At 39.3% G+C, this 534827-nt stretch overlaps 3 protein-coding genes, 1 long non-coding RNA gene, 2 other non-coding genes and 1 pseudogene across 7 annotated transcripts in view; 4 read left to right on the forward strand and 3 right to left on the reverse strand.

Moving 5' to 3' along the window:
* LOC129149806 (uncharacterized) overlaps nt 1-3541 on the forward strand; it is a 24408-nt gene extending 20867 nt beyond the window's left edge. For both annotated transcript variants that reach the window (XR_008556624.1, XR_008556623.1), the window contains one exon: nt 3336-3541. This is a non-coding gene — a long non-coding RNA (uncharacterized LOC129149806). The remainder of the gene's footprint in view (nt 1-3335) is intronic.
* A 9134-nt stretch (nt 3542-12675) lies between these two features.
* Nucleotides 12676-12788, reverse strand: LOC114231311 (small nucleolar RNA SNORA5; annotated as a pseudogene).
* Nucleotides 12789-21416: 8628 nt separating this feature from the next.
* LOC114231317 (small nucleolar RNA SNORA30/SNORA37 family) lies at nt 21417-21545 on the forward strand. Its single transcript, XR_003617270.2, has one exon. It is a non-coding gene; the product is annotated as a small nucleolar RNA SNORA30/SNORA37 family (small nucleolar RNA).
* A 14305-nt stretch (nt 21546-35850) lies between these two features.
* Nucleotides 35851-324162, forward strand: SLC2A13 (solute carrier family 2 member 13). Its single transcript, XM_008140555.3, has 10 exons — nt 35851-36678; nt 88455-88614; nt 107358-107566; nt 173002-173110; nt 232621-232784; nt 239066-239186; nt 263796-263921; nt 311146-311267; nt 311394-311546; nt 321529-324162. The coding sequence occupies exons 1-10, from the start codon at nt 36126-36128 to the stop codon at nt 321753-321755; spliced, it is 1944 nt and encodes a 647-aa protein (XP_008138777.2). The 5' UTR covers nt 35851-36125; the 3' UTR covers nt 321756-324162.
* Nucleotides 324163-340169: 16007 nt separating this feature from the next.
* C7H12orf40 (chromosome 7 C12orf40 homolog) lies at nt 340170-400511 on the reverse strand. The gene is made up of 14 exons (XM_054718611.1): nt 400369-400511; nt 396653-397420; nt 380178-380217; nt 374715-374853; nt 371072-371204; nt 370640-370688; nt 369532-369720; nt 367900-368015; nt 358936-359444; nt 358611-358680; nt 357551-357608; nt 349727-349796; nt 342392-342474; nt 340170-340637 (listed from the first exon to the last, which is right to left on the reverse strand). Exons 1-14 carry the CDS (start codon nt 400509-400511, stop codon nt 340170-340172), a joined length of 2835 nt encoding a protein of 944 aa, XP_054574586.1.
* A 3277-nt stretch (nt 400512-403788) lies between these two features.
* On the forward strand, nt 403789-454079 carry ABCD2 (ATP binding cassette subfamily D member 2). The gene is made up of 10 exons (XM_008140554.2): nt 403789-404886; nt 406452-406632; nt 413649-413764; nt 417031-417199; nt 418110-418204; nt 423134-423279; nt 436867-437012; nt 442422-442506; nt 447889-448014; nt 453672-454079. Exons 1-10 carry the CDS (start codon nt 403951-403953, stop codon nt 453889-453891), a joined length of 2220 nt encoding a protein of 739 aa, XP_008138776.2. The 5' UTR covers nt 403789-403950; the 3' UTR covers nt 453892-454079.
* Nucleotides 454080-468418: 14339 nt separating this feature from the next.
* On the reverse strand, nt 468419-468501 carry MIR9198C (microRNA mir-9198c). Its single transcript, NR_128910.2, is given in 1 exon segment — nt 468419-468501. It is a non-coding gene; the product is annotated as a microRNA mir-9198c (primary transcript).
* Between the last annotated feature and the right edge of the window lie 66326 nt (nt 468502-534827).

Here is a 534827-nt window from a genome sequence, read left to right on the forward strand (position 1 = left end):
TTGTAGGGGCCCATCAGGAGAGCGCATTGCATTCAGTCACCCGTCTCCTTAGCTGTCTCTGTCTATGACGTTTCTCACACCTTCTCTGTCTCTGACTTGGACAATTGTGAGGGAGATGTATTTTATCTGGTGTTTTTTCTCATGATTAGCCTGGAGTTATGGGCTTTCGTGTAGAATATTTAAAAGGTGGCCATGCTCTTCTCATCCCATCCTATCAGATGGCATGACATGAACATGACTTATCACTGCTAAGATAACCTTGGTCACTAGGGTAAGACGGTGCTTGCCAAGTTTTTCCCCTGTTTCACATAAATTACCTGGGAGAGAAATATGTGCAGCCTTACCACATTGCTCATCATTCATTTTTATTTTTTTTAAAATATATTTGTATTGATTTCAGAGAGGAAGGGAGAGGGAGAGAGAGATAGAAATATCAATGATGAGAATCATTGATCAGCTACCTCCTGCACTCCCCCTTCTGGGGATCGAGCCCACAACCCAGGCATGTGCCCTTGACCAGAATCGAACCCGGGGGCATTCAGTCTCAGGCTAACTTTCTATCCACTCAGCCAAACTGCTAGGGTGCTCATAATTCATTTTTAATGTAATATTTGAATCATGCCAGAAATGACAGACAGCTTTAACTTTCAGTTTGGTTTAGGAAATGCCAGGTATCTGTGAACTTAATTGACATGTATTACGTGTGACTTATGAAAGGTATTAGAGGGATTTGTGTCATTTTTCTCTATATGATAAATCTATGAGTGTATATGATGGTATTCTTGACAATGATTCCTTGTTTCACAAATTGGGAAGTAGAAATTTCTACCAGAACAAGAAGAAATCATTTTCCCAACTTTTTAAATATGGGTTGTTGTTTTTTAGTAGACATAATGCTTATTTCCCACCCTACTTAAAAATAGTCACAGTAGCTGCAATAGATCAGCATGGACAGCACCAACTACTGCCTTGTGAAAATAAACATTTTTGTGAAGAGCTCATAGCATGCCAATTACTAGTACAACTATGCACAGAACGGAGGAAAGGGTCTCAAATAGCAATTCCCAGGCATTGACAGTCAGAGCAGCCAAACCTCATATCTGGAAATGGCATCCATAAGAACTCAATTCAAATATCAATATGCAGTTGCATAAGTCTTTATTGATTGAATTAAAGAAAGAAATGCACCTTTTATTGAACGAGGCCTTCAATAAAAGGAGAGAGCTGCAAGTCCATGTAATTGAAGCGGTAGCCTCTGAGGAGGATACTGCTTGATGAGGTATATGTTTCGAATATAGCCTGGACACCATGTAGAATCTCCAGGCTTCCTCGTGTCTGAATATAGTGTCCTCCATCACCCATTTCATGCCTATGTCAGTATAAAAATATCTCAAATTTTATGAAAATACTTTTCAAATCGTCCTTGTTGTTGTTCTGGCTTCTAGCTTTTTGCCCTTTGAATTAGTTGACCTCAGAGATTTTCAATCCCTGTGCTGCAAGAACTTTTAAAACATGCAATACCTGACTTAATTTAGTCAAGGGCACTCACCTCTTTTCCCTTAGATTTTCAAGTAAATGAAAAATGACAACAGCCAACACAATAGCCGTCTGGTGTGAATGAATCAAAATTGTACCTATTTGTTTTCAGACCGGCAAAAAAAAATATTTTGAAAGTCTTTACATAGATAATCCATCAAATTCCTATCACCCAATGTTGAAATCTAACTGCATCTCTTTTTTCAACAACAGGGCCTGCAGAAGTGTAGTAATTAGTTTATGCGTACCATGAGGTGAAAAAGGTTGAAAATCGCTGGGTTAGCGGATGGAACTACCTTTCTTTTTAAAAAAATATATTTTATTGATTTTTTACAGAGAGGAAGGGAGAGGGATAGAGAGTTAGAAACATTGATGAGAGAGAAACATCGATCAGCTGCCTCCTGCACACTTCCTACTGGGGATGTGCCCTCAACCAAGGTGTGCGGAGCTGACAAGGCCATGGCATACTCAGCCCTAGGGCGCCTTATATGCCACGCCAGCACGGCCAAGGGTGAACCCGAGTGGGGCGATGAAGGATTAGAAAAGACAGACAAGAGAAGGAAAGCTGCCCTGATGGGGACCCAGCAGCACCATGGACTACAAGCCGTGCCTTTATTTTATAGCCGATGCCACGAGGCAAAGTAAGGGCGTGGTCAAGATGTTTACAGCATTCTCACGTGTTCAGACCATAGGTTCAAGCTCACAACTACAGCTGTTGGCTATAATTGTGCTGGGAGGGCTCTGCCCTCCAGGCTGGGACTTGCATGTGGCCACGAGAGGACTGTGCCCTCTCATCGGTCCAAGGCTTGAACCTGTCCAAACACTGTAGCCGTGCCCCACACCAAGGTACATGCCCTTGACCAGAATCGAACCTGGGACCCCTCAGTCCACAGGCTGATGCTCTATCCACTGAGCCAAACCGGTCAGGGCAGAACTAACCTTTCTATTCCACGCCATGTTATCCCAGATAGGAAACCCAGTCATTCATTGTAGTCCCACATCATACAAAATAGACCATAATTTACTAAGTTTGGGGAGAGGAAAGGGATAGAAAAGACTTTACAATGAGGCAACATGATCATCTTAAATTAAATCACAGACATCCTCATTATAAGAAGTCCTCAGCTCCCCCATCCAGTCGGGGATTCTCACTGCCGCCTCATGCAGGTAAACCTTTGGCTCCTCATTCATCTTCCCCCGTCACTCTCACCTCTTCCCTGCCCTCTCCTTACTAAACGGCCACCCAGAACTCCAAATTCAGCATAGAAATTCATCTTGTCTCCAAGTGCCCCCCAAAAAAACAAAAACAAAAAGACAGTCTGAATAAAGCTTCCTTGCTGCTCTTTGAGCAGGAAGTGATATTCAAGAGAAGCAAGAATGAGGTTAAGAGGAAAGTGAAGCAGAGAGGAAGCAAAGAACATAGGAGGGTGCATTCCTGGCCTGCAGTTGTGCCACAAGAAAACGGAACAGTGAGGCGGGGCGTGTGGAACTTTTTGCTTCTCCAAAGAGCAGGTGGGAGGGAACAAAATATATCTGCGGGACCCTTTCCACCTTCCGTCTTTCACTGGCCAGGTTCCTTCCAATGTGGCACTCACTTCCCTGCCCTTGTGGTTTTAAACTCCCCGTTCTCATCAGAGACACATGTAACAACATTACTTGATTCCTGGAGATGCTTACATTATAAGCCTAGGCTACCCAAGTTTCATAAGCAAACTAACTGGCATCGATCATCTGCCATTTCAATGACCTCTTACCAGTGTCCTCAATTCTTGTACCCTGCTCTTCCTTTATCACAACAGGCTGGGGAGAGGGGGATCCTAGAACAATATACCCACATTGAGCATTGCTAGAGAAAATTGTACAACTGAGAATTCTGGCTTAAATTCGCCGTTAACCGGACTGTCGACACGGCCTGACCTTATGCTTTGTTTCCTGTTCTTCACACAATTGGAAATCTTCCTGAAACTTCAAGTCCCAAGCTTTCCCCTTATTCTCCGGAGATAACTTCACCCCCTACTTCAGGAAGAAAATGACAATCCATCAAATGCCTATCACCCAGTTTTGAAATCTACCTGTATCTCTTGTTTCAACAACAGGGCCTGGCATCATGTCGTAAATATTTACACAATAAATATTTATTGAATAAATACGCACAGAGTCTTACCTCCTCCCTCATGTATTAAAAAAAATGCCCCTTCCACTTGTCTCATATTCTTTCTTATTTTGCCTTTCAGAAACCTCATACATTTCATGTTTTTACCCTCTCTCCTATAGTTTCAACCTCCCCCTCCTTACTGACTACTTCTCATAGACATTGAAACATGCTATAGTATCTCTACATTAAAAAGAAAAACTCCCTTCAGCCTTATATCCACCCTCACACAGCTGTATAGTATTTCAATGTATAAATATCCTACAACTTATTTGTCCATTCTGTTGTTAATTCTTGAGATGTTTCCAGTTTTTTGCTATTGCAGTGATTCTAAAAGATACCTGAGAATATTTCCTGGTGAAGAATTGCTGAGTCATTGTATATGCACATCTTCAACATAATGCCAAATCATGATCCAAAATAGTTGGTCCGTTCAAATTTCCACCAGCCATGTGTCAGGGTTTTCATAGCCCCACATCATCATAAGTTGATGGTCTCAGGCTTCTTAGTTTTTGCAGATCAAATGGGTATCACACTTTGGTTGTGATTTATACTTTCCTGATTACTAATAAAGACGGCCATCTTGTAATGTTTATAGGCCATTCTTCTTGCTTCTGTAAGCTTTTTCAAATCTTTTGCCCACTTTTCCTTTGGGTTGTTCATCTTTCTAGTGATGTTTTCAGCTCTTTCTATATTCTAGATCCTAAGACTTTTCAATTAAATTTTTTCACAAATGTCTTTCACATCCCCTTTTCTGTCTTTTGATAAATAGAGGTCTTATTTTTAATGTAGTTGAATTTACCAATCTTTTTCTTGATGATTTGGGTATTTGGTTTTCTGTGTGAGAAATCTTTGCTCTGAAATCATACAGATATTCTCTTAGATTGTCTTATAAAATATTATACATTTCCCTAATCAAACCTATAATTCATTATTGTGTATGTGGTACCAGGCTTCCATGTTAGCCCCATATATCCCTGTCTCCCTTGTTCACACTGCTGTGTGTTATCCTCCCACATCAAATAAGGCTTACCTTGTGTAATAAATAGCATATGCGGAAAGTATGGCTTTTGACCTCTGAGCCGTAATAAAAGACCCTACAGTTTCACTTTGCTCTGTATCCCTAGCTGCAGGAGAAGCCAGCTGCCATGTTGTGAGGACACTCAAGAAGCCCTGTGGAGAGTCCAAGTGGAGCTGACCCCCGCAGCCAAAACTCAGTGAGGAACTGGTTACCACCAGCCACATGGATGAGCTGTCTTAGACATGGGTCCGCCCATCTCAGTCATGCAGTTAGACAAGTACCTGGCTAACATTTGACTGCAAACTCCTGAGGCTCTGAGACAGAACCACCAGATAAGCGGTTCCTGAATGTCTGACCTGCAGAAACTGTGTGAAATAAATATTTATATTTGTTTGTAACCCTAAATTGGGGGGCAATTTGTTGAACAGCAACAGATAATTAATACAACTGAGAATTCTGGCATGTAAGGCAGCATTTTGATTTCAATAGTTTTCACTTGCATAATCAGTCATTTCAGCATCATTTATTTTTAAAGTCCCTTTTTATCTAATTTTAGACTCTTTCAGCATCATTTATTTTTAAAGTCCTTTTTCATCTAATTTTAGACTCCTTATTTTATTTCATTGGTCAATTTGTTTATCCTTGAGTTAATTTTTTATTAATTACTTTAGCTTTATAATTTTTTATATTTGGAAGCCAGCTATGTTCACCACTATAACACCAATGCATACTATTTTTCATATTTAATAAGGAATACTTCAAGATTTCAATATTCTGGAAGAAAGTCTTATCTATTTTTTAACCCTTTGGTCATATACATACATATATTTAATTTCAGAATTATCTTATTTTCTACAAGAAAGCCTGTTGGGGTTTTTTTGTGGGTTTTTTTGTTTGTTTTTTAGTATTTTAACATAATGCATATTGCAATCCATGTGTTTCCATGGTGAATTGCTGCATTTATTTGGAGTTGTCTTTCAACAAGCTTTATAATTTTCTTTGCAAAAAATTATATGCACTTTCTATTAGCTTTATTCCTAGGTATTTCATTTTTATACACCAGCATGGAGTATTATAAAATGGAACTTTAAAAAAAATAACATTTAAAATAGGATAATATATAACAAAGTGTTAAAGCCAGAAACTTGCACATAGTAAACACTCAAATAAATATCTTAAAGAAGATTTATGAAGGAATAAATAAATTGATGAATGGGTACATAAATAAATGGACAAACATCTGCCATGAGTTTTTGAAGTGACCAGTATGCCTATCTATAAATTACCTATTTCAGATACCATTTTACTTAGGTACTCAATATTTTCAAATGGATTTTCCCCACAATAAGCCATGATGCTTCCAGATCTCACCTTAGTATGCCACTGATCTCTATAATAAAAGCCTAAGCGACTGTTAGGGTGGAACGACCAGAACGACTGGTTGCTATGATTAGCCGCTCAGCCAGAAGCCAGGCTCATGGCTGGGGAGTGCAGTGGTGGTGGCAGGAGCCTCTCCTGCCTCCTCAGCAGCACTAAGGAGCAGCAAGCCAAGTGGTAAAGAGCCAACAGACGGGCAGTAAGGAGTGAGGGGTCCTGGACTGTGAGAGGTATGTCCGACTGCCGAGTTAGGCCCGATCCCCCCAGGGGGGGGGGATCAGGCGTACGCTGGTAGGCGGACATCCCCCGAGAGGCCCAGATTGCGAGAGGGTGCAGGCCGAGCTGAGGGACACCCCCCTACCCCACATGAATTTCGTGCATCGGGCCTTTAATAGAGAAATAAAGAATCTAAAGGAATAGCTTCCAAGGGGTACAAGACAGCGTTTTATACCAATGTCTCTTCTGTTCCAGGACTTCCTTTTCTTCTTTATAACTTTGGGTGTGTGTAACTGAACACTCCTGCTAAGTATATTCAATTCAACTTACTGTCTTTCATTGGGGACTTCACAAATCTTTTCACGTGTAAGATCAATGCAGAGTTAAACTCTTCCTATAGTTTATTTTATCATTTTTTTCTGTTTGTTATAAAGATTAGCCTCTTATTTATTTATTTATGTATTTATTTATTTATGTATTTTTTAAATATATTTTTATTGATTTCAGAGAGGAAGAGAGAGGGAGAGATAGAAACATCAATGGTGAGAGAGAATCATTGATCAGCTGCCTCCTGCACCCCCCCACCCCCGCTAACTACTGGGGATCGAGCCACAACCAGACATGTGCCCTTGACTGGAATCAAACCCAGGACCCTTCAGTCTGCAGGCCAACACTCTATCCACTGAGCCAAACCAGCTAGGGCTTATTTAATGGAAAATATGACCCCCACAAAAGTTCCGAGAATTATATTAGGATCCCATCATCACTATTATTATCGGTAGTCCCACTGTGTATAGAATTTCTAAGTAGTATTTCCAAATGCTTAACTCTAGACATATCCTTTCCTTGAAAAATTCTCCTAAGTCCCTTAGCAATTTAATACCGTCTGTTCTTTTTTCAAAATCTTAGGAAGAAACTGCAAGTTGGAATTGAACCAACAATATGTGTTCCTCTCCGTGGATAAGCAAAATTTCCTAAGAACTAAGATGATTCAAACAGATGTTTATCATGTAACTGCCAGAAAAGGCACTGGGAATCACAAAGGGAAGTTCAGATCTACTGCTTGGAAACTTCACCACCATAGCCAAGCATCTCTTTAAATAGGCATTCAATTGTTTTGAAGTACTTTTAAAACCTTCCTAAATTTTATCTAAAAAGACAGTTTTGAAATCTGTAGGACAATTCATGGATCTGTGTCCTAGATGGACTTGGACATGTATGAGGGAGTATGGACTCATTGAATTCATCTTGAAGAAATGAATGGATGGATGGATAGACAGATAGATAGATAGATAGATGAATGAACAAATAAAGATGTGGGTCTTTATTTTGTCTTTTGGTGGCTCCTTTATGTATAAAATTACAAGGCTCTCCATGACCTAGCCCCAGCTGATTTCTTGCCGCTTCCTATCCTACAAATCTCTTGCAACCAAACAGAACTTATAGCATCTCCCAAAGCATGGCATGCTATTTCAGACCTTTGTGACTTTGCTTTTTCCCTAGAATGCTCTGCCCCAACCCCCGCTGCCATTACCCACCAGGCAAATACATACTGTGTTTTCAGAGTTAGCCCAGCATCACCTATTCTAGGAAACCTCTTCTGCCTGCCATTCATCTCCCACAGGCCTCTTTGGTACTCCCTCTCTCCACTCTCGATCTTTCTGTGGTATCTATAACACTGCATTGGCTTATTTGCACTTGTGGTTCTCACTGAGGAACTATAAATTATTTATAGGGTAGAATGGTATTGCCCATTTTTGGATTAGTAGAACTTAGTAGTGTCTGACTTAGGGTATGGACTCATTGAATTCATCTTGAAGAAATGAATGGATGGATGGATAGATAGATAGATAGATAGATAGATGAATGAACAAATGAATACCTATATCTCTATCAATAATTTAATACTTACTTGTAAAATTTTAAATTTTTCTCTCACATATTTTGAGATTTAGACATGTGTTAAATGAAATCAGTTGTACACATTAGACATTACTTTGCCTTTTCCTTTATTCCCCAGCTCATACAGAATGAATAATCCTACAAAGGTTAAGTAAACATACTGTGATATTTCATAACATAGAAAAGGCATATCTAAAACATCACAGTGCAAACACTTTGTTTCCCATGTTTGAGATACTGCTGGTGTAAAACTAAAAATCTGGAAAAGAAAGAATACTTAAAAATGACACCATTACAATATGCCATTTATATGCATGAAATTATAGTGTTCTTTAACCTTTTGCACTCGGATGTCGAGTATGACTCGACATGGTTAGCATCGGTAGCAGCTCGAGAAAAAAGCAAGCAAGTGCAAAGGGTTAAATGTTACCTCTTTAATTTATATGCATAATCAGCCTATAATATTTGTTGGTATTTTCCTCATGTGCAGGTAAGGAAACAGAGTCTCAGAAACATCCTAATATATAAAAACCCAGGGTCCGTAACATCCAAACAGAACAAAGGCTCCACCAACTGGAAGGCAGTGCTGGGTTTCTGTGGCAACCCAACACTGACTGCCACCACTTTAGTCGCTCCTACCCAGAACTGACTGCTGAGGGGGCTGCGGATCAGGCCCGAAGAGAGGCCTGGACAGAGAAGCAGGGTCTGATCCATAGCCTCTGAGGCAGCTGTTGATCACCACTTGCCTCTCTCTTTCACTCTGGGTCTGGCCAGCAGCCGCATCTCTCTCTCTCTCTCTCTCTCTCTCTCTCTCTCTCTCTCTCTCTCTCTCTGGGCCTCCGCTGGGGCTGCTAATCAGCCCCGCCTCTCTGATCAGGCCCATGGATAGGCCCAGAGACACTGACTGGCATAGAAACCGACCAATCAGAACAAAATCTGGGTGAAGTGCGAGGAGCCAATGGCTGCCTAGGAGGCAGAGCTTTTGAAACTGACTGGCATAGAAACTGACCAATCAGAACCTAATCTGGGTGAACTGCAAAGGCAGAACCTAAGGTGGGGGCTGAGGAGGGGTTTTAAGGGCAACAGCTATTTGGTTTAAGGTATAAGAAAATGGTTCAATTTTTTAATGACCAGTTTGGCAGTATAGTGCATGTGGCTGGCTATCAGTCCAGATGTATTTTTGTCTGCCAAGAGCATCTCCTCCTGATGAAAAAGGCTTTTCCTCCCATTTAAGCAATCCTATCCTATATAATCTATCTATACTAATAAAAGGGTAATATGCTAATTAGACAGGGTCAACAGGCCATATTCTGGATTTCTGACTTCCTTCCAGACAAAGCCATAGTGGTGGGGGCCAAGGCAGAGGCCATTAGGGGCAATTAGGCCAGCAGGGGAGGGCAGTTTGGGGCAAGATCAGGCCAGCAGGGGAGGGCAGTTGGGGGTGAAATCAGGCCGGCAGGGGAGGGCAGTTGGGGGAGAGATCAGGCTGGCAGGAGAGGGCCATTGGGGGCGAGATAAGGCCGGCAGGGGAGAGCAGTTGGAGGCAACCAGGCTGACAGGGGAGGGCAGTTGGGGGCAAGATCAGGCCGGCAAGGGAGAGCAATTAGGGGCAATCAGGCAGGCAGGCAGAGGGGTTAGGGGCAATCAGGCAGACAGGCAGGTGAGCAGTTAAGAGCCAGAGGTCCCAGATTGTGAGAGGAATGTCCAACCGCCAGTTTAGGCCCGATCCCTGTGGGAATGAGCCTAAACCTAGGCAGGTGGTTGGACATCCCCCAAGGGGTCCCCAATTGGAGAGGGTGCAGGTTGGGCTAAGGGAAACCCCCCTGCCACCACCACCCCTCCCCCGTGCACGAATAATAGAGAAATATGCAAATTATCCATTACAGTGTCACATTACGACCAGATCAGCAGGCTGTGTCCCCACCCTCTTCTCAGGCAGTTGCAAGGCCCCGGGTAGGACAGGATATGATAGGAGAGGATAAGAAAGGAAAGGGAGAGGAAGGCAGGCCTGCATGCAGACAGGCCAAGAGGAGAAACAGAAATACAGAAAGGGAACAGGAAAAAGATGCAGGAATGGAAAAGGGAAGGAAACCCGGGGCTGCATGCGGGAAGGACTGGCAACCATAGGGGTGGGGAGAGCAGGTGCTCCCGGCAAGAGATGCAGGAGGAGGGCGGTGGCCCCCGGCGTGGCAGTTGGCAGGGAGGCGCCCACGGGTCTGGGACCGAGTGGTGGATGGTCTGAGGCCTTCTGGGCAGCAGCAGCGCCCGGGCCGCACAGGCCTGGGCCACCCTCGCTGGGCTGGATGTCCAGGGCAGGGAATGGGAGCAGGACAGCAGTGGGGAGGCCAGGAAAGGGGGGGCAGTGAACGCCTCGCCTGGGCTGTGCCCTAGGCAGGGGGTTAACGCCTCCCCCCAACCCCCCGAATGGAAGCTTTAAGAAGGGAGGGAGGGAAGAACTTTATAAAGGAGTCAGTAGAGAGCAGAGTTAAAGAAGGAAAGAGGATGTATGAGTGAACTGTAGGAGCTATAATGAAAATCAAGTATACTTGTGTACTGGGGACAGATTTTAACCCTTTGCACTCGCTTGCTTTTTTCTCGATTCCTTTATTCTAATGCTAACCATGTCAAGTCACACTCGACATCCGAGTGCAAAAGGTTAAAAGTAGGAGTCAGAAAAGAAAAAAGATAAATGATAGTGAATAATTAGGCAGATAGATAGATATTAAAACAGTGGAAGTAAGTAGAGAAGAATGTATGGGAAAAGTAGGATGAGAGAGAAAGAGGGAGGGAAGAAAAGTTTTAAAGGGGAGCTGGTAGAGCTTAAAAGGAGAATGGGAAGAAGGAAGAAATGGGGGAGGGAGCAAAGCAGGTCTGAGGGAGGAAGTGAAGAAATAAATTAAGGTGGGAAGGAAGGAAAAGGGGAGGGAGGGCAGGGGTAAAGATAAAGAAAAGAAGGAATGTGTGGAGGGAGGGAGGGAGGGAGGAGAAAGATGGAAAGAAGGATGATGAAACAGAAGTAGGAAATGAGGAGGAAAGAAAAGTTTATAAGTGATGAGTCAGTAGAAAAAAGTGTTACGGAAAGGAGAGAGAAAAATTGTGTGAGAGGGAGAAGCCAATAAGGAAGTCAAGTACAATTATGTGTAAAGGGGATAAGATTTAAAAAAAAAAAGTTAATAGGGGTGTCCAGGCCGGCTGGAGAGGGCAGTTAGGGGTGACCAGGCCAGCAGGGGAGGGCAATAAGGGGCATCAGGCAGGCAGGCAGAGTGGTGAGGGCAGGCAGGCAGGTGAGCAGTGAGGAGCCAGAGGTCCTGGATTGTAAAAGGGATGTCCAACTGCCAGATGGACATCCCCTGAGGGCTCCCGGATTGGAGAAGGTGCAGGTTGGGCTGAGAGACCCCCCCCCCCCCCCCCATGCATAAATTTCATGCACCAAGCCTCTAGTTTAGTATATTTCCCCAGGTCACACAAAGTGATGTCAATACTGGTCTTTCTAACATGAAAACCCATGGTTTTTGTTGTTTTCCTTTTTTTCTCTTCTTTTTCTTTTTTCTATTGTGCAAAGAACTTAACAGGATGTCTACCCTCTTTAAAGTGTTTAAGCCTGGCTGGTGTGGCTTAGTGGTTGAGTGTTGACCTGTGAACCAGGAGGTCAAGGTTCAATTCCTGATCGGAGCACTTGCCCGGGTTGTGGGCTCAGTCCTCAGTGTGGAGTGTGCAGAAGGCAGCCAATCAATGATTCCCTCTCACCATTAATGTTTCTCTCTCTCTCTCTCTCCCTTCCTCTTTGAAATCAATAATATATATATATATATATATATATATATATATATATATATATATATATGTTTAATTGTACAATACAGTATTATTAACTATAGGCACAATGTTGTGCAGCAAATCTCTAGAGCTTAATGATCTCATATAAGTGAAACTTTGTACCAGTTGAATTGCAACTCCCCATTTCCCCCTCCTCCCAGCCCCTGGCAGAACCATTTTCCCTTCTATTTCTACGTGTTTGACAATTTCAGATACCTCGTATACCTGGTAAGTGGACTCATGCAGTATTTATCCTTCTGAAAGCCTATATTTTAATTTATTAACTCTTTGAAAAGTAACACTAATAAACCATAGCATGTTAACATAACGTATTTGTGAACAATAACTGTTTTTTTAAAAAAAAAAGTTAAAAGAGTGGCATAGCTTTACATATCATTACCAATTTCATGAAAATGTTTGAACTATTGGGAAGCATCAAGTTTGTGCTGGCCAACCCACTTTTTCCAAAATGTAATCTTCTGTCAAAACTCGCTGGCAACAAATACTGTGAGCTCTTTTCCTTCAAGTAGCAAACTCACTTGATTCATTTTTGAGAAAATATTTGCCAAACATTCAAGTCTGAATAGGTAACTTGTCAGTATTTTTTCCTTTTTCTCCTTGTTCTTTTTTCTCTCTTCCTTTTTTTTTTCCTTCTTGGTGTCTGTAACCGCTGTATCCCTAAGGCCCATGAGGCACGGTGTTTCTATGGCAGCTTTCTGGCCAGAGCCGGCCATGGGTGGGGCAGGCACTGAATTTGACACGGCTGCAGGTCAGTGTTATTTTAAATATGCTCTTTTCAGTGGAAAGAAGTGGCCACTTCTACGTGCAACTCACTTGCACAAATGCTTTTTTTTTTTTTCAAGACAACCACGATAATTTTGTAAATAGCAGAAGAGTTCTAGGTGTATTTCCCATTTCATCACAAGACGTGTTCTTAAGAGTTGAGAGTTAATAACATTACTAATTGCTACTACTTCATCAAGGATATAGGTAAGTGAAGCAGGCTGATGGCAAATACAATGATTACTTGTATAGTTTGGTGCCACTCTGTGGATTTGTGCTAACGTGCCAGCGGTGGTACTCATTATTGCTTTAGCACCATCAGTGCATATGTCAATACTGTCAAAAGGAAAATAACCTCTTTCTTACTTATTGTTAAAAAGATTTTGACTCATGGAGCCCTGAAAGGTTACTGGGGTCTCCTGGGGTTCCTTAGACTACACATTGAGAACTATACAAAGCTATTGCCACAGCCTCTCCCTGCTCTTCTCCAATCTGAACTCCCTGTAACACTCTAAATCAGATGACGTTACCCTTCTGCACAAAACTGTCTGGACTTCGCATCGCATGCAGAGCCCTGTTGTGGGATGCCCTGATCCTTCTGATCTCAGCTCCTGCCACTTTCTCAACTGCCCATCTTCCTCAAATCCGATGCCACCTCATTGTTCTGGAACACTCTGAGCAAGCTTCTCTCTATTCTTTCTGTGCAGGGCATTTTTTTTCCCCCTCACAGATTTTCCATGGTTCATTTTCTCTCTCCTTTTAGAGTTCTGTTTAAATATCACTTCATGGAAAGTCCTCCCCTGACCACAAGCTACAGCTGCATCTCCATCATCCTATAAACCCTTAGACTGCTGTCCTTTCCTTTTTGCCACTTGTTTGTTTGTTGTCTCAGTCCCCACACTAGAACCTCAGCTCCATGATTGGGAAGCCCTCTCCCAAATCAACACCCTGCTTTCCAGTGTAAGGCATCATTAGGTGCAGGATTTGTATGAAAGGCAGCTAGGCAGTCTGGTAAGTCATTATGCAGACCTCACGAATGTCTAATGATCATGATTATGAGGATGGCCATAAAAACATGTAACTTTATGAAAATCCACATAAAATGGAATCAACTAATTTTTACACTTACTTAACTACAACGTCAATACACAAAAGTCAATTAACTTTTATATGCTAGTGATGATCAATCTGAACATGAAATTAAAGCAATTCCATTTATAATAGCATCAAACATAATAAAATGCTTAGGAATAAATTTAATTTTAAAAATGAGACTTGTGTGTAATGAAAACTACAAAGCATAAGCAAGTGGAGGGACATCCCATATTCATAGTTAAGAATATTTAATATTGTTAAGACAGCTGTACTGATCTACAGGTTTAATCCAATTCCTCTCAAAACCCCATTTGGCTTTATTTGCAGAAATTGGCAACATGATCCTAAAATTCATATAAAAATTTGAGGGATTCAGAAGAGCCAAAATAATCTTGAAAAAGAAGAGCTATGTTTTAGAAGAATAGTCCTTTCAACAGAGGATACCAGGACAGCTGTATATCCACATACAAAAGAGTGAAATCAGATGCCATCCCCCAACATACACAAAAAATAATACAAAATGGACCATAAGCTTACATTTATGAGATAACACTATAAAAATCTTAGAAGAAAAAATCAGAGTAAATCTTTGCAACATTTGGTTGGGCAAAGTCTCCTTAGATTTGACACCACAAGCACAAATGACTAAAGGAAAAACTGACAAACTGGACTTTATTAAAATTAAATGTTTTGTGCTTCTCAAGATACCATCAAGAAAGTGAAAAAACGAGCCATAGTTGGGGGGAAATATTTGCAAATCATATATCTGATAAGGAACTTGTATCTACACATAAACAAGTATTATAACTCAATATAAGATAAATAACAAAATTAAAAATTAACAAAGGATACAAAAACATTTCTCTAAGGGAAATAAGCAAATTTCCAGTGAACACATTAAAAGATGTTCAAAATCATTAGCCATCAATGGTAAATAAATCAAAATAACAAACAAAATAAATAACAAACTAAAGACCCCAGTGCACAAAATCTGTGCACTGGTAGGGTCCCTAGTGGCTGGTGGCAGCTGGCTGGGTACTCCCTCCCTTCCCCTGGCTGCCTACCACTGCCAGGGCCTCCCTCCCTTCTCCCAGTCAGTCCTGCCCCCTGGTCGAACTCCTGGAAGAACTCCCGGTCAAGGGGCCAATTTGCAAACTACGCTTTTATTATATAGGATGTCAGCAAGAATGTAGAGGAACTGGAATCCTCACACATTGCTGGTAGTAATGTAAAGTGGTACAGTTACTTTGGAAAACATTCTGACAATTCCTCAGACAGTTAAACATAGAGTTACCAGCAATTTCACTCCTAAAATGAAAACCCCTAAAATGAAAATATATATCCATGCAAAAACTTATTAATATTCACAGCAACATTGTTCATAACAGCCAGAGTAAAAAAAAAAAACTCAAATGTCCATCAACAAATTAATGGATAAATAAAATATGACATATCCATAAATGGAATATATTTGGCAATAAAAAGGGATGAAGTACCAATACATACTACAACATGGTCAAACATAAAAGTATTTGCTAAATGAAATAAGCCAGTCTGACCACATATTATATGATCTCATTTGTGTGAAATCTTCAGAATCCATAAATATAAAAGCCCAGTGACCAAATGGCGCAACACCAGAATGACCAGTCAACCAGTCACTATGATGCACACTGACCTCCAGGGGGCAGACGCTCAACGCAGGAGCTACCCCTGGTCATCAGTGTGCTCCCACAGTGTGAGCACCGCTCGGCTGACTGGAATGAGCAGCGCTCCCACAGTGGGCCGATCCCTGCAGGCCACACCCCCAACAGTGCACGAATCCATGCATCGAGCCTCTAGTACAGTGATGGCGAACCTATGACACGCGTGTCAGCACTGACACGCGTAGCCATTTCTGATGACACGCGGCCGCATGCCGAGGATGAACCATTTGCTGCTCCTGAGGATGAAACATTTGCGACTAGAGTCTTGGAGTTAGTTTTTTCCTCAAAGTGACACACTACCCGAGTTATGCTCAGTTTTTTGGCGAAGTTTGACACACCAAGTTCAAAAGGTTGCCCGTCACTGCTCTAGTAGGTCTATAACGACTACAGATCTGTAGTTTTTATGGCATAGCAGTGGTTACCTATGGCAAGAGGTGGGGGCTCGGGAGAAATGGAAAGGGACAGCTAATGGGTCTGCAGTTAACACAGTTTCTTTTGCGGTTTTACAGATGCCCACATGGACTGACAATTCTGTATCTCAAATATCTGGTTGTCAAACTCTGAGTGTGTCCAATGTGTATTCTTACCAACCATGTTACTTTCCAAGGTAAAAAGGAGAGAAATTTTTCAAGGAGAGGAATCAAGGAAGCCCCTTGGTAAACTCTTGAGCTTCCTTTCATATTTTCCCTGATTAACTTATGAAAAAATTGCATTGTTTTAAAGTTGTATTCCTCACTAGCTACGAGACTTTTTTGGCATAATTTTAAAAAGTATATTCTCTTAAAGTCCACTAACAGAAGGTAATAGAGATGTAATAAATGGGTAGGAACATGTATTCTTTTCTGACCTTTCTCTAAATACTATTTAACACTCAAATATCCTTTTATTGAAACATCAAAGTATTTAATTCACTATATTTTATTTTCACAATAAAGAAATTGTTCAGCCCAAAGAGTATTGAATTATAGAGCAAATATTTTTTTATTGTAGCAAAATATGCATAACATAAATTTACCGTTTTAACCATTTTTAAGTGTACAATTCAGTGGCATTAAGTATGCTCACATCATTGTGCAACCATCGCAACAAATGACTTTTATATAAATAATTTAATAGAAAATTCAAGTATATAATTAAATCTACAATGTACCCTCAATTATTAGACTAAAACCATAGTTCTAATACAGAACATTATCACAAGACTTCAGATAAACTAGTAATCCTATCGATAAATTCATCTTTTATGAAACTGTATTTAAGATTTATTTACACTTGTAATTTTCTTTAACAATCCAAAGATTTTCATCCAGATTTCATATTGAAAATAACTTCATTGATGCATCATGAGATAGATTGCATATTAAGTATATTAAATGTCAGGCTTATTATTATATTTTTATTTGAAAATCATAAGGCATGGACAGATGTTTATAAGACAAGAGCAGCTGTGGCAGAGAATACATTTTCATTATGGAAAAATGAAAGTTTTTTTTAATTGGTAGATTATTAATAATTCTTTGGAATTAATAGACAAAGTTGTTACAGGATATTTTAAACAAAAACATCTATAATTAATAACCCTTCAATTGTGTTTCTTATTGTAGTACCAACTACTACTACTGTTTTCTTCCCTCTTGACAAAACATGAGGCTTCTAGACTATGCTTACTTGACCATATCAAACAGGTCAAAATATTAGCCACCCACTTGTCTAAGAGAATTATCCAATTAAGTCAGAATTTCCTGTTTTTCCTCTCCTTTCGTGTGCTTCTTTCTTTACCCATGGCCTTTTGGTCCTTAGGAACTTGCTATCAGTCACTTTTTCCCGTACCTTTACCTTCCAATTTTATAGGTTCTTTCCACTTAGCATGTTCATACTTTGAAAAGAAAAAATAGAAATCCCTTATCTTCCCTATCATATTCCCACCTAGAAAGTGTTTAAGATCTCCACTTCACTTCATAGCCAAACTCCTTTAAAGAGAACTTGACATCCCATGTTTACTTTCTCACCACAATTCACTCCTTGATTTACTGGAATGTTTCTCCTGAAACTGCCCATGCTGTGATGACTCAGGCCAATGGATATATTTTTGTTTCCTTACATGACTTTTCTCTGCCTTTGGTGGGCTTATGGATCCTTACTCTTGAAACTCTACTGCTTTGGCCCATGTAACACTACTCTCAGTTCTCCAAGTTTCTCATTCCTCATACATTATTTAAAAATTCTTGATTTGTACCCACAATTGTATGACACTTTGAATTATTATGGAACGAGGTACAATAGAAATAACTAAATACCACTCTAAGTAGAAGTACATTTTCAGCATAAATATAATAAAGAAGTCCCTCTTTCCTCCAGGTGAACAGGAAATGAGTTTGCCTTTGCCTCAGCACATTAGAGAATGTAAAGTACTCAAGTCAGTAATCAGAAAGTCAGCACCAAGGAAGCTGAGATAGAAATCATTCCCGGAGTAATCAGCAACACATATTTTGCAAAGCAAATGTTTTAGGGGGAAAAAATATGTTTTTAAGGTTGACATTTAAAGTGAACCTTGAGGAAACAATCAGCCAAACTCAGGATTGTGGAAAATTCTACAGGACAAATGATCCAACTTCTTCAATAAATAAATGGATGGAAGGAAGGGAGGAAGGAAGGAAGGGAGAGAGGAGAGGAAGAGAGAGAGTGAAAAAAAAAGAAAAAGAGAGAGAACTGCTACAGATTAAAGAGTTGTAAAACACATATAGCCCAGATACAATATATGACCTTGTTACAATCCTGACTCTAATAAACTAACTATAAAAAGACATTTATGAGCCGAAACTGGTTTGGCTCAGTGGATACAGCGTCGGCCTGCGGACTGAAAGGTCCCAGGTTCGATTCCGGTCAAGGGCATGTACCTTGGTTGCGGGCACATCCCCGGTGGGGGGTGTGCCAGAGGCAGCTGGTCGATGTTTCTCTCTCATCGATGTTTCTAGCTCTCTATCCCTCTCCCTTCCTCTCTGTAAAAAATCAATAAAATATATTTTAAAAATAAAATAAAAAAATAAAAATACATTTATGAGACAATTAGAAAAACTAAAATGTTATTAGGCATTAAATAACTTTAAGAACATATTGTTAATTTGGGGTATATGATCATGAGATTGTAGTTATATTTTAAGGCCTTATTTATTAGAGTTACATATTAATATATTTATAGATGAAATGATATATCAGCTATTTGCTTTAAAATATTCTAGATGTACACATTTAATTTGTGTATACATAAGCTTATCAGTTTAAAAGTAAGTAAAAAAAAATAAAACAACACTTGAATCACGGTAAGTTTCTAATAGGTTTTAAATGAATATAAATTATATTCTTGTCTCAATCTAGATTCTTTAAAAGTAGCAGGGGGGGAAGCATATTTGACAGAAATTTATTTGAGAATGCTATCCCTGTTATGACAGCCTTGAGGAGAAGAGAAAAAAATATATAGAAATGCATATTGAGTTGGCTACCCCTTTTGGATGTCAGGGAGCTCAGTCATGCATGGACATCCGAAAGCCTCATGAAATTCATGCCAGAATCATTATCAATCATCTCCCTTCTCCACTGGTCAAGGGCTAAGCCACAAGGCATTAACACCTCTGAAATTTATGCTTATTTCCCAAGCATGAATTCTGAGAGTCCTGGGATATCTAATGACTAAGCATAACAGAAGCCCTCCAGCAGGAAAATAAATGTACCCAGCCCTGGCCCCAGGCAATATCTTGTCAGGTTGCACCTGCATGACTCTGATTAAAGTCTTCATGGGAACTAGTCTCCACAGCTAAGATCAGAATAGGAGAATTAGAAGAAGCACGGGAGTTGTTCTGATCAAGTCCATTCTCTGTGCTGACCACTCATATCTCCCTTTTCCTCCCATGAAGTCCAGTCAGTTACAGACTCTCCTTCAATGTGGTGGCCAGCTGGAATCTGGGCGGAGAGTGAATGTAAGGAAGTCAGTAAAACAAGGTGCACTGCCTAGTGCTACACCTGGTTCCAAGACCATAACAGGTGTTATTTATCCTCTACTATCAATTTAGAATTCTCTCACCCTGGGCCTGGACCTTCGCTGGTCTATTTGGCTCCTGGAGTGACCCACACCTTCATCCCCAAGGTGTCTGTGTCCTTGATTTTCTTGTACTTGTCATTCTATGGTTGCTGCAATTTTCTATCCACAATTTTCGCTGGTCACGGTAGTACCAAGAGACACCCAGGGAGCATCCTCTAGGCACCCTGTAGGTCCCAGATATACATCTCCCTGCCTTCATTTTGTACCAGGCACTCTAGCTCCTTGGGGTAAAAATCAATAATAATTACTACTACCACTACGAAAGTGCTTTTCTTGCCTATCGTTAGATTTCAGGACTACCAGTGTTCAAACATAACAATAGACAAGGTTATCACCAATAAGGTATTTAGAATGTGGCATTTAATGTGTAACAGAACAGTGATGAAGGTCAAAAACAGTCTAATTAGAATAACATGCAACTGCAGATGTCATGTTACACTTTTGTAAACTTGACCTCAAACCATCAATCACCTTCAAATGCAAAAAGACAAAACCAAACAGAAGCAGGTGAACGTGTCTCCAAAAAAACAAGGCTACACTAAATTAGATTTTGTTCCCATAATTTGTTTTTTTAAACTAATTCCTATTATTTTTGTTCTTTCTATTTAAATAATTTATAGTTTTTCTCATTCAATAAGGATTTAAAGGATTAATAATTGTTAGCAAGTGTGGACAGACACCTAAGAAAGCTTATTTAACAAAAGAATGGAATCTTATCTACTTCACTTGTTATGTCTTTTTTTAGATGGATTTACTCAAAATGCCTCCACTTATTTTGGGCATCTACAGTGACAGACTCTTATATGAATTGGCCTTAGTCCCCTCAATAATCCTGCAGGGTGGGAAACTAAGGGGGAATAGGAAATAATTTATCCAAAGTCCAACAGTTACTTTTCCAATCCACACCTGTTGTCTTAAAACCATCATCGGGAGTAGCAAACTAAATCATTCAATTTAATGTTGTAAATATTGTGGGAAATCTGTACAGATTTGGATTCTTTGAATTGTCATTTTGTGATTCCAAATTAAGAACAGAGGTATAATGAAGAACAGAGGGGTAATTTACCAACTGTTGCTTTCAAACCACTGGTTTTTATATCATTGCATCATTGCCTATTGCATCATAGCCAAATGCAGAGTTTATATGTAGTTTTTGTGAGCTGTAAATCAAGGTGCCCCAGTCATAGCCAAAGAGTTGTCATTGGACTTCAGTTCGAACAGTCGTTTTCTCTCCTGAGATTCTGACCTGTGAGTGAAGGGACACAACCTGGGAAAACAGATGGAGTGTACTTATTCCCGGGGCTGCATTCTTACAACACCAACAAGCAGTTCAGGCAACTCCGCCTTTGAAATCTGTTATTTTTGTGGGCAGCTCTTTAGTCTCTCTATAGATTTTGTAAGGATATCATGCTCTCCGTCCAATAAACTTTCTTTTTCTTACATTAAGCAGAGTCAGCTCCTGCTGCTAGCAAAGAACCCTAAATTATGCATAATTTAACCGAGAGTGATCTTTTCTTTCTGTAAATACCTTTTGCATTGAGAGTCCACACCACACAATTTAGCATCAATGTCCTCTAATTCCACTAGGAATATGTTGCTCCCTCATTTGAATGTAAACTACTCAGACATTCCTATTATTATTCTTTGGAGTTTCCTCATATGACCTAGCACAGGGCTATGTACTACATTGATGGACAGACTTAAAAAACACACTAACCAGCACTTTCACAGGTCCTCCCCGAGGCAGTGGGGCCGGGATTTGGTAGCTGGTGCTGAAAGAAAACCCTTGATTGCATCCTTGCCCTGGGATTGTGCCAGTGGCAGCTGTCACTCAATGGCACAGAGAAAAAAATAAAAAATAAAAAAAATAAAAAATAAAAATAAAAAACACACTAAGATGAATATGATGGTGAGGGGTGGGCTTCCGGGAAAACCAAGGGTAAAAAATAAAGATCAGGGAATGCCAAAGCAGAAGTCCAAAGTCTTCTCCTTGTATCCTGCTTTAACCCACTCATGACTATTGTAAAAACATAGTTTTCCACTGGACAGCTATTCAGACAAACAATAAGTACATGAAAACAATCATACTGGTCATGTCGGTTTGTGTTTATACAAACCTACTCTCTCCTCCATGGGGAAAGGAGCTAGGGACCATTGAATTCCCACAGAATAATGAATGAGTCATGAACACATTATTTTTGCACAAATATGTAAAAAAAATTACTAATGTGGTATTGTCTTCTTTCATCAGCATTAATGATTATTTAAAATCTGAAGGCAATTGGCAAGAAGAATATAAAACTCTCATTAGATGCTATAAATGTATTACAGTAGTCTCTCCCCTCCATTATTCTTGTTTTTGCTTTCCACGGTTTCAGTCATCCATAGTCAATCACAGTCTGAAAATATTAAATTGACAATTCCATAAATAAATAATGCTTACGTTTTAAATTATGTGTCCCTCTGAGTAGCACAATGAAATATTTCAATGTCCTTTTGGTATATGAGATGATGCACCAACTAAGCCACCCGGCCTGGGCTGTATTTTGAAGATTTTTTTTTTAATTGTAGTAGAATGATTTATTCTCCTCAGCTTGTAGAGTATAAACATTTTATTTCACAAAAATCTCAATAGGAAAGAATGATTTTTCATACTGAATTAATGAAATGCTTATTCTACTGGTGAAGACATTCTGAGACATGAATATAGAGCTTTGGCTTGTTCACAGGCATGGCTGTTCTTACCTGAAAATTGAGAAAATAAAAAGAAAGCAAAACCCTTTGGAAAAAATATCTAGATTTTTAGAACATAGTAACTCTTCTGGTTGAATAGTATAATATCTAAAGCAAAGTTTCCTCTTTGCTTTTATCCATACACTAGTAAATGCATGTCTTTTAGCAATTACAAAAGGTGACTGTACCTCAGAATGGTCTCATTCACCTTGATATGAATTAAACATTCCTCATCATTCCTACCTACCATGCTTTCCTTCACTCCTACAATTTTCTTTGAAACTTTTCTTAAAGACATGTTATTATGGTAAAGTATATAAGGGATAACTAAATTAAACATGTCTTTGAAATTTGTGCATGAAGAACATTTTATGAAACTAGCAATTGCCCATGAAGTCATTTGATTTTTTAAGGATATCATGAACTCTACAAATCTACATAAAAATTATTTGAGGACTCAATTTAGGAAGTTTTTTGGTAAAGAAATACCAAAAAATAAAACAAGGATATAAGAAACAGGAACAGCTAAGCCTTATCCAGAAGAAGTTAAAAAAAAATCTAGTGCAAAATCAAGAATATTGTAAATCCATAATGATTGGAAAATTCCCCTTAGAGTAGAAAAATTAAATGATGCAAAATTGCACTTCTTTATGCATCTAACCACATTACTTGATTCACAGAAAATATCATTTACATAGCAATATAAAAACTAGAAGATAGACGAAGAAGAGAAATTGGTAGGAAAGGTAGGTACACTAAACATCTCATGTTTCTGAGTTGTCAATCAACAGATGATGTCTAATGTGGTTGGTAAACCTAAACATGGCAACCAGGGGCAGGCTGACCCTGAAATAATAAAGTTTAACTTTCTGGAATCTTCACTGGTAAGGGGCTCCTGAAAGGCACTGTGAAGAGCCCTAGCAATTTTATATTTGTAATTTTGCATTCTTTTTCTTAAAAATTTTCCCCTCAAATGTATAAATTTTAGGCCTCATATAACCTGGATCCATTCCTGGGCCACTCCCAGGGCCTTGGGAGGGACCTATGTACCTGGAGGACACTGAAGCTAAAGTTTCTTTAGCTTCAAGGTAAATCCAACTTTGATGGTAACAAGCAAAATAACTAAAAGAAGAAATGATTGACACTCTGGTTAACACTCTACTTCCTGGTAGTACTGGGAGGGTTGGGGGAGAAAGGAAGAGGGACTTTTGTCTTTTCATTTCATAGTCACTGGTGCCATTTTATGTATTAACCTATAGAACTATTTATGTATTAACCTATAGAACTATTTTTAAAAAATCAACAATTAATTTACAATTTATTAGTCAATATGTCAATGTCAATGTCATATAAATTTACAATTATGTAAATTAGAAATTATGTAAATTAGTCAATATGTAAATTAGTCAATATGTCAACTAATTTACAATTAGTCAATATGTCAATAAAACTGTATATTGAAGGCAAAGAGCTAGGACTACAATGTATATAATGTATATTTTATACATTTTTTCCAGATGGGTGACAACCTTTATTTTCTCCTCACACACACATATTTATTCTGGATTGGGTGATACCTTTCAACTTAATAGAAATGTCACCTCTGAAAGCAGCAGTGGGTAAGATAAAAGAAAATAGAAACATCTGGTATTATATTCCTATCCTTAGGAAGAAAGACTGCAGAAAGCATCACTGATGGTCTTTTCCTATCAAATGCATAGTGTTATTCACAGAACTCTTAAAAATATAGGAGTATTTTCTTCTTATAAAGAGTTTTGTCATGAATGAAATCTTATTCTTTCCCAAACGACTTTAAAAAATAAATTCATGATTTTCATCATAGAATCTCTGGAGCATCATAACAACATGATTTTGCTCTTGTAAATAGCTAGTAATATTGTTTGGGGCAGTTCTATTTAGAGCTTGCAATAGAGTAAGAAAAAATTGGTTTATGGAGCCGTTTCAAAGTCTCATGTATTACCTTGCTAAAACGAAGTGTTGCTTTTTTCGGCTAACTACACCATTCGCTACCTGCCCTGACGGAGCTAACTCCATGGTAACATTCAGATCAGCATGAACGTCCTTTCTCTGAACTTCTGCTCAGGCATTTATTCTCAGTAACAGGTTAGACAACTAGTGGCAAAGGAAATGTTTAAACATGTTTAAACTAGAAAACATGATTGGGTCATTCAACTACGCAAACAAGGAAGGACAGCCTTAGCAAATGAAGGGGAAAGGTGGAGGAAGGCTATATTATTTCCTCCAGTCTTCAGTTGAGAGCAGATTGACTGGGGGATCCCAGAGGGCAACTGGGGAAGCATACCTGCTTTCCTTTTGCTTATCTCCTGGACAGCTTTGCAAAGAAAGGCAGAGGAACTAATTATTTTTAAAAAAATGTAAATACCTGGTTTTAAAATTACTTTTTGGAGTTAGGGATGATTAATCCTCATGTATGTGCGTGTGTGTTTTAAATAATTTATTTGCAAGTTTTTCTAAGAAAGCCTACATGGACATTTATAATACCAAATGGACTCTGTAAAGTATTGTGAAAGGTTAGGACATTTTAAATTTAAAAAATATTTTTAAATGGAAGCATTACATTGTTAAACATGACACAGTGAATGATAAATTAAAAAGAACTTCTTGGTAAAATGAAGGTGGGAGACTAAAGAATCGCCAAGGTCCATTAAATTTTATGTTTCTTTGAATAACAAGAAAAGAATATATGTGGGAATTCAGGCAAAATGCAACACTGGATTTTTTAAAATTCCAAGCTACTCTTGAAAAATGCTTACCTATAATGGCATGGTAGGTTACAGCTGGCATAAGAGGTTATTGGTGAAAACAATGGTTTGCAAGAATAAGCAAAAAATATATGCCTCCGGGAAGTAATGGAGCAGGAGAAAAGGTAAGAATAAACAGGCAAAAATACCTATGGGTGCAAAATTCATTAGAGGAATTATTTTAAAAGCAGACATTAAAAAGCCCCAGAGACATTGATAATAACAGAATAAACAGTGAAAAAATGAATTATTTAGAACTAGATAAAAATGAATACTTATAATTACTATATAATAACAAAGTGCTAGCAAGAGCAGAATGCCATGCAAGGATATTAAAGACTACATAAATAGACATCAGATTCTAGAATTCAAAAGATCAAGGGAAGGGAGAAAAACACCAAGAAGGATCAGCCAACAATATATTACAAGTTTATCAGTGGAAGAACACTCCTTCTACACGACTCTGTGGATCTCATCGCTGCTATTTCTTCAAAATCACCTCATTTGCTCTCACCTTCCCTGAGCCACACCTTGTGTTCTGGTCACGTGATCTTCTTTTACTTATTTGAACATGACAAACTGCCCAGCTTAAGGTCCTCTGATGATGCCCTTTCCTCTGCTAACAACTGCCTTCTACTCTGCTAGACTAACTCTTCTTCATCTTTTACTCTTAGCTTAAAATATTATTTTGGCCCTTTATAATTCCTATTTTAAAAAGCCCTAAGCAACCCAAAGCTGCCCAATGGCTACTGGCTACCATTATTTTGTATCTCAGCTATCTTTATCTTTGTTTTCTATAGAAACATATCAAAACTTGCAATTTTATTTTTAAGACTAGAAATTAATTTCACAATTAGAAATTAAGCTCAATGAGGGAAGGGACTATGTCCATCCTTTTCACTGCTGGGAGCCCAAGTATGGTAGTAGGCACAAAATAAAGAATGGTTAGCCCTGACTGGTTTGGCTCAGTGGATAGAGCGTTGGCCTGTGGACTGAAGGGTCCCAGGTTTGATTCCGGTCAAGGGCATGTACCTTGGTTGCGGGCACATCCCCAGTAGGGAGTGTGCAGGAGGCAGCTGATGGATGTTTCTCTCTCATCTATGTTTCTAACTCTCTATCCCTTTCCCTTCCTCTCTGTAAAGAATCAATAATATATAGATATAGATATAGATATAGATATAGATATAGATTTTTTTAAAAAGAATGGTTAAATCAATGAGTTCATTGATAAATGAGTTAATAAACAAAAATGTAAATAGTATGCTATAAAATATAATGTATGAGGTAAACAAACATCTATTTGAAGGTTGTCTTTTGCAAACTTAGTATGTTTTCCCAATCTTCTTGTGAAATTCTGCCTTAGTTCAGACCATAAGCCCACAGTGTAGCTGCCAGTGGTCATGGAGAACAATAATCTGAACTGTTTGGTTACTGTAGGTAGAGGCCCCTAACAAATCTGAGCCAGGTAGAGGATTTTCCAAACATCAGAGCAGGAGTCAGATATGAACTAAGCAGCCTAAAATCTCCTAAGAAATGTTCCTAATAGCCAAGGGTCCTCATACTGGGATTAATTGTGTATAAGGGCTGGAAAGAGCTCTACTTAAGAAAAACAAGTGAGCTCATTGTACAGCTATTACCAAGATCCTGTTGAGTACCTATTGAAAAAGTGTTTTGTGCCAAGCTCACTACCAAATCCGTAGAAGACAAAGAAGAATAAGAAGAAATTTCTGCTTTCCTGAAACTCAAAATCTAATAAACACACACACACACACACACGCACGCACGTATACATATACAGTTTTCTGCAATTTTGAGAAATATATTCTTAAAAATGTGACAGGATAATTTGTAAGCTAAAAATGTGAGAATTTGAGAGACAATTGGAATGTGGGACAAAGTTCAGAATGAATACAGGAAGGTCTTACTAAATGTGACATCTTTATACTCTTGAGAACAGATTTTCAGTGCAAAAGATGTCATCCAATGATTTCTTTTGATATTAAAATTTGAAATTCAATTTATTAAGATTCTTCTTTAAAGTTTTAAGTTGAACATACAAACTTATTCTACCTTAAAGTCTAGCAAATTTTAGCGGTTTCTGAATAATGTTTGATAAGGCCCATTTAATATTTTTAATGATAATTATACATATAAAATATTCAAATTCATTCTTATGTCATTTGATTGTATGACTTAAATAAAATCTCCTCAGGTATAAAATTTGTTTTTTATAAACATATTAAACTTCTAAATAATTTGATTCTTAAGTTCTTGTAAATGTTTCAATATAGACATTTAATAAGGGCTTACTTTAAAATCAGAAGTCTGTATTAATCACTAAGCTAATTTTAAATTAGAATTAATGCTTTACATATGTTCCTATAAAAGGCCATTTTTTTTCATTACAAGGATATTCTAAATATGTTCAAATTTCATAACATTGAAATGTTAGTTTAGTGATTCTGATTTTCTTTAACATTTCTGTACTTTAACCTAAATCTTCTAATAGTTGAGAGATTGTTATTTTATAAGAAAATAATTACTATCCCAATCAAATTTCAGCATAATTTCTTATTGGTTGGTTTCACAACCAGAGCTTTGGGCCCTGATGCTGACTGGATTCTTAGCAACTGATAGGACAGATTTAGCATTACAGTCACGCACCACTTACTGGACTGGGATACATTCTGAGAAATGCATCCTTAGGCAATTTCGTCATTGTGAGAACTTCACAGAGGACTTATACAAACCTAGTGGTCTAGCCTTCTGCACTCCTAGGCTTTATGGTATAGACCAGTGGTCGGCAAGCTCATTAGTCAACAGAGCCAAATATCAACAGTACAATGATTGAAATTTCTTTTGAGAGCCAAATTTTTTAAACTTAAACTATATAGGTAGGTACATTGTTATTAACTTAATTAGGGTACTCCTAAGCTGGCCTTTGCTAAAAACTCAAGGGGCCAAAGAGCCGTATGTGGCTCACGAGCCGAGCCGCAGTTTGCCAACCACTAGTATAGACTATTGCTCCTAGGCTACAAGTATGTACAGCATGTTACTGTACAAACAAGAGATTAAATCAAGCACAAGAGAAAATGATGTAATTAAGAGAACCAACATTTAAATGTAAATATGAGATGTATGAGGCTGCTATGGGCATAACACGGGCATACTGTTTTACAGCAAACTCTTTTTATCTAAATGTAGAAAGAGTGCTTTCTAAAATAATGGTAAAGTGGGAAGAAATCAACCAAAGAACTTGTATGCATATATGCATAACCCCTGGACACAGACAACAGGGTGGTGGAGGCCTAGGTGGGGAGTGGGGAGGGCTATAAGGAGTCAATGGGAGAAAAAAGGGAACATATGTAATACTGTAACAATAAAGATTAAAGTAAGTCAAATAAATAAAATGATGATTAAAAGTATAGTATAGTAAATATACAAACCAGTAATATTGTTGTTTATTATCATTATCAAGTATTATGTACTGCACATAATTGGATATGCTGTACTTTAAGTAGGTTTGTTTACATCAGCATCCCCACAAACACTCACAAAATGAGTTGCCCTATGGTGTTGCAATGGTTGCAATGTCACGAGGTGATAGGAACTTTTCAGCTCCATATAATCTTATGGGGCCACCATCCTATATGCAGTTTGTCATTGACCCAATAGTCTTTATGCAGTGAATGATTGACTACTTGTACTCCTATAGCAATGCAATTTACAGCTCATGTAAATCACATCATTGGGGTCAACTTACAGGTATCTGAATCTTCTGCTTACTCATAGAAATCTTATATCCTGGTTGCTTATATCACATGATTAGGTTTCATAGTTTGTGAGCATTTAGGACATACACATTATTTTCTGTACCTCTGATCTAGAAGGAATCCTGCTTATAAAGTATATATTTCCTATTTCTTAGGACACGCAACTCTTATGAATATAATAATAATAAACTATTCAATTTTTAATTTTTAATGGCTTAGTGCCGTGGTCGGCAAGCTGCGGCTCGAGAGCCACGTGCAGCTCTTTGGCCCCTTGAGTGTAGCTCTTCCACAAAATACCATGGCCTGGGCGAGTCTATTTTGAAGAAGTGGTGTTAGAAGAAGTTTAAGTTTAAAAAAATGTGGCTCTCAAAAGAAATTTTAATTGTTGTACTGTTGATATTTGGCTCTGTTGACTAATGAGTTGGCCAACCACTGGTTAGTGTGACTATTCAGGTCCAACTTCTGAATCAGTCAGGATCTGAGTTAAACTGGTTGTGGGGAAAAAAAAAATCCAAAAAATCCAAAGATCTGTTTTCAAAAGTTGATGTTTTAAATTTTCTCATATATAAAGAATACATTTTTTTCATGTGGATAAATAAATGTTCCAATATCACTTATTGAAAAGACTATCCTTTCTCTACTTAGTTGCCTATTACTGTGCATATATATGTGGATCTTTTCTGAACTCTATGCTATTAGACTGTTCTATTGTCAGTCTCTACACCATTGTCATATCTCTTGATTACCATCCTATATAATAAAAGGGTAATATGGAAATTGACCCTAACGGCAGAACAACCAGAACGACTGCTGGACCAGTCACTATGAGGCACAACGACCACCTCTTGGTCCCTTTCCCTGGCCAGCAGGCTCCGATTGCCTGATGGCCACCCGCTGCGGGGGCGGGGCCAGCAAGTGGACAGGAACAGCTGACCTCTCAGTCCCTTCCCCCAGCCATCAGACACCGGTCACCCGAATGGCTAACAGGAACCAGGGATGGGTGGTGGCAGGGGGCAGGGCCAGCTGCAGACAGCTGGGGAAGATGGCCCTGATCGAAGGCCAGGCCTAGGGACTGTACCCACGCATGAATTTCATGCACTGGGCCTCTGGTAAGTTTATAATAAGACTTGAAATCACGTAGTCCTTGATTTTAACTGGCCAAATAAAGCATGTTTATTAGTCTTAAAATATTCTTTTTTCATTTTCAAAGTTGTTTCAGATATTCCATCTCCTTTGCATTTCCATATAAACTTAAAAATCAGTTTTCCAGTATCTTTACAAAAAGCCTACCACATTTTTTAATTGGATTGTATTTTATCTATGGGTCAACTTGGGGAGAATTAACATCTTAATGATATTAAATTGTCAAAGCCATGCAAATAGTATATATTCCATTTGTTTATCTTTAATTTTCCTGAGCAATTACAGGGTTGTTGTTTTTTTACATCTTTTGTAAGATTCATCCTGAGGTAGTTAAAGTCTTTATGCAACTGTTAATTGTAAAATTATTTGGTGATTGTTCATAGTATATAAAAATATAGAAGCATGGAAAAGACTGACATGAATCTCAGGGAAGGCGGGATTGGGTGGGGTAGGTGGGAACAGATTAACCAGGGAATTTATACGTATCAGTATACTAGAGGCCCAGTGCACAGATTCGTGCACCGGTGGGGTCCCTTGTCCTGTCCTGTGGGAATTGGGCTGAAACCGGCTTTCTGACATTCCCAGAGGGGTCCCGGATTGTGAGAGGGCACAGGCCAGGCTGAGGGACCCCACTGGTGCACGATCAGGGGGCTGGGGAGGGACCATGGGAGGGCTCCAAGGTGTATCCGGCCCATCTCGCCCAGTCCCCATTGGCTGGACCCAGCAGCAAGCTAACCTACTGGTCAGAGCATCTGCTCCCTGGTAGTTAGTGCATGTCATAGCGACGGGTCGAACAGTTGAACGGTTGGACACTTAGCATATTAGGCTTTTATTATATAGGATATGCATAGCCCAGGGACAGAGATAATAGTGTGGTGAAGGCTTGGGGAGGGGGTGGGAGGGGAGTAGAGGGGGTCAATGGATGGAATAAAAGGGGACATTTCTAATACTTTTAACAATGAAGATAAATTAATATATATATATATATACATATATATATACACACATATATATATGTATATATATATATATATATACACACACACATACATAATTGATTTTTGTAAATGATAATATACTTATAACCTTGCTAAATTCATTAATTAGTTCTAGTAACTATTTTGTAGAGTACATTGAATATTTTTTGGAGACTAATGTCATCTGTGAAGAAAGATAGTATCCAATCTAGATTAATTTTGTTTTATTATTATTTTATTTCTTACTGCACTCATGAAGACACACTTTGTAAAAATCACAGGAAGGAAGTAGTGAACGCTCCTACCTCCACCATGAAGATTCTATGTCCCCCACTTACTGTTAATCATGAAAGTCAGATATGAAAGCACGTTCAACATCACTCAAGTGTTATTTAGTGTATTTGAAATATATGAAAGTATTCCATGATATACATTGTAAAAATTATGATAGAGAATCTGGAAGGAAATTACAATGTGTTCTTTTGGAAACAATGAGGTTGGCCACTCTTGCTAAAATATTTTTTTTGCATTAAGTTAGTTTAAATGATCTTATTTTTCATTGCAAGTACTACTGGCTGTTTGTTAATGGCATTAACTTACATGGACAATGAGTTATACAATTGGTATTATCAAATTAAAAGATTTGGTTCTTCTGAGTCAAGAGGATAGTATATGGAGACACAAATTTATTAATTTATCTAAATAACTTCATTAGCCAACTATAAAGTATAAGTAAATTGTTTCAGCTGGGTATTTTGCTTAGTTTTAACATGATATATTCACTCAATTTTAAAAAGCAGAGTCATAATATTACCGTGCTTACAACTTCAGACAGAGTCACATAATTGAGTTTACAATTTGGATCCAAAATGTAAAATAAAGCCTACTGGATTGTTGTTAATCCTCACTCGAGGATATGTTTCCATTGATTTTTAGAGAAAGTGGAAGGGCGGGGTGGGGAGGGAAAGAGACAGAAACATCGATGTGAGAAAGACACATTGGTTGCCTCCTGCAAGCACTCAGACCTGGGCGAGGATTGACCCTGCCCTTGACCAAAATTGAACCTGAGATGCTTCAGTCCACTGAGCCAAACCAGTTAGGACTGATGCCGTTTTTCAAAGACCAAGCATGCCATTCCTGATGACCACCCCTGAACATTCAGGTTTACTCAGTAATACATTTCTGTAGTATATAAGAGGGTTTTGAGTGTGGGGTTTCTGTTACTCAGAATTGAAACCATTAAATACTGATACAGTATTATTAACCTTCTTTTACAGAAGAGAGAATTGATGCTTAGAGAAAATAAGGAAGTTGTTCAGGGTCCCATGGTCAAGTAAGGAGTAGAGTAAAGATATGAACTCAGGTCTTTCTGCCTTCAATGTCTAGGCTCCCTCCCTACCCCTCCAACTATTTATCTGTTTAGCAGAACTCTTTCCCCATTCTTGTTATTAACACCATGTTCTTCATTCCTGCTACTCCTTTTTGCTTGCCTTTTTCTCAGAGGAAGATGTGTTCCTCTGCCTATTGTTGGCTAGGTTAGCCTCTCCCCTAATGATCTTGCTCTTTATCCTCCCTGCCCTCTTTGGGACTTAGCTCTATCAATCATCCAGGCTCTTGAATGATCAATGTCTTCTTTTCCCTTCAGCATATACATAAATTCAAGTCATACCTGACACCTGAAATAACCTTCATTCTTTGTCTTTTTCTTAGAGAGAGGAAGGGAGAGAAGCATTGATGTGAAAGAGAAACATCGATTAATTGCCTCCTAACCGGGAATCAAACCTGCCACCTTTTCGTGTACGGGACAAAGCTCCAACCAACTGAGTCACAACAGCCAGGGCCATCCTTTCTCTTGATTTGACAACATAATCAACAGGTCCAATTAGATATAATAAAAAGTTTGCTAGGACTGCAAAGAAGCTTGTTATCTGCCCCTCAGACATGAGTGGAATGGGATATAGAGAATGGAGCTTACTGTGGCCATTTGGCCACCACATGGAATTTGAGAATGGAGCCTAAGCAGCATGAAGCAGAGTGGAGAGATGGAGCAAAGTCTTCTCTTGAGGACATGCTGGTGTTTGAGTCCTATATCCAGCTGTGCTTGAAACCAGTGTACTATAAACTTTTCAGAGACAAGAACCAATAAACCCTCCTTTTCTGCTATGATTTTTTATTTTGGTTTCACCAGTTTAATTTGGGTGTTCTTTCTTTTGCAATTGAAACAATACAAACCCCCCCCACAACATCTGCATTTTACAGTGTACATATAAATGCATACATATGCATGCATAGAGAAAGTTCTGGAACCATTCATTTCAAAGTAGTAGGCGGGTTCATTTCTAGGGAAATGGGACTGTTATGGTGGAAGAGATAATTAGGAAGGCATTTTTGTGTTATCATTATTGTTAGACTGCTTTACAACAAGAATACATGTCTTGTGAAATTAAAAATAAACACCCAACAAACATAAAGACAACACTCTGCCTCCAACTCCACCATCCCCTCTCAACAACTGCCACAACAACTTTTATTGGACTAATGATGAATGTCCTTGCTTGATATTCAGGATCTGTAACAGTGTAGCTAAAACGCTTCTCTCTCTTCTTTCCCTTTTCTACAATGGGCCATTCGTCTTCCCGGAGGCTGTAAAGCAAATGTACTTAAAACTGGGGCTTTTGACCTCACCTTGCAAATCAATAACGATGTTTATAATTATTATTTACTGGCAATAGCAATTAATATTTCAAAATACTTTTTCATGCTTACTCTAGTTAATGAGGAGTTGCTGACTCTAGTTAATGAGGAGTTGCTGAACCAATATGTCCTTTGAAAATAAGAAAACAAGGCAAAAACTAATTGAGTGGTTTGTCAAAAGTGGTGGAGAGATAGTGATGGGACTCATGTCTTTTGATTCTCAGCTGATGGGGTTTTCCGTGATCTGCTGTTGGGGGCAGGCTTTGGAAACTCCATTTTGGACTCACGATGTGGTGCTAAATTGAATTTGGCTACCTCCAGGGGCTGAGAAGAACTCTGTTTAACTCCCGATGCCTTTTTTCTCTGTCATATTAGTTTTCAGATGTAACCTGATTGTAAGTATTTAAATGCCCGGATGATATGGAACAGAACCGGTTAAGTAGTTTAGTGTTCTGTTACACAGAGGTGGATTTCCAACAAGGGATGCTCCGGAGGCAAGGTGTTCACTACACGTTCTAGGAATAAAAGGCAGGTTGTTTCATCTCCACAAGAGAAGAACTGTCAACACTACCAGCTGATCTGATCTGGGGAGCCTTTCTCATCAGAAACCGTGAACAGGCTCATCACCAGGTGGCGCAGTTTTACCATGTAGGCGTGGAAAGCTGTGCTCTCACCTGAATCTTTTCAGACTGTCTATATTAAGGCGCGATCACTGCCTCAGAGCTAAAAGCTCTCTCGGTTGCACTGATTCTAGAGAATGAGGATTCAGCCTTGCTTTGAAGCCACACAGTAAGCTGAAAAAGTTAAATCCTCTGAACTCATTAATTTATTTTTTTCTTGTTGCTGGAAAGGAAAGTGCTATAATGTGGGCTATAATCATGACCGATAATCCAAATACTAAAAGCAATTTTAACAAATGCTAATACAACTTTATTAAAACAGGAGCGACAAAAGCATTTTAAGAGAAAAACGTTTTGGACTACATGAAAATAGGCCTCAGGCTAAGAAATCTTTTGCTCAAATAAGGGAAATAAAAGCATTGACATTAGGAATACAATCATATAATGCTTTACCTTCTGCCCTCAGCCTGAAGAATGAAAGGAAAACAGAGACAAAAATCATGTTTCTCTTCTGAAGAACGATTTAAGTCACAGGGAGAGAAAACAGACAAACATAAACGAATGGGCAACCAACAGTTTAAAAAACTGGTCCCCAAAATGAAGTAATTCAAAATGCCCTGCAAATGGAGAGCCACAGTGGGGATTCCTCAGGGGAGAAGACAGCCTTCCCTTCCGTGAGCGTGTTGAGGGGGTCTGCAGGGGGGTGAAGATTGCTTATTAAATCACAAATCAGGTTCTTGGGTTTACTTTCTACCACTGGGAACTACCTGGTTATACCAGAGTGAAAGGTGAATTTTCTTTGACACATCAGAGAGCCACAGAAGGAGTTGTGGGATTCACCTGGGGAGATAGAGGATCTCTGTCCTCATAAAGAATCAAGATGTACCATGTGTTTAAAATAAGCACCAATTGAGGAGGGACTGGCGATGAGAGCAAACAGATCATACAAATGGAAGAACACAGCCCTGAGCTGCTCCACCACAAACTCATTTATGTCACAATATTATAAAGTGAAGGGTACCTGCTAGGTGCCACACCAAGATGTGTGTGTTTTGTTTTCTGGGCCCTTTCCAGTCCAGGCCATCCCCAGGCTGGCAGAGGGAGGTGAAGGATGTGGTAAGGGGCTCTCTCCCTGGCCTCCCAACCCGAGCAGTCAGTGTAGCCAGTCCCTCAGGTGTGGGACCCTATTGCCCGGCATTCCCACGTTGGCCTGACTCCCAGCTGCAGCCCCCAGACCAGGGTTAATTCCTTAGAGACCCCACAGCCCCTAAAGGAAGGAGCCTGGATGCGAGGTTCTCCTGGACCGGGGGGCGGGGTCCGGAGCTGGGGGGGAGCCTGGCCCCGCCCAGGGAGGGGGCGGAGCCTCTCCCGGGCTTTGCCCCGCTGGTCCCGGGGCTGCACGTGACCCGCGGCCCCGCCTCCCGCCCGCTCCGCAACGCCAGCTCGGCAGGCGCGGGGCGTGAGTCTCGAGTGAGACCCGCCAGCCTCCAACTCCGCAGCGCCCGAGCGCGGCGGGCAGCAACTTTCTCCCCGGGGCGGCCGCGGCGGCGGCTGCTGCCGTGGCATCCGGAGCGGGAACCGGCCAGGAGGAAGGCGGCGGCGGGCGCTGCTCCCCGCTCAGGCTGTCTAGCCCTCCGAGACCGCCGGCCCGCGGAGCCTCGACTCCCCACCCCCCCGGGCAGCCCCGGGCTCCTGCCGCCCTATGTCCCGCAAGGCGAGCGAGAATGTGGAGTACACGCTGCGGAGCCTGAGCAGCCTCAAGGGCGAGCGGCGCAGGAAGCAGCCGGAGCCGGACGCCGCGAGCGCGGCCGGGGAGCGCAGCCTCCTGGCGGCCGCCGAGTCGAGCAGCAGCCTGCAGAGCGCGGGCGCGGGCGGCGGCGTCGGGGACCTGGAGCGCGCGGCGCGGCAGCAGTTCCAGCAGGACGAGACCCCCGCCTTCGTGTACGTGGTGGCGGTCTTCTCCGCGCTGGGCGGCTTCCTGTTCGGCTATGACACCGGCGTGGTGTCCGGGGCCATGCTGCTGCTCAAGCGGCAGCTCAGCCTGGACGCGCTGTGGCAGGAGCTGCTGGTGTCCAGCACGGTGGGGGCGGCCGCCGTCTCGGCGCTGGCCGGCGGGGCCCTGAACGGCGTCTTCGGCCGCCGCGCCTCCATCCTGCTGGCCAGTGCCCTCTTCACCGCCGGCTCCGCGGTGCTGGCCGCGGCCAACAACAAGGAGACCTTGCTCGCCGGCCGCCTGGTCGTGGGGCTCGGCATCGGTGAGTTGGGGATCTGGGGAGGCCCCTGGAGCAGCCCCTGGCGTCACCGCGCTCGACCCTGGGCGCTGCGTTCTTTCTGGGGGTCTCCGTCGGGTCTTGCCAGGTCGGAGAGGATTCCCTCCCCTTCTCTTGCCCCAAGAAAGCCCGTCTGTTAGTTCTGCCTCAAAGGCTCCCTGGGGAGGTGGGAGGTGGGTGGTGGGTGGTGGGTGGGTTGATGCAGCTACTCCCCCCCCCCCCCCCCAGCCCACGTAGAATCTCGGCTCTTCAACGAAAAAGTGAATCCGCGTGACTGTTGCCTCTCTGAGCACTTACAGGACCCCGCTCATCACCAGCTTTTTCCTTGATCCAGCCCAACCTGATGCTGCTCCACAGCTTAGGAGCGAGGGTCTCTCTGCTCTCCTGCCTTGTCTCGCTTTGCTTCTCCGCTGCTAGCTTCTTTCCTTTTCTAGGATTCCAGACTCCGAACCCAGGCAGTCTTAAAGTCACAGCAAGTTAATTTTAAAGTTAAGTAATTCTGGACTCAAAAACTGTTCTTTGCTACCCCCTTCTCTTTCCTTCTCTAGTCATTTATCTTTAGGTGGGGTATAATTTTTCTCTTCTTGCTTTTATTTTTTTGTATAGCCTTTTGCTTTTCATCTTTTCCCCAAATGAATTCTTTGCGCCTCTATTTTTCTGACTTTTCCTTTAAATTCATATTCGCCCATTCCCTTTTGTTTTGCCTCTCCTGCCTTCCTGTTGGGAACCAAAATGATCTATTAAAGGTCATGTTCACTTCCTACATTTATTTAAGGAGCTACTCCCTCTGTAGATAAATGCCCAGCAAGAAATTTGCAGTGTACTTCAAAAGTAAGGGATTAAGGTTCCCCTGGCATTGATTTTTTTCACCCTGGTTGCTGAGCAGGGGGAAGTACAATCGTTGAGTTCTTGGCAGACAAGCTATTTGGAATGTGGTCAGTATTATTAGAAAGCACTTTTGAGGGAAAGTGGGGGGTTGAGACTTCAGTCTCACTGGTAGTGTTTCTAAGACACACCGCTGATGCTTTTCAGTTGTTGCATTTCGTAATTCAGTTTTTGTTTCCTTTGGGGTGCGTTTGATGTATTTCTTCCCCGTGGCTGGGCTTGATGAAAGCCCTTTCAACCTGGGGCTCCTGATGATCTGCCCATTCACTGCTTGTTTGACGTTTATGCTTTTCATCCCTTCTCTGTAGGCTCTGAGGGGAAGCGAGCCCCATTTAGACAACTCCGCATGAACTGTGAGCCTGAACCCCGGTTCCCTGCACTTTATGTCCCAAAGCTGTCATTACTGACCCCCCTTTAGTTTGTTTCTTGTACTGTTAATTAGTGAAGCAAGGCAAGGCTCTCAGTAAAAGGTTAAGTTGGCACATTGAAGCCCAATATGACCAAGTGAAACTTCTTTTATAGGAACCACCTGTGCCTTCAGCAGATAACCTGGCATTAAAGTCAAATGATCAGGATTCTTTTTGTCAGCATTCTCTGCTTGGGACACCCAGATCATCCGTTTTTTTGTTTCTTCTGGCATAGAAATAACAGTTTTAGGTAGCAAGATTTCTCCAGTGAGACTGACTCTTATTTGTGATTTTGAGACTGAATAATGTTTTGCAGAGATCTCTAAATGAAGCTTCCTAGTGCTTAGCTATGGCAAGTACTGGGTATTTGGATATTATGTTGACGCTTGTATCTGAGCCGAGGTAGATCATTGGAAGGACATAAGAAGAGCAGATGCCCAGCCAGCAGGGCTCAGTGGTTGAGCATGGACCTATGAATCAGGAGGTCACGGTTCCATTCCTGGTCAGGGCATATGCCCGGGTTGCGGCTTGATCCCTAGTGTGGGGCGTGCAGGAGGCAGCAATCAGTGATTCTCTCTCATCATTGATGTTTCTGTCTCTTCCTCTCTGAAATCAATAAAAGTATATTAAAAAGAAGATCAGATAATTCAGTCATTAGATGTTTGCCAGGCCCTTTGGATAGGCCATAAAAAGTTATCTCTGGCAATACCTCTTACTATGGGCATGGACCCCAGTTTAAAGTCTTTAAGGGAGAGGTCAATTTTCTCTTGAGCCCTTGGGATCGCAATTGCCTTCAGCGCAAAATAATCGTGTGCCAAAGCGGTTCATCTTGGGGAGGCTGTTCTGAACCCCTTCAACACAATTTGCTCCCCCCCAAAAAAATATTTAAAAATTTGTATATTACAGGGTAATCTTATTGTTTATGTCCTTTACAATGACATATTGTTTAAGAATTTTGTACTTGTAATCAAAGTTTTTAGGTGTGGTTGGGTACACCAGGATCGAAGGGATTTGAGTGCAGTTTTGCTTTATTTGATTGTTATCTGGGATCTCGTATCTCTGATGCATAACACACACAATAAGTTGTCAAGAAAGGGCAAATTACAAGAAATTAGTCCTGTTATCGCATAACCCCAAAAGCAAGCAGTTTAATTTAGCCTTTTCTCCATGGTGTTGGCATTTACTTTATTGCTCCTTTTAAACATGATAGAACGTCAGGAAGTCCCTAAATGTATATATTCACCAACATTCAAAACCTTTACTGAGAATTGACGTATTTCTATATACAGCACTGGGTTTGTTGAATTAATTTTAGATTTTCATCAGTTTCTTCTGTCAGTCTCTGTTCCAGGGCTCCCTCTACTGGAACACATTTTGTAGCTGCATAGTGCATCTTGTAATTAGTATGGTATGGCCTGTTGAGTAGTTCTTTTAGATATTTCACATTTTCTTCCCCAAATGGCACTTTAATTCTTATTCTTTAATGCAAAGCAAATGTAAACTCTTGTTTTATCAAAAACATCATGCAATTATGCATTAATGTAAAGAAAAGAGATTCGTTTAAGATAAGCATAGTTAGCCAGAATCAGCGAGATTTTTAAATAATCAACTAGTGCTTTCTTTTTGCAATCAAGTTTTTTTTTGGTGTTTTTTTTTTTTTAATCCTCCTTCCCTCAGTTTCGTCCATTTTCAACTTCCTTTAAAGCAGGATTTCTGTATTGGATTTATGGTGGTATGAAACTGACGTGTAAAGTAAAACTTCGCTTGATTTCCTTTATTTTCTTGTTTCATCCACATTAACAGTTTCCATGCACCACCCTCCCTCCTTTTATTTCTGGTGGCTTGACATTGCAGAATCATAATGACGATTATGACCTACTTGTGTTTGTCTAGTAGTATTGCAACACCCTCCTCGAGTGAGCTGTCAGTGAAATGACGGAAGTCTGTTCACGTGAATTCTATGAAGTTATTCCTGTGACTTCTGTATAAAACACTTCTTTTTCATCCACTCACCTTTCCCTCTTCTGTATTTTAAGCCCTAAGTAAGAATACAGTCTAAGTTGAATGATTTCACACTGATGTCCTTGGCTTTAACACCTCTAATGATGTAGAACCTGCTGGTAGACTTCAAATAGCAAGCAGTCTTGCTATTTTACAAAAAAAGCACATGAGATATTTTCCTTTTTTTTCTCATCCAACTTGGATTGCTTTATACATCTGTCCTATCTACAACTCTTCATTCCTTTTCATTTATTTATTATTTTTCGTTGTTGACCGTGTTACAGATGTTCCCCATTTCCCCCCTTTTTGCCCCCCTTCACCCAAGCCTTGCCTCATCCAAGGCCTTCCCCACACTCTTGTGTCCATGGGTTATGTATATATGCATATATGTTCTTTGGCTAATCTCTTCCTGTCCCCTCCATCCCACTGAGATCTGTTATTATGCTCCACATACCTATGCCTCTGGACCTATTTTGTTTGTCAGTTTATTTTGTTCACTAGATTCCAAATATAAGTGAGATCATGTGATATTTGTCTTTCTCTAACTGGCTTTTTTTGCTTAACATAATAGCCTCCAGGTCCATCCATGCTGTTGCAAAGGGTAAGAAATACCTTTTTACAGCCGCATAGTATTCCACTGTGTAAAAGTACCACAGCTTTTTAATCCACTCATCTACTGATGGGCACTTGGTCTATTTCCAGATCTTAGCTATTGTAAATAATGCTGCTATGAACATAGAGGTGCATATATTCTTTCTGATGGGTGTTTCTGGATTCTTAGGATATAGTCCCAGAAGTGGGATTCTTTTCATTTCTTTACCTCCTCCCCCTCCCCCCATTTTGTTTTTTTCTTGGACCTTCAGAGTCAATAGTAGCAACATTTCTAAAAAGAAAACTTCCATTGTGATGAGGAGAACCTGTACTCACCAGAAAACCTCAAAAACCCCTTTTCCACATTTAAAATGTAATTTCCTTGAATGTAGAGAGAAGAAAATAGCCAACTTTTGTAGATATTCTAAACTGGGAGTACTGCATGCTTTATACTTGGCATTTTATTAAATACTAGAGGCCTGATGCACGAAATTTGTGCAAGGGGCTCAGCCCTCGCAGCAGCCCTGGGTCCTGAGTGCGGAAGGTCATTCGGCTGTCCGGTCTAATTAGCATATTACACTTTTATTATTATAGATTAGCACCACTGTTTGGGATGGTGTGGTCTGGAATACGTGTCAAAGCCACATGACAGGAGCCTCACTTCACAGCCAGGCTGAGCAGGGTCAGGGGATCACCAGTGCCACCAGGGTGGAGGCATTGGCTTTCTTCTTTATCTGACTTCATCATCTCCTGTGTTGCCTAGGGTGAAATCTCAGCAGTCACTCTGGAGGAAGAATGTGAATTGACAATGGAATTAGCTGCCTATGCCCTGGAAATGATAATGTCTAACATTTGCTTGTTACTACTCTGTGTCAGGCACTCTTCTAAACATTTTGCCTCTATTTACATAATCTTCATAATAAACAATCCAGTGACATAATACTGTTCTTTTTGAGATGAAGATATTTAGCAGAAAGATGAAGTCACTTTCTCTTGGTCACAAAGCATCTGGTGGAGCCAGATTTGCCAGGAGAGGTCTGGCTTCATAATCAGCCCATGCTCCTCTGCACAGTGACTCTGACCCTGGTCCCTGAAGCTACCAGAATCTGTGATGTGGACATGAATTTTAAAATAATAGACTTTGAAAAGTAGCCGTGGCATACCATGGAGTGACAGTGAGGAAAGCAGAGCTGATTAGAACATTTCTTTGCTCAGAGCTTGTGAATAGGGATGCTCATACTTAAGGCAGCTGTGTGTGTGTGTGTGTGGCGGTGGGGGGGGGGGGGGGCGTTCCATTCACGCTGCATTTACCCTGGAGGGGGTGGATTCCCATGGAATACAGTGGGGCCTCCTGGAATTAGACAACACAGATACTGTCCATGATGTAGCAACTAAACTAAAAAAAAAAAAAAAAAAAAAAAAGCTATTTCTGCTTTTCCTTTCTGTCATGATGTTCTGTCTGCTTGGAATGTGCTTTTCCGTAACATTCTCTCTACCCATCCCTCAGTCATTTACTGAGTGATGACTTTGTTGGGCGCTGGAGAGACAAGGATAAAAATAGTCCCTGGTCTTAAAAGACCTAAGTCTGCTGGGGAAAGACAAACATGAGGTTGTTAATCCTACCATAGAATCATCAGAGGATGTTTACTCATCCTTCTAGGCCTTGCTTTATCAGGAAAGCTTTCTCAATGGGCCGCTGCTGGATGTTGGCCCTTTCTCTGAACCACACACTCAGGACATTTAACTGCATTATGTGTTGCAGTGCATCTCTTTGGCCATGACTCATCTCCCTGGTAGACCAGGAGTTTACAGGGTTACCTAATTTGGTAGTACAGTTAAGCCTTGTTTGTTGAATGTCTCCCATCTAGAACAGTTCTACCAAGTTGTTCACAGAAAAAATGTCTGTTGTGGAGCCACACTTTGGTGTTGACAACCCTTTCAAGCTGATACCTCAATATGGCAAAAAGGGTCTCTCAGGCAACAAAGGAGAGAATGCTTTTGTTGCTGGCAAAAGAAAGCACAATTTTAAAACATAAGGAGGCCATCAAGAGTGCTCATGTTCTAAGGGTGTGAAAGAAACTGATCACAATTGAAGAAGTAGAAAAACTGTTGTTGATTTGGATAAAAGCAGTTAGCCAGTGTCAGCCATTTTGGAGGCATTGTTATATGAACAAGCAAAGAATGCTGCATGCTGACCTGAAAGACACCCTGGACCAAATGCTAAAAATGACTAATTTAAGGCTAATAGGGGGGTGGTTCGAAAAATTTAAGAAGTGTTTATACATTAAACAGTATATTAGACGTGCTGTACATATGAAAGGTTAACCTTTTGCACTCGGATGTTGAGTGTGACTCGACACGGTTAGCATCGGTAGCAGCTCGTATGTCGAATTGTATTGAATGTATCAATAATTTGAAATATAAAAAAATCCAAATAAATAAGTTTGTATGAAAAGAAACTCCAGTTTTTTATTCTACTGCTGCGCTTTGTAAAATCTGGGGTATTTAAAAAATTAAATCCCGAGTAGAATAAAGGAATCGAGAAAAAAGCAAGTGAGTGCAAAGGGTTAAAGCAGGAATCATTTGAAGGTCTGGAACAGATTAATTCAATTTACATTATTTATAATGGGGAAAAATGATTCGGTTTTTGGACAAATTGATTTTCAAACAGCCTTCTGGAATGAATTAAGTTTGAGAACCGAGGTTCCACTGTAATAGTATTAATGTCCTCTCACTGTATTTCCTACCATACACTAATAAAAGAGAAACATGAAAATCGACCATCCCTCTGCTACGCCCACCAGCCAATCAGGAGTGAGTATGCAAATTAACCCAATAAAGATGGCGGCTGCCATGGAACTGGAGCAAGCAGGAGGCTTGGGTTGCCCCCGGTGATGGAGAAAGCCAAGCTTCCTGCCCGCCCTGGCCTCCACTCAAGGAGGGGCTGGGGGCCTGGGTCACTGGGGGGTGTGGCCAGCCTGAAAACAGCCCTCAGCCCCTCACCCAGGCTGGCCAGGCACCCCAGCAGGGACTCCCACCCTGAAGGGGGTGTGGCCAGCCTGAAAACAGCCCTCAGCCCCTCACCCAGGCTGGCCAGGCACCCCAGCAGGGACTCCCACCCTGAAGGGGGTGTGGCCAGCCTGAAAACAGCCCTCAGCCCCTCACCCAGGCTGGCCAGGCACCCCAGCGGGACCCCTCACCCTGAAGGGGGTGTGGCCGGCCTGCAAACCACCACAGGCCCCTAGCCCAGGCCTCCCCACACCCCAAGGGAACCCCCACCCTGATCTGGCACACCCTTCAGGGCAAACCAGCTGGCCCCCACCCGTGCACCAGGCCTCTATCTATACTAATAAAAGGGCAATATGCTAATTAGACTGGGAGACCTTCCAGGAGGCCTTCCGGACATTCTTCTGGACAAAGCCATGGTGGCGGGGCTGAGGTAGAGCCAGTTAGAGGCCAAGAGGGGAGGGCAGTTGTGGGTGATCAGGCTGGGATGGGATGGCAGTTGTGGGTGATCAGGCTGGGATGGGATGGCAGTTGTGGGTGATCAGGCTGGTGGGGCGGGGGCTATTGGAGGTGATCAGGCTGGCGAGGGGGTGACAGTTGGGGGTGAGCAGACCAGCAGGGGGGCAGTTGGGGCGAGCAGGCCAGTGGGGAAGGCAGGTGGGGGCAAGCAGGCCAGCAGGGGAGGGCAGTTGGGGGTGAGCAGGCTGGCAGGGGGGGCAGTTGGGGACAAGCACGCTGGCACGGGGGGCAGTTGGGGGCGAGCAGGCCAGCGGTGGGGGCCATTTAGGGGCTAGCAGGTCGGCAGGCAGAGTGGTTAGGGGCAATCAGGCAGGCAGGCAGGTGAGCGGTTAGGAGCCAGCAGTCCCAGATTGCGAGAGGGATGTCCGACTGCCGGTTTAGGCCCGATCCCTGTAAACCGGCAGTAGGACATCCTTCAAGCGATCCCAGGTTGGAGAGGGTGCAGGCCGGGCTGAGGGACACCCCTCCCCCCAGGTGCACGAATTTCATGCACCGGAAGACTAGTTTATATATAAGCTCTTAAATATGTAGCAAGCTAAAGAATGCATAAAAGTAATACTCAAGAAACCATTGCTATAGTTGAACACACAAAACCTCAGATACAGTTAATTTGGAAAGTGGAATGCTTGGTGGTGATGCTTGAGGCCTCTGGATCTGGGCTGCCTGGGCTCCCACCCTGGCTGGCCACTTCTACCCGGGTGACTGCGTCAAGTCTCATACTTCAGTTTCCTCATCTGTGGAATAGAGATAATACCCGCCTCATAGGGTAGTCATGAGGATTAAATAAGTTAAAACATTGGTAAAGTGCTTTTACAATGCCTTCACAGGTAAGCTGTGTAACCTTCGGCAAATTACCATTGTATGCCTCAGTCTCTACGACTCTAGAATGAGTGTTATGATAGCACTTAGAAAATAAGGCTGTTGTAGAAATTAAATGAGCTGATGCATGTAAACATGCCTGGCTAGCAATAAATGGTAGCTCTTGGTATCAGGTGCAGCTGTCTCAGTCACGCCCTAACACCTTTTAACAATCATGGTAAAACTATTATGAGAGTTTAATGCTTATAACTAGTAACAGGTGAGTAAAAACTCCACCTATAAATTGAACAAACTTGAAAGACAGAATGAGTAATTTAAAAGCATGGCAGTACTCTGTCTTTCAAGTGTTCAGTTTCTATTATGGAAAATTATCTTCCAGCCAGACAGGTAGAGTTTTGAGCCCAGTCTTGAAGGAAGTTATAAACATAGGTTGTCTGAGAGAAGGGTACTTTTCTAGTGAGGCAAGAGGAGGGAGATAAATGCAGAGCACTGAGGAGAACAAGCAGTTTTTCTGGGCCGTGTGGAGGGGTTGAAGAAAGGGGTAAAAATGTGAATCTCTTTGTTCGAGTATAATCGCTGCTGGTAGTAAGGGACCGGTTGGACCTGTGTTATTAGGTCTGCTTTGTAATATTTTACATGCCTATTTATAGACAAAAGAGTCAGTTCCCTTTGTAAAAGATATATCTGCCTCTTAAGAGGCAAAGAATGAATAATGTTCATAAAAGCTTGAAAGTAATAGCTTTGGGATAAAAAGAACATTAATAATGGAAGCTTTCATGTAAAACTCCATTATCATATTTTTGGATTTAGTTATGACTCCCATGTCAGGAACTCATTCCATACAACAGAGAGAGGACATTGGAAACTAAAATTGTGTGCCTGGTATTCAAGGACTAAACATTACTATTTAATATTTGGTTAGCAAGTGCTTATAGTTTTGAAAGAAAATTATATAGTGACTCAAGCACATGTAACGATGGATTTCAAAGATTCTTGAAATGTAGGCATTATAAGTTAATAGCAGGGTAAAATTTGAAGCAGTTATTGCGATGTCTAACTAATTCCAACATTTGCTCTACATTCACAAGGAAATAGGTTTCCAGAGCTCTATTTTTGGGTGGACAGGCAGTATCAGGGTAATGCAGCCATCTGGTTTTGTAGGTGAGACAGCATGTGTCTCAGGACTATCTCAGAGGTCACGCAGGGCCCACAGGCCGCCTGCCCACCTGGCAGTGAAGTTACTGAAATGAAAACATGCAGAAGACACACAAAAAACTGATGAAGTCCTTTGTCATGTGTCTTGAAAGCAAGCTTGTTGGGAATTCTTATAAAATCTTTTCGTTATATTCACTAATATCCTGTATTGGGGAAATACTTAGAATTTTTTCGGCATTTACAGTTTCTCCTTCTATTTGTTAGTCTTTTAAAAATGATTTCTGATGTTAAAATTCATCCAGTATGTTTTAATCAGTACCACAAATCTAGAGTTGTAACAGTCATTTTTCATTGAATACTTTCTTTTTTTACACTCACTTTTTTAGAGACAAGACAGAGAGAGAAACATCAATTAGTTGTTCCACTTACACATTTATTGGTTGCTTCTTGTATGTGCCCTGCCACAAGCTCTAACTCGAAACCTTGGCGTATCAGGACGATTCTCTAACCAACTGAGATACCTGGCCAGGGCCTCCTTAAATACTTTTCTTTATCCTGTGAATCTGGTCTCTAAATATATCTGGAATCTAGTTCTCATCACTTCCACTTCTGTCACCCAGATCCAAAATACCATCTCTCACTTGGAGCACTGCAAGTGTCCTAGCTGTTCACTCTGCCTTTTTCTTTTCTTTCTTTAAAAAAAAAAAAAATTTAAATTTATTTCAGAGAGGAAGGGGGAGAGAGAGAGAAACATCAGTGATGAGAGAGAATCATTGATCAGCTGCCTCCTGCACGTCCCCCCCCCGTCTCTCCCCCCCTCCCCCCCCGCACTGGGGATTGAGCCCGCAACCTGGGCATGTGCCCTGACCGGGAATTGAACCATCTGGTTCATAGGTCAATGCTCAACCACTGAGCCACACCGGTCCAGCCACTCTGCCTTTTTCTCGACGCCTCTGCTGTCGTTTCTCCACATGACAGCTGGAATGATTGTTGTAAAATACGGAGCAGATCCTGCCACTTGAGTGCTCCTCCAAGTGCTGCCCTCGGTAGCTCCCATCTCGCTCAGAGTAACAGCCAGGGGCCTGCAGGGCTGCCGTGTTCCTGTCCATCCTCCTCCTTCCACATTGCTTCCTACTACTTCACTCCTGCTCCAGCCGCCCTGGTCTCTAAGAACACACAGTGCATCCTGCCAGGCCTTTCGGTCGGATTCCTCTGCTGGAAAGCACTCCTCGGCCATCCACATCATTCCTTCATCTTTGTGTTTCATAAATGTCTCCCCTTAATGAGTTCTTCCTCGATCATTCTGACATTGCAGCCCCCACCATGGGTACGCCTACTCTTTATTTTTATTTATTTATTTTTTTTATCTCCCTGCTTTATTGTTCTCTCTGGCACTTTTCACTAATTGATATCTATGTTACTTACTGTTTCCCTTCACTAGAACATAATCTCTATGAAGACAGGTTTTTATTTTTCTGTTTTTGCATAGCCCTCTTCACCAGTGTGTAGTCTGGTGCCTGGCACACAGCAGTTATTCGATAAGTATGTAATGAATAGATAAAAACTAAAACTATATAACCCTGGTGAGTAATTTTTTGAGCTGAGATTGGGTTATCTATGCATTGGGGATGTCATAGGAAAATGTCATAGGAAAATGGCTGTGGATAATTAAATATCTCTTGGGTTGCTTCTGACTCAAGTCTGTCATTTCAAAGGGTTTAAAGTAATTGGGAAAAATAGATATTTTTAAGTTTAAGACATTTAAGTCTAATGTTTATAAATACCTGGGACAAAAGCAGATCTCTTCATCAGTCTTACAGATCTAAAAAATGGAATTTGATTCATGCGTGAAAGATGACTAGACTCTCAAGATGAACTTAGAGTAACTACAGTTGACCTTTGAATAATATGGGTTTGAACTGCGTTTATACGTGGATTTATTTCAATGAATGTACAGTCATCTCTCTGTATCTATGGATCAAAAACAATAGTTTTGATCCCTGGTTAGGAATCTGCAGAGGCAGAGGACCAACTGTATACACTGTTCTACATTATTTTGTATCAGGGACTTGAGCATCCAAAGATTTTGATATTCGTGGGGGTCCTGGAACCAGTCCTCTGCAGATACTTACAAGTTTTGGGGACTCAAAAGTTAATATGGGTGGGAGAAACCAAGATGGTGGCAAAGGTAAACAACTAAACTGCCGCCTCGCACAACAATTTCAAAACTACAACTAAAAGACAAAACGTCTATCACCCAGAACCACGGGAAAGCTGGCTGAGTGGAAGTTTTACAACTAGAAGGAAAAAGAGCACAAGCGCTGAGAAGCTGAGGTACAGAGGCATGCGAATTGGGCTGGTGGCGGGTGACTGGGCACACGGCTTTTTTTCAACCCTAAGGGAGACAAGCTCCCGACCACTCTGAAATCCAGTTTCTGGGGACACACGGGGGACCCAGACGCCTACGGGGAGAAGCTGGACTGTCGGCCATTGGGTCGGAAAGTGAGGGTGACTTTTTTTGCAGAGGTGCGCCCAGCAATCAGTGTTTACTGTGCTGGAGCGCGGGACGTGGGCACTTGGAAATGCGGAAAGGCAGAGAAGGCTGGCTGGCAGCCATCACTGTTTGCCATGCCCTAGCCTAGTGATGCCCTGAGACCCCGCCCCGCCCTGAGACCCCGCCCCGCACAATCTACAAACCCGCCCAGGCTCCACACAGCGGCTTTTGCATATAAATGGCCTGCCCTGTGGCAGCTTAACCAAATAAACTGCAGCTCCAGTCAGACTGCTCCAAAACTGCCAAATCCCAAGCAAAGAGGAGAAAACTGTAGTTCTCGCTGTAGCTCCTGTTGGGTGGCTTCAGACAGTAGCTGACCTGTACCCCATTGGAGATCCAGAAACTAGTGTATCTGGTGATCTGTGTGAGACGACACCAGATTTCAACTACTCTCATAAGGGACACATTCAAGAGGCAGACTCAGTGAGCACCAAAGCCTTACTGGAACAAGTCCTGCCCCATAAACGTGTCTCCAGCACAGCAATTCTTCCTTTACAGACACAGCGGGTCCTCACAGCCAATTGGCCTGGAGGTCAATTCCTCCCAGTGACACCAACAACAATCAAGATTTAACTACAACAAGGCTGTACACACAGTCCACAAAGGGGTGCACCAAGAGTGTCCACCTCAGGTAACTGGGAGGCTGACCCATTGAACCACATAAGATACCTAGCACACAAAGCTACCCTACCAACTCAGGGAAGCAGCGAAAATGAGGAGACAAGGAAACAGATCACAAACGAAAGAAATGGAGGAGAACAAAGGACTGGACATAGAGTTCAAAACCACGGTTATCAGATTTTTCAAGAATTTCCTAGAAAAGGCTGATAAATTTAACGAGACCCTCGAGGATATGAGCGAGACCCTCGAGGATATGAAAAAGGACCAAGTAGAAATTAAACATACAATGTCTGAAATAAAAAAAAATATTATACAGAGACCCAACAGCAGACTAGAGGAACACAAGAATCAAGTCAAAGATTTGGAATACAAAGAGGCAAAGGACACTCATCTGGAGAAGCAAGAAGAGAAGATAATCCAGAAAGTTGAAGATAGTGTAAGAAGCCTCTGGGACAACTTCAAGCATACCAACATCAGAATTATGGGGGTGCCAGAAGAAGAGAGAGAGCAAGACACTGAAAACCTATTTGAAGAAATAATGACTGAACACTTCCCCCACCTGGTGAAAGAAATAGACTTACAAATCCAGGAAGCGCACAGAACCCCAAACAAAAGGAATCCAAAGAGGACCATACCAAGACACATCATAATTAAAATGCCAAGGGCAAAAGACAAAGAGAATCTTACAAGAAGCAAGAGAAAAACAGTTACCTACAAGGGAGCACCCATACTACTGTCAGCTGATTTCTCAACAGAAACTATGCAGGCCAGATGGGAGTGGCAAGAAATATTCAAAGTGATGAATAACAAGAACCTACAACCAAGATTACCCAGCAAAGTTATTCAGAATTGAAGGGCAAATAAAGAGCTTCAAAGATAAGAAAAAGCTAAAGGAGTTCACACCACCAAACCAGTATTATATGAAATGCTGAAAGGTATTCTCTAAAAAGAGGAAAAAGAAGAAAAAAGTAAAGATAAAAATTATGAACAACAAATACATATCTATCAACAAGTGAATCTAAAACTCAAGGGAATTAAAAATCTGAGGAACAGAATAAACTGGTGAATATAATAGAATCGGGGCATAGAATGGGAGTGGACAGACTATAAAGAGGCCTGATCAGTTTTCCCTGACCTTCACATTGTCTCTCTCTGATGTTTCCAAAATTCAGTGAATCTTTCTGGAGAATGCTAGGTATGGAATTTGAAATTATTTCTTCTTCCTCCTTCCTCCTTCCTCCTCCCTCCTCCCTCCTCCCTCCTCCCTCCTCTTCTTCCTCCTCCTCCTTCCTCTTCCTCTTCTTCCTCTTCCTCCTCCTCCTCCTCCTCTTCTTCCTCCTTTTCCTCCTTCCTCCTCTCCCTCTTCCTCCTCCTCCTCCTCCTCCTCCTCCTCACTTGATATTTTTCCATTGATTTTTAGGGAGAGTGGAAGAGAGAGGGAAAGACAGAGAGAAACATCGATGTGAGAGAAACACATTGATTGGTTGCCTCCTGCATGAGCCCCGACCAGGGCCTGGGCCGGGAGAAGTCTGCAACAGAGGTACGTGCCCTTAACCAGAATCAAATTCAGATCCCTTGGTCCGCAGGCCTACGCTCTAGCCATTGACCCACACTGGCTAGGACTCTTGTTTTCTTCTTGGTGCTCAATCCGTATTTCAGATTCTGTAATAGACTTTATTAAGTAGGTACTAAGCATTGGTCCAGGCACAAAATATTTTGGGATTAAAAAATAAATAGAAGACATACTTTATTTTCCATATGGACCTGGTTATAAATATAGGGGACAAAACATGGGTAAATGTGTTATGATGTGACAAATGTTAAGAGATGATATTAAATGTAAGGAATTTAAAAAATAAGTATCATGATCTTGAGGTTGCTCTGATCTTTAAATGACCTATATTTTAATTCTGGATGTGGAAAATGGGGCCAGGCTTCAAGTGAGGCCAGTCTGTAACTTCATAGCAACGAAGTGGCATCACTATTCCAAATTGTGATAATTAAAATAGTAGTCTTATATTACATTTTAAACTAATTGGAATATGGGTGCTTCCGATAACTACGGAAACTTAAATTGTTAAACAGAATAATCAAATTATCCTATGAAGACCTGGCTTAAGCCAATTTCCAGTTTACCATTTTAGTTTTTAATCTTGTGAACTCCTTAAACTCTTAATACCTTGCCATCCCAGACACGTTTTATTATGCCTTTCTCCACACCACTTCTATGACTGCCCGAGTGTGATACTCATATCTTTGATGTAGACAGTAATAAAAAAATATCTAAGGCACAGTAATACAGATAGTGTCTACCTGGAGCTAGCAGGTCAGGCTTTAGGAAGAATTTACTTCATAGAGTTCTCTTTTTTAAAATATATTTTATTTATTTCAGAGAGGAAGGGAAAGGGAAAGATAGAAACTTAAATGATGAGAGAGAATCATCAATCAGCTGCTTACTGCACACTGGGGATCCAGCCTGAGACCCAGCATGTGCCCTGACTGGAAATGGAACCGTGACCTCCTCGTTCATAGGTCAACGCTCAACCACTGGGCCACGCTGGCCGGGCTTCATAGAGTTCTTGTGTGTGTCAACTGATAAAGTAGTTTCTATTGAAAGCTTAGCATAGTTCCTTGTCCTCAGTAAATGCTTAATAAATAGTAGCTATTTGTATTGTTGTTGTAATCTAATTTTACATAGCTGTACTCTCTACCATATTATAAGTTTTAAAAGTTCAAAGGCAACGGCTTTTGCCCATCTCGTGCCCTTTTTTAATCCTTGTGACATTGCCCAGTGCCTGATAGGTGGCTGGCACCTGCATTTGATTAATCTGAATTTTCCCTCTCATTTTATCTCTGTTGTAGACAGTAACATATATTGAATTAGCGAACAGAAGTAAACTGCGGAATAAGTTTCCTTGGCATGTTAGTAATGAAAAGCCTCTGTAGAGCTATAAGTTGCATATTAGTATGAGTACAATGGGCAAGTTACCTAGTTTCACAGCCATAATTCCTGCATAAATAGGAAAATTTGCAATTTTCATCATGTGATTTGAACCTTGAAATATAGGAGTGGACAGAAAGAAATGGAATTTACTACAAGTATATATATGGCATGCTTTTATTCTTTGTTGTCAGTAGTTGGTCAATTTTAAGTTTAAATGAAGTTCAGGGAATAAAAACATAACAAAAGATTCTAACAATATGTTTTTATTTGTAGGTCATATTTCTTCCTTAACCTGTGAAATAGGAAGAAATAAATGACACTTTAATAATAGTGTCAACATGAGTAAATTTTAAAGAATATAATAATATTCAGATGAATTAAGTATTTATTGTGAATGAACAGATGTTGAGACTGAAGAAGTAAGAACTCATTTTTTCTTTTAAGAAGTCAGTTTTTTAAAACAAGTTAATCCCCTGATTAAGAAAAACATGAATGTTGGAGAAGAAACACATAATTTTGTGATATTCATTTGGTAATTACATAATTCTATCTAATAAAAGAGTAATATGCAAATTGACCATACCTCTGCTACACCCACAAGCCACACCCACCATCCAATCAGGAGTGAGTATGCAAATTAACCCAACCAAGATGGCTACGGCCACGGAGCAAGCAGGAGGCTTGGGTTTCCCCACCAATGGAGGAAGCCAAGCTCCCACAGCCCTGGCCTCTGCTGAAGGCGACAAAGTTTCAGTTATAGAAGATAAATCCCAACAAAAATGGCAGCAGCCACAGAGCTGGAGAGAGCAAGAGGCTTGAGTTGCCCCCTGCGATGGAGGAAGCCAAGCTCCCGCAACCCTGGCCTTCGCTGAAGGCTACAAAGTTTCAATTATAGAAGATAAATCCCAGATACCAGGGCCTCCGCTTGGGTTGCCAGGGGGGCATGGTCGGCCTGCAAACCACCACAGGCCCCTCGCCCAGGCGGCCCCATGCTCCAAGGGAACCCCCACCCTGATCTGGGACACCTTTCAGGGCAAAACAGCTGGCCCCCACCCATGCACCAGGCCTCTATCCTATCTAATGAAAGAGTAATATGCAAATTGACCATCACTCCAACACACAAGATGGCTGCCCCCATGTGGACACAAGACAGCCACCACAAGATGGCCAGCAGGGGAGGGCAGTTGGGAGGGACCAGGTCTGCAAGGGAGGGCAGTTGTGGGTGATCAGGCCAGCAGGGGAGGGCAGTTGGGAGGGACCAGGCCTGCAAGGGAGGGCAGTTGGGGGCGATCAAATCTGCAGGGGAGGGCAGTTAGGGGTGACCAAGGCCGGCAGAGGAGGGAAGTTGGGGGCGACCGGGCCTGCAGGGAAGGGCAGTTGTGGGGGACCCAGGCCTGCAGGGGAGAGCAGTTCGGGGGACCAGGTCTGCAGGGGAGGGCAGTTAGGGGTGACCAGGCCTGCAGAGGGAGGGCAGTTAGGGGCAAACAGGCTGGCATGGGAGCAGTTAGGCATCAATCAGGCTGGCAGGGGAGTGGTTAGGGGGTGATCAGGCTGGCAGGCAGAAGTGGTTAGGGGCAATCAGAAAGGCAGGCAGGTGAGCAGTTGGGAGCCAGAAGTCCTGGATTGTGAGAGGGATGTCTGACTGCCTGTTTAGGCCAGATCCTACGAGTAGGATCCTACCAGTAGGATTGGGCCTAAACGATAGTCGAACATCCCTCGAGGGGTTCCAGATTGGAGAGGGTGCAAGCTGGGCTGAGGGACACACTCCCCCCCCCCCCTGTGCACGAATTTCCTGCACTGGGCCTCTAGTTATTTAATATTTGTGCAAGAGATCATTATGTTCTAGAGCATTTTCAGAATTGTGTTTTTCTAAAAATGATACTCATTTTCAAATATAAATTTATATGTACTTATAAACATTAAGAATTATAGTTATCCTACATAATAAAAGCCTAATATGCAAATTGTCCCCTCGACCGGGAGTTCGACTGGGAGTTCAACCAGGGGGCGAGGCCAGCCGGCCAACCACCCACAGCTGCTCCCCACGGCCAGCCCCATCCCTGGTTGCCCTTCCCCATCCTGATTTGGGGCAGGGCTGGCCGGCCAACCTCCCGCTTCTCCCTCCGGCCGGCCCAGCCCAATCAGCCCCAATCGGGCCAGACCAGCTGGATCTCACCATGCATGAATTCATGCACTGAGCCTCTAGTTTATTAATAAGTATTTATGCTTTGCATATAAATAGTTACTGCTCTGGTTAACAGTTAACTTCTATTTGCTTTCAGTGAAAAAACTAGATGACTTAATTCGATTTGGATTAGAAGGATTTATAGATGTGAATTTAATGCCACTGTCAGTAAATTTTTATTATTTCTAAGTGGTCATGAAGATGAGGTATCCAGAGATAAGTCATTTAGATAAACATTGCCTTAATTATTCAAAAGAAAATGAATTCTAGGAATTATAGATCAACAGACTGGTTAATTTCTAGCAAAATTATAAACTATCATTAAGGTGAAGATTTGGAGGCATTTGGAAAAGGGTGTGATGATTAATAGAAGCTTTTCTGGGTTCCCTAGGAACATGTCTTATAAAACATCATTTTTTCTTTCTTTGAAAGCATGGCTGGGTTTGTAGATTAGGGAAATTCTGCAGATAAAGAATTTGACATATTCCCTTTCTTTCATTGAACGTATTTATAAAACATTTACTTTTTTCTAGGTGGTGAACAAAATATACTTTATTAATCCCATGAGGGATAATGATAAATAATCTCTGACATTTGGCAGATAAAATGATGTGACTTAGTTGGATGCTCTGTCAGGGTTGAAGAGGGCTGTCTCCAGTGGAGTCTTAACACCGAGCTCAGTCCTTCATGCTCCATGCTCATCCAGTCTGGGGGAGCCTAGAGCAAACCAGTGGCGGTTATGCTGGATAACAGAGTTAATATTAAAAATACTTTCAAGATACGAGAATGCTCTAAAAATCAAGAAAAATTAAAAGTATTAGGATATATGTTTATAATATGTTCGTATGTATCTTTTACATTTCAAATATTTTTTATTTCATTTTTTTCAAATATTTTGTATTTCTTTTTAAAAAAAATATATTTCTTTATTGATTTCAGAGAGGAAGGGAGAAGGATAGATAGAAACATCAGTGATGAGAGAGAATCATTGAATGGCTGCCTCTTGCACACCCCCCACTGGGGATTGAGCCCACAACCCAGGCATGTGCCCTTGGCCGGAATCGAAGCTGGGACCCTTCAGTCCGCAGGCTGACGCTCTATCCACTGAGCCAAGCTGACTAGGGCTGTATTATTTCTTTTGGTGTGCACTTGGACCTGGCCAACAATGAGACAGATACTTTCAGTGAGTGCAGCAAGGAGTCTATAAGAGTCTGTACAAGTAGGCAGTCTGCACACTGTGCAGAGGCCTGTCCAGAAGTCTGCATTGTATTCATAGCCTGACTGGAGGGCCTCTGTAGTCCCATCTGATTCCAGATTTCTAAGGGCGGCTTCAGTGGTGACAGTGGAGAAATGGTTTCATCCAATCTGTAAGGGAACCTGTCCTCTGAAATGGAATGAATGAGCTAAGATACTCAGATTGCAAACTATGTAAGAGGAGGGCAGTGTCACCTTTTGGTAACTTCTACTTGTGTTTGGTAAATATTGGTTGACTTGCTGGAAACACTGGAATCATTTTATTCCTTTTGGCTCCTGCCTTTTAAATTCTCAAATTAGCTTTATTTTACTTAAATATAGTTTGAATCCATTTTTTGTGTGAAATCAAGAACATTATTTTATGTTGTTCATTTTATTAAGAGAATTTGTAAAATAGGAAGATGGCAACTTTGAAAGCCATATGTCTCTGGCACCCTCCGTGGAGTGCCACAATCCTCTCTTGACTCTTTAAATGATTAATGCTGCTACTTTCATGATTCTTCTCAAGAAAACCAATTATTTCATGTTCTTGAGCTGATTGATTTGCAAATAAGGTTGTGCTCTAAGGATTTTTTTTTTTTTTTTTTGGTAAATTTACCAATTTCTGCAAATTGGAAATTACTTCCACACTTACTCTAGTTGTAATTGAGTTATTTAGATAAAATATTTAGAGATTAATAGCTGGTAGGTGCAGACTCCTACTATACATTTTATGATGTTAGGATAAACACTCATCTTCATTCTTTGTTGTTAAAAATATTTCACCAAAGAAATTACCTTGTAAAAACAAAGGCAACCATTTGGAGCTTAGTTTCCCACCACTCGCCATCCCCTCATCTTCATCTTCCCTCCCCCACTCTCACCATCCTTTGATGTTTTTATTCTTTGCTAAAATGCTTGGTGTTTCTCAATCTTCAGTGTGAACAAGAGCATTTTTAGAGTGCTTTGCTATGTTTATTGGTCTATAACATACAATATAGGTAGTATGCTAACTATGTCAATATAGCTTTAAGACAAGTCCCCTAGCTCTTCTCCGACCAGATTAACACCCCGCCATATAGGGCTCCTGGAGCCGTGTTAGTTGTTTAGATAATATTTACCTTTCTTTTAAGAGGCAGCCATGCTTGACTATTGATTTTAAAAAGTATTTTGAAGAAGTGATTATTCTTCCCTTCGAATACTAGAATGTCTGGCTAGCTAGTCAGGTGCAATTTCTTCCAACTTGTAATTCCTTCTAAAGTGTGATGTCGAGGTCATTCAGAAAGATAGCAATTTTAAAATAAAGTGGTGTAATAAAATCAGTTTAAGTGTCATCTTTTTCAATTTAGATATTGATGAAATATTCAAGTCCTACCAAGCAATTTGCTTTTTAAGTAAGACCTGCCTATACTTCTATACTTTGGTACTTAGGTTTAACTGTTGTGCTAAAAAAAAAAAAAATTCTATTGATTTCAGAGAGGAAGGGAGAGGAGGAGGAGGAGGAGAGAAACACATCGATGTGAAGATGTGAGAAAGAAATGTGGATCCACTGACTCCTGCACGCCCCCTACCAGAGATTGAGTGGCAAACCCAGCATGTGCATGGGACAGCACTCAGCTAACTGAGCTACACGGAATAGGGCAACTGTTCCGCTTTTGAGCTTCATGTTCTAAAATAAATATTATACCACTGATTTTTCTTCATCGATTAAACATATTTTTAGGCCATTAAAAAAAGAGAGGGGCTCTCTCTTCTCTGCCTCCCTCCCTCCCTCCGTTCATATCTTTAGACCTGTTTCACTCCGCAACTCTAGTTACACTATTGAGTAATCCTTTCTGAATGAAACTGCAGCAAAGATGGTAACGAGGGGCCTGGAGTGTTGAGTGTGTGTGTGTGTGGTTGCGGCACCAGTAACCAGAGAAGACACTTGGTATCCGGTGAGGTCAATCTGAGGTCGGATCTGTATTCTTCATCACCGCTGTCAGAGCTCAGGCAGCAGTTGGGAGGGAAGATGCCGCATTTCTAGACTTGGTTGTGATATCCTGCTCAAGGCCTAATTGTCTCTTTTGGGGTGAGTCAGTGAAACTTTCTGAGACTGGCCTTTGGTAACTGCATGAGAGGACCAGCTTAACAGGTCATGTGCTCAATTTGTAGATTTCCCCAGCACATACAGTAGTATTCGGTTAAGGGAAACAGATCTGTCCTTGGATTTTGAGGCACACCGATTCACTGCCCACCAACTAGGTCCTGGCACTTAAGAATGCCCTGTTCTGGTTACAGGTCTTTCTGCTTGTGGACATGGCACAACACTGTTCCTTTGTTTCTTCCTCTTAGTTTCTGTTGAGCTTTTAACTGAATTGTCTGGAATATCTTCTGCTGTTGATGTAATAAGGAAGAGCAGGTGGTGTTTTACATTAATGGGAAAAAATGAAATATTTCTTTCTCATAGGGATGAAACATGAGAATAGACATGTCACTTTGTAACTTCCTGTTTGAGGACCTGTCTTTTTTTTTTTTTTTCTCTCACTTCTGGCTTAATTATGCCATGTTATTGGTGACCTTTCACTTTTTACTTAAATACTAGAGGCTTGGTGCACGAAATTCATGCACTTCAGTGGGGGGTGTCCCTCAGCCTGGCCTGTGCCTTCTCGCAGTGCAGGAGCCCTCGGGGGATGTCCGACTGCCTGTTTAGGCCTGCTCCCTGCTGGAGACAAGTCACTTACCTTCACTTAGCTTGTTTTCTGTAAAGTAAGAGAATTTTATTAGATTCTGGGTATAGTTTCTTCTAACCCTGGAGCTTTCTTAACCAGCTGAGAGGGAAAGGAAAAGGAATGTTGAGATTATCTGCTACCTGCTCAGGTCCCTTTCTCACTGTGAGGTGGACAGAAAAACAGCGTGTGTCAAGCTTTCACAGGAGAGAGAGCTCAAGCCTAGTCTCATCAAAGTCTAAGCTGTTAAATAAATAACCCAAGTGCATTATGAAAACTAGGCTTTTAAGTCCAACACTGTCCTAGAACGAACTTTTTTGTATTCACTCTAAAACATTTTCTCACAGGCGGGAGTTTCCCTCCGCTGAGAATTGGCGCTCAGTTCTAGGCAGCTCTTCAATTGAATGACCTGAATTAGGTTGAATGTTGTTATTTGAGCCAGCTCTGTGAGCAAGTCTGCCTTGCTGGCTATTTTTGTGTTTGTTATTTAAGGCACCTTGTTGAAGCTGAGGAGTACACTCTTTGAAAGAATGTTTTTTAATGGAAAACTGGCTTTGAAAAGTGGCTTTGTGTTTTCATAGACCACACAATTCTAAGCCAACTGACAGGGTTTCCAAGTAGTAAATGGTGGGCAGAGCACACAGGTGAGTACTTGAGAGCCTGGGGCTAGTATTTTGAGGTATTCATATGTATTGAAGATTGATAAGGAAGTAGAAACTGAAGTTTTCTGTGTGATTATTTTTACAACATCTTAAATGGATATTTTACCCTGCCAAATGTGCACTTGATCTTTAATTGGATACAATTAAATATGTCAGTTAAAGAGTGTTTGGTCCAATTTCCAGGGTTCTGAGCACTTAATTCTGATGTTTTTGGAATGTCTTTTTCTGCCTCCCCAATTCATAGTTGTATCTGTCCTGTATGCTGTAAGGAAAACAATTGCGTTTTAAAATGTGAGGAGTGATATCTGGTGCTAGTCAAATGGTGTGCATCCTGTCTCTCCACTAATTACAGCTGAAAGCTCTAGAAATCATGCAAAATGCAGCTGAGGACCCTGGAAAGTAAGTGATAGCAGGGGAGGGAAGTTAAAATTTGAAGATTAACTGATGTGGCAGAGAATTTACAGTTTGTGATTTTTCTCTTCAACCTCCTGGGTTTAACCTGTGGGTGGGCTGAGTCATAGGACTAAGAAACGTTGAATTTCAAGCAGTCTCAATTCAAAGAAAGACAGGTTCAGATGCATTATAATCAAAAACTGTTTAAAGCAAAGATAAAAAGTACACTTGAAAGCAACGAGGAAAGAAAGCCCGACAGTATGTACACAGGAGACCAGTGAGTCAAATGAGTGTGGATTTCTCATCAGGAATCATGGGGGCCAGAAGACAGGGGAAGTAAACCTGGAAATGCTAAAAGAGAAAAGCTGTTGACCAAGAACTTGATATCGCGTGAACATATCGTTTTCAGAAGTGAAGGCAAAAGGAAGGCATTCTCGGTGAAGGAACACAGAGGATTCATTGCCAGCAGCTCTGCTCTAAAATCCTGCAGGAACTTCTGCAGACTGAAGGGGAATGGCATCAGAAGGAAACTGAGAATATCAGTTATGAAGGAAGATCCACAGAAATCCTACCTAATAAAACAGTAATATGCAAATTGACCGCACCTCTGCTATGCCCAAGCCACGCCCACCGGCCAAAGCCACGCCCACCAGCCAATCAGGGCGAGTATGCAAATTACCCAACAAAGATGGCGGTTAATTTGCATACGCTGAGGGAGGGAGGATTGAAGACTGAAGACAACTTAGAAGGAAGAGGGAGGAAAAGCAGTAAGCAAGGTGGCTGCCAGAGAGAAAGCCCGGGGGGGGGGGGGTGGAGCGGGGTGGAGCGGGGCAGAGCGGGGCAGGTGGCAACGGTGCACAGGTGCAGGTGCGGCTGCAACGGTGGCGGCGGCGGCGGCGGCAGCACACGCGGCTGCAGCGGCCGCTTGCAGGATTCTTCCTGCAAATGGGCTACTAGTAGTAAGTAACGGAGTAAACATACTCTATTTTTCTCATCATAAGTTCTTTAAAATATATATGATGTTGAAAGCCAAAATTCATACCATTGTCTGATTTTTCAGTGTATGTAGTTGTAATATACTATATATGACTCCTATACTAATGGGAGAGATAAAGGGCTCTCTACTGTTGTAAGCTTTTTTCTTTCCTTTTTTTTTTTTTTTTTTTACTGGAAATGGTAAAATATTAATTCTGAGTAGATTGAAAAGTTAGGAATGTATCTTGTAATCCCTAGAGCTAGCTCTAAAAATGTGAATACAAAGTGATACTGCCAGGTGACCCAATAGATAAGTTAAAATGGAGTATTAGAAAATATTTTAACAATGCAAAATAAGGCAGTAAAGAGGATCAAAAGAACATTAAGCAGAGTGTACAAACAGAAAACAAAATAATTGTATTAAATATATATGGTCTAAATACAACAATTAAAAGACATAGATTGTCAGATTGAGTAAAAAAAAATACCTATGTATTCTCAACAAGAAAGTGACTTTAAATATAATGATGAAGATAGATTAAATGCTAAAAGGATGGAAAAAGATATATTATGCTAACATTAAGTAAAAGAAAATTGAATATCTCTTAGCACATTGCGGACCAGTAGTTTTATTGCTAGCTTTGCCCAGTGGCCAGATAAGTTTCCATTGAACGAGTACAAAAAATGTTTTACATAAATGTTAAAGGCATGCTTTAAAATTAAATACCCATTGCATTTTGAAGTTATTTACTACATGTTCTTACAAGCTAATACCTTTTTAAAGTATGATACTTTGTAAAACACTGTGTAATATATAGTGAGAATTCTCGTGATCCATCCGCAATTTAATGTAAGATGAAATAGCTTCAAATGAGAAATTTCCAGGGATGTCCTTCAATAAATGAATGAATAAGTAAACTGATAAATCTATACAATTCATACATATTACTCAGTGCTGAAAAGAAATGAGTATAAGTCACGAAAAGACATTGAGGAAACTTACATGCATGTTACTAAGGGAAAGAAGCCAGCATGAAAAGGCTGCATACTTTATGATTCCAACTATATGACATTTTGGGAAAGGCAAAACTATGGAGACAGTAGAGAGATCAGTGGTTTCTAGGAGTTTGGGGAGAGAGGAATGAATAGATGGGGCATGAGATTTTGGGAGCAGTGAAATTGCTATGGATGATACTATAATGGTGGATACATATCATTACACATTTGTCGAAACTCAGATCACATAACACAAAAACTGAACTCTGTGGGCTTCAGTCAATATTAATATAGGCTCATCAATTATAACACATGTACCACACTAAGTTAAGATGTTAAAAATAGGTGATGCTGATGTGGGGAGGAGAGGGAGTTGGAGATGAAAGAGGGAACTCAGTATTTTCTGCCCAATTTTTTAGTAAACCTAAAACTGCTCTAAAACAGGTATTAATTTTTATAAAGGTGCTCAGTATAATTTAGTATTAGAGATATGCAAATTAAAACGACACTGATACCGTGATACACCTATTAAAATGGCTACAATCAGAAATCTGGTAATACCAAGTTCAAGTGAGTATGGGGTGCAGCTGGGATGTTCATACATCACTCTTGTGATTCCAGCATGATGTAGCCACGTTGGAAAGCAACTTGGCTGTTTGTGTTACTGGTAATTTAAACATACACTCACTATACAAGGCATTAGTTCCACTAATAGATATTTATACAAGGGAAATGAAAACTTATGTTCACACAAAAATCTATGTGCAGATTTTTATAGCAGCTTTATTCACAATCACCAAAAACTGGTAACATCTGAAATGCCTTCAGATGGCGAATGGATAAACCAGCTGTGCTATATCCATACAATGGAATACTGCCCTGCAATAAAGAGGAATGAAGTACTGATACATCACACACCAGCATATATGAGTCTCAAATGCATGAATGAGTACACCAGACTTAAAGACTGCATATTGTATGATTGCATTTATATGACATTAAAGAGAAGGTGAAACTAGAGGGAGGTGAACACTCAGTCACTAGCTGTGGGGCTGCAGTTTGACTACAAATGGACAGCATGAGGGAAGGTTTCACGGTGATGGAGGTGTTCTGCATCTTTATTGTGGTCGTGGTTACATGACTCTGTATTTGTCAAAATTCATAGAACTAGGCACTGAAAGCAAATTTTACGGTATAAAAATTAAATTAAGTTTATTGCCTTGTATACAAATGAGGGAACTCGGGAGGTTAAATAGGTTTTCGAAGCTAATAAGTGGTAGAGACAGGATTCATTTCACTCCTCCTAACTCAGGCTTTCTCAGTCTCAGCACTATTGACACACTAAGCTGGATAATTTGTTGTAGGGAGCTGTCTTGTGCTTGTAGGATATTTAGCAGCATCCTTGGCCTGGACCCACTTGACGCCCCCAGCTGTGACAAAATTTCTCTAGATGTTGACAGAAGCCTCTCCCCCCCCCCCCCCCCCCCCCCGGAGGGTGTGAGGGTGTGAGGGTGTGAGGAATTGTCCCTAGGTGATAACCACTGCTGTAACCTATACATTGAATTTCTGCATATAACCTACTGGGTCATTAGGTTTTATAATGAGTCATTAGGTCATTGGGTCATATAAAAATGGGCTGATAATGGATCCTGCATTTTTCAGAAGATAGTCCGAAGTATAAGATGAGCTGGTAATGTGTGGAAGTCCTTTGTCAAATATAAAACTCCAAATAGATTTTATTATTTTAGGCTTTTGCAAATAAGAAATGAAAATTGCAGGGGGCGGGGGAGGATGCACAGAGGTGAAGAAGTACCTACTATGATCACATCTAAGAAGGAATATTTTAAATAGAGGTTGAGATTTAAGGGAAGATGCAGAATGACTGTTCAAACAGGACCTCTCGGGATGGTATCACTTTAGTGGGGTCCCTAATGTCTACATTCTGGCCCTCAATTCTTTAAGTCTGTGAAGTTGGTCCCCCCCCATGCCCTCCCCCCCCCCCGCAGTTCTTACTGAGTTGATTAGATTTAAGGGTGCTAATTGCACTAAGCCAACCCAGAACAGATAGAGGAAGAAACATGTTTTTTTGTGAAGTAGCAAAAAGAGTAAGGGCCAAGTGAATTGTGCTCAGTTTAGCTGGTCAGTGTTTGGGAGGTGTTTTTTGTTTTTTTGTTCTGCCTCTCCTCCAACCCACTCATCCTTTTGGAAAGTTGCTTGGTGAATCAGCAGTGCATGCAAAGGGAGTTGGTAGCATACCTGGAATGGAGTTGGTGATATTTAAACATTCATTTTCCTTCTGTTTATTTCCCTTTACAAAGAGAATCTAACAAATCAAGTAGTCACTGGTTTGTCAGGGAATTCTTTATTCTTCCATTGCCAGACACACATTGAACGCCTTTGACTTTGACTTTTGTTCACTTTAGATTTTATATAGACCAGTTATCCTTCTGTTAACATACTCTTTCAGACTGCTAATAATACGACTGATTAGTTTACATCATTCCGTTCATGCCTTCCTGAGGGCATGTTCTTATTACCTTGATTTATAATAACATTGGTGTTTGGAAACCTTTAATCAAGAATTTGTTTATAAACCACCTCTGAGGGAACAGAGCCACAGCAATAGTATAGCTCTCATAATGATTACAAATAGCGCTCTTAAACTGATTACCCATAAATAATGAGCATACTAGTATGAAATTAGGAATGCACCATAATGATTTAATGTGAAACCTAATGGTGTAATCCAAAATTTAAAAGTCATGACAAGTAAATAAGACGTGACTTACCCTTTTTTTGAAAAAAGTTTAAGTGGCAAATGATCAAGAGATTTAAAAACATGGGGTGTTTGCTAAATGGATAAGAAACTATATACTGTATGATTATATTTATGACATTATACTATAGAAACCACTTCCTGTAGGAGGTAGGCACCATTCTCTCCTCTTTTCACCATAGTCCTAATTAACTCATGTATTCTGCATTTCCATGGAAACAAGATAATATCTCTAGATGCATGTAATTTAGTAGATGCTAATGGGTTAAAATAAAATATACTATTCCAAAATGTCAGCTATTATATTACACACTATAATCCAGGAGTTTTTTTTGTTCATATTGCTTGAGACATGAAAAATTCACAATATTTTTTACACATGTAATATCTTATTGAATGGGTACAAAAGGAAATTAACTTTTTTACTGAATACCATCAAAAGGATTGTTTAGAAACATTAAATGAATATGCATAATATGCGATTTCTTTCTTTAAGCTATGCATAATTTTTAAATATATTTCTGCTTGTGGGTTCCATAAATGCTTTGAGATCTTAGGTAAATTCTATTTTTTCTCCATTCTTCCTCTTCAACAGATATTAAAGGTTCTCCTTATACTTTGTTTTTTATGACTGTTATATATTTATGAAGTATATAATTACCTCACATATTAAGCATACATCAGAACCATAAATGTGTAAAAAGATTGTCTTTCTCTGCCCATTTTATGTCTAGACAGCCCTAAACTTGGCTGGTCATGAGTCATTTGTTCACCAGGTCTCAGTTCCTTGTAGGTGAGCACTGTGGTCAACTATTGATTATGCAGGCACTTCTCTGCCCCTTTTTTACCACGTTCATCCTCATCCTGTCTTTGGGCCATTGTCAAGAAAAAACAAAAATTACTCTGATATTTATTTATTATAGCTGTTTTTACATTTTGTGGACTACTTCCATAATTGTCTTTAAATTTATGAAAGATATCTAAAATTCAGAAGGTTAAACTTTCTGTGAAGCAAAATACTTGTTCATCATGCTAAGAACAGACAGTTTTCACTCGAAGCAACCTGTGTATGAGGCTAACTTGTCAAGAAGGTGAAAGAAGAGAGAAAGCCAGTGGAAAAATAGGTATTTCTGACAAATATTCTTTGAGTAATAGAAAGGTTCGGGAGAGAAAAGAAACACATGGACTTTAATATTTCTAGTTTCTTCAGTCCTACATTATCTCCAAAAATCTGTTGGTGACCTAAATGGACATGTAATAAATTAATAATACTAATTGATATTAGAATAAGGAAGAAAAAGTAATAGAAAGTTATGTTTAGAGAAATGGTAGTATGATATTAAAAATTTCCAGATTCTGTAGAATTAGTACTTGTCTGTAAATTAAAAAGCTGGTTAAAATAGGATTTTGAAAATAATATTAACCATATTTACTGTATTTAAATAACAGACCCAGTTTATTATTGACGATTAAAGTTCCTTCAACAAAACCATTTTTAGATACAAAAAGCAGAAAAGCTTGTTTAAGAATTTGATTTTAAAGAATTTAGATAATAAAATTAACACACTTTCCCCAGTACATTATCCAACTGAATCCTAAAGCCTCTTGAGTTAATATTACCACTCACATTTTATAGATGGGTAAACCAGATAGGTTAAATAGTTTGACATGGTTACATTCTAAGTATAAGTTGGCAGAGCTACAAGGTGCATATTGTCTATTTCTGAAATCCAAATTCTTGGTTCTCCACATAACACATGTGATTTGGTTTAGTAGTTTAAATTAATTTTCTTAGGAGTATTAAAATTAAATCTTCAGAATTTTAAAATCTTCTGCTTCTAGAAAAAAGAAGCCTCTCCCAACTTTGGCATTTAGTTTATGACCGTTATGTTATGTGGCTGTGTTAACTATTCATTAAGATGTAATAACTTTTCTTTCATTAACTTACTTCCTTTTTACTTGCAAGTCTGGCTGTTCCATGAAACTGCCTGACAAACCTAGTGATTTTCCCCTCCTACAACTTCAGGAGCACTTACCATTAGTGTTTATTTCACACTTACTTGTTATGCATTATTACTAAGTGACTAAAGGCCTGATGCACGAAATTCATGCAAGAGTAGGCCTTCCTTCTCCCGGCTGCGGGCACCAGCTTCCCTCTGGTACCCGGGACCCGGGCTTCCCTCGCAGCCCCCACTTCGTCTGGAAGGTCGTCTGGAAGGATGTCTGGTCTAATTAGCATATTATGCTTTTATTATTATAGATTGTATGTTTTGTGTCTCCAACTTTGTTCCAGGTTCCTTGTATTTTGTGTATCTTTATGTGTAGGCACAGCATCTTATGGTACTAGAGGCCCGATGCACAAAATTTGTGCATGGGGAGAGGGGGTCCCTCAGCCTGGCCTGCGCCCTCTCACAATCCGGGACCCCTCCCTCCTAGCCGCCACCTGCTCACTCCTAACCGCCCACCTGCTTGCTCTTTACCACTTGGCGTGCCGCTCATTAGCACTGCCGTAGAGGTGGGAGAGGCTCCTGCCACTGCTGCTGTGCTCTCCAGCGGTGAGCCCGGCTTCTGGCTGAGCGGTGCTCCCCCTGTGGGAGTGCACTGACCACTAGGGGGCAGCTCCTGCGCTGAGTGTCTGTCCCTTGGCGGTCAGTGCGCGTCATAGCGACAGGTCGTTCTGGTCATTCAGGTCGTTCCACCTTAACGGTCACTGGGCTTTTATATATATAGATGTGTTAGATGTTTTCTGAATGAATGAGGGATTGCTATTGCTAATTTTTACCTTAGTTCTACCTCCAGACCACGATGGGGTATTTCTCTTACTGAATGTTCATTAGGTGAAGTTTGAAGGAGCCGAAAGCCTTTGCTACTCTGTCACTTTCTAAAAAAGTGTATGTTATTTCTTTGACCAGAGGCTCATGTAATACTCAGTTTTCCTTTAGAGTAGTTGTATTTTAGGTAAATACGATTGGAAGAAATGTTATGGGTTTGTTTTATGGCTGGCTTTGGAGCCATTATACTCAGTGCAGCTTGTCTTGCAGCTCACTGCTTTATATATCTTGAAATGCAGGCCTAACATTTTCTGGCCAGATCTCTTAACTGGAGACTGGTTGTAGGGATGCAAAGTTACTTTAATAAATATTTAATCTCAAATGTCTATGTTTAGTTACATCCATTAGACAGCTCCATTTAATTTTGTGTGTGTGCCCGTGCATTCTTAATTTATTTTTAATGTGTACGCTTCCAAAAACCCTTTTGAAGAGTGGGCCATGTACAAATACTTTTACAGAGATATTTTGGCTACATAAGCATGAATACTCGGATCAGACAGGCTTGCCACTTACCAGCTGTGTGACCTTAGGTGTTTTGTTCAGCTCATTCAAGCTTCTGAGTCTTGAGCCAGTTGTAAAATGGGGCTAACCATGCTTACTTCGAAGTGCAGTTGTGAGAATTAAAAAGGAAGCATGCATGTAAAATCTGGCCGATGGTAGGTGTTCAAGAAATTATTATTGTTCTTTTAATTCCTTTTGTCTCCATTGTGGTTAAATTTTGTAATATAGCATCACAATGAACACATTGCGGACCAGTAGTTTTATTGCTAGCTTTATCCAGTGGCCAGATAAGTTTCTATTGAATGAGTACAAAAAAAGTTTTACATAAATGTTAAAGGCATGCTTTAAAATTAAATACCCATTGCATTTTGAAGTTGTTTATTACATGTTCTTACAAGCTAATATCTTTTTAAAGTATGATACTTTGTAAAACACTGTGTAATATGAAGCAAGAATTCTCGTGATCCGTCCTCACTATTCCTCTTAAAATAATTTGGCTCTTTGTGTTACTTCAGGTTGAGAAGTTATAAAGTGTCTGCCATGTAGAATTTTTATAGAATCCTAGTAGACACCGAACAGTAGTTTTAAATGGCAGTTTTTAAGGGGTAGCAGAGAAATATGAATACACGCAGTCGGGTTACGTCGGAGATCCGTTCCTACAGCACGACGTAACTCGATTTTCTCCGTAAGTCGGACCCCACCTACATAAGTACCTATGTCACTCACATGGAGCACACACAGCAGTAATGAAGTGAAACAGTAAAAAAGATTTTAAAGAAATATAACAATTCCTGACCTTTACTTGTGGTAAATGAATGATAAAAAACATAAAGCACATATGTACATACGTCGAAATGACGGAACTTTTTTTTTTATATAAATACTGTAAATGGGAGATGGTGACGTAACCATGAAATGATGTAAGTCAAGTCCTACATAAACCCGAGGACTGCCTGTATGTTAATAAAATACCAGAATGCCTTGTCTACAGGTGATATATTCCAAGACCTCCAGTGGATGCCTGAAACTGGATAGTATTGAACTCTACATATAGTTTTTTCTATACATACATACCTTATTTATAAATTAGGCACAGTAAGAGGTTAACGGCAATAACTAATAATAAAATAGAATAATTATAACAGTTGTTATAATTGTAACAATTATTTCAGCAATACTGTAATAAAAGTATGAATGTAGCATTATTAAGTAAAATAAGGGTAATTTGAACACAAGGGAGGTGATACTGTGACATTCTGTTTGATAGCTGAGATGGCTACTAAGTGGCTAATGGGCAGGGAGGGTACAGTGTGGAGACACTGGGCAAAAGGCTTGATTCGGGTTCCAGGTGAGATGGAGTGGGATGGCCCGAGACTTCATCACGTTACTCAGAATGGCACTCAATTTAAAACTTACTGTTTTTTTAATCTTTTATTTATTTTTTCTTTATTGATTAAGGTATTACATATGTGTCCTTATCCCCCATTATTCCCCTCCTCCCCCCGCTTGTGCCCTTACCCCCCTAGTGTTTGTGTCCATTGGTTATGCTTATATGCATGCATACAAGTCCTTGGTTGATCCCTTCCCCCTACCCTCCCTTGCCTTCCCTCTGAGCTTTGACAGTCTGATCGATGCTTCTCTGTCTCTGGATCTGTTTTTGTTCATCAGTTTATGTTGTTCATTGTAATCCACAAATGAGTGAGATCATGTGATATTTATCTTTCTCTGACTGACATATTTCGCTTAGTATAATGCTCTCCAGGTCCATCCATGCTATTGCAAATGGTAGGAGTTCCTTTTTACAGCAGCCTAGTATTCCATTGTGTAGATGTACCACAGTTTTCTAATCCACTCATCTGCTGATGGGCACTTAGGCTGTTTCCAAATCTTAGCTACTGTAAATTGTGCTGATATGAACATAGGGATACATATATTCTTTCTGATTGGTGTTTGTTGTTTATTTCTGGAATTTTCCATTTAATATATTTTGACTGCAGTTGACCACAGGTAACTGAAACCATGGAAAGCAAACTCCAGGTGAAGTGGGACTCCTGTATAACCCTATGTAATAAAAGCGTAGTATGCAAATTATCCCCTCAACCAGGAGGGAGTTCCTCTGGAGTTCAACCAGGGGGCGGGGCCGGCCGGGGGAAGGGAGGGAGGGGGGGAGGAGGGGAGTACCTGGCAGGCAGCTGCTAGGGACCCTACCAGTTCGGGAATGTATAATTGTATAATCTCAGTGATTTATCCTCACATTGCCTGTTTATGAAACCCACCTTGGACTAGAGTTTCCTTCATTTTTCTTTATCTCACTTAAGTATTAGTGATCCACTTGTTTATTTTTTTCGTAGCTAGATTTTAAGCTTTTCAAGGTTGAGTATTATAACTTCCTGGTATCAGCTGTACAGACCATATACAATATTTGCTGAATGAATTATTTTATAAATAAAAAATAGGGGATTGTTTTGTTTTGTCATTTAATTATAGTGATATTAATGTTTAGTTTTTAAAGTGTTTAATACATAGTATTCGATTTTAAGAAAAAAGTTACTTTTCCTTTGAAATAGTTTTATATTGAAGTTTGTTTTGATTTAATTAATCATCAGAGTTCAATTTTGGAAGGATTTCTAGTAATATGACTAATGATTCACCATTATTCCTCCTGTTGCTTTTCACCACTAACACTTCAGTATTTTATTAACAGCCTCAAATAGCATCCTTGATGGAATGTTAGTAGTCTAGATTAAATATTTTGCCATATTTGTTATGATGGAAACTTAATATACTAAGATATTATTATGAGACATAACTGGCTTCTAATGGATTGTTGTTTTGGTAATTTTAATAAGCAGAAAGCTGTGGGCTACTTACTTGGACTGACATTCTCTTGATCATGAAAAAAAAAATTCCTTGCACTGTGGGAGTCCATTAGATTTTTTAAAAATTGTCATTTTTATTCTTTCCTTCTTCCTCTCATCAATAAATAATTACTCCATGCTAGGTATTTTTATTTAGGTTAAAAAATATATCTAAATCACATTTATTATTTATTTTTGAAACTTACATGTTAAAAATTTAAGATCTTCCTGTTGTGAAAGTGCACTGACTGATCCTTAAAGTATATTTATAATTGATATGACGTGTGTTTTTTCATACAGAGTCCACTGGAGAAAAATCGCCTAATATTTGGTATGTTGTCTAAGCACTGATATTTTAGTTTTAACAAAAGGGAAACTAACAGTTCATGAAAACATTGTTTTCCTGAGGTAAGCTGAGTAAAGCAAAGTGACATCTTCAGCGTTCTTGGAGTTGCACATCTTAATTAGTCTGTCCTCTATGACTCTCTTGCTGGAGTCGTCTTCCCCCTTGTAAATAGCCCGGGCTTGGGAGTCCAAATGAACGTGTGTGGCTATTGTCACTTCATTGCCATGGCAATGGTACAATTAGGGTGAAGTTGCTGGCAAGCGCCCGGGTGAGAGGGTTTTGAGGGAGTGACTTGGAAGTGAAAGAATAAAACCCGTTTCACAGCTGCTGTGTGTTCTGAATAGACACAGCGGCTGCTTTTTTTCAGTTTTATACTAATTTAGATGTAGACATTATGCCTCAAGGGGTTGTTGGCAGGAATACCTCCTTGTTCTCCTGTCTATCAAAGGGAAAACAAATTGAGGTTTCAAGTAAATATTGGGGCAAGTAGTTTGTGGAAGTTCCGGAAAGTAGTCCTTGAGCTGAGCTCTCTGTCTTTTGGCTTTAGAATTGAAATGTCACAAATAGTAGAACAATCAATCTGTAAGACTTCACTAGGAGATTTTTTTTAGTTACTGACATGGACTTAGCCTATTTCTTGGGATAAAATTAAAAGTTGTTCAGAGGAATGAATGAAGAAATGCCTCTATAAAAGAACTTGTAAGATAGATACTGGAAAACTGGTAGTTACATATCATGTTATTAGCTATTAACTTTTTTAGTAAATGTCATTTAAAAAATGAGATATAATGATATCTTCCTATTACATTACCAAGTTCTCATACAGGTAAATAAAGCAGGACAAATAATTTAAACTTTCAAATGGTAGAATTTTTCTAATGGCAGTGTTACTCTCAAAAATTTTAGGAAAATTTTTCCCTATTCAAGATTAATTTGAAAGTTCATAGAAATCTCTTTAAGTTTTTTTTTTTAATCTAACAAATGAGTATTTAAAAAAATTTTTTTGTAATCTTCACCTGAGGATATTTTTTCCATTGCTTTTATAGAGAGAGCGGAAGAGAGGGAGGGAAGGAGAGATGGACAGACAGACACATCGATGTGAGAGACGTGCATTGATTGGTCGCCTCCCACATGTGCCCCTACCAGGGGTGGGGATTGAACCTGCAACCCAGGTTCATGCCCTTGAACAGGAATCAAACCTGTGATCCTTCGGTGAGCAGGCTGGCACACTGACCACTGAGAAACCAGCCATGCAGTACTTTTTCTTTTTCTTTTTTTTAAATATATAATTGATTTTTACAGAGAGGAAGGGAGAGGGATAGAGAGTTAGAAACATCGATGAAAGAGAAACATCGATCAGCTGCCTCCTGCATACCCCCCACTGGGGATGTGCCCGCAACCAAGGTACATTCCCTTGATCGAAATCGAACCTGGGACCCTTCAGTCTGTAGGCCGACGCTCCATCCACTGAGCCAAACCGGTTAGGGCCCATGCGGTACTTTTTAAAAAATTGTTGACAATATTACAGATGTCTCCACATCTCCTCCTTATCCCCCTTTATCAAATTAATGTAGTCCCAATTTGTTTTTAGTTTGCTCTTGTTTTTAATCATGAATGCATGTTGAATTTTATCTAGCAGATTTTCTATATCTGTTGTTAAAACCATATGATATTTTAAAAAATTTAATAAAGTAACTACATTAAATAATATTGTATTGGTATGCTAATCTTGAGTTTTTGGATTATCATGATGAATTTTTATACGGTGGTGGATTGCTATATTTGTTTGTTTTTAGGATTGTCTTTTCATCTGCTCATTTATGGTATGGGACTTACACTGGCCTTTTTAGGTTTGAGTATGTCAAGAACTGTGAAGGTTGTGAAGTTATATCCTGCTTATAAGCTGAGATGAACCTGCCATAGTTTTATGGATTCTGGTAGAAGACATGAGCTCCCTGGTTTACAGCAATGCCCAGAGAATCAGCCTTTTTGCACTGATTTCCTGAGCCCCAGTTCTTACATGGCTGAGTTAAGAGAATCAGCACACAGTGGGTTATGTTGTAGGAGAGAATCACTGTGCCTAAGGAAATCAAGTTTGTCATGGACAGTGAGCATGCCTACCTTTTGCACTGGAGGGGATAGTATTTCTATCGTTAAGGCTACATTCAAAAGTATCCTTTGCTTTGAAAGGAGATGCTATATCTGTCTTACTAGACTGTCTGTTATAGTAAACATCCAAGAAAAAGTTTGAAAAGGTTCTGTGAAACAAAAGAGCAGTCCATGCATACTTGTAAGATATGCAAAAAGGCAAGCAGTTCATGGAGAATTGTACCCCAACACAGTAAAAAATGGTTATTCTAGTCCACGAAATTAGTTGGTGAATACTGCCTTTCTCCCCAAATATTTTAGAATAGTTGTGTAAGAATGGAGTTGCTTCTTACAAGCTTGTGGGGACTTAAGTAAATAAAGCCTTCAAGACTTGAAGTTTTCCTCATGGGATTTTTTATTTTTATTTTTGGCCATTGATCCAGTTTTCTTGATGGACTGTTTAGGTTTTATAATTCTTTCTGAATAAAGTATTTTTTCTATGAACGTGTCCATTTTATAGAAATGAGGCTGTTCATTGTGGCCCCCTTTTTTATGTTTCTAATTTTTTGTAATCATTTTTACTTGCAGTCTTCACTTTTTAAAAATAATTTATTCAGGTACCATTGGTTAACAAAAGTATTTAGGTTTCAAGTGGACAATTCTGTGATACATCATCTGCATGTTGCGTTGTGTGCTACAACCCAAAGTCAAATCTCCTTCTGTCATCATAACCTTGACCCTCTAGCCTTCACTACCCGCCCATCCCACTTTCCTTCGGGCAACCATCATACTGTTTGTTGTCGGTGCCTGTTTTTGTTTGTTTTTCTTGTTTGTTCATTTGTCGCTTTCAGTTTTATATCTCATATGAGTGAAATCTGTAGTCTTGACTTTTTCTGATGTATTTTTCTTAGCATAATCTCAAGATGCATCCATGTTGTCCCAAATGACAGTATTTAATCTTTTATTAAGGCTAATATTTCCATTATATGTGTACATACATACATATATGTGTGTGTGTGTGTGTGTGTGTGTATAGATATATATGTGTGTGTGTGTGTTTTTGTGTGTGTGTGTGTGTGTATATATATATATATATATATATATATATATATATATATATATATATATATATATATATATATACCACAGCCACTATGGAAAACTGTATGGAAGTTCCTCAAAAAATTAAGAATAGAATTACCATATGAGTAAGCAACCCTCTTCTGGATATCTAACCAAAAAAAAATTATTTTGAAAACATTTATTTGCAAAGACATATGCATCCCTATGTTCATTGCAGCATTATTCACTGTGGCCAAGACATTGGAAGCACCAGAAATGTCCCTCAGTAGATGATTGTATAGTTTTTTTAGTTTTGATATTGGTTATTTAGGCTTTCTTTTTCTTGACCAGTCTTTTCAGTATTTGTGAACTTTAATAATTGTGAAAGAACCACCTTTTGTTTTTTAAATATTCATGTTTTTTCCTATTTCATTAAACATTTTTATTTTTAGTATTTATTTCCTTCTGCTTTTTAAAGTTAATTTTCTTCCTTTTCCTTCAGATTCTTTGGATAAATATAAATTATCTCTTTAGTGCCTGTTATCATTTAAACTTTTTTTTGGGGGGGTGAATCACAAAATTATTAATATGTAGTTTTTATTTTTTATTCATTTCCAAAAAAATTAAATTCTCAATATGATTTCTTCTTTGACCAAGAAATTGAAATTGAATTTCTCCTTTTTTTAATCCTCACTTGAGGATTTTTTTCCATTGATTTTTACAGAGAGTGGAAGGAAGAGAGGAGGGGAGGGGAGAGAGAGAGAGAGACAGAGAGAGAGAGAAGCGTTGATGTGAGAGAGACACATCGATTGGTTGCCCTTTGCACGCACCCCGACTGGGGGCCAGAGATCGAACCTGCAAACAAGGTATGTACCCTTGACCGGGAAGCGAACCTGAGACCCTTTGGTTCGGATCAATGCTTAACCAATTGAGCAAACCAGCCAGGACTGAAATTGTATTTCTTAATCTCAAACATATATGGTTGATATGTTTTGGTTATCTTAAAAAAAAAAATCAGTTTTCTGTGTAATTGATTTGAGGTTGGAAATCATGATCCATATCATATTGGCCCTTTGATATATGATGAGGACTGTTCTTTATACCAGTAAATAGTTTTAATAACTGATTCTTCTGTGCTTGTACCAATAATGTGTAATTTTTACTTGTTGAATGTAGAGTTCATAAAGTGGATGCAGGTCCAATTTAATTGTGTCGTTCAAATCATCTGCATGTTTTATTGAACTTTTCTTTCCTAGATCTGTCAATTACTGATTCTGATGTGTTACTATCATCTACTGTGGTTTGGATTTGTCTACTAAAGTAATTATCAAATTACCCTGTTGGTCTTTAGCAATAATTTTTGCATTAAAGTTTATTTTGTCTGGATAAATATTGCTACCTCAGCTTCTATTTAGACTTTTTCTCATTTTTCTGTTCCTTTTTTTTTCAATCTTGTTTCTATCCTTTTAACTTGTGTTTGTTGCTGTTATTATTTGTACAAAAATAAAGTACAAATTTCAAATTCAGACTGACTGCTTTAAATCTAGGCTAATTGCTCTTCTTTTCTACTTGGTACATTTGATCCTTTTGGGCATATCATGATGACTATTATAATTGAATTTTATCTGCCTTTTTTAATTGGCCTGTATACATATTTTTTCTTATGCAACTTTCAACTAGTTTGGAAGTTACATTTTGTTTATATATATTTTTTCAGAAGCTTCCATTGAGATTTTATTTGTCCATATTTAACATAACAAAGTTGAAGTTATACAATGTATTTATCCTCCATCCCAATAGTATAATCAACTTAAAGCACATTAACTCCTTTTACCCTCCTCCCAACTTTAATTCTCTTGTTGTCATGTATTTTGATTTTCCTGTGCCACAAGACATTGCTACTAGGTTTTCATAGTTTTGTTTTCCATTTTCCTACATATTTACCACTTTCTCTGGTGTGCATTCCTTCTTGTATTTTTATTCTCCTTATGTCAAACATTTGGGTTCACTTTCTATCTGAAATACACTTTTAGAATGTCTGTATTTAGGAATTTTGCCCCTTTTCTTGAGAGATTTTTTTGCTGTTGGACCAAAAACCTATTGATACTTAATTTTCTTTCGGCCCAATGAAAATACCATTTTACTGTCTTCTGTGTTCCATGTGGCTGATGAGGAGTCAGCTGTCATTTAACAGAAAAATTCTAACAGCAGTTAGAAGATGGTCACGATATTGTGGATGTTTCTTGCTTCCTACTTTTTTATTTTCAGAAAAACTAGATATATATGGGAATTTCACTTTCTTTTGTCATATCTGATCACCTCTCATAAATAAGAAGATAAACATAATATTAAACTTGGAACATATGCAAAGAAAGGAACTTCAGGATTTGGGGGATTCTTTTTAAATTGTCAAGACAAATGTAACAAAAGGAATTTTTAAATTTTTTGCATTTAAAGCTACCCATTTAGGAGTTTTCTTTAGATTGAAATTAGACCTTTGAAAACAAAGAATATAAATAATCTTTAGTTATATACCTGTTACCTATCATTTTTCTGTCATTTATTTATTTTTAGATGAATCACTCTACCTCATCATTTATCAAGTAGTTGGAAATCACTACTTCTATTCTGGCTCTGTCAGTGTCTCAAAGCTGCTGGAACAGAGTAAGATAATGCCAGCATTAATGCCAGCTAATTTGTGCCAGAGCCGTTCTGTTGATTGAGTCAGAGCTGCCACTAGATCTACAATTAGAGTGAAAGGATGTTTATAAGCCTTGGGGTTATAAATGGAGGTTCATTTTAAATCACCTCTTCTAAAAGCCAGCTTAAGAGAGATGATACTGCCCTTTTCCCAGGCTTGTTCATTATTTGTCACATCATTTGGAGTCTATTTCTAAGAGTGTTAGTGAACCATATTTATCAGCATCTTGCTCATCACCATTCATAAATGTTAAGGATCCCTATGTCTTTTTAAACCTTAGAAGAAGAAACAGTGTTGTAAAATGTTGGTAAATGTTTCAGCATGAATGATGTCTGCCATTTCAAAGAATCAACTAAACAACCTTTGAATTATGTATACATTCCTGGGGTACTGAAGAACCAAATGTGAAATTTGCTTTGATTATTAAAATGATTTCGATGGGATACTAAAGAGAACCTAAAGATTTTCCCCTCTTTTCATTCACCCCATCCATTCCCTTTATCATTGGAGAGAACTAGCTCTTTTAAAAAAAAAAATTGATTTCAGAGAAAGGAAAGGAGGGGGAGAGAGAGATAGAAACATCAATGATGAGAGAGAATCATTGCTCAGTTGCCCCCACACACCCCAAACTGAGGATACAGCCTGCAACCGGGCATGTGCCCTGACCAGGAATTGAACCTTGACCTTCTGGTTCATAGATCGATGCTCAACCACTGAGCCATGCCGGCTGGGCAAGAGACCTAGCTTTCTTACAGCCTGATGATACCACACTAGGGCTCCTAAAAGCAGACTGTTTCATTTTAGTGTGGCTCTTAATCATTCTCACCATAGCTCTTAAACGTTTTCATTTTCTATCTTGGAAAATAAGTGCAAACAGTATACATGTAGAAAATAATTCCATACTTTATGGTAATAAAATAAAAGGAAATGAAAGTTAACTTGGCTGTGTTCCTCATCAAACATTTAAAATTTTATTATAGAGTCCCATGGTTACCATGTATTATTAGAGAACACTGTGGGAAAGGATGTTGTGTATCATTGCAGATCTTAAAAAGAAAAAAAAAAGTGCCTTTTTTCCCCTTCATTTTTACTTGTTAGTGATTTTAATACTTATATGGATTTTTAAATGTAGGCAGCATAGGGATATTCATATGCTGAAGATGGAAAGATAATATTAGAAAAGGTCAGTAAAGATAATATCTGTTGGTAGGTGGCTTATGATTCTCACCACTTTAAAAAACTCAGGATCATTTTGTCTACTTTTTAGAGACACAGGAAATCATTAATAGAGATATCTGATTATCAGGATGGACATTGTGTTGCTCTGTGATTCTATGCCTCTTTGAACATTAAAAAAAATAAGTGGAAAACTTTAAAAAAAATTATTCAAGCATAACGTTCTAACCAAGTAAAATATGTAGCCATTGTTACCAAATGCTGGAAAAGAAAATGACCAGTTCATGCTTTGAAGTGGTTATCAGACAAACCAAGAGATTCTGTGTAGCTCCTGAAGTGTGTTACTTAGAAACGGGAAAAGAGAGGAGCCGTGGGGAGAATGGTTTTGAGAACACTCAGTGGCTCTCTTATTCCGCTAGGTTTCTGTAGTCTGCACTAAGTGAGGGGAAGATTCTCTGAGTGGTTTATATGGAAACTTCCCTGTCCTTAAAGTTTTTGTTGTTGTTAATCTTGGGATTGGTTTAGAGGTTATTTTAAAAACTAGAGGCCCTGGTGCATGAAATTCATGCACTGGTAGGTTCCCTAGGCCTGGCTGGCAATCAGGGCCAATTAGGGCCTTCCTCTCCCTGACTGCTGGCTGCCATTTGAGGCTTCCCTTTGTTCCATGCCGCCCCCTGGTGGTCAGCACACGTCATAGCGAGTGGTTGAACTCCTGAGGGGACAATTTGCATATTAGCCTTTTATTATATAGGATAGTAAATGAGTCATTTATTTTCTGATACATACCCATGGCAACAGGATTTTCTAATGCTGTTTGATTATGAAGTTGTATAGCTTGGCAGGATATAAAATACTTGGATCATATTTTCCCCTTAATTGTCCGCAGTTGTTGCTCTATAGCATTTCATATTGCCTGGTTATTTTTACGTTACAAATAAGCTGGGTTTTTCTTTATGCCCTATTCATAAAAAATCACACACAAAAAACATCATTTTTGTTAACTTTTGCAAATCAGAAAAATTCCCAGCATATGTCTAGCTGTTACTACCTATTCCTTGAGCCCATTTATTTCTTTTGGCATGGTTTCTTTTCCAACAGTATGTTTTATCATTTTAATTTTTTTTGCTTCTGAAATAGATGTTCCACACTTTCTCAAACTTTATCCAGCTTTTTGTTGTTGTTGTTGTTATTTATGCTTCCAATATGGTATTTCTGTAATTACTTACATATTCTGCTATTAAGTTTTTAGTGTTCTTGCAATCCTTCCTTACCCTACCCATTTCCCAGTTCAGTTTCATTCTGTTGTCTTTTTATTTAAGCCAATTCCCTCCTTGTGGCTCTCTGTTCCTGCTTTTTATGCAGGACTAGAACTTATATTGAGCAGCTTAAATTTTGTGTGTGTGTGTGTGTGTATGTGTGTGTGTGTGTCTGTGCATTCATATATTATTTTGCTATGTTAATATTTCCTTTAATACTTTCTTCTATTTTTACTTCTCAACCCCTTATATGTATTGCATGAAAATTCCTACAACCAAATTTTAGCCCTGGGCTTATTTTATTATAAAATGTACACATGTCTTGTATATTTTATCTATACCTGTTCAATTATAATCTGTATTCAGGTGATTCACAGCCTTTTAGCTCCTATTTAGGTCCACGTTGTTTGTTGTCCTTAAACTTTTACCTCCAGATTAGATGTCACATAGAGCTAAATATGACAGAGTACCCTTCTGTGCCTGTTTGCTAAATTCACTGCCTTGAGGAAAATGCATTGATTTCTTATTATACGTTCTGCATTCCATTTGTCAGGTTTAAAAACATACTGCTTCTACTATTGTGGCATTTCATACAGCTATTTTTCCTGTATTACCTCTAAATGCTGTTTAAAGAGCTCTCTTACATATTTGTTAATATCTTCACTTGCTATCTCTCCCCATCAAGAAAGTCTTTCCTTCTCTGTCCTTTTCCTGCCCTCTTCATCTCAATGTTCTAGGACCACTTCTCTTCATTTGAATACTGGAATATTATACTGCTACTTAAAACGATCTTGTATTACAAGGGTGCCAGACCTACAAGTGTGCACATTGTTTTACATGGCTACGTAGGGATATGTCTAGTTTGGCCACTTTCCTTGGTCTGCAGAGCATGTTGTACCTTAATTGTTGTGTAATCAACTTAGTACCGTGTATCTTACACTCGCTGGGCATCCGTATTTATGGTACCTGCCTAGTTTATGGAGAAGTTTGAGACCCCTTTTTGGAAAAAAATATTTAGAGAGAAGGTAAATATTCACAATATAGTAAGTTAAAGTTACAGGCTTATGGAACAACTGCTGCAAGTTATAACCAAATTTTAATAGTGGTTGTCTGTGGGTAGTGTGATTTTTATTTACCGTATTTTCCGGCGTATAAGACGACTGGGCGTATAAGACGACCCCCAACTTTTCCAGTTAAAATATAGAGTTTGGGATATACCGACCCTATAAGATGACACCCGGCGTATAAGATGACCCCCAGCTTTTGAGAAGATTTCCCTGGGTTAAAAAGTCGTCTTATACACCGGAAAATACGGTACCTTATTTCTTATCTGTAGTTTCCAAAGTTTCCTTAATGAGTAATGGTTTTAGTATAAAAACCAATCAACTAACTAATTTAAAAGGGTACGGTTTTGTGTATGTATCCCATTGTTCTTCTATTCAACAAGATCTGTGCTTGACACTTAGGGAAGTTGTATTTCAGAAGATGTGAGCGATATGATCAAGAATGAGCTTGTGGTCATGCTAGGAGAAACAATGAGATACAGTCTCGACTGAGAAGTTATTAGGAACAAAGGACATGAGCTGCCCTGAATTGAAGTGCTAATGATGTGTTCATAATGCTCTGTTAAGAGGTTCTAAACACCATAGAAGGTTACCTCTGCTAGTTATTCCCATAGGTATACCCTTTTTCTTCTGTTGTGGGCATTTTGTGTTGTATATATTTTCATCACTTTGGGGCTTATTGCTCTTTGAAGCTGCTCAGCAGTATTTAATAAGTATCTTAGACCTTGCTGTTAGAAAAAAAACAGAACTGAATTTTAGTGTTAACAACCTGGTAACTGTAGGTACTTGACTTTAGAAGAATGCAGACATCCCATCCTGGGCCGGACAGCCAAACCAAAACAAACGCAAGGAAGGGATACTGTTTGTTTAGGCAGATTCTCTCTTTATTATAACCTTTCTTTAGAGATCATAGATTAGTAATTTACAAAATGGATTAGGACATCATAATCCTTCTTGTTCAAGCAGCATTATTATAAAAAGGTAGCTTCATGTGCTTCTGAGAAGCTAATTAGTTGCTGTCTGGCTTATCACGCTGAGAGGCTGCGGTGATTCATGGGTCTTTACCCTTCACAACAGGATTTTCTAGTGCTGTTTGGTTATGAAATTATTTATATTTGTGACTCAGGGCTTTAAAAGGGCTTCCAGCAGTGTTTGTAAGCCAACTTCTGCACTCAGAAGTGTTTTGTGCTGTTTATGGTGAATCAGCTTGGCATATGAAAGTGCGTGAATCCAGTTTCACTGCGTTGTCTGAGGTGCAATTTTCTGGTAAAACTCCTTGCCAAGCATGATAATGAGTTTTCCTTGATGTAGACCTTTTGATTCTATAAGAAACAAACTTTTCTTATATACAATTTTTAAACAGTATTCAGAAACATTACCAACACAGTGTTTTTTTGTGGTTCTGTTTGTTCTAATATGCCTTTAACAGGAACTTGGACCACTACTTTTCTTATGTTAATTTTAATTATTTTTTGCATTTTTTTATATTTAAAAATTTATCTTGATTGTTGCAAGTTATATAATACATTTTTTTTAAATGGAAAGAAAAAAAAACACAAAAAACATTGACCCCTTCTAGCCTACCCGCTCCCCTCACCACAGGCCTTCACCACACTATTCATGAGTTTTGTACAGATGATTGCCCAGCCAGTATGTCTCAGTGGTTGAGCACAGACCCATGAACCAGGAGGTCACAGTTCGATTCCCGGTCAGGTCAGGGCACATGCCCAGGTTGTGGACTCGACCCCCAGTGTGGGCCATGCAGGAGGCAGCCGATCAGTGATTCTCTCTTATCATTGATGTCTCTCTCTCTCTCCCTCTCCCTTCTTCTCTGAAATCAATAAAAAATACTTTTAAAAAAAGAATTTATTCTTTATCAGACATTTATTTTATTTGATTAGTGATTTTTGGGGGGGAGGGAGTTTCTACCCTTCTAGGTTCTTTTACCTAGAAGGTAATTCATCATAAGACAATTAACAAGAGGAAATAACCAAATTTAATTACATATGTATGGGAACCCCACATACATGAGAGAGACTAACACCACACATACAAGAGAGGTTCAGATACAGAAAGTTAAAATGAGGTATATATGACATTCTGAGCTAAGGATGAGGTAAAATGCCTTGGGGCGTCCGAGGGGAGGAAGGTCATTCATTCATTCCAAGGATGATAAGAGCAGATGTTCAGTACCATGCCCTGTGAAGTCATAGAAAGTTGTTTCTGGTTATATCTCATTATGTTTAAAGCTCCTAATTTAAATTCTTTAAAGGGAGAAAGTGATGAAAGTTTCTCTTGAGCCCTCAGGGTCTCGGTTGGCTCCAGCTCAAAATAATTCACTTGCCAAAGTGCTCATCTTGGGGAGGCAGTTCTGAACCCCTTCAGTGGAATAGGGAAGAAAACAATCTCTTCATAGACTCCGCTAAACTTTAAATATTACCAATTACATCCATTTATGAAGCACATAATTCTTAATTTTGTGGAATCTCATACTACTATTAACTGTTCTTCATTAGAACTGCATTTTGTCTGAGGAGAGAATTCCATGTGTTTCTCTAAAATAGATTTTTGGGGGTGATATAGACTTAATGTCCAAGGTTTTTTTTTTATGACTGGTCATGTTTGGAAATCCATAAATTGTGGTTTGCATGGTTTGTTTTATTGATAGCAAGGCAGGTTAACAGGGCCTGTGAAATGTGTATATTGAATGGATATGAGCCCAGTGAACATGAGTCTACTGCTCCTCCTGATCACCAGCATTCGCTTATAGTTCTCCATTTTCATAAAGCAGTTTTATAGGTTCAAACTTGTCTGGCTCGAAATTATACAACTTATCACATTTAGTTCCCGGTTTTCTGAGTAATTCATCTGAGCTCTTTAGCATGATACCTGGTGGCAGTAAGTCACATTGCAGGCAGTAGGAGCAGAGAAGAGTTTAGACCTTCCTGCTCCTGGAAGTTCTTGTGCACTAGCTAAAGAAATAGGGCCCAAAATATAAAGTTCCTGAGAACTTTACAAAGGGTCACATTCTGAATAGAGGCATGACACTCAGTCCTGGAGTGGCACATTGCAAAGATTAGGGAGCTTAGATCTGAGACCCACTTTGACATTAATTTGCTATGATGTGACTTTCTGAAAATCTCTTCTTGTCTGCCTCTAAGGCTGCGTTTCTGTACTTTACTAGGGGGGGATGATGAATATCTGTCCCGCCTACCTATTGATAGGATGACCTTATATAATAATGCAAAATGGTATCATAAAAAAACTTGAGGAATAACATAGTATTCAAGGGTATGGTTGATGCTTGCTGGTTGTTCCTGCTCAGTTTCTTTTTCCAGCAGTTCCTTAAATTGTGCTATTTTTCTGGACTCAGTTCTAGGCATTCTTCTCATGTGTCTTTTTGGGAGCTCTCCTCCATTCCCATGGTTTCCGTTATGTGCACCAGCCACCCGGAACCACCTTCTGAACTCCAGATATCTGTATAATTCCCAAACCCTGCCTAGCCCAGTTTCAGTATGGAGTTGCATTTAAAAAAGTATAGTCCAACAAGTCAAAGCAGTTGAAAAATAATACTACTCTTGTGTCTTGAAGATTATAACAGCATGTAGAGTACACCTCAGCAATATTTCTTAAAATCTGTTCTCTCTCACATCCCCCAGTCAAGCCTCAGTCAATCCCTTTGTAATATGCTCCCAGTTTTCCCCATACTGACCCTGAGCCTCACGCTTACAATTCTCTCCAGTCTTTTTTTCAATTGACCTTCTTCCCACAACCAAGATCTTTGACCCATGTTTCCTTCATGTTTCTTTTTTTTTTTTTTTCTCTCTCGTCTAGCATGAAAACAGCTCAAGAACTAGGCTGGCAAAGACCAAATTTTTCCTAAGGATGAATGAGAGGTTGCTTATTTTGGCAAAGACCCTTATTGGGTAGGAGAAGAGAGGGAGGCTGGGAGCATTCACATGTGAGTAATCTATATTCCCAGCACACTTACAGAGTGGTCTGCTTGCTGTCTGTATACTTCACGAAGCACCTCTTTCCCAACCTAAAACTTGACCTTATTATGGTCCACCCACACTTGCTTCTCCAGTATCCCTTATCTTTATGAAAAGCACCCATCAAACTAGTGACTTACTTTGGACATCTGAACATCATCCTTGAATTCTTTCTGTCCTCATCCTTCACATTTCATCCAAATTATCTTTAGCCTAAGTACAAAATACATACTTCTAGGATCTCTCCTCTTTACTCCATTTCTAGTGCTGTCATTACTCATTGCTCCCCTGCAATCAGTTTTCCCTACTCCAGTAGTTGGCAAACTCATTAGTCAACAGAGCCAAATATCAACAGTACAACGATTGAAATTTCTTTTGAGAGCCAAATGTTTTAAACTTAAACTATATAGGTAGGTACATTGTTATTAACTTAATTAGGGTACTCCTAAGCTGGCCTTTGCTAAAAACTCAAGGGACCAAAGAGCCGCAAGTAGCTCGCGAGCCGCAGTTTGCTGACCACTGTCCTTCTCCAACCAAAGTGATGCTTTAACCCATGAATCTGATTGTGACTTTTCCTCCTTTACATTACTCAAAGTCTTCTTAGTACCAAACCCTTAATATTAGTATAGCTTCTGCAATTCTGAATTGTCTGGTTGGTCTCTGCCCACGTCTCCAGAAGTCGTCTCCCTCCACAGGATGCATTTCTTCCTGCCTGAAGGCTTTTGTCTAAGCTGGTCTGATTGTCTAATATATCTCACCTTCCACGCTCCCACCTAGTCTAGCTTCCTCATTCTCCTGATCTTGCTTTAAATATAGCCTCATCCAAGGCTTTTCTCATTTCCTCCTCCTGTCCCTTTGTCATTCATGTCCCCCACACTTCCCCTTGGGTATGACCCATCACACTCTAAATGTAATTACTTGTTCAAACACATTTTTCTCAGCAAATCCTCAGGACAGAGGGCATGTCCTCCTCCTGTTAGAGCACTCTGTCCCCAGCTCAGGTCAGGAATTCAATGGATGCTCACTGCTAAATGGATGCTACTTCTATGATCTGTGCCCTGTATGCCTCTCCCAATTCATTTCTACACATATTTTGCTTCACACTTTCTGTGCAGCCTTTGAGAAACCCCGTGTCATTTCATATTTTTGTAAGCTCATGCTCTTTTCTGCAGAGTTGTCTGCCCAGCCTTTCCTCCCTATCACCTAATCGTTGTCAGCATGCAGCAATGTCAGCACCGAAAGGTAGGATGCAGTGTGTAGCTGTGCTGTGACCCTTCCCATGTTACTTTGAAATTTTTTATTTGGCCGCATGTTTTTTGAGTGGGCTTTGTGTGTTTCTTCCTTTAGGGAAGGGACCTCATTTTATTTATGCATTATTTTGATAATCCCAGCACTTAACACAGGTCAAACTGAAATGCTACTGATATTATTAACTACTTTCTGAATGCTGGGCACATTTCATGTGCTTTATTCTATTAACTCATTGAATTTTCCCAACTTCCATGGAAGAGTTACTTTTATTCTTTCTATTATATAGATGAGGAACTGGAGACCCAGAAAGGTTAAGTTGTCCAGACTTAACTGCTGGTATAGGGCAACGCTGGAATGTAAACCCACTGGTTGCAGGGCCTGCCCTGAGCTGTGGTGGTCAGTCAGTGGAGTCTAGTGCTTTCAAAAGCGGGTTCTGGAATCTCACTGTCTGTTGCGAATTCTAGTTCTTCCACTTAACCTACTCAGTTGTGAGATTTGAGGTAAAGTCCCTCTCTGCAAAGTGGGCATAAATATATGTCCTTTAAAGGGATGATCTGAGGATTAGATAAAATAATCAGTTTATGTAAAGTATCTAGTGGAATGTAAGTAGTTGTAACAGTCAATGTGAGCACTCATTAGACAGATCTTGTAGGGTTCTTTCCAACTCTCAATCCAGCGAGTCTGTCTTTTTATAGTTCTTCAGTCTTTTCCCTCTATCATTATCTGTTACTTTTTAATGTTGTAGAGTTCACTTATTGTATTTTTTGTTGTTGTTAATCTCCACCGAAGGATATTTTTCCATTGATTTTTAGAGAGAGTGGAAGGGAGGGACTGGAACAGAGAGAGAGAGAGAGAGAGAGAGAGAGAGAGAGAGAGAGAGAGAGAGAGAGAGAGAAGCATTGATGTGAGGGAAATAAATCGATTGGTTGCCTCCTGCACCCACCCCGACCAGCACCAGGGATCTAGCCTGCAACCAGAATTGAACCTGTGACCCTTCACTCCGAGGCCCGACACTCTATCCACTGAGCCAAACCGGCTAGGGTGTGGTGTTTATTTTTAATAATCAACCTTTATAAGGATCTGGGGACATCTCTGAAGTTCCTATTGAGTAAAATCTATGAGCTTCATAACAAACATGTGCTGCCTAAAGCCACGGACCAGATTTCCACACTCCCATCTGCAGACTAGATGGCTGAGTAAATATCTCTGGCTAAAGACAACAACTGGATTCCTGTTTACAGCCAGACCAAAGCAGAAAAAGAAATCCAAACCATCAATGACTGTTGTCTGATTTTTAAAAAGTTTAATCATAAAAGAACTAACATTTGCTGCAGATGTTTCCTCTTTCCAAGTTAGATGAAAGCCATTTTAGGGTGGTCTGTGCTATTAAATTGAGTAGCTGTCAGGTGGAAATTTTTAGCTGTTTAGGTGCTGATTTAATTGTACAGACTACAGTACTTTGTCTACTAACTCATGTTTATTATTTCATGAAACTCATACAGTCATAAGAAACTTTTCATCATTGCCATGTATTGACAGGGACTAATAACATTGGTGGAAACTACAGAGTGTACAATTTACTGGTCTGAGTTTTGTGCGAGCCTAGTAACTACTTACTAGCAGTTATGCAATAATAATACAGTGAATGTTCCAGAAGCAAGTATACTAGTATATTACTTAAGGAAATTTTCTCTCTCTGTCCATTTACTCACTTTGCTCAAAGATAGAACAAAGTAAATAAATGTATTTAAAATAGGTGAAATTGGAGACAGTTGTCGCATCAGGAGGGAGTTTAATCCACGGAATACATACCAGGAAGTCTAAAACACTCGATAGAGGTGGGCCTCTCTGACTGCCTACATAGAGCGGGACATAAGGGAACGATCTGATTTATAGTGCCAATAAACAGACACAAATCAGTTACTGAGAAGCACAACTATTGCAGTTCCAGAGACAAGAGAGAAGTGTCTCTCGTCCAGAATGTGGGAAATGGTACCTTTAACAGCCCCTGTCGAGAAAACACATCCACAGATTTCTTAATGCAGCCAGCTTCACTACAAGCTACTTTTGGGCATCATGCAAACCAGTTCATTAAAAATCATCCTAGATGTGTCTGTTATGCAACCCATTGATGTTCTGGTTTAATCTAGGGATCGGTTTATAGTATCTACAGATACTTTTTCTTAGTTAATCCTGATTTTTTTTTCTGAATTACTGGTGAGTATTGATTAGCTATTAGTTTGAGGTTAAAAATGGTAAGTGCCACTGGGAAGTGAGGTAGATAATGACCAGCAAGGCCAAGATTTTCTTTAAGAAATGATTTTGGATTGGCTCAAAATTGTGGCCTATAGAACTGTAGTTTTATAAATACATGGTGAACATCAGGATCACCTGGAGGATTTTGAAAAGACTGGCTCATCTCCCAACTCTGTAGTTGTCGGGTGGGTGAGGTGAGGAAATCTTTCAAACAAAACAAACAAAACAAAACAAACAAAAATGCCACATAAATGATTCTAGTGATCAATGAAGTTGGAGAACTACTACCATAGATTATGCTGCATTGATTTTAGCTAGAAGAAATTTTAAAGCTGGTATAAACAAATACATCTAAACCATAAAAACTGTCTATTTTATGGTTAAAGGTCATCTGTTTTTTAAAACTGCAAATTCCCGAAGTACTGTTCATTGTAAACTATTTCTGAAATGTACACCTAGACAATCGAATAAGGTGACTTAATGTATGGATTTCTTATTAGTAAATCAATGAAGAGTTTTGGTGTATCTGCTGGAAATGATGACTTTGAATAGTTACCATGTATTCGTTAATAATTTTTTATTCTCAGCATTGTCTGATTACATTCCCATGTAAGACTAAAAATATTTCAATAATTAGATTCAGTCCAGAGAGCATTTTCCCATTTTTAGACCTTAAATAATTATAAAGCATACTTTGATGCATTCTAAAGTTATCTGAGATCTCTAGAGGCACTTCAGATAATATGAAAAATGATACTCGGATTGGTATCTCACATCTTTATTTATCTGCAGTAGTCACCAGTTACAAAGAGAATCTTTAAATATGTGGTGGACCTTTGTTTAAAGTAGAGCACCACGCTTGATGTGTCTTAACCTAGCATTAATATTTATAACAACAGACGAAATCTTGAGAAAGTGTCTTATGCTTACTTTTCATTGTTCCTTACAGGCATTGCTTCTATGACAGTGCCAGTGTACATTGCTGAGGTCTCACCACCCAACTTAAGAGGTCGATTAGTCACCATTAATACCCTCTTCATCACAGGAGGCCAGTTCTTTGCAAGTGTTGTTGATGGAGCCTTCAGTTATCTCCAGAAGGATGGATGGAGGTCTGTAAACAATTTTTACAGTTAATTTTCAAATAAATCATGATATTAGGGGATGGGAGGACATTGAGAAATGAGAGGAAAAATATAACGGAGTATTTTGAATCATTATAGCGAATTTCTAAGTGGGTGGCATTCAGCAAAATTGAAAGTGGACAAGAAGTTGATATTTATTTTAATGACAAACAAGGAACCTACCATTGAGAATTGATATTTACAGAGTTTTTTAGCATTTAGGTGACATTTCTCACACTGTGTGTAAACTTTTGCAATATTGGTTTAAAAATGAGTGCAGCAATAAGTATGCATGGGGTTCTTGAATGGTATCAGTGATTAACAAGCTGTTTATAAACTGAAGATAAAGCTAACATCCTTTGGATTTAGGAGGCTATAAATTCTGATCTGAATGAAAGAAAACCCAGTCTTTAAAGCTATAGATTTAGCTATACTATATAAAAGATGTTGATATATATACATTTAAAAGACACAAGTTATTTTTTTTATCACTATTTGGTTGATTTTGAATCAGAAGAGATTAGAAAAATGTTTTTAAAATTGCTTTAAAATATATTCAAATTGAATATTGTAAAAACAAACTAATTTTAAGCTTAAAGATAGTATAGGCTCTAAATTTTGATCCCATAGTATTCAAAACAACAAATTCATGTAAGTGTTCCAGGGAGATTTTATTAAAAGGCATAATGGGCTGCACAAAATTATGTAGTTATTGAGCATCTAATCAGTATAGGTGCAGGGAATAAAATATTGAACAGGTCATACTCTAGTACTTATTTTCATGGTGATTACAATATTGAAGTTAATTCTTTTTTAGAAAATATTTATGTATTGATTTTAGAGAGAAAGAGAAAGGCCGAGGGGAGAGAGAGAGAGAGAGAGAGAGAGAGAGAGAGAGAGAGAGACATCAGTTTGTTATTCCACTTATTTATGCATTCATTGGTTGCTTCTTGTATATGCCCTGACCTGGGATGGAACCTGCAACCTTTTATTGGGACGACACTCTCACCAACTGAGCTACCCAGCCAGGGCTTAAAGTTAATTCTTAACAGCTTAAGAAAAATAATTAAATTCATTGTGGATGTAGGGAATTAAACTTGTATGTAAGCAGCACAATAAATCATATGGCTTAGGATGAGCCATTAAACACTTAGACTGAAATTTTGTTAAAAGTCACCTGAGAAAACTCAAGCCAATTAGGGCCTACATTTGTCAGGACCATTAAAGAGAAGACACAGTTCTTAAGGAGCATTAGCTCTGCCTGCCTCTGTTGCTCAACCGCTTTCTACCTTTCTCTGCCAAAGTGAGAAATTACTGGGAAAATTAAGAAGCAGGAAATTTCATCCTCCCCCCCCCCCCCCCCACTCTATAGATGAACAGGAAGAGGGAGATGATAACTTAGAGCATAACCTGATATTTTGAGGTTTTCTTGGAAGCTCAGTGGAAGTCATTTAGTCTTTCAACCCCTCATGTCTTTAAGATCTAAACCATCTATTTATATTTGGTTTAAAATTTATTAATGTGATTAATATAGAGATACATATATACTATTACGAAAAATCTATTTTTAAATGCAAATCCAAAGAGTATAGCCTATGTTTTTGAGTTAAGTATAGCAATTTAGATATTTGTTTCCGCAGTACTGGCTAGGAAAGAAAAGATTTTACAGTAGTGAAGCTAACCTATGGATGTGGTGTGTGTGTATGGAAGTGGAGGTCTTGGGACAGGCATCATTAGTTAGAACACTATTCAGGGGCAGAGTGACATGGTTATAGCCAGACCGGGATCCCTATCTGTTTTCTTCCACTCATTGCCTACGAACCTTAGACAAAGCACTTAGCTCCCCTGATCTTCACGTTATCAGTGTAAAAAATGGGACCAAAAATACTGGTCTTGTAAGATTGTCCTGGGATCTAAATTAATTATCATACACTAGAGGCCCGGTGCACGATATTCGTGCACGGGAGTGGAGAGGCTGTCCCTCAGCCCAGCTTGCACCCTCTCCAATCTGGGACCCCTCGAGTGATGTCCGACTGCCTGTTTAGGCCCGATCCCACTGGACATCCCTCTGACAATCCAGGACTGCTGGCTCCCAACTGCTCGCCTGCCTGCCTTCCTGATTGCCCCTAACTGCCTCTGCCTGCCAGCCTTATCACCCCCTAACCACTCCCATGCCAGCCTGATTGATGTCTAATTGCTCCCCTGCCAGCCTGTTTGCCCCCAACTTCCCTCCTCTGCTGGCCTGGTCACCCCTAACTGCCCTCCTCTGCAGGGTTAATCGCCTCCAACTGCCCTCCCTTGCAGGCCTGGTCCCTCCCAACTGCCCTCCCCTGCTGGCCATCTTGTGGTGGCCATCTTGTGTCCACATAGGGGCAGGATCTTTGACCACATAGGGGCAGCTATCTTGATCTTGTGTGTTGGAGTGATGGTCAATCTGCATATTACTCTTTTATTAGATAGGATAGAGGCCTGGTGCATGGGTGGGGACCAGCTGGTTTGACCTGAAGGGTGTCTTGGATCAGGGTGGGGTTCCCTTGGGGCGTGGAGAGGCCTGGGCGAGGTGCCTGTGGTGGTTTGCAGGCCAGCCACACCCCTGGCGACCCAAGCAGAGGCCCTGGTATCTGGAATTTATTTACCTTCTGCAATTGAAACTTTGTAGCCTGGAGCAGAGCCAAGCCTCCTGCTAGATCCGTGGCTGCCGCCATTTCTGTTTGGATTTGTTTACCTCCTATAATTGAAACTTTGTATCCTTGAGTGTAGGCCTGGGCCTGCCAGAGTGTGTGGAAAGCTTGGCTTCCTCTGTTGCTGGGGAAACCCAAGCCTCCCTTCTGGTAGCCATCTTGGTTGGGGTTAATTTGCATACTCACCCTGATTGGCTGGTGGGCGTGACTTGGCTAGTGGGTGTGTTTTATCTAGCAGAGTGATGGTTAATTTGCATATTACTCTTTTATTAGAGAAGATAATAAAAGCCTAATATGCGAAGTGTCTGACCATTTATTCAACTGTTCAGCCAGTCACTATGATGCGAACTGACCAACAGGGGGTAGACGCTCTGACTGGTAAGTTAGCTTGCTGCTGGAGTCTGGCATATCAGGACTGGGCGAGATGGGCCAGACATGCCTTGGAGCCCTCCCGTGGTCCCTCCACGGTCCCTCCCTGGCCGGCTGGCCGTGATTGGGACTGGGCAAGACGGGCTGGACATGCTCTGGAACCCTCCTGTGGTCCCTCCCCAGCCCCTATCGTGCACCAGTGGGGTCCCTCTGCCTGGTCTGTGGGGATCAGGCTGAAACTGGCTCTCTGACATCCCCTGAGGCATCCTGGATTGCGAGAGGGCACAGGCCAGGCCGAGGGAGCCCACCGGTGCACAAATCCATGCACTGGGCCTCTAGTTATATATAAAGTACTCAGCCCAGTGCTTAGCACATGGCAAATACTCAATAAATAATGAATCACATTATTATTTACTATTCTAAAGAGTGAATAAAGGGTGAGTGCTACTATAGGTAAGTTGTAAGGGAGGTTGAAGGAAAAGTCATACTATGGCCTATGTGTTTGTTTGTTTTTTATCGGTAAAGATGGATCTTGGAGTTGATAGGTGTATAGCTCTAGAGAAAAAAACGTTACTGCTTATAGCTACTGTAGAAAGTATAAGAAGGAAGAGCCTAGAGACAGAAACGATTTTTTCAAATGACCGTGGGATCCCAGCTGAAATTGGAGCAATATTGTTTGTAGTAAAGCCAAATAGTATACCTGTGTGAATTTTTTCCATAATACTGGAGACCCAGGGGTGAAACAATAAAATGAGGATGGGACACCTAACTTCAGCTTGTATTCAGACTAATGCAATAACCCACCAGGTCACTTGTACCCACTTAATTGCACAAATACACATTAATTTACGCATACATGCAAACATGTTTCCTTATTATACAGGTGAATTTTTTGTGTTATTCTCTTTTGCTATTTAGCATCCTTAGCAGTATGTTCACCTTATTTGACTCCTGGGCTAATAGGAGTGTGGTTACAAGCAAATAAAGATTGAAGTAGTACCTTAGTATCAACTTGAGAATTTTCAGCAATTATATCTAAAAATAATTATTGATAATTTTTACAGTAGCGATCAGATTAAGACATACAGAAGATCAAACTGATTAATCAGCTTCTTATACTTTGATGTTGTTGAAAGACTAACTCACCTTTTGTGCTAGATGGGTCAAAGCTTCTATTTTCTTATTGTTTGGATGTCATAAAAATAAATTGTTTTTTGCCGAACTGGAAGATTAGTTTTCTCAGAAAAAAAATGAATTGCCTGTAGACGATTAAAAAAGTTGGTTTTAGCACTCCAGTTTTATAATGCATTATATGCTGGGAAGGATGTCATCTGGTTTCATGAGGAAAGGGGGATACATTTTTTGAAGATATCATTAAAGATTAGATTTTTAAAAATAATTTTATTGAGATATAAATCAGATACCATTCAATTCACCCATTTAAAGTATACAATTCAATGCCAATACAATTCTCAGAGCTGCGTTAGCCATCACCATTTTCAAATTTAGAGCATTTTCATTACCCCAAAAAGATAGTTTGCTTCCTTTGGTTGTCTCCCAGCTCTTCTCAGCTCTGGGCAACCATTAATCTACTTTTTGTCTCCATAGATTTGCTTATTCTGAATATTTCATCTATCAATATATGTGGTCCTTTGTGACTGTCTTATTTCACTTAGCGTTTTTTCAAGGTTCATCTGGGTTGTAGCATGTGTGGGTATTTCATTTCTTTTTATTGACAAATAATGCAGATATGCCACATTTTGTTTATTCTTTCATCAGTTGATAGACATTTGAGTTGTTTCCACTTTTTGACCATTATAGATATTTATCCTGTGAATATTTCTGTTCAACTTACATGGTAGACCTTTGTTTTCAGTACTTTTGGCTATAATCTAGGAGTGGAATTGCTAGGTCATATGGTAAGTAAGCTTAGCCTTTTGAGGAAATGCCAGACTCTCCTAGAAGGGGTTACTTATTTCCACTTAGCAGTGTATGAAAATTCCAGTTTTTCCATATCCTACTAAATACTAGATATGATAGTGCTTATAAAGATGTCAGAGGTTATGTGGTAGATAATAATCCTATATAATAAATAGGTAATATGCAAATTGACCCTCACACCATTGCACAATATGGCCATCCCCATGTGGTCAAAGATTGCTGCTACAAGATAGCCAGCAGGGGAGGGCAGTTGGGGGTGACCAGGTCTGCAGGGGAGGGCAGTTGGGGGCGATCGGGCCGGCAGGGGAGGGCAGTTGGGGGCAATCGGGCCGGCATGGGAGCAGTTAGGCATCGATCAGGCTGGCAGGGGAATGGTTAGGGGGTGATCAGGCTGGCAGGCAGGCGAGCGGTTGGGAGCCGGCAGTCCTGGATTGTGAGAGGGATGTCTGACTGCCAGCTTAGGCCCAATCCCACAGATCGGGCCTAAACCGGCAGTCAGACATTCCCCGAGGGTTCCCAGATTGGAGAGGGTGCAGGCTGGGCTGAGAGATACCCCCCCCCCCCCCAGTGCACAAGTTTCATGCACCGGGACTCTAGTAATGATATAAAGTTTTATCACTGGTTGCCTTTTTTTGTGCATATATATACATGTGTGTGTGTGTGTGTGTGTGTGTGTGTGTGTGTGTGTGTGTATCCTATCTAATAAAAGAGTAATATGCAGATTGACCATCACTCCAACGCACAAGATGGCTGACCCCATGTGGTCAAAGATCCTGCCCCCATGTGGAAACAAGATGACCAGCAGGGGAGGGCATTTGGGAGGGACCAGGCCTGCAAGGGAGGGCAGTTGGGGGCAACCGGGCCTGCAGGGGAGGGCAGTTAGGGGCAAACAGGCTGGCAGGGGAGCAGTTAGGCATCAATCAGGCTGGCAGGGGAGTGGTTAGGGGTGATCAGGCTGGCAGGCAGAAGCGGTTAGGGGCAATCAGGAAGGCAGGCAGGCGAGCAGTTGGGAGCCAGCAGTCCTGGATTGTGAGAGGGATATCCGACTGCCCATTTAGGCCCGATCCCGGGGCAGTTGGACATCCCTGGAGGGGTCCCATATTGGAGAGGGTGCAGGCTGGGCTGAGGAACAACTCCCCCGTGCACAAATTTCATGCATTGGGCCTCTAGTGTATGTGTGTGTGTGTGTGTGTGTGTGTGTGTGTATATATATATATATATATGGGAGACAGAGGAAGAGAAGAGAAGAGAGAGAGAGAGAAAAATTGATGAGAAACATGGATAGGCTGCCTCCCTCAAGCCTACAACTGGGGATTGAGCCTGGGAATCGAACTGGTGACCTTCTGGTTCATGAGTTAATGCTCAACCACTGAGCCACACCAGCCTAGCTCTGTGCTAATATTTTTTAATCTTGCTTATTGAACATAGTGAAAAGTATTCACTATACCTCAGGCAAGCAAAAGTTTTATTTTACTTTTTTAATTATATTTTATTGATTTTTTACAGAGAGGAAGGGAAAGGGATAGAGTGTTAGAAACATCAATCAGCTGCCTCCTGCACACTCCCCTACTGGGGATGTGCCCGCAACCAAGATACATGCCCTTGACCGGAATTGAACCTGGGGCCCCCAGTCCGCAGGCCAGCACTCCATCCACTGAGCCAAACTGGTCAGGGTGGGTTTTCCTTTTTAATTTCTGAGGTAAAACCTTGCATGTAACAGCCCCTCAATAAATACATGTAAAAGTGAATTTAACAGCCACCACAGTAGTCTAAAACCCTTATCTGGGCTTGCCACTGCTAAATGCTTCACATCCCCCAATTTCCTACAGGAAAAAAACAAACAATTAAGCTCTTTATCATGGCTTGTAGTGTAATCCATTATCCAATGCATACCTGCTTTTCTAGATTTTTGTAACTCATCATTGCCTCCCTCCCTTCTTTATATGACAACCATGCCTATATACTCTGTACTAGTATACCAATCACACCATGCTTTCTCGTGTTTCTGCGTGTTTGTTTGTTTTTTCTTCTATTCACTTTACCTATAAGGTCTTCCTACCTCTCCTGGTTTACTGGTCCAACTTCTTTTCCTTCTTTAAATCTCTGCTTATATGTCATGCGAAGCTGTCTTTGTCCTTTGTTCTTTCATAAGACTTTGTATATAGCTTTGATTTTATATTTACTGTTTTATTTTGAACTAGTTATTGTCTATCTCCTCTAATTTGCTTTGGAGCTCCTGAATGTCGTTGACCGTGTACTCATTTTTAAATTTAGGAAAGGATCTGGAACATAGCAAATATTCAGTAAATGTTTATGGAACTGAGCTGAATTGATTGGGCTCTGGGGAAGGGACTCTTAACCAAAGTAAAAAGACATTAATTATAAACCAAAATGCCAATTCACTAATTTATGCTGCGGAATACGTACACTTCATAGATAGCTAAAAAACTAAATTATTAATCATAAGTGTTTCTGACTGAGCATAAAAATAAGAGAAAGAAAATTAGTTTCTGAGTCCAGGAACATTTCTGTTTTTCAAAATAATATACTGTTCTGGGCCCCAGAAGACTTTTTGTCCTCTCTTGCACAGAGCTGGTTTTCAAATAAATATTCCTATATTTATAATTACATAAACCATAATGTGGTTTATATGAATAAGAATGGTATATCTATAGAGGGGCTAATTTCTTTCCTTTCGTATTAATTTTTTACTTTTTTTTTCCTTATTTAAGTTTTTAAAAACTAGAGTTCTCTTATTCTACCTCACTAGCCTATGTATAACCATTTGTTAAGTGTCTGAATGTGCTAGATATTGTCATCATTTATGTGATACTTTTTTATTTTTGCTAATGAAGTAAAATTTGAGATGAGTGTTGAATGAGAAGCACAAAGTATTAGTGTTAGCAACATTTTTATGACAGATTTTTGAGAGTATCTTCCAGCTAATCCATGGACAATATGAGACTCGTGCTGAGCTTAGAAGAATTCGTGGGATTCGTGTAGACAGAAGTAAAAATGGGGGCAGAGTGTAGGCTAAGTGAGAGCAGGCAAAGGAGACCTGAAAGTGAGGTGGTTATGTACATGATACATTGGAGCCAGATTCTAGAGGTTGTGAATTTGACGTAAGGGCAAAGAGAAGCTATTATTATTTTCTTAACGTGCAGGGCATGCCGTAATATGAGCCAAAGATTAATATGACAGTGATGCTCAGAATTTATTGGAACTCTTGACTCTTAGATGGATTCAAGGAACTTATTTATGAGGCTGCTACCAGAATATAGGTGTGACATAGTGGTGGTACTATTGGAAATAGGTGTTAGTATGAAAGTCATTCAGTCATTCAAAAATTTTTTTTCAGGCATCTACTGTATACTACTGTTGTGCTTGGCACTAGAGATGAAAGATCAATAAGAAATGTCGCTGTCCTCATGCACCTCACAGTCTGAAGGAGAGACTTTTCATCAGCTTGTTAATTAAACAATCCATAGTGTTAAATGTTGTGAGCTCCCCATGGAGTGGATAACTTAGCTTTACAATGCAAAGATATTTGAGCTGAGTCTTTGATGAATAAAAGAGTTTCAGGCACAGAGAGGAACATTCTAGGTGTAATATCATTTTCAAAAGCCCTGTAGTGTGAAGAGCCAGTCATGTTTGGGCAATAGAGAGAAGTTTGGAGCAGCTAGAGAGAGGCGGGGTGATGTTGGAGGGTGATGTGGGAAAGACTAGTGAACTAGTGTTCAAATCCATTGTACTCTCTTTAACAATACATTGAGTTTGAGTTTGTATATGGAAAGTGTCAGAAAATAACTTTTAAAATAACCAATATTACTTTGGGATGAAAAAAATGTAATGAGCTGTCCTCCCCGAGAATATTACACAATTTAAAAAATCTTGAAAATAAGATGCTTTTTAGAATGATGTTTAAAAGAGGGTGATATTTCTAAACAAATTTATGCTGCAGAAAGTGTTCTTATAATTTAGTGCTAATAGATTAGTGGTGTTGGACTCTGTACAAAATATGGAATATGAGGCAGTCTTTGTCTTAAAAATCTATGCTGTGGCTGTTTTAAGAAAGATAGATTGGATTTACAGCCCGATTACAAGTAAATACCTTCATTCCGAACATATGTATAATTTTATTATTAACAGAATTAAAACGTACAACTGTTTATTATAAAGGTATCATAGTGTTGTGGGAGAAATAGGTTTAAGACTTGCTTTCATAGCACATTAATTAATTTAAGCTCTAATATCCTCATGTAGCTAATGCTTCAGCAATTGTACAGTGTTATTGTTAGGATCAAATGAGTTAATGGCTTTGAACATACTGTATATACAAACTCTTAAATGCTGCTAGGTGTTGTTTGCTGTTATCTCCAGAGAGCCTTAGGTTGACTCTCTATATCTTGCATCTAAATCTGGCAATGAGAATTACTCTCACATTCAGTTATCTGGATTTTCCAGGTAAAAAGTACATATGGTTTACCGATAAGAGTGGTTTGTCATAAGAGTACCCTACCTTGAAGATAAGCGTTATAAACCATGGACAGAATATAAGACTATAAGACACTGGTTAAGACACTGGAGAAGCCCAGCTCCAAGGATAGACAGAACTGACAGGGATTTGATCCTTGAAATGAATGGTTCCTGGTGAGATCTACATTTATGTCTTTATCCCTGAGGGCAGCCCTCAACCCAATAAACTACAGTTTTATTGATTTGTGGTGTCAGTGGCTAGAGTTTGTGGTGCCCAGAGCAGCTGGAATTTGAGGGGCGGGGGAAGGAATCCAGGAAAAGAATGATCCACAGAGAAGAAAGCCTCCAAATCTGAATATTAATTCACCACAAATGTTTTTCTGATTCCTGAACTGTGAACATAAGAGAGATTCCATGATGCCTGCAGAAAGTAACAGAAGATGGTAAAAGCTGAGAGATGTTATATCCTGCCCATAGGAAGAGTGACATTTTTGGACTTTGAAACCAGGTTAGAGGTGCCAGCAGCTTGAGCTTTCCAGTCAGACCCCAGAAGGACCATGCCTGAGGAGTAGACTTCGTTGCATGACTAAGGATTTTTCCTACAGTCAAAACTGAGAGTCACACTAACCAAGTCTACAACCAAACCTTTACAAATTTAAGGTGACAGATAGGACAGTGTCAACATTCTTCAGAAAAAGAGAAGACAAGCTAGAATCTACATTTTATCATTCTCAATACACAGAACACACACACACACACAGGCAATGTGAATACACAGAAAATGTGACCCATAAGTAAAATAAAAATTGTCAATATAGACAGACCTTAAGGGGATACAGATGTTGGAATTATAAAAAGACTTGAAAACACCCCCTTTAAATGTGTTTAGGACTTAAGTTAAATGGTAGTCACATAAAGTAATCAGATAGGGAATCTCAGAGAAATGCAAATAATATATAGATATATATATAAAGAACCAAATGAAAATTCTCAACTGAAAGTATAACATTTGGAATTAGAATTTAAAATTTAAAAAATTCACTGGATGGGTTTATCAGCAAATTAAAGATGACAGAAAACAAGATCTGGAAACTTGAAGACAGACCTATATACATCACATAATCTGAAAGAGAAAATAATAAGGTGGGGAAGAAATAGAGGCTCAGTGGCCTACAGTATAACATTGAGTCATCTCATATATATATATATAATTAATACCAAGTTGTCTAATATGCCTGTAACTAGAAAAATTAGTAAAATTGATAAACTGGTTATGAATGATTAAATTGATCAAGAAAAATGATAAAGTGTAAATGATAAAGTGTTTTAGGAGTAAAACAGAGTACATCATTTCTATGGACTTATAAGGATAGTGAGGAAACACTTTGAACAACGTTGTGCCCATAAATTCAACAACTTGGAATGGGCATATTGGGGTGAAAATCAGAACTTATCAAAAAATGACAAAACACAAAATTGAATATTTGTATGTCCCTGTATTTATTAAACAAATTAAATATTATTAGTAGTCACCTACCTGCAAAACAAACTTCAGGCAGAGATACTTTTGTTAGTGAATTCTGTAAGACATTTATGGAAGAAATAACTCGAAGTTTAAACAAAAGCTTTAAGAAAATGGAGGTGGAAGGAATATTTCCCAACTCATTTGGTGAGGTCAATATCACTGTAATATTATGACCTAAGTTCTTACAAGAAAAGAAAATTCTAGGCAGTGTCTAAAAGTATCCTTAACAAAATATCGGTAAAATTGATCCCAGCAAGATAAAAGGATAATAAATCATAACCAGGCCAGTTTCTTTTTTGAAAGGTTGGTTTAGCATAAGAAATTAATTCATGCAAGTCACCATGTTGAAATTATTCAAAGGAGGTAAACTGATATAATCATCCGACTGTATGCAGAGAAAACATTTCACAGACTAATACTGATTTATGGTAAAACCTTCCAACAAAGTAGGAGAGCACTTTCTTAATTCAACAAGGACATGTACAAAAAACAACAACAACCCTGCAGCCAACTCTATACTCAGTGTGAAAGCCTGCGTGCTTTCCTTTATGACCAGTTGTAAGGCGGAGATGTCCACTGTCACCACTTATATTCATCCAGAGGGACAAGTTGATTTCTAAAATTTTTATGCAAAAGCAAAAGACCTAGAATTGCCTAAATCATCTTGAAGACCAAAGATGAAGGACTCAAGTGTCCGATTACAAGACTTACTGTAAAGCTAGCATAATTTAGACAGTCTGGTCAGATAGAGAAAATAAATCAGTGAAATAGAAGGAACAACAACATGGACAAAATCTTAAAAGTATTATGATTGAAAGAATGTAGAAACAAAAGAGTAGAACGTCCACGGTTCCATATGAAGTTCATCCACATGCAAAAGGAGCTGTGTGGGCAGAAATTTGGTCATTGCTTGTCCATGGCAACGAGGATTGACTGGAGAGCAGGATTTGAGGGAGCTCTCTCTGACATCATGGAAATGTTCTCTTTCATGATTGGGATGGTAGTTACAAGGGTGTATTTGTTTCTCAACTCATAGAATTGGAACCTTGGTTCTCTTCATTTCATTGTATGCAAATTTTACCTAAAAAAAGTTAATTTTATATTGGCTCCTTCCATTATATCCCTTTTCTGCCTTGCAATGAATGATTTATATAATGTTTCTACCATGATATTTTTTCTAATAGCCTCTGTTAAAATGACTTCTCCCCTTATTCCTACACTTGTGCCTACACCTCAGTCACAACAATTAAACAATTCTGTTTTGTTTGATAATTACTGGAGTATAGGCTCTTTGATGCAAGGGATACGGCTAATCATTACTATATCTCCATAATCCCTAGCCCAGAGCTTTGCACACGGAGGATTCTTGAAGTTTAAAAAAAGAGGATACATGTGTTGGTATGATTGAGCACTATTTTCACCACTAGTATTGTGAATTTTGTTCAGGTCAAATGCATTTTGTCATGTTATTTAAAATATCTGCCTAATATCTGTGTAAAATGCATTCAGTTTGTTTCAGTAGTATCACCTCTTATTCTGTCAAAGCAACTATACCTGTTATTTCTACTATAATCACAAAACTCTAAGTAACCTTGGCCATACCATCTACTTTATATATTGATATCACATTACTTAAGGTTTTTTTTTCCCCCCTAGCTACTTAGATCGTTACTATTTTTTTATATTTACATATTTGGTGATGAATGCTTTTACAGTTTACACAGAAATATTCACTGGGTAACACAAAAACTGCTCATTTGCTGATCATATATCACCTGCTTACTTGAAGATTTCAACTGTGACATATTGATTTTTTTTTTCTTACGAATCTCCAGCTGTGATCTCATGTTTACTCTCTGGCTGCTATCAGATTATCAAGTGTATCAGTCCTCAGCGTTGATGTTCTACATGGGCCTTCATGGCAGAGAAAATTAACTTGCAGCTGGGGGCCTCAATTTGGCAGTGTTTTCCTATTTTAATTTCTTAACCTGTTAAAATGGAGTTGTGAATCATGAACTGAAATTGAAAAATACGTTATCAAATGAATTGTAACTATAGCAGGGGGCTAAATTCAGTGGTCTCTTTTTGCATCTAAAGCTTTTGCATTAAGTAGAAACATAGTACATAAATCATAATTTACGTTTGGGGCCCATCATGTAGATATCTTGTCATTGATGTATAATGATAACCATATCTTTTCAAAATCCAAGAATAGATATCTTTTAGTAAACTCATCACTCATGTGATTATTTCTTAAGAAGCATATGAAGAAAACTCAAAATCCATAGGAACTTTGAACAACGAAGTCAGGTAGCTCTAGATATAGGGCCAGTGTTCTTGAATGTGTTTTGATGAAGCGGTTGGATTATGCCTTTTTAAGGGGAAAATGTTTCACTGTCCTGAATAGGATATAATGATAAATATCATTGGAGAGTTCCAGCTTGGGGGATGTTTCTTGGATTGACACAGCATGACGCTATCTTTGATTACGTTTATTCATGATGCTCAATGATTAGCTTGGAGTTTGGCACTTAATATACATTCAGAAATTGTTAGCTGGGTCTACAGCTCAGAAAGAACACAGAACATTTAGCTTTAGCTTTCCAAGCAAGCAAAGTGTATATTTGTTAGGTAACTGATTCTAATTGCAGACCTTTTTATTTTCAGTGAACTGTTTCTGTGAAAAAAAAAAAAAAAAAGGTTTAGAGTTTATTTATTTTATAGTTAACAAGTGAGGGGATGCCAGTTTGAAACTGTAGAGTTTTAAAGAGTAAAGCATAGCATCTTAATATTTGTACTCTTCTTCTAATTTATTTGAGCTATTCAGGATGCACAAGCATGGACATGATTTATAAATCAATAACAGATATAAACAGGTGTTAGCTAGAAGACAGAGGGTGGGAATAAAGCTATTGGAAGTACAGATACAGGTTTGCAATTTGATTTTGTTTTCAGTTTATTATGACCCTATTGGGTGTTAGAGAAGATTGCTAAATACCCTCATTGTACTCAGAACAAAGTTTCAGTTTCATTGCTAGTCTCAGTGGTATTTTTGCTAGAGCCAACCTGCTTTCCCTTCTTGTCGGCTTGGAGTGCTCTTTCGCCTCCAGGAGGCAAATGGCTTTTGCCTAAGGCAGTGGTCAACAAACCGTGGCTCGAGAGCTACATGCGGCTCTTTGGCCCCTTGAGTGTGGCTCTTCCACAAAATACCACGTGCGGGTGCGCACTTACAGTGCGATTGAAACTTCGTGGCCCATGCGCAGAAGTCGGTTTTCGGCCTGGGCGAGTCTATTTTGAAGAAGTGGCAGTAGAACACTCAAGGGGCCAAAGAGCCGCATGTGGCTCGCGAGCCGCGGTTTGCCGACCACTGGCCTAAGGTGTGGACCTTGGGTGCTTATTGGTCACTTTCATCCCATGGGTGTTCTAATCACTCAGGTCTCAGCCCTGAGTGCGTATTAGCACCGTCCCGCCCGGAGAGCTTTGAGTAAAATAGAGGACTGTGGGACTGGAGCTCAGGCCAATTAATCAGAATTCCTCTTTGGGTGGAGCCTGGATATTACTGTGTTTTAAAAGGCCCCTGGGTGATTGTAATGTGAAGCCAGGGTTTAGAGCCATTGATTTTAATAATAATGAGATTCCCCCATATCAGTAGGGGACTACTTGTTTGTTTGGGGAGTGACTGCCCTGGTTTATCAGTATACTCTTTGTCATGTCAGTATACACACTGTCATTCATCTGGTCCTGATTTCCTTGGATTTAGGGGACTGATGGTGAGTCCCTAATACTGCCTTATCTAAGTCTATAGAGTTCCTGCTCTTTTAGTTGCATGATAAAATTCTCATCAGTGCTACAGCAAAGCAAACTCTTATTTATCTGCAATCTGCACATCATCAGAGGAATGTTTTTTCCTCAAGAAAGAGATTGGTTAGTTCTACCTACCGAAAGTTTGAGTGGATGGTAGAGGCAAGATAGACAAGTTGCATTGAATTGAGTCAGGGAGGTGAAAACATTTTTTGCTGAGCATCTGCTCCATTTTAGGTACCAACTGAGTGATTTCACCTAATTACCCAGATGTCCTATGAAATAGACACTATCACCTGTTCATTGAAATGTTAAATAACTTGAGCAGCGTTTGTGGTTAGAATGCCCAAAGCTAAAGTGGGACCCACGTGTGTTCTCTGCTCTCTCATACCACAGCCACCTCCTTTCCCCCACCCATCCTATTTGGTCTTTACAAAGCAATGGAAATTTTTTCCTATCAAAATATCTTTAGGAGCATGTTTATTGTGTTTGAGATGATATATCAGGTGCCCTATCAAAAATATCTTTACCATGAAAGGTAATCAAAATATATAAAAATAAGTTTCTTTAGACAAATTAGAATGTAAATGCATAAAACATGTTTTATATTGAGTAGTCTCTGGAATCAGGCCTTAAAATTCTTAAAGATTGGCAGCAAAGTGCAAGTTCCTTTTCCCCATTCTAGCATTAGTGAATTGAATTGTAAATTTCAAACCTAGACTCTTGACACTTAACAGATTTCAAATGCAGGAGAGTTAAACTATTCTGTCTTCTGTAGCTTGCTTAAGAAACGTAAATTATGCATATATGCATAGTCCATGGACATACACAGTAAGTAATGTGTAGGAGGGGCAGGGGCAGGGGCCGAGACAGGTTGAAGGTAGGCAAAGGAGGGTGGGGAGATGGAAGACATCTGTAATACTGTCTACAATTAAAAAAAAACACACACAAAAAAAACAAAACACAGGCTAGCCCTGGCTGGGTGGATGAATGTCGTCCTATACATTGAAATATTTTGGTCAGGGCACACACCTACTTTGCAGGTTCAATTCCTGGAGGTGACTGATTGATATTTTTCTCTCTCTTTCCCTCCCTCTCTAAAAAGCAATAGAAACATATCCTAGGGTGAGGATTGAAAACAAAACAAAACTTAGGCTAGCTAATATGTATGTTTGCATTTCTCTTCTTTTTGTCTTTTCCCTTTGTTTTTTCTTTTAGGTTTTAAAAATAGGTTTAAATAGTGAGTAGTAAAAGTGCTATGTGAGCATCTTTGGGCCTGAAAATGATTCAATTTCTATATTCATTTAAAGTGCTCCTTTGATCTTAATTTACCACTGATGGGAGTTTGGGGAATAGAAGAAAAGATGATAAAAGGGGCAGAGAAACAAAGCATACAGGCTTTCATTTTTAGGACCTTTAAAATTTCATAATCCAGTATATTTGGTGTTTACCTTTTTATTGCTTTTCTTTTAAATAATTGGCAGTGCAATTTTGTATAACCTTTTCTTTAAGGGATTCCAACCAAATAGAAATTGCATGCCTTTCCAGCAGTGATTTTCAACCTTTTTCATCTCATGGCACACATAAACTAATTACTACACTTATGCAGCACACCAAAAAGTATACATTTTGCTGATCTGAAAAAAAAAAAGTATAATTTGATTTATTCACACAGGATGGCTGTTGTTGTGTTGGCTGTTGTCATTTTTTTTTCAATTTGTCAGTATTAGGGAAGAGAAGTCAGTGCCCCTGACTAAATAGTCAGGTAATTGCATGTTTTAAAAATTCTGGAGGCACACCTTTTGAAAATCGCTGACTTACAGCAATAAAAGCTATGTTTAGGTGGCAGATTTGGTATTACAAGTTAACATTTTAAGGGGAAGAGGCCATAAATAAGCATTTGTTGGAGCTGATCTCTCTTGCTCTGGTCTGAAGATGCTTAGGAAGCCTTCTTTAGATGAGTCATCTTCGGAAGGGAAGGTCTCACTGTCTCTAGCATAACAAGTGGTGTCCTGGGAAGGGATTACTGTGCAAGTAAGTTTGCAGAGCTACGTGGTCCAGAAGAGGCTGCTATGTGCATGTGAAGCACAGTTATTTTCTGTTTAGTTAATACAGGAAGTTGAGATATATAAACTATATAAAATGAGTTACAGACTGCTTTTGTATCATTTCGTAAAACATTCACTAAGTTTTTACTGTGTTCAAGATACTTTATTAGGTGCCGTGCTGAATACAAAGTAAAATATGCAATCAGGTGGGACAGGTAAATAATTTATTACAATACAAGGCACAGGGACATAAATTGAGGTTAAGACACTGTTCATGGGTGGGCAGAGGAAGGAGGAGTGATTCAGTATTATCACAGCCCATGCCTTAAAATATAAAACACTGTTAATAAGATTTCTTTTCATACTGGAGGCCAAGTGATTCATTTATCAGTCACTCATAAATGCTTTGTTTACTTTCCAAATCTTGTTAAAAATTAAATCCAAGTTAATTTTGCCGTTTCCGTATGTAGTTTTAGCTACTGTTTGGAGTAGGAGTTGTTCCTAACATAATGTGACAATTGTACTTTTTCTGTGCTGTGTATGAATTAAAATGAAATTGCTTAAAAAGTAATGGACTTTTCCACAAGATATATACCTGGAGCCTCCAAGGTTGCCGTGCTTTGGGCTTAACATAGCTTAAAAGCCAGATTGGCTTTGAAAAGGGTATTGAGTCAGGTGATACCCTGTGAACATGATTGTTATGTAATTGGAGTTGGTCTTCTGAACTCTACCATCATGAATCTGCCAGGGAACCTACCCAGGGAATTTGGATTAACAGAGTACAGCTAGGTGTCCTAGATTCATAGACATTTTCATTTGAGAGAGACCTTGAAATTGACCTAACCTAACCCCTCAGATCAAAAAGCTCGAGTCCTAGAGATGTCAGGAGATCAGTCTGATGGTCAGAATAATTTGGAGGGATCTTTATTATCTATGGACTCATGTTCTTATTTTTGTTATTTTTCTGATGGATCTAAAATGGCATTTTATTTCCTACGTAGAATTTTGTCAGCCATTAAGAACAGACATTTAAAAAAGATGACATGTAACTTAAAACAACATGAGCAGGATTTTTTGGTTTTGTTTTGGTTTAGTTTTTTTTTTTGCATTTCTATCATTTTAATACTGATTATTGGCCTCCAACCATCTTTTTTTCCTATGGGCTTCTACTCCTTAGTTATTGAGGGTCAACATGATGCTTGATGACAAAATGAAATCATAACTAATCATTCACAGAGCAGAAATAACTAAAGAAATCGATTTGGGCCGAAACCGGTTTGGCTCAGTGGATAGAGCCTCGGCCTGCGGACTGAAAGGTACCAGGTTCGATTCCGGTCAAGGGCATGTACCTTGGTTGCAGGGCACATCCCCAGTAGGGAGTGTGCAGGAGGCAACTGATCAGTGTCTCTCTCTCATTGATGTTTCTGACTCTCTATCCCTCTCCCTTCCTCTCTGTAAAAATCAATAAAATTAAAAAAATTAAAAAAAAGAAGAAATCGATTTGGGCATTTTATTGAAAAGTATATCTTTTAAACAGATTAGAGAGTTTTGTCTTAATCCCATTTTATATTGTAGAATACAGATCTCTATATATTAGTATTGGCTAAAAAGGGTGAATGTGGTGTTTTGCATGATGTGTTGGGGTCAGAATGCATATACATAATCTTTGTGACTTTTGCCCATTCTTTTTCACTGTAATTTGTGTGAGAGAAGAACCAGACTTTTCTCATTTTTCAGTTTCTCACTATAGCATAAAAATATTATTTTTTCTGGTGTTGCATAGACATGATAAAAAAAAATAATTCTCACTATTTTCACATTATATAGTATTCCCAATGTGGTGCTAATAAGACCCAAGTTTTACAATACTATATGGGTTTTTTATTGCAGGTACATGTTGGGACTTGCAGCAATTCCAGCAGTCATACAGTTTTTTGGCTTCCTCTTTTTACCTGAAAGCCCACGATGGCTTATTCAGAAAGGACAGACTCAGAAGGCCCGTAGAATTTTGTCTCAAATGCGAGGCAATCAGACCATTGATGAAGAATATGATAGCATCAAAAACAACATTGAAGAAGAGGAAAAAGAGGTTGGTTCAGGTATGTGGATTTTGTACTTAACAGGAATTTTAAAACTACACAGTGGTTTTATTTTGAAATTATATTTTAGAATTATTTAATATCTTTAAATTATGTAGTAGTTTTATGTGTATAACAAAAAAATACACTTTATTTTTTGAAAGCAATATAATCTATAATAATAAAAGGGTAATATGCTAATTGGACCAGACATCATTCCAGACGTCCTTCCGGGATGAAGCCGGGGCCAGAGGGAAGCCCAGGTCCCAGGTGCCTGCGGGCAGCAGGAGGGAAGCCAGCCTGGGTCCCAGGTGCCTGCTGGCAGCCAGAGGGAAGCCCCACCCACCACAATTCACCCAGTCTGTTGCAGCCATAGCGGCTTGCCTCGGCCCTCATGGCCCCAGCTTCATCTGGAAGGTCATCTGGAAGGATGTCCGGTCTAATTAGCGTATTACGCTTTTATTATTATAGATTAGATTCCACATATTAGTACCACTGCTTTTTATCCACTCATCTGCTGATGGGCACTTGGGTTGTTTCCATATCTTGGCTATTGTAAATAATGCTGCTATGAACATAGGGGTACATATATTCCCTCTGATTGGTATTTTGGTATTCTTAGGATGTATTCCCAGAAGTGGAATCACTGGGTCAAAAGCAGTTCCATTTTTAATTTTTTGAGGAAACTCCATACTCTTTTCCACAGTGGCTGCACCAGTCTGCATTCCTACCAGCAGTGCACTAGTGTTCCTTTTCTCCACATCCTTTCCAGCACTTGTTTGTTGATTTATTGATAATAGCCATCCTGACAGGTATGACGTGCTATCTCGTTGTAGTTTTCGTTTGCATCTCTTGGATGATTAGTGACCATTAGCAATTTTTCATCTCTCTGTTGGCCATCTGTATGCCCTCTTTGGAGAGCTGTCTATTCAGATCCATTGCCCATTTTTTATTGGATTGTTTGTCTTCCTGGTGTTGAGTTGTATAAGTTCTTTATATATTTTTGACATTAACCCCTTATCAGATGTACATTGGTGCATATGTTCTCCTATACAGTGGGTTCTCTTTTCATTTTTTTTTATGATTTCTTTTGCTGTGAAGAAGCTTTTATCTTGATGTAGTCTCATTTGTTTATCTTTTCCCAAGTTTCCCTTACCCTCGGAGACTTATCGGCAAAAATATCACTGCAAGGGACATCTGAGATTTTAGTACCTATGTTTTCTTTTTATGGTTTTGTGACTTACATTTAAGTCTTTTATGCATTTTTAGTTTATTTTTGTGTATGGTGTAAGATGATGGTGTAGTTTCATTTTTTTGCATGTAGCTGTCCATTTTTCCCAACACCATTTATTGAAGAGACTATCTTTACTTCATTGTATGCTCTTGCCTCCTTTGTCAAGTATTAATTGAGTGTAGTGGCTTGGGTCAATTTCTGGGCTCTCAGTTTTGTTCCATTAGTCTATATGCCTGTTCTTATGCCAGTACCAGACCGTTTTGAATACAGTGGCCTTGTAGTATAGTTTGATATCTGTTATTGTGATCCCTCTTACTTTGTTCTTCTTTCTTAAGATTGTTGTGTCTATTTTGGGTTGTTTTGTTTCCATATACATTTTTGGAATATTTTCTTCTAGATCTGTGAAATATGCTCTTGCTATTTTAATGCGAGTTACATTGAATCTATAGATTGCTTTTGGTAGCATGAACATTGTAATGATGTTAATTCTTACAATCCATCCATGAACATGGTATATGCTTCTACGTATTTTTATCTTCCTTAATTTATTTCTTCAGTGTCCAATAGTTTTCAAAGTACAGGTCTTTTACCACCTTGGTTATAAGTTTATTCCTAGGTACCTTATTTTTTTGTTGTTGCAGGAGTAAATGGGGTTGTTTTCTTAGTTTCTCTTTCTGATAGTTCATTATTGGTGTATAAAAATTCCATTGATTCTGGGTATTGATTTTGTATTCTGCAACTTTGCTGAATTCATTTATTAGATCTAGTAGTTTTTGGTGGAGTCTTTAGGGTTTTCTATATACAATATCATGTCATGTTCAAATAATGACAGTTTTACTTCCTCCTTTCTAATTTGGATGCCTTTTATTTCTTCTTCTTGTCTTACCACTGTGGCTAGAACTTCCAGTACTATCTATAATAATAAAAGTGTAATATGCTAATTAGACCTGACTTCCTTCCAGACAACCTTCTGGATGAAGCCGGGGCTGCTAGGGAAGCCTGAGGCCTGGGTGCCAGAGGGAAGCTGGTGCTGGCAGCCGGGGGAAAGAAGGCCTACTCTTGCATGAATTTCATGCATCGGGCCTCTAGTGTTGAATAAATGTGGTAAAAGCAGACATCCCTCTCTTGCTCCAGATTTTAAGGAAAATGCTTTTAGCTTTTGCCCATTGAGCACGTTTATTTTATATATAAATTTTTCATATATAAAGGCATATATACATTATTGACTCCATGTTAACTAAAAAATTATGTGAACTGTCCAAATAAATCCTTTAAGTAAAATTAAATATTTGTGTATATGTCATATTAATTTCCATGCTAATTTTATGAGAATAAGAATAGATTCATGTACTAGTTTGGGAATCATTTTGTGTTTTCCTTAATATGTTTAGTTAACCATCTAATTTAATTATGCCATGACAGAAAAGTAAGAAGGAGGAAGTTGCTAGTTAATGTATGCTGATGAGAGAAGTCATGCAGGGATTTACAGAATTCTCAGGCAGGATCCATAATCCTGACAAGCCGCTTACAGGCTACAAATGGTGGGAAAAGGTAGGTATGTTAAAGTACATATTTTCAAAACCAGCTTGCCGGATTCACATTTCCCAAAAGTGTTTCCTTTTCCCCTTTGCCTTTACATTAATTGGTAGCTTAAATGAAGATGCTGACCTATATTACTATATTATTTTTTATACCTGAAAAAAATGCCACACACACACACACCTCTGCTGATATATGTTTGCTCACTCAACTTTTTCTGTGATTTTTGATGGAGCTGGAGGTTGTGCTTTCTTGAAATAATAGAACGAACACTGCTGCGTTAGCCACACATGGCTTGACTTAACTTTATGTATATAAAGTATAATAGTGTGATGTGATTACTTTTTTGCTCAGACAAAGCCCCAAGTAATTGTGAGCCCATTCTAGGTGAAGCTTATTTTTAACTGTTCAGACCATATAATACATGCCTGGCATCCTCAGCCTTTTTGGATAGCACATTAGTGCAACTATGTTTTTAAAATATATTTTTATTGATTTCAGAGTGGAGGGGAGAGGGAGAGAGATAGAAATAGCAATAGCAATGATGAGAGAAAATCATTGATTGACTGCTGGGATCGAGCCTACAACCTGGGCAGGTGCCCTTGACTGGAATCGAACCTGCCACTCTTCAGTCTCCAGGCTGATGCTCTGTCCACTGAGCCAAACCGGTTAGGGCTAGTGCAACTATTAAAGGGAATTTTGCTTTAACAAAGTAATATACTTTTGCAGAATGCAACATTGTTTTAACTTTTAAGGGATGATTTTAAGTGTCTATTTAAATTACAAATTACTCCTTTTATGCTCCTGTCTACGTTCCTCTCAGCAGTAGCTTGAATGAAATATGAGGTTGTTTTCATAGTAATCAGTGTATTTGAAACCCAATGGGCTGATAATGTGGGAATTAAAAACTTTTCAGTGTTAGGTAATTAAATACTACTTAGAACAAAAGTTTTTATTAATTTATGTAAAGGATAAGGAAAAAGTCTAATAAAAAAAAGCCTTCTTGTTTAACAGGGGGAGTACCATTGATTTTATTGCAAAGCACTGAGCCTGTGCCTTCATTTTTGACTACTTAAACATTGGTCTGACTGTCTAGCTATGCACTGTTGACGACACACACTGTGTGCGTTCCATGACTATTTGGAATGTATCACCAAATGGATTTTCTTAGAAACTTCAGTTACATAGGATTGCAGTTACCTGCATCTGCTTTAGTTTTTTTATGAGAAGTCTTTGAGAACTAAATAGGGTACTGTTTCTTGGGTGTAGATAAAATATTTAGCTGTTTATCTATTTCCTGGGATTCTTTTATATACATATTTGGCACAGGTTTTTAAAAATTGTATTATCCATTGAATCCTGATAATTGTCTCATGCGTGGGTAAGTGTTTTAAAGTTTGTAACTAATGGGATTAATAATTTATCCATTTGTGGATTTGTATCAGAGTTCTATCATCTTGCTTCATTTAAAAACCAATCTCATATTCTTTTTAAAAAGTACCAAATTAATAGCGTAGTGGCACGAATGCAGACAGACAGAAATGCAGTGTTACTTGCCACCAGTGACTGGGGTGCCTTGTTCCTGTGATTGGTAAGTCTGGCCACAGAGAACCATGCTCTGCACAAGTATGCATTTTCTTTCAGCATTGTCATGCCCGGGAGCAAGGCTATGTCAGGTTTGTTGGAAAATAGAGACTACTGTGGTTTGTGTTAAACTGGCAGGGTCCTGGCCTTTGGTCATTTACATTTGAAAATGGTAAGCTAGATGGACTAACACACACGAAGAAACAGCTGTCTTCGAAATAATAAAAATGCCCTGGCCCAGGAGGACAAGTCAGCTCTTGTGTTGGAGGGTTAGACAGTGACCTAGGTTATTTGGTCCATGGATCCTGTGGGGTGATTCTGAGCCACGGCACCAAGCCTGGGAACGATGGGCAGTGAAGGCGGCTGCCCAGGGGAGAACCTTGACCTGGCCGCCACAAAATACTCAGATATTCCAGGAGTTTAGAGAGAAGTCGATGAATGAGACCCCTGTGTCTTTTAAGGAGAAATGTGTTCTTGTGAGACATGATGGCTTTCTTACCTGCTACCTGTGAGCTTCCAAATAGGTCTGATTCCCGATCAGTAAATCAGGTCCTTCTCTGGAAGTTTCCAGGGGATTTGAGGCATGTGACTGTTATGATGCTTGCTGATGTGACCCTGCTCTTTGTGTAGGGTTTTTTTTTTTTTCTTTGTTACTTGAGTTTAAATTTGATCTCTTTGAGAAAAATAGGCATAGCTATTCAAGTATGCGTTTGTTAAACTAATTGTTTGGATGTGTGAGATGTCAGTGTATATGGCATTTACTTACTTCTCCTAGTTTCCAGTCACACTGTGACTTTCTCAGTGAGGATGGTGGCTGCTCTGGCCACGTCAGTAGCAGAGGTGAGGCTCACAGGCCACGCTGTGGAAGGAGACTGGATTGGGATTCCCTCTCTTCTGCAGGTGGTATAGAGGTCAACCTGTTTAGCATGTGATTTCTCCACTGTCGTTGGCCGGGCGGGGGAGGCGGAAAGGCAGTTAATGGGCAAAGAAGCGAGCAGTCGGTTTTCACATGTGTTTAACACTGTTTATACATCCTGTAGGACTAATAAAGTGAAACTAGGAGAAACAACAGCTTGGTTTGCAAAGCCCCCTGGAGTGAGAGACAGAGAAATGGAGACAGTGATGGCTCCTCCCCAAACTGGTCATCCTAAAAGGATTTGCTGGGCTTCCGTTTCTTTTTAGGTTTGTAAGAAAAGAGAGCCAGATTATAGCAGTTTCACAGTCTGATTTTTTTTAGAGTTTTAAAAGTCTCTGAGAAATGCCTGTTTGTTTGTTTTTAAATTTATAAATACCATGTTGCAGACTTCATTCACACATATTTATTGAGTGAAAATAGAGATGGGGATGTGGCAATAAAGACAGACAAGGTTCTGGCCCATTCTGTTAGAAAGAGGCAAACAAATGATATGAAAGAGGAAGTAATTATCAGTAACTCAAATTGTGGTGATGTCTTTGCAGGAAACAGACAGGATAGTCACATTTATAGCAGGACTGAGGACGGGCTGCTCTCTGTGGGATGGTTAGCCAAGGCTTCTCTGAGGAGGTGAATCTGGTGGGTGAGAAAGAGTCAACAATGCAGAGAACTGAAGGGAAGAGTGAGCCAGGCAGAGGGAACAGCAGGTGCACAATTCTATGGACCACTGACCTTTTGCACTCGGATGTTGAGTGTGACTCGACACAGTTAGCATCGGTAGCAGCTCGAGAAAAAAGCAAGCGAGTGCAAAGGGTTAAGTGAACTAAATTTATTTTCTCGGAAATGTTGATACTAGTTATAAAGTGTACATGTACCAGATTTTTAAGACCTAGTTAGAAGTCTATTTATTTTTTATTAATCCCAGGTTGTCAAGACTAAGCTTTGAATTCGTAGGGACATGATTACTACTTTCAGAATCAAAAGCAAATTTGAGTACACAATATAGTCTTTCCATCATTTTGTTGCTAATCTCTTATGGTGTGTCCTTCTAGTTTATTTCATGTTGCCTAGATGACGAATAGCGTCATGATTTGTATGTACAACAGAAGAAGAAACCTGAGAGAGATCTAGGTTTTACTTTAGGCAATAATGTGCAAACATTTCCACTTAGCTTCAGAGGTGCGTGGAGAGAGTCTTTTGGGGCCCTGGGTACCACGGCCAAAGGCAGCTGCAGTAAGTTCGGCATTTATGTGAATTTTTATGCTTTCTCCTAGAAATGAACACAGGTTTGTATTGTGTTCTGCAACTGTTTTCTTGACTCTAAAAATGTTTTTTCCTGAATATCTTCAGTGTTTATTCATTGTTTTTATGTGTTCCATCATGCTGTTATGTACATGCCCTGAGATACGCATCCCTCATTTTGATAGACATTAAGTTACAGTGTGTGGAGTTTCTGTCCTGGGCTAATTCTTTAGGCAAGGTATTAAAAGTTGGATCTGCCTATTTTACTAAAGAGAGATGATCATCTTGTAATTTACTGGGCATGTAGGGCAGGGAGTCTTTGTCAGCAGCTTTAGTTCAAAACAGTTAGGAATTTTCTCCCACAACAAGGAAAGTAAAATCAATTAACCAAAGAGATAGGCTTCTTCCCAGGACAATCTTGGGGAAGAATCTATAAATAAGTTGTGTATTCATATGCTTTATAGCACCTGGTTTGCTAGCACTCTCTAATTGACTTCTTCAGTTTCCTTTTTTTTTAAAAAAAAAATTGAGATATAATTGACACATAACATTATATTAGGTTTGGGTGTACAACATAATTTTATATATGTATTATGCTGTGAAATGATCACCACAGTACGTGTCGTTAACATCCATCACCAAAAATCGTTACACTTCGTTTTTTTCTTGGCCTCAGTTTCTTATCCTGGGCTGAGGTGAGAGGAAAGCAAAGGTTCTGCCTTAGCAGAAGCAACGCCTAGGGCAGGGCTTAGGGAACCGCTTACAGAGTCACCCTCTCGACCACGCTTTCCCTGCTCTGCAGTGGGTATTACAGCGGGGTCACCAGAGGGAAAAAGTCAACAAGGTAAGCTTCCTCTCCCTAGAGAAATATCCAGAGTTGATGTTCGAGCCAGAGCACCAAAGCAGGGAAAGGAGAAGCAGTGTTTGGGGAGAAGGTGGTTGCCAGGGCAGCTTCAGTGCCGCAAGAAACTGGGTAAAGGGAACAAGCAAGGGACAGCTGACGCAGACTGCCGGGCAGGGGGCGCAGCCTCCCCCAGCCTGTTGTCTCTAGCACAGGGTCAATCCAGGCATCTTAAAAATGTACATGAGCCTTTTTTTTTTTTAAAGGAAAATAGTTTTTTTGAGTGTCCCATCTTTAAAAAAGTATACACACAAACATACACACACACACACACGCACGCACGCACGCATGCACGCACATGCACACATAGAGTGTATATACAGGGGTGGGCAAAAGTTAGGCTTATAGTTATTTGTATGGGAAATAATACAATAATTAATAGCTAATACAAGACTGAACTCTTTCTTGTTCACAACTGCAAACCTACTTTTGCCTACCCGTATATATATTTTAAAAATAATATTTTTTAAATTGATTTCAGAAAGGAAGGGAGAGGGAAAGATAGAAATATCAATGGTGAGAGAATCATTGATTGGCTGCATCCTGCACGCCCCCTACTGGGGATTGAACCCACAACCTGGGCTTTGTGCCCTGACTGGGAATCGAACCGTGGCCTCCTGGTTCATAGGTCGATGCTCAACCACAGAGCCATGCAGGCTGGGCTTTTTTATTTTTTTTTTAACAGTTAATATTACTTAGATCACAGTTACTTCTAAAAAGATTTATTGAACTTGAGAATATCAGGAAGAAAATTGGCCCTGCCCTGTGGTCACTAAAATCTTAATATTTAGGCATCTGTGAGAAGTAACAACTCAGAGGTACGACCTAATATTTCAGACTGAAATTCCCTCGAGGCCCACTGGCTATTCTGACTGTTACAGAGCATTCAGGAAAGCTATGCAGTATAAAAACACTCATCTATGAAACAATGTTCAAGCCAACAAGATTTGTGTTGTTTAATTTCATCAACTAATCAGCTCAGAATCTGGGTGAATGTGGCTCTGTGTTTCCCTTGGTCGGTAGTTCAGTCTGCAGATTGGAAAGGAAGAACATTGTGGGGAGGAGCATTTATTCAAGACCCTCCTGTGAGTTCAGTTACAGTTTGATGTGATTTACCTCCAGCTCTTTGGGGTCATGTCTGTTGTGTACAGCAAGGCACAGCTGCATCTTTCTTTTCTCCTACCTTAATTTTGCAATTATGTCATCAAGTCTTGTCTTCTCATAAGTCATTTTCTTTTTCTGTGACCAGATATTGCCTGTGGCCATTTCAACAAATCATATTCTGCAGAGAGGTCGAAGAGGGCAGATATTTATCATATGTTGATAGAAATCCTTCCAAAAGTTTCCTTAGCAATTTAATTCCAGCATAATGGCATTGCAGTAGGGCGCTCATTGCAGTTGACATCTGCACTTAGATGAAAAGGAGTCATTTTTTTCCCCAGTATTTATGGTAGTTTTGCTTGTATTTTCTTCATGTGGTGGCACAGTGTTGTCTGACCCAAAGTATTGCATGTAATTTACTGGGTAAACTTGAAATAAATAGCGACAGATTGTTTCTCAGTGAGATGATCCCAATATTATGAATATAGGCAGAGAAAGTATTTCTGTATCTAATATTCTTGAGGTTGTTGCAAAATTGCAAAAATTGTCAAAATGTGAGGCTGTTATACATTGCCATGGTAATCTGTAGGGTAAAACAAAAGGTCAAGTAAAAAGCTGCTTTAATTTTCTGTTCCTGAATCAACAAGCCCTAAGCCAAACGGATCTATGTATATAAAAGCCTAAGCAACTATCCGACCATTCAACCGTTCTACTGGTAGCAGTGATGCGCACTGACCACCAGGGGGCAGACACTCAATGCACAGACATGGAAACATGAAAGAGACTGATGAATCTCAGAGGGAAGGGGAGAGGGGGCAGGGTGGGAAGAGAATAACCAAAGATCTTATAAGCGTACTAGAGTATTCGTGCACCGGTGGGGTCCCTTGGCCTGGCCTGGGGGGATCGGGCCGAATCCGTCATCGGGCCTCCAACATCCCCCGAGGGGTCCTGGATAGTGAGAGGGCATAGGCCAGGCTGAGGGACCCCCACTGGTGTATGAATCCATGCACCAGGTCTCTAGTATTAAAATAATATGTAACTCTATTCAGTTTTTGGTAAAATTGATTTTCTTAAGTGTGAGAACTTATTTAAAAGAAACTTTATTTAACCCAACATGGATTTAAATAAAGGTTGCCTTCTATTTTCTAAATCTCAGAGGACTTTAAAAATCTTAAACAGAATTGGAATAGTCCTTGGATTTTACTTTAAAATGTCATTGATTCCTCTCCTACATGGGGATAAAGAACAGCACAGAGGAGACTTCACTTAGCATGCTCCTGGAGGAAGGAAATGTTTTCAGCTCACCTGAAGGCTTTCAAGCCATTTTCCTTGATTTATATTTAAAGTCCAAATTGTCCAAGTAAGCTGATAGGTAATACTTGGAAGTTTATATTTCAGCTCTCTTGCCAAGATGCACTTAAATCCATATCTCATAAAAAGAAATCCAGGCTGGGGGCATCTTGACTGTGTCAACGTTTTCTCTCCCCCCAATACATTGTGAAGTTCATGCTGTTTGGCAGTGCTCTGTACTTAATGCAAGCAAATTTGTTCGGAGGGGTGGGGACCCAACAAAGTAGACATTTCCAAAAAGAATATGGTTCTTAAATTGCTGCTTCAGGGTAGTTTATTTCCAGCTGAACACTAAATCCATCATTCAGCACAGGTGATAGTCTGCATTGTCAATAAAGCCATTGTCTGGAGATTTTATTTTCCTCCAGAAAAGACAAATTGCTGTGCCCTTTAAAGGTCTTTGGAGAAGGTTAGGGAAGATCCTGAAGAAAACCCAGTTTTCTTCGTGCCAGAGTGTGGACACGTGCGCCACTCTGGTGTAGAGACATTTTAGTGGTAACGGGCCCATTCCATCAATGAGCTGTAGAATCATAATATACTAGTAATAGCCATTTCATGTGCCCTGGGAAGAAACTTGTCTGTGTACAAATATCAGAATAAATCTTCCTGAATCAAAAATCAAAGGAATCACTCTTTCCCCCCCCCCCCCAATGTTTTACATTCACTTTGTAGTTAAGAGATAGAGTGGTCAAATACCATTAATTTTCGTTTTCCTTGACCACTCTACCTCAGGCTCTCTAAATCCTTTGGTCTAACCACTAAGCAGTATTTAATCAGTATCTTACTGAACACTTACCAAAGATGTACATTGAAGTTAACTACCCAGAATCTATAGTGCTTGAAGGGTAGAAGCCTTCAATAAGGAGATGTGTAGGAGAAAATTGCTAGGTTGATGAAGGTACAGCAGTAAATTGGTGTCTAGGCATCTCTCTGAGATATTGAGGGTTCAGTTCCAGAGCACTGCAGTAAAACAGGCGTGGCGGTAAAATGAGTCTTAATCTTTTGGTTGGTGAAGGGCCTAGTCTTCAATGTGTAAATAACATCTATAAAGTACGATAAAACGATGTGTGCCTGTGTGAGTGCCTCACATTTTTAATATAGTTTTTCCGCCCTGATATTTCCTTGAAAACGACTCCCACTGCACAAGTCTCAGCATAAAATAAACCGGCAAAATTATTTTTTTAGAGAACTGAACCCAATAATGGTGCTTTTCTAAGGCAGGGAAGGCAGAGACTTTCAAAACCAACTTTGTATAAAAAGCAGAGATCTTCTGTAATTTTATCTTAACATTCATTATTTATATTTGAATAAATACTACTGTGAAACTACTGTTAGTGATTAATATTTACTGAATGCTTACTTTTGTAAATGTGTGCACACATATACATGCACACACACATATTCTCTTTCTCTGATTATTAAAACAACCCTAAAAATGAGACATTATGATTCATACTGTATTAGTGTTACCCTAAGGACCCACCTCACCCAGCCTGCTGCCCCGGCTGGCACCCAACCAGAGCAGCCCCAGCTCTGCCACACCTGGCAGAGGGTCTTGGCTGTCACCAGTGCCCCTCCAAAGTGGCTGTTGCTCTAAGGGACCAGCCCCTGCACACGAGTGTGGATTAACTACTTACAAAGCCAGTATGAAAGCTAAACAAAAGTAGTAAAAACAACTGTAACTACAGTAATTAGTTTAGGGATGCACAAAATGAAAACATGTAAACTGTGAAATAAAAAACACAAAACATGGGGGTGGGGTGAGTAAAAATGTAGTTTTATAACACACTCAAACTTAAAATAGACTGTTTTATATGTATGTATGTGTGCAGAGAGAAAGAGAGAGAGAGAGAGAGAGAGAGAGAGAGAGAGAGAAGCTGTTATGTGTGTGAGCCTCATGGTAACCACAAAATAAAAACCTATAGTAGATACACAAAACACAAGGACAAAAGAACCTGAGCATAACACTATAGGAACTCATCTACCATAAAGAAAGAAAGCAAGAGAAGAAAAAAGGAACATAAAGGAACTACAAATCTGTCAGAAAACAATGAACAAAATGGCAGTAAGTACATATCTATCAGTTATAGCTTTAAATGTACTAGTAAATGAATTAAATTCTTTAATCAAAGGCATAGAGTCTTTGGATGGATTCAAACACACACACACACACACACACACACACACACACACACACACACACAAGACCCATGTATATGATGCCTACAGGAGACTCATTTCACATAACCACAGACTGAAAGTGTAATTATAGAAAAAGATATTTCATGAAAACAGAAACCAAAAGAAAGTTAGGGTATCTATACAGTTGACCATGAACAGCACAGGGAATAGGGGCACTGACTGGTCACACAATCAAAAACGCAACTATAACTTAGTCCTCTTCAAAGGCGGATTTCCAACTGCATATAAGAAATACAGTTGACCCTTGAAAAACACGGTTTGAACTGTGTGGGACCACTTATACATGTCAGCTCTACTTATATCAGACAAAGTATACTCGAAGGCAAAGGATGTATTAAGAGACAAAGGTCATTATGTAATGGCAAAGGGGTCAATTTAAAAAAGACCATATAATACTTATAAACATGTATGTACATAACATTAGGAGCACCTATGTTCTTAAAGCAAATATTAATAGGCACAAAGGAAGAAATTGACAGGAATACAGTAATGAGGGGTTTTAACATTGACATACCAATGGATACATCATCCAGATAGAAAGTCAACATGGAAACATTGGCTTTGGCAACACATTAAGACAGATGGGCCTAATAGATATATATGGAACATTCCATCCCAAAACAGCCAAATACACATTCTTTTCAAGTGCACATGAAACATTCTCTAAGATAGATCATGTTAGGCCACAAAACAAGTCTCAGTAAATTGAAGAAGAGTGAAACCATATCAAGCATCTTTACTGATAACAACAATATGAAAAAAGAAATCATATACAAGAATAAAACCAGAAAAACACAAATAAATAGAGGCTAAACAACATGCTTTGTTTTTTTGATTAAGGTATTACATATGTGTCCTTATCCCCCCATTGCCCCATCCAACCCCCCTGCTCATACCCTCACCCCCCTGGTGTCTGTGTCCATTAGTTATGCTTATATGCATGCATACAAGTCCTTTGGTTGATCTCTCCCCCTTACCCCCACACTCCCCTATCTCCCCTCTGAAGTTTGACGGTCTGATCGATGCTTTTCTGTCTCTGGATCTGTTTTTATAAGACAGATAAACAACATGCTATTAAACAATCATTGGGTCAACGAAGAAATAAAAAAAAATACCTTTAGACAAATGAAAATGGGAACACAGTGTTCCAAAATCTGAGACTCAGCAAAAGCGCCTAAGGGAACTATAAAAAGAAGAACAAACAAAAGCCCAAAGTTGGTAAAAGGAAGGATATAATAAAGATCAGAGCAGAAATAAATGAGATGACAACTATTATCTTTACTCAGATTCATCAAGAAAAAAACAGAGAGGGCCCAAATAAATAAACTCTGAAATGAAGGAAGTACAACTGACAACACAAATGCAAGGGATAATAAGCGAATACTATAAAGTATTATATGCCAACAAATTGGACAACCTGGAAGAAATGGATAAATTCCTCAAAACATACAACCTTCCAAGACTGAACCGGGAAGAAACAGAAAATGTGAACGGATTGATTGGTAGTATCAAAATTGACTCTATAATCAAAACCTCCCAACAAACCAAAGTCCAGGACCAGACAGCTTCATAGGTTAACTCGACTAAACATTTAAAGAAGAATTAATACTTATTCTTCTCAAAATATTCCAAAAATTGAAGAGGAACAAATGCTTCCAGACTCATTCCACAAGGCCAGCAGTACCCTCATTTTAAAATTAGACGAGAGAGAGAGAGAGAGGAGAGAGGAGAGAGAAAAGAAGGAAACTACAGGGCAATATCCCTGGAGAGAGAGAGAAGAGAGGAGAGAGAGAAGGAGAGAGAGAAGAGAGGAGAGAGAAAAGAAGGAAACTACAGGGCAATATCCCTGATGAACAGAGATGCAAAAATTCTCAACAAAATATTAAAACCAATTTAACAATACATTAAAAAAAAAAAGAAAAAAGGATCCTATACCATCAGGAAGTAGAATTTATTCCAGGGATGCAAGGATGGTTTAATATCTGCCAGTCAACAGAATATACAGATTAATAAAACCAAGGGTAAACATATGATCATCTCAGTAGATGTAAAATAAAGCATTTGAAAAAATCCAACATCCATTTATGATAAAAACTCTCAACAAAATATGTATAGAGCCCTGGTCGGCAAACTGCGGTTTGCAAGCCACATGCGGCTCTTTGGCCCCTTGAGTGTGGCTCTTCCACAAAATACCACGTGCGGGCGCGCATGTACAGTGCGATTAAAACTTCACGGCCCATGCGCAGAAGTCGGTTTTCAGCTCTCAAAAGAAATTTCAGTCGTTGTACTGTTGATATTTGGCTCTGTTGACTAATGAGTTTGCCGACCACTGGTATAGAGGCAACATACTTCAACCTAATAAAGGCAATGTGTGATATACCCACAGTTTACTATCGTCAATGGTGAAAAATGGAAAGTTTTTTCTCTAAGATCAGGAGCAAGACAAGGATACCCACTCTCGCTGATTTTATTCAACATAGTATTAGAAGTCTTAACCATAACAACCAGACATTAAAAATAAATAAAGTCATCCAAATTGGAAAGGAAGAAGGAAAACTCACTACTTGCAAATGATGACATGATACTGTATATAGAACACCTTAAGAAACACACAACAAAAAACTATTACTAATGTTGCAGGATACAAAATTAATATACAGAAATATGTTGGGTTCCTACACACTAATAATGAACTATCTAACCAAGGATATGAAAGAGCTGTACTCTGAAAATTATAAGATGTTGATGAAAGCAATTGATGACACAAATAAATGGAAGGATATATTGTGCTCAAGGATTGGAAGAATTAAAATCGTTTTAATGTCTATACTACCTAAAGCAGTCCACAGATTCAGTGCAATTCCTATCAAAATGCCAGTGGCATTTTTCATAGTACTAGAACAATCCCAAAATTTAAATGGAACTGCAGAAGACCCTTAACAGCTACCAAATGTTTAAAAAGAACAGGTTGGAAGTATCACACACTCTGAATTCAAAATGAATGTCTATAGCAATAAAACAATATGGAACTTGCATAAAAGCACACACATAGATCCATGAAACAGAATAGAGAGCCCAGAAATAAATCCATGCCTGTATGGTCAATTAATCTATGACAAAGGAGGCAAGAATACACAATGGGGAAAAGACAGTCGCTTCAATAAACAGTGTTGAGTAAACTGGACTAATATATGCAAAATTATGAAAATGGACCACTTTCAGCATACACAAAAATTAAAAAGATTAAGGACTTAAGTGGAAGACCTTAAACCATAAAATTCTTAGAGGAAACACTGGTAGTAACTAAACTCTTAGCAATATATATACTGTATATTTTTGGCTATGTCTCCTCAGGCATAGACAAGAAAAACAAAAACAAATGGGATTACATCAAACTAAAAGCTTTTTTTACACAGAAAAGTAAATCACCAAGACAAAAAAGGCAACTTAATACATAGGAGAATATATTTGCAAATGGTATATGAGATAAAGTATTAATATCCAAAATATACTGTATAAAGAACTCATACATTGCAACATCAACATAACCCAAACAATCTGATTAAAAAATGGACAGGGCACCTGAATAGAATAATGAATCGTAATGTAAATATCTGTGTTTTCCGATGGTCTTAGGCTCTATAGCAGTGGTTCTCAACCTGTGGGTCGCAACCCACAGGTTGAGAACCGCTAGCAGGGTCACCTAAGACCATCAGAAAACACAGATATTTACATTACGATTCATAACAGTAGCAAAATTACATTTATGAAGTAGCAACGAAAAATAATTTTATGGTTGGGGGTCACCACAATATGAGGAATTGTATTATAGGGTCACGGCATTAGAAAGGTTGAGAACCACTGACCCAGAGGGTACTATGCTAAGTGAAATAAGGTAAAGAAAGACAAATGCCATTTTATTTCACTCATGTGGAATCTAAAAACCAAAATAAATGAACAAACAAAACAAATGATTCATTGACACAGAAAATAGACTAATGGTTGCCAGAGGGGTGGGTGGGGCGGGGGGTATGGGCAGAAAGGTGAAGAGCATTAAGAGGTGCAAACTTTCAGTCGTAAAATAAGTCATGGGGATACATTGTATAGCGTAGGGACTATAGTCAATATCATAATTTTGTGGGGCGAGTTACTAGACGTGTCGAGGTGATCACTTTGTAAGGTACATAAACGTTGAATCACGATGTTGAATCACATTATGTATCACATGCTATTTTTGTACCATCACTCTCTTCTTCCTCTCCCGTCCTCCCTACGTTCACTTACTACCTGCTTTTCCTTCACCTAGGCCCAGCTCTGAAAGAATCAGGGCCCCTCTAGCCTAATCTTACCCCAGACACGGACCTTCCTTTGGGGCACAGGGGCAGGGCCACTTTTTGAAATTATTCATTGTTAAATTAGCAGGTTTCTCTATTACAACCTCCTGGTCAGTCTCTAAGACTAATACTTTGCAGTGGTTTCTACAGGTTTTCTGACGTAGTAGGTGTTACCTACAAATTCAGTGTTTTGTGTATAGAGAGCTGTCTGCTTTAATATCTGTGGGGATTGATGGTGGCTATAAGTACTTAGGTAGCCCTTATTAAGCGATAAATATTTGTGCTTGGCTGGTGTGGCTCAGTGGTTGATCGTTGACCTATGAACTAAGAGATCACTGTTTGATTCCACATGCCTGGGTTTCAGGCTGGATCCCCAGTCAGGGGTGTGTGTGGGGCAAACAATAGATGATTCTCTCTCATCATTGATGTTCCCTTCCTCTCTGAAATCAATAAAAAAAGTATATTTTTTTAAAAAAGAGATAAATATTTGGAAGACACAGCTACCATAGTGACCCACACTGCTTTTCTTAATTCTGTAAGGATTAAGCATAAAAAATGAAGACATTTCCTTTAAACATCATATTACCATATAATATTCTCTTTTGTTAAGCATCCTGAGCGTACAGTTTAAGCAATCCCCTGAGACTAGAGGTCTGAGAGGAGCGGAGACCACTGAGGAGGCCCTGCTGAAGTCCTGAGATGGCTCTTGGAAAGTACCAGAGGGTCTGGCGTTGACTCAGTATTTGTTTACAATGGTCCCTTTCAGAGAATAAGCTGCAACGAAAAATCGTTTCTGGAAGGAGCTGAGGTTAAAATGCACAAATTCTTGCTACAATTCATTTTGGGAGAGTTTAGGAAAGGCTGTTTAAAGGTATGTTAAAAGAAGCAAAGGAAGTCATAGACCATAATAAAAAACAAACCAAAGGTTCTTCAGCTTCTCCCCTCTCTTGAAAAACAAACCATTAATCTTGTTTTGCTATAAAACTTAGCCAAGGCTAACCTTAGTTTTTATTGGCCACATAAAGAAGAGTTTAGTCTTTTCCGAGATGTGTGAAATTGTGACTTCCTTATTCTGAGTAAAATAGGAGAGCAGTGCTTCCGGGATCCGGTTTGTTCATTCCTGTAGTTTTCTTTATACGTGTGGCGTCTAAAGAGGCACGGACTCTGCAAACAGACTGTCTGGATTGTAATCGCAGCCGCACAACTTCAGGTGATTTAGTCGACCCCTTTGTGCTTCAGTTTCCACTTCTGTAGCATGGAGGTTATTGTAATATCTGTCTCAAAAATTACTCCGAAGATTGAATGATTTCATGGTAAAGCTGTGAGAACAGTGCCTGGCACATTACAAACTGTTATTACTGAGGTTTAGCTTACCCACAAGTTAACCAAGGGTGTGCTAAAAGTAACTGACTTGTGCACCTTTTGCGTTTTTATTTATTTATTTTTATTTTACTTTTAAAATCTATTTTTATTGATTTCAGTGAGGAGAGGGAGAGAGAGAAACATCAATGATGAGAGAGAATCGTCGATTGGCTGCCTTCTGCACGCCCCACACTGGGGAGGGAGCCCACAACCCAGGCATATGCCCTGAGTGGGAATCAAACCATGACCTCCGGGTAATAGGTCAATGCTGAACCATTGAGCCACACGGGCTGGGCACCTTTTGCATTTTTTAAAGTAGGTTTCATATAAGTAATGAGAAGCCAGATTCTATTCCACTGGGTGCCAGTGTATTCTATATTTCGTGAAAAACACCTGTTAGTTTTTTTTTTTCCCTCTCCTTACTTGATGCGATACCCTATTTCATTCACTCAGTAAATATTTCTCCGTTGCCTACAGCATTCTGGGCATGAGGAAGAGGGTAATAAACAAGATCCTCTGCACTTAAAGAGCACTAATCCATCCCTTTTCACTCTCCTGTGAATTGTAGACCTCATTCAGCCTGTGCAGAAAAACAGTTCCTTTTACTCCTTTTCTTCCCTATTGTGTAGTAAAACCACTTGATGATTTGGGCTTCACACTTTGCACATAGTTTCTTAGAAGTTATCCGTTGGGTGTGTGTATATATACACAATTGATATACAATTTTTATAAACATTTTTATTGTAACTGTCACTGCATTTTTCTTAGCTTTTCCTTATGTCTGAAGGATCTTACAAGTCTCTTTAGAGGGGATTTTTCTAACCAACACCCTTGAACTTAGAAACTGGAGAACAGAGAGTTAGAAGTGGCACCTTCTGTCACGGTTCTCTAGCGAGTGCTTCTCACAGCACTGTCACTCGGTCCCAGTTTCCAGGGAGCACTGCCTGCCTGCTGAAGTGTGACTACGGCACTTCCTATTCTGAGAGGAACGCTGGACTCCAAGCACTTGCTGGGAAGCCTGTGCTGGTTGTTTTGAACATTACTGAGCCAAAGGACTAACCAACTACTGACGTGTGGAAGCAGCCTTATCTGTGGCATAGCTAGCATTGCCTGCTTGTTTACCTGGGGAGGAATGTGAAAAAAGACAAAGGAAAAGAAAGGAAAGGCGGTTGAGTGTGTCCTAATGATCTTTAGCAGATAAGACCAAACTGATGATATTCAGTCTAGATTTTTGGATTCTTTGTGGTCATACACATGCAATAGACATAAACCTCGTGTCTTTAAGTGACACACATTCTGACATTTTATAGTAAACTAGAGGCCCGATGCACGAAATACATGCAAGGGGCTTGGCCCTCGCAGTCCTGGCTTCATCTGGAAGGTCATCTGGACAGTCGTTCTGCTGTTTGGTCTAATTAGCATATTAGCTCTTTATTATATAGGATGGTCATGAATTAATTCATTGCCACAGATAATTTTTGAGGAGAGAGTAGCTGTTCCCAAATGGTAAAAGAGCATCATTGATATTTTCTCCAGCAAAGACAGGAGACAGATGCTGCTAATAAAGCATAATAAAGTATAACAAACTCTTCATGGTTTTCTTTTCAATAAAACACAAGTGATTTCATGGTCCTATCATTTGAAATGTCAATCTAATTTAGTAGGTTTGTGTTGAAAACTCTGTGTTTTTTTTAAAAAATGAGGTGAAAAGTTAATTCACCACTATGTCCAACATGTTTGCTTAATGTAGGGAACGCTTGTGAAAAAGTGTGGCAAAGCCCTAGCTGGTTTGGCTTAGTGAATAGAGCGTCAGCCTGCAGACTGAAGGGTCCTGGGTTCGATTCCGGTCAAGGGCATGTACTACCTTGATTGCAACCTCGATCCCTGGTCCTGATTGATTGGGGTGCGTGTGGGAGGCATCCGGTTGATGTGTCTCTCTCACATTGATGTTTCTCTCTCTCTGTCCCCCTCCCTTCCACTCTCTCTCAAAAAATAAATGGAAAAATTTCCTTGGGTGAGGATTAACAACAACAAAAAAAAGTGTGGTAAAGACAGAGTAGAAACCTGTAAAATAAAAAGGCAAATTAAAGGCCTGGAATATTCAAACCTCTTGACTCAGTGAGATGTCATAGTTATTAATGTGACTCCGAGTTTAGTGGAAGGAGCCCCAGGAATCCCAGGCTGTAACTCCTGCCCTGCCCTTGGCTAGGTGCCCTTGGCAGGGCTGGCTTCATGGATGGGCACCTTCTGCAGTTACTCAGGGGCCCTGTGCTGGGTTTGATGCTCTGTGGTTGCTTCATGGTGTTTGAATGAGGGGCCCACATTTTCCTTTTGCCCTCTGCCCTATGAATTATGTAGCTAGTTCTGGCCGTTAACAGGTTACTTCTCTGAATTTCACACAAGGCAACAAAGATCTTGGATCTCAAGATCTGAAATTCTATGATTCCCAACAACGTTTTCTAGACACCCACAGTTCCTGATCCACCCTCTTAGTGGGTCTCAACCAGGAGCAAGTTTGCCCCCTAGTGGACATTGGGCAGTGTCAGGGGACAGTTTTAGCTGTCCCAGCTCAAGGGAAGGTGCAGCTGGCATTTAGTGGGTAGGAGGAAGTTTAATCCTACAAAGGCTCAGGACAGCCTTCACTCTTTTAGCCTCAAATTCAACACTGCCAAGGTTGAGAAACACCACGTAGCTCATTATTTGTCTCCAACGCCTGTTTCTGGCCCAGCGAAATTATTCAGTGTTCATAGAACCAGTGGGTGCAACCTGGATCTTAGGGGGCTGCATTCCTTACTGTATTCAGGTTGCTACATGTAACCTAACATTTGCATGAGGTACAGTACAGAGATGCTGTCCTGGGGCACTTCCTCTTCTCACATTTATCCAGTTAACTGCTGGGCACCCCACCCTCTTAAAACCTTCACTAAAACTCATGGTGGCTTACAGCTTGGTGGGCGGCTTTCCAAGAGGACCTTGTACTGCTCTCACCTGTTGGGCTGCTGGCTTACCAAGTTTTGTTTTTTTTTGTTTTTTTTCCTTCTTCCTGTTTTTATTTACCAAGTTCTTTAGGTATGTCCCCAAATCTGTTTATGGCATTGCACTGGTTGTTGTAATGTAATGCAATGTAATCAACTATTATAGGAATTTAGGGAAAGAAAAGTTCTTAAAAGTGAAGAGATTCCATGAAAACCCAAGTAGAGTGCTTTGGAGAGATCAGTAAAGGTGTCACTAAAGAAAATTGCGCTCGAATTAAATGTAGGCAAGATATCGCTAAAAGATTTTGGAGAGAATCATTAAAATTAGATCCTGTGTTGAATTTGCATAACGGTTTAAAGTTTTCACTGTTCTTTATGCAGATTACAGACAATTACATCTGTGGTTTTTGAAAGAAAAAGAATAGCCTGCTGATTCATGCTCAGAGAAAAGGCCTTGTCCTACATCACAAGATTGCAGAGTGAATGGCATTTATATATTTTAGGATAAAATGCATTATTTGATTTAGGAAGGTAACTTTAGATGACTTACTAACACATCAGACAGCAGGGCTTCTATTATATTTTCTGGTGAAAAACAAAGAAAAGGAATATAATTAGATATTTTTCTTTTGTCACTTCTAGAGCCAAACAGCTCTCAGTTCTGTGAATAATTTTTCTGACTTAACACCAACTTTAATCTTAAGAAGATACTTCTTTCATTTTTTTATTCCATAAACATCAACCTAAGGTCTGCCTCTTGCCGGATGCAGTACTGAAGTGTTCAGGGGCTGTTTGCTTCCGTTTCAGTTCATATCTTTTCTTCCTTGAATTTTCCAGGTGCCTATATAGATTAGAGGTAAAGTGTCATATTCCTTTAAAATTGAACAGGTATAAATAATATGATCAGAAGTGCAATCAAATCACTTCATTTCAAAATACTGTTGGAAGTGAGGTAAGAGATGTTTGTCAGCAATTTCATGCTGGTTTTTACCTTGTTATTCTCTCGTTAGGACTCATGTTCCTGAATTAGATTTGAGAGCAGAGTTCTGAGTCTCTCAATACTGAACTTGTTAAGAGAAAAAAAAAAAGAAAAAAGATTGATTCCTCTTTAATATAAATCAACCATTGGTACTTCTTGTTAACATTTTAAAGTAGCGTTTTATTTTCCATCAGTTGTCATTATTTTGCAAATGTCATGGAACAATTTATAGGCGTAAGCATCTTATCTCTACATCTCTCTCTATATAAAAGCCTAAGTGACCGACAACTGGTCGACCGGTCACTATGAAGTGCACTGACCACCAGGGAGCAGACGCTCAACTCAGGAGCTACCCCCTGGTGGTCAGTGCGCTCCCACAGCGGGAGTGCCACTCAGCCAGAAGCCGGGCTCACGGCTGGCGAGCGCTGCTGTGGCGGCGCAAGCTTCTCCCGCCTCCGCGGCAGTGCTACCAAGCGGCAGTGGCAGGTGCAGTGGGCCAGGATGAGCTGGAGCAGCGCCTGGCCCCGGGTCGGGCTCATCCCAGGCCGCCTGCTGCTTTGGGCCGAAACCGGCAGTCCAACATCCTCTGAGGGGTCCCAGATTGCAAGAGGGTGCAGGCCAGGCTGAGGGACACCACCAGTGCACGAATCCATGCACTGGATTCATAAAAGTTTGGTCATGAAATAAAAGAAAGGATTTAACATTTATGATCAAAGACATCAGGCTCTTTTTTAAAAAGTAGTTTAACAAGTAATAAATAAATACAGCCTCCCTTTAAAAAGTTAGAACAGTATAGAGAAAGCTAAATTTCTCTTTGCCTATCTGATATGGACTTGGAGTCCACAACCATACAGATTTCTTATAGGTGTGGTATCATAGTGCATTGATGGTTTAGCTAATTTATTCAGTTCAGTTGTGTCCATTTGAACCAGCTCTTCTGTAAATCTAGCTCATTCCTTTTAGCTGTTCACTGGTGTTTCAGGTATGAATACACATTTTATCAGATTGTTCTTCTGTTAATGGACATTAAGTTGTTTTGTATCGACAGTAATGAAACATGTTTTGTTGAGCACTTGTACATGTTTTCCTCTGTAAAAATTGGTAGAGAAGCTAAGTAACTTTCGAAAAGTTCACCCTGTTAGAAGTAGTGGAGCTGAAAATTCAAAACAAAGCTGATCTTATTAGAGCCATAGGCATTCATCAATGTGCTTGCTATATAAGGCTATCCTTTTTACAATCTAAAATTCATGTGAGTCTTGTCCTGGCCAGTGTGTGTGGCTCAGTTGATGGGACTTCATTGGGTTGATATGAGAATTAAATTAAGGTATCTAAAAGGCTTGCAACAGTGCTAGGCACACAACAACTACATAAGAATGTCTATTATAATAATTATTTTTTGCATAAGTACTGCAGCAGAATAAGACAGTAGATTAGGATATTACTTTGGAATTAGGCTGTCTGGGCTTTAATCTCACCTCTACCAATTATTATCTTTGTGTCTTTGGATAACATAAACTTTCTGTATCTCAGTTTCCTTATCTATAAAAGGGTAAAAATTATTTTCTTTTTGTTGTTGTTGTGTTTTAGTTGTGTGGTATTACATGAGATACTGAAAAATATTTCTTTGTGAATTCTCAGTAAATTCTAGGTTCAATGTATTTCTTTAAAAAAAAAAACACACGATACTCCTTGAGAGTTCTTGTCTTTGGAGAGGACTTACTTTTTTATATCAGGAGTTAAAGCATATTAGGGATTTAGAATGTTGTTAGACCCTTCAATAATCCCACTTAGTAGGCATCTCAGAATTAGCTACCCCACTGTGCAGCATGCCCAAGACATCATGCCAATGCTAGACTTAAGGATTCAAGAACCATTATAGGTGTTTTCCTCTAGGATAGTTCTGACTTTGAAATTTGGTTCTTGCTGTCACCCCCATTCATTATGTGGTTAATTGTTTGTTCTTGTCTTTCCTTTTACTTGATACTTAGAGATACCCATTATTTTATTAGGAAGCTAGCACTGCATTAAAAATTATGCATTCAAATTTATCAAAGATTTGAGTTAAGTAGAGTAATCCATACATTATTCTGTTTGAAGCAGAAGTTAAGGCTAGCATAATTTATAAGCTTCTCTTCAATAGATACTGCTTTTTTAAAAAATCAATTTTTTTTCTTGATTATATAACTTTTAATTCACAATTTTTGGGGGTATGTGAACTGTATATAAGTTTTGACTTCTGGATCAGTGGTCTTCAGACATTCTCTCTGTCACGTCCCCATTATGATTCTCATTCTTCACCAGGGGAGAGGAGGAAGGTGGAGCACGGAGCGGGGCAGTGAGCCTGTGGCTGATATGCCCATTAAGTGGGCATCCCTCTCTCTCACCTACAAATCGCAGATCTAAATTATTGATCCTTAGTTTGTGTTACGAGTAATCATACTTTACCCTGCAGATTGGAATCTCATGTAGTACATTTTTTGCTTTACTGAATTCCAGTATAGAGGAATTATTTTTTCCCTTCTGTTAAGTCATTGTGTAGGTTTATAAATGTTCTTAGTCTATCACCACAGTTCTAGTTGATTCAGGTTATATAAAGGCATCCGTTTTTTTTTTTGTTGTTTTTTTTTTAAACAGTCATTGTTTTCAAGGTACTTTACATTTTATCCTTGGTGACTGTAGCCTTTGGAGAGCAGGGATTAAACAAATACTGACACAGAGGTTGCAGAATGAATTAATTAATTCTGACTTGTAATAAGTCAGGTGGCCATCCTTGAAGAACAATTTCAGAATCATTATAATACAAGCCATACTAGACAGAAATCTAATCCCAATATCCCCCTTACAGAAAGTCTTTGCATCTGATCGAGTAGTGGTGATTTGTAGCTATAACCTGAAATTGTTCATTGTAAAGTGCAGTCTTCTGAGGTGATTTTTAGGTATAGTTAATTTCGTTTTTATTACTACAAGAGTCTAAAACAGTGTCCTGCGAATTGTAATTTATTAGTAATGCCTTGTTGTATGCTGCTATGGGTTACTATTGGTAAATAATTAGATAGCATTTTAATAGAATCTTAGAATTACCTGTCAGACTGATATTAAATGGTATTAATAGCTGTCAGAATTTAGAGGTTTTTTTTTAAATTGTATCAGAGATTCACTAATTTAAAAAGAAGTAGACTTACTTTTTAAAAAAATGTAATGTCCCATCTATCCAATTTCCAAATAAATATTACCGCCATATATAAAGTGGTAGAACAAGGAAATATTTAATTTAAAAGTCACAAATATGCGAACAAAATTTTGCCTTGCATTATTGCTTGTGGAAATTTCTTATTTTGAACTTTTATTATGTTTACCCAGTTATTTGGCCTCATGAAATAAATTTCTGAACAAAATTTTGCTTCTAAAGTTTAAGATGATTGATAGCTTAAATAAGTTATATTTGTTGTAGAAGAAGTGGTCAGGATTCTATTTCAGATTAAGTTCATTTTGTGATTATGTGGATAATTTCAGCAAATTTAATTTTATTTATAGACGTTTACATCCCAGTGGTGCTAAATAAAGTGAACTTGGCGAGATTGTAGTTTCAGTGCCCTGAGCGTCATTAAGCCCCAGAATGCAGAGTGCTGACTGAGAAGTCGGGAGACCTGCATTCTCCTTCCGACTCCCTTGGTAATTAGCTTGTGACCTTGGGGATAGCACTTAACTCCGCTCCATGTCATTTTCCTCATCTTTTTTCTGCCTCTTTTCCTCACAGAGTCATTATGAAGGAGAAATGAGAAAAATTGGGGGATGGTAAAAAAATTTAGAAACCTAAGACACTACTTTTTGTGTAAGGCAGTGTTCTGTGGTGTTATTTTTAAAGATGAGATTACAGCACAGGCTAGGAGTGGAAATGTGGTCTACTCACCTGCCTCTTTATTCCAAATCAATTTTTAAAATATTCAGGAACTATAAAAATAGTGATTTTTTTTTAAGTCCCTCTGAAAGACGATTTGGAAAGTCATCACATAATAGCTTGTTATTTGTTTCCTCTCCTCAGTATTTATTTGCAGCCAGTTTGGATGTTAGCAATACACTTTAAAAAAAGAAGAATTGTTTATTAATTTTTATAGAGAGAGGAAGGGAGAAGAGAGAAACATCATTGTGAGAGCATAACATCTATCGGCTGCCTCCTGCACACCCCCTACATGGGAGCCAGCCTGCAACCCAGGCATGTGCCTTGACCAGGAATTGAACCAGCAACCTTTTGGTGCACAGGACGACTCCCAACCAATGGAGCCACACAGGCCCAGCAATGCACTCTTTTTAGTTGAAGACCCAACTTGAGTATATGCCAAAGTTAGTAAGGTTGAGGAAACTCACCATACAAACAGCGGAACATACCAGTGTTTATCCTTTTATTTTGTGCTTCCAAAGACTTCTATTTCCTCAGCCTTGCTGATGTTTATGTATGTTAATGTAATTTCTCCTGAATGTCCCTGACCTCCCTAACTGTTTTCTCTCTTGGTAAGAACCTGGAGCTTTCTGGATTTGGGGAATGTCTTGCAGCTTGTGCGTGGAGCTAGTCGCTTGTTCAGCATTTCTTAGAACTTAGTGATCCACTGAGATCAAGTAGAAATGGATTGCGATGGACTAAATTGTGTTCCTCCAAGATTCATGTTCAGATTCTAACCCCTAGTACATTAGAGTGAGACCTTATTTGGAGAAAGGGCCTTTACAGAGGTAATTAAGATTGAATTAGATCATATGGATGGAGCCACTATGACTGGTGTCCTAATAAGAGGAAGAGACAGCAGGGATGTGCACGCACTGAGAAAGACCATGTGAGGACACAGCGAGAAGATGGCCATCTGCAAGCCAAGGAGAGAGGCCTCTAGAGAAGCCAGACCTTCTGACACCTTGGACTTCTGTCCTCCAAAACTGAGAGAAAATAAATTTCTGTTGTGTAGGCCCCCCAGTCTGGGATTTTTGTTGTGGCAGCCATGGCAAACTAATACATGGAGTTTCTCAGATCCCTGGTCCTTGGCAATCCCAGTGTATGTGTCAGCCACCAGGGTGTAAGAAATACCCCCAAAGACCACATAATCTACATGTATATTCAGCTTCAATTGAATTTATAGTGGTTCACAGATTTTACAGTTTGGAAGTTTATATTTTTGAAGGTAGACGTGATGTCAAAGCTACTTCTAGCATGGAAAAGACAAAGAGGACAGATAGTATTTGCAATAGTCCATTTAAAAAGCTGACTCTTACATCTTTTCTAGTTTTATATGTTTTTTTACTTTAAAGTTCTGGAGGATTTAATGCAAGGCTTCAAATATGTTTAAGAGACACACACAATGTAAATTCTTGTGGTTGTTTTTGTTTTACTCGTTGCTTATCCATATTAATGATTCACACCAAGTTACTTACTGTTTTGATGTTAATATTAATGAAACAATTTATGAAGATTTTTAAAACTATTTATATTTATTTTTTTTTTGAGAGGGAGGGAGGAAGAGGGATATGTAGGGAGAAAGAGGAGAGAGATGTGAGAGTAAAACATTGAACTGCTGCCTCTTGCACGCCCCTTACAGGGGATTGATCCCCCAACCTGGGCATGTGCCCTGACTAGGAATCAAGCTGGCAACCTTTTGGTGTGTAGGCCAGGGCTATGTATGAAGCTTTTTGGAAAAAAAAAATTAATGATTTTTAGTTGACTTAATTTTGATTTTCAAATATTGAGTCCTGTTCAGATGCCTATTTACTGGAATCAACTTTACATTTTTCTATGTATAGTGCTATATACAAAATGCTTATACAAGCATCATCTCATCCCATCCTCGCCCAAATCTGTTGAGATTAGCACTACTCTCTTAATTTGCTAAGAAAGATTCCAGGAAAGTTAGGATACTTTTTTTAGAGTCACACAGTGACTTCATGGATTCTACATTTTTGAAGTCCCCATCCAGAGTTCTTTTTCTGTTTCTTGGGCCCAGGTAGACTAAGCCCTAAGGAATGAGAAATATATTTGATGTGTGTGTGAGAGAGTGTTGATGTGTGTGTGTGTGTGTGTGAGTGTGTGCGTGTGTGCCCTTAAGTTGTTTCTAGTCCCTCCCTTTGCTCTTCTGATAATATTGTGGAGTGGTGATATGTTTGGGTTTTTCCCTTTCCTTTTGTGTGTGCGTATGTGTGTGTGTGTGTGTATGTGTATACACACACACACACACACATACATACATACATACAGTATGTGCAGTGATATCCAAATACAGCTTGAAGCAGTGAAAAGATTAGTTCTCATCATCTGTAAGTCTGGATAGCAGGATGTGTGCAACTTCCTGCTTTAAAAAAAGATTTTAAGGTGTCTATAGCTGTTGCTTCTTATTTCAGTGAATACCAGAATCTGTTTATAGTAGTTAAAGGGTAAGACCCAAAATCTGTATCTCTTAAAAAACATCCCCTGTAATCTTCAGCTTCCTAAGGTAGACAGCAGTTCATGAAGATGATGTGTTAGTATTCAGCTAACTATTAAGCTAGCTCACTGTTCCTCAGACTTCATACTGAATCCCTGTCTTCACGTTTCCTAGCAACTGACTCACATGTGGAGGATGCAGAGGGAAAGCCACCAGGGACCTGATCTGCATTTCTCAAACAGCATCTGAGAAATGGTACCCAGACTACATTGTTTTTCTTCACAGTTTCTACTGAAAGCTTGCCTTTCATGTGTATTGGCTTCTAAAGAGAATACCCATTGAAGATGAGCATGAAAAATTGGTGATGATAAAACATCAAAGCCAAATTATTGGAAATTTTCTTCAGTAGTAATATTTTTTTAATAGGCCTTGCTATTACATCTTGAAATAGTGGTTACTGGGATAAGAAGATGAAATCTTGTTTTATATTTGAGAATTAAGATCTTTATTATTTTAAGGTCATTTCTCATAGATGCCTAAATACTTGTTCATAATTATAAAATAAGATGCATTTTCAGTTTTTTCCTTAAAGGAAAGGAGGGCAATGTACCATAAATATATTACACATAAATGTATGTTGTATGTAACTTTGTACACACATGCATGAATTTTAAGCCTTTAGATTGGTGAATTGAAAAAATGCTTTGTGAGCTAAATAAATGATAAATGTTATTACATTTAAGCAAAGAAAAATAACAACATGGTCCCAATTGATAGAAACTATTATTTTATATTTTTATTAATTTAATCATATCACTTGATTTTGGTGGTCTAGAATGTAAAATACAATGACCTTTAGCTGTTAATAATTCTAAGACATATCTATTAGAAAATACTGGCTTTTTGATGACAAGAATCTGAAGTGATACCGCTTTCTTTCTTAACTGTCACTCTACCATTTGCTGTAGTTGGCCCTAGGAAAGGGGATGGAAAGGAAATCACGGAGTGATGGGGCAAGTGGCAAAGGAGAGTACAAGGAAAACATAAGGAAAGATGAAATGTAAGTTAAAAAAAATGGCTATGACCAGTGAAAGGTGGAGTGGTGGAAATTAGCAAAGCTGTTACTTCTTTCTCCCTACCACCTCTATGAAAGTATTAATCTGTTTATTCTCTTGTCCAGTATTGGGTTTGCTAATGAGGCTAGTACCTATCAGGAGAAACTGGTGTCATTCATGGGGAAACTGGTGTCTTTCATGGAATATCCAGATTGAAAAAAAGGGTGAGCAACAGAAGGTGCGGTGCAGGGAAGGAAGGATGTTGCAGTGCTGAAAAAAATAGAGAAGATGTGGGCCTTGATTCCTAGGTTTGTAAATGTAATAAAATTGAGACTAATTTGAATGCTTGTGCATGTATGCACATGTACATGTGCGTGACAGAGAGGGGGGGGGGGAGAGAGAGATTGAGATTGGAAATTTGAGAAGCATTAATACTTTGGCTTTTACTAAAACTTTTAGAGACATTTCACAGTGCCTAAATTTTCTAAACTATGATCATATAATGAGTAAATTAAGTGTGGATGGTATTACATGTACGTTTCCCAAGCATCACCACTATTAGTCACTTCTGTGAACTGTGAAGCAGGGCCACCTGGTGATAGACCTAGAACCAGGGTTGGAGGAATCTCTCTGCTTTCTATGCTTTGTTTTTCTTACACTGTATCAGTAGAGCAACTACTTCCAGACTTTGTGCCTCTCTGGGATATGCTGAGATACCATTCCCAGAATATGGTAAAGTCAGAAACGCAAGTGGGCCAATTCCACTTGTGCTTTTGATGTTGTTTAGGAGAAGAATTCTTAGGGGAAAGTGTATTCTTTAAAAAAAATTTTTTTTCTTGATTTCAGAGAGGAAGGGAGAGGAAGAGAGATATAGAAATATCAATTATGAGAATCATTGATCGGCTGCCTCCTACACTCCCCTACTGGCAATCAATCCTGCAACCTGGGTATATGCCCTGATTGGGAATCCAACCGTGACCTCCTGGTTCATAGGTTGATACTCAACCACTGAGCCGTGCTGGCTGGGCAGAAAATGTATTCTTAAAGCAGGTGCTGGAAGTTAAAGTCTTAACTCCCTATGTAAAATATTTATTTATTACTTGAATTTTATTCATTCATTAAGCATTTATTGGGTACTCTGTGTGCTTGGCATTTATCAGACCCCAGGGATATGATGGGAAAGTTTGATAAGTACCTGCTCAGTTTGAAGGAATTCACTTCCTTAGGGAAAGAAGACAGGAAGTGAGCAAAAAAATAAATATGTGTAAGACAATTTCAGATAGTAAAAAGAGGTTATATTTTGGAAATATGATTCAAGAATGCATGACCCATACGTGTCAGCAGAATAGATGTATCTCAGTAGAATTCTGAAGTCCTGGATATGGAATACTATGTTCCTCTCCTTGCTTTCCTTTTAAGAATCAGAGCTATAGTCCCACCATGTAGGAAAAACTGTAAGAGAATTAAATTTAAATCTTGCAGCAGAAAAAAAAGTTGAAGCAACAATAAAACAGATTACTGGGAGTATGTTTACATTACTGGGGAGCTTAATGTATTTTACAGTAACTTCTCATCTGTAAAATTTCCTGAGAACTGTGGTAGTTTCCTGATTGTTAATTCATACCCTGATCCTTTTCTGGATGATGGGAATTAACTTCTTCCCTGGAGATTCTCTAGGCTAGAAAGCTTATAGTCTTCCTTAAATGTATTCTTATCTTCAAGATTTTGTGGAAAATGTGTGCATATGGCAATTATATTTTTAGCCCTTTCCACATCAGACAAGCTTGAGTCTTTTTTCAAGACCTAATTTTATTGTCATCTGTTTTGTATAAATCCATCCCTGACACTCCCCATAACCAGCCAGAGGAAGTCATCCATCTTTGATTATTCATTCATTCAGAAAATATTTTTGAATGGCTGTTGCAGACCAGGCACCGTTCTGGGCACTGAAGATTTAGCAGTGAACAAAAGGAAGCCTTCACAGAGTTTTCTTTCCTCTGTGGAGAGGTGACCAAACGTGAATGACAAGTGGTGATAAAAGTTAATGAGCAGATAAAGAATGGTAGAAGATGGGGGCAAAGAGGTTGCACTTTTTATACGTTGGTCCAGGAAAGTCAGAATGATGGCATGTGTTCAAAAGGCCAAAGTAAGTGAGATGAGTGAGCCATGCAGATTTCTGTTCCCATATAGCCAAACAGAACAACCTGGAGTTTAGGAGGTAAGGTCGGAAGAGGAGATTATATAGTGACTGTGACTTCACTGGTGTGTCATTAGGGCTATCTCAAGGGGAAACACTGGAAAGTGCTATATTAAGACAACTTGTCCTTTAAGACCAAGGTCCATAAATTTAGTACCTTTGTTTTTATGTAGTTTCTTGTTTCAGGTCTTAATGTTTAGGTCTTTGATCTATTTTTAATTAATTTTTGTACATGTGGACAAATTGTAATCCAGTTTCATTCTTTTGCATGTGGCTTTCCAATTTTCTCAGCACAATTTATTGAAGAGACTTTCTTTTCTCCATTGTGTGTTTTTGGCTCCTTTGTCAAAAATTATTTGCCCCTCTACATGTGGTTTTAATTCTGGGCTCTCAGTTCTGTTTCAGTGGTCTCTGTGCCTGTTTTTCTGCCAATACCATGCTATTTTGATTATCATAGCTCTGTAGTATAATTTGAAGTCATTGTGATACCTCCAACTTCGTTCTTTATTTTTCTCAGGATTGCTTTGGCTATTTGGGGTTTTTTTGTGGTTCCATACAAATCTGATGAGTTTTTGTTCTATTTCTTTAAAAAATGACATTGGGATTTTGATGGTGATTGCATTAAATCTGTATATTGCTTTGGGTAATATGGCCATTTTACTTATGTTGAGTCTTCCAATCCATGAACACGGGATATTTTTTTCCATTTTGTTGTCTTTTTCAATCTGTTCATAATGCTTTGTAATTTCAGTGTATAAGTCCTTCACATCCTTTGTTAATTTTTTTCCTAGATATTTCATCCTTTTGGGTTGCAATTACAAAAGGAATTTTTTTAATTTCTATTTCTGAGGTTTCATTGTTAGTATATAGGAAAGCAGTGGATTTTTGTATCCTTCAAGTTTACTGTATTTATTTATTGTTTCTAATAGTATTTTTGTTGGAGTCTTTAGGGTTTCCTGTGTACAGAATCATGTCATCTGCAAAAGTGACATTTTTAACTTCTTCCTCCCCAATGTAGATACTTTTTATTTCTTTCTCTTGCCTGATTGCTCTGTCTAGGACTTCCAGAGCTATGTTGAATTAGAGTGGTGAGAGAGGGCATTTTGGTCTTATTCCTGATTTTAGAGGAAAAGCTTTCAGTTTTTCACCATTGAGTATGATATTGAGATTTACATCCCAGACCAATATACATCCTCTCCAGTGCACATGGAACATTTTCAAGGATAGATGTTGGGTCAAAAACCAGCCTCAACAAATTCAAGAAGATTGAAATTATACCAAGCATATTCTCTGACTGCAATTCTTTGAAATTAGAAATCAACTTCAAAAAGTAAAGAAACCCAAAAATATGTGGAGATTAAACAACATACTACTGAAAAATGACGGAGTCAAAGAAGAAATAAAAGGTGAGGTCAAAAGATATATAGAAACAAATGAAAATCATAATACGACACATCCAAACTTCTGGGATGCAGCAAAAACAGTAATAGGAGGGAAGTTTATATCATTATAGGCCTATCTCAAGAAATAAGAAAAATCCCAAATAAACAACCTAACATTGTATCTTGAAGAACTAGTAAGAGTAAAAGCAACTCCAAGTCAGCAGAAGGAAGGAAATAATAAAAATTAGAGCAGAATTGAATGAAATAGGGAACAAAAAGACTGTACAAAAAATCAGTACAACAAAGAGCTGGTTCTTTGAAAAGATCAATAAAATTGACAAACCAGTGACTAGACTCACTAAGGAAAAAAGAGAAAAGACTCATAAACAAAATCTGAAATGAAAGAGAAGTTACCACAGATATCACAGATATACAAAGGGTCATACTAGAATACTATGAAAGACTATATGCCACCAAATTCAGTAACCTAGAATAAATAGCCAAGTTCCTAGTAATACATAACCTTCCCAGACTGAATCATGAAGAACTGAAAAATCTAAGAAATTGAAACAACCATACAAAACCTTCCAAAAAATGCAAGTCCAGGACCAGATAGTTTCACTAGTGAATTCTACCAAACATTTAAAGAAGATGCGCTGCCCACCCTCAAACTCTGCCAGAAAAATGGAAGAAGAGGCAATACCTCCTAACACGTTTTAGGAAGCAAACATGATCATCTGGAAAACAAAACCTGGCAAGGAAAACACAGAAAAAAGAAACCTGCAGACCAATATCTCTGATTAATACAGATGCAGATATCCTAAACAAAATACTTAGCAAATTGAACACAACAACACATTAAAAAAAAAAAAATACATCACGATCCAGTGGGGCTCATTCCAGGGACACAGAGGTGGTTCAACTTATGCACCACATTAACAAAAGAAAGGATAGAAGCCATATGATCTTATCAATAGATGCAGAAAAAAACATTTGATAAGATACAACATTCATTTATGATTAAAACACTCAAATAGGTATGGAAGGAGAGTACCTCAACATAATAAAGGCCATACATGACAAACCCTCAGCCAATATCACACGCATGATATCCTTTGGACATCCAAGTGCAGAAACGGAGCAGACAGTTGGATAAGCAAATTTTTGGTTCAGGAGTTATGAATTTGGTGTCTAGATTGTATTTGAGACCACGGTGTCTCAATCATAGCATTTATATAATTATTTTGTCATTCCTATACCTGTCTTTCTATTTTTTAAAAAATATATTTTATTGATTTTTTACAGAGAGGAAGGGAGAGGGATAGAGAGTTAGAAATATCGATGAGAGAGAAACATCGATCAGCTGCCTCTTGCACACCCACTACTGGGGATGTGCCCGCAACCAAGGTACATGCCCTTGACCGGAATCGAACCTGGGACCCTTGAGTCCGCAGGCTGACGTTCTATCCATTGAGCCTAACCGGTTAGGGCCCTATACCTGTCTTTCTAGATTAGGATCCCTGAGGCACAGACTGCATCTTATTTGATATTTTAATATTTCCTCATGTCAGCTGGGCCGTGGTGTGAAGCTGTAGGTTTCTGCTGTCTTTGTGGGTGTGAGCAGCTGGGTTCTACGTAGTGCTTTATAGGGAAGGCCATTTTTCTTAAAACAAAATGGTTATAGTTTAAAAGCAGGTGAAGGAGGAAATCAGGTGGTTAAATTTACAGTTTACTGGTCAAAGCTTAATATTTTATCCTCTCTAGGTATTTCAATCTTGCTCTCAATTACAGCTACCTTTTTGTTCTAAGAACTACATGTCTTTGGGTAGCCCCACTCAGCATAATCCAGGCGTAGTGGCAGCTTTAACCAAGATAAATGCACTGGAGGAAATAAACCTTACTTATGCAAACTCAGATCTATAGCCTATTGGCAAGCACCATGGATACCCCTGAGACTGGCGCTCTTTGAAATTAATTGGTTGGCTTGATCAGTATCCCCCAATGTGTGTCCCACAGACTGCCTGTTTGTAAATGCCCCTCCCCCTTTTGATCTGCGTGCTAAATACAGAAATCGAGAATAAACATTTAGACACTTTTATAGCAATGGTCAGAGTAATTTCATTTGCCTCTGCTTGTATTTATATGTCTCTTTTTAATTTTTTTTTTTTTAGTAATTAATGTATTGTACTTAACAAAATATGAGCCTGCAAAAATGGAAATTGAAAACAATTGGTTCATTACAAATAGTTCGATAAGCTGTGTAGTGGTTCATTATATTAGAACATACTTCATTAATTGGGTATCAGCTGAATCAGTAATTCTCACTGGAGGTGGGGTGGATGGAAATTTAGCTAACAGGGATGATCAGAATCAACAGAAAAAAAAATGTGTGTATTTTGAAAAAGATTTACTGTCTTTTTCACATCATGACTTATTGGTAGGGCTATGATATGGCGGCATGAAAAGAGGTAAAGAACCGTTACCTATTACAAGGAACATGAAAGATTTAGGGATTTGTTTATTTTTTTGTTGGTCAGGTTGCCTATAATGTCAAGCCTGACATTTTGGTTGATAGATTTATTTATAAGGCAAGTGGCCACTGTTGGATTTTATAAATATTTCCTTTTAGGGTCCAAACTTTAGTTGTGTCTTTAAATGTCAGTATATTGTTTTATGGTTTCCTAAAAGCAATCTCTGGGCTACAACCCATCTATGCACCAAATATTAACTTTATTTCTTAGCTACTGTACATTTCTACACCTTTCATTTATCTTTTGGACACTTCAAAAGGAAGTTACCAAGAGACCCACTGATTTTATAATCCCTTTGGTCAGTTCTTGAATACTTTTCTTAACTGTTACTACCTCTTATGTATAATTTTATTTCATTTTTATTAACTAAGCAACTGTAAATATGCCTCACAGAATACAAGTAATGGCTAACCTGGTAATTTTAGAGAAAGGAAATGAGCAGATGTGAGGAGCAGGCGTACAGGGAAATTCCGGGAATTCTGTCAAACCATCTGACACCAAGAAACAAACAGCAGGATGAGCAATATGCACAATGCCACACTTGGAAGAGAAATGAGACCATGATAGCTGTGGTTTCCTCTAGACTGGTTTTTGAAATTGTTTCCCTGTTTTTATTTGTTAGAACTTCATAGATTATCAATATTAACCATATATTATTACTATAAATATTGTTTACATATAGCCCTCCTTCAAACATGTAAGTGACCTAACTGTAGGACACAGAAGCATGTTGGTGGATTTGGTATTCTAGTTTTGATGTTCTCGCTTTTTGAGGAGCTGAAAAATTGTCGGACTCTTCCTTTTTTGTGATTTCCCCAGTGACCTCCTATAATTTGCTTCTTCCATCTTTTGTAAAGCTATATGACAGCAAGTCTCTGGCAGTTAGTGAGCATGTGAAAAGATTTTTATCTAAGGGCTGTTTACCTTGCTACTTACAAAGCCATAAAGATGTTGACAAGCATCTCTCATTACCAATTTTTAGTCATCAAAGATATTAGCCACTTAAAAAATAACTATAAGAAACTATTACTGCCCTAGTTGGTTTGGCTCAATGGATAGAGTGTCAGTGAGGACTGAGTTTGATTCCAGTCAAGGGCACATGCCTGGGTTGCTGGCTCAATCCCCAGTAGGGGGCATGTAGGAAGCAGCCAATCAATGATTCTCATCATTGATGTTTCTATCTCTCCTCTCCCTCTCCCTCTCTGAAATCAATAAAAACATATTTTTTAAAAAAACTATTGACTATCTTTTACAAAACATTATTAAAGAAATAGTTTTGATTAAATAATCACTTTAAAAATAATGGGATGTTAACTGGATGTTAATAATACAGAATTTCTGCATTGAACCTTCATAATCAGTGGTAATTACCTTCTATAATTTACTTCCTCTATGTATATTGCATAGTATGTTGAATCCTAGTTTCAGTACCAAAAGTTTACATTTAAATTAGGTAGAAACAAAAGTTAAATAAAAAATTTATTTCAATATTTTTCCCTTTCTTCAACCCCTTCCTTATAAAAGATTACATTTATTTTTGCTCTGTTATCCTACGTTGTAAAAAGTTTATTAAAGAGGGACTGTGCTCTGAAAGTTTCTTAACAAGCCAAAAGAATGTATCTATTCTCTCATTGGGGGGGTATGGACTATATTTTAGTGGTACTGCCATTTGTTGCTCAGTAAAGTTCTAGTAGAATTGTCTTGAGAGTCAGTTCTTGAATCAGAAAACACTGTGTTTCATTCACTCAGTCAACAATAACTTACTGCATTCTTACTTGTATCAGTTCTCTCTAGAAGCCAGATAGACTGGGGTGACAAAACCCCATGCTTACTGAGCTCATAGAGCTTACAGGGTAGTAGGGGAGACAACTAATAATAATTAGTTGACAGTTAATAACAGTTAATAAAAAACACACCTTAAATACTCAGTAGTAATAGTAATAAGACCTCTGAAGAAAAGAACATGTGTTTATGAAAAATAATAATTTACATAGGAATTGGGTGGGCATTTAAGGAAGGCAAAGGATGAGCAATAACTTGGCATAGCTCATTAATTTATAGGTATCTCTTCTTTTTATCTCAAATTCCTTTTTACTCAACTAAATAAGCCATCTTCTCAATAAGTCTGCCTCTCAATGCCTTCACTCAAAACCAAATTCTTTTGCAAAGGATGAAGATGTGTGACCACTGAGGATATTCAAAGTATGCCACTAGTTCTGAACATGGTTCTACAAGATTTTTAGAAATACTTGAGCTGTAACATTATCACCAAAGTAATTTTATAGTCTTTCCCAAGGTGACTGTGAAGGAAACATGTTTACACGTTTTGATGTGTTTGTTTCTTCAAAAATCAGCCACATGACTTCATATCCATTTTTTAATGTAGTAAGAATAGAAAAAGCGATACTTCTTTGTAGAGAGGCTTAGCCCACTCCTTTTTCTTCTAAAGAAAGTGAAGACTGACAGAGTATAATCTCTGCAGTTGTGAATGCAGTTCTCTTTGGCTCAGTGCTTGTTCAAGGTCTATCAGAAATAAAACAGTTTGATATGTGGAAAGATTAAGGACTTTTTTTTGGACTTTGAAGCGAGCAAAGCATTGACCTTAGCACTCACTAGCCCTTTGATCTTTGGAAAGTTACTCAGCCTCTCAAAGCCTTTGTTTTCTAATCTGCCAAATGGGATTAATGCTATGAATCTCTTAGATAGCAGTACAGGTTAATTCAGAGAGCTTGAATCTAGTAGCTGTCAAATAGTAGCTCATGCCAACCTTCCTCTCTCTAATGCTTTCAACCCCCACTTTTACTACAATTGTCAGAATGAATGAAATCCCATCATTAACTTAAATATATGTTGTTTTCATGTTTTCCCTTTCTGATTAAAAAATTTGTTTTGGGGAATCATGTTAATGTATTATAGGAGATGGCAATGGTAAGGGGTAAGGGTAGATAAAGACAACATGAGTTTTTCTAGAAGTAGGTTTCATTCTCCATCCAACAATAAGGCCAGCAAGCTTTAAGAGAGGTGTGTAGGAAGGTGGGAGTTTTGACTTCGGTAAGTGGAAAGTATACAATGAAAAGGTATTTGAAACGTAAGTTAATTTGGTCCTCTACACTCAAATGATATATTTCTCATTAAAGGTTAAAGCATTGTTATAAGTGGGAAACACCAGAAATAACATTTATGAAAATTAATCATTGTACCCTGAAATGAATCATGGAGCTAATGTATTCATAGACAGTCTACTTCAGCTAGAATCTCTCTCTCCTGTTTTTAACTATTAGCTCATTAATTCATGCTTTATGGCTCTTAAGATTGTCTGCTATGCCATTTACAGTGTAAGTTTCTTGAGGGCAAGGACCTTGTCTAATTTATCTTTGAGCCTCCCAGTTGGTACAGAAATTGCATTTGATGGTAACCAGAAAGAACATGCATTAGTACTGTCATAATAGATACCCAAAATGATTGTTCAAAGGAGCAGCTATTTTAAGGTCTGTTTTCAGCCTTATTAGAGTGAACTCCTGAGCAAGGTTCACGTTTATGAAGGGTGTTGTCATTGTTTTTATGTACGAGTTGTTATATTTTGGACACTTAGCTGAGAAGGTAGTGCTCCTAGACTGCTGTTAGTACACACAATTACTTAGAGTGTTCAAATGTAAGAATATGGTTTGTTGTTTATTTATGACTCAAGATTTATAAGGAAACATGCATTATTGAACATTTATATACTTTGACTCTTGAGAGTTGCTCTATCCATTTGTGATGCATGTTAATAGAAAGTGAAATAACAGTTGCATTTATTAAAGAGCTACATCTGTTCTGCGCATGGATTATTTGAATTTTGGAAAGCTATTCTGGTCAAATAAATCTTCAGCCAGGTGGCTTACTTACTTGAATACTTATAACTTATTTTCATATTCCCCCCTGGGAAATGTTACATTTGGCTGAAATCTCTAAACTGTTTTTTATTAGCCAAGGATAAACTGGGAAGGGAAAGCTTCAATTAAAATTAATGGGACTTGTCATGTGGAAATTTAGAAAATTTCCACTACCTTTTAGTGGCACAAATATAGTAAAAATGGAGGGTTTGTCCACATAAAGTGCATTACATGGACATATTTTTAAATTTTTTAAATATATATTTTTATTGATTTGAGAAAGCAAGGGAGAGGAAGAGATAGAAACATCAATGATGAGAGAGAATCATTGATTGACTGCCTCCTGCACGCCCCCTACTGGAGATTGAGCCCGCAACCTGGGCATGTGCCCTTGACTAAAAACGAACCCAGGATCCTTCAGTCTCAGACGCTCTATCCACTGAGCCAAACGGGCTAGGGCATGGACTTATTTTAATATGGGAATTCAAAATGCAAATAGATTGTTTTTAAAAGGATTGCTGTATTGGGCTCTAGCCATTTTTGCTCAGTGGATAAAGCATCGGGCCAGAGACTGAAGGATCCTGGGCTCAATTCCAGTCAAGGGCACATACCTCAGTTGGATCCCAGGCCCTGGTTGGGGTGTGTGCGGGAGGCAGCCAGTCAATGTGTCTCTCTCTCACATTGATGTTTCTTTCTCTCTGTCTCCCCCATCCCTTTCACTCTCTCTAAAAATCAATGGAAAAAATATCCTTGGGTGAGGAGTAGCCAAAGAAATTTGCCATTTTGTGAGTACAAAATTTTCCTTTCCTTGGGCATTATTTTCTTCCTATTCCATAGCAATAAACAAAATTAAGTGTAAACTGCTTAGAGGGGGTGATTTTTTTCTCTCCCTCAATTTCTAGAATTACTATTTAAGAGAAAGTATACTGTTTGTCTCCATGAAATTTACTCTAAAAATCTGTTAAATGTCAGTCAATCTAATCTGGAGGCATTTGCAAAAATTGCCAGTGTGAGTAGCAGTTCAGTCTTTTCCAGGCATGCAAAAGTATTTGGTCATGTGACATAAAAGAAAAATCCATAGAAAGAATACTAGTATCTTGTTGATAATAGTATGAATTTTGAGATTTCTGAATGGTAAAGTAAAATTGATCTATAATTCAGTTGTGACACATAAAAGTTCCTAAACACACACACAAATTGATTAATTCAACATTTAGGAAATGTTGACAACAGAAATTTATCTACATTGTCTGTGAAAAATTATGTAAGTTAACAAAGAAAATTTATAATGTAAACACAGAAAGGAATTATTTATCAAGATTTATACTGTAAGACTTCTCAGAAAGTTTATAGGTAATGATAGGCAGTGATAGTCGCATTGTTCCATGGCATTTTCCTAAAATTTTACCAATTGCTATATATATGATATAATACTTCAGTAAGATTAAACATCCTATCTAATAATAGACAAATATGCAAATTGACCATACCTCCAACATGCCCACAAGCCACGCCCACCATCCAATCAGAGAGAGTATGCAAATTAACCCAAACCAAGATGGCTACAGCCATAGAGAGCAAGGTTTCCTAGGTAACAGAGGAAGCCAAGCTTTCTGCCAGCCATTGCAGGCCTAAGCCTCCACTCAAACTACAAAGTTTCAATTATAGAAGGTAAACAAATTCAAACAAATGGCGGCAGAATGGAGCTTGAGAGAGCAGGCCAGGGTTGCCGCCGGCAACAGGTGAAGCAAAGCTTTCCGCACACCCTGGCCTGGCCGGGCTCACCCGCTTAAGGCTACAAAGTTTCAATTGTAACCCCAACACAAATGGCTGCCGGCCTCGGAGGGAGCCCCAGGCTTGGCTCTGCTCCAGGCTACAAAGTTTCAATTGTAGAAGGAAAATAAATTCCAGATACCAGGGCCTCCGCTTGCGTTGCCAGAGGGCGTGGCCCGCCTGCAAACCACCACAGGCCCCTCGCTCAGGCCGCCCCACACCCCAAGGGAACCCCACTCTGATCAGGGACACCCTTCAGGGCAAACCAGCTGGCCCCCACCCCTGTACCAGGCCTCTATCCTATCTAATAAAAGAGTAATATACAGATTGATCATCACTGCAACACACAATATAGCTGTCCCCATGTGGACACAGGATGGCCACCACAAGATGGCCAGCAGGAGAGGGCAGTTGGGAGGCATCCGGCCTGCAAGGGAGGGCAGTTGAGAAGGACCAGGCCTGCAAGGGAGGGCAGTTGGAGGCGATCAACCCTGCAGGAGAGGGCAGTTAGGGGTGACCAGGCTGGCAGAGGAGGGAAGTTGGGGGCAAACGGGCTGGCAGCAGAGTGGTTAGTGGGTGATCAGGCTGTCAGGCAGAAGCAGTTAGGGGCAATCAGGAAGGCAGGCAGGCAAGCAGTTGGGAGCCAGCAGTCCTGGATTGTGAGAGGGATGTCTGACTGCCCGTTTAGGCCCGATCCCTCGGATCGGGCCTAAACGGGCAGTCAGACATCCCTTGAGGGGTCTCAGATTGGAGAGGGTACAGGCTGGGCTGAGGGACAACCCCCCTCCGTGCACGAATTTCGTGCACCGGGCCTTTAGTATGTTATAAAGTAATTTTGAAGTACTTACATTTATATTCTTCAAGTGCTTCAAAAATACTGAAAGACTCGCCCTGGCTGGGTTCTCAATTGGAGCATTGTCCCAATACACCAAGGTTGTGGGTTCGATCCCTGATCAGGGCACATATAAGAATCAACCGATGATTGCATAAATAAGTGGAATAACAAATCGATGTTTCTCTCCTTCTCTGTCTCTCTCCTCTCCCCCCATTCCTCTCTATCTCTAAAATCAATTAATAAAAAAAATTTTTTTAATACTGGAAGAAAATACAGGGACTAAAGAAAAATTTTGGAAACAATATGAAGCTTTTAAAAATGTAGCCAAGTGCTAGGTGTCAGAAGCTAGGACACGGAGCTAGCAGCTGTTGAGTGCATGCCTTGTCTAGGCAGTGTGCACACATCATTGGTTTGTTTCACCATCACTCTGCTTATAGATGACCACACTGGTTATGTCAGTGTAGTTAGTAAGAACATGAATAGAGGTCAGGTATGGCCTAGAGTCCTCTCTGTGGCATTCATAATAACGTGGAGGACCTCAGACACATTGTATAACTAGGGCTGCAGGAGAAGGGGCTTTAGCATTATACCCTCAACTAAGTCCCAGCTTTTTCCTGTGGGCAGTTCTGTGATTTTTACAACAGGAAGGCTAAAACTCACTTCATATATTTGTTGTTAGAATTTAAATGATGTATATAAAGAAGGTTTAACATAATTTGTGGGTTTGAAGGTTAAAAAATAACAAAAATTCAACCAGTGATTTACCCAAGTAGTAATTAGTAAAAGTTTATTGTGCGCACACCAAAAAGAGTGTTTCTGAACCAGGAGCACTTGAACCAAACATGGACTGAGTCTCGGGGATATTGTCATAAAGCAGTTTATATGGTGGGAAGGTGGTGACTTTATTCTTCACAGTGATTGGTTATAATATTAGAGTTTACTTAAATGATAGGGAATTGGACAGTGATTGCCTTATATCAACCTTGGGAAACAGTCTGAGTTCTGCTTATGATTTTCAGAGGCGTAAGCCAGAAATGATCCAGATCAAGTTCATCTTAGAAAATAAGCAAAATTAAGCTTTGTTTGTATGACTAAACTGATTGTGTCTGCTTGGGGAATTTTCAAGGCTGGTCTCTGCTTGTTTTTATTTTAGCAGTGGACTGTAGTAAGTGCCTAATAAACAGTGTTGATAGTGAGGATAGAGCTGGGTGGGGGTGAGGGTGGTGTGATAGGGCAGAGCTCATATAGAAACCCAGGCATATCTAGTTTTACATCACTTCCTTTTTTTTCCTACTGACTGATTCTGGGAGAGATCAGACAGAATGGTATGAAAATGTGCCTTGAATCAAAATCAGTTGTAGTTTCTGAAGCAGAATAATTCTTTTAACAAATATGCAAGGCACAGACAGTTCTGGGGATAGGACTTAAGAGTCGAGGAGCCCAGCCATATGGAAACCAGTCCAGTGAGAGGGATAAACAGTGAACAAGGAAACAAATACATAACCGACTTCTGACTATTATAAGTGCTGTGAAGTAAAAACAGCCTAAGTGGATACATTTAACTGACAGGTGTGAGGCAAAGATGACTGTAGCTTAAGCAGCTGGGTGAATGGAGATTTTATTTTGTGAAGCAGGAAATGCTTGAAGAGAAGTGAATTGGTCTGGAATCAGGTGTAGTGTTTTGCCTCGTACAATTTGAGATGCGGATTACAGAGGACTACATATTCAAATGTAGGTGCAGATGAAGAAGTTGGGCGTGTGAGTCTGGAGCTCAAAGGTGAGGTTAGCATGGTATGTTAATTTAGGAGACATGAGATTGAAGGAGATCCATGGGGAATAATACATCTCGGAGAGAGAAGAAGGGACTTGGGCCCTGTTCTGAGAGCTGGATCCGGTCAAGGAGACTGAGGAGAGGCATCCAGTGGTGCAGGAGTAAAACCAGGAGAAAGTGATTTCTGGAAGCTGATGATGGAAGTGTTTCAGGAAAGAAGAAAAGAGCAACTGTTTTCCTGAGTTGCTGTTAGTTGAAATTCGATCGTTGGATTCGCAAAATGAAGGTAGTTGGAGACCTTCACAAGAATGTTTTCAGTGGCTTGTCCGGGATGAAAGCCTGCTTACAACAGGGTTGAGGAGATAACAGTAGCTAAAAGATATAGATGACTCTTAAGGGGATTTTCTGTAAACTAAGACAGAAAAATTAGATATGAACTGGAGGGTCATTTGTATTATTTACAAGTTGATTTTTCAGTTTTATTTTATTATGGGTGATGCTATATGATACATCAAGATTATAGGCTGATGGGAAGAATTCAATAGGTGGGTGAACTGACATTGGGACACAGGCATGGATAATTATTACAGAGAAGTATTTCCCAAAGATTTAAGGGAGTAGGATTCTGAAGAAAAGTCTTGTACGGGGGGATGGCAGAGTATATGAGTCCAGATACAGGAAGATTGCCATTGTGGTGGTGAGAAGAAGAATTGGTTTTCTACTAATAGCTTCTGCTTAGTGCAGAAGCTCTTGGGAGATGTTTCCCAACAGAAGGCTTTGTGGGCTGTGTTCCCTGCTCTACTTCAGCCAGAGATGCTATTCCATGTTTCTACCATGTGAATCTTGTAGATTTCATTTGAGCAGTAATATTTGAATAAAAGGCCCCCAATGAAGAACCTACTTTGTACCTTTAGTTTTTCACCATTTTATCAGATGATTTCCAGGAAGTAGGGCATCACAGTCCGTTTTTATGCATAGACAATATTTTCATTTTTTATTATAGGCATGTATACTGTTCCAACCTCCTAATGTAAATTATAATGTTTTATAAATATATAAAGTGAGTCAGAAGGCCTGAGAGGAGCCACCTGTTGATTTGCTCACTGCTATGAAGAAACTATAGCAGAGGGATTTTCATCCACCAAGAGATGCTGATATGACCCAAGCCAATGCTGAAATGATGGAAATATTTCATTGTTATTGAACTTCTTGCACCTTTTAATGATGGTGGTAACTTTTCAAATTATTGGTTAATATTATACTTTAAACGAAATAAATATGTGATGAAAATAATTTAAAGGAAATAATTATATAGTCAAATTATCTATTAATTCAATTTAATATTCAGTGAGCACCGAGGAAACAAACATATGCACACACGGACACAGGGTCTCCGCTGTTAAGGGGTTTAACAACCTAGTGGTACATGAAGAAATATATAAAAACAGTCATTGTACAAAGTCAAAATATAAGTGATATCAGAGGAGTGTGAAAAATAGGAATAAGCAAATTATTCTGATGTTTGAGTCAGAGAAGGGAAGACGCTATGGATGAGATATTATTTCAACTGGACCTCAAGGGATGGATAGGATTTGGGAGGAGGAGTTTAGGGACTAGTTTAAGCATTCCGTGAACATAAAGAACTTGAAATAAGGCATAGAAGTATGACAGTATATTTGTTTACTGAGTGGTGACAAGTTCAGTGCTGCTGTATTAATGGGAGTTGGATTTGAAACCAGATATCAGATTATTTTGAACACCATAACAAAGAGCCTGTAAATATTGGGGAAACACTGACATTGTGTCTTGAAGAAGGGAGTGAAATGATTATGGCTGCTTTTTTAGTTTGATGATTAGTCATAAAGGATGGACTGAAGTGGGGGGTTTATTTGTGCACATTTGACAAGCACATTTGTTGATCAACCCAAAGCATATATAATGAGCAAAGAGAAACCAAAACTGAGTTGATATTTTTGGAAGTATTTTTAATACCTTTTATTGAGAGAGAGAGAGAGAGAGAGAGAGAGAGAGAGAGAGAGAGAGAGAGAGAGAAGAGAAAGAAAGAGAGAGAAAGAGAGAGAGAGAGAGAATGCGAATGCAGGGATTTTTTTGTGTGTGTGGACTGTGGAGTATTCAATGAATTTGATTTTGAATTTGTTGAATGCCCAGAGTTGTTCTACATTATTTATTTGCTTATTTGTTTGGTTATGTCTTGACTTATTGCCTAAATTATTTGGGAAAGTTTAGAGTAAATACTTTCAATAAAGTGGAACTAAAATAAAAATTGATGCTGATTATGGAAATTAAAAGTTGAGAAAGTCAGAATGGGGAAAACAAACATGTAGACATATTTATATTATTGACCATAAAACATAAACACTTATTAATGATTGGTTGCATATTTGATTCTGAGTCTTCTGTGAGTCATAACAGGAAGAATAGTGCAATCATTATGTGATTCCCACTATCCAGAATGAAGAAAATGAAGTAATACTTTCACTGGCATTTATATGCTTTTTTCCTTTTTATTGAATTTATTGGAGTGACATTGGTTAATAAAGTTATGTACGTTTCAGTTGTACAATTCTATAATACATCATCTGTATATTGTGTTCACCAACCCAAGTCAAATCTTCCATCACCTCCTTTACCCTCTTTGAACTCCCCCCATTAGACTTATTAGGCGATATAGTTAATAAAAAATGTCTTCCACAATAGCAAGTGCAGTAACTCCATATATAAAGTTAGTTCTTGCAGCATCAGGACACATACAGTATATTACTTTAGCGACCATAGAGAAGGACAGGATTATAGGTAAAAATTGTATGTACATGTGCATGTTTTTTGTTGCATTTTTAAAAATTAAAAGATTGAATTTTGGAAGTAGTAGACTGGCTGCAATAGAATTTAAAGAACATAGGTGGGATAAAACCTTGGAGAATGCCTTCATAAAGATAAAAGAGGGCCTCGTTGGCATGGCCCAGTAGTTGAGAGTCAACTTATGAACCAGGAGCTCACAGTTCCATTCCAGATCCAGGCACATGTCTGGGTTGCAGGCTCAGTCCCCAGTAGGGGACAAGCAGGAGGCAGCTGATCAGTGGTTCTCTCTCATCATTGATGTTCCTAGCTCTCTCCCTTCCTCTCTGAAATCAATAAAATATATATTTTTAAAAAAGGATAAAAGAAAAGGACCCAGTGAAGGTCATGGAAATGGAACAAAGACATGTTAGAGGAGAAACAAAAATCTCTAGCATCTGAAAAGGCAAGGGATATGAGAATTTTACAAAAGAATCAGACATAACATGAAATGTAAGGAGATAAAAGAGAATGAGTACTTCATTATTGGTATTAGCAATTAGACTTTTGTGAATGGCCTTTTGAGAGAGTAGTTGCAATAAAAGGGTGGAGAATGGGGGTGGGTAACTTAAAAATGAAGTGGAAGAAATTGAGGAAGTACTTGTATGTATAGACCCTTCAGGTAATGATATTGAGCAACTTTGTGTTGAAAAGTAAATTATGGGAATTTACATCAGAGGGCTTCTGAAATAGTTTAAGATTTGAGGGACTTCGCAAAGTGAGCTGGAAAAGTATGTGTGGATAGAGAATCTATTTTGATTATGACTCTTTAGATCAGAATACCATTTCAGAAAAGACATTTTTGAGGTTATAAAAATGCCATTTTCTGGTTTTAAATATGTCAGTCTTGTTTTATTAGAAATGATTTAGCTTGCTTTACCCTTTTATAATTATTCACCTGCCACACAGATCTATTTTGCTTTTTGTTAAAAGACCAAATGGATATCTAACAATGAAGTGAAAAAGCTTCATATCAATAGGCTAAATAGAATATTTATGAACAGCACTTTTTAGAAAAGTGCTGGAAAACAGCTTTTTCTTATTTTTCTGAAACATTTATAGTAACTGGATGAATAATGAATGGGTATAATTTATAATAGCTACATACCTCACTCAGAACATTCATTTATACTCCTCCATACCTACAATATGGCCCAGTAGTTACATCATAGTATATTTCTCATAAAGAACCATATATTTTAAATAAGTGTTGATAAAATAGTTTTTTTTCCAACAGAGTCATAGAATCTTGTTGTTTTAAGGCACCTCAGAGGAGAAGATGTTCTAGAATATCCCTGGGAATATGTGCTAGAATATCACTGGGAAGCATTCAGCTACGCATTGCTTTACTTCTGTTTAATTGTGCATTCAACCCAACTGGTGTGGCTCAGTGGTTGAGTGTCGACCTATGAACCAGGAGGTCATGGTTTGATTGCTGGTCAGGACACATGCCAAGGTTGCAGGCTCGATCCCCAGTAGGGGGCATGCAGGAGGCAGCTGATCAATGATTCTCTCTCATCATTGATGTTTCTATCTCTCCCTCTACCTTCCTCTCTGAAATCAATACAAATATTGATTTTTTTAAAAAGATGAATTGTGCATTCAGATGATCACGAGCCATACTAGAATACAGTCTAAATAAGCCATGAACAAGTTGAATGGTGGGATTAAGATCATTTCCACATCTCTGACAATGAATATATGTGCTTTTTATATAGGCACAATTGAAAATATATAGAAATAAGTTTTATTTTGTAATTAAATTTTGCAGTAAATAGATTGCATTTTTAAAAGACTAAGCTTCAGTGGTCAGAAAAAGTATCTAGATCAAGCATTTCTAAGTAGAAACTCAAATTTCAGTGAGTATTTTAAATAGACACATCCTGACTCCCTTCACAGATTGCTCTTGACCATATGGTATCTGCAGACATGCCTCAAAATAACACAGCCATATGTAGCCTTTCAAATACTGACCTCATCCCTAGAGAGCCATCTTTATCTAGAAGAGCATCTCAAACCATATCAAGTAAAATTACGGTTTATGACATGGGAGATGATGAGCAGAATCTGCTTAATGAAAAACAATCACACATTAAAAATAAAAACGCCAAGGAAATAAGGTTAGATACCCACAGACGTTGAACAGCAAGGGCGTCTGGAGAAAGGTGTTTAGAATTCTCTTTGCCTAGTCATTATACACTGCAGGATAACACATAAAAGCAGCTTAAAATCCCCTTCTGTGCTGTGGTCATCAGAATGGATTTAGTGAAAATGCTAAGGCATGATCAATAGCAGCGCCGGGCATGGATATCTGTTCTTGGCTAGCAGGCACTGAATGCAAATATTTTCTGTCTGCTGGATATGCTCGGTGAATACCAATATATTTTTTGTCTGTTTCCCACCATACAATTTCTAGAGTAGGACATGTGGAACTCACTCTCCCTTTCCCTGCTGCCGATTATTCTCTGTTGAAATTCTGGCACAGTTTTTCAGAACTTTTAGACTTGTTGCCATGTGCCTATGAATTAAACAAACACATGGAAGAAGGAACAGAATTGCGGTAGCAGTTAGGAAAAATGTGTTTATATCTTTAGTGATACCTCATTTTTCTCATCTAAGTAGGAGTGGAGAAGAGCTAAGGGAAATCAGGAAGTGAAGTCTGTAATAGGAGATTCTGTAAAGGTAATCAAACTTCAAAAACAGTTCTCTCTCTCTTTATATATATATGTGTGTATGTATATGTATGTGTGTTATACACGTGACATATTTATATCACATACACATACATTTTTATACATACATACATACATCTCTGTGTGTATTTATGTATGAAAGGAAGATTTTACCACTCTTTTTTTTAATATATTTTACTGATTTCTTACAGAGATGAAGGGAGAGGGATAGAGAGCCAGAAACATCGATGAGAGAGAAACATCGACCAGCTGCCTCCTGCACACCCCCTACCAGGGATGTGCCCGCAACCAATGTACATGCCCCCGACCGGAATTGAACCTGGGACCTTTCAGTCTGCAGGCCAACGCTCTATCCACTGAGCCAAACAGGTTTCGGCAGATTTTACCACTCTTGTGGTGTCTCGACAAGCTCTCTTTCCCAAAGGTGTTGTGTTATGCTGGCAGATCTCTCGTATCCACGTTTTGTTTAAATCTGGGTACTCAGGGATATGTTATGTGCCCAAAGTTAATGAAATAACATTAATCACTCCTTAATGCTATTGGAGACCTTTAGTTTTCTTTTCTTTTGATGTAATAATATTTTATTGGATTTTGTTCAGAATGAGTTGTGTTTCAAGTATTTATATATATAAAAGGCTAACATGCTAAGTATCCCTCCGCCCGTCGGACCAGTCGTATGATGCACACTGACCACCAGGGGGCAGATGCTCAATGCAGAAGCTGCTGAGCTGCAGTGACTTGGCAGCGGTGGTTCTTGGGTGACGCACCCCAAAACCAGAGAGGAAGGAGCCTGATTCCTCACGGGGCCCCGCGATTCCACCTTCGGCTGTGGGTTATGTTGTTGCTGGGGCACTGTCGGCCCCAATCTGGTTTACTGCAGACTTGCATTTGCATTCCACACCCTGTACAACAGCAACGTTGCAGAGTGCCCTCTCGTACTCCAGGATCCCTTGGGGATGTCAGAGAGCCAGTTTCGGCCCGATCACTGCAGGCCAGGCCGAGGGACCCCACCTGCCGGAGGGACCCCACTCACTCCGCAGACGCTGGGAAGGGACTGTGGGGGGTTGGCTCCAGTGCGTGTCCGGCCTGTCTTGCCCAGTCCCACCCCGCCAGCCACTTTCTAATTAATTTCCTTTCAATGTGCACGAATCCACACTGGGTCACTAGTAAGTGATATATCAACGGTTGGTCTTAAAATAAAATCGTGATCCCGAAGGAAATCACCATCATAGATCAAGACCTCTGAAAAGTGTGCTCTGTCATAAGAGGTTACTGAATTTCTGAACTGATCTTCATAATATATGAATAAACCCACACCATATCCTTGACAAAGCTGAGCTCTTCACTTATATATCACAGACATATAAGTAGAAATTTTGAAAACTTATTTTTGAAATCATATTTCTGGTGTTTTTTTGGCAAGTTTAGATTACTTCATTCTAAGCCAAATTTATAAGTAGTTTTTAAAATAATTTAAATTTACTCAGATGTATTAATCTCACTCCTACCTTTTCTAGTTATCTCATTTTGTTCTTTTCATTTTTTTGCTGGAAGTAACAAGATGTCTTTAACAGAAAAGCTTAAAAATGTATCTCCAATAAAAGTGATCAATTCCTTTGGAAATCTAATAGCTTTTAAAATTAAAACTAATGGGCCACCTTGTTAATGTACAGTGTTGAAAAGTTCTTTTCCAATATTGATTTATTTTAGGTATTGATCTCATAACGAGAGGGTGTTTATGTTTAGTTAACCGCTTTCAGCCATAAAATGTTTTAAGGAAAATGAAATTAGAGGGTTGTTGTAGTAGTATGTTGCTCTTAGTGCATCCTTCCAGAATAAGTGATGCTATGTTTGTGCCAGTTAACTGGTCTTCTAGTTATTTACTGGTAAGTTGTATTTGATTTGTGAAATAAAATGATTATATTTTGTCATTTGTGTCAAACAGTTTATTAGTGAGTGTTTTCTTCTGAAAATTTGTAAACCAAGACAAGAAGACTAAGTGGCTTTTCTAATCAAGTTATTTTCTGTATAAACCAAGCTTTGATTTATGCTTGCTCTGCATATCAATTTTTCTTCTAAGGTCTGCAGAACTTACTAACCCAAAGCAAGCTCAGCAGCCACTCAGAACTTTGATAGAAAGACCTTAATTGTGAAGACAGCCAGTGTATAAGTAGCCCTAAGAAGAGAGCTTTCTTTTATTATACATGCTATAACATAGGGTAATTTTTAAAATTTATTTTTATTGATTTCAGAGAGGAAGGGAGAGGAAGAGAGAGAGATAGAAACATCAATGATGAGAGAGAATCATTGATCGGCTGCCTCCTGCACATCCCCTACAGGGGATTGAGCCTGCAACCTGGGCATGTGCCCTTGACTGGAATTGAACCTGGGACCCTTCAGTCCGCAGGCCGACACTCTATCCACTGAGCCAAACCACCTAGGGCAATATAGGCCTTTTTCTGTGTGTGTGTGTGTTTGTTTTTAATCTTTATTGTTGAAAATATTACATATGTTCCCCCTTTCACCCCATTGACCTCTTCTAGCCCACCCCTGCCCCTGCCCCTGCCCCAGGCCTTCACCACCCTTTGTCTATGTCCATGGTAGAGGGTGTTTTTGGATTGCCACTGTGAACAAAATTGATTCTAGAACTCATTATCCACCTGGTGGTCTCCAAGAGTCTGTGCACCAACCCACCTGTATTTAGCGACCACACTCGTGTATGCAGTTTCCTTGTAGGCTCTGTTGTGTTCATGGCATGATGAAGGATGAAGACAGTTTTAAACCTCACTTGTTCTAGCACATGTGAGCAAATGGAGGTTTGGTTATTGCCCTGTTTATTTTCAACAGCATTTACATAAGCGTTAATTATTTGATGAGTTGAACCTTCGTAAGTGAAAGATGAGAGTACTGGAAAATCCGTATTTTGAATGAACACTTCTCTTCTTTGAACCCAATGCTCTAATGCCTACTCCATTTTTGAGAACTCAGTACTAAGTTCTTTTTATAGAAAATTTTATTTCTTACTCTATATTTAATATCTGACACTGACATTATTTAACCTGTAGGAGACCATGGTTTTTTTATCTTTTGTTTTATTTATTCATTTTTTGATGGAGGTAATTAAAGATTGAGAGAAGTGAATAGGGGCAAGATAACTACTTTGGGATTAGACAGTATATTTTATAGCCTCATATATTTGGCTCATTTTTATATTTAGTTCTTTGGTATTTGAGGGATAATTGAGATTTTTCTGAGAGTCATGCTGACAGAAAACACAGTCTCTTTGCTTTAAGGTGTATGTTTCAAGGTACTGTATATGTTTGCGGCAGTCATGCTCCTGGAAGCTGGCAGAAATGTCGTGATTTTGGATATTGTGCCCCAACTGAAGATCATGAGCCATTGCATTTGGCCTGATTTTATCTTTTTGGTATCTTTATTCATGGTTAACTATCACATGTGAAGCCAAATATAGCAAGAAGGAACAGTAGAAAATACACAAATCATGGTTAGATTTTCATCTTTATTCTCAATGGTGCTTATTTGTTGAATACCCAAATCTGAAAAAGGAACATGCTAAGAGAATATTATTCAAATATTTATATAAAATTCAAATATGTATATAAATACATGTGTTTTTAACCAAGCAAATGATTACTTTTTAGAAGCATAGTTCATATATCTTAAAATGTTCCAATCTGATTGATTAATAAAATGAATACTTAATTTCTAGGGAGTCTGTACATGATCTAAAATGAAGTCAGGTGAATGAGATAATTCTAATTTACCTGTGATTGTATGAATAGTTGAGCAGCATATATCATTGAATTTGATAGAACTTAGTACTAAGTGCCATTTACTATAGGAGCCTGTGGTATAGATCATACTGATTTACCACTTAGTGGTTGATAAGTAATCTGTGTAGGTGTGTTCTGTTAATTATAAAAGAAGTAGAAATTATAAGTATAGCATCCATTTATAATTTATGTTAATGAAGCTCTTTGAATTATTTTGTCAAATCTTAAAAATGAAGACTGATTGTTTACAAGAAGGAGAACTTGTAATTTATTGGCGATTTTCAATTTAAAAATTTCAAATTATATTTAGCTATGGAGAAATTCTACTTGAGAGCTGATAGATGATAATGTAGCATCATTATTTGAGTTTTGGTGCTATACACTTCATATGCATTACCTCTTTCTATCAAAACACACCTATGAAGTAGATGTTACCACATATGGAGGCCTGTAAGTCTCAGAGAAGGTAAGGAACCTGCCCAAGGTCAGACAGCTTCTACATTGCTGAGCTGGATTCAAACCTGGGTTTCCCTGATTTTGGAGACTCTTGCTGTTTGCACTGTTCACCATTGCTTATGGTTATGTAGCAGATGCAAGTCATAGATAGTCTTATATCTCAGTGTGTAATATCTATTGAAGAAATTGGTGAGAAGTTTTTTAGATCACTAAGAATGACAACTTGTTATGAAAATGCTGTCAGAATACCATCAGGTTAAGAGTATGTTTTCTTTTATTAAAAAATTACTTTATTCAAGGACAATCTAAATGTTAAGAATATGGTTGTTTAAGAACATTTACTCATTTACTTTTAGAAAGGGATGTCTCCCCTTCCTCAAGAAAGGTTTTTTGAAGTAGTAATTCTTAATTTCTCACCCTCAGCAATACACTGCCACAGCGGCTGACAAGTTCAGAGATCTCCTGCCTAGAGCAGTGGTCGGCAAACTGTGGCTCGCAAGCCACATGCGGCTCTTTGGCCCCTTGAGTTTTTAGCAAAGGCCAGCTTAGGAGTACCCTAATTAAGTTAATAATAATGTACCTACCTATATAGTTTAAGTTTAAAAAATTTGGCTCTCAAAAGAAATTTCAGTCGTTGTACTGTTGATATTTGGCTCTGTTGACTAGTGAGTTTGCCGACCACTGGCCTAGAGGACACATTTTAGGATTGCCTTTGCTTATGAAGATACCTTTGATAAAGGAAGTATTTTAGAATTTAGAAATAATTCTTAATAGTGACAAAACAAGGTTATTGAAAACAGCATTTTAGGAGCATTAAGCCCTATTCTTATCTCTCCTTAGAAGCAACAAAAAGTCTTTCCTTAGCAACCTGGAATAATAATGACTAGATTAACTCAGCCATTGCCCACAGGCCTTAATGTAGCATGATGGGCTCACAAGCACGCATCTGTAGACAGCCAGCCCAACGCAACATCTCGGCAAATTGATCGCCTGAGAGGAATTTCAGAATGTATTGGCATAAATGCCAGACTGAAGGAATGATTGAACCACATGGGGCTGAATTTATCGATAGCAGCAGTCCATTCTTTCAAACAGCACATGTGCCAAGCACCAGTTCGCAATCACAAACACCATCTGCTGCAGATTGAAGAGGAAGACAGCATGGGTGTGCTCAGGATCTTAGTGTAGTTTATAATTAATCACAACCGTGTTTAACAACTTGCACTGTGTTCAGACTGCTTCAATCTTGAGTTCTCAATCACCATTATCTGTTCTGGTGTTTCTTTCTGGCTCCTTCCTTCCCTCTTCCTCATAGTCATTAAACAAATATTTATTAAATTTCTTCTATTTGCATGACCCTAGGCTAAGTACAGTGGCAAGCAAAATGATAAAACTTGAGCCATTTAGCGCACAAGTTCAGTATGGAGGTCAAATCCAGTGCAGAAGAGACATCAGCCACATAAACCTGCAAAACCAATTAGCCAGCAGTGAGAGCAGGAGAGAGGTATAAAGGTGACACTGTGATTCAGTTGACAGAGTAACTTCTTTGGAGAGCAGGGGTGACCTCATAGAACAGGAACATTATCAGAGACAGAGATGTGAAAATATGAGGCTTATTTTTATAAAACAGGCTAACCAAAGATTGTTGTAGCATTGCCTGTTAGCGGAGAAGTAGCATGAGTTAAATCTTGAAAGGTAGTCTGGGGCAGGAGTGCGCCCCTGTTGAAATAGGTGCTGATGGATCTATTATCAAAGGATTTGAGCAGGTGAGTGAAGTAAGTGATCAATGGTATGCTTTAGCATCTAGGTTGGCAGCAATGTGGAGTGGCTGGATTGATCTGATAGAGATTGGAGATGTGGAGACCATATACAATGCTTTGTTATTGAATATGCCATGAATTATTATTAGTCAGGATTCTCAAAACAAACAAACAAACAAACAAAAAAACAACAACAGCCAATGGGAAAGAGGGAGGAAGGGAGGTGGGAGGGAGGGCGGGAGAGAGATATTGCGATTTATTCACCATGAGAAATGGTTTTGCACAACACAATTATGGAGGCTGAGAAGATGGTATAATCTTGCCCTGTGCTAGCTAGAGACCTAGGTGAGCTGACAGTGTAAGTCTGGGCAGGAGAAGACCAACGTCCCCGTTGAAGCAGGCAGGCTGTGAGAGCAAACTGCCCCTTCCTACTCTTTCTGTTCTGTTTGACCCTCAGTGGATTGGATAATGCCCACCTGCATTGGGGGGGGGGGGGGGTGGGGGAAGGAGGGCATCTGCTTTACTCAGTCTGCAGATTCAAATGTTAATCTTTTCCAGAAACACCCTCACAGGCACACTCAGAGGTCATGTTTAACCAGGTATTGGGTACCCTGGGACCCAGTCGGGTTGGCACACAAAATTAACAATCACACATAGTGTATGCAAGGAAGTTTATCATCTCAAACCCTCATAATGTCAAGTACTACTACTACATCCACAGAACTGAAGAGGAGATAGAGGTTTAGAAAGGCTGAACATGCATAAAACCTCACAGCAGCTGTGCAGTGGAGCTGGAGATTCAACATTGGTCTGCGTAAGTGCTGTTTGCTGCCGTGCACTGGCCCACCCACGAGATGGGTGAGACCAGCCTGGGCACTAGTGAGCTGGGGAGCAGAGGACTTTTCGTGACATTTTTATTAGAATTTTGCAACTTACTGGATATGGAAAGTAGGAAGAGGGAATGAAGAGCAAAGTGCCACCTTCTTTGATCTTGACCTAATATGAAATTAGGTAACAGGGTAAAGAGCAAGTTAGGGAGAAAGCATGGCTTCCGTCTTATAGGTACACCTTTTCTGGATCCTTTCCTATCCCTCAATCCCATAATATGTTGCATGTACCTCTGTGTGAGCACATAAGCTGTGGAGTAGCTTGCTTTATTTCTGTGTGATTCCCTTCCCACCCTTCACTATGAGCTCCTCCAGGGCCGGGCCTCATCATGTTTCTGTACCTAATGGAAGAGCGGGCGCCCTTGGTCAGAGAGGCTGGAGAGAACACTGGAAGGCCAAGGAGAAGCAAGGTTTGAAATGGATGTTGTGAGAATATATTTGGGAGACAACTGGCGGCGAATGGAGGCTCCTCCTGCAGCATAGAGGGTCTGACTCTCAGACACTGTATTTCTCCTGAACCAGGGTGGCCTGTTTTCCTAAGTATTTGCAAACAGTGCTCAACATCCTAGATATGGGAAGGGAGGAAGGAGGAAGATGAAGTGCACGTTTTGAAATAGATAACTTTGGAACTGAGGCTGGGAATAATGGCAGATGAGGCCATGAAAAAGAGAAAAGGAAGTTGAGAAATTAAAGCCAGCGTGAATAGAGTATGTTTGTTCCTGGAGCTGGAAAGTGCTTCAGTGTTGTGGTTTGTTACTCACACTGAGTAACAAACATTGTTCCTTTAAGCTTAGAAAAATCAGCTCATTTCAGTGTATATGTGAAATTTCTTGACGTCCATGGCATGACCAAGACGTTAGCTCAGGCCCTAGCTCTGCACGTTTATTAGTTTGTGATTTGGGCAAGTGTCTAATCCCTCTGTGCTTCCTTTCCTCATTAACACCACCTGCGCCGCCTACTTTGTTTGACTCTTGTGACGATGAAAAATGGATCATGAGGCATGAAGAGCTGTTGAAATATTAGAAAATCTACTGAGATTTCAGCAGACGCCTCATACTCTTGGTGTTATGGACTGAATGTTTGTGTCTCCCCCAAATTGTTACATTGAAGCTCTAATCCCCAGTGTAACCGTGTTTGGAGGTGGGGCCTTTGGGAGGTAATTAGTTTAGATGAGGCCATCAATGTGGAACTCTCATGATGGGATTAGTGCCCTTAAAGGGAAAAAACAGATCTGCATACCTCTCTCTCTCTCTCTCTCCCCCTCCCTCCCTCCCTCCCTCCCTCCCTCCCTCCCTCCCTCCCTCCCTTTCTCTCCCTCTCCTGCATCCTCCCACTCTCTCCCTCTTCCTGTCCCCATGTGAGCGCACAGTGAGAGGATGGCCATCTACAAGCCAGGAAAGAGCTCTGACCAGGAACCAAATCTGCCAGCACCTTGATTATGGACTTCCCAGCCTCCAGAGCTATTACACATAAATAAATATCTCCTGTTTAAGCCAACCAGTTTATGGTATTTTTTAAATTTCTTTATTGATTAAGGTGTCACATATTTGTCCTCATCCCCCCATTCCCATCCCACACCCTTCCCCACGCATGCCCCCACCCCTCTGTTGACCTTAACCACTGGTTAGACTCATATGCGTGCACACAAGTCCTTTGGTTGATCTCTCCCTTTTACCCCCACCTTCCCCTACCCTCCCTCTGAGGCCCGACAGTCTGATCCATGCCTCTTTGCTTCTGGGTCTGTTCTTGTTCATCAGTCTATGTTGTTCATTATTTCCCCTAGATGAGTGAGATCATGTTGTATCAGAAATACACTTATAAGAACCGAAAATGAGAAAAGCAATAATGGTTATGCTGACAGGCAAATGAATCAGTCTGTAGTGAGTTTCTTTCTGGGCCAACAGTTCTTTTGAGACCCAATTTCAGTGTCAAACAGTTCCTTATGTGTACATGTCAGCAATGACATTTCAGTTCTGGATGGTGGACAAATGGTGGTAATGCAGGTCCAACTCTCTCTGGTTTGGTCCTGGGCAACCTGCAGTGATGCATAGCTGCTAACTGCTAGTATGGCAAGGATACGTCGGCGTCTTCCATCTCTGGACTGCTTCTCTTCTGTCTTCATGGCTGGAGTAGTCCTGTCGATTCCTCTCTGTTGCTGGAATCCACGTGGTCTCAGAGTTGTTTTCTGAAAATATACAATCATATTCTCGACCAAAAGTTAATAAAGGAATATTTTCTATAAATTTGACTTGGGATCCTATTTCATTTTTGCCCAAATGATTTTCCTCTGGCTTGTTTTTATGGTATTTTCTATAGTTGCCCAACCAAGCTGACTGAGATATTCAGTGATTAATACAATAATTAAAATTAAATGACTGTGCAAAACATGTGCTCGGTAGTGCTAGATGTCAGGATGTCAAGTTTTCTTGGCAGTGGGAGGGGGTGGGGCGGGAGACAGCCTTCAAATCCTCATTGATCTTTTGCACACCCGTCTCCCTGAAGGCCTGCAGAGCATGAGAATGGCCTGTGCTGGCTGCCTTCCGGAGAGGCCCAGGGTGTTGGATCCTTGCTGTGCTTGATTATAGCCCAGTCTTAGGGCCTCAAATTGGGTGCCAGGAGAGTCGTATGTGAAGCTGAGCAGTGGTTATCTTGCGCTCAGGAAGGGCACTGCTTTCTCCACAGAGGCACCTTTACTTGTAACGGAGAATAAGACTGTCAGTGGGGAGACTGTCAGCAGTGGGGAAGCTGCCTATAGTTTGAATTTATTTCATTAGTCGTAATGTGTTCTCCTTTTCCTTCCTTAGGTTTTCTTTAGTAGATGGTAAAGCATATAAATAAATAAAACAAAAAGAAAGAGAAAAATAGGAGCAGTGAAAACCTTGAATTCTAAGGGTCCTACATCCCGGCAGTTCCCTGTTAGTAAACTGGCAGCCTACCTCATTGGTTCAGTTTAATCAAATAGTGTTGCTTCTAATTAGTAACCCCTTTGTGTCCTTACTTAAGTGAAGGTCATGGTCTGCGAATGTCTGAATTTTCTTATCATCATCCATTTCACCATTTCAGCTCTCTTGACATCTAGTTTCTTGTGAATTTTTTTTTTTTTAAAGCACCTCTATTGAGGTATAATTTATACACAATAAAAGGCACATACAGGATGGAGCAAAAGTAGGTTTGCCGTTTTGAGTTTATTTTTCTATTATTTATTAATTCTTGTATTATTTTCCATACAAGCAACTGTAAACCTGCTTTTGGCCCACCCTGTATTTAAAGTTTATAATTTGGTAAGTTTTTTCAGTATCTACCTAATAAAAGAGTAACATGCGTTGACCATACCTTTGTGACACCCACCAGCCAATCATGAGTGAGTATGCAAATTAACCCAACAAAGATAGTGGGTTAATTTGCATACACAGGCCCCGAGAGGCTGGGGACGGGGCGGGACACTTGCATAGATGACGTAGGCGTTCCGCACCACCCCAGCCGCTCCTCTGGGCATGGGAAGGCAGAAAGGCGGCTACGGGCCTGAGCGGAAAGGCTGCTCCGGTCAGAGTGAAGGTGGTACCGGCAGCCAGGGGAAGGAAGGCCCATTCTTGCATGAATCTTCATTTGTGCATCAGGCCCCTAATATACTATGAAACTGCTACCACAGTCAACATTGGGAGCCTTTCCATGCCCCTCAAAAACTTTCCTTTGTACCCCTTTCTTCCACAGGCAACCACTGATCTGCTTTCTGTCCAGCCATTTTGACTTGGGAGAGAGTTTTACCGACAAATTCAATATTTGTAATAGCTTATAGGGCTGTGTTTTTAGTCTATTTTTTGAGTTAGCTTTGGAAGATCCTGTTTTTTAGGGAATTTGCCTATTACCTCTAAGATGTTGAATTTAATGACAGAGTTGTTAATACACTTTTTTAAAAATTATTTTTTAAATATCTGTAGAACAATCTATAATGATCTTACTTCCCTTACTCATGATATTGGTAATTTGTGTCTTCTCTCTCTCTCTCTCTCTCTCTCTCTCTCTCTCTCTCTCTCTCTCTCTTTTTTTTTTTTTTCCTGATCATTCTGGGTATTAGTTTCCTATGGCTGCTGTAACAAATAATCACAAACTTGGTAGCTTAAAACAAGAGAAATTTATTCTCACAGTCTGGTGGCCACAAGTTCAGAATTAGTTCACTGGGTTGAAATGAAGATGCCTGAAAGGCTGTGCTCCGTCCAGTGGCTCTAGGGACAACCTATTCCTTGCTTTCTCCAGCTTCTGGTGGTAGCCATCATTCTTGGCTTATTGCTGCATCAGTCCAGTCTCTGCATTCATGGTCACATTGATTTCTCCTATTCTGTCCTGAGTCTCCCTTTGGTTCCATCCTGTAGGTACCCCTTTATACATACTATCCTGCTTAGAGCCAATTAGAATAACCCAGGGTAAGCAAAATCCTTAACTTAATCACATCTGCAAAGTTCTTTTTGCCATCTAAGGTAACATTAACAAGTTCCAGGGATTAAGTTGTGCTGGTATTCAACCTTCCACAGTCTGGCTCAAAGTTTACCCATTTTATCGATGTCGTCAAAGAACCAGCTTTTGGTGTCATTGCTGTTTTCTCCGTTGTCTTATTATCTGTTTCAATGATTTCCACTCTGATCTTTATTATTCTTTTTATCTGATCCTTATTTTTTGTTTCATCTGTCCCTCTTTTTCTGGTTTTGTAAGGTGGGAACCAAAGACATTGCTATTAAATTTCCTCTGTTCTACTTTAGCTTCATTTTGCAAATTTTCATATGCATCATTTTCATATTCTTTCAGTTCAGAATACTTTCTGATTTTCCATTATTTTATTGATCCATGGAAAGGTATTATTTATTTTCAAATTTGGGGAGAATATTTCAGTTGTCTTTCAGTTATTGATTTCTATATTAATTTTAGTATAGTCAGAGAACATTCCTTTGTATGACTTGAATCCTTTTTTTAAAATATATTTTTATTTATTTCAGAGAGGAAGGAAGAGGAGAGAGAGGTAGAAACATTAATGATGAGAGAGAATCATTGATTGGTTGCCCCTTGCACGCCCCCTACTTGGGATTGAGCCCACAAGCCAGGCATGTGCCCTGGACCTGAATCGAACCTGGGACCCTTCAGTCTGCAGGCTGATGCTTTATTCACTGAGCCAAACCGGTTAGGGTGACTTGAATCCTTTTAAATTAATTGAGACTGGTTTTAGACCTCAAAATATAATCTGTCTTGGTAAATGTTTCAAGACATTTACCATGCATTTACTCTTGGAAAGAATGTGTATTCTGTTCTTCGTCAGTAGAATGTTGTTTAAATATCAGTTAGGTCAAGTTTGTTGAGAGTGCTGTTGAGGTCTTCTGTATCTTTGCTAATTTTCAGCCTACTTTTTCCATCAGTTATTGAGAAAGGGATGATGGAATGAATATCTGAGTATAATTGTGGGCTTTTATATTTCCCCTTGCAGTTGTGTCATACATTTTGTTTCATACATTTTGAAACTCTGATTAGGTGCATAGACACTTAGGGTTGTTATGTCCTCTTGATGAATTAATCCCCTTATTGTTACAGATTGTACTTCTCTGTCTTTTGGGATGCCTGGTGATTTTTTATTATATTCCAGATACTGTAAATTTTTATCTTACTGCTGAATTTTGTTCTGGGACGCTATTCTCTGTTACTTGAAAGCAGTTGCTTTTAAGCTGTTTTAGATGGTATCCACACAGTGTTTAAGACTAAATTTATAGTATTACTGAGGTAAAACCCTCTTGAATACTCTTTCTTATAGTCTAGGTTGGAAGGAACAGGTCTTGTTCCCAGACCTGTGAGAATTCCTGAGACTGATTTCTTTAATCCTTTTCTTTGGCTCTTCCCCTGCCTTGGTAGTTTCCTCACATATATCCACTCCTCAGTACTCAACTGAATACTTGGGGGGCTGTAGATCGCCAAGGTCCTCTCCTATGAATCTTTCTCTTTGGCACTCTGCCCTGTGAACTGGAGCCACTGGCATTCCTGGATTCTGAGCTGCATTTTTCAGCGCATGGAAACAACCAAGATCTGCCTGATTCCCCTCCCTCTGCTGCAGCCTGGACATTAAGCTGGGATGGTTGTAGGTTTCATCTCATATGTTTCCTGAATCTTAGGAGTCACTATCCTTTGTTCCTTTATCATGAGAACTACTGTTTCATTCATTTCTTGCATGGTGTTTTAGTTGTTTCATGTTGGAGGTAACTGGTGACTATTACTCATTTTGACTGGAAGTGGAAATCAAAAGCTAGGATCATATACAAAATATGTTCTGGTGCATTTTTAATCATACCTGGAGAGGCTTCTGTAGGCTCAGTCCTTCAGAGACACCTGTCCCCAGGAACAGCTGCACTTGTGGGACTGTCCTTGACATCTATGCCACCAGAGCCCCTGCCACAGCTGGACAACCATTGTGAAAGTTACTTAGTGAGAGGTGTTCAGAATGAAGAAACAGACGGACCCATTTTGGGTTCTCACATCTGTTGTTTTATTATGTTACTAGGGGCCCAGTGCATGAATTCGTGCACCTTGAAAAGTAACTGTGGGCCTCGAGGCTGCGGTGGGCACAGGGGTGGGTCTCGGCCCACCCTCCCGTAGCAGCCCCCAGCCCCCTGTCTGCCAGCAGCCCCTCTGCCACCGCCACTGCTCCCACGTGCTAACGGCCCCGGCCCCACACCTGCTGACGGCAGGGAGCGATTTGGTCCAGTGCCAGCAGTGGGTGCAAGCAGGTCCAGCGCTGTCAGCAGGTGTGAGCAGCGGCTGCCAGCCTTGATCGCCCCCTCAGTAGCAGGGGGAGGTGGAGAAGCCCTGAGGGGTGATTGGGACTGGCAGCCGCCGCTTGCACCCACTGATGGCTCCAAGACCATGGCGCATGGGAGCAAAGAATTTTCAGTAACCACCAGAGGCTCACCCCGCTGACAGCAACCGGTGCCCCACCTTGGTCTGGCGCCCCCGCTTACCTGCTCTCCCATCCTGCCACGGCCAACGCCCGCCATATTCCACGCTCTGTCACCTGCTGCCAATGCCTGCACGCGCCCCCGGGTGGTCAGCGCACGTCATAGCAACTGGTTGTTTGGTTGTTCCACCATTTGGTCTATTTGCATATTAGCCTTTTATTATGTAGGATATTCTGAGTCTTGCATTTCCAATCTACTTTGGTTATTGAGAGGTTTTAGTTTTTATTGTGTGGGAATTTCTGTGTTTCAGAGACACAAAATTTTTAAAATTAAGTATGAAGTATTTGTGTACACAAAGTGTTTTTAATTTAAAAAATTAAAAAAAGGTAGTAAGTAGAGTGTGACATTTTAAATGTTCACTTATGAACATTGGACCAATTAATGCATTTGATTTTTTTTTTCTGCCTCATAGCTTCTGTGATATAAAGGTTAATGATAGTTTGCATTTGTTAAGTTTTATTGTCTAATAAAGCTAGGTTTATGATTTAATGAAAGGAAATTTTTAAATTTTATATATAATCAGATGTGGAGCTGCTATGACCAAATTCATCCTTTAAAAAAAACATCTAATAAAGAACTACCATTGTTTATTTCAACAAGAAATTCAAAGCAAGATAAAGTTCAAAGCCAGATTATCAAAAACTAGAAAATAAATGTGACGTTTATGCAATAGTTTATCTCTTGATATTTTGGCAAGTCATATTTTAAGCCTAATTTGCCATAATTTCATCATAATATTTTTCCCTCCAAAATCAGTATTACCTAGTCTGTCCATCAAATCATGGAACAGTTTAATAGTAAAAGCAGATGCAGCTATCCAAAGATTGTATTCTGTTGAAGAAAGCCAGTTTCTCATATGTGGAAGCCTCTAAAACCTGAAAAGGGGTTTTGCTTGCCTTTGTTCTATTGTCAATTGCTGCTGTTTTATAAGTTTTCCATGGTACAAGTGAATGGTAATCTTTCTTATTTGAAGTTTTTTGTTTATGGATATTGGAGGATATTTATGATACTATGTTCGGTTTTTTTATTCTGTGGCTTCTTTACAGATATCTAAATTTGCAGACAGGCCCGCTCATCAACTGATCCAGATAATAGTTTAATATGGTTACAGTAAAGCTCCCTAAATCTACCTATTTCACACAACATTTCTAGGTTTTAACACTGCCTCACTTGACTCTAAGGCAGTTTGACATTTAGAATTCCCTCAGCCTGCTTTCTAAATGGGTTGTCACCACAGTGAGCTTTGAGTGAATATCAGTGCTTCTCTATCAGCGTCCTGTCTTACCACTTAGCCACACAATCATTTGCAGGAAATAAGGTTTTCATGTAATTAGTAACACACCTATGTAGAGATGAATATTCTCACTCCTATAATACTCAGTTCTAATTAATACCCTGGCTTGACATCCCACAATAACTGTTATTGCTAAGACATCAGCATGTTCTGTTCCATTTCTGTGAATTGGAATATGAGATTTCCAAAAGAATCCTGAAATGGTAAGACTTCCTTGGATTTTAATTTACTTGTCTTGGTTTAGAGTTCATTAATGAAACTGGCCTCCAGGGGGGGAAAAAAAGCCTCTAATTAAGCAATTAACATCCCAATGATTTCAGGCCATGTCCTCTAACAGCAGGAATACCGTAGAACGTAGATCCTTAGGGTCCATGCTGGCCTCATGAGGACAGTATATAGAATACCTCTTGAAGGTGTAATTGAAGCACTTACGTGAATAGAAGGGGCACTTTTAGTAATTACGCCCAAATGGTGTACATCAATTAGGTTAGTCACCTTATTAAGGCCTCAGTGGTTCATATCTACAGCTTTCCAGAATTGATCCAGAGTTCCGATAGAGAGGCCAAATCATCTGCACCCTATTGAAAATGTGTGTGTGTGTGTGTGTATGTGTGTGTATATATAAACACACACACCCCTATATAAAATAGACATTAATTTTCTTTTATTATTTTTGGTAACTTTTATTAATAATATCCATTGTTATCCATGATAACAAAGTCTGATATCATGCCCAAATTTCTTGACTTGAGTAGATTAGAAAGAATTTTGTTACTTTAGTCAAATGAATTCTGTTCCTTGTTTAATTGTTTTTAATGGTGCCTTTTTTTTTTTTTTTTTGGTGATTAAAGCAATTTGTCAATGACTTTGTAAGTAATTCATCATTGAGTGGATTTTAAGTAAGAATTAATTGCCAAGGAAGTGGAAGAACAAAGAATAGTTAATACAGCTTGTAGAGATTTAAGGAAGACTAATTTCTGACACTTAGAGTTATGTAGGTCTTTCTTGTATTCACATAGATATATGTTTGTTTGAAAAGTACATTGTGCCCAGATTTCTGCAAAAGTCTATATGTTCTATTTTGAAATTCCAAGACATGTTGATTTCATAGAAATTTGGGGAAATGTATCCTAATGGGGTAAATTACTATGGCAACTGAAAATAATAGATTTGTCTTTCTTTTTCTTTTTTAAAAAGCTGGACCCGTGATCTGCAGAATGCTGAGTTACCCCCCCACTCGCCGCGCTTTGATTGTGGGTTGTGGCCTACAGATGTTCCAACAGCTCTCAGGCATTAACACCGTCATGTATGTATTTCTTTCTGGATTTTCACTGAAAATACTATGAAGGTATTATTTTATATGGAAAAAAAAGAATAGGACTTTTGGTGATTTGTTATTAAATGGATAGGATTTTCCTTTGGAAGATACTTAACTTTGTACTTTTTTAATCCTATTCATTTGTAACTAGAAGGAGGTGGTTTATTTTGTTGTGATTATTGGCTTTATTTGATTTCATACAATTTCTCTTTTATGCCATCCAGTTCTTCCTTACTAAATTCCCTGATATAAAAGTGTCAATATTATTACACTGTATCTCACAGACCAATAAAATATTTTCACATAAAAGGAGAGAGGAGTGATAGATAAAAGTGATGATCATTAATTTGAAGAAAACTTTCTTAAGAAATTATTTTCTTGTGATCTATTACAATGTTAATTATTTTCTATTTTATATCTACACATTTTTATATAAATATATTTTTTATTGATTTCCGAGAGGAAGGCAGAGAGAGAGAGAAACATCAATGATGAGAGAGATAATCATTGATTGACTGCCTCTTGCACGCCCCCTAGTGGGGATTGAGCCCGAAACCCCGAGCATGTGCCCTTGACCGGAATTGAACCCAGGACCCATCAGTCCACAGGCTGACACTATCCACTGAACCAAACCAGCTAGGACAAGTATAAAATTTTTATCTGATGACTACTAATAAATGGAGTCTTCCCACAATATTACCTTAACAAAAATGTGTGAGAGATTATGTAGGAAGGTAGAGAGAGAAAGAAAAAAATCTGGTTCTGTCTGGGTTTGTTAGCATTTTTCTTCTTTTGAGGAAACTTACAATAAGCTATATTTTGATATATTCTGATAAACACATAATCAATGCATCTTGGGAGGTGGAAGGTATCCTGAGAAAGACCAAGTGGTTAAATGACTCATTTTAAGGTTACACAGAAAATCAGCAGTAAACAGGAGAAGGAGTAAAAAGGGTTGTGGGGGAATAGACACTTTTGGATACTCTATACCTGTCCTCTACTTTTAATCTACTCTTCTTTGATTCATGTGTCCAAGTTCATCTCTGCTTACTCTTCCCTTTCCCACTTACTTAAGGTAGGGGTGAGAAATGAGCAATTGTATCGATTGGGCAGATCATTCTTACTGCCATAACTGCTTTACCTTAATTCTCAGGAGATCGCTTCTTCTGTTGTATTTACAAGAGATAAATAAAGACCTTTGAAAAACATGCCCTTGTATTAATAATAATATCAATAGCTATAATTTATTGATCATTCAATACCAGGTACTGCAGTAGCATGTATTAACTCAATAAATATTGACAGAAAAGGGAAAATAGGATAAAAAATGTTAGCTCCTCTAATGGTGTAATTATTAATTATTGTCATGCTAAACATTTTTACTCATTTACATATATAAGACCATAAAATAATTTCATAGACACAGTCTCTCTTGATCTTCATAAATATCTTGTCACGTAGACAGAGCAGTTTTTCTCCTTATTCTCTAGGTTAGGAAGCTGAGACTTAAAGAGTGAGGTGACTTGTTCACTGTTACACAATTAAGTGTCAGAGCTGAGGGTGGAGCTCTGGTTTTCTGACTCTAGATCACATGGGCTGCCGTTTAGCTGTCGAACCCCTGAAATGCTTAGAGCTGACTGTTTAAAGCTTGTTTGGGGGTGATGTCAGGTAAGAAATCAGTTAGTGGGATTCAGTACTATCCAAGGATAAAAATCTAAAATGACTGTTTGTGTGCTAATAAAATTGCATCCATCTCAGGAATCAAATTCTTTCATCTGCTGGCACCCAGGGAAGGCTTGTGCCTTATACCCTGACCTAGAGTTCCTAGGCAAGCCAGCCTGGTGGTTGGATGAGTCATTTATGTTTGTTAATCATATTTAATTAACTTAATTTCATAAGTGCAGTATTTTTTAATCTGTTCCATTTTTGTGGAGAGCTCTTCCAACAAGTTCTCCTCGTATAAGAAATTACCATGCAATTAGGAAACATGGCACAACAAGCGGGTATGCTCAGTGGTGGTAAATGTAGAGAAAAATAAAGGTGACAGGACAGGAAATTAGAAGAAAAGAATAGGGATTTATGCACTCTCATGTCGTAAATCTGAGCCAGAGGTGAGGTTTTTCTCTGCCAGAGATCCACGGCAGGCAGGATAAGTGGGCCAAAGCACCAGCTCACTAATGTGAGCTTTCTCCCTCTCTGCCTCCTCAGTATGACTCTGAACATAATCCAAAAAGCTATTGAGAGATAATATGCTTATCTCATTGGAATGTTTCAAGATGAGTATATTTGTAGTCATTTGTATGCATTGAATGAACATCACCGGATAGAGGAGAAAATGGTAAGGTTCATGGTTCACTCTTTTGAAAGATGGGTTTAATGTGCTGGGAAGAATATTGACCCAGGAATCCAGAGAATTAGTTCCAATGTCTGTCTCCACTGTGGGATTTTAGGCATGTCAGTTAATTGCCTTCATTAACTCTAAAGTGGAGTAGATGGACTTTAATGTACATTTGAATGAGAGAAAATGGAGTTTTCAAGTAGAAGTAGAAGTTAAAACATTTGAAATATTTTAAAACTTTTCATCTTCTTGCATGAAAAGTTAGACTGTAAGAGATCAATTTTAGTTCTAAGAGAGAAAAGTGTATTTTGTTCATATAATTTTTGGAAGATTTATTAAATGCTTAGCACATTCTTATGATTGTCCTAGATGTTAACTTTTTATATGGTAAGACCACATTTTTATTTCCCTTTTGCTGACTCTTGCAGTTTAGAAATTCCAGGGCATTTGTGGAACACAAGGACATTCCACAGTTAACCCATCCTCTTTGTCTCACACCCTTCAATCCAGGATTTGTGGCATCCTCTGTAGACACAAAATTATTATACCTCTCTTTCATGCATGTCTCTATTTTCAAGCTATAGAAAGGAATCATAAGAGTGGTTTTCTTCTAACTTATTGATGTGAAAGGAGAGTTGTCTACTTCAGTATTAGACATGTTCTTTTTTTTTTAATATGTATTTATTGATTTCAGAGAGGAAGAGAGAGGGAGAGAGAGATAGAAACATCAATGATGAGAGAGAATCATTGATCGGCTGCCTCCTGTACGCCCCACATTGGGGATCAAGCCTGCAACCCGGGCATGTGCTCTGACCAGGAATTGTACCGTGATCTCCTGGTTCATAGGTCAATGCTCAAACACTGAGCCACGCCGGCTGGGCTAGACGTGTTCTTTTTATGTAAAGTTTAAGTCAGGGAGAAAAGACCTCCATGACCTTTGAATGATAAAAGCTAATGATGCCTTCTTAGGAGGTGAGGAAACTGTAGCTAAGTATACCCATGTGGCGTGACTAGTGTTTTATATCAAAAGGTTGTCAGATCCTTTTGGCTTGCTTTCTGAGTTAGATGTGATTTTCAGGTTCTGTGGTAATTTTTGGAGACTTACCTCCATGGTTTGTACAGTGTCAGCAACAATGATTTTGGGTTCCTCAGAGTACTTTTGGTAATTTGAAAAGATTATTTCCTTGCCTGCCCTCCTCTGACTCATATGTCTTTCTGAATGATAAGTAAAAGAAATGGAGACGTTGTTAATGAGTTGAACTAGCAGCAAGAAATCCACGGATGTGCCTCAGGAAATAGGCTAGTTGTACCAGTAAAGCAGAACCCTGCCCCCCAAATCATATGTGCGGTTGAGGGTAACCAGTCCAGTTAATTCCAGGTGTAGACTATTGCAAAAGTATAGAAATGTTTACTTTTTAAGTTCATTTTTAAACAAATTTTAAATCATTTTTAAACAAACAGGTGGCAGTTGCTCTACAAAGACTAGAAATACACACGACGCGGCCCATCCCCAGAGAGCTTTTGGGTTTTTTGCCTTATCTTTAAAAGGATACACTGTCACCTACCTTGAAAGGTTGTTTTGAAGATGAAATGAGACAACAAAATGCCTGCCAGACAAGAGGTACTTAGAGGAGGTTGGGGAGTTCGGTTTTCCTCTTCCACATTCACTTCTGTTGTCCTCTCAATACGTCCGCTAGCTGAGCTCTCCTCACTGGGCGTGGTTCTTTTAAAACATGTTTGTCTTACTGACACATCGCAGCATTTCATGTGGAGTCTCCTTCATGGCTTTTCCTACTCAATTTGCACCTGAACATTGGTGCTCCCCAGGCTTTGGCTCACAGCTCTACTGAGAGATTTTGTCCACTCCCATGGTTCTGATGGCCATCCACATGTTAGAGGTGATTAGTCTACATTTCCAGATCAGAACTCATCTGAGATGCACAACCATATCCAACTGCTGGACACTTTTATACGTGGATACTCTCACAAGTCTCTACATGCGTAAGACTGAATCCCTGTCACTTCCCACCAACTATGCCCCTCTTCCTCTCATCCCCAGGTCAGGGCCGGGGGTGACCAGTGGTGCCTAAGACTGTGGCTGGGGAGCCAGCCCATCTAAATTCAAACAGCTGCAATTTCCTTCAATTGGTTATTCATAAGGTCACATATCTTTGCTATGCTCTTTATTTTCATTATCTGTTCAAGCTTAGGCCCTGCTTAAAAAGTCAGGGCTTATTGTATTTGGAAGTAAAGGCATCCCACTCAAATCAAGCTTAAGAAAAATAAGGGTATTTACATTGAGGGCATAGGGACCGAAGGCAGGAAATACCACTGGACCTGGCAAGGGGCTGGAGACAGAAATCGGAGACACTTGTTCAGCCTCTGTGTCCACATGGTATTTTGTCCTTCTCTGTGGCTGTATGCATCCTCTTTCCTTCTCTCTCCTTTGAGATCTCCCTTTGGTCTTGCTCATATGTGGTTATACTGATACTATAACTACAATAGATTATGGAATTTTCCCAAATCCTAAGAACAAAAAATCAAAGTAGACTAACCTTAGCCCACACAGGTAAAGCCAGGAGGTAGGGTAACACTGTAGGAGACTTTTCTGCCTTAAATCATACCTCCCTTCGTTTATCCTTCTTATCTCTCCCAGTGAACTTGTTTGAAACAAAATGAAATCCTATTCCATCTTTACTTAAAATCATTTAATGATCCCCACAGCTTTAGCAGAGCTCAAAGTCTAGAGCCCTTCATGGCCTGACTTTTGTTCATCTCTGCCCTACCTTGTGTTCAACCACTTCCCACATGTGCTGCCTCCTGCTATCCAAAACGTCCTATCCTCTGGCGATGATGAAAACTAATCCAGGCTTCAGTGCCTTCATATGTACCATTGTCCCAGCCGGAAATATCCAGCTTACCCTAAGAGACCTCCAAACTCAGGTCACATGTCATCTCCCTACACCCAGGGGCTAGTTTGGTGACCTTCCTTTGGCCTCTTATAGCACTCTGGTGGATATCTGTCATAACAATTATTATTCTTTATTATAACTGCAGATTTATGTATCTATTTTCCCCCAAAGACCACACAGACAATAACATTGCCCTCTTTAAAGTCCTCTCCCAGGAGAGCCAGCTAGATTTTAGCTACTTCTGACTATTTAGTTTTGGTTTTGTTCTATGCATAGCCGGGACCATAGCATGGTGTTATTGGATCTGTCTCAGTCTGACTGTATGAGTGTGTTCCTTAACTGATTTGCAGGTATGACTTAGGAAAACAAAAGCCACAGCATTCAAGATTTGAGAATAGAATCTTTCAAAACCACTGCCCAAAGAGTCCCGATCTTTAGAATTAGTGACAAGCTACAAAGACATCCTATCTAATAATAGACAAATATGTAAATTGACCATACCTCTGACACACCCACAAGCCACGCCCACAAGCCACGCCCACCATCCAATCAGAGTGAGTATGCAATACAAACCAAGATGGCTACAGCCACAGAGAGCAAGGTTTCCTAGGTAACAGAGGAAGCCAAGCTTTCTGCCAGCCGTTGCAGGCCTAAGCCTCCACTCAAGCTACAAAGTTTCAATTATAGAAGGTAAACAAATTCAAACAAATGGCGGCAGAATGGAGCTTGAGAGAGCAGGCCAGGGTTGCCGCCAGCAACAGGGAAAGCAAAGCTTTCCGCACACCCTGGCCGGGCCCACCCGCTTAAGGCAACAAAGTTTCAATTATAGTCCAAACACAAATGGCTGCGGGCCTCGGAGGGAGCCCAGGCTTGGCTCCGCTCCAGGCTACAAAGTTTCAATTGTAGAAGGAAAATAAATTCCAGATACCAGGGCCTCCACTTGCATTGCCAGTGGATGTGGCCCACCTGCAAACCACCACAGGCCCCTCACTCAGGCCTCCCCACACCCCAAGAGAACCCCCACCTGATCTGGGACACCCTTCAGGGCAAACCAGCTGGCCCCCACCCCTGCACCAGGCCTCTATCCAATCTAATAAAAGAGTACTATGCAGATTGACCATCACTCCAATACACAATATGGCTGCCCCCATGTGGTCAAAGATCCTGCCCCCATGTGGACACAAGATGGCCACCACAAGATGGTGGGGAGGGCAGGGGAGGGCAGTTGGGAGGCACCCGGCCTGCAAGGGAGGGCAGTTGAGAAGGACCAAGCCTTCAAGGGAGGGCAGTTGGAGGTGATCAACCCTGCAGGAGAGGGCAGTTAGGGGTAACCAGGCCGGCAGAGGAGGGAAGTTGGGGGCAAACAGGCTGGCAGCATAGTGGTTAGGGGGTGATCAGGCTGGCAGGCAGAAGCGGTTAGGGGCAACCAGGAAGGCAGGCAGGCAAGCAGTTGGGAGCCAGCAGTCCTGGATTGTGAGAGGGATGTCCGACTGCCCATTTAGGCCCGATCCCAGCCTAAACGGGCAGTCGGACATCCCTCGAGGGGTCCCAGATTGGAGAGGGTACAGGCTGGGCTGAGGGACAACCCCCCCTCCATGCACGAATTTCGTGCACCAGTCCTCTAGTTTCTAATGATTTACAGTGTTGGATTAGATACGCTGAAGATTCCATGACAGAATTCTGCAAGTCACATCTCTTGGTTCCTTCTTTGTCAGGGCAACTGAAGAGCTAAAGTTAGTGACTCCAAGTCTGTGATTATGCTTCCTGTGGCTGTTGAATCACAGGATTTCAAATGCCATTAAGCTGCTTGATGCAGAGACAAGCAGTCTGATGACAGTCATTCATGGCAGGGAGAAAAAGGAGCAGTGTCTCTTGCTTTAATGTCTTCATTTATTTTGATAAGATTATTTTTTGCTGGGCCGGTTAAAATATGCAGAACTAAATATAAGGTGCTCTATTTCCATTTCTGTGAAAACACACAGTACTAGAAAATGTATAGAGTAGATTTAGCTATGCAGTTTTAACTTCGGTTTCCTGCATAGAAGACCACTTGTATAATGATCCTCTTCAGCTTCCTTAGTGCTTTTCCCCTCAGCCTCTTATCATACGTATATTTGAAAAAATGCAATCATGCATCTAAGATTGTTTGCAAGACTAAATTTATCCCGTAGGCATGTTGTCTTTATAAGGTGCAGGATTTTTGCACTTGTTAAATTTCACAATAAAGTCTAGATTTCAAGGGACCGCTTTGCCTCTTGTACTGTGTCTTCTCTCCCTTTCCCCACATTCCCTGCTCCTCTCCATGGCCAGGCCCCATCAAGGTCATTGATGTTATGCCACCTGCCCTAAGGAGTCGACATTCAATTACTATTCCACTTAGAACTTTTCCCTGTATACGTTCTGTTTTGATCTGGATCAAGGTGAGGGCAGGCAATTAGATTGCTCCGATTTTAGGAATAGAAATATAGTATAGTCGTTACAACAACTGCTGCGTACATTTGCAAAATGTTCAGTTTTATTTTTCACCCCTAAGACCTTCATTTCATTTAAAAAAAAAATAATTTGCAGCTAAGTGAATGCGACTGTCATTTGCCAACACCTTACTGTCACTTTTATCAGCTAAGAGGGCTAAGGGGAATATGGTGTAGGTGTCTTTGGAAATAGATGTACTAATAATGTTGTTAGAATTAAATGAGATATTGTATTTAATATACTCTGATGTGGCTAACTCATAGCAGCTTATTATTTATTATATTATTTTTTTATTTGGTATCAGACCTGTAGTCAAATTTTACCATGTTTCTGACCAATTGTGTTACCTTGGTGGTGGTTTTCCTTCTTTCTTACTTATCTCAGAGAGTTGCAAACCACCTATCTACTTGCTCAGGCCTAAAACCCAGGAATCACCTTGGATTTGCTCTTCTTCTTACTCCCCACATCCACTTCTTCAGTAATTCTTAGCTCCAAAACCCTAGTTCCCAAACTGTGCAGAGGCACGGGACACTCCTCACTCCCTCACGTGGGATACTTTAAGTTTGTGAGGGAACATTGACATGCTCAGACTCCTTCTGTTAAGTAGTTTGCACCTTAATACACAGAACCATTAGGTATTTCGTTTGGCTTAGGGATGCCATGAAAACAATTACTGAGGCAGTCAAGTCCCATGGAGCAAGAAAGTTTGGGAGGCTCAGCTGTATCATAGAGCACATATCCCTCCTCTGTCTTCATCTTCATGACCATCAGCCATCACAGCCATTATTGCCTTTTGCTGGTTTATTGCAATAGCCAGTTCCCCAACTGGTCTTCTTATTTCCATGTTTACCCTCCATTTTCCACAGAGCAACCAGATTGGCCTTTGAAAAATAGAAATAAGATCTTAACTCTTTATTACTCAAGACTTCTGGTAGCTTTCCTTCTCATTTAAAGTCAACCTAGCTCTTCACCGTGATCCACAGACTGTCCCCATCTGGTCCCCATGTGGTCCACCCCTCTCATCTCCTTCCCTCACCCCACCATTTACTAGGTTTCAGCCACATTGTCTTTTCCCAAACTCTAAGTTTGTTCCCACCTTAGAGACTTTTCAGTTGCTTTTCCTTCTGCTTGTCTCTAAATATAAATGTCACCACCTCAGATAGTCCTTGACCCGATTTGAAATAGCCACCTTCTCCCATCAATATCACATCAGTTCATTATTATTAAGCTCATGAGAGAAGAGCCCTCATCTGTCTTGTTCACCTTTAAAGAGTGTCCAGCACACAGTAGACTCTCAGGAAGTATTGGTTGCATTGGAAATGCAGACAATTACATGGTTGTATTTCCCTTTGGCAGACAATGTCATTGATGATCATGCATCCATTGCTGCTTTTTCTATCATAAACACTTGCTGAAGTTTTGAGAGATGGGAAGCTAAGTATTCTGGAGGTCATTTGAAACATTGGATTACTTACTCATCGTGCTTCAGTAGTCAAGAAAAGAAATGTAGTCATATTGTACTCTGCCTTTATTTGAAGTGGGGACTTTTCCAAATCCGGAGTAAATTGATTAAAGAACTGAGAAAAACATTTTTTTTTTTTCTATTTCTCTCTTTACCTGAATCTCTCTTGGTTGGCAAGCCTCACAGTGGGAGAAGTACTAGAATAATATACGGTAAAATCAAAATCACCCTTGCACACCACTCATTCCATTAAAACACAGGACTGAAGCCAGCATGGGAGAAAGGTGTTGATACAACTTCTGAGTTATTCTTTCACCTTTCCTAGGAGGGGAATGAACTAGATTGTGCAGGGTCTGTTGGCAGCTTAGTAAGAGGAAACATCAAATCAGCTAAGGAAAGGAAAATTTAACTACATAAGTAATAAAATGAAGACTCCATGAATTACCCTCAATAAAACTATGATTTTATAATAATATAATATTATATACAGTAAATTAAAACTATAATAATATTTTGGTAATTAGGACAAAATGCAAACAAATACATTTGAGTGTTTATTCTTTTAGGTGTTTGTATTCTGGCTATTTGTTTTGTGGGACAGTATTTTTCTCTTTCATTTATCTTTACAGAGTCCACTTCCAAATTGCTAATGGTCTATTTTCTAAGGACTTAAAATTTAATTGGAAGTACAGAAGAATGATTTCCCAATAGAAACTCTTTGGCTATGTTAAGCTGGTACACAAAATCCCTCCTGCCTTACCGTATCTGCAATATTGAAACAATCATATCATTGCTGTCATAGGAAAACTCCCAAGTTACAAATCAAGATTCTAAGTATATTTTCCTCAGCCCCAGCATTCCCATAGCACTGGCTTTAGATGCTCAGAAGGCCCAGGTTCTCAAGGCTCAGATCAGGTAGGGTTATAGGTAGGTGCCAGACCCTGATGGCAGGTGAAATGGCATACAAAAGAGGGGGCATAAACAGCAAAGGTGTCAGCAAGGGCAGCGAGTTATAGTATTGAGAATGAGAACTCTACTTTGGTCATAGTAGGGGGTTCATTTTGTGTCTGGTAGGGGAGAGAGGAAGTAGATGATGCTTATAGTGATTCTGATAGCAATGGTTAGAGATGAAGGGCACTCAAGATCTCTCTTGTGTATCAATTCTTAGTAAATTGTATGTTTGTACATAAATGCTATGGATATATTAGTTTATGAATTAAACTAGAAGCCCGTTGCATGAAGTTTCGTGCAATAGACTTTTCCTTCACCTGGCTGCCGGCACCAGTTTTCCGCCAGCAGCAGCTTTCCTCTGGCCACCCGCCAATTGGAGCGCCTCCAGCCAGCAGGATCGGCCACCCCGAGAGGAACTCCAATCGGGAGGCGCTCCGATTGGTGGATGGCCAGAGGAAAACTGCTGCTGGCGGAAAACTGGTGCCGGCAGCCACGCAATCGGCCACCCCTAGTTCCGCCACCAGTGTCTTCCGCAGGCCCCATGGGTCCTTCCGCAGCGCTGGCCGTTTAGGCTGGTGGTAGGAGCGGGGGTCGGGGACTCACGAGTCCCCGCCCCCCTCCCCTGCTCCTACCGCCAGCCAATCGGCCACCCTGAGTCCGGCCCCCCGCACCTCCAGCTGGCCCAATCATGGGCGTAGCGGAGTGATGCAATTTGCATATTACCTTTTTATTATGTAGGATGGTTTAGAAACTCAGGAAAACTGAAATGACTAGGAGTTTTCAGCATAATCATATAATAATACAGTATTTCTCTCCAGGAGTTCATTAGAAAGACAATTTGTGAATTAATAGGGTTATTAAAATCATTGCTAATTTAGGTTGCATGCATATCAAGTTTCAACAACCAGATGAAAAATGTTGGTTAGCTGGTTATTTCGGTGGTAGAATATGAATCAAGTGGCTTGACTGGTTTGATTTGATCTATTAAAGAACAGTAAAACAGTTTTTCTGTTTTACTGATTTTTAACTCTTTTTTCAGTAAACAATAGACTATATCTTTGAAGTGGAGTTATGTATGCTGCGGGTTAAAAAAAAGTCACAGACTTGGTCTAAGGTGATTCATGTTTTTTATTTTGAGTTTAATTTTTACCCCAGTATTAACATACAAGAGTCGAGGTTCTATAAAGTTTGTCATGAAAAGCTGTTGTCCCAATTCCTCCCTCTCTCTGCCTCAAGTTCTGCTCTCCAGAGGTGATTGCTGTCACTTCTAGATATTTCTTTCCATATTAATATCTGTATTCTTGAATGAGTGATATTTACCTAATTTTTATGAATTTCGGTTTTTGAAATTCTGTATTGACTTCCCACAATGGAAGAGGAAATACCTCCAACGGCTGCCCCCAGCCATTCACATTCACACATCTCCCCACCCATGAATTAAATGGTTTAAAAATAGTTATATCTCAGGTTTTTGGATTAACTAATTAATATTCACTGTTTTCATTGTCAGGACTATGGAAGCGTTGTTTTTACCTGAGCACCTGAGTGTGCTGTGCTTACCTGTACTTCGCTGTTGTACTGCGTATCTTCTGTTTGCTACTCCGGCCATGCTCCCCAGCCTTCTCCACCGTATTCTCTTCCCGGAGCCTGACCTGATACATATGTACCATCCTTTCTTTCTCCCCTATAGTTAACCATGGCCTCCTTCTTTAATTTGCTCAGTGCTCAGTGTACCCCTCACTAACATTTCCCCATACACTCTTCAATGGAACTGTAAACCCTCTCTGTATGGTTTAACCTAATGAGAAACCTCAGGACATCCACCTTCCATCTGTTGTATCGTAAAACAATGAGCGAGATACAAGACGCCTTAATGACCCAATTAATTAGGAGTCGGTTTATTGTGCGAGGCCCAGAGGGAGGTGTCTCTTCCAAATCTCTGAGCAACACATACAGGAAGTTTCCCGTATTTATACTTTTCGAGCCTCTTTATTTGCAGATATTACAAAGAGCTCTGTGTGAGTTATTGTTACAGTCAGTTGTAACCTTGAATACATAATGAGTTAGTACTTGGCATAAGAATATGAGAATTATTATCACTATTAGTCTGTATTAGTCTGTTACATTGGATGGCTAGCTTGCAAGATCAGACAGTTAAGTTTATCTTTTTCTATTATTTGAACTAAAAACAAAGTCATTTTATGGAATAAGAGACTGTCCTAAAGTGACAGAGTTTACAATGACAGAGTTTACAGGACTAGGGACTATCTAACAATAGCAGAGAATTCAAACAGCAGTTTTATACAAGAGGGAGGTTACTATGCTTCACATCCTGCTTCCCACCCCTTGCCTTTCTCGCAGACCTTCCTCCTGGAGCCTCCATTATCCCGCTCCCTCTGGTCTGGATGCTCTCTGGGCACTTTTTGTTTTTATGTCTTTTTGTGGGGTTTTTTTGTTTTGTTTTTTGGTGGCTCTGTATTTTGCAGTACTTGCCTGTGAAATGCTCAATGGGAAGAAAAAAAAAAATTAGGCCATAAGAAACTTTATTCTGTGCCCAGACTTGATTGTTGTTCTCCCTCAAATTGTTTAGGTCGTGGAGTTTCATTTTCAGACCATGCCTTGCAGCTGACCTTAATTGTGCCCACCATCCTTAAGTCTGAAAGCTTGGTTATTCGCTATCTCTAGGCAATAAAGCTGTTTCCTGGTGTGAGTAGGGTAAGGGATCTATCTGGGAGGGAGATTGGGATGAGGAGGGCCGGCTCTAACTGATTCCTATATAAAGATTTTCAATCAGTACTCTTGTTTTTAGCCACTGTCTAAAATACCTGGTGCCTCCAATTCATAGACCTTTTTAGAGTTCTGTATTGTAAATCACCTTGCTTCTCTCAAGTTCCTTCCTGTATAATCTGTTGTTTTAAGCAAGTTGACACTTGTCTATTCTCTACCTATTGTCCAAAACACCCATTCTTGTGTTGTTTATTCTTGCCTATTTTAAAAACCATTACTTATTTTGTAGTCATTTTAGTGGAGAGGGTGAGAAAACAAAGCTGAGTTTAAATGAATGTCTTTCCTAAGTTATTTAAACATATTAATAAAATGCTCATAATAAAGTACTCTCTGAAATAAAAAAAATTATTTTTAAAAATTAGTTCTACACTTAATATCTTTAAAATGTTTTAATATTTTGATTTTTAAACTGTATCTGTATAGTAGAAAATCTAGCATTTTGACTCTATGTTATTTATTCCTCATTTATTAACATAAACACTCTTGTTCCCACCTCCCACACAGAAAGTGCAATCAGAGCCTAAATGGAGGATGGACAGGCTCTGAAGTTCAGTTAGTAACTTTACATATTAGAAGTAGCATGGGTTTACTTCATAGACTCCTCTAATCTGAGTAAGAGTGAAATTTTTCACCCAACCAGTAAGCAAAAGTTGAGACAAAGCATACCAAGTATTAGTGCTCTGAAATTAAATTTATTTCTGATGTATGAAATGTCTAGCATTTTATAATATTTTGAAATAGAAGATGTTATTGGGCAAAACATATTTTACCTTTTAGAGGCAAGGCTGCTATAGGAAAAGAATTATGTAACATAAGTAACAAACTCTTAAACACACACCAGGCTCTTATTACTGGAAATTGAATTCATTTTCAACTACATATGCATTTTATACTAAGCTTACAATTACCATATTATTTAATTTATAGTTTTATTTAATGTGTGTGTGCCCAATTTACTTGAAGTTAATTCATTTAATTATGTATGTACTATTTATCTTTTTATTTCACACTTTATAGGAGCTGAATAAATGATGAAATAATTACATTTTGTATATCTAGGATAGTGCTTTGCACATAGAAAGGTTAATAAGCTTGTCAAATTAATCAAAACATATCCTTTAGTTTCTCTGAATATCACTTAAAATAAAAATCTCTGAATATGAAATAAACCAGACTAGGCATGTTACTATATAGCATTGCATAAACATGTCTGGTTTTGAAAAGCAGCTCTGAGGGTAACAGTAGCAAATGAAATATTCTTTTCCTGTTGGATATTTTATTGTTTAAAAAAAAACATAAATTCTAAATAAATGTAGACCACATATAATGAATATCCTATTTGAAGTATTAAACATTTTGTTAACTTTACTAATAGAGCATGAAATCCTGAACTAACGTGTATTATTTAGGGTTTTATGTTTTAAATGACCCAGGTGATGGGGGTGTGGTGGAACGGGGACATGGACATTCTTTGATTAATACTTTTAAACTCTTTCCAGACAACATTTTAATTCATATAGCTCACCAATTTTCAATCACTTTTTATATTTTCCTTAGCCTATACCTAGAAAAAAGTTAAGCTCCACAAGTATTTTGGTGTCAGGGATCAAAGGTAGCATTAAACTTGCAAAGATTAATGTTTTAAAAATTCTGTAAAATGCACAGAATGTATTGGAGCATTTGATAAAGAGAATGGGAAAGAAACATTATTACTGGACTCACCAGGCCATTTGATTATGACACATGAACTATAGACTTGTGGCTGACAAGAATTTTATCTGTTTAAAATGCTTAGTGCAAAGTCTATTACTGTTCCATTCATATGTGAACAAACTAAATGCTTTGGTTCTGAAGGTACTATTAATTATAACGACACCTTGATGGATTGCTGTATCAACTGAGCAGCTTTTCTCAATCTGATAGCATCAGGAAAAGATTTTTCTCTATAAATGAAACCTCTAAAAAAAATCTTTATCTTTAAAGTAAGAAGTATATTCAATTTATAAAACTGTAAAGATCATTTTATTATCTATTGAAATAATGACCTGGCTGTTAAAATGCCAGTGAGTGATAAGCTAAAATACTTAAAGAACAGTTAACAAAACAATGCTACATGTCTCATTTGTTCATTATAGGATGCCGACCACACAATTTATATTTCTGCTCTGATTGTTATGAATGTCAGAATCATATAAATCTGTTTGAATTTTTAAAATTTCTCATGATAAAAGTTTCTGTAATGTTTCCTGATTGCACTTGTTATACCTTTGAATCTTTCCAAGCCTCTAAACCTGAGATTTACATGTAGGATGTTCTTAAAACGGACTAAAGGGATAATAATCTTCTCATAGGGTAGTTATAACACTTTGAAAAAATATTTCCTGTCTTTGAGAGAAAAGCATTATTTAAACACAAAGGATTACTATCACTCACATTTTAATAACAATTTAATAATAATCAATATGTTAATAAACAGTGAGTGCTGGAAGGGTTTAAATGTGGTGGCGGGGAGCATCTTAGACTCTAAGAAGGTGGGTTTCCCTAGGTGAGCACTGGCCAGATGGGACTTTCTGCCTGGGATTAGTTTGCTAATATTTCCCAGCTGTTCTCCTAAGTAACAAAGGGGCTAATTAAAACATTGTTCAGAGATAATAAGCTTATCAAGATGCCAAGTTCCTTTAGCAAAGATCATTTAAAATTTAGCATACCAAACACCTTTAGGGACAGAAAGGATGCTGAGGTAGGCCCTGTAGAACTTTTCACATTTAATCATTATCACAAAATCTTTATACATGTATGAAGAATTCTCTTTAAATAAGTGAAATCTAATTAAAACAATGATGACTTTAACTTAAGACTTTCAGGAAAGGTAAAAATTTCTGGTTTTAATGAATTTTATAAAATATTTGGTTTGTGTAGATTCTCTCTGTTATATATTTGAGTGTGTGTCCTCTTAAACATTATTTATATTAATTATACGGTTATCTCAAAACATGTTAGAATAACCATAATTCGAAACATAAGGGTTGACAGATTTTTAAAAATTACTGTGTTAATTATCTGTTGGAAAAATTTTAGACAAATGAGTACATGAAACATTCCTGGAAAATGGAAAAGGGAATAAAATATCAGCAAATTTTGATTTTTTTTTTTTCATTTTACAAAACTCCATGATGTTTCTTAGCATAAAACAGATATAAGACTTCAACATTATTTTGCTATCTGTAATGTAATTATCCATAATCACAGGGTTGCCTTTTTTTAATGTGGAAATATTAAGGTTTTCTTTACACTAGTGGTGTTTTTCTTAAACCAAGAAGAATATTTACAACATATACAGTTTATATTTTTTTCATATTAAAATATTCATAGTCCAAACATCTAGAAACTTCAGATCTGGTTATACTTAACAAGTTTTTCTTTAACTCTTTCTAATACTCTGTGCATATGTGTACTCAGCATCCATCCCCTTTCATAGATACATATGAAGTATGGTAAAAATTAATTGAATATTCCTTTCTGATGAATGATGATTTACTGCATGGAGTCAGCTCTCTGATATTTGCAACCTCATTGCTCAGCATGGAGAAGGTGTCGGGTTGAATGACATCTTCCCTGACCTTCTTTAGGACTAACTGTTGAATTTACAGGGATGCAGGATTAATGTCTGATACAAAATTACTTTATTTGAATTAAATTCTTTGTTTTAGAGGTTAAGATGTGAAAAAAAAATCTTGTAAATCAGGAAAGGGTTCTGATTAGTCAAATAACATATATGGGAAAAACAGTGGTAGCTATATAAAATGATATATATGTTAGTTAGCTTGATTGGGGTGATTATTTCACAATGTATATGTATTTTAAAACAACAAGTTGTATATCTTAAATACATATAAATATAATTAGTGCACATAGCATATATAGTACCATAGCGATACAGTAGAATGTAATAGATATGATCCAGAAAATATCCTACCTAATAAAGAGGGAATATGCTAATTGACCGTCATACCCTCACAAATATGGCAACACCCATAGCCAATAAGGAGGGAATATGCTAATTGACTGTCACACCCTCAAAGATGGTAGTGCCCACAGCCACAAGATGGCGGCACCAAGTCCCCTCAGCCCCACCCCCAGGCAGGTCCAGCCGCTCCAAGAGCCTGCCTCTGGAGTCCCCCAGTCCCCTCTGCCCCCCAGCCACCCAGGGTCAGCCCAAGGTGCAGGAAAGCCTCGGATGTCGGCTGCCCAGCTGCCTAGGGCCGCCCGAGGCTCAGGTAACCAGGGCCGGCTGAGGCTTGTGCTGCCGGCAGTGGCAGCAGCAGAGGTGCGATGGGGCCATTGTCTTCGCCAGGTTGCCTCCCACCCCTGAGGGCTCCCGGACTATGAGAGGGGGCAGGCTGAGCTGAGGGACCCCCCCCTCCAGTGCATGAATTTTCATGCACCGGGCCTCTAGCAGTACATAAGACTGGTTAAGAGCACAACATCTTTTTGAGCACCTGCTATATGTCAGGTAGTGTTCTAGCACTGGGGATCACTTGGGAACAAAACAGGCAACTGACCTATATGGATTTTAAATTCCGGTGGAAGATAGATAATAAGCAACATAAAAAAAGGATATAATATTTTAGCCCTAGCCAGTTTGGCTCAGTGGATAGAGTGTCGGCTTGCAGACTGAAGGGTCCCACGTTCGCTTCCGGTCAAGGGCTCAATCCCCGTTGGGAAGCATGCAGGAGGCAGCTGGTTGATGATTCTGTCTCATCATTGATGTTTCTCTCTCTCCCTCTCCCGTCTTCTCTAAAATCAATACAAATCTATTTAAAAAAGAAAGTATATAATATTTTAGAAGGCAATAAATGGAAAATGGAAAGGATTATAGAAGGGCTGGGATAGGGAGGAGGTAAAATTTTACTAGCAAAGTGTTCAGGGGAGCCCTCACTGTGAAGTGACACTTTAAGATCAGTGCTGAAAGAACTGAGGAAATAGTGCATGAGTATGTCTGGAGGAAGAGCATAGAGGAGAGAGCACATGCCAGAACTCTAAGAAGTGCCTGGTGTGTTAGAAGAACACCGAAGAGTTGGTTTGGGGGGAGGATGAGGAATTCACTTTGCACACATTAACTTTGAGTAGTCTGTGTACTAATGTTTATGTGGGGAGAGGAGTTGGGAGAAGCTGTCAAGTCTGGGATATGAATGTGGGAGACAACAATGGGTAAATGGTATTTAAAGCCATGAAACTGCGTGGAATCTGCAAGGAAGCTAAAAGAAATGAGATCCAAGGATGTCCCTGGAGCATAGGCATGAGATGGAGCCAGCCAAGGAAAAGGAGCAGCCTACAAAATGCTGTGTCTTGCAAGCCAAGTGGAGGTGGGAGAGGGAGGGAGTGATCAGCTGTGCCAGATGTTGTTGATAAGCCAAGCAACGGAAGGGCTAAGAACTGGCTATTGCATATAGCAATGTGGATAACACGGGTGACCTTGAGATACAGTGGTGCAATCAAAAACCTAATTACAAGAGTAAGAGGAGAAAAGTAACAGTGAATACAACCAAGTCTTTTCAGCTGCGTTTTTTGTTTTTTTTGTGTGTGTTTTTTTTAGCATAAGTGGGGTCAAGAAAGGTGTGTGTGTGTGTGTGTGTGTGTGTGTGTGTGTGTGTGTGTGTGTGTTTTAAATGTTTGTCTGTTGATGGGACTGTTTCAGTAGAGAGGAAACAAATGATGCAGGAGAAAGAAGAGAGGTTGCTGGAGTGGTGCCCTTGAGCAGGCAAAGTGTTTTCATATGAGCAGAAGAGCATGAGTTGAGCTTCAGCTCTAAGCACATCTTGTTCAAGAGAGTGAAGGACACCGAGTTCGTGTGAGAATCTGGTGACACAGATAGGAATAGGAGACAGAAGAGGACTGAACTTTATTTTGTAGGTGGTGGGGTGCTATAAAGGGTTCTGAAGAAGAGACTGACAAAGTACGCACTTGAGACAATTGGTCTGGCACAGTACACAGATAAATATGGAGTGCAGAGGCTGTATATAAGGAAACAGTAGAAGGACCTTGCAAGTGTAAGTCTGAACAAAGAGAAAATGGTGAAGGCCTTAAGCAGCTTAAGTAAAGACTATATCAAAAATAAAAAAGGAATATCTGGAAATACAAGGACAACTTGGTCAGAATGAACCTGAGGTACCTGAAGTTTTCCATCCTGATAATTGATAAATGACAAATTAGTCATAAGTAAATAATGTTAATGTTTACAATAAGAATAACAATTCTTTCCTAATGGGTTTTTTGTTTGTATTTTAGTTATCAAGGCTACTTAATTAAAAATATAAAATATGAATTATCCATTGTGTCAGTAAACACTTAAGGCACAGTTACAGTTACTAAGGTCTGTCCCAGCCACCTCTGATACCTCTTGATCATCATTGTACATCATCATTCTGTAACTGTAATTTGGCTATGGTCTTAGGCTACAGGGTATCCTATCTCTCTCACTCTTATAACTAAGAGTAGTGTTGGCTTCTTATTCATCTTTATATATGAACAAAGTAGACAATAGATATTGAAAATTTAAAATCTTTTTTTAAGGCTTCTTTAATCAATTAACCTTGAGACAATTGAAGATATTTGAGTACGGGCAGTTACTAGATTATATTATGGAATTATTATTTTGTGTGTGTGATAAAGGTGTGTGTGTGTGTGTGTGTGTGTGTGTGTGTGTGTGTGTGTATGTTATGGATTGAATTGTGCCCCTCCCCAAAATGTTGAAGTCTTAACCCTCAATGTGACCATATTTGGAGATAGAGCCTTTAAGGAGGTAATTAAGGTTGTAGATGTAGGACTCTATTGTGATAGCATTGAATGCCTATAAGAAAAGGAAGAGAGACCAGAGAGTATGTTGTCTTTCTGCACTTGCGCAGAGAAAAGGTGATGTGTGGATACAATGAGAAGGTGGCCATCTGCAAACCAGGAAGAGAGATCTCACCAGACACCATCTCTGATAGCACCTTAGCTAGGGATTTCCAGCCTCCAAAACTGAGAAAATAAATGTCTGTTTCAGGCTTGATCTCCAGTAGGGAGTGCGCAGGAGGCAGCCTTTCAATGTTTCTCTCTCATCAATGTTTCTATCTCTCTCCCTCTTCCTTCCTCTCTCTCTAAAAATCAGTAAAAACATAATTTTTAAAAATTATACTCTTTGCTCAGGACCATTGGGAGGAGAAAAGCACCAAGTTCATTAAGCACTTAAACACATGAACTTAAAATTTTTGTAGAGGTCAAGTTATTGCTGTGTTCATGATAGATGTTTTTAATATATCATGATGGTGGGAGCCAAGGCTGACTGGCCGCCTGGTAGTATAGTAGTCTGTGTTCCAAGGGGACATTTATGGAAAACATGATTAATTGTGTTTTTCTCCTCACATTTTAGAATGCCAGTGTGTGTACTGTTGGGATACATGTAGTATATATCATTAGGTTAGTGGCAAAGGTTTCCATTTTCAGAATTAAGATTTTTAGCAATAGTAGAAAGAAATTAGTTTTGCCTCTCACTTTCACTTTGCTTAGCAGTGAAAGGTCTTAATTTCTTTTTTTTTTAATTCTTTTTTTTCTATTTTTTTTTTAATTGTCTAAAGTTTTATATATGTCTCCTTTCTCCCCAATGGACCCCCCACACACACCCAGCCATTCCCACCCCGGGCAAGCCCCCACTGCCCCAGTGTCTGTGTCCATTGGTTATGCTAATATGCATGCATATAAGTCATTTGGTTGCTCTCTAATCCCTCCACCCCCATTTGTCTCTGGATCTATTCTTGTTCATCAAATCATGTTGATCATTATATCCCACATATGAGTGATATTTATCTTTCTCTGACTGGCTTATTTCGCTTAGCATAATGCTCTCGAGTTCCATCCATGCTGTTGCAAATGGTAAAAGTTCCTTCTTTTTTATAGTGGCATAGCATTCCATTGTGTAGATGCACTACAGTTTTTTAATCCACTCATCTGCTGATGGGCACTTAGGCTGTTTCCAAATCTTGGCTATGGTGAATTGTGCTGCTGTGAACATAGGGGTGCATATATCCTTTCTGATTGGTATTTCTGGTTTCTTGGGCTATAGTCCTAGAAGTGGGATTATGGGGTCAAATGGGAGTTCCATTTTTAACTTTTTGAGGAAACTCCATACTGTTCTCCACAGTGGCTGCACCAGTCTGCATTCCCACCAGCAGTGCACAAGGGTTCCTTTTTCTCCACATCCTCGCCAACACTTGTCATTTGTTGATTTGTTGATGATAGACATTCTGACAGGTGTGAGATGGTATCTCATTGTTGTTTTGATTTTCATCTCTCGGATGATTAGTGACTTTGAGCATGTTTTCATATGTCTCTGGGCATTCTGTATGTCCTCTTTTGAAAAGTGTCTATTTAGATCCTTTGCCCATTTTTTTATTGGATTGTTTATCTTCCTTTTGTTAAGTTGTATGAGTTCTCTTTAAATTTTGGAGATTAAACCCTTAATCTGAAATATCATTGCCAAATATGTTCTCCCATGTAGTGGGCTTTCTTGTTGTTTTGTTGATGGATTCTTTTGCTGTGCAGAAGCTTTTTATTTTGATGTAGTCCCGTTTGTTTATTTTCTCCTTAGTCTCTATTGCCCCAAGAGCTGTGTCTATAAAGATATTGCTACGACATATGTCTGCAATTTTGCTGTCTATGGAGTCTTGTAGGATTTTTATGGTTTCCCTTCTTACATTTAGCCATTTTGAGTTTGTTTTTGTGTATGGTGTAAGTTGGTGATCTAGTTTCATTTTTTTGCATGTATCTGACAAAATTTCCCAGCACCATTTATTGAACAGACTGTCTTGACTCCATTGTATGCTCTTGCCTCTTTGTCAAGTATTAATTGAGCATAATGGCTTGGGTCGATTTCTGGGTTCTCTGTTCTGTTCCATTGGTCTATATGTCTGTTCTTGTGCCAGTACCAGGCAGTTTTGAGAGCCATGGCTTGGTAATATAGCTTGATATCTGGTAATGTGATTCCTTCAATTTTGTTCTTCTTACTCAGGATTGCTGTGGCTATTTGGGGTCTTTTTTTATTCCAGATGAATTTTTGCAGAGTTTGTTCTAGTTCATTGAAATATGTTGTTGGTATTTTAATGGGGATTGCATTGAATTTGTAGATTGCTTTGGGTAGTATGGACATTTTAATGATGTTGCTTCTACCAATCCATGAACATGGTATGTTCTTCCATATGTTTATGTCTTCCTCTATCTCTTTTTTCAATGTCCTGTAGTTTTCCGAGTACAAGTCTTTTACATCCTTAGTTAGTTTATTCCTAGCTATCTTAATTTTTTTGGTGCCATGGTAAATGGGATTGTTTTTTTCGTTTCACTTTCTCTGTCAGTTCATTATTGGTGTATAAAAAGGCCTTCAAATAAGGACAGTTTTACTTCTTCTTTTCTAATTTGGATGCCTTTTATTTCTTCTTCTTGTCTGATCACTATGACTAGCACTTCCAGTACTATATTGAACAGGAGTGGTGAAAGTGGGCATCTCTATCTTGTTCCTGTTCTTAGGGGAAATGAGTTTAATTTTTGCCCATTGAGTATGATGTTGGCTGTGGGTTTGTCATATAAGGCTTTTATTATGTTGAGGATGATCCCTCTATTCCCACTTTGCTGAGAGTTTTTATCAAGAAAGGGTGTTGGATTTTGTCAAATGATTTTTCTGCATCAAGTGATATGATTATGTGATTTTTGTCTGTCAATTTGTCTTTGTGATGTATCACATTTATTGATTTGCAGATATTGCACCATCCTTTCATCCCCGGAATAAATCCCACTTGGTCATGGTATATGATCTTTCTAATGTAATGCTGAATATGATTTTCTAGAATTTTGTTGAGGATTTTAGCATCTATGTTCATCAAGGATATTGGCCTGTAGTACTCTTTTTTGGGGGTTTCTTTATCTGGTTTTGGGGTTAGTGCAGTGATGGCGAACCTATGACATGTGTGTCAGCACTGACACGCGTAGCCATTTCTGATGACACACGGCCACTGAGGCGACCGCATGCCGAGGATGAAACATTTGCTGCTCCTGAAGTTGAAACATTTGCAAAATAATGTTTTTTTACTCAAAGTGACACACTACCCAAGTTATGCTCAGTTTTTTGGCGAAGTTTGACACACCAAGCTCAAAAGGTTGCCCATCACTGGGTTAGGGTAATGCTGGCTGCATAGAAAGAGCTTGGAAGGGTGCCTTCCTCTTGAATATTTTGGAATAGTCTGAAGAGGATAGGTTTTAGTTCTTCTTTGAGTGCTTGATAGAACTGCCCTGTAAAGCTGTCCAGACCAAGGCTTTTGTTTGCTGGAAGATTTTTTATCACTGCTTCAATTTCTTTGGTAGTTCTCAGCCTATTCAGGTTTTTTTATTCTTCCTTATTGAGTTTTGGGAGCTTGTATTTTTTTAAGAATATGTCCATTTGGTCTGGGTTGTCCATTTTGTTGGAATGGAGTTGTTCATAGTCGTTTGTATTTCTGTGGGATTGGTTGTTACTTTACCTCTTTCATTTCTGATTTTGTTTATTTGGGTCCTCGCCCTTTGCTTCTTGGTGAGCCTGGCTAGGGGTTCATCAATCTTGTTCATCCTTTCAAAGAACCAGCTCTTGGTTTTGTTGATCTTTTTTTTGTTTTTGTTTTGGTCTCTATGTCATTTATTTCTGCTCTTATCTTTATTATTTACTTCCTTCAGCTTACACTGGGCTTTTCTTGTTGCTCACTTTCTAACTCTTTGAGTTGTAGGGTTCGATAATTTAGTACCATTTTTTCTCATTTTTTTGAGATAGGCCTGTAGAGCTATGAACTTCCCTCTCAAGACTGCTTTCACTGTGTCCCATAGATTTTGGATTGTTGTGTTTTCGTTATCATTTGTTGCCATGATGTTTTTTATTTCTTCTTTGATCTCTTAGGTAACCCAGTCATTGTTTAATAGCATGCTATTTAGCCTCCAGGTGTTTGATTTTTTTATTGTTTTTATTGTAGTTGATTTCTAATTTTATGCCATTGTAATCTAAGCAGATGCTTGATATGATTTCCATCTTCCGTAATTTGAATAGACTGCCTGTGTCCCAATATGTGGTCTATCTTTGAAAAAGACTCATATGCACTTGAGAAGAATGTATATTCTGTGGCTTTGGGGTGAAATGTTTTGAAGATATCAGTTAATTCCTTCTGATCTAGTGAGTCATTTAAGATTGCTGTTTCTTTGCTGATTTTTTATTTAGAGGCTTTGTCCAGTGTTATTAGTGGGGTATTAAAGTCCCCTACTATGATTGTATTGCTGTCAATCTCTCCCTTGATATCCTCTAGAAGTTATTTTATGTATTGGGTGCATATATGTTTACCAGAGTTATATCTTCTTGTTGAATTGCTCCCTTTAGTACCGTATTATGAAGTGGCTTTCCTTATCTCTTGTTATGGCCTTCACTTTGAGGTCTAATTTGTCAGATAGAAGTATTGCTACCCCAGCTTTTTTTTCATTTCCATTCGCCTGAAAAACATTTTTCCATCCCTTCACCATAAGTCTGTGTGAGTCCTTTGTTCTGAGGTGGGTCTCCTATAGACAGCAGATAGATGGGTCATGTTTTCTAATCCACTGAGCTACCCTATGTCTTTTGATTGGGGCATTTAATCCATTTACATTTAAAGTTATTATTGATAGGTACTTGTTTGTCTCCATTTTTATTCTTTATGCCGGTGTTCCTTCTTCTCTTCCTATTTCTTCTTTTTACAGCAGACCCTTTAGCATTTCTTGCATTGCTGGTTTGGTGGTGATAAACTCCTTTTGTCCTTTTTTGTCTGTGAAGCTCCTGATTTCACCCTCAACTTTGATGGATAGTCTTGCTGGGTATAGTATTCTTTGATTAAGATCCTTGCTTTGCATGACTTTGTATATTTCATTCCATTCCCTTCTAACCTGATGTGTTTCTGTTGAGAAATCAGTCGGTAGTCTGATGGGAGATCCCTTGTAGGTAGCGTTCTGTCTCTCTCTGGCAGCTTTTAAGATTCTTACTTTGTCATTGGTGTTTGCCAGTTTAATTATAATGTTGTCTTGGTGTCAATCTTTTGAGGTTCATCTTGTTTGGGACTCTGTGATCTTCTTGGATATGTGTGAGTTTTTTCTTCCTGATATCAGGGAAGTTTTCTGTCATTATTTCTTCAAACAGGTTTTCTATTCCTTGCTCAGTTTCCTCTCCTTCTGGCACCCTTATTATGCAGATGTTGTTTCGTTTTGTGTTGTCCCAAAGTTCCCTTAGGCTCTCCTCTTGTTTTTTAAGGTTTTTTTATTTTCTAGATGCTGCTCTGCTTGGGTATTTTTTCCTACCTTGTCTTCTAGCTCACTGATGTGGTCCTCCACTTATTCTAGTCTACCGTTGATGCTTTCTCTTAAGTTCTTTATTGCAGCGATGTCATTTTTCATTTCTTCTTGGTTCTTCTTCATTTCCTCTTGGTTCTTATACATATTTTTTAATTTGTCTTCCATCCTTTTCAGTGTTCTTATGACCATTGCTCTGAATTCTTTCTCTCACATATTGCTTGCCTCCATTTTGTTTACTTCCTTTTCTGGTGATTCCTCCTTTTCTTTCATATGTGGGCTGTTTCTTTGCCTCCCCATGACCGCTCCTCTCAGGGTGTCTAGTTATGCAGCTCTCTCTCTCCTGTGATGACTTTCTCTAAGCAATATCTGACCTTTCCCTCTACAGATTGTCTCACCAGCTGGGTTTAATTTGCCAATTCCGGTGGGTTTTGTTTGATTCAGCTGTTCCTTCTATCTGCTCTGTGAGAAGGCTCAGGACTCATCTGTACAGACTTTGTCTCCCCCTGGACAGACTTTTTAGGCACCCGCAGTCAGGGAGGCTGGAGTCTCGGTGTTCGTGGGTTTGCAGCAGAGGCAGCTGGTCCCTGGGCATTGTGGTTGTAGAGTCCCGGGAGGTATCTGAGGTCTCCCTGGTTGAAGGTAAGGCTGGGCTTCCAATCATAGCCAGTCTCCTCTTCAAGATGTTGCAGTCTCTGCGGCAGAGCCGGCCTCTCTGGGAGAGATGTCAGCAGCAGTAGAGGCTGCCTGGCCAGGGGAGCCTTGTCCGCCAGTCCCCAACAGTCCTGTGGAATATAGCCATCCCTCACTCACAAATACAGACACTCCCTGCACATCCACGCACTTTTCTTTCTTTCTCTCACTCACACACTATCTTGCAGCCTGCTGTCCCATCGGCAGCAATCTTGGATCCCCGAAAGGTCTCAATTTCTTAAGCAATTTCTTCCCAAATTAATTCATTTTGGCATCTGATAGGTTCCACTATATTCTTGATTTGTACTGCCTGCCCTATTTGAGGTATCTGCCACAATGGAACTGAAAAATCGTAATTTACATTTCTAAAATTAACATTGCCCCTTCATAGTAGTCACTGTAGAAATCTATGAATATTCTGAAGATGCTGGTTTTAAATATTTCCCTTTTAATTTGCTTTTCAAGTTCTTTTGAACATGCTCAGTGGTAGGAGGTCTTTGTCCTTTAAGGATGATTCGATCTTTGGAAATAGGCCGAATAAAAGGCATTTAGAGGTATTCTGTCTTTGAATTAAGGTACATGATCCAGCTTTCTTGGTTTCTTTCTTTCGTTCGTTCATTCGTTCGTTCTTTCATTCATTCTTTCTTTCTTTTTTTTTAGAAAATGTGCTGTGAATCAGGTTTGTCATGATGGAGTCAGTCATTTAGCTCTGTATGTCACATATACTCTTAAATTTCAAGTTTCTTATGGTTACTGTGATTAATGTTTGGACTTGTGAGATTTGGCATTGTGATTATTTTTAAGTCAGCAGTGTCCTCGGTTGTCACAGATGAACCAGCTTGGTCTTGGTATTTTTAACTCTAGAATTATTTTTGGCTTTATTTCTGTGTAATAATCAAAAGTTCTGTTTCATCACTGGCTATTTTTAAATTCCCTATGAATGATGACAATAAATGTCATGTCTTTTACTCACTGAAAGTTGATAAGCTAATTATTTCAAAATTTTCTCTGTTTGTTTCCTTTCAGAAGGAAACTTTTTACTCCTCATCCATGATTTGTTTTCTGTGACTGAATCAGCTATCTGACCCTGACCTATGAGTATTTTACTTCCTCAGAGGCTGTTTGCCTGACTATCTTCTGCATCATTATTATTGCTTGTCCAATTAAAACCTTGCTCTTGACTTTGCTCAGTCCTTCTTTTCTTGTCAGTTAATTTATTTGTCAATATGAATAACTTTACTGAAAAATTTATATGATCTCATACTCATTTTTATGAAACACTACGGCCCTGTCCTACTTTTTGTACATTATCATTGCTATTCTATACATGACCTTTCTTTTCTTAATACATTTCCTCCCAATTTTTCCTTTCCAGTAGAAATTCAGTGTACTTATGAATTTAATACTCAATGTATTTAACATACATTCTTTCAATCTAATAAGTGCTTATTTTGACTAAATTTGTTTTGTGCTGTTGTCCTAGAAATCTTGTTCTCTAACATTTCCCATTCATATTAGGTTGTTATATGGAATTTTAAAATTTTTGACTGATCTATTTTATTCTAACATATTTATATAACACATTTAATATATCCATATTCTTACTGGTGGAGAATCTAGGTGTCTCCTACTCTTAGCTTTTATAGACAGTCATGTAATGAATATTATCTTACATATCTCCACATAAACCTCTACGAGAACATTTCTGAGATATATTCTCAGGAATTGGGAGTCTGGATTCTAGGATATTATTCTTAATTTGACCGAGTCTTTTTAGAATACTCTCAGCAGTGGCTTTTTCCATTTTCATTCTAAGAATTTATGTGTAGGGGTTTCCATTCTCAACTCCTGCCTTCCTCAACACTTTATATTTTACAACTTCATAAATATTGGCAATCTAGCAGGTGTGTATTGTAATCTAGTATTTTAGATTTGCATTACTCTGATTGTTAGACTTATTAGTTATTGATAATTCCTTTTCCAGGCATGACTATCCATATGTTTTACCCATTTCTCTAGTGGTTTTTCTGGCTGATTTGAAGGTGTATCTTATGTACTACATATATCAATCTCTTGTGATCTTTTTGCTCGTGAAAATATCTAATCCACTTGTTAGCTCTGTCGTCTACTTACTAACTCTGAATTGCCTTTGTTGTATTCTCAACAGTTTTTCCCTTCATAATTTGTGTATTTTAATTATGGTCTGGACTCTTGGACTTTCTTGCCCTAGAGTGTTAGTTCTGCCATCCATAAATCTTTTTTAGATGAAATATTTGTTGTATTGTACATCTTGTTGTAATTGGGTTTTAAGAGTTTTTTTGTATATTTTTACCAGCTAAAGGGTCATTTCTCAGGGTGGTGTTTGCAGTGAACAGCCTTGAGAAATAGGTCGCATCTTCACACCCCCCAAACAAACAACAAGCTTGTCCTACCTGCTGCGAAAATGCTACATTCCCCCGAGTTCAGTGTTCATCTCCTATAGTGTAACCCTCTGTGTGTGCAGGCATCCATATAGGCCCTCTTGTGTTTGCCAGCAAGGACTTAGGGGTCAAGGGAGAACCATTGCCAGTTGATGCGATGTTCATGCTGCTTGCTCTCCCTTGAATAACTGATGGGGGGTGCTGGTGGTGGTGGTGGTGGTGGTATGTGTGGTGTGTGTGTGTGTGTGTGTGTGTGTGTGTGTGTGTGTGTGTGTGGTCTCTGACCCAGATGTCTGTGTTTTCTGCCAGCACATGTGAAAAAATAATAAGCTAACTTCTACCTTACAAATAAGTAAAAATCTTAAACCCTTCACCGATCCTGACAGGACATGCCTCGGTCACTTGGAAATAGTGTGGTCCTTTCATGTCTTGCTTTTAAGCTTTATTAAGCAGTTCCAGAACTAGTTACAATGTAGTGCAACTCCTGAAGCCGTACCCTGCTGAGGATGGTACTCAGTGTCCTGGGTGTCCACTCTGGCTGGTGTCCACAAACTTCTTGTCACGCATGAGCTCCAGGGGATGCTTTTCCACCTGCTCTTTTGGTGGTTCTTTCCTGGCCCCAGTAGTTTCTTCACACACGCACCCATGCATGCACGCTCACGCACTGAGCGTTACTCCCAGAGGCTCCAGGAGAACCAGTGCAGTCCCTTGGAATACTCTGTGCCTCTGTGCATCTGTCCTCTCCACTGCTAAGTCCTCTCTCCCTGTGCGACAGTCTGGAAACCGGCTGTGCCACGTGTACGGCACACCTCGTTTTTTCTCCATTCTCTCAGTGTTCTCTGTCCTGTGCTGCCTGTTGTCCAAAGTCTGAAAACACGTTTCTTTCTATTTCACCTGGTTTTCTGATTGTTTACGGTAGTAGGTGAATTTGGTTCCTGTCTTTCGTCCATTGTTGTTATAATCAGATACTCCGTTTCTTCATTTCTCATGTAAGATGCTGAGCTTGCTTGCTTTAATCTTTCATTTGATGTGGAAAATCTATTTAAATCTCTGCACTTCACTCTACTGCTTTAGATTCATCTCACACAGCCTTTGACATGTGGGACTTTCACTGTCATTCAGCTCTTAAGTGTTTTATAATTTGTCTTGGTACTTTTACTTCATTTAACCATGATTTCATTTAACTATTTAGTTTCCTGACCATTTTTTTAAGTTTCCTTTTTGTTATTGATTTAAAGCTTTATTGAATTTAATGGAGAGATAATGATGCATAGATTGATTTTTTAAAAAATTTGTTGAGATGTCCATTGTGGTCTCATACATAAAGCATTTATATATTCTTGAAGAGAATGAGCATTTCGTGTTTGTTGGGTAAAGTTTTATTACTACATTTTTTAAAAATCAAACTTTATGTGACTCACATTTCCTATGTATATGCTTATTTTTTTCTACTTGATCTATCCATTTTCAGGAGAGTTGAATTAAAATTTCTAATGAAGCTCTGTCTGGGTGGCTTAGCTGGTTGGAGAGTTGCCCTGTGCACCAGGAGGTTGCAGGTTCGATTCCCAGTCAGATCACATAACCCAAGTTGTGGGTTTGATCCCTGTTTGGGGCACATATGGGGGGAGAGTTAACCAATAGATGTTTCTCACATCAATGGCTCTCTCTTCCTCCTCCTTCCTCTCTCTCTAAAATCAATAAAAATATATCTTCAGTGAGGATAAAAAAATTTCCAGTGAAAAATTGTACCTGTTTCTATCAGTTAGTGGTTATATATTAGATGGATATATATTTGTGAGTATTATGTCTTACTAGGGGCCCAGTGTGTGAAATCACGCGAGACCCAGACCCGGCGCATCACAGGACCCAGCGTCAAGTCCCCACCCATCCGCATGCGCGCCTCGCTGTGCATGCAGCCTCCTGGTGACCAGTCTTTGGTCGTTATGGCGTGACGGTGTCACAACCAAGGGGTTTTTATAATAGAGATTAATATAATGTTATTTTATGAGCAAATTATCTATGTTTTCTCCTGAAATTATTTGCTCACAATTTAAATTGTTATTTAATCTTTCATTTGGTTAAGATTTTCCACCTGCTGTTTTGGTGGTTCTTTTCTGGCCTTATGTATTTTTTCCATCTCCTCCATCAACCTTTCTTTGTGACAATTTAATGATAGATTTTTTAAAATCTGATATGAGTCAGTCTTTTGATTACAGTCTTTTAATGTATTTTTATTGTACTCGTTATTGTATGAAAACTTTATTTCTGCCATCTTATTTCATGTTTTTATTCATCATGTTTTTTTTCTCTCTCTTTTCTTACCTTTATTATATTGATAACTTGGGCTTTATTCTTTTTATTTAAAAGTTATGCATACTATTTTTCTTCTCTTATCTCTAATTTATTAAGATTCATTATATTTGTTTTTCCATTCTAGTGTATAAAACCTAATATCTCTGTCATCTCCCCTCAATAACAATCTTAGCAGTCTCTCAACTTCTCTACTGTAACCTCCCTTTCTTTCATAATGGCATCATCTGAAGTTTTTGTTCTATTTTTTTTTAATGTTTATTCAGGCAACTGATTTTACTAAGTTATTGTTCACCATTGATTTACTACCCTCTTTGTTTTGCCTGGAATTTAGAACAAATCTTGCCGATACTTTATAGAGATCTGTCATTGTGTGATACACTTCGAGACTAGTCTATTCTTCCTAGTTGTGCATCTGTGGTCACATCCAAAACCACTCTCTTTTCTTTACTCATTCGTTCAGCAGCTATTCAGGGGTTACCTGTTGTGTACCAGGTATTGGCCTGGGTCTGCAGAAGGAAACAGAACCAACAAAAATCTCTGTCTGGAGTCTACACAGGTGCAGAAGAAAGGGTTAGACAATGCCTGGAGCCTCCTCGGTGGTCCTTGGGAAAGGCTCCTCACTCCAGCAGAGCTCCAGAGCTGCCACGAAGTCACCTGTAGTTTCTGGGTGTGCTGAGCAGGAGCTGCTCTCTTACCATATCATGGTGACTGGGCAAGTGATATTTTAACCAGGGAACTCTGGGAGAGAAAAGGGCCAAGTAGAGTCTGTGGCTGTTGACTCTGACTTTTTAGACAGTAACTTTCCCATCCATATTAGAACAACTTCTTCCTGCTCCCCCAGGGGATCTTGTTGTTTCTGTTGCTATAGCTGTTATTTTACTTGCTAAGTAAGGTTCTGAAAACTACCAAGACACAGTATCATCTGTAACAGCTCTGGGATGTATCTACAAAAGAAATCCAGCAGCCATGGCATTCTCCATCTTGTCCAGAATTGGTAGTCCTGGTAGGGTTTAGTAATAATAATACTTTATTATGATTTACTATGATCATGGGGCGTAGATGCCAATGGAAATCAATGCCGAGAGAGTTTTCACAAATGATTATCAAACACGTCCTTAACTTAAAAGAGAAAACTATGAAACTTAATTGCATATCCTATCTAATAAAAGAGTAATATGCAAATTGACTGTCATTCCAACACACAAGATGGCTGCCCACATGTGGTCAAAGATGGCTGCCCCCATGTGGACACAGATGGCCACCACAAGATGGCCGGCAGGGGAGGGCAGTTGTGGGGGACCAGGCCTGCAGGGGAGGGCAGTTAGGGGTGACTGGGCCAGCAGAGGAGGGCAGTTGGGGGCGACCAGGCCTGCAGGGGAGGCAGTTAGGGGTGACCAGGCCTGCAGGGGAGGGCAGTTGGGGCAACCAGGCCAGAGGGGAGGCAGTTAGGGGTGACCAGGCCTGCAGGGGAGGGCAGTTGGGGGGGACCAAGCCTGCAGGGGAGGACATTTAGGAGTGACCAGGCTGACAGGGGAGGGCAGTTAGGGGCAATCAGGCTGGCAGGGGAACAGTTAGGCGTCAATCAGACTGGCAGGGGAGTGGTTAGGGGGTGATCAGGCTGGCAGGCAGAAGCAGTTAGGGGCAATCAGGCAGGCAGGCAGGCCTGCAGTTGTGAGTCAGCAGTTCTGGATTGTGAGAGGAATGTCCCAGATTGGAGAGGATGCAGGCTGGGATGAGGGACACCCCCCCTGTCCCCCCATGCACGAATTTCATGCACTGGGCCTCTAGTATGATATATATTTATCTGCTGAGCTAGGAGAATTGACCATGTGGGAGAAAAGGGCTGCAGGGTGAGGCTGAGAGCCCTCCTCTCCCTGAGTTACCTTTTTTTACCTGGTTCCTGGAGGCTGGACCAGCTCTTACTTCCCGCTCATCATAGGAGGCAGGAGTGAGTGTCCTCTGGTCAGAGTCAGAAGCAGCCCTGAGTTTCTGAAAAAGCAGGGACAGGAAGCTCTTGTAAAGAGTGGCTACCTCTGACTAAGCCATGCTGTCCATCTGATAGCATCCTAGCAACGTGCCTGCACACCTCTGATTCTAAGCCATTTCTTCCTCTTGTCTGTGCAGTCCTAATTTTAGTCCCTCCCCCCCCATTCTTGAGTCTTTATAAATTTCCAGTTAAAGGACTTTAATATTGGATTACAGCATAGTGTGCTGCTCAGTAATTTCCTTGATACTCACAATCTTCTCAGAGCCTGTTTCAGGGAAGGGCGCCAACACTGCAGAAGGCAACGGAAACAGGCCCTTGTCTAGGAGTAATAAAAAAAAAATAAAACTATATGTGATCTTGAGGTATTGCTCTTACATTGAAAAATAATATATGTCAAGAAAGGTTAAAGGCTGGATAAATACCCTTTTTTGTAAGTCCTCTTGTGCTTTTTTCTTTTGTTCTCTAACTTGTATTAAATCTATTTATCACAAAGGTAGAGCACAGGATGAGGTAACAGTATCTTAAAACAGCCACAAAACAGGTTATATGCCTAATGCACTGCATATTTAGTGACCAAACAGCAAAACATTGACCTAAAAATAGTGTCAGTCATTGAAACCATCTAGACATGGGAAATATTGTAAAGACAGCTCAGTAAATAAAAATCTATGTTAATTTAAAATATATATTATTATTATAAGCTGCATTTAGCTGTGTTCTTGCCAGGGCCAAAATTTGAACATAGCCCCTGTGTGCTCTGAGTGTCTAGCAGAAATACCTAACAGAATGTAATGTTACCTTAAGCTCATGAAAGATCCCTGAGATCCCAGTTCTGATTAAAATAAAAAAGGTTGGCCTGTTCTTCCTTTAGCCAAACTAATTAAATAACACACACACACACACACACACACACACACACACACACACACCCTACCCACCCACCCACCAAGTTTTGTAGCGGTGAATGTTTTTCCTGTCAGAGTCTTGTGAGTCACCGTTTGTTGAACTGAGAATCTGAGTTCTGCAGCTGTCAGACTGTTCTGTGGGTTCCCAAGGTTGTTGATTTCCTCTGCTAAAACAGATGGGGTGCAGGAGAACAGAAGAGAAATCCATCTAGCAGAAAGGAGGCAGGCATATCAGTATTCCCAGCGTGCTCATGTAGTAAAGCCAGGCAGTGGTTATGTCTGAAAACAATTAGACTTATGAAAATATCCCCTACAGCACGTTGGTGACTTGACAATGGTTATTCCTTTCAAAGAAATTACTTGAGGTTTATCCAAGTTTTAACTCTACCACATAGGTTGTTAGAACGTAAATGCATAGTTTCTTTTCCATAAGAATAGACTAAAAGACCATTTGCATCAAAGAAATGGTTAAATAATAAAAATTCAGATATATTTATTAAAATATGGCAACAATTTAAAACTGACCTATTTGTATAATAATAAATATCACTTTCTAGGATTATTAGTGTGTTGGTAGTTTATTCAAGAAGGAGCTATATTTGCACGTGGCAAGTAGATAGTGCTGCCCAGGGAGGCAGGGCACGAGGTTCTAGTCCTTCCTCTTTCAAGGGCTTTTGAGAAAGCCACGTAACTAGTGGATTTTTTTTAAGGGTCCTTTATAAAAAGGGGGTAATTGTTGTGCCTTAACTGTCCCCCAATAAAATAGTAAACCAGAGCTCCCTCTACCCCATGTTGCTTTTTATTGTAGTAAAATAACAGAGCTTCTTTGAACTTGCCTTTCATTTCAGACATCTATGGTTTATTCCTTATAGTAACCTGGGGACAATGGAAAGGGAAGGAGGAGAGAGCTAGACATTTATGGATTCCCTATGTATCTAGGCAGACATTCTCTATATTATTTAACCTCATAAAAAATTAAAGAAGAGAACTGATATTCTTTGAATACCCACACTGTGCAAATTATATTTTCTCAATTAACTTCCAGTGAAATTTCATAAGTATGTTTCATTAGCACCATTTGAACAACTTAGACCCAGAAAGATTACATAACGTGTCCAACACAACACAGTTAGAGATGTGGCTGAATCTAAAACCAGGTCCCTTGACTACCTTGACTTCATAGCAGAAGCCAGTTCAGTTCACCTTCTAATACACTGTGCATATTTAGTGACCAAACAGCAAAACAGTTGACCTAAAAATAGTGTCAATAAGTGAAAGTATCTGGACAAAGGTGAGGTTCTAAAGTCAGCTCAGTAAATAAAAATAGACATTAATTTTTAAAAAATATTGTTACTTTAAGCTATATTTAGCTGTGTTCTTGCCAAGGCCAAAATTTGAACATATTCACTGTGCCCTGTGTTCTGAATGTCTCACAGGAACACCTAACAGAGTATAATGTTATCTTAAGCTTATGAAATAACCATGAGATCTTTGTTTCTGTATCTTCAGATCTTCTTTTCTGCACGAAGATTGGCATTTATTTATATAAGCAAGATTGTGTTTTGATTTTTTTATAATTTTGGACCTGTTCAAATTTCTTACATTTAAGAAATTTGAATAGGTATGAAATGAGTATTCAGCAATATTATAGCAATAAGTTGAAGATGAACCCATTCGTCTGCAATATTAATAGTAGGCAAAACAAAGAGCTCTAGATCCAAAAAAATTCAATGGCGATTTTTAATTTTGAGCCACTTTATTGACAGATACAAGCTGTTCACGTACTGTTATTGGGTAAATTTGTCAGTTCTCTTGTAAATGTCATCCTTCTTGCCCTGTAAAACTAATTGGAAGAAAAGCATATTAAAATAGAATTTAGAAATAAAAAATGACTTATAAAGGAATGGCATGATTGGGAAATAATTATTTAGACCTCACAGCAGTGTCTGATTTAAAGATTTTAATATAATTCTTTTATCTTTATTTGAAGAGCACAACATATTAATATTTTTCTTCCATTATCAATCTTCATCCTAGAGATTTCCAAACATGGAAAATATATGTTCACTAAATGTCTATTGAGCACTACTTGTTTCTATCCCCCATGAACTTGTCCCTATTTTAATATAATCGATTTTTAAGCAAAACCTTTCTTTGTGCTTAATTTTCAAATCTTGATACACAGCTCATTTCAGTTTTATCTGTATCAATCAATTATAAGTAACAGTTCAGGCCATATTACCAACTACACACCTGTCCTGAATTGCCCCCTGGAATGTCCTTCCATCTTCCTCAGACATATGGTCTGTTTTACTGGCCCTCCCAAATAACTAACACTTTTTGCTTTTTGCCTCACCCCTGCGACGAAGGCTTCATTGTGGTTATGGTCGAGGAAGTATCAATCTGGATATTAGGGTGAGGGTAAAGTCAGGTAAACACCTGCCTTGCTCCCAGGAACTCATCCTGGACACCACTGTCCCAATCTCTTTGCATCCCAGCTTTCTCCCCTTGAGCTGCATCTCGTTCTCCTCAGCCACACCCTGTTTTCTGTTCCCTTCCTTCCCAACTTCCCCCTTCCTCCTCTTCTCTCTTCTTCATTAACACAATCTGTTGCTTCAGCTTCAGGTTTCTCTTCCTTGGTTTTGATGAACAAAATGTAGCCATGTAGAGTATTCTTTTTACCTATAATCCCAAAGCAAGCACAGAACTTGGTGGTTGTCTGAAGGGTTTTGCTATTAGAAACATTAGGGTGTCCAACAATGGGGAGACACAATTAACAAGAAGAAAACATTCACATTTCAAGGTATTTTTGCCCTTCTCACAATTCAAGTTGTTACCTGAGATGTTTCTTTTGGAATCTATATCACCTTCATGTAACTTTTTTCTCACTATTGCTGGAATGAATTAAGAAAGGAAGAGAAATTTAAGAAGAAAGTGGCCCCTCAATCTCCAACCCTACAATAGTTGGTCTTGATTATTTTTATGATTTGTAAATTTTGCAGCCACCCTCACCCGCCCCCACACCTCCCTTGCTGGTTCCCATGTGGCCTACCACCAGGGCTCCGATATACTGAAACTTTTGAGGGTGTGATTGTAAAAGTTGGATGGCCACTGGAAGAGAATGGGTGGGTCGGGAATGTAGACTCTAGGCTCAGTTCTCTTTCCAGTACCCAGGAGAGCACGTGGGCTGAATAGCTAGAGAAAGAATCAGGTAGGCTTCTTTTAATGGCATATAAATTACTGCCAGGACAAGTATCCAGTCCACATACTTTCTGGACCTTTAGAGCTTTCTGTTCCACAATCCAAAGAGTTTTCTGTAGAAGGGTGATTAGTGAGATGCATCTGATTCTCTTTCTAAGATAATGTGTACAGGATAGGTAATCTTAGCACTCAAAAAGGGATCATTTAACACCTTTCCCCAGTCATTAACATATCCCTCTACATTACGGACAGGTTCTATATTCTATTAGTAGTATACATCAGGTACATAGGGTTTTGTGAGAACTCTGGATCTCTAACTTTCACTTTTTTATGGTAAAAATTCATCCTGAGTGCCATATAGATTTTTGGAATCTTGTAAACTAGGGACCAGTTTGTAAACTCAGTGAACAAATATTTTCTGTTTCTCAATTGAGACAATTAAATTAGGAAATCAACATAAACAATTTAAATTTGCTCAACTGTGTCTATAGATAATACATATGTTCTCTTTCATCATTTTATATCCTGATTTTCATGAATATGTAAATATTTCAAAAACTAAATACATACTCCTACTTGTAAGAGCCAGTAAAATAGAATAGTTTTCCTACTTAGAAGGTTTGTATATTATTTAAATTACCAAGAAAAATTGTAAAGGATTACTGAAATGCAATAACAACTAATTAAGCATTAATATGATAGCATGTAAATGTAATATAACTTTTATTCATTTACCTTGATTTATATGTTTATTTGCTTAGTTTCTTTTTTAAATAGCTCACTATATACAATGGAAGAAATCTGAGGGACAAAAATTAAAGCAAATAACTTTCCTATTTATAAAAAGAATGAAGTAAATATACCTTGGACTTCCTGATGGACATTGCAAAGCAAATTTTTTCTGACCTCCTCTGTCTTCCCTCATAATGGTTTTGCCTACTTTCACACTTCAAGTAAAGTGGGGGAAAAACATTACTGCAATCATCTCTACTTTATCAACCTTTGATTTGAAATAATCACAAAAGACATCTGAACCCCTTACATTTACATAGTTCTGACTTTAATAAGAATTTTAGTAATTATTTTATATTTGCTTGGCCTCAACAATGCAACTGAAATTCTCTGCCACCACCCCATCCTCATCCTCTTGGTTGCCTAGCAACATAGAGCAGAGCAGAGATCCAGCAGAACAACAACCAAAAAAACACACAACAACCACCACCAGGTTTAACTATCAGGGGAACTGATTAAATGAAGCTTTTTCTTTCAGATTAGATGAAACACTGGGAAGAATTATTAGTGATTTATATATCTACTATGTGTGAGTATGCACATATGTACATATACATTTAATCCTCATAGAGTATAGGAATAGTGACAGTTACCTCTGATGAAATTTAGTTAACAAGCTTGCTTAGAGAGTGAGTCAGTTTGCCCATAGCTTCCATTTCTTTCCTTAAGATAGGAACTGGAGTTACTCAGGGGTTGAGGACTAAGGGTATAAAAGACAGTAGAAAACTGTGCCATATAAAATGGTCTCTGTTGAAAACAAACAGCATACAAGAATTAGACCTTATCTAACATAGGTGAATTTTATCACAAGCACATTTGTAGTGAGAAAGTTGAAGTATATTTAGAATGTAGGATGTTTCTCAGATAAAAATCATTTTAATCAGCTCTTTGACTTCACTTGAGAAGTAAATTATAAGTATACTGTTTAAGCCAGATATCATTTAACTTAACAGATTAGTATTATTCAGCACAGCACAAGGTATTTTGATTAAAAATTTCCTAGAATACATCTAGGATTTTGTAGATGTGCATAAAAGTGCCCAATATATTGCATTTATCTGTATTTAGCTCACATATGCATTATGTATTTTGTGCTTTATTAAAATATTCAGTAAAAGAAATTCTAGAATAATATAACAAATGTAAATAATGATGTAAGTCAGGGGTCCTCAAACTTTTTAAACAGGGGGCCAGTTCACTGTCCCTCAGACCGTTGGAGGGCCGGACTATAGTTTAAAACAAAAAACTATGAACAAATTCCTACGCACACTGCACATATCTTATTTTGCAGTAAAAAAACAAAACGGCCAAAACACCCGCACGTGGCCCACGGGCCGTAGTTTGAGGACGCCTGATATAAGTGAAGGAGGATAAAGTGATTTTTAAAAAATATGTTTTATATTCTAATTTTTTGAGTTGAAGATACTACTTTATTTGAGCTATTAGTTACATATTCGCTAACTCTACGCTGTAAGTAGAGTAGCTCCTGGCCACATGTGACTCTTTTAATGAAAATTATTTGAAATAAAATAAGAAATTCACATCCTCAGTAGCACTAACCACACTTCTGTGTGCTCAAGAGCCACATGTGGCTGGTGGTTCCCATGTTGGACAGAGCCGATATAAAATATTTCCACTGTCACACAGAGTTCTGTTGGCCCACACTGCCTACCTGTCTCCTGAATTCAAGGTTGTAGTCCAGCAACAATTCCCTGTGGAAACCCTAAAACACCTTTATCCTACTGGGTAGAGCAGTGGAACTGCGACATCGCCTCCTATATACTTGTGGTAGACAGTTGGGAATTGTGGTGACAGCTGTCTGCTAAGCAGGGGCGGTGAGATTCTGAAACTGGGAGCTCCGTTTAGGTTTATTTTCCCGACAGGCTGGGGCGGCTGGCAACAGCGTAACTAGGTTCTTTCCATTGCTTGATCTGCTCTCCCTGTTGTAATTATGCTTGTTATATAGATATCCGCTGTCACCATCTTTTTTTAATGGATGAAAAGATTGAGTTTCACAAACTTTGACCTAATGGCATAGTATATCTCTTACTCAAGGGGTCTCTTAATTCATGGGAGAAGTCATAGAGAAATAACTATCAATTGTTATTAATTGCTTGCTGTCAGAAAAAAACAACAACAACACGTTGAACTAAGGGTTAGAACTTGTCTCTTCTTCGGTGTTTTCTTTTACTACACCCCCATCTTTGTGATTAAAATTAGAAAGGTGAAAACATATCATTCAATTTTTACTCCACCATCCAGCAAGTTGAAATTCCAGTAAATGAGAAGAGGACATGTTTTTCCCATGCTTGTAACTTGATTATAACAATTACAAAAATAGTAAATGATCTTGACAAAATAATATCCTATCTAATAAAGAGGGAATATGCAAATTGATGTCACACCGTATCAAAGATGACTGCACCCACAGCAGAGGTGGGGATCCCGTAACACAAGATGGTTGTGCCCACAGGGGAGGCCAAGTTCCTGTAACGAGCCTTAACGAGCAATCAGCAGGGATCTGAGGCTGCGTGCGATGGGCTGGGGCAGGGGACCTGAGGCTGCACCCCACTGCTGGTAGGGCTTGACAAGGGACCTAAGGCTGTGTCCCCCATCCCAGTGCTGGGCTGGGGGACCTCAGGCCACGTCCCGCCCGGCAGAGCTTGATAGAGGACCTCAGGCTGCGCCCCCCACCTGGCAGGGCTTGACGAGGGACCTCAGGCTGCACCCCCCACCTGGCGGGGCTTGACAGGGACTTCAAGGTGTGTCCCCTGCCCCGGCCAGGCCGGGGGACCTCAGGCCACGCCCCCGGCCCAGTGCTGGGCTAGGTGACCTGAGGCTGTGTCCCCGCACCCAGTGGGGCTTGACGGGGGTGGGGCTGGCCAGGTCTAGATCTAGCCCAATGGGGGTGGGGCCGGCCAGGTCTGGGTCTCGTGCGATTTCGAGGTGGATGGGCGGGGACTTGACTCTGGTTCCCATGGTGTGCCCAGACTCTGATAGGAGGAAGATTTTCATATACATTTTTACTAATTTTCTTTCATCTCTAACACTTCTATTACCGAGAAAGGGCAAATAACAATATTAAAATATTTCCTCTAATTAATCCCCTTTTAATGTGTATGAATTTCGTGCACCGGGTCACTAGTATTTCTCAATAACAGTTTATATAACTGTATAAACTTTTGATTATGTGAAAACTGCAGTACATAATGAAGTGCAAGATATTTTACTTGGATATACTGTAAAATACATGCAGCCTTCAATTCTTTTTTTCTTTTTAATGTTTTCATTGATTTCAGAGGGAAGAAGGGAGGAGGAGAAAGGGATAGAAATATCAATGATGAGAGGGAATCATTGATCGGCTGCTTCCCATACACCCCCTAGTGGGATATCAAGCCCACATCTTGGGCATGTGCCCTGACCGGGAATTGAACCATGACTTCTTGGTTCAGAGGTTGAAGCCTTTAATTTCTAAGAAAACTTGGGGGGTGGGATATTTTATCCCCACTGAGCATTGTTATTTTCTTCTAGAAATTATATTTTTCTTTGAAAAACAGCATCGGCAGTTTGGTCACATCCTCAGTTACATTAAGAGTAGCAGCCCCACTTCCTGTTGCTTAGCTGGTTGTGCTTCCTTCTCTTTCTCTCAGGATTTAGGTCATGGTCCTTGAGCCTCCTTAAGTGCAGGCTTGCTAGGGGCTGCACAACAGCTCTGCTTGTAGCAGTGGTTGGGACAGTTCTTGTTAGTCCTCTCTGGTTTCATCTCCATTTCCGTGTCTTCTTTTTCTTCCCTTTTCCTTCTTCTTCTTTTTTTTTTTTTGCTTCTTTTTCTCTCTTTATTTTTGTTGCATTTCCTTGCTTTACTCCCTAACCTTTACATCTGTTTTACTCTTACTTTTTAAATAAGTAAAATACACCCAACACTAGTCTTTTCCCATTAGCCTAGCCAACTCTTTGCATTGATCTTGAACTTAATGATTGTTACTATCAGCTTTAGTTGTTTGCACTGATTTTAAAAGATATACATTTAAAGTAGCCAGAAAAGATGAGTTCAATTTTATTTCCCCCTTTACTCATTTCAGTGTTAGAATTTGTAATCTGTGTCAAACATAGTCTGATTTTAACCATTCCATAGCTAAGCTAAATCAATTCAGCAGCACAATTTATTTTTGTAGACTTGAAGGCTAGTTTTATCTTTCCTTGACATGTTCTTATATCAAGCAAACCTTTTTTTGTAAAGGTTTTTAGTAGCTTGCATGTTTGAATGTTTATTATGGGTCAGAGAAAAAATTCTTGTTGTAATCTACTTTTATTCATCATGTTCATGAATGTTAATCAGATTCAACATGTGGATCACAGCATTCAATGAATTAGAATTAAGCAAAGTAAAGCAAAATAAAAATTTAGTTCAAAAGATATGATGGTCATATTTTTTACTGATAAAAGTGAAAGACACTTCAAGGCTTTGAGTCCTTCATTTTCAGTTTAGTTAGTAGAGCTACTACTGTTTCTCTGCCTCATGATAAACTGATTAGCCACCTTAACTCCATCTGCAACCTTAATATTCCTTTGCCACATAAAGCATCGTATTCACAGATTCTGGGGATTAGGATATGGATATTCTTGGGAGGCCATCCCTCTGCCAGCCACAATGTGGCTAGTTTTTCAGTGTTATATATAATGCTGTAAAATGATGATGCTCTAATTAACCTCCTTCTATAGGAATCTTTAGGTACATCTTTTAAGGGAAATGGATGGCCAACTTTTTCCTATAAGTTAAATAATATTCTACTTATTTCTTCATTAAATATAACCCCAGATTTTCTATATATCTAATAATTGCCTGATTTAGAACTAAAGGTGATATCCTATCTAATAAAAGGATAATATGCAAATTAACTGTCACTCCATCATAAAGATGGAAATGCCCATAGCCACAAAATGGTGGTGCCCAGTCCTCTCAGCCCCGCCAGAGTCCCCCAGTCCAGGGGGTGGGGGAGCGGGGAGGGCGGCCACTGAGTGCAGGCAGCATGGTGGAATGCTTGCTTCATCACCATGGCAATGAGGCAAGCGTTCCGTGCCCAGCCACAGATGGGCCTCTGGGCCATGGAGAGCCTCTGGGCAGCGGGCGCAGAGCAGCCAGGCCTGGCAGAGAGTTACTGGTGCATGGATTCATGCACAGGGCTACTGGTAGACATATATTACTTAATATTGGTGACTGGCATTTTTTTTAGGTAGTAGATTTTCTACTCACACGTCACAATTTTCTTGCTACTTCTGCAAAGTGGAGACTTAGGGTTACTATGAAGAAATATAAAAATTGTTGACCAGATACAAGTTATAAGAAGATCTGGTAAAGATATAAAGAATTATATTTATTATTATGTTGAAATTATTGTATGGGATTTTTGTAAAATATTAATAAGAACAACAAGTGAGGTTTTAGACTTTAAGGTAACATGTTATTCACCACTAAAGCATAAACTCTGCTTGTACTCCAAGTGTATGATGGAGTGTGAGTACCCTGCATACATTCACACTCTAATAATTATAACATACTAATAGCCCTGCACACGAATCCGTGCGTAAGTAGCTTGCTGCCGCTTGCCTCAGCTGGCCACCTGCCCACCCCTGCTGGTAGCTCTCCGCTGCTCATAGCTTGCTGCCCCGCCCTCCTGGAGCTCCCCCCACCCTCCTCTCCTATTCCCCCCCTCATAGCTTGCTGCCCTGCCCCCTCCTGTAGCTTTTTGCCACGCTCCTGCAGATCTGTGATCTGGTTGTTATGTGGTTGGTCATTACGCCTCAAGGCATAATGGATAATTAGCATATTTCTCTCTTATTATATAGGATAGGGAACTTGTTAGAGTATAAAACTGTAATTGTATTAATGTATCTTAAAATTTATCATTTAATGTAAAAAAAATCTACTTCAAATGTTGAGATAAATATATAATATCCTGAGAGAATAAAGTAATAATTTAAATGCATAAGGAAAAATTTAGCAACGAATATGAGGTTGATAACAAATGTGGGGATTTATAATATATAAATGAAAAAGAAATAAGTAGTCAGATAGATATAATCTGTAGAAAGATAGAATAGGCCCAATAAACTTTAAAATGTGCTGGTCTCTTACTTAGCAAAAATAAGAGCAGTGCCTAGTTTATATTTGTAAATATTTCTCAGATCACAGTATCACAGCTAACATTTAACTTCTACTGTTCAGTGTGGGAGAGTTTTCATTTTAATTGTTGAATTTCCCTTGTGTTTTTGAAAAGTAAACACTTTGAACTATTCTGAAGAAAAATGGCTGAGTATTTGTGGTTATTTGAAATCCTGGAATATTTTAGTTGTTTTCATTCAAATACAGGCAAATCATAACTGTGTGAGTCAGATCATAGCTGCATGAGTCAGGATAAAGTTAAGGCCCATAAATTGTTAGCATTATATTACAAAATTTTGATTACTTTATAAGAATTCCAAATAGAGGGAAATACTATTATTAAAAAGACCTACATGTAGACTGATTTCTTCCCTTGTTATGCTATTGCAAACATCATTAAATATGGGCAAAGAATGATCATGAAAATTAAGTTCAGTGCCCTCTTGAAATTCTGTTCTGTCTGCCAAAGGGTGATTATTTAAAGTCAGGGTAAGTTTTGCATGCTGTTACAATTGCACTAATTGTAAGTACCTTACCAAGTTGTATATTTTAAATAAGAATCGAGATTAAATACCTAAGCATTTCCTCCCATGATGGAGACAAGCAACAGAACTTGGGCATTGGAGGGAGCCTGCCTAGATGGCACAGCTACTTCTCTGGAAGGGCATCCATCCTCCAGGGGGTTTTGCCAAGTCTACCCAATCAGCTCATCATTTGGTATCTTCCAGATCAGGCTAATCGAGTTTCTGAGATTTCTGTCGCAGGCTGAGAGTGGGGTGAGGATGTGGGGTACAAACCAGGACCAAACTAATTTTTGGAGATTCCTGAGATTAGTAGGAATAGGGTTCATCACTGGTCTGTTCACACCACTCTCCTCTGGCTTCTGCCCTATTTGATCAGTAAGGGCAAGAGGAAACCAGGGGTCTCAAATGGTGACAAGAAAAATCATACATTTCTTAGCTCCAGGTCATGCTCTTTCCTCTCTGTGTCAGTGATACTGCCAGGCCTTAGCTGTGGTGATTAGAATAGAAACAGCTGGAAGGAGAAGGAAGTCTCCCCTCTGGTGCTTTAAAAAAATATATCTTTTTTGTTCAGTATCTAATAATCCCTTGCCCTGTCAACACCATGATAGACCGAGGGAGTGAGAAACTCCACTTCCCCTTTTTTTCATACATTTGTAAAGGTGCCCTTTTCATGTATTCCCCTTTAAGTCAGCTCTTTAAGTTTATTTTAATTGAATCTAGAACTCTTAGTAGAGAGGAACGTAATTGGCTTTGAGCCTCTGGGACATGCTGGTGCGCTAAATCCCCCTTAAGGGGCAGCGTGCATCTCTCTTGGAACAGGCTGGATGCCCATTCATCTGCCCCTCTCTGCAGGTCTCTAAATGCTTTTATGATTTTTACTAGAGGCCCGGTGCACGAAATTTGTGCACAGAGGGGGGTTGTCCCTCAGCCCAGCCTGTACCCTCTCCAATCTGGGACCCCTCAAGGGATGTCCGACTGCCCGTTTAGGCCTGATCCCAGTGGGCAGTTGGACATCCCTCTCACAATCCAGGACTGCTGGCTCCCAACTGCTTGCCTGCCTGCCTTCCTGATTGCCCCTAACCGCTTCTGCCTGCCAGCCTGATCACCCGCTAACCACTCCACCGCCAGCCTGTTTGCCCCCAATTTCCCTCCTCTGTCAGCCTGGTCACTCCTAACTGCCCTCTCCTGCAGGCCTGGTCCCTCTCAACTGCCCTCCCTTGCAGGCCTGGTCCTTCTCAACTGCCCTCCCTTGCAGGTCTGGTGCCTCCCAACTGTCCTCTACTGCTAGCCATCTGTGGTGGCCATCTTGTGTCCACATGGGGGCAGGATCTTTGACCACATGGGGGCAGCTATATTGTGTGTTGCAGTGATGATCAATCTGCATAGTACTCTTTTATTAGATAGGATAGAGGCCTGGTACAGGGGTGGGGGCCAACTGGTTTGCCCTGAAGGGCGTCCCGGATCAGGTGGGGGTTCCCTTGGGGTGTAGGGCAGCCTGAGCGAGGGGCCTGTGGTAGTTTGCAGGCCGGCCACGCTCCCTGGCAACCCCAGCGGAGGCCCTGGTATCTGGAATTTATTTTCCTTCTATAATTGAAACTTTGTAGCCTGGAGCGGAGCCAAGCCTGGGGCTCCCTCCGAGGCCGGCAGTAATTTGTGTTGGGGTTATAATTGAAACTTTGTTGCCTTAAGCGGGTGGGCCCGGCCAGGGTGTGCAGAAAGCTTTGCTTCCCCTGTTGCCTGCGGCAACCCTGGCCTGCTCTCTCAAGCTCCATCGTGCCGCCATTTGTTTGAATTTGTTTACCTTCTATAATTGAAACTTTGTAGCTTGAGTGGAGGCTTAGGCCTGGCAAGGGCAGACGGAAAGCTTGGCTTTCTCTGTTACCTAGGAAACCTTGCTCTCTTGTGGCTGTAGCCATCTTGGTTTGGGTTAATTTGCATACTCGCTCTGATTGGATGGTGGGTGTGGCTTGTGGGTGTGTCGGAGGTATGGTCAATTTGCATATTTGTCTATTATTAGATAGGATATTTTATAAATTTCACTAGTAATGACAACTTACTTAGCAGCAAAAGTGCTAAATGAGACAAAAGACTTATGTGTAGAAAATGAAAATACGTTTTATGCAGAAAAAAGTGTAAAGCAGTAAATGTGCATAAGGATTTATGTTTTGCCCTGTTTGTAGGGTGACTAAGCTGAGTAAGAATTTCCATAACAGCCTCTTTGGGACCCTGAGTGTGTATGTGAATGGAATGTAAAACTTTATGTTGAGTTAATTACACTCTACAAAGGCTTAGCATGACTCTTACCAAGTTTGCTTTTTCATGGGGTGTTTGTGATGATTGACATAACACAAGTAAAGCACATCTAGACACTGGCATGTAGTAAGTGATCATTCGTTGTTACTTCTCTTTTTCCTCTTTTATCAGGACATGAGTTCTGCCATCAGTTCCAACTCTAAAATTGAATTTCTTGGATTCCAAAAGTGCTCAGTAAATGTTAGCCATTATTCTTTTTGTTTTCTTCTTCTGTATTTTCTTATGAAGCAGTTTTAGGTTTTCATTGTAAGGAACAGAAATTCTATATGCATAAAGGAAAGTAGAGAATTAAGACAGTACCATCAGTTCAAACACACAGAAATATTTAACTCTCAAAAGAATTTTCCTACCCTAGCCAATTTGGCTCAGTGGATAGAACATCGGCCTGCGGATTGAAGGGTCCTGAGTTCCATTCTGGTAAAGGGCACATACCTAGGTTGCAGGCTCCATCCCCAGCCCAGTCAGGGCACATGCAGGAGGCAACCAATCAATGTGTCTCTCTCACATTGATGTTTTTTTTTCTCTCTCTCTGTGTCTACCTTTCCCTTCCAGTCTCTCTTAAGAATCAACGGGGAAAATATTCTTGGGTGAGAATTAACAGAAAAAGTGGATTTCCCTAATTTTTCAGGATTAGCTAGATGATTTCAGTGCTTCTCTATAGTATTTGAGAATTAAAATTTTTCCATGAAGTATTCCCTCAATAAATGTATAGCGACTCATTGATAATTGCTTTTTCTTCAGGTCACGCTTCAGGTGTACATATACAGGCAGGATTTTTTCTGTCATTTGTGAAAAGTCCTGCAGTTCTGCCAATAATTGAACAAGCATGTCCTGGTGCCCCACGCACGCATTTGAAATGAGCCAGGTGCCATCTTAGGGCTTTCCATTTGAACATCAAAGGGCCCGGTGCTGTCAGCATGCCCACGTCAAGTGAGCAGCCTGTTTACTACTGAATAATGCATTGGCTTGTCTGACTTTTTGCCCAGGGCTGTTACAGCTCAACTAGTTCCTCCGCTGTTAAAAAATTGATCGGCTTTCTTTCCTTGATATTTGCAAAAGGAACAATAGGATTCGCTCATATTAATTCAAAAGTTTTTATTCACTTCATTCCTTCCATACTCCAGAATAAGTTTGAGGGCTTAATTAGAGAGCAAATAAGGTACAATAAAATTTAAAATTCGTGGTTTAGGTAATAGGACAAAGTAGGAAAAGATGAGATGATTTATACACCAGAAACCGGCTGTGATGAACTAGGTCACAAAGCCTGCCTTTTTCAAAGTGGCTTGGAACCCCTATGTTAGACTCTCTAATCAGAGTAGGGTGCATAGGGGTGAGCAAGAAGGATGGACAGGTGCGAACCTTGTGTTTTTTGCAATCCCCAGATGATTCTTATTCACACTAACGTTTCAGAATCATGTTGCTCTAGATCAGTGGTCTCCAACCAGTGGTCTGTGGACCACTGGTGGTCCATGAGGTCTGAAAGGTTGACGACCGCTGCTCTAGATGGTTTAGCAGCCAGTACAGAAAGGGAGAGATGTTTTGTACATGATTCACAGACTCCCTGAGATAGAAACCAATCAGTTGCCCCAGGGAAGCATGAGAATTCCTCCTTTCTGAGACCAGAGTGAACTTCTCTTTGGGTGCTTTGGTGATAGTATAATATCCATGAATAATAATCTTTCTTTTCATGGAGAATTTATTGTAATAATCTAAACTCACAGGTATTGGTTTTGATATCTATAACTGCTGAGGTGTTTCTCAGCATCTAGAAGGGTTCAGGAATCTGGAGAAGGGCTGTGAGTAAATTAATAAAGAGTCTAGACATGAAATATAAATTTGGAAGGCATTTTGGGGAGCCAGAGGAGACCTAGCTTCAGTAACCAAGTTCCCTGAGTCTCTGAACCCCTAGCTTTTTATTAACACAAATTGCCCCAAAGCAAAGCAGATATACATATCAAAGGTAAGGTTTGGTATACAATAGGCATTGTCAGGTTGGAGAAACTGCCTTGGCTGTTCCAATAGCAGGCAATAATATATGCAGATTTTCGGGTTTGGGGAAATGCTTTCAGCTATTCCAGCCGGCAATAATATGTATCTTCAGCCCTGCTGAAGCCTCAAGGCCCACTAACCTTGTGATGAACTTCTTACATTTATGACCTGTTGGAATTAGCCCCCAGCATATAACAGGTAAGTTATGCCATATAATCCCTTCATCCACAATATAGCAGGAAGAAGGGCAGGGAAGGGGGGCAGAATTATTTCTGTACCTACATGTTAGATGATGAAATAAATTTCATCGATGCCTTGTTCACAGTATTATATTCTACTTCCCCCACTTGCTCTTGTCCTGAAAGTGCACACTTTTCATTGAGAGATGAATTCATCACTTGGAGAGTTGAAGAGTGAGCATATTAGGGAATCCTAAGTGTGGTCAGCCTGTGTGTTGTTGTCAGTCTGGGAACTGAGCAGCCCTGTTGACCTTTGTACCATCCTGTCTCTCCAGTGTGCCCGCTTCCCCATCAATTCTTTGGCCTCATGAGCACCAGTGCATGGGGCTCCCTTTCCACTGATCATGGGTATAGTCACATTCAGATCATTGCCATCTCCTATTAAACCAACATCAATAATTTCCTCCCTGGCTATACCATCCGTCTCTGACACTACAGTTTTTTTAGTCGGTGAACCAAATAGGTATTCATCATCCTGAATATGACTAATAGTCTCTCAAGTTCTTTTCAGTTCTCTCTATGTATCCTCGAGCTTGTTTTAAATGCTCTCCCAGACTAAATTGTATTTTTGCAATCCCAGAATATGGGAAGCAGTAATACAGCTCATTGGAATCACTAATTAAGTATTTGAACTGTGGATTAATCTCTGCCTTTGTGTTCCAATAGCATATTATTCTTACTGCTCTCATTGAACGTGCCCATTGAAGTGTAGTATTTAAGTGTGTGACAATCTCCCTCCGTGGAATGTGGGTCTTTGCCCTCCCGAACAGCCCCAGCTATGACTTGTCTTTTTACCTCCCACTGTTTATGGCACATTGTAAGCCCTGAAAAAGTGAATGTAATTGCATGTCATTCTCACGTTCAGCCATTACAGACTTATTTTCCATTAGAAGGTCTACTACTATAATCATGTCTAAATATTTGTTGAATAGACAAGCTGGGAATGTATTTCATTCACTGTCTTATTTGTAGTGTTTTGGCCACCAAGAGGTAAATGACATGTATTATTTCATTTAAGAAAATACTGAGTTTGGCAAAGAAAAAAATAAGTTAAAAGTGTCTTTCTCTGAAGACAAACATATTCCTTATTGTCTTATTTATTTTACTTAAAATAATATTGGATTTAGTTCACAGAGCGGAGGCTTATGGTGCCTAAATACAATGTCTGATAAGTTCTAATCTGCAAAATTTAATACTTTAAATAACACCTTTAGATAACATAAGCTTATTATAGAAAATTGGCAACATATAAAAAAGAAAAGGCACCTAAATTCCACAACCTAGGCAGAGTGTATCTTAATATATTGGTGTATTTTTATTGTTGTTATCTTAATATTTTGTTATCTTAACATTTTGGTGTATTTTTCTGTGGTTAATTTTAATACTTGAGGTTCTACTCTCTACATCATTTTGCCTTTTTCACTTTATTCTTTATTCTGCATGCACTTGATCTATTTTTTCCAGTCTGTGATTCCACAGAGACTCAGAGTTGTAAATAATGTGCATAAAACTACATACCTTTGCATAATCACGGTTTTGTGTGACCATGCTCCAAAATGTCACTTTTATAAAGAATGAAAGTTCTTGCAAACTTTTGCTTACAAACAAACCTTTGAGTCCATTGCAACTTAAAATAAAGGACTGTATTCCCTTTGGATAGTGCCGAGAGCAGTGTTTTTCATAAAGTAAATGCCATGACCTGCCCTTTTTTCTCGCTCAGGTTCTTAAACCTCCTGAGAAGAATTTTAAATAGACTGGCACTTTTTTCCCTCTTGTTTGCTTTAATGAGGCATTAGATGGCACAACTTAGAGCTAGAGGGACAGGAAATGATGGAAACAAAGACTAGTTTGTATCATTGTTTGAATAAAAAAGCTCACAAGTCATTTTTAATGCTCTCTTCACCGAGGGAACCTGGGAAGTCAAGGCTGGTCACGGGGTAGAAAGGCGTGTGGCTGAATCAGGAAAGCGTGGTGGTGAGGAATGTGGAAACTAAGCCATTCAAAACACAGCCCTCGCCCCTTCCCTCCTACCCTACTCCAGGGCCTTTTTGTTTCTTTAAACACGAATTATTTGAATGCTTTTTAAATATTAACTATTATAATTATTTAAGAGGTTAAGTTTAGTCATGGATGTACTAAAAATTATTGAATTCTCCCATTTAAAAGATAAGTTTTATGGTATCTGGACTATATCTTAAAGGCAAAAAAGAGATGAAAGTTCCATCCATTCATTCATTTAAATAAGCATTCACTAAGTGTCTAAAAATATAGGCAGAAGCCTGCTTTGGCAGTTGCAAAGGTGAATCACACATTGCTTGGGGGAATTTATAGTCTAGAGGAATACAATGTGTATTAAAGTATGTCTAATATTAGAGGGGAAAGTGATGCATCTTGTAAGAAAGGCACAGATAAAATGCTGAGGAAAAGCAGAAGGAGAGAGTAATAAATTCCAGAAGCAAACATTGAAGAGGACTTAAGAAGGAAAATATTTGAGTGCTGACCAATTTTCCATGAATTGATGCAGAGATGATCAGGTAGATTGGTAGATTTGGTGCTGGTGAGATGAGGGAGTACCCCGCTGATGGCTCACACTTTCTCAGTGAATGTTAGACAGAATTTCCCCTGAGGCTGGATAGATGGGGACAGTGGAAAGGAGAGGCTATGAAATTATCCTTTGTGTAGAGTGTGCATCTTAGAGAATTTGAAGTGAGGTCAATTTGTGTGTTTTTGCCCAGAGCCTTTTCAGCTGCTAGCTGTACATGCACAGTGGGAGAATCCCTGGGTATAAATGAGCAGGGTTGGCATTTATGGCATGAATATAGCAAAAGGGGAAGAGGCCCAGGTATTTGAGAATGGTGAAAGAAAGTAATTGTCATGGTGTGGAGAAGAGTTGTCAGCATCACCTGGAATCTTGTTGGAAATGCAAATTCTTGGTCCTAGAATCAGAGACTCAGGGTTCAGCTCAGCAATCTGTGTTTTAGCAGGCCTTCCAGGTGATTCTGTAATAAACCACTACCTAAGAAGCCCTGGTTTGGGATGTCTAAACTACCTAAGTTACGGGAAAGGGGAAGACATAGGTGATGATGGGAAACTAAAAAGAAGTAGAGTGTATGTGTGGCTTAATGTCTCCATGAGAGTGAAGAATTGTGTGAGTGGAGGAACTCAAGTGAGTCGTGAGGGTAGGTAGTGCCGGTCAGAGACTGGGAAACTTGAAGGATTTTGGAGGTAGAGCTGTTAAGAGGTTCATGTGTTGTCTGGATGGACTACATTGATGCAACTCTCACCAAGAATCATGATACAGGGCTAGGAGTGGAGAAGAAAATTATGAAGGACTGAAATCGCCACTGAATGAGGAGTAACCAGAAAGTAGGCCAAGAGCTCAAGAAGGAGGGTTCGAGGATGGTCTGGTGCAGCTCATTTCCTTCCTTTCCTAAGGTATATAGGACATGAGAGAAAAACAGCCTGGACTCCACGTCTGAGCTGTGAGAAGGTGGTGCCCTCATGTGCGGACTTGGTGCACGGGGCGCACCGTGAGAGTGTGGGAGGGGTGGGTGAGGCGAGAGGAAGATGGAGTCAAATTAGACTCTGCAAGTTCGTGTGGAAATAAATGACCTGAGTCCTGGACTCCTGCTTGTCACGGCGATAAGCAGCATGTGAGACATGACGAAGCCTGGTGAAAGCCCTCTTAGCTGACACGATTAGGATTGGCACTTTAGTTAACTCAAAAAGACAGTTATGAGGAAATATTGCATTATATACTTTCAACATTTTAATTTCAGTTGTATTTGAATTCATCATATCCACTACTTGAACTTACAGAATTTTTTTTTACATAAACCTCCTTCAATATTGTCATCTATGAATTCCAGGTTTAGTTTCTTTCAAATAGATCAAGAACTGAAAGATACTTGAGAAGAAACCCAAGGGCAGAATCTTCAGACTTTTTCATTTTATCCCCATTTGTATTATGTTACTCACATACTTTTTAAAAACAATTTACTTTTATTTATTATTTTCAAAGCATGCACTTTTAATTTTAATACAACTGTCTTTTTAGCATCTTACGTTTTATTGATCTATGTATTATCTGATTAAATTACATAATTACAATGATAGGCATAAGCAGGTTTGGCAACAAATACACCTGATTTAATATGCATGCAATTCAGCAAATGAGAAATGTGAGCCTGCATTAAGTCTCAAATGTCCAATATCCTGTGGGGGTATATTTTATAGAAAAAAATTAGTAAGTGAACCTGGCAACTGGAGAGCTTCTGTCATTGTTCTTGGGGATGCATACTGGCAGGGTAAGCTGTGTGAGGCATGATTTCTCCTGAGTTTTCCAGAGGTGTGAAGCCAGAATGAGAGGACTGGTCTCTGAGATGGAAGAAGATCACATTGGAACACTTAGGAAAATTATGTTATATATTAAATGTGATCAATAATGAACTCTCTGAGGATTACTATGATTTTTGGATCACTACTTGATATAAGAATGGTATGGTACAGTTGGCTGGTATGTTAGCTCAAAATACGTATGATATACATGAAATCCTAATTTCTGCTTTGTAATTTTTATTTTTGGCTTACGACTTACATCTAATACACAGAGGTTTTCTCAATGTACAAAATCCTATCTAATAATAGACAAATATGCAAATTGACCATACCCCCGACACACCCACAAGCCACGCCCACTACCCAATCAGAGCGGGTATGCAAATTAACCCAAACCAAGATGGCTACAGCCACAGAGAGCAAGGTTTCCTAGGTAACAGAGGAAGCCAAGCTTTCCACCTGCCCTTGCCAGGCCTAAGCCTCCACTCAAGCTACAAAGTTTCAATTATAGAAGGTAAACAAATTCAAACAAATGGTAGCAGAATGGAGCTTGAGAGAGCAGGCCAGGGTTGCCGCCGGCAACAGAGGAAGCAAAGCTTTCTGCACACCCTGGCCTGACCGGGCTCACCCTCTTAAGGCAACAAAGTTTCAATTATAACCCCAACACAAATGGCTGCCGGCTTGGCTCCACTCCAGGCTACAAAGTTTCAATTGTAGAAGGAAAATAAATTCCAGATACCAGGGCCTCTGCTTGGGTTGCCAGGGGACGTGGCCGGCCTGCAAACCACCACAGGCCCCTTGCTCAGGCCACCCCACACCCCAAGGGAACCCCGACCTGATCCGGGACACCCTTCAGGGCAAACCAGCTGGCCCCCACCCCGTACCAGGCCTCTATCCTATCTAATAAAAGAGTAATATACAGATTGATCATCACTGCAACACACAATATAGCTGCCCCCATGTGGTCAAAGATCCTGCCCCCATGGTGACACAAGATGGCCACCCCAGATGGCCAGCAGGAGAGGGCAGTTGGGAGGCACCCGGCCTACAAGGGAGGCAGTTGAGAAGGACCAGGCCTGCAAGGGAGGGCAGTTGAGAGGGACCAGGGCTGCAAGGGAGGGCAGTTGAGAGGTGATCAACCCTGAAGGAGAGGCAGTTAGGAGTGACCATGCCGGCAGAGGAGGGAAGTTGGGGGCAAACAGGCTGGCAGCGGAATGGTTAGGGCGTGATCAGGCTGGCAGGCAGAAGCGGTTAGGGGCAATCAGGAAGGCAGGCAGGCAAGCAGTTGGGAGCCAGCAGTCCTGGATTGTGAGAGGGATGTCCGACTGCCCGTTTAGGCCCGATCCCACAGTCGGACATCCCTCGAGGGGTCCCAGATTGGAGAGGGTACAGGCTGGGCTGAGTGACAACCCCCCTCCGTGCACGAATTTCGTGCACCGGGCCTCTAGTGCATAAAATAGATATGAAAATTTTAATCATTTTAAAACTATTTTTAAGACATTTGTATTTGTGTGAAATATTTTTCTCTTAAAATTGTTGATGTAATTTCCATAGTTTTCTATGTTGTTGACTGTATAAACACCATCCCAATAGGAAAATCTAACTTTTTGAGTTAAAAGAACATCTTTTATTAGAATGACTTTTTAAATCTGTAGTCAGTGTACATTGGCGTATGGCACAAATAATGTATTTATAAATTAGAAGCTAAAAGAGCTGAACAACATAACTTAGAAAATGGGAATCTTTCAGGGCTTATAATAAGCTAAGCCCTGGAACTTCCAGTCTTCTCATTTGATTTGGTCTTTATCCCAAGTATGGACATGACCCAAAAGATAATCAATGCAAGATTCATAGAGGAGTTTCTATTTGGAAGCTATCTGCAACACTGCTAGAACATATCACTTTTGTGCCCCATGAATTAAAATAATGATGACAAAATTTCAGTTGTTAATTCGTCTTAGAGTGGCTGTTGGTGTCAGGACAAGTATATTACATATCTCTTTCATTCATGAAATTAAAGTCTTCATACTTTCATGTCAGAAAAAGTTTGTCTTTTTCATGAACTGATAAGTTTTGTTTTGTCAGACAGATAAAATGATCATTTACTATTTTGCCTTGGCTGCCAGCAATTTCAGAGCTAGCTTGTAGTGCTTATGCAGCTAAAGTTTTCATATAATTATTGTCATGTAAATACTCTCTTTCTCATATCATTGTTTAATTTTTGTTTTATTGCTTCTATAATGTGTTTTTTTTATTATAAATATCCTTAATTCCTTTTTGAAAGTTGGTGATAGATAAATTCAATTAATTCAATAAACAATTATTGAGTACCTGATTCTTGCTGTTAAACTCTGTTACACTGGCAATAGTGAAAAAGGCAGGCTGTAGCTTCAGGAAGATGTGGGGGGAAAACCTGTTTTCAGAAATTCATAGGAAATGCATTGGATCGTAAAATGTGTATTTTGCCAGGCATTTAAAATGCCCATGTGTATTCTCTTATTGCTAGTTAAAAGTCACCATTAGGATAGATTGCCATTACTAATGCCTCTATGTTTTCTAGAGCCATTTTGTTCTACTCAGATTTAAAATTCAGGACTGGAAGCTGGGTCTCACATAATCTCTGAGAGCAATGCACATCAAGCCCGGCCTTTTCTGTTCTTAGACGTCTACAGAGACAAATGAAGCCGGCCTTTATGGGCGCACACTGCCCTAGCTAGGCCTTTCAACTGCACTCTGGGAAAGAGATGGCGTGTGTGAGATGACCAAAGGTTGTCCAGGGAAATCTTTGAAGATGATAGTTTTGTCTGATGGGTATTATAAAATGATGTTAAAAAGAGAAGGCATCCCTACTTGGAGTCTGGAAAGGAAAGAAAGCCTTTTTCTGTTGTTCACATTGACCTTTATGAAGACGATTCTCTTTTGCTTTGTGCAACTTTTGAATGTGTACCCATTCCTTTGAAAATACAAACAACTACATAAAGGCGTAGAAGGTTATAAATATGGTGGTAGCCGATTTCATAAATGGTTGTCCCATAGCATCATTTACGAAAACATGGGGATTCATACTTTTTGAATATGTATCTTTTCACTAATCCATCACCTAACTTTTAAAAACTAGATTCGTCAATTATTCTGACCTAGATATCTCATTCCCTGTCCATATGAAAGAGAATATAAGTACTGCCTGAATTTTTCTGGAACTGATTATCCTTTAAGTCCGGGGTGGGGAACGCCTGGCCCAGGGGCCGTACAAGGCCCGCAAAATCATTTGGTCTGGCCCTGCCAAGGCATTAGGGGTGAGTTAATAAAATGTTTGATCAAATATAGCAGGCTAATTTTTAAGTTGATAATTTTGTATGGCTTGTAAATGATGTTATAAATATCCAAATGGCCCATGCCTGCTTTAAGTGAATGTCCTTGCCTTCGTTCCTCACCTTCTCATTCTGGCTATTGGCCTTTTGTTTATTAGAACCTTTACGTGACAGGCAGAATAGGTCTCCCACCCCAGAATGTACACATGGGAATCTCCACAGCCTGTGAGTATGTTACATTACATGGCAAAAGGAAATGAAGGCTGCGGATTGCGTTAAATCTGCTAATCAGTTTACCTTGAAATAAGGAGATCCTACTGGTAATCTGGGTTAGCCCAATGTGATCTTCAAGTGCAGAGGAGAACAGCAGGGTGAAGTGACATGAGGGGAACTTGACCTACCTTTGCTAGCTTTGAAGATTGAGGAAGGGTCCTCTCAAGCCAGGCTATGCAGGAGACTTCCAAAACCCGGAAAAGGCAAGGAAACCTGTATCCCGGAGTCTCCAGAAAGGAAGACTCTGCTGACACCTTTGATGTCACTTTTGACAAAAAAAAAAAAAAAAGTATCAGATTTCTAACCTATAGAACTGTTAGATAATAAATTTGTGTTGATTTAAGGCTTAAATTTTAAGCCACTAAACTTGTGGTAATTTGTTATGGCTGAAATAAAAAACTAACACATTTACTGATGTTAAAGAGAAAAAGATGAAGATGAATCTCAAGGCACTCCATCTAGGAAAAGATTTAGTGTGGGTGGACGTTGCAATTCTTGCTGTCTGGGAGATAGAAGGCCATTGCATTTCCCATTAATCTATAGGTGCCTGCTGCCAGTGTACTGAACTGAAATAAAATGCTTCAAAACAGGTATCTTTGTTTCATTCTGCTTCCAGTCAGCCTGTGTGGCTATCATTAGAGTGATCTTTTGATAGAACAGATTTAATTGCGTTCTCTTTAAAGTCCATTTTATGATTTCCAGGGACTATAGATAAAAGCCCAAACATGTAGCATGGCAGTCAAGGCCTCCAAAACAGGAGCTCCTGCTACTGCCCCATGTCACACTCCTCCCTTTTCTTTGCACCTATGTTCAGCCAAGGTAGCGTTCTCACCTTCTGTGATCCTTGCATATAGCATTTTGCAGTTTTTTCCTTTGTACAAGTCATTTCCTTCATCACCAGTGAGTGTCCTGCCAGATCATCATACCTGCAGCAAAGCCCTGTGAATTCTTCCAAAACTCAACTCAAGCATTACTTCTCTGGAAAATATCAAATAAAATAGTTTGCTCTGTCCTTTATCCCATATTGTGAGTTTAATACCTTGTGATAGTAAATTTATTTCCATTTCATTTCCTTATACCAAATTGCAAACTTCTTGAGGGCAATAACAGGTCTCATAACATCTCTGTGGGATTTAATATCTCACACAACTTAAACAGCGGGTACTCAATAAATAAATATAAAAATGAGTGGATGATTAGGTCACCTAACCTATCATCTAGGAAAAGTGGATGATTAGGTCACCTAACCTATCACCTAAGCTATCTAGGAAACGTTTTACATTTTAAATAAAATTCTGACACTCGCCAACTTACTTTGCTTGATACTACTCCTCTTTCTATCCCTTAATTTAACACTTGCATATTTGTGATTTTATTGTAGAAAATGAAAACATTGAAATCTGTTTTGTGTATGGCTCTATTTGGAAAAATCATTATGTGTAGTGTATTTGTTTTTATCCTTAACACATTGTGAATACTCTGTAATTTAATGGAATAGGATGGCAAAAAACAAATTTTTATATGCAGCGAGTCTCTATTCTTTTAAGTACATAATTGCTCAGTTTTGATGACTCCTCGTTCATTCAGTGGACTTGGAGCTTATTCATGAGAGTTTCAGTGAAACTACCAGCTGCCCCTGTCCCTCATTGTGGGTTAAAGTAGCTCAGTTGGTAGAGCATGGGACTCTTAATCCCAGGGTCGTGGGTTTGAGCCCCACATTGGGCACCATTAATGTTGGTGCTGCAAGGGTTCAGGAAGCCCCAGTTCGGGATGCCATTAATGCTGGGGTTCTTGTTCCAGCATTAAGAAGGGTTCAGCAATCTGGAGAAAGGCTGCGTGTAACTGAAGTAAGAATCCAGAGACGAAAGATAATTTTGAAGGGCTTTGGGGGTCAGAGGAGCCTGGCTGAAGAAATCAGGTTCTCCTTGTCTCAGGACCCCTTGCTTTTTATTAACACATATTGTCCTAAGGCAGTGGTCGGCAAACTGCGGCTGGTGAGATTTTCAAGGATAGGCCATTCAAATGCAGAAGCCGCCACAGGCAGCTTAAGTGGGGTTGTAAATTGGATGAGGGGAACTTGACCTACCTTTGAGTTTGTGGACTACTGACCTAGACTCTCGATTCCAATAATTACAGGCTGTTGTTGTTCCTTGTGATTAAGCCCCTATCCCAGTGGTCGGCAAACTCATTAGTCAACAAACCGAGGTTTGCCGACCACTGTCCTAAGGCAAGGTGGAGATACACACTTCAAAGGTTAGGTTTCATACAGAAGCATTGTCAGATTGGGGAATAGCCTACGGCTGTTGAGGTGTTTGGCCAATAGGACGCAATAACATGTAGATTAAGATGCCCTGAGCTGTCTGGCAGCAAACAATCATCCTTTTCAGGTTTGGGGAAATGCCTTTAGCCATTCCAACAGGCGATAACATATGTGACTCAGCCCTTGTTGAGTCCCCAAGTTCCGTCAACCTTTTCATGAAATTTCCAATTATGACATGCTGGAACTTGCTTCCGGCATAAAGTCCACTTTGGAAGCCTTCAGCCCTCTATCTCTTGCTTGAGTGTTATTATGCATAGGTCAAAGTAAATTTATCTGAACACAGTCTATCATAGTCCTCTACACAGTTTGCATGTTAACTTCATGCTATTACCGTAGCTAGTCAGGGTTTGTTTGAGGTCAGTTGAGTATTTTTCTATATGAATAACTCTGTTTCCCTGAATAACCATCAGCAACAACTGTTTTGTTCTTGCCTTACAGGTACTACAGTGCAACCATCCTGCAGATGTCTGGCGTTGAAGATGACAGACTCGCAATATGGCTGGCTTCCGTTACAGCCTTCACAAATTTCATTTTCACACTCGTGGGAGTCTGGCTTGTTGAGAAAGTGGGTCGCAGAAAGCTTACCTTTGGAAGTTTAGCAGGTGGGTGCCTGGATGAGGATTCAGTTATTACATTTCCTCTAATGACAACAACTTAACCTTCCAAAGTACAATACCAGTAGCGTTTTAGATACTGTTTCTAGCCAAACAGTAGAGCTCTTCTAGACAAAAAGTTTTTGTGGTTTTTTTTTAAAGAGAACTTAGAGAATATGTTGATATGTAAGTAGAAACTAGAATGTGTAATAACCAGAACTGTAAAAACAATTTAAATCTACTGAGGGGACCATTTTGCTGTTACTTTGAGTTCTGCTCAAAGGTACAAAAGTGACAAAAATAATCGCTTTTTGTTCTTCCTTGGTTGAAAAACTTGGTATTCATGAACTCACTTTTTAACAAAGGATTTTTCTTTCTAAATTTTGGAATAATATGAAAGTACATTTGGAGCATGTCACTTCCAAGCTCTTTCAACAGTAAATTCTGGTTCGTTAAGTTTGTTTTCGGTGACAGCTAAGTAGAACAAAGCCTTTCTCACTTTCAAGTATCCTCTGTCTTTAAATTCTGCCCATTTCATTTATTATTTCTCTGTCAAGCTGGCAGATGGGACCCATCTTTGCCATGGTCTTCACATGGTTGCATATATAATCTCTTCCATGTATACAGGTATATTCCTACTTGTCTATTAGCTATCATCAACTGGTTCCTTTATACATTTACCTAGAGTAAGAATACATTTTCTCATTCAAATGTAAAGTTTCCGGGCCAGCATTAATTAAATTTTGTTGTAACCAAATACGTATACCTCAAGCATTAATCTAATGGAACTGCTTCAGGCCTTGTTCCAGATTTGATGAGAAAATACATTCCTAGTTTCGCACTCAGAACACATACTCAACCCAGAAAGAGGCATGGAGTGCATCCACCCTCTGTGCTTGTTTACTAGTAAGAGTCCAATAATGTAGGTTGAACTGTAGTATCAACTGGGGAGAAGGAGTGGGAAACACTGATTGAGAGACAAAGGAATCACAACAGCCACGGTACACAGGGAACGGAGGGGAAGTGAGGAAAGGTGAGGGACAAGTGAAGGTTTAAAAAACCATCTATCTATACAAAAGCCTAAGTGACCGTTAGACTGAACAATTGTAACAACCAGTCGACCAGTCACTATGATGCACACTGACCACCAGGGGGCAGACACTCAACACAGGAGCTTCCCCCTGGTGGTCAGTGCACTGCCACAGCCTACCTCCTGCGGCCCCTCCCCCCAGCTGGCTGGCCAACCACCTGGGGTCCCTCCCTCTGACTGGCCAGCCCCCAGATAAGCCTTGATATCGCCAGCCAGGCCGAGGATCCCCACCCATACATGAATTTGTGCACCGGGCCTCTAGTACATTTATAAACCTGTTGAAGAAGCCAGAAGTGTTTGCCTAGAAAAAAGGTCTAAAGGGAGAGCTAATAGATAATCTTATTCTAGCAGATGGTCTAGGGCAGTGGTCGGCAAACAGAGCCAAATATCAACAGTACAACGATTGAAATTTCTTTTGAGAGCCAAATTTTTTAAACTTAAACTTCTTCTAACGCCACTTCTTCAAAATAGACTCACCCAGGCCATGGTATTTTGTGGAAGAGCCACACTCAAGGGGCCAAAGAGCCGCATGTGGCTCGCAAGCCACAGTTTGCAGACCACGGGTCTAGGGGACATAGATTTGTACTTAATATAAGAAAAATATTTCTAATATTCAGAGCTATCCAACAATGTATTTGGCTGCTTCCTTAGGATGGTAAACATAAAAAAAAGAGAGAGAGAAAAAGAAAAGAAAGAAAAGAAAAAGAAAAAAAGGATAGTACCATCAGGTAGTGATGTGCTAAAAATACATTTCTACGGTTGGTTGGAAATTGGATTTGCTAACCCCTGAGGCTCAGGTCAACTCTAAGAAGAAATAACAACCACTTTAAAAGTTTTAAAATAGATATCCTTCCTTTTTGACTGGGTCTCCATATATTGCTCCCTTAAGAGGTCTGTTTTTTTAAAATAGAATTTCCGGTTTTCTTCAACTTAGGAATTGGCTTTTGATATCTGAGAAAACTGCTGATTTCAAGATCCATAGAAAACACTCTTTTGTAGCAGCCCCTGTTTCTTCACTGGTATTCCAGTGAGACACTTTCTCCTCAGTTCTGCAGGGTGTTGAGGTGCTGTGGAGCCAGACTGTTTTGGTTTGAATGAGGTGACTTTGAGCAAGTTTCCATCTCCTCATTTGTAAACAGGGATTAACCGTAGTCCCTGCTTCCCAGGATTGTAATGAGGATTGAACACACCTGTACATGCACAGCATGTAAAGCACTGCCTGACAGAGAGGAAAGTGCCCAGAGCAGTGTGGCTATCACAGCATTGATTACTGCCCACCAGTGAGTCTTCATTGTTTTAACTGTAATGGGATGTCAGTTGGCAACATCAAAATGCAGGGGCTTTCCTGACCTCTTCCAGCTGGTGTCACGTTTCACCACTCAGTGTAGGTCCTCTGCCCCAAGGAAGTTCACACTGTCCAGAGGAAGCATTAAGACAGTTATTTGCCGGTAGCCTGTTTGGCTCAGTGGATATAGAGCATCGGCCCACGAACTGAAGGGTCCCAGGTTCAATTCCTGTCAAGGGCACGTACCTCGGTGGCAGGCTGGACAGGGTGCCTGCAGGAAGCAACCAATTGATGTCTCTCTCTCTCTCTCTCTCTCTCTCTCTCTCTCTCTCTCTCATCCTTGTTTCTTTTTGTCTCTCCCCCGCCCTTCCACTCTCTCTAAAAATCAATGGGAAAATATCCTCAGGCGAGGATTAACTCCCCTCCCCCCAAAAGACAGTTATTTGGTGGGGAGACCAAGAAATTTCTCATGAACAACCTGTAAGCACCTTTCTTTCCTGCCATGTTCTCTTTTTAACCAACACCACCAATATCCCAGCTCCATCCGTGACCAAGCCAAACAGTGATGCCTCCTGCTTGAGACAGCTCTTCCATGATGTGGGCACCTGATTTCCTTGTGATGTGGCCAGTTAAAGTGATGATATAGCCGAGGAGAGGTCAATGGGGGGGGGGGGGAGGAGACATTGTAATACTTTAAACAAAAAGAACTTAAATTAAAAAATTTAAAAATAAAATAATGATGTAGAAATTGCAGTGGTTTAGGAGGAGAGGGCCTGGGTTTTTGTCACAGGTCTCCTCTTTACCTGCACATATAGATGAAATAGTGCTGTTTTTGCAGTTCTAGTTTTTAACTGTAATTAAATAGGCCCCACTAGAACATAATGACCAATGGAAGTTTACACTCTTCAGAAGAAAAGTCACTGCTAAAAAGCTGCTAGTGTATAATCGTCTCGGTGTCTGCCAGGGATTGGTCCAGGACCCCTTCAGATGCTGAAATCCGTAGATGCTAAGTCCTTATGTGAAATGGTGTAGTATTTGGGTCTGACCTACGTACATCCTGCCGTATACTTTAAATCATCTCTTTGTTATTTATAATACCTGATACAGTGTAAACACTACACAAGCAGTTGTTATACCGTATTGTTTAGGGAATAATGACAAGAAAGTCTGTACACATGTTCAGTTGTGCCTAACACATGTATCTTTATTACTTCAAATATTTTCAATCCTTGTTTGGTTGAATCCATGGATTTAGAATGCATGGATAGAAAGGGTCGACTGTGTTAGTATTACTCCACTGAGACCCACAAAATAGATGTTTATTTCACTTTCTGATGGCAGTTCATTCTGGATTTGTCATTTTTATTTCAATGCATTTGTTTTATTCATTTGTCTGTAGGTATATTTTTTTATATTGTAACTAGAGGCCTGGTGCACGAAATTCATGCATGGGGGTGGGTAGTGGGTCCCTCAGCCCGACCTGTACCCTCTCCAATCTGGGAGCCCTCAGGGGAGCCCTCTCCAATCCAGGAGCCGTGATGGCTTAGGCCCACTCCCCATGGTTCTCTGCTCTCTGCGGGGCCTGGCCGCTCCATGCTCGCTGCCCAGAGGCTCTCCGTGGCCCAGAGGCCCTCCGCAGCCGCGGCAGGACACTTGCCTTGTTGCCGCGGTGACGAAGCAAGCGTCTGACCCCGGCCACTCTGTGACCGCTTCCCAGAAGCCCTCCACGGCCAGGGCAGAATGCTTGCCTCGTTGCCACAGCAACGAGGCAAGCATTCCGCCAAGCCACTCAAGCTGCCTGCTCTCAGCAGCCACCCCCCCATATCATAACTTGCTGTGCAATGCTGTGCTTGCAGGACTGGGGGACTCTGGCGCGGCTGAGGGGACTGGGCACCGCCATCTTGTGGCTATGGGCGCCACCATCTTTGTGATGGAGTGATGGTTAATTTGCATATTACCCTTTTATTCGATAGGATAGAGCTAAGTACTAGAACACTGTTCTATTTTAAATTTCTTAAATTAGCTTAGAATTTTTAAACCCTTGATTCACTTTTGCTCCTTCTTTTGTGTTTTTATTATAACTTTTTATTATATTGGGTTAAAAATAGTAGGACAGCTTGTATCAAAATAATTTTCGAATAGGTATTCACTCTGTAAAAATAACTGCAAATAAACTATTTAGCAAAGAAACTGTTTATGCGAAGAAATATAAAACATACAGTCCAAGTCCATGAATAATTTTAAATGTAGGACATTCTGTGGTGTTCTGACTTTCAGTATTTTCAGGCTTGCGCAGAGAACTGGTCTTTCTTGTAAATATTACAAACTTAATGACAACCTCTTGATTCTTTTAATAGAAGGTTTATATCTATGTAACTTGATTGCTTATAAATAGGAAAGCTAGAAGCACTGTGCTATTTCCCCCCAGATATTTTGGTAGTGGAATATTTCTGAAAGTATCACTCACAGGCGGTCTCCACCAGAATTATCGCTGGTACTGCTTTTGAAAGGGGAGTTCTTGTGCCCTAGCCCAGATCTACAAAATTAGAATCTCTGAAGGTGGGTCTGGAGCATGTGCACTTGAACAGGCTCGCCAGGTGATACTTATGCACACAGAGTGTGCTGTATCAGAGTGGTGGGAAGGGACATAATTTTTTAAGTGTTACTAATCTAAGCCCTGTACCAGGTAGTTACTGTTACTTGTTATCTCAGGTATTTTTGAAAATGCTCTTTATCCAACACACTTCACTTCCTGTGGGAGCATGGTTAGGTAGATAATAATAACTTAGAGGGATCAGGAGGGTTAATAGATTTGATCATAACTTACTGTGCAATGAGCTATACTATGACAATAAGCATTCTTCCTTAAACCTTAATAGTTGATATCAGGAAACCTATTTCATTACATAGATCACTGAAAGCCTGGTCATTCCTTTCCTGTATCAGAAGGTCATAAAACTTTTTTTTTTTTATACTCCCTGGCTGACTTTCTGCCCTTAGGTGACCTGACAGTTTGATCAGTCTTATTCTGAATCTAATTCGCTACATCTAAGTCAATCATCATACCTAGAGAGTATTTATTTTTCAATCAGCAATTTTTGTTAATAATTTGTTTGAGGTAACTGTGTTAAAAAAACATCTAATAGTTATCAAGAAAAATGAAGCTAGAGCATGGCCCTTTTTGTTTATTCTCATCAAGGTTGGAACAGTGGACAGACATTGGAAAACTTTCTTATTTACCATCAGAAGTCTCTCAAAAATGAGCCTTTTAAGTGATATACATAATCACCATTCCCAGACCTTAAAATAAAAAACAAATATTCCACTTCCAATTATCAGTAGCAAAGAGAAATGAATACATGTGTTATAATATAATTTCTGGCATCTTAAAGTCTTCAAAGAATGCTACTTTTCTTTAATAAGAAATGCTATTTCAAGTGCTCTTAAAATATTCAGTTAATTACTTTTTAGCCTACTGATTTGGGTCTTATGATCAAATGCCATTAGAACAATTTTCTCCGCAATGCAAGAAACACTGTGAAAATCTTTTACCTTTCATAGTTCCTGACATGTGAGGCACTCAATAATGTTGGTTACACTAATGGATTTTGAGACTCTCAGCAATGAAAGCTGTGGGGTGTTTTGGTTTTTTGTTTTGTTTTGTTTTGTTTTGGTTTTTGTTGTTTTGTGTGGGTTTTTTTTTAAATCATTACCAATCTACTCCTTAACTACATGTCTCACAATGGATGTGCTAATGAGTTTTTTTGATAATTTGTTCTTAGGACAAATTTTTTTAATACAATGAAGAGAGATCAAGATATTTTTCAGAGATATGTCTTGTCAAACTCAGTCTGCTTTGGAAGAATATTGTCAGCTATTCTCTAATGCAAAACTTTTTTTTTTTTTTTTTTTTAGGTACCACCGTAGCACTCATTATTCTTGCTTTGGGATTTCTGCTGTCGGCCCAGGTTTCCCCACGCATCACTTTTAAACCAATAGCTCCGTCAGGTCAGAATGCTACTTGCACAAGATACAGGTGAGACTGTGATGATTGCCTTTCCCAAGCTAACTCTGAAAACTTGTTTGTTTGCTTTTGCTTTTCTAAAATTTGAGGGATGAGTAGAAACATGCTTATGGGGAAGGTGGAAAGTGGAAAAGTTGGTAGCAAGGGACCACCAGGAAAAGGGACAGTAGAGTACATGTAAAGATCTGAAGGTGAAAGTGTTTAAGGAAAAGTGAGTTGTTAGACACAATTTTGGTGATTTTTTTGGGGGGAGAAGTAAAAGTAGGGATTGATACAGAATCTAAGCAGGAATACTGGGAAACTATTTTGGGTCATATGTGACTCAGTGACATCTACATTTTAATCAGTAATGAAACTTTGCCATGATGTACATGTCTGTTAAAGTTGATTACCATCTGGATATTCTAACAGTCTTCACTGAGTTCCACAGGCACCCCCTCATTCATTTAAGCAGAAAAGAAAGTTCTCTCTCACTACTGGGGTTCTTCCTGAGGATTAGAAGGTGAAAAGAGAATGGTAGAAGAGAGTGAAATGTGTACTAGTGGCCAGCTACAGGTTTAAGAGCTCATTAAGTCTATTGGTGTACACACTATGTGATAAATGGATGTAGCAATGGATCAATGGTCAGATAGACTGAAGAATGCAAAAATGAAAGAATTAAAGATGAATGATTGAACAGGTCAGTTAATATATTTGGTAGCAGAGTTTCAAAGTTCTTTTTACCTCATTTTAGTGGTTGAAAAGGCTAGCAACCCCTTTGGAACAAATGGCTAGAACAAGGAAGGACCAGCTTGAAAAAACATTTCACCCTGGTCGGGTAGCCTGGTTGGTTGGAGCATTGTCCCATATACCAAAAGCTTGCAGCTTTGAATCCGTTCAGGGCACATAGCTAGGTTGTGGGTTCAATCCCAGGTTGGGGCACATGCGGGAGGCAACTGATAGATGTTTCTCTCTCACATGAATGGTTCTCTCTCTCTCTCTCTCTCTCTCTCTCTCTCTCTCCTTCTCTTCCTCTCTCCCTCTCCCCTTCTCTCTCTCTGTCTCTCTCTCCCTCTCCCTCCTTTCCCTCTTTCTCTTCCTCTTTCTCTAAAATCAATAAAAAATCCTTCAGATGAGGAATACATATATATATATATATTTATATATATATATATATATACACATACATATATATATATACACATACATACATACATACATTTCTTCAGCCTCAACTAGATGGACATAAGTCTCAAATCAATGGGTAAATTATTGTATTAATAAATTTATTAATAATGAGTAAATGGTCTATTAATTTTTAGTCAGCCAGAGAGTATTTAAAAAAGTTTTAAGAATTTCTGATACAGGAAAGAAACAACTATGTTTTTAATGATTTATAAAGTTTAAATAAAAATATGTATTTTCAAAGGATAGCTCATTGCACAGCAATTTATGATTATCAATCTATTAACCCTCCTGATCCCTCTAAGTTATTATCACCTACCAATATGTCAGTGTACAACTGGAATGAAGTGAGAAATGTTCTAGTCTTATTTTATCCTGATAAAAAAAGTGAGAAGCTATTTTTTAAAACAGGACCAATTTTTAGATGTCCTTTAGAAGTCAGCAAGTATAAAAAAACAATGATTTCTGGTGTGCCTTTTTTCAGAGTAACATACTAGTCTTTGTGGGAATTTGACAGTATGTATTTGCAGTCTGAGTGACTTTATAAAATATGTCTGCAGTCTCTGGACTGATTGTATTGTTAAATCATGTTGAGACATGTTTGTGGGACCGTAAAATGAGAAATAGTTATGCTATAAATGTAGGTGGTATGCTTTCCCCGGGAATGATCCATATATGAAAATTGAGCAAATAAAACATTTAAAAGGGAGAGTGCGCTTAATATCTATCTTAAGAACAGTTTTTCTCTGTTTTGGAAGGTAATATAGTTCTGCCTAATAAAAGTGAAATCCCTGTGCTCGTTGACTCAGCACTTCACGGGTGAAAATCTATAGACTGTAGTGATGAGTTGTGTAATTCATTCTGTCTAGATTAGACTTTAGAAGCTTGAATGCTTCAGAAACATTGGTTCTTCTTTGTTTTAATTCAATTAATACACATGGTGTAGCAGGCACTGTTGTAATTTATGGCCAAAAGTTTTGTAGGTTGGGACTCACTCAAGTCTTTGAACCCAAGAGATTGACTATCCTAAATAATTTCCATTGAGAATTTCCCCTTTTTAGAATGTTTTAGTTTTCTAATTGATGATATTTTGTTCCAAGGCCTGGTTAGATTTTTGTGAACTGAACTATTCAAGAATATCATTCAGATCTGCTTTTTAGCGGATGAAACTGCACAGAGATGAACATGGATGCAAGTTGCTATAGAATAGAAACTGTGCAGCCACCTGAATCAAAGTTGTCACCGGGTACCAACTGTGACTAGGAGAAATAACTCCAGTACATAGAGGAGTATATGGGTGAATAAGAATACACACATATGCTCCTGATATGGCTTTCAGCTCCACGTTCTCAAATTGCTGTTGTACTCTCCCTTCTTTATTCAGTTAAACATATTTTCTAATGAGAGGATTCAAACCTTTCATAACACTTCCCTCAAATTTTTTTACATTTTTACAAGTGCGATCTCAGTATATGCAAATCACTACCACAGAACTCTTCAAAGTAGACACACGTTTCCTAAAGAATACAATTATAGAATTTCAATGTACCCTTGCCCTAGGGTTTTCATCGCATCTTCTTCATTCATTGATTCAAGTGCAGATGGGTGCAATTAAAATAATTTACCGAGCACCTACTCATAGGGTTAAAATAAGGATACATTATTATATCAAAAGCACCTAAAACAGTGTGTGGGTATATAATAAGCACTCAATAAATATTATAGTCATTGCTGTTTTTAACAAAGACTATAATAGGAGATGAGATTGGGATGATGGGTAATCTTTCAGAGAAATTATCCTAAGGATGGGATGTTTGAAATGAACTCTGAAACAGGGAGAGGAACATGCCAGACAGAAGAAAAATCAGGTGCAAAGACAGTAGGAACTTGCCAAGAGCAGGGAACTGGAAGGAAGCTAATATGGTTTGAAAAGAATAAGAGAAGGCTGGTAAAATAGGCCGGTGCCAGGTTCTGTAGAAGCTCAGAGATCATCTCAGAGATTCTGATATTCAGTCTAGGAACATGATCCCCTTAAGGGGTTTTAAGCAGGGGATTGACATGATCAGAGGTCGATTTCAAACTTTTTCTCTGACCCTGGGTTGGGGTGCACAGAAGTCACAGGTTGATGGAGGGAGGGTGATGTGCAGAAACCCTATTAGCCCCTATTTTAGTTCCAGTATTTGGCATGCTGGTGATAACGTATTTGTTTCCAGTAATTCTTCCCAACTTGACCATGAGAGTCAATGTCTTAGATATTCCATGACTATAGTATTATATATGAATTGAGACGTTCTGTTTTTCAAATTTTGTTTTCTGCTTAGGGATTTCATTTAAAATTTACCTATTTTAATTTATTTTTGACCTGATGGTACAGGCTAATATGCCTTGAGGTTAATATTAATAAATATCTGTTGAATAATTCCCACAGAACTATTACAGATGAAGAGAAATATACATAAATTGGTTGAAAGGGAAAATTAGTTGAAACAAAAGCCCACATAACTTTATCATGTACCCTTATCTCCAAATAATTGTATATGTCTTTTGCTGGCACTTAAACAGCCAGAGCTGAATTTGACACCTGGATAGAAGGATGGTGGGAGATTCTTGCAGGAAGTTGGCCACTTATGTTATGGGGCCAATTCATTGAGTTCTTCATGACCTTTTTATCTCGATGGCTAGACTTCTGGCCAAGGACCTGCAAAGCCTCCTCAATGACAGCATCCCATATTCAGATCTTGTGTTTTCTACCCAGGCTATCGCAGCTGAATAAACAATTCCCCGACTTCCAGGGGAATCGTTTATAGAAAGAGCGGTGCCTCACTCGGAAGTGTAAGTACTGGGTCGTTAACTCCTGCCTTGGGAGCTTGTCGTGATTAGAGAGGACTCTCTTCACCCTTCTAAGCTTACCTTTCATTCTTTCAAGGAAGAAGTTACAAGTTTTGGGACACGGACCAAGAAACTAGTCATGGAGATAGTATACTGCAACCGTTGTTCTCTTTAGGTGTCACTCACACTGGTTCTGCCTTCCACTGACGAGGAGAGATTTCTTATTTTCCAAAAAGTGTGTCTATCTGGACCCCCACAGAGGGAGCTGAGTAGACACAGAGCAGTTGCCTATAACTCAGTGTGTTTCTTTGTGCGCAAACGAGGCAACTGCTTCCAATGGGGAAGATAGTCTGACCCTTTTATTAACCCCATGAGAAAATGATTGGCAGTGTGGTAGTCAGACGTGGGTTTATCATCTTCCTTGAGGCACATTCAGTGAGCAAGTTTCTTTTTTCTCAAAAGCAGCGATAAAAAAGACAATAATTTCTTGACACAGATTTTTCACAGGAAATGTATAGCATCTTCTATTTATTGTTCTGTGGAAAGTACATGTGAATTTTCGTCTTCTTTGGGAGCCATTGATTCTAGTCATAGTTTGTGTCATGATGCGAACAGGGCTTGAGGGAAATATGATCAGAATATCTCAGAACCATTCCAGAGACTGATTCATGTTTATTTCTCCCCCATGGAATAAGTTATTTCTCATAGAAACACTAACCCATGTGATTGAATGATCAAAAACACTGTTATGTAGCCCTGGCCGGTGTGGCGCAGTTGGTTGAGTCCTCCCATGCACTGAAAGTTGCCGGTTCGATTCCAGGTCAGGGCACATTCCTAGGCTGCGGGTTGGATCCCTGGTGCATTCGGGAGGCAACAACCGATTGATATTTCTCTCTCATCTCTCTCTCTCTCTCTCTCTCTCTCTCTCTCTCTCTCTCTCTCTCTCTCTCTCTCTCCCCCCTCTCTCTCTCTCTCTCTCCCTCTCTCCCTCTCTCTTTCCCTCTCCCTCTCCTTCCCCCTCTTCCTCTCCCTCTCCCCTCTGCCCCCCTTTCTCCCTTTCTCCCTTCTTTTTCTTTCCCTTCCTCTCTCTCTAAAATCAATTAAAAACAAGCACTGTTATTTAGCCCTGACCAGCATCGATGTTTCTTTCTCCCTCTGTCTAAGCCTATCCTCAGGTGAAGACTTAGAATACATATATATTGGATATCCCTAATAAAAGTCCTTTTCAATAAAAATTTTCAAAAAGAAAAAAAAAAGCACTATTATTTACCGAGCTACTTATTTTATACAAACTTTGTGTTTTAATAACCATCTTATGCATCTTATCCTAGCCAAAGCCACACACCCATGTTGTAGTGCTTTCTAAATCATGCCCCCCTTGTAATTGAAAACAGATTCTATAACATCTTCCCCATATTCTATTGTTCAGAGATAAAAGATATATAAGCCATTGTTCCCATCCTCAGGGAAATTTCAGTTTGTGGAAGAGAAAGATGTTTTACACAATTGCCTATAATCTGTATTTTAACCCAAGGGTAAAGAATACTATTCTTTTTTTTTTTCTTTTTTTTAATTCTTGACAGTAAAATAGATGACTCTATCATTTCTGGAAGGTAAACTTTGAAAATTTATTTTAAACTGTGGAAGGACATAATGTGTAGTGGTGATAATGTCTCAAAGCTTAGCATGTCTTAGATATTCCATATTATTAGGGAGCTGATGTCACAAATGTGTTCTTTATTCCCCTGCTTTTCAGTTGATACATGTAGTGTAACTGGCTTTTTCTCCATGTACTTTTTATTTTTTTAACTGGGGAAAAGGTAATGCTTTTTTTTAAAAAAAAGATCTTTATTGTTGAGAGTTTTACAGATGTTCCCCCTTGCCCCCCACCACCCGGTTCCTGCCCCACCCCAGGCCTTTACCACCCTGTCTGTGTCCATAGGTAATGAATATATGCATATAAGTTCTTTGGTAAATCTCTTCCTGTTCCCCCTCCTCCCGTCCCTCTGAGATTCATCAGTCTGTTCCATGTTTCCATGCCTCTGATTCTATTTTATTCATCAGTTTATTTTGTTCATTAGATTTCTTGTTCATTTATTTTGATTTTTAGATTCAATTGTTGGTATGTATTTATTGCCATTTTATTGTTCATATTTTTATCTTTTTTTCTTCTTCTTCTTCCTCATCTTAAAGAATATCCTAGTTTGGTGATGATGAACTCCTTTAGTTTTTCTTGTCTGTAAAACTCTTTGTCTGACCTTCAACTCTCAATGATAGCTTTGCTGGGTAGCATAATCTTGGTTGTAGGGCCTTGCTATTCATCACTTTGAATATTTCTTACCACTCCCTTCTGGCCTGCATAGTTTCTGTTGGGAAATCAGCTGATAGTTGACAAGGTACTCCCTTGTAAGTAACTTACTGCTTTTCTCTTGACCCTTTTAAGGTAATCTCTTTGTCTTTACCCTTTAACATTTTAATTATGATCTGTCTTGGTGTGGGCCTCTTTGGGTTCCCCTTGATTGGGACTCTCTGCACTTCCTGGACTTGTAAGTCTGTTTCTTTCACCAGGTAGGGGAAGTTTTTCTGTCATTATTTCTTCAAATAGGTTTTCAATGTCTTGCTCTCTCTCTTCTTCTGGCACCCCCATAATGTGAATGTTGGTATGCTTGAGATTGTCCCAGAGGCTCTTTACACTATTTTCATATTTTTGGATTCTTTTTGCTCTTCTGATTGGGTGTTTTTTGCTTCCTCATATTTCAATTAGTTGATTTGATTATCAAAATCCTTTACCCTACTGTTGAATCCCTGTAAATTATTCTTTATTTCAGTTAGTGTATACTTAATTTCTTACTGGTCCTTTTTCATGTCCCTTGAAGCTCTCAAGATTCTTGAGCAACCTTTTAACCATTATTTTGAACTCTGTATCCAGTAGTTTGCTTGCTTCCATTTCTTTTATTTGTGGCATGTTTATTTGTCTCCGTAATTTGGCTGCTTCCCTGGTTTATTTCTATGTGTTAGGTAGAGCTGCTGTGTCTCCTGGAATTGGTAGAGTGCCCTTGTGTAATAAGTGTCCTATAGGGCCCAGTTGCTCAGCCTTCCCAGTCACCTGAGTTAGGCACCCAAAGTATGCCCCTTATGGGCTGTGTGTACAGGCTTGTTGTAGTTGAGCCTTGATTGCTATCGGTGCCACTGAGAGGAATTGACCTGTAGGCCAATTGGCTGTGAGGACCAGCTGTGACTAAAGTAGAAGAGCTGCTGTTCAGGAGACACCTCTATGGAACAGGACTTGTTTCAGTAGGACATTGGGGCTCACTGAGTCTGCCTCTTGAGTGTGTCACTTGTAATGTGTAGAGTTATAACCTGGTATGGTCTGAAGCTATCCACGGGATGCTCTGGTTTTGGGGCCACTCAGCAGGAGCTACAGAGGGATATGCAGATGGCTGCTATTTGCTACAGGTATTGGGCTTGGAAATACCAAGCTATGAAGCAAGACAGGCTGGTGCTAGTGTTGAGTCTTGAGCATCTTATTGATAGGTTTGGGGTACACTGAATACCAGTTGCAGCTTTTTTGAGAGATTTTAGGAAAGTCTGAAGCCTGAGCCAGGACAGGCCATTCATATGTAAAAGCCGCTATAAACAGCTTGGGTGGGGCTGCAAATTGGATGAGGCAGGGTCTCAGGGAATCACCAGGGTGGAGAACAGTGTGGGCCACACTGATGGAAACTCAGATATGGCTGCCAGTGAGCTCTGCAATGGGGGAGGTCCCAGCATAGGAACAATGACCCCTGCAAGCACCCTTGTCTGGAAGAAAGCTGCCCCCAAGTTCTTGCTCCAATGCCAGACAATCCAATTCCACCCCATATGTCCCATTCCCCAAAGCTGTCATCTGGTGCTAAAGCTCAGAGGTAGTGGAACTGTGTCAGTTTGTGTGCTGGTCCTTTAAGAAGGATTGCCTGGTTCTCCAGCAGCCTCTGTGTCGTTCAGCCAAAATCCATGCTGGTTTTTACAGCCCAAAGTTATGGGGACGTCTCTTCCCAGCTCTGGAACCCTGGGCAGGGCTCTGGTGTGGGGCTTGGACCTTTTGCTTCTCACGGGAGGCCTTTGCAGCAGAAATAACCCTCCCAATTCAAAGAAAGCCACACATGGGCATCAGACCAGCCCATTTCTTGCCTACACCCCTCCTATCAGTCTTGATGCACTTTCTTTACTTCTCTAGTTGTAGGACTTCCATTAAGCCCAATTTCAGGTGGTTCTGAATGATGGTTATTTTGTATTTTAGTTGTAATTTTGATGTGATTATGGGAGGCAGCCAGAATTGGCATTTACCTATGCAGCCATCTTGGTTCTCCTCTCCATGCACTTTTATATTGGGTACTTACCGGTTTTTGTGGAAACTTTTTACTCCTTGGGAATTAACATTGATGGCTATGTCAGTTCTATGGTAATTTCATCCTAGAACATATTTTTTAATGATATAATTATCAACATCATAAAGTCATTGCCAGTAGCCCAGTTGAGAGTTAATTTCTGAAAGCTCCTTCTAATCCTTCCTTTTCTTTGATTTTGACTTTTATATTACAAATGCATACTGATTAGTCTTATCAACTCAAGAATAAAAATTGTTTCATAGGAAGAACTTATTAACATTTTCTAATTCATCCATTTTGAAATCAAAGGACATCTTTTTTTATTTAATTGGTTAGTATTTAACTTTGTGTGGCCTGATTTCTTCATTTTTATCATTTTATGATTGGTATGTGACTATGTCAAATATCTTCACAAAAGTTCAGTGTAAAATAATAAACATTTGAAATTTAAGAAAGTAATTCACCCCAAAACAACAAATGTAGGCCTATGTAATCAAATTTGGCAAGGATATGTATCATCCTAATTCATATATGCTATACAATTATGTACAGTCCTGTGGATAAACAAAGACAAATGAATCTATAAATTCTTGGCCATTAGCATCTACTAACATTGACACAGATACAAATTCTTTGTTAAATTTGTTTTCATGTGTGTGTGTGTGTATGTGTGTGTGTGTGTGTGTGTGTTGGCTTGCCATATGTGATCAGAATAAACTTCAGAACTCTCAACATGCTAAATTAATATCCCTTCTCTTCGTATTTGGGATTCCAACATGTGTGCCAAAGTGGTCTTCCACTCTTATGTCTCTTATGTGAATTGACTGGTCAGTGCAGCTGCAGAATTACAAGAGGAGTTAGACCACTGTACTTTATATATATTTATATATATTTATTATATATATATATTATATATATGTATTCTGTTTATTTTTTACTTAATACCTAGATTGTTGACAAGTATATCAGTGCAATAGAGGAACCCAGTATTTTAAAGAGCCATTCATCTAATTATGTTTTAAAGTAATAACTTCTTTTTAGCTCCTGTAACTACCCATTGCCAAATCCATTGACTCCTGGGATGTTATGGAAGGTTTCCCAAAGCTGGGCAGCGAGGAGCTGGTTGGAGTTAGACCAGAACAGGGGATGACAGTATTCCAGACAGATAGGGTAGCATGTGTACAGAAACAAGACGAACTAAATATTTCCTAGACACTGCAGATATATGATATTCTCTGGTTTCAGATACTCAGCTTCACAGAATCCATATTTTCTTACATTAAACTGTGTGCCTTCTATGCCTAATTTTTTTTTGCAGATGGCCTGAGGAGCGGTCATTTCTAACTGTCATGAAGGCACAGGCAGTAAGAGAGAAGGCCATGGAGGCGGAGGGTTCTCACACATGTGTGTGATGGGTCTCTAGCTCTGAGGTCTGAAAATGCCCCCTTCTCTTTCTCCCTTTTCCGGGCAGAGGGGGCTTGCTTACCTTCCCAGTGGTCATCCATTCCCAGGGCCTGACCTCCACTAGACAGGCGGACGTGTGGCCAGCCTCACCAGGAGTCACCTGAGTGTGTGGAGAGAGGCCACGGCCCTGTCCCGGTGGTGGCCTGTGCTGTGGTGGCTGGGAGGACAGAGGCTCTCATCTCCCAGCTCACACCCCCCACCCCCTTGTCCTAACATAGCTCTGCTCCAGGCGTCTGTCCCGGGCTGGTTCACAAGTTGAGAGAGCAGGGCTTTCCTGCCACCTTCCTTCCCTGTGGCAGAGGGGCAGATGCTCCGGAAAGAAGACCCCGGATCGATGCCCGTGGCCCCCCGGGGCGGCTCCTATGGCAGCTCCTCTGTGGGCAGATGTCTCTCGCACTCCCACACGTTGAATGTGGGGCAAATTTTGAGAAAACAGATACTGCCTACAATTCCATTAAAAAAACATGGGATGAGCTCTGTATAGAGGTAGGAGATGGCGAGAAATAAACCTAAGGAGCATGTGGGGTGTTTAAATGATAAGAAGTCATGTGTACCAGTAATAAGGATTTTGAACTCCCTCATTTAAAAACTCAGGTGAAGCTGTTAAGAAGACTGTCATCATCAGATTTGTACGTTACAAAAATGACCGTGGGCGCAGAGTGGAGAGAGTAGAAGAGCAAACCTTTAAGAGTCTAAATTGAGCCCTAAGGTGGGGGGATGGGACACGTCAGGTCTTGGTGACTAGAATGACTTATAACTGCCCAGGTTTTATGGCTTGTCTTTCCAAACAGAAATTTGTATCTGAAAGCAGGCATTATGTTTCCTCTCTTTCTTTCCTCATTTCCTCTCTGCTTACCTAGCAACTAACATCATGTCTTATGTAAGGTTTCCTAATTTAACCATGTACTGAGGCCTGATGTGTGTGTGACTGTATGTTTTCCTCTGTACCTGCAATGATTATATAAACTCATTTGGAAATCCGGTAAGAGAGTTTTCTGTCAATCTTAGGCCTGCCTCAGCTAATGGAAGGTTCTCATACAAGTCCCTTGAGGTACCCTGTAAACCACTCTCAGGCCTGCTGATAATAATCCATTTCCATCTGATGAAATCCTTTTAGCACATGTCTATTTAGTTCTGATAAAACTCCATTTGAATGAAATTATCAAGGAAGATATGGAAAGACACAAGAATCTAGAGATCTTAACTAAACTGCAGAACTAAAGTAAAATTATGCATACTATAACAAAAACAGAAGGAAAATGCCCCTGTGAGAAAATATTTCTTTAAAAAATCATCAGAACCTCAAAGTCCAACCAGGAGAAAATAAAAAGGAGGGCAATGGCCATACAATTCTGAAAGTAATTGAGGATCTGCAAGATCTTCGAAGCTTAAAGTATTAAAAGAGAAAAGCAACAAATTGAACATATTATCAGAAAAGGCTAAGGAATTTACAGATAAATGAAACTCAAATAAGCATGAATCTGTGAGACTTCAAGAAAGACAAACTTAGTAATTATCCTGTCAGAGAGAAATTGGAGCAACAGAAATTGTAACACTGGAGAAAGACGTTTCACTGCTCAGTTACCCAATAAGGAAGAGACACAAAGGAACAGTTTACCTCCTCACTCAGAGATGTACTGAGGTCAGTTAGATACAGGCATGAACACGTCAGAAAACAATTGCAAAACAAAATAACCTGGGCGAGCTGGAGCACTCGCCATCATTGTCGTTACTGAGCTCAAGTCTCACAAATGAGAGGCGGTGCCCAGCCACAGAGACGCAGCCACCCGTAGGTGGATGGCATTAGTGGACTGAGGCATTAACTCGGAGACTTTTCAGGTCGCCTTTCATGGTGTCCAAGTAACTTGAAGGAACCAGTGTGTTTGCTAAATGCCCCCTTCACCACATTGACCGAGGTGCTGGGGAAAATCAGCGTTACCAACATGCAACCATATGTACACGGACACACTGTTAGGAACTCTGTCCCACTTTCCAAATCATTCATTGGACCTACATTACTGAATACTAACCATTTACCAGGTCTTGTGCCAGCTGTTAAGGAAACAAAGCACAAGAAATAGCCCCTTGTCAGAAGTTGGCAATATCTGAGGATGGCTTGTATTTACATCTTGAACTCACACTCAAGTCTCATATCTTTAGAGAGATAATGGGACTTGAGTAGAAGCTGACATTTCCGGTGTAGTTACAAATGAGCAAAAATATTTTTTAAGCATTTGAGAAAAATATTCTTGTATCAGGAATTGGTTTTGGCATATACAGCAGACGAACCCAGAATAACTGACTTGTCTACGGCCATACCACCCTGAACGCGCCCAATCTCGTCAGAATAACTGACTTACACAAGAAAGAAGTTTCATTCTCTCTCATCTACACTAATAAAAGAGAAATATGCAAATTGACTATACCTCCGTGGCACTAGCCAATCAGGAGTGAGTATGCAAATTAACCAAACAAAGATGGCAGGTTAATTTGCATATGCAGGCACTGAGCAGCCAGGCGGGGCAGGACACCTGCTATGAGTAGGAGGGTGGGAGGTGGAGGGAGCTACAGGAGCAGCGCTCTGGCCAGAGCGAAGGCAGAAGGCGGCGGCTGGAGCGAAGGCCTGGGTCCTGGAGCCGGAGGAAAACCAGTGCCGGCAGCCAGGGGAAGGAAGGTCTATTCTTGCACGAATCTTCATGCAATGGGCCTCTAGTGTAAAATAAATTCAAAGGTAGGAACTTTGGAGCAGATGGGCTAGATTTAGTATCATCATGGATCCGGATTCCTGTCTTTCTGCTGTATCTATACTGCATCTATATTACTCTTCACAAGTTCACGAGGATGGCTGCAGGAGTCCACAATCATGTCTGCATCCGGCCAGAAGGAGATAATGTAGGAGCATTGCTTCCCAGCTGAATCAGCTCCCTGGGGGTCTTCCTGAAATCCCACACAGTACTTCCCATCATAGCCCCATGGCCATATCTAGCTGTAATGGAGACTGGGGAATATATTCTTTTATTCAGTGATTGAGAGAGGAATGGGAGACCACAGTGTTCCCAGTTAAAGGTTAGAATTCTCTTAACAAAGGAAGAAGCAAAGAATGGATATAGAGACAGACTACTAGCTGGGTTTGACCCAACAGTAGAGATAGGCAATCTGTTAGGTTGATGGAACGTGTGTGAGTGGTTCTGCTTGACAGCAGAAAGGAGGAGCTAGTTGATCAAATAGAGCCCTACCTCCTTTCATGGTTCAGTTCTTAGTGATGAGAAGTCTAAGGTGAACTTTGCAGGTGTCAAGGAATATGGCCTTCTTAAATAATTTACCTCCAGCTTTGAAAAGGAGAATCTTTAAAATCTTTTGTCCTATTTCTTTGGCCTTGTAAACCAGTTAAATAGCTGCCCTTAGTCATGTTTGTTCAATATGAGTGTGATTTGACTAAATGAGTGATTTGTTCATCTGTTCAAATGGAGTACTAGTTATGGCAGCCACCATTTATTGCATAGTCAACATTGTGCCAACCACTGTACTAAGAGCTTTATATGGATTCTCTCTTTTATCCCTCAGCACAACTGTGGTAGGTGCTGTTATTCCCCCCATTTTACCAATTGCATTGAGGCTTAAAGGAGGTTAAGTCAATTTTAGAGAATGATGTGGCTTAGCAGGCAGTAGAACTGAGCTTTACTTAAGAGCCCAGCTCTTGACCACTCTTCATTCTGAAATTTACCAATCAAGCTGTGGACACTCGTGCTGCCCAGAGCGGGTGCACTACCCTTTGGGAAGTAGGCAATAATTACTTACAATGAAAGGTGGTGGGTCTGAAAATACCTATGTTGCTGTGTTTTCAGTTATTCAGAGAAATTGAGATTGTTTTTCTAAGGAATCTTTTTTGTGAGTTGAAGTTTATTTGGGACTTGAAGAAGACTTTTTTTTTTTTTTTTTTGGCTTGTTCACTTTTATTTACCTATATTTACTCAGCTCAGAAAATTTTTTCTGTCATTTTAAGGATCATCGTAGAGCAACTTTGCTATAAAAGCACGTGTTTAACATACTGTAAAATCATTCGGAAATATTTAAAACAATTCACCACCTTGGGTTTTCTTAGAGCCGAATACTCTTAACCACATAACTTTGAAAAAATGCGTATCTGATCCAAGTTAAATTGTGGTTTTTATTTTGCTTTGTTCACTTTGGTGTTGTTTTTAAGGCCTTTGTTACACAGGTTGATGAATGTGGGAAAAGTAATATAAGACAAGAAGCAAATATAGATGAGATGCACTTACAAAGAAATACCCTTTACGCAAATTAGACTATAACCATACACTCAGAGGCGGAAATGAACACCATGAAAGCTGTTCTCTTCTTTGCCTCCTCCTCTAGTTGTGGAGATGAGTTATATATGTGGACCTGACTATTCTCCTTAAAGAGAAAAATCTATGCGCTGATACTAGTATTTTGACACCATCCCACCCAGGTATCACTTTACTGATTCCTGTTGGTTTCATCCTCCTTGAATTCTTTTGAGTGCCGTGAAATCCTGTCAGTGGGGTAGGTTCTAGTTGTCAGAGCACATTACTACATCACATAGAGGCACAGGCATCAAAGGACAGGATGCTGTCCAGGGAGATGACCTCCACGCTATCTCGCTTCATCTTTATCACACAGCACAGCTTCCAAATCAAGCATCCTTCTGTGGCTCCGGGGCTGATTGTTTCTCTCACTCTCCAAGCAAAACTACTTTGTCCTTCACATTCAAACATTTCGTTTCCTATGGAAATGGAAAAGCCCTCCAAGTAGCCGAGGAAGAACTGATAAGCAAAGCTGTGTACACCAAGATGGATTTTTTCTTTTGATTTTGTTCTCTCTGTGGGAAGCACTTTCACTCTGATAAGCACAGTGCTGGGGGTTAGAGGGTTTGATGAAAAGTATAACACAGACTTGGTCACCAAATTCCTTTCTTTGTGCTTAAGGAGATACTTGGTACCACTTAAAAATAGAACAGTCAGTTATCAAAGCAAACGAACAAAAACAGGTCCCCAAAGAGGCAATTTTAAGAAGTATTTACATAGATAGGTTAAAAAAAAAACCAACAACTATGAAGTTCTCACTTTAAAGCAACCTATTTTTTGTGTTGACATAAAGTATATTTTAAAGTCAGTGTGACTGCATTCACCAAGAACGCAGGTACTCTGTGTACATTCATATTTGAATTTGTGATTCTCCAAAGGGAAAAGTTTAATGAATTCAGAATAAAAATTGATTCCCATTCCCAAATTTATAAACTAGAAATCATTTGTAAATACTTACCAGGTGGGTTGCTTTAATATTTCTTTTTGGCCTTAAAAGTCATGGATTTCAGTGAGTGCATATTAAAAGCCAGCACAGTCTTTTCATTCAGTTGTATTTTTTAAAGCATATTTTGGTGGAGGCAGAATCCCCATAATTTTTCAAGGAAAAATTAACTACTTAAGAAAATAAGTATAATTTTCTTTCCTGGCATTTATTTTATCCTGTCAAATGACGAATGAATTTAATTTTCAAAGTCCATGAAAGACTCAGACCCAGAGTTGCATTCATACCTCACTTGCCTCTCTTCGTCCACTTGAAGGAACAATGAAATCCAAGTGCATGAAGGAACATTGAAATCCAAATGCATGACTTAGGATACAGATGTGTTTACCAGAGTTTGGTCTTTGTGGATACTGAAAACAAATGGCTTCAGTGACAGATACCTTGCTTTCTTGATGGTGCGTTTATATTTTGTATGTTAAACATAAAGGCTATCTCTTCTGAAATGGATACCCTGAATTGCTTTTAAACTTTTATTTTCTAACTAGGGGCCTGGTGCACATAATTCGTGCACTGGGGAGGGGTCCCTCAGCCCAGCCTGCCCCCTGTCACATACTGGGAGCCCTCAGGGGATGTCATACTGATGGCTTAGGCCCGCTCCCCATTGGGAGCGTACCTAAGCCGCAGTCTGGCCTCCCTTTGCGGGAGACGACCGGGCTGATCAGGGGAAGGCGCCAGCCCCATCACCCTGGTGCTGCAGCCGCCAAGGTATTTTCATCAACACGGAGTCCAGTCCCTTCACCCTGAAAAAATGACAACTTTCTTTAAGCATTTTCAAGATGTGTCTTTCATAGGATATGACATTTCTTTCTTTCTTTTTCTTTTTATCCTCACCTGAGAATATGTTTCCATTGATTTTTTCCCCTTCCCTCCGATCCCAGGCTCGGCCCCTTCCCAAGCCTAAAGCCTCTGCCCCAGGTTAGGCTTGGGAAGTGGTTTCCCCCCAGCACCTCCAATCGTAGGCTCGGCCCCTTCCGAAGCCTAAAGCCTCCGTCCCTTAGTGCAGTGCTCAATTTAAACTTTGTTGTTACTGTGATCCAAACTGTCTACCTACCCTGTGTCTTGGCATATCAGAAAGTTCTCACTATGTAGAAGTTAGTGTTAGGAGCACTATACAGAAATCGGCAACTCATGTCAGGTAATGTGATTAGCCAAATGCATATTGCAGGAGTGTGTGTTCTACAGCTTTTTTAGGGACACATCGGTGTTTATACTAGTACAGGCACAGAGACATAAAATAAGGCTTATATAAAAGAGTTTTCTGATGGTGATGATGAGCCCCAAACAAAACTATGTCCATGCATTATTTTTATTTATTATTATTTTTGGTAAAGCTCTGTGACTTACATATAAATTGTTGTCCAGTTGGTGTGGCTGAGTGGTTGACCTATGAACCAGGAAGTCACAGTTCGATTTCTGGTCAGGGAACTTGCCCGGGTTGCGGCCTCGATCCCCAGTAGGGGATGTGCAGGAGGCAGCCCATCAATGATTCTCTCTCATCATTGATATTTCTATCTCTCTCCCCTCTCTCTTCCTCTCTGAAATCAATAAAAATATATTTTTTAAAAATTATGTCAACAGTGAGGCTTGTGGTAAAACTCACCCTCCAAAATCCTCTTCATGTCTACAACTACTAATGGATTTGGTCTATTGGTAAAACTAAAAATTCCAGTTCTAATATTTATTTCCTGTCTCTTCATCAATGAATAATATATACTACACCAAAGAAGATCAATTACTGTTGTTCTTCTTAGAAGGTGGTATGTTGCATACTAATTGTTTTGTATTTGGGTGCCTATGTTTTGATTTTAAAATTGTATTATAAATCTGATTTTAATCTCAATTATTTGACTGAAAAGATTGTATATAAATGCGTGTATATCTATAATATACATTTACTTGCCTAAATACACGTCTACATATATCAACATATGCATGAACATATCATCCTGTATTTGCAAAGTTGGAATTGAGGTTTTGTTTTTAACAATGTTGATCAAAGGTCCATGTGGTATAATATGAAAACACTTAGCCTTGTTGATGGTGACAGGCTTGGCAGAGAGAGCTCTATTCTCCCTCCCCTTTAGAGAAACAAACTAAGAATTTATTTAAAAAGGATTAGACAATGCGTTACTAGAAATTAGAGCCTAAAATACCAGTAAATGTTAAAAAAATAGAAACCTATTCTGACAAATAGGCTAAATTTGCCCTATGTAATAGGGCCAAAGAGCAAAAGCCTATGATTGCTTTTAGTGTGCATGCCTCGCTGCCATGAATTATTTTTTGCCTCTAACTCAGGAATCCATTATATTTTTAGCCTCAGTTTCTAAGGGGAAGAGATGAGAAATATGACTATGTTCCAGATGGCTTCAGACAGTTGTGTATGGGTTTGATCGGAAAGCCATGAATTCTATGGAACAATTCACAGTTTAATTCAAGCCTTAATTCTTTGATCTCATTGGACCAAAATGTGGGGAACATTAGTGGAACAATAGAAAGAACTACCAAACCTGCTGTCTATATAACTGATGTTCATCTCTTTTTTTATTCAGCAGGTATATATTGAACACGTATCTATCAGGCAACATGGAAATCACTGGGAATAAAAGATGTACTAGTGATGCATCTAATTGTGCTGGGGTCAGGAAGTTTCACGGAGGAGCTGATGTCATATATGAGTCTTGAAGCAAATGGGTAGGGAAACAACGGTGGGAAGTAATAATCCAGAGTAAACAATAGGAGGGGAAACATCAAAGCTGGTCATATGCTGAATCCTGTAGTTTGTATGGCCTGGCTGGAGCCCAGGCACCTGGGAAGAAATGGCAAGAAATGATGGACAAGATGAAAGGGGGCGAGATTGTGTCTTAATAAGGGGCCGGATCTTCACCCTGCAGGCCATGGAACACTATTGCAGGATTTAAATGGGAGAGAGGTCTGATCAAGTTTAGCTTTAAGGAAATATAGAGGATGGAGGGGAGGGAGTCTAGAAGCAGGAGGACTCATCAGAAGACTGTTGGGAGAGTTCAGGTGAGAGATGGCAAGTTCAAGTCAGAGTTCAGGTGAAAAAACGGATAAGAATAGTGAGTAGAGGAGCTACCCATACTTTGAGATAGACTTGCTGCTGTTGTGCTATTTAAACATGAGTGATCTCACATGCACAGGTCTTCAAATTGTGAGACACAAAAGAACAGCAGGTTTGACAGGAAAGCCAAAGATTGAGCTTTAGCTGTGTTGAGTGTGAGGTGCTGGTGAAACATCCAGAAAATGGGGCCGCTGGAAATACGGGTCTGGCCCTTATGGAAGAGAAACAAACTGGAGAAACGGGTCACGCAGTCTCAGTGTATGGATGATAGTGAGGGTCACGTGAGGTCAGTGTTTGCCATAAAAGTGTACAGAGTAATGAAAGGTTTCCCAGAACAGAACCAAAGGAGAAAGAACCAAGTGGAGAAAGAAAACCATAAGATGCGGCCAGTGGAGAGAGCATAGAGGAAGTAGTGTCAAGGGGTGAGAAACTTTCAGCAGAGAGGAAAACATTTTAGGGAATTTCATCACAGAACGATAAACTAAGATTCGGAAAGAAGAGTGCCCAGAGTTAACAAGGAGAAGATCCCGACGGTCTCTTGTGAGAGCAGCTTCAGGGGAGTGGTGAGGCATGACTTGCTTCATGAAATCAGAGCCAATAGATCCCCTGCTTTAAAAAATACATACATATATATATATATATATATATATATATATATATATATTATATATATTATTGATTTCAGAAAAGAAGGGAGAGATATAAACATCAGTGATGAGAATCATTGATAGGCTACCTCCTGCACTCCCCACACTGGGGATTGAGCCCGCAACCCAGGCATGTGCCCTGACTGGTCATCAAACTGGGACCTCCTGGTTCATAGGTTGATGCTCAACCACTGAGCCATGCCAGTAGGTGATCCTCTACTTTTTAATTTCCAACCACTTCAGTTCTCCAGAATTTTTGTTTGTTTTTAATTATCACGAGTTCTCTATTTACACAGTCCAGATGGGGAGAGGGAGTCACCTGCCGTCTACACTCTGGCTGAGAGAGAGGGCAGGTGTCCTGGTGTTCTGTGCAGTGCTCGTGTAGAGATAGGGTCCATAGACAGCAACAAGCAAGGCCGGCGGTCCCCCAGGAAGGGCGTCCTCTGGTGAACTGGATTCCAAGTCACCTGCTGCAAGCAGCAGGGACAGTCAGGAGTGAGGAGGGGGCAGTAAAGAGGAGGGGAGTTTGGAAGAGCCGTCACAGGAAACAGTGGCATCATTGATGCAGAAGGAATGTGTGAGTGAACACAGGTACCCACAGAGAATGGACGTGAACCTGTGGCCACGTTCTATAAAGCGGAGGCTCTATTGGCTCTGATTTCCTAAGGCCAGTCATGCCTCACCACTCCAGTGCACGGATCATCCTGACCTGCGCTGGCCACCACCGATTTTCTGAAATTCAGGCCATAGCAGAGACAGGCACTTTAAAGGCCACACACTGTTCATGATGCTCCATGTCATTAGATTTAATGAGACACACTTAAAAACAAGTGGACCGCTTTCTAGAGAGCCGAGTTCATACTCGACTTCACAGAGTAGAGATTAAAAAGGTTCTGAATTAACCCAAATCAATGCTTAAAGGATTTTCTCAGGAGAAAGAAGAAGGCACATTCGGTTGAGGTCCTGGGTGCCACGTGAAACATGTAAACGATCGATTAAAGGAAAACAGGCCCTCCTTCCTCGGCCTTAGGCACTAAGCTGCCTTTTGTTCTCTCCTTTTTTACTTTAATTGGAAGCATTTTAAAGTTCTTGAACCAGTTCTTTTTCTTAATATGGAAATACTTATTTTTCTCTCTTTTTAAAAAGAAAAGACGGAGATTGAAAAGTTAAATCTTCCCTCCCTTCAGCCAGCAAGTTGGCTTAGTTCTGATTGTAGTTACGGGTCTGGATGAGGTATTTTCACGTCCCCTGTTAGGGTTTCTAGATGCTGTGCATTCAGTTCCCCCAGCAGTTTCACCCCATAGAAGAGCAGCAGCGTTGGCTGTATAATCTCCCCCAGGGAAGTATCCACATCGGAGAACAGTATTGTAGATCCTGGGCACAGTTACGTACCACAGATTCTCTCCACATATTGTAATGTCCTTGTACTGAGATTCTGCAGGATGTGATTTAAGAGAGGGCCCTCTCCTTCTGGTTGGGCTTTAAGGAAATTGTCCCGTGCAGCTGGCGTTTCTGAAAATGAATTATCAAAATCACTGAGCAGTTCCATTTGGGTTGTGGATGGAATGTTTACAAATGGAAGCTTTAGCCTCTAGCAATTTAAAACTCTAGCTCAATCTCAAGGACCCTTGACACTGAGTTTTACCTTCTTCTTATTTCATCCTAAAAATGACTCAGCTATTCACCCCACCAACTCCCTTTCTTTAAAAGGGCAAAACAAAACAGGCTAATGAACCTATAGTAATGCCTTGATTATAGGGCTGATGTACTTCTGTGATAAACTTGTCCTGGGGAATCTAGCCTACCATGGGTGCTGCAGAGAGGGAGCTGGTACGTGTGCCTTTTCTCTTGGGTCCTCGTAGTCTGTTTTGCTAGCCAGTCAGTAAAGAACACTGTAACCTTTGCAATAGAGCTGTGCACAGAGCAAGGAGGAGGGCATCTCATCCCTGTTCTACATATTGATTCGTTTGAAATGTAAAATAGTTTGTATTAATAGGGTAGAATCCCCATTTTATGTAATTCTTTCAGCAATTCCTTTTATAAAGCCTAGTGCCTTTGTAAATACCTTCTTAATTTCTGTTGTAAATTTCTAGTTTCTTAAAATAGGGCACACCAATCGTTTCTGCCCTTGAAGTAAGAGTAATATTTGTAAGATGTTACAACGTTATAATATGCTTTACAGTTAGTGTTTGTGGGAATTTAGAGTTAGAGTGCATACATTTCTGTCATTCCCTTCATGCAGCTTCTGGCAACCAGTGGGTTCCCCGGGATCATGGGTGGAAAACTTGAAGTCCAGAAACTGGGACTCACCCCAAATCCTGCTGTGGAAGGAGAATAAAAGGAGATAAATAACACTAGTCTGCTTTTCTCAAAAAAAGGTTTTAATCTGTGCCTTAAACATTCTTAGGAACATTGATTTGGCACCAATATATTTAAATTCTCAGCTTTATATTTAGCCAACCTTACATAAATTCATTAGGTCATGTTCAAGAAAGCCTTAAAGAGCAAATCATGAATTAAAAATAGCCACTTCTAGAAGTTTTCCTTCCTTTAATGTCATTTGTTAAAGCCACAGTTATGATAGGTGCTCTCTGTAAAAGGTCAATTAGCAGATTACTCAGGATAGTTAAAGTTTTGCGTTAACCTTCTAAATGTCAAGTCGAAGTTAGAAATGTTGCTACATTTGGGAAAATTTTGCCATAAAAATCCTCTATATGATGAAAAAAACAATTCTAGGTCACAGATAAGAGTTGGCACACCACTTCCCAAACAGTGGTCCACTCCCTGGGTTGGCATGGATTTGAACACGTTTTAATATTTGACCTCTTCAGTGAGTGACCCCTATGAACCAGTACGGAGGGGTAGTGTGGAATAGTAGGAAGGACAGCTTTGCACACTTTTTTAATATGGGAAAGGCTTGAGCCTGCACATGAGCTCCGGGTAAGTCCTGGGAGAGGTTTTAGAATAGAAAGAGAAGGAAATAGCCAATGGGACGAGGCATTGGTCCTGGTGAGGCCCAGAGGGACTGAGATGAAAAGCTGTGGCAGAGGGATGGTCCTTGAATACCCTTCTCAGAGCCTGGAGGAAAAGAGGTGAGTGTAAACCACCTTTGTTCATGTCTGAGCTGAAAGTGGGGAAAATTCAGTCCCTTCAGTTTTCACTGTGAAGTAAGACAAGGAACTACTAATCTCACCTGCCTGTGGTGAGATTCCTCCAGGTGCATGTGGGGGTGTGGGTGAAGGCACTGCCAGGCGGCTGTTGGCATTCATACATGGCTGGGCTTTGGGCTAGGGAGGTGTGATGGAAAGGTAAATGGTCAGAGAAAGTCAGCAGGCTGAAATGATGGGCCGTGGTCACCGAGCTCGATGAGGACGGAACTAAAGAAGGGAACAAGCTAGTGAGTGAACAGGAGCAAGTAGAGGGACCGATTAACTGGAGGTCACCGGGAGGTCACCGGGAGGGCTAATACAAATGGCTCCGCCAGCGCAGGGGTCTGCTCTGTTCACAGATGTGTCCCAGCCCCTGGAACCTGCCCAGCCCCTAGCGAGTATAAAATACTTGTATTTGTTGAGTGAATGATGGCGACATAGCAGGGATTATTTACGAGACAGGCTGGGAAAGGGAGGTGTGGTCAGGGTTGGATGCTTGAATGAGTGATGAAGGAGGCAAAGCATGATGGATAACACCCCATCTGTCTGACATGTATATGTAGTAGGTTCTGGGTTAACTATCCATAGTAGGTTCTGGGTTAACTATCCGCTTTTATCATTAAGTTTTTTGGCCTTTTATAGGAATCACTGATTTTTAAAGAAATAAAGTAGAGTCATTTCTCTACACATGTTTGAGTTGATCTTTCTCCAATAGTGCCTTTAAAGCCATTGGAAGAATCAGGGTTGTTAGAGTCCGCTTCATGTGGGCCGAATAAACAAACAACTCGCTCGTAAGAATTATTTATCTCCCTTCCAGATGAGCCCAGTGTACTTCTCAAAGACAGAAGCCCAGCCGGGAATGCCTTCTATGGCTTTGCTGCTTTTGCTCATCACAGAGGTGGACTGTCTCGCGTTTACAGTGCTGTGTCGCCTCTCTAACCTCTCCGAAGGGAGGCTTTTAAAGGCCTCCTTTCTGCTTTTAGAACGGGGCTGAAGTCGCATATAAATGTAGGGATGGCTGTTTGCAGAGGAGAAGTTCACAGAAAGAGGCCGAAATGATGATCCTCTCATTTTAAAACAATGCCAGGATTTCCCCATGGAGCGAAATGAGTCAAAGCAGTATTTTAATTTTGAGCCAAGATTCACATCTTTTCCGGACAACTTAAGAGTAGTTCTTAACCCTGTTTCTCCCCCATACTCCTGTATGATTACTTGTCCACAGTAGATATTTAAAAGTCTGTACTGACTGATCTTTAGTTGTAAAATAAGCAGGTCTCTGAAGTGCCCTTCCCTTTACCTGATACATTTTCCTTATGATCCAATTGAAACATCACCTCTGAAGTTGCCCCCAGGTCTCCCAGGTGAATGAGCATGCCGCTGTCCTTGGAGTCACATAACTGTCTGCTCGCACTGCCATTCTTTACTTGTATGCTGTTTCTCATCCTCTCCTTTCATCCACCCACAAGCAAGGACCTTGTCTATTTCGTATCTCCAGTGCCTTGCGTGTGCCTGCCATGTCCGAGGTGCCAGAGTTTTCTGACAGATGAGTGCGACAGCAAGAAAACTCGTTCTCCAAGCACACCGTGTGTAGGCTTAGGCTGGAACACCCTGCCCTCTCGAGGATTTCCCCTGGTTAGAATTTTCATGCGGTTAGGGTACTGCTGTTAGGTGAGCAATGATTAATTGATTATGGCTCTGTGATCCAAACAATAGATGTGATTAACCTAGGGAAAAGTTAACCTTTTTTTCTACACTAACTTCTTGTTTAAAATACATATTTTATTGATTTCAGAGAGGAAGGGAGAGGGAGAGAGAGAGAGAAACATCAGTGATGAGAATCATTGATTAGCTGCCTCCTGCATGCCCCCTACTAGGGATCGAGCCCACAACCTGGGCATGTGCCCTGACCAGGAATTGAACTGTCACCTCCTGGTTCATAGGTCAGTGCTCAACCACAGAGCCACACTGGCCAGGCTACACTAACTTCTTTTAAATTAATTATAATCCATAACTGACACTGAATCTATATTTGTTAAAAGTACAGGTGTCCACCAAGATGATAACAATGATTATTATTTGAATGGCAGTATTTTTTTATCTTAATTTTTTTCTTTAGTTATAATTTATTTTATTCTTTGACTTTTTCTACTTCGGAATATATATTGGAAAAACATATTTTCAATTTTAAAAAGATGTGTTACATGATGGAAACAGGAGAAATAAATGCTTTAGAATAATTTGGAACCAGTTGGCCTGGATCAAGATGGGCCAGTCCATACTTTGGTAACAAATCTCAGTGGCTTAGAAAAGCATAGTTTATTTGCTGCAGGGTTACAGGTTCTTCTACAACCAGTGTCTCAGACCCAAGCCTCTTCCATCTCAAAGTAGGTTCCGAAGGTGCTGCGGGAGGTGGGGGAGAGATGGGAGAGGCCTTCCAGCTCTCACCGGCCTCATCACGTGTCACTTCACCAAACCAGTCTGATGGACCCACGCTTACAGCAGAGGAGAGTGGAAAATGCGGGGGAGCACCAGTTGTCTCTGCTAACACGAGTGTAACTCTTTTCATCTTACAGTTACTGTAATGAGTGTATGTTGGACCCAGATTGCGGATTCTGCTACATGATGAACAAATCCACCATCATGGACTCCTCCTGTGTTCCAGTTAATAAAGCATCTACAAGTGAGGCAGCCTGGGGCAGGTATGTCACTCACTACATACTGTGAGAATACACAGTAAAATTTCACAAGGAGGCCTGTTGTTAAGCTTAAAGAGTGACTACACTTACCTTCGAGAACTGCATTTCTTTTAAGCTGGTCTTTTTCCTAAACGGTCTTTAAAACTGATCTTTATAACTACAGAGTGTCCCCCAAAAATGTATACACACTGTAAATGATAAAGTCAGTGTTTATTAACATACAGTTCATTTTCAAAATTTAAAAGAATTTACAGAAATCAGTACTCTTTTTGTCAATGCCCGTTTTCAAACTGATGACTGTTCTGGTCCAGGCACTGCTGATAACACGAAGCAATGGAATGGCAAACATCAAGAATCATTTCATTTGGTATTTGTGTGCCCTCAGTTCGCCAACTGTTGTGGTTTTGCACTGTAAACTTTACCTTTTATGTGTCCCCGTACAAAAAATAAAGCTTAGTGGCACTTGAGGATAAATTTACTGTGTTCAAAGCTTAGTCTGGCTCCATCCATTATTTCAAATCAGTTAAACCTGAAAAGGAGCGAAAATTAAGTGAGTTGGCTGCTAAAGGATGTGTACATTTTTGGGGACACCCTATACATTACTTTGCAGCAGATACTCATGAGCGTGGGTGTAAAACACTGCAGCAGTGTGTTTCACAGACTTAGAGTAGAAAGCACTCCCACCTGGCCGTCAGGAACCCAGATCCCAGACCCACCTCTGCCGTGCGAGAGCAGAGTTTGGACCGTGAGGCAGGGATCCTGTATATTGTCAAGGCAGTTTTTCCCATTGCATATTTTTTAACTGCACCAATCATTTTCAGACTCCTAAACTTAAGTGAAAGACAGAAGATTGTCAAGTCAAAATGAATTAATGTCACTTTAAATTCTTTCATGGAACTCTTATTATCTTAGAGTACTTTCCTGAAAGTACTTAATGAAATTTAGAAAAATTAGGATAAAAGTTGGTGGTCACTGGCATGTAACCAGTCTGGGAAGCTATCAATCTTTTTCTTTCTTTCTTAAAAAAATATGTTTTTATTGATTTCAGAGAGAGGAAGATAGAGGGAGAGAGAGATAGAAACATCAATGATGAGAGAATCGTGGATCGGCTGTCTCCTGTATGTCCCTTACTGGGGATCGAGCCCGCAACCCAGGCAAGAGCCTTGACCAGGAATGGAACTGTGACCTCCCGGTTCTTGGGTCAATGCTCAACCACTGAGCCACACAGGCGGGGCTAAATATTTCTCTTCTTGACAGATCACATTGGTTTGTAGTAGGCAAATAAATGAAATATTTGCATACAACAAATAATCCCCACATTAATGAACTATTCACATCCATGGTCATAGAAAGCATATAAATATTCTTCGACATGGCTTTAACCTCTTTTGCGTTTTAAATTGCAGTAAAGAGAATAATATGTTCTTATCCTATCTGCCTCATAGTACTGATGGCGGTAATGAAATCTGTAATGAAGTACTTGTGTCTCCTAGAAGCTATAAAGTACAATGTATCATTATTAATCATTACACTATTACCATTAATCATTTTATAAGAGAATTACTCCAAGAAGTAGAAGTGAATTATATGGCAGTGAATGAAAATCCAGGCCAAATTTTAAATACACTAATTACAAAGAAATATATTTAAAAAATTCAATTATTACTTAAAATCAAAGCTTTAAAAGAGCTCCTTTTAGAAACACTCAGTGTATAATTTGCATCAGCTAAGCTTCATTAGGGAGTTAATTGAGTGAATATTTCTGGATGTAATAGTTTATAATTTTAACCTTATGATTCTTTTTCAGTAAAAAAACCCTGAAAGTTACTAGTCTAGAATTATGACCATATTATGAAATCTGTGCATGTAGTTTCTGTATTTCATAGAATTCACTTCTAAACTTAGAGATATGTTGACTAATGGAAAGCGAACACTAAAATTAGACATTTCTCTTACTCCCAGAAGGTCTAGCGGTCAGAGGCTTTAAAATAGAGGTTTTGTTGTTACTTTTTGCAAATAACAAAGTATATAACGCTTTAGTAGAAACACATATTTTTGTTTCAATGTCTCCTTAACATTTTGTTTCTATTTTGAACTATTATTCCTTGAGTGCACACACTAGTGAAAAGTGAGGCACAGATAATACCTAAGAAGGAAAAATACAAAGAACTAAATGCAATATATAAAGAACTTATATGTTTATAGAATTGTCTTAGAAAAATCTCAAATTCTTTACTACAAAAAAAAAATAGGTTGTCTGTGCTAGAAAGAACGTAAAAAGGCAGGATATGTTTACAATGAAAAAGTTTTAAAATAGAATATCCATTTGTAGTTAAATAGTGTTTCCTATATTTTTGTTTATTAGTTGGTTGATGGGTTTTATGCAAGTACCTAGAACGGAATTCTCAGGGAAAAATCTACCATTACCTTGGATTTACATCTGAAATATGCGATTTATAGATATTTCAGGGTCAAGTATTAAGGCAGTTCATAGTCATATAACTGTAGCTGTTTCCTGGAAAGACACCAGGTGGAATTGTAATACCATTCATTCATGTTGGAAATGGTATGATGATTTTTCTAAACCCTGAATTGTTTTAACATAATGAAAACCATTTGCCTGTGTAATCAATTATATCTATGTTGTTGCATTTCAGTAAATTTTTAAAAAATCATTTAACTCTCCAAAGAAGATATACAAATGGTCAACAAGCACATGCAAAACTGCTTAACACTGCCAATCATTAGGGAAATGCAAATTAAAACTGCAATGAGATAACATCTCATACCCAGTAGGATGGCTGCTGTCACAAAAAAATAAAATGAAATGAAAACTGTGGAGGATGTAGACAGATTAGAAAGTCTGTATACTGTTGATGGGATTATAAAATGGTACAGCCACTACAGTAAACAGGATGGCAGTTTCATAAAATTTTACAATTGAATTACATATCACCCAACAATTCCATTCTGGGTGAATATCCACAAGAATGAAAAACAAGGTTTTAAAGAGACATTTCAATACCCATGTTCACCGCAACACTATTGACAATAGCCGAAAGATAGAAGCAACCCTAGTGTAACTCAGTTGGTGAATGGATAAACAAAACGTGGTTTTACATATAATGACACATTCAGACTTAAAGGAAATAAATTCTGGCACATACTACATCATGGGGGAACCTTGAAGATTAAGTGATAAGTAAAATAAGCCAGTTACAAAATGACAAATACCCTAAGACTCCACTAACATGAGGTGCCTAGAGTAGTCAAATTTACAGAGACGGAAAGAAGGGTGCCGGGCGTAAGGGACAGTCGGGAGTTTTTGTTTAATGGGTATGGAGTTTGTTTTGCAAAATGAAATTAGTTTTAGAGATTACTTGCTCTCCGTTGTGAATATACTTAACACTATTGAACTGTACAATTAAAAATTTTAAATGGTTAGTGAGGATGGTAAATTTTGTGTTCTATGTATTTCACCACAATTAAAAATAAAAAGAGAAGCCCATTTAAAAATAATCTGGCATGCTTCTAGAAGATACAACACCGTGAGCTGATGGAAAATCTGCTCCTGCCCGTCACCCCTATACGTTCTGAATGCATCCCATGCAAATACAGGTTTAGTTGGGAAATTAGAAAGAAATTTTAATGAGTTAAGAAATCATAATAGAAAATAGAACATTAAAATCAATAACTGAAAAGAATCACACAAAGTTAGAACTAGAGCTGAGTTGGCCTATAGAGTAAGCAGAGAATGGAAATTAAAATGAGAAAAAATAATGCAAACCAAAGAAATACTAGAGAGAATCAAGAAAATTAAAGTTGTTTCCTGGAGGAGATCGCTATAATGGAGAAACCTCTGATGGTACTCTTTCAAGAAGAGAGAGAAGGCACAGATAAATAGTATTTAGAATAGAAGAAAAGCATGTGGGGTCAGATAGTAAAGATATTAAAAATAATAGGAGAATACTATTAATAATGTTGTGATGTATTTGAAAACAGATAAAATGGACCATTTTCTAGAAAAAAAATTAACTTTCTAAAACCTATTCAGCACCTCTGTGAAGTATGATTTTCATCCCCATTATACAGATGAGGACAGTGATGCATAGAGGATCCAAATGACTTTCTCAAAGTCAAAAAGCCAGTAAGTCCACCAGTTTTAGGGGAACATCAGTTGGGTAACAGAAAGGTACATGTTTTAGAATCAGGTCATTTCAAATTTGAACTTTCATTTGTCTTGTGGCGCTGGGACAAGAGCCTCTCTGAGCCCCATTCCTCATCTGTAAAATGGCAATGATATTATTGGTGTATTGAACAGTCTTTTTTATGAAGATTAAACAAGAATGTATCTTAAGACTCTTGTAAAAATGTAATGCCCTGGGCAAATGGGCGCACAACATATCCTGTAGGAATTTCTGTTTTTCTTAGATTTGTCAACAACACATTTCCTAGATTAGAGTAAGCACTTCCTGCCAGACAAGTGCATTAGAATACGTTCTCCTTATCTGTGTCTTTTCACCCACCTCCACATCGCCCGTATGGCTCTCTAGACATACAGACTCACAAATAATCTATTCTGGAACTTCAAACATCCTGACTCTTTAAAAGTATTGCTAATGAGGGCTACTTTCTTAATGTGCTGATTCAGTATTTGTTTCCCATAACGCAACATTTCTGCTCTGTAATTAGACTCACTAAAATAGCTAGATAGACTCCCTACTTGGCAGCTCATTGTTCTGACTCGCACTGAAAGCCTGGTTTATTGTGTTCATTCAGCAGCGGTATTTTTCTCAAAGCTGCACTCTCAGACAACACCAGCCTGTTTTCCCAGCATCGCACCCCTCTCCATTCTAGTCATCAACCCCTTGTGACCACCCCATAATACAACTTCCCACCGCTGTGCCTTCCTCGTGCTTTGCTTCTACCTAGAATTCACCCTCCTTCTCCCCTCTTCGTCTCTGCCTGACTTCTTTTTTTTTTTTTTTTTTTTTTTTTGGTGCAGTTCAGCTGTCACTTTTCCTTTGTTGTCTCTCTGATTGACCCCAAAAAAGAATGCTTATTAACATCCTGCTGTCCTCTAGCACTCCCCTGTACAACTTACATGATAATTATACTGTCTTATATGATAGCGGTTTGGGTTTGGATGTATCTTCTCTTCTAAACGATAAGTCCCAGCGTCTGTACGCTGCACTATTCTTAATTCCTTGGTGCCTTGTACATATCAGGCATTCAGTCAGTAATTGTTAAATGTCAAGGTGGAAAAGGCTGCCAACACTGGAAAATATGTACAGGTTTGAACGTACCACAGTTTTAAATGAGAAGATACGGTGTTTTTCCCAACATTTCATTTTAGCTGTATCTTCCACGTTCATGATTATTTTCAGGAGAGGAAACCTCTAAAAGAAAAATGAGAGTGATGCAATTTTAATTAACCATGTTAATGTTTACCTGGTACTACTTAAAACACTATAAAAATTAAATTAACACATAACCATGCACTTGAAGTATATATACTACATATTGTTATAGTTGTACTACATGAAAAATACTTCTTAACAATTATTAGAAGAAATATTCACATTTCCTGAAAACATTCCCTGGTATACCAGGGAAGCTATATCTGTGGTGACAGTATAAGACCAGGTATATTGTGAAAGTAGGCCAAATAGCAAAAATGGGGTTAACCCCATCACCTCTTTTTTTTCAAGATATATATCAGTTTTGCATTTAGAAAAGAAATATATTTTATCATCAACAAATTATATCAGTATCTTAACATTCATGGACAGGATTGATATTTTAATCAGTTATTTATATTAGGGATTTTAAATGCTCAAGTTGTGCTTCTACATTAACAGTATAGTTTAAAATCAATATTTGCTAGCATACATGTCAAAGAGAGAAAATAAGAGAGAATATTTTAATCCATTTGCTTTTTGTGTTTTTGCTTGAATAGAAGTCACTCTGCTCGATCACCCCCGTTACGCTCTGTGGCTGGATACTGTGGGTGTGTGAGGTTCATCTATCCTAAGTAATTTCTGAGGCTGCGTGCCGCTGGCTCTCCTTTTTCAAAGCCAGAAACTTAGACATTGTTGGGTTTCGGTGAATGTCTGTATTGCAGACTCTGTTGCTGTTTATTTACACTGTAAAGTATACAAGTCAGAAAAGCAAAACTTCTCTGAATAATTTATCTTCCTCTTTCATGTTAGTTTCTTCCATTTCTTAGCTGATATTTAATTATAATGCTAAATTAACACATTTTAACAGTTTTCTCCAAGTAGTAATATTCATAATGTATTTGACTACCCTTCTTCTTAGTTCATAACCTTACATTTCTAGTCAGTCCCTGTTCCTTTTACATTTAAAAAAAAAAATACTCATCAGTTCATGCTTCTCCAAAAAGTAGTCTGGACATTTTTTCTCACTAGACAAGACTCTAAGACTTTTAGGATAAGGATAAGGACCACGACTGGAATTGCATGTGTTTGGTGAATATAAAGTGACAGTGGCAAGTTTGGGTTCATCTAATAATGGTGCAATTAAGCAACAGGTGTGGTACCGCAGAGGTGAAGTCTGGGAGGTGGGGATTTGTCAGAAAAGGAGCAGAGAGGAAGGAGAATGGACGGCTGGAGCTGATCCTGGACATGTGAGTTTGGATCGGAGTGTCAGAGGGTCTCTTTTAGGAATTTCTTTTACTTTTATAGGTGCATTTTTAAAGTTGTGGAAATCATACTGGGAATGATTAGAGGTGAATGATTTCATGGGATACCAGGATTGTGGATATGACATTGTATCACATAGTGAGATACAGTTCCCTTCCAAATATTCTGCATCTATTAAGAAGAAAGTCAGCTGACACTATCATGGTTTTAACACATGACCTAACTAGAAATGAGTAACGTTGTTGTGTTTTTGTCCCACTTTTATTATAACTCTTCTGTTCTTGGCAAGTGTGGTTGATTGCTTCAGTGTTCAGAATATCTGCTGCACTCACTAGGGAAGGATTCGATTTCCCATGCCCATTCAGTCTTACCCACATGGCTTGCTCTGGTCAAGGAAATGAGAGAGGAGAAAACAAACAGACATTTATTAACATGTATATCTCATAGACACATGAGAGACATTTAGGAATGTGTAACCCAAAGAGGTGGCTTCAAATTCAGGCTTATACAGCATCTTCAGCAAAGAAAGATGCGTGACAAGAAAAAGAACCTTGAGTCTGTAGAGATGACAAATTGTAGGAAGGCAAATATATGGGGAAGGAATGGGCACTATAAAGTCTAGTTAGTACGGTTGTTACGTAGATTCCCCTGGTGCCGTCTCCACGCTGATAGGGTCTAGAGTTACTCTCTGATTAACTTCTGTCCTTCCAGTTAGAAAGGGAAAGAGGGACACATTTGTCAATATTTGTCCTGCTTCTTGGCAAGTGGGGAGGGCAGAGAGCTTTTCCTGTGTTCACTGCTTCTTAATTGCCTTGGAACTCAGAATGTAAAGTGGACACATTCCGGTTTCCTTCCCTTGGGATAACTGGGAATGGGTTACGCACCTGGGGATGTCACTTATGTCAGAGGAGTGGCCTGCGGCGGAGTAGGAATGCTCGAAGTAAATTAGGAAGCAGGGATAGAGTATAAAGCGCCGGAAAATGTGATCATAAAGGTATCCAAAGAGGAAGGACAAAGAGAAACAACCGGAGAAATACAATGAAGATAAAACAGGGCAGGCCTAGACACATTCAGAGAATGTGGGTCTCAGAGACACCTCAGAAAACACTGAGAACACAGCCAGCCTTCTCCGTGGTGAATTTTCTCATTTGCAGATCTCTCTCTCGGCCAGGCTTAGAAGTGCCTTTGAATTAAGCCAAATCACCCCAGATATATTGGCAAAGTTTGCTAAGACTGACAGCTTTGAGTTTTCTTACAGATTTAGTATTTGGTATCTATATACATTGGATACAGTTATTTTTAAAATATATATTTAAAATACTGAAGGTCAAATAGTATGCATAGCATTAAATTTTATCTGTGCACAAAAATTATTTCATGAATGTAGATGAAGGGTACTGTATCTTTGTCTCATTAAATCCCTTAGCAGCCATCAGTTGCTTTTCTCAATTGGCTTCTATAAATGTTTCATGTCCTATGGTGCAACCATTTCTGCATTAAGTGAGGGGCTGGTAGAATATAAATTACTGAGAGCCTAAGTGTGTGGAGCAGATAAGCCACAACTGGCAGCTGGCAGAGCCCATCCTAAATTGAAATAGGAGTAGTGTTAATAATCCTGTGGACTGGCCTATGACTTGTGGCAGCAATGTAACCATGACCGGTGACCTCCTCCATCCCACTCAACGACACACATACACCACACTCAAAATGAGCAACGTACAACGAACTTGGGAATTCATTGTGAGTCAGTCTGATCCTTTAAAAAGAGATTTTCTAGCCCTTGTGAATGTGTGCCGAGTAGTCAGGTATAAGATGGTCAAAGAGGGTCACTCTTTTATGTTCCAACTCTAAGACTGAATGAGATATTCTATGTGTGCTGCTGTTTTGTAAAGAGAAGGATAAAGTCATTCACTACCTTTATATCCTTTTTTTACTTTTTTTTTTCTTAAAAGCATTTGTGGTTCTTGGCATTCTGAAATTTGAGAATGATCCAAACCACATGGGAATAATAATACACCTGCCCAAGATAAATGATGGAGTATAACTAGCATATTAGATATAAAACAAACTCAAAACAACTGATCCTCTTGGCATTTTTTAATTAAAGTCTTACAAACTCTTAAGAATGCTGATGTCCAGAATTCAGTAGAACATTGCTTTTCAGCAGCTAATCCTCTAGCTAAGTAGAATAATGGCAAGTGGAGAGAGGTTCTGGCAGCATAGCCCAGAGAGATCCAAGAAAGGCAGGTTTATTTGTGGGGATTTTTAATCTAGTACTTTCTTTTTTTAATTTACATGAATTTTCCTTTATATTCTAAAATATGGCCATGCTCATTTTAATGTAATAATTGCTCTTATTACTTATCCATTGACTTTTCTGGAGAGCCCCAATTCACCACCTCTCATTTCATCTATTCCCCCAGCAGTGAGAAAAAATGTTTGTTCCTAGAAAATGTGCTGTTTTATTCTGCAGCACGTTAGTACATGTGCTAACTTGACAATATAGTATAGACCCAACCCAGAAACAGTTCAGCATAGACCCAACCCAGAAATGAACCCCAAGTTCACAAAAATTAAAATGTAGGCAAATTCTAGTGATACTTTCAGATCGCAGTTCAGTATCAGTCAAAGACACTTACATGCCTCATGGATTTAAATGTTATAGTTAGGATTGTTGCAAACACAGTATGTTCTCTAGTAGAGCTAATTGAATAAGACCTGAACAAAAATGTTGCTCAGAATAGAAGTAAAAAATATTTCAGAAATCTATTCATAAAATTATTGATTTTGAAACACAAACGTTCACAGATTATTTTACTTCTGCAGTTTTTTGGCTATATTCATTTGACATTTGGCTCTTTTTTACAGAATGGTGGACTGTGAAATAACTAAAGTAAGTTAATCATTTTTTCCAGACTGGAAATGTAAGACGTTATTTCTTTGTAGCTAGCACATATTAAGATACTTGTCAGCTATTACTCCAAAACACCAGATCCTCATGCACTTAAGTATAACTGTTCTCTAAAACATTGTATATGATCTGTAATTGTGTTCACATGTTGTATTAGGATTACACCTATTAGTCTCTATTCCCAAATGGGATTATGCCTGACACACAGAAATCTCTCAGTACATATGAAAGTCATTGAAAGAATAGTGGTAAGGGAAGAGAGTGCTCCAGCTATGAGTCCTGTAGATATTTTGACAAGGAATCTGTCATTTTCATTCTTCTGGGTGATTCTGTGTCATTGAAAAGGACCAGACTTTTTTGAGGAACTTGTAGTTGAAATAACAATAGCTAACATTAACAGCCACACCATCAGCCATATCTACTACAGCTCACAGTATTCTTTGCCTGATTCTGTTTCCTCTTTTTCTATTTCTGACTCAGTTGGGTATATGGGATTCAAGAAGTTTCTTTTAGGAAGTCTAAAAATCAATGGGCAGTTTAGCCCTTGCATAACAGGAAGGGAGGGACTAACTGGAATCAGAAACTTTGATTTGTGTTTTGACTCAGTAACTGACCAGAGTATGGCCGTGGGTCATTTATTTTGCCTTTCTGATCCTCATTCTCCTAATCTTTAAAATGGAAGGAAATAATAACACTACGTCTTGTTTGTCATGCAAGATCATTGAGAAAGTCAATTGAAAATGTATGTGAAAAGGATTTGGACTCTTGATTTAAAAAAAAAACACACCATTATAAATCTCATTTCCACAATTACCTTGCTGTATAAACTGAGTAGAACTGCAAATGTAGAATTAAAACTGTCTTTTTTAAACATGCCGGTATTAGGATAAAAGAAGAGTTCCTTTTCCTACAAATGCTTTCTTAAGTTTGCAAGAACTTTCATCAAGTTATTTTCATTAAATCTTACATCATTATAACAGGAGAGTTTTTCACTATTCTTTATTGATAATTAATAGAACAAATAGTAATCGATAGAACGAACAGACAAAAATAGTGAAGACACAAAAGACTTGAACAGTACTGTCAATCTGTTTGCCTAACTGACCAGACATTTATAGAACATTCCACTCAACAGCAGAATAAATATCCTTTTCAAATGAACATGAAACTTTATCAACATCTACAGTATTCTGAGCTATAAAACAAGTCTCAACAAATGTTAAGTAACTGAATTCATAGAAAGTATATTCTCTGACCACAGTAAAATTAATTTAGAAATCAGTTTTAAAAATGTTTTCACAAAAATTCCTAAATACTTGGAAATTAAACAGCATACTTCCAAATAACCATGGTGTAAAGAACAAAACCCAAGGAAATTAGAAAATATTTTTATCCCAATGAAAAAATATATAAAAATGTTGGGATGCAGCATAAAGCAATACTTTGAACAAATGTCTGGTTTAAAATAATTATATTAGAAAATAAGAAAGGTCTAAAATCAATGATCTAAACTGCCAATTATGAAGCTAGAAAATGAAGATCAAATAAAATCCAATGTAAGTAGAAGAAAAGAAATACAGAGTAGAAATCAATAAAATAGAAAATGGGAATATAGGAGATAAAGTAAGTGACATCAAAAGCTATTGTTTTAAAGAGTTCAAAAGTTGAATTATGTTATATTTAGACTCATCAATGGGGTTGGGGGATGGAGAAGAGAAAGAAGACATAATTTACCACTATTAGAATTAAAAGAGAGGATTTAAATGAAATGGACAAAATCTGGTGAATGATACCAGATATTTAAGGGAGAAATCATGCTACTTCTACATAAACTATTTCAGAAAATGGTAGAGGGGGTAAACTTTCTAAATCATAAAGAATCATATTGGTACCAAACCATATAAATTCTATAAGAAAGGAAAATTCCAGATAAAAATTTCAGTATTCCTCATATACCAGGGTAGGCAAAAGTTGGTTAAATTACCAGCCATCATTACCTAAAAGATAAATCTTAAGTAAGGATATGAAAGAATAACCACAATAATAAAAGACAATACAAATACATAATGCGATAATTAATAAATACATAATAAAATAATAAACTTTGTTTCTCATACAACTGTAAACATACTTTTGCCTACCCCAGTATATACCCACAGAAATTCTCAAATTGAATCCAGCAATATAAAGGAATGCACAGTTTATTTAACATTTAAAATCAATTGATTTAACTCACTATATTAGTGAGCAAAGGAGAAACACCATATGATCATCTCAGGAGATGCAGGAAGTTTTTTTTGACAATATTCAACATTCATTTGTAATAAAAACTCTGAGAAGGCTATTGTAAGGTCTATAACCTTTGGGGGTTGGCTTTTGGCTCACCCTAATTCTTGAGATTCATGTTGATGTATCAATAGTTCATTCCTTTTTATTGTTGACTAATATTGCATAGCATAGGATGTACCTCTGTTTGTTTAGCTATTCATCCACTGAAGATATTGGGGTTATTTCCAGTTTTAACTTCTAAGAAGTAATTTTCAAGTACTTTGATTTCATTATAACCTGACAGAGCATATATGTTCCTATATATAATTTAAGCACTTTGGAGAATTCTCCTGTCTAAAATAACTTAAGATCTTTTTTCTGAATCTGTTTATAAGGAAGTTTGCTTGAAAAAGTTATATGTTTTCAAATATGGCAGAGTTTCATTTATGTAGCACCCAGATCTACCTTGGATTAGATTTTATCAAAGCTGAGAACATGCCTTTAATGGACGTTTTATAATTTGCAGGTAATGATAAATGCAGTCAGCATTCTGTGTAGCTTCTAATTAGAGTTTAGGGGGAAATGTACCCAGTAGCGTTTTGGAAAAGGGACAGATCATTTTATCCTGGAAAGGGGTGATTCATCAGGCACCTAAGGCCAGTTAAGAATACCCACTCCTTAAGAATACTTTGCAATTTGTTGGGCAAAGGTTTGCTTCTGAAACATCCTTCATTCCCCTTTCAAGTGGGTTGAGAGCTTGTGCTCTGATCTTCCAGCTTCAGAGGTTCCAGACAAGATCGGGAGCGTCAACTCTGAAATGCAAACTTGTCAGTAATTCGTTTCTTAATTTTTAGTTCGTGAAATTGCATTCTTGGGAGCCCTTGTAAAACCATTTCATCCACCTGTATACAGATTGGTTCTGTGATGTTAAGTAACCTGTCCCGTAGCTAAGATTATGGGGCTCTGGGCTTTCTCAGCCGTCAGTTCAGAAAGAAGCAGGGAACTGCCACCACTCAGGACAGTGCTCACCGAACACAACAGCTATTAATTGTCTCTTGCTGGTTTTTCCAATCACCTGTGAAACTAGGCAGAACCAGCCCACAGCTTTCCGCTTTCTGCTGTGTTTCCAGAATATCCATCCAGTGATCTTTCTTTTTTCCATCCAGGGAACAAAAGTGGGGGAAAGGCCAGCTAACTAACTTCTCTTTCTCTTCATTTGTCTAAGACGGGTGGGGAAGGTCTGGCCTGTGGGCTGGATAAGGCCCACGAAATCATTTGGTCTGGCCCTTCCAAGGCATTAGGGGTGAGTAATTAAATGTTTGACCAAATACAGCAGGATAACTTTTTTTTTGAAAGTGAAATTATGATCTATTAATTTACATAAAAATCACTTTATACATTGAAGAATAGTTTTTCAGGTTGTAAACAAACCAAGTTTGAAGCTGTCATCATTGGGATTCATGGGACATGGTCTGTTCCTCTATCACTTGGGTCGGCTTTAGCTCAAGTGGTTACTTCGTCCTGGCAGACATTCAGCAGGATAACTTTTAAGTTGAAATTTTGTACAGCCCTCGAATGATGTTATAAATATCCAATGGCCCTTGGCAAATAATAACACCCCTTAACTCTGTCTTGCCCACCAAGCTCCAGGTTCCTTGGTGCCTGAGTTACTGAGGAGGTGCTGCCCAGAGATTCCCTTCACTTCCCTTTGCATTTCAATGAACAGGTTATGTATGTAAAATGGATTTATAAACGTATCAGTATTTACAACTTTTTCAAAAAAATCTTAAGCATGTTGCAATATATCAGTTTTTAAATACAGGTGTTTCAGACCAATAGCCTCTGGGAGTAGACTCTGAAAAGAAAAACAAATCGAAGGCATTAAGAACCCTAGAGAAAGGAGAACACGGTTGGTGCTGCTGCGTGGAATGATGCATCACTTTTCCAAGGCTCTCTTCACACCACACCCAGACTCCTACTTCTGCTGGTGCCCTGGGCCCTACCACTGTCACTCTCTCCTGGGTTACTACAGAGCCTCCTAACTGCCTCCCTGCTTCCACACTGGCCCTCGCACCCTCCCCACCACCTGTTCTGCACAAAACAGCCACAGTAAGCCTTTAAAGCTGGAAGCCCTGTCACTCTGCTCTCTGCCCAGGACTCTGCGCTGAGGTCCCACATTACTTAGGACAAAAGCCACACCCTACAAAGTCCTGCACACTAAACATAGGCCTCCAGTGCTGTCTTCCTTGCTCTCTACACTGCAGCCCGTTCTTTTTTTTTTTTTTTTTTTAATTTCTTTATTGATTAAGGTGTCACATATTTGTCTTCATCCCCCCATTCCAATCCCACACCCCTCCCCACGGATGCCCCAACCCCCTGTTGAACTTAACCATTGGATAGGCTCATATGCATGCACACAAGTCCTTTGGTTGATCTCTCCCCCCTCCCCCCACCCTCCCCTATCCTACCTCTGAGGCCCGATAGTCCGATCGATGCCTCCTTGTTTCTGGTTCTGTTCTTGTTCCTCAGTCTATGTTGTTCATCATTTCCCCTAGATGAGCGAGATCCTGTGTCACTAGATATATACTTATAAGAACTGAATGTGAGACGAGCAATAATAGTTATGCTGACAGGCAAATGAATCAGTCTGTAGTGAGTTTCTTTCTGGACCAACAGTTCTTTTGAGACCCAATTTCAATGTCCACCAGTTCCTTATGTGTACATGTCAGCACTGACCCCTCAGCTCTGGATGGTGGACAAATGGTGGTAACGGAGGTCCGACTCCCTCTGGTTTGGTCTCGGCCGGACCCAGGGGCACGGCTTCACCCGGACTCAGGGGCACGTGGCCCACCCAGACTCAGGGGCGCGTGGCCTCACCCGGGCCTGGGACCCAGCCTCACCCGGATGGATCCAGGGGCACATGGCCTCACCCGGACCCAGGATCCGGCTTCACCCGTACCCAGGGGCGCAAGGCCTCACCCGGACCCAGGGGCACATGGCCTCACCCGGGCCCAGGGACCCAGCCTCATCGGGTCCAGTGGCGCGTGGCCTCACCCGGACCCAGGGGCGCGTGGCCTCACCCGGACCCAGGGGCGCGTGGCCTCACCCAGGCCCAGGGACCCAGCCTCACCCGGGTCCAGGGGCACACGGCCTCACCCGGACCCAGGGGCACGTGGCCTCACCCGGGCCCAGGGACCCAGCCTCACCCGGGTCCAGGGGCGCAAGGCCTCACCTGGACCCAGGGGCGCATGGCCTCACCCGGGCCCAGGGACCCAGCCTCATCCGGGTCCAGTGGCACGTGGCCCACCCAGACTCAGGGGCGCGTGGCCTCACCCGGGCCTGGGACCCAGCCTCACCCGGATGGATCCAGGGGCACATGGCCTCACCCGGACCCAGGATCCGGCTTCACCCGTACCCAGGGGCGCAAGGCCTCACCCGGACCCAGGGGCACATGGCCTCACCCGGGCCCAGGGACCCAGCCTCATCCGGGTCCAGTGGCGCGTGGCCTCACCCGGACCCAGGTGCAGCCCCTGTTCTTGCAGATACCCAGCCAGCTTCCGTCTTGGGCTTTCACCCTTGTCTGGAAAGCTATCCTTTCAGATACCTGTAGGGGGTGCACTTTTCCTTCTCTGCTCGGTAATCACTTTGGCCTGGAGCCCTTCCCTAAGAGCCCTATAAAATAGCAAAGTACCCCTCCTGGACTCCTTGCACTACTCCCTCTGCTTTATTTTTCTTTATAGTACTTACTGGTTTTCTGTGCGCCCATTAAGAATATAGGCTCCATGAGAGCAGAGAGCTTTTCTGTTTAGTGCTGTAGACAATGTCTGGAGCCTAGGAGTCGTATAGTAAATATTTATCGGGTAAATTAATTAATGACTCTGGGTCCCCTGAGTTTTATACTGCATTACCAAAAGTGGCAGAATAAGCTAAGAGCAAAAAATCAGGGAATACTAAAGCTATTTAATAACCATAACATGAGTCTGGTAAATAAGTTGGTTTTGACAGATGAATTATTATTTTTATTAACCCAGCACTTTCTGAAAATTAATGTTAAACTCTACCATTATGATTGTGAAGTTGTCAGTTCTTCTTTGAAATCCTGTAATGCTGCCTTCCATGGCTTGAAATATATTTAATCAGGTGTTTACAAGATTAGAACTATTATATTTTTGCGATGAAATGAACCCTTTATTATTATGTATGATTTATCCTTGAGAACTGCTTTTGCCTTAAAATCCACTGTGTCTATCATTGTGAAGTTTCACCAGTTTTCTTTTTGTTAATATTTATGTCTATTTTTTCTTTATAAATATTTCAACTGTCTCTGTCCATATGTGTAGGCGTTTCTTCTAAACAGCATATAAGGTGTTTTCCCCACCATTCTAACCAGCTGTATTTTCATCAAGTCACAGCTTGTTTGCATTTATCCACATGTGCACCAGCTTTTTATTCATAATTTTTGTTCCATCTTTTTGTTCCTTCTGTTTAGTTTCTAAACTCATATTCATAGACATGTGAATATATAAATACTAGAGGCCCGGTGCAAGAAATTCGTGCACGGGTAGGGTCCCTAGGCCTGGCCTGCGATCAGGGCCGATGGGGCCTCCCAGCTGCCGGACAGGGCCTCCTTTCCCCAGCTGCCCGCTGGGGCCTTCCTTCATTCCATGTCACCCCCTGGTGGTCAGCGCACGTCATAGCGAGCAATAGAATTCCCAGTTGAACTTCCACGGGGACACTTTGCATATTAGCCATATATATATATACATACATATATATATATATGTATGTGTGTGAATATATATATGTGTATGTGTGTGTGTGTGTGTATACACATATGAACAAAGATACTTCTTTCTATTCTGTATCTTTTAGAAGCTTTTCCTGCAAGAGTATTAGTAGTAGACTCCCCCAAGCTTTGTCCAGAATTTACTTAAATAAATGAATTTACTTATATTTCCATCACTCTTAAGTGGTAGTAACCTGGCCATAGAAATCTAGATGTACAGCTCTTCGTTCTCAGTACTTTGAAATGGTGCTCCATAGTCTTCTGAGCAGAGTGCTGCCAGGTGGGGCATCATTCCTTTCTAAGTAGTCTTTGCTTCCTTTGGGTGCTTTTAGCCCTTGTCTTGGTCTTCATCATTCTGTAGTTTCACAGTGATGTACCTTGCTGTGAATTTAATTTTATTTATCCGACTAAGCGATCATTGTGCTTTGTAAATATGAAGTTTTGTCTTTCAGCAATTTATGAAGAATTTTCAGCCATGATATCTTCATATACTGTTCCCCAGGATGATCCTCTTCAGTCCTTTCAGAATCCTAGTGAGATGCATCACATTCTGCCCTCTGTGTCTCTTATCCCAACTCTTTTCTTAGTGCCATGTTCTGGGCAATTTCCTCAGATCATTCATCCACTTCTCTAATGTTCTTCACTGGAGTCTAATCTGCTGGTTAGCACATGTATTTTTTTTTTCATTTTTTTATTAAAAAAAAGGATTTTAAATATAATACTGTTACATGCAAAAATCTTAATATTTTAAGAAAAACTATCTTAAATATAATGTTACATGCAATAAACATTAATATCTCAAGAAAAATGATTTTAGCCCTGACAGGTTTGGCTCAGTGGATTGAACATCAGCTTGCAGACTGAAGGGTCCCAGGTTCGATTCCGGTCAAGGGCATGTACCTTGGTTGGGGGCACATCCCCCAGTACGGGGTGTGCAGAAGGCAGCTGGTCAATGTTTCTCTCTCATTAATGTTTCTAACTCTCTAGCCCTTTCCCTTCTTCTCTGTAAAAAAATCAATAAAATATATTTTTTAAAAAGAAAAATGATTCTAAATATGATGTTATATGCAATAAACACTAATTCAAGAAATATTATCTTACATATAATATTACATGCAATAAACATTAATATTTCAAGAATAAAAGGATTTTAAGTATAATAATATTACCCAAACTCTACTAACATAGTATGATAGCACAAAAGAAATACAGGAAATACTAAAAATCTTCAAATAACAGAATTACTTCTATTATATTCTAGTATATCTCCCCTTCCCCTCCACCCCCCCCCGGCTCTATTTTTGTTCATCAGTTTATGGTGTTCATTATATTCCACAAATGAGTGAGATAATATGATATTTATCTTTCTACGACTGGGTTATTTCACTTAGCATGATGCTTTTAAAATCTATTTTGTCAGAGTGAGTATTGCTACTCCAGCTTTTTTTTTTTTTCTTGGAAAAATTTTTTCCATCCCTTCACTTTCATCCTGTGTGTGTCTTTTGTTTTGAGGTGGGTCTCTTGTAGACAGCATATAGTTGGGTCATGTTTTTGTATCCATTCAGCTACCATACACTTTTTTATTGGAGTATTTAATCCATTTACATTTAAGGTTATTGAGAGGTACTTATTTATAGCCATTTTAATTCTGTATGGCTAGGTTTCTCTCTGTTTCTTCTTCTCAGCAATCCCTTACAGAAATCCCTTTAGCATTTCTTGTAATGTTGGCTTGGTGGTGATGAACTCCTTTAGCCTTTTTTTTTTTTGGTCTGGGAAGCTCTTTATTTGACCGTCTATTTTGAATAATAGTCTTGCTGGATATAGTAATCTTATTCTCAGATCCTTGCTTTCCATTACCTTGAGTACTTCATGCCATTCCCTTCTGGCCTGTAGAGTTTCTGATGAGAAATCTGTTGTCAGCCTTATGGGAACTGCTTTGTAGGTAACAGTTTTCTTTTGCTGCCTTTAAGATTCTCTCTTTGTCTTTAATTTTTGGCATTTTAATTATGATGTGTCTGGGCATGGGTCTGTTTGTGCTCTTCTTGTTTGGGGTTCTCTGCCTCCTGAACTTGTGTGACTTTTTCCTTTACCAGGATAGGGAAGTTTTCTACCATTATTTCTTCAAACACCTTTTCTATTCCTTCCTCCCTTTCTGCCTCTTCTGGCACACCTGCTATTCTAATATTGTTACGTTTCACTTTGTCCCACAGCTCCCTTAAGCTGTCCTCCTGTTTTTTAATTGGTTTTTCTTTTTGGTTCTCTAATTGAGTGATATTTTCAACTCTGTCTTCTAATTCACTGATTTGATCCTCAACTTCCCCTAATCTGCTGTGTATTCTTTCTAATGTGTTCTTTATTTGTGTTATGTCATTCTTTATCTCAGACTGATCTTTTTTCAAAGTTACTGTATATTTTTTCATACTGTTGAGCATTCTGAACATCATAACTCTGAACTCTGTTTCAGATAAATTTCTTATCTCTGCTTCATTTATCTCTTCTTCTGGAGAATTCTCTAGTTCTTTCATTTGGGGGTTGTTTCTTTGTCTCCTCATTCTGGCTGTCTGGGTTTGTGACTATGTATTAGGTAGATCCTCTATACTTCTCAATCTCTAGTGCAGAACAGTGTTAAAGGCTGTTTCTGACTAATTGGATCAGTCAAAGCCTCTACAGACTAATAGGATTCCAACTTGAATTGCCCCAGGTAATCGTCCTCAGGTGTGGTGAGAGTTTTTTTCAACAGGGTTGGGCAGTTGCTTCTGCCTGGAGGCTAATTGTCACTTTTAATCTCTTAAGTGGCCTCAGGGCAAGGTGTTTTCCAATAGGGTGTGTTGACTGTCTTCCCCCCAGGCAAGGCAGATGTCCATGTGGGAAAGATGTCCTCCACTGTGTGAGGGAATGACTCAGCCCAGGAAACTTGGGTGTCTGCCTTCTGAGTCTGTCACCCCGAGTCCTGGGTTCTGCTCTCACAGCTTCAGTCCACTTCACCCTCCCTCTGCCAGAGCACAAGGTGGGTGGCTCCACAGGGAATTGTTGTGCATTGGCCCTTTAAGAGGGTGCCTGAACTTTCAGCTGCCACTCCCTGGCAGACAGCACCTCACAGCTTTTCACAGCTAGATGTTATGTGGGTACCCTCCTCAGTTTGGTGCTCTTTGCTGGGGAGCCCAGCTTTGGGATTAGATCCCAGAGTTCTAAGTGGCTCCTTCCCCCTCCCCACCTCCACCCCCCCCCCCCCCCCCCACCCAGCTGAGATATCTCTCCAGGACTTCAGTTGCTGTCTGTGGGTGCCCGGCCAGTCCTTTTGCGCATCTGCCCCTCCTACCAGTCTGTATGTGGTCTCCACCTTCGGTCCTTGGGTATCAGGGTTCTCTCCTGTGAGTTTTCCATTGATTATTCAGGAAGCCTTTCCATATTTCAGTTGTAATTCCAGCTTGTTCCTGGGAGCATGTCTGCTCAGCATCCTCCTACCCTGCCATTTTTAATCTCCCCAGCACATCTATTGAAGGGTTTTATTTCTATGACTCTACATATTTAGGAAGTTATATTTGTTTCCATTTCAAATATAAATATTTTATAGTGTTGTTGTTGTTTTTTCACATTTTAGTTACCTTCTGTAAATCATTTATCATGCTTATTTTTTGCCTCGGGTAAGTGATAGTTTTCAGGCTAAAGTTTTTGCAGCTTTCATTCTGCTAGTTGTCTACTGTTATTATATGTTGGTAGATTATTTCTTTGTGTTTTGTGTAAGTGCAACATTGTTCATTTTCAGCACAGTTTTTATCTGTGGCAATCCTGTGTGGCCTGAGCTTATCCTTCCAAATATTTTTTTGCAATTGTATCTGTTAGATACTGCAGGGCTGTCACCCACCTATAGGCTTAAGAGGACACCAAGAGTGGCTGTTCCGTGCCCTGTACTTCCGGTGGGGGCCGGTGTGGTGGTTACCGTACCTGCATGTTACTGTACTTTTCTGAACATTATTACAAGTGAATTTAGAAATGTCTGTCTTCCTAGTATCACAGGGACCCATGGAAGATAACTACAGTGAGGCCTCTTCACATGTTCTCTTGGCTGACTCCACAGGGGTTGAAAAGCCCTTCTAGTGAACTTTACTGTCCTAGGACCTATTTTTGTTACTTTCTCTGGTTTGATGTTCCTAGATTATTCAGTGTACACTAAGAAATCTCAATCAAATTCTCAGGAGAGAGAGGGTTATGTGTATTCACAAGATACACACATGCACACACACACTTTGGTGTTTCAATCTGAGTTTAACCAGAAGAGACAAGTTTCTTGTCTCTCCCTGCCAGTGGGTGGATTTTTCTACTCATACACCTTTCCATCTAGTGTGCTCTCCTTGTGCTGAGATAAAATCCAGTCTCCTGCAAGATCCTTTACAACCTGGCCCTTATCTACTTTTCTGCCTCATCTGCTGCTACTGCATTTCTCTCTCTTCCATGCATCAGTCCTCTTATCTTTTCTGTTGCTCAACTATGTCAAGGTTATTTTGCTGTTCCCTCTCACAGAATGTCCTTTTACCATCGTCGCATAGATCTAGCTCATAGATCCAGTCATTCAGATCTCACTTATCAGCAAGACCAGGACATGTTGGACTCCGTATAAAATAAAAATAGAAAGCCCCTTATTAAAACTTTCACTATAGTGACAGAGTTAGCCAGATGTAGGCTCTCCTGAGCAGGGGGCTCTGTGCACGCACACACTCAGGTCTCTCGCACGCACACACTCATGAAGCTGGCTTCGCTTTCCCTCCCTGGCCAATCAAATGCTCTCTGTCTACTCGTAATGCACTTCGTTCTCCTCTGTCTCCTCCACTTAGTTTTTCTCTGTCATATCACTCTGGTATTTTTTTTCTTTATGGTAATTACCACTACCTGAAATTATTTGCTTATGTAGTATCTATAGACAATTGCTAGAATATAAACTCTGTGCAGACAGTGACTTCTGTATTGTTCACTGCTGTAGCACCTAGAACGGTGCCTTGGCTCAGTAAATGTTTTGTTTTAGGAGCAAATAACTTAGTCCATTGTTTTCTTTGTTACAAATAGCAACCTACTTTAAGGCCAAATATATTTCGGAGTAGCTTACTCTATCCACCCTAAAGCCAGAAATTCTCAAGCAGCATGTTTTTATTTTTTTAATTGATTTGAGGAAGGGAGAGGGAGAGAAACATCAATGAGAGAGAATCATTGATCGGCTGTCTATTGCACGCCCCCTACTGGGGATCAAGCTGGCAATCCGGGCTTGTGCCCTGACCAGAATCTAACGGGTGACCTCTTGGTGCAGGGGATGACGCTCAATCAACTGAGCCATCCCCACCAGCTAGGGCTCAAACAACATATGTTTTTAATAGATACAAAAGTAAACGATCAGCGTTTTAAAAGGTCAGCAGCTTGGAAGTAAAAAAATATTCTTCCCATTCAGACAGTTCATGATGGATTGTAATACACACACACACACACACACACACACACAGAAAACAAATCAACAAAAAATACACCTTAAACCTTAAGTCATTTATATTTAGGTTCCCAATAACATGTGAAGGCAGATTTTGTTTTTTGAAATAGCAATTTTATTTTCTCTTTAGAGTTCAAGTAATACTTAATAGACAGTCCATCCACTGTGGTCAGTTAACTCGTGCTAAGCCTCCTAAGAGGAAATGCATTCATTAACTTCTATGGTTTATCTATACTTTTATTTTCTTCATCATAAAGTACTTTGAAGTATTTTTGTGAATGTGTAAATGCTTTCAGACTAAAATTACTTCAAATCATTTCTAATTTCCTGTTTGAGTAATGTACATTTTGACTAAGCTTTGTTAGTTCCTAACAGTTGAGAGATAGGTCACTGACCTCCCCAATAACAGCAGCAGTTACTGATTAAAAATGTGGCAGTCAGTTGCCAGCTCTATTTCTTATTGCACTTTCTTTTCAAATGTAAGTTGTAAAGCTTACAATGTTTTTTTTATTTTTTGTTTTGTTTCTTTTCTAATGCTGCTCTAGCTGTTTAGAATTTTGCAGTGATATGACAGGCAAAATACCAGGAGTTTTAATGAAGCGCTTGGTATTAGAGCTGTGACAGTTAATATTGCCTCGGGCCTATGAAATGCAAAGCCATGCCTGATTATGGTCTTGGGGTTTTTATCTGTGCAACCTAGTACCTACTATTAAGAGTACTTTTTTTTTTTAACTGACCATCAATTGCTTCCATAGAGTCATTGTTACCTTTTGAAATTAATAACCTCTAACAACACAGATTATTCTTTCTGTTCATTACTGAGCTCTTTATAGTTCCTAAATGTGTAGTGTTGTTTAAATAACCCATTAGTGGGTTTCCTGTTAGTTATACTCAGTGAATAAATGCTAGACTATTATAGTTGTAAGTGCCCTTAAAGATGATTGAGCCAAGGTCAGCAACGATGCCCCTCTCCAGCCCTTCCTGCACCAAGCCTTGCCCTGGCAGACGTTACTCATTGATTACAGTCTCCGAACAGCCTGAGGTTCTTCCTTAACACAGTATTGATTTTGCACAAACTGGTAAATCCTAGATTCTAGTCCAGTCCTTGCATTATACAGGAAAGGAAACTGAATCCCAGATAGTTTAAATTAGTTGCTAAAACTCACAAAACCAATTAATGGCAGAACTGGGATAATAACACAAGTCAACTGACTCCCAATTAAATCTTCCTTCCCCCAGCCTTAGTGCTGACGGTGACCTTTCCTGCTCTAGGAGTCTTTGTATTCAACAACCCGACTTTTTAAATTATCTTAAAGAAAAGGAATATTACTGGTTATGCATCTTATCTTAGCGCCAAGGGAAATCAGGCTAGGTCACCCCTCTCAAGTCGACTGTCCTCTGGGGGAACGTCTCTGTTTACGATTCCGCTACCCAGGCAGCCCCAGTTCTCCAAGCCCCCTCGGAGAACAGCCCTGCCAAACCACTCCAGCATAAACTGCATTCCTATTCATCGCATTCTCAGAAGAGATTTTAGCCTCAAATTTTTTTCTGTTTATAATTTTCATTCAAAGCATGTCTGTACCAATCACCTTTCTGCAAAAATGCCAAGGGTTTGAGGATGTATGGCTGGTTTGGGAAGCTCAGTGGCAGTTTTAGAATTGCCTTGATTTTTTTCACGTACTAAGAAGATTGAAATAGGTCCAACTAAATATCACGAGACATATTGTATATATTTTCTTAGCATGGATCTGCTAGGCATCAATCTTCATTATGCATTTTGTATGTAGCAGCTGCTCCAAGAATTGCAGATCAAGAGCAAATTCTTACTCAAGGATTCTGACAGGTTGTAAATTATGCTATTATAAATTTGATTCTCTATGGATCTGAAAATCACTTTCAATGAGCTGAAAGTTCTACCAAGTTTTTGTTATTTTGTTGTTGTTATTGTTTTTGTTAATCCTCACCCAAGGATATTTTTTCCATTGATATTTTAGAGATTGGAAGGGAGGAAGGTAGCAGGGGAGGGGGAGGCAGGGGAGAGAGGAAGAGAGACATTGATGTGAGGAGACATCAATAGGTTCCTTCCTGCATGCACTCGACCACGGCCAGGGATTGAACCTACAACCCGTGCCCCTTCGGTTCACAGGCCAACACTCTAATCACTGAGCCACACCAACCAGGGCTCTACAAGTTTGTGGGGGGGGTTTTCTGAGTCATGCGAACTCATAATTCAACCAACCCTCCTCAGTTGTCAGACTTCAGTAATGGGTGTCATCCCTCTTTGCCTCTGAGCACATTCTTGTACAACAGGCCTTAACTTTAAAAGCATTCTGTTGCCTGGTAGGCATGGTGTGGCTCAGTGGTTGAGCATCAACCTATGAACCGGGAGATCACAATTCGATTACCTGTCAAGGCACATGCCTGGGTTGTAGGCTCAACCCCCAGTAGGGGGTGTGCATGAGGAAGCCGATCGATAGTTCTCTCTCATCATTGATGTTTCTCTCTCCCTTCCTCTCTGAAATCAATATTTTTTTTTTTTTTTTTTTTTTTTAAGTAAAAGCATTCTGTTGCTGCACTTTCCTGACATCCATTCTCCATCTTCTGAGTTGCTGCTGTTGTACAGACCAATTTGCAGCCTTGGTTTTCCCAGCCCTTTGACCGACTGGTAGCTAACTCGGTGTTTTGTTTTGGTTTTTGCACTGTCATACTTGCTTCCTTTATTTGGTTTACTCTGCCAGTAGCAGTGGAAATGAAACTCTTTTTTTACTGTAATTTCGGAGATTACCCTGGGTAGGTTCCTGTAAAAGTATACCTTAGGGCTGCTCGTGTTCAAAATTAAAGAACAGCAGTGATTCCCCGGGAGGTCGTCCTTTCCTGGGGGAGTGGGGATGATGGGATCGCATGCCGTTTGAAGACAGGCAGTAGCTTTGTTTCATTAACCTGATTTATTTGGGGAACCATTTATACGGTATTTTGAGCTTCACTTAGTACTAGACTGTGAGAGATTTTTAGGTTCAAACAGAGCTGCCATGGGAAATGCCTGAAATGTGTCCATGAGTCTCTCTTCTGCCTGAACACTGGCTGCAGTGTCCCCGGGCGGCCTGTGTGTGTGCCTCGTGAGGAGGGTGAACACAGGAGGCTGGGGGAGCCCAACGGGGAGAGCAGCACTGGCTTTGCAATGGGAAAAAGTTAAGGGGCTCTTCGTGTCCACGGAGGTATGCTGTACACGCGGATGAGTTAGGTTACTTGGGAATATAGCTTTTAACTTACTATCGGGTGTCTCCTTTTGCTTTCAGCCTCTAACTCGGGTTAACTGATCTTCATTTAATATTCACAGCCCCTGTATGAATCTGTTGCAGTGTAACCCCAAAGCGCAGCAGCTTCAAATAGTGAACATTTTTTGGTGCTAAACCATTTCTGTGGACGAGGAATTGAGGAACGGCTTAGCTGAGAGGTGCTGCTCAGTGTGGCTCATGGGTGGCTGTGCAGGGTGCTCCGTCGTGGGCCCGGCCGTTGGGGCTCCTTGTTGTCAGGCTTCACGTGGAGCTCTCCTTCGGCTGTTCGTCAGGACGTGGCAGCTGGCTCCCCAGAGCAAGTGCCCTGAGACAGCGCCAGGCAGAAGTCATATCTTTATGAACCAGCTTCAGAAGTCCTACTGCATCCCTCACTGCTTACACAGGCTGACCCACGGGGAGCTCCACCTTGCAGGCTGACGCCCAAAGCCCCAAGTAAAACTCATGTTTGAAGTAGATTTTAATCAAAACAATGGCTTTTATATTCATATGGGTGGAATGTATGGGCTGAGTCATGACCGTTCTTTGTTTTTTTTAAAAAGAATACTTCATTGATTTTTAGAGAGAAAGGAAGGGAGAGCGAGAGAGAAACATTGATATGAGAGCGCAACATTTATCGGCTGCCTCCTGCACGACATCTAGCCTCCTACTGGGGATCCAGCCCTCAACCTGGGCATGTGCCCTTGACCAGGAATTGAACTAGCAACCTCCTGGTGCATAAGATGATGCCCAGCCAACTGAGCCACACAGGCCAGGGTGTGACTGGTTTTTATTATGTGTCTGTGTATGGCTATATTTATCATAACTGGTATAAAACATGTATCCATTAATGCATTTGTATCTTGGACCGTGATTAGATTATCTGATTTGTGTTTATTATTCTCACAGAATAAAAGCTACTGACATGAGACAACAAAAATTAAGGACGCAGTTGTCCCCATCATGTGTGTGAAACCGATGTAGCTACTTTAGAAGAGATGGGTTATTGGATTAGCTCCTCATTTTGTGTCAAATCACCACTCACATGCTTTTCACATATTGCTGTTGTTTATGGAAAAAGAAAACCATTTTCTGTTACAGAACCACAATATTAATGAGAAAATATTGAGCTGAAATGGGAAAATAACATTATAATTATAGCTCAGGAAATACAAGTCAGAATTTCAAAGTAAATTCCGTGTATGCTGAAAAGGTTAACATTTTTAAATGTACTTCAGGATAATTGCATTGCAAATATAATACAATTTTTACCATTGTTTCCCCGTGAAAGGGCTTAGGGCTGCTTTCATGCTTACTTTAAATTATGCAAAGAGATAGGGTTGTTTTGTTAGCATCAGAACATATACAAATAATAAAATGAATAGTTCTTTTTAAAAAATGTATTTTTATTGATTTCAGAGAGGAAGGGGAAGGGAGAGATAGAAACATCAATGATGAGAGAGAATCACTGATCGGCTGCCTTCTGCATGCCCCCTACTGGGAATTGAGCCCACAATCCAGGCATGTGCCCTGACCGGAAATTGAACCTACAACCTTGGCATTTGGGTTGATGCTCTCACCAACTAAGCTAGCCAGCCAGGGCTGCTGCTGCCTTCTTAAAGAAATCCCATTAACATTCTTGTAGTACTGGTTTGGTGATGATGAATTTCTGTAGCTTTTCCTTGTCTGGAAGCTCTTTTATCTCTCCTTTGATACTAAATGATAGCCTTCCTAGGTAGAGTAACCTTGCTTTTGTAGGTCCTTGCTTTTCATCACTTTGAGTATTATGTGCCAGTAGGTCCTTGCTTTTCATCACTTTGAGTATTATGTGCCAATCCCTTCTGGCCTGCAAAGTTTCTTTTGAGAAATCAAAAGACAGTCATAGGGGAGCTCCCTCTTGTACATAAGTAACTGCTTTTCTCTTGAGGCTTTTAAAATTCTTTGTCTTTAACCTTTGGCATTTTAATTATGATGTGTCTTAGTGTGGGCCTCTTCCTGGGCATGTACATTTATTTTCTACAGGATGTGAAGGAAGTTTTCAGGCATTATTTCTTCCAATAGGTTTTCAATCCTTTGCTCTCTCTCTTCTCCTACTAGTACCCCTATGACACAAGTGTTGGTACACTTGATGTTGTCCCAGAGGCCCCTTAACCTATACTCATTTTTAAAAATTACATATGTAGTTTTTTTGGAGAAAAATGGCGACGGAATAGAGTCGGGTTTGGAGTCTGTTCCTGGGGCGGAGAGTCGGAGCAGCAGAGGCTCGCAGAGGGAGTGTATGTGGGCAAGCCAAGGGACAGCTAAACTCCAGGAGTAGGCGGGGGAGTGCTGGGCAGTGTTCCTCTGACCGCGCAGCACCCACAGGGGCTGGGTCCCCTCCCGGAGCTGCGGGCTCGCCGGGCGCCTCGCCATCTTGCAAGGAAAGGAGGATTTTAGTGGAAATCTGACTTTCCGCGACAACTGCAAACACTGAACTGCTGGGAGCACCAGACCACCGGTCCCCTATCAGCGCAAACATTTGGATTCAAAGAAACTCTTGCACCACGGAAAGGTCAGATTTCATCTGAAATAAGCTGCGGTTTCTAATCCCCGCGGTGGGTGAGGGAAGCGCTGGGTGAGGGAAGTGCGGCAGCCGCAGGACCGGCAGGAGCCGGGAGGTCTGTGCCTAGAAAAATCAGCGGCAGTTGGAACTGCCGTGATCCGTGAATGAGGAGGGGGGTCTCCTGAGCTGCTAACAGAAGTGACCTCTTGAAAGCAACTCATTTTAATCTGACGAGGAGGGTCAGACTAAGAATTTTCAAAGGAGTGCAGGCTCCTTAGTCTGGGGCACAGACACACGGTCCACACACCTGGGCTCTTTCCGACTCTGATTGCTAAGCCCAATACATAGAAAAACCCAGGTGGAAACCCTGAAAGACTGCAGGGGGAAGGTGTTTTTTCGGAACCTGGGGACCAGAGCTGCGTGTGACCATCAGAGAGGCAGCTCTGAGGCGCACACCTCCACAAACTGGTAGTGAGTGCCATAGAAGGGGAAAAAAAAAAAAAGAAAAAAGAGCTAGAGAGGCCCGGAAGTCAATTCAGAAACACTGCCACCCAGGGGCTGAAACGCTAATTGTCTCTGGTGTAATCAAAAATAAATACGAGAAATTAAGACAGGGCTGGCTTAAAAAGCAGGACTGGCTTCCAACACTGAGGAGCCCTGGAATGAAGCTGAACTGAAATACCGCCCAGACTGGGAAAAAGGCGTACCAAACAGAATAATAGAGGAAGTGAATGACAGCCGCTACTGCACATTTTAGTCTTCCTATTTTTTAATTTTCAATTCTTTTTTCAATTTTTTAAATTTTTTATTCTCATATTTTTTTATTTTCATTTTTTGCATCTTTTACTTAAGAAACTAATATTTTTTTCTTTTTCCTCACTTGATTTTCACCTTTTTAATTATTACATTTTTATTTTCAATCAGCACTATTATTACTATTATTTTACTTTTTTTTTTTTTAATGTCATTTGATTTTCTCTTTCTTTTATTTTTGGATTAGTGTCCTACATTCGATTTGCATCTTTCCCTTACAATCGCTTTACCCTATCTCAAAGCTAACATTATGCCATCACTCTCCTCCTAACCTTCCCCCTTTTGGTCCCCAGTTTATCTTAACCCTTTCTGGCTTTAGATTTTCCCTACTTTTTCAGTTTACTCCCTGCTAAAACTTCACCCTACTTATATATCTAATTCCCAACCCCCTGCTCCAAATCCATACAAACCTCTCTCTACGCTACCTTTAAAAAATTATTTTTCTCTCGGGCCTTTTGTTGTTGTTTGCTTGAATGTTGATTAGATTGAATTTTTATGCTTTTTTATGAGATTGTTTTGATTATTCTTTTTGTTGGTTTGGTTGGTTCTTTTGTTTGCTTTGTTTTTGTTTGCTTTTTACTTTTGTTTTCCCTTGCCTCACTTGATATTAGCTGCTGTTGCAGTTTGTATTAATCTCCAGGCTCGTGTTGCTGGAATTTGCTGGGAATAGTGGTTGTTCTAGTGGAGTTTACTCCCCATATATATAGTTTGTTCCCCTTTTCTCTCTTAGTATCATTCTTGTCTCTCTTACTTTTTTTTCTTTTCTTTTTCTTTTCTGTTATTTCTTTTCTTTCTTTCTGCTCTTTTTCCAAGTTCAGATTCACACTCTTTGTTGTTGTTTTTTTCTTCGTTGTTGTTCTTTCTTTTTACTCTCCCTCTTCCACTCCTATTCCCTAATTTGTCTTTCTCTGGTGGTTACCTTTATTGGAGGTTATTAATATCGTGAATACAATTCTGTTCAGTGCCTTGTCTGTTGTGCCTGGTTGTGTTGTATTTTATACCTTTAAATCAACGCCAGAGAGAGAAATCTATATAACCAGACATCCGGAGAAGAGAGACCATGAGGAGACAAAGAAATAGCCCCCGGAAAGAGAAGCAGGCATCACCAGAAAAGGAAGTAAACGATTTAGAGGCAAACAACCTATCAGAGAAAGAATTCAGAGAAATGGTCATAAAGTGGCTGAAAAGGATGGAAGACAAATTCGACAATATGAGTAAGAACCAAGAAGAAATGAAGAAGAACCAAGAAGAAATGAAAAATGACATTGCTGCTGTAAAGAACTCAATAGAAAGCATCAAGAGTAGACTAGATGAAGCAGAGGACCGCATAAGTGAGCTAGAAGACAAGATGGAAAAAAATACCCAATTACAACAGCTTCTAGAAACAAAAATTAGAAAGATTGAGGAGAGCGTAAGGGAACTTCGGGACAATACAAAACAAAACAACATCAGGATAATAGGGGTGCCAGAAGGAAAGGAAACTGAGCAAGGAATAGAAAACCTGTTTGAAGAAATAATAACAGAAAACTTCCCTGATATAGGGAAGAAAAAACCCACACAAATCCAAGAAGCTCACAGAGTTCCAAGCAAAATGAACCCCAAAAGACCGACGCCAAGGCACATTATAGTTAAGTTGGCAAACACCAACGACAAAGTAAGAATCTTACAAGCGGCCAGAGAGAGACAGACAGTTACATACAAAGGAACCCCCATCAGACTAGCAACTGATTTCTCAACAGAAACTCATCAGGCCAGAAGGGAATGGAATGAAATATACCAAGTCATGCAAAGGAAGGGTCTAAATCCAAGAATACTGTACCCAGCAAGGCTATCAATCAAAATTGAAGGTGAAATCAGGAGCTTCAGAGACAAAAAAGGACTAAGGGAGTTTATCACCACCAAACCAGCAATGAAAGAAATGCTAAAGGGTCTGCTGTAAAAAAAAAAAAAAAAAAAGAGAAAGAAATAGGAAGCAAAGAAGGTACACAGGGGTATAGAATAAAAATGGCGTCAAATAAGTACCTATCAATAATAACTTTAAATGTAAATGGATTGAATGCCCCAATCAAAAGACACAGGGTAACAGACTGGATAAGAAAACAAAACCCAGATATCTGCTGTCTACAGGAAACCCACCTCAAAAAAAAGGATGCATACAGACTGAGAGTAAAGGGATGGAAAAAGGTTTTCCAGGCAAATGGAAATGAAAAAAAAGCTGGGGTTGCAATACTTATATCTGACAAATTAGATCTCAAAGTGAAGGACATAACAAGAGATAATGAAGGCCACTTCATAATACTAAAGGGAGAAATCCAACAAGAAGAAATAACTCTGGTAAACATATATGCACCCAATACAGGAGCACCAAGATACATTAAAAAACTCCTGGAAGATATCAAAGGAGAGATTGACAGTAATACAATCATAGTAGGAGACTTCAATACCCCACTATCACCATTGGACAAATCCTCTAAACAAAAAATCAGCAAAGAAACATCAATCCTAAATGACTCACTAGAACAGATGGAATTAATCGACATCTTCAGAACATTTCACCCCAAAGCCACAGAATATACATTCTTCTCAAGCGCACATGGGTCATTTTCAAAGATAGACCATATGTTAGGACATAGGCAAAGTCTCTCCAAATTCAAGAAGATAGAAATCATATCAAGTATCTTCTCAGATCACAGTGGCATAAAACTGGAAATCAACTACAATAAAAACAACCCAAAGAAATCAAACACTTGGAGACTAAACAGCATGTTATTAAACCATGACTGGGTTACCAAAGACATCAAGGAAGAAATAAAAAACATCATGGCAACAAACGACAATGAAAACACAACAATCCAAAATCTATGGGACACAATGAAAGCAGTCCTGAGAGGGAAGTTCATAGCTCTACAAGCCTACTTCAAAAAACAAGAAACAATGGTAATAAATTACCTAACCCAACAACTCAAAGAGTTAGAGAGAGAGCAACAAGATAAGCCCAGTGTAAGCAGAAGGAAAGAAATAATAAAGATCAGAGCGGAGATAAACGACATAGAGACCAAAGAAACAATACAAAAGATCAACAAAACCAAGAGCTGGTTCTTTGAAAGGATAAACAAGATTGATGGAACTCTAGGCAGGCTCACCAAGAAGCAAAGAGAGAGGACCCAAATAAACAAAATCAGAAATGAAAGAGGTGAAATAACAACAGACCCCGACGAAATACAAAGGATTGTTACAAAATACTACGAACAACTCTATTCCAACAAACTGGACAACCTAGAGGAAATCGACATATTCCTAGAAAAATACAACCTTCCAAAACTCAATCAGGAAGATTCTAAACAGCTCAACATGCCAGTAACTATGGAAGAAATTGAAGCAGTCATCAAAAAGCTTCCGGCAAACAAAAGCCCGGGGCCAGATGGCTTCACAGGAGAGTTTTATCAAACTTTCAAGGAAGAACTAAAACCTATCCTCCTCAGACTATTCCAAAAAATTCAAGAGGAAGGAACACTTCCAGGCTCCTTCTATGAAGCCAGCATCACCCTAATACCAAAACCAGATAAAGACAACTCAATGAAAGAGAATTACAGGCCAATATCCCTCATGAACATTGATGCCAAAATCCTCAACAAGATTCTAGCAAATCGGCTCCAGCAGTACATCAGAAAGATCATACACCATGACCAAGTAGGATTTATTCCAGGAATGCAAGGATGGTACAATATCCGCAAATCAATAAACGTGATACATCACATAAACAAATTGAGAGATAAAAATCACATAGTCATATCAATAGATGCAGAAAAAGCATTTGACAAAATCCAACACCCTTTCTTGATAAAAACTCTCAACAAGGTGGGAATAGAAGGCTCATACCTCAACATAATAAAAGCTATTTATGATAAACCCACAGCAAACATCATACTCAATGGGCAAAAACTAAAACCATTTCCCCTAAGAACAGGAACAAGACAGGGATGCCCACTCTCACCACTCCTGTTTGACATAGTACTGGAAGTATTAGCTATCGCAATTAGGCAAGAAGAAGAAATAAGAGGCATCCAAATTGGAAAAGAAGAAGTGAAGCTGTCCTTATTTGCAGATGACATGATATTGTACATAAAAAACCCAAAAGATTCCATCAAAAAACTAATAGACTTAATAAATGAATTCGGCAATGTAGCGGGATACAAAATTAACGCCAAGAAATCTATGGCTTTTCTATACACCAATAATGAACTTACAGAAAGAGAGACTAAAAAAGCAATCCCATTTACCATCGCACCAAAAAAATTAAGATACCTAGGAATAAACTTAACTAAGGAGGTAAAAGACCTATACGCAGAAAACTACAGGACACTGAAAAAAGAGATAGAGGAAGACGTAAACAGATGGAAGAACATACCATGTTCCTGGATTGGTAGAATCAACATCATTAAAATGTCCATACTACCCAAAGCAATCTACAGATTCAATGCACTCCCCATCAAAATACCAACAGCATATTTCACAGACCTAGAAAGAACTCTCCAAAAATTCATCTGGAATAAAAAAAGACCCCGACTAGCCTCAGCAATCCTCAGAAAGAAGAATAAAGTAGGTGGGATCTCAATACCAGATTTCAAGCTGTATTACAAAGCCACTGTTCTCAAAACAGCCTGGTACTGGCACAAGAACAGACATATTGATCAATGGAACAGAATAGAGAACCCAGATATCGACCCAAACCACTATGCTCAATTAATATTTGACAAAGGAGGCATGAACATACAATGGAGTCAAGACAGTCTCTTCAATAAATGGTGTTGGGAAAACTGGACAGATACATGCAAAAAAATGAAACTAGATCACCAACTTACACCATACACAAAAATAAACTCAAAATGGATACAGGACTTAAACATAAGACGGGAAACCATAAAAATACTAGAAGAATCCACAGGCAACAAAATCTCAGACATATGCCACAAGAACTTCTTCACTGACACTGCCCCTTGGGCAATGGAAGCTAAAGAGAAAATTAACAAATGGGACTACATCAAAATAAAAAGCTTTTTTACAGCAAAAGAAACCATCAACAAAACAACAAGAAAGCCCACTGCATGGGAAAACATATTTGCAAATGCTATCACTGATAAAGGTTTAATCTCCAACATCTACAGGCAGCTTATGCAACTCAATAAGAGGAAGATAAATGATCCAATAAAAAAATGGGCAACAGACCTAAACAGAATATTTTCAAAAGAAGACAGAAGGAAGGCCAAGAGACACATGAAAACATGTTCAAAGTCACTTATTATCCGAGAGATGCAAATCAAAACAACAATGAGGTACCATCTCACACCTGTTAGAATGGCTATCATCAACAAATCAACAAACAACAAGTGTTGGCGAGGATGCGGAGAAAAAGGAACCCTCGTGCACTGCTGGTGGGAATGCAGACTGGTGCAGCCACTGTGGAGAACAGTATGGAGTTTCCTCAAAAAACTGAAAATGGAACTCCCATTTGACCCAGTAATCCCACTCCTGGGAATATATCCGAAGAAACTAGAAACACCAATCAGAAAGGATATATGCACCACTATGTTCATAGCAGCACAATTTACAATAGCTAAGATTTGGAAACAGCCTAGGTGCCCATCAGCAGATGACTGGATCGGAAAACTGTGGTACATCTACACAATGGAATACTATGCTGCCATAAAAAAGAAGGAATTCTCATCATTTGCAGCAACCTGGATGGAATTGGAGAACATTATGCTAAGTGAAATAAGCCAGTCAATGAAAGAAAAATACCACATGATCTCACTCATTTAGGGATAGTAAAGAACATTATAAAGTGGTGAACAAAAAGATAGATACAGAGACAGTAAAGCATCAAACAGACTTTCAAAGTACAGGGGGAAAGTTTGGGAAAGGTGGGGGAGTTATGAAATCAAACGAAGGACTTGTATGCATGCATATAAGCATAAACAATGGACGCAAAACTCTGGGGGGGGGAGGGCATGTGTGGGTGTGGGGTGGGGGGGTAATAGTAAGATATGTACACATATAATACCTCAATAAAAATATTAAAAAAAAATTACATATGTAATACTTTTTTGTTGTTAATCCTCACCCGAGGATATTTTTCCATTGATTTTTAGGGAGAGTGGAAGAGACAGGGAAAGACAGAGAGAAACATCAGTGTGAGAGAAACACATAGATTGGTTGCTTCCTGCACAAGCCCTGACCAGGGCCTGGGCCAGGGAGGAGCTTGCAACCGAGGTGCATGCCCTTGACCAGAATCGAACCCAAGCCCCTTTGGTCCACAGGCTGACACTCTATCCACTGAGCCAGACAGGCTAGGGCCATATGTAATGTTTTCAACAATAAAGAATTATTTTTAAAAAAATTTTGTTGTTGTTGTTCCTATCTGATGTTTTTCAGTACACCTTGTCTTCCAAATCACTGATTCGATCCTCTGCTTCATCTAATGTGCTATTGATTTCATGAAATGTATTCCTTATTTCAGTTAATTGTATTCTTCATTTCCCATTGCCTCCATTTCTCTTAGTCTCTTTCTGGAATGTTGTCCGGTTCTTTCATTTGGGACATGTTCCTTAGTCTCCTCATTTTAGTTGCCTCCCTGTGTTTGGTCCTGTGTATTAGGTAGATCTGTCATATCTCCCAGTCTTGGCAGGGCAGCCTTATGTATTATGCAGTAGGTGTCCTGTGGGGCCCAGTGGCACAGTATCCTGGTCACCTGAGCCAGGTGCTCCAGGAGTGTCCCTTGTGTGGGTCTGTGTGCCCTCCTGTTGTAGTTGAGCTTTGATTGTGGCTGGCACATCAGTTGGAGGGATTGACCCTCAGGCTGTGAGAACTGGCCATGACTACAGCAGATGAGCTGTTGTGTGGGGGTGACCCCCACAGAGTGGGATTTGATTTAGTCGGGCTCTGGGACCTGCGGAGTCTAACCTTTGAGTGTGCCATTTGTGGAGCTACTTGGGTAGTGCCCTCGTGTGGTCTGAAGCAGGCCTCTTAAGAGGGGCCCTGGTGCAGGCCAAGGCTGTGCCTGGCCTGGAATCGCCTGGATCCTTTAAAGGGATCTCTGGTTGCAGCTGGTCTTGGAGAGGCCTAGGAGAGGCTATACTGTCTACCAAGGCCAGCTGCCACTAGTGCCTGGCTTGGAGCTGCTTAGCAAGAAGTATAGGACACTCCAAGGCCAACCACTGCTTGTCTGGGGTTTATGCACCTTTGAGAGACTTTAGGGAAATCCACAGTGCAAGCTGATATTGGCTGCTTGTGAGGAACAGCTGCCAAAAGAGATTTAGGCCCGTGAAGTAGTTTGGTGGGACAGGCTCTGAGGGAATCACCAGGGTGGGGTGAGCAGTGTTAGTTTGATGGTGACTCACATTTGGAGCCCACCTGCCCCTCCAGGCTGAGTTGGGGGAGGATTCAGCAAAGGAACACGGGTGTCTGTCAGCACTTATGTCCTGGACAGAGTTGCCCCTCCACATTCCCCTGAAGCCAGACAACTCAGTTCCAGCCCATACGTCCTGGTGCTTTTCCAGCTGCTGTCCCTTCGCTGGAGCTTTGGGCAAGCGTCTGTGAGCAAGTTAGTCTGTACTCGGGCCCTTTAAGTGGCCTGAGTCTGTAACAGCTCTCCATCTCACCCAGATGGGAACTCACAGCCAGGTATTTCCAGGACTTCTCTTTCCAGCACTGGTGTTCTGGGCTGGGAAGCCCAGTGTGGAGCTGAGAACTCTCATGCCCTCCCGATGTTTAACCACCACACATGGGTGTGGGGCCAGCCTGTTTTAGATCTCCATTATCTCCTGACAGTCTCAAAATGACTTCTTCTTTATATCCTTAGTTATAGGAATTCTGTTCAGCTAGTCTACAGCTGATTCTCAAGGGTGGCAGTTCTGTAATTTAGTTGTAATTTTGATGTGGTAGTAGGAGCAGGCAAACACAGCATTTACCTACTCTGTCATCTTGGCCAGAAGTTGCCCCTTTTTACTTTTGGACAGTGAGGAAATGCTAAGTCTCCCAAATGTTTCCATTCACCTTGCGTCATGGCCCATTTATTTATTCACAGGCCATCTTCTCTTTTACCCTTTTTACTTTATCATTTTCATCCTAAAATGTATCATAAAATATTTCCAAAAGACAATGCTTACATTAATGAACTAAGAATATGTTTATTCATGATTGCATGATAAGTAAACTTGTTCTAAGAAGGAGTAAAAAGGAAGCTAAGGAAGTATATAAAAAAGTTATAAAAAAAGATAAAGCGATTGAGACTGGGATAAATAAAATAAGCTGAAGGAAAAGAAAAACACAATGTCCTAGGAATACAGATGCTGTTATTTCCTTCTCTTTTAGGAAAAACATCATATCCACCAGGGGTATTGTGATGTGTATAACTTTATACAAGAAAAAAAATACTTTTTGTCCTTTGGCCTGAAAATACATGCATTTTAATAACAGCAACAATAATTACTGTTGTTTTCATAATAATTTCATTACATGATAAGCATTTTTAAATGAAGACAGTGAGTCTCAGATAGGTTAAATAACTTGCTTAAGGTCATGGGTGGGAGCTAGTAAGTAGTTGAGCCAGAATTCAAACTTAGGTATGTTCCTATGTTGTTAACCTCTGTTCAAATCTGGCCATATAGCCAACTCCATTTCCTCTGCAGCTTTTAACCAGATTGAGTTACACCTGATAGATCGTCAGGGGTTTACCTTAACATCTAGGTTGATTAAATTGTGCATTGCAGGGCCACAACTCTAATTTTTGTTAAAGAAAAAAACATTTACAGAAAATTTAATTGTGGCTAGGATTTGACTCATATAAAAATGTTCTAAAGTTGATGGGACCAAAAAAAAAAAAAAAAGCTCAAAGTAGGCCATTTACTGAAATCCAATTTGATCAGCACTTTCTTCCAGGGATAAGAGTCTTTGTAACTTACCGGAGAGAGGATTTAGATAACATATTTCACTCCTGGAGCTATCTCCCACACTCCTCATAGGGTAAAAGATAGTGCAAAGAATGAGTCACTCACCAAGGTTGAGCCAGATTTAATATTCTCTGTCTGAAGTTTTCGCAACTCCTAAAATTTTGTGAAACTGGATTTTCTCTCTTGTGATTAGGGCAGCCAGACTGATCTAACCACCCCAGAGGACCCACGCTGAACTGTGTATTCTCTGTCTATGCCAGTGTCTGCTTAGAACGTGCATTTCAGATGCTTTCTCCCCCTTAAGGAACAGAATGTTGAGACATATTATCAGCCCCAGGGACCCTTCTGGGAAAATTTCTACCCAAAGTAAACACGGGCTTTTCTCAATTGGAGAGTTCCCTTTACTTTATAATAAAACCATACCAGGTCTCCCTTACATCAGAGTATGTGCTTTTCCCCTGAGATTTTTTTTTTAATCTCCGAAGACCTTTATTTCTAAGCATTGTTCCATGACCATAGTTACTTTAACCCCACAGCGTACAAATTCATCAAGGATCCAAAATAGAGTCCAGACACTAAATCCCAGTTCACATGTTCATGAGACGCCCATAATCCAAGACTGCCCATTGCTTACTAACTTGCTCAGAATATTCCTCATTAGCAGGCATTAGAGCCAAACACCTAGACAAATCCACAAATAAGGCACATGTGCTAGGCCCCTCGTTCAGGATACGTCAGGGTCCTGTACCAGCCCACCCATCCACTTTGTCCATTGCTACCACACCCTTTGCATACTTTGAGAGAAGTGCCACAGATTTCCACTAATATCTCTCTGGTGTGTGTGTGTGTGTGTGTGTGTGTGTGTGTGTGTGTGTGTGTGTGAAATATAAAAACTCCCCTCTCACCTGCCAATTTTTGCTGTGTATCTAGTCATTATAATTGGCTCATAGCTTGTAGTAAATGATTATTGAATGATGGAATGAGTGAATATATTCATCTATTCTAGTGTTTATTCTCCAACCTTGAACACAACAAACACTTGTTGAATAATTAACTAATCACAGGAGTAATTACTTGCAATTAAAATATATGTAACTATATTAAATATCTGCTGTAGACATCCAAGTATATAATGATTCATATGAAGAATAACTGACATATTATATCACTAATTACTAGTAATTATCTTCTTACCTAAAAGGTTCAGTGTTTTACTGTGACATTGTCAAATGGTGAAAATGAGTTATTCATTTACCATATATTTATTGAGCCCCAACTGTGTGCTGGCCATTGTGCTGGCCTCCAAGGCTTGGGGGTGATGGTAGTGAGTGAAGGGTGGGGGTGCCAGATGAGGCTGGAGGAGGAGGCTGTCCCGGGCCTTCCCCCCCTGCGAAGGGAGGATGAGCATGACAGTGGGTGTGACATTATTGCTTTGCTCCAGTGCAACAGATTAGAAGGAAGGATAGTGTGGATTTCTTGATTATTTTTTAAATTAAAGTATAGTTGACTCACTATTATATAAGTTTCAGGTGTACAACATAGCAATTCGACATCTATAAATAGACTAGATTTTAATGGACCTGTGAAGGTATATATATATTCACCCAAATGGTAGGAAAACCATCTTTGATTTAGACAGAGCCAATGTGATTTATGGTTTAGGGATGGGGGCCATGAGCCAGGGAATGTGGATGGCTTCTAGAAGCTGGAAAGACAAAGAAATTAGTTCCCCTTAGAGCCCCGGGAAGAAACACACTCACTCTTGAAGGACTGAGACACATCTCTGTTTTATGATTTTGTTTCATTGCTGATGATCACTAAGGTTTTTCAGAAATTTCAGTAGAAATCAGGAAGTGAGAAAAAGGCAATTGCAGTTAAAATGCTTATAAAGCTATTATGTTTTCACTCTGCAGAAATATGAGATAAAATAATGTGAAATGGCTTTACAGTTAATAGTTTTATGATACTGTCTTTCCATCACTTCATTGTCTACTAAATTGTGTCAATAACTAATGGCACAATTTATTTTTTAAGTAATTGCTGAGATATTCTGTATGTATTTTCATCCTGTAAGCCAGTGGTCGGCAAACTGCAGCTTGCGAGCCACATGCGGCTCTTTGGCCCCTTGAGCGTGGCTCTTCCACAAAATATCACGTGCGGGCGCGCACATACAGTGCGATTGAAAATTTGTGGCCCATGCGCAGAAGTCGGTTTTCAGCTCTCAAAAGAAATTTCAATCGTTGTACTGTTGATATTTGGCTCTGTTGACTAATGAGTTTGCCAACCACTGCTCTAAGCAACTTCTGGGGGAAATACTTTAATTCCCTAATGACATGGCTGTATCAGATACAGTCATTATGGCTCCGAGTTTCAGAATAGGTATTAAGACTGCTTAACACTGCCATCTTCCTGCATTAGCATCACTGCTCCCCTTGTAATACATTTGTAGTGTTGCCATCACTGCCCTCATCTCAGTTACCTAGCTACTGAGATTGGTATGAGATGTTTTAACTTCCAGCTCAGATAAGCATCGTTTCTGTTCTAATTATCCTGTTGTGCTTTGGGGCAAAATGGGTACTGAGTCCAAAGAGAATGTACAAGACACAGAGGCCCAGGTCTGACAAGGTGCTGCTCATTTTAATTCCCACTGCTCTGGGAAAGCATTCTGTTCCACTCATTTGGATGGAGATTTTAGTGACACACATTAGCACTGACATTAAGGCAGAACTCTGACTTAGGGGAGACTTCAGACAGAATTCTTATCTCATTTTCCATTTAAATTCCACAAAAAGCAAGGCAGCTCGAAGAGAGGTTTTCATATGTGCATGAACTAGTCTGCGGATTACATTGAAGGAAAAAGAAACAGAGAAGACTGGGTTTCAGGTGCTTCCTCTGCTGTGCAATCGTGGGAAAGTCACTGTATTTCTGAAAGACTTGTCCCGTGCCAACGGGGAGTAACGATGCTAATTCTTTGGATTATTATGGGAATTAAAGGAGTTCATGTGTAAGGTGCTTTGTATATGATGAAACGTCATACAAATATTAGTCAGTTTCATCAAGTGAAGATTTACAGCTACCCAAGGACACTGCTGTTGCGAGCACAGCTTCCATAAAGAAGCCTCGAAACTCACACTTGATAGAAGGCAGCTGGAGAAGGGATTGAAGAGAGCGGTAGATGGAAGGCAGTGGTAGATCAGCTACATTCATTCCCAGGCACCTGCAAGTAAAACCAGCGAGGGAGGGTACCGTGCAGGCTGTAGTGGTGGAAAGAAAATCAAGTCAGAGCCCTGGTGAGGTTTGAAACTCTTAAACCTTGGGATGCGCAGGTGGCTTTCACAGTGCTTGGTGAGGGAGCATCTTTCCTGTACAGCCATTGCCTGTGACTTTTTAATTAAGTACAGATTAATTTCTTAGACTAAAAAAAATTGTTAACAAATATCTGTCTTCTCTAATGCTTACAATAGAGTGGAAAAAGTGTTGTCAGATGCCCAAAGATTAGCTTAATGGGAACTGATGAAAGTATTTTTATTGAACAAGCATTTGTTGATCACTGATATTATGTAAAATGTGCTAATATTGACCTATGAAGCTCAGGGAGTGAAGAGGGAGACAAAAAGGCTGTGTCTTCACTGGAGAAAGGTCGCAGGTAATGTAAGAGAGTAGAAGTCAGGAAGGAGCACGAACCCTTCAATGTGGAAAACCGCTGGGTCTCTGAATTGGAACTGAGAGGGATGGTATAACTCACCATCGTGAGATCTTGCCACAGCAGTCACATGAGGCCAATCCTAATCTTGTTCCAAAGAAATAACTTTGGTCTAGTTCCAAACTGTATTAATTTCATTTACTTTGGTATTTTTTTGTTTGAAGCTAGCCAACATAGTAATAAATGATTTAGGTACAATGATATATATAAAACCTTCATTAATTCATTTTATAAAATGCCTTTTAAGGCTCCAAATTTCTAATGCTTTCGAAATTTACCCATGTCCATGATTTAATCATCTTAGTAATTCTAAAGGTTTTATTTTTACTAGAAAACAATAGTAGTTAACAAAATAGATTTTTTTTTTTTTGCACTTGCCTTTTTGTGACAGTCCTGCAGGACACCGGAGAACATTAAAACGGGAGGAAAAGGCTAGACCGTAGAAAAGCATCTCAGGCCAAGATCATCACATGGCCTGCACACTGCCGTTCTTTTCCAGAATGACTCAACTGCAGACATGTTAGTTTAAATGTTGCCACCCTTGACGTAAGTTTATTTCATGTCAGATTTTATATAGGAATTAGGCCAGTGAACAGAAATTAAAGCATGTGAGTAGTAACGAATCAAGTTTGTATGGTAACTTTTGCTAGTGCTTTGATGGGATGCCCACAAATTGAAATTTCTCATCATCTTAGTCCTCTGATGGATGTGTATCTTCATTTCTCCTCTGGAAAGAGCGAAGGTTTTCTCTCCTGGGGAGATACTCCATCCTTTTCTAGGTACCTCTCCACCACCACTTGCGGATTAGTAATCAGATCATAAATTCCGGGGCATTCATTTTGTTTTGAGGTGGTACCTTCATGATCTTGTTCAAAGAAATCGCAGTCCTGCATCAGGGATTGGAGATGAAATCGTGCCTCACTGATACTTCTCAGTAAGGATTGGCAGGTAAAGCCTGAGCAGTGGACCCACTAGGAAGAGGCGATGACTCGCACCAGTAGCAGTAAGCCTTCCCTTCCCTCTCCAAAAGCCTAGGTCTCTCTCATAAACTCTTTTGGGAACGGGGCAAAGTTCTGTAGGTTTTGCAATGAGCAGAATTAGACAGAATTTGAAGTTTGGTGTTACAGCTACAGGTGGTATTTCCTCCCATCCCTCATATATGAACCTGAAGCATATATGTTAAATAATTTCATCATAGTGAATAAAGGCACAACACAAGAAGCATGTGCTGTGTAGAGGCAAGGAGTAAATGACCAATGGTTCACTGTGGCAAGAGCAGTTGCACTACTTTGTTCCTTTGGTTATTTCCTTGGCTTAAGACTCTTTGGATACCTGATGAAGAGGTACCACAAAGTAGTAGGCACAAATAGCCCTACATGTGAACTAGTTTGGGGGTGGGTGTTGGGTAGGCAAGGGAGAGTGGTTCCATATTCCAAGAGAACGGTTGCTTTCTAGATGTGTTATTAAAAGCAGCACTGTGGGTTCCATGGCTGGAACAGGGGACTGATCATTTATTTGGTCTGCATGTCAGGTGTTAGTCTAGCCATTCTGCTGGTCAAGATTAGTGCTCTCCCTGTGCCAAAACGAGACAGAAGTCGCCTGCTTGCGACCTGCAGCTCTGTCCACGGCAGTGCCCTTTGAGCAGCTCCTGTGTTTTTTGTTTTTGCTCCAGGATGTGGTGAGAAAGTGGCCCCATCAGAGAGCGTGACATCTTCTAATCCCAACCCACACACTGATGTCAAAGTATTTGTGTTCTTTCTCCGGAGCACTATGTTCTTCCACCAGCAGTCACTAAGCTGGGCAAACATGCGGGTATTTTGCAGTAACATTTGGAATATACATTTTTATTTTTCAGTTGAGATTTCTAGTGTTTATATTTTGAAGGTCAGGGGTGATGTCACGGACTTAGTCATCAGCTGTCTGCGTACCACTGAGTGTGTACCTCTCTCCAGTCAGCACCTGCAGTGCTTTTAACATCAGCACGAGGATGAGGAGTTCCTAGGCCTTTTACGCATATACTAAATGTGGCCAGATAGTAAAAGGCCACATCAGAGCAAGCACAGAGCTGACCTGAAAATATGCTACTTTCCATCATTCCCACAAGAGGTCAGGCAAGGAACTTCAATAATGAATGAAAATAGTAAGTAGAATTGTTCAGTGAATTGTAGTGATTTGCTTGTTGGTAAGCATTCCCTCCCTAGAAGCCTCCCTTTCTGTCTTTTGTGCTTCTCCTCTTCCCCCCGGCCTCTCCCTTGCTTTCCTTCCCTTCTCCTTCTCCATCCCCTTCTTATTTTCTCATTTTAATATCTTCATAACCCAGAAGACTTTATTTGGAAATGGAGGTTGAGGGTTATTAATCAGGAAATTTCTGATGCTGTTTTCTACTCAAAGTTAAATATAAATATAAAGGCTTCAGTCATCATTCAGTGGCCATTTACATCTATAGAGAGAACTCAGATGGACTAGAGGTTGAGATTTAAGAAAGCGGGGATACAAAATGACTATTCTTTTGGCAAAATGTAAATAAACTACTGTCTTTGCGTGGAGCAGTTAACACTGGACTTAATTTTTGAGACAAGTTTATTAGGAACTCTTACAGCTGGTAAGTGGCCAAACCAAGACACAAAACCGTGCAGCCTGACTCCAGACCCTGTGGCCTTAACCCTAGTGCTGTGCTGCCTGGGATCAGAACCCAGGATAGGATAATGCAGAGCACTGTATGGTAACCGTATAAGTGAGGGAAATGAAAGGCACTGAGAGGGAGGTACACATTCAGTGGTACGCAAACAGCTGATGACTAAGACTGACAGGTGAGTAGGTGGCATCTGTATTAGCCTTGAGGGCCCATTTTGACGGTGGTGATCAGGAGTGAGTTTTCCTTTTATAGAGGATAAGAGGTGAGTAGAGGCTGGGGCTGGAGAGCAGGTTGAGAAAATACATAGTCTAGTGTACTTGGAGAAGGGGATCTGCACAGGCTGCAGCCAGGTTTTGCCAGCCCCATTTCACAGGCAGTTGGGATAAAGGGAGAGGAAGGGTTTGATCAGCTTTGTGGCAAGAGCTCTAGAGGGCACAACTTAGTGAGGCAATAGTTTGAAGAAAGGAATGCTAGAAGCAGGAAGAATAATTAGGAGACTGTATTTGGTTTTTATTGCAGCATAACAATATTACCACAAACTTAGCAGCCTAAAACGGCACATGTATTATGTCACTGTTTCTGCGGCAGGAGTCCAGGCACTGCTTAACTAGGTTCTCGGCTGTCAAGTCTTATAATTGACGTGTTCACCGGGGCTGTAGTTTCATCTGAGGCTCAAGTAGGAAAGATTAGCTTTTGTTAGCAGAATTCAGTAACGTTTATACAGGACTTCAGTTTCTTGCTAGCTGTTCACCCACGGCTCTCAGCTCCTGCAGACTCTCAGTTTCTCCATGAGCATCCCCACATTGGGATCCACACATGGTGGCCTGCCTTTTCAGTGCCAGCAAGGAAGTGAGACACTTCAGCTAAACTATAACCCCACGTATCTAATCACCTGTGTCCTGTCACTTTTCCACATTCTGTCAGAAGTAAGTCACAGGTCACTCCCACACTCAAGGGGAGAGGACTGTCCAAGACCATGAACATCAGAAAACACAGATCTTAGAGAGGCTGCTCTGGTGACAGAAAAGTGTAGTTGATGACACACTCAGGAGTCTGAACTGAAGTGGTATTAATGCAAATAGAAAGGAAGACTTAGATTCAACAATTGTGTCTGGTCCGGCTGGTGTGGCTAAGTGGTTAAGCATTGGCCTTTGAACCAGGAGGTCAGGGTTCGATTCCTGGTCAGGACATATGCCCGGGTTGTGGGTTCGATTCCCATTTTGGAGTGTGCAGGAGGCAGCTGATCAATGATTCTCACTCCCCCTCCCTCTCTGAAATCAATAAAGATATATTTTTTTTTTAATTATGTCTGAGAAATAGAATGATTGCTTCCTGTACCACATAAAGTTCTTTGTATACCTTATCTCATGTAAACCTCAAAATATCTCTTTGAGGTAGTTTCCAGGAGAATCCTTAGTTCACAGATGAGGACACAAGCTTTGTAAAGCTATTAAGTGTACCAGTTAATAATGCGGATATTTTTCAATAGATGGAGTTACACATGTTGATATATATGTGATTTGGTATATATGCCATTTTGTTGTATTGACAACAAGCTTCAAAACTTCATATGTCAAATTTGCTGAAGGTGTTAACATCATAGATATTTTCACACTTAAAAATGTCAAATTTCGTGCCAAAAAAAAGAGCATTTGCAGGAAGTTTTAATTCATTACTCTATTTTGAAGAAAAGTGCTGCTGAATACTCTGGAAGCTTATGGTGAACATGCTCCATTCTCAAGATACTTGTGAACGCTGGTTTAAATGCTTTAAAAGTGATGATTTTGATGTGAAAAACAAAGACATCCAGGTCAACCGAAAAAGTTTGAAGACCAACAATTACAAGCATTATTGGATGAAGATGCATGTCAAACTCAAAAACAACTTGCAGAAAGATTAAATGTTGCTCAGCAAACAACTTCCTATCATTTACAAGCAATGGGAAAGATTTTAAAGGAAGGAAAATGGGTGCCACATCAACTGAACGAAAGACAAAGGGAAAACCGAAAAGTCATCAATAAAATGTTGCTTCAACGGCATGAAAGAAAGTCTTTTTTGCATCGAATTATGACTGGCGATGAAAAGTGGATTTATTTTGAGAATCCCAGATGCACAAAACCATGGGTTGATTCATGTCAACCGTCAACATCAACTGCAAGGCCAAATCACTTCGGAAAGAAGACAAATGCTCTGCATTTGGTGCGATCAGGAAGGTGTGGTGTATTATGAGCTTCTAAAACCAGTTGAAACCGTTAATACTGATTGCTACTGACAACAAATAATCAATGTGAACCACGCTTTGATCGTGAAATGACCAGAATGTTCCAGAAGACACGGCAAAGTAATTTTGCTTCTTGATGACGCATCATCACACACTTCAAAACCAGTTAAAGACACGTTAAAAGATCTTGCCTGGGAAGTATTAACCCACCCACTGTATTCACCAGACCTTGCTCCTTCAGATTACCACTTGTGCTGATCGATGGCACACACACTTTCTGAGCAGCACTTCAAAACATATGAAGAAGTGGAAAATTGGGTCTCTGAATGGTTTGCCTCAAAACAAAAAAAGTTCCATTGGGATGGTATCCACAAATTACCTGAAAGAAAGGGAACTGTGTAGCTAGTGATGGACATTACTTTGAATAAATCACTTTTGATGTTTTTCTTGAAATTATCATGTTTTCTTTGATTACAAAATCCGCTATTAACTGGTACACCTAGTAAGTGCCTATATCACATACATCCTAGCTTCAAGTCTGGGGTCTCAACCTAGATTTGAACATAAGATGTCAGTCCCAGAGCTCAAATTCTTAGCTATTTTTCTTTACTTGGACTTAAAAAGTGTAGAGGATTTAAACACAGATGGATACCTTTTCAAGTACCTACTGGCCATCTGTATGTCTTCTTTGTAAAGTGCATATTCGGATCCTCTGCCCATTTTTAAATTGGATTGTTTGGGTTTTTTTGCTATGAGTTGTATGCACAGAGTATTTCTCTGTGTTGCTCTTGAATTATATTCACTTCCAAAACTTCTATGTGAGTTTGCATATCTAATATTTAAATCTTAATTTTTTTCCAAGAAAAACATTGCACCTTTTTCTTTAATTATATTAAGGAATTTCCAAATATGTCCTAGGTGATGACATTAAATTTTTACAACTATGTCCTAAAACACTAAGTTAAATATTTATATTGCATTGTTTTTCAGGTGTGAAAATGAAACCAAATTCAAAACAGAAGAAGTATTTTGGGCATATAACTTCTGTCCTACTCCATATTCTTGGACTGCACTTCTGGGCCTTATTTTATATCTCGTTTTCTTTGCACCAGGTAAGCAAGCCTTCGTTGTTATTGTTGTGTTTATTAAATTGTCTCTTCTTAGAGGAGACCAGCTACTTTAAAAAAAAAATTCCTTACATAATGCTTTACTGAAATTTAAAAATTTGTATTTCTCAGGAATGGGACCAATGCCTTGGACTGTGAATTCTGAAATATATCCTCTTTGGGCAAGAAGTACAGGAAATGCATGTTCATCTGGAATAAATTGGATTTTCAATGTTCTGGTTTCACTGACGTTTTTACACACAGCAGAGTATCTTACATATTATGGTAAGAGGGTTTTATTTCCTACTCTATTTTTAGATATGTTATCATTTGTGATCGAAAGACTATATTGTTATATTTCTGTGATGTGTTCTTGTTCTCCCAAGTCCTTGGAAATGCACCTGGGGCAGGTGAGAGGATCTGTCCTTTGCCAAGCAGCACGGCTTCTAGTCCCTCAGTGCTACACAGCTCCACCCACCTTCCCAGCCCAAACATCTCCCAGCTAGCTGTCCCAGGTGGAAATCTCCACAACATGGCTTTGTTTCATGCAGAAACATAACAGTGAATGATAGGAAGATGTGGGCAGGGAGTCCAGGTTAATGCTTAAAGATGGCCCAGGACAGGGACAGAGTCATGTCCAGGAGTAGAATCTGAGTAGAGCTGAAAGCAGCCTCCCACTGTGTCACTCTGCTTTCAGGCCGGGGCACGGGCATATCCGTGTCCACAGAGACCAGCACTCACACTGCCAGGACTGCGAACATGTCCAAAGTGTTCAAGTAAAAATGTGTGGGGACTGTAACTCAAAATATTGGGAAGTGACTGAGGGGAAGACCTTGGGAAGGTACTTCAAGTCCATTTTTACTAAAGTGAAGAGACTGTCTTTTCAGCAAGAGGATTTCTTCACTGTATGTTCACAAGTTGTACTAGGATTGTGAAGGATAAAATAGGTTTTCATTCTAATCTCGCAAGCCTCTATGGTGAATATGGAAGGCCTACTGCTTAGACCATTCTCTGATCACCTCCCCATCACTCACTGCATCCCATGCTCTGGACCAGCAGTGGCCAACTGGTGGTCTTCGAGGTTGGAAAGGTTGGCGACCGCTGGTTTAAGGAAACCTTTGGAGCAGCAGTCACCAACCGGTAGCGTCCGCTGCTCTGGACACTTACTTCTTTTTTGCAAGGACAGGTTTATTTGCCAGCCCACATCCCCAACCATAAATTCCTTGAGCTCAGGCCAGGACTAGGCCTTGTTCACCATTATGTTCCCAGTACCTTCCAAGGCATCTTATTCATTTGATAAGCCTCAGAAGTGATGCTTGAATGACTAAATGCACAGATGAATTTTGGGGATGAGTATAAGAAACATAAAAATCTATTCCTCCTCTCTTCTAAACATGCTGAATTGCTATTTAATCTTATCTTTATAAAATTCTTCTCTCTCCCAATCACCATTTAGAAATATTTATTTTTTTGGAAAGGAAATACACAGGCATTACAAACCGGGTATGTATATTTAAGTATATTCCGCTTTATCTCATTTGGCAATTAAAATTTACCAAAGTTCATAAGCTTATCTTCCTGGCACCATAAACATTAGCACAATAAATATTTACCCATATTTGCTGATTCTTGAGAATGCTTAAATATTTGAAGACCTAAATGTAGACTAATATCCTGAGAGAGCATTTTTTTATAGAAAGGATAGACCAAAAAATAAAAGTCTACACGGTAAGACTTTTGATCGCAAAGCTCCACTTCCTTGAATTTATGCTGCCAGGAAAACATGAGGCAATAGAAGTAAACTTTAAATGGGGCATAGCCAGGCTTCTTTCAAACATCCGGTTAGCAGAGCTCTCTGCTTTTTGCATTAAGTCGAGCTTCTATCAGGTGAGTGCACTGGTCCGTTCGGTCTACTGCTGGCTAATAGAACAACAGTTCAGTTCAAGTGAGTTCTTCCTGTTTGTTGATCCACATTTTAATCTACATGTTAACATTCCTGATTTAACAAATACATACCACAATGATGTATGCCTCTGAAAATACCAGGTCTTCTCATTTCCTCCCTTTTTTGTTTCATACCTCAAATTTTGATTCCTTCCAAAACTGTACTACTTAGTCTTCCTTGGACCCCATCCAGCAATGTTTATTACTAAAAATTATCATTAAAAATTTCACCAATATTCCATTTTATGTGTAGCATGTGTGACTAAGCTGATCCCTTGGAGAGTATTACAATCAGACATGGTCTTTGATTCCTCATTTTGTGTAATTCAATTAAATATTTATTTTAATTTGAAACTTAATATAGGACTCTAATAAAATTTGTTTTCTTCATAATCAAGCTGCAGAATATCTGCACTGTTTAACAATCCTGACAGACTCGGTACAGGCTTTTTTACTTACATTACGGTAGTTACATAACTGATTTGCCCATTACGTGGAACAGATCACAGCCTCCTGAGCCTCCCCACACCTCTAGTTTAACCACAGGTCTCACCAGTGAAGACCACTTACACACCTTTGGCATTTGACTGCTTAAGATTCCTCAAATTTTATAAAAGGATCTTGTATTTCAGTAGAGCTTCCTTGAGATTATTTGCTTCAGGAATTTTCCCAATCAAATTGCTTTAGCACTGACAGATTTGATTAGTCATTTCTAATCATGCCACTACTCCTAAATTGTGAGAGATGACGAATATTTCCTCAATATTACATTTTATAAAGCCAAAGTAGATTTGCTCTGTTACAGGAGTTTAGCAGCCTGGTTTAATCTAAAATACTTCATATGTTCCTATATCACCAGCATCATGATCACCATCCTTTCTTTGTCCCTCTCCACTAAAGATTCCGTTTCTATTCTTAAACTCCACAATTTTGATTATCTGTAATCAAAACACAGTATTTCATCTCCTTTCTCAAAAAGCTAGCTTGCTAGTATCACCTTTTTAATGAAAACATTTCCAATTAATTAGTCATACTAAATCTTATTCTGTTCTATCTCTAACAGCAACTCTTCTTCCCTTGTCATTTATAGAATTTAGTAATGCTACCACTTTTTTGAGCAACTAACATCCAAAATTCTAATAGGCATGTAACATACATTGTTTCTATTACTTTTTTAAATTGCAGTATAGTTGATAAACAATATTATATCAGTTATATTAGTTTCAGATGCACAATATAGTGATTCAACATTTTTATACCTTACAGTGTGATCACCCCACTAATTCTAGTAATCATCTGTCACTGTGCAACATTATAATATTATTGGCTGTATTCCCTTTTCACCCATCTCTGTACCCCTCCCTTCTGGTAATCATCTTTTGGTCTCTGTTTCTATAAATCTGCTTTTGTTTTATTTGTCTGTAGTTTTTTAGATTCCACATATAAGTGAAACTATATGTATTTGTATTTCTCTGCTTAACTTCACTTAGCATAATACCCTCTAGATCCATCCATGTTGTTGCAATTGGCAAGATTTCATTATTTTTATTGCTGTGTAATATTCTATTGTGTGTGTATGTATACCCCATCTTCTTTATCCACTCATAATAAAGGAAACCATCAAAACAAAAAGACAACCTACTGCATGGGAGAATATATTCACAAATGGTATATCCAAAAAATATAAGAAGCTCATACAAGTCAGTAACAAAGAGAAAACAATCCGATCAATAAATAAACAGAGTCCATGAAAAAACATTACTTCAAATAAGAAATAAGAAACTTTTTTAGTTTTATGAAGCTTGGGTAGTATGAACATTTGTTTATTTTTTGCTTTTGTTTCCCTTACTTGAGGAGACATATCCAAAAGGATATTACTCAGACAGATGTCAAATAGTTCACTACCTGTGTTTTCTTCTAGGAGTTTTATGGTTTCAGGCCTTATGTTTAAGGTTTAACCCATTTTGAGTTTATTTTTGTATATGGTGTAGGAGAATGGTCTGGATTAATTTTTTTACATGTATCTATTCAGTTTTCCCAACACTACTTGTTGAAGAGATTGTCATTACTATATGCTTACCTCCTTTTTCATAAATTAGTTTGCCATATAAATGAGGATTTATTTCTGGGCTCTCTATCCTGTTCCATTGATCTTTGTGTCTGTTTTTATGCCGATACCATCCTGTTTTGATTATTATAGTTTTGTAGTATAGTTTGAAATTAGGAACATGGAACCTCCAACTTTGTTCTTTTTCTCAAGATTGCTTTGGTTATTTATGATCTTTTGTGGTTCCATATAAATTTTAGGATTATTTGTTCTAGTTCTGAGAAGAACATCATTGGTATTTTTATAGAAATTGCATTGAGTCTGTAGATAGCTTGGGTCATGTAGTCATTTTAACAATGTTAATCCTAGTCCATGAGCATGGTATATAGCCTTCTGTTTATATTTGTGTCCTCTTTAGTTTCTTTCTTCAATATCTTATAGTTTTCCTACACACTAATAATGAACAATCAGAAGGGAAAATTAAGAAAATAACCCATTTACAATTGCATCAAAAATAATAAAATACCTAGGAATAAATTTCACTAAGTAGGTCAAAGACCTATACATCATTGAAAAAAGAAATTGAAGAGGACACAAATAAATGAAAGTATTTACTAGGCTCATGGATAGGAGGATTAACATGGTTAAAATGTTCATACTACCCAAGCCTCTGCACATTCAATGCAAGCCCTATCAAAATACCAATGGCATTTTTCATAGAGCTGTAACAAATGATCCTAAAAGGATCACAAAAGGCCCTGAATAGCCAAAGCAATCTTGAGAAAGAAAAACAAAGTTGGAGTTATCATTCTACCTGATACCAAACTATACTAAAAGGCTACAGTTTCAAAACAGCATAGTATTGGCATAAAAACAAACACATAGATCAATGGAACAATATAGAGAACCTAGGGGGGAAAACATGCCTAGATGGTCAATTAATCTATGGCAAAGTATGACAAAATGGGATAAAGACAGTCAGTCTTCAATAAATGACTTTGGGAAAGCTGGACAAATTATTTGCAAGAAAATGAAACTGGATCATTTAAATGTATGAGCCAAAACTAAAAAACTCCTAAAAGAAAACATAAGCAGTAAACTCTGACAATGCTCTTAGCAATATTTTTTGGGGATATGTCTCCTCAGGCAAGGTAAAAATAAAAAAATGGGACTTCATCAAACTAAAAAGGTTTTGCACAGTGAAGGAAACCATCAGCAAAATGAGTAGGCAGCCTACTGAGTAGGAGAAGATATTTGTCAATGATACATCCTGCATGGGATTAATATCCAAAATATGTAAAGAATTCATACCAAAAAAGAATCCCATTAAAAAATTGATAAGAGGACATACAGATAGCCAGTACACATATGAAAAGATGCTCAATATCACGAATCATCAGGATTTTCAAATTAAAACTATAATGAGATATCACCTCATACCTGTCAGAATGGCTACCATCAATAAAACAATAGGTGTTGGAGAGCATGTGGAGAAAAGGGAACCCTCAGTGTTGATGGAATTGTGAATTAGTGCAGCCACTATGGAAAACAGTATAGAGGTTACTAAAAATATATATAACAACCTTATGACCCAACAAGTCCACTTCATTGCAGCATTATTTACAATAGCCAGGAAATAGAAGCAACCTAAATGCTCACCAATAGACTCATAGATTCAGAGAACAAATGATGGTTGCCAGATAGGAGGGGGTGGGCAGATGGATAAAAAAGGTAAAGGGATTAAGAAGTACAAATTGGTAGTTATAAAAATAGTCATGGGATGTAAAGTACAGCATAAGGAATATAGTCAATAATATAACTATGTATGGTGTCAGATGGGTACTAGATTTATCAGGATGGTCACTTCATAAGTTGTACAAATGTCTAATCACTATGTATATACCTGAAACTAATATAATATTGTATGTCAACTGTAAGTAGAATATTTAAAAAATTTTAATCACACCAGAAAAAATTTTTCTTAAATAAAAAAATAAGCTTTGTAGTATGTCAGATGGTGATAACTGGACTAGAGTGGTCTAAGGAAGGCACAAGGAGACCAATTAGGAGACTATTTGCAACAGTGCAGATGAGGGAGGATGATATCAGTGCAACGGTAAGAAGTGTCATCTCTCAGATCAGAAAGTAGACTCACTGGGATTTCCTTAACAGATTGGATATTGGAGGGGAGAGTAAGAAAAACGTCAAGGCTGATTCCAGACTTTGGGCATGAGAGACTGTAAGGATAGTGTTGCCATGTACTCCATTAAGTCATGAAATCAGCAGTGTCATAATTTTATGTCATTGCGGAAATATAAAATGAGAATGAAATTTCTCCCTCAGAGTATCCCCAGCCTAGCAGACAAGACAGACAAAATAAATGTGCATAATTATAATACTTCTTGGTATTATGATGGGGTCCTCGGCAAAGTGCTATGAAAGCTCATAGGAAAGAAGCAGCTATCTCCAGGGAAGAGAGGGAAGACCTAAAAGCAGAAGTTATATATGAACCTGGTCTATAGTTCTTGAGTTTGGCATTACATGACTTTAGAAAAATAAACTGCATTATATTCACAGGATTAGAACAATTAGAGTGACCTGGCTGGCAGTAATTTTTTGGTTCCATTTCAGACCACAGTTAATTATGCATGATTGACCAGAAAGAAAAGTCAAAACCAAACCCTCTTTCCATCCTAGGCACACATTCCCCCACCCCACCTCCTAGAAAACATACACACAGCAGGGCCTCAATAACTTAGTTGCACTTAGTATTGTTTTGTTACTACATTGATGAGATGCAGCAAGAACTTAACTCTTATTTATATCAACTAGTAGCCCGGTGCACGAAATTCGTGCACATTGAAAGGGAATTAATTAGATGAAATATTTTAATATTGCTATTTGCCCTTTCTCTATAATAAAAGTGTGAGAGATAAAAGGAAATGAGTACAATGTATATGAAAATAATACATAAATTTATTAGTAGGTAAACAATAACAAAATGATATAACAATAACAAACTGATATAACAATAACAAACTCGTAATATAAAAACAACATTGATGCAAATAATGATTGATAAAGTGATTAAACTTATTCTAATATCTTCCTGTATACCACATTAAGAGTAAAAACACTTTCAGAGTGCTTGACTAATTTCCCTTGAGATAAAGTATTTACAGCTTTAACTTTAACGTAACATGCTCTTTGAACTCAAGAGAAAGCAACAGCCGTAACTGGTTTGGCTCAGTGGATAGAGCGTCGCCCTGTGGACTGAAAGATTCCAGATTCGATTCTGGTCAAGGGCATGTACCTTAGTTGCGGGCACATCCCCCGTAGGAGGTGTGCAGGAGACAGCTGATCGATATTTCTCTCTCATCGATGTTCCTAACTATCCCTCTCCCTTCTTCTCTGTAAAAAAAAATCAATAAAATATTTTTTAAAAATACTTTTAAAAAAAGCGAGAGAGAAAGCAACATATAACTGATCATGTCCAAAAATGGGTTCAGGTAGGAATATTCCTACTCTGTCTAGAGTTTGCCCTTGTGATTTATTAATAGTCATCACAAATGCTGGCATAACAGGAAAATATCTTCGAGTTAATTTAAATGGGTGGCCAGTGTCAGATGGGGACAAATCAATTCTTGGAATCAGAACAATCAGAGATTGTTAATATTTCAGCTTTGATAATGTTAGGTTGCAATCTTTTGATAATAAATCTGGTACCATTACAAAGACCCCATTTACTATTAAGATTTCTCAATAGCATGATGATTGCACCCACTTTCAATTTTAATTTATGACACGGCATTCCAGAAGGAGTAATACTATTAAGAAATTCAATAGGAAAATTTTCCTTTTCAGCATCATCTGTTGAGTCAATGGAATCATCACTCAAATAGGCGTGAAAATCTCCATCAAGTATATCCAAAATTTCTTCATTTAATTTTTGAACGTGCTCATTTTTTGAACAAAGAATTGCATGTTTAGATATATTTTTAATATTATCTATAGATATACTATTTCCAAAGATGGCTTAAATAATAGATCCATTAAAAATCATTTCATGGGGAATTTCAATAATATCCATTCCTAAATGAAAACTGCTATCAAGTTTGCCATCTCCAAGTTTTACTAACCATTCACTATAAGCAGAATCCTCTGATCTCATATTTGTTTTAAGAGACAACTGTCTGAAACATCCCCAAACACTACAGTACTTTAAATCTTATTTGTACTATGGCCAATCGTATAGCATGGCAACACAAAAATCCCCTCTGAAAAGAACTTTCCCACCAAATGCAACATTCAAATTAGCGCCAGCGAGAGCTTTATATGTATGGCACGTGTGCGAGTCAAAGTTTATTTTTATATTTCCAGTGCATCATATGTACCAGTTGGTCGGACGGATGGACAAATGTCGGTCACTTAGCCTTTTATCTATACAGATTATAAGTCATGATTTTAACTTTTTTAAAAATTATCCTTTAATACCTCCAAAGCACAATGAGTAAGAATCGGAAGGTTTATGTGGCTTCTATTTGGTTTCTAGGACAAAGTTCTTTCCTTTACCCACCACACACTTCTCTCCTTTTACTCTTGAATGTTAATTCCAACATAATTTTTGTAACACCTCTTGAAAAGGATCCCACCAAGTTTTTGATAGTCCACATGATAAAACTTATAGAAAAATACAGCATGAGACTTTCATTCTCTCACTAAGTTCTTCATATAACTATAATTCCTCAGCCTCTAAAGAATGAAAAAGGAAAATAAAAGTGCCTTCTCTCATTCCAAGGCCTTTCTCAGTCAGGCAACCACAAAAAGAAAGAATGAGCCTACAATTCATGCCATGTAATCTCTATCAGGCATAATTCAAATCAAATCCCATCATGCAAAGTCTGGGATAATTAAAATGTATAAGAGAACAGTGGTGACCTGGGGGAGAACTTATGAAACCTTGTCTCCTGCTTTTGCTGACTATTCTTTTCGTTATGCTAGACTCCAAGTCCCTATCGGGGACCTGGTCAGATGGCTGTGGGTGCTAACCCACGCCACCTGGATCCGTGATCGGGGACCTGGGCAGCCTGCTGCAGGCATTAACCCACACTGCCTGCCCTGGTCCATGATCCCTGATAGGGGCTTTGAGTCAGCTGCTGCTGGCGGGAGCTGACTCGAAGCCCTTATCCGGGACCTGGGCAGGCGGCTGCGGGCGTTAACCCACGCCGCCTGCCCTGCTCCGCGATCGGTGATGGCGGACCTGGGCAGGCAGCTACAGGCGCTAACCCACGCCGCCTTCCCTGGTCCGTGATCCCTGATCGTGGACTTGGGCAGGTGGCTGCAGGCCTTAACCCACGCCGCCTGCCCTGGTCCGCGATCGGTGATGGACCTGGGCAGGCAGCTGCCCTGGTCTGTGATCTGTGATCGTGGACCTGGGCAGCCGGCTGCGGGCATTAACCCACGCCGCCTGCCCAGCTCTGAGATCGGTGATCACGGACTTGGGCAGCTGGCTGCAGGCTTTAACCCACGCTGCCTGCCCTGGTCCATGATCCCTGATAGGGGCTTCGAGTCAGCCGCTGCCAGCAGCGGCTGACTGGAAGCCCTTATCCAGGACCTGGTCAGGCGGCTGCAGGCGCTAACCCATGCCAACTGCCCTGGTACATGATCGGTGATGGTGGACCTGGTCAGCTGGCTGCCGGCGCTAACCGCCTGCCCCAGTCCACCATCATGGCTTGGATCTCACTGGCATGGGTGCTGCTCTCTCCCCCCGCCATCTTTGCTGGTTTAATGTGTATATTTGCTTCTGATTGGCTGGTGGGCGTGGCTGGTGGGCGTGGCTTATGGGTGTGGCGAAGGTGCGGTCAATTTGCATATTACTGTTTTATTAGGTAAGATTAGTCTAGGTAAAATTGGTTTAATTACACAGCTAACCACTGAACAACACAATTTGAACTACAGTTCCACTTATACATGGATTTTTCAATAAATGCATATAGTACTGTAAATGTATTGCCTTATCCTTACTATTTTCTTAATACAGTATCTTTTTTTCTAGCTTGCTTACTGTAAGAATACAGTATTAATACATACAATATAACAACACGTGTTAATCAACTATGTTAATGATAAAGCCTCCAGTCACACTAGGTTAAGGCAACTGCAAAGGCTTCCTAACCCCGCCTTGTTCAGGAATTAACCGAATATCATTTTGCCTCAGTTCTAAAAACCTACTGATGATGTTAAGTGAGGACTTACTGTACATTATTTCCATCACAGGAGCCTTCTTCCTCTATGCTGGATTCGCTGCTGTGGGACTCCTTTTCATCTACGGCTGTCTTCCTGAGACCAAAGGGAAAAAATTAGAGGAAATTGAATCCCTCTTTGACAACAGGCTCTGTACATGTGGCGCTACCGATTCTGATGAAGGGAGATATATTGAATATATTAGGGTAAAGGGAAGTAACTATCATCTTTCTGACAACGATGCTTCTGATGTGGAGTAATTTTCAACTGCTGATATATGTGGTTATTAAACAAACTTGGGAGAAAAAAGCAGCAATTGGTGACCTCACTGCCCTGCTTCTAATCTGGTTCTTTCCACAGTCCAGTTTTGGATGACTTCTTATTCTAAAATCCTTGATTAGGAGGAAGATGCAATCATGTTGACACTTTTTTTTCGTAAGTAGAAATGTAAAAATATATATATTTACAGAGATTTTAAAATAATAATCATTGGACAAATATGTGTAATTCCTTTCTGAGATAGTCTAAAATGAATATTGTATTCAGTGATTTCAGTGGTATCCTTTTTTCCTAAGACCATATATAACTATTAGTGGCAATTAAGTCAGTGCTAATCTAGCTGAATCATGTATGTGATATAAAGAAACATTCTAGGATATGGTCTAAGATGTTTTCTATCAAAACCTGGCCTATTGGCCCTAAATTTTCCAAGGACAAGTATCTTATCTGTGATCAGCTATTAGAAAGTAAATTCCATTAAGCTTTCATCAACAAATTCAAGTGCCTCCTACTTGGGCACAGCTGTCTTATCTCCTTTGGATTCCACATTTTGGTTTCTCTCTCCAAGACAGATCTTGAGAGTTCTTCAGAAATTGACTCCACACAGAATCTTTTGAACATTATGAAAAGCAGGTCTTTTGGGGTATATTTTCATACATATTTTTTGCATCAGTGATAAGTGTACATTTGCACAGATAAGCTAGCAAGTTTTGATAAGTATATTTTATTGCTAGAAAAGTCAGAAAGAAAAGATTTTTATGGATCCCTAACTGAGTCAGTCACTTAGGTATGGAACTATAAATATAAATAGCACTAGATCTTCAACTGCATTTCAGGGCCGGCTTTTGTACATGCCAAATCACTTGATACTCACCACACCTTTGCACATCAATTCTTGAGTCCTATTTGTGCCTTTATTTGTGTTATATAAATAGCTGCTATCAGACTATTTCTCCCTTCTTTTATTCAAATAATTTCTGAAACAAAAAAGGAAGAAAATCAGTGACAAATAATCCTGCTATTGTTGCTATTTAAATAGTGGGACTTATTTTAACTTTTTATTAATCTTCCTAAGGGAATTGTCACTTTTTTTTTTTTTTACTTAGTAGTACTTGTCTTTTTTTTTACTGTAAGAGCATAAACTAGTTTTTATTTTGCACACCCTTTCTCATTTTCCCTGACAATTTACATCTTCCACTATCCCCCAAAAAACAACAACACATAGATTTGTCTGTGGATGTTTCCTTTTACTCATGCTTAACTTGAAATTTTTTTCCTTCTTGTCTAAAAATTGTGATTTACTATTAGAATAGATTAATGGTTCTCACATAGCACACATCTTTAAGAAATTTTGACTTTCTGCATTTCTACAATGTCTTTTCAAAGTATTTATTGGTTTTTATGTTCCTTCATCAGTGAACTCTAATTTTTGTTCTTATATATTAAGAACTATCTAGTATATATACAAAGTTACTTGCTAGTTCCAGTGAAATTATGAATGACTCTTCTTTGGCCAGTTATGAATGCATAAGTTTGATGCATTTTAACATGGCTTTAAACATCTAATAAGGTATTCTTGGGAGTGAAAAGGTGGCTATCTATAAATTCATTGTGTTTCTGCCAGTCTCTGAGATATTTTTTCATCTCTTTAAGTCTGGCTTGTTCACATCACAATGTCAAAGCTGAGAATGTAGCCAAGAAGATTCATTCTCTAAGTCACCAGGTGTGTGATATGTGCTTTGTGATATGTCACTTTACTGGTAAAAAAAAATTTGTTTTGATCACTGCATATAATAAAACATTTATTTTACAGAGTGTTTTTTTCCTTGAATTTTAGGAGGTGCTTTGACAATTCATTTCTAAGTGGATATTAATATTAATTTGCCCCATAAGAGCAGATGTGATTTCATAGAGAAAATTATTATTCTATTGGTATTTCTTATCTGTGTTATTCTATTTGTATTTCTTATCTGTGTAATATTTCATAAGGTAAAGTGAAGTGGAAAAGGGTCTGTTGTATAGTAAAATCAAAATATGATGGGGAGAAAAAGTATTTAGACCAATAAAGTACTCACCTTAATAATTCTTCTAATTTATCCAAATAATTGCCTCAGTTCTTCTCTTTATTATATATGTAGCCTTAACTCAGCTGGGCTGAATGCACAGTAACTTTATTAAATGAGCAACTCAACTCTTATTTTTTTGTAAAGCAGAACATGGCCAGTTTCCCTGACATATGCAAATGGTGTTTTCAACTTTATACCCATAAATGCACATTGTAACAGGGAAAATTTACCACAGTCCTACTCAACCCCTTCTTTAAAGGACTATTTGTTATTTATATAGCGATAAAGATAATATTCCATATCTTTGAAGTACAGAACAGAGAGGCACAGTATAAGAGTTATTTATAATTTTTTAAAAACAAATAACTACTTCAAAAGGAACCTTATACAATTAGGGATTATTTTTTAGATTCAGTGAATATTTGTAGTATATTAAAAATTTAATGTTTGAATTTTGAAAGTTTTTTTATATTTATTCACCTTTTAAGTTCTCAGCGTTTAGTTACCACTATCAACTTGAAAACATTCTGTTTGAAATATCATCAAATATATATTTTATAGGACAATTTACATATAGTTTAACCTACCATATTAAAACGCATTAAGCATCATGTATTTAACTGAAATTTCAGGTCTGCTTCTAGACATACTGCAAGTTCAACAGATGTAAATTGAGTTTTAGGAAAACATAGTGAAGAAAGCTGTAACCCCTATTAAGGCTTATTAGCTGAATGGCTGATGAGATCTGCACTAGACTTGAGAAATAATACCTTTCCATCTGCATCTGAACACTTAAGTCTGAAGATGATGTCAGATAGGTTTTAAAAATATGGTATTAATATTTTTCTTCATTATAAACATTCCTGATAATTTTTATTGTTGCATCTTAGTCAATAATTACCAAGCATATGATTTTAATGTATATGTAAAAGGTCTAACTTAAAACTAGACTTAAAAGGTTTGAAATTTTGTTCCCAATCATATGCAGTAGTTAGTTCACTGATGAAAATGCTATGAGGGTAATGCTATAAAGTCCTTTCTTATAGCTTTATTTTACCACTAAATAAGATTAAATATATGAATATGAATATAAATATGTTTTTTAAGTAATTCACTCTAAAACAAGAAATCTGTTAAAGAATTTAGACATTATTTTCTCTAATTTCAATCAATTATCCAGAGGAAGAATGAACAGGAAAAACATAAGTTGACAACTTATCCTTTTTCTTTTTCTTCAGAAAGTAAAATTGAAATGGATTATAATAATCCATAGAGTCAGGGGGAAGATATTCTAGAAAATGCTATCCATATGTTATCTAAGACAATCTAATGACACTAATATAGTTTATAAATACTGGAATACAGTGAAAGGACTGGAAGGATTGTTTTGATTTTTTTCATAGGCACAGTAATTAAAAACAACATTCGTGAGATATTTCTCTATAATCAGATTTTTTAAACCATTCTCCTACATAAAATCTCAAATTATACTAAGCACCCAATAACTGACAATTGTTGTGACAAGTTTTCAATTACCAAATTGAGACCTTTTCACTAACAGCAAATACAAGAATAATATACCTGGCCAGGAGCAGAGAATTCATAATATGTGCTTTATAACAAAATGTATTAAATTGTGGATAAAATTTACAGCTCATGTGTGAAGTGCTGCCTCTAAAAAAATTCAGAATTGTTCTGTGGATTAATTTTAATGTCCTGTTTTCTGTCATGTTCTATTAATTTTCTTAGCCTCCTGTACAGTAATGTTAATCTAACTGATGAAGTGATTCAGGTTATAGCAGTGAATCAAAGATCGGTACATGCAGTTCTGGGTGGACAATTTTGCCGTTTTATAAAAATAGCATCATTTAAAAATGCCAATCAGCTAACTGCTATCAACTCTCTTATATACTGTCTCGTAGACAACGAAATTTTTGTGTGCCAGTAATCATCAGAGATATATTTTGTAAGTACTAATCATGTTCAGAAGTACATGAAAGAATTTTATTCAGATTTGCTTGTAAGTGTTAAACAATATAATTCCTATAAATTGTTACTTTGTACGTATAAAATAGTCTGCTGCACTTGAGTGATTTGGTCTGTGGAATGTTAAATACTTACCTTCATTTAGCAGTAATATTCAGATTTTTGTTTTAGACAGTTAAGTTCATGTGTTTGTCATATCAATATAAATGAGAAAATGGAGCCTACATGTACTTAAAAGGTAAAAACCAGTATTTTGTAAAGTTTTAAAATGTTAGCAAATTTTAATATTCAAGTAGCATTCCATCTCATTTCAAGGTTAAACAAACATGAGACTGAACTCTAGCCAAAGTAGAAAATTTATACTCTACATGTCCAAGCTAGTTCTTAACAGCTTTTGGACTATATCTCACTTGATGTTATAATATCCTTTATTTATAATGTTCAAATTTCTATTTAGAAGCTCTAATGTATATCTAGACTAAATCTAAACAGTTTTATGCTTTTAAAATATGTTTTCAAAGTATATATTTTATTTTCTGAGTGCATGTTATGGAGTGTTTAATATTCACATGTCTTGGCAAATCCAATATAAGTATTTATTCCTACATGTGACATATGAGATATGTCTTAAAAATTATGAATATGTATAATTTCCTTCAAAGTCATTCTAGCCTATAGCTGTATCAAAAGTATTGTATATTTTATGGAGATTTGTGATGTATATGTAAATGTTTTTTAAGTTATTTTATTGAAGTTTATCTTTACATAAAATTAAAATCTTTTTTTAAAAAATGTGTCAGTGCCAGAACTATAAACGAAAATAAATAAAAGTTAAGACAATTCATTCTCATTTATCTTCCTTGTACCTTTGTATTTTTTCTAATTCTTGTCCTTAGATTTTGGGCTCTAGTTTACATAGTAAAAACATCCACAAAAATTTACCTCTGCGTATTTATGCAATCCTATTCATTTTAAAGATATTTTCCTATTTTGATCATGGGTAGACTCATCTTTAAAAAATAGTTTCTAAGACCTAAAAATTGTTCCAAAGAATTATTCTAAATAGTAAATATAAAACTTTGAAATGAAGTGCTTAGGAACCCTTGAAATATTTCTGGTAGTTGTCAGAACAAGATGTTTCCATGGAGCATTATGTTGGGTTGACAAAAACTATTTTTGGTTGTTGCTTTGTATAAAAGAAAAAAATACCTGCAGGATGACCAGTTGACAGTCCTTTTGGGACACTTTTGCTCTCTACTATCATTCTGCCCCAACTGTAGCTTTTATTTGTAATATTATGTTTGATCTGGATACCTACTAGACTTATTCCACAGTTAGGCTGGGCCATCCTGAGTCCAGCTATAAAAACAACCCCAGCAGACCCTCTGAAGACACTAAGATCTGCTATAACTCAAAGGCTTACAATGCAGTTGCAACTTAACCAAGGATTCTGATGGCAGCAGGTAAGGTTAAAATACTACAGTCAAAATGACCCTTGTCAATCCCATAAACTATGTATAAAGTCACCACTCACCTGGACAACTGAATAGTGTGGTACTTGTCTGAATCAGCGGTCAGAGAAGTCCTCATGTCATTGCCCAATCTTGTAGGGTAAATGTTGTTGTCCTTTTATCAACATTACAACTTAAATTGAGAATATTTTGGTGGCTTGCCCAAGATCACACTGGAGGAAGTGGTAAACTTCTCTGCACTGACAACTCCAGCAGTCTTCCTCTCCGTCCTCATTCAGAATGTCTTCTTGTCAGATCCAGGCAGAAAGATTAAAAAACAGACATTGTGGAATTCCTGTATTATAATTTAAAGAGTGTGCAGAAAAAGAATCACATACCTCATTTTAAACTGGACTATAGACACAAATACTGAAAACCTTTGATTTGGGGATTCTTATCCAAATATGAAGCAGTATATGGTACACTGTTTAAGGGGTCAGACTGAAGGCAAATTGTCTAGGTCTGAATCCCAGCTTTTAACTTGCTGCCCAGTAACCTCAATTACACAGAGTTACTCTATGCCTCACTTTCTTGTCTGTAAATGGAGATGTCGTTACTGTCATATATGTGTTGTGGGGGTTACATCAGTTAATCATGTAAAGCACTCAGAGCAATGACATGAAGTGCTGATGACTGGGGCTGTTCTTAGTGTCATCGTCTGTATGCTGTCCCTGATGCTGCTAATGTCGTCATCTCCAAAGTACAAGCAATGTGCTTATAAATTCCCTTCCTGGGAACAATCACTAGGAACAGGAGCACGTGGGCTTCTTTGACATAGAACCTACAGGCTGTGTGACTGCCACAGCCAGGCTCCCTTCTGACCAGAATAGTTTGAGCTGACCTGGCTGATGTCCCTCCTCCTTTCTCCATCTCTTCCATGAACATCCTTCTGAATGGCACTGTTGATAAGACATCCTCATTGTCTCCAGATTAACAACATTTAATGTACAGTTTCTATTTATATGATCTCACTGTCAAGAAACAAAGTAATTTTAGAAAATTTCTCAGTCACCTTTCACCATTTAAAAAATAATTATTGAAACCCCCTCCAAATGAAAACTGACATTATCCTTTCACTAATTGGCTATATTGAAATTAAGTTCATATTACTACAGATGCTATGAATTCAATATGAAACATTATAGTATTTTTTTCCTAATATTTCATGTTCTTTTCCATTCTACTTACAAAAATTAATTTCAGACAGTCAGTACATAGAGCAAATTTTTTACATAAAGGGAAATACTGGTATACGTTACTTTTAGCAAATGGATACTAAACTTAAAAAAAATCAACCTAAAAACAAACAAACAAAAAACCTCACAGACACAGACAACAGTATGGTGGTTAGAGAAGGGAACTAGGGGAAAGTAGCAAATGGTAAAGTGGGGATAAATGGCGATGGATGGAGATTTGACTTTGGGTTATAACACACAATACAATATACAGATGATGTATTATAAAATTGTACATTTGAAACCAAATTTTAGTAACCAATGTCACCCCAATAAATTTTAAAAAACAAACTTGTTAGAGCAGTAGTTCTCGAAGTGTCCTCAGACTCGTAGCACAGACATTGCCCAGGAGTTTGTTACAAATGCAAATATGTGGGGCTCACCTGATGTAGTGAATCAGAATCTCTGGAGATGTAGGCCAGAAAATTGTGTGTGTGTGTGTGTGTGTGTGTGTGTGTGTGTGTGTGTGTGTGTGTGTGTGTATGAAATATAATCAACATATAAGTTGTGTAAGTTTAAGATATACACAATTTAGATTTGATACATTTATATATTGCAATATGATTAACACCTTAGCTTTAGCTAACACCTCTATCACATCACTTAATTATCATTTCCTTTTTGTGGTGGGATCAATTCAGATTGACTCTATTAGTAACTTTCAAGTTTAAAATACAGAGCTGTTGTCGATACCACTAAGCTGTGCATCAGTCTCCAGGAATTACTTACTAGTGCCAGTTTGTGCCCTCAAACAACATCTCCCAATCCCCAACAGCCTCTGGTGACCACCATTCTACTCTATTTTTACCAGTTCATGTTTTTAGTCCAGGAAACTAGATTTTAACAAACACTGGCTGATTCTGAAGCACATGAGAGTGTGGGAACCACTGCATTAAAATTTTGAAATCACCACTTTGAAAAGGAAATAAGCATCATGTTCTTTCAAGAGGTGAGCTCATCTGTGAATCCTATATAATAAAAATGTAATATGCTAATTAGACCAGATGTACTTTCGTACGACCTTCCCGACGAAGCCGGGGCTGTGAGGGAAGCCCAAGAGCGGATGCCAGAGGGAAGCCAGTGCTGGCAGCCAGGGGAAGGAAGGCCTACTCTTGCATGATTTTCATGCATCGGGCCTCTAGTAACAACTGATTGAGAAGATTTATATGCAAGTTAGTTAGGAATTCATAAAGCTAAGTCATTTCTACCTTGGGGCTTTGCACGTGGTGTCATTTCTGCCTTGTATGCTTGTCATCTGTTCTTTATGTGTCTAGTTCCTTCTTGTCATTCAGGTATCAGGTAAAAATCATCTCCTCTGAGAGCCTACCTTGACTAGACAATTTAACTGTGCCCTTCCTGTCCAATACATTATCATGTAACCTTAGTTTATTTTCTTCCTAGTATTTACTATTGAAATTTTTATTTCTTGTCTGTTTCTACTACTAGAACATATACTGCATGAGAGTAAGGAACTTGTATTACTTTCTACTGACTCCAGCATAAAGTACCTAGCATATAGTATGTGCTCAATAAATGTTTGAAGAATGAATGGATGCATGCATCACAGGTGCTCATGTGGCCCACAAGAGAGGATTGGAAATTTTCCCTGGGCTGGAAAGAAATGGTTAAAATGACATCAGGGCACTAGGCCAATATCAATAGCATGCTTTATAAATGAACCTTTGTACAGCAAAACTCTTAAGCAGCAAATTCCTTACGGTACGTGAATTCATGTGTATTCACATAAACACATTAGCATAACAAATTTGGTTTGTTTCTTATGAGTCCTATTAATGGAGGAGGAAACCTAGTAAGAAATATCATTAAAAATTAAGATAGCAAAATTGGGATGGGATTTGCATGTTTCATAGTAAGTTATTCTATTTCTGCATTTTATTTATAGAATAATAACTCACTCTTTATATGCCAGATACTTTATACAGTAAGTCCCCACCTAACGTTGTCAATAGGTTCCGTGATTTTAAGTGGAAAAAAGATAAAATGAGACCAATTTTACCACAGGCTAATTGATAAAAAAGGAGGTAAGCCATAGCATCTAATCAGCATTGTAACAAAATGGCATCAAAAGAAACGATGTTATTTGAGGACCGCCTGTATTCATCATTTCATTCCAGCCTCACAAAACTCTATATCAAAAGTACTAATATTCCCCCTATTTTATTGTTTCTTTTTTGACAATGAGCTTTATATAGAAATTTTTATAACTGCCTCTACCTGAAAATTTTTGTAGGGTCACTGGTTATGGATTTAGGGACTAAAACATAACTACTGGATAAAACTGACAGTATAATTTAGAGGCAAAAGTGAAAGGATTGGGCCATGGCTGATGTGGCTCAACTGGTTGTGTGTCATCCCATGCACCAAAAGGTTGCCACTTAATTCCTGGTGAGGGCACATGCCTGGGTTGGGTGTTTGCAGGAGGCAGTCGATCCCTGGTAGGGGGTGTGCAGGAGGCAGCCGATCAATGTTGTTCTCTCACAATGATGTTTCTTTCTCTTTCTCTCTCTCTCCCCCTCTCCCTCCCTCCCTCCCTCCCTCCCTCCCTCCCTCTTCCTTCCTCTCTCTCTGAAATTCACTAAAAAATATTTTTTTAAAGTGAAAGGATTGGGATTTAAAGTCTAAAATTATCAGTAATTTCTAAAAAAAAAAAAAAATGCCCAAATTTAATTTATGAATGAACCCACAGGATCCTAATAAGCTTCCATGCTCTTAAGTCTGCTCTGAGTGAAATTAATATAGTTACTCCAGCTTTCTTTTGATTCATGTTAGTATGGTGAACCTTTTTTTCCATCCCATTACTTTTAACCTATATGAATCTCTGTATTCAAAGCTGGTTTCTTAAAGACAACATATAGTTGGGTCTTGTTTCTTGATCCAATGTGACAATTTGTATTTTATTTGGTGTAGCAACTGACACTTAAAGTGATATAATACTGGCTATATTTGTTACTGATTTCTATTTGTTGTCTTTGCTCTTTGTTCTTATTTTTGTTTTCCACTTTTCTACCTTTTGTGGTTTTAACTGAACATATTATATGATTCCATTCCTCTCTTTTCTTAGCATATCAATGATACTTTTTTCATTTTCTAGTGATTGCCCTAGAATTTGCAATGTACATGTACAACTAATACAAGTCCACTTTCTAATAGCACTACAACCTCCCTTCACAGGTAATGCAAATCCTATATAATAAAGAGGTAATATGCAAATTAACCCTCATACCCTCACAAGATGCCTGCCTATCACTAAGCTGACAGGGGGGTTAGTGAGGGAAGGCCAAATGACTGAACAGCAGGCTGTGTGGGGTGACCAGGCTGGCGGGGGGGCAGTTGGGTCAACCAGGCCAGCAGGGGGGGCAGTAGGAGGTGACTAGGCCAGCTGGGGGGCAATTAGGGGTGACCAAGTTGGCAGGGGGGGTGGGGTGCAGTTGGGAATGACCGGTTTGGCAGGAGGGGCAGTTAGGGGCGACCAGGCTGGCAGAGGGGGGCAGTTGGGGGTAACCAGGCCAGAAGGGGGGGTGAAGTAAGGGGTGACCAGGCCGGTGGGGGGAGGCAGTTAAGAGTGACCAGGCTGGCAGGGAGGGGGCAGTTGGGGGCGACCTGGCCAGCAGTGGGGGGGCAGTTAGGGTGACCAGGCCAGTGGGGGGGGGCAGTTAGGGGCGATCAGGCCAGCATGCAGAGGCAGTGAGGGGTGATCAGGCTGGAAGGGGTGGGCAGTTAGGGCCGACCAGGCAGGCAGGCAGGTAAGCGATTAGGAGCCAGCAGACCAGGATTGTGAGAGGGATGTCCCTGGGATCGGGCCTAAACCAGCAGTCGGACATCCCCCAAGGGGTCCCGGATTGGAGAGGGTGCAGGCCGGGCTGAGGGAACCCCCCACCCTGTGCACGAATTTTGTGCACCAGGCCTCTAGTACCTTATAAGAATAAAATATTCCTAATTTCTCTCTTCTGTCCCTTGTATCATTGCTGTCTTTCTTTTCACTTGTATAAAAGCTACACACTGAAAACACTGTTGCTATTGTTATTTTGAACACTGTTATTTGTTCCATCCATTAATAAGAAAAATAAGTTTTTCATTTACCTTCACCAGTTCCTTCTGTAGTGCCCACCACAGCCTCGAGGCCCACAGTTCAAGGTGCACGAATTTGTGCATTGGACCCCTAGTTAAGAATATAAAGAAGGTAGGAGGGGCCTCAAAACGAGCCAGCTCCACACCCATATATGGTGATTAAAAATCTGCAGAAATATCTCAGATTGTGGAGGTCCCCTCTGAAGATCAAGGAATCCCAACTTTTTCATAGTTCCCACACACAGACTTGCTTGCTCTGAGCTTCAACCCTGGGCAGCAGCTCAAAAAGCACCAGAGTCACATGGGAAGGAACTGAATTGTCTTGCTTTGGGACAAAGGTTGCAGGGGCAGGTTTGTCACAGACAGAAGTGCTGGCAGAGGCCATTGCTCCTACAGAGCTGACAAGCGGGTGCCATATCCGAGTCTCCATCAATCTGGCTAACAATGTTCACCCCACCTTTGTGATTCCCTGAGACCCTGCTCCACCCAACTTGCAGGCCCACACAAGATATTCCAGTGGCTTTTCCATGCAAATGACCTGTCTTGGCTCATGCTGTGAACTTTCCTAAAATCTCTCAAAGGTTCACAAACCCAGACATGTAGCATTAAATACATATCTGTCAATAACTACTTTAAATACAAATGAATTAAATGCTGCAATGAAAAGATATGTGGAGGCTGAATGGATAACAAAGCCCTTACAAGTGTCTAGAAGATACTCACTTCAGAAGGAAAGACACACAGACTGAAAATAAAGGGATGAGAAAAGGTATTTCATAAAAATGGAAACAAACAGAAAAAACAAACCACTAGGATAGCAATACTCATACCAGACAAAATATACTTCAAAACAAAGGCTATAACAAGAAACAAAAAAGGACCCAGCAACTCCACTTCTGGGCATCTATCCAAAGAAAGCCAAAACACTAAATAAAAAAGACATATACATCCATATATTCATTGCAGCATTATTTACAACAACCAAGATACGGGTAACCTAAGTGTCCATCTACAGATGAATAGATAAATAAATGGTGCATATATACAATGAAGTACATATGACTCAGGCAAAAAAAAAAAAAAGAAATCTTGCCTACTGCAGCAACATTTATGCTGAGTGAAATAAGATAAGCAGGAAAGACAAATGCCACATGATTTCACTTATATGTGGAATCTTAAAATCAAAGAAAAAATTAACAAGCAGACCAGAAGGAGATTCACAATTACAGAGAACATTTCGATGGTTGTCAGATGGGAATGGTGTTGGAGAATGGGTAAAAAAGGTGAAGAGATTAAGAAAAATAAATTGGTAGTTACAGAATAGTATGAGGATGTAAAGTGCAGCACAGGGACTATAATTAATGATACTTTAATAACTTTGTATGCTGTCAGATGGGTGCTAGATTTATCAGTGCGATCACTTTGTAAGTTATATAAATGTCTAATCACTGGGTTGTATACCTGAATCTAATATAATATTATATATCAACTGTAATTGAAAAATAAAAAATTATTTTAAAAAATGTCTAATTCTAAAACTGTAAAATCTAACATCAGAATTGTCATAAGTCTTTTCCATTCATTCTTATAGGTCTTAATTTTTTCAAGTATAGAAGCAGTTGAATGGCTCCAGTTTTATTAAATTTCATATATTTTCCATGAAGACAGCACACTGTTATTCTCTATGTTACTGAACTAGGTCTTCTTAGTTTGGGATTTTAGGTATATAATTACATTTTTAATGGTAGATTTCTCCATGGACCCCAAACATGAGTGACAAAAAAGACTGTAGCAACACACAAAGCACAGTTCTGGAGAAGCAGTGGCTAAATAACAAATCAAATAAATGGTGTGAACTCAATGGAAAATATCAAGGTCAGCTCCTAGAAACGTATGTTAATATAAAAACAGTATCAAGCACAGTCATTAAGAGCAGGCTTTGAATAGATCTTTGACTTGGATCCTATAGCCACTAGATTATACTACCTTGGGAAAATCATTTCACCAATTTAAACTTAAATTTTTTATATATACAGTGAGGATAATAATCCTAATGTGGGAATTAAGAAGTAATGTATGTAAATTATTCTTGTGTCTTCCACACAGTTAAGGTTAATCAACAAATAATTACTGACTGCTTACTATGTACTAGGTACAATTCCGAGTAATACAGTGGCTCTGGACCTATAAAATGTACATATAGTTCAACATATTCTAATAGTTATCATCATGCCCTAAGGCAGAAATTATGGCATTAAAGTCAAGGTGAAGTGAAAGTGAAACTAGAATCATGAACTAGAGCCACAGTCAGAAAGTAACTAAGGTAAAAGCAACAAGAACAGATTCAAAGGGGAAATGTGAAGTGACCCAACTGCGTTTCTAGAAGGAAGCTGCTTTAAAAGTTAAAGCCAGATACATGAAGTTTGGGTTATTGCTCCAATTCATTTAATAGCACCAAATGAGTTTATTGAGAGCCCACTGTGTGAAAAGCATTATTTTAGACCACATACATTTTTACTTTTTTTTTTTTAATGTATCTTTATTGATTTCAGAGAGGAAGGAAAAGGGAGAGAGAAAAATATCAGTGGAGAAAGAATCACTGGTCCACCTGCCTCCTGCAGGAATGGGGAGCGATTCTGCAACCTGGGCATGTGCCCTGACCGGGAATCAAACCATGATCTCCTGGTTCATAGGTCAATGCTCAAACACTGAGCCACTGCAACCAGGCTAGACCCTATACATTTTTTAAAAATACTAGTGCAAAACGGAGTTCTTGCTCTCAACAGTAAATGTAAAAAAGTGGATAATAAGACATATAAACATGAACTGTTCCAGTTATCTAATGCTTTGTAACCACTTCAAAGCTCTTAGTAGCTTAAAAGAACACATTTTGATCACAAATATTCAATCTAGCAGGGCTAGCTTAATTCTATACATCTTTGTCCAGGAATTTATAAAGCCAGAAGGCTGTTTCAACTCACCCATCTGGTGCCTGGGCTGAGAAAACCCAAAAGGCCGGTACGGGGAAAGCTGGGCTCCTAGGCAATCTTAACCTATCTCTATATTGTCATTCCACATGGTCTTGCCTACCTGGAGGCTTTACCATACCCAGACTTCTTAAATGGCAGCTCAGGGCAACAAAGGCCTGTGCCCTGAAAGAGGGAATGAGAAAATAGTAACTATATCATTTTCATAACATAGTCTTCGAAGTCACGCATCATCACTTCCACCTCTTTTTTGTTAGAAGCCAGTCATTAAGGTTCACCCATATCAAAGGAAGAGCAATTAGACTCCATTTTTTGTGGAAGGAGAGCCAAAGAAATTGCAAATATAACTTCTAGCCTCAAATTAATTACATTACTTTCATGCAAAATACACTGCCCACTTCCCAAAATAACCCCACATCTGCAAAAGTCTTACCTAATATGGCACCAGGCATAGGTTCAAAGTCCAGAATCACATTCACGTGTGTATGAGACTCTTCAGAGGCTATTTATCAAGTATAGCTCCTCTAATATAGCTCTTTTTAATATGAAGACCTGGTGAAATAAAGAGACAAGTTACATGTCCTCTGCATACCAACATTCAATGGTGGAAAAGATATATTACAGACTTTTCCACTGAAATGAGGGAAAAGAGAGGCAAACAGGAGTCACCAATCCATAACAATTCTGAAGTTCAGCCATTTGCACATAGTGATGGTTCTCTGAATCAGACCTGATGCCTGGAATTGCTGCACAGCATCTCTATAGGTTTTAGCTCTACCCTCTGAGCTCATGGTTCCACTCCCTTAGTCATCCTTTTCCATTAAAAAAATTGCTGATGTTTTTAGCTAAGTAGTTTTACCAGCCTGCTTCCTGCCAGTAGTATTTCAAAAGTACAAAGGCCTCTTTTCATATTGTAATGGCTTTGTCCCTTTTAATCCAAGCAGGTAGTGTTTCTGCAAGTACACTTCTCTTAAAACTATGTGGGTCTCTTATGAATCATACTGGGGTTCAACCAATTAGAAAAAAAGCCATACCCCAAAAATTCAAAATTGGTTTCCTTAAAAGCACCTATTATTGAACATGGACAATTTTCAATGCATGCTCTTTAAGAACCTTAGAGGTGTTTATCTGAGATACCATCACAAATCTTTGAGGTCTTGGCAGCACTCTAAACTCTTGATACCACCTCACATTTATGAAGTCTTTGCAGATAATGGACTCCCCTGACGTTAACTTTATTCCCTAATTTTCCTGACAGTGTCCTGGAATTAATCTTTGTCCAAACTCTTTTCATACTTTCACTTAACACAATCATATTGCATTTTATTATAGGCAGCTAGAAGCAGCCAGGTGGCATCATCAAGTGCATGTAACTTGGGATGTGATCTCAAGAAACACTGCTGTGGAACTGAAGGAGTGAGACAGGAAAGGAAGGAAGCTAATAAGGGCTTTATTACCAAGCAAGAGACCATTCTACGCAACACAAGCTTAATTTTTCTGAGGAACTCTGTAAGAACAGCTACTGTTAAGCACAGATTCCTGAGCCCCATTCCCAGAGATTCTGATTCAACAGTTTTAGGGCCAGTGTTGTAGAACATGCTTCTGGGGGAAGTATTTCTATCCAAGAGACAGGGGACTGGGGTCTTTATCCACCAACTCCAATTCGTCACTGTTTTAGGTCAATGTGGGGGAAAAAGGAGATATATGTACTACTATATGTAATACTTTAAACAATAAAAAATAAAATAAAATAAAATAAAATAAAATAAGACTGCTCTCCAACAGCATTTACTTCTGGGTGTGTCCTGCCTGCCCGTGCACAGGTAGAGCAGGTGTCTGCAGCCCAGAGAAGCCCCAAAGGTACTAGCAGTTGGAAATCAGGCTGGCATGTATTAAAATGATACAGGCCAAGGTATTATTAGCAGAGCACTGACAGCATTTGCTACACTGCTGTATGTGGTGTCATGGGGAAAATAAACATTAACCAAGAAATTACATGAATAAATTACAATTATGGTAAGTGCTATAAAAGTAAATTACACAAGACTATCTCTAATGATAGCCTCATATTATTTCAGACGGCAACTTCCTAGAGTAGTTGATGCTGACCAAAATAATGCACCAACTCCACTACTGAATGTATAGTATATTATTTGAAGTCACTGTGATTGGCAGTTTACATTACAAATGTGTGCAGAATCATTATTAAGTTTTCCATTTTGTTTCATTTGGATAAACCTTAGCCAGGATTTACTTTGTTTTATAAACCTTAAATTGTAAATATGAAAAAAAAGCTGTTTCAATTAATTTTTTTTCATTAAATGGTTTCACCAAGAGAAAAGCTAAACCAGTATTGTACTTAAGAAGTATGTTATAATCTATTCTATTATATGAGATGTTTTCTTTATTTTGTAATTCTACACTTACTTTCCTATAAATATATTTTAAATATATTTAACTCTTAAAGCACCTAAAGAGTTAGTAACTATAAAGTTAGGTAGGGAATAGTCCACAAAACTACCCTTTTCAAGGGTCCCAAGAGCATCCTCAGATCTGATAATTGCTGGAAAGACTCAGAACTCACTGAAAGCTATTACACTCTCAGCTACAGTTTATGACAGGAAAAGGACCCAGACTAAAACCAGCCTAGGTAAAAACCATATAGGGCAGAGTCTAGGAAAGTAATTAATACAGAGCTTCCAATTGTCCCCTTCTGTGGAGGCATGGACAGTTACTTTCCTGGTATCAATGTGTAACAACACAGAGAATTTTGCCAACCAGGGAGCTCACCTGAGCCTTGGTGTTGTCTTTACTGGAGTTCCATCACAGTGGCATGGTTGACTGCCCAGGTGGCTGATCAGAGTTTCTAGCCCCTTAAGGAAGTTGAGATGATACTGCTTGTCTCAGTCCCATCCTAAATCACATTGTTACTCTCTGGCCTGACCCAATATTCCCAGACAAACAAAGACACTTCTATCAGGCATGACATTTCAAGGGCTTAGAGATTACTTCCCCAAAGCCAAGGGCAAAGATTAGACCTCTTTTCTGGGCAAGTTTAAATTCTTTACTACACTGCATCTTACTTACCCTGTATTGTCAATGCACTAAAGTCCTGATATTAACTTCCAAATAATAATAATAATAATAATAATAATAATAATAATAATATAACTACATTTGAGCTTCTGAAATAAATGTGCTTTCAATACTGCTAGACTTAGGTAATTATTTAGGAAAAAATAAGTTTATTTACTATTTGAAGCCAACCAAAAATTCATAGCTCAATCTTATTCTAATATCTTTTGTCTATACATTGGTTTTCATTGCTATGTTATTTTGTGCTTTTGCAAAAATAATGCTCAGTATAATCAATCCATGATGAAATACCTTTCGTTTAATATCAGGATCAAAATCTAGCCTTTTGAAAACCTATATATGTAGATTAGATAATTATATTCTCCTTTCACAAGATGATTACTATACTTGAAGAAAATTATTTGAGCTCATTGTGCTCTCTGAAGCAGCAAAATTAACTTCCTTAAACTAGCTAAAAACCTAAAGACTGCTACTGTTTAAACATTAGCTGTTGATGTTTCTAAATCATTATGCTTTAGATAAGTTCTGCAACACAAATCATTGAGTGATATGTAGGCATGTAAAAATGCAATATCAAATTTTCATTAAAGGCACAGAAATGCCTAACGACTTTCTTTTTGGTTCAGTTAAATATCAGAATGCCCCCTGCTGGGCTCTTTGTAATATATCCATACAAATAACAATTTTAGAATACAAACATTAAAAATCTTGACACAAAAAATAAATACAATTGTGGAAACAAAGCCTACATTTTATAAATGAGAAATCCTAATACAATATTTATTGGGGGGAAAACCTTAGCTATTTTTAAATTAGTGAACATAAATCATTTTTCCAATGTTGAACAGTTTTGTAATAAAAGCATTGACACGTTTTTTTAATCTTGAAGAGAATAACATTTTCCTTAGTAGACATGTTCCCACAAAAATGTTATCCAAACAAAACAGAAAATATATTTTATCTAAAAATTAATGCCAGAATTCTTAGTGAGGGTACAATATTTAAGATAGTAGCTAAAAAATTATTATAATAAGGTTATAAAATATATTTGATATTATTGGTATTATTTTCTGTCTGAAAATCTTGGAAGAGAACATTTTTGCTAAATATGTGATTGCACTAAATTTTAAAAGTAAGTGCACAAGGAAGCAAGCAATTAAAACATTTTTAATCCATAAATAGAAGCAAATAATATAATGAATAATCACCATAAGAATGATAAATTTATATATTTTTATATAAACTTAGATATGTTAAAGATATTAAAGAAATATATATGTAAACTTAAATTAAAATGTTTTAAACCATAAATATATCCTCTAAATATTTTTACCTTGTGTTCAGCTACATTTTCTCATTCCATGCTATGTTGATGAAATTCTGAACATTAAGTAAAATGCTAAATCAGGCAGAGATTTTAGAATTTTAGTTGTTCTTAAGGGTTTCCTGCCCTCCAGTGGTGTCTGCCTTAATATTTTCACTGCACCTTTCAACATTACAAAGAGAAGACTCATTACTTCTACATTTACACTGTGAAATTATATCACACTGTATGGCAGCATCTAATCTTTCTTTCATTACAGGTTCACTCTCTGTTTGTACCCAGGCATCACATCTCACAAACTGTACAGTGCAGCTATTACTGGTTTGGTCTTGTAATACATGTGCTGAATTACACTGAGACTGTGCAGACTGATCTGTGTTATTTTTCGTTGAGACCTGGTGAAAACTTTCATTTTGTTTATGAATTTTGTCATTGCTTTTAATAATCCCATCAAGTGGAAATTCATGCATCCTTTCTAAATAAAAATTATTAGTTTTTTCTTCAGTTTTGATGGATCTTCTACTTGAATCTTCAATTTGCTGCAATGTTTGATCTTCATCATCAGATGGCTAAAAAAAATTTAGTAATTTTTCTTTAAGTGATGCTTAAATTTTAAAAAAAAATCATTCAATCACTTCAAAGCACCAATTCATAGTATAGAAAATTTCAAAACACAGAAGATACTTTGCAAATCAAGATGGATATTGCGTTTTTAAAAATCAAGGTTATGAAATTTTAAAATAGCAAGAACAATAATAACCCTTGTAGTAAAAATACAAATGAGTTAAAAAAGATAAAGGAGTTTTGTTTCTTATCATATGCTACATCACCCCCTACCCTTCCATGCAGAGGAAATAGTATACAGCATAATCTTCAACCACTTAAAAGAGTGGGGTAGAAGTAATAATTTTGAAATAAATAGCTAGCACATAAAGCTTCTATTATTCACTCACTGACTTAGCAAGTAAAAAATATCTATATTGTACTTTTTATGGGCCTATTCTCATAAAACATATAACTTAAGGAGAATTATCAACTAACAGGAAATCAAATAGCTAAAAGAAAAGTTAAATAGCAATAAATATTATAACTTACATAAAAAGTTAAATTTTAAGAAATTTTTACAGGCCTAGATTTCAATTTACTAGCTTGAATCTTTCAAATTCATGAAAAATTTATCTTTTAATTACTAGTCTTTTTATGAAAATCTTGTATAAAATTATTTATTATTCAAGATGGAGAAAAAAGCAAAGTTAACATAAAAAAACTAAAATGCTTGAGCTGATTGGCACTGAAATAGAAAAAGCAAGCCCAAGAAATAGCATTGAGACTGGCACAAATTAGAGAAAACAACCTCAATAAATGTATTTATTCAAGAAATGAATACTCATTATCATCTGCAATGTGAATGGAGCAGATATGATAGCTACCCTCTTACAGCAATATTTCTCATGGGTAGAAATTACATTAATCAAATAATCATACACATGTATGTTTAATTACAAACTGAGAAATACACTCGAAAGAACAAATATGAAGCATTTTGAGAGCATAACTGAGGGGCCTAATTTACATTGAGGAACCAAGAAGGGACTTTAGAAGAAGTGACATACTTAAGCTAAGACCTACAGGATGAATAAAAGTAAGGTAGAGGACAGGACACATAAGAGATTAACCAAAGATCTTATATGCATTTATGCGTTACCTATGGACACAGACAATAGGGTGGTGAAGACCTGGGGTGGGGCAGGAACCAGGTGAAGGAGAGAAAAAAAGAGACATCTAAAATACTCTCAACAATAAAGATTTTTAAAATAAATAAGTAAAAATAAAATATATTAAAGAAGAAAAAGAAAGATGGAAGCATTAATGGAGTAAATTTCCATTTATACATGTGATTTAAGAGAAATGCAGCATTCCCACTCAAAAAATGACATCACTCTAATTATTCATATAAGCCTTGAGACTTTCTTTTCGTATGTATTCTTGGTTGTTTTAGGGTTTCAATTATTGTGAGTGGATTATTTTAAAAACTGTTTAAAATAAACACAACTTTATTATACACACACACATCTTGATAAGAATGGCTTTTGTAAATAACAATGAACACATTCATCACTGTTATAAATGTGAATAAATTATGCTCATTTACATTTTAATTTTATATTTCATATTCTTACATTTTTAAATTTTTGTTTACATTTATTTCTACAACTTCTTAGTACAACTACTTTTTTCAGAATTTAAAATGAGAAATACAAATAATTCAAAATTGTAGAGCATATATTAATAACCTCCCAAAAGGTAGGGTGGCTTAACTTACCATCTCTGAACTAGAACTGAAACAACTATCTGTTGGCCCTGGAGAGTAACTGGAAGATTGACTACTCTGTGAAGAATCATTATCTGAAAATAAAGGTTTAATTTATGAAGAATGGTATTTATTAACACTCTAGAAAATATATACATAAGCAGAAGATATTTACTGGTGAACTTAAGTTTAGCTAACACACTACAGAGCATTTGCAAAATTAGTTAACATTTTGGACACTTGGCAGCTTGTGTTTCTGTCAGGGTATTATGAGTGTATTCTATACTTAAAAGAGTTGTTCTCTACAAATAAAATAATAATACATACATAAGGAAAGAAATGAGTAGAGCACAATAGGTTGCATTTTTTCTAATACATGAACCATTTTTCATGAATAAAGTGTCAATCTGCAGGAAGGAGGAATAAGTCAAGTTTTAAGTACCAAGTCACCAGATATTTGCTAATATAGTAGCCCTGCACACGAATCCATGTGCCAGTAGGTCGCTGCCGCCCTCCTGTAGCTCCCCCTGCTACCCGCCTCATAGCTTGCTGCCCTGCCCCCTCCTGTAGCTCTCCGCCTCCTGCTTGCTTGCTGCCCTGCCCCCTCCTGTAGCTCTCTGCCGCCCACTTATAGTTCACTGCCCCACGCTCCTGCAGATCTGTGATCCGGTCATTATGCGGTCGGTCATTACACCTCAGGGCATAATGGATAATTAGCATATTCCTCTCTTATTATATAGGATATTATATAGGCTGAAGCTTCATTGTACAATCTAAGCTGTATGAAAAAAAATGATTAAAACATCCAAGATGATATTCTTTCATTATTGCTTACTGTGTTCAATTATGATCATAATAAAGTTTAAAAATGGACCTGACGGTGCATCAATACTATAGATCAGCAGTAGCTTAAGCACTCCTCTCCTTGTTTGTGAAAATGGGTTTGTCATCAAGAAGAGCCAAGGTGCCCAGCCCGAGCGGCTCAGCTGAGCATTGTCCTGTGCACCAAAAGGTTGACGGGCTTTGTCAGGCAGTTAATTAATTAATTAGTAATGTTATTTTTGTCGGTTTTGTGATTGTGGTATTTATCGGTATAACACTTTATTTTCTTGTGGCTAATTTTCTTATTCTGATTAAACATATAATTTTGTATCAACAAAAAGTGCAAAGGGAGGTGTAACTCTTTTTAAACATACTATAAAGTACTAGTGTAATCATAACAAAAATTCTAGTACGGTATTAGCACATGAAAATTAGGAAAGACCAATGGAAGAGTAAAGAAAGCACCAGACCAGACCCAGTATACATGGAAAGTTAGTACATAATAAAGGTGGTATCATAAACACCTAGGGAAAAAATGCATTTCAAAAACTTGAATCAGCCCTAGCTGGTTGGGTTCAATGGACAGAGCGTTGGCCTGCAGACCGAAGGGTCCAGGGTTCGATTCCCGTCAAGGGCACGTGCCTCGGTTGCAGACTCCTCCCCAGCCCAGGCCCTGGTCAGGGCGTGTGGAGGAAGCAACCAATCTATGTGTTTCTCTTACATCAATATTTCTCTCTGTCTTTCCCTCTCTCGTCCACTCTCTAAAAATCAATGGAAAAATATCCCCGGGTGAGGATTTAAAAAAAACGCACAAAAAAACTTGAGTCAGTGTTTACCACCTAAAGTCTAATCTCCTTCCATCACCATATACATATTTGACTCCTTTATCCTTTACTTACACAATGCAATATACAGATGATGTATTATTTGAAACCTATATAATTTTATTAACCAATGTCACCCCTATAAACTTAATAAAAGATAAATAAAAATAAAGTGGGCTTCTTTTAGGCAAAAAAGTTAAACAAACTTGAATCAATACATATTTAATAGCTTAAATTAGGATAAACTCCAAATGGGTTAAAGATTTAAATGTAAAAATATAAAATCATATTAATACCAGAACAAAATATAAGTGAATTTAGCCTGAGTGTAGAGCAAAGTATGAAAAGATTGATGAAATTAACTGCATAAAAACAGTGACTTTTGCAAAACAAAAAAAACACTACAAGCATAGTAAAATCCAAAAACCAGTAACAAAGTAGGAGAAAATGTTTGTGACATTTCACAAAAACCTAAATCTCTTTAATATATAAGAATTCTTAAATACCAAGAAAAAAGCCTAAAACTCAATTGGTAAAAAAGATATAAATGGAGAGTTCGTGGAAAAAGAAATGCATATAGCCATTGGACATTTTTAAAAGATGCTGGGCTTCACTCAGACAGAATACAAACTCAAACTTACATGTTTGTAAGATTCACAAAAATTCCTAAATCTGACCACAATCCCTCTTGCTGAGGTTATGGAGTAAAAGGCACATTTCTGGTGGAACTGCTAAATGGTACAACAGGGAATTTGGAAAAACCCACGTAAAAAACAATGTACAAGATTAAAAATGGCAGCAGAGTAGGAGGACGCTGCATGGACATGTTCCCAGGAACAAGCTGGAATTACAACTGAAATATGAAAAGGGTTCCTGAATAATCAATGGAAAACTCACAGGAGAGAACCCTGATACCCAAGGACCGAAGGTGGAGACCACATACAGACTGGTAGGAGGGGCAGAGGCGCAAAAGGACTGGCCGGGCACCCACAGACAGCAACTGAGGTCCTGGAGAGATATCTCAGTTGGGGGGCGGGGGGGGGGGGGAGCCACTGAGAACACTGGGATCTAATCCCAAAGCTGGGCTCCCCAGCAAAGAGCACCAAACTGAGGAGGGTACCCACATAACATCTAGCTGTGAAAAGCAGTGAGGTGCTGTCTGCCAGGGAGTGGCAGCTGAAAGTTCAGGCACCCTCTTAAAGGGCCAATGCACAAAAATTCCCTGTGGAGCCACCCACCTGGTGCTCTGGCAGAGGGAGGGTGAAGTGGACTGGAGCTGTGAGAGCAGAACCCAGGACTCGGGGTGACAGACTCAGAAGGCAGACACCCAAGTTTCCTGGGCTGAGTCATTCCCTCACACAGTGGAGGACATCTTTCCCACCTGGACATCTGCCTTGCCTGGGGGGAAGACAGTCAACACACCCTATTGGAAAACACCTTGCCCTGAGGCCACTTAAGAGATTAAAAGTAACAATTAGCCTCCAAGCAGAAGCAACTGCCCAACCCTGCTGAAAAAAACTCTCACCACACCTGAGGACGATTACCTGGGGCAATTCAAGTTGGAATCCTACTAGTCTGTAGACAGAGGAGGTCTCTGGAGGCTCTGACGCTTTGCCTTATCCAATTTGTCAGAAATAGCCTTTTAATACTGTCCTGCACTAGAGATTGAGAGGTGCAGAGGATCTACCTAATACATAGTCACAAACCCAAACCAAAACGAGGAAACAAAGAAACAACCCCCAAATGAAAGAAACTAGAGAATTCTCCAGAAGAAGAGATAAATGAAGCAGAGATAAGAAATTTATCTGAAACAGAGTTCAGAGTTATGATGTTAAAAATGCTCAACAGTATGAAAAAATATATAGTAAATATGAAAAAAGAACAGTCTGAAAAAAGAACAGTTTTTATAAAACAATAAAGAACACATTGGAAGGAATACACAGCAGATTAGGGGAAGTTGAGGATCAAATCAGTGAAGTAGAAGACAGAGTTGAAAATATCACTCAATCAGAGAACCAAAAAGAAAAAAACAATTAAAAAACAGGAGTGCAGCTTATGGGGCAATGTGAAACTAAAATGAAACAATATTAGAATAGTAGGTGTGCCAGAAGAGGCAGAAAGGGAGGAAGGAATAGAGGTGTTTGAAGAAATAATGGTAGAAAACTTCCCTAATCTGGTAAAGTAAAAAGTCATACAAGTTCAGGAGGCACAGAGAACCCCAAACAAGAAGAACCCAAACAGACCCACGCCCAGACACATCATCATTAAAATACCAAAAATTAAAGACAAAGAGAGAATCTTAAAGGCAGCAAAAGAAAACTGTTACCTACAAAGCAGTTCCCATAAGGCTGACACCTGATTTCTCAACAGAAACTCTACAGGCCAGAAGGGAATGGCATGAAGTACTCAAGGTAATGGAAAGCAAGGATCTTAGACCAAGGTTACTATATCCAGTGAGGCTATCATTCAAAATAAACAGTCAAATAAAGAGCTTCCTAGACAAAAAAAAAAAAAAGGCTAAAGGAGTTCATCACCACCAAGCCAACATTACAAGAAATGCTAAAGAGATTGTTGTAACGGATTGCTGAGAAGAAGAAACAGAGAGAAAAACCTAGCCATACAGAATTAAAATGGCTATAAATAAGTACCTCTCAATAATAACCCTAAATGTAAATGGATTAAATGTTCCAATCAAAAGGTGTATGGTAGCTGAATGGATACAAAAACATGACCCAACTATATTCTGTCTACAAGAGACCCACCTCAAAACAAAAGGCACACACAGGATGAAAGTGAAGGAATGGAAAAAATTTTTCCATGCAAATGGAAAATAAAATAAAAAACTGGAGTAGCAATACTCACTCCGACAAAATAGACTTTAAAAGCATCATGCTAAGTGAAATAACCCAGTTGAAGAAAGATAAATATATGATCTCACTCATTTGTGGAATATAATGAACAACATAAACTGATGAACAAAAATAAAGCTGGGGGGGCCGGGGGGGTAATATTCTAATAATAGAAGTAATCCTGTGATTTGTAGCTTTTTAATATTTCCTACAACTTTTGTGATATCATACTATGTTAGTACAGTTTGGGTAGTATTATACTTAAAATCCTTTTATTCTTGAAATATTAGTGTTTATTGCATATAATATTATTATATATGTAAGGTCATTTTTCTTGAATAATTGGTGTTCATTGCATGTAACATTATCATATTTAAAAGTTTTTATTGAGATATTAATGTTTATTGCATGTAACATATTTAATATAGTTTTTCTTGAAATATTAAGGTTTATTGCATGTAACATTATATTTAAAATCATTTTTCTTGAAATAAAAAACAACAACAATGTATATTAAGTCAACGTTGTTAATAGATTCTGCAACTTTAAGTGTAAACAACATATAACTATAAACCAATTTTACCATAGGCTAATTGATATAAACAAGAGTTAAGTTCCAACAGCATCTCAGCAACATTATAACAAAATAACATTGAATGAAAAAATGTTATTCTAGGACCCTGCCTTATCTCCCCTTTGACTCAACAATTCCACTCCTAGAAATTACCCTGAAACTGCATCTCCACAATTAAGTAATATATGCCCAAAAGTGCTCACTGCAGCATTATTTGTTAAGAACAAGATACTGGAAACAACCCAAATGTCTGCCAACAGGGCACTGACTGAATAAAGTATAGTCCATCCACATAATGGATTACTAAATAATCATAAATAAAGGATGAAGAAATGTTTAGTTATGGAGAAATCTATAAAATATTTTATTAAATAAATGAATCCATTAAATTCATTTATAAAATATCCTATATTAAATAAAATATCCTACATTACATTGAGAAACACCGGGAACTAGGACATCTGTATATGTGTATTTATGTATATTTCAGGCTTTATTTTAAAAAATACACTGGAGCCCTAGCTGGTTTTGCTCAGTGGATAGAGTGTCAGCCTGCGGACTGAAGGGTCCTGGGTTCGAATCTGGTCAAGGGCACATGCCTGGGTTGTGGGCTTGATCCCCAGTGAGGGCCACGCAGGAAGCAGCCAAAAATGATTCTCTCTCATCATTGTTGTTTCTATCTCTCTTTCCCTCTCCTTTTCTCTCTGAAATCAATAAAAATATATTTTTAAAAAACCACACTGTAATAATAAACCATAACTAACAAATACATTTACTCATATAAGACAGAAGGAAATAAGGCAGACACAACAGGGATAGAAACCAAAGTAATATTTTACAAAGTCAAAACTTAAAAAATAAAAAGTCCATAAAGATTTCTAGGAAAACTAGAAGACTACATATCCTAAAGACTCCCTCTATCACAGATATCTAAAAAATGTCCTAAACTTTTGTCCATAAAAAGACAGTACAGAATAAAAAGACCACTCAGATATGAAGTATTTGCTACACACAAGCCTACAATTAGTATCTATGATATATGAAACATATATAGGATACATACACGGAGATATAATATTTAAAAGACACATCTATTAAGGAGAAACAAAATTCCTAAAATAAACATGGGTAACAGATACGAAAGGCATTTCACAGATGACACGTGGATAGCCAATCAACCTAATTAATAATTAGGGAAATATAAAACAAAATTACAATGAGATAGAATGCTAACAATGATAAAGAAACTAACCCAGTTTAAGTGAGAATATGTAGCAGCTAGGACTCTTATCTCTTGCTAATGGAAGTTTAAACTGGCACAACTACTTTCGAAAATAATTTTGTATTACCTAAAGAGGTGAAGATGTGCATATTACATGAACTAGCCAATTCTACTCCTAGAACTATACCCCAGAGAAACTTTTATACATGTGTGGCAGGTGAAATGCCAAGAATTACCAGAGTAGCATTGTTTATCATGGCAAAATATTCAAAACAATCTAAATAATCATTGCCAAAAGATGCACAAGTATATTATGGTACATTTATATAATAAAAAGCAGTATTGCAGCAAACAAATATTAAAATTACTAGGGCCCGTCCAGTATGGTTCAGTGGTTGAGCGTCAACCATGAACCAGGAGGTCACGGTTCAATTCCCAGTCAGGGTATGTGCCCAGGTTGTGGGCTCGATGCCCAGTGTGGGGCATGAAGGAGGCAGCCAATCAATGATTCTCTCTCATTAATGTTTCTATCTCTCTCTCCTTCTCCCTTCCTCTCTGAAATCAATAAAAATATATTAAAATAAATTAATTAAATTACTAGAGTCACAAATTTCAAAGTAGATAAACTTAAAAAATATAGTACTGCATGAACAACAACAACAAAAAAAAGCAAGTTGCAAAAAAATAGTTTGCCTCAACTTGTAGAAAGTTTAAAACCAAGCAATGGAAGTGTGTGTAATATCACATAAAACAAAGTCAGGATAATAGTTACCTCTAGGGGGCAGAAGAGGTAATGCAATTGAGAAGATCTTCAAAAGTATTTGTTATGCATTATTTCTTAAACTACAAAGTGAGTACAAAGGTATCTGTTTTATTTGTTAAACTGTGTATTTATCATGTGTAATATATTTTACAAAAAAATTTAAAAGGGCAATTGCACTACTACTATATTCTTAGTTAACTATGAAACATACTAGCTGGCAAAACATTTATTAAAAAAAATTAAATGAACTGATTTCTATTTCAATGTGGTTTTTTAAAATAAAATTTACTTACTGTTTAAGATTTTCTTTGTAGATGTTGGTGCACCTTTTATAGAACATGTTCTTCCTTCTTCAATCAGATTCTAGAAGAAAAGAATTTTTAACAACTCCCAAGTATATACAATAATGTCCACTTATATCTCCCTTTTCATTCCACCAATTCATTTCTACAGTACTCTTCCTTCATATGACTTTAACTGAACAGAAAGGATTTTGTTTTAAAAAGTATAAATATTAGCCTGTGATGAACAACAAATAAAATTAAAATTGCTCTAGAAACATAAGCAAAAGAATAAATACTTGCTAAGAAATAAATTACTAACAAGAGAGGCTTTAGGTAGTTACAGTAAATACAGTTTTTAAAAAGACAATGATATTAAGCTATTTGATGATTTATTCTGTTATTTTCATTCTCAGGTTTTTTAAAATAAAAGCTTTTAGATATATAAATTTTCTGTAGAGCACAGCATTGGTTTTGTTTTCCACCAATTTCTATATAATTTATAACTTATTTTCATTCTTTTTATTTTTTAAAACCAGAGTGTTACTTAATGTCAAAGTAAGGGAGGTTAAGCATAATTTTTTGTTGATTTCTAATTCAATGAATTTTTATTAGAGAATGTAGCTATAATGTCAATCACTCCTTAGATAAATAAATCTCTTGGACTTTGTGATTTACTACATGAGTTATAAGGGAGCAAATGTATCATGGACTTACAGATAATATATATTCTCTGATATATATACAGTTTTAGATAGACAGATAGGTGGGATAAAGGAGAAACTATCTAGTTGCAACCAACCCAGGTTTCCTTTCCTCTTAGGCATACAACTAGACTACGTATCCTAGCCTCCTTTGGAGTAGATTTGGAAATGTAATTTAAGTTCTGGTAATGGGCAGAAGGGGTATACACCACTGCCAGCCCTGGATATTCTCCGCAATCCTCTATTTCCTCTTCCCTTCTGCTGTTTGAGATCACCATACACTACAAATACGGAAACCACCAGTTAAAGATAGAGTCCCTACCAGCCTGAGGCCAAAAATAACTTCATTCAGCAGAGCCTTTGATCCAACCCCACTATCCAATAATTCTTAAAGTCTTGTATGTTCAACTTCAAAAAAAAATTCAAGCCCCAAACTTGCAGCAGGAACACACAACCTGAGAAAGCTAGACAGATTCCAGAGCTGGCACACACTCCTATGCCCACTTCAGATCTAGAAGGATAACAGACAATGAAGAGCATCCTAAAGAGAAGAAACGGAATTGTTCAAGAAATGCCTCCATCCTTTAGAAAGTAAGCCTTCACAATGCCTGCCCAGCAGGATTAAGTGGTATGGATCAGTAACCCTATATCTTCTCTTTTCTGAATAGGTATCTTTACTGTCCTTGCTCCAATACTATATATTTTATTTATGCATATTTTTATTTTCAACCTTTATTATATTTAACATTTTTAAAAAATATATAGATTATTTTTCCTTCTCAATTTATTATTCTTTAAATCTTGATTTTAAAAAATTACCCCTTCATATTTAATATATTAATTGCTAAGCAGGTTTCATTCCTTACATTTTATGTTTACCATTTATGTAGAAGTGTTACTTCATTTTTTCCCACTATGTTCAGGTTTCCTAGTGTGGCATCCCCACTTCTTTGAATTCTGAAGTTCTATGTGTCTTCATTTCTCCAGTGAAGAAAGTACCATTTAAACAATCATATTTAAACTTTTTCCTCTGCTACTTTAAAATTAAATATGTTTCAGTTCAAGATGGTGACATAAGAGGATCCTGAACTCACCTCCTCCAACGGACACACCGAATCTATAGCTACATAAGAAACAATTTCCTCTGAAAGAAATCCAAAATCTAGCTAAGAGACTCCTTGCTACACACCAAGCAAATGATTAAAAAACAAACAAACAACAAAAAAAAAACCCTATCAAAATGCGTAGGAGAGGCTGAGATGCTGAGACACATTTCACGATAAACTCAATGCCAGGAGGGACAATCCCTTGGGAGGGAACCCACAACTCTAAGCTCCTCCCTGGGAAAAAATGGTTTACACCTCACATATGGTACCTGAATTTTTTTTTAAGACTGCACCTGCATCACTGATGTTTCTATCTTTCTCTCCCTCTTCCTTCCTCTCTGAAATCAATAAAAATATATTTTTTAATTTAAAAATAGAACTGCCATATGATCCATTAACTCTACTTCTGGGTTTTTTTTTTCCTGAAGAAAATGAAGACACTAATTCAAAAAGGTTATCCTCACCCCCATGTTCATTGCAGTATTATTTACAATAGCCAGAGTCATACTATGTTTGTTTTTTTTTTGGGGGGGGGGGGTTTAAATCACAAAATGAATAATATTCAAACATTATTATTTCTCTCTCAGGTAATAATCTAAAATGAGTTTTCCTGGTCATCAGTTTTTTCCACTGGTGATTTAGAGGCCCAGTCCTTCCCATCTTGTGGCTCCAAACATCCCTTACGGCTTCAGTGCCATCTGGCCATTAAAAGAATAACACTGGAAAAGGAATTCTCAGTTCTTACAATCCTTGAAAATGATGCATCTCACATCTGATAATATCCCATTATTGAGATCTAGCCACGTGGCTGCACACAAATGAATAGAAAATTAGGAAATATGTTCCTTGGCTGAAATATATTCATTTCACAGTGATAGCTTTATTCTAAAAAATATAGTATGTGAATTTTGGTGAACAATTTACCTTTTCTGCAACCTCCTCCTATGTTTTCCATCTCAGTGAATGGCATCATCCCATCAACAACCCATTCATTTATCCAAATACAAATTCCAGGTCTTTAATTTTTCCCTTCTCCCTTAAACTAATAATCAAATCTAGATCTCCTAAATCTTTTTGATAGCTCATCCCTCATTTCCATAATTACTGCCACTAGTCAACTTCAAGCCCTCATTCTTTTTGACCCTGCCTTGAGTCCTGGCACCCTCAACTCTCTCCTCATTGTTACCAGACACAACTCTCCAATACTCTGATGTCATCGTACTCCTTTGCTAAAAATTTTTCAGGGGCTTTCTTTCTGTTCAGTGATAGGAAATTAAACTATTATATGCTAATACAAGGTCTTTTATGACCTGGCCCTTTATAATGTCCAAAATTGTTTCTAGCCATCTCCCCACCACTTGTAATTTGCACTACAGTAGTAATAATAACAATAATTCAGTTTCTAAAACAAGCTATACTCTCTCTCACATCTTAGTTTCTCCTTCTTCATATATGTTGCTCCTTCTTCATAGGATGAAGGCATTTTGTCCATTTGGTAAGCTTATTAATTAGTACCCAAATCAAATTTAAAAGTGTCTTTTACTAGGCTCCCACTCCCCTTTTGTACAAACCCCAATGGAGCGTTTTATCTAAATGCATTAGATTTTTTTCTGTTTCTGTCTAGCTACTAGATTACAACTTCTTAAAGACTGGTTCCAGGTCCTTTCATCTCTCGACGTTGCAGAGTCTAGTGTATAACAGAATATAAGCTTCATGAGAACAAACACTTTGTTTTTTCACCACTGTATCCCCAGAATACTGGAGACAATAAATATCCTACCTAATAAAAGAGTAATATGCTAATTGACCATACCTTCGCTACACCCACAGCCAATCAGGGTGCTATGCAAATTAACCCAGCAAAGATGGCGGCCCCCATGCGCTGCCCCGCCCCCCATCGCTGAGGGACCAAGGCGGCGGCGGCACCAGCCAGGGGCCGCTGCTCCGGTCGCTGAGGGACCTGGGCCCTGCACAATCTCTGCTCCAATCGATCGCCGCTGAGGGACCCAGGTGCCTACGCCACTCCGATTGATCGCCGCTGAGGGACCCGGGCGGCAGCGGTGTCCCGATTGCAGATGGGGGCACGGGACTGGGCAGCGCTCGCCCCCGCACCGCTGCTGCTGGGGTCCAAGCCCCGACCCTGAAAGAAAGCGGAAGGCGGTGGCCAGAGCCAATGCCTGGGTCCCCGGTGCAGGAGGAAAACTGGTGCCGGCAGCCAGGTGAAGGAAGGTCTATTGCATGAATCTTTGTACAATGGGCCTCTAGTCTATTAAATAAATTCATAATGTACTCAACGCATATTAATTGAATATAAAAAAAAAAAACAGTTAGTTAAAACTTTGGAATCAGGTAAGACAAGAGTTTGAATCCTGGTTTGAGTGTGTGACCTTGAACAAGTTATTTAATCTCTCTGAACCTGAGTCTCTTTTGCTGTGATTACTTTACAGTATCAGGCTCTTGTAGAATCAAGTACAAAAAGCTCTTAGCACAATGCCTTTACTGTTGCAACAATCATATTAGTACATCCTTATTATTAGCAAGTGTTATAACATACAACCACCAGAGGCCCGGTGCATGAATTCGTGCACGAGTAGGGTCCCTCTGGGTGGGCTGCAGGGATCGGGCTGAAACCCACAGTCCAATGCTGCCTACAGCTCCTGCCACTCCTGCTCATCCTGGCCCCACTGTGCCTGCTGCGGGCTCACGCCCAATCACTCCTGATTGGGAGAGGCTTGTGATGCCACAGCAGTGTTTGCTAGCCATGAGCCCTGTGTCTGGCGCCCTCCCAAGGGGAGTGGCCAGCGGGACTGGGCTGAAACTGGCTCTCTGACATCCCCCGAGGGGTTCCCAGGTTGCAAGAGGGTGCAGGCCACGCTGAGGGACCCTACTGGTGCACGATCAGGCCGGGGAGGGACTATGGGAGGGCTCCAGGGCACGTCTGGCCCATCTTGCTCAGTCCCGATCTGCTGGACCCCAGCAGCAAGCTAACCTACCGGTCGGAGCATCTGACCCCTGGTGGTCAGTGCACTTCATAGTGACTGGTCGACCAGTTAACTGTCTGCCCCCTGGTGGTCAGTGCATGTCATAGCAAGCAGTTGAGCAGCCTTAACATATCATTAGCATACTAGAGGCCCAGTGCACAAAATTTGTGCACTGGGGGGCGGGGGGGGCGGTGTCCCTCAGCCCAGCCCGCACCCTCTCCAATATGGGACCCTTTAGGGATGTCTGACTGCCCGTTTAGGCTCGATCCTACTGGAATCAAGCCTAAACGGGCAGACATCCCTCTCACCATCCAGGATTGCTGGCTCCCACTGCTCGCCTGCCTGCCTGCCTGCCTGCCTGCCTGCCTGATTGCCCCTAACCACTTCTGCCTGCCAGCCTGATCACCCCCTAACCACTCCCCTGCCAGCCTGATTGATGCCTAACTGCTCCCCTGTCAGCCTGATTGCCCCTATCTGCCCTCCCCTGCAGGCCTGGTCACCCCTAACTGCCCTCCCCTTCAGGCCTGGTCACTCCTAATTGCCCTCTCCTGCAGGCCTGGTCCCCCATCCAACTGCTCTCCCCTGCAGGCCTGGGTTCCCCCAAACTTCCCTTCCCTGCAGGCCTGGTCGCCCCAACTTCCCTCCTCCGCCGGCCTGGTCACCCTTAACTGCCCTCCCCTGCAGGCTTGATCACCCCCAACTGCCCTCCCTTTCAGGCCTGGTCCCTCCCAACTGTCCTCCCCTGCTGGCCTGATCCCTCCCAACTGCCCTCCCCTGCTGGCCATCTTATGTCCACATGGGAGCAACCATATTTGACCACATGGGGGCAGCCATCTTGTGTGTTGGAGTGACAATTTGTATATTACTCTTTTATTAGATAGGATAGACGCCTGGTGCACGGGTGGGGACTGACTGGTTTGCCCTGAAGGGTGTCCTGGATCAGGGTGGAGGTTCCCTTGGGGTGTGGGACGACCTGGGCGAGGGGCCTGTGGTGCTTTGCATGCTGGCCACGCCCCCTGGTGACCCAAGCAGAGGCCCTGGTATCTGGGATTTACCTATCTTCTATAATTGAATCTTTGTAGCCTTGAGTGGAGGCCAGGGCAGGCCAGGAACTTGGCTTCCTCCATCACCGGGAAACCCAAGCCTCCTGCTCACTCCGTGGCTGCGGCCATTTTTGTTGGGATTTATTTATCTTTTATAATTGAAACTTTGTAGCCTTGAGCAGAGGCCTCGGCCAGCCAGGGTATGCAGGAAGCTTGGCTTCCTCCATTGCTGGGGAAACCCAAGCCTCCTGCTCACTCCGTGGCTGCAGCCATCTTGGTTGGGTTAATTTGCATACTCACTCCTGATTGGCTGGTGGGCGTGGCTTGTGGGTGTAGCAGAGGTACAGTCAATTTGTATATTACTCTTTTATTAGATAGGATTATGCTTTGATTGGTTGTTCAGTTGTTCTGCCCTTGGTCTATTTGCATATTAACCTTTTATTATATAGGATTATTACATAGGACTAGTGGCCCAGGGCACAAAATTCGTGTACAGAGGGGGGGTTCCCTCAGCCAAGCTGGCATCTTCTCCAATCGGGGACCCCTTGGGGGATGTCAGACATTCCTCTCGCAATCTGGGACTGCTGGCTCCTAACCACTCACCTGCCTACCTGCCTGATTGCCCCTGACTCTGCCTGCCTGCCTAATTGCTCCTAACCTCTCTGCCTGCCTGCCTGATCTTGCCCCCAACTGTTCTCCCCTGCCAACCTGATCTTTCTCCCAACTGCCCTCCCCTGCTGCCTGATCTCGCCCCCAACTGCCCTCCCCTGCCAGCCTGGTTGCCCCCAACTGCCCTCCTCTGCCAGTCTGAGCTCACCTCCAACTGCCCTCCCCTGCTGACCTGATCTTGCCCCCAATGGCCCTCCCTTGCCAGCCTGATCTCACCCCCAACTGCCCTCCCCTACCGGCCTGGTTGCCCCCAACTGCCCTCCCCTGCTGACCTGATCTCACCCCCAACGGCCCTCCCCTGTCCGCCTTACCTCACCCCCAATGGCCCTCCCCTGCAGGCCTAATCTTGCTCCCAATGGCCTCCTCTGCAGGCCTGATCTCGCCCCCAACGGCCCTCCCTTGCCAGCCTGATTGCCCCTAACTGCCTCTGCCTGCCTGATCACCCCTAACTGCCTTCCCCTGCCGACCTGATCTCGCCCCCAAATGCCCTCCCCTGCAGGCCTGATCTTGCCCCCAACTTCCCTCCCCTGCCAGCCAATTTGGTTCTGATTGGACGGTTTCTATGCCAGTCAGTGTCTAAAGCTCCACCTCCTAGGTAGCCATTGGCTCCTCTCAGTTCACCCAGATTTGGTTCTGATTCGACAGTTTCTATGCCAGTCAGTGTCTCCAGGCCTATCTCCGGGCCTGATCAAAGAGGTGGGGCTGATCAGCAGCCCCCGTGGGGGCCTGGAGAGAAACAGAGGTGCAGCTGCTGGTGAAGCCTGGAGAGAAAGAGAGAGGCAATGGCTGATAAACAGCTGCCACAGAGGCTGCAGATCAGACCCTGCCTCTCTCTTCAGGCCTCTCTCCGGGCCTGATCGGCAGCCTCCTTGGCAGTCAGTGCTGGGTCGCCATGGCAACCCAGCACCAACTGCAGGATTGACTTCCGGTGTTCAGTAGAGCCTTTGGTCAGTCGTTACGGACCCTGGGTTTTTATATATTAGGATTGTTTATATATGTTTCAGCATCCCTACATACATAACTATGTTCTCCTGTAGCACACAGAAATCTAAAAATTTTCATCTTGTAAGAAATTTCATAGGATTTATCAAAAGAATTTTAAGTGTACCTAAATTGGTCTGTCTCAAATAAAGCACATTACAGTTTCTGAAAAGGTATTATTTTATTTCCAGATCTAACCTATAATTTCCTCAGAGTGAGAAAATATAAGAAAAATAGTTAGCTTACAAAGAAAGTTTTTGATAAAGCTAACCTTGTCAAAATAAACTGCAAACACTAAAATGCAACATGAAAATAGCACTGAATTAGAAACATAATGTAAGATATATGTTACCTCACCAAGTCCAAAGTCGCATGATTTCTTAGAATTCAATTCCTCAAAGGGAATACTCCTAGAGTAAAAAATAAGACAGTAGTATAGTTTGCCTTAGTCCCTCTGAAAATCATTGTTCTAAATTATGGTTCCTAAAGTTGGCTGTGAATCAGGATAAAAGAAGCTTTTAAAAAAAAATAAAGATTCATAAGCTCCTTCCTAAGGAATCAATTTATTATGTATAGATCAAACTTACTGTTTTATATTTTAAAATCAGACCCTCAAGTGATGTGGGTCTGAGCCAGGTTGAGAACCATGTTATAAGTCATTTTCATAAAGTACATTTTAAAATTCAAAGCCTTATATGCTGTATTCCATTCATAAATTTCTGGATATTTAGAGATTTGACAAAAAATCTAATTTGTTGATTTTATTAAATAAGTTGTGAATCTATGTTTTAATTAATTTCTTGTGCCAATCCCATCCATAAGAAAATACTTCCGGAATAAAAATAATCTAGTTCATGATTTTCAGTTAGCAACACTGGATGAAATTACAATTACCAAGAAAGTTAGGACTATTCTGAAACTATAAGTTTTCTTTAATTACCTGTAACTGCAGTGTCATAGACTATTGCTATGCTTCCTTATGCCATTAACATTTGAATTTTATTACTTCTATTGATTCTATAATAACCAATCACCTTTTCCATGGAGCGCTGCCAAAGGTTAGAAAATATGCTAATCATGTCAGTAAGCATTCCTATACATGTAATCCTTCTATTTCTTACTGTAAATTAATAAATTTGTATTCTGGAGGATATATGTTTCTTGAACACATAAGACAGTCTTCTCAAATATAATTAACACCAAATTTCAGATTAAAGGTACTTTTGCACTGGCAAATACAAGCACCATACTCTCAAGTAGGGTGACAGAACCAAGATTCTGACAAATGATAAGCCTTCTTTGAGGGCAGCCTGCCCAGACTAAGACAGCAATATCTCTAGCTCAGTTCAACCTTTCAACATGCATTAAACTAGATTCTGATTTGCATTCCCCACATTTACCTAACAACTTACATATTATTCACTGGATATTGTTGGATTTCTATCTGTGGTTTCTTCTTTTGGTAGTCCTTTTCAAATTTTCCTTTAAAAATAAAAGTATGCATTGAACTAAAACTTGAGCGTAGACCATTTCTGTTTGTTTAATATGAAGCTTATTAGTATGATCCATTGCCTGGTCCACAATGTCATATAATAGAATGTCATTCTATTTTTAATTTCATATTCCTCCAAATACACTGACACATACAAATACACACACATGTATGTGCACACACACACTAAAATTGAAAACAGAAAAACCCAATAGACTATTACGCTTTCCACATATAATACCAACCTTTCTTTTCAGAGCTGGCTGGATAACAATTCTTCTCAAAAGATGTACTAGGATTATTTCCTTCATCATTGTTGTATTCTTTCTGATAGTTCTTCTTTGGCTGACACTTTTCTGGATAACTTGTTTTATTAAATTTAGAAGTATTAAAATTCAACCCTGGATCTGTAAAAATGCATCTATCAGAGGAATGATTTTTATTAGAATTGGTGACTCCCATACTGTCATAATCACACTTTTCAAATGGTTTTGTTATCCTCTGTTGATCTATGCTTAATAAATTGATCACATTTTTGTTAATAAAAGAGTCAAAATTCTCTGGTAGAAGGCTGGGGGTTGACTGGTTCACATCCTCAAGGAAATTTGACACCTCTTCTTTATTTTCTCCCCAAATATGCTGTACTGATTGTTTTTCAGTAATGAAATCTGAGTGTCTTCTCTCATCCATGCTTCCACAATCTTCACCCATCACTATAGCAGGGCTTCCAGTGAGGAAATTCCTATTTCCTGGACTTTGGGGTAAATAAAAACATATTTAGCAAAAAAATTATAGGGTATTTTCACTTAGGAATTCTTAAAATTCTTAGAAAACTTTGAGTAGCTACTAACATTTGCCTACTATGTTTTTATTTTTCAAATTTAAATAAATAGTATTTCTTTGGGTAGAAATTTATCTAATGCACTCTTGTAATACCTTATTGAGTATAAAAATAACCTACACTTAGTTTAGTATCTCAATGTGAAAAATTAGTGTGTGATTCAATTTACTGTTACATTAACAAAGCAAAACAAACCTATGCATGTGTTCTGTAATAATGTCTAGCAAATAACCTAGACGACCACTGTATGTCACTGATGCTCCATTTAACCAGAGAAAGATTTTTTTAAGACTGTGCAGAGAAAAATTATCCTGTGTTAAAATATTAAATCAAATAGTTAAGAGGACATTATAATAGTTATTTCTCAACCTAACAAGAATATAAAAAATATGATGTCCCTAGGGTAAAACAATGTAAATACAAATGCACATATAAGTAATAATATAAGAGATAAGATGAAAAGGTTAAACTAGATAACAAATTCCCTTCTAATGCAAAAATCATAATTCTAGGTTTTGTCCAACTTGTATAAGAATCAAAGCTATCATAGAAAATAATTAGAAGTCAAGATATTCTGAATTTTGTTGCCAATGACTATAAATTTGGGTAGGTTATTCCAGAGATTGGAGTTAACCAAAAAACTTGGAAAAGAAACATAGACTGCTAAAACTGATTGATTTCTAATTTTATTTTTTAAGTTACTTATTAAATATTTAATGAACAGGTATAACTATTGTGTTCCAGAGAGTACACCACATGTTGGGGACAGACAGATAAGAGAATTCAGTTTGATATTAAAGAGAGAAAGAGATGTTTTACCCATGAATGTTCACAGATCATGATCCAACATTATTTCTCAATATGGGTCTTATTTGTGTAAAAAGCACTTTATAAGTTAGAAAACACAGTAGAAGCATATGTCATCATTTTTAAAAGTTATTTTAAGTATTATAACTCAGGAAATTCACTCACTGAGAAAAATGGGGACAGAGAAATATACAATGCAACTATTTCTCACAAGAAATAGGAGAAAGAAAAAATTAGAAAATGGTAAATGATATCCTGAAGTCAAGTGTTCCTATACTAAATTTAAAAAAGACATTCTTTTGCAAGGAAAGTCAGGTGGTAGCATTTGAGTTGGGAGACTAAATGCTGGGAAGGATTGCTACACATTGAGATGACAGAAATGATACTAAAACCTTAAAGTCTTATTAAGACAAATCAGTCTAACTTCTTTAACCATTTGTTTCCCTATAAATATAAAATTCGTTAAAAGCTATGCACTAATGCCCGGCTTGCAAGGCTCAGAGGTTGAGCATTGACCTATGAACCAGGAGGTCATGGTTTAATTCCCAGTTGGGGCACATGCTGGGTTGCAGGCTCTATCTCCAGTAGGGGGCATGCAGGAGGCAGCTGATCAGTGATTCTTTCTTATCATTGATATTTCTATCTCTCTCTCCCTCTTCCTTCCTCTCTGAAATGAATAAAAATATATTTTTTAAATGATACACTAAAATAGGGAAAATTCATTATCTAAATGTCCTTTTTGTGTATTAAACAGGTAATCAATATATGCCTACCATGTGGTAGGGAGACTATACAGCTTATATTCTAGTGAAGTAAGATAATAAATAAGATAATGAATCATTAATAAGTAAAATGAATAAAAGAAATAAAGAAGTAAACAAATAAAGAAAATTATAGCACCTTTATAGGTGCTACAGGATTACATGATGAGCCCAACTGGCATGGCTCAGTGGTTGAGCTTCGACCTATCAACCAGGTCACAGTTTGATTCCCAGTCAGGGCACATGCCCAGGTTGCGGGCTCGATCCCCAGTGGGGAGCATGCAGGAGGCAGCCAATCAATGATTCTCTCTCACCATTGATGTTTCTATCTCTCCCTCTCTCTTCCTCTCTGCACTCAATAAAAATATATTTAAAAAATAAAGATTACATGAAGAAATAATGTGTATTGGAGGTCCTGTTTCAGATCATTTGGTCAGGAAAATCTCTAGTAAGGAAGTAATAAGCTAAAGATAGAAAATGGTTAGACATGTATAGAAAGAAGTAAGCATACACCAGGGGTATGAAATAACAACCACATATGCAAGATTTGCAACATGTTTGAGAAACAAGAAAAATAAAAATAAAGTTAGAATACAAATAGTGAAAGAAAACTTATGACCTAGTCTTAAAAGGTACAAAAGGATCCAGATGATGCAGAGCTTGATTTGGGGGGGGGGGGGGGGGGAAGAGGTGTGAAGGGAGTGGAGGGGAAAGCAATAGAAAGGTTCTAGGTATAAAAGTAAAATTGACCTTCTTTTTACTTGCAAAATAACAGTTTGAATGCTGGGCGAATCTGTATTTTAGAACTTCCATCTGGCCAAAACGAAATATGAGTGATCAGATTTCTCATCCTGACACAGTTAAAAAAAAACAACAGGCAAAAATATATGCAATAATGGTTTTCAGACATGAGCCAGCCACCAAGTAGAACAGGATAATGATCTTTGAAAGCAAGAAATCAAATTAGGTGAACCCTATGAGTTCTTCTAGCTTACTGCCTGGAGAGAGTATTCAAGCAAAAGAAACCCAATAAGAACTTATGAAACAGAGCTGGGGGTTCAGAGAGACTCCAGATGATAGAGTTCACAGGAAGAGTACCATGAAGGAGAGTGCTTCAAAGAGAGAGAGAGAGCGCTACAGAGATCTACAGAAAATTCAGGCAAGTACTGATCAGCACATGCATATAAGATTATTACCAAACTAGAGGCCCGGTGCATGAAATTCGTGCACGGGTGGGGGCCCCTCAGCCCAGCCAGATCCCGCTCCAATCTGGGACCCCTCCGGGAATGTCTGACTGCCGTTTTAGGTCTGATTGGACCTAAACCGGCAGTCAGACATCCCTCTCACAATCCAGGACCACTGGCTCCTAACCACTCGCCTGCCTGCCTGCCTGATTGCCCCTAACTGCCCCCCTGCCAGACTGATCACCCCTAACTGCCTCGGCCTGCCAGCCTGATTGCCCATAACTGCCCCCCCCAGCCATCCTGGTCACCCCTAACTGCCCCCTCTGCCAGCCTGATCACCCCTAAACACCTCTGCCTGCCAGCCTGATCACCCCTAACTGCCCCCCCTACTGGCTTGGTCACCTCCAACTGCCTCCCATGCCAGCCGGGTCACCCCTCACTGCCCCCCCTGCCAGCCTGGTCGCCCCACACAGCCTGCTGTTCAGTCATTTGGTCACCCCTCACTGCCCCCCCTGCTGGCCTGGTCACCCTATGCAGCCTGCTGTTCGGTTGTTGCGTGAGGGTGTCCTGACCAATTTGTATATTACCCTTATATTGTATAGATGCTGGGAAAAGAACCACCCATGATACGAACTTGGAACAACTCCAGAAGCTCACACAGGGATGGGAAAATTTTTGTGTTCCCACCAACCAGAGTGGAACACCTTATGATACAAAGGAAATCAGAGATACTGTCTTAGCAGGGGGCAAAATTATCAGAGACCGAAGACATATCTGGTTCCATTTAGCAAAATTTAAGGAAAGCCTCAATAAAATCATACTATTTCCAACTAACTAAACTGTTTCCCAGAAGAAAGCTTAGGACAATTTATAGGAGTACAAAAATTTCCAGAAACCAAAAGGATAAAACTTACAATGTACAGAATAAAAAAATAAATTACCAGGAAGGCAAGAAAACAGTGAGTTATAACCCATGATGAGGATAAAAGTCAATTATTAGAAATAGAACAAGAAATGACACAAGTGATAGAATTTGTAGACCAGGACTTCGAAAGAGTTATAACATATTCTCTATATTCAAGAAGGTAGAGCAAAGACTGAGCATATTAAATAGATACATGGAAGACATAAAAAGGAGTGCAATCCATCTTCTATAGATGAAAAGTACACTGAATATGTTTACCAGTTAATTAGACACCAAAGAAGATACAATTAATGAATGTGAAGATACAGCAATATAGTCTATACAAAATGAAACGAGAAAAAATTGAAAACTAAGAGAGCATCAGTAATTTGTGTCATAACTTCAAGTGAACAAATTTACATGTGATTTTAGTCCCAAAGAAAAGGGGAGAGTAATCAGAAAAAAAAAAAAACTATTTGAAAATTTAATGGCAAATTTTTTCCAAATTTGATAAAAACATTAAGTTCACAGATCCAAAGATGCTCAACACAACCCAAAAATAAAACAAACAAAAAAATAGAATGGAAATGAACATCCTAGTCATGATAGAAAATCCGTGATAGAGAATCCATGATAAAAAAATCATTTTTAAAAAAAGAAAATTTATACATTATATATATAAACTATACAAATATATGTATGTATAGTTACTATTATATATGTGTGTGTATATATATATTTATATATATATACATAATAGGAAGAGATATATATATATGGTATTAAGATAAGAATGGTATTAAGATAAGAATGGTAGCAAACTTCTAAATGGAAACAATGCATGTCAAAAGACATCTTTCAGGCTTCTGCTGCTGTAGATTATCACTGTGAATCCCTTGCTTGCTCATGCATAAGTGTATTTGCAATACCAAATATACAGGTTTAGTATTTTTGCCTGTTAGTGATGGTTTCACATGTGTAATGTTTTGGTTGAGATGTTAAATGGTGGATGTGAATGTGGAAAGTAATTTTAATAATGTATAATTGGTCATAAGGCCCAAGTTGCAGTAACTATTGCTGTTTTATTTAACAATACCTTGTTGCTTTGTATGCATTAACATTTGGGTGTAAAGATTGTGTGTCTATCCAACAGGGAGACACAGTATTTAAATTGACCAACCTAATGTTACAACAACTTAGAGGTGGCCAAATGTAAACTAAAAGCCTTAATTAAAGTGGTGCAATTTTGTATAATTTAGCATCAGTAGTTCAATAAATTTGTATTGCCATGTAAGGACTTGCATTATAATTACTTGCCACTTGAGTGTTTTGTGTAATGTTTAACAGTGTGAGTAAATATAGATTTAACTTCTTTTTAAATCTAAAAACACACACACACACACAAAAAACAACAACAACAACACACAAAGGCTATAAAGAGACAAAGGGCCTTTCATAGTGATAAAGGAATCAATCCAACAAAAGGATATAACTCTTGTAAATATCTATGCACCCAATGTAGAGCACCTAAATATATAAAGCAAATTTTGATGGATTATAACAGAAGAGATCAACAGTAATACAATAGTAAGGGACTTGAACAACCTGCTGACATCAATGGACAGATCATCCAGACAGAAAATCAACAAGAAAACCATGATCTCAGATGACACATTGGACTAGATCAGCGATTTTCAACTGCTGTGCCACAAGAATTTTTAAAACATGTAATACCTGGTGATTAAGTTAGGGGCACTGACCTCTTTTCCATTAGTTTGTCAAATGAAAAAAATGACAAAATGGTCTGGCCAGTTTTGCTCAGTGGATAGAGCGCTGGCCCACAGACTGAAGGGTCAAGGGTCTGATTCCAGTCTAAGGACATGTACCTTGGTTGCAGGCTTGAGGCCAGATCCCAGTCAGGGCATGTGCTGGAGACAACCAATCAATGTGTCTCTCTCACATCGATGTTTCTTTCTCTCTGTCTCTCCCCCTCCCTTCCACTCTTCTCTAAAAATTAATGAAAAAGCATCCTTGGGAGAGGATTAACAAAACAAAATTAAAAAACATACCCAAAAAAGTGATAATAGCCAACACAACAATAGCTGTCCAGTGTAAATGAATCAAAATTATAGCCATATTTTGGTTAGATCAATTTTTGGGGGTGTGTGCTATTGAATTTTAGTGATAAGTTTATGCATGCCATCAGATGGAAAAGGTTGAAAAATCACTGGATTATATGGATTTAATTGATATCTTAAGGACATTTCACCCAAAAGCAGCAGTAATACATTTTTCCTTACGTGCATATAGAATTTTCTAGGATAGACAACATATTAAGCCACAAGAAAAAAAGAGTAAATTAAATACAAAGTAAACAGACAAAAGAAAATAAAAGTAAAAGCAGAATTCATTGAAATAAAAAATAGAAAAATGTGAAGTATTTTCTTTAGCTAACAACAATCAACAGATACAATACCGTAAAAATGCAGCAAAGGAGCTAATCCAATAATGAAAAAAAAAATCTTGTATTACAGAGAAGCTAGCCATGGTCATGCTATAGAAAGTGAGCTGTGAATTTGAGTAAGAGCAGGAAGGTTGAAGTAAAAGTCAGACGTACATCAGGGAGGGCCCTGACTGCCAAAATAAATTTCACATTTACTAGTAATGCTTTACTTACTATATGAATTCTAGCATGCAAAGCAAACATATGGCATTGGAAGTACCAAAAATGTTACAATAAAAATAATTCAATGAGCCCTGGCCAGTGTGGTTTAGTTGGTTAAAACACTGTCCCATACACCGAAAGGTTGTGGGTTCAATTCCCCCCCAGGGCACATACATAGGTTGTAGGTTCAGTCCCTAGTTGGGACATGTACAAGAGGCAATTGGTGTTGTTTGTCTCTCTCTCATTCTCTCTCTCCCTCCCTCTCTAAAATGAAGAAAAAATAAAAAATTCAATGAGCACACACACACACACACACACACACACACACATACACACACACAAAAAGAAGAGAAATATGTAAACTGAGACATGATTCTGGGAGAAGGTAAAGAAAATTGGTAAGCCTCTAGTCAGAATAACCAGGAGAAAGGGGAAAAAATACAACTTACCACATTAGAAATGAGAGAAAAGACATCGCTTCAGATGTTAAAGATTTTAAATACATAAAAAGGAGATTTTATAAATGAATTTAGGTCAATAAATGCTACAACATAAAAAATAGCATGCATTTAAAATTATAATTAATAAAAAATTAGATACATTCATTGTATGACAAACTACCAAAGCTCACTCAACAAATAATATTACTAGCCTATATCTAGTAAAATATGATAGTTAAAGAAACAAAAACAAAAACCTTCCCACAAAAGGAACTCCATACAGAAAGCAGATCAGTAGTTGCCTTGGGATGAGGGTAAGGGATGTGACATGGTCAGAGGAAGGAATTACAAAGCTGCCCAAAGAAACTACTAGGGATGATGAATACTATATTCATTATCTTTGACATATGTCAAAACTTAAAGTGCACATTCTAAATAGGTTCAGTTTGTATTATGCTGATTATCCTATATAATAAAAAGCTAATATGCAAATTGACTGAACTGCGTTACGACCAGTCACTATGATGTGAACTGACCACCAGGGGGCATATGCTCAACACAGGAGCTGCCCCCTGGTGGTCAGTGTGTTCCTACAGGGGGAGCGTGGCTCAGCCAGAAGCCAGGCTCACAGCTGATGAGCCCAACAGCAGTGGTGGGAGCCTCTCCCACCTCCGAGGCAGTGCTAAGGAGCAGCGAGCCAGGCTGCGAGGGGTCCCAGACTGCAAGAGCCCCAGACTGTGGGAAGAATGTCTGACTAGATGGCAGGCGGAAATCCCCCAAGGGGTCCCAGACTGTGAGAGGGCACAGGCCGGGCTGAGGGCCACCACCCCCCCAGTGCACGAATCTTATGCACCGGGCCTCTAGTACATTAATAAAGCTGTAAAACAAATGGATCTAAGGACAAAGAGGAAACAAAGAGGACTATTATGGAGCTGTAACAATTCTCTAGGAAAAAGGCAGTGGTAGCTTAAACTGAGATGGAACTGTAGAGATAGAAACATGAGCATATAATTTTAAAGTTTGTTAGAATACAGAACTGGCAATACTTTATTGTTGAAATGGATATTGGGAGTTGAAGGAGAAAGGAAGGAATCAAGGACAACTTTTAGTTTACGCAACTTAGTGAATAGAGTGTTATTTACTAAAATGAGGAAGACTGGAATAGAATTGCAGAGTCAAGGTTTTTACACCACAATTATGAAGAGTGACTCAAACTGTTTTTCAAGTTTAATGGATTTAAAACAATAGAGTTTATATTCATAAATCAAGAAAATAAAGGTGGGGCATTGATCAACAGACATAAGAAATTATGTTTATGACACAGAAAAAGAAACTAGTAATTCATGAAGATTATAAAACAGGTGCAAAACGTCTTGGCCCAAAATATTTTTACATAAATAAATAAAAGATAGGTGTGTCCATTAGAAATTAATTATTTAAAACTATTTTAATTAAACGCTATAAGTTATTCTAGTAGATACTTTCTATTAGTATTACTTAGGTCTACTTGCATTTTTAACTAAAAATATATGTGTCCATTAAAATCAGATTAATAACTCAAAAAAAAATGCTGCAGGTGCTCTGTTTCCTGCCATATCTTTGCTCACCTGCTTAATCTCTCAAATAATGTTCCAATCTGTGCTGTTTTATCTGATGGACTAAGAGCATCTTGACTTTCATTTAATTTGGAAAACAAGTAATTAGAATAATTGACATTACTGAGCTGGAAAAAAAAGAAAGGAAGAACCTGACAAAATGGTAAATGTTCATATACACAATTAAAATTACTTATCATGATATGCCATTTAAGTGGACATCTATATTGAAAATGTTATTTTAGCCTAAAATAAAGGAATCATGTCCTTATTGAAAACAAAATAAATACTGTTCTAACAAAGAAAGCAATATCAATATTTGAATAATTGTTAAACAGAGTTGACACCTTGTTGAGCTAATTATTTTCTCAGAGGTTAAAAAAAAAAAAAAAGATTTACTTTAGACAATAAAAATAAAAAAGATTTAAAGAAATACCCAGGACACCAGGATCTTGAGAAAAGTTAAATTTCTCTGACAGAAAATATTTTCTCCAAAGGAAATAGCTGTAATTATCTTAGTTCTTCCATTTACTGATTAATTTTATAGACTGCTACTTTAATCATTCCAAATATCATTGAGTACAACAGGGGAAAATATGTGAAGCCTGTTGTGAAAAGTAGATGAAATAATCTATTTGTTAATGTGGAAGGTACCATATAAATGTAAGATTTTATATTGATCCAATGCTAATCTATCTAGCAATAATAACTTATACCTGTAGTATATTTTATTTATAAGCTATGAAACAAAGAAATGAGAGTTCCAACCAACTCTTGGCTTCATTGATCTTTTATATTGTTTTTTAGACTCTGTCATTTATTTCCACTCTCTATTATTTCCATCCTTCTGCTCACTCTGGGATTTTCTTGTTCTCTTTCTAGTTCTTTTAGGCATAGGGTTAGATTATCTATTTCTGATTTTTCTTGCTTCTTAAATTAGGGGAAGATTCATCTGAACCCAAGGAGTGTCCTCCAAATTTTTCTCTGTGGTATCTATAATAATAAAAGCGTAATATGCTAATTAGACCTGACATCCTTCCAGACAGAGCTGCCAAGGCGGGGCCGGGGCAGAGGCAGCCACTGAAGTGGGTGGAGGCCGAGCCCCTTGCACGAATTTCGTGCATTGGGCCTCTAGTATCTATATATCTCCCTCTGAAAATATCAAGGCATATTGCCAGTAATCCATTATTAGCAATAATTCCTATTTGTATAATTTTAATTAACATGTATTTGAACAGTTCTCATTTTCAAGCTATCACAGCTCATACTTTAACAGACTACTATGACATGTTGAAATTATGTATTGCTATTCACAGGACCCTTTTCATACCAACCAGTCATTTACTGTGATTATAAGCATCAACTACTATAAAATATACTGAATTTTCAATTTCACTATCAACAATTTTATAACAGGATGATGGTTTCAGAGATTTTTAAAGAACATTGCAGTGTTTGGATTCATAATCTAGTAAAGAGAATTAAGCTTTTGTCTTAAGAGGAAATATTATACTTAATTTTATCTCCTAATTTGGCTATACCTATAGCAATTCACAACTGATATTTTTTTAATTTATAAAAGAAGAAAGAATACCATAAAAATATAATGATATAAAATACTAAGAACTAATGGTTCAAAGATACCTGCTCATTCTGTTCTTTTTCATATGCAACTTTCTGAGGACTAGGTGCTATTTGGGGAACGAAATTTTGTTTTGTAATATTTCTGTTAGAAGATAATTCTGCAGAAAAAGATGATAGCGTGAAACTGCAGTTTTCTACTCTGTTGAACTGAGGTTCGAAAATTCTATATGAGTCCATGAGTTGTGACAACTATAGAAAAGAAGATAGAATCATGTGAATTTCAAAAATATATAAACTAGAGAGGACAAAAGTCAAAAGAGAAGTGAATAGGTCATAGCATGCATAGGTTGGAGGAAAAGTCCCAAGGAAAGGCAAGTCATCAGTAATTGACAGGACTCATTAAGACAAGAGAAGTTATAATCTAAGCGTGTACTTAAAAGGTTCCTTCCATCTGCCTTTCTCACCCTTGGGCCTCTCCACCCTAAAGTTCCATTCCTGCTTGTCATCTCCTAATGACAGGAAATCCGTGTTTCATTAACATACAAATTCAGGTGAAAAGATTTCCAAGAGATTTTAGTATTATTGCCATTATATTTTTGATGTAGTTTAACTCTGGCAATTCAAAAAAAGAAAAAGAAGATAATATGGTATTGGACCTTAAAATTTCAGGCTTTAATCACAATCTATGCATTTTCTAACTGATTAAAATATTATTTGCTAAAAAAATAATCATTTGCAATACTTCGAAAGAAAAATAATCTTGAGATAACATGAATTCTGAAAATCATAATTTGATATAAAATAAAACAATCTGGTCACTATACCTGAAGGATAAATTGCCAATTATCACATGAACCCAAAGAGAAATCCCTAAATGACTTATCCTTTGCAGTATGTCAGTAACAAGCAGAATCAAATGTTATACCTGTACAGGCCTAGTCTACATTACCAGAACTCCAAAAGGTTTCTCATACGCAGGCAACTAAAATATTTTTATCGTATAGATAAAAACTTTTAACTTACATTAAAAACTTTTAAAATAATAATTTTAAAGACTGTAAAGTTTTTTTTAAGGATAACTATTTTTTCCTCATATTAAAAAAATGTATTATTTGGCAGGATACCACATTTGTTAAAATAACTTATAAAAATTTTTTTTCATTCTCACCTGAACCGGGCCCAGTTCTTCCTTGCTTCCCAGTCTTTGATGGTGTATACTAATGAAAATGAAAATTTAAGATTAAAAATAGACATGGCAATAAAATTGGCTTTTTATACATACTTTAAAATTCATACTGTTCTATCCAAATACACAAAGACAGATGAAACTCAAATAATTCCTGGGACATACTATGACTGAGTTTTATAAAGATTATACTTTACTAAAGAGACATTTTTACAATAAGGAAAGTCAAACTATGCATACAAAATACTGAATATGAACATTAGGTTATTTAACAAAAGTCTTAATAGTTTAATAATACAGCAAAACAAAAATTGGAGGTAGAAGAAGAAGCCCTTTGTACATTTTCAATGAATAAAACAGTGTCAATAATGATATATTTAAATACTAATAATATCTAACCTAGCCAAAACTCACCTGCTTTCTATATCATCAATGCAGAGTTTAGATGGTACAGAGGGAGGCGACATTGGAAGTTCTAAATCATGCTTTTTTAGGGGCATTTTTATGTCTCTGTTCATATTCACATGGATTGGTTTTCTCATAGTTTCTGTAACAAAAAAACACACACTATAATTTAAAAATAAAAATGGATGACAAAATATTTTAAAAGCACTGTTTGATATACTATGTTCATTAAATAAATATACATCTTAAATTCACTAAAACAATCTATATTCCATTTATGCTAAAAAAATCATTACCTATCACAGATCATTCAAATCATCTTTTTCATCCTACATATTTCTCATAAAAGGGGCTCTACTAATTCAGTTCTACTTTTTTTCCCTCCAAGCCTTCCCTAGCTAAGATTAAGTAAATATATATATTTTAAATAAATATATATATTTTAAAATTCTGTCATTTGTAGTCATGAATCCTGACTAATAAAGTTTATTGTTGTTGAGGAGGAAAAATATCCTTTTCCTCTACCCTTCTAAATTTTCAGTTGATGTTCATATAAGAAAAGAGAGATAATGTTTCTATCTCTCTCCCCTGCTTCCTCTCTGAAATCAATATATATACTGAGTGGCCAGATTATTATGATCTCTGAACACATAATAATCTGGCCATTCAGTGTGTGTATGTGTGTGTGTGTGTGTGTGTGTATGTATGTATATGTGTGTGTATATGTATGTATGTGTATATATATATACATATATATATGTATATGTGTATATATATATATATATATATATATATATATATATATATATATTTTTTTTTTTAGAGGCCTGGTGCATGAATTTGTGCATGGGTGGGGGTCCGGCCAGCCTGGCCAGGGGGAGGGGATAGGGCAGTTGGCCGGACTGCCTGCTGGTCAAACTCCTGGTCGAGGGGACAATTTGCATATTAGCTTTTTATTATATAGAATATAAACTGAGTGGCCAGATTATTATGCATTCAGAGATATATATACACATACACATAGTAGAGGCCTGGTGCACAACATCTGTGCACTGGGGGTGGGAGGGAGGTCCCTCAGCCTGGCCTGCACCCTATCCCCTCTCTCAGTCCAGGACCCCTCAGGAGATGTCCACCTTCCAGCTTAGGCCCCGCTCATAGCGACCGGTTGTTCTGTTGTTTGGTTGATTTGCATGTTAAGGTTTTATTATATAGGATACCTCTATCTGTCTATCTACCTATCTATCATCTATCCATCTGTCTCCCTGCCCTCAAGGAACTTGCCTTCAATTTAATATTTCATTTTCCCTCCCATTAGGAATGACTATTTCTGTGTGAGCTATAATAAAGTTATGCACAGAGCAGATTGAATATCAAAGCCTGTGTCAAATGGGAAGGCTTCACAATGCAGCTGCCAATTTTTTGAAGACTTGAAAGCAGAGTAGGATTTGAAAAGGGACATTTTTTAAAAAGCCAAGTGCATGCATTTTTTAAGATAGTCCTCCATTGCTACACAGAGGACCCTGGCACAGTGATTCTCAACTTTGCCCACCCAACTGAAAACACCCAGGGAGCTTTCAAGGCAGACATGCCAGGCCCCTGCCCCTGAGATTAGAGTTGTTTGATCTCAGAGGAGGCCTGGTCAAGGAGACTTTAAGAGCTCTCCAGGTGATCCTCATAAGCAGCCAAGGTTGAGCACCCTTGCCTCAGGTGATAGGCAAGAGGTTGTAGGTAGGGAAAAATTGGCTGTGTTACCAGGATGTTGTAAAAACCTCCTATGTATAGGGTGGGGCAAAAGTAGATTTACAGTTATGAATATGCAAAACAGTTAATAAAGCTATTGTAATAATCATAACCTGTATGTCTTTTTCCATATGAACCACTGTAAGCCTACTTTTCCCCCACTGTGTATAATAATTTACACCAATTGTGGAAGTCATCTAAATTACTGGCATACATTTGTTCATAGCGTTCCTATAGAAAGTTATAAAATCTTCTTGCTATGTATTTCATTTTAGCTTACATTTCCAGGGTATTTTAGACACTTCCATTTATAGTATAAAATAATGTTACTTGTGAGACTTGAAAATAATTTTATATTCCCCATTCTTATGTGGATGAAGGCAAAATAAAATAAATTTACTGTCTTATGTAAGATACAAATAAAGTGTCTAATCCAGTGCCTGGCATGTAAAAGATGAAGGAAATAAACTAATATTTATTAAATATAAGTCCAGGACTGGGCTAGGTAATAGGTAAGGACATATGTAATCTTAATTTATATTCCATCAACTCATTTATGCCCACATAACAATTTTATGTATGTATGGGTGTGTATTCATAGACAACAAACTATAGGATTATTAAATAAACAACTTACATTAATAAACATTATTTTCCTGAAAAAAGTATTATGAAAACACTTTCTTTTTAAGTGCAAAGTACACTGTTTAGCCCTAGTACAATGTTCTGACATACCTTAGCGAACATCAAGGGTCATGTAGATAACTACGAGTTCTTGTAACTACATTCTTATCACCAATTACAGTGTTCACCTGGTTGGAATGCTGGTTAAACCCATTCACAGACACCACTTAGTTCTGGAGTGATAATGGTTAACATAACTAAACATGACTTAGGGAAAACTCAGGCTGCGAGGTAATTTTTTAAAAATATTTTTTTATTGATTTCAGAGAAGAAGGGAGAGGGAGAGAGAGCTGGAGACATCAATGATGAGAGAGAATCATTGATCAGCTGCCTCCTACACATGCCTCCTACCGGGGATCAAGCCCGCAACCTGTGCATGTGCCCTGACAGGAAATTGAACCTCAATCTCCTTGTATATAGGTCCATGCTCAATCACCGAGCCATGCAGGCTGGGCATGCCGAAGTAATTATTTTAAGATTTATCTGAATAAACTATGGTGGACATCTGGCCTCTGCTCCCACTTTCACCTAATTTCCCGCCCATGTCCCACTCCCTGCCTGCTCTCACTACTGGACTCCTCACACCCTTGGAGGCCACATGCTGCTTCTGACCCCAGGCAGTTTCACACTCTGTTCTATCTCACATGTTACCATCACCATCACCATCACCGAGAAGGTGTACCTGATTACTTTAATCTAAACAGGTCACACCTATTTCTTTTCCATAATCATTTTTTTTTTCTACTGTGAATTAATTCCAAGCCACCAGCTCTCGCTCTGCTCTCCTTCTGGCAGCCTCCCACTGTGTAAAGTTCTCCAAGCTGCCCACTTTGCTCTCGCCCTGCAGCGATAGTCCCAGGTCCCTGGGGGCAGGGCCTGGTGCCTGTCTGGGACCCAGGGTGCTTGGAACTGTCTCGATCCCAGCTGCTTCGTACCAACATATGCAAATTAACTCACCATCTTTGTTGGGTCAATTTGCATTCTCACTCCTGATTGGCCGGTGGGTATTGCAGAGGTACAGTCAATTTGCATATTTCTCTTTTATTAGTGTAGATATATATATCTTTAAAACAAAGAATTTACAAGGCTTCTAATTTAAGAGGACAACCAAGTTATACAATTAGTTTACTTTCCACATCGTTTGAGCTCTAAAATTATAAATTTATTAGAAAACTAAATGCTATAATCACATCAAATTCAAAAGAAAATGCTATTTAGAATTACTTACCAGGTGTTTTCTTCTGGCAAGAGATCTGATTTACCACATATAGGTTAAGGAGGTCTAAACTGACAGCGGAATTTTTGACAGGTGATAAAACTCCCAATAACTTCATTTTTGATTTGAACCTTTTCTTTTCAAAATATTCCTAAAATAATTAAAAATGTAAAAATTACTGCAGCAACCATAATATTTCCAGCAGAAAAATAAATAGCAAAAGGCAATAATGCTATTAAATAATTTAATTGATATTTTTATATTTTTGTGACACCCCTGTTATATGTTTACATATAAATTAAATTTATTCATGATGACCTGTAATTTGCCTAAAGACTCCAAATTTCACAACCAGTTATAATCTTTCTTTTGTTAAATGAATGCCTTTAAAACAGAACTTTATAAAATTATTCCCAGGTATCAAAAGATTAAAATTATGTGTATGTAGAAAGTTTTAAAGTCTTATAAAACAAATCTAACAGGCTAAAAACTTGTTTTTCTACAAGTTATGCTATCCTACTGACATAAAAAGCCTTAAAAATATGCACAGCTGAGGGCAATTAAAAGTCAAATGAAAAGAGGAAAAGAAAAAGAAGCCTGTGGGCACAGGGGAGAGGAGCAGGCTATAAGGGGACAATGGGAGACAAAAGGGACATATGTAATACTTTCAACAATAAATATTAAAAAAAAAAAAAAGAAAGCCTGTGAGAACTAATCTCCAGCCAAAGCCAATTTAATTCCCTTTGTTATACCTCCATTACTTCCACATTCTTTTAAACCAGACTTGCATATAATTATCATTTTCATCCAGTATTTATTTTTTTTCTTGGTTGTTTGGACTATAATTATTCTTCCTTATCTTCATTCTTTTTTTTTCAGATTACATCTTTAATTTACCAAGTTCAAAGGCATTTATTTGTTTAAAATTCATTTACTGAGCAACTATTATATATTAGACACTAAAACAAATTGTGGCAACATCTCTTCCATCAAATACTCACAATACAATACCATAAACATGGATTATAAATGTGAGATATCAAAAGTAAGAAAAGCCCAATGTGGCAAAAAATTTAATGTGAAAGGTAGTATCACTTTTCCAAGAAGTTAAGGTTCTTTCACAGTAACATTTCAGAATATCTACACTAATAAAAGAGAAACATGCAAATTGACCATACCTCCACTACACCCACCAGCCACACCCACCAGCCAATCAGGAGTGAGTATGAAAATTAACCCAACAAAGATGGAGGCGACCATGGAGCTGGAGCGAGCAGAAGGCTTGGATTGCCCTCGGCATTGGAGGAAGCTAAGCTTTCCGCCCTGGCCTCCGCTCAAGGCCACAACGTTTCAATTATAGAAGATAAATAAATCCCAGATACCTAGGAACCCCCACCCTGATCCGGGACACCCTTCAGGGCAATCCAGCCGGCCCCCACCTGTGCACCAGGCCTCTAACTATACTAATAAAAGGGTAATATGCTAATTAGACTGGGAGACCTTCCAGGAGACCTTATGGACGTTCTTCTGGACAAAGCCATGGTAGCGGGGCCGAGGAAGAGGCGGTTAGAGGCCAAGAGGGGAGGGCAGTTGTGGGTGATCAGGCCAGGATGGAATGGCAGTTGTGAGTGATCAGGCTGGTGGAAGTCAGGGCTGTTGGGGCTAAGCAGACCAGCAGGGGGCCAGTTGGGGGCAAGCAGGACGTCAGTGGGGGTCAGTTGGAGGTGATCAGGATAGTGGGGGGGGCAGTTTGGAGTGAGCAGGCCAGCAGGGGGGAAGTTGGGAGCGAGCAGGCCAGTGGGAGGGAAGGTGGGGATGAGCAGGCCAGCAGGGGGGGCAGTCAGGGGAGAGCAGGCCGGCAAGGGGGCAGTTGGGCGTGATCAGGCTAGCGTGGGGGGGCATTTGGGGGCAAGCAGGCCGGTGGCAAGGGGCAGTTGGGGGCGAGCAGGCCAGCAGGCAGAGTGATTAGGGGTAATCAGGCAAGGTAGGTAGGTAGGCAGGTGAGCATTTAGGAGCCAGCAGTCCCAGATTGCTAGAGGGATGTCCGACTGCCGGTTTAGGCTCGATCCCTGTAAACCAACAATAGGACATCCTTCGAGGGGTCCCAGATTGGAGAGGGTGCAGGCCGGGCTGAGGGACACCCCTCTGCACCCCCGTGCACAAATTTCATGCACCGGGCCACTAGTTGTTAATTATAATAGACTCTTAAGATTGTAAAATACTGTAAGACCTGTAAGAGACTCACCAGCTATCAAGCAAAAAGTAAATGTTACATTGTTATGTAAATTAACCACAGATAAAAGGTACCTGTTTACTGTCTATTTCATCTGAATGATGTGCAACCCCAACTTGGATTTAAATGTCTTTAAAAGCATTACACTATATAGTTCAGCAATAAAATGACAGGACTTTCAGCATGTAAATATCCCCTTCACCCTCCCTACCCCCCAACCCCGCCCCTTGAAAAAATGACTATGGTTCTTGTAATTGACGTATCCTATCTAATAAAAGAGTAATATGGAAATTGACCATCACTCCAACACACAAGATGGCTGCCCCCATGTGGTCAAAGATGGCTGCCCCCATGTGGACACAAGATGGCTGCCACAAGATGGCCAGCAGGGGAGGGCAGTTGGGAGGGACCAGGCCTGCAAGGGAGGGCAGTTGGGAGTGATCAAGCCTGCAGGGGAGGGCAGTTAGGGGTGATCAGGATGGTAGAGGAAGGAAGTTGGGGGCGACTGGGCCTGCAGGGAAGGGCAGTTGGGGGGGACCAGGCCTGCAGGGGAGGGCAGTTAGGGGTCACCAGGCCTGTAGGGGAGGGCAGTTAGGGGTGACCAGGCCTGCAGGGAAGGGCAGTTAGGCATCAATCAGGCTGTTAGGGGAGTGGTTAGGTGGTGATCAGGCTGGCAGGCAGAAGGAGTTAGGGGCAATCAGGAAGGCAGGCAGGCAGGCAAGCAGTTGGGAGCCAGCAGTCCTGGATTGTGAGAGGGATGTCCGACTGCCCGTTTAGGCCCGATCCTACTTGGATCGGGCCTAAACGGGCAGTCGGACATCCCTCAAGGGGTCCCAGATTGGAGAGGGTACAGACTGGGCTGAGGTACACACACCCGCCCCCGCCGCTGTGCACGAATTTCGTGCACTGGGCCTCTAGTCAATTATAAGAAAAAATAAAGGAAATAAAAAACTGTGCAGGAGATGATGACATATTAAAGCTAATTAGACTGAAAAATATTCTTGAAATGGAACAACATGAAATTCAATTTTGATATTACTAAGAGCTGTATAGTGTAATGGATTGAGAAGCAAATGGGAGATAAGAGTGAAGGGGCATAGCAAGAAAGATAACAGATCCACAGAGGGTTTTACTTGTTTTAATAGGAGATAACTGAAATACCAATAGAAAGTCTACAGTTGACAGGGAATGGTAGAAGATGGGTGACGATGTGAAGTAGTTTACAGAACTGGTGGTAGAAACTCAGATAATTCTCATCCAATAGCTGCTATTTCCTCTGAGATATGAGACAAGAGCATCTACTGAGTATGAAGGGATAAAGAATAGGGTTGGGAAGAGGTTTGGGGAAGCAATATGAAATTTTCAAAGAATAGGAAAGTGACATGACTAGAGCACAACACTTGGGGAAAGGATCATGTCTTTCCCTTTCTTATAAATATTCAAAAGAATAGCCCAACTAGACTAAAATTATTTTTAAAAACAGTCTGGGAACAGATTACATTCTTAGTATATTTATTATTGAGTGCCTATATTACTGCTAGTCACAGTTCAAGGCACAGGACATGATAAAAAGTAGTAAGATCTCTCTTTTCATTAATGGAAGGGGAGGAGAACAGAGTAAAAAAAGCAAGAAAATACCATATTATGAAAAGAGTGATGCATAAAAGAGGGTACAAGAGAATGGGACTGGAGGGTGGAAAGGTTTTAGATGTAGTGAGTGATTAGAGAAATCAATCTAAGAGGAGATACTTTAGCTGAGACACAACTGTTGACAAGACAGACATGCAAATATCTTGAGGGAGAGTATTACAGAAGAAAAGAAGAGTAACAGAAAGAGGGCAGTGTGGCTGAAATACAATGAACAATAGGGCAAGTGGTAAGAAATGAGGTCAGAGAAGCCGGCAGGGTGCAGATTCTTCAGGTCATTGCAGGCTATGGTTCAATTAGATTTTACTCTTTAAAAGCAATTGGGGCTTTTAAGCCAGGGAATGATAAATTGTGGTTTGTGCTTTTAAAAAATTGTATTAACCACTATGTGAAGAACAGGTCACAAGGTGTAAAAATAAAGCAGAAAAAGTTGATAACTTCAACTAAACAAAATTAAAAACTTTACTTCAAAGACAGAATTAAGTAAAAATAAAAGACACAGAGTACACAAACATGACTAACAAATAAGTCCTAAATACATAAAGTCACAGTAAAAAAAGACAAACAATCCAAATAAAAAGTGAACAAAATGCTTGAAAAAGTACATCACAAAAGAGGAAACCTGAATGAAAAGATAATCAGCCTCATTAGTAACAAAGGAAATACTAAATTGTTAAGGTATCATTTCACTGAGTTACCAACTATCCTGCTTTCATAGTAATCACTTTCTTACTTTTTTCTAAATTTTACTATCTTTGAACATATTTTTGTCTGTTTTGGAACTTTTGGTAAATGGAATCTTACTGCCTGTATTCTTCTGTGAGTTGCTTTGTTTGTCCAACTTTATGTTGTTAAGATTAGTCTATTTTAATTACATGTACATAGTTGATATATTTCCACTGTTGTACCATTACTTAGGTATGCCACATTTTATTTAAACATTCCACTGATAAAGGACATTTGGATGATCCCCTCCCCTGCCCTTTTCCTTTCTTTCTTCTTTTCTATCTCTCTCTCTTTTTTTTTTTGTTTTGTTTGCTACCTAACAACAATGATCCAAACAAGTTTGTACATGTCTCAAAGTGCACATATGGAAGAATTTCTTTCAATATATACGGCTCAGTTGTAAGGTAGATACATGCTCAACTTCACTATGTAATACAATCAATATAATTAAAAAAAAACTTAAAAAGTGGGATTTAGGTTGTAAGGCCATTATATTACTCGAGGCAATAAATGATGATTTGAATCAGGATGCTAATAGGTCAGTGATAGGCAACCTTTTGAGCTTGGTGTGTCAAACTTCGCCAAAAAACTGAGCATAATTCGGGTAGTGTGTCACTTTGAGGAAAAAACATGATTTCACGATATTTATAGTTTAAATAACATAAATGTTTCATCCTCGGCATGCGGCCGCGTGTCATCAGAAATAGCACTGACACGCATGTCAGAGGTTCGCCATCACTGGACTAAAGGAAGATGGTTTTACAATTTCACTTAGAAGAATTTATAAACCTGGAAAAAATGCTTCAAAAGATCACTTTTCTCATAAAGCTAACACAAATAAAAATAAATGTGTTTTTTTTTTTTTTTACCTTTTGCTTTCTCTTTTCCTGCTTGAGTAGAACCCTGGTCCTGAAAAGAGAAAGATAAAAAATATAACAATTAAAGAAGTGGTCTCTAAAATAACTGTCACTTCAGCTGAATTGAAGACTTGGAATTACAACTAAAAGTGCAGTGATAAAAAATATTTTTAAGTGTAGTCATAATTATATTATTTCTGAAAAGAAACTATGAAAATGTTGTTAAAATATGCATAGTGTATAGTATTCTACATAATTTTCTTAGAAAATCCAAGAATAAAAAAATTATAGACCTATGATAAATAATTAAAAATAAGTATGGATTATAAAATAAATATAAGCAAGGAGAAATTAATTATTAAAAAGGATACATCACTGCCCTAACCGGTTTGGCTCAGTTGATAGAGCATTGGCCTGTGGACTCAAGGGTCCCAGTTCAATTCTGGTCAAGGGCATGTACCTTGGTTGCGGCCACATCCCCAGTAGGGGGTGTGCAGGAGGCAGCTGATTGATGTTTCTCTCTCATCGATGTTTCTGACTCTCTCTCCCTCTCTCTTCCACTCTGTAAAAAATCAGTAAAATATATTTTTACAAAAAGGATACATCACTGAAATATTCTCATCTGATACCAATATTTTTGGTCAACACTGTTATTTTCTTCACCTTTCTTTGTATTTAATATTATACTAGTACTAAAAAAAACAACAACAGGGAATAGAGAGAAAATATCAAAATCTTATATAGGATATAAGGAAATGTTAAATTTTTCATTAGAGCAACTTTAGTTACACTAATATATCAATTACTTAAAAATCATATATCTTCTTTAAAAAATAGCTAGTTATTATGGATGTCCTTCACAACTAAGATCATTGTGCCAAACACTGCATTGAATTACAATGATAGTACAGTATTTACTGGTTATAAAATATTTGCTCTATTCGCAATAGTAGAATGCTATAAATATAAGCAGATATGCACAAAATAATATTTTGAGCATACATAAAACGAAGGTCTCAAATTCAAGATCTGTGCAAAAATTTAAAAATGATAAAATTTTCTTAGCTACATGAGATTATGTAATAACAAAAATGATAATTGCTAATGAGTATCATGTCTTGCACCACTTCAGATACATCAGATACTTTATATGTACAAGCTCATTTAATCACCACAGCAACTCTATAAGGTAGGTTCTATTTTTATCCCCATTTTATTGATGAAGAAACTAAGACACAGAGAGGTTTAGTAACTACCCCCACAGTCATACTAAGTGGTATAGCCCAGATTCAAAGCCAAGAATTCTAATTTTGAAGTTTTTAACCAATGCAGTATACTGCTTTCTAAGTATGTGAACTGTAACTATACAAAGCTGTTCATTTTTCCAAATGGTTTTCATAAGCTATGTGAATACGAGTTACTGAATACCTCCAGACTCTCCCCCTACTGAACCTGTCCTCTAACATATTTCCTAATAGCTATATCTTAACTGACCATTTTGAGCTCATTGCACAAAAATTTGGTATATTCAGCTCCATGTAGCATCAGAAGTGTACTATTGGCATTCAATTTTTAAAAAAGGAAATAAATTACATTTCACTGACTTGTCAAATGCTAAGTCTAGAGTGGACCTTAGAATTTAGTTTATTCTCCATCACTTAGGCATAGAAAGCAAAGTGACTTTTCAAAGTTCAGAAATATAAGAAGTATGACAGAGCCAGCAATAACATTAATTAATCCTGATTTCAGAGATAATAAATATCAATTCTATAAGCAGTTTCCACATTATAAAGCTCAGTAGAATGAGGAACATGCCAAAGTCTAAATAGTGTATAATTCAAGTGACTTTATTTCAGGCTGATTTTCCATTGTACAGGACACTCATGGCTCTCTCCAAATTACCCCTATTCTATGTGCCTAAAAAAATTAATTAAGAATTCAAGACCAACTGCCAGATCAGCCTACTCGTCACTACACCACAGTGAAAGTGAAAAGGGATCCTGACTTGTAAGTCAAAGGTAATTTTTTAAACAGAACATTTTCAGTTATTACTAAGGCAACCAATGCTACTAAGTCGTACTATACTATTATGTCTAAATGTTTTTATTGAATATAGTCACTCTCAATTACCTGCACTACAAACGGAGACAACATCAGTTAAAATTAAATTAGTTACAAGAAATTGGAAGCATTTTTGGCTAATTTAAACAGAAAATAAATGTACTAAAAGAAAATTGGGTCCTAGCTGGTTTGGCTCAGCAGATAGAGCTTCAGGGAATTCAAAATTAACATACCTTCCCTGGCATCACTGGCATTACTGTCCCTGAAAATGCAATCCTGTTCCAGCTCCTGCAACTGCCTGCAACTACAAAAGATGCTCTGCAACCCCTATTTCTTTGGGTCACTAACTTCTTTGTATGTGATTGAGAGAGAAAGACAAAATGTGTGTGTGTGTGTGTGTGTGAGTGTGAGAGAGAGAGAGAGAGAGAGAGAGAGAGAGAGAGAGAGAGAGAGAGAGAGAGAGAGAAAGAGAGAGAGAGAGAGAGATGGGGATTTTATGTAGTCATTTGTTTACAACTGAAACTCAACTCAGGGAATTCAAAATTAACATCCTTGCCCATGAGCTTCTTATGCACAGCAGAAAAAGTTTTAACCTTGTGTTTCACGTTGTTCTCCTGGGCTTTATACATATGAACCTTTAGAGACAGCTGCCATCCAGTTTCATGTGGATTCTCTTGCCCACAATTTCACTTTGGAAAACCAACTCCTTTAGGATGGTGTTACATGCAGCTGTCAGAGTGCAGCTCTTGGGATGTTTTTGCTTATATTGTGTAAGGTTTTTTGGAGTTGGCTTAGGCAGAATTCTCCTCTGTGCAATAAAGACCTGCTTCCTACTGAACTTTTTCTCCAATTCACATAGTAGCCAGACTTGGATTTTTCTGGAAATATTTCAGTTTGGAACAGGAACAAAAATTATAATAGCTTTCCAACTGCCATCAAGTTCAATTTCCTTGGCAGCTGTCATATTCAGCTCTTGAAGCTGGCCTTGAGGTCCAAGTTCATGCCTGGGTGACAGAGCCTCTATAAAATCCAGGTTGGTGAACATGTGGAAATTTAGGGGAGGGGCACACCTGGAGAGTCCATGGAAGTTCCATATCCTTTCCCCATACCTTGCCCTATGTTTCTCTTCCAACTGGCTGTTCCTAAGTTATACCCTTTTAAAATAAACCTGTAATCTAGTAAGTAAAATGTTTCTCTGAGTTCTGTGAGCTCCTCTAGTAAATTAATTCAACTCAAGGAGGGGGCCATGGAATCTCCAATCTATAGCTGGTTTGTCAGAAGCACAGGTGACATTTTGGACTTGCAATTGGTGACTGAAGTTGGGGGCAGGGAGAGGGTAGGTTAAGAGAGTTTGACAGGACTGAGCCCTCAACCTGTGGAATATAACACTACCTCCAGTAGATACTGTCAGAATTGAGGTGAATGGTAGGATAACAAGCTGGTGTTGAAGAATTGCTTGTTGTGGAAAAAAATTACATACATCAGAATGGGAATCAGAATCATCCAGATATAAAATCAATATGGAAACATTGAACTTAATCTACATATTAGGTCGGATAGACTTAATATAGATTTACAGAACATTTCATACAACAGCATTATAATACACGTTCTTCTCAAGCACACCAAAAACATTCTCCAAGATGGATTATATATTACTACAAAACAAGTCTCAATACATTTAAGAAGACTGAAATCATATTGAGCATCTTTTTCAATTACAACAGTATAAAACTAGAAATCAATTACAAGAAGAAAACTGGAAAATAATGCATTTACTAGAATATGGAGACTAAATAACATGCCCCTGAACAACTAATGGGTAAAAAAATAAACAAATAAAATGAATACCTTGAGAGAAATGAAAACAGAAGTACACATACAAAAACTTATGGGATACAGCAATTCTAAGATAAAAGACGCTAGCAATACTAGTAAATGACTATACTAAGAAAAAAAATTTCAAATAAACAACCTAAGTTTACACCTCAAGGAACCAGAAAAAGAACTAAACACAAAGTTATCAGAAGCACGGCTATCTTATATATCAAAGGGGAAATAAATAAAATAGAGACAAAAAAAGACAATAGAAAAGATCAATGAAACTATTATTTGGCTTTTTGAAAAGATAAATAAAACTAACAAGCTGTTAGCTAAGCTTATAAGAGAAAAAGATGACTCACATTCGAAATTAAAGAGGAGACATTAGTACTGATATCATACAAATAAAAAAGATCTGCCGTAACCGGTTTGGCTCAGTGGAGAGAGCGTCGGTCTGCGGACTGAAAGGTCCCAGGTTCGATTCCGGTCAAGGGCATGTACCTTGGTTGCGGGCACATTCCCAGTAGGAGGTGTGCAGGAGGCAGCTGATGGATGTTTCTCTCTCATCGATGTTTCTAACTCTCTCTCCCTCTCCCTTCCTCTCTGTAAAAAATCAATAAAATATATTTTTTTAAAAAAAGATCAAAAGAGGCCCAGCCAGTGTGGCTCAGTGGTTGAGTGTCAACCAGGAGGTCAAGGTTTGATACCCAGTCAGGGCACATAGTGGGGTTGCAGGCTCAATCCCTGAGGAGGCAGCTGATCAGTGATTCTCTCTCATCATTGATGTTTCTATCTCTCTCCCCTCTCCTTTCCTTTCTGAAATCAATAATCAGAAGAGACAATTGTGAACAATTATAGACCACAAACTGAACAACCTAAAACAAATGGATAATTTCTTAAAACATACAATCTCTCAAGACTGAATTATGAAGAAACTAGAGGCCTGGTGCACAGATTCATGCACCAGTGGGGTCTCCTGGCCTGGCCTATGGGGATCAGGCCAAAACCAGCTCTCTGACATCCCCTGAGGGGTCCCGGATTGCGAGAGGGTGCAGGCCATGCCGAGGGACCCTACTAGTGCATGATCAGGGCCTGGGAGGGACCGAAGGAGGGCTCCAGGGCATGTCCAGCCCATCTCACCCAGTCCCAATCGGCTGTACCCCAGCAGCAAGCTCTACCCCTGATGGTCAGTGTGCATCATAGCGACTGGTCAAACAGTTGAATGGACAGTCATACACTTAGCTTATTAGGCTTTTAATATATAGGACAGAAAATCTGCATAGACCAATTACTAGTAAGGGGATTTAATCAGTATTCGAAAACCAACCAATAGAGAAAAGTCTAGAGCCAGATGGCTTCACAGATGAATTCTACGAAACATCTAAAAAATAATATCAACCCCCCTCAAATTCTTCTAAAAAATAGAAGAGAAAACACTTTCAAATATATGTTACCAGGCCAGCATTACCATGATACCAAAACCAGACAAGGATACTATGAGAAAAAAAAATTACAGGCCAATATCCCTTTTGAACATAAAGGCAAAAATCTTTTAACAAAATGTAGCAAACCAAATTCAACACTAAAGGATCATACACCATGATCAAGTGGGATTTATGCCAGGGATGCAAGGACAGTTCAACATCACCAAATGAATCCATGTGATAATCCACATAAATAAAATGAAGGAAAAATCCTACCTAATAAAAGCATAATATGCAAATTGACCATACCTTTGCTACACCCACAAGCCACGCCCATCAGCCACACCCACCTGCCCATCAGAGCGAGTATGCAAATAAACCCAACCCAGATGGCTACAGCCACAGAGAGCAAGGTTTCCCAGGCAACGGAGGAAGCCAAGCTTTCCGCCTGCCTTTGCTGGCCTAAGCCTCCACTCAAGCTACAAAATTTCAATTATAGAAGGTAAACAAATCCAAACAGAAATGGTGGCAGCCACGAGCTGGAGAGAGCAGGCCAGGGTTGCTCCCAGCAACGGCAACAGAGGAGTCAAGCTTTCCACCTGCCCTGGCTGGCCTAGAGCCTCCACTCCAGGCTACAAAGTTTCAATTATAGAAGGTGAATTAACCCCAACAGAAATGGCTGCCGGCCACAGAGCAAGAAGGAGGCTTGGCTCCGCTCCAGGCTACAAAGTTTCAATTGTAGAAGGTAAATAAATTCCAGATACCAGGGTCTCCGCTTGGGTCGCCAGGGGGTGTGGCTGGCCTGCAAACCACCACAGGCCCCTCATCCAGGCCGCCCCATGCCCCAAGGGAATCCCCATCCTGATCTGGGACACCCTTCAGGACAAACCAGCTGGCCCCCACCCCTGCACCCTCTATCCTATCTAATAAAAGAATAATATGCAGATTGACCATCATTCCAACACACAATATGGCTGCCCCCATGTGGTCAAAGATCCTGCCCCCATGTGGACACAAGATGGCCACCACAAGATGGCGGGAGGCGCTCCGATCAGCGGGTGGCCAGAGGAAAACTGGTGCTGGCGGAAAACTGGTGCCGGCAGCCAGGTGAAGGAAGGTCTATTACATGAAACTTCGTGCAACAGGCTTCTAGTAAAAGCATAATATGCAAATCAACTGAACAGCCAAACAGCAGAACAACTGTCTGGACAACCACGCTATGACACACGCTGGCACCAGGCCAGCCAAGGTGCGTGCAATGCGATTGGTCAGGGGGCCCCACCATTGCCCCATGATCGCCCCACAGAGGGAGGCTCAGGCCACTGGCCAGTGGGGCAACTGATTGGGGGGAGGGCTCCATGATCACTCCAAAGAGGGAGGCCCAGACCACCCTCTGCAGGGTGATTTAACAGGGGGGCTCCACGATCGATCACCCCAAAGAGGGAGGCCTAGGCTACCGACCAGCAGGCTGTGGCAGGTGGGCAGGGCCTCCCTCTGCAGGGCGATCAATCCTGGAGCCCTGGCCAGGGGGAGACCCAGGCTACCCAGCCGGAGGCATTGCAGCGGGTGGGCAGGTCCTCTGTGGGGCGATCGATCACGGAGCCCTGGCTGGGTGGGCGGGGCCTATCTCTTTGGGGAGATCAATCACAGAGCCCCATGATCGATTTCCCAGCAGAGGGAGACTCAGGCTACCTGGATGGCAGCGCTGCAGTGGATGGGTGGGGCCTTCCTCTATGGGCAAAGAGCTCCATCCGGGTGGGCGGGGCCTCCCTCTGTGGGGTGATCAATTGGGGGGGGGGGGCTCTGCTATCAATCACAGGCTCCCAGACTGCGAGAGGGTGCAAACTGGGCTGAGGGACGCCCCCCTGAGTGCACGAATTTCGTGTACTACGCCTCTAGTAGTTAAAATAATTTTCAACAGTGAAATGCTAAAACCTTTCCCACTAAGTTCAGGAACAAGTGCCCACTCTCAACACTTTCATTCAACATCCTAAGTAAGTCCTAGCCAGTACAATCAGGCAAGAAAAAGAATTAAAGGCATCCAAAACAGAAATAAACAAATAGGATCATCTTTAATTGCAGATAACTTGACATTATATATAGAAAACCCTAAAGACACCATCAAAAAAGTTAGAAAAAATAAATTCAGTAAAGCTGCAGGATACAAAATCAACATACAATAATCACTTGTGTTTTATATACTAACAACAATCAGAAAGAGAAATTAAGAAATAATCATATTTACAATTGCAGCAAAAAGAATAAATTTCAGCAAGGAGAATAATGTACTTAAGAATAAATTTAATAAAGCAGGTAAAATATCAGTTACTAAAAACTATAAGGCATTGATAAAATTGGAGACAAATAAATGGAAAGATATTCCATGATCATGTATTGGAATAATTAATATTGTTAAGATGCCCATACTACTCAAAGCAATCTGCAGATTCAATGTAATCTCTATGAGAATTCCAATGGCATTTTTTTCACAGAAACAGAACAATCTGAAAAATTCTATGGAACCACAGAAAAAAAGACTCTAAATAGACAAGGCAATCTTGAGAAAGAATAACAAAGCTGAAGGCTTTACATTTCCTAATTTCAAACAATATCACAAAGCTATAATAATCAACAATATGCTATTGTCATAAAAACAGACACATAGAACAATGAATCATAACAGAGAGCTAAGAAATAAGGCCTCACATATATGGTTGATTAATTTATGACAAAGGAACCAGAATATACAATAGGGAAAAGACAGAGTCTCTTCAATAAATGATGCTGGAGAAAACTAGACAGCCACACACAAAAAAAATAAAACTGGAACCCTATTTTACACTACACACAAAAATAAACTCAAAATGGTAAAAACACTTGAATGTAAGAACTGAAATCATAAAATTCCTAGAAGAAAACACTGGGGGTAAGCTCCTAGTCTTTGGTCTTAATATTTTTTTTTGGATTTGAAACCAAAAGCAAAAGTGATAAAAGGAAAAATAAAGTGGGACTAGATCAAACTCAAAAACTTCTGCAAAACGAAGAAAACCATCAACAAAATAAAATAGAGGAAATATTTGCAAATCATATATCTGATAGGAGGTTAATATCCACAATATGTAAAGAACACATACTACTTATTGCTACATACTGAAAAGAACACTCTAGAAGTTTTCAATTCTGGAAAATAGGCTTATAGATATGTTACATTATTATTTGTCAACAAAGAAAGAGTAAAATAAAATAGAGAAATATAAAGAGGTTAAGGGAGGGAAGAAAACGAAAGAAGAAGAAAAGGAAGAGAAGGAAAAGAGAGAGGGACAGAGAGACAGAAAGAATTAAAACCATGCTGACTACAGAAAAAGTATCAGGGCATTCTGCCTCTTGCTATTCTTTCTAGTAAGAAAATATTTAAAGGAAAATGCTAAAACAAAACAAAAAAGACACAAAGGCAGTAAGATTGTCAAAGAAATATCAAAAACAACACTAATGTACATTTTACATGGAATACACAGGAGATATTGAAACCACATTAGGAATTAAATACTATAGTTGTCATAAGCCTTACATTGTTAGTATTAAATTGTTCTTTTTGTTTTTTCTATTTTATTTTGCTTTTTAGTTTGCTGCTTAATTTTTTTAGTGGCATGGTGCCAACCAAAATAAACTGTTTCCAGATTGTTAAGATCATATTTTAAGTTGTCATTAAAAGTGAAAAATGTAAACAAAATTAATAACTAGCAAATGAAAAACAATATGTTATAGCTTGTATTAGATTAAAATTGATATTAACCTTAAAACATCATTCTCTAACATTTTAGCTAGCAGACTTATTAAGATTCAGGACAGTAACTAGCCTAGAAAAAAGTTCTTCCATTGGCTTTCCACAAAACTAAAAAAGGTCTACCTAATGTGTTAGGAATAGTAATGATATATGCTAGAACAATATGGCTTTTAAATAAATTCTTTTAATACAAGAAAAGAGTTTTTAAAGATGTATGGATTACAAAAGGTGAGGTATTCAGGAAAAACACTCAATTCACTAAGGCAGAAAATCCATCTAATATTCAGAATACAGAGCCTAATTAAAATAAGTTCTGAGAGACTGAATTCTCAGTATTTTCACACACACAAAAAAAAAACCCCACAATGATTTACTGTTATAGGCTGTAAAGATAAACATGAGCAGCTATCTCCCGAGTCCCACAGTGGAAGGTTTTAGAATGTTAATGAAACCCCAATATAAATGTATTTTCAGGTTACAATTAAATTTTTTAAACTTTATTTACAATAATTTAACTCACTAAAAGCTTCAAAAGCTGAAGGGTTTTTTTCACTCCATTTATGGGGTACTTTGAATAACAATTTCCAACTGGTTTTGAAAAAAATGTCAACAAAATTTGGAAAACCTGCTTAGAAATATATTCAATAACTATATAGGACACACAGATTTATAGAGTAATTTGTCAAAGACTCAAATGTTTGTCAAAATTTAATTAATGAAAGGCAGAGAGAAAGCTTATGATGACATGCCCAAGTATTCCTTTTGTATTCAAAATTAATACTGTCTCAAAAACATTATAATTCAGTTACATTATTGGGCATATGTAAAACTGTTTAAAATTTGACAATCTCAGCTTCTGTTTGTAAAATATTAAGCTTCTTTGGATGCAACTATGATATAATATGTATGTAATCCACAACCAATCCCAAGTCCATCATGGCTACATAGGTTACATACTTTAGTAATAACCCTATTTTGCCCAATATACTATGCTTCACCAAATTTGTATTCATATTATCATTGCAGATATACTTTTATCTTCAATGCTCTTCTGTTGCATGTGTCAAATTATTATCTGTAGCAATAATCTCCTTAAAATAACTACTATATCTAAAAGTAAATGATGATGCTTTTTCAATAGACTTGTGTCTTCAGATAGTCATGCGGTCAATGACTTAAGGATGGGAGATGCTAAATATTGGCAAACGTTTTATGCACAAATTATAGGTTCATTATCAAGTTCACTGAAAAACAAAATATCAATAGTTAATTTATCATTAAGCATTAATTTGAGCTTCCTGCTGCCAAAAAGATAAAAATGAATTCCCGAACAACAAAAAGAGAGTTGTTGACAAAACCACTGTAGCAACAACATTCCTACTACTCTATGTATACTCTCTGACAGAACTGATTACTATTAGCCTCCATTTCTTGCAAATGTTTCACGTACGCCTAATCTAAAATTTCCCCTGCTTCCTAATGACCTACCCCCAGGCATGCTGGTTATACAAATCTCAGACTTTAGCTTGCAATGGTACAAGTGGACAACAGGAACAGCAGCACAAAATATTTCTCCCACCGTACCTACCGATTTAGTTGTCCCTAAGGGCTCATGTCCCAGCAAACTTTATCAGCAAGTGCCCTTCACACTGTCTTTAAAAGGAGCTATTAGTTATTTTCCACCTGGAAAGTGTCAGGGTTATCATTGGATGTTTCAGATTTAACCACATTTTACAATGAGAGCTCTCTTCACTGCACACAAGGCTCATGCACTAATTCAGACCATAGCAAAGGTTAAAACAAAAATGGATGTTCACTGAATATACCTGGGCTCATTTAAATAGAATTATTAATGGTAGTTAGTATTTAAAAAAAATATATTCCAAGACAAATGCTAACCTCAGCATGTCACTAGGAGCACAGGCATAAACTATGAGTATCCCAGGCAAACTATGATGATGTTCACTGTGAATTTATCCGCATTTAACAGGTGAAGAAGAGATGCATAAAGACAGAGGCTAATTTACTGTGCGAAGAATTTATTATAAAGCTAATTATGCTTCAGTTCCAGACTCTACATTTATATATGCCCCTTACAAGTCCTATACCTAATTTTGTAGTCACAATTTTGCATTTTTTCCCCATAACAAGGGCTCCTCATAACCCATGCATAGAGAGGTTTAATAATTAACCCAACTTCAGAAAGCATAGGATACCTAAAAGGTGAGTTAGGACTGATATTGATTTAATTTGGAGAATATATAGTTTTACCAGAAAATCAAAACATAACATTATTCCCCCCACCCTGGCAGAATCCTAACTGGTGTCACTATTTTTGAAGTTTTTCCCTGCTATATTCCAACTTACATACCAGTAACATCCCAGTCATAAAATACCACCTCATGTTACTTCCAAATTTGAATGACTCCTCAACAAATAACAGATTAAATTTCAACTTCTCTGTGTGGCTTTCAACCTCACCACCAAGCAGGTAGATACACACATTGTAAAATATTTAAATATAATCGTATCTCCAACTATTTATGTAATGTTTATTTTCTTTTTTCAACTTTGTTTTATTTTATCCTTGTTTCTGATTTGCCAAACACTCAGCTAAAACTATACTATATTCTATTACTCTTTTAAGAAATGTTTATTTTTTTAAAGATTATTTTATTGATTTTTAGACACAGAGGAAGGGAGAGGGAGACAGAGAAGCATCGATCGACTGCCTCCTGCATGCCCCCTACTGGGGATAGAACCCAAAACCGGGACATGTGCCCTGACCAGGAATCCAACCAGCAACCTTTCAGTGCACCAGACAACACCCAACTGAATGAGCCACACTGGACAGGGACTATGTTCTACTATTGTTCACAATATCTATTTTTCAAATAATGTATTTTTGGCTCCCAATCTTAAACATTCTCAAACTTATTAGGCATGTCATATTCCCTTCCACCCACCCAATAAACTATAATCTCTCAGAAGAAACTAAATTTCAATTACTTTGTAACCTCACCTGGCAAAGTAATTGATATATAGCACTCAAAAATATTTGGCACAAACATTCTAGGCCTACATTTACAAATGCAAACCCCTCCCTCACCTAAATTTAAACAGGATTTTATCTGTGTCTTTCTTATGATATTGTTTCCATTCGTCAGTCCAAGTTATAAAAATAAACTTAACTAAATTTAAAAAAAAACCTCTTCTTATACTGCATGTGTAGTGCTGTATTTATAGACCTATAGTAGATCTCTTTCTGAATAAGCACAATGTGGCCCAAAGACTAGTTACAATACATCTTTAGAATCTCCTTCCTCTCCTCTCTTCCTACCACCTTCTTGTCTGAGATGGCTATGAATTTGGTGAAATAAGTCAGTGATCAGTCAAGGAAAATAAGAGAGAATATTTTCCAAATTAAAACAAAAATCAGTGCTTATGCCTGTGCTTTCTCAAATTTACACCTCAATCTGATAATAGGTTATCAGTGATGACTTGTGAAAAGTACAAAACAATAATTAAAATGTCTAGGTCAGCCTTAATCGGTTTGGCTCAGTGGATAGAGCATTGGCCTGTGGACTGAAGGGTCCTGGGTTCGATTTTGGTCAAGGGCACATGTCCTGGTTGTGGGCTCAATTCCCAGTGTGGGACATGCAAGAGGCAGCCAATCAATGATTCTCTCTCATCATTGATGTTTCTATCTCTCTCCCTCTCTGAAATAAATAAAAAAATATATATATTTTAAAATGTCTACGTCAATGATTGTCAAACAAGTAAAAATAATTTTTTAAATTGGTAAGATTGACAAATGATTGATATTTTAATTTTGTCAAAAAAGGACTAAAAAGGGGGAGGGACATTTAAAAATTTTAAAAAGTAAGAACATGCTTTTAGAACAAAGAAAGAACAGACCATTAAATTGAAAAACCTAGTATTATTACTGATTAGTAAGTTTCAGGGACAGTAGATTGGAAACAGGTACCATAGATACAGAAATTTGTTTCAGCGGAGACCAAACCTCTTTACCCTAAATGAGAATTTGTTTGAAATGAAATGTTATATCTTGCAAACATGTCTACAAACCGTAACACTAAAGTCAAACCACTTTAAGTAATTTAAAGAGGAAAATAAGGGACACTTGCTTACTCCCTTAGCCACCTGCCTTTCACACACACTCACACACACACATAAGACATTTTATGTATGACTGGTAGAGTCCCTAAACTGAAAAGCAGGAAAGAAGTATTTTATGCCAAGTTTGACAATTTCAACTATTAAGGACCTGTTTCACTGCTCCTCTGTGGTGCTAGTTCTGAGCAATACTGCTATCCTTCAAGGCTTACTGTAATTTCCTGTTTCTCAGTCCTCTCAATACACACAGCCCTTTATTTGTACCACCTTCACAATATTCCTCTCTCTATATAGCATAGTGGTTAAGCACATTGTTATCAAATCCTAACTCTGCCACTGATTAAACTGGTGACATTGGGCAAGTCACTTAACTTTACGGCGCTTCCGTTTCCCCATCAGTAAAATGTGGATAACATTTTTACATACCTCAGAGGGTTCTTGTTAAGAGTAAATGGGTTAGTCCTAGCTGGTTTGGCTCAGTGGACAGAGCGTCAGTCTGCAGACTGAAGGGTCCCAGGTTTGATTGCGGCCAAGGGCACATGCCAGGGGTGCGGACTCAGTCCCCAGTAGGGGGCGTGCAGGAGGCAGCCAATCAATGATTCTCTCTCATCATTGATGTTTCTATCTCCCTTTTCCTTCTTCTCTAAAATCAATAAAATTAAAAAAAAAGAGTAAATGGGCTAATATACAAAAAGCACTTAGAACAGTGATTGTTATGTAAACAAGTGCTATTTAGCTATCTAGTATTATAGTCGTTTACCTAATTCTAATCTCACCATTCTACCATAGATCCCTTGTGTGGACCGAAATTGTATCATTTTCTTTTCAGAATCCCCTCATACAGCTTAATAATGCCCTAAACAGGCAGGCAAGTAAATAATATTGAATTAATTAATATTGAATGCTTTGAGGGAGTTGTTCAAGGAAGCTTTGTAAATGTTCTCCGGTTACTTCACTTGTGTATATTAGGAATTATTATGTTCCTACCTTGTCTATATTAGGAATTATTACATTCCTAACTTGTTAAATTCCAAAAGGTTCTCAAATTTTTCAAATGAAAAACAACCCTTACAACAGAGGGGAATAAACAAGTACTCCAGAATGGTCTGGAATAGGAATTAAAATTTCTATAGTATCTCCAATCAGCTGCTAGTGATTACTAAGCACTGTCTAGGATTCTGAGACCCTAATTTAGGGCAAGCATGCCAAACTCAGAGGCTAACACGGGCCAAATAAACAAGGTTTAAGTTTATGTGGGCCGCAAAAAAACAAAAGCTTCAATTTTCATAGAAATGTAGGTTTATTTCGATAGAGACATGCTGAATACAAAGGGCCGAAATAAATGAGTAATGTTAACATAAAATAATAAAACATTTTAATAAAAATTAATATTTCTTCTTGAACATTAACTTACCACACTGAATAACTGCACAAATTAATAAGCGTAATGCAAGTAAACCTATTTTTCTTGTTCTCCGAAAGCGAAATATTTCCTGTTGCGCACACCAAACAAGTCAGCACAAGACTAATGATGTGGCAATCGGCTGCTAAAACATTCACTGCTAGTATTAGTGGAGAGAAATGGTGTGCCTGCGCATAAGGTGCATAAGGGAAATGAATGCAACACAATTATAGTAATCAGTCATTATCGAACGTTGTAGTTCATTATTAATAATTATGTATTACAGGGTATTGTAAAAATTAAGTTACATTTTTATTAAAATGTTTCTTACATACCATTATATTGGCTGAGCCGCAAAAATATTCATTATGGGCTCATGCAGCCCGAGAGTTTGACATGCTTGCTTTAGGGCCTCATGGTCAGAGTGCCATGATCAACTAACTAATCTTGCCTACCCTTGTCTACTGTAATAGTAGAAAGTGGAGATACTAATTTTTTCATTACCAATCTAGGGTTTTGACCCTAAGGAACCCATCCACTCCATGAAACTTTATTTAAAATTACACATTTTACCTTAAAATTTCACAAGAGTTTTGCATTTTACTCTGTATTGTATCCATGTTTGTTTAAGTTTAAAAAATATGTTTTCCCTCTGCTCTCAGTAAAACTGATATTCCAGGGAGGTGTGTCATGTTTCTTCTGTGGCTTCTTAATTACCCTGGCACTACCTCCAGGTGCAGCACCACCTCATTTGGAGAAACAAAATCTTAAGACTACCTGTTTCCTGCAGTATATTGCTCCCTGAATAGCCAGAAGTTTGAGATAATATGACAGAATAATAACAGCACCTACTTTTCAATAGTGCTTAAGCATTTGTAAAATGATTTCGTATCTCATTTAATAGTCACATTTAAAGGCAAATGAAAAAACATCAATTTATCAACTAACTCTTGTGATGCCTGTAAGTGAATTTTCACTTTTATCCAGAGTAGAAGCATGATGCTAGAAAACTTGCCAAGAATAATTTAGATAAATTCCTAAAATACAATGCTAACATATTCAACAGGATGAATTCTCTTGCTAAAATTATCGGACATAGTTTTGTCACTTGGTGAAGATCTGTCTGTCTTTCCTCTTATAAAATTCCTTAGGATGCAAATGTTCTAGTCTAATCATATCAGCATTGTCCTGGGTCAACTTGTTAACAAAAAAAGAAATTTGATCCAATGAAATTACAAGCCAATATGATTTCCATCCTAGTGGACTTTAAGGTCAAAGGTAATGATTCGATTTTATCAAACTAAATTGTCAATCATGTTTTATGGGATTAATCCTAAATACAAAATAAATTGTAAATCCTCTTGCAAGTTATTAAACACTATTCCCTTTACCTCCTTTAAAAAAAAAAAAAGAAACTAATTTGGATTTATGCCCCCAATAATGAATTTAAGGGCAGCAAGGAAAAGCCTCTTGCATAATACTTCCAATTTCATGCAAACACTCAGACGAACGCCTCCCAGGAGAGAGGGGCAGGCGTGGGAAGCAGGCAGACGAGGGCGCAGGTGCTCAGAGGCCTCATTAGAGGCGGAGGACTCGGGAGCTGGGAAGAGCCTCGCCCACTCGGGCCCCACACCTGAAGCCTGTGGAGAGACCGTGGGGAGACGCGGAGTTGCTTTTGGTTTATGAACAGACATGCGCTAGGGTTTCCCGGTTCAGATAATGATTACAAGACCCACTCCTAGCTGGTTCTCTCCAGCTAAGGCTATGTCCACGCTCAGGGCCTAGGAAAGGGGACCTTATGGGATTAAACGTCCAGGGACTCAAGAACTACAGTCTTGAGACCAGCAGTAAAACTCACCGGGACCCCCCGACCCAATTCATCTTCCCAAAACTTCTGAGTCGCAGACGTGGAGCTGTGCTGAGCCGCAGTTTTTTACGCTTTAGCCGGCTCCGTCGGGTACCCGGGCCTAGGGCCCAGCTATTCCACAGCCTCTGCGGCCCCAGTGGGTTCCTGTCTGGGCTCCCAACAGCCTCTGCGGCCCCAGTGGGCTCTTCCCGGCCTCCCGACAGCCTCTGCGGCCCCAGTGGGCTCTTCCTGGCCTCCCGACAGCCTCTGCGGCCCCAGTGGGCTCTTCCTGGCCTCGCGACAGCCTCTGCAGTCCAGGTAGGCTCCTTCGTGGCCTCCCGACAGCCTCTGTGGCCCCAGTGGGCTCTTCCAGGTCTCCCGACAGCCTCTGCGGCCCCAGTGGGCTCTTCCTGGCCTCCCGACAGCCTCTGCGGCCCCAGTGGGCTCTTCTTGGCCTCCCGACAGCCTCTGTGGCCCCAGTGGGCTCTTCCCGGCCTCCCGACAGCCTCTGCGGCCCCAGTGGGCTCTTCTCTGGGCTCCCGACAGCCTCTGCGGCCCCAGTGGGCTCTTCCTGGCCTCCCGACAGCCTCTGCGGCCCCAGTGGGCTCTTCTTGGCCTCCCGACAGCCTCTGCGGCCCCAGTGGGCTCTTCTCTGGGCTCCCGACAGCCTCTGCAGTCCAGGTAGGCTTCGCCTTGGCCTCCCTACAGCCTCTGCGGCCCAGGTAGGCTCCTTCGCGGCCTGCGGACAGAGGCCCTGGCTTGATAGGGCCATAAGGAACCCTGTGGGTAAGCAGTCAGCCCGCTTAAAGGAGAAGGAACACAACAGTTTTAACTCTCAGGCCAAGAAGCCTAAGTAAATGAACTATCGGGCTGTGGCCACAGGGTTAATGTTTCAAACCACCTCCACCATCATCTTATTTAGTTCTTTATTGGTCTCAGCCGGCTTTTTCGGGTCAACGACCGGACTTCAGGGAGAAAAAGAAGGCAAGGACGAAGCTATAGATCCCTAATCCTAAAGATGGTGTTTTCATTCCCACTTATCACTCTGTATCCAAAGCCTTTAAATATCTTTCACGTGCAGTATTAATAATCAGTAAACATTTTGTTTATTAGGAATATTGCACTGCAGTAATTTACTCTTCTGAACATTTTGTGAGTTTCTCAGCTTGATCAAAACTTGATTTAGCTGTAAAGGCCTAAAGACTTTAAACTCCTTACCGAAGGAAAAAATCTCAAAACAAAAATTGGATTTTACTGTTCATTTCTGTGTTATGTTTGTATATTCTCACAAAATGTTTATCTTACAAGCTGTTCTATAATATTTTGGTTTGAAACTAGAACTATTTTGTTCCAAATAAATGCACAAAGTACTTTTTTCCCTCGTTGTTATGATTGTTTTCTAGATTTAAACCTGGGGAACATCTTATAATTTCAAATAAATACATTTTCAGTTAAGTCATTGGGAAATAGTCCCTAAAATAGGAGTATGTCCCAGTGTAGAAATCATGTTGAATGATATAAATTCTGATTTTTATAACAAATTCACTAAAGTACATCATTGGTTTGACCAATGAATACAGCATTTCAGAACAAATTAGTTTTAGTCATGGAATAGCTGCTCATTTTTCAGTATTTAAACCATCCAGTCAAGGCAGAACAATGTCTACTTTCAATATTTTAAAACAGATACAAACTAACGTAATTAATTAGAAGGGAAAAACAATTTGCTAAAGGATTATATTTTTTTCTATATTGTATGTGAAGGGACATAAAGGAGAGTCTGACAACTTGTTGAGCAAAGTCAAGAACTGGGAGCTGGATAGACCTATCTTTCTCCCCAATTAGACTAACTAGAGTCACAGGGAGGCAGTGGAAGTGGTGAATGAGGTGAAGGAAATAATAATCTATGAAACATATCTTTAGACAAGATATTTACTGGTTTTTCCTTTATAGAAAATACATTTCCTTATGAACTAGTCATTAGGTAGTTATTTGTAATAGCTGAAATGTTGACCTAAGATCTCATCTTTAATGATGTTTATGCCTCATATGAATAAGACTAGCATATTTAGGGGACTGGGGTGGGGGGCGGTGAAGGGATTAAGAAGTACAAAATAGCAGTTATGGCCCAGCCGGTGTAGCTCAGTGGTTGAGCATTGACCTATGAACCACATGGTTTGATTCCCAGTCAGATCAGGACACATGCCCGGATTGCGGGCTCAATCCCTGATGTGGGGCATGCAGGAGGCAGCCAATCAATGATTCTCTGTCATCATCGATGTTCCTATCTCTCTCTCTCCCTCTCCCTTCCTCTCTGAAATCAATAAAAATATATATTTTTTAAATGAGCAGTTATGAAAGTCATGGGAATGTAAAGTACAGCACAGGGAATATAGTCAATAATATTGTAATAGCTATGTATGGTGCCAGGTATGTACTGGAAATATCAGGAGGAGCACTTTTTAAGCTATATGATTGTCTAATCACTATGCTGTACACCTGAAACTAATACAAAATAATAATGAATGTAAACTGTAATTTAAAAAATAAAATTTACCTCTGGCTGGTGTGGCTCAGTGGTTGAGCATCATCCTGTGCATCAAAAGGTTCAATTCCCAGTCAAGGTATGTGAGGGAGGCAACCAATTGATGTTTCTCTCTCTCACTCTCCCTTCCTTTCTCTCTAAAAATCAGTAAGACACATTTTTTAAAAAAGAAAGTAAAATAAAATTTACATTAACAAAATAAAAGGAGGTATTTTGGTTGTGGGAGGAGGGAAGGCTGGCATAACTGATAGATAATGAATCAAACACTATCCTATTTTAGGGCTAGGAGGGCAATTAGGTAATCTCTTGGGTCAGGAAATAGTTCAAGAAAGGAATACATCACAGATAAAACATCACTTAGCATTTGTTGAGAAGCAAATCCATCCAAAAGTTTAAACCTTAATTTATCTTACATATATATCTAATACACACACACACACACACACACACACACACAGTATAATCTACTCTTACATGGATATTGGTAGAGTCCACTTTGACACTGATATTGAGAAACTCGTGCTTGCGAACAAAGTAATATGATAATTATTGCTTTTTTATCACTTTTAAGATCCTTTTCTTAGACTATTTCTCCCCTCTTAAAAAATAATTTAATACTTTCCCACATAAACACATGTAAAGTTGAGAAACGAGTGAAAATTAGGCTGAATTATGTTTGCTAGAGTAAGTGATCTTTTTTTCACCTTTTTCTCATATAGTTTGGAATTCACATTCTCTTTGCTTTAATTACATACTACTGATAGGAAAAAAAAAAAAAAAGAAAAGTACCTTGACATTCTTAGTTTCTTAAATGGCATATATTTCCAATTGGAAATATCTATGTAGTTTCCTCTCATCTCAAATTCTTCCACTGCTTTCCCGGAAGGCTTGAGCCCAGTCTCAGACACTAGAATCAACCCTGACTGGGTAAAGAGTGGGAGTGCAATTTAAATGGTTATAGTGGCTCAACATCAAGTCAAATCTCACACTGACTTTTTCCCCAGTTTCAGTAACTGGCCTTCAACCTACCACAATTCTGGTAACCAAATTCCCATCTTGATTATTTTCCTCATACCTAATTGTTCATTCTAACAAGTCTTTCATTCACGCATTAAAAGCTTGTTCCTGTACCCCAGCCTCATTATGAGTTGGCAAATTAACCTACCTACAACTAATTGGGTACCTGTTTGGATCTGTAATGTTATTTGCTTCTAGATTTCTCACTACCCTGCTCCTCCCCTGATATGGCTGTCTTATGCCAGTGATGCAAGCCACTTCTCTTGACTGCCAGCTGCTTTCTGATCCATGCGCCCCTCTGTGTACCATGTTCTACGTGGCCGAACATCCTCCTATCACCCCTAGTTAAGTTTACCTTAGCCTTCTGCCTGTCCTATCACAGTCACGAAATGTAACATAAAGAATTAAAATTTATCCTATCTAAGAAAAGAGTAATATGCAAATTGACCATCACTCCACTACACAAGATGGCTGCCCCATGTGGTCAAAGATGACTGCCCCCATGGGGACACAAGATGGCCACCACAAGATGGCCAGCAGGGGAGGGCAGTTGGGAGGGACCAGACCTGCAAGGGAGGGCAGTTGGGGGCGATCAGGCCTGCAGGGGAGGGCAGTTAGGGGTGACCAGACCTGTAGGGGAGGGCAGTTAGGGACAATCAGGCTGGCAGGGGAGGAGTTAGGCATCAATCAGGCTGGCAGGCAGAAGCAGTTAGGGGCAATCAGGAAGGCAGGCAAGCGAGCAATTGGGAGCCAGCAGTTCTGGATTGGAGAGGATGCAGGCTGGCTGAGGGGCACACAACCCCATGCACGAATTTTGTGCACTGAGCCTCTAGTATAAGTATAAGACAGCCTGATTTTGACACATGAAAAGCATAAAATTAGGGATATAAGATTTTGAAATAAACTACTATGATCTCTACATATAACTTAGAAAGTCTTAATGGAATGACAGATTGTGCTGCTTAATATGGCCAGCTAACAAAGACTTGTGTGACTTTGCCACTCATGGATCAGTAAATTTGCTGAATTGAAAGCAAACAAATGAAAAGAGATCTGTGATGATTCTTGGAATTAATATAGGTATTTTAGAAAGGAGGAGTTTTAAATGTTTAGGAATATCATTACTCATAGAAGTGAAGATAGTTCTTTATTCATATTAAACTGAATGATGAAGGTCACCCAACACTGACACAGGCTTTATATGCCAGCACAGAGTTTGCCAAACTTCTGATGAAGTCCAGACAGACAGTAAATGTTTTAGACTCTTGTTTCATTGACCCAACTCTGCCACTGTGGCTTGAAAGTCATAGACAATCCTATCTAATAAAAGAGTAATATGCAAATTGACCATCACTCCAACACACAAGATGGCTGCCCCCATGTAGTCAAAGATGGCTGCCCCCATGTGGACACAAGATGGCCACCACAAGATGGCCAGCTGGGGATGGCAGTTGGGAGGGACCAGACCTGCAAGGGAGGACAGTTGGGGTCAATCAGGCTTGCAGGGGAAGGCAGTTGGGGAGGACCAGGCCTGCAGGGGAGGGCAGTTGCGGGGGACCCAGGCCTGCAGGGGATGGCAGTTGTGGACGATCAGGCCAGCTGGGGAGGGCAGTTGGGAGGGACCAGGCCTGCAGGGTAGGGTAGTTGGGCGGGACCCAGGCCTGCAGGGGATGGCAGTTGGAGGGGACCAGGCCTGCAGGGGAGGGCAGTTGGGGGACCAGGCCTGCAGGGAGGGCAGTTAGGGGTGACCAGGTTGGCAGGGCAGGGCAGTTGGGGGCAACTAGGCCTTCAGGGGAGGGCAGTTAGGGGCAACCAGGCTGGCAAGGGAGGGCAGTTAGGGGTGACCAGGTCGGCAGGGGAGGGCAGTTAGGGGCAATCGGGCTGGCAGGGCAGCAATTGGGCATCGATCAGGCTGGCAGGGGAGTGGTTAGGGGCAATCAGGCATGCAGGCAGGCGAGCAGTTGGGAGCCAGCAGTCCTGGATTGTGAGAGGGATGTCCCAGATTGGAGAGGATGCAGGCAGTTGGGTGCACGAATTTCGTGCACCGGGCCTCTAGTAAGTAAATAAATGCCTGCAGCTGTGTTCCAATAAAATTTTATTTATGAACACTGAAATAAAAATTTTATACAATTTTCATGACACAAAATAGTCTTCTTTTGATGTATTTTCAACTACTTTAAACTGTGAAAACCACTCTTAACTCAAGGGTCATCTAAAAAACAGATGGTGGGCCAAATTTGGCCCACCTGGTTGGGTTGTAATTTGTCATCCTCTGTTCTAGTTTAATGAGTATCTTCCCAGGCTTCCAGCATGTATGTTGTATGTGGAGGGTTGGGGTAAGAGAGCTAATTTTTCACATATTCAAAAATATACTCTTCCTTATTTTAAAAACTCCTTTCATATTTTTTTTTAAGTATGCAGAGTTTTGCTTAACTATTTAGCAGTTTAAGTCCTCCATTAGGGAAATAGAGAATTTTTTTAATACTCTTGGTTTTTATCGAATAACTAAAATGTAAATGGGAAATAGCCAATGGATTATCTCTAAGCCTAAACAAGACAAACAAACAAAATCTTGGGAAAGAGAAAGAACTCTTGAAAAATGAAGTAGAGTCTTGGAGAAGCTATTTCCAACTGTCCTACTCTGGTTGGGTTCCCAAATAGTTAACATTTTATTATAGAGTCACAGTACCTCCAAGTAACAAGGGACACAAGGGAGTAGTAGAAGTGAAACATTGCTCTCATTTATTTAGTAGCCACCTTGTAAATAAATACCAGTGCATCAGAGCTCCATTGCTAAAAATAGCAGTCGTGGAGCTGGAAGACTTTTATTATAAGGACAAGTAAACATAGGGGTGGAAGTATAGCAAATAATTAGTTTCTATAATAGAGAAGATTTATTTTTATTTACAAATAATACCCTCAATTACAACTTGTCTGGTAGGTTCTGAGTCTTCATATAAAATCATAGACAGGAAAAAAAAATTAAATGGATGAGGACAGGATCGCAAAACAGATCCAAGTATTTTTTTTCCCGGTGCCCTCCTGACCTGTCACTTTCTTCTCTCTCCCTTTCAGATTAATTTCACAGCCTTCTTATATTCATTTTACGTTGAGCATCTTGTCCCTCCTTCCTCAACTCCCTGGCTTCTTCTCCTTCTCCATCCCGTTTTATAGCTTTTGGGAATCTCCCTTTCTTTTTGCTCTTCCCCTTGTGGTATCTACTAAAACCTTAGCGAAGCGATGTATGTTCTGAAACTTCTGTGGGTTTCTAAGTGACGCTGAGCATGCTCAGTGGCCAGGGCAGGTTTTGTTGCTAGCAGCTGCCCTGATTCGACCTCTCCAAAAATAGACATTTAACTAGCTGAACTCCAGTTTAAGGATGTAATTCATTTTGCTCTCTCCTCATTTTAAAGGTTCAAAGGGAAGCAGCGAGGATTCCAAGGTCCCACCGCCCTCACAGCCAATGAGGGGTCTGAGAGGGAGGAGCGTGGGGCGGCTCCGTGCAGCTTGAGCTTCTGAGCGAATCATCCCCAATAGATGCAGTGGAGACTGAGCTCGGCTGCATCTGTCACAGCAGAACAAAATTAAAACAAAACCAAAAAAAAAAAAAAAAAGAATAACCACAGAAGAGGAGAAACGCTGCAGAGTATGGAACGCTGTAGCACTTTCTGAAATATTTGCTGGGGATCCCCGTGGAGCATGATCTTTTAAACTATCCTTTTTGAAGCTGGTTTGGGTAACTGGGAAAATGATACATATGCTAAATGCAGCAGCTGAGCGAGTGAAATGGACCAGATCGGGTGCTGCTAAAAGGGCTGCCTGCCTGGTGGCTGCCGCATATGCAATGAAAACCCTCTATCCCATCATTAGCAAGCATTTAAAGCAAACGGGCCGCAGGAAGAAAAAAGAAGCTCATGGGGCTGCAGAGAACAGAGAAACACTGCATCGCACCGAGATTACTTGTAAAAAACCTTCACCTGGAGTGAATGCAGATTTTTTCAAACAGCTACTAGAACTTCGGAAAATCCTCTTTCCAAAACTTGTGACCACTGAGACAGGGTGGCTCTGCCTCCACTCAGTGGCTCTCATCTCAAGAACCTTTCTGTCTATCTATGTGGCTGGTCTGGATGGAAAAATTGTAAAAAGCATTGTGGAAAAGAAGCCTCGGACTTTCATCATCAAATTGATCAAGTGGCTTCTGATTGCCATCCCTGCCACCTTTGTCAACAGTGCAATAAGGTACCTGGAATGCAAATTGGCTTTGGCCTTCAGAACTCGCCTAGTAAACCATGCCTATGAAACCTATTTTACAAATCAGACTTATTATAAAGTGATCAATATGGATGGGAGGCTGGCAAACCCTGACCAGTCTCTTACTGAAGATATTATGATGTTCTCCCAGTCTGTGGCTCACCTGTATTCCAATCTGACCAAACCTATTTTAGATGTAATTCTGACCTCTTACACCCTCATCCAGACTGCTACATCAAGAGGTGCGAGCCCAATTGGACCCACCCTTTTAGCAGGGCTTGTGGTATATGCCACTGCTAAAGTGTTGAAAGCCTGCTCTCCCAAGTTTGGTAAATTGGTGGCCGAAGAAGCTCATAGAAAAGGCTATTTACGGTATGTGCACTCCAGAATTATAGCCAATGTTGAAGAAATTGCCTTTTACGGAGGACATAAGGTAAGAGAAATTAAGGTGATGGGTGAAATGTGAGCGTGTTCAAGCTGCCACTTCAGTGCTAGATACCATCTGTTGTACTATTGATGGACCCACTTCTTGAGCGTTTTAGATTCCTGTAACATCTTAAACCTTCATTAAAATACATGCTTCATTACCCTGTTTAATGACAAGCTGTTAAAAAAATTATAGAGTGCAAACTTTTCTAAAGTTTCATGAGAATAAAATATTCAGCACTGTAGAAAATAGTCTACTTCACCCCTCTTACTCAAGTATGCTCTGAATGATCTCTAAAGCATTTTCTTAAAACTTAAATCCTAACTTGGTGGTTCTACAGTATTAGAAGAAAATATATGTTTGGAAACTAAGTGAACACATTTCTATTAAGATGGAAAATTTAAGGTGGTATTTTATTGTTGTTTTTCAAGGGGGGGGAAACATGCTTTCATATGAAAAACAAGTTTGATAGTTTTGCATGTCTGGTCAGTGATGGACTGTCCTAAGTCTTAAGAAATTCAGAAGAGTGTGTCTCACCAGTGCTTTTCCATTACTCTTAGTACCATATTTTGACACAAATAAAAAGAGACAGTGAAATGAAATTTTGTCTAACTTTGATAGAAAAACTAAGATTAGAAATGAGGAGGAGAAAAGGAGTTCCAGAGTGTTATTTTAAATATTAGAGATTTTCAACCTTAAGCAGATCCCTAAAATAGTTAGCCTAATTACCTAAAATTGCAGTGCATGTCAGTAACATTACCTAAAATTGCAGTGCATGTCAGTAACTTTATAATATTAAATATGGCAGAAATTTTAAGGTGATGCATCTGAAATCCTAATACAAATGCCTGGCAAATAAAATATTAAGGTATTCTAAAGTTGAAATGGTATTTTAATTACCAGGCAGAATTATTTAATTTTTGAAGCATCATCAGTTACCCAAAAAAAATTTTATAGCAGTACCAATCTGAAGAAAAACTTTAAAGCAAATTTAGAACTTCTACTCCCACTTGAAATTGCCCTCATATGTTGTATTAATCATATTGATGTGTCAGTCTTCTTGACTCATTGAATTCAGTGATGTAAATTATATCACGCTGTAGTCTTCTTGAATTTAAGACAAAATCCAATAAATTAAGTTAGTTCAAAACTGGAGTCTAATTACACATATATGTATCATGTACTTATTTTCAGATAGTTTTGGTATAATCAAGAAGGATAAGGTTCTAACTTTGTTTATTCATGTCTTACAAAATATTTGGTTTAAACGTCTCATACATATAATTTTAAAATCATGCTGATAAATCACTTATATATATATTTTACACTTACATATTTTATACTTAGCATTATATTTACTGAATATTATTTTTTAATATTACAGGTATGATAAAGCTAAACAATAATGACTAAATCTGATATTAATCTGTATTTATTGGTTGTTAGAGTCATAGAAAATAAATACTAAATAAAGCAAGCTAATAGGCACCTTACCTTTAAAGTCCTCAAGCATAAATATTTATTTTGAAAGCTCATGCTAAGTTAATTCCTAACTCTTTTTCTCTCTATAGGTAGAAATGAAACAACTCCAGAAAAGTTACAAAGCTTTAGCAGATCAGATGAACCTCATTTTATCCAAACGTTTGTGGTACATTATGATAGAGCAGTTCCTGATGAAGTATGTTTGGAGCGGCAGTGGACTAATTATGGTGGCTGTACCTATTATCACTGCAACTGGCTTTGCAGATGGTGGTAATGGCATTTATGCTTAATCTCAAATCCATGTTTAAGGTTATTTCTCTTGAAAGTATTACTGCTTGTTCTGTGTGAGTGAAACTGTATGTAGCCATTGTTCTATAGTCATTAATAGTCAGAAACAATGGAGGACTTTGCAATGTCCAAAGATAAGACCAGCAATATGAAAAAAAGGAGACAGATTGCTCAAAAGACCTTTCCAGTTCTGAAATATTTCAGAGATCTCTGATGCAGTGTTTCTGGGAGTTGAACTTGAGCAATTTTAATTATACTGCCTTATATAAAATAATTCTCTAGTTTAACATTTAAACTCAAAACAAAATACCTTCAAAAAGAGTGTAAGTTTTCTCATTGCCAACTTCAGTTGTGCACATCCAATGCATTTAATCTATAAATATTCTATAACTGGGTATGCCCTAATTTTATTTAAAAAGTTAGGCAACCAGGAATACTGTTTCACGAAGTGCTTCATGCCACGATACAAAGTCTGCTCTACTTGTAGGTAATATAGATAACCTCCTATGTAGCATGATTTGGTGGTATTGTGGGGAGAAGGGTTTACAAGTTGCAAGTGTCTAATTCTAGCCTATCACCATCTCAGTGGTTTTTGTCAACATTGTCATCCTTTGGAATAACAAAGAAAGATAAGGGGGAAAGGGGCATTAAAATGTTGTGTCTTACTTGATTGAGGTGGGAGTTTGGATCTTAATTGGCAGGGAGATAGGGAAATTAAAATAAAGAAGCAGCATTTCCTGGTCTTTCTGAAAAATATAATATACCCTCTCCTCTCTGAAAACCACTTGACCAAATTGGCCTTAGTGTTGAAGGAGCTAGACAAAAGCCTGGGCTTTATAGTGAGACAGAGCTTTTCCCAACTCCTGGCTTTCCCTCTACCTGCCCTTATATGTTAGTCATTTTAATCGAACTCTCCAAACCTCAGTTTCCTCATCTATAAAATGATAATCAGAAAGGCTACTTCAGAGGGTTGTTGAGAGGATTTAATGGAATCATGTTTTGAAAGTACAGAGCATGCTCTGGATGTTCTCAATACAGGGTGACATTTATTAAGTAAAAAACAAAAGTCAACACTAAAAATAATATAACAGAATTCACACTATTATGTGGTTATTTTTGGTGTAGTTATTTGTTTTAAGGCATCTAATAAAAACAAGTAAAAAATTACCACATGCTTTAACTGTACCTAAATTAACCAATTCTTATAAAAAAAAAAACTTGTCAAATTTGAGGCATTCTTAACCTATAATTGTTCATTTTAATAATTAGGATTTGTCAAACCTTTGTGATAATGCTATACATATACCAAATTCAATACATACACTCCACAATTCAAGAGTAGACACTATGTTTAGACCACCAGGAAACGGAATTTTAACTGTTTTCATATTTTCAAATTTTATTTTTAAAATATCATTTAAAAAGCTTATATTGAAAAAGTTATCGTTATTACGAGTATTTTAGACTAATTTTTTTCATAATTAAATAAATTGCTTTTTCAAGAGTATTAAAGAAAAAAAGACACTTAAAAACCTATGGCCTTAAGATCAGTTTTATTAAGAAATTTGACAAAATTGTCAGATATTCATGTTATATTGAATCTTTTATATTAAAAGATTGCCTCTAAGTATATGGATATTTTTTAAGTTTTATATATAATGTATACTAGCAGCAACCCCAATTACAAGATTATGGTGTAGTTCTGTTAGTCCTTGAAAGCACTGGTCTTGTTAGAAAACCCTGGAGTAAACATAGTACAGAGAAAATGCAGCTATTAATGGTGACAAATTAACCCCACAGAGACCACTAAGACATAAACAATGTATGCAAATAATATAACAATCTTACTTCTGTAGATGATGCAATAAGATGTTTAAAATACATCCTATGAATCCTGAAAACACCATATTAATTTAAAGAAACAGCATCAAAATTTTAGATAGGAATAATAACATTGATGCAAATGAAACAGTGAATCTAAAAACTTCTTTTCAAAAGAAAACGTTATGCAAAAAAATACAATATAAGAATTTCATAGAAGAAAATGAACTCCTATGACAACATTGTTATGAGAGTATACCTCAATATCTTCTGTAATTTCTAAAGTTACTATATGTATGCTTATAATGTTTACATGTATGTGTTTACTAAATATATTTGACCAACAGTGACTTAACACATGAAAATATTATAATTTTACTCAGACAAAATTATTTATTTTTTAGATAATGACATATCTTTGAGGCTTTAGGTCTTAGAATTGCATACCATATAGTCTAGTCTAGTCTTCAGTCTCAATTTACTCTTATGCCCTGAGTTATCCCTTATGTTAGAGATGAATTAAGTGTATGACACCATATATATATATATATGTATATATACTTATATATTTATAAATACATATATATATATGAAATGGGTGAATGAGAGGAATGGCAAAGAGAAAAGGAAGATAGAGGAAAGAAGCAGGTCACAGTTTAAATCTAGACTCTGCTGTTTATTAGTATTTATCCTTAAGAAAGTTACATAAACTTCATATGCTTCAGTTTTCCTATCTTAACTATAAAGATGATATATCATTTAAAGAATTATATGAAATTATATATATTGTATTAATGTGCTTTTAAACAGTCTTTGGCAAGTAGTAAGAACTTTGGTGGAAGCAATTGTTAATGTTTATTTATATTCTTACCATGTAGGCTCTGGAGTCAGAATCTGGCTCTTTTGTTTAGTAGGCTGTATCTAAAGACAAATTGTTTAATCTTTTTGTGATTTCATTTTCTCATTTTCAAAATGGGGGAAATTTTAGGATAGTTAGGGGATTAAAGAAGTTCACATATATAAAACTTATAACAATACCTGCCCCATGGGAAATGTTCAATAGATATTTACTGGTATGATTATTATTATTAAAGGAGCAAAGCATTTGCAAGTGGTTAGGACATCAGAGTAACATGCAGATATGAGGAAGAACCTACATAACTTTTGTGGGGGGGAGGAGAAAAGAAAAATAGTTCTATAGTACAACTTTAAGAGCAATCTTATGGTTAAGGGTAGGATCATGTTAATATTCATGTTCATGTTACAAAATTGCATATGGAATTATGCCATCTTCACATCAGAAGAGGACCTTACAGGTCATTTAATCTGGAGCCTGGGATTTACTAAAGTCACACAGACGGTGGAAGCATTAAGGCTAGAAAACATTATGTAGCACCTAGAGCAGTGGTCGGCAAACTATGGCTCGCAAGCCACATGCCGCTCTTTGGCCCCTTGAGTTTTTAGCAAAGGCCAGCTTAGGAGTACCCTAATTAAGTTAATAACAATGTACCTACCTATATAGTTTTAGTTTAAAAAATTTGGCTCTCAAAAGAAATTTCAATCGTTGTACTGTTGATATTTGGCTCTGTTGACTAATGAGTTTGCCGACCACTGGCCTAGAGCATTGCTTTTTCCCCCCTTCATCATGTTGCCACTATCTGAGCTATTTGGGAACTTGTTCCATAAGGAACTTCACTTAGTTTGAGACCAACTAATCATGGGACCAACTGATTGAAAAAGGATTGAAATAGTTAGTTTTATATAGTTTCTATTATATGTATTTTAGAGGACATTACCCCTTCGTTTGCTTTGTAGTAAGAGAAAAACTGAAATTACACGAAAAAAATAGTTCCCTAGGAGCTATAATCTCAAATTTTAATATTATAAACCACTTTTGATATCATATCAAAAGCAGTTCTGGGTAAGGCCAGAGAAAGCTATAGGTCCCTCCTGCCAAACATTATCCCAGACACCTTTACAGGCAGGAAAGAAAGTATCTAAGCCGCTAGCACTGCCAGTATTATCTGCATCGTTTATATCAGGGTTTACTCTCTATATTGTACAATTATATGTGTTTGGAAAAATGGTTAATGATACAACCTTAGTTTTTTTAGTCCTTTCTTGCCTTTGCAGTGAAATAACAAGATGTGCCCATGGCTTAATACATACTTCTTATTAGCAGAGCTGAGCAGTATCAGTAAAATAAGCAATATAATATTAAACATTAAATCCTTAAATGGGGAACTTTTAATAAAATATTTAAAATATTTGGTAGGACAGTAAATATTTGGTGAGTGCTTTAGGTCATGAATTTATATCTCGGACACTAAGGAATCTGGCCCTAGAGAGTTTATGCAGTTGACTGTTGTGTGCATGACGAAATAGTACTGGCACTGTTTTCACAGTACCTACCAAAGAACAACCAGTAGAATAAAAGTCACATGAAATCTATCCAGAGCTATTGGTAATTTTGTTGCTAAAAACAGGAAGAAAACCCAATAAACATTAACCTGCCAAAGCAACATGGAAAGTACCATGCCATATCAAACACAAGTCCGTCTGTGCTAGTGTTTCTTCTCACAGAGGTTGTCAATGAAAACTACTATTCAAACCCCTTTTAACCCAAATTCATAAAAATATTATAGTTATTTTCCATCATCAGCCAGATTCTTTATGAGCCAATACTATTCTTGGTGCTTTAACTGACACAGCATTTCACTATTTTGGTAGCTTGCTGAGAATCCTTTGGTAATTTTTGTGTGTGACTTATCTAAATTTTTTTCACATATTTAAATGTGTTTAAGAGTATCTGCACTCTGTCCCTATTCTATTTATCTAATTATATCTTTCACTCTTCAATTATACCAGCGCTCAAAGCTTTTCTTTTTACATTCTTCAAGGAAACTAATATCAAGGGAAATGATAGTTCTCTAGAGCAGTGTTTAACAGAATAGACCAAATTAGATAATCATAAAAGGTCCCCATGAACTCATGGTGATTCTGACACCCAAATGAAATCAGTGCCTAACTCTAACCCATACTGTATTTTTCCCAAGCTACTTGTTATTCTGTTGGTATTGTAAAATTTCCCTTCGTGTCATTGCTTATGCCATACTGGTGATGTGCTAAAATTGTATGTGGCTTTTAAGGCCTCCTTCACCATCTACTTCTCCATAAAGCATTTCCCTGTCTCTTGCAGCAAGAAATGATTTTTGTGGGAGCATTTAAGATCTTGTTTCCCTGAAATCATCAGTTTGGCTCAACTAAACTCTTATAAAAATTCCAAAAAAAAAAAAAAAAAGAAAGAATTTTTGCCTCCTCCAAATACTGCATATTAACTCTTATCATAGGCTGCCCACAGCATGGTTATTTGGGAACTTGACTTCTCTCTCTTACCAAATTGCAAGTTCCCCAAGGAAAGAGTCTGAAAATAACACGTATCTTTGCATGTCCTATGGCACATTACCTAATTTCTTGTACGTCTAGGTGTTCAGTAAATGTCTGCTGAGTGGATTTTACTTACGCACAGATCCCTTTCAAATTCAGCTGAGCTGTCTATGAACAAGTAAAGGTGAAAGTATCTAGTAGTCATAGTAGGGCACAAGTTAAATAATTGTATTTTTATGGAGAAAAAAACCTTTACATTGAGATAAATCAGAGAAAAATAAATGTTAAAGTGGGCCTATGGGTATCTTATCATTCGAATTTTTTCATTAATTTACAGCTTTTAATTTAGAACTTTTTAAATAATCTATAGAAGGACAAGATAGATAATGAAATAGATGGAAAGATTAAAGTAATGACCTGGAGAGAATAATTTTGAAGAATAAGACTAAATTGAGTAGATATGCAATAATAGCTATAATAATTAGAGAAAATAATAACAGCTAACATTTAGAACATATATTATTATGGGCCATGGATTAGACTAACAGTTCCTTTGTATTTAACCTTTAAACCTCACAACAACTCTTTGAGACAGACTTGTTTAAGGTAGTACTATTATTTCCCTCATTTACACGTGAGAAAATAGGCATGGAAAGAATAAGTGGCTTACTCTACTTACCTTGGTACTTGCCAATAAGTAGTAGAGCCTGGATACAAACCTAGTGTGACTCCTGACCATAATTTTGCATTGACAGTAAATTTGGGATGTTCACCCATCCATCCATCCATACATCCATCATACATCCATACATCCATACATCCATCCTTCCATCCTTCCATCCATCCATTTAATATACATTAAGGAGTATTATGTGATAGACACTCTTCTGAGTACTAGGAATAAGGAATAAAACACACAGTCTTGCCCCTTAAGGAACTTTTAGTCCATTAGAAAAGCTAGACCAGGGTTTCCACTGAAACCTGTTCTAAAGAATTAACTCTAGCTTGGCCAGCGTGGCTCAGTGGTTGAGCGTGGACCTATGAGCCAGGAGGTCACTGTTTGATTCCCAGTCAGGGCACATGCCTGGGTTGTGGGCTTGATCCCCACTGTGGGGCATGCAGGAGGCAGCCAATCAATTATTTTCTCTCATTATTGATGTTTCTATCTCTCCTTCTCTCTCCCTCTTGTGAAATCAATTTAAAAAAAAAAGAATTAACTATTGAAAAGCTAGCAAAAAAAAAAAAAAGGAATGGTGGAAGTATATTAAAGTCAGACGAAATCATATATACAGATATCAGAGGGTAAACAGAGTATTGCAAATTTGGGAGCTGCTATACTAAGGTGAAAGTTGATTGAAACTGGTAGACAGAGGCTAAATTATGAGGGTCTGCTAATTTGCATTTATATTAAAGGAACCACACTAAAAATATTTGCTTATATTACAGTTAGTTGGATTTCATTGACCAAATCAATAGTATTTTATTCCTGCAATAAGGGTAGGGTGTTGGATTTGGAAAGGGTTGAAAGAATGCTAAATGAAAATAGTCTTAAATCTTATGGATTTAATTGTTCTAGCTCTTCTTCTAGAAAAAATAAAATAAAAGGGAGCTTTAAATAAAATCTGGTACAATTATTATATTTTCAATAACTCATTAAATATCTAGGAATTTGCTAATACTATTGAACATTTTACATATGGCTGTTGTAACCACAACTTCATTTGTATACAGAAAAATATTAAGTTACTTGAAAAAAACTAAATAGTTTTGTAATTTTCTTTTATATTTAGAAGATGGCCAAAAACAAGCTATGGTTAGTGAACGGACAGAAGCCTTTACCACTGCTCGAAATTTATTGGCCTCTGGAGCTGATGCTATTGAACGGATTATGTCTTCATATAAAGAGGTACTTGCATTTCTTGTCAATTTGATTAACAAAAGATATGTGAAAATCAAGCAAAATGTAAATTACCAGATAAACTTTGTATTTTGAAAGCATATCTTTATCAAAAATTGCAGAGAGGCCCTGGACAGATGGCTCAGTTGTTTGGAGCATTGTCCGGTACATCAAAAGGTTGCAGGTTTGATTCTCAGCCAGGCACATACCTAGGTTGTGGGTTCGATCCTCAGTCGGGGTGGGTACGGGAGGAAAAAAATCAATGTTCCTCTCTCAAATCAATGTTTTTCTTTGTCTCTTCCTTCCTCTCTAAAAATCAATGAAAATATATCCTTGGGTGAGGATTAAAAAAAAAAAAAAAGCGAGGTGTATAATCAAGTTAAGGGAGAACAATTCCCAAATGTATTGCTGCTAATACCCTTTAATTTTGACACTATCTATTGTAATTCCTCTTTTTCTCTCTATATATGACATATTTGTTTTTAAGCTAAAAAGAAAAGTCCTTAGGTATGGATTCTGGAGACAGAGTGCCTAAATTTAAATTCTTGCTTCAGTATTTACAAATTATGTGATCTTGATCAAGTTCCTTGATCAAGTTTCCTCATCTGTTAAATGAAAATAATGATAGCATTGACTTTGTCAGAAAACAATACATATTAAGTGCTAAATAAATGTTACTCAATAAAATTATTTATATACCTTGCAAACTTTTACTCATTCTTCATGATAAGTTAAGCATCACCAAACACATATAAAATGTGCTTGTGATTCCACCTTCTTCCTACTTTCCCTGCAGAGTCTGGGTCTTCCTTATCTGTGTTCATTGTACACTGATCTTTTACCACTTTATAATTGCCTATCTTCTGCACCAGACCTTGAGTGGAAAGTAGGAACTGTCTTACCCATCTTTATATTCTTAATATTCATTTTAATACTTGGACTATTGTATGTGGTCAATAAATATTTGTTGAAATAATGGTAATAAGACCTGCAGATATGACAGGGTTAAGATTAAAAACCACTTTATTCAATTGAGATATTACTGATAATATTCCCATGGATAGTCAGTCTCACTATTAATTATTTGTGTAACTTTTCTATCAATACAAATTGCCAGATCAGCATTATAAATATAGGTGCCTATTAAATCAGCCTTGAATAAACCATATAAAAGAGTTATAAATTTTGTGATTTGCTGACAAAATTTTTCAGTTTCATTATTAAACAATTGAATTGAGTTGGGATTTTTTTTAAACCAACAAAGTAAAACGGTTATTTAGGGCCATATACCAAAACAACTCAATTAAGACATTTTTTTTTTCAAATAGTAATTTTGATCATCTGAGACAGTTTTAGGGATTTTTTTATATATAACATATGTATCATTAAAATTAAATAACAAATAAAAATTTTATCTATCTCACATTAACACTTTGCTATCTAAGTCACAGAAAGAATATCAATTAGTTTTTCTAGATCATCTCCAACACAATAAATAATTGCATTTTGCTTTATTCTGCCTGAATGTGCTTTGAGTCATAGAATGGTCACTGCCAAACAATTTTACTACTACTGTGACAGCATATGAAAGTACTATGCGTTCTTTGCTAGCTCCAGAGGTAACAAGGTTCCTTTTCAGAGTCCCTCTCTTATATTCCAAAGTAATTAACCCACAGTCACATTTTCAGTTTTTTTCAGACACTCTGCCCACTCCACCTTGCAGCTTGGTCTACTAACTCATTGGCCCCTGCCTTTCTTTAATTGACCTTTACATTTGGTTTTGGATTTTTTTCTATGCAAATATATTTACTCAGATTTCCTTTGAATCTGTATTTTGTTAATCTTTAGCTCTGTTTTTCTCTACCTGGAAACTCAAGAAATTCTTCTAGATAACATTTTAGAAATTACCCTTTAAATGGTTATAATATTAACATATAGAAATGCAATACTAATCTAATTACATGTGGTAGAGGCTTTTAGCAATAACACCTACTTATTTACTGCTTAAGTTTTGCACACACAAAAATCTTACCTAAATGTCAGCATTGTTGAATTATTTCACAATTTATTGTTTAAGAAACATTCATTAGTGGCATGCCTTGCTTATTGGTATCAATTTCCTTATAAACATTTCTGTAAGGAAATGGTTTTTGTGCTTTCCTTTTCACTGAAAAAAGATGGTCTTGACAGGAGATGAGTCACATTTTACAGTACCTTGATAACAAGATGTTCTTTTAATAGAAAAACAGCTGGAGATTCTGTCTAAATTGGACAACTGGCAGAATAAAAGCAAGACACCACTGGACTGAAGCAGAGATTTTATCTTGCATTATGTTACGTTCTCTCCTAGAAAAAAAAGTCATATTTAATGTTTTTCTTTGGCCATTAAAAAGAATGTGATTTGTGGGATTTGGACTGAAAATGATTTGACATTTTTATTGAGCTCATTTCCAATATTAATATCCTCTAGCAGGGTTATTTTCTCTGGCCAAGCTTAGGAATTTTGATAATAAATTTGACTCAGAAACATTCATTTTATAATAAGAAAAAAAATGTAGAATTCAAAATAAAGAATTATTATTTCCTTGAATGAATTTAAGCTTTTCACAAAATTTCTAATTTTCTGGAAATGAAATTTGTCATGTAAACGGGCTAAATCAGAAATTTGACTGAAAGGTTTTTAAGTTTCACTAATCTGATATCTCTTATTTTGAACCCTGACTTGAATGAATAAATTTTTATATATTTTATAATTCCAATCAATCTTAAATTGACACCTTGCTATGTTGCGCGTGCTCTCTCTCTCTCTCTCTCTCTCTCTCTCTCTCTCTCTCTCTCTCTCTCTCTCTCTCTCTCTCTCTCTCTCTCTCTCTCTCTCTTTCTCTTTACATTGATTTCAGAGGGAAAGGGAAGAGGAGAGAGAGATAGAAACATCAATGATAAGAGAAAATCATTGAATGGCTGCCTCCTGCAAGCCCCACACTAGGGATCAAGCCCACAACCTGGGCATGTGCCCTGACCGGGAATTGAACCGTGACCTCCCTGTTCATAGGTTGACACTCAACCACTGAGCCATGCTGGCTGGGCAGCTATGTTGCTCTCTTAGTAACATTTTTACTGTTATTTGTTTTCATTATCAGATGTATTATCTATTTTTCATGAATAATAAAATAGGACCTTTGATGTTAAATCAAGAAGCTTATATGAAGGTACATTTATTTAAAAGTCTATCTTGGGTATATTAACTCTATATTATTTCTCTGCATTGGTTTTAGGTCACTGAATTAGCAGGCTATACCGCTCGAGTGTACAATATGTTTTGGGTATTTGATGAAGTAAAAAGAGGCATTTATAAGAGAACTGCTGTCGTGCAAGAATCTGAAAACCATGACAAGAACAGAGCCATTATAGAGTTACCCTTCAGTGACACACTGGAAATCAAAGGTTTTAAACTGTTTTTTAATTGTTGACTGTATTATAGATATCCCCCATTTTTTCACTTTTTGCCCCCCTCAACCCAGCCTCCACCCCACCCTAGGCCTTCCCCAGGCTATTGTTTGTGTCCATGGATTATGCATGTATGTTCTTTGGTTAATATCTTCTCGTTCACTCCATTCCCCTATCCACTGAGATCTGTCTAAATGTTTTAGTTTTCAGTTTTCTGTATTTAAGTGTTTATCAACAGAACCAAAGTTTTTTAGATGGTAGCTTTTAATTGTTATAAGGAACCAACATTTTAATTGTTTAAACAATTATTCCCAAAGTTAGTGTTGCAATTTGAGGAGTGGTGACTAACATTAGTATAAAAAATATTATGCTACTTTTATTTAGGACAAAATTTCTAGAATTATTCTTAGAAACTTCACATATGGCAGAATGAATTGTTTGCTTTTAAGATGAACAGAACTAGAGCTAATGTCACATTGTTCTTCATTCTGTGTTTTAAAACTTAAGTTTGGTTGTCCTATTTTTTTAAATTGTGTTATTCTGTGTCTTAATTCCTTTTTGCAAAACTGTGTTTATTCAGAAGAAAGGTTAATTTAGAGAAATAAGTGGTTATAAAAACTATGGGTAGGTTACATCAGATAGAGTTTGGCTTTGCTCTCATGATTTTGACATCAGATTATTGCAAAATAAAGTTTCTCATAGAGATTTTCTAAATAGATGTGTCAAATATCCCAGTATGCATTAAACTTTGCTTTAAATATAATATATATATTTCCATTTATGTCTATGATTTATTACTGTGAAGTATCTTTATAATAAATCTGTCATGCTACATTATACTTTAAGATATTTAATTAACAATAACATGGGATGACTTTTGTAACTTAAAATGTTCCTTAATTCACAGGAAAAGTTATTGATGTGGATCATGGAATTATTTGTGAAAATGTTCCCATAATTACACCAACGGGAGAAGTGGTGGCTTCCAGTCTAAACTTCAAAGTAAGATGATATTCAAGAATCTTCTGATTGTTGCCATCACACTAATACAAAACAACTCAGAATTCATATACCTTATGTTAAATGCTTGGAGGAGCATATGGACAGGAGGGGAAATCAAGAAAGGTATGCACAGTGGCTCAATTACAGAAGCAGTTACTTCCTCAGAAAGCAGAGAAAAAGAGAAATTTGATTTCTACTGCTTTATTGTCAGGTTATATATCAAAATTGTAGTGCACCGAGAGTCTTTGCTAGGTAACTTTTGAGAGCAATAGGAAATTTCCTGAAAAAATATTATCTGGAAATAAATTTTAATTTTTTTTCTTATAGGAATTATTCAAAAACTACAAGCCTGAATTATAATAAATTTACTAAAATATAAGGTTAATGGTCATTAGCAGGTTTACTTCTGTTATTACAGATTCTCTAAATTTAATTGTGTTTTAAATAATCACATCTTCTGTTAGAAAAAAATCAGATTTGTGGATTGGAATTTAGTTTCTAATAACTCTGTTGAGAATAAGAGTTATTATTTAACATTTTATGTCTTGATGATGTAAAAACAGTGACTAAACCGAAGGCCTTTATTTAAAGCACTGTAAAATTCAGATATTTTGGAATTCAAGTACAAAATAATTTGCTTATAAGCATTAATGACTGTAATGAAGGCATAAGAGCTTTAGTTCAAACAAAGACACCATTGGACTTGATAACAGAATTACAAACATGACAATACATGTGCTAATGCTTTTAGTATGGACTTTGTAGTCAAGGTTTAATTATTAAAGATGGTATTTACCAATGAGTAAGGGAGCTGGAAAAGGATAAGTACTGAACAAGGAAAATTCTGTGTTAATAAATATAAGAGAAATTGTGTTTTAACTACAATCGATGAGGCTTTATTTTTCCATTTATAGACCTAAAGAGTTCTTTAGTTATTTGGATCTGAACATGATAACAATTAGGTACCAAAGGTGCACCATAATCTTAAATAAATTTGAAATAAAACATTTGAAGAGACATACATAGAATATTTAATTACTTATTAATAGTTTAGCAATATATAATTTACTAGAGGCCCAGCACACAATTGAAATCATGCGAGGAGGCGCCCTGCCTCCCACAGTGTGAGGAGACAACCCAGTGGGGTGCTGGGCCGAGAGGTGCTCCATGAACCTCCTGGTGACAGGTTGTTGTCATGATGCCATTGATGCCTTTTCCCTTCCTTCCCCACTGCCCCGAGCTAACATGCATGAGATTGCCTGAACGATACTGGGTCCCCGTATTGCGTGGAGATTGCCCTCCACAGGAACCTGCCTGATCCAGGGAGGGTTGGGGTCATTCACTGCGGGAAAGGCTCGATTTAAATGAAGCCCCTGCTTAGATAGGCGCCAGCTGAGCCGTTTGCCGTTTGTGGAGGGTTTATCATCCTTTCTGGCTGTTTCCTTGGAAACCACAAACTCAAGATAGCAGTGGAATGCTGCATCCCCTTATCTGAAACCCTGCTTCTCTGGCGCCCCAGGGGGCCAGGACCCATGCCTGATTCGCGGTGTCCCCGGCCCCCTGCTTGTGTCTGCTCCAGGCCACCCAAGCCGGCTTGGGCAGGCTCCCTGTCTCTGTCTCTGTCTCTGCTCCGGGCCTCACCTGCGGGCGCAACCTCCTCCTGTTTGGTCGTGAAGTGTTACAGCGTCCCAGCCTAATTTGCATATCGATAACTTTTTGTATTAGATTTTATTTTCTTTTTTTTGTCAGGTTAGGTTTCTTTCTTTTTTTTTTTTAATTGGGGTGTCAGTGGTCAACATGAACACATAGGTTTCAGGTGTGGGTTTCTATGTTACAAGATCTGTATATTGCACCATGTGCCCACCACCCAAAGTCAGATCTTCTCCTGTCACCTTATATTAGGACCCCCTCCCTCCATCCCCCCCTTCCCTCTGGCAACCACCACATTGCAGTCTGTGTTCACAAGTTTCAGTTTTATATCCCACATATGAGTGAAATCATATGGTTTTTAGCTTTTTCTTACTGACTTATTTTACTTAGCATAATATTCTCAAGGTTCATGCATGTTGTTGCAAATTTCGTCCTTTCTTATGGCTGAGTAGTATTCCATTGTGTATATGTACCACATCTTCTTTATCCAGTCCTCTATCGTAGGACACTTTGGTTGTTTAAGTTATGTTTCATAATATCAATTTTTATTGTTCCACTTATTAAACAGAGTAAGAGTCTTAAATTCTGTCACCTACTAATTACATAATTGTGGCCATCACCCTCTTTCTGTAAAAAATTCAGAGCTCAGTTTATTTTTATATGAAATAAATTTTAAAATAACCTAATAAGTGTTATATATTTTAAAGTGCTACAAATATGTTATTATAGTACACTTTTATAATAATTGTTTATTTTTTACTCAGACAGGAAGTTTTACTTGAAGTCTCAGGTCCCTAAAATATAATAGAAAGTTGTTTCCTCTGCATGGATTGACAAACAGGTTTTTAAAGGAAAAGGTTCTCATCCTTTTGTTGGCCTTTCAGAATTTAAAAAACAACAACAAACATTTGGAGAATAAAATTTAACAAATGTGGGAATTCTTTTTTTAACATAACTTTTATTGATTTCAGAGAGGAAGGGAGAAGGGAGAGAGAGATAGAAACATCAATGGTAAGAGAGGATCATTGATTGGCTGCCTCTTGCAAGCCCTATACTGGGGATTGAGCCCACAACCCATGACTTCCTGGTCAGTAGTTCAAAGCTCAACATGTAGCCAGCTGAGCAGGGAATTCTTTATACTTTACACTCTCTGTATCCTAAATATCAGAAAACATGCTTAAATATGAATGTAGTAAAGTTAAAGTCTCCTATTATGACTCAAAATGCGTTATATTACCGAGAATTCCTAACAGAGAATAACCCTATTAAAATATTTTGTGAATGTGTCTTTTGCTATGGCGATACTTTTAAAAACATCATTTGTGAAGTATTTTTGCTTCTACAACATTTAACTTCCTTAGTCCTCTTTCTAGTCAAAGAGCACAACAGATGACAAATTAATTCTTTCTGGGTTTTCCCCAGGATTTTCCTTGAACTTTATTGGATCAAAATAGCATTTTAGTTTGGCTACAATTAAAGAGAAAAAATATCTATATTTTTTTTAGAAAAAAAATCTATAGATTTTGTAGACTCAAGCTTGCTTCTATCTTACATCCTTGTGATGGTATCTTTGCTGCTTAGAATGCTCTTCTCCCAGATCTGACTAGTTGCTTCTTGTCACCCAGGCTCAGCCAAAATGTTACCTCCTCAAAGAGGACTTTTCTGACCACCGAGTCAAAAGAAGCCCCCACACCAGATTCACAATGCCACCATCTTTCCATAATAAATTTTCCTCTTTTGCTGTCATAATAGCATTTATCACTACTTAATTTTTTGTTCATGTTCTTATTATTGTCTTTCCCGTTGGAATGTTAAGTTCTATGAGAACAAGGACTTTGTCTTGTCCAATCTTGTATCCACAGTGCCTAGAAGAACGTCAGGCACATGGTAGATATTCAATAAACATTCAATCAATGTTTGCCAATGAAATGTCTAATTATTTAGACAGAATATGAATCTGAACCATTTTTGCTTTACATATACTTATTATATACATTCCTAGTTCCTTTATCTAACCTCCATGCCAATCCTTTTTTCTTTCCCTTCCTCCCTTCCTTCCTCTCCCCACTACCTTCTTTCAACAAAAAGATTTCAGCTTATGGTATACACAGCAAATGAGTCAAGGATAGACATTGAACTGGTTGGTCCCTTATACTGACATAATGCAAGTTATATAATGCTCTTTCATATTTGAGTTTTTAATGTGATGTATTCTACATCATTGATACTTAGATATTTGTATCCATACTATACAAAGATATATCTACACACATACTGTAGTTCCTTTCTCTCTTAATTTCATACTATATTCACTTTTAAATCACTAATTATATTGTTCTTGGAAGTAGATGAAATTTTTAAATAGTGTTTCTTTTCCTTGTTCTTCACAATACACTTTAAATACCACACTAAGACAACTTCCCAATCCTACTGAGTAGAAAGGCAACTCATGATATTTAAATGTTTAAATTTAAATGGTAAATAAGATGAAAGATTCTAAAGAGAAATGTCCGATCGATAATGGATAAATAACTTTTGTTTTATTTTTATACCTATATAACTGTGTATACATATATACACACACACACACACACACACACACACACACACACATACACACACACACATATATATGTTTTAATGTATCCCTAGACATAAGACTAAATTACAACCCTCTTGTTTTCTTCTGTCTTGGTTTAGTAAATATATTTTTTTGTCTGTGAATAAAGCAGAACTGGAATAAATTTATCTCTCTGATTATGAGCTTTTGTGATTTCTGTAACATTTCAGACTGCTGAAGTACAAAATTAAACAACCCAGCTAGCTCTTAGAATAACTGTGCTTTATAACTAATAACTCCAACTGACAAATACAGTGAAGTTGTATTTTCATTCAATATAAAGTTAAATAAATATTAATATAAATAAAATGAAATTGAATATATTTTAATTTAAATTTTAACAGTGACTTATTTTCCATGTGGTTATGTTTCTACATATGTGTATAGTATCTGATTACAAGGACCCAATTAAAGTTTTGGAAAGCCAAATGCTCTGTTCAAGCAGATTCATTGTCTTTGAGATTCATTAATTTATGATACTTTTAGTTCAGAGCATAATTAAAGCCAAATTTGAGACTGTTGATTCTGATTTATTTTTCTTTGATTCCTTGCCCATCCTAGGTTATCATGTGTTTGAAAGTTTGTTTTAAATAAGTAACTTTTAAATGCTGCCAAAAAAATTATTATTTTGCAGTTTGTAATTTTATTTCTTACTTTAGGTACAAGAAGGAATGCATCTTTTGATAACTGGTCCCAATGGTTGTGGGAAGAGTTCTCTCTTCAGAATTTTAAGTGGGCTCTGGCCTGTGTACAAGGGAATCCTCTATAAGCCACCTCCCCAACATATGTTCTATATTCCACAAAGGTAGGTAAAATTTTTTATATTACAAGAAATAATTTTCTTTACTTTTTAATTCTCTTGATTCCTTGGGCTCTTCAGTTTATAATCTTTAAGCATGTTTCACTAGAGAAGCTATTAAGGAAATAAAACTTCAATTCTAAAAGGGACAATACCACTTTCAGGACAATATCACTTCTGTTCACTTTAACATGTGACTGGATATAATGAACATTCAAAGACTATAGATGTTAATGTCAAGGAATAGCAGGCTAGTCCAAAGAATAATTAGAATACCTTAGATGTCAGATTATCTCTTCTCACAGAAAAAATAACACTTGGATATTATACTAATCTTTTCATCAAGCTGCTTTCATTCATATGTTCTAAAATTGTTCAGTTATGTTTAAAGAGCCTCTATAAAATAGTTTTTGTTACATTTATGCTATGTGATTAATTAATGATTTGAAAATATGCAAAGTAAGCATAGAAATATTAAAAAGGAACATGATTTCTTCTGAAGTCTTTAGTCATCTTCATAAAAAATTTAAAAATATCTAAACATAAAGTTATACTTGCAAATTTGCATCATTCATTGGGAATAAGAGCAAATGAAATCTGAAGAAGAGATATACTTTATACTCATCTGACCCAGTAATTTTTCCTTCTATCCTCACCCTGGGTTAGGTAGATAACACAGAGTACTCTTATTATATCAAGAGGACTATTGTGTGGAAGCCAATAGAGCACCTAGGGTATAGTACCAGAGAAAATATAAATGTTACATGATGTATGGTGCTATCCCATGTCTCCTTTGCTCCTTTTCCTTTGTCAGAAAGCATTTGTACCATCCTGCCCACGGGTCTAAATTTTAGACCATATGTTATAGTTAGGCAGATGAGGTTTTGTGGAACTTTTTATTTAAAGTAAGATCTATGGTAGTAGCAGGAAGCTACCTGACATGTAAGAAAATGAAGAACTGCATTGGCAGTAAGAAAATATTGAGTATAAACAATATCATGGATACTCATGTTTAACAGAAAATAAATGACCATCTTGTGACACCAGAATCATATTCTCTTTTTGTCTGTACCTTAAAGTCCTTTGGGAAACCTTCTGAAGCAGAAAGCTAAATTATACCCCCAAAGTTTAAGTTTCAGACATTAATGTGTTAAGTAAACTGATTTTAATTTTTTATTTGAGTAAAATATTGTTACACTATAGAATTCTACTTTCTTAATAAAATTATGTACATAAATCTTATGTTTTTAGCTATTTTAAATTTCATATGTAAATTGAAGGATACAGTTCTCAAATATAGCTGTGTCCTAAGCAATATAAGACAGTCAAAGACATGGGAAAGTACATAATCCACAAAAGTCATCCTTCAGAACTGAAGGAGAAATAAAGACTTTCCCATACAAAAGCTGAGGGAATTTGTTCACTAAGCCTGCCTTACAAGAAACACTACAAGTTCTTCAAACTGAAATGAAAGGATGCCAATCAGTAACATGAAAATATACAACATACTGATAAAGGTAAACATATAGTCAAATTCAGAATACTGTAATATGGGGGGGGGGGGTTAAAGAACAAGAGTATTAAAAATAACCATAATGAATATAATTTGTTAATGAATACAAAATATAAAAAGAAGTAATTGCCACATTAAAAACATAAAAGGGGGAGAGTAAAATGGTAGAGGTGTTTGTATGCAACAACAATTAAGTTATTGTAAAACAGACTGTTATAAGATGTTTTATACAAGCCTCATCGGAATCATAAATCAAAAGCATGTAGTAGATTCACAATAGATCAAGAGAAGGGAATCAACACATACCACTACAGAAAATCACCAATTCACAAAACAAGGCTACAAAGAGGAAGAAAGGAACAAGAGAACTACAAAATAGCCAGAAAACAATAAATGGGATTAATAATTCCTTAACTCTAATAATTACTCTAAATGTAAATGGACTGAATTCTCTAACAAAAGGCATAGGGTGGCTGGATGGATTTAAAAAAAAAAAAAAAACACAATTATATACTACCTACAAGAGGTTCACTTCAGCCTAAAGGACAAACATAGACTGAAAGGGAAGGGATCCAAAAAGATATTCTATGCAAATAGAAACCAAAGGAGAGCAAGGAAAGCTATTCTTAGACAAAATAGACTTTAAGCCAAATATGGTAACAAGAGACAAAAAGTAATTATATAATGATAATGGGATCAATTCATCCAGAATATATAATAATTGTGATATATATGGACCCAATATCAAAACACTTTAATATATTAAGCAAATACTAACAGACCTGAAGAAAGATCATTGGGGGCTTCAGTACCCCACTTTCAACATTGGATACATCGTCCCAACAGAAAATCAACAAGGAAACATTGGACTTGAACCACACTTTAGACAGAATGGACCTAACAGACATTTACAGACGTTTCATCCAATAGCAGCAGAATACACATTCTTCACAAGAAAAAGCATTTGAAAAAATACAACATGTTTTCATGATAAAAACTCTCAAAAAAGTGGGTATAGAAAGAATATACCTGGATATAATAAAAGTCATATGCCACAAACCCACAGCTAATATAATACTCAATAGTGCACGGTTGAAAGATAGGAATAAGACAAGGATGCCTACTCTCACAGTCTTATTCAACATAGCACTGGAAGTCCTAACTGGAGTGATCATGCAAGATCTACACTAATAAAAGAGAAAATGCTAATTGACTGTACCTTCGCTATGCCCACAGCCAATCAGAGCAAGTATGCAAATTAACCCAACAAAGATGACGGTTAATTTGCATACACTGAGGGTGGGAGGAGTGAAGACTGAAGACAACATAGAAGGAAGAGGGAGGGAAAGCAGAAAGCAAAGTGGCTGCAGGAGGGAAAGCACGGGCAGGGCAGGCGGCGTGCGGTGGTGGGGGGTGGAGGCGGGCGGCAGCAGCGGCGGGCACTGGCAGCAGGCGGCGGAAAAGTGCGGAGTGGTGGCGGGAGGGAAAGTGCGGGGCACCGATGGCGGTGGGAGGGAAAGCATAGGGGGGCGGCGGCTGCGGGAGGGAAAGTGCGGAGGGTGGGGAGGCGGGGGCAGTGGGAGGAAAAGCGTGGCATGGGGGGTGGGGGGCAGAGGCGCAGGGAAAGCGCAGGGCAGCCGGAGAAGTGGCGGTGGCAGGAGGGAAGCCTGCCGGAAGCCCTGTTCTTGCAGGAATCTTCCTGAAACGGGCCTCTAGTAAAGAAATAAAAGACATCCAAATCAGAAGGAAAGAAGTAAAATTGTCTTTGTTTGCAGATGGCATGATCTTACATATAAAAAATTTTAAAGCCTCTACCAAAAACATTTAGAACAAATTTAGTAAGTTCTAGGATACAAAATCAATATACAGAAATCAATTGTGTTTCTATACACAAGCAACAAACTATCTGAAAAGGAAATAAAGAAAACAGTCCTATTTACATTAACATCAAAAAACCAAAGTTCATCATAAATTTAACTAAGGAGGTGGAAGGTCTATACATTGAAAACTATTAGACGTTAATGAAAGAAACTAACAAATGGAAAGATATCCCATTTTCATGGATTGGAAGAATATTGTTAAAATATCCATGCTACCCAAAGCCATTTATAGATTCTGTGCAATTCTAATGTCATTGTTGACAGAAATATAAAAGACAAAACTAAAATTTGTGTGAAGCTACCAAAGACCTGAATAGTAAAAGCAATCATGAGAAAGAAGAACAAGTCCAGAGACATCACTCTTCCTGATTTCAAACTATACTATAAACTTATAGTCATCAAAACAGTATAGTCTGGAATAAAAAATAGACATAGACTAATGGAACAGAATTGAGGGCCCAGAAATAAACACCTGTCAGTTAATATTTAACAAGGGAGCCAAGTCTACTTAATTAAGAAAAGATAGTCTCTTCAATAAATGATGCTGGGAAAACTGGGCAACCACATAAAGAAAAACGAAATTGTTCCCCTATCTTATACCACTATTAAGAATGAACTCAAATTGATTACACTTGAATGTGAGACCTGAAACCATAAAACTCTTAGAAGAAAACATAGGAAATAAACTCCTTGGCATTGGTCTGGGCAATTATTTTTTGAATATGATACCAAAAGCAAAGCAACACAAACAAAAATCAGTAAGTGGGGCTACATCAAACTGAAAAGCTTCTGTGCAGCTAACGAGGCAATAAAAATAAAAATAAAAGAAACAGTAACCCACAGAATGGGAGAAAATATTTGCAAATCTTATGTCTGATAGTGGTTTAATATCCAAAAAAAATAAAAAAGTCATATAACTCACATTAATATGTATAGTGGAATATTCTTCAGCCATGAGAAAGAAGGAAATCCTGCCATTTGAGACAACATGATTGAAATTGGAGGACATTGTGCTAGGCAGAATAAGTCAGACAAAAACAAATACGGTGTGATATCACTTACTAATATATGTGTAATCTAAAAAAAGCAAACTTGTAGAAACAGAGAACTGAAACGTTAATACTAGGGTCTGGAGAGTGGGGGTAGGGGGAGATGTTGATCAAGAGTTAAAAGATATATAAGTTCTGGAAATATAGTGCACAGCATTATGATTATAGTTAACAATGACATATATGTGGAAGTTATTAAGCAAGTATATCTTCATGTTCTTACCACAAAAAAGAAATGGTAATCATGTGAGGTGATAGAGATGTCAGGTAACATTAGGTGGTACCATTTTGCTATATATGTGTATCCAATCAACATGTTGTACGTCTTAAATTTATATAATGTTATATGTCAATTTGATCTTAGTAAAATTGGAAAAATAAAGAAAAATACCACTGAACTGTACACTTAAAATGGTTAAGATGCAAATTTTATGTTATATGTATTTTACTACAATTGTTTAAATGGGGGTCGGGGTCGTAAGAAAGTGCATAAATCCAGCCTTTGCCCTCAGAGAAACCTAACTGTTATTTTGCAACAGACATAAATCACAGGGAAATTTTACTTAGTTATGAAATTTACTCTTGCCTAAGCAAAAGGTCAACTGCAACTTAGTTAAGGAGAAAAATAAGAATGAAACGTATTTTTGAAGACTAACAATGTTTCTTAAAATTACTGTTAAAAGTCATTTTATCTTGATTATATAGCTTTGGAAACATGACAACGTGTGCTTATGTTTAGAATCTTGTATCTTGCAGAAAAGCATAGAATTTATTTAAATGTACATGTAAACTAAGTGTCTAAATGTAGCATTAATTTTCATATTCCAAAAGCTGCTGAATTTTTTAAGTAAATTTGAAAATAATCTTATAAGTTTTTATTATTTAAAAGGAAGCTGCTACAACCTATTTCAAAATATTTGTCAGTATCTAATATTAAAGATTTCAACTTAGGATATTCTCATTAATGAATATTATCTGATATTTTATTGCATTAATTGATAGAGTGAAATATTATTTAAATACTAGGTTGGCAAAAAAAAACCTATAAATTGAACATAGAATTGAGTCTATGTACCTACATAATAAACTTCATAAGTCATAAACAGTCTTTTATTTTTTAAAAAAACCTGATTTTTCCTTTTTGTGATTGAAAGACTTCCTTGTAGAAATAGATCCCTTTATGCAGTAATTAAATATACATTAAATGTTATTTTCATCAAGTAAAAGTGGGATTTGTTAAAGTGGATTTCTAGTAATGTCATGCACTGCACAGAAGAAAAAAGTAAACTAAGGGGAAAATACTCTAATTAAGCATATTAGGCCACTTATTTATTTATTTATTTTACCATATCTCTAGAGAATGGTTCAGTTTAAAAACTGGGAAACCTGAATTCCTAAGAAATTATGAAATCATTTTAGCAATGTTAATAATGAGAGCCAGATAGAAGAAATCTGGGCCATAGTTCAAGAATACAATTAAAAATTTGTGGTAAATGAATTAGTTTCAAAACAGTTTTATTTTTCCTCATCTCATCTTCATTAATGGTTGCATATGACAATTACTGGAATAGTTCATAAGTTTGAACAAAGAAATATTTCATCTGAAAAATAGATTTAGCTGCTCTAAATCTATGGTAAAATTCTTAGTCTTGCTCAGATTGCACTTTAAGAAATATTTTTGCAATTTCAGGCTGTTTGAGACTGAATTTCCTAAGCAATGTGACTGTACTCTTGAAACTGATGATCAAAACTCATTATTCCCTACTGGCCTCAGGAAAAGTCTTCCACATGGATACAGATCTTGGATTTCTTTTGTTAATTCTTGGTGCACTTTCTCTGACTTTTCAACTACCTAAGGGTAGACTTATGATCTTCTCTTAAGTCTTAAGTCTCCACTAATTTATGGCTCATTAGTCACTTAGTAATTCCCTAGTATGTCTCTGTCTTCAGTTGTGAAAACCTCAAAAGCCCAATCTTTTATTGAGTCATTTTGTTCACCTGCTATCAAAATATTATTATTCTAACACTCACCAAAATGAGAAAATGAAACATTTGTTAGTGGTTGGGGGGACAGAGAGTGTAAGAGAGAGAGGGAAGGCAGGAGAGAGGAAGAAAAGGAGGAAGTGATAGAGGGAGAATGGAAGGGATAGAGGGAAGAAAGACAGAAGATAACAGGTGTTTACTCACAAAAGGTAGCAGAGTCTAGGGTTCCCTTTTACTGCCCCCCCTTTTTTTCTAAATCCTCCAGAGGATCATCTTCATACATCATATATCTCTTCTCAGAAAGCCTTCAGTTGGGCACCAACCCATCATGTAATTCTGTTCCCATATTGATTATGCTCTGCATAAGTAATCTAAATAGAATATTTTAAATAATTAAATTGGAGTTTAAAGGAATTAGAGATTTTAATACTTAGAGTTACACAGCAGTTCAGAACCAGGGTTATTCTTTACCAAATCTTTGGATACAAGCCCTCTGTACTCACCACCTCTTATTTTCAAATTAATAAAATAATAATATTAAAAAACCTACCTGTGATTTAAAAAAAAAACACTATTTGACCTTAAATATTTTATCAATCATAATCATTAGAGCCTCTCTAGCACTGTATTTCCCAAACATATGGGGAATAACAAACTATCACCTTTTATAATGTACATTACTTTCAAAAATTTCTATTTACTTCAACTGTTTTTCTTAGTAAAAAGAGTTTATGACATGAAATCTTAGCTTTTAAAAGTGCCAGTATCTAATCCATGTTTTTTTTTTAATGATGTAGCCTATATATTTAAAAAATAAACTGAATTAATATTCTTATGGCCTCCTGAGGTAATTGATAGATTCTAGGGCATCTTGAGCAAGGGCTGAACATCTCTGGCCTATTTTTTAATTTAATTTACAATGTGTCAAGCAACTATTGTGTGCTAGTCACTATTTTATACATATTATATGTTTCAATTTTTTATCTGTATGATAACCCGTAAGGTTGGTGTTGAGATGGGAAAACTTGGAGAGGTTGAATCTCTAGGTGCCATCCAGCTGATAAATGTTGGAACGAATATTTTAACTTGGGTATGTCTGACTCTAATGTCACTTTGTCTTGCCTGCAGCAAGGGACACAATCTCCGAAAAATTCCTATTCTCTTGCCTGACCTTGCAAGTGAATATCACCAGCTAAGGTTGTTTGCTTGGTATGCTTACAATGCACTAATATCAAGCTATTGTTTGAAAGCAGCATCCTTTTAATGCTGAGGGTGCAGGCAATCTAAGCCAATTTTAGCCTAAAGTTTAGTATAGGTACTTGGCTTTCATTCATTTATGTTAATGTGAAAGAAGCTAAATTCTTGTATAAAAGTGAAATTCCTTTAAATTAAACTATGTTCAAATCACTTTCAAATTTGAATATGTTCTTTATTCTTTCTTATTCTTCTAAAACCCATTTCTTTATAAAATTTTAAATAATTTCTCAAAAAATATTCCCTTAATTGTAAAGCAGACCTTATAAAACAGGCAAATCTTAATTTTATGAAATATTAGGTATAAAAAAAAAATCATGATTTACCCTGTATGTTGCCAAAAGAAGAGATTGTCTTTGCAACAGAGCAAAGACTATGTTTTGTTATAGGAAATTCAGCAGAATGGACAGAACTCTCAAGTAACACCAATAATACCAACATTGGCACAACCGCACAGCATGCAAGATGTACCTGTGGCAAATGAGCTTTGTAGATATCTTAAAACCCAAGCTTCCTTTTGAATTGTGTCTGTATGAATGCTTTCCAAATCCAGGATTGTCTCTTTAAAGGATAGGAGACCTGTGTTATGTAACAACATGTTTAATCCACCCCAAATGTAAAACCGGATAATGACTGTTAAAGAACCAGGAAGCACATGAGATCAGAGGAAAGTTAGAAGACCTAATTTGCCTCCTTTCTCCACGCTCTTCTTCTTTTGCCTTAGATATCAGGTTAAAGAATAAAGAATTGGTCTAAGTAAAAATGTGGAGGAATGCTAGTTTAAATATCTCGATCACTGTTTTCCCCTGGATCTCTAGCTTTTGGGGACTTATTGCTTCTTAATGAATCTCTAGGTGCCAGAACACAGATAGAGAGGTCCTCTGCAGAACAAGTAGGATTCAGGCCAGCAGGGCCATTGCCTGAGTGGAATGTTGGTCTGAAAAGGCCACTGGAATAAAAGAAGAATGTGATATGGGGCTTAATCCAGGCCTACTTGTGGAGCCCCATACCTAATAGGTTACACAGACACTGGTGTCACTTGTCCCAAAATTAGACAAATCTGGGCTTCGAGAGTGGGAGTTATTACTGGAACAGATTGCCTATGTTATGTGGGAGTCACTGTTGAACAGATTTTTATAGAATATAAGTTAGAAAGGGCATCTGCATGTCTCTTTTTAAAAAACTTTTCAGCTATAAAAAGTTTCAGTAGTATTGCTGTAGCAAATTCACTTCTACTTCTTTGCTTTATACCATTAGACTCAAAGAAGTAAACTTTGCATAAATATCTTTGGACAATTGTCTGATAGAATTGTAATTTATACATTTCGGTACATCCTGTGTAGTAATTGTTAACAGTCATTCTTAAAAATCTCTTAAAGGGATCTATAAACGTAAACATGATTTTCTATAGATTTCTATTGTTTGGAAAATGTTGCCCTTTTTTCATATGTAACTCTTCTATGGGCTAATTTTTTTAAATAGTAATGGAAAAAATCTTCCATTGCATCTAAAAGTTTTTTCTCATTTCATGAATCAATTATTAGGGTAAGCCATGTGGAATTGGTAATTTTTAAAAATCAAAATATCAGAATTTTTATACAGTAACCTAATATAATGATAAATATTCTTAACAAAGTTGACTTTTAATTTGTATTCTCATTAGCTTACTGATACTTTGATAATTCCACTAATATTATTTTTATTAGTTGGAAATGAACACAGTCCCTGTCCTAAGAGGAAGTACACATTTCTGCTCTGGTGCCTAAAAATACCTTACCCTAAAAATATAATTTCAGTAATAAGTAACTATCTCTATTTTCAGTTGAGTATTTATTCTTTTTGCTACTTACTTATTTTAAGAATATTAGAAATTACTCATGAATTGAGCACTCAAATCTTATTTTTGCTGTTCATGAAAAAAATTTGATGACAGATCGGTTCTAGCATGTACATTTATATGAATTATTAATAGCTAGATTTTATGGCTCTCAGATTGCTAACTTCTTATTACTATGGCAGCATAGTGCCTTATTCTTAAACTTTGCAAATGCTTAAATATATTTAAATTGCAGTGAAACTTTTATCAGTATTGTTCAGAATTAAAATCTAGATGACTATGAAATATTTAGCATTTTGGGTAATGATTCCAGAGTCTCCAAGCACAGAGTTAACATTTCTGTATGCTTTTTCCTTCTTTCTACCTTTGTCCCTATTAATTAGAAAAATAGAGAATAATTTAAAACATACAATTACAAACCCTAATAAATGTCAGTACATTTTACAAAACAACCATAAATTGTCTATATTTAAGTGGACAAAAAGTTGGGGAATATAAAACCAATTGCAAAAGTACCTTGAGACACTTGTAATATAATAACTATAAAAAGCCGTAATCACTGGGAATGGAATTGATCTCAGACATTTTTATTTTAACTTTACTGTTACAATGAACAGCTTTAATTATACATGCATTTGAAAGAATTTTAGATCACATAGAAAAACAACTATGATAGCTGTTTAAATAATAACAATTATTTGTTATAATGTGATACCTATGGGTTTACTCCAGTGTTTTTTTCACAACAAATAGAGGTGATTCTGAATTTTACTTAGAGAAAGTAAATTAAAAGTAGTTAGAGTTTCTCTGTTGATAGCTACTAATTATAAGCAATCTAATTTTTTGTTGTTGCTTATACTTTGTATGTTGCATGATTCTCTTCCTGATGGGCCAGAGCAAGTAAGCTAATAACATTCTGATATGATCATTGATCTACCTGAAATAATTAGAAGATAATTTGAATAGGTCTATATATCTAGAAAGGAAAGTTTAGTACAGGGTACTTTAATTATGTATAACTTAGGTAGGACTAGAGAAACTTGAGCTAGTTTAACATGTTACATTCCAGGCTTTTGAGTTGGAAAAAAGGATTACAGGCAACTAATCATATAAACATTTGATATAGGGTCCTCCATTCCCTTGTGCTTTCAAGATAGATTCAACATCATACCACATTTTCTTGACATAGCCTTTCTAGAGGATTCTGTGTTAACTTTAACTTCATAATAATATTTTCAAATAAATATATTAACAAAACCTATTAGAGTACACTTAGTTTCTATTTACCTCATTAAACACATAGATGATGTACTGTTTTTACCATTTTACATGATATAAAACAATGATTGAGAGAAAATGGCACTTTAAAAAAGCAATATTTGTTATCTTTAATGAATATATAATTTTATAAAATACCAGAGGCCTGGTGCATGGATTCAAAATCTGGGACCCCTCAGGGGATATTGGAGAGCCAGTTTCGGCCCAATCCCCACAGGCCAGGCCAAGGGACCCCCACCAGTGCACAAATCTATGCACCAGGCCTCTAGTCTGCATGTAAGATCTTTGGTTAATCTCTTCCCGCCCTCCTTCTCCCCGCTTCTCTATGAGATTCATCAGTCTGTTCCTTGTTTCCATGCTTGTGGTTTCTGCTCATGTGTTGAGCGTCTGCCCCCTGGTGGTCAGTGTGCATCATAGCTACCAGCCTGTCAGCCAGTCAGCCGGTCACTTAGGCTTTTATATATATAGATTTTTGTATAATTTCATCAGCCTTTTCTTTTTCTAAAAAAATATTTATTATTGAAAGTATTATATTTGTCCCTTTGATTCCCCCATTGGCCCTTCTAGCCTGCCCCCAACCCCTTCCCCAGGCCTTCACCACCCTATTGTCTGTGTCCATGGACTATGCATGCATGCATACAAGTTCTTTGGTTGATCACTTCCCAACCACCCACCCTCCCTCTGCCTCCTCTCTGAGATTCTGCCTTCTGTTCTATGCTTCTATGTCTCTGGATCTGTTTGATTCCACATATGCGTGAGATCATGTGATACTTGTCTTTCTCTGACTGGTTTATTTCACTTAGCATAATACTCTCCAGGTGCCTCCATGCTGTCTCAAAGGGTAAGAGATCCTTTATTTTTACTGCTGCATAGTATTTCATGGTATAAGTGTACCACAGCATATTTATCTACCCGTCTACTGATGGGCACTTGGACTGTTTCCAGTCTAAAAGTAAAAATTATGTGGAAAGGATTCTTAGGTCACTCTTCCAAAAACCCAGTCTGACCTGGTCCTCCCATCTCCAGTAGGTAATCAGTTTCATTAGTTTCTGGTTTACTGTGTTTCCTCTTGTAAATATAAGCAAACCCTTCTTGTGTTTCCCCTTGTGAAAATAAGCGGATAAATATGTATTTTATTTTTTTAATCTTTATTGTTGAAAGTATTACATAGGTCCTCCTTTTCCCTCCATTAACCTCTTCAAGCCCTCTCCCATCGCCCCCACCTCCCCCCAGGCCCTCACCACCCCATTATCTATGTCCACAGGTTATGCATATACGCATACAATATGTATTTTCTTAATTTTCTTTTATTGTACATAAAGGTCGTATATTACAGTCAGCCACCTGTACCTGCAGGTTCCACATCTGCAGATTCAACCAACCATGGATCAAAAACATTTATAAGTGTTATGTTGTTGCTCATGGGTATTGTATGTCATTATGCTTGTCTGTACTGAACATGTACAGACTTTTTTCCTTATAATTACAAGGAAAACAATAGTGTAACAACTATTTACATAGAATTTACATTGTATCAGAAATTACAAGTATTCTGGAGATGATTTAAGGTATATAGGAGGATGTTTGTAGGTTATATGCAAATACTCCATTTTACATAAGGGATTTATGCATCTGAGGATTTTGGTATCCACAAGGGGTCCTGGAACCAACCAACCCCCCTCCCCCACCCCCCACAGATACCAGGGGATGAATGTATAGATCAGTGGTTCTCAAATGGGGATGGTTCTGTCCCCCCAGGGAGCAATATCTGAAGAATTTTTTTTATCATTACTGTAGTGGATGCTACTAGTGACTAATGGATAGAGACCAGGTATGCTGCTAAACATCCTACAAAACATGGGATAGCCCTCAACAACAAAGAAATATGTAGTTCAGTATATTCATAATGGTACTGTTGACAATACCTGCTATACATCTACTTTTGTGCTTTTTTTTTTTTTTGAACTTCACAATAACTTATGGAAATTATTCTATCAATTTCCAAAGGTTTCCACATCCTGTTTTATAGCTACAAGAGGCAGGTATTATAGTTTACTCAGCCAGTCTCCTTTCTGTGAGCATTTCAGTTGTTTTCAATATTTTGCAGTTACAAATAATCTGAATGGATAACAGTATGCACTTTTTTTTTGTTACTGTTGGTGTTTTTGGAAGTATATCTTTAGAGTAAATTCTTAGAAGTGAATCAAAAGCCAAGTGATACGTTGGTTTGCCAAATTCCCTGCAAAGGGTTGTACCATTTCACACCTTCACCACTGTATGAGTGCACCTATTTCTCCAGAGGTTGGAATGAGTTGCCAGGCTTTTGAAACTCTGCCAATCTGATAAGTACAAGTACATAACTCAGGGTAGTTTTAATTTGCATTTCTCTTATTTTGAATGCCATTTTTTAAAGAAAAGTTTTGTTTGTTCACATTGCTGGGTCAAAATCTTAAATTTTATAATAGTTAACCTAAATAATATTTGATGAAATACAGAAGCAACATTTATAAAATATAGCAAAACAAGCATGTGTTTCTGCTGCTGAAACTATCCAACTATCTCTTGTTAGATTTGAAATAGAACTTTATTTGTGGCTATGTTTCAGTAAATCTTTACATGAACATAGCAGTGTATTATCCTGCCATGCCCGAGAGAAGAATACTCATCACTAGGCAACAAATACAACCCTAGAAATGTGGTATGTAAAGTCTTCAATGGTGTTTTCAGACCACCAGGATGTCCACTGAGTAAACTGAAATGACGTTGTACTACGATTCTTGTGTGCTTGGTGTTTCATAGGCCATACATGTCTCTTGGAAGTCTTCGGGATCAAGTCATCTATCCTGATTCAGTGGATGACATGCGTGATAAAGGCTACACAGACCATGACCTGGAATGTATCTTACACAATGTCCACCTCTATCACATCGTTCAAAGAGAAGGAGGTAAGCTCTGTCATTCTTTTGTTTAATGTACTTAACTTTGTTTTTAAAAATAAATGGGTAAATTGTCTGTGGTTTAATTTGAATATATGCTATTATCCTATTTAATAAAAGAGTAATATGCAAATTAACCATCACTCCGCTACACCCAACCAAGATGGCTGCAGCCATGGAGCGAGCAGGAGGCTTGGGTTTCCCCAGCAGTGGAGGAAGCCAAGCTTTCCACACACCCTGGGCGGCCCAGGCCTCCACTCAAGGCTACAAAGTTTCAATTATAGAAGATAAATAAATCCCAGCAAAAATGGCGGCAGCCATGGCGCTGGAGAGAGCAGGAGGCTTGAGTTTCCCCTGGCGATGGAGGAAGCCAAGCTTCCACAGCCCTGGCCTGCCTTAGCCTCTGCTAAAGGCTACAAAGTTTCAATTATAGAAGATAAATAAACCCCAACAAAAATGGCTGCAGCCACAGAGTGAGCAGGAGGCTTGGCTCCACTCAAGGCTACAAAGTTTCAATTATAGAAGATAAATAAATCCCAGATACCAGGGCCTCTGCTTGGGTCGCCGGGGGGTGTGGCCAGCCTACAAACCACCACAGGCCCCTCGTCCAGGCTGCCCCACGCCCCAAGGGAACCCCCACCCTTATCTGGGACACCCTTCAGGGCAAACCAACTGGCTCCCACCCATGCACCAGGCCTCTATCCTATCTAATAAAAGAGTAATATGCAAATTGGCCATCACTCCAACACACAAGATGGCTGCCCCCATGTGGTCAAAGATGGCTACCCCCATGTGGACACAAGATGGCCACCACAAGATGGCCAGCAGGGGAGGGCAGTTGGGGAGGGACCAGGCCTGCAAGGGAGGGCAGTTGGGGGCGATCAAGCCTGCAGGGGCGGGCAGTTAGGGGTGACCAGGCCGGCAGAGGAGAGCAGTTGGGGGGGAACAGGCCTGCAGGGGAGGGCAGTTAGAGGGGACCAGGCCTTCAGGGGAGGGCAGTTAGGGGTGACCAGGCCTTCAGGGGAGGGCAGTTAGGGCCAAACAGGCTGGCAGGGGAGCAGTTAGGCATCAATCAGGCTGGCAGGGGAGTGGTTGGGGGGTGATCAGGCTGGCAGGCAGAAGCGGTTAGGGGCAATCAGGAAGGCAGGCGAGCAGTTGGGAGCCAGCAGTCCTGGATTGTGAGAGGGATGTCTGACTGCCCATTTAGGCCCGATCCTACAGGCAGTCGGACATCCCTCGAAGGGTCCCAGATTGAAGAGGGTGCAGGCTGGGCTAAGGGACACATACCCCCCATGCACAAATTTCGTGCACCAGGCCTCTAGTCCTATATAATAAAAGTCTAGGTGGCATCACGCAACATCACAAGATGGCCTCCACAAGATGGCCACCCTCACATCACAAGATGGCCACCAAAAGAGGGGTGTCCACAAGATGGCCAGCAGAGGAGTGCAGTTGTGGACGATCAGGCCGGCAGGGGAGGGCAGTTGGGAATGATCGGGCTGGCAGGGGAGTTGGGGGCAACCAGGCCTGTAGGGGAGGGCAGTTGGGTGCAACCAGGCTGGCAGGAGAGGGCAGTTAGGGGTGACCAGGCCAGCAGGGGAAGGCAGTTGGGGGTGAGATCAGGCCGGCAGGGGAGGGCAGTTGGGGGCGATCAGGCCAGCAGGGGAGTGGTTAGGGGGTGATCAGGCTGGTAGGCAGAAGCAGTTAGGGGCAATCAGGCAAGCAGGCAGGCAAGCGGTTAGGAGCCAGCAGTCCTGGATTCTGAGAGGGATGTCCAACTGTTGGTTTAGGCCCAATCATGGGATCGGGCCTAACCGGCAGTCAGACATCCCCCAAGGGGTTCCAGATTGGAGAGGGTGCAGGCTGGGCCAAGGGACACCCCCAGCCCATGCATGAATTTCGTGCACTGGGCCTCTAGTTGGAATATAAGCACACAAGTAAAGAAAAACAGCTTTTATTGCTTTTCTGTTATTGACATCCTTTTCTGCTTGTGTTATATTTCATGCAGCACACTAGGCTTTTTATTAAGTCTGCTGCTGGCACTTTAAAACAGTACTTTTTTCATATTTGGATGTACAAGTGTCCCTGAGGCCACTGTCAATCTAGATATATGTAAAGGTTATGACAGATATCTTTTCCTGTCAAGTTTGGCTTACATTAAAATTAATAATTTGAGAGATAATTGTCATGAAACTTCTTTTTTGGTTTTAGACCCACAGGCTTACTAATACATTTTTTTATCTCTCAAGCAGCATATAGAGCAGTGGTTCTCAACCTTTCTAATGCCGTGACCCTTTAATGAATCATAATGTAAATATCTGTGTTTTCCGATGGTCTTAGGCGACTCTGCTAGTGGTTCTCAACCTGTGGGTCACGAACCACAGGTTGAGAACCGCTGCTGTAGAGCCTAAGACCATCGAAAAACACAGATATTTACATTAGGATTCATTAACAGTAGCAAAATTACAGTTATGAAGTAGCAACGAAAATAATTTTATGGTTGGGGGTCACCACAACATGAGGAACTGTATTAAAGGGTCGCGGCATTAGAAAGCTTGAGAACCACTGATACAGAGAATGAGATACAATATAGAAACTTCTGTACTGTGGTTTTTCAGCATAAAATATTTTTGAAAGAATAGGAATAAAAGTTATATATATGAGCTTAAAAAGAATTGCTTTATAATGGTCACACTTTCAAATAACTTGATAACATATAACTTGATAGCCTAGAAAAACTACTGAAATCTCAGACTTTATTTCTAGGTTTAATTTTGCATGGATTTTATTTTCTAGCCCTTTTCCATGGTCAGAAGAAGCAGGGTAGTACAGTGACTAAGCATATAAGCTTTGAAGTCAAAGTTCTTGAATGAAGTCTTAGTTAACACGGTTATCTGTATCTTCAACTGTGAATATCTACCTTATAAGGATTCTGAAAAGATTAAATAAGACTATATAAAGCATTTAGAACCATAGCACATGGTAAATGCATAAGAATTAGTAGCTAATGGTACTATTACTAGTTATAGTATTGATAGTATAGTTTTTTGTCTTTGTATGATGGTACTTGATATTTTACACAGAAATTTCTCATATATTATTTCATTTGATCTTTACAATAAGCAAATGAGGCAGATAACAGAGGTATTATTATATTTACTTTTATGTTGTTTGTAATATCATAATTTATAAGTGCCACAAACATGGAAAGCAGGTTGTCTTTTTGTTTCATATGGTCAACTCCTTTCCAGTTCTAAAACACTCTGCCAGAATATATACTGCCTGTTAATTTTGGGTAAGTTATTATGGATTAGTTTGAAATCCAATAATCCAAGTAGAAATGTATGATAAATGTGGGTTATTTTATTTTTTAGAAGTCATCAAGAAGTTCTAGAACTGTTTTTAAGAATATTCCAACCTTGATAATGAAATCGTAATCATAATGGTTTATTGAGTGCTTACTATGCAGAATATAACATATTAAGCAATTTACATTGTCAACTTATTTAATGCTTATAACTTCCCAATGATGTGGGTTTGACTAACCTCCTTTTACAGATGAAATTCAGAACATTTAATACATTCCCTAGAGACCTATAGCCAGTGGTGAGACAAGGATTCAACCACAAACCATACTTGAAAGTCAATGTTCTGTACTATGCTATACCACTGTGCTATGTTATCTCCTAGCTTCCTGGGTGAGTGAGAATTGTTATATCCTTACACATTAAAAAATTCCAAGGAAACCCACTTTACTTGCCTAATCCTTAAAACATGAAATACGTTTTTAAGCGAAGCAAGAAAGCACTTATATTTGCAAGGTCATCACTTACTTGGAAGAAGCCTACTGAAGTTCTGTTTAGACTGCCTAATATTTTTCTTAGAGAAATTCTTTGCTTTACTAAAATATGGAATTAAAAACTATGTTTCATTCCATCAAAGAGTTTTCAAAATAGAAAGAAGTGTTAACAAATGGACATGAATAAAGCAGTTTGTACATCTCTAGGTAGCAGGAAAGCCATTCTCTTCTTAGCTGTCTTAGTCTCTCTAAATCTATACCAGAGGTGATAATATGACTTAAGTTCTGATTTAGCTGTTCTGAGATTAAGCAGCATTGCCTGCTAACACTTTTGGGTTTAGTGGAACAAAGAATATGATTTATTTAATTATGTAAAGCTAAAACTTCTCTTGACCCAAATACTTTTGTCTTCTCAGTTGGCAAGGGAGAAATATTTTTAAAGCCCAGAATACTTATCCACACTGTAGTAATCTGAACCTAGTTTTCAAATCCTCACTTAGGTTTCATAAATACAATAAATTTCAGTCATAGAGCCCAGCTGGTGTGGCTCAGTTGGTTGAGCATTGGCCCATGCACTAAGAGATCGCCAGTTTGATTCTCTGTCAGAGTACATGCCAACATTTCAGCCTCGATCCCAGTTGGGGGCGTGCAGGAGGCAGCAGATAGATGTTTCTATCTCTCTCTCCCTCTCCCTTCCTCTCTCTGAAATCAATAAAAGCATATTGTTTAAAAGAATAAGAAAAATGTTCTAAAAATTCAGCCACAGAAGAAATATTATGTCAACAGTTTTCACTAGATGCAAGAACTTCAAATCAGATGGCATTTTTCCTAATTTAAGGATATGGTTTTAAATAGATAGAAATTTCCTGGAAGGAAAATGACACACACAATTCTGCAATTTGGTTTTTCATATAAAAAAAAAATTCTGAGTACATTTCTATATCGGTATGTATATATCTAAACTGTTTTTTGGAAAATAGAAGCATTGCTTTTTTTGAATAAATATCCAACAGAAAGTCAGTAACTAAGAAGTTGGAGGGGATGTGGCATAAATAAACTGCACAAGCATGAAAATAGACCATTTAAATCCCAACTCTGATATCTGGCTGTGTAAAATTAGACATGTCAATTATTCCAGGAGTTTCAGTGTACCCATCTATAATATGCAACTAATAATATCTACCTTACAAGATTGTGGAATATTAATGAAAAAACTCATATAAAGTGACAGACACATGGGAGCATTTACATTAGTTCCTGCCTTACCCTTGGTAGACTTTGCAGTAGGCCTATGCAAATGTGTTGGTCTTTTCTCCCAACACCCTGCAAAGTAAGTATAACTATACCAACTCTTTGGACAAATTCAGAAACAAACAAATTTTAAGAGTGTCAGTATTTCAAATTCTTAGAAAATGATTTGTCAGCAAAAGGAAGTATTACCATTAAAAATATCATAGCTAAAACAAAATGCTTATACATGAGGCTCTCTAGTTTATCCAAGCATATGTTCTGTAAAAATACCTGTTTTTTTTTGTGTTAATAAACTTGCTAGAATCACCTGTCCAAAACTGTAACAATTAAACAAATGCTTTATAAAATATATATCTTTATTTTTTAAGGATGGGATGCTATTATGGACTGGAAAGATGTCCTATCAGGAGGGGAAAAGCAAAGAATGGGCATGGCTCGAATGTTTTATCATAGGTGAGTATGCTATTCCATTGATGTAACCAAAAAAACCTTTGGACAAGATTCAGTGTCCTCATCTTTAGTTTAAAAATATCTCACTGAAAAATAAGTGCTTAGACTTTACAGTTTAAATATTTTTTATGTGACAGAAATTGCCAAGTCCTTTTTTTCTATTTCTTTTATGATGACTGTTAGATGACAAAATTAAATTTTTATGTATTCTAAGTTTGAAAGTAGAATTGGTATTAATTTTAAATTGTAATGAATACATAACCACTATTTATTGTTGTGAACACAGTAGGTAGGCATTCAGTAATATTTCTGAATTAAATTGTTAAATTCAAACTGGTATATCTACAAAATGGATTACTACGCTACGGTGAAAAAAGAAGGAATTCTTACCATTTGCAACAGCATGGATGGAACTGGAAAGCATTATGCTAAGCGAAATAAGCCAGTCAGAGAAAGATAAATATCACATGATCTCACTCATTTATGGATTATAATAAACAACATAAACTGATGAACAAAAAATGATCCAGAGACAGAGAAGCATCTATCAGACCATCAAACCTCAGAGGGAAGGTAGGGGAGGGTGGGGATAAGGTGGGGAGAGATCAACCAAAGGACTTGTATGTATACATATAAGCCTAACCAATGGACACAGACACCAGGGGGGTGAGGGCATGAGTGGGGAGCAATAGGGGGATAAGGACACATATGTAATACCTTAATCAATGAAGAAAAAATTAAATTAACTTTTCAACCACTCAGTAGCCTATTGCATTTAATAATGCTCCTCTCCTCAAAAATCAGAGGCATAGCCAATGGAAAAAGGAACCAGCCAGCATAGGTCTTAATGGACTCTGATAAAAAGAGGTTCAGAAAATAATTTCTCCTGATAAAACTTTTTTTCTTTGCAACCAGCATCAGATTCATAGGAGTTCAAAGATACCAGGCATAGGACACTAGAAAGAAATAAAGCTATTCTGCTTTATCCATCGTATCTGTCCTATTCTTCCCTGAAAAAGAAATATGTTTTTCCCCCTTAGACTTCTGGTAATGAGAACCTGAGTTGTATGCATAGCAGGAGGTTATCAGAAAATATGTAACTAATTTTTAGTACTTACATCTTGGTCACAAAGGACCAAGAATTACATTTACATATGTGAATACATGAATGGGCCATAAGCTGGGGCAGTGAATACTCCTGAAGGAATTGCAGTGGAAGCATTAATACTTTTGTAGAGAACTTTATACTTTGGCATCAATACCTGAAATCTTAGGATACTTTCGAACATAATAAAATGCCATAATTGTACCTAGTAAAATTGATAATAATTATTTAAAGTCATCTGATTCATATTTAAAGTTTAACATTGGAATAAGCACATATTTAAACGAGTCCATTAAAATATGATTATGCATTAATTTCATAAAAGTAGAAAATATAGATAAGTTAAAAGAAGAAAAAATCTGTCATCTCATTAACTTATAACACTTAAAATTTAGAAATAGTTCTTCTCAGTCTTGTTGATGCACAAAAGCTGGTCATTATCTTAATTTTGTAATGTAACTATTTTCATAAAGTATATTAAAATTATTTATTTATTTATTTATTATTTTTTAATCCTCATCCAAGGAGTGAGGATTTTTTTCTCCATTGATTTTTTTAGAGAGGGGGAGGAGGAAAGGGAGAGGAGAGAGAAACATTGATGTAAGAGAGAAACATGGATTGGTTGCCTCCCACATGCACCCCAACAGTGAGAGGGGAGCGAACCTGCAGCCCAGGTATATGCCCTTGACTGGGAATTGAACCTAAGACCCTACAATGCGCAGATTCACACTCTAACCACTGAGCACCACCAGCCAGGGCTCTGTTTTTATTTTGCCAACTTTTATGTGTATTATTATGCAATAGCTAGCCAGGATTTTTAAAAATTATTATTATTGTGATATTTTATGTACCTAATGCACAGACAGACCTTAAGTATACATTCAATGACTTTCACTAAATGTATGATACATTGTGTAACCAATACCTCAATTAAGATAGAGAACATTTCTGTCACCCAGAAAGTCCCTCATTCCCATTTCTAGTCAGATCCCCACTTAGATAATTTCAGTTTTGAGTTCTATCATCATAAATTAGTTCTTCCTGTTCTACAACTTCATATAAATTAAATCAGCCAGTATGTATTAATTTTGCATCTAGCTGGACTTTTCAATGGAAAAAAATTATTATGTTAAAAATACCATATTTATATTAATGTTCATGGTTAGTTTAAGAACATGACAAGCTAAAAAAAAAAGTGGACCAAAATTTGCTAACTTAGAATTTTCAGTGAAGTGTATTTGGTAATGAACCTTTCTCAGCTGAGGTGGTAAGATTCAAGTGTAAACTTTACAGTTTGACATTTATGACCAGCTGTTACCCACTATCACCCTGAATCTGTTTGCACTCTGCCCATAAATATTCAGTAATATGATCACCAGCATAGTTGGTGAAATGTAATATAATGGAATGTAAAATGTGACCGCAAATTTCTCACTGCATCAGTTTGTTAATAAAATAAACGGTGTAATAAAGAGCAAGAGGCATTAATGAAAGATGCCAGCCAAAAGAGGTTTCAAGTACCCATAACTTGAAATAAATAGTTGATACTTATTTGTGTATCTAAAATATTTTGGATATGAGACTGAATAAAGATCAAGTTACAAGTATACCAGTGGAAAGAAAATTTTGTGATCATGAAGATGATGAAGTTGTTGAAAAGCAGGACCTATTGAGAAGAAATAAAATGGAAATATTAAACACAGTGAAGAAAAAGTATAATAATGAGAAACTGCCTCCCCTTGTTCTCAAGGAATTAGTGAAAAGATTTGAATTGCAATGTGAAAGAATGGAGCTAGCTAAAATGGAGAACTTTTGCGGGGAGTATTCAATATCACAATTGTATACTCTTTTTGAGAGGATTTTTAATGTTTAAAGCATGATCAATATAGTTCTGCCTTAACGGGGATAGACTAGACCTTTTGCAAGGCTCACTCTTCTGATGATACCAAAAGAAAAAGGAAGGAAAATCTGAGAAACCATATTATCTAATGTTTTACTTAGTTATATCAATCCCAGATTCCAGCTATTGTTTACTGTATTGAAGTACAACACGCACACGCACACACACATAGCAGTCATGCCACAGAAACAACGGTGTGCAATCTATCTTACATCTGCTAGACTAGGGGTTGCTATGACAACAGAGTATAAGATATATACCTTTTTCTAATTCTAAAATGGCTTCTCTTCTCTGTTTAGCCCAAAGCACTCTAAAAATAAGACATAATATAATAAATAGCTTTATTACTCAAGAGATTTTCAAAGAAGAAAATTTTATCCCAATCCATCTCTTTTTTATAATTTTATTAAATCTTTTTAAAAATTAACTTATTTTAAAATTATAATTGGCATACAGTATTATATTAGTTTCAGGTGTACAACATAGTAACTCAACATTTACATACCTTACAAAGTGATCACAACAATAAGCCTAGTAACCATGTGACAGCATACATAGTTATGACGATGTTATCAACTTTACTCCTTATGCCATAGATTACATCCTCATGGCTTTTATAACAGGAAGCCAACCCTCTCTCTTATACTTTCTTTTTTCCCTCTCTTCCACTTAAAAAATGTCATCCATAGAACAGTGATCAACTCTGAGACAAAAAAGTAATGCTTAATACTTAAACCAGAACAGTAACCAAAAGCCAAAAAGCAAAACTGTATCTGTTGATGTCATGGGCAACTGGCAGTGATCTTTTAGTTCTTTGCATGGAAAGCAGTTATTGAAATAAAATGGTGGTGCCCGGGTGGGGTAGCTCAGTAGTTGAGTGTCGACCTATGAACCAGGAGGTCATGGTTCGATTCCCAATCAGGGCACATGCCCAGATGCAGGCTCAATCAGGAGGCAGCCGATCAATGATTCTCTCTCCCTCTCATTTCCTCTCTGAAATCAATAAAAATATATTTAACAAAAATAAAATGGGGTGTTAAAGTTGCCTTGATGACTCCCCCTCCCAACAAGTGGGTACAGGATCTTATTAAAAAGCAAATCCATCATAAAAAACTACTTTACAATGCTAAGTAACTATTTAAGCTGAATGAGAAATTACTACTACTGATTTCAATTTTTATCTTTTCATTGTCATTTATTTTTTAAAAACATAATATCTTCATGGAGGAAATTGTCCTGGTAAATACTTGATACTGATTTTCAGCCCTGAAGTAAATAATAAATGGCAGTGCATGAGTTGATTTTTGGTCCCCCACCCCCCTCTCTTTTTTTTTCAAATCCTCGCCCGAGGATATTTTCCATTGATTTTGAGAGAGAGAGAGAGAGTGGAAGAGAGAGGGAAAGACAAACAGAAAGGTTGATGTGAGAGAAACACATTGATTGATTTCCTCCTGCATGAGCCCTGACCAGGGCCCAGGCAGGGCGGTCTGCAGGCCTACGCTCTATCCACTGAAGAAAACTGGCTAGGGCTCATCTTTGGTCCTCTTAACAAAGCTAAGTCATGTTGCTGAGTACTAAATACATACCTAAAGTCCGGACAGCTTTGAAATAAAACAGGTAAAGGAAAAAGAAACAGTAGGGGAGTGTGGTGAAAGGAAGAGAATAAACAGATGAAAATGGTGGTAAATGACAGGTGCCTCTGATAGTAGGAAAAAGTCATTTCCAGAGAAAAGTTGAGCTAGCAAAAAACAAAATTGTTGAGTATAATCAGAAAAATATTGACTGATTTTTCCACCTAAGAATTTGATTGTGAAGCATGGTCACAATGTTACCAATTAAATATCTACTCTAAACTTGTCAGATTAGGCATACTTACTTTTGCAGAATCTTATAGCAATGAGATTCCATTAATAGTAAGTAATTAGGTACTCACAATGTTGATAAAATTATCTTCTTAGTAAATTTTTTCTAACAGGGCTGTGGTTTGTTTGATAATTAGCTACTGTAATGTATTTTTCATTTAATTAGTTAGAACCTTGTCACCAAGAATGAGCCTGCCTTCGGTAGAAAAAGCCCTCCGTGACCGGCCTCATCTTCCTATGCCTCACATATTTGACTCGCCCATCTGCGTAACAACAAAGCTTATTGTACTGTGAGCAGGCTTCAGAAAATCTATTTAAAAATTAAGAAGAATATCATATTCTAGTCCAAAGGGGGTGGGTGGAAGGAAGACTGCTCTTTTGCTTTATCATTTATCACCTTTGATATGTCATAGACTATTTTGTTTCTTTAAAGGTAACATCGCAACTCATAATGTTCAAATAAAGATTTCTCATCCAAATAGGAAAATCATTCATTTATTTGTGCTTATTTTTTAAAGACCAAAATATGCATTGCTGGATGAATGTACCAGTGCTGTCAGCATTGATGTTGAAGGAAAGATATTTCAGGCTGCAAAAGGCGCTGGAATTTCCTTGCTATCCATAACACACAGGCCTTCTCTTTGGTAAGTGTTTCCAATTTGTGAGAGTTGGTTTTTCCTTATATTTCTTACATAATGGTTTTTCTCAACTTTCCACTATAAAGCATAGGACGTTTCATCTACTTTCTACCTGTATTTTTGTTAAGTTGACACTAGTCGTTTATATATCTCAAACCTAGCATTAATGTGCTATTTGGAAACTATCACCACATTCCAATAATCCTTAAAAGAAGTTCAAAAATTTGGAGACTATGAAATATTCATAATTTCATAGGGTATACTAGTAAAGAATATACAAGAGTGGGGAAAAGTAGGTTTATAGTTGTGAGTATGTGAAACACAGAGTTTATTCTTTTGAGTTAATAAAACTATTATAATAATCATAACCTGCATGTCTTTTTCCACATGAACAACTATAAACCTACTTTTGTCCAACTCTGTATTTGCATAATTTTACATCATCTTTTTAGTTTCTTTTTCAAAATCCAGGAAAATGTCAAAGTTGATATTGCCCAAATGATTAACTCGAAGGAAACAGGAAAAAAAGTTTTTGTTTTGTTTTGTTTCAAGGAAAAATGAATAAAAATGTTTTATAAATAATACCTCATAAAATGAGATTTCCCATTTTTAAAAAATGATATCATTTTTACCATTACTTTCATATATATGTACACATATACATGTACATGTACATGTATTAGAGGGAGAGAAAGGCAAGCATCAGTATGACAGAGAAACATTGATCAGTTGCATTATGCTATCTTGTCATTCAGTTCCTTATTCAAGTAGCCTAAAGAGGCATTGGAAAATAGCCATTTTTCTCAATTAAAGGAACAAATAGGTTGTTGTTTTGTTTTTGTTTAAATATATTTTTAATGATTTCAGAGAGGAAGGGAAAGGGAGAGAGAGAAACATTGATGATAGAAGAGAATCATTAATTGGCTGCCTCCTCTCACACCCCTCACTGGGGATCCAGCCTGCAAACCAGTCATGTACCTTGACCAGGAATCGAACCATGAACTCCTGGTTCATAGGTCAGCGCTCATCCACTGAGCCACACCAGCCGGCGGTTGTTGTTGTTTTTAAGACTTTATTTTATAGAGCAGTTTTAGGTTCACAACAAAATTGAGAGGAAGGTATAAAAATATTTCATATACTCTCTGCCCCTATACATGTATAACCTCCCCATTGTCAACCTCCCCCACCAGAGTGGTACACTTGTTATAATTGATGAACTGATATTGACACAGCATTATCACCAAAGTCTATAGTTTACCTTACAGTTCACTCTTGGTGTTGTACTTTCTATGGGTTTGGACAGATTTATAATTATGCTAGAGGCCTGGTGCATGGATTCATGCACTGGTGGGGTTCCTCGGCCTGACCAGCGTCCTCTTGCAATCTGGGACCCCTCAAGGGATGTTGGACTGCCGGTTTCAGCCCGACCCCACTGGTGCACAAATCCATGCACTTGGCCTCTAGTATGCATATAAGATTTGGTTAATCTCTTCCCACCCTCACCCCTTCCCTTTCCATCTGAGATTCATCAGTCTGTTCCATGTTTACATGCCTATGCAGACCATGCCGAGGGACCACACCAGTGCACCACAAACCAGGTCGAGGGACCCCACTGGTGCACAAATCCATGCACTTGGCCTCTAGTATGCATATAAGATTTGGTTAATCTCTTCCCACCCTCACCCCTTCCCCTTCCATCTGAGATTCATCAGTCTGTTCCATGTTTACATGCCTATGCGTTGAGCATATGCCACCCTGGTGGTCAGTGTGCATCATAGCTACCAGTCAAATGGTTGAACGGTCGCTTAAGCTTTTACCTATATACTAGAGGCCCAATGCATGAAATGTGTGCAAGGGGCTCGGCCCTCACAGCTACGACAGCTTGCCTCAGCCCTCTCTGCCCCGGCTTCATCCAGAAGGTCATCTGGAAGGATGTCTGGAAGGTTGTTTGGCTGTCCGATCTAATTAGCATATTATGCTTTTATTATTATAAATATAAAAGCCTAATATGCAAAGTGTCCCCTCGGGAGTTTGACCAATCAGGAATTCAATTATTCGCTATATGTGCACTGACCACCAGGGGGCAGCGCAGAATGAAGGGAGGCCCCAGCTGGTAGCCAGCAGCCGGGGAAGGGAGGCCCCGACCAGCAGCTGGCAGCCACTAGGGACCCTACCAGTGCACAAGTTTCGTGCACTGGGCCTCTAGTATATATAGATATCTCCACCATTATAGTATCATACAGAATATTTTCATTGCTCTACAAATCCTCTGTGTTCTGCCTGTTCCTCCCTCCATTCCCCTACCTCTTAGAAACCACTGAGCTTTACTGTCTCCATAGTTTTGCCTTTTCCAGAATGTCATATAATTAGAATTGCACAGATTGTAGCCTTATTCATTGCTTTCTTTCACTCAGTAATATTCATTTACATTTCCTCCATGTCTTTTCATGGCCTAATAGCTCTTTTTAGCACTTAATAGTACTCCATTGTTTGGATTTACACACTTTGTCTATTCACCTACTGAAGGATATCTTGGTTGCTTCCAAATTTTGGCAATTATGAATAAAGTTGCTATAAACATTCATATGCAGGTTTTTGTGTGGTCAGTGTCAAAGAGTACAGTTGCTGGATTGTATGGTAAAAGTATGTTTAGTTTTGTAAGAAACTGCAAAACTATCTGTCAGAGTGGCGGTACCATTTTGCATTCCCATTGTCAGTGAAATAGATTTCCTGTTGCTCCACAGCTTCATTAGCTTTTGGTATTGTCAGTGTTCTAGATTTTGGCCACTCTAATAGGTGTATAGTGGACAAATAGTATTTTAAGCAAATAACAAAATCCATAATTTTATACCTTTTAACAAGAAAAACATGTTTGGTTTTTTTAATATTTTTTATTGATTTCAGAGAGTAAGGGAGAGGGAGAGAGAAATAGAAACATCAATGATGAAAGATAATCATTGGTCAGCTGCCCCCTACTGGGGATCAAGCCCGCAACCCAGGCATGTGCCCTGAACGGGACTTGTACCATGACATCCTGGTTCATAGATTCATGCTCAACCACTGAGCCATGCCCGCCAGGCAAAAAACACATTTTAATTGCAGCTACCCACACTATATTTATGAAACTAAAATCATTTAGCTCTGCTCTATGAATTAGTTTAGTCAGTTTATGATTGAATATCATTTATGATTATTCTTTCTCCCTAGATGAAATTCTTATTTCCCTTGAAAAGATTTCACAAGAGGGAAAAGATACATTATATTTTCCCCCATAACAACAAATGGGTAATTTTTGTTTGTAAAGATTAAAATCAATACTAGTTTTGGAAGTGGTCAAAAATTAGAGAGGCTTATTAAATTATTTGGTTCCTGGATAGAATTATAGCTTTTTAATTACCACTTTCCTGTGCTTTATCCTATTTATGCAGGAAGTCTGCCGGTTATTACCCATGAGCCTCAGTTAATACAGTAGCTTCTTTTAACCCTTTGCACTCGCTTGCTTTTTTCTCAATTCCTTTATTCTACTCGGGATTTAATTTTTTAAATACCCCAGATTTTACAAAGCGCGGCAGTAGAATAAAAAATTGGAGTTTCTTTTCATACAAACTTATTTATTTGGATTTTTTTATATTTCAAATTATTGATACATTCAAAGAGTAATTTTAATCTCAACATCCGAGTACAAAAGGTTAAATTCCTCTAAGATAAACCCTGAAATATTATTTTAGCCCATAATCTAGAACTCACCTTTGAAACTATATAGTTTCTTCCTTCCATGTAGAAATCAAATAATGTTGTAGGACTGGAATAATGAGCCAAATCTTTCTTATACATTGGAGATACAGGTTGCCCAAGATCTGAAATACCACATCCTAAAATTGCTCCTGGTTGTAGATCCAAGGTTAGGAAGGCCCAAGAAAAGTTGAGAATGAATTTTTTTAAAATGATAATTTTACCATTATTTCTCTTTCTTGTATGATAATCCTTCCTTTGCTTTTCCATTACTTTTATTTTAGCTCTCATCTTTTAATAGCAGCACTTTCACTTTTTTTCCCTTTGACATAGAACTATATTGTTGAACATTTAATTTTTGTGAGGTCCCCACCTGTTGGGAGGTCAGAGTTTTGAAAACTAAAAAACCTAAATATAGCATGTGAAAAACTTCAAAAGCATATGAAAAAGATCATTAATCCCCGCCACATGTTATCAAACATTTAAACTTCAACCTTCAGCTTGAGAGTGATTTTAGTCTTTTAGACATAGTTTAACCTAGCTTAGTTTTTCCATCTTACATCATGTTAAAACCACCCAGCCAACGTGGGATGGAATCCAAATGCCTATCAATCAATGAATAGATTTAAAAAATGTGCAATAACATACAATGGAATATTATTCTGCCATAAAAACGAATAAAGTACTAAATACTACAATTAGATGAACTTTGAAATCATTTTGTTAAGTAAAAGAAGCCAGTCACAAACAGGCACATATTATATGATTTTATGCATATGAAATGACCATTATAGGCATTTCCATAAAAAGAAAGGAGATTGGTGATTGGCAGGGGCCAAGCAGAAGGGGAAATGGGGAAGGTCCACTAATAGATATGGGGTTTATTTGGGGGGAGGGAGTGTGAAGAAAAGATTCTGGTATTGGATAATGGTGCTGGTTGCATGAGCTTGTGCATATACTAAAAATCACTAATTTTACACTATAAAGGAATGAATTTATGGTATGTGAATCATAGCAATTAAAAAAACATAAAAGCTACTAAAATAAGTCCACTGATCATAGTAAATAATGACAGATGAGACCCTAGAGGGGAATAAGACATGAGAAAAACTACAAGGGAAAGACAGAAAAACTGAGGACATGTCAGAACATGGGCCACTTCAGCACAGCGATAAAATTCAGTGGCTCAGCCATGTGAGGCCAGCTCTGCCGGCAGTACTCCTCCAGGCAGCCCACAGATCCCAGAGACTGGTGACCTAGCCTACTCGTAGGAGAGGATGGAGCGTCTGCTGGCTCATTCATAAAATCATCTCTATACCTCTCTAAAGTTCCTAAGTATGAACCTGAGCCATGAGAAAAGAGATTAAATTATATGGAGGCATAGATATAGCTTTAAAAGATTTATATCAAAAAGTTCATTTTTTTAATGTTTAAAAATTTTAATTATTGAGAAATGTTTACTTATGTAGAATAATGAATAATTCATCTTCAAAGGATTGTATATTAATGAATTGGAATCATATTTTCTTTTATCTTTCTTAGTTTTTTTCTGTATAAACTTTAAAATGTTTACTTTTCCCCCCTCAGCATCCTTTCCTTATTCCCATTCTAAGTATGTTTTGATATTTATTCAGGATCCATAGTAGGTTATGAAGATAAATTAAATAGATGCAATAGCATGTTGCAATTCATACATATTCAGAATATAAAATAAATTTAACATAAACAGTAGAATTTCCTAGAGATTAATGAGTTTGGGAGTAAAAAAAAAATCACAAAATTTAACCACTTGAGGGATTCTTGAAAATCAAATGTAAAATAGGCATCTTACATCAAATTTACTTTTGGAAATCAATTAGCATGATAAATCTATAACTAAAATAGCTTTTCACAATTATTGCTAATAATATTATTTCACTTTGATTATACAGGAAATACCACACTCATTTATTACAGTTTGATGGTGAAGGAGGCTGGCGCTTTGAACAATTGAATACTGCAATCCGTTTAACACTGAGTGAAGAAAAACAAAAACTAGAATCTCAGCTAGCTGGAATTCCCAAAATGCAGCAGAGACTCGATGAATTATGTAAAATTTTGGGTGAAGACTCAGTGCTGAAAACAATCAAAAATGAAGATAAAACATCATAATTTCTTTTGACAGGTTTTAAGAGTTCATTTTTAGGTAAAGGCTCAGAGACACTCTGTTATAAGTGCATGCATTGTGTTAAGCTAAGCACAGAGAAAAAAGCAGCAAGAAATATTTTGTAAGATTTTAGCATCAAGGAAATATATGACCTGACTTTTCAGAAGAAAATAAACAAATGCATTATGTAAGATTAGTCAACATGGCTTGTACTAATTCCTGGTGAAAATCTATTTCACCTGTAAAACAGGGTTTTCTAGGTGAATTAATGGTGAATACCCAATTTACTATGTGTATGTGATGTGCCCGAAGTCCTTAACAAACGTGGGAGGTATCTTCAGAACAGAACAACTTAAGAGCAGCATTTGGGTTGAAATCAGATGCATAAAATTAGAAGTTTGAGTAACATTTCAGTCTATTTATGGTTATTAGGTTTAATAGCTACAATTCAGTTTCATCATTGCTAGTGGTCAATTAAATCTGTATACAAAATAGCTGACAGTTTGATCAATAATTTTAATATGAAAAAATTATTTTAATGGCAGTGGCTAAAAGGAAGGAGCCTGGCTATGTATGTATGCCATATTTTTAATTTTAGGTTATGAGTGTCTTAATGTGAGCACATACCAAATTAGTTTTTATGAAACTCTTGCATATTTGTTAATCCATTCTTTCATTTTAAAAAGAGAATTGCCAATACAGAAAAGGAGTATCTAAGTGATGTTTGTCTCAGCCTGTTACTTTACTTGGCAGCATTATCTATCACAACTTCTGCTCAGAAATACTTAGTTCGTTTTGTACACAAAGAAGGAGTCTACCACATTTTAAAAACAGCACTATTATAATAGAATATAGGAATCTCTAAATCACAGTAGTAATAGCATCCAATGGAATAGTACTTTATAGTTTACAATTCTCACATCATTTTATTTTCATCCTTGTGGCAATCTTTTGAGACAGATACTGTTTTTCTTAATTTGCTCTGAAAAAATTGACAGACTTGCCCTAATTATGCAATTTATTTAGGAACAGATCCAGGGATCAAATGAAGTTCTCCTCATTCCCTGGTTCAGTGCTATTTCCACTAATTATCCTTAAAATCTAACTGGGCTATAAAATCAATAAAAGTTAGATGAGATGTGGGGGAAAAATAAACTTGGTAATGTTAACATTGTTATTTGATTATTGTTTACAAGGTATGGAAATTAAGTCATTGGCCTGTGGTTTAAAATGAGCCAAGAAAGTTAGCAAATCTTTCAGCAACTATGCACTCATAATATTAAGTTACCTCCACAGACAGCATTCAGAAGGGGAATTAATTGTGTTGTAGGTAAACTTAATATTTATTGAATATAATGAGAAAGAATCTGTATAGAATAGTCATAGGAAGTAAATCTTATCTATTCATGTGCCCTGGAGTTTGAAGTACAAAAGCCAGGACTGGCATTTTCATCTTTTACTGTCTATACCACCATGTTGCTAGGCCAGGAAAAAAAAAAAAAAGGAGTGATCAGTTGTTAGTGGTTTAGAATCTTATTTGCATATTTAGAGACAGGCCTAATAGTTGCTAAGTCAGTGATTCCCAGACTTTACAGGTATAAGAGTACCTGGAAGTCATTCTTGATTATTGAGGGAGAACATCATGACATTTTCAATTTCTGTCATGCTAACTAGGACACTTGAAATCATCAATAATTGTAACTACCTTATATGAAGGAATGCAATATAAAATCATAATCAGTACCTCTAACTTTTTCTTTTAGTATAGTTAGCTACTCAACTTATTCACTTGTCAGTTACTACTACTTCTTTTAGAAAAGTGAGGCAAGTATCAAAGGTTTAGGAGTAAGCATAGAACCAAAACTTAAACTTAATAAAAATTACCCACTAATGATAATTTCTATGTTAGCAGTTATCCAGTTTATACTGCTTTGGAGAAAAACCCTTTGCACTCGCTTGCTTTTTTCTCGATTCCTTTATTCTAATGCTAACCGTATCGAGTCACACCTGACATCCGAGTGCAAAAGGTTAACTTTTAAGGGAAAACGAAAAGTCCTCATTTGAAACATCTGTATCATTTTCATAATTTGAAAAATAAAGGATTTAGGACCCAATATATTATGTTTTAAAACTTTGAGCAAAATGCCAAAACAAATATTAGATTTGTAATTAGCACTTATGTAATATATCCTACCAATGAGCTGAAGTAAATAAGACTCATTTATAATGTACAGGATTCAAGGATGTTTAAAATTTTGTACTAAAAATTACACACACTATAATTTAAATGTTAAAGTTGAACAGAAACATGTTTTCCATGAACTTTTTTGTGCCTCTTTATTTTCTGAATTTTTTTCTAGGATCAATATCCTCTAATTTGGAGAGGAAAAATATCTGTGATTTGAATTTCTATTTATGTACTATATAACATATTCCATATTTTACTATTCTTATATTTTATAAAAAACATGAACAAGATTAAGAAACAAAATAGCCATCTTTGAATATAACAAGGTACAGATGAGGAACAGAAAAAGAAAATATACTTCAATTTTCAAACTACTTTGAAACCATGTTATCTATTTTCCCAAACTATTGACTTCTTTTTTTGTTTGTTTATTTTTTTTATTTTTTTTGTTTCTCAGAGAAAGCTGCAAGTTTATGAAGCTTGATTCTTAATGTGCATTTTTGGTTAACTTTTAAACTTGGAAAATAACTTGCATTTGGTGAAAATGTTGCATTCTATTTCTATAGCATGTAGTATTATGCCAAGCATGAGTTTAAAATAGTATGTGTTCTTGCGAACAAGATATTGTGTAAAAATCCCTTCCCGGTAATCTCAAGGAGAATGATATATCTTGAAATTCAATCCAAGTTTACATTTGTTTACAATGGGAATGGTTTTTCCTTGATAGCAATTTGGTTTTTATGTCAAATTTTGCTCTGCCAGTGAAGGTAAAAATGAACGTTAGTTTTTTATCTGTGACTTTGGTTCCAAGTATGATTCCATATTTGGAAATAAGGAATCTGTGAAAATCTGGAATAGTTTTTGATTCCATAAGCCTAGAAAAATTGGTTACACATTGGAACCCAAATCCAGAGAATGTTACATACTTCTGCTGTGTGCAGAAAATGGTAATGATTATTAAACCATTGATTGAAAGAGATGCCTTTGATACTTTATGAGCAAGATTTATCCGCATGTGGAAGTGTAAAGTCCTTTCACCTAACCCAGGGTATTTACATTTCTGCTGATACACATTTAGGAATGTCAAGTATGTTCTAGAGTTGGACTTGTACTGTTTGCCACATGAGAATTTTCAGGTGGATGTATAAAATATTTTTATTAAAAACAAATCTCTTCTTCATTGTTGGTGTCTCCTGATGACTAAGTACAAAACTGCTTTACAGTTCTTAATCTGAAATTTTCAAAGCCAGTTATCTATGGTTATAAGTAGGGGTTGTGTTCATTAAAGCACATGAGAAAAAAATGTCCTTAATGGTAAAAATCACTATGTAGCTAAACTAGAATGTGTCTGTGTGTGAATACATTATAATATAGTCTCCATCTAATGTGCAGTTACTTAAGCTCAACATTCCTTGTGAATTTCTTAAGCATCATGAAAAAAAAATCTTGATTAATCAAAGGAATTCCAGGGGTTGAAAATGCCCTATTTCTGTATTTTAAGTGACTCTGTCAGGTATCTGTCTACATACACCTCAGTTACAAGTTGAATGTTGTACAACCTTGTATAGTACTATGCGCAATAGTCACCAAGGAGTTGCTTAAATATTTATTTTCTTTATTAATTCAACATACACTTATTTATTAAGTGTCAACCTATGCCAGTCACTGTGCTAGGTTCTAGGAATAAATAAAGTATGTTCCCTGTCCCAAGAAGCTTACAGCGAAAATTAGGAAAATGAGTACCCTCAGAGAAAAAAGCCAATAGCTACTAATCTATTATTTACCAAGTAGGCACAAAGCATTGTATATACAATGAGAGGAAAGTCAAGACAGAAAGGCTAAGTAATTCATCCAACCTCATAGAGCTACAAAGCTATAGAGCTGAAATTTGAACCTAGTAATATTTGATTACAAAGCCTATGGAGCTCCCCATCACCTTCCTTTTAATTAGTTTAGGTCAGTTTCATTATTTGTTTTTAACTCTAAAATTGTAAGTATATTTTAACTGGTTCAAATTTTCTGGTTAACCAAACAGATGCACTTGTTTTTTCATCTAAAAGAAATTTATCTAGACATTACACAAATTGTATTTTTCATTGTTTTTATAATAAAAGATGGAAGCAGTCCTATAGGAGGAAAACAAAAAGCAAATTTTAACATGTTTTGAGGGAAAAAATGTCCAGACTGGTTAACATTCATTCAGTAAATATTTACTGACATTTTCAAGATTACCAGTTATTGTGCTAGGGACTCAGAAGTGAACAAGGCAGACCTGGTCTCAGCACTCATGAAACATTTTAGTACATCAATACCAAACAATCGTATTCCTATTAGATTTTGCGATCCCATCTAAATGACATATTTGTTTTGTAGTATCTTCTCAATCTTGTATTTCCTGCCTTAGACCACTCTGGTGCAACATTCAAGCAATAAGCAGGATTCCCTTGACTACACACTTAAAGGCCTCATAATTCCCATGCCTCTCAACTTGGTCTAAATTATAGGTCCAATAAAATCAGTCTTTAGGACTGTATCATCCTTCACCAGTAGGTGCTCCCATACATTAGCATATTATCTTAAAACCTGAGAAACATTCATTAGCATCTCAAATTCAGATTGCATAAAGTGAGCCAGTTTTGTGCAATGAAAAGTATCTCTCTTGTGTTAACACAAAATGCAGATATCTATAGTAAGAAAGCTCTCAAAAGCAAGAAAAATGTTTAAATCAATATAAAAGTGAATACACAAGGCTTCCAAAATTAAATACATTTAAAATTATGTGCTCTCTCTCAGTACTTGTGACCCAGTGTAGAAGATAAGGTGATTAATTATTCACCTTGTGTGTTTTTATGAGATTTAATACCTATAAAATAGAATATGCAGTAATGAAGCCATTCACTTGGTTATGTCATTTAATTATAGTTAGTTGAATCCATATAAATAGGAGGCAAGCTTATATATCAAATATTTAATTTTCATGTGTTGAATATATTAAATTTAATAATATGGATTGGGACTAGACATTATGTAAATGTATAAAACTAGAAAAGCTTACACTAGAAAAATGTCTCAGGACTGACATAAAGATGAGCAGAAAGGTCTTATGATCAGATGGCATTTTATTGGGAAGATAATACAGGGTGTTCCAAAAATATATATACACACTTTAAAAGCTGATAGCTCAATTTTGAAAATGCAATGTATTTTAATAAGCACTGCCTTTATAATTATTCAAAGTGTTCATATACATTTTGGGGGGGACACCCTATATAATGGGATCTTTTGCAACATGCAGATAATGATCATTCAAGAGTGATAAAGACTGATGAAGCAAGTGTCAAAGTCCCCTTGGTTAGACTAGCTTGTTACTCAATATGCGACAAGTTTCAAAGATACATATAGGTGGGGTTTAGAGAAATGAGGTTAATGTAGATCCAAGCAGATACATATTTTCCCGCAACCTAACACACACTCATACATGCACATACAACTTCTTAGAAGTTTAATACAAAAGTAGCACAACAATTTTGAGAACTTAACTGAAATTTTTTTTTATTGATAAACATTAAATTTACCCTCTGATCCCATGGTCAGCAAACTGCGGCTCGCGAGCCACATGCGGCTCTTTGGCTCCTTGAGTGTGGCTCTTCCACAAAATACCACGGCCTGCACGAGTCTATTTTGAAGAAGTGGCATTACAAGAAGTTTAAGTTTAAAAAATTTGGCTCTCAAAAGAAATTTCAATCATTGTACTGTTGATATTTGGCTCTGTTACTAATGAGTTTGCCGACCACTGCTCTGAACCATCTTCAAGTGTATGCTTCATCAGTGTTAAGTACATTCACACTGTTGTAAAATAGATCTCTAGGAGTTTTTCATCTTACAAATCTGAAACTCTATGCCCATTAAACAGGTTCCCTACTCCCCTCTCCTCTACCCCTGGTAAACTCTATTCTATGTTCTGTTTCTATTAATGTAACCACATTGGCTACCTCATCTAAGTGGAATCACACAGAGTGTGTGTGTGTGTGTGTGTGTGTGTGTGTGTGTGTGTGTGTGTGTGTGTGTGACTGGCTCATTTCACTTAGCATAATGTCTTCAAGATTCATCCATATTGTGGCATATGATAAGATTTGCTTCTTTTTAGGCTGAATAATATTTAATTGTACGTATATACCACATTTTGCTTGTCTATTCTTTTGTTGATAGATGGGTTGCTCCCATCTTTTGGCTGTTATAAATAGTGCTGCTATGAACATGCATATACAAATATCTCTTCACGACCCTGCTTTCAATGCTTTGGGATATATATACTCAGAAGTGGGACTGCTGGATCATACGCTAGTTCCATTTTTAATATTTTTGAGGACCCTCCCAACTCTTTTCCATAGAGATTGCACTATTTTACAATCCCACCAACAGTGCATAGAGATCCAATTTCTCTTCATCCTCACCAACACGATTTTTTTTCTTATATAGTAGCCATCCTAATCAGTGTGAGGTGGTATGACATTTTAGTTTTGATTTGCATTTCTCTGGTGATTGGTGATGTTGAGCATCATTTCATATGCTTGTTGGCCATTTGCATATCTTATTTGGAGAAAGGTCTAGTCAAGTTCCTTGCCTGAAATAATTTCTTTTAATTAAAACTTTTTTCAAGGCCCACCATGAGATGGCCTCAACTGTTTCCAAGAAGCTGCCTCCCCTTACCTGGCCTCCGCCTCTCTGCTCCTCATTCCCTTGGCTGTATATGGCAGGTGTCCCCTTTTACTTTTTCTCTTTTCATTTTGTTTTCTCAGTCAGAATGTCTTTACCATATTCATCTATCAAAACTCTATCTAGCTTTAAGAATGTTTTAAATTCTTTCAAGTTACATATGTTTTCTTTGTTTATGCTTACACAGCACTTTATTTGAAACCCTATCGTTAACATCTCTCACATGCTACCTTTTATTACTCACTAAAGGCCTGGTGCACGAATTCATGGATGGGTGGGGTCCCTCCTGGCCAATTGGGGCCATCTTGCCCAGTCCCAATTGGGGCTGGCCTGTGGGAGGGACCGCGAAAGGTTGGCCAGCTGCAGGAGGTTGGCTGTGGGAGTGCACTGACAACCAGGTGGCAGCTCCTGCATTGAGTGTCTGCCCCCTGGTGGTCAGTACACATCATAGCTACCAGCCCGTCATCTGGTCATAATGGTCACTTAGGCTTTTATATATATACTAGAGGCCCATTGCAGGAAGATTCCTGCAAGAATAGGGCTTCCTCGGGCCTATTCCTGCAAGAATAGGGCTTCCTGCGGCCTAAGCGAAGCAGAGAAGGGAGCGAAGCCCAATAAGGCGGGCTTCGCTCCCTTCTCCGCTGCCTCGCTCCCTCCTGTCTTCACTGCCTCACTCCCTCCCTTCTCCACTGCTTCGCTCCCTTCACTCCCTTCTGCAGCACTTGGCTTCCTTCTACGCTATCTTCAGTCTTCACTCCAAGCCTGCATATACAAATTAACTGCCATCTATGTTGGGTTAATTTGCATACTTGCTCCTGATTGACTGGTTGGTGTAGTGGAGGGACAGTCAATTTGCATGTTTCTCTTTTATTGTGTAGATAGATTTGTGTACTTACCTTCTCCATTCATTCATTTATTTATTCATTTGTCACATAATCATCTCAGGTTATTCAAATAAAAGAGCCCCCCTCTATCACATCCATCAGTTTTAGTTATGCAACTTATTATTTCTCCACTTATCTTATTCACTTATTTGTTGATTCTCTCTGCCTATGACCATTGCCCTCCTTATACTATAAACTCTGTGGGCCAGGATTTTTGCTTATCTTATTTACTGCAGTATTCACAGCACCTAGACTAATGCATAACTAATGGGGACACTTAAAGAGTATTTGTTCAGTCAAGCTTGTGTGGATCAGTGGTTGAGCATTGACCTATGAAGGAGGTCACAGTTTCAATCCTGGTCAGGGCACATGCCCAGGTTTCAGGCTCTATCCTCAGCAGAGGTCGTGCAGGAGGTAGCTGATCAGTGATTCATCATTGATGTTTCTATCTCTCTCTCCCTCTCCCTTTCTCTCTGAAATCAATAAAAACATGTTTAGGGGTGGGGGGAATATTTGTTCAATAGGTGCATAAGTGAGTGAGTGAACAAATGAAGAAAAATAGAAGAAAAGAAAAGATATATAAATGAACTTATGAGAATGAATGAAATCACCAAGGGAGAGAGAAATATAAAAATTTCACCCTCTCCTTCATATCCTTGTTATTAAAGGCACACTGATATTCAGCTTTTTTTTTTTTTTTTCTGCTGAAAGAAAAATTGAGTATCTTGAGAATTTCATACTATTTCCGCCATTCACTTTTTTCCCCCTCTCCAAAAAAAGTTAGGAAGTAATACATTTGTTTACTCCTCCCAACAGAATGCTGATTATCAATGTTTTGGAAACATTCCTTCTAATTCATTGATTCAGTAGAAATTAACCCTTTGCACTCGCTTGCTTTTTTCTCGATTCCTTTATTCTACTCGGGATTTAATACTAACCATGTTGAGTCACACTCAACATCCGAGTGCAAAAGGTTAAATATCACATCAAATGTTCACCTGGTCCCATGTTTTCTCTCCCTGATATCCCAAATGTATACATCCTTCCTTTTTCTGCTTTTCTGGGTAGTTCTCAACTCTCCTGAAGTCACGTAGAACAGGCCCAGTAATTCATAAATCTTATGCCTTCATTTTTATCCATCTCAATGACCATAAAATAGTCTTTTCTCAAATAAGAGTCATCCATAGATTTTTACATTCTTTCAATGTTTATATAAAATTCAATACCAATAGCCTAACCCTAACCCAGTGGTCGGCAAACTCATTAGTCAACAGAGCCAAATATCAACAGTACAACGATTGAAATTTCTTTTGAGAGCCAAATTTTTTAAACTTAAACTTCTTCTAACACCACTTCTTCAAAATAGATTCACCCAGGCCGTGGTATTTTGTGGAAGAGCCACACTCAAGGGGTCAAAGAGCCACATGTGGCTCGAGAGCCGTGGTTTGCCGACCACGACCCTAACCTAATAACCACTGGAGATCTTCCTGACCGTGAGGACGAAAGGATCATTTCAAAGCAGAAAGCAGCCCAGCTGGCATGGCTCAGTGTTTGAGCCTCGATCTGTAAACCAGGAGGTCACGATATGATTCCCTGTTTGGTTCCCGGACAGGGCACATGCCTGGGGTTGCGGGCTTGATCCCCAGTATGGGGTGTGCAGGAGGCAGCCAATCAATGAATCTCTTTCATCATTGATGTTTCTATCTCTATCTCCCTCTTCCTTCCTCTCTGAAATAAATAAATAAACTATTTTTTTTAAAAAGCAGAAAACAAATTTCAATTCCAACCCATATCAGAGCCTGTTAGAATGCAGCACCTCTTCTCGCCTACCACATGCCAGAGGGGTAGGCTCTGTTGAGCAGTGACCACACACACAGGCTCTGGAGAAAGACTCCTGGATTGAGTGCTGCTGCCTCTGCCACCTCCATGAGAGCATGTTACTTAATGTCTCCATGCTTCAGGTTTCTCATTTTTAAAGTAATGGTAATCATGGAGTGGTTGTGAGAATTCAATGTATTCATATTTATGAAGTGCTTTGGAGTGATCTCACCATATGTTTACAGCTACTACCATTTATACATATGTTGGTATGAGTTATTTAAATAAAATCTAATCACCGCCCCTTAGGAAATGGTTGTTTTTAATTGGGTCATGGGAAAGGGAGGAATAATTTAGGGGGGGGAGGAATGGCCCTTGCTTTTGGGTTGAGAGTCCCCAAGTGTGAGTGGCTAAAAGACAACTAGCTCAGGGTCTGATGCATAGTAATTACTCAATATATGTTTGTGGAATAAATGACTGAGTAAATAAAGAAGTAAATGTGGTATTAGCAGAAGAAAGGGAGATAAACACATGCCAAAGATTAAACATCTTTCTTAGCAATTTTGCCAAGTGTCCGAATGCTAGTCAGCATGTCAGTGAAATGGTATGAGCTTGCTGTCTTATGTATAAACCTATATATCAAAAAAGCTGAAACACTCCTCTTCTTCTCAATGTATTTTCTCCAGTCCCAAATCTGCCAGGGCCCGTACTCAATTATAGTGTGTCCACTTCATGCTTACCTTTTCCTACACAACGCAAAGGGGAAAGGGACATGAAGAAAAGAAAAGGATTTGGAGAAAAAAAACAATGAAGCAAAAAATAATAAGAGGGAAGAGGAAACGGTAATATGTGACTGTGTTTGCAGTGACAGCAGAAAGTACACCGGCAGGGAGAGGGGTAGAGTAATTCTGGAGACTCGTGACCATCATACTGCCTTCCCTCCTCCTCTCCCTTCTCAGGTGAATGTCCATATTCCCAGGAAACGCTAGGACAGGTGCCTGTTGAACATCGTCTTTCTTCACCATGAAGACAGAAAATTGGGATTTATGACAATCTCTTATTGATCTACTTTGAATTATCATATTACCCCAAAACGATACTGATCACACCCATCTGGCCAATCGCCAATCATGCGTGATCCTAATCACCAGTTCTCTTCGTGCTTGGACAAGCGCAGCTGCATGCTGGTGGAGCAAGTCACTCTTCAGGGTACAATGTTCACGCTAAATTCCTGATCAACTTCAAAAGCTGTCTCAGTACCACTTGCTCTTCCACTCCCCACAGCCACTTTCTCAAATGTTCACTGCTCTCTAAACAAGACCTACCCTCCCTCCTTCTTTCCTCACAGAGGGTCTTTGTCTACCCTTCTCACAGAGGACTGCTTCTTTTGCTTCTTAAATCAGTTGTTCCTAGAAATCATCCTTGCCACCTCCTCAATCCTCACACTCCATACCTAATTTTACACGAAATCCTGTACATTTGTGCCTCCTTAATAATAGCTCTCGAATAAGTCTCCTTTCCATCTTCACCACATTAGCAAGGTTCAAGGAGAAATTGTTTGCTTCCACCTGGACTAAGCCATTGCTTTCTAGCTGACCTTAATATATCCATTTACTGAGATTCCACCAATCTATTCTTTTTTGTTAAAACTCACCAGAGAATATTTTTTCCATAGATTTTTTTAGAGAGAATGGAAGGGAGGGGGAGAGACAGAGAAACATTGATGGGGGAAAGATACATTGATTGGTTGCCTCTGGCACATGCTCCAACTAGGCCGGGATGGAGCTTGCAACCAAGGTACCTGTGCCCTTGACCAAAATTGAACCCAGGACCCTTCAGTGCATGGGACAAGGCTTTTTTTTAAAAAAAATACATTTTATTGATTTTTTACAGAGAGGAAGGGAGAGGGATAGAGAGTTAGAAACATCGATGAGAGAGAAACATCGATCAGCTGCCTCCTGCACACCCCCCACTGGGGATGTGCCCACAACCAAGGTACATGCCTTCGACCGGAATCGAACCTGGGAACTTTGAGTCCGCAGGCCGACGCTCTATCCACTGAGCCAAACCGGTTTCGGCATGGGACAAGGCTTTAACCACTGAGTCAAACCCCCTATGGCCCATCAATCTATTCTTTACAAAAAATTTTAGCCTGTGGTTTCTCAGTGGTTAGAGCATTGACCCGACCACCAAAGGATCGTGGATTTGATTCCCGGTCAAGGGCACATACCTGGGTTGCAGATTCAATCCTGGCCCCGATTGGGGCATGTACTCTGCTCTCTCTCCTTCCACTCTCTCTAAGAATTCATGGGGGAGGGAAAAAATTTGGGAGAATTAACAAAAAAAAAATTTTTAATGTTTTCCAGTGAAAATTGCACAAAACATAAATATACATCACAATACATGATCACAAACTCAACACCTGTTTAATCACCGTACAAGTTAATAAATAGGGCATTGCAGGTACTGCAAAGCCCACCTAATGCTCCTTTCTAATCAATAGTCCCATTTTTCCCACCCCCAGTATAACCACTATCTTGACTCCTTACACCACATATTAGTTTTGTCTGAAGGTTGATACCTCTCTCTCTCTCTCTCTCTCTCTCTCCCTCACAAAAGAAAGAAAGGAAGAAAGAAAGGAAGGAAGAAAGCCAAACAGAAAATCTCTCCTCTTTCCCCCTCTATTCTATTGTCTATGTGGATTTATTTTGGACTTTAAATATTTAAAGTAGATTTTAAAAAGTATTTACAAACTGACTTTGCTGCTAAAGGTGCTTTATTTGCCCTCACATGTGTCTCCTTTTTTTTTAGAAAATGGTTTGAAAGTGAGAAAACTTTCAAAAGAAAATGAAATCTATAATAATAAAAGTGTAATGTGCTAATTATACTGGACATCCTTCCAGATGTCCTTCTGGACGACCTTCTGGATGAAGCCGGGGCTGCGAGGGAAGCCCGGGTCCCAGGCGCCAGAGGGAAGCTGGTGCCAGCAGCCAGGGGAAGGAAGGCCTACACGTGCACAAATTTTGTGCACAGGGCCTCTAGTTTATTTATAAGTATAGATTGGTAGAGGTACAGATTTTAAAAATATAACAACTACCTGTTCATATTTGCTTAAATACCCAATTCCATTATTTAAAAATTGTGTCGTATTAGATGTTTTCTAATTTCTCTTCAACATTCTATGATTATTTGATTCCCCCAGATTATTTCATTTTTATCCTAATTTCCAATGTAGTCAGTGTGAGTTGAATTGTATCATATTATGTAGCCCTCTAGTGGCTAAATTTTAAAAAGGGCACAATATTAAGGAATAAGAATTATAATTGTTTGAGGATAAAGAATATCCATTTAGAGAAGGAAAAGGGCCAGGAAGGGCAGAAGGTAAGTGAAGTAGACAAAGAGAGGAAATTAAATGAGAGGTCAGGGTTAGGCAGTGTGAAAGAGGTAGATGAGAAGGAGATAAGGAGTCAATATTTCCTTAGCAGACATTGTACTAGAAACTTTTCATGTATTTTTTCACTTAATCGTCATAAAAATTAGATGAAGAAGGTACGACCACTATTTTATAAGCAAAGAAATTGAGGCTCAGAGGATGAAATAACATGACCAAATCATACAATTTGAAATTTATATTGCATGGTTTGGAATTTTATTCCAAAGTCTGTGTCCTCAAATATCAAGTGAAGTTGGAAACATTTCACAATTAGTCAGATGGCCTGGCCCGTGTGGCCCAGTTGGTTGGGAGCCATCCCGGGCACCAAAAGGTTGCTGGTTCAATTCTGGTCAGAGCACATAGTAGTATTTGAGGTATGGGCACAACCCCCTGAAGGGGGTGATGTTCTACTCTCACATCGAAGTTTCTCTCTCCCCCTCCTTTCCTCTCTCTCTGAAAGTCAATAAAAGTATTTTAGATGAAAGTTAGCCTTTTTTCCTTACAGGGTTGCAACTTCCTGTTGGCTCAACAACTGGACAAGCAGGGATATGATGGATGGATGTGACAGGGCCACCACCCTACCACACGCCCATTTACCAACTTTTGGTTCTTGTGGAACTGGAAGTAAGGGGTGGAGTTCACTGATGACACGCAGGTTCATAGTTCCAACCATGATGCATTTGCTCAAATGGGTGGAGGGGGGCAAAAAAATAGCAATAGCATGACAATTTGGGCTAAAGAAGTAGTTTCTATATCCCAGTTCTGCAAAAACAATATTCACCTGCAGTAATTCCTCAGCCTTCTTTTCTCACATTTGTCTGCTTCTTTTTAAAAAAAAAACACAAACCTATTTTCATGAGTTGTAATAGTATAACTATAGCCAAAGGCTAGGGATGGGCCATGTTAGGTAAAACACTATACTGGTTCCAGGCAATATAGAGACACCGAATAGTTTTAAGGATGTGTCTCAGGCAATGAGCCAAGTCTGTCCATTGCTCTTGTGCATCTAGGTTAACACACCTTTGAAATGCCAGTAGTAGTCAGACCCCTCAAAAAATGTAACCACCCTCAAGGGAGCACATTGTCTTGTTAACTATCCTGTAACTTGCTTTCTCCCACCTTCATGTAATCACAGGTTCCCTCCTTTATTCTATATATATTTAAAACCTGCAAAACTGTCATTCTCCAGAGCGTTTGAAGTCTTGCTTCTCAGTTTATCCTTAGTTTGGCTCAAATAAACTCTTATAAAAATTCTCTATAGGTTTGAACATTTCTTATGTTCACACTTTTAAAAAATTAACTTATTAGAGACTAGGGGCCCAGCGCACAAACTCGTGCACCTTGAAAGGAACCATGGGCCTTGAGGCTGTGGTGGGCACAGGGGCGGGTCTCGGCCCATCCTCCACGCCCCCGCATGGCCCCTCCAGCTGCGGCCCCCAGTCCCCTGTCTGCCAGCAGCCCCGCTCCCGCCACTGCACCTCCCATGCATTGATGGCGCCAGCTCCACTTGCACCCGCTGACAGCATGGAGCAATTGGGGCCAGCGCCAGCAGCGGGTGCAAGCAGTGGCTCTGGCACCAGCAGCAGGTGTGAGCGGGGCCGTCACCGGCAGCAGGTGCAAGAGGTGGCTGCCAGCCCCTCAGAAGCAGGGAGAGGTTGAGAAGCCCTGAGGTTTGAGCACCATGTGGGACCGCGGCGTGTGGGAGCAAAGAATTTTCAGGAACCACCAGAGGCTTGCCCAGATGACAGCAACCAGCGCCCCGCCTTGGTCTGGCGCCCCCGCTCACCTGCTCCACCATCCAGCTTTGGCCGATGCCCGCCATGTTCTGCACGTGCCCCCTGGTGGTCAGCACATGTCATAGCGACTAGTTGTTTGGTTGTTCTGCCATTCAGTCTACGTATTTGCATATTAGCCTTTTATTATATAGGATATATGCTTCTTAAACACTTGTTTCTAAATTGTTCTTTTCAGTACAAGCATATAATTTCATACTATGAATATACCATCCTAATATTGATAGACTAGTAGCCTTGCGCACGAATCCATGCACCAGTAGCTCTCTGCAGGGCCTGGCCACTCCGCACCCACTGCCCAGAGGCTCTTCGCTACCCAGAGGCCCATCTGCGGCCAGGCGTTCACGCTGCCTGCTCTCAGCGGCCACCCCCCCACCCCCAGGACTGGGGGACTCCAGTGGGGCTGAGAGGACTGGGTGCTGCCATCTTGTGCTATGGGCACCGCCATCTTTGTGACAGAGCGAAGGTTAATTTGCATATTACCTTTTTATTAGATAGGATATTTTATTACCAGCACTTTTGACACCACTGGTACACTGCTACAAACAGATTTCTGCATTTGGACTTTATATGGTGACTATGTTCCTACAGAATAGTTTCTCAAAACTGAGATGGAAGAATTAATAGATAAATCTTCCTAATCTCTAACCAAAAAGGCAGTAGCATTCCTCTCATGTGCATTCGAATATCTATTTGCTATCCAGTCCCCAGTGCTGAATAATATCAATTTGGTAATGTTTACCAAACTGGTGAAAAATAGTACCTTATTATTTTCTAATTTGCTTTTTCCTATTAGAGATGTCACATATCTTTTCAAATGCCAGATGCCAGGTCCCCTTTTTAAAACTCTATCACCTAATAGAGTTTCCATCTCAACCCACATTCTGCCGTCAACCTGAATCTCCTCAATGTGCATGTGAATAACTCACCCAACAACATGGTCATCTTGTCCCTTGACCTCTTCATCTGATGATATTCAGCTCCACCCTCATAAACTATCCACTGACATGGCCACAGATGAACTTGTCATCATCTGGAGTGACTTGAACTTCTGAACTTAAATTCAGATATATCACATCCTGACTACCGCCTTCTTTCTGCTCTCCTGCTTCTCTTTCTCAGATACTCCCACAATACCTGTTAATCCACTGAATTGAGGTTTCCAGTCCCAACTATTCTCTGTAAGAACATCTCATAAGCAGGAAAATCTCTTCCAAAAACAAAGCAATCAAAGCTTTGGAAAACCATGTTTCTTAATCTCATTGGGATTAGGTAATATCCAGTGATCTCAACCTGAGGAGCTCTAGGGAGTGTTTGTGAATATGGGATTGTTTTGGGTTGTCACAAAGATTAAGGGTTCACTACTGGCAATTACGGACAGGCTTGCAGGGATGATATATGTCCTTCAAAACCTGGAACAATCCCTCACGGAGAAGTATTATCCTATGCAAAATAGCAACAGTAGCCCTAACTAAGAAACACCAAACCCCCTTAATAATCTGATTAAAAAGAGGAATGTAGGCATAAATACAATTTTCTTTATGATTTAGGGGTTCCACTGATCCTTAAAGCTCAATAATAAGGCCCATATTAAATATTTATTGTGCCCAGCCAGTGTGACCCAGTGATTGAGCATCAACTTATGAATCAGGAGATCACAGTTCAATTCCCAGTCAAGGCACATGCCGAGATTGTGAGCTTGATTCCCAGTTGGAGGCGTGCAGCAGGCAGCCAATCAATGATTCTCATCATTGATGTTTCTATCTCTTCCTCCCTCTCCCTTCCTCCCTAAAATCAATAAAAATATATTTTTTTAAAAATTTCTTGGGACACCTGTAATACTTTCAACAATAAAGATAAAAGAGCCCTAGCTGGTTTGGCTCAGTGGATAGAGCATAGGCCTGTGGACTGAAGGTCCCGGGTTCGATTCTGGTCAAGGTCACATGCCCGGGTTGCTGGCTCAATCCCCAGTAGGGGGCATGCAGGAGGAAGCCGATTGATGGTTCTCTCTCATCATTGATGTTTCTATCTCTCTCTCTTCTCTGAAATCAATAAAAAAATATTTTTCAAAAAAGATAAATTAAAAGAAAAAATTTTCTTTATAGGCCCTGGCCCAGTAGTTCAGTTGGTTAGAGCATTGTCCCAATATGCCAAGGTTGTGGGTTTGATGCCTGGTCAGGGCACACATGGCAGTCAACTGATGAATGCATAGATGGGTGGAAAAACAAATCGATGTTTCTCTCTCTCCCGTCTCTGCTTTTTGTCATTTTTTTTTTTTTACTGATTATTCTATCAGTTAGCAAAAATATATTCATCCTTAAAAACCCAACTCAAAAAAAGTCTAGTTTAGCATGAACACAATAACCTTTTCACTTTCGTTTTCCACAGAATAGCTGAGATATCATTTTCATAGGAACTTCACTAAATCCAAGGATAATTTTTAAAATACCATACAATGCATAGATTTTATATACCAATGTCACTATTAATCAGAAATGCCCTCTTTTATCTCATATTCTGCCTAAAGACTTTATTATTAAGAAAACAAGAGGCCCAGTGTGGGAAATCGCGTGAGACCCAGACCCCCCATGCCGTGGGATCCAGGACCCCCACCGCCCCCTCTCCGAGCCGTGGGACCCAGACTCCCTCCACTGTGCAGCCGCGAGCAGGACCCCAGACTCCCTCCGCTGCTAGCCACCATGGGCAGGACCCATCAATGCACCTCCTGGTGACTGGTCATTTGGTCGTTATGGCATTATGGCCATGGGCTTTTTATAACATAGATTCCTTTTCCTTTGGTGCCTTAAAAGGGGATTAGATAGGACTCACAGTCCCAGGGACAACCTATATGAATAATGGGTTTAAAGAGGTTCTTAATCTTCATAAGAAACACATCAACATAGAAAAAAGCATCACTGATTATCACTGATTGTACTGAACTTTTCTTTCTCCTCTAAATTGGGTAGACTTATTTCTTCTTAAATTACATAAATAAAAATTGCCTTCAGCTCTAATATGGTTTAGGTTCCATTTACTATGTCATTTCCTTTTTATTTCTCCACATCCTATCACTCTGTATTTCTATTATATTAGACTAGTCACCATTTTCTGTATTTGGAGTGAAATTTCACTCGTCTCTGCTTTTTGTCATTTTTTTTTTTTTTACTGATTATTCTATCAGTTAGCAAAAATATATTCATCCTTCAAAACCCAACTCAAGCATTGCTTTGTTCATAAATGCTTCCTGAATAACCCCATTCAGAATTATTTGGTGATCATTCATTTCTACATTACATTAATCTCTTCTATGGTTTTTATTTGATTTAGTCACATGTAGTTATTTATATACTTACCTTATGCCTTCCACTGGGTAGTAAACTCCTAGAGATCAGAGCTGTGTCTTTTTCATCTTTGGATTTACGTCCCACAGGACACAGCACCATGCCTTGACTACCTCTTCTAAAACACCTGCCTTTTTATTTCTTTTACAGTGTCTTATTCATTCCCCCTTAGCAATTATCATAAGCTGTAATTATTTTCTTTATTTATATACACATTCACTGCCTAAATCCGTCAATAGAATGTAAAGTCCAGCCCTAGCCAGTTTGGCTCAGCGAATAAAGCGTTGGCATGCAGACCAAAGGGTCCCAGGTTCGATTCTGGTTAAGGGCATGTATCTTGGTTGCAGGGTCCTCCCCGGCCTGGGCCCTGGTAAGGGCGTGTGCAGGAGGCAACCAATCAATGTGTTTTTCTCACATCGATGTTTCTCTCTGTCTTTTCCTCTCTCTTCCACTCTCTCTAAAAGAGAAATGGAAAAGGATCCTCTGATGAGGATTAACAAGAAAAGAAAAAAAGAATGTAAAGTCCATAAGGGAGGGTCTATCCTATTCATCACTGTTTCTCCAGATGAAACAGGAGCTAATCAATAACTGCTTATTTTTGGTTTAGGGGTTGCTGTTTTTGTTTGTTGGTTTGTTTGTTTGTTTTGCATAAATTCAGCCATGAGATGGTCAGTTCCTTGAAATTATGGACTATTGCACAATTCATATTTGGACTATTCCCTAATGCAGTGGTTGGCAAGCCGTGGCTCGTGAGCCACATGCGGCTCTTTGGCCCCTTGAGTGTGGCTCTTCCACAAAATACCACGTGCGGGTGAGCACGTACAGTGCGATTGAAACTTCGTGGCCCATGCGCAGAAGTCGATTTTCAGCCTGGGCGAGTCTATTTTGAAGAAGTGGTGTTAGAACTCTCAAGGGGCCAAAGAGCCGCATGTGGCTCGCGAGCCGCGGTTTGCCGACCACTGCCCTAATGTATAGTAAATAAATGCTAAATAAAAATCACATATAAATTTTAAATACCATACAGATGTAATCAAAAGGAAAGAGAGACATAAACAGAAATAGTTCTTAAGAAATAAATAAATGAGGAGTGGTTTAAAAATGTTTTTTAATTTAAATGTTTTTGGAGTTCTCCAGTGTACAATTTGACAAGGAAAAGGTCAGAAGAATGAAGCATGGTGATTTAGATGCACAGAAAGACTTACACGTGTTCTTGCTTCTAATTCCTGTGAACAGGACAGTATATTTCTAAGACTTTGAACATAAACCTCAGAATACATTAAGGAATAATCACTTCATGCAAATTCTTCACATAAGTAACTTTGGGTTATATAATCTGTAATTTCAGACTATAAGCTTTTGCAATATGAAAATAATAACATAATGCAATGTTATTTATACATATGGAGAAGTATCAAATAGTGTGACTTTCAAAATTGTGCTTTAGTTATTTTTAAGAATGATTGGCTAGGCCTCCAAAGGCAAAGTTGTATGAAAGATGAAAAATAATTTTACCACTACCACTTATTCAAAGGAAAAGCTAGGTAACCACCTATTACATGGTTACCAAGTTCTTTAGCCAGAAGAAACAAGCTATATATAAGTACAATGGGTGGCATGGTTTTTATAAAAACATTTAATCAGAAATGATAACAATCCTAAGTCATAAAGAACAACCTGTTAGCATAAAAACTGGGAAAGAAGAATAGCAAGTTCTAGAAATAACAGAATCTGAGCTGTGGGTTCTAATCTCAGCTTCACTATGACTCACCTGTATGACTTTGGATGCATCATGGAAGTACTCTGCGTTTTTATTTCCTCATAGCCAGAACAGGATGGTAATATTCACCCTACCTCCTAGGGAAGATGTTTGGACTATCTAATTAGTGATCGTACAGTGTTATTAAAACACACTATGTAATTATTGGATGTGAGTCTCATCCTATGCAATTCAATGAGAATTTTATTATTACCCCTTTAATTATAGCTGAAGATTTTATATAAGGCTTCCCATTTCCTCTACTTTATTTATCATAAAATAAATGTGATCTCTGTGCTAAATATGGTAGCTTCCTTTTTCTAACTGTTGAGAAAAAATCACTGAAACCAATAAATAATACTTTTGCATCGACACCAAAGATATTATGAAACACTAAGGACTGTGACAGGAGGTCATCTCTTACCTAAGGATTCAATAAATTAGCTCTTTGATTCAACTGGTAACACCTTTTGTAATGGAACTGTCATACTTGGTTTTAGATTCATCACTAAAGGTTGCAATGAGCTAATATTTCTTTACTACATACAAATGCCAATGGATGAAGTCAGCTTTTTACTGTGAAAATGTTGGATGTGAAGTCATGATCATCAATGAGACAATAGAGCATTGGAAATGAGTATCCCACTCTAGCAGTTAATGCCTGTGTATATTTGGGCAAGTAATTCTTTAATATTGCTCCCTTTCTTTTATTTTTGATTACAGAAATGAAACTAAAAAGATAAACGTTCTCAAAATTCAAAATGTAAGACAGCATTTGCAGAGCTTTTTTTAAATTTGTAAAGTGTTATGTAAATGTTACATTATTATTATTATTGTTATTACTAGAAGCCCAGTGCACAGATTCGTGCACCGGTGGGGTCCCTCGGCCTGGCCTGTGGGGATAGGGCCAAAACTGGCTTTCTGACATCCCCCGAGGGGTCCCGGATTGCAAGAGGGCAGTTCTCGGGTGACGCAGCCTGGAATCAGGCTCCCTCCTCTCTGGTTACGGGTGCAACACCCGAGAACCACAGCTGCCAAGTCACTGCACCTCGGCAGCTCCTGTGTCGAATGTCTGCCCCCTGGTAGTCAGTGTGCATCATAGCTACCGGTCGGATGGTCAAATGGTCAGACAGTTGCTTAGGATTTTATATATATAGATTATTATTGTCTAGTCATTGATGCACCCCAAAACATTCTGCAAAAGTGTTGTTTTCTATCAACTCTTTAAAAATTGTGTCATATAATAGAACTTTTGGCCTAAGTGATATGCTTGAGTGAATCACAGTAGGTAATACTCTTGTATAGAATATAGGGTGTCCAAAAAAATGTATACACACTTATCAACTGATAGCTCAATTGATGTTTTTTTTTTTCTTTTCAAACTTAACCCATTGGAATTAATAACTATTCAAAGTGTATATACATTTTTTGGAACACCTTGTATATATCAGAACATGTGACTGACTTGAGAGAATAAAAATTGTTGCAAAAGTACCTAAAATAAATACATTCCATGGACTCTGGATAAGGAGCAAATGCATAGATTTCAGAACATATTTTAGTCATTTTTAATAAGTGAAGCAATTTCATTTGTTTTCTCTGTTTTAGAATCCAGTTAATATTCATTGATATTCCTTAGTCTTTTTTTTTCTAGCTTCATTGAAATATAATTGGCATAAAACATTGTGTAAGTTTACAGTATACAATGTGTTAATTATATTCATTCATGTATTGCAAAATGATTACCACCATTGGATTAACTAACACCTCCATCTCATCACATAATTACCATTTCTTTTTTTGTGGTGAGAACATTTAATATTCTCTTGGCAACTTCCAAGTATATATAATACAGTATTGTTAGCTATAATCACCAATGCTGTATGTACATTAGATCACCAGGACTTGTACATCTTATAACTGGAAGTTTCTAACCTCTGATCAATATCTCCTCATTTCTACCACTCCCCACCCCCTGGTAACCACCACTCTACCTTCTATTTCTACAAGTTCAGCTATCACCAAAGAATATGTTTTTATTGATTTGAGAGAGAGAAGGCAGAGAGAGAGAGAGAGAGAGAGAGAGAGAGAGAGAGAGAGAGATACAGAGAGAGAGAGAGAGAGAGAGAGAGAGAGAGAGAGAGAGAGAGCAATGTGAGAGAAACATCCATCAGTTGTCTCCCAAACATGCCCCCACCGGGGATCAAACCTGAAATGTAGGTATGTGCCCTGACCAGGAATCAAACCCACAACCTTGTGGTGTACAGGATGATGCTCCAACCAACTGAGCTACCTGGCTAGGCAACTGGGGCTATTTTAGATTCCATATATAAGTGACATCACACAGTATTTGTCTTTGTCTGTCTGACTTACTTCACTTAGCATAATGCCCTCAAGGTTCATCCAAACTGTTGTAAATGGCAGAATGTTCTTCCTCCTCATGGTCTATATCTTCTCTATCCGTTCATCTGTTGATGGATACCTATGTTGTCTTTCCATCTTGGCTATTGTGAAAAACATTGCAATGAATATGGGAGTGCAGATATCTCTTCAAGACATGATTTCAATTCCTTTGGATATATACCCAGAAATAGCATTGCTGGAGCATATGGCAGTTCTACTTTTAATATTTTAAGGAACCTCCATGCAGTTTTCCATTGTGGCTACACCAATTTACAGTCTCACCAACAGTGTGCAGGAGTTCCCTTTTCCCCACATTCTGGCCTTCACTTGTTATCCTCAGAGCCTAGTCTTACCCACTTAAGAATGCAGAGAAATGTTTATGGGTCCCCCTTAACCTGTCAGAGCAGAAAGCTGTGGGGTCAGAACGAGGGTTGCAGCCCCATGGTGACTCTGAGCTTTCTGGAGTAGGATTAGAGGACCACTAATAGGAACATGAAGGCAAATGGGGTTTGGAAGCTCCACCACAGGTTTCACTTGAGTCCCAAACAGCTGGTATCTTCAGAGGTTAGAGATGTTATTTATGAATTAACATAGGTTTAGCTATTTACCTTTTCAATGTGTTGATCAGTCCTAAGACTTAACATCTGCTTGTTTATTTACATATTCTTTAATGAATGGGATGATTTAAACTAGCACACTAGCTTTGCATGTAGCTGGAGGGTAATCTCACACCAGGCCTACAGATCGAAAAGGCATAAAGAACAATGTGAGCTCACTTAATGATTCACTCACAGTTACTTCTTTGGTTACTTTTAGACATTCTGAGGTTGTGGTTTCCTTCACACCACAGAAGTCAGTAAGATGCCAGCGACCAAATTCCAGCGGTCCACAAAATTAGCCTAGGAATACAGTCACCAGGAGATTTTTTTAAAATATACATTTCTAGGTCCCATCCCCTGAAGTTCTGCATTGGTAGGGCGATGGTGCAGTGTGAGAACTCCGAGCCAGTTGTAGAAAACACAGCCCCACTCTTGCCTTGCTTTCTTCAAAATAGTACCATTATCATCTTCATCATCACCACCATCTTCACCATTTCTGACAGTTTATTATATGACATGCTCTATGCAAAGTACTTTTCATTTAATGCCTCAAATTCTGAAAAGTGAGTATTTTATACGTTTAACAACATGGAAATTAAAGAATAGAGTTTTATTGTTGTTGTTTTTAAATCCTCACCAGAGGATATGTTTTTATTGATTTTAGAGATAGAGGAAAGGAGAGAGAGAGAAACCTTGATCAGTTGCCTCCTGTATGAACCCACAGCCTGGGTAAGTTCACTGACCGGTGATTGAACCTGTGACCTTTCAGTGTATGGGACGATGCTCCAACCAACTGAGCCACACCGGCCAGGGAGAGAATAGAGGTCTTAATTAACACAGAGAGCAAATGGTGGAGCTAGGATTCCAACCTGATCTGTCCAACCACAGAGCTCTTGATCTTTGATGTTGCTTCATACTTGACTGTGCAGAAGTCTTTTATTTCAGCAGCATTGCTACCACCCGTCTCTCCCTTCCAGCTTCTTGCTTAAGAAACACTAGCGTAGCTTTTGCAAGCAGTTTTGCAAACACTTCAAAGACATTTTGTTAAAAGCAATTTTTAAAATGCCCTCTACCTCAGAACACTGGTCAGTTTTTTGAATTGACAAGATGCATTTTAACTTATTTCCTTATTTTCACTGACAGCCTACTCCAAAGCTCAGAGTTTTCTATGGGTACTCTCTCCCTCCCCCGCGCCCCCTCTCCCCAATTTCCACATGGAATTGGACATGCATCTTAAAAGTGTGGTGATGCATATAATACTGTCATTCTGTGTGTTGCAATGTTAAGGCCAAAAGTTTTTGTTCATAAGTGGCACCAAAACTCATTCTTTGCTGGTAAAAGTTATTGTAGAAGTTGTTCATGAAAACTTACTCTAAACGGTCCTAATCATGATGATTAAAGTCCAAACTTTAGTTACTGGTATTTCCTAATCTGCTCTCTTGGGCCTTGGAAGGCTTAAACTGGGTTTCAAACACTCCCCCATTTAGCAAATTATATTATAAGCAAAAGGTAATATGACTCCTCCTAAACTTTTGCTTCATTTTTCAGAATTAAGAACAAAAATACTGGTTCCAGCTTTTTCAAAAAGGAAACATACACGTATACACGTATTCACATAGAATAAGAAATTTAAAATTACCTTTACGGTGTACATATTAATGATCGGAATGTTTGTTTCTCATTGCAATCCTTCCAATATGTGAGTTCAACAGAATTCTGGAAGCAGTGACGACATAGCAAACAGCTGCTGTGATAGAAAGACCCACTGATTCAACGAAAACTTCTTTTAGACGGAAAGACATCTTTCCCATTCTGGCTTACATGATCCTGTGACAATTTTTAATCTGAAATGGAACCAGAGCCCGGCCAGTGTGACTCACTGGTTGAGCACTGACACGTGACCCAGGAGATCACCATTCGATTCCCTTCAGGGCACCTACCTGGGTTGCAGGCTCTATCCCCAGTAGGGGGTGTGCTGAGGAAGCTGATCAATGATTCTCACTCATCATTGAGGTTTCTATGCCTCTCTTCCTCTCCCTTGGTCTCTCTGAAATCAATTTAAAAAATATTAAAATGGAACCATAGGATATGAAATGGAGAATCTCACATTGTGCCGTCAGAAGAACAGAATTTAAGAACTCAGAGTCTGATTTCCCATAAATGTGTAGTTTACAGAAGACCGAGACTAACTAACCTCCTTACCACTGAACATCCACGAAGAATCCTCCCCCTTCCCCAAGCCAATGAACCTACTTCTTGGACTCTGGCTGGACTTTCCCCTCTTTGCACTCAGTGCCCATAAATAAATACAGTCTGCCCTGAACCCTTGATAGTCTGACTTGCCTGTAGCTTGCTACAGCATGAGTTTCCCTAATTACATTTCCTCTGGTATTCCTGATTAAAATCAATTTCTGGTCATTTAAGCCTGCCTCAGTTTACCTCTTTATTTAGAGACAACCCTGAGCTTTCCTTACTAAGTCATTTATTCTTTAGTAAAAAGTGTTTTTTGATCTCTGTATGCAAACCATTATATTAAATTTTACTTTTGTATTAGTTTCATTTTAGCAAAATATAGAAAGCAAGGACAAAATGAATCTCTAAATGTAAAATCTTAGACCTCAATAAGCTTATTGCAAAAGTATTTCTGAGAGAGAGAAATTTCACTGCTCCTGAGTTCCCAGCAAATAGTCAATCTCCTCCTTTGCCTGTTCTATTTTTTAATTAACATTTTTATTAAAAAATAATATATTTTAAAATCATAAACTTAAGAAAATACCAAAAAAACTAAAAAATTATACAACAAAGCTCATCATAATCTTACCGCCCCAAATAATCACTGTTAATGTTTTACTTTTATCCTGTTTTTTTCTTAATGCACATATTTACATACATAATAGAAAAGCTAAATGGTATTTACTTTAAAAAATATATTTTCATTGTTATAGTAATGATGCCAATAATATCTCATTAAAGTTTGATTTTTAGTTGAAGATTGTCTATAGTATGGATGTGCCATCATTTACTAAAGCAATCTTTAATGTATAACTTTAGGTTATTTTTTTATATTATAAATAATGAAGCCCAGTGAGTGTGGCTCAGTGGTTGAGCGTTAGCATCAGGAGGTCACAGTTCGAGTCCTGGTCAGGGCACATGCCTGGATTGCCGGCTTGATCCCCAGTGTGGGGCATGCAGGAGGCAGCCAATCAATGATTCTCCCACATCATTGATGTTTCTATCTCTCTTTCCCTCTCCTTTCCTCTCTGAAATCAATAAAAATATATTTTAAAAATAAATAAATAATGAGGAATCAATGTGACTACATTTCTGAATATTTCCTGAGGTTAAACTTCTAGAAACAGAACTCAGCCTTGAAAGATTTGTACATTTAAAATACTGTCTTCATTTTAATCTAGTTTGCTATCCACTCATATACTCTAAGAATTAATCTTCATTGGTATTCATCCTGTTTACTTATATCAATCACTGATAGCTTTGAAAAGATAAAGAAGACCCATTATTTGCAATTTAAAAACTGTAAGTCTGTCTTAGCTATTTTCTTTACTTTTTGCAGTCAGTGAAAAAGAACTCTCCATAGCATATGCACAGTCTTGAGTAGGGTTCAGATTTCAGAACAAATAGTACATTTGCTGACATTTGAAATGTGATTAATAACCAAATACCAAAGGCGGTCCTAAAGGGTAAAGGAAAAAACACACACACAAATCCTCTACAATCAAAGATGGTTGTATGAAAAGGAGTGTGGTTGCTAAGCAACTATCAACAATCCAGAGCTCTTTGCAGGGGATGGGGTGGGATGGTATGAAATGCCTCTGTGGTTGTATTTAGAAGCTCTTATCTATTTCAGTGCCAGTTGGTATTACACCTCCTTCCTACTCTTCCTCCGATTTCTTTCCTCACTGAGTTCCAGTCTAGCCTCCCCAACTTTGAAATGAGGTGCCCCTTTCAAGTACAGGCCTCAGATAATCTTTGGGTGGTGTCAGTTTTGCTTGCAAACTGGAATTCTGATCATTGTCCCCCCAAAAAATATTCAATAATTTATTGGAACCTATTTTGACATGTGAGATCAGTACCTTCTATAGCCTTACAATTCCCTATAATCTTGGACCATAACAGAAAAGGGATGGTTTCTTTTGAGGCAGAGGAAGAAAAGTAGCTGCCATTAGGGAAAGAGCAAGAAAACAATTATCACAGAAGAGAAATGTATAGTATCAGTAGCATTTTCTCTATATGGGAGGGAATTGAAACACCTTCATTTATTTATTACATATTTGTTTATTCATTGATTGATTCAGCATTTATTAAATAGCCTTAAAGCATCAGTCACTGGGAGGTCAAAGTCAAATATTTCATAGTCACTGCCTTTTAAGAGCTCACAGTCTGAAAGTCTGAAATATTTTTAGCTATATCTAAATTTAGAAGTGGGGAGAAATGGTATCATTTCCAAGGTAAAGCTCAGGTGAGGTTGAACAAGTAGCATGATTGGCCAGAGTTGAGGCTAATTAACATGTTACGGTGCCTGTTGGGTGCCCAGGATATTAGAGAACCTGGAATTGCATCCTGGAATTGCATTTGGATGCACTCATCACATGTGCTTACAGGGTCAGCATTTAATGGCACATCATGGATAAGTCCTTGAACTAAATGCTGCCAAGTAAGAACAATCATGCCTTGATTTCATGAAGTTCACATCTAAATCAGTTTGTCTTTAGAGACACAAAGGGATTTATTTGACCTTTAGCAAATGAGTGAGAAGTTAAGCTGATACAAGAACTTGTCTCTGTGTAGAAATTTAATTTTTTAAAAATGATCTTGTCTCCTTTCTTTCCTTTTGATTCAACCTGGCCTCATCTAGCACCCTGACTTACCTGCTTCCTTCTTCCTTGAATGACCCCTCCCTTAATCTCTTAGCCCTTAGGACAATGAGGTTCTGATCAGCATTGAATAATCTTAGGGAACAAAGCCTCTGGTCTGTTGACCACAGAGACCGAGTTTCTGTCAAACTAGAGATAACTTCTAGGCCTCAGTTGTGTTTCAGCTCCAGGCCCAGAAAAGCAGTGAAACCAGATGCAGCAATTCCATGGCTGACATCAGGATCAGATGGGTGATCAACTATCCCCAACCCTAACGTTGACCAATCAGCAGGGACCATGACCCTGACCCTGACCCTGACCCCAACTCCCTTGGAAGCCATGGGTACCAGGTGTTTGAGCATTAGCTCACTTGTCTCCAGGCATGGCCACTTCCTAAAAATAAACGCTTACTTTCTTTGCTGCAAGCTCCTGTTTGTGTCTTATTGGGCTCTGATATGTGCAGGCAAATGGACCTCTTTAGTTCAGTAACAATTTCTTAAGAATGTTTATCAGAATGGATTTGGCCCAGTGGATTTATTTCAGAAGCCACCTACCTGGGTCAAGAAGGAGAGCTACAGCCCTAACCGGTTTGGCTCAGTGGATAGAGCGTCGGCCTGTGGACTCAAGGGTCCCAGGTTCAATTCCGATCAAGGGCATGTACCTAGGTTGTGGGCACATCCCCAGTTGGGGGTGTGTAGGAGGCAGCTGATTGATGTTTCCAACTCTATCCCTCACCCTTCCTCTCTGTAAAAAAAATCAATAAAATATATATATATTTTTTTAAAAAGGAGAGCTGCATAAAACACGGAGTTAAGAAGCAACTAACTTAGATAAGTAGATAATCTTCCTCAAGTTTCTCAGTAGTTCCTCCAGATGAGCTGTACTGACTAGTTTGAATACACAGTATGTAATGGTTATAGTATGTAATGGTTAGTCAATTCTGGAAAGAATGATGGTGACAAATCAAAGGAAAATGCAACATGGAAATTGCATTACAAAATCATGATAAGAAACAGATTACCCAGAGAAGATTGTGCCACCAAAAACCAGATACAAAAAAAAAAAAAAAAAAAATCTGGTATTGAGGCAGGATAGTGAGAAGCTAGGAAAATTCCTTGGTAAGTAGAAACTGAGACAGATAGTTAAACAGCAGTTTGCAGCCACCTAGAAAATCCTATCTTCCCTAAATCAAGAACATAATGCAAAGTAAAATAAGACAGTCAGAGAAAGACAAGTACCATATAACTTCACTCATATGTGGAATTTAATGAACAAGCTGAACTACCAAGCAAAGTAGAGACAGACTCCTATAGATAGAGAGCAGGCAGACAGCTCTGATGAGGGGCATGGAGGGATTGAGCAGAAAAGAAAAAGAGAGAGAACTCATCGACACAGCCAACAGTGTGGTGATTTCAATTGGGGGAAGGGAGGAGGGAGTGGAGGTGGAAGAGGGCATAGAGAGAATAAATGGTGATGAAAAAAATAGGAGTAAATGGTTTATAGTACTTCTTCTCCTCCCCTACCTGAGGGTAAATAGCTTAATTCACCCAGCTCAGGGAGACAGATAGCAGAAATCCAAATTAGTGCCATTTGCCAGCCACACCCAAGGACAGATGAAGTTAAGGGAATCTCATTTGGCACATCAGCATAAAACTGATGAATATTCTATTGAGATCCTCCCCTAAACTCTCAGCCTTCAATACCCTCAAAAAACAATGGTCCCAGCGCATGCTCTCCCTCCCAGGAGCACACCTGTGCCTTTTCTCTCCTCCTACCCCATTTCAGCTCCCGTGGGCACACATCTCCTAAACTCTAAGGGACCCCATGAGGCTTGCAACCAGGTTAACAATGGGCAATGGCAGTTTGTCCGGGCAAACTCCTTGAACCTGTCCCCAAGGCACTCTTTTCTCTGACTTCTTAGTGAGCCAAAGCAGCCCAGCCTGGGCTCATTTCCCCACCTAGTCCCTCTCCTGTTACCCTAGGCCCGTGGTCGGCAAACCGCGGCTCTCGAGCCACATGCGGCTCTTTGGCCCCTTGAGTGTGGCTCTTCCACAAAATACCACGGCCTGGGCGAGTCTATTTTGAAGAAGTGGCGTTAGAAGAAGTTTAAGTTTTAAAAATTTGGCTCTCAAAAGAAATTTCAGTCATTGTACTGTTGATATTTGGCTCTGTTGACTAATGAGTTTGCCGACCACTGCCCTAGGCCCTTCCTTGTTTCATTGACCCCAGCTTTAATAAATGTCCTCTAAAATTCACCTGGACTCATGCTGTGAAATCTTTCCTGCGAGAAATCAAGAACCCACACACTACCAGCCACCCTAGGCAGACCCACTCAGGGCCAGGTCTCCTTTCCAGTAACAGTATCAGCAAAGCACAGTACGAAATTAAATCTTTAAAATTTGAATTAAATCTGATGCTTCTCTTTGGCCACGATCCCACCCCTTATTTGGGGATAATCCACACGTCTCCAGCAATCTCAAAAGATATTATGAAACTTTATAAACAAAATTAATTTCACTAAGATAATTAGGTGTGTGAAAATATACTTGACTGGAACTCATGAGATTTGAAGCCTATTCTAGCTTCCAGTGACAGGTGTGAGTTTGAACAAATAAATTCTCTTTCTGACCCACAATTTCTTCATTTTAAGTTAGAGGGTCTGACAGATTTATACAGTTTCATCTAATGGCAAAATTTTGTCTTCTTACACCCCTCTGGTCCCATATATACTAGAATATGGGGTGGAGGTGGGGTGGTATTAATGATTTGGAAATCAGAGTTTTGCAACTCTCAAAAACTGAGGACTCATTACATGCTAAAGAAATTCACACTTTCTTTGGGAAGAATAGGGATAAAAAATTGACTTGCAGCTGAGAAGACACACAGAGTTCTCAACAGAGCACAAGGAGAGGGGAGAATGATACGTAAAGGCTTGAATCTGTCTGTGCAGACAGGATGGGCCAAAGAAACCCGTAATGGGAAGTTGTGTTATTTATTAATTAATTTACTTATTTTCCTTTTACACTATTATCTGGCTCAAGAAAGTACCAGAATGTTGCTTTCCTGGGATTTTGTAATCCCTGAAGTCATGTTGCTGATTGCTCTACTTTAGTCTTGGCAGAAGGTACCATACCCCTGCTTCTACATGGTTTACAGCCAAACAAAGCCTTTTATTTCCCCTGCTCAGTTCTGAATAGGGAAGAACAATTGTTTTTTTGTGTTTTGTTTTTAATTTGAAGGAATCATTCTGAGCGGCAGTCAACACCCATCCCAGGCATGTAGAGTCAAGTGTTTTGGCCAGTCAACACATCAATGGACAGGGGAAGGTAACTTTGGGGTCAGGTATTAGCCATGGAGAGGCATTCAGATATTTGACCAATTGGATCTGAAAGGACTTAACTGTTGTGAAATACTTAAATGTGGGGCCTTGTGGAAAGAAGTGTGTAAATGTTTAGGTTGCCACCACTTCAAGTGGTTGCTCACAACACAACCGAGGTGTGGCCTTTGTACCACACAGGTCCTATCTTGCTGATTATTTATGGTAATTACACAGGCGGTGAACACACAGTGCAAGCTGGAAAAATAAAGAGAGATTGTCAGAGTGGAGGGGAGGGGAGGGGAGGGAAGGGGTGGAAAGAGAAAGGAGTCATGAATAAAAAGGGTGTGGTGGATCTTCTGGTTCTGAAGGTCTGTCAACCATGCAGAAGATATACAACCTTTAAAGCATTAAAATTGGTAGAAATCCCATTTAAGCTATTGTTCCTAATTATTGCTTTTGAAATGCAGTCCCCTTAAGTATACATTAGAATTGTAAAGAAACTAATTTTTCAAGTTAAAGCAAAATAAACGAATTTGCCATTTCTCTTATCTGAATCTTTATGTGCTTATCAGAATGTCAAAAAATCATTATAGTAGCTGGTATTTCTGACATGGTTATTTATTACTCTGCTATGCTGCTGAGTATTTTTTTCCATAAGCATCTGACATTTTAAAAACATACATTTCAAAAAAAGTGTTTTGTTTAAAGGATTTAAAAAAACTTTTCATTTACAATATCATGATTTTTTAAAATGAACCTTGGTATTTTTTATATTCTGGTGTGTGTGTGTGTGTGTTGTGTGTGTGTGTGTGTGTGTGTTTATGATTCGTACTGGAATCTATACTTTAGCGTTAGTATGTATTTGGGAAATTTGTTAAGCTGTCTGACCCTCAGTTTTCTCAGCAGTAAAATGAGATTTGAATACTTTCTGAAGATTGTTGAAAAGACTAAGTGAGATAATGTAGATAAATCATCTAGCACAAACTCTGACAGTGGTAGTTTATTTAATTAGTAAATGTATATTATTATGCTGACAAACCCAGTTGAGACTTCAAAATGTTTATTACGTGGATAACAAATGGTCCAAAGGATAATTTATAGATATAAATTTAGAGCTCTTGAGAGTTTCATTATTCAAAACTCTGCATCTATTCACATAGCTCCCTGTGGTTAAGAAAGGCTTCCCAGTATATGTGGGTTATAAGATGAGTAGGATGAATTAGAGAAGCTAAAGCTTAACTAAGGGGGACAAGAATAAACAAAGTGGAGAAAAGGATTGGATCCGGGAGAGAAAGTGAATACACAAAGATTTTCAGAGGCTCCCAAACTTGGCTACATCTTGGAATACCTAGGGAGCTTAAAAACACTGATCCCAGGCCCCACCCCAGAGGTTCCCACTTAATTGGCCTTGGTGACAAGGGTGGTAGGAGTTTTTAAAGCTCTCCAGGTGATTGTAAAGTGCAGGAAAGGTTCAGAACTATTTCTCTGGAGGCAAGAAATTAGAGAGCTACAAGGAAATAGAGAGAAAGGGTAATAAGGAAGAAGGATAGAGAAGCTAAGATGGAAGAAGCAGGCAGTTTATAAAATGCTCTGCAGGTTGTGCAATGCTAGTCTATGCTGAGCTATGCTAAGAACTTTAGGCTTTTCTCTGAAAAGAGAATAGCTGCAAGAAAAGTTTGTGCTCTCACAGGCTGCAGGGTTGTGAACTGATTGTAGGGAGCAAGACCAGAGTTAGATGAGTGAGTTAGAGATGGCAATTGTCCAGGCTAGAGACGATGGTAGCCTAAACTAGGGCAGTGGCAATGGACTGGAGAAAAGTGGAGTGATTTGAGAAACCTTAAAGGAAGACCTGACAGGAGTTGGTCACTGATTAGAAAGCAGGTTGAGGAAGGAGTTGGCTGCAGGTGCTATTGAGTTAACCCAGAACAAGTGGAGCCTGTGAGAAGAGGATACATTTAGTGTTGGAAATTCTGATTTGAAGCGCCCATTGGATATTTAGATGGAGGTGTTGATGAGCAGTCAAATGTGTAGGTAGAGGGGTCAGTGTACTGAAAACAAAAAGCAGGACTCTGTGACTTGGGTCTGATACAAACTTCCTCACCCTCCCTCATTGCAGCTCCACAGGGTTGGCCCACTCTGGACCTGAACTTCAGGGCCTGTCACACAAATAATCTTTAAATTTAGCCTGTAGTATTAATAAAACACTGAAGTAAAGGGGGGAAAACAAGAGGAGAAATTACTACAGAGAGCTACTTTGTCACAACTCTTTCAATGGAGATGGTAAGACATTGCTCAGACTAGAAAGGCAAAATCAAATAAGAAATGGGCTCTGCATCCTACCTCAGGTGTTGGTTCTTAACAGCCATATTTTTATCTATGTGACCCTGTCCCTTGGTCAAACCTAATTGGACCAAGTGTAGCAACTGCCTCCAAAAGGAACCATCTGATACGCTCTGAGAATCTGAACTGAGAGACACACTCATCACACAGCTCTGGAAGGAAAGCCAAAGGATTTCTGCTTCAGAGTTTGCCTTGGATCCTTCATTCTTGCTGATAGTTAGACTTTTCTTGGATTCTGCATGATAGACTACACTGGTATTCCCAGTATACGGTCCATAAATTCACATTTAAAATTGGAAACATCCTAAATGTCCATCCATCAATATAATGCAGCCAATAGAAGGTGAGGAAGCTCTTTACTCTTGAATACTGCCATGGAAAGTTTTCCATTAATTGGAAAGAAACATTGAAAGAGCCAATATGGATAGTATTTGTCTATGTGAAGAAAAATTGTCCATGTAGACATGTATAAAATCTGCAATGATACCCAGCCAAATTTTAATAGTAGTTACTTCTTCTGGATTTGGAATATCTTTTTAGTTTTTTCTTAAATTCCTTTTCTCTTAACCTTAGTTTGAATTGATTTTTCTATCTTGTAACCAAAAGAGTCTTCACACAACAAATGAAGGCATGGAGATACAAAATGTCCTGCAGCTCAGTATCCATCACCTCTACAGTGGGAGAAAGAGAGGAGCAGGGCATTAAGTTGGAAGGGCATATTAGGAAGGGTAGTTGGGCTCCAGGTCATGGTGGGTCCGATACATATATTCAGGCTCACCTCCTTATGAAAAACAGCCTCAGGTTCTAGAAATAATTAAGCGAGACTCATTCTTCTTGCTGTACAGGTATCTGGTAATAAAACCTCTAAAGCATTCCAATTTATAATAGCAAAAGAGACTGGTTTGAATATTTGAAGCATTTTAAACTGAAACGCTTGAACCTAGTCTGGATTTAGTGGTAGTAGATTTAGTAGAAGAATGTTTGTGCTAACTTGTCCTTAGTAAATGCTTCCAACTGATCAGTATCAACTTCTAAGTCTACAAATGCCTCCATCAATCTTTTCTTTAACATGACATCCAGAAGAAAATGATAGCGACTCAGCAAAGATATTTAAAACATCTAGCCACTTACAGAATAAAAATATGCCATTTAGTTTATATAAACCCCCAGGGAATTAGAAAGAGATCTTATTTTTGTTTAAGTATGTCTACCATAATCTACTGCCAACATTTTTTTCAAACTGTCAACATTTTTAAATTAAGGATTTCCTCTCATCACTAAAAGGTAACACTCCAACTTGCATACTCGAAATCTGTACACTCATATCTAGATTCATGCAGTTATGAGTAATCCCTCAGTTGTATCCGTTTTAAAATGATTCATATTTTCAAAGCAGGCAATTTTAATTAACTGTCATAGTGATTTTTAGCCTGTTTTTATTGCAAACTATAGCATATTCAGTAGTTTATAAAAACATGCAGATGTTGTCCAGCCGGTGTGGCTCAGTGGTTGAGCGTTGACCCAGGAACAAGAGATCATGATTCAATTCCCGATCACAGCACATGCCTGGGTTGCAGGCTTGATCCCCAGAAGGGGGAGTGCAGGAGGCAGCTGATTGGTGTTTCTCTCTCATTGATGTTTCTATCTCTCTCTCTCTCTCTCAAAATCAATAAAAATGTATTTTTCAAAATGCAGATGTTACCACTACACAGGTTAGGGAATAGAACATCACTAGCAACTGAGTAGCCTGCTTATGTATGCCTTCTTGTGTGTATCTTTCTCCCACCCCTCTAGACAAAAATAATTATTATGATACTTCCTTGATTTTGTTCTAGTTTCTTTTACCAACCTATGTATGTATCCCTTTTCCTGAATTTTATGTAAGTGTATGTATACTAATATTTTTCTTTTTAAGTAGATTTTTTAAAAATCTTTATTTATTTTATTTTTTTTTATTGATGGATTTCAGAGAGGAAGAGAGAAAGAGAGAGCAACATCAATGATGAGAGAGAATCATTGATTGGCTGCCTCCTGCACAGCCCCCACTGAGATAGATCCCAAAACCCAGGCATATGCCCTGACTGGGAATCCAACAATGACCTCCTGGTTCATAGGTCAACATTCAAACACTGAGACTAACAATTTTCTTTTGTATCTTAAATATTTTGCTCAAAATTATGATTATGAGGTCTATCCATGTTTGTATGTATCTGTAATTTGTTCATTTTCATTGCTGAGTAATATTCCAGAATAAGAACATACTATTTTTTGTTTGTTGTTGTTGTTCTACTTTTGATACACAAAAAAAGTATAAAGACTCTTTAAGGCCTAAGGTAAAATATTTATAACTTGGTATGAACTTAATAACTGTATCCAAAACTTTATTTAAAACAACAACAAGAGTATGATACACTTACCAACGAAAGAGAGGTTAAAATGTTAAGTATACATTTTATGTGGTGAAATTAATTAATATGGTGAAAGTTGTGAGTAATATCAAATTTAGGTCAATGGGTTTTCAAGTTATACAGAAAATGTGATTGGGAAACGGAGTTACTGGCTGAAATTTGATTTCTAAAACTCGGTACCTCTATTGATGTGAGTAGCCAAGAATTCCCTGTACCTGTAAAGTTACATCTCATCTTACTAGAGGGATTTCATAAGATTGATAGCATAAATGGAAATTTAAATTCAAAGTCCAAGTTCTGTTGGTATAAAGATACAAAGTACGAAAAAGGTAAAATAATAATAATCACAGCATATAGACAGACATAAACACTTTTAATTTATAGGGAAAGCGACCAACAGCTGTATATTTAGGTATCTGGTGACTCCTACAGCCTGGGCCTTAATTCCACTGAAACATTTGAAAATGGTTCCCACTGAGCTGGCCAACACCCCTTGCAGAGGATGAATAGAACCATCGCAGCTCTGACTGAGCACAAAGATTTCCAAAACAGGAAACAATCTGCCTGGCACATATCAACACCTGACACAGCAATTTCCTTTCTGAATGCATGTATTTGTATGAAACTGGGAGCCATTTCTGAACCTGGTGTACTAGCTAGAAAATTATGCTCTTGAATAACATTTCCACAGTTTGCTAGCATTGAATGAGAGCAAATATGAGTAGTGAAGAAATTAGCTTCAACTGGATCCATTTTTTCACCCTCAACGTTTATGCCTAATCAAGAAAAATATTTATGGTACAATCTATCTTGAATTTCATCGCAAGGATAAACAGCCACAGGATTTCTGCAGGTTTTTTAAAAAATTAAATATATGCCAATATTATGAATTGAGTTTGATTGTATATTAGGATAGATAATTCAGAACCTCCAAATGGCTAAGCATGAACTATTCTTTTTAGATTAATTTCTTTTTATTCCAACACTGCAGATAAACACACTAGAGTGAAGGATTTTGTAAAGCTGAGGTGCTCCCCAAGGTGAAGAGTTGAGGTAATAATCAATGATGGTTAAGCTGTACAATCTGTGGTTTTTTTTTTTTTTGTTTATCTCCTCCATTTTTAAGATACATACTTAACATCAACTGAGCTTATATTGGGAGGGAAAATATGTTAAATTACTGAAGAGCCTAAATTCAAAATGCCAAGAAAATGGTATGTAAACCCACATAGATATGTTAGCTTCATAAGCAGTCTAAATCATAGGATTAAATTTTGCTTTAATTCAAAATTTACCTCAAGGTATTTTATACACACACACACACACACACACACACACACACACACACTCCAACTAATAGTCATATATATATTTGTAATGCTTGCTAGTTTTGAGAATTTTTCTTTAATTTTTTCTCATCCTGATTAATCACATGGAATTCATAATTTCAGAGCTTGGTTTATAAAAGGTAATTCATTCTGGGCTTTGGCACAAAACTGTATTATTAAAGTACAAAAGCATTCATCAGCAGAAGGATATATTTTCTCTTCCCTTCAGCCTCCAAAAGAAAAAGAAATCATTGTGTACTGAAGAATATGGAGACATTTTCATTTATGTGCCAAATAGCAATACATTGACATCTGAGCCTGATTATGCATTACATTAATGACCAGGAAAAATAGACAAAATTCAGTTATCTGATAAAACGAAATTAATTTGGATAAAAGTTAGCTGGTAGTTATTTCAAATAGGAAAACCACACCATAAATATTCAATGATTCAGCAATAAAGACAAAGAGCTATTCCTGTAGAAAAGCTAGGAGGAGTAAGTGCAATTGTTGGTTAGGTTGACTTGCCCTTCTTAAGCAGTGGGCCCGCCTTCCCTTGTCTAGAGTTACAGTCAATGGGGAATTGTCTGTGGGTGTGGGGATGCATTGTATCGCAGGACAGGAAGGTGCTCCTGTCTCCAGGCAGATGCTCACTAAGGTACTGTTGAAATCCACAGCAGAGGAAATCAGTCAATAGAAGGCTTCTTTCAGTGCCACAAAGAGCCGGTAATCTAGCTTGTTGGCTTCCACATCCAGATCCTCCACGGATTTGTCCTGTGATAAAATGCTCAGCCCTCAGTTCAGTAGTCTAAAATAAAGGCAGCTTTGCAGCAGGAATGGCACCGGTTTAATTAATCTTCCTAAGGATCTCTGAAATCCCTGGCCGTGTGGCTAAGGGAAAAGTACATAATGAATGGTCTGGTATTCCAGAGGGAAGCACTAGGCTGGAAAGGCTTGCTGTAATGGAGAGCACATGCCAGAACCGTGATAACTACGGGTTGCAAACCTCAATAATAAAGGAAGTTGAAAAGGAAGATAAATTAGCCTAGAAAGTAATACTGAGAAAATATGACCACCTAATGATCGGCATTAGTTTTGGTCAGTGGAAATGTGAGGATCTGTAAGTACCCGACTAATTGGAAAGCAGGAGTGACTTTTTGTTTGAAGGGCAATACTGTGATCCCTGCCATTTACTCAGAACTGGAGGAGTTTATAAATATAACTTTATTTAATCCTTACAACACAACTTGAGAGGTAGGAATTACTTTCTTAACATATGAGCAAACGGGGGCACTGTGAGATTCCGTAATTTGCCCAAGGTGACATAGCATTTAAACCCAGGTGTATTCTGACTCAACGTTACTGAGGGATGAGGTAGTCTGGGTCTTAATACTATTCCAAGAAGAGGACTTGCTTGATAGGCGCTGTACAAAGAGAACAACTCCCTGGAAGCTTTATTCAATGAGATTTTGTCTCGTGTGTTAATTAGTCAGATGCTGTTCATAAGTGAAGAGCTCCAGAGAATTATAAGAGAAACAGAGTAATTTCAGGGGCTGTGCTCCCAAAAGCAGTTAAGGTCACATGACCTTCACAAATCCTACGCCATGACAAAATATTGGACTCCATATGAACATTCTTAAAGGAGAATATAGTAACTCATTTAATGGCTAAGGCTGCAAAAACTGCTTAAGAAGAATTAAATTATAAATTCAAGTTTTATTTGCATTATTGGTATAGTTACTGGAAAAAGATAGGGTTGCTAGTTTGCTGCACAATGAAATAGTTTCCCGCAATGTTATTTTTTAAAATTGTTGACAGTATTACAGATGTCCTCCATCTCCCCTCCCCCTCTGCTCACCTCCACACATTTTATGCCTAAATGTTACTTTTAACATATGGGTTTTAAGCTATACTCCCAAGTGAGTAACTGACATTTCACGAGTGGCACTAATTTCACTTAGTTTCGGTATTTTTAGAAACTTAAATGTAATAAATTTTACCAAATGACAATTTCTTTGGAAGAGAGAAATTCTAAATGTTTTATTTATATACTAGAGGCCCAGTGCACGAAATTCGTGCACGAAGGGGGGTTGTCCCTCAGCCCAGCCTGTACCCTCTCCAATATGGGACCCCTTGAGGGATGTCCGACTGCCCGTTTTGGCCCGATCCCAATCCAGGACTGCTGGCTTCCAACTGCTTGCCTGCCTGCCTTCCTGATTGCCCCTAACCGCTTCTGCCTGCCAGCCTGATTACCCCCTAAACCACTCTGCTGCCAGCGTGTTTGCCCCCAACTTCCCTCCTCTGCCGGCCTGGTCACCCCTAACTGCCCTCTCCTGCAGGGTTGATCACCTCCAACTGCCCTCCCTTGCAGGCTTGGTCCCTCTCAACTGCCCTCCCTTGCAGGCCAGGTGCCTCCCAACTGCCCTCTCCTGCTGGCCATCTTGTGTCCACATGGGGGCAGGATCTTTGACCACATGAGGGCAGCTATATTGTGTGTTGCGATGATGATCAATCTGCATATTACTTTTTTATTAGATAGGATAGAGGCCTGGTACAGGGGTGGGGGCCAGCTGGTTTGCCCTGAAGGGCGTCCCGGATCAGGTGGGGTTTCCCTTAGGGTGTGGGGCGGCCTGAGCGAGGGGCCTGTGGTAGTTTGCAGGCCAGCCACGCCTCCTAGCGACCCAAGCAGAGGCCCTGGTATCTGGAATTTATTTTCCTTCTACAATTGAAACTTTGTAGCCTGGAGCAGAGCCAAGCCTGGGGCTCCCTCCGAGGCCGGCCGGCAGCCATTTGTGTTGGGGTTATAATTGAAACTTTGTTGCCTTAAGCAGTTGGGCCCAGCCAGGGTGTGCGGAAAGCTTTGCTTCCCCTGTTGCCGGCGGCAACCCTGGCCTGCTCTCTCAAGCTCCATTCTGCCGCCATTTGTTTGAATTTGTTTACCTTCTATAATTGAAACTTTGTAGCTTGAGTGGAGGCTTAGGCCTGGCTAGGGCAGGCGGAAAGCTTGGCTTCCTCTGTTACCTAGGAAACTTTGCTCTCTGTGGCTGTAGCCATCTTGGTTTGGGTTAATTTGCATACTCGCTCTGATTGGATGGTGGGCGTGGCTTGTGGGTGTGGCTTGTGGGTGTGTCAGAGGTATGGTCAATTTGCATATTTGTCTATTATTAGAGAAGATGTTTAAAAAACTAGATAGATACTGTAACGCCAAAAACATAGATGTAAAATTGAAGAACTTTCTGGCATGAGAAAAATTGCTTGTAAAATACATTTTTAATTATATTACAGAAGGAACAGATGAGTGCTCTTAAAATAAAATGACTTATTTTTACCTTAAATAATTAAGAATCAGTGTCAGGCAGTGGAAAGAACAGGAGACCTGGGTTTTAGTTCCAACTCTTCCACCTACTAGAAGTTGGATAAGTGTCAAAAGCAAGAAGGATGGTCTTCATGAGCTCAAATGTTTTGTGTGGCTCAAAGATTCAATATGTCTAAATTTCCTAAGAGCAAGTTGAGTAGCTTACAAAAGATTTTCTCAAGCAAGGGTAGAATCCTTACCATTTGAGTCACTGAAATGTTCACGGGACAAGCTACTCATGGAGTAACTATATGAGATCCTTCAGTGGTTCGGTTGGTACAGAATGATGTAATGTTTTAATAGGCCCCACCTTAGTCCGGTGAAATTACTTTATCAGTTGAGCTCTGTGCTGACAGCTCTGAGAGGAGTACTAAAGTGGACTGTGGATGAAATTCAAAGTCTTTTTATTATGCTTCATGAGGAATTTGGAAAAACCAACATTCCCATGTATTCGGAACAATAACTATCATTATCTATCCCCACCTGTGGCACTAACTATGGCAGGGTCTGGGCTGTGTAAAACATGCTGTTGGGCAGATAAAGGTTACTTAGCAATGATTTCACAATTAGTGAGGGGGGAAGCCCCAGGGATCTTACAGTTCTTATCATCATGCATTTACACAGTGAGTTTCTTAAAGGAAACCTTCTTAAAGCTTTTTCCAAATAATGTGGAAAGACTGGCATTTAGCCATGGTTGAAGAATTACCAAAGTTGTCTATGCGGGTGGAGCAAATTGCTTTGCTACCAGGTCAACTGGAACATTCCCTCAATATAATAATAGGGTGAAATAAAGTAAATAAACTTCACATTTCTCTGGCATTACCCCCTCTTCCTCCCTAGTCATATATTTCTTAACCTGTATTGCTTTTCAAACCAAGAAGCATAAGCAAGGAAAAACAGATCATAGACATGCATTTATGCTTGCTTAGCTTTTGCTCATTTCAATGTTCTCTTTTAAATTATAAGATGATTTCTCCTGCCTTTGAAGAGTTAGGCAGTTAATTTTTAGAAATATGGTTTAGAAATATAGATCAGGCAATCAGTCTTTATGATTCATAGGCCAAGTATACTGTTTCTTTCCTACCCACCTCTAAGAAATCAGGAAAAATAAAGAACATTTATCCTTTACATTTCTCTCTGTGGATCATAAACATAGTTCAGTTCAACAAACATTTACCAAAAATTATGCTAGGTACTAAAGGTACAAAGCTTAAAAAATAATGATTACTGCTCTCAAGGAGCTTATAGTTAAACTAGAGGCCCAACAGGCAGTTGGACATCCCTCTCACAATCCAGGATGGCTGGCTCCCAACTGCTCACCTGCCTGCCTTCCTGATTGCCTTTAACTGCTTCTGCCTGCCAGCCTGATCACCCCCTAACCACTCCCCTGCCAGCATGATTGATGTCTAACTGCTCCCCTGCCAGCCTGATCACCCCTAACTGCCCTCCCCTGCCAGCCTGGTCACCCCTAACTGCCCTCCCCTGCAGGCCTGGTCCTCCTCAACTGCTCTCCCCTGCAGGCCTGGGTCCCCTGCAACTGCCCTTCTCCAACTTCCCACATCTCCAAGCAATTCTTAGAAACAGGCTGGGTGTCTTAGAATTCAATGTAATTTTGACACTATCTACCCAGAAATAGCATTAGATTCCACAGGTTAAGTCCTGGGTTTCATCCCTCACTCCCACCTTTCAGATGCCAGTTGCAAGTCCAGATTGTCACCTGTGCTTCTGACCAATCAGCTATAAGATCTGAGGTTCCAATGACCCCCATCGTGGGTTCTATTAATTTGACAGAGCAGCTCACAGAACTCAGAGAAACAATTTACTTACTAGATTACTTTCTTATATAAAAAGATATAATTCAGGAGCAGCCAGATGGAAGAGATGCACAGGGCAAGGCATGTGGGAAGAGGTGCAGAGCTTCCACGTTTGCACCACTCTCCCCAAATCTCCATATGTTCACCAACCTGAAGCTCTCCAAACATCATCCTTTCTGATTTTATGGAGGCTTCATTAGATAGGCCCGATTAATTAAATCACTGACCATTGATTATCAATTCAACTTCTAGTCCCTCTCCTCACTCTGGAGGTCAATGGGTCAGACTGAGAGTTCCAATCCTCAAATCTCATGGTTTGTTCTCCTGGCAACCTTAGGTGGGTTCACCTCATTAGCATAACAAAAACACCTTTATGCTCTCCTTTCTTGGGAAATATAAGGGATTTTAGAAGCTCTGTGCCAAAAAACAGGTAAGAAGACCAAATATATATTTTGCATTATAATTCCCAACATCATAACACCTTAAAACTGGAAAAAAGAATGAATTATAAATTACAATTCCATAATTTTGCCTATAACATCACATTAAATTAGATTGTTATAACAAGGAGGGCTTGTAACATTATATTGGCAGAAGACAGCAGTTTCTGCCTTTGATGCTTTCCACTAGAGAATTTGAATTATCATGGATTAATCCAATATTATCCTATATAATAAAGAGCTAATATGCAAATAGTCGTCACGCCCTCACACCGTCATGCGGTAACGGCTCAGACACTCAACACTGGGGAGAGAGAAATGGGGACCAGCCAGGCTGTGGCCCGGGAGAGGGACAAGCCGGCTGGCCAGAGGTAGGGAAACTCGGGTCCCGGGTGCCTATGACCAGCCAGAGGAGGGAATCCTGAGTCCTGGGTGTGGGGCAAGGCAGAAATGGTTAGGGGCAATCAGGCCAGCAGGGGAGCAGTTAGGGGCAATTAGGCCAGTAGGGGAGCAGTTAGGGGTGATCAAGCAGGCAGGCGGGCAAGCAGTTAAAAGCCAGCAGTCTTAGATTGTGAGAGGCAGTTGGATATCCCCTGAGGGGTCCCAGATTGGAGAAGGTGCAGGCTGGGCTGAGGGACCCCCCCCACCATGCATGAATTTTGTGCACTGGGCCTCTAGTATCCTATCTAATAAAGAAGGAATATGCTAATTGACCCTCATGCTGTTGCAAAGATGGCAGTGCCCTCAGCCAATAAGGAGAGAATATGCTAATTGACTGCCCACCCTCAAAGATGGCGGTGCCCACAGCCACAAGATGGCAGCATCCAGTCCCCTCAACCCTGCCAGGGTAGCAGGTGCGCAGCAAGGCCAGGCCCAGTGGGCCCAGCCACTCTGCATACCTGCCTCCGGAGTCTTCCAGTCCCCTCAGCCCCCCAGCTGCCCAGGGCTGGCCTGAGGTGCAGGCAAGCCTCAGATGTCAGTTGCCCAGCCACCCAGGGCCAGCCTGAGGTGCAGGCAAGCCTTGGAGGGCGGCTGCCCAGCCGCCCAGGGCCACACGAGGCTCAGGTAACCAGGGCCAGCCGAGGCTAGCACTGTCAGCAGTGGCAGCAGCAGAGCTGTGATGGGGCATCACCTTCCCCTGATCGCCGGGTCACCTCCCGCCTCTGAAGGCTCCCAGACTGTGAGAAAGGGTAGGCTGGGCTGAGGGAATCCCCCTCCAGTGCATGAATTTTCATGCACCGGGCCTCTTGTATATATAAAACCCTAATATGCAAATAAACTGAACAGAGGACCAACCGAACAACCAAACAACCAGTCATTATGATGTGCGCTGACCACTAGGGGGCACACATGAAACATGGTGGGTGTTGGCCACAGCAGGATGGTGGAGCAGGTAAGTGGGGGTGCCAGACCAAGGTGGGGTGCTGATCACTATCATTGGGACAAGCCTCTGGTGGTTACTGAAAATTCTTTGCTCCCACATGCCATGGTCCCGCCTGGCACTTACACCTGCAGCTGGCGCCGGCCCCACTCGCACCTGCTGCTGGTACCCAGAGCTGGCCCCGATCACTCGGCGCCATCAGAGGTGCGAGCCGCAGCTGCTGTCCCCAGTCACCCCTCAGGGTTTCTCCACTTCCCCCTGCCCCTGAGGGGCGATTGGGGCAGCAGCTGCTGCTCGCACCTGCTGAAGGTGCCAGCCCCACTCACACCCACTGATGGCACTGAGCGATTGGGGCTAGCACTGTCAGCACATGGGAGCAGGGACTGGGATGTGGGAGGTCAAGGTGGGAGGGTCATGGCGGGGTGTGGAGGATGTGCTGTGTCCTGCCACTGTGCCCACCACAGCTTCACGGCCCACAGTTCTTTTCAAGGTGCACAAATTCATGCACTGGGCCCCTAGTGTGTGTGTGTGTGTGTGTGTGTGTGTGTGTGTGTGTGTGTGTGTATATATATATATATATATCACATATATTTTTATTGATTTCAGAGAGGGAGGGAGAGGAAGGGAGAGATAGAAACATCAATGATAAGAGAGAATTATTGATTGTCTGCCTCCTGCCTACCCCTCCCACCCCCCCACAGAGGATCAAGCCTACAACCTGGGTATGTGCCCAAACTGGGAATCAAACTGTGACCTCCTGGTTCATAGGTTGTTGCTCAATCACTGAGCCACACCAGCCAGGCTCAGATATTATATATATATATTAAAGTGTAGCATTATGACTATTAATACAGAACTCTTTCTATCATATGACTTGGGTTCAAAACCAATGCAAATATAAACACGAATATGATGTGGTCTCTGAGTTTGAGTAGTTCTAAGTAGAGGAGAAGAAAGAGTAATTATTTCCAGAATAAAAATGTCACAAAAATAATGGAAAAGAGAATGCTATTTCTAATAGAATAGCAAAAACCTTCTAACTGGAGCCAAACTTTGTTGAATACAAGTTTGCAAGATGGTTAGTTGAGAAGAAAACAGACAAACAAACCATGCAGAAAAGATAGGGAGACATAAAAGAACATAGCACAGGACAATTTGGAATGGCTGGAGTATAGACTTTCTTCAGGTTGCATTATGAATAGAACAGTAAGATAACTTGTGTCCACAATATAAAAGGCCTCATAGGACTTTGTTAGGAGATTTGGACTTTATTTTTAGACAGTGAGTAATTATAAAAGACGTTTAAACATAGGTGTGACATAATCAGATCTGTCTTGACAGCCATCGTCCAGTTTGGGTCAGACAGCTCAGATTCAGATCTTGGTTTCAACCTTGAGGAACCATTGTTTCCTGACAGCCTCTAGAGCTCTGTCCAACAAGCACCCTTGACGTACCAACATCTTTTTATAATCCCCAGTCAACCTCCTCTCCTCCAAACACACACAGAGAAGCACACTTTGTCTTTGTTGATTATACTGTGGGCTGACGTTTCTCTTGTAATTTTCTATATGTGCAAACCTCAAGTATCCCTTTACATAGCCGGAGTCCTATTCTTTCTATAAGGTCCTCTTGAATTAAAAAAAAAAAATTGTAAAGCATCGGCTTAGAAGTCATCCAGTTCTATTTCTTCATTCCATTCTATGCTGATTTCCTATAAGAATCTTGAAAATGTTTCATAATATTTATTTCTTAGTTGTATATCCTTATGCACAGTCCCCTTATAGTTTCATTTATAAGTCTTATTGCCATAAAGATTTTTTTATGCTATATGCCTTGAGTATATTTATTTACTTTTAAAAGCAAAACTCTGAGAAGTAATATCACTAACTTCTTAGGCAGCTCAAAATATCACGATTAATCATCAAAATTCAAAGTATGTACATTTGTAAGAGTAATTCCAAGAGTTTAGATATTTGATCAGGAATACAGAACAATGGCTGTCTTCAATTATTCTTGTCACAATTGTTGAAGATATGGCTTGGAACACAGAACAAGAAAGAGTGTTAGTAGAGTCCTGGTAACAAGTGAAATTAATTGTACTCCAAATAGAAGGTACTTCTGTTCATTTCTGAAAGGGCTCTCTATTTAATCTCCAGCCTGAACACATTGAAAGTCTCCTTTTGTTGTGAATGACATGTATTCAGGTGTCACTCAGAATTGGGAACCACCCCTTTTGACTGGTGCCTGGGAACCTTTAGGGCTTCTGGACTGAACAAAAGGGTTCTCTCCAAATACAAAGGCTCAAATGTCTGTTGTTACCTTTGGGCCCTTCAGGAAGCAACTACTGTTCTACCAATGATTAAAACAACAAAAACATAAAGCAAAACAAAAGCCTTTGAACTTTGTTAGTAAAATGGCAAGGATTAGTAAAATGGCAAGAGAATTTTTGTGCTTAAAATTTTATTTTGCATTTGATTTTTTCACTAGTAGAATGTGCCAAATCAATTTTGATTTTAAACTTTGAATTAAAAAAAAAAGGAATTATTTAGACAACCGCAAATGGAAAAGTGTAAAATTTGAACATAAATTTGAAAGTGTTATTCAACATTTACTCAATGGGCTTAAGGACATGGCACTATTGTAGGCAATCTATATAGCTGTTTTCAAAGAATTGTGTGCAGTAGTTTTTATAATTAAATCAAGAAAAGGAACAGCCAGAACTGTGAAACTTCAAAATTTGAATTATAGGAAAAAATGCTTAGAGAAAAATGAAGAAAAAGAATTTTCCAAGTTTCTTAAGAAAAAAGATTGATAAATTCAACTACAAAATCATCTTAAACTGTACAACAAAAAGTCCATAGGGAAATTAAAAAGAAAATAAGAAAAAGTATTTACAATATAACTGAGAAAAAGCAAATTTTGTTAATATACAATGGGCTCTTAAAATTTAATAAAAGGACAAAGACTCCATGGAAAAATGGACAAAGGTTATGAAGAAATACTATCCAAATGGAAATACAAATGTTCAGTAATCATATAAAAGATAGTCAACCTAAAGCACAATTAAAGAAAGGCAAAACAAAATGAGATATTTTTTTTTTTTAATTTCTTTATTGATTAAGGTGTCACATATTTGTCCTCATCCCCGCATTCCCATCCCACCCCACTCCCCACGCATTCCCCAATCCCCTGTTGAACTTAACCGTTGGATAGGCTTATATGCATGCATACAGGTCCTTTGGTTGAACTCTCCCCCTCCCCCACCCTCCTCCTACCCTCTTCTATCCTCCCTCTGAGGCCCGATAGTCCGATCGATGCCTCCTTGCTTCTGGTTCTGTTCTTGTTCCTCAGTCTATGTTGTTCATCATTTCCTCTAGATGAACGAGATCATATGTCACTAGATATATACTAATAAGAACTGAATGTGAGACGAGCAATAATATTTATGCTGACAGGCAAATGAATCAATCTGTAGCGAGCTTCCCCCTGGACCAAGAGTTCTTTTGAGACCCAATTTCAATGTCCAGTAGTTCCTTATGTGTACATGTCAGCACTGACCCCTCAGCTCTGGATGGTGGACAAATGGTGGTAACGGAGGTCCGACTCCCTCTGGTTTGGTCTCGGCCGAACCCAGGGGCACGGCGTCACCCGGACTAAGGGGCACGTGGCCTCACCCATACCCAAGGGGCGCGTGTTCTCACCCAGGCCTGGGACCCAGCCTCACCCGGATGGATCCAGGGGCGCACGGCCTCACCCGGACCCAGGATCTGGCTTCACCCGTACCCAGGGACGCTTGGCCTCTCCCAGACCCAGGGACACGTGGCCTCACCCGGGCTTAGTTGCACAAGGCCTCACCTGGATCCAGGGACACATGGTCTCTCCCGGACCCAGGGACGCTTGGCCTCTCCCAGACCCAGGGCCACTTGGGCTCACCCGGGCCTAGGTGCACGAGGCCTCATCCGGATCCAGGGACGCATGGTCTCACCCGGACCCAGGGACGCTTGGCCTCTCCCAGACCCAGGGCCACTTGGGCTCACCCGGGCCTAGGTGCACGAGGCCTCACCCAGATCCAGGGACACATGGTCTCACCTGGACCCAGGGACGCTTAGCCTCTCCCAGACCCAGGGGCACGTGGCCTCACCCGGGCCTAGGTGCACGAGGCCTCATCCGGATCCAGGGACACATGGTCTTACCCGGACCCAGGGACGCTTGGCCTATCCCAGACCCAGGGCCACTTGGGCTCACCCGGGTCTAGGTGCACGAGGCCTCATCCGGATCCAGGGACACATGGTCTCACCCGGACCCAGGGACGCTTGGCCTCTCCCAGACCCAGGGCCACTTGGGCTCACCCGGGCCTAGGTGCACGAGGCCTCACCCGGATCCTGGGACACATGGTCTCACCCGGACCCAGGGATGCTTGGCCTCTCCCAGACCCAGGGCCACTTGGGCTCACCCGGGCCTAGGTGCACGAGGCCTCACCCGGATCCAGGGACGCATGGTCTCACCCGGACCCAGGGATGCTTGGCCTCTCCCCGACCCAGGGCCACTTGGGCTCACCTGGGCCTAGGTGCACGAGGCCTCACCCGGATCCAGGGACACACGGTCTCACCCAGACCCAGGAACGTTTGGCCACTCCCAGACCCAGGGCCACTTGGGCTCACCCGGGCCTAGGTGCACGAGGCCTCACCCCGATCCAGGGACACATGGTCTCACCCGGACCCAGGGACGCTTAGCCTCTCCCAGACCCAGGGGCACGTGGCCTCACCCGGGCCTAGGTGCACGAGGCCTCATCCGGATCCAGGGACACATGGTCTCACCCGGACCCAGGGACGCTTGGCCTCTCCCAGACCCAGGGCCACTTGGGCTCACCCGGGCCTAGGTGCACGAGGCCTCATCCGGATCCAGGGACGCATGGTCTCACCCGGACCCAGGGACGCTTGGCCTCTCCCAGACCCAGGGCCACTTGGGCTCACCCGGGCCTAGGTGCACGAGGCCTCATCCGGATCCTGGGACACCTGGTCTCACCCGGACCCAGGGACGCTTGGCCTCTCCCAGACCCAGGGCCACTTGGGCTCACCCGGGCCTAGGTGCACGAGGCCTCACCCGGATCCAGGGACACACGGTCTCACCCAGACCCAGGAACGTTTGGCCACTCCCAGACCCAGGGCCACTTGGGCTCACCCGGGCCTAGGTGCACGAGGCCTCACCCAGATCCAGGGACACATGGTCTCACCCGGACCCAGGGACGCTTAGTCTCTCCCAGACCCAGGGGCACGTGGCCTCACCCGGGCCTAGGTGCACGAGGCCTCATCCGGATCCAGGGACACATGGTCTCACCCGGACCCAGGGACGCTTGGCCTCTCCCAGACCCAGGGCCACTTGGGCTCACCCGGGCCTAGGTGCACGAGGCCTCATCCGGAACCAGGGACGCATGGTCTCACCCGGACCCAGGGACGCTTGGCCTCTCCCAGACCCAGGGCCACTTGGGCTCACCCGGGCCTAGGTGCACGAGGCCTCACCCGGATCCTGGGACACATGGTCTCACCCGGACCCAGGGATGCTTGGCCTCTCCCAGACCCAGGGCCACTTGGGCTCACCCGGGCCTAGGTGCACGAGGCCTCACCGGATCCAGGGACGCATGGTCTCACCCGGACCCAGGGATGCTTGGCCTCTCCCCGACCCAGGGCCACTTGGGCTCACCCGGGCCTAGGTGCACGAGGCCTCACCCGGATCCAGGGACACACGGTCTCACCCAGACCCAGGAACGTTTGGCCACTCCCAGACCCAGGGCCACTTGGGCTCACCCGGGCCTAGGTGCATGAGGCCTCATCCGGATCCAGGGACACATGGTCTCACCTGGACCCAGGGACGCGTGGCCTCTCCCAGACCCAGGGCCACTTGGGCTCACCCGGGCCTAGGTGCACGAGGCCTCATCCGGATCCAGGGACGCATGGTCTCACCCGGACCCAGGGGCGCTTGGCCTCCCCCAGACCCAGGGCCACTTGGGCTCACCCGGGCCTAGGTGCACGAGGCCTCACCCAGATCCAGGGACACATGGTCTCACCCAGACCCAGGGACGCTTAGCCTCTCCCAGACCCAGGGCCACTTGGGCTCACCCGGGCCTAGGTGCACGCGGCCTCACCCGGATCCAGGGACACATGGTCTCGCCTGGACCCAGAGGTGTGTGGGCTCTCCCAGACCCAGGGGCGCTTGGCCTCGCCCGGGCATGGGATCCAGCGTCATCCGGGTCCAGGGGCACTTGGCCTCACCCGGACCCGGAGTCCGGCCTCACCTGGACCCAGGGGCATGTGGCCTCACCTAGACCCAGGGACGTGAGGCCTCACTTATACCCAGAGGCGTGTGACCACACCCGAGCCCAGAGGCGCGCAACCCCGCCCGCACCCGGGTCTCAGCGGGGCCCCATCTTCCCGATCCCAATTCCTGCCGGTCAATCCCCCCTCAGCAATTCCCCTGGCCATCCTTCCAGAGCTCCAGTATGGCTGCTGCAGAACTCGTCGGGCGGCGGCTCGGCGAAGCTCCAGTGCACCCGGTGCATGGCGGTGGGCCAGTCTGGCGTCGCTGCGTCGGCCCTTGGGTCTGCATCGGTGGCCGGTCGCCGAGCATGCGCACCTGGCCGCTTCCGGGGCGTTGAGATTCTTGACGGACTCAGAGGTCAGCAAGCGCGGAGTCTCCCATCCCATGTCTCATAGGGGTTCGTCTGTCCGTGCTTGGCTGCCAGTGGAGCCGTCCCCTCAGCCGGAGACCGCCAGGGGATCTGCGCCGAGCACGTTCCAGGCCGCTGTTGTATCGCCTGAGCCTTAGTTCTTTTGTGTCGCCTGAGCCGTAGTTCTTAAAGTGTGGTCTTTGGGTCACCGGCATCAGCATCCTCCCACATACCCCTCTTTTATTCTAGTTGTAGAGCATCTACTCAGCCAGCCCTATGGTGGTCTTGGATGGTGTCTGCTCTGCTCTCTTGTCGTAGTCTCAAAGTTGTTGTGGTAGGCAACAATCAGGCTTCCGCCCTATGCCTCCATCTTGGTCCTCCTTTGTATAGTTAAGTCTTGATTGTTGTTGGTGTCACTGGGGGGGCTCTCTTTGTCTATAAAGGAAGAGTTGCTGTGCAGGAGACACGTTTATGGGCCGGATCTTGGTGCAGCAAAGCTTTGGCGCTCACTGAATATTCCCGTTGAATGTGTCCCTTATGCACGTGGTTGAAATCTGGTGTCATCTCCCACAGACTACCAGATGCCCTCGTTTCTGGGTCTCCAATGGGGTGTAGATCAGCTACTGCCTTAGGCACTCAGCAAGGATTACAGCAAAAACTGTAGTTTCTTCCTCCTGTCTGAGTGGCCCTGGAGCAGTCCGACTAGAACAGCAGATCATCTGGTCCGCTGCCAGAGGGCAGGCCACCCACATGCATAAGCCGTTGCTTGGGGCGCAGGTGTGCCTGCAAGATTTGTGGGGCAGGTCTTCAAAACGTGCGGGGTGGGTCCCAGGGCGGGGCGGGGTCTCAGGGCGCCCACAGGCCATGGTGCGGCGAGCCAAGATGGCTGTGAGTCTGGTCCTTCTGCCTTCCACGTATCTAAGTCCCCTCGTTCCACACTCCAGCGCAGCAAACACTGATTGCTGGGCGCACCTCCGCAAGAGTCCCGCCTCTCCCCGCAGGCATCTGGGTCTCCCGGGGTTCGCCAGAAGATGGGTTTCAGGGTGATGGAGAGCCAATCTCCCCTAGGTTTGGAACAAAAGCCCCTCTCCCCCGCCACCAGCCAGACCCACGCACCTCCACACCTCATCCCCTCCGATTTCGCTGGGTGCGAGGCAACAGAACAGCCCCTAACCTCCGCCGCCATCTTTTTCATACTTCCCAATCTGTACCTCTTAATCCCTTCATTTCAGTCAACTCTACTGAAGTCTAGCGCCGCTGGGAGGTGCACGGAAAGGGCGCCCGGGCTTCCATCCAGTGTGCGGTGCGCGCGTCCCGCGGAACCAGGCGCGCGAGGGCCACGCGGCTGGGACGGGCACTGGGCGGCCGCCGAGCTCCAGGCACCGCCATCGCCGCGTTCTGGACGTCGCCGCTGCGGCGTCCCCCCAATTTATACTTCTTAATCCCTTGAATTCAGTCAACTCTACTGAAGTCTAGCGTCGCAGGGAGGTGCACGGAGAGGGCGCCCGGGCTTCCGTCCGGTGCGCGGTGCGCGCGTCCCGCGGAACCAGGCGCGCGAGGGTCGCGCAGCTGGGATGGGCGCTGGGCGGCCGCCGAGCTCCAGGCACCGCCATCGCCGCGTTCCGGACGTCGCCGCCGCGGCGTCCCCCCAATTTATACTTCTTAATCCCTTGAATTCAGTCAACTCTACTGAAGTCTAGCGCCGCCGGGAGGTGCACGGAGAGGGCGCCCGGGCCTCCGTCCGGTGTGCGGGGCGCGCGGCCCGCGGCACCAGGCGCGCGGGGGCTGCGCGGCGGGGACGGGTGCTGGGAGGCCGCCGGGCTCTGGGCGCCACCGCTGCGGGGGCGTCCCCAGAGTCCCTGGCTGGGTGGCCTGCGGGGGCGGCGGAGTTGCGAAAGTGAGTGAGTTTCCCAGGGTTTCGCCCGGAATGGGGTTCAGTGCAATCGGAGCCCGAGATATTTTTTTTTTTTTTTATTTATCAATTGGTAAGGATAAAAAGTTTGATCACAGCTGGTGTTTGCAAGACATTCTCAAACACTATTAGAGGATAGCATATATAACATCACTAGAGATAATTTGGCAGATACTCTTTAACCCAACACTCCCACAATTAGAAATGTATAAATATATTCACATGTGCATATAAAAATGTATTCTTAAGAATGTTTGCTGTGGCTCTATAAGAGCACTAAGTTGTAAAAACCTAAATATCTATTAATGGAGAACTTGTAATTTACCTCTATAAAAGAATATACTATGCAACCATAAAAGGATATATAAGTATAGATACATAGATGATAGATAGATAGATAGATAGATAGATCGATAGATGATAGATAGATAGGCAGATAAATAAAAATGTAGAAATGTGGAAAGAGGCCCAAGAATTATTAAGAAAAAGCGTGTTGAAGGGGGGAAGATGGCAGCTGGCAGGACGGAGTGGAGATCAAGGAAGTGAGTGAGTGAGGGTATAAAAGGAGAGTGTGTGGTTGTGCGTGGGGTGTGTGAGAGTGAGTGAGGGAAAGTTAAATTTCGCAGGAGCAGCAGGGGCTGGCAGAAAGCCTCTCCTTGACAAAGAGAGACTACCACCGCTGCGGGCACTCCCCGGACAGCGGGACCCTAGCACAGAGGGAGCCCACGCCATCTTGAGCGGAGAACAGCCTTAGGTAGAAACTCATCAACACCACCAAGACAGGCCTTGGAACTGCCCCGCGACCCAGCACCCACTCCAGCCAATATCCTGCTACCCCAGCTGCAGACTCGCGGAACCTGGGACCTCCACCTCCAAAGACACAGCTTTCCGCAGCTAAAACAACTCCGAGACCATGTGGATTCCAGCAACAGAGAGGAATCAACAGGACTACTCCAGCCATGAAGACAGAAGAGAAGCAGTCCAGAGATGGAAGACGCTGATGTGGCCTTCCCATACTAGCAGTTAGCAGCTGTGCATCACTGCAGGTTGCCCAGGACCAAACCAGAGAGAGTCGGATTTATGGTGCATTAATGGTGCATTACCACCATTTGTCCACCATCCCGAACTGTAATGTCAGTGCTGACATGTACATATAAGGAACTGTTGGACATTGTAATTGGGTCTCAAAAGAACTGTTGGCCCAGAAAGAAACTCACTACAGACTGATTCATTTCCTGTCACCATAACCATTATTGCTTGTCTCATTTTCGGTTCTTATAAGTGTATTTCTAATAGCACATGATCTCACTCATCTAGGGGAAATAATGAACAACATAGACTGATGAACAAGAACAGACCCAGAAACAAGGAGGCATGGATCAGACTGTCGGGCCTCAGAGGGAGGGTAGGAGAGGGTGGGGTAAAGGGGAGAGATCAACCAGAAGACTTGTGTGCAAGCATATGAGCCTAACCAGCGGTTAAGGACAACAGGGGGGTGGGGGCATGTGTGGGGAGGGGTGTGGAATGGGAATGGGGGGATGAGGACAAATATGTGATACCTTAATCAATAAAGAAATTTAAAAAAAAAAGAAAGAAAAAGCGTGTTGAAGAACCTTGGATATAGCATGATTGCATTTGCGTTAAAAAGAAAAAGAGATGGAGACAAAAGTTCAAGCAACAAGAGAAAAACTAGAGACTGAACTTCATCAAAATTAAGAAATTTTGTGTTTCAAAGGACATCATAATGAAAGTGAAAATACAATCTATAGAATGGGCAAATAAATGTGCAAGACATATATGTAATAAGAGATTTATATTCAGAATATATAAAAACTCAATTCAACAATAAAAGGACAAATAACCCAATTTAAAATGGGCAAAGGATCTAAATAGACATGTTCCCAAAGAAGATATACAAATGGATAATGAATACATGAGAACATGTTCAACATGGTTAGTCTTTAGGGAAATGCAAATCAAAACCACGATGAGATACCATTTTACTTCTACTATAATGTCAAAAATAAAAGACAGGCAGCAAGCGTTAGGAGATGCAGAATTGGAACCCTCATACATTGCGGCTGAGGTTGTAAAATCATGCACTCATGTGGAAAATGGTCTGTTCCTCAAATGTTAATTACAGCCCTAGCTGGTTTGGCTCAGTAGTTGGGAGTGTTGGCCCACGGACTGAAGGGTCATGGGTTTGACTCTGGTCTAGGGCATGTACCTCAGTTGCAGGCCCGATCCCTGACCCAGTTGGTGTGTATCACATTGATGTTTCTCTCTCTCTCAGTCTCTCCCCCTCCCTTCCACTTTCTCTAAAATCAATGGGAAAATATCCTCAGGTGAGGATTAACAACAACAACAACAACAAAATGTTAAACACAGTTTACCATATCTCCTGGAATTCCACGCTGACATTTATACCCAAGAGAATTGAGAGCAGATGTTTACACAAAACCTTGTACATGAATGTTTATAGCAACATTATTCACAATAGCCAAAGAGTAGAAACTGAAATGTCCATCTACTGATGAATGAATAAACAAAATATGGAGTAGCCGCACAATGGAATACTATAGAAGATATAGTCATAGATAAGATGGAATATGATGTATATTCTACAACATGGATGAACCTTTAAAACGCTGTGCTAAGTAAAAGAAGCCAGACACAAAAGGCCATATATTACATGATTCCATTTATGTAAAATGTCCAGAATAGAAAAATCCATAGAGACAGAAACTAAATTAGGTGTTGCCATGGGCAGGGGGGAAAGGGGTGATATGTACAGGATCCCTTTTTGGGTGATCAGATGTTCTGGAATTAGGTAGTGATGATGGATTTACAATCTTGTGAATATACTAAATATCCCTGAATTGTAAAGTTTACAAGGTTTAATATTAAAGCAGTTGAATCACATCTCAGTGCAGCTGTTATTTGTAAAAGGTAAGGAGCTAGAGATTTATGTCTAATCTGAATTTGTTAGTTTATTGAACTTGGTGAAGTGCAAGCAGGAAACCACTCCTTCTCCTCACTGGGCTTCAGACAAGCTCTGTAAAATCTTCCATTTTGGACAAAATCTCAGGCAGGTCCCTTTAACTTTTCCCCATCGCTCTCATGAATGAACAAAAAGCCCCATTTACAGGCATCAAAAAGTCCAATCCAGTCTAATATCAAGAATTTAATCTTATCTAGTTCAAAGCTTCTCTCCTCCTCCTTCATTCTTCACTGTTCATCTACCTTCCTCTACCCATTCGACTCCTCTGCCTCTAACTCTACCTCCTGTTTTCGTGGTGTCCTCGCCCTCTGGTAGATGCTCAGATGCTGGCTCTTCTCTCTCAGGCTGCCTTTGGGAGCTCTCTGGACACCTCTTCCCATTCTCACCCTCAATGACGATGCTTTCTCAGGCAGGCCCGGTTTTCTCAGACCCAACCCACACACCCTCTTCTGTTTGGGTCCTCTCACCCCGGGTGGCTGTCATCTTAGGTAGGATCCTTACAAGGCGATTCAGCCCACTTCCCTTCTCTGGTCCATGCCTGGCTCACAGAAAACTTCTGGAGGTGCAGGGACTCTGTTCCGGGTTCAGAGGCCAGCCTTTCTCTTTTAACCTTCTTATACCTTGAGAAATAGCACACCAAGAAAGACTGTATACTATATAATGGATATGTGCACTACAAAGAACAACACTATTAATAATAAAATTAACACCCATAACCCTGGCGGGTGTGGCCCAGTTGGTTGGGCATTGTCCCGGGCACCAAAAGATTGCCGATTCGATTCCTGGCCCAGGGCACATGTCCCACTTATGGGCTCTATCCCCTGTGGCTGACTGATGTTCCTCTCTCGCTCTAAAAATCTATAAAAATATACTTTAAAAAATTAACATCCATATACATACTTCCCAGATGCTCTCTTAAGGAGAACATTGCCAAAAGATCCCAATCACAAGGAAAAAAACCCCAAATTTTTTTCTTTCCTGTTTTTGGTATCTCTATGCGATGACAGATGTTTAAACTTATTGTGGTAATCATTTCACAACATATGTGAGAAGTCCTTAAGCTGTGTGTCAGTTACATCTGGATAAAACGGTGAGGGGAAGAGGAAAGGGCATGGCCAATTTCTTTGAATTCTCTGTCTTTCCCTCCCAGGTTGCATTTCTTTCCCTCCCCTACCAGAGATAATTGTGAATTTTGTGTTAATTTTTTAATTTTATTTTTTGACATTCTTAAAATAGATTTTGCCATATACATTTCTAAGCAATACATTGTTTATGTGTGCCTGCTTTTGAATTTTATATAAATGGCATCATACTCTGGACCCTGGAGCCAGATTACCTGGATTCAAATCCATCCCCTCCCCATTGTTAGACATGTAACCTTGGGCAGTTATGTAACCTTTCTATGCCTCAGTGTCTGCCATCTGTAGGCCAAACTCAATAATAGTAGTTGTGTCATTGAGTTGTTTAGAATACTGAGTGAGTTAATAATTGTAAAATACCTGATCCAACCCTAGTAATTGTATGCTAAATGTTTGTTAAATAAAATACATTCTGTGTATATTATTCTATAACATTTATTTTTTTATTTAACAATATTTTTTAAAACTTTTACATGTTATATTTAAGGCTGTGTGTGTGTGTGTGTGTGTGTGTGTGTGTGTGTGTGTTTTTTAATCCTCACCGAGGATATTTTTTTCCATTAATTTTTTAAGAGATAGTGGAAGGGAGGGGGAGAGACACAGAGAGAGAATTATCAACGTGAGAGAGATATTGATTGGTTGCCTCCTATATGCACCCCAGAAGGCAGAGATCAAGCCTGCAGCCCAGGTACTTACTTGCCTTTGACCGGAATCAAACCTGGGATCTTTCAGTCCAAGGGTCGGAGCTCTATCCACTGAGTCAAACCAGCTAAGGCAAGGCTGTGCTTTTTAATTGTCTCTAAAACATTCTAGTGTACCATAATTTTTTTTTGTCTATTCTACTTTCCATTGATATTTGAGATATTTTCAGATTGAGGCTATTTAAGTTGTTCATATCTTTTGATCATTTTTTCTATTTATTATATTCTGGCTTTTTCAAAGTAAATTGTAGCTATACCTTATATACTCTGCATTTTAATCCATCATCAGTTTTTTTTTTTGTTTTTTTTTTTATTTTATTTTATTATTTTATTTTTTTTAAATTTATTTATTGATTAAGGTGTCACATATTTGTCCTCATTCCCCCATTCCCATCCCACCCCTCTCCCCACGCATGCCCCAATCCCCTGTTGAACTTAACCGTTGGATAGGCTTATATGCATGCATACAGGTCCTTTGGTTGAACTCTCCCCCTCCCCCCACCCTCCCCCTACCCTCCCCTATCCTCCCTCTGAGGCCCGATAGTCCGATCGATGCCTCCTTGCTTCTGGTTCTGTTCTTGTTCCTCAGTCTATGTTGTTCATCATTTCCCCTAGATGAGCGAGATCATATGTCACTAGATATATACTAATAAGAACTGAATGTGAGACGAGCAATAATAGTTATGCTGACAGGCAAATGAATCAATCTGTAGTGAGCTTCCCCCTGGACCAACAGTTCTTTTGAGACCCAATTTCAATGTCCAGTAGTTCCTTATGTGTACATGTCAGCACTGACCCCTCAGCTCTGGATGGTGGACAAATGGTGGTAATGGAGGTCCGACTCCCTCTGGTTTGGTCTCGGCCGAACCCAGGGGCACAGCGTCACCCGGACTAAGGGGCACGTGGCCTCACCCATACCCAAGGGGCGCGTGGTCTCACACGGGCCTGGGACCCAGCCTCACCCGGATGGATCCAGGGGCGCACGGCCTCACCCGGACCCAGGATCTGGCTTCACCCGTACCCAGGGACGCTTGGCCTCTCCCAGACCCAGGGCCACTTGGGCTCACCCGGGCCTAGGTGTACGAGGCCTCACCCGGATCCAGGGACACATGGTCTCACCTGGACCCAGGGACGCTTGGCCTCTCCCAGACCCAGGGCCACTTGGGCTCACCCGGGCCTAGGTGTACGAGGCCTCACCCGGATCCAGGGACACATGGTCTCACCTGGACCCAGGGACGCTTGGCCTCTCCCAGACCCAGGGCCACTTGGGCTCACCCGGGTCTAGGTGTACGAGGCCTCACCCGGATCCAGGGACACATGGTCTCACCTGGACCCAGGGACGCTTGGCCTCTCCCAGACCCAGGGCCACTTGGGCTCACCCGGGCCTAGGTGCACGAGGCCTCATCCGGATCCAGGGACACATGGTCGCACCCGAACCCAGGGACGCTTGGCCTCTCCCAGACCCAGGGCCACTTGGGCTCACCCGGGCCTAGGTGCACGCGGCCTCACCCGGATCCAGGGACACATGGTCTCACCCGGACCCAGGGATGCTTGGCCTCTCCCAGACCCAGGGCCACTTGGGCTCACCCGGGCCTAGGTGCACGCGGCCTCACCCGGATCCAGGGACACATGGTCTCACCCGGACCCAGGGATGCTTGGCCTCTCCCAGACCCAGGGCCACTTGGGCTCACCCGGGCCTAGGTGCACGAGGCCTCACCCGGATCCAGGGACACATGGTCTCACCCGGACCGAGGGACGCTTGGCCTCTCCCAGACCCAGGGCCACTTGGGCTCACCCGGGTCTAGGTGCACGAGGCCTCACCCGGATCCAGGGACACATGGTCTCACCCGGACCGAGGGACGCTTGGTCTCTCCCAGACCCAGGGCCACTTGGGCTCACCCGGGCCTAGGTGCACGAGGCCTCATCCGGATCCAGGGACACATGGTCGCACCCGGACCCAGGGACGCTTGGCCTCTCCCAGACCCAGGGCCACTTGGGCTCACCCGGGCCTAGGTGCACGCGGCCTCACCCGGATCCAGGGACACACGGTCTCACCCGGACCCAGGGATGCTTGGCCTCTCCCAGACCCAGGGCCACTTGGGCTCACCCGGGCCTAGGTGCACGAGGCCTCACCCGGATCCAGGGACACATGGTCTCACCCGGACCGAGGGACGCTTGGCCTCTCCCAGACCCAGGGCCACTTGGGCTCACCCGGGCCTAGGTGCACGAGGCCTCACCCAGATCCTGGGACACATGGTCTCACCCGGACCCAGGGATGCTTGGCCTCTCCCAGACCCAGGGCCACTTGGGCTCACCCGGGCCTAGGTGCACGAGGCCTCATCCGGATCCAGGGACACATGGTCGCACCCGGACCCAGGGACGCTTGGCCTCTCCCAGACCCAGGGCCACTTGGGCTCACCCGGGTCTAGGTGCTCGCGGCCTCACCCGGATCCAGGGACACATGGTCTCACCCGGACCCAGGGACGCTTGGCCTCTCAGACCCCGGGGCACGTGACCTCACCCATGCCTAGGTGCACGAGGTCTCACCCGGATCCAGGGACTCACGGTCTCACCCGGACCCAGGGACGCCTGGCCTCCCCCAGACCCAGGGGCACGTGGCCTCACCCGGGCCTAGGCGCACGAGGCCTCACCCGGATCCAGGGACACACGGTCTCACCCGGACCCAGGGACGCCTGGCCTCCCCCAGACCCAGGGGCACGTGGCCTCACCCGGGCCTAGGCGCACGAGGCTTCACCTGGATCCAGGGACACACGATCTTACCCGGACCCAGGGACGCCTGGTCTCCCCCAGACCCAGGGGCACGCGGCCCCACCCGGGCCTAGGTGCACGAGGCCCCACCCGGATCCAGGGACACATGGTCTCGCCCGGACCTAGGGGTGCGTGGCCTCTCTCAGACCCAGGGGCACGTGGCCTCACCTGGACCTAGGTGCACGAAGCCACCCGGACCCAGGGGCGCGTTACCTCTCTCAGACCCCTGGTCTCGTGGTCTCACCCGGATCCAGGGGCTCACGGCCTCACCCGTACTCGGGACCCAGCCTTACCCGGATCCAGGGGCCCACGGCCTCACCCGGACCCAGGGTTCAGATTCGCCCGGACCCAGGGGCACATGGCCTCACCCGAACCCGGAATCCAGCTTCACCTGGACCCAGGGGCATGTGGCCTCACCCAAACCCAGGGGCGTGAGGCCTCACCTAGACCCAGAGGCGTGTGACCACATCTGAGCCCAGAGGCTCGCAGGCTCGCCTGGACTCGGGTCTCAGCGGGGTTTCGTCTTCTTGATCCCAATTCCTGTTGGTCAATTCCCTCTCAGCAATTCCTTTGGTCATTTTCTCAGAGCTCCAGGGCGGCTGCCGCAGAACTCGTTGGGCGGCGGGCTCGGCAAGGCTCCGGTGTGCCCGGTGCCCGGCGGTGGGCTGGTCCGGTGTCGCTGCGTCGGCCCTTGGGTCTGCAACGGTGGCCAGTCGCTGAGCGTGCGCACCTGGCCACTTCGGGGCATTGAGATTCTTGAAGGACTCGGAGGTCAGCAAGCACGGAGTCTCCCACCCCATGTCTCCCAGGGGCTCGTCTGTCCGTGCTCAGCAGCGAGTGGAGCCGTCCCCTCAGCCGGAGACCGCCGGGGGAACTGCGCCGAGCACGTTCCAGGCCACCATTGTGTCGCCTGAGCCATAGTTCTTAAAGTGTGGACTTTGGGTCACCGGCATCAGCATCATCCTGCGTACCCCTCTCTTTTATTCTAGTTGTAGAGCATCTGCTCAGCCAGCCCCCCGGTCTTTCTGGCTGGTGTCTGCTCTGCTCTCCCGTCGTAGTCTCAATATTGTTGTGGTAGGCAACGATCAGGCTGCCGCCCTATGTCTCCATCTTGGTCCTCCTTTGTACAGTTAAGTCTTGATTGTTGTTGGTGTCACTGGGAGGAATTGTCCTCCAGGCCAATTGGCCGTGAGGACCCTCTTTGTCCATATAGGAAGAGTTGCTGTGCAGGAGACATGTTTGTGGGCCGGGTCTTGATGCAGCAATGCCTTGGCGCTCACTGAGTCTGCCTCTAGAATGCCTCCCTTATGCAAGTGATTGAAATCTGGTGTCATCTCCCACCAACCACTAGATGCCCTCGTTTCTGGGTCTCCAATGCAGTGTGGGTCAGCCACTACCTGAGGCACTCAGCAGGAAAAAGCTTCTGCTCAGCTTGGCTGGGGCGGAGCTACAGGGTGGAGCCTACAACCTTGGCTTCCTGTCAGCCCCGCCCTATGAGGCTCCTGTGTCTGTGTCCCTCTGTATTCCTTGCAAACACCTCTGAGAGAAACGCGCCCTGGAATTTCGCCCACTGCCAAACAGTCCAGTCCCTCCCCTAATGAATCTGGACTCCCAGATTCTCGCCTGGAACTGGGTTTCAGTGCAGTTGGAACTGGGTCTCAGCGCAGTCTGGCGTCCCTGTCTCCTTCCCAGCAGGGCCACCCAGTGGCGCAGGCAAAAGTCCGTCCTCTGCGCACCTTCCAGTGCGCGCGTCTGGAGCCGCCGCTTCTCTGTGCCTCCGCCACCACAGTCCAAATTCATTCCCCCAGCGTGCGCCTGGCTTCCCAGGGTTTCGCCCGGAACTGGGGTTCAGTGCAGTCGGAACTGGGGTTCAGCACGGTCCTGAGCTTATGTCTCCTTCCCGCTAGGGCAGTTCAGTGGCGCAGGCAACAGTCCGTCCTTTGCGCCCCTTCCCGTGCGCGCCTCTGGAGCTCTGCCTTCCCCCGCTCCTCTGTGCCTGCGCCCCACAGCCCAGATTCATTCCCCCAGCCTGCGCCTGGCTTCCCAGGGTTTCGCCCGGAACTGGCGCTCAGTGCAGTCGGAGCCGGCGCTTAGCGCACTCCGGAGCCTTTATCTCCTTCCTGCCAGTGAACGCCGGCCAGGCCGTCAGCCGCTCCCTCCTCTCCGGCTCCATCCTCCCCGCAGGCGCGCGCGCTCGTGTCTCCGCCAGTTTCTCCATACCTCAGGCTTTTACGGCTCCCCCGATTGTCCCCGTGGCCCTCTCCTTCCCCCCAGCTGTGGGCATTTCAGTCCGCCAGCTCTCCTGTGGTTCTGGACGATGTCCGTTCTGACCTCTAGTTGTGCCTTTGAAATTGTTGTGCCCGGCTGCAGGTTAGGTGTTTCACCTATGCCGCCATCTTGGTTTCTCCCATCATCAGTTTTATGTAAGCAAATACATTTTCATAAAGTTGTACCTTCACTCTTTTGATAGTATTTATTTAATTCAGCAAAATTTTTAACATTTTATTTTGAGGTAATTGCTGATTCACTGATGGTGTATTTTGACAGAGAAGTCCTTAATTTTAACATAATTTTATCTCTTTGTTTTATGATTAGTGCTTTTTGAGTCTTAAGAAAGTCTTCTCTATCTGAGGTCATGAATACGATCTCCTACATTATCTAATGAAATATTTATGATTTTGCATTTTATATTAAGGCCTTTAAAGCACCTGGATTAATTTTTATTATTTTTAGTATGACATGGGATAGTGGTCCATTTTCATATTTTTTCTTACTCATAATTTCCTGGTGTCAGTCATGGGAAAGTTCCTCCTTCCTCCACTCATCTCCAGTGCCATCTCTGCCACAGATCAAATGTCTACAATTGTGGGGGCTTTCTCTGAGCTTTGAAATCATATCTTTCTCTTTAATAAAAAATTGTATCTATTTGTTGCTGGGATATAGGGATACTATTGACTTTTTAATAATGATTTCTAGCTGGCAACCTTGTAAATATTAATAATTTGCCCGTGGGTTGTTTTGTGTTTTCAAAGCCAACAATCAGCTGCAAATAATTACAGTTTTATTTCTTTCTTCCCAGTCTTGGCACATTCTTTCTGATCTGGCCTGATCGCAGTGGCAAGAACGCCCAGGTCAATGTCCAAAAGAAGAGCCATAATGGACAGACATCCTTTCTTGTTTCTGATTTTAAAGGGAATGCTTCTAATGTATCACCATTAAGTACAATACTTGCTATATTTTGTGTTTGTGTGTATATATTTAGATATCTTTTATAAAACAAAATTCCTTTCTATTCCTATTTTACTAAGAGTTTTTATCAAGAATAGTTGTTAAATGTTATACAATGATTTTTCTGCACCTATTGCAATAATAGTGTTTCTGCATTAAAGTTTTAATAAAGATGATATTCTAATATTGAACAAACCCATTCCTATAACAAAACCAACTTGAACTTGATATATCACCTTAATAATACAGTGTAAGGCTTAATTTGCTAATATCTCATTTAGGACTATAATTTCCTTTTTTAAAATATATATTTTTATTGATTTCAGAGAGGAAGGGAGAGGAAGAGAGGGAAAGAAACACCAATGATGAGAGAGAATCATTGATCGGCTGCCTTCTGCAAGCCCCACACTGGGGATCGAGCCAGAAACCCAGGCATATGTCCTGATAGGGAATCGAACTGTGACCTCCTGGTTCATAGGTTGATGCTCAACCACTGAACCACGCCGGCTGGGCTATAATTTCCTTTTTTTGATGTTGTTTTTCTTTGTATTCTTGTCTGAATTTGGCATCAAGCTCATATCATTTTACCTCTTGTTCCTATCCAAGGAGCTATCTGATGGGCAGACAGATGTAAGGCAAATGCCATCCACAGTTCTCTTACTCCCATAGATTCACACTTCTTTGTTGTTTCTGGCCTCAGCTCATTCATGTATTTAAATTTTTTATTTTATATACATTTTGTTTTAAAGACTTTTTTCCCCTAGGGAAATTTTTGGTTTATGGCAAAATTGAGCAGAAGGTACAGAGATTTCCCATGTACCCCCTGACTCCATACATGTATAGCCGCTTCCATTATCAGTATTACTCACCAGAATGGTACATTTGTTACAGTTGATTAACCTACAGTGACACATCATAATCACCCGAAGTCCACAGTTTTTATTAGGGTTCACTCTTGGTGTTGTACATTCTATGGCTTTGGACACATGTATAATGACATATATCCATCATTATAGTATCATAAGAGTATTTTCACTGCCATAAAAATCCTCTGTGCTCAGCCTGTTCATCCTTTTTTCTCTCCCCCTGCCTCCCAACCCCTGGAAACCACTGACCTTTCAACTCTCTCCATAGTATTGCCTTTTCCAGAATGTCATATAATTGGAATCATATAGTATGTCAGCGATTTTCAACTGGTGTACCATAAGGATTTTTTTAAAATTGATTTCAGAGGGGAAGGGAGAAGGAGTGAGAGATAGAAAAATCAATGATGAGAGAGAATCATTGATTGGCTGCCTCTTGCACACTCCACACTGGGGATCGAGCCCGAAACCTAGGCATGTGCCATGACTGGGAATCGAACCATGAACCTTCTGGTTCCGAGGTGGATGCTCAACTACTGAGCCACGCTGGCTGGGCCTGTAAAGATTTTTAAAGCGTGCAACACCAGACTATTTGATTAAGGGCACTAATCTCTTTTCCCTTAGATTCAAAAAAGACAACAGCCAACACAATAGCTGTTGAATTAAAATTATACTTTTGTCAGACCAGCAAAAAATATAAAACATTTTTTGGTGTGCTGCAAAATTTTAGTAATTACTTTATATGTGCCATGAGATGAAAAGGTTGAAAATCGCTGCAATGTGTAGCCATTTCAGATTGGCTTCTTTTACTTAGTAACATGCATTTAAGTTTCTTTCATGTCTTTTCATGACCGGATAGCTCATTTCCCTTTAACACTGGATGTACCACAATTATGATTATTCATTCACCTACTGAAAGACATCTTGGTTGCATCCAAGTTTTGGCTATTATGAATAAAGCTGCTGCAAACACCCAGACACAGATTTTTGTGTGCACATGAAAGTTTTCAACTCCTTTAGGTATATACCAAGCAGCACAGTTGCTGGATCATATGTATGGTAACAGTATGTTTAGTTTTGTAAAAAAGCACCAAGCTGTTTTCCTGACCATTTTGCATTCTGAGTAGCAATGAGCAAGAGTTCCTGTTGCCCCACATTGTTGCCATCCATCATTTGGTGTTATCAGTGTTCTAGATTTGGGCCATTCTAATAGGAGTGTAGAAATATCGCATTGTTGTTTTAATTTGGATTTTCCTGTTGACATAGTATGTGGAACATCTTTTCATATATGCTTATTTGCCAGCAGGATATCATCTTTGGTGAAGTGTCCTTTAAGGTGTTTGGCCCATTTTTTAATTGGGTTGTTTGTTTTCTTATTATAGAGTTTAAAGTGTTCTTTGTATATTTTGAATAACAGTCCTTTATTAGATGTGTGTTTTGCAAATATTTTTTTCTTGGTTTGTGACTTGTCTTCTCATTCTTTTTACTCTGTCTTTTGCAGAGCAGCAGATTTATTTTTTTTCCTAATCTTAATAAGCCCCGCTTCTCAAAAGAATTTCTTTCATGGATTATGCCTTTGGCTGAAAAGTTCTTATCCAGAATGTGTGATGATTTGTACCAGGAGGGTGTTCACTGAACCTCAGGTACACCATACAGCTGGAAGCAGAAACTCTCATCAGCTTTTTCTCGGTAAGAATTAAGAACTTACCTCTGTCTTCATTATTCCCAGTGGACATTAGGTAACTTCTTCCATGTTCTGTCACCAGCTCCACTCCTGTCCTGCAACACTCAATCCGCAAGTTCTGCAGCCCATGTAGGTAAGCAGGGTGGGGAGAAAAGGAAAACAAAACAAAACTCTAGGACATAGGTCTCCCTCCTGGCAGACCACCCCTCTTTTCAATAAGCACATTTCTTTGTGCTCTTCTCATTTTGATTGTTATAAGAGAGAAGCATACACAGTAATACTGCTCTTATAAGGTAGTTTTACTTTCCAATGTCTCTGGCCTTCTCATATATAGACGGGCGATGGGAGATGGCTACAGAACTAAGCAGAGACTCCATAAGGCATCTCGTTAGATCAAAGGAGTACTAATACGTTTCATCTATGGTTTTCAACTTTGGGGCCATAGCAGAAGCACCTAAGTTCTATTTAACTTCCTGTTAAATATAGATGCGTTAACACACGAGTAGGAATATATATGCCTAGCAAGTTTCTGAAAGGTGAAACATAAAACAGATCATTGTGGCCATCACTGGGAAATGGGGATCATAGTTGGTGGGGAAGGGTCGTTGTTTTCCTTATTATCATTTTATATTGTTTACTTTTTTTAAACCATAAGCATATTTCAAATTTATTGTTTAAAATGTCTTGGAAAAAAAAAACCACACACCCTGATTTTTAAAATTTAGTAATCACAAAAAAGTGAGTAAGTTTGAGAATGACTGAGAGGTAACGGAGCAAAAGGAAACTTTTTTACATGTTTTGTTTATAAATGTTCATTTAGCAGACATCTATTGTCCATTCATTTGCGTGGTAAGCACTGGGAAATGTAGAGGTAACCTTTAGTCTAGTGAACACTAACATAAATAATTCCAGGGAGTACACGAAGGTGTCGAAAATGGGAACAATTGAGAGTGTGTCTGAGATTTCAAATTGGAAAATATGCCTGTTCTGCACCAAATATTCTGTTCCACCAGTACACCTTCTATACCATAAAGATGTTGAAAGTCTTTCCAAAACAGAAGAAAATCTTCCCACTGATGGCCTAGATTTTCTGTAACTATTTGCCAAGCCCTTCTCTCTCATATATGTGCCACACTGATGTGAATACTTGCTTTGTATTCTGCACATGAGTAATTTTGCTCAGTGCTATTCACGTCGATGATTTCATTCAACCATGTGATGATATTGATATTAACTGACATCTACCTTTGTTATTTATAAAATACTTTTCCGGTAGCTCAGTACTTCCCATAAGTGATTTTGTAAGTTTCTCAGCCAAGGTGTGATTTATAAATATTTTGCTTTAAAAAAGGCAACTTTATGGAAAAGGCAAAACTTTAGAGACAGTCTCTTTTTTAATTTTAATTTTAATTTTTGTTTACATTTCTTTATTGATTAAGGTATCAGATATTTGTCCTCATCCCCCCATTCCCATCCCACACCCCTCCCCACGCATGCCCCCACCCCCCTGTTGTCCTTGACCACTGGATACTAGAGACAGTCTTAAAAGATAAGTGGTTGCCAGGAGTTCATGGGGAAGAAGGAAAGGATAAACAGGTGAAGCATGATATTTTTAGGGCAGTTAAACTACACTGTATGATACGGTAATGCGGACATGTCATTATACATTTATCAAAATCCATAGGACGTATAATACAAAGAGTATACCCTAATGTAAACTCCGGCTTTGGTTAATAATGATGTATTGATATTGGCTCATCAATTGTAACAAATGTACTACACTGATGCAAGATGTTAGTGTAGTACATTTGTTACAAAATAAGAAACTTAGGTGGGTTGGAGGAGTATACAGAACTCTCTTTACACTCAATATTTTCTGTATAGCTAAGACTGCTCAAAAAGTAATTAATTTTAAAAATAAAAGGCAACTTCGAATTTTAGTTGCCTCTAAAGTTTTGCTTACTGCTGCACCTTTAATACAAATACTTGCATTTAATAGTGAAAAGCATCAATGTTGCTTTTTTTCTCTGGGCAAACCTTTTTTCTTTTTTTTAATCAAAGGGGGTACTATTCTTTTGTGAAAGTGTGACAACGTTTTTAGCAGCTTATGCTCTAGTATCTAATGCAAATAAATAGCTAGAGCAGTACAATTTACTTTTCACATATTTATTATCAAAGTGCCTATTATCATATTTAAATTTTGGCTGCTGGCGTGGTCACTACATTCCCCGATTCATTTAGATTCCCATTCTAAAAGAAAGTATTTCTAGTCTTTCTCTCTTAAAATCTGTTTAAAACACATTTCTTCTTAAACACACACACACACACACACACACACACACACACACACACACACACCTTCTGACACTACACTTTACCACACTACAAAAACTTGTGAATCACTCAGATTTTCTGAAGAGTGCTCACTCTTCAAGTTTTATTTCTGACTTCTGTTTGCATCTAGCAATAGTTGCATAAACACTTTATGCCAGATGGTGTGTGTGCTAAGCACTTATATCTATTTAATCTTCAAGATAACCCTTCCTAGGAGGTGGTGTGATTTCTATTTTAATAAAACTGAAGAGAGTTGGCTTCAGTTTTATTTTATTATACATTAGGTCTTGTCAGACACCAAATAGCCTTCTGGTTTCAAGGACTTCACTATGATTTTGTGTTTGGTTTGCACTATTTCAATGTGAACCTCTTACACATTGCTGCACGATTTTGTGACTAAGTTCTTGTCTGTGTGCATGCTGTGTAACCACAAGGAAAGGGTAAACTCTGGAGGGAAAGCACTGAGTCCTTTTTCTCTGTTTCAATGAATTCTTAGTCTAGGAATTAGTCCTGAACAAATATTGATGACTAACTCCAAAATTAATTTTTTTGAAGGGCTTGTCAATTTCAAAGACTACTAGCTTCCCACAGAAATATTTTTCTTCAGTGAATGGAAAAGTCAAGCACCAGGAAGAAGTGGTCCCTTAAAGTACAAAATGGCAGCAAAAAGATGAGACTATCACGTAGTGTTTTCAGTTTGCAAAGTGTTTTTCATATACATTATCTATGGTAATTCTCACAACATGCCTACATAGGAAAATTACATAACCATTTTGAAGATGAAAATTATGAGACTCAGATGGTAGTAATTAGTAGGTTTCACATTCCAACCTAAGTCTTCTGATTCCAGATTTCTGACTACCCAAGACTCGACAGTTTGTGTTTCTGTATGTGTGCTCATTTAAAAATGTTCGTTACAGCCACATTACCATTAGGAGCTGTTGCTATCAATTTACAGACCATATTGTGTAATGGTTAAAAGTGTTGACTTGGGAGCCACTAACTGTGGGACCTTGGTCTAAGTCACTAAACCAGGACCTTGAGTTCAACTGTAAAATTCAACTGACAATATAGTACGTACCCACTGGGCTATTGTGAGGATTAAATGAGTTAATATTATAAGGCACTGAGAAGCGTTCTTGGCACATTGCAAGAAGTGTAAAGGGGCCCTAACTGGTTTGGCTCAGTGGATAGAGCATCGGCCTGCAGACTGAACGGCCTGCAGAAGGGTGGTCCCAGGTTCGATTCCGGTCAAGGGCATGTACCTTGGTTGCAGGCACATCCCCAATAGGGGGTGTGCAGGAGGCAGCTGATCGATGTTTCTAACTCTCTATCCCTCTCCTTTCCTCTCTGTAAAAAATCAATAAAATATATTAAAAATAAAAAGAAGTATAAAGGGGCACCAAGCCTTTGCTGGCACTGAGATTCTATCGGAATGTGGTTCCTGCTATTAACAAACTGAAGGGTAAAAAATGCTATTGATTTGTTTTAATTTGCATTTTCCCAATTATCAGTAAAATTGAGCATTTTTCTATATTTGTTTTCTTCTTTTTTTGTTTTATTTTATTTATTTTGTATTATCTCTTCTGAATGGTCAGTTTATATCCTTTGCTTATTTTGTAAAATTTGTTTTGTTTTCATATTATATTGTAGGAGCTTTATATATATTCTAAATAATAATCCTTTGTAGTAAATATATAAGTATTTTCTTTAGTTGTTACATATCTTTTTTACATCCAATTTTTCTTTTTTGTTGAAGTTTTAATTTTTATGTACACAAGTCTATCAAGCTTTTCCTTCATGTTTTTTTATTTATGTCCTATATTTTACATTTTATTCTAATATTTATATAGTTTTTGTTTTTATATGTGGGTATTTAATACCCAAGAAATTTATTTTTGTGTGTGAAGTGAGGCAGGTTTTCCTGCCCCTCCCCCCAAATGAGTAGGCCTCACCGCACGAATAATTTAGAATTTAATTATTATCCCATCTTGAGCACTTGTACTCCCATCCCCCCAAAATCTACTTTCTTGCTGCGATAATGACTTTTAATTGTTTTAATAAAAAAAAAGAAAAAGGGGTATGAATAGTCTGATCAACTCTTTCTGGGCCAACTCTTAGTTTTCCGCCCTTCATACAAAAGTTGACCATGGAGAAAAACACGGGCTGAGTACCACTGAGAAGGGGCTTGAGTGGGAGGGTGGCAATTCAGCCTATAAGTAGGTCTTAAAGGTCTCTCTTTTAGCGTGGCTGCCAAAACAAAACAAAATGCCATAGACTAGGAAGCTTAAACAACAAAAATTTATTTCTCATAGTCCCCGTAGCTCGGAGGACCAAGATCAAGGTGCCAGCCAATTCAGATGCTTGGTGAGAACTCTCTTCCCGGCTTGCAGATGGCTCCCTTGTTGCTGTGTGCTCACCTGACGCTTCTTGGTGCACACTGGGAGAAAGAGAAGTTCTCTGGTGCCTCTTCTTTTTTTAAAATATATTTTATTGATTTTTTACAAAGAGGAAGGGAGAGGGATAGAGAGTTAGAAACATCGATGAGAGAGAAACATCAATCAGCTGCCTCCTGCACACCCCCCACTGGGGATGTGCCCGGAACCAAGGTACATGCCCTTGACTGGGATCGAACCTGGGACCCTTCAGTCCACAGGCTGACGCTCTATCCACTGAGCCAAACCAGCCAGGGCTCTCTGGTGCCTCTTCTTATAAGGGCACTAACCACATCTCGTGGGGCCCACCCCCATGACCTCATCTAAACCTTACTATCTTCCAGGGCCCCATCTCTGTACACTGTCACATTGGGTGCTAGGACTTGAACATAGAATTTTTTGGAGACATAAACATGTGGTCCATAGTAGTCACCATCACAGGGCAGTAGGTCACCTGTTGGTCATGCTTTCCATCCCAGACAGCCTTCAGAACTGAGATTCAAAAGAGGGAATAAAAATCTTCCTGACACTTCCCAGCAACCTCACGCAGACTGCCATCATCATCTGCCACTCTGAGATTAGCCCATAAGGAAGCAGAATCTGTGCCACTTCAGTGTGCTCACCGCTGCTGGTCCAGTTTAGGCAGTAGCACCCCCGTGGGTCTGAGCATACCACTTTGGTCCACTTTCCAGCAGAAATGGCATGTAGTACCCATTATGGCTGGGACAGAAAGAAGCATTATAACCATTGTCATTCAAGGTCACCAGCTGGATTCCCCTCTCCAGGTCCATCTCCTCCAGCATCTGATGCATGCTGTATGTACCGCACTCTGGCAACAGCTGTAGGGGCCTCATGCATATGGCCTGGGCACTGCCTTGGCCTCCACATCAGGATTGGAGTCCCACATGGGAGGTGGTGGTGGTGGGGCAGCGGGTAAAGACATGGCGTTTTTAAAGCACTCCACCCACCAGTACAAACAAAACAAAACAATTTGGTACTTAGATTAATTAAGAAATTAAAATAATTAGAAAATGTTATTATCAATGTATGATTTTGCCAAATAAAAGCATCAGATATGCATTAATGAGGGGTATGCGAAGGTGTGGGAAGCAACAAAAAAATAATAACACATTATAGTTCACAGGTCAGTACTTTTTTTTCTGTGCAAATGCACAAAATCTTATTTATATTTAGCATTTGCTTCTCAGTCTAAACTCTTAGTCCAGAATATGATAGGTAGTTGGTGTGATGAAATTTTCCATCTCTTCTTTGCATGTTATCCTGAGCTGTTTCCCTACTATTTTTCTCCCAGATTTAAAAACAGCAGTATCAGAAGAAAACCCCTGGGCCCATCCATATACCCTGTACGTGCAGTAAAAGGTGCTGCAGTTTTATTGATGAAGCTGTACCCATAAGGAGTAGCTAGTGTTTCTTTAACTAAAGTTCACCTTAGTTAACATTTGGACTTGCAGAAAGTCCTGTTCATTCATCCTTTTGTTCAGTAAATATGTCTTGAGCATCTACTTGTGTTATTGTATCATAGCAGACATTGGGCACAAAGTAGTGAACAAGACATTTGATCTATGCCTTATTGGAGGTTACAGTCAGGTGAGTGAAGTTTTCAGCCAAATAGGAAAGAAAAAACAGCCTATATTAAGATATGGATTATGATAAAGAACAAGGATTATGAATGTGATGCAATTGAGGTATGTTTGAGCAGGAGGCTTAAACTGTTAGAGAAATTCTGAAAAGGACATGGAAATCTTTAGGTATGGAGATGGCAAATACAGTGTCTCAGAACATAGACATCAAACTGTTCTTTGATTTCAACTTGGAAACCAAACTATTCTGTAGAATCCTTATCTGGTTAAAATAAATGTTTTTTAAAAACGATTGTTTTTGGAAGTTGTAGCAAAACACACCTTCTTTGTTGTGGTGTATGCATAAGAAAGTGTGTTTAGGTGTTGCTATTATTGTCTTGTTGGTCATTTACTGCACATGGACATCTTACTGTGTCCATATCTCTGTTTTTACCTTTGCTGTCAAAATCAGAAGTGGAAAGAAGTCCTTTAAGTAGTCATTTTGATAGATAATTGGACTAAACAGGGAATTTAAGAATTTTTCTATCAGAAATGGTTTTTCCCTTTGCACTTCTGCAAAAATTGGAGGAGTGACTTGGGATCATAAAATAAATACAAATGTCACCCGTTTCTCCTGTTCGGGAAGCCTTTTTTGGTAGTCTACTGTGAAATAACTGTTCTCAGGTCAGAGCAAGTGAATGAGAGATAGTAAGTTGTACACTGATATACGTAAAGCATCTTACAAACATGAGCTATGTGTTTTTTTGTCCAAAAAGCACTGATTCCACCTCATGGGTATCTCTGAAGGGAAAATTAGGGATCTAGATGTTAGGGATTTATATTCTGTTTTTTTACTGAAGCTTTGGGGAGTGGGGGGTAAATCTAAGCACATGTACATTGTGGAAGCTGGTGAAATAGGTATCATATTGCAAGGAATTTTAGAGACAGGACAGGCAGTTAGAGAAAAGGAGGGTAGGGGGCCGGGGAGGAGGGAGTCCATGGGAGAGGAAGGCATATGTGTTGGGCAGACAGCTCCAAGCCATAATGCTTATTTCACAGAGGATAGAGAAATGTTACAAAATAAGGAGAAGAGGAAGGCATATATTCACAGAGGATAGAGGAATGTTACAAGATAAGGGGAAGAGGAGGAGGGGGCACCAGGTAGGCTTTGAACTTTGAAACTGATACCAATTAGGAGAGTGACCACTTAGGAAAGTACGGGCTGGGTTCATATATTAAGGAAGGGTCCAATTAGAAAGGCTCATGTTCAGACAAAGAGCTACCAGTCTTTATAAACCCATAGAATAAAGAAACTCAGAAACTGAACTAGATTTTTCCCATTAGAGAGAAAGAGAGAGAGAGAGAGAGAGAGAGAGAGAGAGAGAGAGAGAGAGAGCAGGTTTTTCCCATTTAGGGACCCCTCCAGGGGACCTCTCCTCAGGGGGAGTTTGTATATGCCTGCAATAAACTTCCACATTTTTATTTAAAGTCTTTTAGTCCGAGAATTTTAGTCTTCAAACTTCGTAAGACAAGAACCTACAGGGAAAGCCCGAACCCCCCCCCAAACTCCACGTATCAATATTATTATAAATTATAATTAACTTCATATTATTAATTGCTATAAGTTTTCTGAAATTAAGTAAGAATGAAAAAAGTCCTTAAAGAGCTTCATTAATTTTTTGGTTCCAGGGTATCACGAGCCATCAGAATTTGAAAAATATTCTTTGGAGGAATAAGAAAAGAAAAAGGTTAGAAAAGTGAAAATGAAGGCAAGAACTTCAATCAACATATGGAAAAAGAATGGTGGTATTGATGAATAAATAAAAGAGGAGGGGTAGTAAATGGTGAAATGTTCTCAATTAAAATAACTAATAAAATTATTTTTCGGTGATTCAGTTCTATAACATTCCACACACACACACACACACACACACACACACAGAAGTTCTAATGAATGAGTGTTCCAACTGGTTATCAAGTTCAGTCCTGCACTGTTAGAAAAAAAAACAACCACACTCCTCTTACAAACTTGGCTCAAGCCTTTGGCACAATACCAGCGTGACTTAATAGCTGTAATTTGCATTTGAATGCAATTAACTGGGCCAGTACTTTGGGGTAATCAAGCTGTGAGCCATACCCATATGCTACAAACCGGACTGGAGAGAAGGTCTTTATTCTTTGAATTTCCCATAGATTTGTAACTCGGGTCCAAGACTCCATATGTAATTTTTGATTTCAAACTCTGATTTTAATGATGAAGCATGAAATGTAACTTTTATCTAATTGTTTATTCTTAATATAGAAAAGTAGAACTACTTGCCATTTTTTCCTGAGAGGAAAATTTTTCTTGTTTTTGTAAAAGTGGTTTATATTATTTAAAAAATTTTCAAGCAACATAAAAACATACAAAGAACAAAAAAAGAAAATTCCTCAAACCTAAAAGTTCCACCCAGAAATAACTCCCACCTATATTCAAAATAAACATAAATGAGCAAACATGTATATCATTAAAAGTTTGGCTTTCTAATAATGTTCTCAGTCATTAAAAAATCTACATGATGTTAACAAACTGCTTTTACTATAAGGTAAACTGCTATGATAAGTATCTAAGCTTGCCTTCTGTTCCTTTTCAGTATATACTAGAGGCCCAGTACACAAATTCGTGCACAGGTGGGATCCAGCCGGCCTGGCCCCAATTGGGGAGGATCGGGTCTAGGCCTGTCAGGAGATGGCGGGAGGTTGGCGGCCATGGGAGGTTGGCTGTACAGCCCCACCCCTGATTGGTGTGTGTATGGGGTGATTGGGGGTGGAGCTGGCTGGGGGAGGGGCTGAGGGCCAATCAGGGTGGTGGGGGCCAATTGGGGATGGGATGGGTGGGGGGATTGGCTGCAGGAGGTTAGCTGGCTGGCCCCGCCCCCTATTGGGGTGGAGGGGGCAATCAGGGGCGTAGCTGACTAGGGGGAAGGGCTGCGGGTGGGGCCGCCCAGGAGGTGGGGCTGCAGGAGGTTGACCAGCCGGCCCCGCCCCCAAATCAGGCTGGTTAGCTGATCAGTGTCATAGTGACAGGTCTCCAACATTCTGGTGGCTGGATTTTTACATATATAGGTTCTTCATATGCAAAATCTTGCAGTGTAGGCTGACATTTTCAAGCCCAACGAATAAAGCATTTTGTAAAGTTAACAGTGAAGAACAAAGAGCCTTGAACACAGAGTCAAGATACCTAGATTTTAATTTAGCTGTGCCACTGATTGACTGTGCATGTAAATATGTGTGTGCATGTCTGTGCTGGGCAGATGCCTGGTGCTGGTGGTCAGTTCCCCTCTTAGAAACTCTATCCTTACGTGTCAAATGAAAAGGATGGACTACAATTGTAGTATGTCTGCCAACTTTAGAATTTTTGGAGACTTGCTTGCATTTTCTGTTTTATAGAATCTCAGGTGCTTTGGTTTTCCTTCCTGACAGTTTGAACACCACCTTTCATAGACACGATGGTACAGAAACAGTCTCTCTGAGCGCTATAACCCAGGGGAACAGATTACCTACAATGAACATTTGTTTTGTGCTGAAATCTAAGCATAGCATGGCCTTCTTCTGGGAAATCGCTGACTTATTCAGTAAACAAATATTGACGGCACTCCTTCATTTCCCACCAATTCTGCTTCTTAGGAATTTATAATTGACTCAAGTTAAAAAGTGATCATTGCAACAATAACAAAGACATAAATGAAATGTAACAGAGATTTGGCAGAAGAAAAAATTACGCACCTGAAATCAGGAAAAGGTTGAAGAAAGAGGTGATTTTTGAGTTGGGCCTGAAATGTAGAAATGATTTGAACAGATAGAGGTTGTTGGGAAGGCTTCTGTTTCCTCAGATGTAAAACAAATAATAGTAACTGTACCCACCTTCTAGAGTCATTGAGAGAAAGAATGAAGTGAAATAATGCATGTTAGCATACTGCACTGGAGTCATAGAAGGGCCCTAAAAATGCCTTTCATTGCTATTAATGAGGGAAATGTACAAAACAAAAAGAACCACTGAAGGAAAATTGATATTTCTGATTGAGGCATGAAGGGTTAGTTTCCTAATGATTTTTTTTTTTTCCAAAAAGATTTCTGAGGAGATGTTTGTCTAGGCATGCTCTTCCAAAGCCAGTTGTTTGCTCATGGAGTTGTAATCAGAACTTTTTCTTTTAATCTTTCTGCTGGCAGCAAAAAGGAAGAGGCAAATAAGTTTTAATGACTGATTAGAATGTGGAGAGCAGAAAGCCCAGGGTAGATTGCCTAGAGGGGAAAACTGCTGAGATAGTTGCCCTAATGCATGCTGTAGCTTCTTTTTGGCTGCCTGTTTAGGGCGTGCTAGAATGTACCTTTCTTCCAAATGTACCTCAGACAGGTGCAGCTATGGCATGAGTAACTGTTTTCTAAAACACTTTGTACTTACAGAGATATTGATAATAAAATTAGCTAATTTTACTGTGTACTTATTGCGAGTTAGTGCTGTGATTAGCATTTGATAAGCAAAGCTCTTTCAAGCTCCAAAACAATTCTATAAGGTAGAAGATACATTACTTACATATAAGATTTAGGTCTCAGATCTTGCCCAAAGTCACATAGTCATTTAGGTAATATTTAATGATCCATACTATGTGTCTGATAGTGTTGTGGGACCTACAGATTTCCATTAGTGAATGAAACAAAAAAGATCCCTACTATCTTGGAACTCACATTCAAATGAAAGGAGGCAAAGAATAACAACAACAACAAAAAAACAACAACAAAAAACCAAGAGAATATCAGCTAGGAACAGGACTGTGATGAAATAAAACAGTGCTCTGGCCGGTGTGGCTCAGTTGGTTGGATGTCCTCCAGTGCACCAAAAGGTTGCTGATTCGATTCCTAGTCAGGGCATATGCCTGGGTTGCAGGCTTGATCCCCATTAGGTTCTGCTCTCACAGAACCTTTCTCTCTCCCTCTCCCTTCCTCTCTCTCTAAAAGTCAATGAAAATATTAAAAATAAAATAGTGATGGGATAGTGAGTAACTGGGGATATAGTGGGTGAGTTGTCAGTACAGTCACAGCCCTCTGTGCTTAGAGGGCCTTCCTCTTGGTTTAATACTCTGTTATCACTGTCTTGAAATTCTCAATACATTTATCTTTAGATTTGTGTTTTGTAAGCAGGTCTGATAGAACACTGGAGCCTGTGGATAAGCAGAGGACATACATCCTCCATTCTTTGTCACACCATTCTCATATGGCTTTCTTGATGTCCTATGAGCATAGCATTCTGGTTGACTCATGATGTGCGGGAGTTAAGTGAGATTCAAAGCCAGTGCAAGAACTGGGTAAATGTATTATGTCTACAGCTAACTAAACGGGATGCCGACAACTCGAGAGGCTATGTTTCCCTCAAATCAGAACTTAATTTCAAATGCAAAGAGAAGGCAACAACATTTTAAGAAACACAATGACCAAAGAACCTTATCTTATACTTTCCTACTCATTACTGCCCTGTAGCTGCCATCTACTTACTCTGAGAATGATGATGCAAAAAGAAGGCAAAGACAGGAAACGGTGGTTCCTCTTCCTTTCATTTCTTCCTGATTCATCTGAAAGCCAAAGGTAGAAAGTGTTAGTAGAATGTAAGTGTATCAAGAAGTGAAATAAAAACAATTGAGTTAGTTTTGTGCAGTGTTTTTACTGTTAAGAATGAAATTCACATGTGTGTATGAAGTATACAATAGAAATTGTATAATTATGATAATTCCACATATGAATCAAATGCTCATCTATACATACTTAAAACTGGCATTGCACAATATAAAGATGAATGGTAAAATCATGCTAATAATTAACATTTTTAATTTTCTTTATGGAAAATGACACTAAATAGCAAATAAGTAAACACCGTGACAAGCTGAACAAGAGAGCTCAGAAGAAAGAAAAAAGCTTTATAGATCAGCATCTTTAACAGCATTTTTAATATTACTTTTCTAACAAGACACTGCATTTTCATTTTGCACTGGGCCACGCAAATCATGTGGGGGTGCTATATTAGATTGATTAGGAGAGGTCTCTCTAAGGAGATAGCACTTAAGCTGACATCTAACAGACCAAGAGGAGCTAATCCTGGGAAAATCTGGGGAAAGAACATTCCAGGTAGAAGGAATAGCTGGTTCAAAGGTCCTAAGGCAGAGAAGAACTTTATGTGTTCAAGGAATAGAAAGAAGGGCAGTGTCACCAAAAAATAGTGGTTAAGACTTGGAGTGGCAAAAGATGAGATTAGAGTTTGGAGAGGCCAGAGTGTGTAGGGCCTACAAGTCTAGAAGAATGTATTCTATTTCTGTTAGCTGGCCCTGGGAAGGTTTCAGGCAGGAGAATGACATAAATGACGTTTTCAAAGGTCACCCTTACTGCAGTGTAGAGGCAAGAGTGATTTCAGGGAGATCATCCTGAGTGGTCTATACCTGAAGAATTCCGCACCTTTCCCTATGGAATTCATCACACTCTTGTCACAAATTCTATTACTGCAACTACAGATTTTCAAAAATTTCTCCCTGAACTAGACTGAATCACCTTGTAGACACTGATAGTCTTTTTTTTTCTCTTTAAATATATTTTTACTAGAGGCCCAGTGCATGATTGAATCATGCACGTTTAGGGGGGGAGCTGGGTGCCTGTCCGCTGGTGCACCAGGCCTGAGCGGACAGGCACCCAGCTCCCCCACTTTTGATGGTCCGCGGTGGGACGTGAGCTCGCTGCCCCAGAGGCCCCTTCTGTGCCGCAGCACAGCCATGGCCCAGACGCTGAGCTCGAGCCGCCGCTGGCGACGGGAGCTCAGCGTCCCGCCGGCCCAATCAGCCACCTCGGCCACCCCGAGTCCCGCCCCCCTGCGCCTCCTGGCCAATCGTGGGCATAGCGAAGGTACGGTCAATTTGCATATTTGTCTATTATTAGGTAGGATTGATTTCAGAGAGAAAGGGAGAGGGAGAGAGAGAGAGAGAGAGAGAGAGAGAGAGAGAGAGAGAGGACATCAATGATGAGAGAGAATCATTAATCAGCTGCCTCCTACATGCGCCCCACTGGGGGTTGAACCTGCAACCAGGCATGTGCCCCGACTTGGAATCTACCTATATAGGTTGATGCTCAACCACTGAGCAACCCTGGCCGGGCTGACACTGACGGTCCTAATCCACTTCATATCATCAGTGTGCAGCACTGTCTGCATATAGCAGTTGCTTATGAAATATTAACTGAGTGACTAATTGCAATCGATTTAAAAACCTCAGATACTTATTACATGAGCCATAAGGAAAAGGATTACAGCAGCTATAAAGGAATTTGAAGTAAATACACAAATAGATAATTAATTTACAAATTTTGAAATTTGGAAGAAAATTACTGACTCGGTCATAAACGGGAATTTGAATTTTTACACTTCCTCTTTCCTGAACCCATGTGTAATGTACCCAAAGACACAGCTGTATTGGTGCCAATGTTTTGGTCAGAAGTTCCAGCCTGATGGCTTGGGGCTGAAGCGGGCCCAAGACATATTTTGATTGGTTTACATGGTATATAAATATGGTGCTGAATTGGTTATTGATGTTTATTAAAAACATCTAAGGAGTTTTCACATACAGGTCTGGTTTTTCCCCTATCTCTTGAGAAGTAACATACATGCAAGCAAACGCAAAGCTTGGCAGCATTGGGCCTGCATCCCAGCAGTCCGAGCTGGGGGTGGCCACCTGAGGAGGGGGCCTGTGTTTCCTGTTCTGCTTGGGTCCTCACCCTCCTGCTCCACTCACTAAAGTTACCAGCCAGGCTCCTGGTGGCATCGGTGCAATTTGTTCTACAGAAGGATACTCCCCATCACTGCTCTCTCTACTTCTCAGCTGTGTTATAAAGACTCAGGGGTATCAAGGTGAAGGGACAGAGTAAGTTTAAACCTGTAATTATACATCACGTGGGCATTCACTTAAGAAAACACTTCTCCTTTGTCGCCGAGTATGCTGCCCTATCTCTGGCGGGTAGGATGATTAGGGGTGCGATTTTCGATTGTAGGTACTCGGCGTAGTGCTTTTATTTGGATGGTGACATTTAATTTGTCCTGCTGTTTTGCGTGTCCCCCACCTGTTTACTTAGAGAACTGTATGGGCAAGTCCACAAAAGATACTAATAAAGGCCGTTTCCCCAGAGCTACCTCCAGGCATGTGGGGGCACAACACTCAAAAGCAGAAGCCACAGTGGGTCAATGTGGGTAGACCTGGCTTTGGGAGGAGCTTTCTGAAGGGCAGAGGGAAAGAGAGTCCGTTCGGAAGGATTTGCTACACACAGCAGGTCTTGGTGGCTCTTCAGATCTGGGAACACCGGGCAGTGCCAGGGTGCAGTTCCTTTACCAGGCTACAAGTGATGGAACAGAAACGCGTTCAGAGTCTCCAGAGTCGATC

The sequence above is a fragment of the Eptesicus fuscus genome, chromosome 7 (assembly GCF_027574615.1).
Source record: "Eptesicus fuscus isolate TK198812 chromosome 7, DD_ASM_mEF_20220401, whole genome shotgun sequence".
Lineage (NCBI taxonomy): Eukaryota > Metazoa > Chordata > Mammalia > Chiroptera > Vespertilionidae > Eptesicus > Eptesicus fuscus.

Excerpts from the sequence above, each read along its gene's own strand:
- SLC2A13 (XM_008140555.3), top strand. The coding sequence starts at position 36,126 with ATGTCCCGCAAGGCGAGCGAGAATGTGGAGTACACGCTGCGGAGCCTG. Across the intron at positions 107,567-173,001 it reads GGAAAAAGAGGTTGGTTCAG|CTGGACCCGTGATCTGCAGA; the intron begins GTATGTGGATTT and ends TTTTTTAAAAAG. Across the intron at positions 311,268-311,393 it reads TCTCGTTTTCTTTGCACCAG|GAATGGGACCAATGCCTTGG; the intron begins GTAAGCAAGCCT and ends TGTATTTCTCAG.
- C7H12orf40 (XM_054718611.1), bottom strand. The coding sequence starts at position 400,511 with ATGGTACACAGAGGGGCGCATGGATCAGAAAGCAGCTGGCAGTCAAGA. Across the intron at positions 397,421-400,368 it reads AACATTACAGATCCAAACAG|GGTTCCTTATGGCCCTATCA; the intron begins GTACCCAATTAG and ends GCTTACCCACAG. Across the intron at positions 358,681-358,935 it reads AGCCAGCTCTGAAAAGAAAG|GAAAATTTGAAAAGGACTAC; the intron begins GTTGGTATTATA and ends TTATTTTTAAAG.
- ABCD2 (XM_008140554.2), top strand. The coding sequence starts at position 403,951 with ATGATACATATGCTAAATGCAGCAGCTGAGCGAGTGAAATGGACCAGA. Across the intron at positions 418,205-423,133 it reads CTTCCAGTCTAAACTTCAAA|GTACAAGAAGGAATGCATCT; the intron begins GTAAGATGATAT and ends TTCTTACTTTAG. Across the intron at positions 442,507-447,888 it reads GCTCGAATGTTTTATCATAG|ACCAAAATATGCATTGCTGG; the intron begins GTGAGTATGCTA and ends TATTTTTTAAAG.